This window comes from Podarcis filfolensis (genome assembly GCF_964270895.1).
Source record: "Podarcis filfolensis genome assembly, chromosome: 16".
Lineage (NCBI taxonomy): Eukaryota > Metazoa > Chordata > Lepidosauria > Squamata > Lacertidae > Podarcis > Podarcis filfolensis.
This window is the reverse complement of record NC_139620.1, coordinates 14,547,338-15,042,698: the sequence shown is the minus strand read 5'-3', so window position 1 is coordinate 15,042,698 and position 495,361 is coordinate 14,547,338. Positions and strand designations below refer to the sequence as shown.

Sequence of the window (495,361 nt, the reverse complement as noted above, 5' to 3'; positions counted from 1 at the left end):
TTGTAAAAACTGCATGGAAATAATTAAATATGATTGCCAAGTACTTGCAGTTATGTTGTAGATTATAGATTATTTTTCATTTTTATTATTTAGCATTGACCAACATTGTCAGAAGTTAAAACTAAAATTATTTGGTTTTCCGAAAGCAGTTTTATGTGCTTATTCATCAAACGTAGACTTACCAAGCTAAACGTTGTTCAGTCACAAAAATAATGGCAGGTTTGAATTCCGCACATCCAAAAGCATATTTTTAAGACTCCTCACTGAAGAAATTTTCAAAAATTAAGTTTCACCCCCTAAACTGACATGCAAAGTGAGTGCTTGACCCCTCAGCCACCACAAACCTGTGTCCTCATTCCCACATTATTCCCAATTCTGGCAAATGCAGAAGACTCACCTCTTTATCCTGGGTGCTGACACCTGAGGTGTATATATTTTTTAGGACTCACCTTATTTTTGTAAGTTGCTTGAAACTGTTTTTTATATTGTGTTTTAATATTGATGTTGTGCTTTAACTATAAGGACCTTGGGCTGAAGGGTGGATAATAAATTGTAATCATCATCATCACCATCTTGGGAGGGACTTCTAAGCCAGCTCCCCACCCCCTAAGGCTCCCAGGCTTCCACATGAGGGGGGGGCGGTGGCAATTCTATGCTTTTACAAAGAAACAAGACCTGCCTGTGAAATATTATTTCATTTCCATTTTACCCAGCCCTTCATTTCAAGGTGGATCTAAAAGGCTTCAGGCAGTGGTGCGGTGAGGGAATCAAAGTTACAGAGTTGGAAGGGGTCCGAGGGTAATCTAGTCCAACCCCCTGAAGTTCTGGCTCTAGACTTGATGGTCTTACTCTCTGTGTGCAGGGTGGGTGGAGCTCTTTAGAGAGTGACCTGTGTATTGCTTCAGTGACCTTAAAATGTGGTGATCCCAGCGCTGTGCTGCCCTTGCTGCGTTTGAGGAGACCTCCTGCTCATTCTTCTGATCCCCAACCTTTGCCTGAAAGTCCTGCCTTGATGGTACCTCTAGCTTCAGAGGCTCCCCTCTTCAAAGTCCAGAATTTGCTGGTAAGAATTGGCAGGTAAGGCGATAATCTTAGACTTTTTGTCCACTTCAAGGCTTCTCCCCACAGCTGCTTTTGACATGCCCTCCAACATTTCTCTGATGAAAATAGGGACATCCTATTCAACAACAACAACAACAACAATTTTACTATTTATACCCCACCAATCTGAATGGGGTGCCCCAGCCACTCTGGGCAGCTTCCAACGTATATAAAAACATAATAAAACATATACAAGGCTGCCTTCAGATGGCTCAGTGGTCGGATAACTCCACACCCTCTAGCATTTGTCTGATAAAAATAGGGGCATCCTATTTTTCTGGGATCAAACGAGAAACCAGGACGGCTTCTGTAAATCCAGGACTGTCCGTGGAAAATAGGGGCGCTTGGAGGATCTGTTCTGAGAGGCTAAGCCTCTGCCTGACAGTCCTTCAACCCACAAGGCAAGATTATGCAGCTGGTTCAGAGTGCCCTTTATGGAGAGCCCAGGAAGTTCTTCTGAGCTGAAATCTCCCCTATTCAAGGAGAGAGGGGGGCTGGGGGGCTTTGCAAGATGAGGGCCGTCTTGGGAGACCAGGAGAGAAAGATGCAGTCAAAGCCTCAATGGCTCCAGGATCCAAGTCAGGGCCTCAACTACTTCCACTTCCGTTCTGACTGAAGGTAAAAATGCATCAAAGTCCCGTCAAGAGAGAAAGTGGGTCAAATGCTGGAGTGCTGCAGTGAGAGAGAAGCCGTTCAGTTCAGTTGAATTCCCCACAACTCTCTCTTGGCTGCGCAAGAAGGAAAACCCGAGAGGCAGCCCCCTCCCCTCACTAATACCCTTCCGATGGAACCATGGAATTGGGGAGTTGCAAGGGACCCCAATATGTGTTTTGACGCTGCTTTAATTCGATCGCTTTTCAACTATAACATTTTAATGTGTTTTTTAGCTGTTTTATCTTCTATTGTATTTTAATTTTTCTGAGCCACCTTGAGCCCCGGTTCTTCGGGTGGGAATAAACAAACAAACAATACATACAGTGGTGCCTCGCAAGACGAAGGCTGCGCGCCTTCTCCTCTGTTCCCGGACCTGTCCTGAAGGCTTGCGGTAGGAGGAGGGCTTTCCTCCCCACCACCAACATTCAGAATGCTGTTCTGAATGTTGGCGGTGGGGAGGAAAAACCCTCCTCCCACCGCAAGCCTCGGGAACAGAGGAGAAGCGCTGCGCGCCTTCTCCTCTGTTCCCGGACCTCCCACCGCAAGCCTTCAGGACAGGTCCGGGAACAGAGGAGAAGGCGCGCTGCGCTTCCCCGCTGTCCCCGGAGATTTCCCTGTGGGCTTTCGTCTTGCGAAGCAAGCCCATAGGGAAATTCGTCTTGCGAAGCCGCTAAAAAATCGGAAAACCCTTTCGTCTTGCGGGTTTTTCGTTTAGCGAGGCACTCGTCTTGCGGGGCACCACTGTAAATAAAAATGCCTCATCTGGCTGCAGTCGGGCTCTCCTGGTGGGCTTCTTGTCTAGTCCGGCCCAAGGCATTTTGCCGCCTGAGGTGGAACAGCAAATGCCCCCAGTCTAGAAGGTCCCAGCCTCAATCTCCAGCAGCATCTCCAGGCAGGCCTGGGAAAGGCCCGTGAGCCTGAAATCCCAGAGAGCTGCTGCCAGTCAGTGTAGACAATACTGAGCTAGGAGGAGCAATGGCTTGACTCGGTATAAGGCAGCCCCATGTGTCCTTAAGTGAGAGGATGGGTCCCTAGGCGGGTCCAGTTGTTTAGCACCTGCAGCAGAAAATCCCTCAGCTTGTCCTCACTAACAACCTGTTGTCCATTAAAGATGTGCAGAACCAGCTGCCTAAGGCGGTTTCCCCACTTGGTCCAATGGTAGGGCTGGCTCTGATCGATTGGCAGTGCCTCTGCAGTGGAGAGAAGGGTCATTTCCCGCCGCCTGCAACTATCCAACCTTTTAAAGTGGTGATGCCCTCTAGGATGGCGCTTGAGGCCTTCTGCACTCAAAGCAGGTGCCCTGCCTCAGAGCTGGTCCCCCTCCCTTTGAGACACAGGTCGTTTGGCAGTGAACCAACGCAGAGCTTTCACAAACTGTTGCCACACTGAAAAATCAGCCACTGCTGCAGCTGCTCGTCTGAATAGATCTTGAAGTAGTGAAGCAGGTGTATGCTTTTTGCCCAACTGCCACGACAGGCACAGGCTGGCAGCTCCAGAGAAAGGCCTTGGATGGGCATGGCTGTGGCATCTCCATTGCGGTGGATTACGAACAGCCCCTCTGCCATGCCTGCCTTCCTCCCCCAACCCCAACTTCATGACGGAGGCTGCCGAGTGCCTGTCAGCCATTTAATTATAAACCTCCCCTCGGATCTGTTGCATGAGGGTGTTGTTTAAACACTGTTGACAGCTTGGCAGATCTTTTACTTCTGAAGCTCAAGAGGGGGAAGGGAGGGAGTGGGGAAGCAGGCATCAAAGGGGAATTTCGAAAATGCCTTGAGACACATTATTGCTCCCCCAGCCAAGAGGATCCCTCTGCAATGGAAACAGAAGAAGATCAAATGATTCCCTTCCCTTCCTTCAGATTCAAGCCCCATTCCTGCTGAAGGGGAAACTGAGGCACAAGGAAGAAGATGGCGTTTGAGGTGGGGCGGGGGCCACATCCGACACAGCATGTCACCAGTTAATTTGCTACCAGGTCTGTGAACTCTCCTTTGCAAACAAGCCCCCCAACTCCCACAGATGCCTGTCCCCCCCCCTTGAAGAATCACATTCAATCACTACACGGCAAGAGAAGCAAACAGACATCGCTGCCTGGAGAATTGTTATTTGCAAAGGGGTGGGGTGGGGTGCACTCAAACGCTCTGACAGCTCACGAAAGCTGAGCCTCTAGAAGACGCGGCCTACTTGAAAAGCTTCCTGCTCAGTCCTGAGGTCTAGAAACTTACTTGGTTTGGTTCTCAGTGAAAGCTGAGGGCCTTTGGAGTCTGTAAAGGTAAAGGGACCCCTGACCATTAGATTCAGTCGTGGCCGACTCTGGGGTTGCGGCGCTCATCTCGCTTTATTGGCCGAGGGAGCCGGCGTACAGCTTCCGGGTCATGTGGCCAGCATGACTAAGCCGCTTCTGGCAAACCAGAGCAGCACACGGAAACACCGTTTACCTTCCCGCCGGAGTGGTACCTATTTATCTACTTGCACTTTGACATGCTTTCAAACTGCAAGGTTGGCAGCTGGGACCGAGCAATGGGAGCTCACCCCGTCGCGGGGATTTGAACCACCATAAAAAAAGCCGCCCTGGAGACAGCCTACTTCCTCAACCATCATTCAGCTGTTCTGGACCGCAGCTCCCAACGGCCCTGGCCAGCTGTAGTTCAAAACATCTGGAGAGCACTGGGTTGGGGGAAGAGTGGGGACCATGGGGTTGGACTAGATGATACTCAGGGTCCCTTCCAACTCTACAGTTCTATGATTCCAGACCCTCCAAGTGTCCCTATTTTCCAGGGACGTCCCTGATTTAGAGAAGCTGTCCCGATTTCTGATTTGATCCCGAAATGTTCCACTTTTCCTTAGGTATCGAGTTATCTGGCCCTCAAGCTGTCTGAAGGCAGTTCATAGGGAAGTTTAAACAAAAAAGTTTAATGTTTTATTATGTTTTTTATATATGTTGGAAGCTGCCTAGAGTGAATGGGGCAACCCAGTAAGATGTGTGGTGTATAAATAAATAAAATAATCATTATAGAACGGGATGTCCCTATTTTCATCAGAGAAATGTTGGAGGGTATGTGATTCTATGATTCTGTCCTGGGACAGATGGGCTTTTGGTCTGACTCATCCAGGGGCTCCCCTCTGTAGCACAAAAATGTCATTTCCCTCAGTCCAGAATTATTCCTCCTCTTCCTCAACAGGCCACTTTCCATCTGGTTTGATTACAGAACCTGCCACCCACAAGGGTGATCTCGTGTGATTTCATGCCAAGATCTTGCCCTGAAAAATCTGCTTCTCCCCTTGAAAAAAGAGCTTTTTCAGGGACACCATCTTGCCTGGTGCCCCAAAACACACATCTTCGGGTGCTGTGTGAACACAGCCCTGAAAAAGTGCATTTTTGGGGCCCCATGATCTTGTGCAGGTTATGTGACTTGCATAGGAGCACAGTGGGAAGTTGCTTATCCCAGTTTGGCGACACAAGATGTTGGAGGGCATGAGATGGGCCACTGGCTTGTTCTTAGTTCAATCCAGCTCTCCAACCATGATGCCACGTTGGCACTCTGCTGGGCACCGAGTCTTTCTGTGGGCACCCATTCTTGTGAGCTGCGTGCTAACCGGTCCTACCTTCCTTTGTCTCTCGCCACCACGCCTCAGACCCCGCTCAGCATTGATCCTCAGCCAGATGCCTCACGAGTGCTGGCGCATGGCCTTGGCCCCTGCTGCTCAATCACAGAATGGCACCTCCTCGCGCTCCAAGCGCCTTCATCCCAGAGCCGTCCCCTCTGCCAAGGAGCAGCCGCCAAGACCAGGGAGCTGCATTTCACACTCTTTATTAGGCCAAGTGCTCGTTCAGCCGCATCATTCCACAGGCCTGGCGCAGACGAAGGCATGGACGCCATTTGCCACTCATCCCAGTGCACCAGGGGCCTTGCGGAGCCTTGGCCGTGGGGCTGAGCACCGTCCTTTGCCAAGCTCAGGGTCATGTCAGCCGGTGGGAGAGTAAGCGGGCGTCTTGGGGCTCAAGCCCAAGGGTGAGTGCGTTGGACTATGACCTGGGAGAGCAGGGTTTGAATCGCCACTCAGCCATGAGGCTGGGCCAGTCACTGCCTCTCAGCCTAGCCTACCTTGCAGGGTTCTTGCTGTGGCAATTAAATGAGCAGGGGGAGAACCATGTATGCTACCTGGAGGGTCCTTGGAGAAAGGTGGGCTTTAAATGTAATTATGATTTGGCTGAAGGCTGAGGGGTGAGTGGGTGACAGATGGCTATGTCCCAGCCCTGCCCTCTCAGGTAGAGACAGTGGCAGCTCTAACTCTAGCCTCTTCCTCCAGGGCTAAGGCTGGCACCTAACCTTCGTGGGCCACTGCCAGGGCCCCACTGCCCCAGCAGGCCGCCTCGGGGCCCTCCTGTGAAGGGATGTGTTTTTTCTGGCCCATGGCGCTTGGCCACTGCTTTCATTTCCCACAATGCCTCAGGGTGACGCTGCATCATGAAGTTTTAAATGTTGAGGAAACCTGACTGCTCAGGTCACAAAATTATCCCTGCAGTGAATGAGGGAAACCACAAAGCGGCACTTTGCCCTGGCAACCCTTCCCGCCCCAGGGAAAAAAAATCATTTCATTTAATAAAATTTATATACCACTTGATTGTAGACCTCAAAGAGGTTTGCAAAAAGAAAATGAAATTGGCAGCTCCTTCACTTGCCCCCCACACCGCGTAGAACCCTGCGCCTTCTCAGTGTTTTAATCTTCACAACAACCCTGTGAGGCAGGTCACCATGAGCTTCATGCCCTAGTGGGGATTAGAACTCAGGTCTTCCCTAGGCCAGCACAGACTCCTATCCCAGTGTGGTGTAGCGGTTAAGAGCGGTGGACTCGTAATTTGGGGAACCGGGTTCACTTCCCTGCTCCTCCACATGCAGCTGCTGGGTGACCTTGGGTCAGTCACACTTCTCTGAAGTCTCTCAGCCTCACTCACCTCACAGAGTGTTTGTTGTGGGGGAGGAAGGGAAAGGAGAATGTTAGCTGCTTTGAGACTCCTTAGGGTAGTGATAAAGCGGGATATCAAATCGAAATTCTTCTTCCCCACAGAAGTGTGCCTGGCACCTTCACTATACAGAAAATGCTGAAGCTGTCCTTTACCCCGGCCTTTGACCCCTGAGACATATGTTTTCAGGACCCACTTCATTCCTGGGGCTGCAGTTGGTTTAAACTGTGTTTAATTCGGAATTTCATATAGTTGTAAGCTGACTTGGGACCTCCTGGTGAAGGGCAGGCAATAAATTTAACAATAATAAATAATGCTCTAGCCACTTCACCGTACTGCCTCACATTGGTTGGTGGTGCCACAGTCTAGCATCCATTCAGCTTCATGCTGGAGACAGATCTGAACACCCCCTCACTATGAGTTGATTTGCATGCTAATGGATTCCTGGTTGTCTGCTTTTAATTCTCCCCTCACCTCAGAGTATTTTTGGGTGGGCTGATGACTGCATTTTCAAGGACCAACCCCCCCACCAGCCAGTCCGATAGATTTCTCTAAATGCTGCTGTTTGGTCTCAGATTACCCTCCCCAGCGCTGCCCCCCCCCCCCGCTGCAGTTTTTCCCCGTCTCCATGAATACCTAATGCTGGTGGAATTCTATGCAAAGCACCAGAATAAATAGAAAATTAATTTACATAATAAATCCTGCTCCCTTTTTAATTTTATTTTATCCTCTTCTTTTGGCCTACTCCTGACTGAGAGCCCCCCCCCCCCCCGGAAGACGGATGCATGTTTATTTTGTTTGGGGAGGAGGCAAATGGGGATGCTTTTTATTTTTGTTTTGCTGAGACATGCAGAAGATCCCCCCACCCAAAAAAAATTGCACTGCAGAAAGGAAGCACACATACCATGGCAATGTGCAGAAAGGAAGCAGCCCAGACAACTGGGTTAAAATTGGCTTCCTGAGATCACAGCTGGGGCTGCACAGACATCTCTTACCTGAGGGCAGAAGGGAGGGGGCAGGAGGAGAGAGAGGGAAGAGGCCAAGCCTGGCTCTGAGGACTCCCCCTGCCCCCCCCCCCGACCCCAGAAGGATGCTCACCTGACCCTTTTAGGTCTCATGGGAGCCTGCCTTTTTTATCTGGATATTTTCCTCTGCGTGTCTGTAAAAGCAGCTCTCTGTGTGTGTGATTTTCAGCAGAAAAAATACTACAGAATCATAGAAGTGTAGCGTTGGAACGGACCCCCCAAGGGTCATCTAGCCCAACCCCCCTGCACTGCAAGAACCACAACTAAAGAATCCCTGACAGATGGCCGTCCAACCTCTGTTTAAGGAGAGTCCTCCACCTTCCCTAAGGGGAAGAATTAAAACGCCCATCTTTCTCTTCAAACTGCTGCCTTATGCCGAGTGAGACTTTTGGTCTCAGCATAAGGCAGTGAAGACAACTCAGTGTTGTCTACACTGACTGGCAGCAGCTCTCTGGGACGCTTCAAGTCAGGGTTTGGGGATTGAATCTGGGACTTTCTGGACACTGTAGCCCTCCTGTTAAAAACAAGAACGGTTCTCTCTGAAAAAGGATCCTGAAACACGTTAATCCTCACCCTGGCCTCAGAATTTGCATTTAGTGTGATTCTGAGTCGCAGGTGTGCTTTTGAGCATGTGAAGAGTGTTCCGCCTCCTACCTTTAAGTAATCTAATCTCCCCACTCAGAAAGCGAGGTTTCAATGCAGGCTTGAGTGGCCCTGCCATTTCCGCATAGAAGGCACCCAGGAGATTTGCCACCCCCCCCCAGTGCCAGTGGAGAGTGTGAGGAAGAAGGAACCCAGGAGTCCGGGCTCCCTCTCCTCCCCCTCCGAGGTCTCAGCCAAGCTGGAGGCAGAATCCCTGGAAATCAGGCAGGATTTACAACTGGCCCCATCAGATGTCAGGAAGATGATGGCATGTTGACAGCTTCCATCACCATCTTGCCTGATTGACAGCAGATGGCAGCTTCTCAGTCAGCTGTATTTACACATGGAGGTCGCTTTGTGCAACCCGAACATCTGGGCTCCCGACTGCCCCAGCCCTCACTGCTTTGCAGGTCATTAAGGCGCAGAGATGTTTTAGGCCTGTGTTTTCACAGGGCCCCCTCCCTGATGCAACGGGGGCAGCTGCCGGTCCCCAATGGCTGATCTGGGGGTCCTGAACAAACCACCACCTTGCGGGGTACGTGTGTCTGCCTTCCCTTCATTTGAGGTTTCCAAGGAAAGGCAGGATGTCTGCCACATGTCAGGGATGCTCTTAAACAGCAGCATGTCTATGTGGGGTAGATTTATTTTTATTATTATTATTAACCCCCCTTTTCCCTTCCACCTCTGAACTCCTATGTTTTTACTCCTGTGCAGCAGCTCTAAAGGGTCAGGGAGAAATGCAACCCCCCCTTAACAGCTACTTCCCAGCCCCCGCCAGACTGCTGGGTGCTTTGCCACCTTCCCTCATTCTGCGCACATCTAAATTAATTAAAGTTTGCAAATGAGCAGAGGCTGTTTTGTCTCTTTTCAAGGGGGGTGGGGGAAAGCACACCAAGGCCCTGTTAACCCAGCTGGGCAAATGGATTCCAGCTTTTAAGGAAAGAGTTGAGAGGCAGAAGGGAGGGCTGCTATCATACGGGGGGGGGCAACCCCTGTTTCTCCCCCATTTCAGAGGAGTGACATTTTATTAATGTGCCTTGCTGCAGATGGAAGTGCAGCATTTAGCACCCCCTGCTGGCGGTGCAAGGGAATAATAATAATAATAATAATAATAATAATAATAATAATATCACCACCACATTCATTGTATTTCTATCCCACCCTTTCCTCCAAGGAGCTCCAGGTGCATACATGGTTCTCTTTCTCCCCATTTAATCCCCACAACAACCCTGTGAGGTAGGACAGGCTCAAGGTCACCCAGCGAGTTTCATGGCCAAGTGAGGGATTTGAACCCTAGTCTCCCAGGTCCTAGGCTGGCACTCTAACCAAACTACACTACCACCGGCTTTCACAATGTGCCTTAAAACTTGAGCAGTCTTGCTCTTGGTGATGTGTAGTTGCCCCCCCCTCCCCCAGGCCAGGGGGATTGTTTTTTTGGCCTCATTAATTGCATGGAACCGACCATGAGGGTTGCTTGCAATGGAAATGGGTGGAGGTCAATCGCACCTTTCTGCCCCAATTTTAAAGGCCCCCTCATTGGCCTAGCAAAATCCGACCCCCTTATGGCCTCTTTGTAATAAAAAGGCTTTTGAGCCCAGCACAACCCTTCTCCTGTGACACAGAGACAGAGGGGCCTCAGACCACCAATTTGTCCAGCTCAGTTGTCACACTCTTAGGTTTCAGACAACATCTTCCTTAGAGATGCTGAAGCTGTGAATGCAAAGCAATTGCTCCACCTAGGAACTAGAGTCCCTTCTCTCATTCGCAAGAGGTGCTCTTTGCACATGGTCAGAGGCCCTCCATTGCCATGCCACTTCTATGGCTGAAAAAGGCGATGTGGGCGCTGGGGTTGGGTAACTGACTTTCCCCTGCACACTCCTTTCCTCTTCTGATATTTCTTCCCACCACCACCAACTTGCCCATCTCTCTCTCTAAGCACAAGCCGCCAGGCCCAGAAACCTCTCCTGGGGAAATTAGAATTCCAGGCTGCCGGAGCCCTTGTTAATTCTGGTGTCGCACTTGGATCCAGACAGCTGGTTCCAGGAGAGCTTATTCTTCAGCCGGGCCTGAATTGCCTGCGTGCCGTTATCTGAAGCGCCTTCTGGGGCTTCTGCACGCACCGGCGTCGTTGCTCTCTTCCCACGGGAGCCCCCAAGAGCTGCAGGAAAAAAACTTGGGGGAGAAACCTGGAGCGGAAGGAGCCCAATGCCCCACCCAAAAGAACTTGCCTGGGGTCGATTCCTCTGTTCTGGTGCAGCCAGGCAGGAGACATGCCCCACTGCTGTGGGTCAGCTCCATCTTAAATCTGCCCAGGTGAGAAGGAAGAGGTCATTTTGCATGGAAAGGCAGCAGCGCAGTGGCAGAGCACAGGATTTGCACTCAGAAGGCGTAAGGATCTGTCTCTGGTCCGGGAAAGATCCTACAACTGTTTTCTATTGAGAACTGTCAAGACTGGGATAACATTTAGGGGGAGGTCTCAGCTCAGCAGTAGAGTCCAGGCCAACAGTCCTGGGTTCAATCCCCAACAGCATCTCCACACAGGGCTGAAAGAGGCTCAGGCGCTGTTTCCAACTTTGTTGGCTCTCCCATACCCTCCAACAGTTCTCCAGTGAAAATAGGGATGGTCCACTCCTTAATGATAATTTTACTATTTAAACCCCACACATCTTACTGGGTTGCCCCAGCCACTCTGGGCAGCTCCCAACATATATGAAAACATAATAAAACATTTAAAAACCTTCCCTATAGTGGATTGCCTTCTGACGGCTTGGGGGTCGAATAACTCCATATCCTCCAACATTTCTCCAATGAAAATAGGGACATCCTAAGGAAAAGCGGGACATTCCAGGATCAAATCAGAAACCGGGACGGCTTCTCTAAATCAGGGATGTCCCTGGAAAATAGGGACACTTGGAGGGTCTGCTCTCACCATTACAGCACCCCCATTTAGGGCTAGGAAAGAGCCAATACTGATCCAGGTGGATTGACAGGTCTGATCTGATAGCCAATGCTGGATTGCCAAACAGGCAGAGTAGGCACCGTCCTATGGGCCCCATGCCTTTGAGGGACCCCGTGACCACGGATCAAAATAATATTGATTTGATCTTGAAAGAAAATTACATAAACATATTAGGAGATAATTTGAGAGGACCCCTTTCCAAGATTTTGACTGCCTAGGGGCCTCCACATAGCTTCCAGGACCCCACCTCATTCTGCACTTGAGAAGCCCCCTGCTAGAAGATCAGGTGCAGCAGCAGGAGTCCAGCTGCATCAGAGTTTCTGTCTCCTGCCCATACCAGCTGGATGGCCCAGGTGAGCAGTGGGGCCAGGAAGACACCCCCATCCCCGGCCTCCAGTGCAGTTCTGCCAGAGGCTGGCACCCAGGGGACACCAGCTTCTGGGCTCCTCTTGCTCTAGCGAGACCTCCACCTCCTGGCTGGGAAAGGGCCTCCAGAGATAGGAAGAAGAGGCCTTTGCGCTCCTTTGCTGGAGCTGACTTGGGGGTGTGTGGGGGGGATTGCAGAGGCCTGGGCGATAGAGGCACCACCACCAGGTGCATAATCACTTCATTACATTGTCAGATGTTTGCAGCTACTCACGTCTTTCTTCTTAGGGAAAAAATTAATGCATTTCAAAACAATCAAATTACTCCCATTAGGAAATTAAAAAGCGGGGAGTGGGGGAGAGGAAGGCAGGAGTGTTTTAAAGGTAAAGGAAGAGAACGTAATCAAACGAGGCTCAGCAAAGACGGAGCTTAGAGAAGTTTTCCCTCCACAAGCAAGCGGCTTCCAAGCTGCCTTTATCCTCTGTGCCTCTTTGATGTGGGAATTAATGACCATTGTTTCTATGGTGTGCGGATGTATGCTTGCTCTCTCTCTCTCTCTCTCTCTCTCTCTCTCTCTCTCTCTCTGTGTGTGTGTGTGTGCACACTGCTGCCTGAGCATTGCATCCTGTTAACTGGAAATGTTTTAACCCTTTCTGGTGGAAAAAAATATTCAGGGTGGGAGACCCAGTCTTTTTGGAGTGTTCCATCCTGCAAAGATGCCAAAACCAAGAAGCACTTCAGAGCTAAGCCCTGGGATTGTTTCCACCGTCAGATGTCGGCTCCGGGATTTATGGTGCAATTGCAGTACCTCTGAGCATCATCATCATGGCCAAGGCCACCCAGTGAGTCCCACAGCTGGGTGGGGAATTGAGCCATTTCAGCCTCACAACTCCTGGCACTTAGTCTGTTTCTATGACACTCCAAGAACCAAGGTTGAAGAGTGGCTCATAAACGTTTATTGAATAAATAAAACGAACCATTAAGTCGAATCCACCCTGAGGTTTGGGCCCCCCTCCCCATGGACCCATTTCTTAAGGCAACATATTTTTCCATTGGCAAGGTCTTTTCCTGGAGGGTCTCCTTGTGGCCTCGTTCCACTGGTGGGTCCTTTGTTGACACCTGAAACATAACTGTGGCGTAAGCTGCCTTGCTGGTGCCTCTTCTTCTTACCCATCCAGTAAGCATCGCTCCAGCAATGCAGCCTTGAGCCTTGCTTTTTTGCTTGCAGAAGAGTCCTGTGTTAGTCAAAAGCTTGCTTCCATCCTTTCAAGCCATCCTTTCAAGTGACCAGACGCCAAAGAAAAACAAGGCTGAATGCCAGCAAGTGCTGTTTCCCCCACCTCTGGCAGGACAAGTTGCGGCGCTTGTCAGTGTGGTGTAGTGGTTAAGAGCGGTAGTCTCGTAATCTGGGGAACCGGGTTCGCGTCTCCGCTCCTCCACATGCAGCTGCTGGGTGACCTTGGGCCAGTCACACTTCTTTGAAGTCTCTCAGCCCCACTCACCTCACAGAGTGTTTGTTGTGGGGAGGAAGGGAAAGGAGAATGTTAGCCGCTTTGAGACTCCTTAAAAAGGGAGTGAAAGGCGGGATATCAAATCCAAACTCTTCTTCTTCTTCTTCTTCTTCTTGCAGTTGTGCAACATCTGGGCAGATGGAGGCTGCTTGTGTCTTGTTCTGTGGGGTCAGCACAGCTCCTGCAAGGGCCTGGCAATCTTGGGCACAACCCGTTGCTGTTGTTTCCACACAGAAGCACAACCGCACCCGGTGATCCAGATGAGCTGCCCAGCCGTTGCTCTTTCAGGAGGAGCCATTAGCTCTCCGCAATGTTGGGAATATCGAGCGTCTCCTGCGTCTTCCTCCTGGCAGATGCTCTACACAACATCAGGTGTGTTGTAGCTGCTGGGGAGGGGAACCATTTGATGCTCAAGACAGCTGCACACAGCCCCCCTCGCTCTGGTGGTGTGTGGATCCAGAGGGGAACAACAGGAGCATTTTCTGTGAGGACGGGGCCAGAGGCAGAGAGCACTCCCGCATGCTCTCCTCTGGCATAATACTGGAGCTTCTTCCAGAGGGAGGCTCTGAGAACTAAGACATCCTGGTTCTCCCACTGGAAGCTCCAAGCAGAATTGTGGATGCCTTTTCCTGCATGTTCATCCTGCTCTCTTCCATCAACACCAGTGCAAGACGAAAGGAAGTGTTTTAACTAGTGGGAGAAATCACGTTGCTGAAATGGGGATGTTGGAAAGGCTTCCCCACCAATCGAAATTTTCAAAATGGCATTATAGCATTGTAGCACTGCACACTCTTTCGTTTAAGCAGCAGTATTTTTTTAAAAAAGCATAGCCGGAAAAGAGTTTTATCATTAATTAAAAGATTATTTTTAAAATAATAATAATAATAAAGGTGTCCAAAAAACGTTGCCCACTATAAAGTTAAAGTGATTCTGCACTGAAGCTGCGATAGGTTTAGTTGCTCGATAGTAGGGATGGGCGAGGAAGTCAATTCAGTTGAAGCTGAATTGATCAAATCTGCACTTTCCGAAACTATACAAGAACCAGAGTCAACCTTTGACATTCACACTTAACCAAATTCTGCGATGAAGTTTCTCCAAGTAATTGTTACAAAAATGCCTGTATCCGGTAAAAAGTGTGCATACAAATGAATTATTGGTGAAAATAACATACAAAAAACCATTGATGGACTCTCTTTCATTGGAGGTTTCTGAACAGAGGTTGGATGGCCACCTGTCAGGGATTCTGTAGCTGTGATTATTGCATTGCAGGGGGTTGGACTAGATGACCCTTGGGGGTCCCTTCCAACTCTTGTCTGATTCTATGATTATAGTAGGAGAAAGTGCTTGCAAACCTGTGTCTATTACTCACTGTATTAATTAGGATAAATTTGCTCTAAAACGCTAAAGAATTTAAAAAAGAAATTCCTCAAATGGCTACAGAAATGTGGAGAACTGAATTTAAGACTGGAAAACTGAAACTGAGGGAAGCAAAATTGCCAGGTCTTCCCACCCTGACTCGCTAGTTCACTGCTCATCTCAAAGGCTCCCCCGCTTTTGAAAGGACACAGAACAGTCATGCAAAGGCCTTCAGCCCCTGTGGAAAACTCTTATTTCTGAAAGAAAAAAGCAGACAGACTTTCTGCAGTAAGAATAAAAGATGTTCTAGACACCTTGGGGAAACAATGGAAGGTTACAGGTGGGTGACAAAGCTGCAAGGGCACCCTCCCCCTGGGGTAAAATAAGAGTGAATGAGGTCTGGTGGTTCCACCCTGAACGTCTTTTGTGAAGACAAGGCAGAGGAAACGAAGTTAAACATGGAGCAAAATGAAAGGAAATTAAGCACAGTGCCAAAGTGCAAGGCTGCTTGGGGGTGTGCTTTTAGGCTGGATCAGGCCCACCTCCTCCCTTACTGCGGTCCAATTGGCCTCAAGGCCAAAGTTTGGAATCAACTGTCTCCCATGACAATCAGCGGGCTCATTTGTCTGTCCCTTGTGCTGTGTATTTTAATGGGTGCAGGGGTCTTTGGGAGGCCCCCCTCCCCAGCTAGTGCAGCTCCCTCCTTGCCCATCACTCTCCTGCTTTGTCTTCAGCAATGGCTTATGCTCTGCCTCCACAGTTAGAGGCAGCAATGCTGGAAACCACAGGAGGGGAGAGGGCCGCTCATGTGCTCAAATCCCGCTATCCTGCTTGAATATTGCTTCAGCAGGGGCCATTGCCTTCATCCAGCAGGCTCTTCTGACCTTTGAATCACACCCCCCTCCCCGATTTCAGAAAGCGGCAGGGATTATGAGGTCTGCTGCCATCTAAAGATGGCCTTCAGCATCAGTGGCCACAGGTGGGCCTGAGAATGGCAGTCCAACCATTGACCCTTTCCTACATCCCCTTGCCTTGCTGAGGGAACCTTGCAGAAAAGTCCACGGAGGGGGGCAACCTGTAGGGTAAACCTAGATCAGGCATCCCCTACCTGCGGCCCTCCAGATGTTTTGGACTACAACTCCCATGATCCCTAGCTAACAGGACCAGTGGTCAGGGATGATGGGAATTGTAGTCCAAAACATCTGGAGGGCCGAAGGTTGGGGATGTCTGACCTAGATGTTCTGGCACGTGAGGATGGGGTGATTGGCAGCTGGAGGGAGGGCAAAGCATCTCTTTGACTCGCTCTTGTTCAACACAACAACCCCCAAACTGCCCCCCCTCTGTCTTCCTTTACAGATGCCCGTCCTATTTTAAGGCACCCTCTCTTTGAAGACGAAACGCAGGTAAGGCAGCACCTGACAGCCAGCTGACTGAGCAGATGCGCAGAGCCCACCTTAGAGTGAGATGTCTTGCATTGCTATTTATAGCCCCGCAGTTATTTATACATTTGCATCTATGCATATAAATGAGCAGATATACATTTTTCAATTGCAGCTCTGTGCTCCCTTTGTCCTCCTTTTTTTGGGGCAGGGGAGGGAGGAGGGAGCCTTCCTGAATAAGCCCCCTACCCCCCCCCAGCTCTGACACTAGAAGGGAGCTGGCTAGTGGGGAGGGTGGGGCAACAGAGGGGGAGCTTCCCTCCCATTCTCCATTTCCTGATAAAAAGGGGCCTTCCCACTGCTCGCCTTTCTAGCCTAACTCACAGGCCTGTGTGTAATGGGGACTGTGACATGGTGCTAGCTGAATAATACACTTCCATCAGCAAATCACAAAGCCCCTGGTTTGAATCTTGCCTCTACCATGAACTCACAAGATGGCCTTTAGGCAAGGCACTAGCCTCTCGGCCTCAGTCACCCCATCTGCAATTGGGGGATAATATTCCTGACCTTTAGTGATATATGGAAGTGAGAGCTGGACCATAAAGAAGGCTGATCGCCGAAGAATTGATGCTTTTGAATTATGGTGCTGGAGGAGACTCTTGAGAGTCCCATGGACTGCAAGAAGATCAAACGTATCCATTCTTACGGAAATCAGCCCTGAGTGCTCACTGGAAGGACAGATCCTGAAGCTGAGGCTCCAATACTTTGGCCACCTCATGAGAAGAGAAGACTCCCTGGAAAAGACCCTGATGTTGGGAAAGATGGAGGGCACAAGGAGAAGGGGACAACAGAGGACGGGATGGTTGGACAGTGTTCTCAAAGCTACCAGCATGAGTTTGACCAAACTGTGGGAGGCAGTGGAAAACAGGAGTGCCTGGCGTGCTCTGGTCCATGGGGTCACGAAGAGTCAGACACGACTCAACGACTAAACAACAATTCCTTGCTTTACCCTCAGAGCTGTTTATTATTACTATGTATTACATTTGTACTCCACCCTTCTTCCTCCAAAGAGCTCATGGCAGTAGTCATAGTTCTCCTCCTCTCCGTATTATGCTCACAACCCTGAGAGGTAGGTGAGGCTGAGAGAGTCAAGGTCACCCAGTGAGAGCTTCTCTGCCAACAGGGTCCTGATCCAAATTGCTACACTTTTCCTTTTTGTAAAAAAACAACCCAAAACCCACCCACAGTTGCTAATAGTTCATTTGATCTCCAGGCCACCTTTGGCCAGTAGGGACCCTGTCACTCAAACATCCCTCTCCCTCTTATTCTGCAGCTGCCCTTTAAAATGAAGGACCGGCCACCCATCAGTTGCCCTGCAGGGACTTCTCCTTGTGGATGCTGCACGTCTGAATGATGGCAAGCGGGCTGGGCTGGCGTCTGCTCTAGCTTCCAGCATCATCTGGGATCTCAACTTTGCCCAGGGAAGAAGAGGTTGGGGGGGGGCTCCTTGGATGCAGGAGGTGCTCATCTGGTCCCCGCCCCCAGTTGCCATCTGGATGGAAGCCGTTCTGATCAGAAACCTGGAAAGGACTGAGGCTGACATCAGATATTTGCGGTTCAAAATAATTCAGGCTGAAAGGCTCAGGAGGAGCTGCTCCAGTTTGATTTAATCAGAAGGACAGCAGGAAGGAGCACAGCCGCAGAGAGGCCTCTGGCTCCAAGCATCTCTCTCTTTCTCTCTTCTTCCATTTTGATCCCACCCTTCCTCTCGTAGAGATGCATGCAGGGTTCTCCCCATACCTATTTTATCCTCGCAATAACCCCGCAAAGACACCGGTGCCCTCTGTGTGTGTATGTGGCGAACAGGGCTAGAAAAATCCAAGGCACCTCTTTGTACAATTCAGGACCAATGCCAGATTTCAGGTGGTCAAGTGCCTTGGGGGCAGTGCCCTCTGGTGCCCCCTCCTCCCTCAGGGGGTTTCCTCCCTCCTCTGTCACAATTGAGGGCCTGGGGCATGTAGGCTAATTGCTGCCACCTGGGGCAACTGCCAGTTTTCCACATGGAAGTGCCATCCCCAAATGCAACCCCGTAGCCATTTACCAAAATGGCCAAAAATGAACGAATTCCTATGCCCCACAAAAACCCAGAGATGCATTTTAAATAAAAGCACACATTCTACTCATGTAAAAACACCAGGCAGGCCCCACAAATAACCCAGAGATGCATTTTAAATAAAAGGGCACATTCTACTCATGTAAAAATACGCTGATTCCCAAACTGTCCGCGGGCTGGATTTAGAAGGCGACTGGGCCATATCTGGCCCCTGGGCCTTACCGTAGTTTGCCTACCCATGCTATAGGGCTTCCTTCTAAAGATGGGCAGATCTGTCAGTCTTGGCCAATGTTAATCTATTATTTTTCTAATCTGAAATTCAGTTATCCACATTTCCACGTCAGTTTGCGATTAAAAAGAAGAAGTAATCGTGAACATTCACCAGAATTTTAGTGTGAATTTATCCCAATATACATTTTTTTGCCTGCAATTCTGCCAAATAATACACATTTTTATTATTATTTTGCAAAGCATATGTTCCCTAATATATTTTCCTTGATATAATGCATTTTTGTATGGGATTTTCACGAATATATGCATTTCTTTGCAGGCTTTACACACCCTTTTGCACAAGACTTGGCTGAAGAACTGCATGGCAATTCGGAGAAGAGCACATTTTGAGGGAGGGCTGCTGCGCTTCACTTTGCATATGGCTTCAGAAAGTGCAGATTGGGTAGATTCAACTTTCAGTGCCGACTGAATCAAATTCTTCCTCCTTCCTTACAAGTTACTTCTGAGTACACAACTGCATCAGGTTGCCATGTGAGGCAGTATTTTCCAGGAAGCCCTCCATGAAGGAGGGGTAGGAAGGCGGAGCCTGGCAGGGCATCAATGGGCACTGCCACCCAGTTGACCTCCTCTTTCCACCCACCATCCTCTCCCTGTCTTTTCCTGACAGGAAATAGATAATAGATAATGGCTAGAAGAGCACAATATCAACAGGTGCCAATAGCCTTCAGACTTCACTTCCATTTTCTTAAAGAGGCATAGTGATGACTGGTGGATTGAGCCTTAATACCAACACATCTCCTTCAGCAGATTCTCAGTGCCTTTTCACCAGCAAGATTATTTTTAAATATCAGTTCCATATTCTCATCAATGTTTTATGTCTTTTAACTTTTTTTAAACCAATGCTTTTAATAACCTCTTTGTGCAACAGAGCTAAAAAAGAAAAGGAAGTAATTAAGGACAAATGTAAACATTGAAAAAACAAACCCAACTGTGGTCTTTCCTGGTGGGTGCCATTTTAGCAACTGCCTTTGTTTCCCCTGATCTTTCATAAAAACACTTTTAATATCGCGGAGGTAATTGTGCAAGAGGGACGCGGGTGGTGCTGTGGTCTAAACCACTGAGCCTTGGGCTTGCTGATCAAAAGGTTAGCGGTTCGAATCCCCGCGACGGGGTGAGCACCCGTTGCTTGGTCCCAACTCCTGCCAACCTAGCAGTTCAAAAACATGCCCCCCAAAAGTGCAAGTAGATTAATAGTAGATTTACAGGAAGGTAAATGGCGTTTCTGTGCGCTGCTCTGGTGTCAGTGTCCCGTTGCGCCAGAAGTGGCTTAGTCATGCTGGCCACATGACCTGGAAAAACTGTCTGCAGAGCAGACAAACGCCGGCTCCCTCGGCCCGTAAAGCGAGATGAGCGCTGCAACCCCAGAGTCGTTCGTGACTGGACTTAACTGTCAGGGGTTCCTTTACCTTTTAATTGTGCAAGAGCGCTTAGATTGGATGTGCGCTTTAGTGCAAAGTTAAAAGTATTTAGGCTTCAGTCCTAAGGTGCGGGAGTTCCAAAGGCAGCTGAACTGCCTTATCCAAAGCCTTATTGGGCTCCATCTTTTTTTGACAGCGTCCATCATGGAGCATTGTGGGAGCCAAACAGACACACCAAGCGCCCCATTCCAAGTGTGGGAAGCCCATTGGAATTCTACACATGGCTTTCAACAGGAGAGCAATGACATCTGGATAATGCTATGCATTTAGAAAGACTCATTAGACCCCTAAATTTCGAGAGAGATGGGTGTGGTGTCCCAAAGATGCTCGTCCGGCTCTTCTGGAGTGAAGAGCTTGCGTGGAAACCCCCTGGCATTTATTCTGTCCCTTCAGTAGTCAAAAACAACCAAGTTCTGGAAAAGATGGGAACACTGCATGCAAACAACACCTTCAAAACAATGTTTTTCTCCAGTTAAATATTTACCATTGTATAGGGATAGTTACACAGCACGAACAGGAGTCTGTGTGACGTCTGTCTGGTGGTGGAACCATTTTGGAAAGTCAGTGCTTGACGCAGAGGTAGGAAATAGGCACACACCCAATTATTTTAATGGTTCGTCTCATGGGAAACTCTGATAAACTTCACTCTGAGGGGAAGTCCAGAGCCCTCTCATGCAACACTGTCCCCAGCCGTACAAAAGAAAGACTAGAACAAAGTATACGAAGTATAGAATCAACTGTATTCCCCTTTGTGCTAAATGTACATGGGTTGGACTTTTTCGTTTGTTTGTTCATAATCATCTTTTATCAGTAACACTTTACAATAACATTGAAGAATACAGGAATTTTACAGGGTAAATATGCAGAATCACAGTTTATCCCCCCCAACCCCACCCCAGAAAAACCAAACAAACAGGAAAGGTAATTTCCCCCCCTTTGTCGTTTAAAAAAAGTCATCAATTACAAAATAAATCAAGTCAAATTAAAACTGATTTCCGCCCCAAATGGAATGCCATTAAAAAAATGGGGAAAAAATGTCAGGAATTTCATTGTCAAAAGGAACTGATCTCCCCCACCCCACCCCAAATTCTTTTTATTATCACCATTATTAGTATTTTTTATTTATTTAAAAAAGAGGGTTTTGGATCTGAGGGTGTTTTTGCCTATGGAGTTTCTGACCTTCTGCATGTTCCCCTCCCCAGATAAAAATAAAATATTAATAATGTACAAATAAATTTACATTTGGTAATAATGCTCATTACACTCTCGTAGAAGTGGGCAGGTGGGCCCCGCCTGAGAAACAGCTGAGGATTGTGGGGAGGGAAAAAATTAAAAATAAAAGAAAAACAAATGGCTGATTCTCCCCCCCCCCCGACAAACAGAACACCCCTCCCCCGCCAATCCCCAGATGGGTTCAGTTGGCTTTAGATTGGGGGTGGGGTCCAGAGATGGCCACCTAGAATAACCACAAACGGAACACAACTCCCCTCCCAATCAGTCGGAAGCAATTCAAATGGACAAATGGAGGCCAGTGTCTCCCCAACAACCTGCAGGAGCCCAAAGGTATCTTAGGATCAAGGAGTGGCAAACACCGCTCAAGAACTGTGAGTGGGCACATGTCCGTGTGTGGCTGGGGAGCCCCCAGTTTCTGACTGAGCAGGCAAGCGCTGAACCAAGAGAGCAGCTGGGGAGGGGGCCGTTTTGCTTTGCTTTGCTGGCCCTACAGAGCAAATAGGTTGCCCTATTACCTGGACCCACTAAAAAGACCGGACGCAGGCTTTTTTTTTGCGTTACACAGAAATCTTCCTCAGATTCTGGACATACAGGTGGCAGCTTCACCGACTCCCTAACCCCTCAGTTAACAACATCGACTGATAACTTGGGGAGTCCCCTCAGCCTCGTGGAGCCCTAATTCTGCGCATACCTATAAATCTGCCACTGGTTATACATTTGTCATATTCAAGAGCAGACCCATTGAAATTAATGGACATGATTAACAGAGGTCCATGAATTTAAGCTGGTTGACTCTTGGACTTTAGTGGGATACAGCCCATAAAGAGGGGAGAACTCCAGGTTTTGTCCCAGGAAGCTGTGTTCCCCACCCTCTTCTCACACGAGGAAGAGTTCTGTATAGTTCAAAAATTTCCATCCTGGGTTATTTGACAAAATTAGAAGTTGCTTTGCATGTGGCACACTCTCTGTAGTCATGGAAACATCCAGCCAAGAAGCCCTGACCCACCCCTGGAAGCTTTGCAAAGTCCTCCATTTTTTTAAGGGAACCACCCAGTGCTACCGTCTCCCTCTCCAAGCCTCTCCCACCATTCTCTCTTCCTCACCCTCTCAGCTTCACTGCAGGAAAGGCGCCTCTAGAACCTGCATCTTTTAAGCTGGACACATGTATGGCGTTAGTGGTCCCTGGCCCAACAGTTGGGGGTTGTGACTCACCAGCTGAATGTTGGATGGCCATCTGTCAGGGACCCTTTAGCTGCAATTCCTGCATTGCAGGGGGGTTGGACTAGATGACCCTTGGGAACCCTTCCAACTCTACAATTCTACAGCCAATAGCCTCTCCCCAAATTATCCCTCACTTTCCTTAAACACTCTTCATACCGTCTGCAAAGGGGAGACCTCAGGGCTCTTGCCCTCACACACTTGCCGGCCTGAGGATGTCCCCTGCCACCCCACATTCAGAACCTGACCAGATCTGACTCCCAGTGTTGGCAATGGGGTCACACTCTCTTCCATGGCACTGGAGGGCATCAGGCTACCTTAGCGGGTGCAGGCCAGGCCTCATGGTTCACAGGCACCTCCACCCTCTGGCACAGAACAAGGTTTCTGCTGCCCCCTTGATATAGCCCAGCAGAAAACTCTGTATGGGGAAGTGGGAAAGGTCCGTCCACTGCAAGACTGGGTTCAATTTGGCTAATAAGCTACATTCAAGGACAGGATTACTGAACAATTTTTATAGCACCAAGAGACCGCCAGGCACTGGACACCCACTCTCTCACGAACACACACACACACACACACACACACACACACACACACACACACCCAAGGAGAGGATCTGCTACCTCAGGAAGTTGTCCCCCCCCCCCCAGCAAGGGCAGGAGCTGAGAGGTGAAGGGCTGTTGCTCAAGCCTGTGGAAGCTCACTAGCCCAGGGCCAGCCCAAGTTGCCCCCTCCCCACGTCACCTACAGAGGTCAACTGGACCGGCAGCTGAATTTTCCTTCAACACTGGCAATGGGGCAATGCCCTCTATGACACCAGAGTAGTTTTAGGGGTGCCAAACTAGTTGTGTGAGGCGCACAGAGTTCTGACCTCTGACGGGATGGGGTGTTGCCCCCTGCCAGCATCAGTTGCCTGAGGCAGTTGCTCCACTCCTGGTGTCCACAGCCCCAATGCCCTGACCTGGGTGGCGCCGGGTGCCTGGCATTGCTGATTGTCCCAAAGGGAAAGACCTTTGCTTGATGCCAGTTGCAAGAGGCTGAGGTATCCTTTCCTGCATTAACTAGCCCAGCCAACACTCATAAAGCAGCAGCTCTTGTGGTGCCTTTCCTTTGCAGGTTAAGGGGCCCGCATTTAATGATGCCTGTAAACTCACTGAAAGCAAGTTATGTCATAACTAGGCCTCAAATGAATGTGGAAGGGGTGGGGTGGGGCTGGGAAATCCCCAGAGTTGAATTTGCTTGCAACGCTTTTAATTAACAGCCTCTGCATTTATTTCCTCAGCTCCGACCACAGGTGACATGGCATTTAGGGTTTTTAAAGCATCACCGGGAAGAGCAAACTTTTTAACCCACTTGCATTAAAATCCATTGGCAAGATGGAAAAATTTGAAAAGCATCCTACTGAGCTGGACTTGGAGAAGTGAAATTTCAAAATATTTTAAAACGTTAAGATTAATCCGGATCTAAAATGCTGCCAAATTGTTTGAGATTAATGCAGGTTCTCCTTTCGAATCTCAGCATCTCTTTTTATACACACCAGAGGTTAAAGCACAACTATTCCCAGTTGCTTACAGTACAAGCCTGCGCATGCCTACTCAGAATTAAGTTCCATTGAGTTCAATGGACTTACTCCCAGTTAAGTGAGTATAGTATTTATTGCAGCTGTAACAAAGCCTCCTGGATACCATACAGGGCAGCTCTCCTTGCCCCTCAATGGGTCATGCAGCAGGGAGAGCTGCCTCCAAGCCCCCCCCCCCCTCCTGCTGTTTTGCAGTGGTGCAAAACTGCATTGCAAAATGGCAAAGATCTACATTGGTGGAAAATCCTCCCTTCCATCCATCCCAGGCCACAATTAAGTTCTGCAAAGTCATGCCTAACAGTTGTTTAAAGGCTGTTAAAGCCTCACCCCCAAATACTTTTCACTGAACTGGGCTGTTACCTAAGCCCGGATGGTGACAAAACAATTGTACGAAGGGAGGGGGCAAACCAAGCCATTTCAGTGCTTCTTGCTTCCTCATTTTTCCATTTGTGATTTCCCCCTAAGTCCTCACAAAAACCCACCATTTCAGTGTGGATTTTCCCTACCTTTTCATCTGCAATTTTTCCTAGTAAACATTTTGAGAAGCAATTCCCCCCTTATGTGTTTTTGTGTGCTATTTCCACCAATATATCCATTTTTTTCACACATCGCCTGGCTAGAGAACTCAATTGCAAAGTTCGGAGAAGTGAGAATTTCGAAGGAGGGCTGCCGTCCATTGGTTCAGATTGTTTCAGAAAAGTGCAAACTGAGGAAGGGCTCGCCTTTAAATGCAAACTCTGTAGAATTTCTCCCCTATCCCAAATTTCAGGGGGCCGGCTGTGGCAGCAGGAGTGGCAGGCCAGGAAGAGGGGTGAGGAGCAAGGTGATGGTTCTGCTCTGGTCAGGCTGCATTGGGGGCCCTGGGTCCAGTTCTGGGTCCGTTTTAAGGAGGGCACTGACCAACTGGAGGGTGGCCAGGACCACAAGTGGCCTGGAAACCTGAGCCCTGTGAGATAACAGGTGGACATAACTGATCCCTTCCACAGACCCTTCTCTGACTTGCATTTTCCGGATTCAATTTTGGGAGCAGTTTGAGCTTGGAGCTCCTTCATCAGGGACAAAGAGTCTCGGTTGCTATGTAAGGCAGCAGGGAGGCAAATGTCACAGTAAGTCCTGGCTCTTCCTGCAAAGGTAAATCAGTGAAGATTCATGCAAAACTTGTTAGAAACTTTTAATGTTTTGGGCTGGGGGAGGGACTGCCCTTTTTGGTGTTGAAAGAAAGGCTTGGGAGAAGAGGATGTATTTGAAAGAGGCAATGCTTCTGCAGCTGGGGCAGCAACAAGGCCACTTGTCTGTTTCCATGCCCTGGGCCGCAGCAGAGAGCCCAGTCTATGAGCTGAGCCACAGACAAGGAGGCGCAGAGTTGCCCTCCTCTCCCTCTTCCCTGCTAAGTCCCTGCAAGGGCAACACTGAGACTTAAGAGGAAGCAGCAGCCGACAGCCAGGACCACCCCACACAGACTGGTTGCTGTAATGAAGAAGGCATGTGGGGCGGCTGCCCCACTCACCCTAATGGACCTTGCCCTGGGCCATCCTCCTGGGAAAGCAGATGGGTGGTGAGGACACTGTTGAGGTGTCCCCTCCACTCCCCTGGAGCTGACCTGGCTTGCCTCTCTGCCCCTTAAACGCCCTCAATGGTCACCCCAAACTCTCCCTCTCAAAGGGCCACTCGGCACCCAACGCACCCAGAGGAAAGACCAAGGGGCTATTCTTGCCGTCTTGGAATAAGCCATCACACCTCATCTATACCCTCAAAACTCACCTGGGGAGGAAAGGTCCATCCCCACAACGCCCCTAGGATCTGAATGGTGGAGCTCCCCAACCCTGACCTTGGGCAAATGTAGGAACTGGCCATATGCTGCCATCACAGACCCTTCCATCTGACTCCTGGAGCCAAGAGCCTTTCCCTGACCCTTCCTTCAAACGGCCGCCTTTAAACTCTCCATATATTATGTATACTTTTTATATCTTATATATCTCTCTATATATATCTTTATATATATATCTTTGTGTATTTATAGATAGACAGATAGATCGAACTCTGCACAGAGTTATCTATGGCTTCCTCTTGACTTGTCTCCCTCCTTTTTTTTTTTTTTTGGAAGAACCGAGAAGGCAGCCGAAGGGCGGGGAGGGAAGAGACACTGGAGCCCCAGCTGCGCCCACACGCTCACCACTTGCACCACACACGGACACGTCCTCGCCCTCCTCCCACTGGCCATTGCGCCCTTTGGAGAAACTGCCAGGGTCTGCTTGCGGCTTTGATGCAAAGGGGCGTCCTTGCTTCTGTTGCTGCTGCATCTGGCTCCACACAAACTATTTTTCTCGACACCCGGCCCCGACAAACGACATAAAACTAAAAGTCAGCCCAAGTTTCACATGCTTGTAACACAGTTTAAAGAAAGACCACAATATAGTAGCACCTTGATCCAAGGGAGAGTGAAAAGGGGCGGGGAAGGGATGGAAGGTATTGAAGGTTGGTTCATTTGGACCCCTGCAAAACAAAACCCCCGGGAGATACTTGATCCACCCCCCCTCCACACGCAAACACACACACACAATGCAGCTGCACCCCAAAGCTGCGCTCCACTGCATTGATTTATGGGTGTCAAACACCACCTCAATTTTACTCCCTCTTTTTATTACAAGACAGGCTAGGTGTTGGCTGTTGGGGAAGGAGGGAGTCCTCAGCCCAACAGCGCAAGCAAAATCCACGTCACCTGCTTCTTTTATTATAATTAGTAGTTTTTCTTTTTAAAAATCTTTTTGTTTTATTCCACACATTTCCAAGACTCTGACACATTAACAAAGAGAGAGAGAGAGAAATGATAGAAAGGACAGACCCCTTTGCTTGAGATAATTCCAAGAGAGAGAGGAGGAGGTGGAGTAGGGGTTGTTTTTGGCCGCTGTGGGTCCTCTCTGCCCCCCAGTTCAGTTATAGGGTTCTGTAGAGTTGTGAGCTCCAGCTAGGCATCTCTGTTTCAGAGCGTGGTGCTGGGGTGGGGTGGGGTGAGGAAAGATGGGTGGACCCCAGTTTTTTGTTTTCCACACCAAAAGCCCCTCAACAAAGAGAGGGGCAAAGACTCTCTTGCAGACAGATCACAAAGCAGCATTCTGGCTCCAACCTCACCTGGGAAGCTTGAAATCCTCCCCCCCCCCTTTAATTCTCCTCCTTCCCAGCGTCCCTCTCTTCAGGCCAACGCTGCCTCCCTTCACCTCGGCCACTGTGGCTTCCCTTCCCCCTCCGTTTGCCTAAGGGGAAAAAACAGCAACCCTGCAGGGTTGGCCAGGGTGGAAAAGGAGGTGGGGAGGGAGGGAGACCCTGCAACCTTCTTGCTGTGGTTCCTTTGTGTGTTTTGTGTTTTCATTTTGTTTTTTTGCGAGGAGGGAAGGGCTTAAAGTAAACGAGGGATGAGCAAACCCAAGAGGAGCGGGTGGAGGTGGCCACTGGAGGGCGCCATCAGCTGGCCTCTCGGATGCGGAAGAAGGGGAAGGATGCGCTTGGGTGGTCTCCTCTCCAGAAAGTTTGGGTGCGTGTAGGTCTGGGTGGCTCCACTGCGTGCGCCGGCTGGGTGTCGGTCTCTCTGGCGCACGCAGTGGCTGGGGGGCTGGGAGGGGGGGCTCAGACATAATATTCCTTGTCTTTGTTCTTCTTGCTCTTGCTGGGCGTTTTGGCAGCAGCGGCTGGCTTCTCCTTGACCACCGTGCCGTTGCTCTGGGCCGAGTTACTGATGTAGTTCCGGCTTTGGTCCACCTGGTAGGAGCCTTCGTCCCGGTTGCGGTATTTGTACATGGCGTAGAGGAGGATGAGGATGCAGAGGGCCGCGGCCGCCACGATCCCGACCACCATGCCGGTGGTGCTGCTGGACTCCCGGATGACCTCCACGGCACCGGGGGGCCCCCTCTCCCCGGGGCCGGTGGGGTTAGCTGTGGGCAGATTGTGGAAATTGGGGGAAGAGGTTATACCTGGGTACTTAAGCCTGTTTAGCTTGTCGGGCTCAAAGGAGGTGGAGAGTGGGGGGTACTGTTTTGGCTGGGGGTTGAGGGGCTCCCGGTTGTTCATTTTGCCGGCGGGAATGTTACGGACCAGATTGGGAGAGGTTGTGGAGGTCAGGAGGTCGGGGACGGAGGGCGAAGCCGGCAGTCCTGTCCTAAGGTTGGGGCGGTATCCTTGGGCCTTTTTGGAAGCTCCTTCCGGCCGGCCTATTAGGGTCCTATCCGTGACCAGGGGGAAGGTGGTATAAAAATCTTCGTCGTCAGTAGGGGGCAGGCTGGAGTCGAAAACCTCGCCCGAGGCATAGCCGGAGGCCTCGATCCCTTCTTCGCAGTCGCTGTCGTCTTGGTCGGCCAGACAGGGGGGCCTTGGATGGGATGGCGGGGAAAGGGTGTCTTTGGTGGTCTCGACTACGGTTAGGAAGGGGCCAAAGGTGGGAGGCGGGGGGATGAATGGAGACCGGGTGGCAATTGGAGGGGTGTCTAGGGAGTCTTCTGTTATTATGGGCAATACTAATTCACCTCCTAGAACAGAGAGAAAAGGGGGAGAGACAGAAGAGGGGAGAGCGGGTTAGTGACCTCGCAGGTGCCCTGCCCCCTTGACACAAGACAACTCAAGCCACGAGAGTTATAGCTAGCCAAACCCCTCCGTCTCCATCCCTGGCCACTAAACTGTCCTCTTTCTTTCCTCCTCTCTCTCTCCTTTGCAACACATTAGTCTAGAGAAATCATAATCAAAGGAAGAAGGAAAAAAAAAGAATTAAAAAAGTCATTTAATGCGCAAAAAATTAAACAGATAAAACAGCAGAATTAAGAGCAATAAAACCCTCGGCTGTCTGGCTGGCTTCCCATCCTCTCCTGCTAAAACACTAATATTGCCTTTTCTTGCCTCTTCCTCTTTTCCCTTTCTGTTTGTTTTTAAAAATAAGAGAGCAAACCACGGAATTCAGTCAACTTACATCAACAAATAGGCCGTGTGATATTAGCATGAAGAAAAAAAATTACAAAAAAGAAAACTAGGTAAGAATGTTTTTTGGAGAAAAAACAACTTTTTTTCTTTTCTTTTCTTTAAACATCTTTCTCTGCATCTTGCTTTTTTTTTTTAAATGTCTCTTTCTCGCTAGATTCATTTCTGTTCTTTTCTTTCCATGACTGCATCATTTCAAATCTTCCCTTCCCCACCCACATCCCCATCCCAAAACAGTCACCCCTTTGCCCCTTTCTTGGGGTGTCCCAGTTGCCCCCCTCCCCACCAGCAGTACTCAGAACCAATGGTCCATTTTGAATTCACCAGGGAGCCTGAAACTCTAGCTCCTCGGCCCTTTCCAAATTGGGAGTGCAGAGAGGGTACCTATTTAGTCATAAATCAAAATGGCTTGTGGTATCAAGCAGAAGGGAGTTTTCTGCCACTGGGATTGGGTAAGAGGGGAGACAAATCTCTGAATAGGCGTCCTTCAAAGCCCCAGGGAAACAAGACCCAGGAATCCTGTCTGCCTGTCCCCTCCCAATCACTGTTCCCCTCTCAGAACTGATCCCCAACCCCCCTCTCCCAGCCCTGACTTGAATGAGGGCACCACCTGTCTGGAATGCTTGGAAGACAAAAGCACCTCTGATCATGTGCAAAATATGACAGCTGGGGAGGAGGGAGAAAGGGTGACAAAAAGAAGTCTCAAGTTCCACCCTATCTGAACACCCAGGACCCTGATGCATGGGGAGACGGTTTCTCAGGTGAGCTGGGGGAAAGAGAAGAGTCCAGGGTTGAGGAGCTTTGCCCCTGCACAACTACCAAGTGCCCTAGGCAGGGAAAGGTTGGCAGCATGGATGGAGGGTGTGCAGAAGGAGATTCTTCAAAGATGCAGGTAAAAAACACAAAAAACACCCCTGAATGGAATTGTGGGAGATACATGCAGTGTCAACTTTGTGTGTGTGTGTGTGTGTGTGTGTGTGTGTGTGTGAGAGAGAGAGAGAGAGAGAGAGAGAGAGAGAGAGAGAGAGAGAGGAGCAACTCAGGCAGACATGACCAAGTGTATAGCAGGTAGAGATTTGGTTCCCCCACCCCTTTCCATCTGCACACAGGAACACTGCCTTATACTGGCATTGGGGTGGTTATATGCAATTCTGCTTTCAATACTGCTCATGTCTGAGAAAGTTTTGGAGCAGGCTCACTGCTTCATTTCTAGGGCCCCTCCAGGATGGGCTGTGTTTGTGTGTGTGTTCTGCAACATCGACACAATAATAGTGCATTAGCAGTGGATTCATACAGGACCATCCACATATTGTTCTGCTTTATTAGTTGTTCTGTGATGTTTCCCCAGTGCTTTCACTTTATTGCTGTCTGGAGGAGGAACCCTGGTGCTAAAACTGAACAGCAGCAGCAAAACCCAGAGCATTTTGTGGTATGACTAGTTGCAGGATTTCAGCAGGACAGTTCAAGATGTGCATCCATTGCAAACAAAGCAGGATGACCCGAAATGTTTGCATTTTGGGTAGGTACAAAGTGCGGAAACGGTTGTGAGAATATGCTGTGAGACTGTTGTGAGAATATCTCAGCGGATTTTATGTGTTTTTGGGAGGAGGAGCTTGTGACTCTGAATCCCAGGTTTGGTCACATCTAACTTTTAATTCCTCATCTGCAAAATGGGTCTATTAAGGAGTTCCTTCACATGGTTGCTGGAAGAAGACCAAGGTATGGCAGGCCAGAGGTCGACATGAAAGCGTTGAATAGCATATTGGTTTCAGGAACCCCCTTTTTTTCGTGTGGGTGTGCTATCATGATTTTTCAATGCAATATTTTTCTCTCCACCCCTCCCAACCTCAAATTACTCATATGGAATTCCAATTACGCGGCCATCCTTTGCATACTTAGCTGAGATTGAGCCCCACCAAACTCAGTGGGGCTTACATGTGAGTAAATGTGCATGAGATTGCACTAACTTAAGGCAGCTTTTCAATACAAAAATGAAATACCCCGCCCTGCTTTGGTAAGGAGGGACCTGCTTGGGCTTGGAAGGGGAGAACAGGGAAACTGGCTCCCCTTGGAAGCTCTTTTGGCAAGCAAGTGAGCTATTAATTCTATCCTCTTCCTCCTCCTGGCCTATGGTGGTGCCCCCCTGCGCAGGAGAAATGGGAAACTGAGGAGGTGAGCTGGGGGTGCCAGGCAGGTGGGGGGCAGTGGCAATCTGTAGGAAGGGGAGGGTTGCCTAGGACCCCAGAGAGTGAGAGGGGGCAGAGGCTGAGTGAGGAAGAAAGGCAGGCTAAGCTGGGTGGCTGCGTTAATAGCTGCTGGCGATGGAGAAGCATGTTGGGAAGGGCAGGGATGTGCTCCTGGGAGATAAACCTGGCTATCTAAATGCTAATTCCACCAGGAGACAGCAGAGCTGCTCTGGCTGAGGATGGAGGGATGTTCCCAGCCTACCAAAAGGATGCTGTTGCACTACAGGCTGATCAGGCCAACATAGGCTGGGGAGAAAGAGAGAGAAAAAGGGGCTCCACGCAGTTCTCTGTGCTCACTCACTGGAGGTTTCTCCAGGCAGGAGGCACCCGAGACCCTAAAGGGCACCTGGTTCAAAGCATGGAGGGCTCATCCCATCGTGCCACCTATTGTAGGACCTATGCTGCCAATGTAGGCACCCCCACCTTTCTGCACCACTAACAATCCAGGCTGGCACAGGCCGCAGGTGAAGGGGAGCAGAACTGGAATGAGCAAATGAATGGCAGATATGCAAAATAAAGCCAAGGAAAATACACGGGAGCCCCACTGGGAGGGAGGGGCCAGATGAAAGGAATCTCTGGCCCCACAGCTCCTTCCCTTTGCCCTGCTCCAGTGTGAGCCAGAGGCACCTGAGCTGCTCCCTGTCAACAGTATAGCACAATTTCTTGGTGTGATTCTAGATGGAGATCAAATTATACAAGTGTAGAGTTGGAAGGGAGGACCCTGAGGATCATCTAGTCCAACCCCCTGCAATGCAGGAATACGCAGATACAGGGATCAAACCTGCAACCTTGGTGTTATCAGCAACACGCTCTACCAACTGAGCTATCCAAGCTGACAACAGAGAAAATGAAGGCCGATGGCTGGCTATGATGGTCCACAGAGGGGATCTTATGGAGGATCTGTTCTGGGTTGAGAGTGGTGAGGTGGACTGTGCCCAGTACGGCACATGGCTTCCTTGCTGATGCCACCCCTCTTACAGGACCTTCTGCCTGAGAAGGCTGGCCTGGGGCCAACACAGCTGTCTTTTCAGCCCTTTCAGAGGCCTTTTCAGTTGCTTCTTCTTTTAATAGCACTTCTAATCTTGAAATAAAATTGGTTTTATGCGCTTTTAATGTCTCATTATGAACTGTGCATTTTGTACCCAACTGGGGTAAGCTGTCCTGTAAAATCTTTTATTTGAAGGGTGGGCATAGACACTGTAGTGTAGCCTCGTCTCTGAGTAGGAGCGGTCCTGTTTAGTGTGCCTGCCTGCCCATTCCATTCCCTTCTCTTCTCCCCATTTTTAAATTTCCAACCAAGTGCCATAAATTCTGTGGCTACTAAGCAAGCTCAGTCCTTACTCAGTGGCTCATTGGGTTTTCCCCAGTTTTTATTTATTTTATTTGCACTTTGGCAAATCTCAGGCCTCCCCCGAGAATGCTGATACGCCCCTCTTTTTTCCGGGTGGCCCCAGCTTGGCTCCAATCCTATCGGCACTCCCCCACCTGAGTTTGTTACTGGAAGAAGGGATAAATATGCAGAGATGAAGGGATGCCAGGCTCTACATACACCTATTTCTGACCTCATGCCACCTTTTTCTGGTTACTGGCCTTCCAGAAGGCTAAAGAAACATCTCTAATTCCACCGACACAGAAGAAGAGTGTTAGGTACAAAGTAGACATTATGCTAATTGTGTGTCTACTATTAATGTGCACATTAAAAATAACAATTAAATAGCCACCATGGTGAAGGAGAATGGGAGGTGGTGGTCTAACCTGCCCTTTTAAAATAAGCCCACAAAAGTTACTAGCCTGCATTCCCCCTAGTAGGCCAGATTTCCATGCTGGCCACAGAGGAGAGAAAGCCCCATTACAGAAATAGAGATGACTAGATTATTCTATGCACTCGCCTGCGTGGAATTCCTAGTCACCTCTAGCAACCAAGTGAGTTGTTAATTACAGAACTGACCAACACTCCCAGAGCACAGGGAAAAGGGTTGAAGCCTTTCCACATGGGCATATGCTATGCGACAGCCGCAAAAGCCTCTTGCAGAGATGCCTCCTCCTTAGGCATAGTTGGGAGAGTCAAGCCATGCACTGTTGCTTTTTTGGGATGCTTGGATGGAAGGATGCCTGCAAGGGTGAGAGAAGAAGCTGTTTGACTTCATGCCCTGCTCTTGAGCTTCCAAAAATGGGCTGCTGCACAGATGAGCTCTTGCAAGCTTCCAGACCTCCATGGTTGGGCACAGAGACAAGATGGTTGGTTTCAAGAGGCCTTTATTCTAACCTAGAACATTTTGCAGGCTCTGTAGTGATTTTCTGGAAAGCTCAGCAGCCCAAGCTCAGGGAGAGGAGTACGGTAAATGGGCAATTTTCAACATGTAGCAATACAAAGGGGGAAAGGTGCTGTGGCACTCACAAAATGGGGGCTTCCCATTTTGTGAGGGGCTTTTGGTCTGATCCAGCTGCAGACAGAAGCTTCTGATCTTATCTAGTGGGCCACTGAGCTAAGCTCAGTCTTGCCCACCCTGACTGCCAGGACCTCACCAGGGCTTCAGACAGGACCCTTTCGCACCTGGTAGAAGCCAGGGATTGAACTTGGGGCTGTTTGCATTTAAAGCAGACACTCAGCCCCTAAGCTGTGATCATTCCACCCAAAACAAAGTAGAAATTCAGTCTGTGGTTTTGAATAAAGGGCTGATTCAAACAGGAGCCCTGAGGTGGTCAGAACTGATTGGGACAGGAAGGCGACCTTTGGGTTCCCTCTCAGCTCAGCATCCAACAGGTATGATTTTTTAAAGTGTTGGAGACACTGGGTGGCAGAGGCGGCAGCGCTAGTGGTGGCGTCCTGCTGATGGAGGTGCTCCTGATCCAGGGAGGCCCACCTGGCGCTGGTATCAATGTCCCTTTTGACCTTGCTGTTTCAAAATATATGCAGAAGACAGGAAGCTGCCTTTGATTACTTCCTCCCAGGAAGCAGTTCTCTAGGGCTTCAGGCAGGAGCCTGCACAAGTCCTACCTGAAGAAGCTGCCAGGACTGAAGCTGGGACCTTCTGCATGCCAAGCAGGGGCTCTTCCCCTGAGCTGTAGCCCTTCCCCAAGTCATCTCGTTTTATTGTGTTTTGAAATGTTACAAGCCATCCAAGGAGTTTTATGGAACAGGATACAGAGACAGAGCCTTGTTGGCTAAGGCACATAAAATTTGGAGCATTCTCTCAAGCGACTTCTGCCTGCTCCCATTGTGGTTTAGGTTTAGAAAGGCAGCAAGGACCTCGGCAAGTTTTTGTGGAGCCTTAAACCTTCATCTGTTTGTAGGTTTTTGTTGACTTTTAGATAGCCAAGTGGTTCTCTCTGATATTACTGATATCATTTGGCTGCAGTTGCTGCTGCTTATGAATAATATTTTATCTTGCTTGAAAGCTGCATTAGATATTTTAAAGAAAGATGGGGCATAAATCTCAATAAACCAACAAGCATTTACAGAGCAGCAGAGAGAATCCCTCTTCTTGCTACCAAATGATTAAAATGGGTCACCAGGGACAAAAGGACTCATGGGCCCAACTGCGCATCTCAGGAAGGCTTTGGAAGGCTTTTCTGCCCTGGCACTTGGAGCTCTGAGAGGGCTGCCTGCTTAGCATTAGAACAGAAGAAGAGCCCTGCAATAGCAGCATGATCAGGATCAGGCCAAAGGGGCCTGTCTAGTCCAGAATCCTGTTCTCACAATGGCCACCCAGTTGCTTGCAGGAAATCTGCAAGCAGGACCTGAGTGCAGCATGTGGTCCTGTCTCTGAGATGGCACCACCATAGGCAACTGTGGCAGTATTTGGACTTGGCCACCAAAAGTGGAAAAAAGCTGTGGGGTGGGTGGGTGTGTATTGGGGGGGGGGGGGTTGCTGGATTTCACACATAGAGTACTCAACTAGGTAGTCCCAAAGCAGTGGCCTTGTCACTTCAGAAGGCTGCAGGGCTTCACCCAGGCCCTGAGTGGCACTGGCACGAGGGGATGGCCTAGCTGGGAAGAAGAAATGTGCCTCTCTGTGGAAAAGTGGGACATGTGGAATAGCACCAGCCTCCCCAATCCCGCAGAAGAGAAGGAAGTGGGAGTGGTCTCTGTCCTCCCTTTCCCCTCCGTTCTACCACTGCAACCTCCTCCTTCATTAATTAAAACCCCCTCCAAATATGCTTTTTAATGAGTGGATTCTATCTTGCTTTGCTGGCTCCTTGGGTGGGACCCCCCCCCTCCCCAAGCCTTTAGAAACAGTTGGCACCCGCTCACAAAGGAGCCTGTCTCTGCTTTTGATCATCCAGAAGGGAGGGGAGGAGGCATCAGCAAGGCTCCCATCAAAGAGGAGCCGTTTTTGGGAGGTGGGGAGACAGGAGGCTGCAGCGGCTGCTCAGCAATTCCCCAGGGAGGGATGGGGGGGGGGGGAGAGGAGGCTGTGGGTGGGTGGGTGGAGGGGGGGGAGCAGCCTAAAAATGATTATGGTCCTTTGGCTCAGGGGAGAGGAAACTGCAACAGGATGGGTGCCTTCCTGTTGGCAGAAGCCATGCTTGTGCCAGAGATGGGTGGCCTGGCCCCTTCTGTGGCTCAGACATGCCTGGGAGTTCCACCGTTCCCCACCCACGCTACTCCTGTAAGCTGAGCAAAGGCACTCTGTATGTGTGCAGAGGCACTCTTGACTTCAACATGGCTTTTGGGGCTTAGAGGCTTGAGGTTAAGGGCCATGGCCTGGGTGACTCCCCAGAGGTGAGTGGAGGTCACCCTGCCCAGGTAAGGAGAGCAGGTGCGGGACAAGTGAGGCAACCTTTTTCACTTGAGTCTTTTTTCCTGACTGACTGATTAATTACCTACCCTTTAACCAGACAGCATTTCTTTGTGTCTTGCTAAAATCTCAATATACCTGCTAAGGGTGCTGAACAAAGTGTAAGATAATTTATAGTTCAGTAAAGGAAGGCGGCTGCCGCTGCTTGTTGCTCAAAACGAAAGCAAACCCGCCTTGAAAATGGTCTTCATATCTCATTGCAGTGATACATGAAATGGACAAAATGGCCTCAGGAAATTAAAACTGTCCAGGACTCCAATCTCATGTCTGCCTCCATGGGCCCAAATCTGTCCCTCCACCAGCCCCAGCTGACAAGATGGCTTAGAGGCTGTCATGTGCAGGATACTGGCATGAAGTTCACCACCCACAGATGGTCTGGGGGTGGACAGGCAGCCACCCCAGTAGATAAGCAAGCACCAGGGAGGCCATTCTGCACCCAGGAGTGCAAGCTCCTTGAGGGCTGCCCTTCATGGGGGCCTAAGCCCAGAGGGAGAACATGAAGGCAGGTGGGGGGGGGTCATGCGGATGCAGGGCTGGGCTGAACTGGGGCCTGCTGCTCTCCCAGGGCTACTTGGAGGGCCTGTAGGTCTGTGGAAGAGGTTCAACTTTGCAAGGGAAGGTCCCAGGCTCAATCTCTGACTTTTCCAGGCACTGCTGAAAAAGACTCTGGTTTCAGTGGTTTCACTGGTATCCCTAGGAAGTCTCTTTCCCAGGAGTCATAAAAACCTGAACCCTAACCATAACCCTGCCCTCTACAGGAGGCAGTGAGTGGCCTATGTCTTGCTAGTTTTTATGTTTCCCTAAACTGTGCAAATGTGACTTATCTGAGGAAGTTAATTTCTGGTATAGAGAGCTGAGCTGTTTGCCAAATGGACTGCTTCCAATGAAACTGTCAGTTTAGGAGGGGAGGGGGGGAAGGCCCTGCTAATCAATGGCCCCGCTGAGTTATTTTGAATTAAGCTTTTGCTGGTTAATCAACTGACTTTAAGATATGTGACCTAATTATAATGGGTGGTGAACTGATTCCTGGGTAGGCAGGAACATCTGTCCATTCATCTTCAGAAAATTTTGGGTCTGGTGTGTGTGGGGGAAACCACCCACAGAACTGGCAAGCTTAGGGGTGTGTTTTATTCTCAGAAGCATTCATGCCATATTCCTGTTGCTGAGGCTACTCTGAAGCCAACTGTCCTCTCCTCAAGGCTCCAGTGCCATCTTGGGTGGAGGAGTTCCCACTGGGAAGACGGGAGAGCCCTAGTGCCCAGCATCCCTTAAGCAAGGGCAGGCCTGTATTCTGCATCACGAGATGCCCTTGGAGCGAGTGACTCTGGCTACCTCCCTTTTGTGCTACAAAGCCTGTTCCCCAGGCTTCCCTTTTAGGTGGGCCAGTCTGTGCTGGGCACATCCTCTGTCTGGCACATCAATGGTCAGAAGCAGGGAGAAATCTGGACAAAACTGGCCGAGGCAAGCATGGCTAGATCAGCGCTGAGCTCAAGACTACCAGAGAACCAAAGGGAGCAGCCACGACAGAAGTAAAGCGATTAATTTTGAGTGGGTCTTTGGCTGTGGAAGGTTATCAAGTAGTCGCATATGGGAAGGGGCTACCTCCCATTGCATGTGACCCATGGGCTGCCCACATGAACTCTAGAGCTGGTGAGCAAGTTGGGTCAACAGGGGTGCTACACTGGGGCTAGGGGTAGCCAGATAAGGGGCCCACAAGTGGAGACAGGGTTGCCCTGTGGGTTAGACCCCAACAGCAAGTGTGGCAGGTGTTGCTTGCCGGTGCTCATGCTCATTTGAGCAACAGGCGCATGCCACCACTGGTGAAACAAGGCAGCAAAAAAGCTCTGAGTGACACAGGCAGCTGCCCCCCCCCCCCCGAGCCACTGTCTGTTCCTCAAAGCTAACCAGGACAGCGCTGGCTCTGGGATTTTTGTCTGTGTGTGTGTGTGTGTGTGTGTGTGTTTGGGGAAAGATACCACAATGCTGCTCTCCAGAGGAACCAGCCCTAAACAGAGCTTTTAAGATTGCAAAATGGGCCAGGGAAGGAACTGAGGGGTCAAGAAGACTTGGAACCCATAACCTCTGAAGTGAAGGCAGAGTTCAGTTCCTAGCAGGAGAGTTCAGGAGCAGAAAAATCTCAGCTTTCATTTTTAATTGTGGGGGAACGACATTGCAAGTGCCCAACCCTTATGTCTTCAGAGCTATTCTATAAATCAATGTGGCCAAATGCAGGAGGGAATCACAGCTTCAGTGCTCCCCCCTCCCAATTTTCCCCCCTCTTCCTGAAAGCCACAACAATTCCCTCCTCTCCTCTCCTTTCCTCTCTCTTTCGTCCTCCATCTAATCACCAGAATGCTTAAATTATTTGAAAACCTTGAAAGGGAGCTAAATTGATGAAATGGTGCAGAAGTCCCTTTTGTTCCTCACAGCCACAGAGCAGCTTGGCCATTTCAACATCCTCCGGTGATGAATTCTGCAGGTTGTCTGGGGAGGAAAATCTTTCTTTTGCTTGGGCCACTCCAGTGACCCTCTCAACAACAGGTCAAGGCTCTGTTGCTCAGTGGCATAAGGCAACTCCTTCTGCCCCAATTTAAATCAGCCCTATGTTCAGAACCGGAAATGAGGACTGGAAACTTGTTTTGGTTTTACAGGAAGGGCCAGAGTTCAGTGGGAGGGCAGCTGCTTGCCTAGCTCAATGTCTGGCATTTCCAGGTAGGGCAGAGAGAATTCCCTGTCTGAAACCCTGATGAGCCACTGCTGATCAGTGCAGGTGATACTAGCAAAATGGAACAGCGGTCTGACGCTGTATAAGGCAGCTTCTTATGCCCCTATTTAAAGGCTTCCAGGATCCACATCTGGGATTTCCAGGTACGGCTGAGAAAGAGCTGTATGAGGCCTTGGAAAGAGACTGTCAGCTGGCTTGGCAATGCTGACATGGATGGATTTCAGTGTCAGCCAGCCTCCTCCCAGCCTGAGGTCCTTCAGATGAGCATGTGGTCTTCAGCATACAAGGCATGCGGTTCTCCTTAATTGCTCAGGGCTGTTTCGACGGACTAATTCCAGGTTTGAATGCTTGGAAATAATCTCTCTCTCTCTCTCTGGTTTCATAAGCCTCTCTTGCAGGCAGGCATAGCCCAAAGTTCTCCAGGCAGGCTCAAGGAAAAAGGCCCTGCAGAGGCGGAGGCGGCTGAGCTGCTGCAGAGGCCGGCGTGCAGCAGCAGGGCTGAGCTGTGGATGTGATGCAGGCAGGCAGGCTGCAGGCAGAGGGGGCTCTCGCAACAGAGAGCGAGACAGACCAACGCACACACATTGCACACAGCCCAGATGAGCCCCTGGTGGGATGGGCAGGCAACGCTGTGCCCCAGAGGCGGGAGAGAGGGCTATTGATGGCTACTAGCCAGGATGGCTCTGCTCTGCTGCCAAAGTTGGAGGCAGCGATGCTTCTGAATACTAGTTGCTGGAAGCCACAGGAGAGAGGACTTTTGTGCTCAAGCCCTGCCTCTGATTTGCCCTGTGAGAACAGGATGCTGGACTAGAAGGGCAACTGGCTTGATCCAGCAGGCTCTTCTGATGTTCTTATGTTATATGAGAGATATTATCAGGGGTTTTGGCCTCTGTGCCCAGCCTCGATCACAGATCTGGGCTTCTTCACCTGCTGTGTCTCCACCCTCTCCTTTTTTTGGTGTTTGTGTGGAGTTTACAAAGGCAGCTTGGCAAGCAAATGAGAGGAAGCCCCACTGGGATGGCCACGGGACTCCCCTCTGCAGGAAGGCCAGCACCACCAGCTCCCTCCCTCCAGAGTCATTCCAAGAGAGGGAGAAATGGGCAGCAGGTCCTTTCCATCAGTTCAGCCAATAAATCACCAACTTCTGGGTCCTTGGATGCTGCCTCTTCCAGAACACTGTAAATAAGAACTAGTGCCTGAGTTTGCTTTCTCCTCTCCTGCTCCTCTTCCATCCCCATTCCTTTTCCTTTTGTGTGTGTCTTCTTAGTCTGAGGGCATGGACTGCCTTACAGTTGTGACTATCCTGGGAGCCTTTCCTTTTCTGGTTGAAGAGGACAGAAATGCTTCAAATAAACCAAAGAAAGCATCTCCTTGCCTTGTGGATGGCGTGAGGGGTGCCTCTGCAGGTGGCCTTTGGTAGGTCTCCCCACTTAAAGAAAGTTTACAGCTCATGATGGGTGTTTGGAAGGTCTGCTCCATTTGGGGTAGGAAGTGGGGTGGAAAACAATGCCTCCCTCCAATATATTCTGAGGGGATGGGATGCCTGGGATCCTTGCAAGCTGAGAGGCATCCTGGTAAGGTCAAGGAAGGGGAGGCAGATGCCTGCCAGGGCAGAATAATTGCCCCCTTGAGGGCAGCCCCTGTGGGTGAAATGAGAGTTGGCATGAATTGTGTCAATGCAATTGATATGCACCTTTAAAAAAAAAATGTAAATAACAGTTGCCAGCAAGGGGGGCAGTAAGAGACGGATGATAGTTTAACCCTTTGCTTCCTGCCATGGTCCTGACGGAAACTGACCCCCAGAAGCTTCTCTTTGCCTCTTCCATTGGGGTCACCAAACAGCACCTTCAGTGGTGTGGTTTTTGTCGGGACCATGGCTAGTTGCCCAATTAACACCACTTCTATAGTTTGGTCCTGCATAGTGTTGCAAGACGTTGGGATGTGTGTCAATTCTGATCAGGGATGCTTCTGTCGCTCTAGTTTCATTCAGTGGATAAGAGACATTCTTCACATGCTTAAAGGCAGTTTTCCATAATGCCAAGTTAGGAAGGTTCCATAGAAGAAATATAGTTGGAGCAACAATGCAATCTGTTGCACAGGATCAAGCCATTCTGGAACCTGGTGGCCCCCAGCTTCCATCCTCCTTGGCCAGGGTGATGCCAGCTGGGCTGATGGGAGTTGTAGTCCAAAAGGTCTAGAGGGCATCAGGCTGCAGAAGGCCAATCTACTCTAACTGGCAGACACTCTCTGGGGTTTCGGGGAGAGAATAACTTTTCCCACTGGTGCCAAGGATTGGAACTGTGAGAGGCAAAGCTCGTACTCCATTAGGCAAATCCATGGAGGAAGATGCTAGCCACAATGGCTATGCTCTGCCTCTATGGTTGGAGGCAGCAATGCTCCTGAATACAAGTTTAGAAGCCTCAGGAGGAGAGTGCACTCTTGTGCTTGAATCCTGCTTGTGGGTTTCCCACTGCAGCATCTGGTTGGCCACTGCAAGAACAGGATGCGGGACTAGATAGGCCATTGGTCTGATCCTGCAGGCTCTTCTTATGTTCTCCACCACTGAGCTCTCCTATTCCTCTGAAAAGCCAAGTGTGCTCCCAGCCCTCCTGCTTCTGTGCTAAGGGATGATTTAAACACAGATAAGCATCGGGAAGGGCCTTACACAGAAGCAAGCTCAGCATCACCAATGCTAACTGGCAGTGGCTCCCTGGTGTTCCAGAAGCCCAGACATGCCACTGGGGATCAAACTTGTGTCCTTCTGCATGCAGAGCAGGTCCTCTGCCCCAGGTGCGAGCCAGCAACAGGCACCAAGGGAGAGATATTCAGGCTTGAGATGCGTTGAAATGCTTCTAGATGTTTCTGTCTTGGCTGTTTAAAGAGGCAGATCCGGATAGCAGCCCCCCCCCCAACCTTTCAGCACTAAACTGGAAATATTGGAGACCAGAGCTGCAGAACTAAAAGAGGAGCTGAGTCGTGCGCACACGCTGCATTCATTTCTCTGGTCTGCACAAACTGGCTCTTTTGAGGCGCTTGGATCTGCAGGGGGTCCAGCACATTTGCTGTGTGGCTGGCACAGCCTGTGGAATGCAAGTCCGCACCGTGACGTGTCACCAGCAGCCACAGCTCTCAACCATGGTGGTACTGCAAGAAGTGGAGGTAAAGGGGCTGGTTTGGTGCTGACCTCCCTGCCTCTCTCTCCTACCAGTTTCTCCATGACATGCCAGCCATCGCCCACAAAATGTAGGCCTCAGCACAAAGCCCCTGCGCCTATCAGGCGACACACTCTCTTTCTCTCGCCTTGCCATCGCCACCTTCTTCCTCCCTTCCTGCCTTCTGCAAGCTGCCTCCTGTCTCATCCATGACAGGGCAGCCCCTGCTTAGCTGGTGGGAATGGCAGCTTCTGATTCGAGGCGTTTTTTCCTCCTCTCACTAATCCCAGAAGCCACCAAGTGCTAAGATCTGAGGAGATCACAGCCAGAGCTGATATTGCTGCAGGCACAAAACAGATAGCAAGGAGAGAAGCGGAAGGGAGGGAGGCTGTGTCAGGCGTCTTCTGAAGAAAAGGACCTTCTCAGCCGCTGTGATCTTTGGGGCATGGAGGTGCGAGGAAGAGCACTTTGGCCTCCTGAGGAGGGAAACTGGGCAGTGGAACCTGCCTTTGAAGTGAGCCAGGCCCAGCACTGTCTGAGGCACCCCCAGCCCACAAGTGCCTCCACTTCACAAAGCAAGCTGGAACAGGCCCAGTGGTGTGTGTGTGTGTGTGTGTGTGTGTGTGTGTGTGTGTGTCCCTGCCTGCGAGTAATTCCTTGGGGGACTGGCTCTTGGCTGTGTCTCCCACTGTTTGGGGAATGCCTGAAGGTGCTGGTCAGGAACCAGGAGGACGAGAAGGCTCATTTCCAAGCACAGAGCTGGGGGTGGGTATGCCCAACCCAGAGATTGAGAAGCACCTGGAAGAGATTGCCTCCAACCTCAGGTAGAACAGAAAGAGAGAGTGGAGGAGGAAGTGGGGTTTCATTCCAGGTTTCTCTGCTGATGCTGCTAGATGGGTGCACCCATTTCCCATTCTGCTCAGATTTGAGAGTAACCCCCCTCCCATATATAATGACTATAGAGTGAAAAGGCTCACGCTTTGTGTTGCTGATGGGACCAGATGGCAGAGCGGATCCCCTGGTGGAATGCCAAGAGCTTCTCCCTTGGAATCTGGGGAAAGTCCCCTGGCACAGGGGTGGGTGGGTCCAGGTGGGCCTGTCAGTTAGTAGGTCATCTCCCCATATTCCTATGTGGCGTGTCCTGCACTGCTCATTCCCCTTCCCTATAAACATCAGAAGCGCATTAAGAGCTGTTTGACAGTGGAACAGACTCCCGTGGAAGATGGCGGACTCTCCTGCACTGGAGGTTTTTAAGCAGAGGTTGGATGACCATCTGTCACAGATGCTTTAGTTGAGATTCCTGCATTGCAGGGGGTTGGATAAGATGACCATCAGGATCCCCTCTAGCTCTGCAGTTCTATGGTCCTAGGACTGCTGGATCCTTCCTCCTCCATGAAGACAAGGAGAAATTCAGTGACCAGGCATAGAGGATGCCTCGCCTTGCATGCCTTCCCTGCAAAGAACAGCCCTGCTGGATCAGGCCCAAGGGGGACAATAGTTTAGCATCCTGATCTCACAGTGGCCCACCAGATGCTCATTAGGGGAAGCCCACAAGCAGGACCTGAGCACAAACGCAACTTTCCTCTCCTGCAGTTTCCAGCAACTGGTATTCAGAGGCACTTAATGCTTCTGAGTGTGAAGGTAGAAGAGTCATCCTGGCCAGTAGCCCCTAAACCATCTGCAGCCTATAATAATATCAACAATAATTTTATTATTTATACCCTGCCCAACTGGCTGGGTTTTCCCAGCCACTCTGGGTGGCTATGGAGCCTCCCCCGACCTGTGGGTCAGTAATGCTTTACAGAAAAAGGGGTTATGTCCCTCCTAGTTGGTCTCATTGAACGGCTGTTCTCAGCCCTACCTAGAGATGCTGGGGATTTTGTTGGGGCCTTCTGCATGCCAAGCAGCTGCTCTGCCACTGAGTCATGGCTCCTCCCTGATTCACACCCATGGTATTGTAATATTTACCAGACGTGGGCTGTGTGAAGAAGGCAAACTGAAGACGCCCTGGGCTCATGGAGAAAGATGATCCCTTGGGGGGGGTGCACTTTCTCTTGTAAAGCCATGACCCCCATGGTTGGGCTTTCCACTATGCTGCCTTAGCTCCAGACTATCCTGCTCCCTCTCACCACCACCACTGCCTAATTCAAACCCAGACTTATTGTTTGGGAATGGGGAGAAGTTTGTCCTTTTGCCAGGAAAAAAACTAGTCTAGAAGTCTCACACCCTCTGCCTTGGACCTCTGGGCATCTGGCCTGCCTCTGCCCTGTTCCCAGGTGTCTGGAGCTCCTTCCCAATCTTATCCTCACTACAACCAAGGCAGGCCGGCTGAGAAAGGGTGACCAATCCAAGGCCACCCAGAGAGCTTCATAGCTGAGTGGGGATTTAAACTTGGGGCCCTCCCAGCCTAACCCTGGCAGGCTCATCTGCCTGGGTGCAGGTGTGGAAGATGTGTGGCAGGATGTTTGTGTTTCTGTGCTGGCCCTTGCAAGGCCAGGGGGCGGGGGGAGGTTGAGGCCCATGTCAGAACCACTTCACTTGAAGAGAGAGCGAGAGTCTGTCATGGGGAGAGGCCGGCATTTGTCCAGGGTGATCTGAGCTGACAGCTGGGGCCAGCAGGACCCTCAACGCTGAGGGAACAGGGAGCAAGATCAGCCCAAGTGAATCACAGATGTCCACCGAGATCAAGACAGCAGCTGAAGGACGTGGAGAGCAGAGGCCACAGCTACATCTTCAAGTCGCTAAGACTGGACAAGCATATTCAGAACTGCAACATGCCTTCCACACGGTGGTAGGAAGGTGGCTCTGGCAGCATCAAGGGTTGGATCTGAAAGGGGAGAGGATATCGCATGGGGGCTTGTCCCCTGATCTGCTGCCAGACTGCTAACGGCCACATCAGGGAAGGGCTGCAGTGCAGGTGGCTGCCAGGTTCAGCCTTGCTGGCATCTCCAAAAGGGGCTAGGAAAGTCTCTTGCTGGAGACTCAAGAGCCACAGAAAAAATGGCCCAGATTAACAGGTGGTGGGATTCAGAGGAAGTAAGCTTCCAGCAACATCTTTCTGCAGACCTTATTTTTTGGGGGAGTGGAGGGGTGGGGACATGCTGATCAAAGCTGTGGGTTCTCAGGCTGGTCAATGGGTCCACACCACAGCAGCCACCAGGTGGCTTTCTCTTCCCCTTCAGTTAACACCTGATCTTGTGAAGTCTCCCCATTGACCTTGACCTGCTTCTTCTCCTCTGCCACCAAGCATGTTCACTTCCCAAACCCCAAACTGGACCCCATCTGGGAGCAGCAGCTCTGAGAGGGGACCCTGAACTGAAGGGGCCTCTTTCCTCCCTCATTCTCTCTTCCTGCCTCCCCATTGTGGGCAGTGAGCTTGGGGCAATATCACACGAATAGGCAGCCCTTTTGTAACAAGCTCTAGGAGTCTGTTTTCTGGGGCATTGCAGAAAGATCGCTCAAACTTCAGAAGCTTTTAGGGTTTGCGTTTGATGTTGTTCTTATCACTGCTGAGGGTTGCTCTGTTCCTCCCATCCTACCCTGCAGGAGTGGGGAGATTATCTCTTTCCCTTTTACACTGAGAGGTGTGATTTAGCTGCAACCAGAAAAAATATGCAAACTTGGCTGACCTGCAGAACTCCCTGTTATTTTGCATATATGACTGGGGTTATATTTATGTATTTATTTATGTCACAAAATTTATATACCACTTGATGGTAAAAAATATCTCAAAGCAGTTTACAAAAAGTCTTCCTCCTTGGCATATTTTGTTCTGGTTTCTCAGTAGTCATGGGGAGCTGCATAAGACAGCCCCCTCTCACACACTTCCAGCCACAAGGCTAGGAACTTGCTTTGCAAAACAGCAGCTGACAGCAAAGATTCTCACAAAGCCAAGGAAGGCACCAAGAACCATCCTGCTTTGATTCACCAGAATTGTGACATACCCACGGCCCTGCTGCTCAGTTCCATCAAGCTCTACGACCAAGAAAACACCTCTCCCAATGGCTTGATGCTGTAGACAAAGCAGATGCCACAAGGGGAGCTTAAAGGTGCAGATACCCAGAAGCCCTAACCCCAGTGGGGGCATGCTGGAAGAAAGGCCCATTCAGCCACCCCCAACCTGGGGCCCTCCTGGCATTTTAGACTGCAGCTTTCCACCAGCCAACTCCAACCAACTCTGTAGGGCTTCGGGTGGTTGACGTTTTGATACAAAACTTCCAGAAGGCTCCAGGTTGTGGAAGGATGGGCCAGTTCAAATGGCATTAAGTTCTATGGCTGTTATATTGTTTTAACATTGTGATGTAAAACCACTTTGGGAGACTGCAAACCTGAAAGCAGTTTTGGAATGCTTACAACGAATACATATATACAAATATGTTCCTGGCCACATTTTTTGGGGGGTGCGGGTGGGGTGGTCTAAACAGGGCACATGCAAAGTGCTGGATATGCCTGTCACCTAACTGCTGCTCTGCCCTGCACCCCAATCACATCTGGCCATGGTTTGCAGCAGCAGCAGCGGCGGCTTCATTTGGATGGTATGTGTGTCAAGGATGGCTTTGTCTATCTGTCCACACATGGCGGCGGGGGGACGTGACACACAGGTGCAGTGATGTCATGTGCGTTTGTGGGGGGGGGGTCTGCTTCCGTTGTGGATTAGTCCAGACAAGGCAATGCATGGAAGCTTCCAAATGAGCACCAAGAACAATCTCTGACCCAAATCCAATGTGCAAAGTAAAGGTGCCTTACCCCAAACCCGCCCATCTGTCCATCTGGTTTGGCACAGTCTCCCACGCCATGAGCTCTCCAGGGCTTCAGGCAGGAATCTTTCCCCAGCCCTACCTGGGGATGCTGAAGACTCAACCTGGAAACCTTTGTTTGCAAAAGATGAGCTACAGACCCTGCTTCCTGTAGCAGGCAGGCCCTTTCCATGGTTAGCTTTTGGAAGTTTTGGCACAGCAGTCCAAAGGAGGCATGCCAGGGGACAAGCCCGATTGCCACTGGTGGGTGGGTGTAAAGCCCATATTTTTAGCACCTGGTCAGATCTTGGCGACCATGGCTGGGTTTTTACACTGCTCCTGAATGAATGTGTTGCAAGGGTAGAGTTCAGTGGTCCATTTTGAATCTTGCCTCTGATGTGAAACTATGTAGTAGCTGCTCCCTCTCTGCTCCCTCTCAACCCTGGTCTTTCCCCCCATAACAATATTATGCTTTCTTGTAAAGGTCATATATGTGAAGCTCCATTCCTTGGCCCTTCTGTCTGCAACCGGAGAATAAGACTGCCCTTTTTTCCAAGGAAGGTAAATACAAGGTGTGTAAGGTGCAGCCACCCTATGAGCAAACTCAGTTGGTGCTGAGTGCCAACAGGAAGGGGAGCTAAAGCAAAGCCACTGAGGAAGAACGAAGCAGGTACTGTTATGCCTTGGGGACTCTTGCCCCCCCCCCCCGCCACAGATTTGCACAAGAACAGAAGGTATTTTTTAAAAAAAATGTAGGGGGCAAATCCCCTCCTCCCAACAAGCTGAATGAGGACTGAGCACTCCTACTTTAATTGGCAGGTACTTGGGGGAGGGGCACCTCAAGTGCAAATTTCTCTCCCTGGGGAAAGTCTGTCAAGCACTCTCCATTTTTAGGTGGCAGTTGAAAAAGCCTTTTATGACTGATAGCTTCTTCTTTTCCTTATTTTGGGGAGTGTTTTTAAATGCTGTTGCGTATTCTCAGTGCTTTGCTTGACTTTTAATTTTGTATTCTGCCGTTTTTAAGCGGCTATGGAAAATCACCTTCGAAATCAGGGTATAAAGACACAAACACTGGTATTTTGAGGATGCCGAGTGCCTCGCTTGCGCAACGCCGTCGCGGAAGCACAGAAGCACCCAGCTCTGAGGAGGCTCCTGTGTGCAGAGCAGAGAATGGAGAAGGCAGCATGTGTGTGTGTGTGTGTGTGTGTGTGTGTGTGTGAGAGAGAGAGAGAGAGAGAGAGAGAGAGAGAGAGAGAGAGAAAGAAAGAGAAGAGATTGGATGATGTCTTGCTACTGTGTTGTGTTGGTTTCAGCAAGTCAGTTGCTCAAGGACCCCTGGATTGATCCCCCTGTCATGAGGGCACTACCTGTGCATGCTGCACGGAGGTGGGCCCGTGAATGAGAACCTGTGCGCTCCCCTCCCCCTCCTGGCTGTGGGTGTGCCCCGGGGCTGAGAGGATGGAAAAGGACCCACCAGTACTAGGCTCGCACTCCTCCAGGTCTTCGTCGTCGCTGGGGCACTCGGCCGAAGCCACCAAGAGGTCGTCTGTGTTCTGCAGAGAGAGGAAGACGAGAGGCGTAGGAAAGGTCAGCGGAGGAAAGGCCTTCCCGTGGCAGCCACTCCCAGTGGAACAACCCCCTTCCCCTCATTGCCACCTCTGGTTCCTGCTTCAGGAGTATCTGGGTAAACTTGCCAACTGCACCTGCTGCCATTCCTCTCATCCTTACATGTTTGGAAATGCCTCCATGTGGTTTTAAGGCAGGCCCCTAAACTTCAGGGACTGAGCTCCTGTTTTGCAGGCAGGTTTAAAACCGCAGCCTGTGAGTGCAAGATGAACTGACACAGTGGAAGGCAGCTTCTGTATGTGGTTTTCTGGGATGAGAGAAGGGGATGTTTGTGGGGTCCATGCCAGCCTGGAGTGGCAGAGGGTGTCTAACTGAAAATCCCAGCTGTGCCACTGGCTGCACTCACCCCAACTTCCCTACCTCCAAGGGCAATGTGGTGGGCCACACAGGAGAGCTCCTTTGAGGAAGGGGAGGACATAAATTTCAGAAGAGGAGGGGCCTCCTTGCTCTCCCCCCACCCTCCGCCATCAATATTCCGGAGCCAGCGCCACCATCCGTATCAACCTCCTTGTGTCAGAATTAGCATAACAAAGGCTTGGACAGGAACCTGGGGCACAGAATCAATCAGCAGGACCCTGTTCTTACAGGGGAATATAAATGAGGCGCTTTTGGAGACAAACGATGGCAGGAGAGACGCCCCTGCCTCTTCGCCTCCTTCTGCCGTAGCACCCGCCTGCTCTTGGGAGGCGCATCCTGCTCCTGCCTGGTGCCAAGAGACGTGGGAAAGCAGCAGAAATCTGTTCCCGCTTCTGCACTCCTTCACTGCCACGCGGGGTCTTGCCTTACAGGCAGCTGGAGGAGGGCTTGGTCTTGCAGGCGGCTTCCTTTGCTACAACCCCCCACCACAACTCGATTCTGCTGCATCCAGGTCAGTTGTGGCTCACCTCAGTTGTGGCTCACAACTCAGTTGTGGCTCACCTGAACCAAGCCCGTTCTCCACCCTGGATTACACAGAATAACAGGAATAAAGACGTGGCTATAAGCATGTGCAGAGTGCTTTCCTTTCACTACCGTGTCACCAACCCTCACAACCAGGGGATGCAGATGGTATCCAAGCAGCCCTGAGTACCTTGCCCTGGGCTTTTTTCAGAAGGTGAGTCTTGGAAGGGTATGCCAGAATCCCAGGGCTGTGGAGCCCAACTGTGGTCAGTGGGGGTGAAAAATGCACTCTGCACATGCTCCATTTTCCTAGGGAGAGCTCTTTTTTATCATTTCTCTTTTCAAAGTCCTTAGGATCTGGCGCTATCCTTGAGCTCCATGCTCAGGCTTCACCCCCCCCCAACTCCACATGAGGTGCCCATCTCCAAGCTGAATTCCTCGCTGCCTGAAACTGAGCATTCATTGGGGGTATGGGAGGCCAGGACTGCCCCCTTGGCATGCTACGTTCCCTCTCTTGTGAATGTGTCTGGAAATTGGTGCCTTAAAAAAAAAAAAAAAGAGGACAAATCCTTCTGTTGGGAACCCAGATTCTGTTCCCGGAATAAGTGAAATGCGGCAGGCCAGAAATGGATGGTTTCTCACGGGGGGATAAACCCCTTTATGAGGCAAACTTGTGATGAAGACGCTTACTGGAAGCCAGGCAGTTGCACAGCACAGGGAAAGGGGAGAGACAAATGACCAGGCCCATCAGGGTCCTTGGCCTGCTCCCTCCCTCCACCCACTCATCCGGCTGGCTGTTGTGCCAAGTGGCCAACGGGGATGACAGAGGGTGGCTGGAGTATCATGGAGGGCCCTTGGGAAGCGAAGAAGTGCTCTCACTGGAGAGGCCCTTGAGGTGGATGGCTAGGGGAGAGAGAGAGATAGAGAGAGCAGATCACCAGAGCATTTTGGGCTGCCCTGTTCTTCCCAGGAGATGCTCTGGAAGAAGAGCAGAGAGACCTGTAAGCAGCAGAGGAAGCTGGTTTTGGAGAACCAAGCCTTTTTTTTTTTGGGTGGGGGGATGGTAGACCTCTGGGGGGCCCCTCCCAGACAACACAGCCTCCTCATGCTACCCAGTCATTGCTATGAGTGGACCTTGTTTCTATGCTCTTAAGAGATAGTGTGCTTTTTCTGCTGACACCCTGCCATGTTCCATCTACTCAGGTGAGCGCAACATCGCTGCATCAGAGCAGAGGGGACGATTCGCCTGAACAGCCATTTGTAAACAATTTGAAATTGGTCCTTAAAAATAAAAAAATCAATTACGCTAAAGAGCTTATTTATTTAAGTGATTACTTTCAGGATTGTGATAGCACCTATTCATTTAAATTTTGCAGTGCAAATGTTTTAATTTAAAAAAATCCATCCGAAAAGTGTTTTAGTGCTCATCAAAAGCGGGATTAAAAATAAAACAAAATGATAAAATGCTGCTGACCAGGAAGGCAATAGTAAAGGTGTGCTGAGTGGAGGAAGGTTCAAAAGCAATGCTTTTTGGAAAAGGCAGAAAAGGAATGCAAAGGAGATCTAAATTTACAAAAATAGAAACCGTTCCTCCATTCCCCAACACCATTGCCAAAAAAGATCTGCCTTCTTTGTGGTCTGAAAAAAGATGGAAGGCGATGGAAAAAGATAGGAGGAGGATTCTGTGACGGGGTCATGTAGCCCCTCTGGGGTCCCTGAGACATTCTCCCCCTGGGAAAATGGAGGGTGATTTTCTGCCACATTTCTGAGGGATATAAATTTCTCCAAAATTTTCAGGAGGGGATTGCCACTCCCTGTCCTCTGGTACTGTGGCTGGCTAGTGGGAAGCTTTGGAAAGAGCCTCTTGAGGTTTCTTGCTGGCCATGCTCTGGGATGTCATTTGGGGACGTTGCTCTCAAGGCATTCTGGGAAGTGCGGCTGGCCGAAAACAAAGGAATGAGCCTTGTGCAGCTGTGAGTGGTACAGGACTCCCCCTTTTTAGTCTAATAACCAACCCCCACCTACAAAAGCACAGGCTACCTTATAAGGGTCAGCAAGGTGAGCTGCAAACCGATGAAAATACTGGGGGCGGGGGGAATTCCCTCCCCACGATCTTTCAAGAGAGCTTTATTTCATTCTCCACCCGCAACACCTGGTTGGAAAAGGAATTTTTGGCAGAGCTCTACTAAAAATTGTGGCAGCTCCACCTTGCATGCCTGTTGTGGAAGGACCCTGGAAATTCTGGGTTTGCTGCCCAACTCGGTCCCCACTAAGGAGGCCACGCTCATCTGTCTCCAAACATCCAAATGCCTTCTGCGTGCTTCTCCCATGGTGGTGTGTGTGTTTTCAGGATCAGGTAACATCCCCACCAACACCTATCCATTGATCTCCCCTCTGCCCCCCACCCACTGAGCTTCTGGAAACAGTAGGGGAAGAGGGTGATGGTGGCTCTGAGCTGAATTGTTCCTTGCAAGGACTGCGTTGGAGCAGAGGTGGGGATTCCAGATGAATTAACGCACAATTGCAAGGGGATGATTTCAGCACCAAAACTGCCCCCCTGCTGCTGCCCCCAGTGCAAATTCCTCTGTATCTTCACACCACCTGCCTCTTTCCTGTGTCCCCCCCACCCCACACTTTCAAGGCACGAGAAACCAGGCCAACCTAATTACTGCCACAGTTGCCATAGCAACCGGAAGACTTTGTCAGCGTTTTTTTTTTTTAAAAGGAACATCATCTGTGCCATCAGAGGCAGAAAGGCCCAAGCGCGGATGAGGGAGATAGGTGGAGGGGGGAGACATTCATGACGGCTCCTTTTTTGCATGTATTGCAAAGTGTGGTGGAAGGGGGGAGGAGTATTGATAACCAGCCCTTTCCCACAGCTCTGTGGCTCCCAAAATAAGACTGAGCCCAGGAAGAGGAGGAGGAGGAGGAGGAGGAGGAGGAGGAGAATGACCACCATCCTTGTTCACCCACCCCAGAATAAGTGGCCCTTATCAAAGGGGCACCCATGTGCCTTCCACACAGGTGGTCTTGGGTTCAATCACCAACTCCCTCAGGGAGCAAAAAGGTCCCTTTCTGAAACCCTCAGGCAATACTGATGCCCCAAATGGTCTGAGGCAGTTGGTGATGCTCTTCTTTAAAGCGGTGCTTTGCTCAACCAAGATTGGCATCACCAGCAGGACGGGGTGCTAAGTTCCATCTCTGGCATCTCCAGTCAGGAAAGGCCCCAGAGGCTCAAATTCCAGAAACCTGCTGCTGCACAGTGCAGACAGCACTGGGCTGGGTGGATCAACTCTCTGAATCAGAGGAAGAAGGTGGCTCCTGACACTCCTATCAAAGTCACCCTTTAATGGCAACCATGATGACTAAGAAAAGGGTTATAAAGCGGGGGTGGAGCCTGGGGTCAATCTCTGGGAACAACCCCTCTAGGAAGCCCCGGAGAGTTGCTGCCGGTCAGTGCAAACGATACAGAGCTAGATTGACCAAGAGATGGACTTGGCGAAAGGCAGCTTCCTGTGTTTGTAAGATGCTCCTGTGAGACTTCCAAACCAAAATGTGCTCTTTGAAAGTGGGCGCCACAAATCTCTACGTGTAGTTTATTATCACTTGGCAGCAGAGTAGGAAAGCTGTGGTTCCTGCATTGCAGGAGGGATTGGACATGACCCTTTGGGTCCTTTCCAACTCTACAATTTTATGATTCTATGAAAGATGGGATCCCAGGAGCCAAGCACATCTGTTCTTAGAGGAGGGAGAGTGCCAGCATCAGGGACAAAGGAAAGGCATGCGTTGGTCAGGGACTGAAGAGCTGGTCTTATGAGAGCACGGGACTGAAGCCGTGGGTAAGCTCCTCTCAGATTAGATAGGACTAAAAGCTGCCTACCTAGCAGGGACATTATGTGGACAAGCATGCTGCAAGTTTTAAAATGGCTTAATACAGTTGCTCCCTAACAGCAGCTGAGAAAACAGGTGCTATGGCTTTAAAGTTGCTTCCACCTACAAAGGCCTGAATGACCAAGGTCCAGAGTACCGTAACTTACGAAGTCCATCTCTGCATGAATCTGGCTGCCTTGCCCTAACGTTCTGCTTTGCTGATGGCAAGTGGAGATAAGGAGAGAAGGCAGACAACCAGAAGTAAAGGGATCAAGGCATGGAGGTGTGTGTAAAATTAGGAATAGGAGATACTTCAACACTGGCATGGAGGTCCTCTTCATTCCTGGACCAGCCTGCCTTGCTGAAGGGGAGGGCAAGTGTTTGAGTCTCACACAACTCTTCATCTGGAGATGCCAGACTCCTGATGAAGAAGCCTGTGTCAGACATGGTTGTCAATAACTGGAAACCAGCAATCTCCTTTATCCACCAGAGGTTTCTGGGTGATCCACTCCCCGCCTGCCCTTTGCATGTGTGTGGTTTTCTCGTTTGGGCTTTTTATTTCCAACCTTTTAAGGCGTTCTAATATTTTAATGTGATTTCATTACCTTTTATGATATTGCGTTTGTGGCCTGACTGCTAATGGCATTTTTATGTTGCTTTACGATGCTTTGCCCCAATCGGTGCAAGGTGTGTGTGAGGAGAGGGGGTGCTTACATCAATACACCTGGGGTCTGACCCCAAGCTAAGTCCAAAGAGCTGAGCCCTCCTTGCTCTTCCTCCTCTCCCCCCACCGCTGCCCATCAGGTCTCCTCTAGCAAGAAAAGCAAGGAGCTGAAGCAGGGGTGGAGGGAGTTCAGCACAATTCGGCAGGAACAGAAACAAGCCTCACTCAGGGGCTGACTTCAGGCTTTCCTGCCAAGCCAGCAGCATGTGTTAGGATACAGGATTTTGTTTTGTTAAATGCACCCAGGGTTTGGGCTTCGGCCCCAAACCCTCAGCCGGGTTCTGAGCATAGACACACAGAATTGCAGAATTGGAAGAGACCACATGGGTCATCTAGTCCAACCCCTGCAATGCAGGAATCTTATAGTGATGTGGGGCTCGAACCCACAACCCTGAGATGAAGAGTCTCATGCCAGTTGCAGGAAGTTTTGAGGGGAGCCTAAACAGAAGCAGATCTTCCAGCAGGAGAAGACAGACAAGGCAGGTTGAAGGGAAGGAAAGGGACATGATAGTTGTGATTCCTGCACTGCAGGGGGCTGGACTAGATGACCCTTGGAGTCCCTTCCAACTCTACAGTTCTATGATTCAATGACGTTGGGCCTTACCAGAGTCTTGCTCATTTCCAGGTGCAGCCTGGTGTGTGTGGGTGTGCATCCAACAGCTAGGCTATTAGTAAGTGGGGACTTGAGATGCAAAATATGGGATACGTAAGAGTGGCCTGATTATTTTTACAGGCATTTAAAAATAAATTGCTGCTTCTAAGACTGAGGTTTCCATAGGGGGAGAGGGACTTCTCAGCATAAAATTACTCCATCAAGCTCCTTTGATGATTGTGAGAGGCACAATTTTTAGCTGGAAAATGGCATTATGGGAAGGGGTTAAGAAATCTCCTTCCTCCTGCCCCCCCCCATTACTTTCTTCCTTCAAATTGGAGCCTCAGTGGCTGGATTTTGAAAAATCAAAATGTATCCCTAAAAGGAACTGCAGGACACCATGAACATGGTGTTCCACCTCGAGAACGGCAGGGCTGGAAGGAAGTACAGGCAACACCAAACAGACTAGGATGGGAAGTTTCCAGGCTTGCTTTCTTGAAAAGTAAAGGCAGCACAGGGAGAGAGAGGAAAGGAAGCGGGGCTTGTTCTGACTTGCTGACCCTTCCTCCCTTGTCCATCTGCTTCTGCAGACATGCAGAAATGGGTTTCGGTGCTGGAATGCTGGAGCCAGCCTCCTCGAGTGCTTGCTTCTAAGCTCTCAAATCAGCTGTCCAACATGCCTAGCTCTGATTTCTCAAAGACGGATGTGCTATAACCAGGGAAGCTCATTACACACCAATATAGACCATTTTTGAAGATGCTCTGATTTTTAAGAGCAGATAAGTCTAGTGCCAAAACCAACCCCTACTCCCCGCTTCTCCCATTTTGCTTCACCATTCAGAGATGGTGAAATGGGAGGCGGGAGGCTAACATTTTTTTGGGGGGGGGAATTCAAGGCTTGGCAAAACTTACTGCTGGTAACCAGAGCCCCTTGTAACAGCTGCCATTCAATATCTATCCCTCCCTGCCCCGCTTGAAGGCTCTGAGAATGATGATGTATTGTTGTTCTTGACGAGGGCTTCTGAAGAAAAGAATGATGGTGACAGTGGGGGCACCGCCCCTTTCAAGCCCTTGTCAAAAAGAAGCCGGGATCATCAGGCTCTATTGTTTTGGGGCGGGGGGTGGTGGTGGATGTTGACCACCAGCTGACAACCGATGAACTCAGGCAGTAGTGGATAATCTCAGGGGCTGCAAACGTCTCTCCTTGGTTAGGTGGTCCCATCCCCCAAGCAAAATGTGAGCTAAAACTTTTCGGGGGGGGGGGCCCTTTGGCTCAGCACCCTGAAGAGGACACACAGCCCCAACCACCCCTGAGGCCCATTCCCAGGTTGCCCTCCTGTAGCCGGGCTCCTCTGCCCATCGCCTCCGCCCAGTTAGACCCTCCTTGGCTAGACCTCTCCCTCCCTGCCCTCCCTGCCTCTGAGGCCCTCCTCCCTCCCACTGACCTGGGTGATGCTGTCCCGCATGGTGGGAGAGCGGCCACGCCGCGTTGTGGTGGTAGCCATGGTGGTGGTGGTTTCCATGATGGTGGTGGACATGTCTGCCAGCAAGGTGGTGGCTGTGGTCTCCGTGGTCATGACGGAGGGCACCTCGCCCACCAGCCGCAGGTTCCCCTCCACCTTCACATTGGGGTCGCTCTCGGCTGCCAAGGAGAGGACCTTGAGCCCGTTGTAGTACAGCCCCGAAATCTGGCCCTGGAAGGGGCGGCCTTGGTCCCGGCCTCCAATCTTGATGGCGGCCTGGCTGTTAAATATCGTCAGCTGGCGACCTGGCGGGGGAGAGGGAGGGGGCAGGGAGCCACGGGGGGAGGAGGGGGCAGGCGGAAAGAGAAGGTGGACAATATATGAACTGGGGGTTCGGCGGTTGGGTGGTGGGGCTCAGCAGCACACAGTACACAAGAGCTGTCAAACCAGGCTGGCTGGAACTTCAGGAAGGGCAGCCCAAGCACTTCTCCCTTCACCCTCTGAGGAGGCCTGTGTTTTCCTCTTCTGGTCTTTCAATGGTTCTCTGCACCACCTTGAGACCTTCTGCTCCCACCACCGACCCTGTGGAACAGATGCATCCCTCATCTGCTCATTTATCCATCTGCCTGTTCATCTATCCATCTATCTCTACCCACCCACCTTGCTCTTCCAAGCCTTCTTGAGTTTGATTAGTCTATACCCCTGGGAACCATCCATCTTCACCTCCTATGTTGGTGAGAGGGTGCCTTTGTGGCTTGTGCTGCCCTGCCTCCCTCCCTCCCTGCCCAAGACAGACACTTCTTGGTTGGGCAGGCGGGGGGTCAGGCAGGTGCAGGAGACCAAAGGCTGGAATTTGCCCACCCACTCACTGCCGCTGGGGCTCCCCTGACTGACCCACAAAGTCTGACTCAATCAAATGCAATCGAGCCACTCTACATTCCTCTCTAATCTATTTTCTTCGTCTTTATGGCAGTCGGATAGCAGAGTGTGTGGAATAAGAGACAGATAGGAGAGAGACCTTTCTTATCTCATCTGTCTTTCTTGACTCTTATTCCCTCTTTACGCATCTGCCTCTCCATCCATCCATCATGGAAACGGGTTCATTTTCTAGCTTCTTGCCCTGGCCATCCTTCAGCTCTGTGCTTTGTGTTGCCCCTCCCTGAACCTTCTGTGGGATGTACTCCGATCCCTCCCCTGCCCACCCCTCATAAGCTTTCCAACCAGCTCCCCTGCACCCAGGCTTGCACTTCAGGCCCCCTAAGCAGGACAAAGAGTGAGCGAGAACAGAGGGGGCCCAGTCAGCCGCTGGAACCCTGGTGGAGATTGGGGAAGTGAGGCTGACAAGCAGAAGGACAAGTGTGGGCACCTTGGCTTCACCCTCCCGCCTTACCCTTCCTGGATGGGGCGAGTCCTTCAACCTCCCTGGGCCTGGGTCATGGGAAACACCTATTCTATGCTCCAGTCCTTATGTGAGGGGTGGGCACGGCTGCCTCCTGTAAATCAGCCCACTGGCATCGCAAGCAGTCTTGCCCCAGCCCAACTCCCCTCAGGCCCCTGGGGGTCTTCTACTTGCTTTGGTGGAGCAGCCTTGTGAGAAGGCTCTATCCGCTTTAGAGGAAGTGGGCCCAGAGGGGAAGGACCCTTCAAGGCACCTAACAGATTGAGGTGGGGGGGGTAAGCGGAAAAATAGCCACTGACAGTCTTTTGGGGGAGAGTCTGTGATGGGTGGCATCAGTGTCGGGAACAGGGGAAGCAGGAAAAAATGCCCTCTGGAGCAATTTGCATGGGGGGGGGCACGGCACACATTGTCAAGTGGGGCAGGGTGTGCATGAATGGAAACTGAAGGTGGGGGCCAGCTTGACGGGGGTCAGAAGGTGAGTGAGATCCAGGCAGGGGATAGGGAAAGCTGTGGCAGAAGAGGGACCATGTTAGGTGGAATTGATGAAAGGGTCCCAATGGCTCTATGTGTGGGGGAAATACAAGGGAAAAATTGGTGCTTGTTCAGTTAAGCCAGCAGAATTGCAGAGTGAGCCATTTTGTGTAAGGGCCAAAATAGATGCATGTGTATACAGCACGATCACATTTTGTCTGTGTGTGTTGGTAGGGGAGGTGTTTTATGTTTTTTGGGATGGTGCATATATGGAAAAAAATGTGTGTACTCAAACTACCCCCTTGGAACTGCCCCCCATGTGAGCAATCTTACCTTCTGGAACTGGTACGCCAAGCGGGCACTCCAAGCAAGGTGGTGAACTTGAAAGCTCTTTCTGCACTAGGAAAACCAGGTGCAAAAAAGAGCTTTTAAGCTCTCCGCCTTGCGTGCAGTTAATTTGTGCAATTTCAACCAGACATCAACCGAGCAAGATGAGTTGATTGTGAGCAAGGATGTGATCCTGCTGTATAGGCATCTATTATGTAAATGAATAGCAGCCGTGTGGGGGTGAGTGGGGTTGGCCCTTCCCTTCCATTTCCCCCACTGAAAATGGCTCCCTTCAAAGCAGCAGGGGGTGGGAGTGGGGGGGGGACAGGGTGTCTAGGGGCTGATACAGAGGTTTCCACCCAGTCTGTGGCGTCAGTGGCATTCTGCTCCTGGGTACCAGTAATGGGGAGCTCTCAAACTAGTTCCCAGTTGGGCACTGGAGGAAAGAGGAGCCACCCAGCAAGGGTCTTCTCATGTATTGAGGACTCAACAGCAAGGTGGGCAGGACCTCAGGAATGTGGTTCATGGGTCTCAGGTGATGCCCTTGGCTTGCTTGGGTGGAGAGATCTGCGCTGATCTCCTTATGGCTGGAATATAGCCTAATGACTAAAGGTAGGTCACACCCACCCACTTTTTGCTTTTGGCAGCACCCACCACTGTCAGCCCAGCCCCCAAGGCTGCCCACAAAAGAAGGTCCCTTCCCTCTGCCCTAGGGAATCTCACTACTTTTCACTACTGCCCAGCTGAGATGGTGGTGGGTCTCTTCGGGCAAATCAGCTTTGGACATGTGGGAGGCCCCTTGACAAGAAAGAAGAGCATTTGAAGAGGGAAACACATGCACCTGAATGAGCTAGTGCAGAGGGACTTTGGAAAAGCAGCCTGCCAAGGGCTGAGAATACAGAGCAGCTCCCCCTCCCCGTGCCCACCCCCGCCACCCGCTCATTAGCTGATGCCCCTGCCAGCTGCAGAGCTTCAAACTCCAGCCTGGCTGGGAGAGTCCCTCCCCCCTCGCTCACTCTTCGTTCAAACGGTTTTTGTGGGGGGTTTTTTTGTGTGCAGGGGGGAAAAAAGATGGGGAAATGTTAAAGGGACCGTCTGTTGCAACCTAAAAAAGCATCTCCAGATGGAGCCGACTGAACTTTCCTAATCTGTTATGGAAAAAAATAATAATTATAAAAAAACCAAAAACCCCAAACAAAACCCTGACTTTAAAATAAACAGCTCTTGCTTTTTGTTCCCCCTGGAGAAGTTTGCAAGTGGATATTTTTAACCCTCTGAGTCCCGTTTTGCCCCCCTTCGTTTTAGAAACAAGATTATTGTCAGTATTATTGTTATTTTTAATGTTTGGTTTTTGTTCAGGGTTAGAATCAGGCTCAAAATAAATGGATTCCTGACAATGTTCTCCACCCTACGTGCCCCCACCCACCTGCTTATTGGTTTAGTGCCTTAATTAGTTTTGGTTTTCAGGAACCACTCCCCCCATTTAATGCTATTTCCTGTTTATTCCCCACCTGGCTTTTCTTTTTTCTTGTGTGAAAATGCGCCTGCACGTCTGCCCAGAGGCACCTGTGGGCCCTGGTGTGCCTCTTGCGCTGGGCCTGCCCAAACTCCCTGGCCCAGAGGCATTGATGCTATATGGACATAAATGCTTGTGAGCAAAAGCCAGGAGAGCATCAAGCCTGTTTTGCTGAAATCCTGCAGCTCAACAGCAAACAAAAGAGGTAGGCTGTGTGTGTGTGTGTGTGTGAGAGAGAGAGAGAGAGAGAGAGAGAGAGAGAGAGAGAGGGGGAGACAGAGACAGAGACGGTGGTGGGGAGGAAACAGGACTAGTGCCAAATGAAACATCTGTGGAAGCCAAGACGGCTTAGCAACCTCCAGAGAGGCATAATTCAGAAGTAAATCCGCCTGAGTAGCCGATATTCCCTGCGTGTACTTCTCTCCCTCCGCCATCATTGCTGAAGCCTGCTAGAGCAGGCAGAAACGCTCGTCTCCAGACCCAGGATTCTTCCTGCTCCACAGCCAGTCCTGCAAGGTTGGGCAGTGAGGAAGCAGAATCTGGAGGCAGTGGGGTGCAGGCAAGGTTTCCAGCCCTCCATAGTTCAAGGGGAGGTGCTGAGGGCTAGGGAGGAACTGCATGAGAAAGGAAGGAAGGAAAAGAAAGAGGTGGGGGGAGAGATGAGGGCTTAGAGTGTGTTTTCAAAGTCCAGGGTGCAGCCCCAAGTGTGTGCAATAGAGAGTGCCTCTGGTTACGTACAGAGTGCCCAGCTCTGGGTCCCTACTTCTGGCACCCGCACCAGGGAGAAAGGGTGCCTCCGCAGGCTCTGCCTTTTCCTTGACTCTGCTCTCATTTTCCAGAAGTGTAAAAGCTGCCAGGAAGCACTTTGAAGCAGAGGAGGCTGCCATGGCTCAGCTGCAGACCTTGCATTCCCTAGCCCTGAAAAGCAGAAGGGAGGGAGGAAGGAAGGGAGTGGGGGCTCACTTGAGCCTCTTGGCCCCTGCCCAGGACCGGCTTCTCTCAGCACCAGCAAGCTGGCTGGGCAGGTGCCAACAGGCCAGGCTTGCAATCTGGCTTGGGTGCCCATGAAAAACAGCCCCTGCCCATCAAGAGACACAGTGGGCTGTAAACGGAAATAATTAAGGGAGTAAATAATAACGCAAGTTCAAATGAGGCGCTGGGCTGTTATCTTAAGCCAAGCTGGGTGACAGGCTTTCCCATTTATTTATTTTGGAGAGGCAAATTTACAACCCAGTAGTTTTGTGTGTGTGTTTTTTTTTGGATGGGTGGAAATTGAAAACATTTTTTTCCTGGTGGATTTTGTTTGTTTGTCTAGTATCAAAAGTGAGCTTATATTTTATTTTATTTTAAGTAGAAATGTGTCAGGCACATCTCAGGATGCCCCCCCCTCCAGTCATTGCCAGGCTAAAGGGAGATTTGCAAGTCTAATGATGCCACTCCTGGAGGCATTCAGAGGCTGCCCCCCCCCCCCAATCTGGCCAAGAAGGAACTGCTGGAATCAAATTTTACGGCAACTAAAGAGCAGCCCCTTCCTCTGCCATTTCATGCTAAAAACCCGAGATGCCAACCAACCTTAGCAGACAATCCCCCTAATAGAGATTTTATTCTGAAATCAGGCAGTGCAGACGACTGTGTGTGTGTGTGTACCTGTCCAAATGTTCCCTTTCCTTGAGGGGTGCCAAGGAAAGAAATAAGCTCCCCCCCTCCCCGGGTCTATTCCACGTCCTGCTTTAAGAGCTGCTTCCCAAAATGAAGCAGGACTGACGCCAGGGGCTGGCCCTGTGGGGCTATTCAACAACTACTTTCCAAATTCTGAACCCCAACAAGACACTCAATGCCATCCTGAGCTCTCGCTCAAAATGGGAGGGTATGGCTTTGGGTTTTCGGGGTTCTCCAGTCATAGGAACCATACATATCAGCTCAAAGTAAAACAAACAAACAGCAGAACTCAACTTTTTGAATTATTTTTTATCCCTTCTGGTTAGAATGCCTTTAAGATTTGGGGGTGGGGAATAATCAACTAATGACAAATCAACTCATCAGGACTGAAACTGATTTTGGGGATTAGTGGGGCCTGTATCGCTCCTCAGTCCAGAGGGTGTGTGCATTGATGCCACAATGCAAAGGGGTGTGTGTGTGTGTGTTTCTGGAGATGGTCTACTGCAAATTCAGCTCAGCCAGACAGAATCCAGCCACTGCAGTTGCACAAAAGCAGCTTGGTACCTCACCCAATCTCTCCCTCCAAAGAAGAAAATGCTCCTTTCCCCACCCACTGGGGTTGGGAGGGGTGTCCAGAAAATGCCTTGGGAGTCCTTTTGATCCACCCCCCAACCCAATTCAAAAACGCCATCCCCAAAATTCTCTTGGAAGTGGTGTGTGAGAAGTGACACATAGCAGTTCAAGTGGCTGAAACGTGGAGGGCAACTGCACTCTGGATCTTGCTCGCGGCTGTGCCATCATAGATCTTCTGAACGGGGGTTGACAAGTAAGGTAAAGCCCAAATGGAGGGAAGGGAGGGGCTTTAGGGCTGGAAAGCAAAGCCTGTGAAGTCCCTTCTTGGGGCTGCAACGTGGACTCTCGTGCTCCCAACAGAAGAACTGTGTATATAGCATAAGAACTTGATACCCACAAAGGAGGGTCCAAAGCTCTGTACTTCACTCTAGTTCCTATAGCTAAAAGATGCAGGGCACACCTCAGCCTGGCTGGTGAGAGTATGTGTTCAGGTACGTGTGTGAAAGATGAAAGAGAAGAGGAGAAGGAAGAGAGAAATAGTGTGTGCATGAAAGTATTGTGGATTTAAAGACACTCCACTGTTACTCACATGGATTTATCCCAATGTCGCATTTCCAGTACTCTTCATAAAGCCAGTCCTTCAAACTCGCCCCGTACTCAAAGGCTTAAAGTGGGATGGTCCTTCGGCCAGGTTTACAGCTTCCCCCCTGCTAACCCTCTGAGTTTCTCCTGCTTTTTTCTTCTTTTAAAAAAACCTCATTAAACGTCCCTTTAACTTCCTTTGTTTGTTTGTTTTTGGTGATTTTGTGGCTGTTTGTTTAAACCATCATGTTATAGACATTAAAAGATACATTTAGATGCTTAATCCCCCTTTAGAAATGCAACGCCAGCGAAGACGGTTATTAAGACATTTGGAATTTATCGGTTAAAAAAACTGTTTAGCACTTGGTTTGAGTTAAAAGCATGTTAGTGTTATTAGCTGGTTAATAAATTAAGATTTAAAGCGACCTCGTCCTTTCCTTTCTTTCCTTTCTTTTTGGTCTTGTTGCTGCTACGCTTCTTCCTTCCCCACGGAGTTTAAAGTGTTAAAGGTGCAGCTCTCGGTTTGGCACAGAGCAGGGGTCACTCCTTGCCCAACACACTTCCCGGGACCTTCACAAGCAGAGGCCGTGGCAAAGCTGGTGAGAAGAAGCAGCCCTGAAACTGGCGTGTGTGTATGGGGGGGGGTCCTGATTCCAGCTGTGGAGCAGATCAAATGCACTGACCCCCAAAAGTGGGGATGGGTAGACAGATATGGCATCCACCAGGGGCTTTCAAGCAGGGCTGGCAACAGCTGTGCCAGGGCTAGCGAACAACATGTCAAGAGGCCTGAAGAGACAGCAGGTGCTGTGGCCCTCCAGATGCTGCCAGACCACAAATCCCACCACCCCTTTAGGGGAAGAGCCACAGTTCAGTGGCAGAACACCCACCCTGCATGCAGAAGGCACCAGGTTCAGTCCCCCGCTGGCAGCATCCCCAGGCAAGGATCCTGCAGCTGCCAGTCAGTGTAGGCAGTACTGAACTAGATGGACCAATGATCTGACTCAGTATAAGGCAGCTGCCTATGTACCTGGTCCCCATTAACCCTTCCCTGTAAGGCGTCTGCTCCTCCTCCTCTGCACATGCTTATTGACTTTGCACATTTTAAGGCCACAGGACTTCTCATGCTCCCTTTCAAGGCAGAAAAGGCAGCCCTAGAAACTGCTAGGCACTGGAGCGGCTGCTGCAGAGCATCTAAAAGGATCCTGGGAACCCTCTCCCAGTCCCTTACAAGCACAACCGTGTGAATATAGGGAAAGTTGGCAGGAAGCCCAGATGAGTTTTTGGTTTTAACTCAGGGAGAATGCTTTGTATCTCAAGCCCAGGAGAGGACTCTCCATTTCCTGTTCTCCCAAGTCAGATCCTTGGTCCATCAAGTGGTGCCCCCTGATGTTGGACTACAATTCCCATCAGCCCCTGCCATCATGGTCAATGATCAGGTATGATGGAGGTTAAGAGTGCATTGACACTGGTCACTGCTGCTATCCCTTTACACGACCTAGGTATTGAATCTGAGGCCTTCTGCAGGCATAGCAGGTGCTCTACCGCCGAGTTACGGTCCTGAAGATGGGGAGGGAGGAGACGTAGGGACACCAAAACCTTGGGGCTTAAAGGCAGAACGAGACATGACGAGAGGTAGGGCTGCTTGCTGTTGCCCCACCATTTCTCTCTCGCCCCACCCCATTCCCCTGGGACAACGCAGTGACAACATCCTGCTTTGCATCCTCCAGACTCCTCTGGCAGCAACCTCAGGTGAGGCAATGATGTCACAGCACAATGATGTCACAGATTGGACAGTCATACTCAACGGGGTTAGGAAGAGAGGGGCGCCAACGTTGACATCTCATGGAATGTCTCCAATTCATTCCCAAGCTAGGCTCAGACTGAGCCCCAACCCTTTGGCTGGGAGGGTTCAGCCCCTGAACATGCAATGGGAACGAAGACGGTGTCCCTGAGCACGTGCAGAGTGCCATCCAGAAGCACCACTCCTGGCACATTGGGGATTCAAGGGAAAGGGTCCCAAAGCAGGCTATACCTCCTCAGAGGCCTTCTAAGGACAGTTATGCCCCATCCCTCATCTTACTCCTTTCCAGCTTTAGAAGATCCATCCTCACCACTCATCACAGCTCTCTGACCTTGTCACATCAGAAGAGCATGGCTGTAACTGGGTCAGGCCAAAGGGGCCTGCTCCTTCTAGCACTCTGTTCTTCTCAGATGGCCCAAAGGGAAGTCTTTAAGCAAGCAGGGCACCAGCAACACTCCTCTGCCTGACTGGCACACAGACATGCCCGATCTCCAACAGGGGAGGTAGAACATCATCACATCATGCCCCCCCCCATCTTACTATCCTTCATGTCTTCATTTTGCACAGCTCCCTACCCTCCCTAGTGCTGGAGTATCACCAAGACGATGCATAAGAGCTGTGGCACTTCTCTTGGTGCGTAGCACCACCCAGAAATATATGCAAGAGCTACGTGCAGCTAGAGACAATCTATCTACTGCCCATGGAGTCTCTTTCCGGATGTGGCAATGCGCAGCAGGAAGCCTGTGCCTTGGAATAAGGTGTGTGTTTGGGGAGAGGGACGGAGGGGTCCCACCCTGTGCAGTGAGCCCCAATTCCTTCTGAGAAATGCTACCCCACCCCTATCTTCAGTCACCAGCCTTGAGCCATGGCCCTGCATGAAATATTCTGCTGGGGTGGGGGGCAGGAAGAGGAAGGGAGGAAGGAGAGTGAAGGACGGGTCAAGGGGCTGAAAGGGGAGAGGACTGCACCTTTAAACCTTTATTTTTTGTGTTTTGCTTGCTTGCTTGTTAATTAACCGGAATTAATTATTGTTAATTACCTTTGTCGAGTAGCCACTCATCTACTACTCGACCGAGCCGATACGGAATTCTCTGTCTAGCAATCGCCAGCCGCTCATTATCACTGTTCCCTTCAAAGAGTTTAGAGAGAGATTTGCAGATGGTTAAAAGAAAAAGAAGGAAGAAAAGAGTAGAGAGAGAGACATAACACGCCATCTGGAAGGTCAAAGGTCAGAGGTTAGCACGTTTAGAGAGGTCAGACTAAGCTCAGGCAAACAGCAGGTTAAGCGCTGGCTCGAAATTAGCTGTTAGTTTTCCATTAGTTAGTTTGCTTTTTTGTTTTTGTTTTGAGGGGAAGCGGGGGGTCAGTGGGGGTTTGGTTGGAGGTTTAGAGGTTTTAGCCAGCAACGGAGAAAGCTCTAGTTACACGGTTTAGTCAGGTTTAAGTGTTAGGATGAGTAGATGGAGGTTAGAAGGATTTATGCTGCACCAGGGAGGGAGAAAAGCCTCCCTGGGTGCATTATTTTTGTTTATTAAATTCACTTTATTAGCAGACTTTAATCCCTAGTCACAAAATGGGAAGGGAGGGGAGGAAAGCATCACACAGTCAAACTCTCTTTAAAAAGTCCCTTTCCCAAACTCTCAGCCATTGTTCCCCCACCCCCACCTTATTTCTTCAGCCGCCACCCCCCCACCCTGCCATTCCCTTCAAACCACTCCCACCTCCCCCCCCCGACCCCCCGACCCAACAGCCCACAAATCTGCCCTGCATTTGTATCTGGACAAAGGCAAAGAAGTTCAGCCATCTGCATCGCAGAAGAATTTGGGTCAGGACCAGCCCTCTTTTTTCCTTTTCTTTCGCAGGACACTGCTCAATGACTAATGAAGCCATATTGGATCCCATGATGTCACCTAGAAGGTGTGACACACCAGCGGGACTCTGCTGAGGAGGCACTTGGGCTTGGTCCTCAGAGCCTTCCCTCTGCTCCCGAACGCCCTTTGCTATATTTTTAGCAACACAAGGTTGGAATCACACACAATGAGCCATTGAAATGCAAGTGGGGAACCTCCCTCAGCCAGGCAATATGGACAACCCTTTTTCAAATGCCCGCTCCCCATTTGCTGTCTTCCCATCATGAAACGACACTGGTAAATCTTCCACTTCGGGCCAAAAGGTGCCTGGCAGGTTTAAGCCAATCAAAGATTTAGGGCTGGAGACAGGGATGTCCCTAATACCTGTTGGTGGGAATCGCAGGTGGGGAGAGCTCTGCTGCTCTGTCACTCAGGTCCTTTTGCTTAAAGGGGCTTCCCTTTAGGGTACCTGGTTGGCCATTCTGAGAACATGATTCTGAGCTAGATGGACCCCTTTGGCCTGATCCAGCAGGCTCTTCTGAAGTTCTTGTGCAACCTCCAGCCCCAGAGGCAGTCAAGCTTCCTAGCTACTTAGGGTTGTTTGGCCACTGTGAAAACAGAGTGATGGGCTAAATAGGCCCCCTTTGGTCCAGTCCAGCTGCAGGGCTCTTACATGTCACCATTGCTAAACCAAAGGGGATTTGGGAACTAGAGTGTCCAAGTTCTGTGAAAGAGAACATGAAGCCCCAGCCTGAATGGCAGAGGCAAGGCTCTTAGCCTGACCTACCTGCCGGGGTGGGAGCCTTTGCACTACTCTCAGTATGAGGAAAGGAATGCTAAAGGAGATGACAGCTTCTGGAAGAACTGGATGCTTGGCATGTGTTCTGGGGCCTGGCAACCGTCAAGTCTGCGGACCAGGGGCACCCCAAAAGCTGGAAGCAAACTGCGGCAATTGTGACGGGTGTCACCTGCAACATCATCCGCCAACAGGATTCCTTTCCCAAAGAAGAAAACTGGAGACGATATGGCTGAGAAAGTCCATGAAACAAGGGTGGATCCAGAGCCCGGTCCCCACTAAAGCCAGGGTGCAGGAAACTCTTCTCCAGCATCTGGAACCCTGGATACAGTCATAATGCAGGGAACGCCTGAGCATGCACAGAGCATCTTTCGCTCAGCAGCACTGTGATAAACACAGCTGGTCTCCAGATGTCAGGGGCCACAGATGCCCGGGGAGTGAGACTGGCTCCTCTCCTTAAACCAAGTGTCATCAACCCAGCCTTTTGTCACTGTGCACAGATGCAGAGGAAAGTGGCTGTTCCAAGGAGGCAGGTGGCATCTCTCAGCGCCAGGTGGGAAATTGATCAACCATCAACTAGCATGGCAAAGGTAGCGGGGTCAAGGCAGCCATGTGGAGGCAGGCAACGTTCAGTGAGAACGGGGAGCAGGGCGACTCTCGCAGAGGATCATCTGGTGGGTGCTGGCTCTGCAACTTCTCGGCCTTGGTAAAGGGGCCAGCAAGACTGGTTCTCCTCTGCCTCTCAGTTTTCCAGATGGCAGAAAGTGCTCCCCACTGAGGCTACAACAGACTGCGCCCTTTGGGTGGGCCCAGGAGGATGCCCAGAGGAAAGGACGAGATGTACAAGCTCCGGGATGGGGAGGAATCCTTTTGTTTCACTTCAGGGATGTTGAAGCGGAACAGTAGGAGAATGGAGGAACTGTTCAAGCAGGTAGCTTTAAGAAGTGTTGTTGTTTTTTAAATTTATTTTAAGGGAAACAGCGTTTTGAAAAGAAAAAGCGGAGGGGAAAAGATCCACCCCCCAAAACTGTGCCCTCCATTTGGGGAGCTTGACTCAAGCTCCCCCAAACAAAAACTGCCACGCTCAGTTCACCACCTGCAAACAGGGTGTCCCACCCTCAACTCCTTTAGGGGGATTCCCGCTGTCGTGAAATGTGGCAAGGTGAGAGCTCCCCCTCCACCATTCAGTACCAGTGGCTGAGAATTTGACCCTGTTCCTCATCTTCATTTTGTAATCCAAAGGGTATATGACCACCCTTTGCAGGGGGTTGGAGTAGATGACCCTTGGGGTCCCTTCCAACTCCACAATTCTATGATGTAAAACCACTGAAGAATCTAAATAACTGAAGGGTGTTAGTAAACAAACAAACAAAACTCCTTGGAACCATTTCAGAATGGGGGATTTTTAAGCCTCTGTAATTGCAAGTCTGGTTTTCCAAGGAGTGGGTGGATTTGCAATTGCCGGGTGTGTGTGTATGTGGGGGGGGGGTGCTGCTCCACTGGGGCAGCGGCCCCTCCCCATTTTTGCTCCTCATTCCATTCTGCAATTCAGCCCCTAATTAGAGGCGGTCAGGGACTTTTCATGCTCTCATTAGCTTCTGTATTAACGAGGCGATTAACATCTTTTAATTAAAAATACGCCATCCTCAGAAAGTGACCCGAGTCTCTAATCAGGATCCGGCTTGGGAGGGATTCCTGCTGCACAACCCTCGCTCCGTGAGCTGGACTGTGCGCTAAACACACGTCAAAGCCCCCTTGCCACCTCCCACTGTATACCCATGGGAAGAGCAGAAGGGGGGAAAGCAACAACAACAAAATCCGCACACACCAAGAGGCTCTGCTGTAAGGAAGGGTGGCGTTGGTGAAAACGAAGCTGCAGACCAGGCAACAAAGGCCCTTCAGTGCATTGTGGGTTATTTAAATGCTTGGCATGGCGTAATTCTGCACGTTTGCTAGATGGAAGGTAAATGACCAGGCGCCAGCTTGCAACGCAAGGGGCCAGAAGCTAGCCAGTCTTGTCCCCCCCACCCCACATCCGGTATCCCAGCAAAAGCTTTGAACAGGGGCAGATCGCTTCAGCAGCTGGATCTTAGGGTGTCAGGAGCAGGAGCTCCACCTCTGTCAAGGTGCTGGGTCTTGAGGAGGGGTCTGCAAAAATGGTGAGTTGCAGCACCGGGCATGAAGCAGGGGAGGGGAATAGAGGAACTGGACAATAATACACAGACACCCGGACACTTGGGTGTTTTAAGGAGAGAAGGCACATTGAGACTAAGCACTGCAGCTGGTTTGAAATGGATTCAATTGGCAGGGCCAGACCCTGTGTGTTGGCAGTGCTCTAACCTGGGGGCGGGGAGATCTATAAGCCAGTGGTGGTGCAGGGGATAGAGTGTCAGACAGCAGGGAGGCAGCAGGGTTCAAATCCCAACTTGGCCACAAAACTCAGTGGGTGACCTTGAGCTCACCACTCATTTTCAGCTTAACCTACTTCACAGGGTTGTTGTGGTGAATAAAGGAAGGGGAGAACCATGTGTGCCACACCTTGAGCTCCTTGGGAGAAAAAGGTGGGATAGAAATGAAATAAACAAATAAATCTCTGGCTGACGTGCAGCAGAGACACAAGGGCTCCTGACTGTTTTAACAGAAAAAGCTTCTGCTCTCCTACCACCCACCCCAATTACGCTGCTGAAATGAAAATTTGGAGTGAGGAATGACGGCATCCAGGAGATTTTTGTGAAAAGGGACTGTAAGCTCCGTTCTGATGCTGAAAATAAATTCTTAGGATGAAGACCTGCCCAGTTTCTGAATTTAAAGTAATTGGCTCTCCCTACCCTGGGTTACTACATTGCACCAGGCTCCTGCTGGTAGATCTTTTGGTTCTATTTAAAAAGCAAATCAGATCCCAGAAGACTGACGTCTGCTTTCCTCTGCTCTAACGCCAGATGTGTGAAGACTGGTTGTAGTTACTCAAAAGGTAAATGCACTCTGCAGGTACTCAGAGGCTGACATAAAAATCAGCATTCAGGATTGAGCCCCGTGGGTCACTCTTCTACAGCTGTCGAGTGGGGCTGAATTTCACAGAAACGTTAAAACCGCAGATCAGAAATTCAGATTTCCAACTAGCGTGCAGCACCCTCTGCATGAAAAAGGAGCTCAGAATCAACAGGAATATTTGGTGCCACCGCTTGATTTTGGAGCTCCTGAGTGCCACAGGATTTTCCTCCCAACGCTTTTAAGCGAATTGCCTCGGTGGTATTTTGTCAAGAGGGATTATTAGCTTCGTTTAAAAAGAGTCTCAAAATACCACCTGGATTTTGATAACAGTAATATTTATTTTAATTGGTTAATTAACCAATCAATCGTTTAAGGGCAAGGCAGTTAATCGACTGAGAGCCTTAAAAGCCATCCCCGGCCTTGGATGAGCTGTCTGTCATTAGGAGAGCGCAGGCGAAGTGGGTTTCTTTTATGTACAAGGAAGGAAGGAAAAAGCCAAACCGCTGAAGAGGAGGAAAACCCTGGTGGCAGAGGAGAGAGGCAGCCAGGAGGAACAGGCAAAGAAAAAGGAGATACTGCTGCCACCTCCAGCAAATTTGGGGCAATAAAATAAAGAAAGCAAATGGCACACATATGTGCCCTCGCCCTGGGGACTTCTGGAATGTGGCTAGCGGGTTCTGCCCTCCACTTAATCCTACCTCTGTTTGGTTATGAACTCATGGGCCTCAGTTTCTATCATCTGTAAAATGGGGACAATATTTGAGGACAACAGCTTTATATATATATTTATATGTATCTGAGTTCCTTTTGAGGGGAAAGCAGGAATGAATGTAGCTATCCCTTGCCCTCTCCACACTGTCTGGCGTGAGGGACCCTGGTCTCCTTTTGGAAGTTGCCCTGGAGTTTTCAAAGGTCCTGAAAAACCTGGGGAGCCTCTGTGAGTGGAGGAGGGCCCCTCATTGCAGACAGCTGCCCCTTAACTCATGGGCCCAAGCGTCCTTGCTCCCTTTTCCTGGATCAAGAAGCACCTGCAGAAGGCTAGGTTAGGTGTACTCTTCCTAATGAAGATGAGAAGGCCAACTCCCAGGTGGATGGGTGTCTTTTGTTTTTGGGAGAAACAGAAGGTTGAAATCTGATTCATGGAGAGTCCAAGGTACCCTGCTTAATCTTTTGAAATCAAGGTTAATTTAAATAATGGTTTCTATATTACATACACACACCTGGATCAAAACAGACAGAAAGAAAACCTGCAGCTTTTAAAAATGAATTTTCCCACCTGACCCTTTGCTTATTTTCCAAGAAAAGGAGCTATCAGAGACATGGAAATGCCCACTGAATATGTTGTTTACAGCAAATAGGGCCTCCATGCCAGATTTAGTACTTTTTTCTCCCTCAGAAGGCTGAACCTCATTCACTGGTTTGATTATTACTTGGTTTTTCACAAAACTGCAAAAGATTCCCCCAAGGAAACCTCAGAGATTGATCCTGATTGTGTCCCTGAGTGGGGATTCTGTAACTCAACTGCTGGTTATTAAAGCCTGGGCTTCCTTTTCCAGTTTCTGCATCCCAAGACATGGGCCCCAGATCCTCCCTCCTCCTATTGCACCCTACATGCAACCAGAAATTCAAACGTTTGGGAGCCTCTCTTTTTAGATAATCCAAAGGACCCCACAGCGAACACTCCGTAAGTAAAGGGCTATTAATTTTTAAAAACGGGTACATTATCTTCAGCTGAGGTTCTTTACTGTTTTAAAAACAGGTTGCCTTTTCAACACTCTTCATTCCGAAGCCATCAAGAAACTAGAATGGTAAAGCATTTGGGACATGGGAAAAAAGTGCCAAAAGGAGAGCTGGACTTCTATATTTAACTGGGGGAGGGAGAGTCATACAGCCCACCCACTCCAGAGCCCATGGATGCCTAGCAGCTGCCACTCCTGCTTTTCTTCCAGACAATGATGGCAAAAGAGACCTGTGCCCACTGCTTGGCACCCTCCAAGGTAACACAAGGTATGCCTGTGGAGAGCAAGTCCTGGGGAGAGAGAGCACAGGGCTTCTCCCCATTTGCAGCATCCCTTCCTGCCTCTGAAGGCAGGGGGGTGGGACCCTTCCTCCTCCATAAAGGGCTTCCAAGATGGGGTTTGGGTTGTCTCTCTGGCTGGGTCAGAGTGAGCGGCAGAGATTGCTGTCAGGCTCCTTGGCAGCCTTAAACTGTTGCGTTGGGTTTCTTAATGGCCTAGAGAGCTGGGTTGTCAGTCAGCGTGTCCACTGGCACAGGCAGATGAAGGTGTGCTTCTTGGGAGGACTGGCACCTCTCACTTGGGTCTCACAAGTCTGCAGACTAACCAAAGTGGCCCATGGAAGCTGCAATCCTCTGGCAGAACAAAGAATTCCATCAGGCTCAAAGTTCTGTAAGTTTCACCACCTCCCTTACTACTTCTGAGGGCTGACTTGCACGACGCCTTCTCATGCCCACAGGTTCGGATTCCTGAATGACGATATAAATGTTTTGCAAAGCAAGAGCCTCATGTGTCCTTTCCCCTTCAGAAAAAGCTGGTCTTCTGGGCTTGATTCAAAAACACAGGATGGCCAATTTGAAATGCAGCCTTGCAGAATCTACATGACAGTGCAAGAGGGCAGCTCCCAGGTTTTCACAGGGGAACAGCGAAGACAGTCCAGTGGCATTGCGCGGCCTCCAGGCTGAGTTAGCACCGGGCGAAAGGTGACCTCCATGCCGGAGAGGGTGGCCCTGAGCACCCAAGGGTGGAAAGCCAAAGGAGCTTAATAAGGGGTATTGCAGGAAGTGGCCCCAGATGGAAAGGAGGCCCCTAAAAAGCAGTGAGGGATGATGATCTGCCAAAAGCACAACTGCAGCTTGTCTCGGGGTGCCTGTGGAACCCAAGAAAGGCGTAGGTGCCAGCAACATCTGAGCTGCAGAGCTCTCTGCAATGGGTGCCAAAGCACAGGTGTGGGGGCAGTGCAAAGACCCACAAAGTGTGTGCCTTGCTGCTTTCTCAAGACCTGTAACAGCTTCATGGCTACTTGTGCAGTGGGCAGAGGATCCACAGCACAGCGGGGAGGAAGGGCCGGGGCTCAGTGGTCAAGGATCTGTTTTCCATGCAAAAGATCCTGGGTTCAGTCCCCAGCGACGTCTCCAGGTGTGGTTGGGAAAGCTTTCCCACCTGAAACCCCAGAGATTCTGCTGCCAGTCAGTGCTAGGTGGACCCTTGGCCTGACTCAGTAGAACATAGCTTCTACCTCTGTAAGGCTGGTGTGCGGCCCCTGGTGTGCAGTTTGGTGCATGGCTGAGCTGTGGCGGCAGCTCCTGGCTAGCAGAGGCTGCGCTCCACTCTCTGCAGCAGCGCTGGGCATCAAAGAGACTGCACAATCAGGCCAGCGGGACGACAGGCTGGGGAGAGGCACTTTGTCGAGGGGGGGGCAATGGAGGGGAGCTGGATCAAAGTGGCTGGCAAATCCCAGGCGGGCAGGAGCTCTCCCTGCCTTGCCTGCCTGCGGCACTAATGACCTTGATTAGGTTTCGCCCTCCCCTCACTCCCCCCGCCCCGCTGTTCTATGGTTCCTGCTGGCTCCTGGCGGGAAGGGAGAAGCCGCCGCGCTTGTGTGTGATTCAGCCACCAAACGATGGGAGGAAATGGATCCTGAACGAAGGCCCTTCCAGGCTGGTTGCACTGCCAGGCACAAATGCAGCCATGAAAACCCCAGCTCCCCCGGTCTCCCAGGCACCCCACCCCACACTTTGAGACACCCCCACCCTGGCTCAATGGAGGTCGGAACCCGCCTGCATCTCTGCTCATGCTCCAAGATCCAGTCTGCTCATGCTGCCCCTCCCAGCCTCGGAGGCAGAGCACTGGGCTGCCGTGGCTGTGACAAGCAAGAAGGGAGGTTTTCATCATGGGAAGGCGGGTGTCTGCTGGGGCTCCCCTCTCTGCCCCTCACGCTCTCCCCAGCTCTCCCCTCTAGTCTTCACCCTGTTGCTGCACCCCCCGTTATTGACTCCCCCCTCCCTGCTCCGGTGTCCTCTTTCATTTCCTGGCATCTACATTGTGTGCAAAGGACTCGGACCTTTTCTGCAATTGCCAACCTTTTCAAAGAATAAAGGAGATTAGAATGAGATACGCTCAAAGCACTTCTCTCTTGCTGAAAAGGGCTGTAAAAATTATTTGATAGCAGAAAAATGCCAGCGGCTAACAGAATGTCAAGGGCCCAGGGGGGCGGGTAGAAGGGTGGTTTTTTTGAAAAAATAAATAAGGGGGGGGAATTATAGACTTAGGATCCAGCTTCAAATCCTAGTCCAACTCCGAGACATCGCTCTCTCACCCAACCCCCCTGCCTCAGTTTTCCACCTGCAAAAATACGAGTGAGCGGCCCACCTCCCAGGCTTCAGAACAAAGGAGACAGCACAAATGAAAGAAAATGGCTGCTGTACTGACAGCCAGACAGGGCAGCTGGGCTGGGGCCCAGACTGCTACAAACAGTGAAAGAGAAGATGGAGGAAGAAGCGCAAGGGGACTTCCACCCTGGCTCTTGGCTGAAACCCCTTCTTGGTTTTCTCAAGCTCTCTCTCCACCCCTCTTCAGTTGTGGCCAGAGGAAGCTGGCTGGCCAGCTATGTGGCAGACTGGCAAGGACAGCTGGACCCTGGCAGAGAACTGGGCATCACCAGCCTTTTCTTCCACATGTGGAGAGGGGGCTCCAGAGCTCAACTGATGTTTATATTTTTCTGCTTGCCTTTTGAAAATAAGCAAACTTGCGACAAATTCCCCTATCTATCCCCTCCTGGCACACACTTCTTCATTCCTGCAGGGACCCACCCGTTTTCCTGGCTACTTTTTCTCACGACCCCCGTGAATGGCTACCCCCACTTGTCCCGAGAGGATCTAGGGCTCGCTGGTTCAGGGGAAAGAGTTTTACTTAAGGTGTGAGGGGCCCTGGGTTCAAATTCTGAACAAGTCCTGGGCAAAGGAAAGCCTGTACCTGAGAGACTTCCCTGTGGGGAGGGATCCCGGCTCAGTGGCAGGGAACCCCCTTTGAAGACAAAAGTCCCACCGCGGCAGCCTATCCAATTAAACAGAGCAAGCAACAAGTGATGGAAGGGAGAGTGCTCTGCTTCAGCTCCTGGGGAGACACTGCTGGGCCAGATGAACAGACAGCCTGACCTGGCAGTAGCTTCGTAAGAACCCCAGCCCTGACATTCTTTTCTTCTTGGTCTTCCTGGTCCCAGGTAAGTGCTAATGGAAACGGCCAAAGACTCTGCTGACCAGGAGCTGGCAAAAAGGATCCCGCCCATCCGCCCCAAATCCGCCCACCTCACTGCTTGGTGGAAATGCTCAGAGGGCCAGGGTGGTTCCGACCTCCATGGTGTGGGGGAGACAGGATGAGGGGCACGGCAGGCATTGCCTCCCAGTCCCTACCTGCGGGGTATCGCTCATTGATAGGCCAATTGTCCACCTGCAGCGTTGCGTTGCCACCGCTCCGGGTGAAGCGCACCACGTGGTACTTGCCGTCGTTCACCATGGCGTTGCTCTCCTCGATGGTGATGTCGTCCGTGCCCACGTTGAAAATGACCCCAACTGTTCCCTGGTCCTGTGAGGAGGCAACAGAGGGGAGAGAAGGACAACAGAGTCAGAGCAGGGGTTAGCTGGGAGGTCAGAGGGGCAAATTCCAGCAGAGGCTGGGGAGGCAGGAGCAGGGGTCAAGGGGACTTTGTTGCAGCCAGGCATCTATGGTGATGAGCACATCTCTGGCCCCCTGGCCCTGGCTCCCACCATTTTTAAAAAGGTAAGACTTCCGAGACACATGAAGCCTGCAAAGTAAGAACTGTGCCTATAGCAGCTGACAGCCATGTCTCCTGTGCCTTATCTCAGTTTTTCCCACAGTTAACAAGGCTGTGCCACTGACAGCAGCCAGACAAGCCCTGCTGAGAAAGAGAAACCCAACTCTTTTCACTCCTGTTGAGTTTGCAATGGACATGTTAATAATCAGTGTTACTAGGAAGGGGGAGCAGTGGCCTGTTCCCTGTGGCACAGGTCTTCCCATTTGGCCTGTTGGTGGTGGGAAATAGGAGGTCTGATCTGGTTTACCCAGTTGGAGTGTTTGAGGTTTGAAAAGGAACAAGTTAGGGCATTCTAAAATGCAATCTTGGGTGGGTGCTCTGCCAGCCCAGGAACCCAGTGGTGAACCACCTCTTGAGAGGAGCCTGCCTGCCACTTTAGTTATCTTTGGGGGGGGGCTCACCCCCACCCCCACAGTGAGGCAGGTGGTGTCTGGGAGAGAGACTTCTTGCAGAATGCTCTCCCCAGGGACATTTGCTGTCTCTTTTGCACAATGAAATACTGCTTTATTTCCAGAAGATTGAATCTATAATGGAAATTGTTCAAGTTCTGATGTTTTATAATATTTTTTCACTAGTCTTCCTTAAAATTGTTATTTATTTATTTTTGTATTTGTGCCAAATAAAGAATTTACAAAGACACACGCAACACAGGATGTATTTTTTAAAAATTAAGAAATAAATTGTCAACTTGTGTAACTTATAAACAATTTAAAAAACATGAAATGATCCATGAAAAATAATAAACATGAATGCTTTAGTGACCAAGCGGCCATCATTTGGCCCAAGGAAGGAGAATAGCAGCAGAAGCGAAGTCACTGCATCACCAATGGGAAAAGGCTTTTATTTGATATTGGAGGAGACGCTGGCTGCTACCTCAGTCAGTGGAAAGCCTGAGAGTGTGTTTTAGTTTATTAGCATGATATAAGTGGACTATAAGAGAATACTGTGTAGGAAAATATAGCATTCCCTGACCATTCTCTTCCTGTGGGATGCTTCTGCCTACCTGATCTCCCTTGCTTTTGTTTTGAAATTTATGCTGTAAGCCACCTTGGAAATATTTTTGCATGCTGAAGGGTAGGGTAGAACCCAATTAGAAACCAACCAACAAATCTTGACCTGGGTTTTTCCTAATCCTGCTTGGCAGCCGAGAGAGAGTAAGAGATCAGGCCTTAGGCCAAGCGGATGGAGTCCTGTCCTTGCGCTCCTGACTACTTCTTTTTAAAACCATAGAGCTGTTGTAGTGTGGGAGTGGGGAAAGCTGGGCCAGGGGGGTCATGGGGCTGGGAGGGTTTTTAAAAAGCATTTGCCCCCCCAACCTGCAATGGCCACAATTGGAGACACCCCTCCAACACCTTCACCCCTATTGACTGCTATTCACAAGGGGGGGGAAGCCTACTGGTGTCCCATTGTGACTAACTGGGGAGAGCAGAGTCCTGTTTGCACAGGAGGTGCCAGACGCTGAACGTGGAACCTTCCGGATATGCTCTCCCACAGAGCTGTGGCCTCTTCCCCAAGCAGAGAGGCGCCATCAGGAACCAAGAACACCCTTGGGCTGAGTGGCTTTTCTCCCGAGAGTCCTCCAGAGGGTGTTTCGCAGTGGCAGAAGCCTTTTCTGAGTCGCAGAGAGCCCCATCCGCTTCCTTCATGGGAAGTGGTCCAACTGGTAGGGCCAAAGCATCCCCTCACTCCCTCGGCACCCACTCCACTCATTTCCTCCCTCTTTATGGAGCTGGGGGGGCAGTGACTTCAACCTGGCTTTCTGCAGGGGTCGGCCAAGTTGTCCGTGGGTTACCGCAGAGACCAGCTTTGGCACGCTGGCTCCCAAACACCCAACAACCAGTTGGCTGTCAGGTGCTTAGGACTAAACAGGATGTGGCTGGCAAACAGGGCCACCTCTCCATGAGATGGTAGCAGCAGCGGAACGACCGTCTTTCCCACATGATCTTCCTGCTAGATTTCTGTTGTCCTGGCTTGGCCTGGAGGTCTGCTTCCGGGTTTGGTGCAAAACGGGCCAACTCTTGCAGGCGATTCTAGACCAGGGGAGGGGATGGAAGATGGATGTTGCCCCAGAGGGTCCCGAGAAGGCTCACTCCATTGCCTCCCCCCTCCTCTGTGATGCTTTCAGGTATCCCTGCTTCAGCTTGGGGCCCCCACCTCTCGCCCTCCTTGCACCGCTCTCACCAGCTCGCTTGCTGCAGCTCTGAGTAATCAGAGCTCCCTTAATCCAGTTCCTGGTGCAGCCCGGATTGACAGCGCGCTGCCTAATCTCGTTTGCCTCATCAATAAGCTAACGATCAGGGCTGCTTAATTTCATTTGCAGCAGAGCGGTAATTAATCCACTTCTGCAGCCGCCTCTCTGGAAAGGAGCAGAAGAGCTGCAGGGCGAGAAGCAACCTGTGTAGGAGTTGGGCTGTGGAGTAGAATTTTTTTTTGTGTGTGGGGTGGGGTGGGGTGGCAGAGGGCTGTGTGTGTGTGAGCTACACCTCTCCCTTTCCCACATTCACAGTTGCCAGACACAGCCTAACATGCCAGAGAGTCACAGGAATGCAGGAAGCTGCCTTGAGCCAGACATTTGATCCCTCTAGATCAGTACTGCCTGCCCTGGTGGACACTGGCTCTCCAGAGTTTCAGGCAGAGGACAATTACCAACCCTACCTGCAGATGCCAACACGGATCAAGCCTGGGACCTTCTTCATGCAAAACAGAAACTCTACCACCGCATTCTCCAGTTTCAGGTACCAAAGGTGCCGTCCTTTGCCTGGCTACAGAGAAGTACAGCCCCATTGACTTTGATGGGCTTTGCTTTGGATTGCAGCCCAAATCCCTTCCCTATTATCTCAATAGCACTTGTCCCCCACATGCCCCCGCCTCTCAGAGTCTAGTTTAATAACCTGGCAATGCGAGAGCCGAAGAAAGCACACACTTTGTATGCAAGACAAGCTCAGTGGCCTGTTCAGAGAAAAGCCATTCAGCGGAAACCTTGGAACTGGGGTCCACTTTGGTCCAGCTGTATGCATCCCTCCTGCCTATGCATAATATGCACGAGCTTCCTCTTTGGGAGCATTTTTTCATCAGTCCATAACTCATCGTGGGCTGTTCCTTCTGAGCAAGGGTGCTTATGTGGTTATAAAGAGCTCGAGATGAGTTATGGGCGCCCAGAGCACACACGGTCACAATTCAAGCTGGCTGTCACCCTAAGTAACAACCGGCTCCCAGTGGAGCAACTGAGTACTGGCAGAGGTTCTTTCCCTTGGCCAGGCAGGGGAATTCACACCACCCATTTCCCCATCCCTGTCCCCACCTTAACTTGCGGCTGTCTACACCAGAAATTCTTAGATGTTTCCAGTTTCCTGCCACAGAGCCCAGATGGTGCTTAATGTCCAATCATTTCTACACAAAACCTATTTCCCAAAGCCCAGCCTCATATTCAGAATACAAACATTACAGTGACACAGAGCATGTGCAGACTGCCTTTCTTGCATCACTTAGTGAATGTCAGCCAGCCTCCACACATGTGGCCTTGGGGAATCTGGATTCCCAGGAACAGCTTCCAAACAGACCCCAGCACCTCACTCTTTTAACTAAAAGAAATCTTAGCTGATTAATTCTTAGGAATGTTAATTAATGCCGCATTAATCAATTAAATAGGCACAAATCTCTATATGAATATTAATTCTGAAGATAAAGAGTGAATGCTTTGTTTCAAATTAAGTACACCCAACACGTCACATGGGTACATCATTCCAAATCTAAGGGAAATGTTATGGCTTTGTAAGAAGAGGCATCTTGGCTGTGGGAGACAACTGGGGGTGGGGGCAGGGGGGAAGCTCTCTTCTAAGGTGGCACAAACCACCTGAATACTGTGTAGGTGTACACAGAGCAGCTGTATTAAAAACAATGTAAAACATTTCAAACCTGTTGCCCAATGAATCAGGGAAACCTTTTAAAACAAATCAGTCTAACCAATTCATCACCTAAGTATGGCAGCCCTGTTTTTATAGAAATTAGCAAGAAATATCCCTGATAGAATCTGGACTTTTCACTCTACATTCTGACAACACACTCCTACCTTCCTCCAAAAGCCAGCTCCTTGCACCTTGCAACCTTGCACTGTGCCATGAATAGAGCCAGCCAAGCCATGAGGCAGGTGAGGCTGCTGCTTCAGGCGGCAGAAATGGCACACCGATGGATGCCTTGCTGTCTCTGCCATCAGCAGAAAAGTGTTGCTGCCATCTACATTGATTTTGAGCAGTGTTGCAGCAGTTTTGGGGATGAACTCATCCAAGATTGGCCCAATCTTACCCAAAATTGGCCCTGATGGCACTGCCGCTTCTCCGCTAGAGGCAGATGGGGCAAGGCTCAACAGCAGCAGTGGCAGGAGTCGCAGCAGCGGCAGGGCATTTGCTGCTCCTGGCCTTGGAGGGCCTCCCAAAAGGGATGTGCTCCTCCTTCCTGTCCCCCTTGCCTGCTCCTTTCCTCTCTTACTCACAACCCAGGATATCTTAGCAGAACATCTGAAAGGATATTTTTATGGGGCCAGTTTTGCCAGTGCAGGAGTGTGGCATGTTTTTTAGTATCACAGAACAGAGTCCCACAGCCAGCAGGATAAAAGATGCTCTTCTATTATGGGCATCCTAACCTTGTAGCATCAGCACAGCACCTACCATTTACTGAAAATCCCAGAAATACAGTGCATTTCTTTGCAGCTGGGAGGTGGGGAAAAGTGGAGGGGGGACACACACACACATTATTAAGGGCTTATTATGCTAAGCAGTGATTAATACCACGCGGTGGGAGCGGCTGGCTGGCTGGCTGGCTGTGTGTGCTCACGCTGCTTATTAGAGCCATGCATGTAATTATTGCATTAAGCCCAGATTATTAGAGCGCTGGGGCATGTGCGTTTTATTAATGCCCACCCTCAACCCCTGTAGTTCAAGGAGGGGAAGGCTGGTGAGCCCTACCTGGAGAGGTGAGCAATATGTAGCAGTCCTTGTCACAGAGAGAGCCATGTGCTGGCACTGCTGACTCATCGGGATGGGGGCTCGACAACTTCTAACACCACCTTGGCTGCAGGGCTCCTGGGTTCCGGAAAACCCACAGGCAGCAAATGGCGGCTCAGGTCGTTAAAAATGGCCTGTGAGCCACTGGCAAGACACCCACTTTCATTTCAGATCAAAGCAAAGCTCCTAATCTGCATTTCCTGGCGATGTCATGACACACAGGAGCATCCCACTGAACTGCAGAGGCTTCCCAATGCAAGCAGGAAATGTTGGGGTGGAAGGAGGAAATGAGACAGGATTGAGGCACTTCCAAGATGCTACACTGACTCCTTAGACAAGCCGTTGTCTGAAGGCTGAGCTGGCCTTAAAGGTGCCATATGCACACAACCCACACACTCCAGATGGTCACGTGTGTGTACTTTAGCCAAGTAAAAATGTGGTATATGCCAGCCCTGCTGTGTTGGAGAGCCTTCCTGCTCACTCTGATGAGTGGGGCACCTGGATGTCTGCCCCCAAATCTGAGCTGGTTCGCACAAGTGCAGAGCTCTATGATGATGAGACCAGACCAAGGTCTTGAAAGCTCCAAGTGCAGAATGCTTTCAGGAAAAAAAAATGAGTAAGGAGCCCTTGCCTTGGGGCAAGAGGAGGGGTGCCCAGGGATGGCAGCAACAGCAGCTAGCTTCAAGGGTGGCCTTGGGTCACCAGCCAGCACCTTCCGCTCTCTGATGGGCAACGATTCCAGAGCAATCCATCTCCGCCAGGTCACAGCTGCTGAAGGGGCCAGGCCACTTGAGGTGACAAGTTGCTGCAGCTCCTGGCACCTCCTAAAAAAAATAACCATCACCCAGCCCTCTGCCGACCCTTTGTTCAACCGACAGACCCTTGCTGCCTTCCAGGGACATGAATTCCAGCAGCCAATTCCACCTCTGTCAGAAAGAAAGAAATATCTTCTGAGGCTGGGTCCTCAGTGCCACCCTACCTCACCTGTTCCGCTTGCCACCAAGGCACTTTCCTGTGGCCACTGTCAGGGGTTGCAGAGGACCACTCCCCTGCAGACCCCCAGAGCCTCCTTGCTCTCCTCTTTTCAGTCTCGGCTTGCTTACTTGCCCCCCACTTTCAGACACACAAGCAGGGAAAGAGGAGGGGGAAGGGAAAGGAGCAGCAGCCCCCACGAGCCCCACACTCCCCCCTCTGGGCAACAGAGGTGGGGAGGTGGACATACGCAGAGGGGGGCATCCCTGGAGCAGATGCTGTGAGGGTGGCCCTTGCAGCTTTTTGCTCCTATATGGCTTTGTTTGGGGGGTGGGCTCACACACCCCACTGCAGATCAGGCAATGTTGGGGAGAGCGACAAAGAATCCAAGCAAGCATGGCAAGTGACAGGAAGCAGGGGAGCTAGGTGGAACAATTTAGGCGCGACTGACTTCTCCCAGTTTCACAGACACACATTATGGGAAGTGGAAAGAGGAGAGACAAAGCGATGGCAGAAAGCAGTGTCTTAAGATGGGTGGCACGGCACGACATGGAAGGCTGAGACCAGAGGGGGAGAAAGAGAGACTGCCTCCACCCCCTGCTTGACTTGATGCCTTTACTGGCATGAGGTGGCTGCTGCCTTGTAGCTCTCGCTAAGCCCTGTCGAGGCCTGCTGGCACGCCGGAGTTACTTAAGGGAGAGATTTATGTCACTCACAGAGGCTGGAAATTAAAAGAGAAGGGGGGGGGAGGGAGGAGGAGGAAGCGAAGGAGAAATGGATTTACGAGGCTAGAAGTAAGCCCAGACCCCAGGATACAGGGAGGCAGCGGTGGCAGCAGCCGCAGCAGCAGCACGCGGGCCTTGGCGGCTGGCTGGCACAATAACTCCTGTATGCGAGAGAGCGAGAGAGCAGCCACGGCTGGCTGGCCTGAGGGCCCCCACAGCCAAGCGCTTAATGGACCGTGCAAGGCCAGAGAGAGAGAGAGAGAGAGAGAAAGGCAGGCCTCTTGTCTGCTCCAAGATGGCTGCCAAGGCACCAAAATGGCTGCCGCCTCCAATGGCTTGCAAGTCCTGCCCTTTGCATCCCAGAACCCTGGAAAACGGTTTCAGACTGCCCAACTTCCAAACCAGGCCCTGCAGCTGATGCTCTGAACGGGGTTTTTGAGGTGCATTGATCATCAGGTTTAGCTTCACTTGCGGTATTTATCGAATCTCAAAAGCAGAGAAGCAGGTCTGCCTGCAGGTTTTTGTTTTTTTATCTACCAGGACTAGTCACTTGGGAACCCCAAACCCAACAGCAATAAGACTCTGAGCAATTAGCTTGTCTCAAGATGGCTGCCGTCTTCTGTGGGCAGCAGCAAGGCAACAAAATGGCCCCTCACTCGACAAGGTTTTCTTCCGCCCTCCTGTGTGACAATGAAAGGCCAGAGATGGTGAATGCTGTGACAGCCTTTCCTCAGCTAAGTGACTTGTGCCTGTACTGACACCCCAACAGTTGGAGCGCAAGGGTGGGGAGAATGGATGCTACCTCAGCACAGCGAGGGAACTTTATTTCCTGCCTGCCTTGCCTGTCCTGTGTCAGAAAACTTGTCAAGTCTAATGTCCTCACTTCCTAAGCAGAGAAATGGGAGTGACAACCAGCAGGCCTCAACCTGTGTTAAACAGCCCAACAACTAAATAGCTGCAGTTTTGTTGAAGGCCAATTCATGCAACTCCTGCTTTTCTGACTCAAGACTACAAGCAATGTGATATCATGATGCCTTCCAGGGATAAGGAGGATTTTCAGCTTGGGGCTAGATTTCTAGCTCCAAGGCAACTTTTGCATCCAGAAATCTCCTCAGCCACAGAAAGGCCTCTAGTAGGGTTGGCAGCAGTTTCTTTAGGGTCATTTATGAGGGGAGAGAGGCATCCCTTCAGGCTTCCCAAAAGCATCCCCTGCCAGCCATACCCACAACACTCACAACGTGTTATTTTCACTGTGGAAAGGTGGGATATAAATACTGTTTGCTAAAACAGATGTTACAAAACCATCCCCAGTTTACGTGTGGAAGAAGATAGACATCTTCCCTGCTTGTCAATGGCCAAGCTGGGCATCCAGTCGTGGATCTTCCAGATCTGTTTTTAAATTTTTACATACATTCTGTCATTTCCGAAGAAAGAGCAGTTAGCGTTTATGCCTACTTGAAAGCCACAAGCAGGAGAAATGGAACTCTGAACCTAGATTATCTGGGACACATTTTAGTTCCTACACAGTAAGGAAAATGCACTCGGCACATGGTCTGATTCCCCCTCCCTCAGATATAGCCTTCTAAGACTGAGCTTGGCAGACCACTGGCTACTCTCTGTCTCCAGAGTTAGATAACAGTCAGAATTAATGGTCATTAATTCTAATAATATGAACACACCAAGAATTCTCCCCTCCAACGAGAAAAGGCAGAACTTTTTAATGGCATTTCTTGGGTTTCCACCCTGTACAATCCTGTGAGGTGGGCTGCTATTACAGGGGCCAACCTAGACAAGATGTTAATTGTGTGAATGCAATTAGCATGCACTTTTTTCTATGTAGCACCATAGAGGGGTGGGGAGGGAGTTTAACTCTTTATCCCCCTGTCCCACAAAACCCCCTGGTCCACAGCTTTGATTTGCATTTCAAGGGAAAGCCTCATTTGTTCCAAACAGTGCCTTCCCTTGAAATGCAAATTGGCATTTCAGAGAGGGGATTTTCATCAGCCCATGGCAGGGAAGACAAGAGTTAAAAACCCCATGAGGCTGCTCAACCTTCCCCACCAGCTGATATTTACACAGGGGAAAAAAGTAGGTGTTAATTTTATTCACACAATTAATGTCATCACTTCCAAGCTGGCCCTGCAGCTGAGAGTGAGAACCCACAGGAAGAGAACCTGGCCCTCCCCACTCCCACCCAGTGGGAAGGGTGCAGGGGACGGCTTGAGGTGCTCAGGTGAAAAGCTCACATGCAGCTGCCAAACCTCTCCCCATGTGACTCTCTCTCATGCCCACTGCTTGGGGGTTCTCTGCTGAAGCCCCACCACCGCTCAGAGTGACCAGGGCAGCAAACAACCATGAAACCTCAGTCACCCAGTTGACATTTATTGGCTTTTCTGTTTCACTCACAGCAACCCAAATGAAGTGGGTGGTTATTTGTAGCTACCACAGGGATTGGGATGACACCTGCCCCACCCCAGTGATAATGTGCTTGCTTCCAGGGGGTGCTAGCCCAGCCGCCAATACCAGGAGCTCCCCACCGCCCACCCATATACACCAGGGACTTGAGAAGGGAAGATCTTGCAGGCTTTAGTGTGTTCCCCGCCCCCATAACCTCAAGATCTATCCACCAGAGCAAAAGACATCTAGTTAAAGAACAGAGAACCTGCCTTGCAAATTATAGGCTGTAGTTAATGACTGCAGGAGGCAAATGCCCTCTGCACATGCTTAGGCACAGCAGCTTCTCTTCTCCCACATTCCAGGCTTCCATCCTGGTGCTGAAAGTCAGCTCTGATGGGCAGGTGCCACAGGCTGCAGGGCACTGCAATGTGTCCTGCATAAATCCAAGCAGACTGGTGAAGCGTCAGGTGAAGCCCTAGGCTGGCAAAACAAAACACACACACTGCAGCCAGGTGACCTTAACAGGGAGAAAAGGCTGATTAAGCCCTTCTTCAAAAGGGAGATGCAACTGATTCCATGGGGTGGGACTCAGAACCTATTCATAACTGGACCAATGCAGTTGCATTGGAAGGATATGTTTGCTGAAAAACTCTCACACACACATGCCAGCGCGCGCGCGCACACGCACACACACACACACACACACTGTTGGGATGTGGATGGCCACAAGAGGGGAGGTCTGCCATCCCAGGGTCTCAGCCTCTGCCAGCCTCTGCAGTCCGCTCCATCTCTCCTGACAACTCTGCCTGCCGCTCTTGGTTACCTGGCAACGGGGCGGGATCAATCTCATGGCGGAGCCCTTCCATCCACCTGTCAGCCTGCATCAACACCTCATCACTCACCCCAGGGCTGCTGAGGATGCTCTGGTAATAGAGATATATGCAACGGGCCATGGCGCGTCATGGGGCAGACCTGCCAGGGGAGAGAATGCACCAGAAAAGCACTCTAGCCCCCCCACAAATCCAGAGCTTTGCAGAGCACCTACAAAAACCTCTCTGGTCTCCAGGGGTCCTGCAATGCTTTGAACCAGGAGGGATAAGACCCCTGCACAGTGCCAGTTCGGGAGTGGCAGTGCGTTGCTACAATCATGTATTCAAGAGATCAAAAGGAAGGGAGGCATTTGCAGAGGCCGATGCAGAATGTGCTCCTCAAATGGAAATAGGTCACCCACAGAGCTTTCTCCGAGCTAGCTGGCCTCAGACCTGCAACCCTGCCTGAATGCCAGGGGTAGTAGAGACAAGCCAAGGGTAAAACACAGGGACTAGCCCCAGGACTTATTTTTAAGCTGCTGCTGGATTTTGAATTGCGCAGTAAGAAACCAGAAAGCTGCAAAGCATGTTCAGAGTTCATGTTGCTAACCACATCTGTAGCTAGCAAATAGGGCTTACTTCTGAGTAGACACACATAAGACTGCACAGTGAAACAGCAACAGGCTTTCTATAGGTAGAAGGGCCTATGTCCAGTACAGTCCCTTGGCAGTCCTCAGTGACAGTCAGGATCACACGGTCAGTTGCAATCCTCAGGAGAGCCCTATGGCTGCAGCTGGATCAGCCCAGAGAAAGCCCCCGAGTCTAGCATTCAAATCTCACGGTGGCCAACCATTATAGGAAGCCCCCAAGCAGGAAAGGAGCCCCCTTTCCACACTCAATCCTGTTCCCCAGCTGCCATTAGACTCCAGAGACACCTCGCCAGTCCAGAGGCATCTCCACAAAGCACCGCTGACCACCTTTAACCTTCCCTTATCCTACCTGAGCACTTGCTAAGAAGACACACCTTGATGCTCCGAAAACTCATCCAATATGTGCACCAATTGGGTGTGTGCATGTCTGACAATGTAGGGTTGCCACCCTTTTATGAAGTCTCCAGGGGGTGGGTCAAGGATAAGTGCAACCCTCAACCAAAAATAATAAAAGGTTTGTGCCCCACCGCCAGTAGTTTTCTGATGCTACAAAGGAAGCTGAGATAAGTGTGTGGGGGAAGAAAAAGGCAAGGGAGGGACCTCTCTAAAGCACCATCTCCCCCCACCCCAAATCCTGTTCTATGCAAACATCTTTCCACCCTTCAAAAAAACACTCCTCTCCGGAAACAGAAAATGCTCTTCCAAGAGGCTGAAACTAGTGGTAGAGTCCTGTCTCTTGGCGCTAAGAGACAGATTACAATAAGGAGTTTGTGTGTGTGTGTGTGTGTGTGTGTGTGTGTGTGTGTAGGACCATTCCTTCCACCATCCCCACCCCCTGCCGCCGTCCCGCTCCATGTCTAAAAATATGAGCCCGTCGGCGTTGGCGAACAGGTCAGTGCCGGAGGAGAAACCAATTACGCGCCTTGCGCAGCCTTTATCTGCCTTTTGGGCGCCGGGGCCTCTCAAAGACGGGGAGAGCCGCAGGTTCGCTTTTAAAGTGGAACATAATTATGACAGTCAGTGTCATCTCCGTTGCTGCCTGTCCTGGGTAACAATTGAATTACATTTGCCACTTGACTAAGCAAGGCGGTTTGTCTTTTTCTGGCGCTAATTCCCTTATTGGGGGGTGGGGGAGAAGGAGAAAAACATTGCAGATGGATATGGAGATGTGCGGGGTAGGAGGAGGAGAAGGAAGGCAGCTTAGGGCATTCTCTCCCCCCCCCCCGCCACTCCCCCCTTGCCACTGTGTGTGTGTGTGCGCGCGCGCATACACACACAGGCAGGCAGATAGGAAAGGTAAAACAGAAGAGGGATAAATAGCGGGGAGAAGGGTGGATGGATGGATGAAGAGTGGACAGGAGGTGGATCTCAGATGGAAAGGATAAAAGATCGATGGAAAACAGATGGAGGCCAGATAAGCTCAACGAAGAACAGGCAGAGATTAGACAGATGAAGAACGATTAGAAAGTGATAGGAAAGCAGGGGCAGTAGGAGGAGGGCAGCAAAGATGGCTGGCAGGTGGGACAGTGGGGGGGTGGCACTAAAAGGGTGAATACAAAGTCCTGGCTCCCCTTTCCTAGAGACCCAACCCAGAGGGGAGCTTTTACCAGAGGCTGCAGGTTCCAAGGCTCTCCTGGGTAGAGGGGAATATTTGGGGGTGGTGGGGAGGAAAATAGGGATTGCGGAACCTGCAGTGAGTCCATGGGAGAGGCTGAGATCTCGACCCCCACTTGGCCATTTGCCCCAGAGTTTGGGCTGAATCACTCAGAGATGCTCCTGACTGCAGACACTCCTTGGCGCCCAGGAGCAAATCTGGACCAGGGAGGCCAAACTTGATGGGATGCTAAATGCATCTTTGCATTAAATGCACATCGTTTGTTTGTTTTTTTAAACTCCAAACGTCAGGCACTGCTGCTGCTGGTTACTCTCAGGATTGCAGGAGGGAGGGGGGGAGGGAAGTGTTTCACCCTTTTCTTCTCTGCATTGGTGTTGAATAAAATCCTTTAATGCTACTTTGCCTTGGGAGGAATCCCTCCACGGGGAGCCGCCCTCCATAGAAGGAGGCTCCCCCTCCTTACTGGCTGCAAGCTAAGCCTGCTATTTCCCTTTTAAAAACAGGTTCACATTCAAGGCAAAGGCCCATTCAACAGCCGCCCCCTAGTCTGGGTCTTGATTATTCCAGGGCATTCTGTCAAAAAAGAGGTTAAAATCCTATATGCCATCAGCTGCCTTCCCAGTCAAGAGCATTTCTCCTGGGTCTGGGTTAAATTTTCAGGTGTTAGTTCACATCCGGTCAGTCCACTTCTCATTTCAAGATTCTGGCTAAGGATGTTTACTGGCTTGAAGGTGAGAAGAGCAGGAAGAGCTGTGGGCCACTAACGTCCTGGATGCGCAACCCCTTCTGCATACAGAACACCCTCTGATTTGTTCTCTCTCTCTCTCTCTCTCTCTCTCTCTCTCTCTCTCTCACACACACACACACACACACACACACACTCTGCAGACCAAAGCAGCCACACACCCAAGAGCACTTCGGAAGGGGAGCTGTTGCCATGCTTGCTTCCTCCCTCCTCAGCACTGTCCTAACCTTCCAAGGCAGCCACCAGCTTCAAGCCGCCCCCCACTCACGGTTTGACCATGTATCCCCCTTCCCCTCCCCTCCCCCCTCTCCCTGCATCTGGAACAGGGGGACAGGTCGGCCAGTGGAAAAGAGGACCTTGGCTGGGGGAGGGAAGAAGTGGGGCTGGTGCACCTAGTCACGTGAGCTGCATCCTACTGAAATTCCACCTTCCACATAACTATTAAAGGCACTGGAGCCGCAGACAAAGTCATCTTCTTGTATCTGCTACCCTAGACAGAGATGCGGTAGCATCTGTGAGTGGGGGGCGGGGAGGAACCTGAGTGGGATCACTTTAGGCTAGGAGCACCAAATGTGCGGCAGCCGACTTGTGGCAGCAGCAGCTCCACAGTGAGGTCCCTCTGCACATGCTTCCAAAGCACTGCACATGTCTGAAGCACTAAAAACATTGGGGCTGGAGCACTAAAAACAACCTCCTAGAGGAGGGATGGGGCGCATATGTCCAGCCCACCAGGTGTTTCTGGGCTAATATTCCCATCATCAACCCTGACCACTGGAACTGCTGGCTGGTGCTGATAGAAGAGTTGGGAATCCAGCCACATCTGGAGGGCCCCGCAGACATGCCCCATCCATGGGAGTAGCCAGGATTTGGGGGGGGCAGGCCTTATGTTGGGGGGCAGAACCAACTTATCTGCAATACAGTTGGTCAGCTAGTTAAGTCTATTTATTTATTTACTTGATTGGGAGGGGACCCCCATGGTCCCATCCCTGATCTAGAGTTCAAGGCTACTGAAGGTAGCTCAAAACACCGATGCGTCTTCCCTGCCACATCTTTGGTTTTTATGCTCTGTTCTACTGATATTCCATTGTATTATATTGTGATATTACCCACCTGAAGCAAAAATTTGGCAGATACTGACCTATGCAAGTAGTGAGGGGCAAATGTTCTGTGCAAGGCAAATGTTCTGTGCATGCTCAGAGACACAGTGACAGCTCCTCCTCCTGGGATCTGGGGCTAGCATTGTGGCTCAATCAGAGACCCTGCTGGGGTGTGTGTGTTGTGCTCTCTGGCTGACATGTCCCCCGCCTCCACAGAGAGCGTCAGCATGCTGCTCACGGCTGCTGCTGCCGCCGCCTAACGTTGTCGAGATCCTCCTCTCCTGGCTGTCTTTGTTGGGGCGCCTGTGGCAGCGCGCCAAGGTGGGTGTTAGCTCTGCCAGCGAGTGACATCCAGCTGAGTTCTTGCCTTGATGCAACAGCCCTTTGCAAAGGGGGGGGGGGGCGAAGGAAGCCTGCAGTGCCAGCCCCACCCCACCCCAGACAGGCAAACAGCAGCTTTGTTTTGCTCCAAGGCTGGGAGGGAAAGGCAAGCCCTAGAACCTCCTTAGGAATGCCTTAGCATAGCCCCTGGGATATACAATGCAATGATAAAGAGGGCAGCAACTATTGAGCATGCACAAAATTCAGTTCCTTTGCCCCTCCTTAGCGTCCCAGCAGGCAGCAAAAAAGGAACTGCATGACAACACCCTACATTAGATATATGAAGATTACCCTTCCTCCAGCAGAGCCTGGGACAACCCCGTCATTGCAGATGACACCGAACTGGGAGGGGGAGCTCACACATCCGGCAGATATCTGACGTGTCAGCACTACATGCGGAACGAACCATGGGACTGTAGCTGATTGCAGGATAAGCATGAGTCAGCCATGTGATGCAGCTGCAAACAAGGCCAATGCAATTCTAAACTGAATTAATACACCCATGTTTCTAAGCTGTGAGAAGCAATAGTCATGCCCTCCTGGTGTTGCTCATGTGAGTGCTAGTTCAAAACGCCTGGAGGGCAGCAGGTTGGCAAAGGCCAAGTGATGCTTTATTCAGCTTCATCTGCCGCACTTTTAAGAAGGATGCAGACCAGCAGTTTGGCACCACCTGCCCTTGAGACTAATCAGTACCGCCAGGCCTTTCCTCTTGGCCTACAAGGCCACCTGGGCCGGGCACGTCTGTCAGATCTTGTCGACAAGCTGTGTCAAGTTTAAAGTGCTGTACATCAGGAGGAATACTGACAAATTAGAAGAGGTTCAGAGGAGGGCAAGGAAGATGAGCGGCAAAATGGAAAAGCCTGTCTGATGAGGACAGGCTGAAGGAGCTGTGCCCTGAGTAGAGGGGATTGCAGAGATGGGGTGGGGGGAGACCTAACAGCCTTTTTCAAACACCTGAGGGCCTGCCAAGTGGAAGGAGGAAAGGGAGGGCAGGAAGGCAGGAGAAAATTTAATAGGCTTGTTGCAGAAGGAGAGATTGCAACCCATTTCCTCTTTGTGCAAACAGCACCTTCCAAGAAGCAGCTTTCATCAGGACCACACCTTGGGGAGAAACGGGTAGCCCCCCTCCCTTCCCACCTGCTGTGATCCTGGTAATTCTCAGTCCTCCCTCCTTCCCTTGCACCTGAAGCTATTTGCATCTAAAAAAACACACCCCTGGGCACGGAATGCAAATGGCACATTGAATGCCTAGCACAGCCAATCTGGAAATCCTGCACAACAGGTATTTTGAACTACAAATCCCATCAGCTGTGCGGGCTGGTGGGAGATGAAGAGTCCAAAACAGACATGCTGAAAGGCACATTTCAATTTTCCTTCCTCTTTCCAGTTTATTCTAAAGAAGCAGAACTCCAGTATTAAGGAGGTGCATCCATCCCCAACTGACCTAGCAATTTGGGCAGAGTCCAAACTGAAGGCTGGACATCCCGCACACCCTCCTTTAGGATCTGGAGGAACGGGAGCTCAGGGTGGCTTTGCATGGAACCCCCACCCCCACCCTCCACTCATAGCCAGCAGGCTATAGAGGCCTGACCCCAGCATGAATCCTCTGGAAACTCCCGGCTTAGCTTCACAAGAAGAGCGCCTCTGAGTGCCTCCAGAGTGCCTTTCTCCACGAGATGGCGAAGAAGGGCTCCCTCAGAAGGACCCGCTTCCTGGGCAAGCTTCCAAGGCACCTGTTGGGTGGCTCTCTTTTCGGGGATTAAGCTCTGCCAAGCAGACACACTTTAGTCAGCTGCCCACCGCAGCGTGGCCAGGCAAACAGAGGTGTCGGTGGCACGGATGGATTAGCAGGTGAGAGACCGCCAGCCAGCCCTGCATGGCAGCCCACGCTCCCGCCACTGACAGCTGGGGGAGGAGCTCTGCAAGCACTGTTCTCTGCCACCGTCCTTCGCTCCAGGGGCCAAGTAAGGCAGGGAGAGGGGGCTAAGCCGCTTAGGCGCCACAGTGAGTGCACGGATTGGGCATGGATGGGCTACCCCTGCCACCTTCTGCAAGGCAGAGGAAGCTCTTCTGTGAGGGGGATGGGAGATCTGGGGATACCAGGGCAAATGCCATTTTAGCCCCCTTCCGCTGGAGCTCTGCTTGCAACCACCCTCCCTTCCAGCCCTCAATCTGGAACCACTGCTTCAGGGAGAGGAAGAAGAGCAAAATTCACAGAGGAAACTGAGGCACGGAGTATGAGGAGGGCTCCATTTTCAGACACACAGGAGCCTCTGAAACACCCACCAGCCCAGCATTCTGATATCACAGGGGCTGAACAGATGCCTTAAAAGGGAAGCTCACAAGCAGGGGACGACTTCCAAGGTCTCATCCTGGTCAGCCATTGTCAGTACAGACCCCATGAACATACAGTGGTACCTCTGGATGCAAACGGGATCTGTTCCGGAGCCATGTTCTCATCCTGAAGCGAACGCAACCCGTGTCCGTGCATCGCAATTCGCCGCGTCCGTGCATGCGCATGATGGCATTTTGAGCGTCTCTGCATGCGGCAAAACCCGTAAGTAACGCGCTCCGTTACTTCCGTGTCGCCGCAGAGTGCAACCCGAAAATATTCATCCCGAAGCTACTTCAACCCAAGATATGACTGCATATGTGAAATATTTTCCCCCCTGCCCCAACTTTACACTTGTCCACACTGAATTACTTTTGCCATTTTACCGCCCACTCGTTTGGTTTGGAGAGGTCCTTTCGGAGGTCTTCATAATCAATTTTTGTTGTGATGACCCAGAACATTTTTGTATCATCAGCAAGCTTGGCCATCTCACTGCTCACCCCTAACTCTAGATTGTTTATGAACAAGTTAAGGATCAAAGGCTGCCCCCCAAATCTGCCTCTGGAGCCAGTGATCTGTGACTCCTTGCAAGGCTGCGGTGGACACTGCAGTACAATTCTTTGGAACCTCCATAACTGTTGGAACCCCTGGAAGTTGCTCATGAGACGTCACAATCCAGAATCTCTCTAAATAAAACTAAAAACCCACATTTGCAGTTATGACTGATAGTGAGCTGGTAAGCACCACTAATTAATCAAAAGCTGCTCCCATTGTTTGTTGGACATAAGAAGGATCCCAAATGCAGGCCCTGAGCAAGACATGTTTTGCAGCAAAATAAAACCACCGTTTGCAAAAGCTGAGGGTTTTTTTGTAAAAAAAGGTACGAGTGAAGTGTTAAGCGCATTCATTCTTAGAACAAAGAGGGGAAAATATTCTAATAGAAATACATGCCCCCCCCTTAACCAACACTCCTCTTCCCGCAACAAAAGAGAGAATGTCACTCAGTTGCCAGTTATTAATTCCTAATGCCACAATTACTTCATTACGTGGCAGCTGCAGGAATGAATAGTTGGAGGTTTGCAAAGGCAAAGAATTATCTGAGTCAAAATTAATTTACTAAGTGGAGCAATTCCACCTCATCTTCCCCCCACCCGCCTCCTGTGGAAGTGTCAATTTGTTCTTTTATGAACTTTCAAGCCTTCTATGACCAAGTTTGTGGTGAGAATCGGGATTAGTGCGTGCCACCACACACACACACACACACACACGGAAAAAACAATGCTGAGGAAGACATGCAGGATTTGCCCAGAGCAGAGGACCCACAACCCCCCCTGCACTTTAGTCCTACAAGCAGGATTAAAAGGTTTTAATTTGCACCCAGGACAAATTCATACATGCTTACTTGCAAGGAAGTCCCACAGAGTTCTACAGGTTTTCTGCAAGGTAAGTCTGAACAGGCAGCTTCCTGGGCTAGCTGCTCAGATTAAAGTGCTTCTTGTAAGTAATATTTTAGAGGATACGATATGAAGTCCCTGGAGTCTTGCCTAACTTCTTAATCCACCATTTATTTTATATCAGGGCTCAGTTGACCTGGAACCAGTTTTCATTGTCAGGATGAGGGAGGTTGAGGAATTCTACCAAAAAGAGAAACAAGATGGAAATAGCAATGTTTGCTTAACCATCCCATGTGCAGAACGGAAATGGATCCTGCGAATATGATCATTGTTGCTTCAGTCCACAAATTATATGTAAATGATGATGACGACGATTAATTTACCCACCCTTCACCCTAAGGTGCTAAGGAGGGTTACGACATTAAAAAACAGTTTAAAACAATTTACAATCACAGAAATCAGGTATGTCCTAAAATACACACCTCGGGTGTTAAAGGCCAGTAGAGTAAAGAGAAGTGTCTTCAGCATCTGTAGAAAGCTGGGTAGTAAAAATGCAAGGCCCACCTCTGTGGGGAAGGAGTTCCGCAATGTAGCCCCACTCTGCAAATTTGCATGCTGTTTCATTTGCATTGCAATGAATGGGGTGGAATAACTTAATGACAATGTGAGCTACACAACTAGTTCTGTAAGTTACTTAATTTTCCCACAGCAGACGAGACAAATATTGTAGTTTTGGGTGGAAGGCAAACTGCAGCAGAATAGAAACAGCACTGCATGTGACAAGCACAGGGTGGAAAATGAGGCCTTCTTACCCACCTAGTCTGGACTAACAGCTCCAATATGAAGGTGAATTAAAGAAAGGGTGGAATCCTTGTCTTTTCCTTACCATGGATGCTACTCTAATTTTCTGTCCGTCCCCCCCAAAGACCCCGTTGATTTTGGCTATGGCAGCAAAAATATAAAAGTAAATCAAAGTATAAGCACATGGCATGGTTGCATTTTAACCTAGATGTTTTAAATATGTTTTTATTTTTCATGGTATTGTTTCATCACAAGTATGCTTGCTGCACTGGGCTCTTTGGGGAGGAAGAGGGGTTTGAAGATCTCCACCCATCTCAGTGGCCCTGATAGGGATGCAAACCACCCCTTTGCTGGTCTTCAGACTGATCATTAGAGGAGCAGGGGTGGGAAGGCACCCTTTCTCAGCTGACCTGCATGGATCAGATGGGTGCCCGTTTTGTGCCTGGCATAAGCACGTGAGTGTGAAGCCCGAGGTAGCTGGTATGTCACCCCAGAGGGTTGGCAGTGGCCAAAAACAGTTATGGCCACCCCTGCCCTAGGCAAACAGAACACCCAATTTCTCTCCTCTCCTTATATTACATATAGCTGGGAGGCTGAGGGGCAGTGGCTGCATTGGCCACTTCAGTTCTATGTGACAGAGATGTGGACCATATAGCTGGGCCAATCACATTCCCACAGCACAAAAAGAGGAGGCACTGTGCAGGGACTTGGCAGAGAGAGCTGCAGAACTGACCCCTGACCCCAATACTGGCACTGCTTCAATCCATCCCTGTGTCCAGGGCTGGCGGAGAGGAGGTGAGGGTTCTCGACAGGATTCCCTTCTTTGTGACCAAGAAGAGAAAGGAGTTGCCTTCGGGGTGAAGGTGTTGTGTTCCCACATTGCCTCGTCTTCAGCCCACAAACCCTTGTGGTGGTCGGGAGAGAGGCATTGCTAAACCTCACTTGGGGCAAGCTCTGCATTGCAATCTGATCCCAACTGCCTCGGGGGGGGGGGCAGGAGACACCATGATGAGCCCAGAAGCCCAACCACTGGCTGCCAATCAGCGGGCATGATAAACAGTCTGCCTTTGCGCATGACAAGGGTCTGTGGATGTTGTCGCTGCTGCGCTCGCGCGATGGACTGTTCTCCTTCCTCTTGGTGACCCCCATCCATCACCCTGGCGTGCAATGCTAGGCTTCACTGTCCTGGACACGGCTGGGCTCCCTCGCTAGGAATTGACGTAGAGGAAGGAGTGAAAGAAGGGTAGTTGGGAGGTGGGGGCAGCTCAAGAAAGCCAATGCAAGGGGTGGAGGCTTTAATGGACAGTTGCCAGGGGCAAGTTATAGAATTGGAAGGGGACCAAAGGGTCATTTAGTCCAACCTCCTGCAATGCAGGAATCATAGCTAACAGGAGCTCACAAAGGCTCCATCTGCAGCTGCTCTGATTAGTGAAAGGGTGCACACATCCCTCCTATCCAGGATCTCAGTTTACACCTGGCTTGATGGAGGCAGGGCACGTGTTTACTGTAATATGAGAAGCAACAAGAGAGAGAGGAGTACTCTGAGCATGTGCAGACTGCCAGAGGCAGGAAGGATCCATGCAATAGGACAAGGATGTCCAACCAGTAGATCACGATCTGCTGGTAGATCCCTAGCTGATCCTTGTAGATCGCGGGATCCTTATCATGTACAAAAAGTTGCGGGGGAGAAAGCTTTAAAACTGTGCAATCCTCCCTCAAAAAAGCTTAACAACTCTGGGCAATCCACACTCGCTCCTCCTCCCTCCAATGACAATGGGTAGATCACTGTCGGTTTTTTTAATACTGGGAGTTGATCACAGTCTCTTGGGAGTTGGACATGCCTGCAATAGGAGATCCAGAATATGTGTGTATGTGTGTGTGTGTGTGTGTGTGTGTGTGTGTGTGTGTGTGTGTTGCACTAAAACCTCTACAGTCGCTCCCTATTTTCTCCGTCTCTTCTGTCCCTAGATACCCTGACTCAGTCTGGATGGGGCACAGCTCATGAAGAGCTTTATGGGTTAAAAGGGCTCCTAGGAGAGCCTGGCAGCATCCATGCTTCCATGCACATGCTCAAGAGATGGCCTATGAACACAGCCTCTCTCCAAGTCCCCCCCCCTCCCCACTGCACTATAGACCAAGGCGCTTGACGCTCACTTAAGCTGTAATCATTGCCCAGAACTTTATGCTCTGCATGTGGTCAGAGGCTCTACTGTCACCGCTGAACTTTAGGATCCAAAACAGGTGCTGGGGCTAAGTGTGGGCGCAAATGACACCTTCCCCACCCACACTGCCAAAGGGCCTGCTGTGCTGTTGACTGTGCCCAGGGCAGGGTAGTGGCTCCAGTTAAGCCAGGAGTTCAGGAGCCTGTGGATGGGCTGATAAGCTGAAGCAATTTGCAGCAGAACCTCCCTTGGCGCTTCAGAGTAATGAGATGACAGATATAATCACAATGATCACAGGCACCAAAGGGCTGGTTCCTGACCCCCCGCCCAGCTGGGAACCTACCCCCTGCTGGGCTTCTTGCTGTGCAAGGGGGCGGGCAAGCGGGGTGGGGGCTGCCAATCGCTGCCAGGAGCAAATGAAGCTCTCCTCGCACCTGTCAGGCATGGCAAACTGGCAGGAGCTGTGCTTTTGGCTTTGATGGGTGGGTGGGGGTCAAAGAGGCTGGCAGTTAAAAAGAGAAGGGTCCCATCCACTGTCTGAGGGGCAGGGCAGGCAGCACAGAGGGCAGAAGGTGGGCCTCATAGGGGATGCTCAATGAAGCTCCTGACCCTCAGGGTCTGCAGTGCAGGAGTCCTAACATTTTCAACAGGACAATGTTCAGTTTCTGCACAGATGTACAAGTGTGTTCACACTCCCACAGCTGGAGGGAAGAGGCCGGCACACACACAGACACAGCAGCAGCATTAACGCACCACATCCCATTAACACATCACACCTCATGTCCTCCTTATTCGTTAAAATACAGGCAGGATTAGACCCTTCACCAGCAATGAAAAAGCGAGAAAAGCAGAGAAGTTGCAAAGGGGGGCAGATTAGGGGAGGGCCATTCAGCTCAGTGGAAAGAGTGCCTGTCTTGCATGAAGAAGGCCCCAGACCCAATCCCTCCAGGTAGGGTTGGGGAAAAGACTCCCTGCCCAAAACCCCAGAGAGCTGCTGCCAGCCAGAGTAGACAATACTAAGCTTGACGGTACAGTGGTCTGGCTCAGCAAAAGGCAGCTTCCTGTGTCCCCTGATGCTTGTAATTCCCTCTCCCCCTCCCAAACTGTGTTAAAATAATTAACTCTGTGCACCATATACAGATAGCGCCACAATGCTCTTCTCTTTGTGTGCAGAACAAAACAGGTGCATGCCAACTCCGGCACGCTGTACGCGTTACCATGCGCTGGAGAGGCAGAAATGCTGCTCTGGTGGCTGATGACACAGATGGACATTCACATGCAGACACACACACAAACACGCACACACCCATGGGCTCAGCGCCCCCTGCCAATCAGCCGCACTGGCTGTCTCCCCTCCAAAGCCGCAGAGGGGTGCCTTGGCAGCCGCCATTGTGCAAGTGTCACGGCTCAAGCGCATCGCCCAAGCTCTGAGGGCTCCTGCAGAGAGGGGCTTTGTCTGCTGTGGCAGCTGCAAGCAGCTCAGAGAGAGGAAGGGGGGAGGAAGAGAAGGAGGGACATCCTTGCCTCTCCCTGCCTCCCTGCGAGAATCCCAAATATGCAGGCGGTGACTTGGCACCCGGGCTGAAGTGGCACCTCTGTCTGAAAGTCCCCAACCTTCCCTCCAAGGACCCTAAGAAGTGGGGTTACTTAGCGGTGGGAAGGGAAGCCGAAGGGCGATGTCTGCAGCTCAATATTCTGCCCATCCCAGAGGCAGACCTGGCATGCAGGGACAGATTCCCACCTATAGGGTGCAATCCAGCCCTGCAAAGCCCCTGCCCAAGAACGCACTGAAATGAACTGGGGCTGTGTGAGAGCACAAGGGGTGGTTAGAAAAAGAGGGCCAGAGGAATTCAGGAAGAAGACTCCTCTCCAGCAGAGTAACCAAATGAAGCCCCCATAGAGGGAGAGAAGGTAGACCTTGGAACACCAGGCGCTGGAAACAGAACAAGGCTTGGTGGTCCCCGCAAAAGACCCCTCATAGGGAAGGCCGTGCAAGAGAAACGTGGCTGAAGATGCCCCCCCCCCCGCCCAAAGGCATCCCCTTGCTTGCATCTGCACCATTCCTCAGATGGACTGCTCCCTGCCTGGCAGAGATGTGTGTGTGTGTGTGTGTGTGTGTGTGTGTGTGTGTGTGTATGTAGCTGGGGGACAGGGGAGGAGCAGAGACTAATGCAATGTGAGTTGGGAGGAGGAGTGGGAGGGAAGCCCCAAGGAAGGAAGGGAGAGAGAGAGAGAGAGAGATAGAATGAAATCCTGGTCGCAGGGGGTATAACAGGCTATCCTAGGGTCATAGAATTGTAGAGATGGAAGGGACCCTGAGGGTCATTTAGCCCAACCCCCTGCAATGCAGTAATGTCAATGTGCGGTCCCACTCCTAATTTGAAACCATACCGGACCCTGCTTAGCTTTGTAAATGTGATGGCAGTTTTATGGCTACACCTGGGAGGATAGGCAGGCCTCTCTCTCTCTCTCTCTCTCTCTCTCTCTCTCTCTCTGTGTGTGTGTGTGTGTGTGAGAGAGAGAGAGAGAGAGAGAGAGGGAGTGCACGAAGGGGGGAGAGAACAGGAAAAGGAGAGGGAGAAGGAGAAGGAGAAGAGAGAAGACATGATCGTTCCAATCCAGGTCCATCTTAGAATACTCTTAGCTTGCTTCTCTTTGGACAGATAATACATGGACATCATCATCCCAAATACACACATCCAGACCTCCTTGTGGGGGAACAGCCACAGGGAATGACAACTGGGTAATTAACAGGGAACCCAGCTTCCCAGTGCCCCTGGGCTTTGGAACACTCTATAGATTCCAAATCATCTGATCAAGCCTGGGGTAAAACCCCAGGAGTCCTGGCTCCCTTCCTCTAGAACACCAGTAAGTGCCACTTCCCTCTGAGTCCTGCCTCAGAGTACCCACTTTCTCGCTCTAACCCATGGGGGATAAAGCTATCAATGGCTGCTATCCAAAGTGGCTGTGCTCTCCCGCCAGCATGAGAGGCGGTGAACCTCTGAAGACCAGTTGCTGCAGATTACAGGTGGGGAGAGCCTATAGGCATCTGGTTAGCTGACGAGACTCAATGGGCCAGACCCCTTTGGCCAGATCCAGCTGCAGGGCTCTTGCTGCCACCCCTTTCCCGGCTGCCTGGCTACCCACTGGGCACCCCCTGGGAGGACCTTGGACCCGAGGAGCCTGGCAGTGTGAGGAACAGACACCAGCATGTCTGCACCAGTAGGTTACGCTGTCAGCCCACGTTAGCCTGGCGAGGCCATGACGAAGATGAGGATGTGAGGCGAAGGCGCCGGAGTGTAGCGGAGGCCGCCCCAGGGGCCTGCTTGACACGTTGGGCACTCTCTGCGCCAGCCTGCCTGCTCTCCTGCCAGACAGGATTAGTGGCAGCACCCTCGCTCGGCACATGCCACAGGGCAGCTGGGAAGATGTGGGTGCCCTTGCGAGGGCACCAACCTGTAGGCCACCTTGATGCTACATGCCCTGCTTCTCTGAGTGGAAGGGGCCAAAACGCTTGTGCTGGCCACATCTTGGAGGACCCAGGAGTCCTAGTGCCTCTCTCCCTCTCCCTGCAGCTCTCAGTTCTTAGTGCTGCCCAGCAGAGAAAGGGTTGGATCCAAAGCTGGCCCCCAGGGAAGTCCCGCTTGACAGCTGCAGCTCAGCAGAGCAGAGGACTTAAGATGGGGGAGGCGCAGGTTCAAATCTCTACCCAGCCATGAAACTCACTTTCTGACTCTGTACCAGCCCCTCTCTCTGTATTTCTGCCTACCAAACTTGGGAGGACAAGGAGGGGATAACATCTTGGGAAAGAGGAATACAGTCATACCTCTTGTTACGTTCGGTTCAGGTTATGTTCTTTCAGGATAAATCCCGTGGCGACCCGGAAGTAATGGAACGGGTTACTTCTGGGCTTCACCGCTCTCGCATGCGCAGACGCTCAAAATGATGTCACGCAGAAGTGGTGAATTGCAACCCGTGTGCACGCAGACGCAGGTTGCGTTCTGTTCATGTTGCGAATGGGGCTCCGGAATGGATCCCGTTCACAACCAGAGGTACCACTGTACAATTCAAAAATCACCTGGACAACTTGGAAAGCTGGGGTGAAATTCATAGCATGAAATCCAGCTGGGCCAAATCTACATTCGTTCTACATTTAAGTAAAAACAACTACGAACAAACAAAATGCAAAGAGTCTTGTGGCATCTTGAGGACCAATCATTTTACTTAGGCAGAAGGTTTCATGAGTTCATAATGAATGTGTTGTGTCTTTAACGTGCCAAAAGACTTTTCGCTGCTTTTGCTGAAGGAGACTTAACATCTCCACACCTCCAGAGAAAGGCACAGGATGGCGGATCTCAGTGAAAAGAAGCTTGGGACTGTAACTGGTCTGAAGCTGAACACGAGTCAGCCGTGTGATGCAGCCACAAACAAGGCTAATGCAATCTTAGGCTGAGCTAACAGAGCTGTAACTTCTAGGTAAGTCATGAGAAGTAACAGGTACGGTTTATTCTGCACAGAGTGCTGGCCCTGCTTCTGGGTGTAGACTAATAATGGGGGATGCCAGGCCCAATTTGGCTTGATCCTGAAGTTGGCCCACAAGGAGTTGCAGACAGTGGGGTGGGGTGGCGCTGCTTACTGACCTGTGGCTGGCCACGTCTCTGCCGGTTACTAGAAGAGGGAGCAGGTGGCAAGACCTGCATGGTGCAAATGCACCAGCAGAGTCAACATGGAGTTCCTGGCCAATGAGCTTGCACTGCATTAACCAACCAACCAACCAACCAACCAAAGGAGCATCATCACCCCACCATGCTGCTGCCTGCAAGGCTGTCTGGCCAAGCCACACCCACCTATCTGTCACCTGACACTAAGCAAAGGGCAGATGTAGTCCTGGCTGCTGAGGCTTCAGAATGTGCTGAGCCTGATTGCTCTCCTGAAGCCATGGCTTCAATTTGGTGCTGCGGGAATACGGTGCCTGCTCCCGTGGAAAGCAGTGTGGCGGGAAAAGGTACCACATTCAAGCAGTGCCAACTTACAGCCGCAGCTGGAAAGGAACCATAATGAGCCCACTCTAAGCCTTGGCATCCATAGCTTCACTTGTTCCATGTCTGGTGTCAGGTGATTGACAGGTGGGAGGGGGCAAATACAGAAGGGATTCAGCCCAAGGGATTGCCTCTGGTCAAGAGAGGCATGCAAAAGAAATGCAATCAGGGCTTTTTTCAGCCAAACTCACCGGAATTCAGTTCCGGCACCTCTCAGGTGGGTGCCATTGCCATTCTAAGAGAACAAGGGAGGCGCCTGCCTCACGGCTCGCTTTAAATGTTCCAATAAGCCAGGGTTTCTGGCTTATCATGGTTTACACTGCTCGGTTGCTCCCATTTCTTTCTTTCTCTGATGCAGAGAAACAAGCTTGGAAGCTGCCATTCAGCTTGGTTTCCCACAACGCCCAAACTCTAGCCAGGCTTCAGCTAGGACAGATTTGTAACTTGTTGAGGTTGTCGCAAACAACGCCCTGGATTTGGATACCATGGCTAGCTAAGCTTCATGTTATGTTCTTCCTGGCTGAGCCAAGGGAGGGGTGAAGGAGAGCTGATGGGGCAGCCTCCACCCAAATGCTGCTTGTTCCCCCCCCAAAAAAACACACCAGCCCTGGCTCATGGTGACCTGCAGCCAAAGCCTTACATAAAAGGGAAGTGTGTGTTTGTGAGGAGGAGGCCGCCAATTGGCTGTGTCTCAGGCCATCGGCTTGAATTCTCCCAAATCCAGGATCTGTGCAGAATGCCTGTCCTGCTGAAACAAAATGCAGACTTCATCCAGTCTCCTCGAAGGGGGGAAAATGAACCCCCACTCCACAGGAGAAAAGAGAGGCTGCCACCATATACCTGAAGACATACCCAAACCTAATCAACAAAACGTCGATTTGCATCCATGGCAGCTCAGAGAAGGAGCAAGAGAGATGACTCTGCACTCCGCCATCCAGGGCGCCCGACCACAGCCATGCACACGAGGGAGAAATTAGCCTCCTGCATCCTGCTCCCCCCTCCGGGCAATGAGTATTTCATTAAGTAACGAGCTCTCTTCCTCCTCCTCTCCCAATATCATGCGCAGCCATTAATGCATAAATATTAATAGGAACGACACAGAGATGGACTGGGTGCCTGCGGCCTGTTTTGAGACGCTGCGTTCACACAGGGCAAGGAATTAATCAGTTTGCCCTGCTTGGAGAGATCGGGAGAGGCAGAAGGGAAAAGCGGAAGGGGTCCAGCCTCCATCACCCGGGAGCAGAAGAGGGAGGGAGGCAGGCCACCCCCGCTGCAACGTGCAGGCCCACTCAAATACACCCCATCAACGTCTCCCCATTATTATTTTTAAAGAATAATATATTTTAAACAACAGCAGCAACACATAACATGCGGGTGGGAATCCTGTCCTAACAGCCCCTATTTGTTTCTTGCCCGAAGTCAGGGACTTGAAAGGAATGCTCAGTGTCAAAAGCAAAGATGGTATCTGAGTGTATGCAGAGTGGTGGTGCAGGGCAGCTTCCTGAAGGGCCTATTTGTCCAGTGTGCAAATTGGGCCGGTCTTGTTTCGAGCTGAGCCGAGCCCAGGGCTGCAGAAGTGGCGGGAGAGGACGCTGTGTCTGAGCACATGCAGAGTTCCAGGCAGGACCACAGCAAGTGCCCACATCTCTGGGGCAGAAATGAAAAAGGGCAGGCTTTGACTCCAGGACATCTCTTTTTAAGAGCCAGGGGTCTGTTGTGCCCCACTCTGGTGATGAGGGAAAGGCACATCGATAGTCAGCACACAACCCGAGAACACAGGAAAAAACTGGGACTGAAGGGGTGAGCTCTAAGGGAGCTCATGCAAAGACTGGTTTGGATCTGGATCTGGTCTGGACAGAAACAATCAAGGGCTGAACCTGTGTGTGGGGGTATGTATGCACAAACACCAGCCATCGTCTGTTGATAGAGAACAACTTGGAAGGGCCCAAATGGTCTCTCCTTGAATTGTTCCATCCCACGGGTGTCCAATGTGCAAGGCAACACAGTTCAGCAACTGAAGTTCCAAGTCTGCCACTCGCTGCTGCCAAAGCGAAGGTGGCAAGAGCAACATGGTCCACACTTTCAGATAACATCTAGAACTGCCCATCAAGAAGGTGAAAGTTGAAGATGTATAATGGGGCAGCGGGGGTGGGGTGGGGTAATTTTCACAAACCCCTGAAGTGGCAACCCACCCTCAGGCCTCAGCCCCTGCCAAATCTCCCCATGAAATAGGCCCATCTGGGTGAGGAAAGGGGTGTATTTAAACAGCTAGTGACCTACAAATCAAACCTCTCAACTAGAAAAAGACCTGCTAAATAATCAAAAAATAATGTCTAAAATGCTATCAGAATGGCAAACAAAGGATGAATCATCAATGATTCTGGGCTATGGATATAGGACATAATATTGAAATGGCAGCATTGGAAAGATTGTGGAATGTGGATTTGAGATTTACAGTGTGCTATGCGATAAAAGAAAATCACATGGAAATGATGTGTAAGTGGTATCTGATTCCTAGTAAATTAGCAAAAATTTGTAAGTTAGAACCAGATATCTGTTGGAAATGTAAAGAGATGAAGGGTACATTTTTCCATATGTGATGGTCATGTAAGGTAGCAGAATCTTTCTGGGAAATGATTTATAATGAGTTGGGGGGGAAATGTTGTAGATAATTTTTGTAAAAAATCAGAAGCTTTTATTTTAGGTATAATTGGTGGAGAGGTACCCAAAGAACAGAAAAAATTATATATGTATGCTCCTGTGGCTGCCCAAATGATTTATGTCCAGAGATGGAAAGAAGAAATAGTTCCAACCAAGGAGGACTAGCAATTAAAATTGATGGAAAATGCAGAAATGGTGAAACTTACCGGAAGAATAAGAAACCAAGAAGAGAGACTTTTTAAAACAGAATGGGGAAAATTTATTGACTATTGGAAGATGTATTGTAAACAACTTAAAACATTAGCAGAATTGACACAAACACGTGCAGAAAGAAATAACAAAAAGGGGAAATTAGAAAATAGGCTTGAATTGGATATGCAGTAACAACAGACATAAAATAAGTAACCGCAGAAAAGAAGGGAGGAAAGTCGAGGGAAATGCAGATTGATTATGTAAAGATTATGGTTTTTTTTGTTAAAGTATTTGTAAAATGAGAAAATGATATATATATATTGCCAGCAGCCATTCAGGAGCTGGTGGGGTGGGCGTGGGGAGATGTGTTCTGTTTGGTCCCCTGTGAGTGTCTGGGAAAAGGTATGTCTGAAACTGGACAACCCCCCCCCTTACCTCACAACCCCAGGATTTGTTTCATTTGCACCAGTTTTGAACCCAGAGCTTATTTGAAAAATCAGGCCCCCCCCACCTGGATCCCCTCCCCATCAACCCCCTCCCTCCCACCCCCAGCCCAGCCCCTCTGCCATCCTTACTATGTGGAGTTGCAGGTAGTCCCCGAGGCCAGAGGCACTGTCCACCCGCACCAGGATGGCGTTCTTCTGGTGCGTGCTGAAACCCACGGCCAGGCGGTCGGCCCGTGTGCTGGGGCGGTCATTGGGAGGCCACGTGTAGGTGATCAGCGCCCCGCCCTTCCCAAAAATGTATGTTGTCCCAGCTGGAAAGAGGAAGAAAGAGAAAAGTCAGAGAGGAAGGTCCAGTGCAGCCTCTGGGATCCTCCACCTACTGGTGGAGGACGAAACTTCAGGGATGAAACTTTAGGTCTCTCGGATCGCTCACAAGCTGCTCTAGGCAGGGCTCAACTTGCCTTGCTTTCACCAGAGCACAGCTGCTTAACACACAGCACAAAAGGAATGGTGATGAGTGTGCTGGAACATGTGCAGAGTGCTTCTGCCATCATCCAGCTCTCTCACACCTGGGAGTGAAGGATCTTTATTGGCTTTTAACCCAGGGGGGCACCTTTGATGGCAGTCTGGAGGGACATAGACATCAATTTGGAATATAGGGAGCCATCCATGCTCAGGGACTCCATCTGTCATATTTTGGGTCTTATCTGCCCTCTCCGCTGAAGTTATCAATATCTGGGGAATGGAAATCTCAGGACCATATGGGGAGAAGCATAGCTCAGACCTTGTGCACATAACTGCTGGGTATAGACCTTGGAAGCCCCCATTCTGGCACCCTCCTGTAACCTCCACCTCAACCTGCAATGCCCAAGTGCCCTACCAGGATAGCCCCTTCATGTCCCCTGCCCGTCTCTGCCGCAAAAACAAGGTTGGGGGTGGGAGGGAGCGGGTTAGGGATGATGGACACAGAGGGATAAGGACTGAGACAGGCCCATTCGTTTCCTGGCCACCCAGCCCTCTCCTCAGCCCTCCTTGAGGCATGGGCTCCAGCAGGGCCATCCATCACCCCTCAAGCCTGGCTCCTCCTCATATACAAACGCTCAGGCTGCCTTTCTGGTTCTCCTGGCCAGGAACCCCCAATGCCTCTCCATCAAGCTGACACCTTTGTCTGTTCTGGAATAACAGCTGCCTTTACCAACATCCCTGAGTGTCTCATGGGGAGGAAGGAGTGAGCCCCCAAAGCAGGCCAGGGGAACCTGGGAAGCCCCCCAGATGCTGGTGGATGGACTCCCAACTCCGAGCAGCCAGTCTGGCCCATGTTCAAGGATGATGGTGGGAGCTGGAGGGCCTCAACAGGCTCCCCAGAGCTGCCTGAAGATGCACCAGGCACACGCCTCTGCCATTCCAAGAATTCTGCCAAGCTAACTAAGTGGCTGGCTTCCACTGGCCACCTCAGCACCTCACATCCTCTGGAACAAGAGGTGACAGAGGTGGGTTGTTTGACCAGGCAGGCAGAAGGACTGCAACAAGCGAGTTGGGTAGTGGGGTCTGAAGCTGAAAACCTAAACAGACGGTGGGACCCCACTTCAACTAGCCAGCCTCATTTGGTCCTCAGAGCAGCTCAGGACATGGTCTTGACAGGCATCATGTTGTAACCTCTAGCCTGGCAGACCAGTGTAGACTGGAAGCTTGCCCCACTGCCTCGGCTTCCAACAACCAGCTAGTCAGGCAACAGAAGCAGGATCTGTGTTTATGTGTGGAGTTGCTCCCTAAAGAAGGGGCTCAAGCCTATCATGCTCCCAGGATGTGGGGGGGGGGGGAGAATGGAGGCTACTTCTCAGGATGCCAAAGATAGGCCTGGGAGGGTGGGCCAAACTTTGGTACCCAGAGGTGTGGCAGATGAGGTGGCGGGTGGCAAATGTAAAACCCTTTTTACACCGCCCCCCACCCATCATCTGATCATTATCTTAGCATCATGGCTTAGATTTTTTGTAACCAATGTGCTTTAGGTTTTTGCTGGAAATACTGAAAACAAGAAATTAATTATGGTTATACAGCTCTCCCCCCTCCCACATGCAGCAGGGCTGCTTCCAGCCCCGTGATTATGCGCATATCAACTGTGCATTAATAATGGCTTCTGAAAAAGGTTTGTGATCAACAGCCACCTAAAGCAGCCTTCACCAACACGGTGCCCTCCTGATGTTTCAGACTACAGTGTCTATCAGTCCCGGCCAACCCGTGAGCTAAAGTCACATTCAAGCAATGCAAGTAGAGCAGCAGCAGCTAAAGCATGTGTAGGCAAACTAAGGCCCGGGGGCCAGATCCAGCCCAATCGCCTTCTAAATCCGGCCTGCGGACGGTCTGGGAATCAGTGTGTTTTTACATGAGTAGAATGTCCTTTTATTTAAAATGCATCTCTGGATTATTTGTGGGGCATAGAAATTCGTTCACCCCCCAAAAAAAATATAGTCCGGCCCCCCACAAGATCTGAGGGACAGTGGACCGGCCCCTGCTGAAAAGGTTTGCTGACCCCTGAGCTAAAGCAAACATGCGGACACCTCAGCTTAGAGAGCCAGGTCTTTGGAGGGGAGGGGCTTTCCAGAGGAGCACAGCCGATAGCACATGGGTGAGGTGTAGGGGAAATTCCTCAGGTGCCAGGTGTGTTTTGCTACTCGTGCATATCTAACTGTGTGGAGAGCTCTGGATGCCAGGTTGGCAACTGACCTGGTTGGCCCCTCCTGCTTTCTTAAGCAGGCAAGCAGAAGAGCTTATTTATTGCATTTATATCTCACTTTTTTTTCAAGGAATATACGGCTAACCTCCCCCCCCCTTTAACCCTCCTACAACAACCCTGTGAGGTAGGTTAAGAGGCTGTGACTAGTCACCCAGTGAGCTTTATGACTGGACAGGGCTTTTAACCCTGATCTCCCAGGTCCCAGACCGACACTCTAACCACTACACCACACTAGCTTCCTAGATTATGTCTGCTATGGGGCAGTTCTAGAAATTAAGTGGGTAAATAAATATGGGGAAAGCAAATGTCACTTAGAGAAGGATCTGAAATATTTCCTTTGAAGCCTGAATTTGTTTTATTCTGGATTGCTTTATTTGATTTTTTAATGTATTATAAATCACTTTGAGATTTTTTTCTTTAAAATATAAACCAGTATATAAATGAAATTAATAATAATAATAATATCGCACTGCAAAAAAAAGCACATAGACATTCCATTGTGGTGACCGTAACCCAAATTTAAGGTGTCATTTGGCAAGTAGCTTACAGTGGTACCTCTGGTTGCGAACAGGATCCGTTCTGGAGGCCCATTTGCAACATGAGCAGAACGCAACTCGCGTCTGCGTGGGTTGCGATTTGCCGCTTCTGCGCATGCATGTGACATCATTTTGTGTGTCTGCACATGTGGCGAAACCCGGAAATAACCCTTTCTGGTACTTCCGGGGGGCTGCAGGACGCAACCTGAAAATGCTCAACCTGAAGCAAACGTAACATGAGATATGACTGTATATATCTGAGTTTCTAACATTGGGCAACACTGTGAAGTCCTCACCCCATTGCCCTAGTCCAGCTGCCCTTGAAGAAAAGATTCCAGGGAGACCTTCCCCAGTTGGGCCCTGAATAACTTTCTCTTTTCCTGTAAGAGGACCTGGCAGATGCGTGCAATTTCTGGGGAAATTATGAAATTAGTCTTAAATTGCGCAGGGCAATCTGCACCAGAAAATTCCCTGGTGCCCTGGAGAGTGATCTAATCTTGCAAGTTTGTTTCACTTGTATTTAGTAAACAAAGCTAAAAAAAACCTTGAAAATGCCAAGATTTCCTAACATTGTATTTGCGGCTGGCATCCTATTGGAATGGGCTTACAGAGCTGGAAATCTTCCACAGGGAAAAAAAAAAGCACCAGAAGAGATCTGGACCCCCACTGCTGCACCTGGGATTGAGTCCAGCCTTGTACTTCCTACCTTGCACAAAAGCCACAGGTGACCAGGCCTTCCACTTTGCTTCCTGCTCTCCCTCCTCCTCCAGCCCATTCCAGTTGCAGAGCCAAGGAAGTCCCTCCCTCCATGACTAGCCTGGAAACCATGCAGGTCAGTGGAGGGGAGGCGAGTCACTCTGCCTGACCTCTGTCAGTCCATTGTGACCCTTGACCGTGGGGCCTTGGGAGTGGGAATCATCATCAGTAGCCAATTTGGGGGTCCTAGCTGCCAGGACACAGCCCTGCCACCATCAACGCTCCTGCATTGGCCTCCATATTTCCAGCCTCACTCCGTATTTCCAGCCTCACAGGCATCAAGGACCATAAAGTCTGGCAAGGCCCCATCCGCAGTCCATCCAGGTCCTCAGAGGAGAGGGCGCCAACCCCACCACAGGCCTGGCCAGTTGGCTCCTGCTGCCTGCAAGAGTGGAATCTTCTTCCTGCCAGCAGGGCTCACTAGGAGCTCTCCAAGGTCCTGATTTCCTCTGCCCTCTGCATAAGACAGCTTCTATGACCTCAATCGTGAGCTGACTTCCCCTGAAACAATGTGCTTCCTCCATTAGCCTCAAGTGCCCACAGAACAGGAAAGAGAGGGGAGCTTTCAGTTTATTGTTTAACATGCCTGTAAAGAGGCGAGTGGTTGTGGAGAAAGGGCTTCCATTCATCTGAGGCAAGCACAGAAGTAACTTGGCTGGGCTTATTTGCAAGGCTGATTGCCTCCCCTGCATCCTCTGGGCCAGTGGTTTCCAATTAGCTAAGTAATGCAGACCCCCTGTTTTTCAAAAGCCAAGCCATGGATCCCCTACTTTTGAAAATTCTGGTATATCTATGGGAGTGGTCCACAGACCACCAACTGGGAACCACTGCCCTAGACTAACTAGGAAGACTTTGGTCTCTCTTCTCAACTCCAGCAATGAGTAAAATGGAATAGGGGCTTTCCTCTCCCTCAGCTACAGAGGTGTTTAATTGTTGCAGGTTATATGAGATTGAACAGGGTGAACAGCCTGCGTAGGTCATACACCCACCCACCCAGCAGAAGAAAAGTCACCTCTTTGCCCCAGCCAATCTCTACCAGAAAAAGGGGAAAACCTTCTTTGCAGCTTCTCCTGTGGAAGTCAGAGGTTCCTGGAAGTTGTGGAGAAAACACTTGTGGGTGCAAGTTGAGGAGGAAACATTTCCTCCAAATGCTAATCTGTTTCATCAGAATTCAAGAACATTCAAAACAACTTCTTTTGTACTTAGGAAACCAAAGCAACCAAGCAAAGAAAACAGTAATAAAAGGAGGGATAAGAGCAGAGACACTTGGGTTAAAGGGAGGCAGAAGTGAGGCCCTTCCCCATCAAAAAACAACAACAAAAGACTAAAAAATTTCAAAAACCAAAGTCCTGACAGTTCACCCAATTCCCAACTGATGTGAAATTTCAGAGTCTGCTGCAAGGAGATGGAGGTGACAGAGAAATTTCACTGATGTGAAATTTCAGAGAAATTTCAGAGTCTGCTGCAAGGAGATGGAGGTGATGGAGGCAGGAAGAGGTGCAAGGCCTTCCCCTTTTCTGGACCTGCAGGAGGTTAGGAAGAGGCCTGGCAAGGTGGGGGCAACAGAGGGCTGCTTTTGAGCACCACTGAAGTCAACAACAGCTGCAAAACTCTCTCTGTGTATGCCTGAGGTTCATTAAGACTGTTAGGGAAAGGACCCTTCTTCAGAAACCTACTCCACACATACCAGTCACTGTGCCCTCCCATGAGCTGGCAGGAGAAGGGCATTGTGCAGGGGCGATGGCCTGCCAGCCTCTCCACTGAGCTGTTCCTCTGAGCAACAAAGGTGGCCTTCAAGGCCATCTGTCCCCCTCTGCTTCGCCACCCATCCATCTCTGTCAGCCTCCTTGATTGGCTCAGAAATTGTCAGCGACCAAACCTAGAGGCGAAGAAGGCGCACTGGGAGGGGCAAGCGAGATGCCAGCGGGCAGGGAAGGGTGGAGGTGGCGAGGGCTCATCTCCGCACTGCCCTCCCCAAACCAAACAGCACCCATCCCTTTCCATGCTGGGGGGCCTTGGCACCAGCCTCCCCTTTCTAAAGGGCTGGATGAGTTCCTGAGGTCTCAAGGGATGCCAGTCCTGGCACCTTCCCCATTCCTGAGAACCCAGGAACCTGTTAGTTCTCACCCCACCTCTGCCAGCTACCTCCTCTGCTGTTTCCTCTGCTAATGGGCTGACTCACGCAGCAGGTGAGATGGCAGCATGTGTGCACTGGCTATCTTACAGGGCCAAACACTGCTCCTGTGGCTGTTCACACAGCTGCTTTGGCCCTGCAAAGGCAAAGGCTGCTATATGAGCGACGGAACTCAGTGGGACTGGCCGAGCAGTAAACACATGCAGGAGGACACCATCAACTCATGCCATACAAGGAGAAGGCAGAAGTGGTAGTAGGTACCACTTCAGAGTTTAGATGAGGTATACCCATTTTGAAAGTACCCTTGTCGGGGGGCTTCTAGATAGGGGTGGCTCCTGGCAGCACAATCCAACTTTTGCTACAGGCCGTAAGTTGAGTTGCAGGAACACAACTGACAGCACTGCGCTCTCCCTGCCTGCACATCTTGCCATGTTTTATATGCACAAGTGAGCATTTCCTCTCAGCTAATCTTCTTTTTTTAAATCCATTGTTAAATTTGGTACGGTGCTTATTTGTGATTCCCTGATTGTGCTCATGCCTCTTTTATGTTAAAAGAATGGAGATTCGATTTCTGTATAAAAAGGCCAATTTGTTGTCTGCCCTCTCTTACTCTGACCACATTGGTGCAATAGACCACACAAGCTCAGTTCCATATCTTCACGTGCCATTTATCAATCTTGGGTGGGTTTTTAATCTTTCTCCACCTCCAACCAATCCGGCTGCTGTTAATAAATGCATGACCTGGAGTATTTAATTATTTATATTTAAAGCTATTTATATACCGCTTAATTACTATAGTTTTTAAGCAGTGCACATAAAAACTTAAAAGCATGCAATGGAGAAGATCAATTAGGATGAATAATAAAAACAGAAAGTGTCCTTAAAATGCCTGCTGAAATAGGAAAGGTCCTGTGGCCAAGGGCCTTCCAACCACAGCCTGTGGACTTGTCTCCTCTCAGCCAGGAGTTCCACAGAATCAGGCCTGCAACACTGAGCACCTGGGTCCTCCTGGGTGCGAGACATGCGTCTGAGCTGCAGGGGACCCCATGAACAAAGACTCCCCCTGAAGATCTCAGATATTTTGTCCATTACATATCCATTATATAGAAGGCTGACAAATAGATCTATGGGCAACTTGTCGCCACAGATTATTTTTTCTAATGTCACTTGTTGTAGAGATCCAATAAATTTGTGAGGTCTGGACAAGTCCAAAAGGCATAAAAAAATGCTAGGATGATGACCAGAGTTGCATCTCTAGTACTGGTATACCATTATATGATTATATCCGACTTGCTCTTCAGGAAGTAAAATACCACCCAAGTATTAGTTTATAATGCATCCCTTTAAAATTCAAACATACTGGAAATGAGGAACAGGTAGCCAGTGATGTAAGTTTGGAAATGAATTTCTGCCCTTTGCAAATGAGGATAATTTACACGTGGTAATTTTCATCAGAAAGTTTCTTAGCTTGCTTTGGAATACTTTCTGCTGCCATAACGGAACAATCTAAACATTTTTGTTTTACCTCTGTTTAGTAAACAAAGCTAATTTTTTTGAAATTGCCAAGCTTGTATTTGCAACAAACATCCATTCACAGTGCTGTTAATGAACTTTCGAAACGGAAGATTTTCTGTGGAAAAATGAAGCACTGGGAAATGTTCTATTTCGGAAGATTTTCTGTGGAGGTTTTTACACTCGACATCACTGCTGGCGCCCTCCAAACACTGTCAGACTCCTGGCAGCCAGCAGGCCCAACAACCGTGATGATGGTGATGCTGATGGGAGTCTAACAACATCACCGGTCCCCACAGGCTGGCTACCCCTGAGGGAAGCTGCTATTTCCAAGTCCAAATTTATTGTGGAATAGTCTTTCTTCAAAGTCATCAATCCATTTGATCTGAAAGAAATGTTTCCTGGCATCTCGATTGGCTTTTTAAAAAAATGCTAGCTGAAAATTTTATAGATTTGATACATAATTCATTTAGCTAACTTACATGACACCTCAAGTTCTGCAGCTGACTCTGTGAGGTGGACCTTCCTCCTTAGACCGTTTTATGTTTGACTTGCAGAGACTGGAAGCCTCCTTTTGAGCTTTTGATTAGCTCACATTTTACCTGCCTTTCCCCCCTCAGATCACTTTTGTCTTCTGGCTCTCTCTGATAGCAGACGGTCGCAAGAGGTGACTGCGCAGAACAGCTTGCTTTTAAAAATACTTTTTGCCATTTTGAGCAAATATGAAGAGTAACGTAACAGAGCTCTGGGTGAATTTTTTAAACAAGAAGTACTTCAATCGGGGGAGGAGGCAAGTTGCTAAAATGCTATGTGATCGAAAAAGGCAAGATTTTTTCTTTAAAAATTCGCCTTAGTACCATGCCACCCTTTCGTTTTAAGCGTTATTACGTGCATATTTTTTTAATATATAAATGGCTGTTTTAGAAAGCACTTTAGCACAAATTAAAAGATCAATAAAAATAAATGGGGCGATAAAACGCTGCCAACCAGTAAAGGTAACAGAGAAGGGGCTCCAAGGAATTAGCAGTTCCCCTTCCCAACATGGCCCTGAACACTTCTGGGAAAGGGGGGATAGGGAGGCACTTCAGAGCACCCACACCTGGAGAAGAGGGTACGACTGTCCCCTTCTTTGCAACAACAGCAACAATTATTTTATTTACAAAAATATTTATATACCACAATTCAGGAAAAATATCCGATTTGTTTACAACCAAATACAGTGGTACCTTGGGTTACAGACGCTTCAGGTTACAGACTCTGCTAACCCAGAAATAGTACCTCGGGTTAAGAACTTTGCTTCAGGATGAGAACAGAAATCGCGTGGCAGCGGCGTGGTGGCAGCGGGAGGCCGCATTAGCTAAAGTGGTGCTTCAGGTTAAGAACAGTTTCAGGTTAAGAACGGACTTCCGTAATGAATTAAGTTCTTAACCCAAGGTACCACTGTATATGATAAAAACATACAAAATAAAATTAAAATGTCAGGGTGTTCTTTTCCCTTCCAGGCAAACAAAAGGTGGAGGGAGCTTGGAAGAAACATGGGACATTGACATTCTATAGACGCTCCAAAGAAAGTGTGGCCATCCCAAAATGAACACCTACCATGGAAGTAGAAAGTGAGAGTATCAGGGAGAATTGCCCTGATCCGGCCCTCTCCATGCTGTGCTGAATTTCAAACTGTGGAACGTTTTTTTAAATAGGAAGGGGGACAACTCCTCAAATGACTGCCTCCCCCCACAGACCTGAAGAGAGGCATTTTGCAGCTTGGAAAATGGCACAGCCCCTTCCTTGCTGCCACCCCCCCAACCCAACAATTTTGCCGTACCATTCAGGCACGAATTCCTGCCTTCTCCACTCCAGCGGGTGCAGAATGCTGCAGCGAGGCTCCTCACAGGGTCTCTGCCATGGGAGCATATTCACCCAGTGCTTTTCCAGCTGCACTGGCTCCCGGTGGAGTACAGGGTCAGATTTAAGGTGCTGCTTTTTATCTTTAAAGCCCTTCACGGCCTAGGACCCTCGTACCTACGGGACCGCCTCTCCTGGTATGCCCCACGGAGAGCCTCAAGGTCCATAAAAAGCAACACCCTAGAGGTCCCGGGCCCTAAGGAACTTAGATTAGCCTCAACCAGAGCCAGGGCCTTCTCAACACTGGCTCCGGCCTGGTGGAACGTTCTGTCTCATGAGACCAGGGCCCTGCGGGATCTGATTTCTTTCCGCAGGGCCTGTAAGACAGAGTTGTTCCACCTGGCCTTTGGCTTAGAACCAGTTTGATTCCCTCCCCCTCTTTCTTTTTCCGTTCTCCTCCTGTGAAGCGGCTGCATCCTAATGTTTTAATGTTGTATTTTAATCTTGTTTTTAAATTGCATTTTAATCAACATGTTTTTATTATTGGTTGTTAGCCGCCCTGAGCCCGGTCTTGGCTGGGGAGGGCGGGGTATAAATAAAATTTATTATTATTATTATTATTATTATTATTATTAGGGCCACCTCCTGGGCCTGACCGTTTGCACCCTCAAGGAGTGCCCTCTGTTCCCCCACCCAATTCTGCTGCAGGCACAGAATAGGCCCTAGTTAGGAGAGAAGACAAAACGTGCCATGCACAGAGCAGGCCGCTCAGCTGGGGCGGGGGAGATTCATGCATATTTCATGCCTGTGCAGCTCTGCAGACGGCTCCTGGCAGCTGCCCGCCTAAGCCTGCTCAGCCAATCTCCCCCCCCCATCACAGCCCACTTGTTCCAAGTATTGATCAGTGGACAGAGCCCTGACCCCTTCCAGAGAAGCCTGGCATGGCTCAGGATTGGAGAGAGCCTCCTTGAAGACCCCTCGCCTCCTCCTACCATGCTGGGTTCCTCTGTTCTCATAGCTGGAGACAAAAACCCAGGAGTCCAGGCTCCCAGAGGCCCTTCCTTCGCTCTGGCTCAGCCACAACCTACTGGCTGAATCCTAAGCAAAGGTGCATGACATGCAGGCAGGCAGGCCTTAATGCGCTCTCCTTGCCTCCCTCAGTCAGCAGCCAACCCACAGACATGCTGGCTTCCTCCTTCAGCAAACTCTCACTAGCCCCCCCCCCTTATTGCACCTCGAAAGGTACCTGAACATCCCCCCAATCACCACTCTTCCTCCCCATCTCTCAGACAACCAGCTTCTCCAACTCAGCACGCTCCAAATGTTTTCGAATGCGGTCTCAGTTGGCATAGCTGGCCAATAGTCAGGGCTGGTGGATGGGGGTTGCAACCTGAAACACTAGACTGAGGATGGCTGAGATAGGCTGTAAGCCCTGTGGAGGCAGAGGCCAGAGCACCCACAGCAAAGCTAGCACACAAGAAGGGTGAATGGGCTGCCATAATGCCCACCCCCGGTCCATTTAAGGGGACAGGAAGAAACTGGGCTCCCTTTGTGTAACACCCCATCTGTCTTCTTTATCCCTGCATTTTGGTATGGCTGGAGTTGGTTCCTGCCTGGTTTCCAGTTCCTTCCTCCTTGGAAAGCCAGTGTGGTGGTGTGGATAGAGTAGTGCTTCCCGAGCTTGGGTGTCCAGCTGCTTTTGGACTACAATTCCCATCATCCCTTACCAGTAGTCTTGCTAGCTAGGGATGATGGGAGTTGTAGTCCAAAAGCAGCTGGCTTCACATCATGGAGGTCCTGCAAGGGAGGCTCTAACCATGTGCCGGGCCAAAATATATGTGCCACACAATGTGCTCTTAAGCTGTGGGGTATCGAACATCATCCGGTCTCTAGGCTAACTGGAGAAGATGCAGGGGTACCTTGAAGGTGGCAGCGGGGGGGGGGGGGAGAGGCCCCTAGTGGAAGGTATGAGCCACTGTTGCAGCACAGACATTTCAGGTCTTTGCTCAGGCTCCTTTTTCACTAGGAGCTCGGAAGCAAGGACCAGTGGCAGCCCTGCCCTTCTTTGGAGGCACAGCCATTCACCCCCGGGGCCTTCTTCCCCAGCACAATGCTGCACAGGGAGTGGCTGGGTGGGCCTGAAGTGAATTCCCCAATCTCTCTCCCCCCCCCCCCCCGCCTTCGTTGCTCACCCTCTGTAAAGGGAGAGTTGTAGAGAGATGCAGAAAGAAAATCAAAATGTAGGTCATCACTGAGATGCGAAGATCCTACCCCCCCCTTTCCCAGAGAGACTTTGCGGGAAAAGGGGCAGCAATGAATAATTCATCACCCATTAAGGCCTGGGAAAATGGGGGTGAATCTGGAAGCGGGAGGAAACCAGAGCATGGCAAGAACAAGAAGAGGGATTGGTCATCAAGGGACTTGTCGCTCCACCACGTGGGACAGGAAGCTGGATGGGGTCCAACTGCCAACAGCAAAATCTTGTCCTCCCAGGACTGCTCAGGGGCATCTGTAAAGTGATCGCCTGAGCATGTGCAGACTGCCAGCCACACCATACTCCTCTGGGATCAAGAGGGGAACTTGTAGGGTGGAAGGTGATTCCCCCCCCCCCAGACCCCTTTGCGGATAAGAAAAGTCCCTGGGCAACCCATGCAGCCCCACAACCCTGCAGCCACAAAGGGGAGAGGCTGGCATGCATCTTTGCTGGGGGTTCAAAGGGGAATTCTTAAACTGCCAGGGGAGGGAGGCAGCTCTCAAGGGCACTCAGCTATTAAGGGAGCTCTTAGCTGCAAAGAGGCACTTTGCTTCCTCCGCTGTTTGCAGAGGGGCCTGAAGACCTGCCAGCTGGACCGGAGGCGTCCTCTCCACACCCCTGCAGCATGAGAAACCACAATGAGCGTGTGGAGAGTACCTTTGCCTATCAAAGGGTGCAAACGGCAAATGACTAGAGAGGGAACGCAGCTGAGCAGAAGCCCCCCTGTTCAGCAGGCAAGGCCCCAGGATGACTTTGAATCGGGAGTAGAAACAGAGCAGGAGCCAGAGAGGTTGTCTCTGAACTGGCTGGTCCAGTCAGTCATATTTTGGGCCCACAGACATTTCCGAGCGGTCTTCAAAAGCAGTCCTGTGATATTGCAGGAGCAGGTTTCATGCACTAGGTGACCTCTGATTCTAACCTAGTCTGGAGGTTAACTGAGCTGTGAGAACCAATGCCAAGCGACCCCTGCCCAGGAGGAGGTCTCCAATGGCACAACAGCTGCCAAGTGGTGAACAGCATGGTCAATGCTATGGGTGCTCTTTGGCGCTCCAGTGCCAAAGCTGGATCTACAAACACACCCATGGGAAAGGCAAGCCTTTGGGGAGAGGGCAGACCTCTCACTTGGCACCATCTCTCTGAACAAACAATCCACAACCACCCAGAGTCAGTGTTGAGAAGTGGTAAAGAGTGTTGGGCTATGACTTGGAAGAGCAGGGTTCGAATCCCCACTTGACCACAAAGGTCGTTGGGCGATCTCGGGCCAGTCACTGCCTCCCAGCCCAACCCTACCTCCCAAGGTTGTTGTGGGGATTAAATGAGGAGGGAGAGGAGGATATAAATCAAATAAATAAATAAATAAATAAATAAATAGGTAGGTAAAGTTAAATAAAACCAGTTATTGGGCCCTCTGTCATCATGATGGCCTCTAGCCATCACCCGAGTGCTCCTCTGCCTCACCTGAATCTGAGGCAGAGACAGGAGTCCTAAGTGAAGTGACAGCATTTGGACCAGTTGGTTAAAGGGATTCAGGTCGGAGCTAAACAATATAAACTGAGAGCATTTGCAGATGACTTAGTACTTACATTACAAGAGCCAGAAGCTAGCACGAAAAGAGTTTTGGAAATAATTCAAGAGTTTGGTCAAATGGCAGGATTTAAATTGAATAAGTCTAAGACAAAGGTTTTGGAGAAAAATTTGACACAGATAGAAAAGGAAAGGTTCCAGAATGAGACAGGGTTAACTGTGGTTAAAAAAGTGAAATATTTGGGTATAAATATGACAGCTAAAAATGTGAATTTGTTTAAAGATAATTATGAAAAAACTTGGAGAGAAGTGAAAAAAGATTTGGAGATTTGGTCCAACTTAAAGCTTTCCTTGTTAGGCCGTATTGCAGCTATAAAGATGAATGTATTGCCAAGAATGTTGTTTTTGTTCCAAGCATTGCAAATAATTGATAAAATGGATTGTTTCAAGAGGTGGCAAAAAGACATATCTAAATTTGTCTGGCAGGGCAAAAAGCCCAGAATTAAATTTAAGATATTAACGGATTCGAAGGAAAGAGGGGGGTTTGCCCTGCCAGACTTTAAACTTTACTATGAAGCGGCAGCTTTCTGCTGGCTGAAAGAATGGCTACTTCTTGAAAACACAGACATTTTGGATTTGGAAGGTTTTAATAACATTTTTGGGTGGCATGCATATTTGTGGTATGACAAGGTTAAAGCACATAAAAGTTTCAAAAATCATATTGTCAGAAAAGCACTATTAAATGTCTGGGTCAGATATAAAGACTTGCTGGAAAATAAAACTCCAAGGTGGCTGTCACCAATGGAAGCTAAGGCAGTTAAAAAGTTAAATATGGAGTCCAAGTGGCCAAGATACTGGGAAATTTTGGAAAAGGAAGGGGACAAATTGAGATTGCAGAGTTTTGAGAAATTAAAAGGGAAGGTGAGAGACTGGTTCCACTACCATCAAATAAATGAAGCGTTTAAACTGGACAGTAAAATTGGCTTCCAGGTGGAAAAATCAAAATTGGAGATAGAACTGTTAGAACCCAGTACTAAGAATTTGTCCAAAATGTACAATTTGCTGCTGAAATGGAATACACAAGATGAAACGGTTAAATCAGTCATGATTAAATGGGCTCAGGACATTGGTCATAATATTTTGTTTGCTGATTGGGAAAAGTTGTGGACCACCGGGATAAAATTTACGGCATGTAATGCCTTAAGAGAAAACATTATGAAAATGATATATAGGTGGTACATAACCCCAGTCAAGCTTGCAAAGATTTACCATGTGCCTGACAACAAATGTTAGAAATGTAAAGAAACTGAAGGTACATTTTTTCATCTTTGGTGGACTTGCCCGAAGATTAAGGCATTCTGGGAAATGATCTATAATGAACTTAAAAAGGTATTTAAATATACTTTCCCCAAGAAACCAGAGGCCTTTCTCTTGGGTATTGTCGGCCAAGGGGTGTTAAAGACGGATATAACTTTCTTTATGTATGCTACAACAGCAGCTAGAATACTCATTGCGAAGTACTGGAAGACGCGAGAACTACCCACACTGGAAGAATGGCAGATGAAGGTGATAGACTATATGGGCCTGGCAGAAATGACGAGCAGAATCCGAAACCAGGGAAGAGAAGCAGCGCAAGAAGAATGGAAAAAATTCAAGGACTATTTAACGAAATATTACAAAGTTAATGAAAGTTAGAATGATGTTGGATTGGAAAGTAAATGGTTACTATTAGCAATGGTTATGACAAGGAGAATAAGGAAGAATAGTCTAAATTTAAATTAAAATAAGGGAAGATTTGCTGAACAATCGATAAGAATTTGGAATACAGAAAGGGGAGGCATGAGGAAGTCGGGGAAGATAGGATATGAAATTAGGATATGAAATGATACATGTTTTTTGTTTTGTTTTTGTTTTTGTATGTTTATGTTTGTTGTATTGTGTTTATATGGAAAAATAAAAATATTATAAAAAAAAAAAAATAAGTGAAGTGACAGCATTTGACTTCTAATCTTGATGTGGATATTTCACAAAGACCGGAGCTGGGGAAACTCTGACCTGCAGGGCAGGGGCAGTCCCCAGGGGCTTCCCCCTCTAGCCCACCAGGTTCTCTGCAGCTGTGTGTAAGAGAGAGATCACAAGGAAGGAAGGTTGAACCATTGCAGACATTGAACCTCCCAAGAGACAAGACTGACCCCAGAAGAGTTCCATAGGATCAGAGCCTCCAGGCCAGGCAAGAAATGAGTAGTGTGCAGTGTCCAGAGCGTCAGATGTGGGAAACCCGGGTCTAAATCGCCACTTAAATTAGGAAGCTGCACTCTCTTCGCCAAGACTACCTCATAGGGTTACTACAGAAAAAATTGAGGGTGAGGGAAAACCACGCAAATACCTTGAGCAGCGGGTAAAAAGGTAATAAATAAAAAACAATGATGCTGAAATGCAGCCCCGTCCCCTGCAGATGCCTTCGCTGCTGCTCAAAGCCCAGTGGAAAAGCTCAGGAAAAATCCCAAATGGCCGGTTACCCAGGCAACCAAGGTTGGTCGCTGGAAATTAGGGATACCACAAAAGCTGGAGTTTTCTGGATATTGGTGAGGGGTTTTCAAGTCCTGGGCATGCAGGCATTTTGGGGGGATTCCTGAGAGGAATTTTATTGGACTCCAGTGAACCTCCACCAAATATTTAGAAAGCCCCTCACCCAATAACACACTGGGCCTGGTTAAGCCTGGCCCCTAAGCACAAGCCCAGTGACCTACACTGCAGGCTCTGCAAGAAAGGTTCGGCTCAGAAACTATCGGAACTGAATAGGTCATGTCCAGCGACCTGGTGGACACCAGGCAAAACCACACAGGAGGCCCAGATCATTTCCAGGTCAGTAGTCTGCCCCTCCCTGACTTGCGCAAGGTGGGCTGCTGGACCGACGGCTCCTGCGGTCCACAAGTATGAAAAGGGTTTTGTGGCCTGCATGTAGTAAACAGGAAGCTTCCTTGTACTGACAAGTGAATCTGCCTAGCCCAGAACTGTCAGCACTGACTGGCAGTGGCTCTCTGGGGTTTCAGAAGGGAAACATTCCCAGCCTTCCCTGGAGAAGCTACCAGCAGGGAATGGACCTCGTGGGGCCTTCTGCATGCAATGCAAAGTTTCTAAACACTGGAGCTCCCCATGAAACAGCTGAGCCAAAACACAAAGACAAAGAATATGGCATAGTTTCAATTACTTTTTCTATACTCTTCAAACCAGAAGGAAGGAGAGATGGCTCTGATCCACCAGCTGACAGCTCCTGATAGTGACAGAAAGGGCTGTAGTTCAGTGCTAGAGTTTCTTCTTTGCAGGCACAAGTCCAAGGTTCAATCCCTGATCTCCAGGTAGGCTGGAGAGACCACGCCCCCTCCGCCGGAAATGCTGGAGAGGTTCTGCCAGTCAGTGTGGACAATACTGAACCAGGTGGAATGGAATAGGTCTGACTGGGGGAAAAGGAGCCTCCTGTGTTCCTAGAATAAGTGCAGATGAAGGTATCCAAAGGTGACCAAGGCTGCCCCCATCCTCACCCCAAAGCGTCAGGGTGTCACAGGGTGTTGCACAGGAAGCTCCAACAAACCTCTGCACAGAACTGGAAACTGATAGGTATTTTAAGAAGATTCAGGCTTTGAAAAGGCCACCAGCTAGCCGTGCAGTGCAATTCTTTGTGTACCTACTCAGAAATAAGCTCCATTGAGTTTGGTGCCGCTTACACCTAGGTCAATAAGTGCCTATAGGATCGTAGCCTAAACCTTACATCTTGCCGATACAGATAGGTAGCCGTGTTGGTCTGCCATAGTCAAAACAAAGAAAAAAAATTCCTTCCAGTAGCACCTTAAAGACCAACTAAGTTAGTTCTTGGTATGAGCTTTCGTGTGCATGCACACTTCTTCAGATACTATCTTGCCGATAGAAAAATTAAGTGAGGGTTATGATGACGTGCTAACATGTAAAATCCAGCATTTTACATGCTGCTTTTGCTCAGAAACTTCCAACCAACCTAAATCACGGTGATCATTGTTGAATCCTCATCACACGTTTTGAGTTCTTAGAATTGGAGGATGAGCTTGACATCCAGGCCTCCCCTCCTCCCCAGTGCATTTCAACAAGCCGCAAGAAAAGAGACGGGCCCAGGATCCTCAGAGCAACGAGTGTGCACCAAGCATGGTGCCACCTAGGCCCACTGCCTTCCACAAGTGCCCATCTCCATGGCAGAAGAGGGTAAGCTGACCTGGCAAGCTGGTAATGGGTGCTGCTTCCCCCAAAAGCTGCCACTTGGGTGGACTAACAGCCCTTAGTCAAGCAGTCAAGGTGTGAAGGCAGACAGGCGTGTTGCTAGGTAGTGGCAGATGGAGAGAGACTGAGCAGGGAGTTGGGCAAGGAACAAGGGGGCTGTGGTGAAAAGGCAGACAGCCTATAGCCTTCCATCTACAAGAACTGACCAAGAGGAGGAGGAGGAGGAGGACGAGAGTCTCCACTAAAGTCGCCATCACCATCAGAGGACAGGGGTCTGGCTAAATGAAGGGGAGGAATGCAGAAGGGCTGTCCTCCTGCCAGCTCATGCTGGTGTTCCACTGAGGCCAGTGTGGTTTTTTTTAGGATCCTTCCTATCCCCTAGAGATACTGCTAGGTACTTAACCTGAGACCTTCCGCATGCCAAGCACCTGCTCTCTCACATGCACCAGCCCCAAGGCAGCGAGAGGGGGAGGAAGTCCCAGACACCTCCTCAACTTGCAGTCCCAGGTACCTGGGATTCCCAAGGGCTGCTTTCAGCTCTAGGAGCTGCCCAGGTAAACGCTGGGATTTGACTCCGTGTCGAGGAACCTCCTCTCTGGCTGCCCCCGATGCAGAGGCAGGAAACTGGGCAACTTGTGCCAATTTCCCCAGCCAGCAAGGAGGTTCTGACACCTGACACAGGAGCTCTGTGGCTCCCTGGAGGGCTCTCCCCTTTCCACTGCGGCAGCCCAGAAAGCAGCAAGGCAACTGCCTCCAAGGTTGGATTTGCCGGAGAGAGTCGGGCTGTCTCTGTCACTTCTTCTTCTCCCCCTGTCCCCCCCCACCCACTTCGCACTCGCCCCCATCCAGGTGTACTAATAACGAATGCCACAACGCCATTCTCATCCCATTAATTCCCTGCTTTTATAAAATAAATATTGATACCGGCACTGGCGCACCATGAATGGCACTGTTATGGCATGAATAATGGGATCTAATGGGGGTTTATTTTTAAACCAAGGAAACTGACAAAGATCATTAGAAACTTAATAGAAATTTCATCATTAGCATAAGTATCCAAGATTAAAGGCAGAGATTTCTCTATTTCTCCTGCAAGCCTTTCCCCACTTCCTTCTGACAGCATCAACAGGGAAGAGGGAAGACAGCGCTGGGGGTGGCGGCTGCTCTGGCTCCCCCCTCCCGTTGCAGCACCTGAGGCACTTCCGCCTTCAAGGCAACAGGGGCTGAGTGTGGGGGCTTCAATCAGCCCCTGGCTTTCAGGGGGGTGAAGAGGGCTCCAAGAGGAAACCCCAGGCACTGAGCCCCCGCTCCAGCTGCCAGTCACGGGAGGCTGCTCTATTCAAGACTCCCTCCTTAATCTACAATTCTAAGGGGCGGGGAGTCTCTGCGGTGGCAGGCTGCCGTTCCCCTCATCGCTCCACCCACTGCCCTGCCCAAGCCACCAAGGAGAGGAAAAGCCAGAACCAGGTTTGCTTTGTGTGTGAAGCTACTCCTGAGTCTCAGCAAGAGCTGGAATCTTTGACGCTGGGCAGCTGTGAAGGGAGACCCCTTCCCTTCCAAGGCAACGCCAACAGCTTTCTCCAACCCGGTGCCCTGCCAGATGTTTTAACCAGGGCTGGAGAGCCCATCCTCACTCAGTAACATTGGTTAGAATGTGGTGCTGATAATTCCGAGGTTGCAGGTTTGATCCCCATAAGGGATGGCTTGCAGGGGGTTAGACTAGATGATTCTCAGGGCCTCATCCAACTCCACAATTCTATGACTACCAACTCCCATTATCACCAGGATCCTGACTACACTGGTAATCCAACATCATTTTTGGCAGCCCATTTGATGCTTTAAGCACCTGCCTCATCCTTAGGCAGTAGGGTCACAGAGTTATCAGGTCAGACAGAAGTGATGGCTACACAGATGACTGAGCCCCAGCACCTCTTTTTTTTAGAAAAGCAAATCTAGGTTTGGGTTTTTGGTTTTTAAATAGGCTTCTTTTACTATCGCACAGTGAACACTGTAGTAATATTTCATTGTATACAACTAACATAAACATAAGCGGCGTTAGACCAGCTGTTTTGACTTTCACTGAAAATCATTCCCAAAAAAGGCAAGATTTTGAAAGGCTTCCTCCCTTCCCGGAATCTGACAAGAAAAGTTGGATCCTGGACAAGGTATTCTGCAAATCGGTCCAGGGTCATTCTCTTGCTTTTCCATCTGTACCACAATTCAGTTTTTGGAAGTTCAACAAGAGGGCTATCCACCTACCTCAACACTTGCTACGGAAGTGATGGCTACGCAGATGACTGAGCCCCAGCACCTCTTTTTTAGAAAAGCAAATCTAGGTTTGACTAGCAGTGGTTCTCCAGAGTCTCAGAGCAGAGACACCCTAGTCCAGGGGTGAGCAACCTTTTTCAGCCATGGGCCGGTCCACCGTCCCTCAGACCATGTGGTGGGCTGGACTATATTTTGCGGGGGGGGGGGGAATGAACGAATTCTTATGCCCCACAAATAACCCAGAGATGCATTTTAAATAAAAGGACACATTTTAAATAAAAGGACACATTTTAAATAAAAGGACACATTACTCATGTAAAAACACGCTGATTCCCAGACCATCTGTGGGCTGGACTGAGGCGGCGATTGGACCGCATCCAGCCCACAGGCCTTAGGTTGCCTACCCCTGCCCTAGTCCTACCTGAAGACACCAGCAGGTATTGAACCTGGGACCTTTGGCATGCAAAGTGGGTGCTCTGTCACTGAGCGCATGGCACCTCAAAAACAACACACGCATTTCAGCAACAGAAAGAGAGAGATTCCAGCTAAACTCACACCTGGATTTGGCTGTGGACAATCTAGCCCTCCCAGAGAGCAGCTGTATTAAGAGCGCTAGAGCAAAGCTCTGTATCCAAAGGAGGGTCTCCTCCAGGAAGGCAGAGCCACGCTGCCCCCTCCTCAAACTGATGGATCTGGGCCTCTTTCCTCTTCCTCCTCCCCCTGCCACGGAGCAATCCAGCTCACTTCTCAGCCTGTCAGCTGCAATTATCTCTCCACATCATCGCGATGGATGATCTCACTCTGTGCCCCGCGGCGGAGGCAGCGGCGAGCTGCCCGTGGCAGGCCAGGCCAGCGTGCCTGCAAATTAGCGCCACGCGCACGAGGCCGCTATGGTTGCAGCCATCTGCTTGGCTGCTGCTCTTCACACGCAGGCGGCCCAGAGCTGCAGGCTGGCAAAGGCGGGAGCAGTCACTCTGAGAAGGCACCACGGCTGTGTCAGGTCAAGGGGGCGGGGGCTGAGTAATAGCGCCACCCCTGCTGGGCAGGAGAAGGGATGGGTGGTGTGTGCCTCAGCTGAGAAGAAGAGCTGGCCTGGGGTCAGAGCTCAGGGGGGAGCCCTCTACCGTTCACCCCACACAGTGGAGGCCTGGCTCTGACAGAGTGGGAGTGAGAAAGAGACAGGCAGAGACCTCTGCTCCTGCTGGTTGCTTGGCCTGTGCCAAAACTTTGCTCTGGCACTGAATGTGAGCTCTGGAATTAAGACAGGCTGGTACAGCGGACCGAGTGTCAGAGACAGACTGAAGAGACCTCCCTGCGCAGTCTGAGATTCAGAGTGCTTGGTCAGCCACTCCCTCTCAAACTAATCTACCTCGCAGGGTTCTTGGGGATAAAACACTCCACATGCCACCGGGAGCTCCTCGGGTAAAGGTGGGGTATATTTGCAGTAAATGTATTAAGTCATGGTGGGTTACCTTCCCTTGATCCTCCACTTTCAACCATTAGGACCCCTTCCACCTTTGTGGATCTTCGCATGCTGCCGTTGGGCACTAGGGCTGGGGTGGAGGTTGGGGGGACGACGGAAAAGCATCCCATTTGAATGCGCCAAGAATCATAACCTGCCACACCCGGGGGGGGGGGGGGAAACCTCTGACACATGGGCCAACCCAGAGGCCCACTTCCTCCAAACCACACCCACCTAACCCTAGCCCAGGCTTAATCCCTAATATCTACAGGTAGAGGTTGTGGAGATCCCTACCTGCAAAATCAGAGCACTACTGCCAGTTAACTTGGGCAACACTGATCCAGATGGACCGATGTCCTGAGGCGGTATTTAGCATGTTCCCAAGTGGTTTTTCAGAAGAGACAGCTTATCCCGTCAAGTTTTGTGGTGACCGGGTGTGTGGAAAACAACAGCCCTCTGAAAATCATCTCTTGTGCATAGAAAGCTGCCTTCCGGAGAGATCAGTACTGCTTACACTGACTGGCAGCCACTGCAGAGTTCTTCCCCAGACCTACCTGGAGATGCCAGAGGAGACTGAACCTGGGGCTTCTGGCATGCAAGGCAGGCTCTACTCTGCCAGTGAGCTACATGGCCTTTCCTCGGGGCCACCCAAATTCTGTGGCCCACCATCTGCATCAGGAAGGAATTGGCAGGGGCCTTTTCTCTTTACATGCCATCCCCTTCTGACTTAGGGAAGATGCAAAACCAAACAAAACGGCAAGTGTGGGAAGCCACCACCTGAACTCTTGACTCTAGTCAAGGCAGCAGTTGCTGTGCTACTCCAGGGAACATGATATAAAAAATAGCTGGGCCTCATTCTGCACAAGTGCGAGAGAGACAGGCACTTTGGGGTTGTGGGGTTTTATTTTTATTTTTTTAAAGAAAAATAGTGAAATCCCAGAGATTCACTTACAGGAGACTAGGGGGAAATAGTGACCTAGCAGGCAGTTAGATCCTAACATGTCAGCCTAAGAATTTATTTTCATTACTGAAACCAAGCTCACAGTCCATTTGCACACAAAAAGACCGCTGCTTGTCCCCTGTATTTTCTTCCATTTTAGCATAATGGGGGGAAGAGGAGAGGCCCTTTTGCTATTGCCAAGGTTAAACCAACTGGGAGTCAGGAGCTCTTGTGGATCTACTGCAAAACCACCCAGAGACCTATCTGTAAGAGCTGGAGGGAACTTCTGAGAACTCCTGCTATAGAGGGGTCTCAGAGGAGATTCCAGGTTGGCGCAGAGTTTACTTTTCATGTAATACAAAAATGTGTAGAACCCAAAAACAAACAGAAGCAGAAGGGTCACTAACAAATGCTGCCTCATCCCTATCCCCAGGTTCTGTTTCCTCTCCAGCCCTCTGCAGATGGACCCCAGCCAATGACAGCAACATAATGGCAAGCTAGGAAGGTTCCATTAAACAATTAGCAGGTAAAATAGCTACTGCCATGCCATCATTAATGAATGCTTTTGGGGGAAAGCTTCACGTCACCAAGGCTGGTACCGTGGCAAGGAGTCCACCCTGAATGCTTTAGCTGAACTCTGAGATGCATGAAGCCGTGATAAAAAAAGAGTGCCTGTGAGCATAACCCCTTCAGTCCCAAGAACAATGGGGCCACAGCTTCCAGATCAGAAGGTGAGCTTTAGCCCCAGCACCTGAAACCAAAAAGCATTGAGGGAATAAACGCCAGGCTGGAAGATCCATTTCTACTCCCAGACCCCCATCCCCAGCTGAAAAATGCATCCATAAAACCCAGCCACAGGGGCTCACACACCAAAGCAGCTGCCCAATCCTATCCCAGCTCCCCACACCCCTCACCGCCACAGACATGAAGGGAGTCTCTTGGAAGCCAGGCTCCTCTCATACGCCATAGATTTTGTTCCCTTTCTGCGCTGACAGAAAGAGCCCCTGTAAAGTCTAAAGCTGGCATCCTCCTACACCTACCAAATTTAACTCAAGAAGATTTTTTTTTCAAAAACAACCCTCATGCGCTTTCCCTGTCTATGCCAAGACATGTCTCTCAATGTGATGCACAGAATGCCAGTGGTGGGGGAAAGGGTTCTGGGAACCCGGCGGAAGCCACTGAAAACTCAGAGCACAAGACGCCTCCCTCCTGCCCGACAGCAGGCCCCCCCAGAAAGGGGGTGAAGGGAAGAGCCTGAAACAAACAGCCTGCCTTGGATCACGACCACCACCTCTTTTCTTGCCACCCCCCAAACTCTCCCTATTATTCATTTGTTTATCGCATTGTTACAATGTAGGGACTCAGTATGAACATCACAATGCAAAAACACAATAAATAATAAATAAATCCATTACAGCAATGTCAGCATTAAAAGTGCTCATTCGCATCAATCAATTAAGAAGGGAAAATCTCCTTCCCCACCCAACCACAAGATGAACAACATGTCATCATGGCCAGGACAACCAGATCACATCAAACTCCAAATGCCCGAGAGAAGAGGAATGCCTTTGCTTGGTGCTGAGCAAATGGCAAACGTGGTACCAGGCAAACCTCCCTGCAGAGGGCATTCCAGGGGGTGTGGGGGTGGCAGCACCAGGGAGAACAGGCCTTTTCAGTGGTACACCCCCTCCCCATTTGTGGAAAGCTCTCTTCGGGGAAGTTCTCCTGCCTCTAATATTCTCATCTTTTCAGCACCAGGCATTCTTGTTCTCCTGGACAGAGCTCCGGTCTACTCCCAGGTGTCAACGAGGAAGCCCTGATCCAGACAATCACGTGGCATAGGCACGGGAGGGGGTCTTTGGCTGATTGGCAGAGCATCTGCCTCATATGCAGCAGCAGAAAACAAAGGCATCTGTCCACACATCTGCTAACCTTGCTAAGGATTAACCCCCAACTTGCAGAGGCCAAATATCTTTGAAAAAAACAATGCAAGTAGCTCAAGTGAGTGAGCCACAATGATGCATGTAGTTCAAAAGGTCCCATCCTTTGGGAGATACACCAAAGGGTTGTATAGTTTGATCCCAAACTCACTAGTAAAATCCTCCCCCAAAGCCACAACACTCTGCTCTGCTTGGTTATAATTGACAGCTCTGGGTGTTCTACTCTGTTCTGTTGCCATTTTTAATCTCTTAGGCTGCAGACCATTAACACATTCCAGCGGCAGAGAGTCCCAAAGATGGGTTGAATGACTGGGGCATTACTTGTCACACATGTTGATGCGTCCGGTGCTCACATCCTAACATTCCACTGCAGAGAGGGGACAAATGTGTCATGGAGGCTGTAACCTTCCCTTCCAGTTCTTGTACCACACCTGCTCAGGGTGCTTTTGGTTGCTAGGGGGGGGCAAGGAGTCAGACTATGCAACCCTTTGGCGTTTCTACCAAAGGATGGGAGCTTTGCAGAAATGCAAGAATCATTGGTGGGCACTGAGACCCATCTGTTGGAATCAGGGCAAGGCCTGAAAATGGCCACAAATCCCACAACACAAGCAAGAGGGAGAGGGAGGAGACTTTGCCCTGAGAGTATGGAGGCACAGTCTGTTTCTCTCTCTCCCCCCCCCTTCAGTATGGCCACTCCCTCCTGTCTGGGCTTGGCTGAGCTCAGCACTTTCCAGAGAGCTGTCAGGGTGGGTGGGGGCAAATCATTACTGTCTGAGCAACGCTGCACCCAGCCAGAAGCAGCTGGCTTGGCCTGGAAGTGGGCGAGGGGGCGGAGAGTCCGTGTGACTTCCTGCATTAAAGACTTGGCTGGCCGAAGTGGTTGAGGGGAGAGCAGGAAGACAGGCCACCGTCCCCGCTCCAGAAAGGAAGTAGTTCCCCGAAGTGCTTTCTTCAAACCCATTTGTGGGACACGCCAACCCACAGAAAGAAGATTTGGTGCACAGCATAAGGCGGGGGGGCAGGGCTGTGGCCGGAAACACTCCCCCCACTGGACCAGCCTTGGAGCCTCTTCCTGTCACAGCTTCATTAACCATTCCGGAGCAGCCGCCTGTTTACGGGAAGGAGGCCCCGTGCAAAGAGAAAAGTTCTACACACTGGCCATGCTGCAAGATGTGGCCCAGAGCAGCTGCCCACCGCAAAATACGAACTGGGACAAGCAGGGGAACTTGATGCCAGTCTCTGGCAGGGACGGGGGCTCCTTTTCTAGATAAGCAGCCCAGCATCATCTAAGTGAGACAGGTCCTGACCCAAGGAAGCCACACCCAAGGTGGGAACATGGTGCCTCTGCTGGATCAGGCCACAAATAGCTGCCCCATGAACTACCTGGCACCACAGAGTCCCTTCGGAATATGGGGAGCTGCTTCCTACCAGGTGAGGCTACCTGCCCACCTACCTGCAATGCTGCCCACTCTGACTGGCAGAGGCTATGCAGGGGGCAGGTCTGCTCTTTGAGATCCTTTTCATTTGAAGCACCTCCAGGAGGGATTGAACCGGGGACCCTCTTGCATGCAAAGCAGGGGCTCTGCCAGACGCCAGATGAGCTATGGTCTCTCCTGAGGGGCATTTGCTTTCTTGCTTTGGTTCAGGAAGAGAAAATGGAAGCAGTCTGTTGCACTGTCAGGCTCAGCAGAGTGGGCTGGGCGGTGGCAGGGGGGCATTTAATGGTCATCAGTGTGCGTGCGTGTGTGTGCATGCGTGTGCCAGCAAGACACACACAGTAGCACATATAGATCCTGCCAGATATGACCCACAGCTGGAGTCCAGAAGGCAGGATCTGGTTGGACCAGGGACCCCTTTTCCCAAGCAAGATGAAAGTTGTGATGAACCAGAAGTAAGGTCAGCGCATGATGGATTTTCTGGGGGAGAAAGAAAAGGATGGCAGGACCCATATCATCCCCTCTCCAGGAATTTGAGAGCCACAGATACAGCCACCGCCTGGCATGTCTCTTTAAATCGAAACCAAAAGAAGGGATTAAGGAGGGGAGAATCCGCCAAGGCGGTCCTGCAGATCTCTTAATCTGCTGGATTCTGCTAAGGAGCTTAAATTCCCTTCAGTGTCTGACCCTGAATATCATCCATCTCAGGGGCTGGGCCAAAGGAGCTCCTCCTTGTAGCAGGAGGAAAGCCAAGAAGGGAAAACAAGCCGGAGAGGTTAACGTCCACACATAGAATGGCAGAAGATTCCACTCCAGTTATTATTCTCAAGTTTGTATTTATGCATATAAATTAGCGCATGCAAATCTGTGCCCTTTCTGTTGGTGATGGATGAGCAGCCACCCTAACAAACATACATCCCTCCACCTGTTAAGAGCTTCCTTCAGGCCAGCCGGCCCAGAGTTTCAAGGCAACATTACATGGGGAGGGACGGACTTTTGGCTTATGGGGCGGTGGTGGTGGGGGCCCTGCTTTTTGACAAAACTTTGGCCACAGGATGTTTCAGTCTCAGAACCCATTTTAGGACTATAGGAAGCTGTTTACAGAGTTGAGATCACTGGTCCATGCTGACCAGTGCCAGGATGACTGGCATAAACTCTCCAGGACTTCGGACAGGAGACATTTCAAGCCTGACCTAGAGACTGAATCTGGGACCTTCTGCATGCAACTCTGATACTTTTATCACAGCATACTTTGGGAAGGGCGGGGACGCGGAAGAGGTTGAGTGAAATGAGATGGGATGATGGGATGGGGAGCCAAAGACAGCTGGTGTAGAAAACACAGGGCGGGGACAACCTTCGTTGTACGCAGTTATGTGGAGCAACTCAAAAATACAAGTTAGCAAACTTTCAAGTCCTCCAGAGCTCTTCATCAGGAAGGATGTTGCACTGCTTTGATTAGAAATGCTGGATAACTCAAATGTTTGCCATGTTTTGCTGAATTTTGGGTTGGTCCTAATAAAGGCATTAATCAGCCACATATGGAAGGTTACGCTTGCAAAGTCATATCCACGAACATAAACCAAAAGGCCGATCTCCTCAGCATTGCTTATTCTCAATCCAAGCATGGATGACAGGTTTGTCCAATTCTCAGTGCAATTATCAGTTTCCCAGGGACATTTCCTTTTCAACATTGCTAACTTAACAATTTTCAACCTAGTTTACAATCTATATTTGAAGGGTTGGCTGATGTTGCTGCTGTCTCAGTTTGCTGCTTTAATTTGCTGCTTTATAGGGAATTAATTAATTATATTGATTTTGGTTTTGTTTCTTACTACTCTTTCTTTAAGAGGAACAGGAATGCATGCCAAAGTCGTGGAATGTCCATTTGCAAAGCTACCAACATCTACCTGGAGAGGTTTTTCCCAGGCCTATCTGGAGATTCCAGAGACTAAACCAACCAGGGACTGTCTTCTGCCTGCAAAGCAGAGGCATCCCCACTCAGTCAGGGCCCAATCAAGCTCAGACCATGTGCAGAGTTCCTCTTTGTTCTTGCTTCATTGTTACAGACCACCTTAGCGCATTGCTAGGTCAGTTCAGGTGCCACAGTTCTGCCCACCCCCTCAGAAATTACCTTCTGGCCCATGCCTGCTCCCGTTTCCATCATGATCTCCAATATTAGCTGAAACAGCTACAGAGACACCTATCACACCATGGGTCGGCAAACTAAGGTCTGCAGGCCGGATCAGGCCCAATTACCTTCTAAATCCGGCCCGTGGACAGTCTGGGAATCGCTGCATGGATCATCAGCGCATGGATCGTCAGCTCACATGTTCTTTCCCTCTCCCTCCCTCGACGGTGACTCCTCCCTCCCCCCCCCTGGCTTCTCCCCGCCCTGCCTAGAGGAGGAAGGGTGCTGGGCTATTTTGGTGCCAGCCCCTCTCTGGAGCCTTTTGTAAACCGCTCATCGTCCCTCTGCAGCCGCCAGCCCCTGCTGCTCTCAAGACACAGGAGCCGAGGTTGGCTGAGCGCCCTCTTGAGCAGCCACGATTTAAAGCAGCCCCTCTCCAGAGCCCTCATCATCCCTCGTTCACCCCCCCCCCCAAATAGTCCTACCCCCAACAAATTCTGAGGGACAGTGGACCACAGTTGAACCCTGCTGAAAAAGTTTGTGGACCCCTGCACTACAGACATGGAGGGCGGGGAGCAGGGGAGTGTCCTAAGAGCTGTGGAACACTGCAGGCTATGTGGGTGGGTGCTAAGCATTTTTTGGGGGAAACTGTAAAACGTTTTAATGCAGACACTAAATTTTACGGGAGTCCAGCGTTAGAAAATGAGAGAGAGAGAGAGAGAGAGAGAGAGAAGAGAGAGAAGACAGAAAGGGGGGGGGAATGATGGCTCTAGAATCTTATTTTTTAAACTATGGACTGACTGTGATTGATTACAAGGTAAACATCTGATAACTAATAGAATTCAAGATGTGAAAACAGTCCAGATCCATTGATCCCTAGGCATGCACCTCCAGATGGTGGAGATGTCAGGCGTCATCCTGGAGCATGCATCTTCACTTGGTCACAAGTGGCAGACAATCAGGTGGAAAATGCACCAGGCTAATTTCGAACACTGTTAAAGGGACAAGCAAATATTGGTTGGGAGATAATCTTAGAATGAGAAGACTGGTCTGTTTTCACTGGAATTGAGGTTTCACATATTACTACGTGTGCTGTGCTCTTTGCAGAATGAGGGTAAAGGGAAAGAATACTCACTGAGAATTCTCTATTTCCAAATGTGCAAAGAGGGTTGGTTGGGCCTGTTTGCTGATGAGAAGGATACAGGAGAGTTCCAGACTTAGGCTGGCACTGGACTGGGATGGGCGTGTGCTAAACTAGGAGAGCCCAAGTGCCAATAATCCTGTCATCTGTACTTTTCATTTGAGATGGGAGACCCCAGAAAAATACACACAAAGAGAAGAACCTTTTTTCAAATCTGCCCAGTAGGAAAAAATGGAAATTTTGGCAAACTTTGAAGACCTTGGGGTCAGAATGGACAGCTCAATGAGATCAACCCAGTATGCAGCAGCTGTGAAAAAGGCAAATTCCATGCTACAGATCATTAGGAAAGGAACTGAAAATAAAACTGCTGATATTATACTGTCATTATACAAATCTATGGTGTGACCACATTTAGAATACTGTGTACCCTTCTGGTCGCCTCACCTCAAAAAAAGGATATTCTAGAGCTGGAAAAGATTCAGAAAAGGGCAACGCATATGACCAAGAGGATGGAACGACTCTTCTATGAAGAAAGGTTTGGGACTTTTTAGTTTAGAGGAAAGGCAAATAAGAGGCGACATGATGGAAGTTTATAAAATGATGCATGGCGTGAGGAATGCAGGTAAGGAAAAGCTGTTCTCCCTCTTTGATAACACCAAAACTCATTGACATCTAACAAAGCTGATTGTTGGAAGATTCTGGACAGATAATAGGAAGTACTTCTTTATGCAGTGCATAGTTCAACTCTGGAACTCTTTCCCACAGGAAGCAGGGATGGTCAGCAACCTAGAGAGGATTAGACAAATTCATGGAGGAAAGGGCTATCAACAGTGGCTAAGCTCTGTCTCCATGGTCTTGTAGACAGGTCCTGCTTGTAAGCTTCCTTTCAGGCCTCTGGCTGGCCACTATGAGAACAGAATGCTGGATCAGGGTTCAAAATTCCCCAGGTACCGGGCCTGTTTTGCTCCTTGAGCAGGTCCAATTGTGACTACGTGGAGATTTCAGGGTGCAGGGTTGGCAACCACAGTTTTAAAAACCTCTACCTTAGTCCATTAGTTAATACCATTCCCATTTCCCCATGCGTTTCCCCTTCTTGCGTACTGGGACAAGTGAACTGTTGTAAGAGCAAACTACAGTCAAACAATGCACCTGAAATCACAGGATCATAGAACTGTAGCCTTGGAAGGGATCCCATGGATCATCCATTCCAACCCCCTGGGGAATAGACATTCCGTTGTGACGACTGCAACTTAGGTTTAAGGTGCCATTTGGTGCCTAGCTTATATACCTTAGCTTCTAATAGTGCTTATGGTGTTCTTTAAAAGAAAGAACAGCCTTCCTCTCTCACTTTTTGAATCAGTGAAATGCTTTTTAAGGCAGGGTTCTACACACTCAGAATGTGAGTTTAGGGAAGTTTTAAATGTCTGAGGCTGTATTGTTTTTGATATTTGGTTGGAAACTGCCCAGAGTGGCTGGGGAGACCCAGTCTGATGGGTGGGGTATAAATAATAAATTATTATTATTATACTATTATTATATTATGTGCAGAAGATTTTTACAATCTACAGCATTAAGAGAATTATAATTCCTGTCTCTACTGGATGAATTTCTGCACCAAGAGGGTGTTGCCACCTACAGGAGAGGAGCAGAGAGAAGTTTAGTGACTTGTGAATTGTTGCTTGTCTTCTCCCGAGGACCTATAGCCCAGCTGGAAGAGCCTAGAAGTCAGTATCCTGCACCACTCTCCTGCTGTCCTTCTAAACTGGCCCCCGTTTGCCTTGAAGTCAACCTTTTCCTCTCCCCACCAACAGAGAGTGACACAGACATCCTGCCTCAAAACAAACAGTGCAGCCCTATGAATGTCTGCTCAGATAGTCCTATCAGCTTCAATGACACACCCAGGTTAAGTGTGATGGGGCTGCACAACCCTCTGTGTGCTTACCTGGGAGTAAGGCTCCAATCACCAATGTATTTATTTCTGAGCAGATTTGCATTAAGATTGCCCTGTGAATTTTGTAAATATGCCAAACAGTTCAATTTGATATTCTAAACTAATCCAGAAATTATGCATTTTATGTCATTAATGCAGCAACAAAGGCTTAATACGAAATTAAATATTGCATACATATTTCTATTTCCCCTAAGATTTCTGGTTCCCCACCCCATGAAGCCCTTCCATGGCTTCAAAATCTCCAGAAAATTTAGATCTGATGCAGCTGCAGCAACAATCAGTAAAATGTCACCCAGTCAGTGCTGGTGAAGGAAGCAGCAGTAGCCACAACCTGAGCTGACGCATATGCCAGGCCCTCCAATCAGTTCTCTTGGTGAGCTTTGGAGGGTTTTTTTTGTTCTAGAGCAGCACTGGGGGGATGGCACAGGTAGGGGCCCTTCAGACATTGCTGGATGCCATCTCCCACCATCACCTTAGACCATTAGCCACGCTGGCTAGTTGCTGGAGTTGGGAGTCCAACGACTTTTGGAACACCCCAGATGTCCCCCATCCCCGAGATAAACAAAAACACCCAATCACCACCAAGTAACAAAGACTGAAATGCAGTCCTTAGAGAGGGGTGTGTGAAGCTTGGAGGAGACACATCTAGCTATCCCTGAGTTGTTCTTTCAGTTTAGCACCATTGTACAGTCTTGCTTGTACAGTGGTACCTCGGGTTAAAAACTTAATTTGTTCTGGAGGTCCGTTCTTAACCTGAAACTGTTCTTAACCTGAGGTACCACTTTAGCTAATGGAGCCTCCCGCTGCCGCCGCACCACTGGAGCACAATTTCTGTTCTCATCCTGAAGTAAAGGTCTTAACCCGAGGTACTATTTCTGGGTTAGCGGAGTCTGTAACCTGAAGCGCATGTAACCCGAGGTACCGCTGTATAGATTTAGGATGGGGTTGGGGCAGATAAGACAGTTACTTTCCCTCTTCTGGGCAAGGCTTTCGTCTGAACCACAGCTCAGGCCCAGAGTTTGCTTTCAGTACAAAGGGTCAACCACAGAATGTAATCCAGAAAGGCCCTCTCACACTGCCAAGTAGCCACCCTCAGCTATTGTGTATCACAGACTGGGCTGTGTTTGAAATCCCCAGGTACCAGGCACAGCTATCAGCGACTTGCAACCAAGTGAAGATGCCTGGGCACCAGGATGACGCCTGACATCTCCACCATCTGGAGGTGCATACCTGGGGATCCTTGGATCTTGACTGTTTTCGCACACCAATACCACATCTTGTAAAATTCTGTTATATTTTATCTTCACAATCAAGAGTGAATTTCAAGAACCAAAATGTTTTTTCTGTGCAGTTGGAGCAGGAGCAGTGAACTACCCTGCTCACAGTTGTGAAGAATATTATTACGTTATGAATGGTCTGTGTCACCATTAAAAAAAGAGGTAGGGATCGGCCAGCATATATGTGGACTGTCCCTGGATCAAGCGACTTTTCTTCTTTAAGTTCTCAAAGTTCTTAATCTAGCTCAAGGTTGTAATCTGAGCTGGAGTCAGATGTTTAACTGATAATCAATCACAGTCAGCCCATCATTTTAAAAATAAGATTCTAGAGCTGTCTTGCCCCCAAAAGGCAACTAGACATACAGTGGTACCTCGGGTTACATATGCTTCAGGTTACATACACTTCAGGTTACAGACTCCTCTAACCCAGAAATAGTGCTTCAGGTTAAGAACTTTGCTTCAGAATGAAAACAGAAATTGTGCTCCGGCGGTGCGGCGGCAGCAGGAGGCCCCATTAGCTAAAGTGGTGCTTCAGGTTAAGAACAGTTTCAGGTTAAGAACGGACCTCCGGAATGAATTAAGTACTTAACCTGAGGTAACACTGTATTCCGTTTTGGTTACTGCAACCTTGGTTTAAGGTGCCATTAAGCACTTAGCTTCTATATCTGAGTTTCTATCACTGAGACTAGGAAAAGGACTTCCAAGGTCCAATGCCTGGAGTCCCAGACCAGTGGTGGGGAACACCCAGAGTGCAGGCTAAATCTGCCCCCCGCAGCCCCTCAAACTACCCCCACTCTAACAATCTCTGCAGGCCACACCTCTTCTGCCTAGGCCACACCCCTTCTTTATACCAACTCTCTTCTCCCCCATAAGACTCAGATGTCTCTGCTGTGTGGGGCCTCTGGGAGATGAGGGAGGGTTCAAGCGAGTGTATTTAAACAAAGGTAAGACAATCCATAAAAAGGACCACTTCAGGCTGTGGCCCTGCCCACTTGGAATATGCCCCCCAACAGGCTTCTACATCCCTGTCCTATATTATTATTAATATTTATTATACTTTTAGAGTGCCCTTCAACCTAAATTCTCCAGGCAGCATACAGAGAATACCATAAAATGCATTCACACACATTAGAACCAGCAGTTTGCCCTGACAGCAGCCCAGTGGTCAGCACTGCCTGAACCTTAAGTTTCCAAAGGCCTGTCTGAACAGGAAAGTCTTAGCCTGTTGGGACCACTGCCTTTGCTAGAAAGCTGGCAGAATCTCTGCATGCTCAGAGGCACACTCCAACAGCCTGTTCTAGAGCAGAGCAATAGGACTGCCCTCGCTCTCAGATTCAGTGGCTCACCCACCATGCCCACCCAGCTGTCAGCCACCAGCAGAGGCAAATACTAAGATGGCTCCATGTGGCTCAGAAACATCCATTTGGGCAGGCAAAGGATCTCCAGGGTCTTTGGGAGAAGGACAACCAGTCCTGCTGCCTTTTGAGGAGAGATACTGATGATTCAAATTCTGCATGCAATCAATGGCCTTGCCTTCAATCCCTATGAAATTGGCTACAGTGGTACCTTGGGTTACAGACGCTTCAGGTTACAGACTCCTCTAACCCAGAAATAGTACCTCGGGTTAAGAACTTTGCTTCAGGATGAGAACAGAAATCATGTGGTGGCGGTGGCGCGACAGCAGCGGGAGGCCCCATTAACTAAAGTGGTACCTCAGATTAAGAACAGTTTCAGGTTAAGAACGGACCTCCAGAACCAATTAAGTTCTTAAGGTACCTGTATTCACCTTATAAATAGTTGCCCTCCCTCAACTTACGACAAACCGCTTCCTTGCCCCAGCTGGGCAGTTGAGGATAGTTCTAGGCTGAAAGTCTCCGGAGATGGGATTCCCAGGTGTGTAGGGGAGGAGATGATGCCGGCTGCCTCCACAGTTGCACCTGTGAAACTGTGAAGCCAAGCAAGTGCCCCAACTGTGCACAAGAGGTGGGGGCTGCACCGAACACAAAGCGAGAAGAAGGGGGAAGGAGAAGCCATGAGATGGGGAGGAGGGGGGATTCTGGTGCTGTGTGCTGCAATGTATAGAAATTGCTACTCAGAAACCACACCCTCTCATCTTTTTTTTCTTTTTTAAAATATCTGCTATCGCTAATGTTAGTGTTCCATGACATTAGCCTTTCATTAATTTATTACCTATATTGCTGTCTGCCACCCTGCAATCTGCTTTGATGAAGGGAGATACAGAAATGTTTTTATCGATCAACCTAGAATGGTTTCCACTCAGCGTCAGCGTCTGTGTACGTTGGGAGTGGGACAGAAAGGGAGGGTGATCGAAGGCCCCCCCCCCGCCCCGCATCACAAGTTCTGGGAAACAGCTCTGTCAAAGGAGAGAGTGCATATAAGTCTGTCAACACCAGCCCAATTTCTGGAGGTGTCCAAAAATGGGATCCAAAAAGTCTCCAAAGGTCACTGCAAAGCAACTGCTCAAACAGGGAGTCTCCTGGCAAAGCACAATTCCAAATTCCTGCAGAAAACTCACTCCTCCCTCCCCACAGGCCCCATGGCCAGCTGACCTACCACTTTCCATTTTGCTGGATGCCTCATTGAAGGAAAGAAGGCCCTAGGGTCACTTGGGGATAGATGGGGCAGGTAAAGAAGACTTCCAGCAAAAATGGCAGCAGCAGAGGAAGAACAGCTGGATGAAGATACCCCACCACCTTCCTCATTCAAGAGCCTCCCCCCACATTCCCCCCCTTTCTGCTCCCCACAATCCACAAGTCCCTCCCCACCCCCACCTGGGTACCTGTGGACAAGACCCTGATGACTGACACTTTCGGTATTTTTATTGCAGTTTCTGCTAAGGCATTTCCTGCAAAGGTATTTCCACGAATATTCCCTGCACGATGCTTTGGAAGAAGCAGAATCCTGCAAAAGGCAGGCTTTAACTAGCTGGAATAAATAAAGGTCTGGGACACATTGGTCCTTTTGTTGTGGTTTAATGCAAAACTGGAAACGAAATCTGTCACAGGTTGGATTCTGCGCTCAGGGTTCAGATGCTTCGGCAGGCAAATGTGCGCAGGCACACACACACACAAAACACCAACATCCACACCTGGGGAAGGAGCCTCCCCCCCCCCCCCCCGCTTCTGTGACCATCTCCTGCAGGGAGGCTGCCTCTCCCTGCCTTGGAAGCCGGGGTGATGGATAGAGGCAGAAGGGGGGGGGGCAGGCACGGTAGTTAATGAGCCCCTGAGCTCCCATCTCTGCAGCTCTCCTGAATCTCAGCTGTTTCCACGGCAACGCAGACCTGAAGCCCTCCCTCTTCTCCTTCCCCAGCCAAGCCACTCAGAGACCCAATGGGAGGGAAGGAGAGAAGGGAGGAGAAGAGGACTCTTAACTCCTCCAGCGCCATCCAGAGTTGGGTGGGGGGAAGAGAATTCTCTCCAGGGCACAAAAAGTCTTTCATTGACTGATCATGATGTAGGAGGAGAGCAGCCCCCCTGCCTCATTGCCCTCCCCCCACACCTCACCAAAACATTCAAACAAACAAAGAATTATGCAAATAGAGCTGCTTGTCCCTCCACCTGGCACCCCAGAGGTGAGGCAGAATCAGCACCTCCCCAGAGAAAGGCCTTCTCCAAAATGCCAGGGTTAGGCAAGAGGCCCCAACCTTCCTGTTCACCTGCCGCCCACACCAAACCTTCAAGAAAAGCAAGAGTACCTCTGGGCACATGCAAATGCATTTTCTATCCTGCGCACCTGGATTTAAGAAGTAGGGATTCTAGGGCACAAAGCATGGACCCTTGAATCCTAATTCCTGTCTTTTAAAAAGAAATTGGCTACACTTACACAAGGGAAGCTCAAATTCTGGCCCCTGATGCCAGAGCACCATCACCTCCAAAGTAAAGGAGGCCAGGGTGTCTAAACATAGCCAGCCCACCACATCCAGAGTTTCCAGGTGAGACAAACCGGCTGCCATAGAAGCTTCAATGCAGAGAAGCCTCTCTTTAAGAAAGCAAATTAACCACTGTTTATTTCCCCACAGAAATCCCCTCTGTGGGTGGATCCCAGCACAAACAGAAACACACACACACAAATTTCTACTCCTGCAGGAATTCCTTCACCAGAGAAAACATGGCTGTCTCCAGCAAGTAAGCTCTTTACAATGAACCATATTTCCTCCGCAGAAAGCCAGGAACCGCTCCTGAATAAAGGCGTATTATGCATATTCCAGCCAGGCTGGTCACTTCTCGCCCCCACAAAGAAAAAAGGATTGCAACACTCCCTCCTTTCCTCCATGAGGCCAGCCTTGAATTCAAAAGTGCCAGGCATAGGATATCCCTCCCCTGCACGGCACACAGCCCCCAACCCACTTTTCACTGTTTGGGGCTGCCCTCCCTCCCAAACTGAGTTGTGCACTTGGGGTTCCAAGTATGGGAGCAAAGTATTGGAGGCAGTGTTAGAAACTTAGATATATATAAGCTAGGCACCAAATGGCTCCTTAAACCAGGGTTGCAGTCGCTGAAACAGAATGCCTAGTTTCAATTTCGATGCCAGATGGCTTGAAAGTCATATTTTTCAACATGAGTTTTGCTCCTGAAATTCACTCTGATTGTGAAGATAAAATATAACAGAATTTTACCGGATGTGGTATTGGTGTGTGAAAACTGTCAAGATCCAAGGATCCCCAGGTATGCACCTCCAGATGGTGGAGATGTCTGGCGCCATCCTGGCGCCCAGGCATCTTCACTTGGTCACAAGTAGCCAATAGCTTAGCTGCAAAATGCACCTGGTGTAAACTACCGTGGGAGGTAATTTAGGGAGAGAGAAAGAGAAACTAGCTCAGCCTCACTGAGTGAGTGTCAAGGACTTCTTGAACCTGGCCTGACACCCCAATGATGACATCCTAGCACCGGCTCTCTCACCTGGCTAGAGGGAGGGAGGGGGCTATCCACCCCTTCAGCCTCCTCCTAAATCATGCCAACCAACTGAGGCTGCTGCAACTTCCCCACCTGCCAAACCCAGGAGGGAATCAAGCGCTCCTGTACCACTCGGCTCAAAGGCCAGTTGTGTTCTCTTAGCCTGACCTACTTGACAGGGTTTGTGTGACTTTATTTTTAAAGCGGGACAGGGCAGAGACCCACTTGAAGCTCCCTGGATAAAAGGCAGGATGCAATTGTCATAAGTTAATGGAACAATGATGACTCTATCCCTGCCCTCCTGCTTTCTCGTGTTTTTTTTGTTTGTTTCTTTTGGTGGGGATTTTTTTTTGGGGGGGGGCTCCAAGGGGACTCTCTGGTTCTTTGGCCACTGAGCATGCTCAGTCCTCATTCAGTTTTTTCCAGTTCTTCCCATCACCATGAAAACCACACAGGCCGCCCGAAATGTTTTTCAGCACACCAGCAAATCTTACCCCGCAACACACCAAATGATCTCTTCCCGTCTTGGCCATGGGGTGTGTGTGCTAATTTGACCCCGTAAGGATTGGTTGGATAGGAATAAGATAGGGAGAGTGAAATGGGTGGTCAGGGAGACACCCCCCATTCCACCCAAGGCACCAACAAAAGCCATCTAGGGCTCAGGCAGCATCTTCAGTTGCAGAAGCCACGTATCATGCCACCCTCACCCACTTGTATGCAAGACCCTATGTGACCCCAAAGGGCCACCACAGCCTGACACTTTTTGTAACACTTAGTGTCCATTGCTAGGCACTTCTTCTCCAGAAGTTCCCAAGGACGCTGGATGGGAACCATTCAGGAAGGCCTGAGCAGCTGGATTCTGGGAAAGAGGCGTAGCTCCGCAACAGCGTTCCTTCTCTGCATGCTAAACCCCCAGGTTCAGTCTCTGCTGGCAGCATCTCCAAGTGGTGCTAAGAGCATCCCCTGCCTGAGACCATGGAGAGCTGCTGCCAGTCGGTGTTGAACTGCAAGAGAGCTTCCAGTCTTCCCAGAGGGTAGGAATGAGGAGCTGGGCTGGAAGCTTTGTCCAGGCTGTGCGTCGCTCAGCGGTGACTTTTCTGGTGGTGGTGGCAGGCAAGGGGCAGCAGCTTTAGCCCCAGACATTAACCCCTCCCTGCTTGGAGAACGGCTGCTGTGGGGAGCAGTAATTAATTAACAAAGCCATCTGTGTGCGAGACTCATAATTCCCGGGCCTGCCGTAACCAGGAGCAGGACACCCCATAAATAGTGGCAGCGTAATAAACGTGGGGCCCAAACAGGGGTTGCCTCGATTACCATATTAAACTGCAGGCGGGAGTAATAATTAATGGCTGGGTAATGCCATAAATTGAAGGAGGGAGGAACTAATGGAGGGATGAGAGTGAGGAACTCGTCAAACCCAGAGATGCTGTTTTTGAAGAGCTGGATCTCCCAGGCAGGAGGCTCACCCCTAAACTACCCCTCTCCTGACAAGCTGGATGTCCGCCTGACTTCCCAGGTGGGTCAAGATCAGAACTCTGAAGTGCGCGCGCGCGCACACACACACACACACACACTTCAAGCCTGCCCTTGTTGTCCTAGCATCTGCAACACACACACACAGGCCTACAGATCCTGCCATTTCAGCACATACCTGCTCACTGCAGGGCGGACGGAGCTACAGGCAGCAAATGACAGATGGTTGGGCAGACCAGGGATGGGGGTGGGCCTTCCTCTGCAGGGGGGCTGGGAGGGGCAGAGATGAGTGCAACGGAATGGGTGGTGGGTGGTTAAGTTGGGGGGAAGGGAAGATGGGTGGGCAAAGGCGGTCAGGGAAGCAGAAGGTTGTTGTTAGAGTGGCCTAATTCCTTGTTCTCTCCCCCCCCCCCGTTTTTTGGGGCATTTGGTGCCTCATGAATAATCAACAGCTCAGGATGAATCATCAGCTCGCAGGGCCACACTTGTGAGCACAGCAAGAAGAACATCGACTCTCTCCTGCTTCCCCCTCTCTATCACACACAGACAGCCACTTCCCACCACAAAAGCTGGCAGGAACTGGAAGGTCTCGGCACAATCTGCCCACTCCCCAAGCACACGTTAAGCTGAGCAGCCAACTGGTATGAACCAGGAGCAGGGTGGAGCAGGAGAGGCCACCCCCAACCAAAAAAAGATAGCCCACCAACATCTCCTTCCCTGTCTCTCTCAAATACACACACACACACACACACACACACACACACACACCCTGAATACCTGCAAAGGCTGGAAGACCCAGCTGGAAGGCTCAACCACAGTGATTCACCCTCCCTATGCCTCAGTTTCTCCCCTTCCCAAAATGCAAGTGTGGACAGCCTGCTGGGTAGGGTTGCTGTGAGGGCGAAGCTTACAGCTCCAGCTCTGACATGGTACTAGAGAGGGGAACAGACAGCACCATGGACAGCACCTGTCTGCAGTGCTGAGAACAGCTCCTCCAGCCTGTTGGGCTGCCTTGCTCAGGTTTCCCTGACTTGTCAGGACCTCTACTTAGCTGGAGGGGCTTTCCTGGCTCAAGACAGAGCTGCAGGCAAGGCCTCTAGCAAGGAAATGAGTCAGGAGATGCTGTCCTCCCCTCTGTAGAAAACCTAGCAGGCACAAAGAGCAGGAAATGTGGGGCCTGGATGAAGAAGCCCCAGCTGGAAGAGGACCCCAAACCTACAGAGCAGCTGCCAACATGTGCCACCCTGCCAGCCCGTGTGTGTGTTTGTGGTTTTGCTTCCACATACTCTCCAAAGAACCCAAGAAAGAAAATACTTCCAGGAATTTTGCAGAATGTTTGGTGCATGTTATGATCTTTACCTTGCCCATCCCATAACACCCATTTTACAGATGGGGGAGCTGAGGTTATGAGGCTACACCCTGGCTGATTTCCATTCTGAGCCCACTCTGTTGTTCTGCACTGAGTGAGTTGGTGGAATCTCAAAGCAGCCCATTAAAGAAACACAGAAAAGATGAAGTTCAAAAAAGAAAAGAAAAAATGCAGCTACAATATGTAGTGAAACTTTAGGCTGGCAAAAACTTAAGAACAGAAGCTGCCAATCCATGAGTGTCTGTTTGCTCCTGTTTTGTAGATGCAGTTATCTGTACAGTGAATGCGCAGGTTGCGAACGTCTGTGCACGTGCGGGTTGCGATTCAGGGCTTCTGCACATGCGCAATTTTAGCGTTTCTGCCCATGCAAGATTGCCACAACCCGGAAATAACCTGTTCCAGTACTTCCAGGTTTCGGCAGTCCGTAACACAAAAAAATGCAACCTGAAGTGGCTGTAACCCGAGGTATGACTGTATTTGCTCCCTTTTCTTTGAAACAAATTTTATTTCTAAAGCTCTGTACTGCCCACTCTGTTTGGCAGCAGCAGCTCTCCAGGCTTTCGGACACACAGTAGGTTTTCCTATCATCAGCTATCCAATTCTTCTAACAGAAGTTGCTCATGGAGATTAAACCCAGGGCTATCTGTGTGCAAAACCATTTCCTACCACTGAGTTAGGGTCCCTCCCCAAAACCCAACTGAACAGGTGGCCAAGGGCCAAACTCAGACACTGATCTGTGCGTGCTTAACTCTCCCATTGAAAGGAAGCAGGCCCCAGGAAGGTTTGACTCTGACTAGATCAGAGATCTAGATCAACCCTCCCTTGAAGTCATTGTTAGAAACTTAGAAACTTAGGTATATAAGCTAAGTGCCAAATGGCACCCTAAACCTGGGTTATAGTATCCACCTCTACATAGCTCCATCTTTATTTCAGACATCATGATATATCAATATTTTGCAATGTTTAGCTGGTGATATACAGTGGTACCTCGGGTTAAGAACTTCATTCGTTCTGGAGATCAGTTCTTAACCTGAAACTCTTCTTAACCTGAAGCACCACTTTAGCTAATGGGGCCTCCTGCAGCTGCTGCTGTGCCGCCACTGCGCGATTTCTGTTCTCATCCTGAAGCAAAGTTCTTAACCCAAGGTACTATTCCTGGGTTAGTGGAGTCTGTAACCTGAAGCGTCTGTAACCTGAAGCATCTGCAACCCAAGGTACCACTGTATTGCAATATTGAAAACCAGTTATCGCCCAGTCCTAGTCGCCACAATGGAATGTCTATTCACTAGATGACCCTAGAGTTCCTTCTGTGATCTCAAGTACACTGCTTGACTGTAGCTTACTCTTACAACAATTCACTTTTTCCAGTATGCAAGGAGAAACACACACGGAGGGAAGGGAAATGGCTTTAACGAGAGACTAAGGCAGAAGCATTCAAACTGTGGTTGCCAACCTGGCACCCAGAAATCTCCACGTAGTCACAACTGGACCACGTAAAGTAAAACATGCCTGGCTAGTTTTGACCACTGCTTGAAGTCCCTACTTGGCAGCCAGGCAGAATAATCAATGCAGGGCCCAAAGGTGCTACTACTAGAAACCCTTGTGGGGAAGCAGGCTCTGCTCTCCAGAACACAAAGCTCCAGGCTGCTGGAGCCTTTGCAGCAACTCTAAAGGAGCACCTTGCCTCAAGCCCAGAAGGCAGGGAGCCTGTACAAGGGCTGTTGGTGGGAACCTGCTCCAAGGGCCTCAGCTCCATCAGGATAAGTGAACCTGCCAAGATTGGTAGCTGGGGTGAAACTGCCACAAGAACTCTCTCCATAAAAATGTTTTAAAATGGTTCTGTGGGATTGGAATAGAGGCTCATCCAGCCCAGAATCCTGCCTCTGACGGTGGTCAGCCTGATGCCTCTGGAAGCTGAGCTGACCGGCAGGGAAGAAAAACAAAGGCCTTCCTATGCCTGGCACCTGGGGTTCAGAGGGAGACTATGCCCAAACAGGGTGTCTCACCTCTGCCTAAGCAGTCTCAAACGGATCTGCTCCCCCAGAAACTCATGTAGCCCTTCTAAAAGCTGCACCGGCCATGACAGGTTTTCCATTGGAGACCACCCCTCAGTTACCTCCTAAACTTTCTCCTCCTGAAATCCACAAGCTAGACAGAAGTTCATGGGAACATCTTAGACATGGGGAGCAATATACAGCATTGGACATGGGAAGGTGGCCTAATACTAGCCTCCCACAACCCTTAACTCCCATCCACTCTAATCAGTGTGGCCATCTTTGCTGAGGCTGATAGCTGTAGGCCAAGCTGACCTGGAGGGAGCCATGTTGGAGAAGGCTGAGATCCAACTAATAAAAATCTCCACCCTTTCACAGAATTGAATGTAAGACCAAATAAAAGGGTCCCCAAGAGCCCCTCGCCCCTCACTCCATGCTGTCCTCAAGCCTGATTTCTAACACAGTAGGTTCAGATGTGCTGGGGCAATGAAGCCTCTTCCCATGAACTCATGTGTCCGGGCTCCTTGCTGCAGCCTACATGGGCCAGTGTTGTGCTTTGCACACTGACAAGAACACACCAGGGATTAATGCAAGACAAAGGTCAGAGGCAAAACTAATTTTTCTATGCCAGGGCTCAATCCTAGAAGGCGCAAAGAAAAATGAATTATTCACTTTTTTTTGCAACAGCAATTCAAAGCGACTTAGACTATTTTAAGGCAAAAAGCAGAGAACCCCCACTAAAGACCCGTCCTCGTGTTGCCACCCTCTGGACCTCCTGTGGAAGGGGCACAAGAATAAGGATCTCAGATGATGAGCACAGGTCGGTTCATATGGGGTGAGGTGGTCCTTGAGGTCTTTTGGTCCTGAGCTACATAAGGCTTTATAGATAAAGACCAGCACTTTGAATTGTGTATGGGAACTAAAACGTGCAAATTCTCCACTCAGTCATGAAGCTGACTTGGTGAACTTAGGCCAGTGATTCTCATAGGATTTGTTGTGAGGATAAAATGCCAAGGTATGGCAGGGCCACTGAAGGATGCCTTCAGTTTCTTGGAGACAGGAAATTGGCCGGATGCAGCAGGCTCCTCTGATGTACTTAAAGGGTAAAGCAATAATAATAATAAATTCACCAGCCATCTCTTACATATCCAAAATGAAAAGGCACAGAATGTATTTCCAGGAAAATTTGAGCCCTGACCATTCACTTTTCAGAAGTTAAAAAAACTGAAATGGCACTGATAAGCTGGTAGTCTGCAAGATCTTTTGATCTATCCCACTGCCACCCGCCCTTCCCCTTCATGTCAACTTGGAAGAGAAGTCAACAGTCCACACCAACAAGACCTGGCAACTCTTGATTATACCTTGACCTAACATGAAAGCCAATCCATAGCCCACCACCCGCCCGCCCAGTCACATCCTGCAACATCAGTGGCACAAAACGGCTCTCAAGCAATGCACAACACAAACACACAGCAATCTGCTTTCCTGCACACACCCAACAAAATACAACACATGGCACGCACATCATGACAACCTGATGTACCCCAAACTTCGTACATTCGTGTCTAGTTACAAACACAAATGTTGGTGCTCAACATCAACCACACACCATCACCCACAAAGCAAAATCCGGGGGGGGGGGGAAATTCACATTAATGAAACTGCAATTTTGACTGGGATATTCCTAAGCAAGAGGCCACGTCATGGCACAATTCCCAGTTATTGACAAGCAGGGCCACAAAATCTCAGCAGCCATGTGAGGTTTTTATTATTAAGTTCTGGCCTCCCCGCCCCCCCCCCCCCAAGAAAGCCATTCTTGGCAGGTTCTGCTATCAGTGACTCTAAAGCAGCAAATGTTCCCAGGAAGAGAACATCCCCATGTTTGGAACAGCTGCCTTTGACTTTTCTGTGCTTTTGGAGTTATTTGTAAAGGATTCCAAAATTCTGATGGGAGCCGAAATAATTTGGGAGGAGCGTGGGTGGCGGGGAGAATGCAGAGGTATAAAATCCATAGGGGTAGCGGTCTTAAATCTGCTGCACAAAGAGCAACAGGAAGTTTTATGGCTCAATAAGGCAGACTGTTGTTTTTGTCAAACTACCATCCAAGCATCATGAAATCAAGAGACAACCCCACTCCATCTCTTCAGCATGATAAATTCAGGGCAAACAGGTCTGCACCACATCCCCAGATTCCACCAGCACCAGGTCTAAAAGTTCAAGACTCGGGGCCAGTGGCTGGTGAGGAAGCCTCAAGAGTTGCAAATGTCGCTCGTGGCGCCACAAGGATCCTCAGTTTGGAAAGTTCACCCACATCACAGCCAGTCACTTCCTGCTGCCTGGAATTCCTTTGAAAGGCTGAGGGATGAGACATGGCTTACAGCATGTCAGAAAGTCTGGTCCCCGTTTCCCTGGACTCAGGACCACCTTTTACTATTTAGCCTTCTCACACTATTTTATGTGAACAGGAAGCCTCTTGTTCCCAGTGTTTGTGAACAATATGTGAATGCTTATAATACGTGAGTAAATAACCACACCAAGATGTTTCACATACCTGCACAACACAACCAGCAGCAGAAACGCACTACAGACATGCCCTGCTAAGAACACACACAAAGGCCAGCACCTGAATGAGGCACACAAGTGGCAGGCGACACGCTTAACCTTCTGCTGTGAGCAGGCATGCCAAGTTGGACATGCAACGCCATCCCCCCAGCTGGCACAGGGATCACAGGACGGGATGCTTTATGCCAATGTATGTGGACAACGTCCTCTTTGTAGACCCTCACATGCCATTAGCATGCCAGGCACAAAGAACCCATCATGGCAAGCCCTTCGGGTGTCCCACAATCTGCCCAAGGGGGCATCTGGGTGCCCCCACAGGTGACTGAACCTCTCCCCTCCCATGCATACAGAGAGCACTTAAGGCCAAATACCCACAGAGGACCAACATCCAGTTCACCTGCCACCCCATTTGCCTCCCCACAGAAATTCAGCCCCAGGCTTCCTTTGCCACCCTTTAAACACAGAATCCACCCCTGTCCCTACAAGGAGGCCCTTGATGTTCACACCAGAGCTGAGGAGGGATGGGTTATAAACTGGAACCAACCCACAAAAGAGATTAAGAGAAGCTGACCCAGGTGAGTCAACACTAAAGGGGGGGGCAACCTTCCCCCCCCAATCGTGTCTTTGTGTATTTGTTGTGAGGGGAGCAACTGAGCACCAATCAGGTTGCTGTGGCGGCCTGGCTATTACATAATGCCAGGGAGGGAGGGGAGAGTTACCTACTTCAGCCCAGGTAGGGAGAGAGAGGAAGCCAAGCACAGCTACATCCTCCCCTTCAACACACACATTTTAAAATAGATATATAAATATATATATACCGTGCATATATATAGAAAGAGGGAGAAGTGAGGGAGTTCAAGATTGCTTGGAAACCTTACTCCAGACCTCAGATGCAAAAAGGGGATGGGAAGAGTGCAAACTGGACAAACAGCTCAAGTCAAAGGGAAAAGCACTCAGCACATGCCTCTGAACTACCTCTTCCTGCCAGCTGGCATCTGCCTGGACCGTCATATTTCACCTGCACTATCTGGGGCTGAGCTTTGAAGGAAGGTTCTGGGTTGTACCTGGATACAGATCAAGTCCGGCCACCAGGTGAGCAGAGTTGTGCACCCCCGCCCTCCCCCAGCAAGGAGGCCAGAAGGAAGCAGGCGAAGAAACCAAAGCCTTAGCCCGAGCCCCGGGAGAGAGAAGGCTTCTGCTCCAATAATCCCCACGCCCTGTCCCAGCAGAAACGGGCCCCTTCGCTGCCTTTCAACCCACCCAGCCCACTTGGAGCTGGCTGCCAGATTGCTGGGGGCCGGAGGCCTCCTGGGTCCCAATCCTCGGGCTTGAATCGCTTTTCCCCGACGGAATGAGAAGCAGAGCCCGGGTGAGAGGGCGAGGCGCTTGGCCCACCATCGGGGCGAGGGAGAGATGGAACAAGCCTTTGGCCACTGATCGCCCGCCCCGTCTGGAAAGCAAACGGGCCCAGGATCGCGCACGCGGAAAGGGGCCCCGGGGGCGCCTCCCCGGGTGTCCACCGGCCGCCCCATTTTCCCTTGCCTCAACATGGCTGCACCTAGGCTGCGAGCGAACCTCCCCCCGCTTCCCCCGGGGACTTACCGTGCCCGCCGCGGGTGAGGAAGGGCGTGCGGTTGATGGCGATGGGCACGGTGCCGTGCTTGTTGTGGAAGTGGTGCACGTGGTGCGTGGTGCTCAGGCTGGAGGAGACGCGCGCCGCCCCCGCGGGCCCGGCCACGGCCGCCAGCACCAGCAGCAGCGCGGCGCCGGACGCCACCACGTCGGAGCCCCTCCGCGGCCCGGGGGGCGCCATCCGGCCCACCGCCGCCGCCGCCCCGACTAGGGCGCTCCGCTTAAATCCTCGGTGCGGCGGCGGCGGCAGCAGCGGGAGCGGCGTCCATGCCACCCCGCCGACGGTCCCCGCCCGCCCCGACGACAGAGCGGGAGGCAGGGAGGGGTCGGGATCCGGGCGGGGGGCAAACAGCACAAGGAAATTCCGCGGGGCGTGTGGCGGTGGGGGGGGATGAACCCCCCAAGTCGGCGAAGGGAAACTCCGCGCTCCCACAACGGGGGCGAGGGCGGCTCCAGGCAGCTCCGGCTGTCGGCGGCGGCGAGCAATTCCAGCGGGGAGACGAAGAAGGCCGGGCTGGGCTCCCTCGACGGGGCCGGACGCCCCCTCCTCCCCTGCTCACGGCCGCCCCCCCGGCCCGGCAGCCATCAGGAGGTGCAGCGGCGGCATCCCGGCGGGGGCAGCGAAGGGCCGGGGGCCCCCCCGGGAGGAAAAGGAGGCGGAGGAGGAGGCGCCGCTGGCGGGAAAAGAGGCACCATCCAGGGCGGGGGAGAGGGAGAGAGATTTACCGGGGCGGGAGGGAAAAGAAAGAGGGTGGGGGGGAACAGGCAGGAGGGAAAGCGGGGCTACGGATCGGGGGCGGGCATCGTGGCGCGGGGGGTGGAAAAGCGAGGAAAAATGAACCCGGGAAGGAGGGGGGGCGGCTAGGCAGGCGGCAGCGGCAAAACCCAGCAATCCGGGGCGGGAGGGCTGTAATCCTTGCGGGGGGGTCTCCGAGCGGCGCCTCAACCGAAGCGATGCGATCCGTCCCTTCCCTGGCTCCAAAAAACACCAAGCCCCCCAAGCCCCCGTTCCTCGGCTCCGCGGCGCGTCTCTGCTGCAGAGCGGAGGGAAGGCTGGGAGGGGGGGAGGGAGGGGGAAGGAGGGAGGGAGGGGCGGAGGAAGCGCCCAATCGCCGGCCAGGGAGCCCCCGCCCCGAAAGGGAAACAAATGCGCGCGCGCGCCCCCTCCCTCCTCTCGGCGTGCATATTTCGGCACCGGCGCCCCCCCCCAAAGATATAAAGGACGGGGGGGGAGAGAGAGAGAGAGAGAGAGAGAAAGGAAAAGATCGTCGGCTAGCTGCTCCCTCCCCCTGCAGGCAGGGGCGGCGCCCCCCCCCCGCCAAACCCGCACAAAAACAGCAACACGAGTTCTTCCCTTCACCGCTCCCCACCCTGTCGGCGGCCACCTTTGGAGGCGCCCGACCTCCTCGCCCCAGCGAGAAGCGCTCCAGCAAAGGATAGCGCGCAGGGCGCGCAGCGAGGATGGATCGGAAGGTTCGCACCGGGAAGCGGCGGCAGTAGCGCTGTTAACCTCTTCCCTGCCAGTGGTCGGAAGAAGCGACCCATCCGCGAATAATTTAGCCCAGATGGTCCTTTAAATGGTATAAGAGCGTGGAGGGGACCCCCGAGTGGGGAAAAGCTAAGCTGAACCACGCACGCGAGACCCCAGCCAATCCACCCCGCTTCTTTGCAGCCCAGAGCTGTCCCCACACACTCCGTGCGGGGGGGGGCTACCCTGCTAGAGCCCCCACGCCCCGCCAGGCCATCGCCGGCTTAGAAACTCGCGTGTCCGGGAATCGTCTCCGTTTCCAAGCCAGCCGGCGGGGAAGCTTGGGAGACCCGGAAGGGAGCGGGAGGCGGTATAATTGGCCCCAGGCGCAGAAGAATGAATGCCCCTCCTGACCAAAACCTGCGTGAAAGCTGGTGGCCTGGTGGAGAAGCCCCTGCCTCCTTGGTCTCAGGCGTGGGGAGGAAGAAGCCACTCTGCACATGCTCATGTAACTCTTGCGTTTGGGAAAGGGCACTCTGCCTATGATTCCAGCAGGGTTACACCCTAAAGAAAGGGCTGGGCAGGGGTGAGCGGACTCACAGTAATCCTTGCCAACCAGAGCAACTCTTGCATCCCTATGGGTGGCTTATTCCGTCTACACACTCCACACCTGGCTTTCACTACCTCTGACCTGTCAAGTGTGGTCACATAAGGTGGCCTAGCAGGGTTCTTATTAACCTGGTTTTTGTTCCTGCCCAGCACTCAGCGGGACAGGGACGCACAATAGTTGCCAAGACCCTGGCAAACTTCAGCATCTTGTTCTCACGGTAGTCGGACTCAGCCAAGTGCCCATTACTGGAAGCCAGCAAGCTGGATAGCTCAGTTGGCTAGAGCATGGTGCTGATAACGCCAAGGTTGCAGGTTTGATCCCTATAATGGACAGCTCCATATTCCTGCATTGCAGAGGGTTGGGCTGGATGATGCTCAGGGTCCCTTCCAACCCTTCTAAGTCAGCCTTCTAAGCAGGTCCTGAGCGCCCGAGCAGCACTGACTCTTCCTGGGATTCTGAGCAACATGCATTGAGAGCCCAGGCTCCTTCCTTACAGACCCTCTCAGGTGCAAGATTAGCAAAAGGGGGTTTCTTGAGAACTCCACCACCCTCTGAAGTTTGCCTGTGCAAGGACATTCTCTGGGCACCAGGTTGTGAAATTCCTTCATTGTGTAGTTTTTGTCGTGGACTGAAGATAAACCTCTTATCCCAGGCCCTTGAAATGGATATACCATACTTTTCCGTGTATAATAGTTTTTTTTTTACTTTAAACTAAGGTTAAAAATCTGGGGGCGTCTTATACACGGATAGTGCATATGCCAACTTTCTAAATTTGGGGTCCCCAAAAGTAGGGGGCATAAATGGGGGCATCTTATACATGGAAAAATACGGTATTTTGGTACTTACTCGACTTTACTGTTTTAAACTACTGTACACTGGTATGTGATCTGGTGGTAAAGGGTTGGTAAACAATAAATGACTAACAACAATTGTTGCCAGCAGAGCCCTTGTGCTATATAGGGTCGGAATACACATCTCGGATGAGGCCAGGGAAGAATCCCAGCTCCCACCCACCCAAACTGCTGTTCTTAACTTCAACCCTGCCTGCCTGGAAAATTGCCTCTCCCTGCTTCTGAACCTGTGGGGTCACTCTGTGATGAAGAAAAGACATTTTGCAAATGCCCAGAGGCATTTTTAAAGCACATTTCAGCCTTACACACAAATTGGGCTATGCCTTAGTTCATGTTCAGCCCTGCCCACATTAGGGAGAAGGTTCCAGCAACTCCTGGCATGCAGAGAATAGAAAGTCTACGGAGAGGAAAGGAAATCCAGGGCTGGGATGAAAAAGATGGAGCAGGGAAAGAGCAGGGTCAGGGAACAAGAAAAGGGAAGGAAGAAGTGTAATTTCTAGGACTGGGCCCCCTAGAACTTCTTCTAATTGCCTCAACTGTTTCTGGTCAATGAACTTTTGGGAACTGATAAGGGAGGATAAATATGGGGAAATAAATTTAAGAGGAGTAGGGACACAGGTGGCGCTGTGGGTTAAACCACAGAGCCTAGGACTTGCCAATCAGAAGGTCGGCAGTTCGAATCCCCGCGACGGGGTGAGCTCCCATTGCTCGGACCCTGCTCCTGCCAACCTAGCAGTTCAAAAGCACGTCAAAGTGCAAGTAGATAAATGGGTACCGCTCTGGCAGGAAGGTAAACGGCGTTTCCATGCGCTGCTCTGGTTCGCCAGAAGCGGCTTAGTCATGCTGGCCACATGACCTGGAAGCTGTACGCCGGCTCCCTCAGCCAATAAAGCGAGATGAGCGCCGCAACCCCAGAGTCAGTCATGACTGGACCTAATGGTCAGGGGTCCCTTTTACCACTATGGGAAGTAACAGAACCATTCTATTCTGCCTTGGGCAGACCATACCTGGAATACTGTGTCCAGTTCCGGGTAAAACCATTTAAGAAAGATATTGACAAGTTGGAATGTGTGCAGAGGAGGGCCAAGATGATCAAGGGTTTGGATAGCAAGCCTTATGAGGAACAGTTGAGGGAGCTCGGTATGTCTGGCCTGGGAAAAAAGGAGACTGAGAGGAGATATGCCAGTCATATCCTTTCTCCTGCTCTGGAGCGTGGGGCTTGATCCAATGGCTTCAAGTTACAAGAAAGGAGATTCTGACTAAACATCAGGATGAACTTTCTGACAGTAGGAGCTCTTCAACAGTAGAACAGACTCCCTCAGGAGGTGGTGGACTCTACTTCACTGGAAGTTTTTAAGAAGAGGTTGGATGCCCATCTGTCATGGATGCTTTAGTTAAGATTCCTGCATTGAAGGGGGTTGTACTAGATGGCCCTTGGGGTCCCTTCCAACTAATTCTATTACTTCCTTTAGAGAGGATTTGGGGTTGGGGTCATGACTGGGGTAATTGAAAGAGAGATGAATGGATCTGGAGCAGAATCTCTTTGGAAATTAACAGAAAAGGGGGAATAAACAAATAAAAGAGGAACTGATTTTGGAGTGATCCAGGGGTGGAGTGATCCGGGGGTGGGGGGGTGTGCACTGAAAAATTCATCTGTGGATATTTGGATGGGGAATGAGTTGGTGTGCCTACTGTGACATTTACATTCTACATTTGCATCTATACATATAAATTAGCATAAGCAAATTTTAGCCTATGAGCCCAATGCGTTGAATCTTTTGACTATCTAACAAGGCCTCTGTGGGGGGGGGTCTGTCATATGGCACCACCACCATTCTATTCTGGCACTGATTTGATTTTTGCACCAGAAATGATGTACCTGAAGCCACTTTGATCCACCACTAAACTGCAAAACCGTTGCACCTCTGAGCTCAGGAGGGGCAATGCTTGTTTTGCTGTGATGTCTCTCATGCACACCTGCCAGGCCTTTCATGAATACAGAGCATTCACCCCACAATCTGTGGCTGGCACAATTGGGTGTGGGGAGGCTAGAAGTTGCAACTGGCAGCCTGTATCTGCCGAGACAGCTTGGTGGATCTGCTCAGGTCCTGGGAGCGAAGCCATTGCTGTGACTGGCCATTGTACCAACCCAAACTGATCTGCACAAAAGAAGCTCTTTCACCTCCAGGTTTGCGTGCTTTCCTGCAAAGGACCTGAAGTTCAGATGAAGTGGGTCTTGGATTTCCCAGGGAGTGGCAGGTAGGTGCAGCCATTTCCCCTGCTCACAGCCACCTGTGGGGCCTTCCCAGGAGTAACCCTCATCTCTTTTCACAGCCTAGCCTTGGGATTTCTGCCCCCTTTGCATTCAGCAAAATCCAGAAGTGGAGTGGGGCTGGAGAAAGGGATGCCTGGCAGTTCTGGGATGGACATTCTCCCTAATGGATCTGCCTCTGAGCTCACTTTCCCTTGGGGCTGTAAATCTCCCTCCATGAGCTCATACAGTATGATGTCATTGGCACAAGTGTGCAGGGAAGGGAGCCAAAGGGAGAGAGGGTCTCTGTATGAGGGTCGTGGCCATAAAGCACCATTTCCCATCCTGCCCTACACGCTAGAATGCTGAGCAAGTCCTGTGTGTCTCTGAGTGCATGCAAAACCTCTCATCGCTGCTAGCCAGAGCTTGCTCTCCAGAACTTAGGGATCAGAGGTCAAGCTTTTCAGACCTGGCAGCAAAAGCCTTTCAGCTTAAGCACCTCCTTCATTTCTTCCTTCTGAGAACTAAGAGCCCAAGTCAGGATCCCTTGGTTCTTGGCAGTTTGGGGAATGAATCAGGATTTGGAAGGGGGAAGGCGGGGGCGGGGGCTCTTTCCTATCTCTCCCTGATGCCTTCCTCTCTCCCAAGCACACCCTCACCCTCCCAGTACCATGCAATGTTTGGAAGATGCAGCACCAAAGCCTGGGTTGCAACCTGTTTGTGAGCTATAAATACAAGCGGGTGGGAGACGGATGGAATGACAGACTGGGTGGGTGTCTGTGTGGGGGCGAGGAAGGAGCTAAAGTGGAAACCAGCTAAAAGGAGAAAACCACCTCCTAGCAGCAGCCAAAGCTCAGGCAGCAATGGCAAAGAGGACTAATTTTGGCACAGGCCTCTTTTCTGCCAAAGATCTCTGGGCAGGTGTGTGTGGCGGGGGGTCCTAACACATCACCTTTTGCAAGCCCTGGCCCATGAGTGGATCTCCTGGGGAGGGTGCGTGCGCCATAGTTCTGAGCATAGGTATTGCAGTCAGGTTTCAGGTTCAATCCCTGGTACCTCCACCAATATTTTTTTAAAACCCCCAAAACAGATGATAGAAAAGACCTTTCTCTGCCTGAGACCCTCCCCGGAGAGCAGATGTCAGCCAGAGCATGCAATGCTGGTCTAGACTGCGGCACAACACCATTTTTTTATTCCTGCCACATTTTGTTGGGGACCACAGGCCAGTGGTGGGCAGTTTGTCCCCTTTTCTTTCCCCACTCCCTCCTTTCCCTCCTAAGCACTCATACAAACTACCCCCCTGAGCCATTGGATGCCTCTCCTCCTGCACAGATGAACAAAGAGTTTGAGCTAGTTGGAGGCAGCTTCTTATATTCCAGATTGCTGATCAGTGTGGAAAGGTTGTGCTCCTGGGCACATGGAGGAGGACCCATATGAGCTGACCTCCAACCCCTTCATGCAAATCCCTGAGTGCTTCTTTGCCCATCTCTCCTTCATTTGAACAGTTTTGGTTGCTTTCCTCCTTTTTCCTCCTCGCTCCCCCAAATCTCTTTGTGTATGTGGGGGTGGATCTCTACTAGTTTAGGAGTATGTTACAACTGCCCTTGATGAGACTCAACTACCCTTCATGAACAAGTCACTCACTGTCTCCTGGCTTCAGTGCTACTGTCTGCAAAACGTGAGTAGGAACACCTTTTCTCTCTTGCTGTGGTGAAAGAGCCTGCAAAACCATCAAAGTACTCTGTACATTTGAAAGGTTAAGGCCCCTGTCCTCAAACTACACTTAAAAGGTAAAGGGACTCCTGACCATTAGGTCCAGTCGTGGACAACTCTGGGGTTGCAGCGCTCATCTCGCTTCCGGGTCATGTGGCCACCATGACTAAGCCGCTTCTGGCGAGCCACAGCAGCGCATGGAAACGCCGTTTACCTTCCTGCCGGAGCGGTACCTATTTATCTACTTGCACTTTGACGTGCTTTCGAACTGCTAGGTTGGCAGGAGCTGGGACGAACAACGGGAGCTCACCCCATCGCAGGGATTCAAACCGCCAACCTTCTGATCGGCAAGTCCTAGGCTCTGTGGTTTAACCCACAGCGCCACCCATGTCCCTCAAGCTACACTTAAAGAGGTATAATACCACTTTAAACAGTCATGGCTTCCCTAAAGGTTCCTAGGAAATGTAGATTGTTACAGGTGCTGAGAATTGCTAGGAGACCCCTGCTCCCCTTCCAGAGTGGTTTAACAATGCATTCCTCTTCTCAGGGAATTCTGTTAATTGTAGTCCTGTGAGGGGAATAGGGGTCTCCTAGCAATCTGTTCTGCCTCCATGGACCATGGAGGATATACTCTGCCCCTGTGGTCAGAGGCAGCAGTGCTTCTGCATGTCAGTTGCTGGAGGGGAGAATGTGCTTGTGCCTGGGTCCTGTTTGTAGGTTTCCCATAGTGGGCATCTGGTCGGCCACTGCAAGAACAGGATGATGGGCTAGATGGGCCCCTTTGGCCTGGACCAGCCTCCGGTCACTTCTTCTAATATTCTTCTATTCTAATAGCCCTGTGTGAATGCAGGAGCTGCTGTTTGTAGGAGCACAAAAACACAGGAGTGTGAGTTAAAAGGTAAAAGGTAAAGGGACCCCTGACCATTAGGTCCAGTCGTGGCCGACTCTGGGGCTGCAGCACTCATCTTGCTTTATTGGCCAAGGGAGCCGGCGTACAGCTTCTGGGTCATGTGGCCAGCATAACTAAGCTGCTTCTGGCGAACCAGAGCAGCACACGGAAACACCGTTTACCTTACTGCTGGAGCGGCACCTATTTATCTACTTGCACTTTGATGTGCTTTCGAAATGCTAGGTTGGCAGGAGCAGGGACCGAGCAACGGGAGCTCACCCCGTCGCAGGGATTCAAACCGCCGACCTTCTGATCGGCAAGTCCTAGGCTCTGTGGTTTAATCCACAGTGCCACCCGCGTCCCTATGAGGTGTGAGTTACTCCCTGACAAAGTAGCTCCTCCTCCCTACACTGCCTGCCTGTGACTGGGTTTGTTTTTACCCATCGCTGCTCAAAGAGCTCAGAGGCAGGTGACTTTCAGGCTTGGGCAGGGTGTCTTCTTTGCTTTTTAATAGAACCCCCAGATCCACCAAAAGTAGCCAGGTGTGAAATAATGTCTTGGGAATGGGAATACTTAAAATTCCACATGGTTGGGCTGGGCACAGCTCAACTAAGCATTTCTTCTCAGCACCACAACTGAGTTCACAATGCTTCAACACAAAAACCCAGTTTTGCTTCAGCAGCCTGATTTTTGTGGGGTGTTTTCGTTAAGCAATTAAGAGTCAGAAGCTGCCTCATGCAGAGTCTCAGAACGATGGTCCATCTAGCTCAATATTGACTACACTGACGGGCAGCAGCTCTGCAGGGTTTCAGATAGGGGGTATTTCCAGTCCTACCTGGAGATTCCAGTGCAGACTGAACCTAGGTGCTTCACCCATAAGCTATGGCTCTTCTACTCCACCCCCTCCATGCAAAAAAGAAAAAGAAAAGATAATCCAGACACCTGCCTTCTCTCATTGCTGATCTAGATCTCTCTGAAATGTGTTCAGCAGTATATGAGGACAAGGTGGAAGAAGTTGCAGCGGGCGTTGAAAAAGGTGATGGGAAGTGTTTGGGCAGAGTTCTTTGGGGGAAATGGCTGAGCAGGGAGAAGAGGCTACATCTCAAAACCTCTGCTGTGCTGTTGTGGAAGAGGATGAAGAAGGCAACTACAACAGAAGGGGGTGAAAGGGTTTTGGGTTTTTTAATGCTGAGCTGAAATTAGAAGAACAGAGTTGTCAACTAGCAGGGGGGCGGGGGGTGAAACTACCAAAACACTCAGCCTCTCCCATTCCTTGAAAAGTTGAACAGCAGAGATCAGCAAGCAAAGCTTCTCACCATATGGAGATCAGCAAGCGATTAGCCACTAACATCTGATGCGTGGCAAGGCTGTGGTGGCTTCTAACAGTTAACAACTCCGGCTGAGAACGCACCTGCCCTCAACCCCATCCAGCCTCTCCACAGACCCACTAACTGGGGCACTCAGGCCTCCTGCCCCCGCCCCACCAGCCTGGCCCACAGCTAGAGCCCTTCTGCAGAGATGGAGAAGGTTTAGATGCCAGGGGCTGCCCTTTGGATAAAACAAAGACGTCCAGCCCCTTATTGTGATTCAACACTCACCCCCTGCCTCCAGGCTCAGTTTGAACTACAAAAGGATTGTCCTGAATGCGAGGACTTGGCCCTGGATCAAGAATAAGTAATATAAGAGGCATTCTGAGCATGTGAAGTGTGCCTCTACACAGACAACCCTCCCCACAGCACTGAGGAAGGGGTGGAGGGCAGGCCATCCAAGCAGGTCTGAAACAACCTATGGCCCAGTGCAATTAACAAGGTGAGGGTGGGGAACCTCCAACTTGCACCCCAGCCTCATGTCTGGAAAGGGCAAAGCAGGCCCACAGCAGAATCCAAGGAGCCCTTTCAGAAGAGACTCTCTCTCACCATCTCACTTTTGCTGTGATCCTCTGAAGGAAGAACCGAAAGAAGAGAGAGGAAGGGAGAAGCAACAGACAAAAGCCTCGCAGGGAAGTTCAAGTGCTGAGGCAAGAGAGTCCCAGAAGGCAGTGGGCCCTGCCTGAGACAGCAGGGGGGAGCTCTGGAACAGGGGTGGTGGGAATGGAAAGGACAGGCGCCACCCTGGCAATGGAACCAGGGCCAGGAGGTGGGAGTCAGATGTCAGCCCCCCACCCACTCCCCACTGCACTCTTCTGCCACTAAGAGATGGAAGAGGAGCCTTGGCTAGCAGGCAGGGCATCTGGGCTGCCTCCCTATCAGTGCTGTGTTCAAGATATGAAGTACTGACAGTGCTCTGGAACATGTGCAGAGTTCTTTTCCCTCACCACTGAAATATAACTACAGGGGGAAGAGGGGGGTTACTTTGTTCATGTTTAGAACCTAAGTTTTTGGTTTTTTAGTGTCAAGACTTAACATCCAGCGCACGCAAATGATCGACAGATGCCAGAGTTTTCTTGAGCATATGCAGAGTGCCTTTCCTTTGCTGCCACTAAGGTGCGGAACTGTCTCTCATATCTGGGCTACCTTCTCTCCAGGTCATGGGGCATGACTTGTGCCCTAGAAACTTCATTCCATAGATTAAACCCCGCCCGCCCCCCAGCTTTGAGAGGGGAGTGGGGGCCAACATACCCAGGAGGGCAGGAGGTGGCGATGATGCCAGGAGTGCCCTTCTCTGGCTATGGCAAAGCTGCCTTCCTCTGACTCCTTTGCCACTCAAACAAATCTTTCCAGTTTATTAGGCTCGTGAAAGCTTTCTATGGACGTGGCTGCATCCGTTTATTGGGGGGGGGCGCAAAGAAGCAGCTACATGAAGTGACATTTCATTAGAATACAAACCAGGGTGAGGAGCCCTCAAGCCAGTGCCCCCCCTCTCCCAGACGCCCATATCAGCCAAGAAAACCCAGTGCTTAATGAAATTCTAATATCCCCTAATGGGTTCCTAATCTCCAACCCCAGTGCCCCCCCTTCCGTGTCCCATCCCTGCGCCTGACATTTCTCTGGCCTGGCGTGGGAAGATAATAGAGAGACGGAGCTGGCAGGCGGATGGCAGCGGTGATGGGGCGTGTGTGCGTTTGTGAGCATCCAAGTGTGGGCACCACGCTGCTCTTGCCCAGAGTCTGGGGCTGGCTGCGGGGCCCTGCCAAGACTGGGGTTGCCCAGCTGCCAGAATTCTGTCTCCAGGGAAACCTGCACGGAGGCTGGTTCTCGCCATGTCACTCCGCGCATGGGCAGGTGCTCTTTTTTTTCCTTCCCCGCCCCAACTGCATTGTGCAAATTGGCCATTGGCCCGTGTGCCACTTGGGCAGACAAGCATCATGGGTTGATCCCCAATGAGGACTTGTTAGTTAGTTTTGGGGACTTGCTCGCTCATGCAGGATTGAAAGCAGGGAGAAGGATACTGCTGCTGCCGCCGCCACTCTAGAGGGTTCTTTCCTACCATGTCTTTGGTCTTGGATGCACCAAGATTGCAAACCGTGTCCAGGTGCCATGTGTGCACCCTACTGCCACCGCCTCCAAAGGCAGCACCCGCAATTTTGTCAGTGGGGACCTGCAAAGCGGCTTTCACACCAGCACCTCCGCAGGGAGACTCACTCCACCAGCCGCACTCCTGTGCCACACAGAAGGAGGGTGAGAGCAACACCTCACCCACAGACCGTGCAGAGTGCCAGGCAGAGCTGAGAGCAGGCCGCTGTCGAGGGAGGAGGGACACCCGAAGGGTCCAGTGGAGATGGGGGGAGGGACACACAAGGGGATGCAGAAGGAGTCATAACTACTGGGATCTGTCATTGTCTGAAGGAGCTGGTAGGGGGTAAAGCTGCTCTCCCCCCTCCCCACGACAAAATCTGCAAACCCCCTCCCCTCTTCCTTTCTCCCTGCATGTGGCCAGCATATAAAGCGAGCAGCCAAAGCCATTCAGCGGGTACCAGCTGCTTCCTGCCAGATGTTATCACAGCCCCCTCCGGTGCCCATCTTGAGCCCTGCGTTCTGCTGGGGCAAGAGGAGGCAAGGGGCGGACACACACCCCTGCCATGTGGCTCCATGAATTGAGTACTGAGCTTGGATCTGGGCTTGCTGTGTTACCTTCAAACCTCAGTTCCCCACCTGTAAAACAGGAGCAGTGGCTGTGTCATCCAGAAGGTGAGCACAGTGAAAATGTAAAGAAGATGAGTCACGTTTTTTTATGCAAGTGTACATGGAAATTGCTATCTGTCCTAACTAACTGAGAACTAGAATCAAAGCTCTTTCACCCACAGAACTTGTTGCAGGAGGGAAAATGTAGGCCAGAGGCTTTGACATCCAGAGGGAACTCCTTCACACTTCCGTTTGCCCCACTGCTTTCCCCCAGAAAAACCAGCGGTTTAATGCTGAATCGTAACAAATGGCAATCGGGTTTTCTGCAGATTGCCATTTGTTCCAATTCAGTCCTAAAAAGTGGGTTTTGCTGGGGGAAAGCAGTGGGGTGAATGTAAGTGTGGACGAGCCCCTCCTTAGACTCTCCCGGATGTCAAGGCTTGTGGCCTACATTTCCCCTTTTGGAACCAGTTCTGCGGGTGAAAGAACATCAGGGCAAAGGAAAAACGGCTCAGACAATTGCCTAGAAAGTACAGGATAAGCAGCAAACATAAACACCAGGAAGATCCAACAGTGAGGAAATATTGGTTAAAACAGTGGCAATAAAACAGCTATAAACACTATCTTAGTGCAACAGTGTGCCTCAGACTAAAGCCTTCTGGGATTTTTGTTGTTTTGTTATCTTGCCTCAAAGAGGGCATCACAGAGCAGGAGAAGATCCAAAAACTAGGGCAACTCAGTGGGACCGTCACAGTAGGTGTTTGGGGCAGGAGGTGCCTAAGACTCCTTCAAGAGAACAAGCAGAAGGGGGCCCCAAAGGCAGCAAGGCTGGCTTGGCACGTTTTGAAATAAATGAATCAATAAAGTCATCATTGCCAAAAAAAAAAACCCCTTCCCACGTAAGATCACTAAGTCCAGAGTCCAAAATGACCTAAGAGCACCACCCCTAAGGTAACTGAGCACAATGGAATGGGAGAGGAATGACACAAGAGGTTTTCTGGAGTATGGACGGCATATTTCCCCCCCCCCCTCCAAACACTAGAACCTGGGGTTAATTGGCTAAGCAGGTTTGGTGGTCAGTTTAGGGGAGAAATAAAGAAGTATTCCATGTGGCATGTGACTTGACTTGGGGACTTGAAACGGGTTTGGACTACTAACTCAAAATGGTTTAAAAAAAGTCCACTGGGGAGGTTCCCAGAGAATGGCTCCCCAAGAAGGAAAAGGGTTGTCCCTTGCTGGCACAGCAGCTGCTTGGTTTGCAGAAGCCCTCATTCCACCCACAATCCCCAGCAGCATCTCCTAGAATTGCTGGAGAAGGTTTCCTATCTGAAACCCTGGAGAGCCAGGCCCAAGGATTGAGCTGGCTTGCTTGTAACGTAAACCACAAGCAAGATGGGTCCCACTTGACTACCGCCTGTCAATAAGAGAGTGCTGGGGTAGATGGATCTGTGGCTTGACCCAACACAGGGACTCTTATGCTCTGTTGAAATGTTTGCCCCGTGACCTCCGCAGACTCCCACCCACCACATGCCCCCAGCAGAAAGACTAGATGGCACCTGCAGTAGGCGTTGATCCATTTGGGCGGATGGGGTACTGTCCCACTAACCTCAGCCTGCCTGGTAGAGCATGAGACTCTTAATCTCAGGGTTGTGGGTTCGAGACCCACATTGGACAAAAAGATACCTGCATTGCAGGAGGTTGGACACGGTCTCTTCCAACTCTACAATTCTATGAGCCACTTCAGGGGGGTGGCACTGCCTTCCTCCGCCATGCTGCCTTTGTAGAGTTCAAAGTGGGGCAGCTAGAAGGAGTTGGTTCTGGCCCCACCACCTGTTTGGGCTCCCTGCCTTTTCCACATAAGCATCTGTCACCACTGGGTGCTGGGTTCCAGGAATGTCACCCTTCTTTTGCCATGGCACCCACACCCACAAGATCTTTGTGTTTCCACTCATGCGATCAAACTGGGGGCAGCGTCCTCATCCCGGCTGCCCAGCCTTCAAGACGACTTATTTTGAGAATGTGTCCTTGCAGACGACTGGGTGGTCCTTGTCTGGCTTGTGCAGTGAGGGTGAAGGGGAGGGCAGAGCTGGACTTCCCCTTGTACCCGCATCCTCGACGCAACACACACAGGAATGCAAGGAAGGTGAGCGTAATTAAGGGTGACACCTTTACTATTTCGCTTTGTTTTCCATCTCCCAGCTCCCGTACACAATTTCATTATGCCAACATGATTTTAATTTTATGTCAGATTTTAATATTGCCTGCAAAATGTTTTTCCCCTTACCCCCCCCCAATTCTCTCTGCTTCCTTGCTTGCTTTCAGACCCCACCCCCTGCCCGCTTTTCTGTTGGAATCTGCCAGGCCAGGCAAAGGCCTTAATAACAGCCTCAAGACACTTTAATTTGCAGCTTTTAAAAGCCATGTCATCTCTCCTTTAATTTTAGCACCAGGGGTTGCAAATCAACTACTCTGTCCTGCCTGATTCCCACCCACAGTCTCAGCCCCCTCCCCCCACCCACATAAGCAGAGGCGCACGCACACATACGCACACACTCCCCCAACCCCAGGCCCCTTTGCAGAACGAGCTCCATGTGCCCCAAATCTAGAGAACTTTCCATCTTGCAAGCCACACCTTTTTCAATCTGAGGGCCACATTCTCAAGGGCAACCTTCTGGGGGGTAAAGTGGAACCAGAGGCAAGAGCAAGAGACTCTTTGTTTTGTCCATTCCAGCCACGCAAAAATCAAGTTTCTTCACACACACACACTCTCTCTGTCCTTCCTCCACCCAGGGAAGCAAGCTGCATTATCACAGTTCAAGGACACCAGGCAGGCAGGCAAAAGCACTGGAGGATGGGGCAGAGCAGGGTGTCCGGCTTGGAGGAGTCCTGAGAGCCAGACTGAGAGGGCTTCAGCGCCTCAATGTAGTTGCTGGACATCAGCAGGTTCCCCACCCCTGAATTATATTCCCACCCCATAAAATTAAAACTCAGCCGTGCAATCTGGTAACACTGAGGCTCAACCCTGGAACCTGACAAAGGAGAGTTCCTCTGAGCATGTACCGAGTGCCTGCACGAGATAAAAGGGTTCATCTATGGTGCTTCCTCCCTTTAGAAACAAACCACAAACACATTGTTCGTGCAGGTTGCGTTGGCACCCACCACTCCCTGAATCAGAGAAAAGCCTGGTTCATTAAGTGGGCTGTGATTGCTATGCAGAGAGCCTTCCAACCTGCCTTGATTATTCAGGCTGAAGGGGTGTCAGAAGGTTTCCCCTGAAGTGAGTCACACCCAGCGCTGCACGGGGGCGGGGCAGGGAAGGTGAGCCTAGTGGGCTGAGAGGCACGTTCTGGAAGGGGGGGGGAGCACCCCAAAGAACCCTGAGGTTGCTTGCCTTTGATCCTGCCTTTGGCCCAGCCCTGCTAGGCTGACTGCTACACACACACACACACACACACACACACACACACACACACTTGTCATTCCTCCAGACTGACAAGGACACTGGAGGTCTCCAGTGCAATGTTTCTGTTCAAAAGGGAACGGGTTTCTGCAAAAGCCACCCTTTGCTTTTCACACAAGAGCACCATAGATTCATGAGAAAGGAGCCAGAGAAAAGAGCCCCATTTTCAAATGCCAAGGGCAGGCTGGAAAGGTTGATGGTAAACAAAGAGGAGGGGATGTGCAGTGCATGTTTAGGTAGAAAGGGTGGGGGGCTCAGTGTGTGTGTGTGTGTGTGTGTGTGTGTGTGTGTGTGCGCACACACACACACACACACACACACACACCAGGCCTCTTTGGAAAGGAGGGAGACCATCATGCACCCTAGAGATGGGAGCCGCCCCCACATGCTGCAGCCGCCCTGCTCACAGCAGTCTCTACCCACTCGGACGCCCTGCAGGGACCTGCTCCTGCTCCGGCCTCAGCTAATGGCTCTGAAGCACAAGGCAGGCGCATCACCGATGCTGAAGTTGTGCGCTTCGGGTGCCCCCTTTTACTGAGGGGCCAGAACCCTGCCTGGCCTCTCTAATCAGAAGACCATTAACAATCTGACTAATGGGAGGAAGAAGCCACCCCCCCATGTCCTAATTGGCCTGGACACACAACCTCACAAGACCAAACACGCACACACACGTTCTTCCACTTCCCATCAACCTTTTTAATCAGGGCTTTGGAGAACATATTCTCTCATGTGCCTCAGCCAAGTGTTGAATCCTCCTCCTCCAAATTGGATAGCTCAGTTGGTTAGAGCGTGGTGCTGATAATGCCAAGGTTGCAGGTTCGATCCCCACACGGGACTGCTGCATACTCCTGTGTTGCAGGGATTTGGGCTAGATGATCCTCAGGGTCCCTTCCAACTCTACAATTCTATCATTCTATGACTGGGAGTGGGAAAGGAAGTCACATTTGCACTAAGGTAGCCATTTGCACATCGTCCTCAAAGAAGGGATATGCATCAGCAGCAGAAATATTTAGCTTGCCCCACAGAGGTGCGGGAGGAGAGGCCTTGGTGCCCCGTCTGCTCAGTCTGCTGCTACCCTGGTGCTCACAGGCAATTTCAAGCCCCCCCTCCCCGCCTCCCATCTCAGGGTTGTCCTTCAACCAGACTTGGACTGGACAGTCCTTCAAACAGAGGGCTGCCCTCTGTAAAGCAGGGCGCTTGGCCACCCTGGCAAGTGGGGAAGCTCATCCAGAAATCACCAACCACAAAGGGTGCTGGGAGGTCTTGGGCCAGTCATTCTCACATACACTTTCTCTCTGCATCTTACCTACCTCACAGGGCCATGGAGAGGATGAAATGGCTCAAGTCCCCACTAAGCCACTCCTTGTCTTTCTGCCTACCCTACCTCACAGGGTCGTTGTGAATATGTAATAGGGAAAAAGAGAGCCCTGTATGCTGCCTTGAGCTCCTAGGAGGAAAAGTGGACTAGAGATGAAATACATGGCAATCGAACAAAACTAATACCATGCACTTTAATATTTACCACAAGGGTGACCAACTCCCAGCTTGTGGGGCTGATGGTCCGGTCCCCCAAGCCAATTTTTCTCCTCACCTGCGCCCTCCAAAACCAAAAACCTAGAGCAACACTGAGATCATAGGGGATTGATAGAGAGGTCGAAGCCACCTCCCCCAAACCCAGGGTCCTACGGGGTGGTGGTGGTGCAAATTGCGCTGCCTTCCCCCAAGGCCATCACGTCAATCATTTGATGATTAGGGTGGGCATGCCTGTGTGAGAGAGTGTAGGGAAACCACAGTCACTGCTGCCCCCTGAGGATTGGCCAAAGCTGGGTGCTGCGCTCAGGTCAAGTAACAAGAGCCACCCCCCAACTGACAGCCATGTTCCTATTTAGAACAAACTTGCCCAACTTTGCTCAGACAGAATCCAGCTTTTTAGCTGGGCTTTGACAGATGGCCAGGCACAAGGGGCTGGGGAAGCAGTGCAGGGACTGGAGGAGACGGGGATGTTCTTTGAAGCAAATGAGGCATCTAGACTGGGGGGGGGGGGCTCAGAGTGTCGTCCCCCCCCCAGACTCAGAGAGGCTGACCAGGGCCGGCTGCAGCCACTGGCATGTTTGGGGGGGAGGGGGAGAAAGCATTATGCACCTGGCCAGAGGCACACCCATGTCCTGTTCTAGGCCAGAAAACAGGTTGCAGACACTGGGCACCGCTGCCTCCAGTTAAATCCTCCTTTTCACATTCTGAAGCCTAGTGGGAGAAGCCCAGGTTGGAGACATGAGCCACCTCTGGGGTGCCGTTGGAGAAGGGAAGGAAGCTGGGACGATGATGACTGATTCACAGTCAGCCAAGAAAGGAGAAGGAGAGGCTTCTGCTGCAAGCAGGCGGTCTGCAAATAGTCTGCCTTAACTTGTGAACAGGGTTTCTTGCCGCGTTGGGCCGTATTTCTCAGCTCGCTGTGTAAATCTACCAGCCCTGGCTATTTATGGCCTCCCTTCTGATTTATAATAAGACTGGCCTTCATGTTGCGACAGCCAGGAGCTTAGCAAACGGAAGAGGGAAGCAGGAAGAGGGAAGAAGCGGGTGTGTGCTGCTGGACACCGATGCCAGGTTTGGAAATAAATGGCTCTTCTGATATCAGGGTGCCCAGGTGCCCTGCTTTAGGAAGGACAGTCCTCGCTCAGCCCAAGTCTGGTTTAAAGAGAAATAACCGTATGAAATTGGATTGGGGGGGGGGAGCTTGAATGCCTATCAATGGTGAGCACCACCTGTACAGTGGGCTGGGCAGGCACACAGCTCACCTGGCCGTTGTCTGCCCCATTGTGATGAGACGTATTCATCTTTCTGTTTCAAATACAGCAATCATTCCTGTATTTGCATCCTGGTTCAGTTCCGTGGGGCAGATGTGGCCCTCTGGGCCTCCCCCGCCCCAAACACTCCTCAAGTGCCTTTTTTGTGGATAGAATGATGTTCTGAAACTGGGACAAGGCCTTTGACCAGAGGGGTGTGTGTATGCCACAGATAGGCAGGGTCAGGGCAGCTTCCTGACTCTCTGGCTCATCAGTACAGCACTGTCACCCTGCACGTGCTCAGAGACACTTCAGATGACCCCCTGGTGTTGTAACCAGGAAAAAGTATTCTGGACACTCACTATCCAGCCACAGGGCCCTGAACCCATCACAGCAACTTCTTTAAATACAGGGCAACAGTGTTTGTGGTTGGGGGGGGGGGAGAGGAGAATGACCCTTGTCCCCTTCCTCTCTGGCACGCTTCAGGGGACTGGCTTAATAGAGCCTTGTTAGAGACTCCTTCGACCTCGTTAGCCAGCCCCTTGCCTCATTAAAATGGATTGGGCTGTCAGCCCCAATATGCAAGTGGTTTCATCAACTGCAGGGCGCAGAGGTGGTGGGGGGGGGAAGGAGGGATCAGCGGGGAGGGGGGAACAGAGACACGCACCCAAGGGACTCCTGAGATAGTAAGAAAAAGAACCCAACCTTGCTTCCTGGGATTTGGAGAGAGTGTCCTCCACACCCATTATCTCCCGATTTATCCCAGTCCATGTTTGCAATGAGACCCCTTCTGGGGCTCAGGCAGGGTCCCTAAAACTGAAATGAAGCCTCCTCTGGGGAGGTGCACATGGAGCAGAACACCCCCGGCCCCCCAGAGAGGAGCATGTAGCGCCTTTCTCTTGACAGGTGTGCTGTGCTTCAGCAGGAAGACATTCAAAAGATAAAGTGTTGGCTAGCATGGAGGGACATCGCAATTGGGGGAGGGGATGTGCCTGTTGAACGTCTGGTTGCCAAATTGGGTGTGAGAAATGCAGAGCCTCTGCCCGTGAGCAGTTACAGAGCAGAGCTCATCCCACCCCTTTCCTGCCTCTGACCATTTTGGAAAACTGAGCAGGCAGCTCAAGTAGGAGCTTCAGAGGTGGGGGAATGAACAGAGAAAGGCTGACCCCAAGATAAGAAGACTCAGTGGGTTGGGGGGCTCTGGACTCTGAGCAACATCAGCATCACCTGAATCCTTTCTCTGGCCTGCTCCTCCCTTCTGAAGTGCAGCAGAGAAGACAGAGCCTTTCCTGTGGTGCCTCCTTGCCTTTTGAAATGCCTTCCCCTTAGAAGGCCCGCCTGGAGCCCTCCTTACTTTAACATTTAGGCACCAGGCCTAGGCATTTCTACATTCCCAGTCTTTTTAAAGAACTGCTAATACAGTATGAGTTTGACTTTACCGCCTCTTTAAACTAGCCATTACATCTTTCAATTTGCTGCTTTGATTTGATGTACTGTATTAGTTTGTATGCTTTTAAAAGCACTATTATAATTTTATATTGTGCTTTTGCTTCTTACCATTGTGTTAGCCACCCTGGGAAAAAAACAACCTACACTGAAGGTGCAAGATGTAAATTTCAGATGTGGATAAGGTAAGATAGAAAACTATTCCAACCTCATATCCACGGAATCTAACCAAAAGCAACAAAAAATTCCTTCCATTTCCAATGTTCAGGCTGTCGCGCTGTTCCTTGTGTATGCACATGTGTGCGTTTGTGTATCACAAGTCTCAAGGGAACCCAAAACACTCCAGTGAGGACTGAGCATGTTCTCTGCCCACAGAATGCTAAGTAAATGTTGTGGTGTGTGTGTGCGGCTTTTGTGGGTAGAGAAGTTGAGGGCTCTGTCAAAAATGCCAAGGTGGGAAGACCTCCTACCTGGGGCCTGGGAGGGAAATGTGTGGCATGGTGCTTAGAGTGACTGGACTAAGACCGGGTAGATTCAACTCCCCACTCAGCCATGAAGCTCACTGGGTGACCTTTGGGCCTGTGACTGGCTCTCAGTTTCTAATGTATCACACCTTGAGCTCCTTGGACAGAAGATGCATATATTCTCCACCCTATTTTCTGGCAGAGAAAAATGCTGGAGGCAGTGGCTGGGGGATTTTGCAGCTTGTTCTCAGAGTTATTGTGGTGGTGAATTTCTCCTAATCATTTCTTGGGAGGGGCTGGCAATTAGCAGCGGCAACAGCACCACCTTTGTTTTGCGAATCCAGAAGCCACTTTGCATCCTCCATGATGCCCAGGACCAAGTGTCATTACAGGGAATCATGGGAGTTGCAAAATCCCAACCACCAGGTCTGCATGCACAAATAAGGTGGGAAATATCCTGGTGAATATTTGACTAAATGACCCTTTTCCTTCAGGCAGGGAGGAGAGGCAGAGGCTTGCCAAAGGAAATTCTCAGAGCATTTAACTAAAATGGGTCTTCTGACAAATTGCAGCCCAGCTCTAGCCTGGGAAGTTTCGTGGGTGGCCAAGGTGAGGTTGTTTGCTAGGTGGCTTGAATGCATTTAACAAGGACCACAGGATGCCCCCCACACCTACCAGCACATCCTCTCTGGCACCAGTAATAGTGTATGCTAGGCTGGGGGGTGGCGTGGGGAGCTGGGTGCCAGAGTCCAGGTGGGCAATGGTATGACCTTGGGGTGCTCAGCCTAGTCTTGGCAGGTGAGAAGAGGTTGGCTGCTGATTTTTTATGTTGTTTGCAATGCTACTCTTGTTAGTTCTAGACTTTCAAAATATCTCTGTGATTTGTGTGCGACTTTAGCAATGGGACTTAAGATGATGTTCTTGTTTTACTACAGTCTTCCTCAACCTGGTGCCTTCCGGATGTTTTGGATGACAACTCCCATCAGCCCCAGTCACTACAGAGAAATAGACCAATAGCAGCAGCGAAGGAAAGGCACTCTGCACATACAAGGCATTCTGTTTCCTGGAGAGATGCACCTAGCACAGAAAACAGGTTCCAGATGAAGCCTTGGCCTGATGTGCTCTGGCTCTGTTGAATTCACCAAGAGTTTTTGAGGCAGCAGCCCCTGGCCTCCCCCCGCCCCCCCCCCCCGGGAAGCTCTCAGAAGTGCCAGGAGAGGTTCCCCATCCCTCCTTCCCCATCTTTCACTTCCATGGCATGGCATGGAGGCAACTGTTTGTTAAAAACTGAGCAAGGGAACTGTCAAGATGAAAACTCTGCAGAAGAAATATGGTTCTCTCAGTGCTGGAGAGGGAGCTGTTCCCTTGCCCTTCCTTCCCAGCCACTCCTCAGAGAGTCTCCCTTAAGGCCTGCACTGCTGCAGAGATACCAGCCAAGTTAAGTACCTTCCGCTGCAAGCACCACCACAAGGAGGAAAAACCCCAGCGTAGAACTGGAATGGACCCCAGCTCATCCAGCCAACAGGGCAGTTACTCCCCAAGGCCTCCTTGCCAGGTGCCCACCAGAAAAGCCCCCCTCACCCCCCCAGGCAGAGAGACAAACCCCCTCCCACTGCTCAGCAGCTCTCTTGAGTACAGATACTCCCCTGCCCCAGATTGAAACCTCTAATTCTCCTGTCATCTCAGCCCTTTTGGCTGCTCTGTCTTCCACAGAACAGGGTGGGGGCGGCTGGGGTGGGGGGGTAGGATGATCTGCCCTAGACTACCAGCACCTTGTTTTTTTATAGCAAATTTTTCAAAGATGAAAATCTGCCGTGCATCACATACAGAGATAATGTAACAAAGTGAGATTAATTATAGTGCATGGTGACTGCTAAGTGGCAGCAGGGTTTGCAGAGGGGCTACTCTGAGAAGGGGGGAGGGGGAGAAGAGACGCCATGCTCCCACCCGGGGACCCATCCTCCCTCAACCTGGGAGGGCCCTTACTTTGCCCTGCCCACCCAGACCCCTTTTCTTCCCACCTTTGGATTCCAAGCTCAAACCTTAGTCCTCCATGAACTTTTGTGCCATATGTTCCTTGCTCCTGGCAGATATGATAACTTGGGACACCCACTCACCCTCCCGTTTCCCCTACTTATCCCACTCTGAGACACTGCCTTTCTGGAGCATCTGGTTGCAGACTCCACCCTCATAAGCCAAAGGCAAACCTGCGACAGGCAGCAGCAAAAGAGATCAATCTCACCTACAGATATTGGTGCAAATTCTCAGGCAGACGAGACATTCCACCCAACCCAATACAAGACCAGCCGCAATTGTTTGAGAAGCTCAGCAATGAAACGTGCCAGGGTGTGTGTATGTGGCTTGTGCAATTCAGTCGTAGTGGTGCAGAGTTCACCTTCTGGCTGCCATCTGTTCAGTGGGGCAGAGGGGGCTTCATCGAGTGGGGTGTAGGCATTGCCATCTTCACACAGTTCTCAATGCTGAATCCCCCTTTCCCTCATAGTCCCCTTTGCCGCTTGGAAGGTTCTTGCAGCAAGGAAGACCCTGGACCCCCCAATTCCCCCATTTGCCCTTCTGACAGCTCCCCTGCCCCACAGGTGCCCTGGTGCTGCCCTCTGCTGCGGCAAGAGGTACAGTCTCCCTCTGCTGTGGGGTTAGTGAAGGTTGTTCCAACTCCTTCCCACTTTTCTGAAGGGGTGTGTGTTTGTGTTTTCAGGGAGGGTTGTTCTCTACTGTGTACCATGAGACTTTCTCCTTCCTGCCCCGCCTTACAGATTATCTATAAAGTGTGAACTTTAACTCTGGAGACAAAGAGATGACTCGTTTTCCACTGATACGCATTTGTGGAACGCACAATGCAACAGCCTTTTAATAATAACCTGACGGTGTCGCTCCTAATAGTGAACCTCATGTGGTTTCGCCAACCGCATGCTTGCTTTTATTCCTTCGTTTTGTTCGGTCTCATCTAGCCATGGTTACCGTGGACCTTGAGAAGCTTCCTGGGTGCTCCCGGGTGACAAGACCGCCAATAGACACACAAACACACACCCCGTTGCTCCCCTGGGGACTTGACTGCCCTCTGTTCGCTATCCCACACAGCAAAAGGTCTTGAGGAAGCAGGCTGCCAGAGGGAGGGAAGGCGGGCAACACTGGGCCCACTCCCCAAAGGGAGGAGGAGGGCTCCAGTCTGCAAAACGCCAGCTCCAGTCCAAGCGGCGCTACTAGTTCATTGCCTTGCTCAGTGTCCAGGGTGTGTTCCCCCCTTGGGGCTGAGAAGCTCCACCTTTTGCCCCTCCCCTCCCTCCCTCCCTGCCACTCCCATCTCCCCCCTCCTACTCACGGTCATTGCACACGGGGCCACCATATGAGGTCATGGTGCAATCGCAGGTGTAGCCGTCCCATTGCTGAAGGCAGACGCCCTGGTTGGCGCAGGAGTCCTCCGTGCAGGTGGTGCTGGGACCTAGCGGGAGGGGCCAAAGAGAGAGAAAGCAAGAGGGGGAGACTTCAGGGCTTTCAGGGGTTCCCTAGTCCTCCCTTGTCTTGTCTGCCTCTGGCTACCACGTGGCAGGCCCTGGAAAGCATCATCGCTATCATCACAGCTTGTCTAATCAGCTGCACCTCTTCCTTGACTGGCTCACAGTTGTTACATGGGCTGCTGGCCTCCTCTCCGTGTGGGGCTGCCCTTGAAGATGGCTCAGGCAGCAGCTGAGGCACAATTCTGCAGCCCCATGGCTGACTGGGGGTTCCTTCAGACTGGGTGGGGTTTTTTTTGTGGGGTGGGGATATATTCTGCATCAGCAGTGGATTTATACTGGGCCTTCCACACACTTTTCCACTTTATTAGTTGTTCTGAACTGCTTGCCTATTCATTAACTTAGAGGCATTTATAAACAGCTTAGTATTTTTAAAAGATCTATATGGCAAACAATTTTATTTTGTTAAAACAAAAAGAAAACCAATACCATTAAAAACCAAGAAAAGCAGCAGAATAGAAACATGTGAGAGCTTACAAAAGGCAATAAAGCAGAACTCCATGGGGTTCAAACTAATGCAAGAGGGCTCCAGCCTTGTGGGTCAGGAAAAGCCAGGAGGCAAAGTTCTGTCTTTATAAGTCTCCCGAAGCCAGTGGAAGGGAGGCTGCTTCACGCAGGGCAGAGAGCATCATGGCATCATGCCAGGTGCGGGGGCAATGGCAGGAAAGGTCACTACCCTGTGATGTTCTCCATACTTCTCCAGACAATCTAAGTGATCTAACAGGTCTGTCCAGGGACAGGCAGCCTTTCGGGTAATCTAGTCTCTAGATGCTCAGGGCTCCAGCTGTTAACAACAAGGCCTTAAATGCTGGTCTGGTAGCTGATCGGCTCCGTCAGCACAGGTGTTAATAGGTGCACACCCAGGTGCTCCACTCAGCAGCCTGGCCACAGCAGCAGCCTGCACTAGCAAACAGGAGTCCACTGGTGCAGCTGCCAAGGCAGGGCTCTTGTCTACATTCCTTCCTCCGTGTTCTGCTGCTGCATGATTGCCGTATGGAAGGGCACCTTTTGCACTGCAGCGCAACGAAAGCAGGACCAAAAACAAACCAGAGCCTGGGTGGTGTAAGAAGTTACGGGATTTCAGCAGGACTTTCTGGGACATGCACTTGTCAGAAACAAAGCAGCCTCTCTGCCCCCCCCCCCAAATAATTGCAGGCAGGTATCACAATAAATTGCCCCAGGACCATCATGAGCACAAATCATCCTGAATGCACAAGGGGAAAGGACGTCTGGAGGGGCCTGAAGACAAATGAGGAAAGGTTACACTGTCTGGGGTATTTTAGTTTAGGAGAGAGGTGAATGAGGGGTTGTGAACATGGGAGGCAGTTTATTATTAAGTACAGCATGGGGAAAGTGGCTAGAGAAAAGTTTCTCTCCCTCTTGCCTAACACTAGAACAGGCAAACTCGGCCCTCCAGATGTTTTGGGACTACAACTCCCATCATCCCTAGCTAACAGGACCAGTGGTCAGGGATGATGGGAACTGTAGTCTCAAAACATCTGGAGGGCTGAGTTTGCCTATGCCTGCACCAGAACTTGTGGACGTGTAATGAAGCTGAATGTCGGAAGTGTCAGGACAGACAGAAGAAAGTCCTTCCTCAACGCAGCTCAGAGCTAAACTATGGAACTCCCTACTGCAAGACAGACACTAAAAGAGGATAAGACAATTTCATGGATGATGAGGCTCTCCGTGGCTACTAGCCATGATTGCTATGTTTTAGCTTCTAAGAACACAAGAGGAGTTCTGGTGGACCAGCTCTCTGCCCTAGAGTGCTAGATGGTATCCTGAGTGGGGAGAGCTCTGCTGCTGTCCTGCTTGTGGACTTCCCTCTGGCTTGCCACTGTGAGAAACGTAAAGTGGGATTGCATGGACTCCCTTTCATCTGATCCAGGAGGACTCTGGGGAATGTCAGCAGCCACCTCTCAGCTCTGGTGCACCAAAGGCCAGTTCAAGGTGAATGTGATTCTCTTCAAAGCTCTTAGCAACACAAGGATCTTCCAGCTAAACATATTTAGAAAGGAGGAAATACTGCATTTGTGCATTCTTGCTTTACTGCAAAAATGAAATGAGGGTGTTGTGTGTGTTTTTAATGCAAAACCTCAGGCTTGGGGGTGGGTGGGAGCGGAGGCAAGGGACCACAGAGCAAGGCCTCACAAGAGCAGCCCACTAGGAATGCAAATAAGGCTTTGCTGCCTCCCAGACGCTATCCCCTGCCTCCGTGGCCTTGTCGCCAGTCTGCACGGGGCTGGCCAGCGCTGCAATTACATCTAAAGTCAGAAAAATTGCTACTCAAGCCTTGAAAATTTGGGAGGACAAGAAGGGAGCGCCATTGCTTGACAGAGCCACTGTCTGGATGACCAAGTTAATGGAAGAATGCAAATTCCAGAGGAAACAGCCTTTTGACTTAAAGGAAATGAGCACGTTTTTTAAAGAAAGAAAAGCTGGGTCAGGTTTGAGGGGAAGGGATTTAGAAGAGAGAAGCAGCAGAGGAGGGGAGTGTGTGCTTAACCCGTTCCCTGCTCCAAATCAGACCCGGCCCACCCTGCACACACCCCCTTACCATCACAGCCCCTCTCAACGTGCCCGATCCGGTGCAGGGCGTCGGCGATGAGGTCCGGGAGTCGGCCATTGAGGTCCACGGAGGCCAGGCAGCCCTGGAAGCCGTCCCGCGAGGCCACTAGCTTGGGCAGGTTGTTGAACATGTTTTTGCTCAGGCCTCCAATGTACAGCTCCCCTGCAAGGTGGAACAAACACATGAGGGGCCCTGAGACCCCAGGCTGCACCTTCCGGTTCACCCCCCGCCCCACAGCAAATGCTCAAAGGCCTGTATGGCTGTGTGTGTTTTGGTGCTGGTGAGGTATGACCATGGTTGTGGTTGGAGAAAAGGGGAGCTGGCAAGATCCCGTCAACTTAAGAACTATCAAATCAACTCTTGAGCATAAAAAGATGTCACTGCCACAATGCAAAACAAGCCCACCAAGTCTAAAGAAAGATGAGAGGCAGCAGCAAATCTGTATAGGCCAAGGGAGGGGAAGGGTGTGCCTGCTGGACTGTCCTGGGGGGGCAGATGCTCTTGGCTTCGGGCATCACTGCTGCTGTTTTGTTTCATTCCTGAGCACCCACATAAAATCAGACCAACAAAACAAAAAAAGGCACCTGCCTAAAACAACAATAATGGGATGCTATAAATGTAGGCAGATTAAAACTGTCCCCCACCCAACTTGGCAGCACAGTGCCCCCTAGTGTCACATAGAGGAGCTGTGAAACGTGTGTCCATTTCGACAGGGCACAGGGGACTGGACCTCCACACCAAACGCACCAGCGCATTCCCATAAACTGCAAGGAGGCTGCCCTCTAGTGCCAAGCGAGGGTATTGCGAGCCAGGCCGGCCTGGTAAGCTCACCCTTGAGGTCCAGGTTGCGGGCACCGTTGGAGTGCTGTGTGACGGTGCGAGAGTCGATCTTGAGCGTGTGCACGTTGTTTGTGTCGCGGGACACGATGACGTTGTGCCACTGGTTGTCGTTCACCGGCTTGTCCGAGTTCCCCTTCATGAGCGAGGGCCCGTTGCCCAGGTCAAAGACGTAGTGGATGTACCTGCAGGAACAAGCGGGATGGGGGTGGGGAAGGCAGGGGATCAAAAGGGTTGTCCAGCCTGACCTCACCCCCCCCTGCAGGCAGGAGAGCCTTCCCAGCACCAGCCACACGTGACAAGACCAGAGTCAAGCCCAGTCCACCAAGCACATGGGGTCGTCCACCAGTGGGTCCTGCATTTCCTGAGTGCCTGGAATTGAATAAAGGAGCCTCTCCCCGGACACACAGCAAGGAGGGTGTTGGTTTTTCAAGATTTCCTGGGTGTGTGTTTGTGTGTGTGCATTAAGCTGTTCCCAGCTTAAGTGGCACAGCTCCCCCTTCACCCCCTGCTGCCCCCCTCTGGCAAATGAGCAGCAGACATGGTTGCAGGCAGACTGCAAAATAATGAAGAAGTGGCAGCCTCTTTCTCTATGCTGGCTGGGAGGGGCTCTCCAGAGCCTCACCTCCTACCTGGTCCTTCTAACTGCAGGCAGCAGGGACTGAATCCGGGACCTTATGTATACAAAGCATCTGTCCCTCCCCCCCAAATATTCAGAGTGGCTTGTAACTGGAACTTTGCCAGTCCCAGGAGACCCCAAATATGAGGGTCCAGTCAGGGCCTGGAGAAAATGAAAGCAACTAGCGTGCTGTGACGGTAGAGAGTGTCGGACCAGGTAAAGGTAAAGGGACCCCTGACCATTAGGTCCAGTTGTGACCGACTCTGGGGTTGCGGCGCTCATCTCGCTTTATTGGCCGAGGGAGCCGGCGTACAGCTTCTGGGTCATGTGGCCAGCATGACTAAGCTGCTTCTGGCAAACCAGAGCAGCGCACGGAAACGCCATTTACCTTCCCGCTGGAGCGGTACCTATTTATCTACTTGCACTTTGACGTGCTTTCGAACTGCTAGGTTGGCAGGAGCAGGAACAATGGGAGCTCACCCCATTGCGGGGATTCAAACCACCGACCTTCTGATCGGCAAGCCCTAGGCTCTGTGGTTTAACCCACAGCGCGACCCGTGTCTCTATCCGTGAGGGTAGAGAGTGTCGGACCAAGACTAGGGTTCAAATTCCCCGCTTGGTCAGTCACTGCCTCTTTCAGCCTAGCCACCTCACAGGTTGTTGTGGGGATAAAGTGGGAAGAGGGAGAACCCTGTACGCATCCTGGAGCTGCTCGGAGGAAAAGTGGGCTAGAAACGTACGTCATCCATCAGCAAAGTGGGTGAGGCGGGGAAGGAGATCCTGAGGCACTAGGCAGGGCCTTTATGCAGGCATCTTGGCTGTGCTGCCTGAGGCAGCAGGCGAGAGGGGGCAGCACTCTGGCTGACAGGTGGCATTTGTAGGGAAGGTGTACATAGATCTTGCTCATGTCACTGGGGTGTGGGTGGGGCTCCTGGGCCAGGAGGCAGGGCTTACAGGTGTGTGTACGGGAGGTCATTCTGGCTAGGTCTGGCAGGATGTGGACAGGGGCCCCCAGCGCCCCCTTGTGGACCCCTCACCCCTTGACAAGCTCCACCACGATGAAGTCGTTCCCATTGCCGCTGTTGAAGAGGATGAGCCCGTCGGTGGCCGTGGTCTTGAACTGGAAGAAGAGGTGCATCGAGGCGTAGGCCTGCAGCATGGCCAGCGCCAGGTAGCTGGCTTTGCTCTTGAACGTGACGGGGTCGGCGATGATGCTGCGCAGGCCAAAGCGGGCATTCAGCTCACAGTAGCTGATGTCCCCGTTCTTGCAGAGGTCCATGTAGGGCATCCCGTTGAAGACCAGGCTGCTGAGGTGGCCGATGAAGTTGGAGGGCACCACCGAGATGAAGCGCCGCTCGGTCATGATGCCCGTCTCAATGTTGTGGAACTCCAGGCGGGTGTGGGCGCCGGCCATTTGCCCTGCTTGGGCCAAGCACAGTAGGAATGGGAGCACACTGTTAAAATGGAGCCAGGAGGGGGTGCTGGGCAATAGGCGGGGGAAAAGGGCAAACGGTTGCCACAAGATCTCAGGCCATGGCCAAAACGGGACAGAACTCCCCTGATCAGGCTGGGCAAAGCTCCTTCCTGCTCACTGTCTCTCTTGAAGCAAGGAAGAGCCTTTCCTTTCCTATTGGCAAGTGGTGAGAACTGGACCAAGGAGAGAAGGGAAGCAAATGGACAGCATTTGCTCCCCACCGTACACTCAGTGGCTCTCTGCCCCCCCCCCAAGGAGATACTTAGCCTGGCCTGGAATCCTGCCCCTCTGCAGGGTGGCAAGGTTCCTGCTCCTTGTTATGGATTCCTCACAGCCCCTCCATACATTCCCAGTCCAGACCTGCCCACTCAGATACTGCTAGCAGTCCCTCTCTGTGTCAACATTGGCAGCCCCTAAACTGGTTCACTTGCCCAATGTGCCCCCTAGTGGTCAAACTCAGGCATGGTCCCTTCTAGCCAGCTGCTTCCAAAGTCACTCAGTGCCACCCGGTGGCGGAAATGGAGAACCGACAGCAGCAATTCTGGAAAAACTGCTTGGAGTGTGCAGGAGAACACACCCGCCTGCAATGATGCCAGGATGTTGGCTCTTTGCGGTCCCAAGGACTACCTTCTTTCTCCCCGAGTGCTGAAGCCCCTTAGGTGAGGCCGACGGCCTTCCTCGGCTTACCTTCCACAGTGACGTTGTCCACAGAGAGCTGCAGGTTCTTTCCGCGCCGGACCACGCGGACCGTGTGCCACTCATTGTCGTTGAGTTTGTGACCGGCAAAAAGGGTCTCGGGGCCTTTACCTGCAATGGGGCAGGCAGGGTGGCAGAGTCAGGGCAGGTCCGCTGTGTGAGTAACAGCCCCACCCCTGCAGAGGTGAACCCCTCAAAGCCTCGCACAGGGACCCAGCCCAAGAATTAAAGACACCCCCCCCCCAGTTCACCGTATCTTTTCACCCTTGCAGGCACATGCACACTCCCAGCACACAAGCTCAGCCATGTGTGTGGCTGCAACTTTCCTGTCTCACACACTCGGTCGCCACTCCTGAAACGTACATCCCACAGGGCCTCCATCCTATCCCAGAGGGAAGATGAGAGGGTCAGAAGGCAGCCGGACCCATAGAACAGGGCCCATCTTCACTGTCTTGGGTGCCCTTCTTGGAATCCATGGGCAGTATGTGAGCTCCAGGTGTGCAGAAGGGGAATAATCACACCCAGGTGTCTTTTGGCATGAGACCATGGCTCAATTCTAAAGTTCAACCCTGCTGGCATCACCAGGTAGAGCAGGGAAAGCGCCCCGAATGCGAAACTCTGGAGAGCCACTGCTGCCGTGAGTGCACACAATACTGAACAAGATGGACCGGCTCACTTTTAAGGCAGCTTCCTCCATCCCTTTATTCTGAATGGTGAGGACCAGAATCTTTATTTTAAGCAGAGGTGACACAGTAGAGCACCTGCTCTGCACACAAAGGATCTGGGGTTCAATAACTGGCATCTCTAGATGCAGCTAGGGAACACCACAGTCTGAAACCTGGACGGCTGCTGCCAGCTTGCAAAACAGGGAGATGTCAGGCTTGCTGGATCTACCTCGTTTTTCACTTGAACCCCAAGTCCTTCCAACCAGGCCAAGGCACACACAAGAAGCAGTCAGAAGCCAGGGGCTTCTCTGAGCCAAGAGATTCATTTTCCAAACCAGAACTGAATCGGTGGAGTGTGAGGTTTTTTTTTGTTGGTCCTGCTGTTGTAAAATATTTTGGAGTCAGAAGCCCTTGGTGACCTGTGGTAAATCATGCAGAAATCTGCCAGAAGATCCTGATCTACCTTCTGCCCATCCCAGCTGCGTTGGCATGTTGACCAACAGCAGAAGGCCACTTCCTGCCATGAGAAGGCCAAAGGACTGATTCTGGGACAAGGAGAGAGGGATGAATCCCAGGACCTCCTGGCTGCCAAGCTTAGGCTACAGGGACTCATTCAGAGGCACAACGTCCACCCTCTAAGACAAGCATGCCGCCCTGGCAAACAGCTGAAGTCTCGGTGGCTGTGCACCTTTCATGGTTGTCCCAGCCTGCATTGTTCCTCCTCAAACTGAGAAGGCTGCCCTTTACGATAACATTGATAAATGCTGCTCTGCAAGCCATTATTAATTGCAGAGAGGCAGAAGCAAACTCCCTCCACCCAGAAGCTTAAGAGCAAACACAAACAGTGGAGTCTTGCAAGGACTAAAAGAACCCCAGGGCTGCCTCTTTCCACTGCCTCTCTCTGTTTTACCTGGTCATGGACACCACTTGTTGGCCAAAGTGAGCACTGCTAGCGGATGCTGCCACCTGGTGGCTAATCCAGCTACAGCAGCAGCAGCAGCAGCAGCAGCAGCAGCAGCAGCTTCTAAAAGCTTGTACTGCCATCAAGTGGAAGAAGATGTGTACTGCAGCGACCAGGGAAGGCCTGTGAAGCTCTCAGGTACTGAAAGGAAACCAGAGACTTCTTGGGTGCTGCCACCTCTTGGAGGGATTCAGGAACAGCACCTCCCAGACCACTCTCCAACCCACCCCAACTGCTTCCCCTCCAGACTGTAGTTGACTCTGGTGTTTTTTCAACTGCATATGTTTATACATGTGGATACTTTTGCAGCTTGTATGTTAATACATGCAAATAACATTCCAGGCTCCGAACCTTTAAGGCACGGAGTAGTGGGCCAAGTGGACCCCCACCCAACCCCACCTGCTCCAAGACAATTCTATGCTGGCTATGAAGCGGGGGTCATCTTAGCTCTCCTGACCCCAAATATCCCAGTTCCTGGGAGCTCTCCTGCTAAGGAAATCCTCTCCCAACCCCCAGGATTGCAGTCTTTCCTGGGTGCAGTTAATTAACCCTTTCCTCCCCGCTGCACAGAGTGTACTCACATCTCTTCTTCTCCAAGCCATAAACCCCAAAGCAATACAAAATTGTCCCACCCCTCAGGCCACTAGACCAGCCCTTGTGAATGCTGCAGTCAGCCAGGATCCTCGACTTCTCTCCTCAGCTCTCAGAAGGAACCAGAACATTCTGGACCGAAGGGGTGTGTGTGGTTCTGTGGTGCTTGACTCCAGCGAGGAATCAAGGAGCTTAGGTCTGTGGTCTGTGAGCTTGAGGCTGTGTGAAGGAGCAATTAATGAGCCCCTATGGACATGAGCAGTGATTTTTACCCCCATCAGCCCCCTCCCCCAATTTTGACTAATCCATAGTTCCAGTGTGTTTGTTCCGGGCACAAAGATGAAATCCTCGTCTCCAAATGGAGAGGGCAGAGGCTGAGGTTCAGGATGCCTGGGTTCTCTCCCCAGCCTTTTTTTTTTTAAAAAAACACTTTTTAAAATACTTTTTTTTAAAAAAAGTATTTTGATTCTGCTTATGTAGACAACACAAATTTAGATACATTGCTGTTGGCACCCGAAGATGGAGCCATTTCAAAAAATAAACACGAGGATCATCTGCCCTCTTACTGAACCCTCCTCCCCACTTCCGTATGCCTCAGTTTCCTTTCCCTCTCTCATTTCCAGCCCTCCTTTGCTAACTGGAAGCCGGGGTTGATTTACGTGAGAATCTGCAGGCCCAGAAACTCGCCTGCCTCTGAGTCACGACCCTGGAAGTTGTCAGTGGAAGCAAGACAAGGAGCCAGTGTGGTATGAGAGCCAGTGTGCCAGAGTGGGTAGGGCGTTGGGCTTGGGCCTGGATGAACAGAGTTCAAATCCCCACTCAGTTATGAAACTCTTGACTATCAAAGTGCATTTAAATGTGTGTGCTTCGTGAAGATTATGATTAGACTGAACAAGCTGACAAGTGACACAGAGCAGATATGGAGGGGCTGATTTCCCCCCTTTCATCTGGATCCCCACTAGAGTCTCTTGCCCAGTTCCAGGGGGCTGCTGATTTGTGACACCCTTTTGCCCCAATGACCCATCTCCCCTCCCCCAATGCTGCACAAAATGTAGAATAGAGGGAGATTTCCAAGCTGTAAAATCATCGTTCTGCACCGCAAGCAGTTGAAGTGTTTGGAAACAGGAGTTGAACAAACAGCAGGCATCCATGCCTGTCTTTCCTCAGCTGCCGGTGTGGAGCGCTGGGGGTGCAAAGGGAATCCACCCCCCACTTGGCCTGATCCCTTCCCCAGACCTGATCACTGCTCAGATTGAGACACACCCCTTTAGCACCACAACATCGCTGTCATGAACCAGGCCAGAAAAAGCTGGGGGCTTCTTCCCATTACCTGAAGTGTGCAGGAGATATTACTCTGGGGGTCCCTGCATGCCTCCTTTTCCAGCAGCAACTTATTGACTCCGCTTTTGTTTCTGTAAATTTTCACTGCCCTGCAAAGTCCCCACCTCCCTCTCAGCCACGCTGAACTCTTTCCCCTCTCTTTTAAACCAGTCCTCAAATTACGGGAGAAAGAGGGGAGAATTAATGAAATCCACAAGTTCCCACCCTTTGATGATTGCCTTCAGTTTTAGGAAAATCACACCACCCTGTAGGTAGGCAGAGACATCCAAAAATGGAATGTCCCCTCCCCAATCCTCCATGTAATCTGAGCACTGCCCGAAATCCCAGGTACATTTCTTCCATAGGAAATTCTCTCAAAAGTTCCAGGAATGGCATTAGGGGAAAAACTCACCCTTCCACAAAAACTCAGTGCCACTCACCTCAAAAGGTGTGGTTAAGAGAACCCAGGCATCCTGGCTGTCAGCAGATCCTCTGATACTCATCAGAGGGGAGGAAGGGGCTATTGTTGCATGTTACAGAGGGGAGAAGGTATTCGGATAGGTGGGCTCATCTCTATGTAAAGCAACTGTGGAGGAAGGGGAACATTTGGCTTCTGCTACTGACCAGCTCCTACAGGCTTTAGCAGATGCTCATCCTGAGTGTCTACAAGAAGGAAGACGTTTCATGGGCTTGTTCTGTCCTGGGGACTGAGGAAAGAACCCTTTGGAGCATCCCTGTGTCCTGTTCGCACACACACGCGCGCGCACACACACACACACACAAAGCCTACCACCACGACCACCTTTTTCCTTTAGAAAAGCAAAATAAAACAGAAACTGCAGGATTAAAAAGAATGAGTCGAAGAAGAAAAAAAGGGAAAAAAGAAATATATATATATATATGGCAACTTACTGGGGTTACAGCCTATCCTGACACAGTCTGAGACGGGGGGCCGGGGTGGGGGTGGGGAGAGAGAAGAGAACGAGACAGTTTTATATCCTTCAAGGCAACGTCTGCAACCAAACACCCAAAAAAGAAAACCAATTCAGCCCACCATCTGGGGACAAACGCACGACAAGGAGGACACTTGCCTCTGCACTGGGGAGGGGTCTGGGTGGGTCTGCCTGTCCTCCTGATCCGGCCCAATGCTGCCTCCCTATTCCACACACCCCACCACAATCTCCTCCACCAGCACCAACAGGATGCAGTTGCAAATATACCTGGGTCTTTCTGTCTATGCACAAACCAGCCGCTGGTCGTTCTCCTGGGGGTGGGTTTTCTGAGTGGGAGGCCTGGGTTGGTGGCCCTGGCCCCCACTCCCTACAATGCCTTGATCCACAGGAGAGGAGGGGAACCTCAGAGCTGGTCCTCCAGGCCTTTCTCCTCAGCCCTCCGGGCTCCTCCAAGCCACTGCCTGCTTCAAACTGCTTTTGCGTGGCTGTGATCCTGCCTCCTGCTTGCAAGGATGGAGAAGCCTCCCCTGTTTGAACAGCTGAAATATAACCTATTCCACCAAGGTAAGAGGCACATCTGTGGCCCTGCCCACTTTTTTTGCCACTGGGATGCGGCCCCCGGGATGTCAAGCACAAGGGAATGTGGCCCTTGGGCTAGAAAAGTTCTCCACCTGTGATCTGGGAGGTCTCCCCCCCATTTTTCAGTTGACAGTTCTGTAGCCCAGGTGAGGGTGATCTACAAATCACCTGAGCCTCTTTTAAGTTTTTATTATCTGCAGTTCTCCTGCACCTGGCTGGTGTGCGCATGTAAATATGAGTCTGGCCCCTCTTTCATTCTGTGGTCTGCACCCCACCCCCAGGTCTGCTACTGAGTCACATTTGGGCTTCAAACCACGGAGCCTGCCTGCCGCTTGGTCTGATGGCCACCTAACCCGTCTTTGCAATATTTGCTTCATTTCTCAAGGCAGAAGATTGCCTTGTATTAGAACCACTTTAGGGTTTTTAAAAAATCTTGTTTAAAATCTTAGAACCAAACAATATGGGATCCAGGAGATCTGTGAACAATCCCTTTTATTTATCTATTTTCATTTATTTTTAAGATGCTGCTGTCTTCGGTCAGGGACCACTGCTAACTTCAATGTAGAAACAGGATCTAATGGGTGTTTGTTTGTTTGTTTTAAGTCGCCTGTATAATGAGATATAATTATTTTGGTTAAAAAATAAAACTTGAAACTGAACCCTAGAATTGTAGAGTTGGAAGGGACCTAAAAGGTCAACAAGTCCAATCCCTGCAGTGCAGGAAACGTGGTTTTTTTTCTACACTCAAGTGGTATATAAATTTTATGAACTAACTCAGGCTTCCTTAAACTCCACCCTCCAGATGTTCTGAGACTACAATTCCCATCATCCCTGACCACTGGTCCTGCTAGCTAAGGATCATGGGAGTTGTAGGCCAAAACATCTGGAGGGCCGAGGTTGAGGAAGCCTGAACTAACTAAATATAAAATTACGTATTTCACTTTTTTGGGTAAGCCACCCTGTGGTCTCTTGATGAGTGGTATATAAATTTGATCAATAATCAATCATCATCATAGCTAATGAACCACAGACTTCTCGGGTATATATTATATACATCTTAGTGGGGAGGATGGGGCAGTGGCACTAGCAGCCAGATTGCTGAAGGCCCCCCTCCATTTGTCCGACTGAAACCACATCAGCAACCTGAAGCTGCTATGAAAAGGAGGCCAGGATCCACATCGCAGGGTCGTTTGGCCCCCTGGGACTGTATTGTCTGTATCAGACAATTGTGAGCAAGAGGAGAGGGGAGTTATCTCTGAGTTTCTGCACACAAGGTGGTATTCAACTAAGTTTTACTCAGAGCAATGAACGTAACTAAGTTGAACAGAACTGAGCTGCATATCACCACCCACTATTTGTGGCCTGGGACTGATGACATTCACTGAATTGTGGACCTTTACCCATAGGCCTGCTCCTGGAGCTTCCCCACCAACAGACATTAACAAACAACCTCCCCAGCATGCAGCTGGTGTCCTGGCCCCCACCCACACTGCCCCCAGGCCTTTTGCTACACACAGCGCTCAGAAAGGGGAAAGGGCTGGTTTGTGCATAGACTTTTGTGCTTCCATTTTTTGCTTCTCAGTTGCCCGTCCTGCTCACCTGTGGCTCCTTCCCAGCCTCCCCTGCTTGCCCTTTGGGATTCCTCCTCAGTGCTGGCAAGTGGCTACCTTGTGAAGACCAGCTGTGCAGTAGGAAGTAGGGCAGCCCTTCCTTCCTCTCAAGCCTGAAGCTGTTGACTGAGATGGAGGGGAAGGGCTGACCCCACAGTGGCCCGCCTCCTCTCCCCTTTCCCCAAAGGTACTTCCCAGCACAACGACACCCAGACAGGTCTTGCCCCCGGCTCCATCGCCAGCTCCGAGTCAGAACCTCTCAGGACCTCCAGAAACAGGAAGAACAGCTCCCACAGTTGTTCTGACTGGGGGAAGGGTGTGCCTGGCAATTCCTGGACAGCAGGGTCATGGCGCAGGCGCTGCCCCGCTCTAAGTGCTGAGGGCGGGGCAAGCAGCACTGCCCTCCTCCCCAAGAATCACCGGAGCACCCTTCATGGACCAGTGCCTCAGGGAGAGGTAGGTGGGGGAGCCCTGTGAGGGGGAGTGTCCTTTTGGTGTGGGCAGAGGGTCACCCTTGTGCTCCCGAGTCCTCTGCAGACTCCAGGGCATGTCTGCCAGTGGGGGGAGAGGGGCTCTCCTCCTAGTGGGGGGGGGCATGTGGGGGGGGAGTCCCCATTCCCACAGGCTGCACAGCTGGGCTTGGCGTGCGTCGTCAACCGCAACAGAACAGTGGATGCAAACAGTCACAGGACCAAAAACCCCTCTCATGGGTGGTAGGTAAATTTCATGGAACAAAAGCAACCCCCCACACCCCAGGCAGGAGGAGGGATAAAGGGAAGGGAGGCCCAGGGAACAAAGAGAGGGGTGGGCACCAGGTAAGTGGATGGGGGCACGCATGGAAGGTGGGAAGGGGGTCATGTTGGAGGGGAAGGGGGGCATTTGTGGGGTCTTTGGTCGCCATGGCTGTTTGCTCTGGGCTGGCCATTTATGTCTCAATGAAGGGTTAAAAACCAAGGTGGGCAGGGAGGAGAAAATTACTGTGCTTGGGTCTTTAGAAAGATGAATGGGGCTTTCTTCAACCCATTTCTCGCCTGGACACCGAAGAGGACAAAGTGGGGCAGGCACGAGGGAGGGAGGAAAGCTCCTGCCCCTCTCAGTCTCCATGGCTGGCTAAGTCAGGCAGGGAAAGCAGGTCCTGGTTTTAACAAAGAGGACCAGCCTCACCACCATCTCTGGTCTTCCAAGGCTGCTCCAGGGGAAAGGAGGGGCCCATCTTCCTCTTCCCCCTAGGCTGGGAAGGGGCATCTTTCCAAAGACCCAGCAACAAAAGGGGAGAAACAGAGAAAAAGCCCCAGGCTTGGTTTCCATGTAGCGTCCCCACCTTCGCTCACCCTCTGTGGAGAAATAAGCTGCGGGTGAAAAAACCCCTGTGTTTTGGAAAGCAAAATCCACACAATTGTGTGTGATAAATCTGCACCCGTGAGGATGAGCTAATGTACAGTGATACCTTGGTTGCCCAATGGCTTGGCTCCCGAACACCGCAAACCCGGAAGTACCGTATTTTTCGCTCTATAAGATGCACCCAACCATAAGACGCGCCCAGTTTTAGAGGAGAACAAGAAAAAAATATTCTCTCCCTCTCTGCGCAGCGCCTTTCCAGCGAAGCGAAGTCAGAACAGCAAGAGGGATCGCTGCACAGCGAAAGCAGCGATCCCTCTTGCTGTTCTGGCTTCTGGGATAGCTGCACAGCCTGCATTCGCTCCATAAGACGCACACACATTTCCCCTTACTTTTTAGCAGGGAAAAAGTGCGTCTTATAGAGAGAAAAATACGGTAAGTGTTCCGGTTTGCTAACCATTTTTGGAAGCCGAACGTCCGACGCAGCTTCCTATTGACTGCAGGAAGCTCCTGCAGTCAATCGGAAACTGCACCTTGGTTTTTGTATGGTTCTGGGAGTCGAATGGACTCCCGGAATGGATTAAGTTCGACAACCAAGGTTCCACTGTATTTCATTTCTGGCTACCAATTCTACATTTAAAGCTGCAGTTGTATGCCTATGGAGACAGGCACTCAGGGAGTCCCAGTGAAGAAAGTAAAGCCCACCAGGGTTGGTATGGCTGCTCCTCAGTAAAGCTGCACAGTTTTATAGTCCATGAGGCCCATCAAACTCTGGACAGCCTCGAAACACACCCTTCCAAATAATCTTTGCTGTGCAGCCCAGACAAAATCCATGATGGGCAGCCTTGTTTTTGCAGGCATCACCCACGATATCATGGACATCCCCATCAAGTATAGCACAACCTCCCTCTGCCACGTTCATCCTCAGGAAGAGGTTGGGTGAATGGGCAAAGCCACTCTTTGGGACGGGTTCTGCTAGTATCTCCATGGGAACCCAGCCTTCCCCAACTTTCTGCCCTCCGATGTTTCAGACTATAACTCCCATGAGACCCAGCCAGCAGGACGGGGGTTGATGGAAGTCATAGAGCAGAACTTCTAGAGGACACCTGGTTGGTGAAGTCCAGGCTAGCCTGCCCAGCACAGATTGGTCAGAGGGAGGCTTTTGAGAAATGCCTGTTGCATTTGATGGATCTTTCACCACAGAGGGATAACTATACAAATCTACTCAGGTGTAGCTCAGCCGACTACCCCTGGCGTGCATCTGTCTGTGTGAAAGGCATATGAATGATGAGAAATTGGTAGCCAAATGAAACAGTTTCGCATTTTGCTCCAGCACGATGCAAGAGTTCCCAAAAGCCATGTGGGATTTTGCATTTCAATTGCACGCAGATTCCTCCCTGAGAAGGACCCCCTGCGGAAACACGTGTAATGGAGCCTGCCCACCCCCACCAGAGCGCCGTTGCTGCGTCTGACCACCCTCTAAGGCATTGCCTGCACCCCAGCACTGCCTCAGGGGGCTCTCTGGGCAGATGGAGAGGAACAGATCCTGCCGGGTTCTGACCAGCTGGTTACCTAGGTTGACTGTGAGCTTCATCTGGCCCCCATCGAGCTCCAGGCGGAGAGTGTCGGCTGACTCCTTGGAGGTGGTGGCCATCATGAAGCCATAGGCTCGCTGTGACATGAAGCGGAGGGAGACGTCTTCAGCCTCGGTGTGCATGACCGTCGGCAGCATGATCTTCATGTACATGCTCCCGTCATAGCTCAGCACTGTGGCCTCTGTTGGTGGGGAGGGGAGATGCAGAGAGAGAATGGAGGGGAGAGAGGAGCCAAGAAGGGAAGAGTGATTAGGAACAGGCCAGGCTACATGTCCACCTCACCCACTCCAGGGGAAGCTGACATGGGGTCCTCCAGAGACTCTCAGACTACAACTCCCAGCAGCCTCAGCAGCCAGCACGGCCAATGGCCAGAGATGATGGTAGCTGTAGCCCATAGAAGGTGCCACATGGGCTACCCCCTGGTCTGGAGGGGGCTCTGCTGAAGAGCCCGCCCACCCCCGTCACCTGATCACCCCAGATTCTTTCACAATGGGAGATTCAGCCAGAGATTGAACCAGGGGCTCTTTGCCTGCAAAACAAGGGCTGCACAAGGGGAAGCAGGCTTGGAAGAACCCCAACAAGAAGAAAATACAATCTTTGGGGAGGGAAGGAAATATTCAGAGCCCTCAAAATAGCCCAGTGAGGACAGTGAATGCTCTGTGTGCAGATAATGCTGAATTGCAATTCATGGGGCAGGAGCCTAGAAAACCAAAGGTGGCATGCGGGGCTGTTTGGAATACTCTGGAAGAGAGCATAGCTGGCTGGCTGGAAGCATGAAGAGGGGCACACACTCCTCTGCAATGCAACATTTTCTCACAGGTCCTCCTGCAGATTGGTCATTTTTCATGTGGGTGGTTCTTTTAAAAAGGCAGATGGCAAGAAGGAGCATCCCTTGAAAAGATGCACCACGATTTCTCCGGCACATATGGAGGAAAGTGCCCTTTTCACGTCATGCCAGAGCCAAGTGTGAAGCATCAAGAATGCTGCTTGTTTCAGAATGGCAGCATTAAATAATAATAATAACAACACAACCCATTGGTTAAGAATTCTTTATAAGCCCCCCAGCCACTCAGAGACCTTTCCAGTTTTGCAGTTTGATGAGTTGTTTGCACATGGACCAATTCAGGTTGCACCATGAAAGTGGAGGGGGCAGACCCTCGGGCAACAAAACCAAGAGCAATGTTGCAGTATGAAAAGTGGTGAGGAAATGACCTGGAAGTCAGGGGATGACTTCAGGCAAAATTATGTAACCTCTGTTCAAACAGGATGAATGCTCAACGAACGGGTTGTCTGAAAGAGGCTCCGGTTACTGCTTGGGCCAGGCTTTGCCCACCTGGTGCCCTCTGGGTGCTTTGGCCAACTCTGGGCAAGCATTGCCTTCCTTCACCCCTCTTGCACAGGGTCAAATATTTGGCTCGTGCTGAAGCTCAGCAAAAGGAAGCTCAGCTAGTTCTGGCACTCCTTTTGCCTCCTCTGGGCCCTGGGCCCCCTCACCTCTCTCGCACAGCCGGCCCAGGTAGCCGGTGCCCACGCAGTCGCAGATGAAGCGGTTCCAGCCCTCCCGGCAGAGGCCTCCGTTGCGGCACGGGGAGCTGCTGCACTGCTTGAGGGTCTCTCGGGAGCAGAAGCTGGAGACGCCAGCTACGCTCTGCACCTCGGCCAGGCGCCGCACATCACGGCTCTTCCCGTCAATGAAGAGGTCCCTCACACAGCCCACGTAGCCATAGTTCAAGAAGGCTGTCCACACCTCAGGGGGCAGGATGAGGTCCAGGCGGTTCTCAGGAAGCCCCCCAAGGTACATCTCGCTGTCCAGGTCCAGGATCTCACTCTCCCCGCTGGCCAGGAAGGGTGTGCTGCGGCTGTTCACAGAGATGGAGCCTGCAAGGAGGGAAAGCAGTAGAGGTCACCCCACAAAGTCTGGCTCACTGACCGCCCCCCCGCAACTGACACTTGCATCTCTCTTCCTCTGGGGCTGCATGGCCCAATAGTTTACCCCAGTCAGAAAAACTATGGGGACATCCCTCTCATTATGCTATGAAAAGCAGCAGGTTGGTGCCCCCCTACCAAGCCTGCCTGCTGCTCACCTACACCTCCCCACCACCCCAATGCATCAAGGAAAGGATAAGAAATCCAGCCTAAATAAGAGGGGCAAGCAGGAAGCAACCCACAGGGGGCTTTAGTGCCGCAAGACCCCTCTTCTTCCTTGAGAGGCGGCTTGGGGAGTCCCTTGCAAAAGGAAGGCTGGGGCTTAGTTCATCATTAGGCCCTCCTCTCTCGTTGAAGGGAGCACGCCCCACTTTCTCCCAGTGCCCCCTCCTCAGTTTTTCCTTCCTTGCTTCCCACTGGCTTCTCTCTTCCTTTTTGTCAAATGTTTATTAAATTTTTAAATCTCTACATATATATTTGATTCCAAATTTGTCATACATTTCTCTTTAAACTTTGACTTCCCATCTTTCCCTCCATGATGTTCTTCATCCCATGCCATTTACATACTGCATTCTAATAAACATTTCACCTAAGACACATTCTTCCGTTTCATATATTATCAGTTTTCCACCACTGCTCATATTTGGAATCCTGCTCACGATTTCATTTATTTTTTCCCCCCAGATATTCCAAAAGGGGCATCTCTCTTCCTACAAGATTCTCTTTCTTGTAGGTTCCCAGCAATAAGAAGGCACCACTGTGCTGCAGCAAAGGGAAGTGCTGCCCCCATCCCTCTGGGGACTGCCTATTTCTCTGACCCTGCGCATAACTCCCCTCCCACTTTATATGCCAATGAGGGAAGGGCGATTGTTGCTGGCAAGCTCCCACCGCTGTGTGACACCCCAGTGGCCAAGGAGTCACAGGCAGCCTATGGGGTCAGAGGCGGCAAGGTGCCTCGGAAGACCAGCCGCTGCTAGTAATGGGGTGCTGCGGTTTTCAGATCCTCCTTGGGGGCTTCCCAGAAGAAGCACCTGGGCAGCTGGTGTGAGAAGAGGGTGTTGGACCAGATGGGCCCCCTTTGCTCTCATCTGGCAGCCAAGCCCTTCCGATGCCCCCACCCGGCTCCAAACTGGACCAAGATCAGGCACAAGTGCGCCCCTGGCACCTGAGGTGGCAACAGAGCCCACTCACCCTTGCGCCCGTCGCGCTGGAAGTCCACATGGCACCACTCGCCGTCATTCACCTTCTTGCTGCTGGCCCGCATCTTGATGCCCCCAGAGCCCATGTCCAGCAGCAGGTAGAGGTAGCCGTCGAGGAGCTCCATGGCAAAGTAGTCAGCCTTGTGCAGGCGCTCGGAGCGGCCCTCCTTGGGCGGCTGCAGCCGGCCGTGGCTGAAAAGCAGCAGCCCGTTTGGCTCTGTGGTGCGGAAGTCAAAGGAGATGGAGCCCGTCTTCTTGGTGTTCCACTTGGGCAGTGAGATGTAGGCCTCGGGGGACTCAAAGGTGACCGGGTCGAGGGCCGCCACATTTTCACAGCGGAAGACCAGGTCCCCATTGATCTTCATCTTGGGGTCCCCTTCCTTGGCCAAGCGAGACAGTTCCAGCTTGAAGTCATTGTTCTTATAGACAACCTGCAAAGGGATCGGAGAAGCAGGCGGGGTCAACAGGACACGGTGAGCTTTGTCACACCTTGACGTGAGCCAGCTCTCCACCATCTTGGGGTTTGACAGAGAGAGAGAGGTGAGGAGGGAAGGAAGATGGGGAGCAACCAGAGGATGTCGCCTGTGGATTTGCTCGACATGACCTGTGGAGTCCTGTGGTTCCGCGATGCCAAAGGTTCTTTGTTTGCCTCTCAAATTTGACCATGAATATTTTTTTAACCCTAATTTTAAACAATGGGGAATTTAACAATGAATAATGGTCACACATACTTTAGAACAATGCAGAACAGCTGACGGCAAAGCCGTTGAGAGGCAATCTAGAGGGCTGTAGTTTGGCCACTTTGACGTGCTCCCCCAGCTCTCAGGAGGGTTGACTAGGGGATCACTTTGACCCTTGGTGCAGGGTCAGACTGGGGAAAACCCAGCAGGGCTCAGGTCCCCATGCAGAGACAAAGCACACTGGGTTTTACCTTGGGCCAGTGATTCTTCCTCTCAGCCTAAGCTACCTCACAGGGTTGGTGTGAACACAGAAGGGGAGAGAGAGGATTCTGTCTGCTACCATGAGCTTCTTGTGGAGTGAGTAAAGCCATAATGCAATCCCACAGTTTCTGAAGAGAAGACCCTCTCCACTGAGAATATGAGGGTTGGTCCACACTTACCTTTCCTCCGTGCTTTCCAGCCACAAGTCTGCGCTCCATGTTTGAGCGCTCTTTATTTAATTATTCCTCTGGAGCTTTCCCTGCACAAACCTACTCTTTACCACTGCATTAGAGCAAATGGCAATCCATGGAAAACCAAATGGCTGTTTATTGTGCTTCAGCTTTAAAGAGCAGGTTTTGTGGAGGAAGCTCTGAGGCTAAATAATGAGCACTTGGACACAGCGCTTCAAAGCATGGACCCGTGCCTGGAAAGCGCGGGGCAAAAGGTAAATGTGAATAAGCCCTGAGTACACACACTGAGGATGATTGAAATCACCCAAGTTAAATATGCGTAAGATGTGACTGCACAGTATTTCATTTGCAGCCCCAGGAGATGCTCTGTTCCCTAGGCCAGCAGTGGGAAACCTAAAGGGGTCGTCCTGGTGCTGTAGGATTCCAGTTCCCATCTGTCCTGACCATGTGGCCGATGGCCAGGGATGCTGCTGCCGCTGCTAGGAGCTGGAGTCCACCAATGTTTAAGGACCAAAGGCTCCCTTCGGTTCTACAGCATCAACTTTGCACCTGTGCAAGAGACCAAGGGACACACAGAACCCTTCAATCCTTTCCCCCTCTTCCCAAGGTCCCCACCACATCCTCTCTGAGGGTCCCCAAGATGGAAAGGCAGCTTGTGTCAGTTCCCAGCAAGGAGGCTCATAATCTACATACGCTCTATGGGGATTAACCCTCCAACCCTGAGCCACCCCAACCCACCAGTCCCAACCCCACCCCACGACTCACATCCTTCAGACATCCCATGAAATTGTTGCTGACGGGGGACCCGGGCAGGTCGGCCGTATTGGGGCTCCCCCCAATGTAGAAAAAGTCGTCCGAGCCCAGCATGGTGTAGTCTTCCTGGGTGTAGCCGGTGGTGGTGAGGATCCCATCCACAGAGATGGTCACCTGTCCGTCGTGAGCGCAGGGGTTGGGGGGAGGGGTCGGGGTTGGGGAGACAAGGAGACAACAGAGTGTTAACCAACGAGGGATCTGGTGGGGAGAAGAGGGGAGACTTGGCAGGGCAGGGGAGAGGAGGAGCTGCTGACTCATTTTTATGTCTGATTGTCTTTCTGGAGAAATACCGCACTTTCGTTCTGATGGAGGGTGGGAGGAGAGAGAGGGAGGAGGAGGAGGAGGAGGAGGAGTGAGGCAGGCAGAAGGGTGAAAGGGGAGAAGAATCTGCACAAGGTTTGATGGTCCAGTTGGGGACAGGGTAGGGGCAGTCTTGCAGCCACTGCTGCTTTGCCCCCTGTTGAGTCAATTGATGGCAGCTTCTGAGTCCGTGTTTTGGCTGCATAGTCCCTCCCCCTCTTGCCCCATCATCCTGACACCACCCAGCGCCATGGCGGTTCTGCCAACCAAGGAGCACCCGTTTCAGCTGGCTGTTCAGGAAAGGACTCCAGTTACCTGGGAGAAGAAAAGAATTACATGGGGCATTTTTTGTTTTTTTTGTTTTTTTTTAAGAAATATTTATTGAAGTTTTACAAAAACATAAATACAAGAACACATAATAAAAGAAAAAAGAAAAATAAAGATACAACGTACAAAAGCAAAGAAAAAATAAGAAAAATTAAAAACAATTCCATTTTTCATAACTTAAAACTCATTTGCTTGTTTCTTTGACCTCCTCACACCTCCCCTTCTTGTATTCCCATTTAAATAATCAAATCAGCAAATCCTTACCCTCTTTCATTTATCTTAACTCTATATCTTAACATTTTATAACTCTATATTTTCATCCATTATCAATTCATTTTTGCATATTCTTATTAACTTTGTTGCTAGTACCACTTATTTCCAATCCAACATCATTTTAACATTCATTAATTTTACAATGTTTCTGCAGATAATCTTTAAATTTCTTCCAATCTTCTTCCACCAACTCTTCTCCCAGGTCTCGGATTCTGCCAGTCATTTCCGCCAATTCCATAAAGTCCATCACTTTCATCTGCCACTCTTCCAGGGTGGGTAGATCTTGTGTCTTCCAATACTTTGCAATAAGTATTCTTGCTGCTGTTGTTGCATACATAAAGAACGTTCTATCCTTCTTTGGCACCAATTGGCCGACTATGCCCAGGAGAAAGGCCTCTGGCTTCTTCAGAAAGGTATATTTAAATACCTTTTTCATTTCATTATAGATCATCTCCCAGAAAGCCTTAATCTTTGGGCACGTCCACCAAAGGTGAAAGAATGCACCTTCATTCTCTTTACATTTCTAACATTTATTATCGGGCAGATGATATATTTTTGCAAGCTTGACTGGTGTCATGTACCACCTGTATATCATTTTCATAATATTCTCTCTCAAGGCATTACATGCCGTAAATTTCATACCGGTGGTCCACAACTGTTCCCAGTCAGCAAACATAATGTTATGACCAATGTCTTATGCCCATTTAATCATAGCAGATTTAACCGTTTCATCCTGCGTATTCCATTTTAACAGCAAGTTATACATTCTTGAAAGTATCTTAGTTTTGGGAATGGGGCATTTTTTGAAAGAAGAGAGTGTGAAGCAGGTTGCAATTTAAACTAGTTTTGAAGGTTGATTGAGCGGCTCTCCTGGAGGAACTGTTGCTTTGAATTCTGCCAAGAATGAGCTGCTACAGATTTCTGGGTCTTTCTTGGTTCCTCACAGCCTCTTGCTTGGAGAAGTGGCTCAAAAACTGATTTAGAAGTGCAGTGCGAACCCCGCTAAAGCCATTTGCAGTTGTTTAGGGCTGAGGTTTTCAACCTTTTTGAGTCCATGGCTCCCTTGACCAACTACACACTGCGGCACCCCTGTGGGGCTTAGAAGCCCAGTTATGTCACCCTTGCCTGCAGAGCTGGCAGCTTCTCACCCCTTTTTGAACACCCTCCCTTGAGGAGTGTTCCCTCAGCCTCATCTCCTCTCCCCTCTCCTTCGGAGTCCTCCAGGAAGCTGCTGTTGCCACCCTGGACCCCACAGGGGCCTGAGAAGCACCCCCTGCCAGCCCAAGAGGCACCATTTGCCTGGGGAGCTTGTAGCCAGGGCTGCTGCAACCAACAGCTGTGCAAGCCTTTGGGAGGCAGAGATGCTAGATGGCATCAGAGCGAGGGAGGAAAGGAAAGAAGGACAGAAGCCAGTTGCCCGAGGCACCCTTGACTATCAGTGGCATGGCACACTGGTTGAAAACCACTGGTTTAGGGGCTTCCTCGGTCACAGGCATGGCAACATCTGGCTACACCCTCCCATCGCACCCTGAACTGCTCCCAAGACTGTTGTGTTGTCCTGCTGACCTTCCTTTGGGGCGTCAGCCTGGCCATGAACAAGGAGCAAGGACCTTGGTCCCCAACAACAGCCACAGCACTATGCAGCTGCAGCTGCAGCTGATGTGGTGTCAGAGTTGCAGCTTCGGACTAGGACCTGCAAGGCCAGGGTGCAAATCCCTACTTGGTCATGAAGCTCACTGGGTCACCTTGGACCAGCCACCATCTCTCAGCCTAAGCTACCTCACAGGGTTGTTGTGAGGGTAAAACAGGGTGGGGGAGAATTATGTGACCACTTCCAGCTCCTTAAAGAAATGACAGAATACCTATATATAATAAAGAATACATTAAAAACACCCCAGTGGCTCATGGGAATCCCATCTGCTGTTGAACACACATTCAGGGCCAGTGGAAAAAGTCAAGGGTCTTCCTTATGCAGGATGCTACCGTATCCTCTGTCAGACCTGTGGTTCATCTAGCTCAGCATTGTCTACACACCACAATGGCAGCAATGATTTGCCAAGGTTGCAGGCAGGTAATCTTTCTTGCCAGCCTTACCTGCACCTGCTACCGGGACTTGAACCTGGGACCTTCTGCGGGCCAAGCAGATGCTCTGTGGGCCCCTCCAGAAGTCCTTTTTTGTGTGTGCATTCCTCATTTGTGTTTGTGATGGAATCGGGGTGATGATACGTGATCCTGCTTTCAATACCATTTGCGCCTGCAAAAGTTTTGGGGTGCCCACAATGCCTCATCTTCCCATCAAAACATATCCTGTAACTTCCTGCTAAAATCCTCCAACTTGTTATATCAAACGTATCCTGGGGTTTGTGGGTGTGTCCCATTATTGTGGCACTTGTAGTAAACTGCTTTGAGGTTTGTTTGTTTTTTACAATCAAGCTGGTTGTAAAATTTTTGTGCATAAATAAGTTGGAACAACAACCACCCTCAAAGCAGTTTATTGAATTGAGGAATTGAATGGAGTGCCCTGGAAGAAGGTCTTGGTGGGCTAGCTGGGACCCTCAACAGGAGCACTGTAATGTTTTGTTGCAGCCCCCTCCCTACTTGTTGCTGAACACCTGCCTTGAACAAAAGCTGACCTAAACAAAGGGCTGGAACTGCTCCAAACCCTGCCCTAACTCAGGTTTCAAAGAGGCATCTCCTCCAAATGTGTATTCACTTTGTTAGCTTCCTTTGGAGCACAGAACTGGCAGCTTCTTTGCATGGGGATAGAACATCCCTGGCAGCCACTGATATTTTTTTCCACTCTGGAAGAAGATTTCAGTTTAGCCATTTATTCCATTCCTTTTAAGAACTACAGATTTCGAAGCAGCTCCATTAAAGAAGTCTCTGCTGAAGACTTGCAGATCTGGGCAGCTGGAATTTGTAAACTGGGAATGAATGTTGCAGCAGCAGCAGCTCAGGCTGCTTTGGGTACCCTTTCTAACAGCTTCTAAAGGAGGCAAATATCTCCAAAATGACTCAGCTGCTTATCTTACAAGACTGGGTGTCAGGGTTCCCCTCAGAGGAGGAGCAAAGGGAACAGGACCTTACAGGCGAATTCCACACTGCCAAGGAACTTTTAAAAGCTTTTGGGTCTGGACATCCCAGACCCAAGACTGAAGGTGGTCTCACCAGTGACATAGGTTACTGGTCAGTTCGCAAGCCACTACCCTCATCTCCCCCAGGATCCCAGGAGCAGAGGAAATGGTGAACCAGGAAGGAGCTTCAGAGCAGCTGTCAAGTGCTCCATTAGCTTCCTGTGAGGAGACTTGGAAGGAGAAGCATGGAAGCACCTGTTCAGATCTAAGCCTGGCTCCTATGCAAGTCCCCCTTCTGGGCTACTTCATTGCTGAAGCTCCGGCCTTCCAGACTTGAGGAAATGGACACTAGGAAGGTGTAGGGATTGGGGTTTTCTGTAGGCACCATTAGCATCCTTGGCCATGGAGGACTTCCCGTGTTCGCTTGAACACATAAAGAACAATGACCCTAGGTGTCCTACCTTGCAATTGGCATTGATAAACATACTGCCTCCAACAGTGGAAGCAGAACAGGGTTAGTAGCCACCAATAGCCTCATTCTCCACGAATCAATCTGTCCAATCCCCTTTTAAAGCCAAGTTGGTGGCCATCACTGCCTCTTGCGAGAGCACATCCCATAGTTTAACTACATGCTACGTGAAGGACTTCCTTTTACCTGTCCGGAATCTTCCAACATTCAGCTTCATTGAGTCCATGAATTCTAGTGCTACGTGAGAAAGGAAGAAAAAACTTTTCTCTGTCCCTTTCTCCACACCATGCAGAATTTCGTACACTTCTATCATGTCTCCTCTCACTTGCTGTACCCGTAAACTAAAAAGCTCCAAATACTACAGTCTTTCCTCATCAGCTCCCTTCATAATTTTAGTTGCCCTTTTCTGAACATTTTTTTCCACAACTCAACAATATCCTTTCTGAGGAGCGGTGACCAGAATTGTCACAGTACTCCAGATGTGGCTGCACCATAATTTGTGTAACAGCATGATGACATCGGCAGTTTTATTTTCAGTTCCATCCCTAATGATCCCTAGCATGGAATTTGCCTTTTTCACAGCTGCCTCATACTGGGTTGACGTCTCCATTGAACTATCCACTACAACCTCAACAGTCTTGTTCCCGGACAGTCACAGCCAATTCAGACCCCATGAGTGTGCATGTGAAATTAAGATTTTTTGCCCTGACATGCATCACTTTACACTGCATTTGGAGTTATTCACAATCTTTTTTTGTTTCAATGACCCTGAACAATTTACTATAATCAACAAGCTTGTCCACCTTACAGCTCACCCTTAACTCCTGATTTATGAATAAAAGCATATGTACTCCCTATATCTCTCTCCATTTGGAGAATTGTCCATATATTCCAGTAACAATTTCCTGTTACTTAACCAGTTCTTGATCCACAAGAGGCTCTCTCTTCTTGCTCCATGACTGCTAACCTTTCTCAGAAATCTTTGGTAAGCTACTTTGTTGAAAGCCTTTTGAAAGTCCAGGTACACTATGTCAACTGCATAGCCTCTATCTGTATGGTAGTTGACACTCTCAAATAACTCCGATAGGTTAGTGAGACAGGGCTTGTCCTTGCATATGCCATGCTGGTTTTGCTTCAGCAAGGCTTGTTCTTCTACCAGTATTACCAGACCAGATGTCAAGTTAAGCGGCTTGTAATTTCCCATGGACTGAAGAGGGCTGCAGTCTGGTGCTCAGCTAAGGCCTCTCCCTACCCTAAGCTTCTTGCAGGAGGGTCTTAAAGGGACAGTCCTCCAGCCTGGAGCCTAGGGTTCCATTGCCGTTCCACTGACTCCTGCCTTGTACATTGCCTGGGAGTAGCACACAGGCAATGGGAAGAATGATCCCCTGGTATAAAGGAGGCTGATAACTCAGGGCAATGTGTGTCATCCTTGCGCAGGGGCCATGCTAATCTTCTCTGTATCGTTCCAATTTTAGTATATGTGCTGCCGAAGCGAGCACGAACACACAGGATGAAACGGTTAAATCTGCAATGATTAAATGGGCACAAGATATTGGTCATAACATTATGTTTGCTGACTGGGAACAGTTGTGGACCACCGGTATGAAATTTACGGCATGTAATGCCTTAAGAGAGAATATTATGAAAATGATATATAGGTGGTACATGACACCAGTCAAGCTTGCAAAAATATATCATTTGCCTGATAATAAGTGTTGGAAATGTAAAGAGAATGAAGGTACATTCTTTCACCTTTGGTGGACGTGCCCAAGGATTAAGGCTTTCTGGGAGATGATCTATAATGAAATGAAAAAGGTATTTAAATATACCTTCCTGAAGAAACCAGAGGCCTTTCTCCTGGGCATGGTCGGCCAATTGGTGCCAAAGAAGGATAGAACTTTCTTTATGTATGCAACAACAGCAGCAAGAATTCTCATCGCAAAGTATTGAAAGACACAAGATCTACCCACCTTGGAAGAATGGCAGATGAAAGTGATAGACTATATGGAATTGGCGGAAATGACTGGCAGAATCCGAGACCAGGGAGAAGAGTTGGTGGAAGAAGATTGGAAGAAGTTTAAAGACTATTTGCAGAAACATTGTAAAATTAATGAATGCTAAAATGATGTTGGATTGAAATGAAGTGGCTTTAGCAATAAGGTTAAAAAGAATATGCAAAAATGGACCGATAATTAGATAAAAATATAAAGTTATAATATGTTAAGATATAGAATTAAGATAAATACAAAGAGGGAAAGGATTTGCTGAATTAACTATGTGAATTGGAATACAAAAAAGGGAGGTGTGAGGAGGTCAGGAAACAAGTAATTGAAATATAAGATACGAAAAGATTGATTTGTTTTTTAATTGTTTTTTATTTTTTCATGTATTTTGTATTTTTCTTTGCATTTTTGTATCTTTTTTCTTTTTATTTGTATTTTTCTTTTCTTATTCTGTAATTCTCTTTTGTCTGTAAAATTTCAATAAATATTGTTAAAAAAAAAGAAAGATAACTCAGGGCAATGTGACTCAGGGGCTGCTGCTTCCGAGGGTCCCAGTTGGGAGGTCTCTTGCTCAAGGAGTTCCTGGGTTAAAGGTGCCGAGGCTCAATATCTGTGCTGGGCCCAGGCTCAGCACCTCCACGGAACGTATCCCTGAGTCCTACTCATTACTCAGAGAACAGGCCCAAAGGCAAATCAATGCCACAAGCCTGTTATTTATTTACTCACTGCTAAAGCTAAGCAGGTTTAGTTGCAACAAAGCGCCTGGGAATCAGAAGCAGCTTTTGAGTCCTTCCCAGGAAGAGCAACTTATAAATGCAACAAATAAAAGCAGCCACTCTTAGGAGCCTAAATCCCAGTTAGACTCATTTGCAAGCCCCTTTTGTTCTGGGGAAATTTTCAGACAAGAGGCCCTCTGAAAACAGCTGAGAGATAACTTGCCTCTTGTTTGTTATGTGGCAATTGTTGCCTTTTTATTTATAGTAACGAGATTGGCTTTATTCCTTTGGCTGCAGACCACAAACCATTTAGGAGCTTTGCTGAAATTCCACGGAAATACACAGCAATGTTAATGGATTGTGGGTTGCAGCCTCCTCCTCCTCCTCCTCAGGGAGCTCAGCTGCAGGTAGCTTCCTCTCCTGTGTTTCATTATTGTTTGCTTGGTTTTGAAGAAACTGAGAACATTACTGGGTGGGTTCCCAAGTGATTTCCCCCCACTAATGCATTTGCCCTACGGACCCTCTAAGCCTTAATGAACCCCCAAAGAAACTTCGAAAGCATCGGCCAATTTCATTCCGCTGGGGAGGGCAAGTGGGCAGGCTGGTTATTACAAGAAGTAAGCCTTGCCTCTCCATTCTGGATCTAGCCCAAGGTCCATCTCACTCAGAGTGTATCTGATAAAGCAGCCTTCGCCAGATGTTGTTGGACTACAGCTCCCATCACTTCCAGTCAGTTGGTGAAGGCTGTGACAAAGCCTGAAAGACTGCTGGATTCGGCTAGTGAAGAGTTGATACTGTGGCTGGGGTGAGGGGGATATAGGACTATGGATGCTATAAGGGTCTAAACACTGCCTGCCTGCCTGCTTGCTATTCCACCTCCGTAATACCTGCTCCACCCACATACTTGTAAATCAATAGATTATTGGCATCTCCAGCGCTTTCTTCTGCAAAGCAAAGGTTGCCTTCAACCTTCCACAACTTGTGGAAGCTGTAAGCAAGAAGCATCTAAACCTTCTGTCTGAGTACATCTGATGAGAATAAACAGAAGTTCTGCTCATTTGGTTCTTCGGTGATGAGGGACTTGGAAAGATAGGGGCCACATTCACATGTCACAAAATGCCAAAATGGCTTATCATGGGTTGTTGCGGATGCTGCCTGGTGACTCTGACCCCAGAAACAGACTGATTAACCTTGGTTTCTCATGATGCCCAAACCTGGAGTCACCATGGCTTGTTGCTCCCTAAGAAGCCGAACTGCAAGCCATCCTTAAACCATGGCTGGTTGCTGGCCTGCAAGTTCTGGTTTGTAAGGGAGAAGCCAGCATCTCCAGAATTCAGATACCACGGGCAGCCAGGATGAACTACAATGTCCTGCCTTGTTTCTCTGGTTGGGACCAGTGAAGAGTTGGAGTGTGGGCAACCAGGCAAAATACACCAGCACCATTATTGTGAAGTGTGAACCCAGCCGCTGCCTCTTGATTCTTTCTTACAGAAAGCACTGGTTTGCAACATGGATTAATCCATAATGATGCTCTGCTATTGATTAGGTAAAGATAAAGGGACCCCTGACCGTTAGGTCCAGTCGTGACCGACTCTGGGGTTGCAGCGCTCATCTCGCTTTATTGGCTGAGGGAGCTGGCGTACAGCTTCCGGGTCATGTGGCCAGCATGACTAAGCTGCTTCTGGCGAACCAGAGCAGTGCACGGAAACGCCATTTACCTTCCCGCTGGAGCAGTACCTATTTATCTACTTGTACTCTGATGTGCTTTCGAACTGCTAGGTTGGCAGGAGCAGGGACCGAGCAACAGGAGCTCACCCCGTGGTGGGGATTCAAGCCGCCACCCTTCTGATCGGCAAGTCCTAGGCTCTGTGGTTTAACCCACAGCGCCACCCACGTCCCTGCTATTGATTACCTGGGCCAAATTACCAAGAAGGCTATTGCTAATATCCAACAGGGCTGAGTGTCACAAGTAAGAGCACTTGCAGAAATGGTTAGCACATGAATGGACCATTTGGTTCTTGTGTCTCTGCACAAAGCAAAGAGCACATGGGCTGGTGGTAGCATTCCTAGGCCAGGAAAGGCAATGGCCCATGGTGCAGGTTTCAGCAGGTGCAAATGTATTGGCTGAGTGGTCCATGATGTATGGAGCAGGGCAGAAGGGGCTGGACAAACTGTAAGCCACACTGAAGGTTATTAAGACAGTGCAGAATAAAGACCTGCAGGCTGTCTCTCACCCACAGGGCAGTGGGAGAGTGCCTGCTCTGTATGGAGAAGGTCCCAGGTCCAAGCAGGATCAAGCAGGAAAAGCCCTTCTCTGCCTGAGATTCTGGAGAGCAGAGAGATAATACTGGGCCAGATAAACCTGGCAGGAGAGCAGCTTTCTATATTCCGCCTGAACTGGTGCGATATGAACTTGCTTAGATTTCCAGACTCGCCATCTCTCAGGTAACAGCAGCTTAGATAAATAAAAATGTGGAACCTGATGAAGTGAAAGAGAGAACAAACGGCTCACCCTAACAGCTGCAGTCTTAATGTCCCTCCACAATACCCTGGTCTGCTAGGAATGCTTCTGGAGCTACATAACTTGATTAGGAGGTAGTCTTTGGGTTTAGAAGGATTACAACCACATCAGAAAAGCTGTTCAGCAGCTGGATCAGGCCACCTAGCCCTGCACTCTCACCACACAGGGACCAACCAGATGCCCATTATGCGAAGCCACACATGAGCAGGACACAAGAGCAACAGCACCATGCTCTGTCCAATGGCACAGCTTCCCTGGGGCTGAATGACATCAGTGGCTGGACGTTCTGACTTGTAGAAGCTCCGCTTCAGCCAGCCCAAAAAAGCCTCATGTCCCAAGTGAACTCCTCTCAGGCTTTAACCAGCCGAGGAAAAATGTCACACTGCTCTCCCAAAACCCAGATCCCTTGAGGGTCTGTGAGAAGGAACAGCAGAGGGGCACCAATTTCCGTTACGAAAATCTGACTAGCGCTCAGGTCAACTCTTCAACCCTTAAACTCTCCCAAACTTCAGGCCAATTATGATGAATCCGAATAGCATTTAGCTAGAAGAACTGACAGCTGCAGAGAAGGAAGAGCCAGGCAGCAAGGCTAAACAGGGAAAGAAAAGCCAAGGTGTTGCTGTTCCTGACACTCCCTGGCTGGACATATGGACCAATGGTACCATCCAGCCCATTAGTAATGGTGTGAATTATGGAGCTAAGTGGGGGTCCTCATCTGTACCAGGATCCTGATGGGGACTTTGCCCATTTGCCCTCTGCTGTGGTCGCAACCAAGATCAGGCCCTGCACCCAAATGCCTATTTGCCCTGGTGCGAAAGGGATCTTCCTTTCCAACACACACCATAGGCACAGAGCTCCACAATTTAGGCTCCAGGCACAAAGATGTTGAAATGTTTTAATCTTTTGCTGTTAACTGTAATAGTTTTTATAAACTGTTTTTTAAACTGATTTTATTTTATTTTTTAAAATGCTTAGAGGTTTCACTACTATCTAAGTAGCTTATACATTTTGTTAATCAAATAAAATAAACTGTGACCTTAGTGGGGGGCTTAGGGTCTCCCTATGCCTGCTATTTTCTTCTTTAAAAAACCCCCCACAATTCTCCCAGCTAATGGCGAAAATGGTGTGCTCTGTGCTGACTGGGGGGTGATGGGAACTTGCATTCCAAAACATCTGAAGGGGCACCAGGTGTCTGTGCTGCTTTAAGGTGCCACAGTTCTTTTCTGCTTTTGATGGACTGACTCCCTTTCTAGTAGAGTCAGACATCTGGTGAGGTGGATTTGACTGAAAAGAGCTTGTCCTGAAATGCTGGAAAAGAGCAGGAAACTGAAAGCTCAGGCAGTGAGGAGGCGAGCAAAGAGTTTAATTGAGGGGGACGAGGTCAGTGCTTAACCACTTAAAACAATAACTCCTCCTGCTGCTGACACTTAAAACAACCAGGCAAGAAGCATTTACAGGCAGTTCCAGGAGCACTAAGGCCCTCTAAATGGAGGCAGGGAGACTGCCTGGGGCTGAGCTAATGAGGTGTTAATGACTCCAGAGGAGGTCTAAATGGATGCCAAAGGGGGCACTTGAAAAGGCAAAGGAGAGGGGCATAGGCAGATCCCTCTTTCAATCAGGACAAGGCAGCTGCTGCAGCCTTTCCTCCAGTCTTCTAAGACTGACCTGCATCATGGATGTCATGCACACTCTCACACAGAATGCTGTGTTATGTGGGAGGCAAAAGGTGGCCCAGATGAAAGTGGCTGCAGAAGTTTCTGCCATAATAAATTTGTCAGACTTTTAGGTGCAACAGGACTCATTATTTTGCAGGAAGTTGGATAGTATATTAATGATATAATAACACCTCATAATGCACCTCCAACATCCTTCTCACTAGTGACCATCTCCAGTTGCCAGTTGCCAAGGGCTACCAACAGGGAATAGTTCTCCACTTTGCATTCTGCTTGGGGGCTTCCCAGATGTATATCTGGATTTCCCATTGCTAGAGACAGGATACTGGAGTAGAACTTTGTGGTCTGATCCATCAAGGCACGCCCTTGAACATTTAGGTCTGTAAGAAAGCTTTCCACTTAAACAGTTCCACAGCCTTAATGCCACAGAGCATTAAGCACTATCTACAATCTGCAGAATGTTTTTAAAATTTCAGCACTGGATGGGTTGGTGGGGGCTTTTGTTTGGAGACGACTCTTCTCTTCATCTCCATAGAAACTGACTATGCTTGTTGCTGTTTAAAGGGAAAGTGTCTTGTTCAAGTGCCATTTCTACAAGGGTTCAAACAGGGCAAAAGTCAAAGTGGAGCAGGCAAAAAAGCTGTGGGCCACCCTTGTGACAGAGGCTCATGTGGAACTCTTGACTGATCAATGTGGACTAGTGTGAAATGTAGATGTTTCTTCTGTCTGGAGCACTGAGGTGATCTCAGGGCTAAATTGCACTTGACCCTGAGTGTGTCTTTGCATCTCAAGTGCATGTACTTAAAATGCAAAGGGTTATCTGCAGGGTGGGGAGCTGTAAACCCCAGAATATGTGCAGAGGAAGGCAACCAAAATGATGAAGGGTCTGGAAACCAAGGATTATGAAGAACAGCTGAAGGAGTTGGGGGTGTTTAGCCTGGAGAAGAGAAGACTGACAAGGTGATAGGATAGCCATATTCAGATATCTGAAGGGCTGCCACATAGAAGATGGAGCAAGCTTTTTTTCTGCTACTCCAGAGGGAAAGACCTGAGCCAATGGAACCAAATGACACAAAAGCCTATTCTGACTAAACATTACTCGGCTATGAGTGATCGCCAAAGAAGAAAGAACACTAGGTAAGAGCTAGAGGTAAGTAGAATGGACTCCCTCAGAAGGTGGTAGACTCTCCTTCATTGGAGATTTTTGAACAGAGGTTCGATGGTAATCGGTCAGGGATTTTGTAGCTATGATTCTTGCACTGCAGGAGGTTGCTCTAGATGTCCCTTTGGGTCCCTTTCAACTCCACAATTCTATGTTTCGGATAATCCAGAATACTATTGCCAAGGGCAAAGCACAGGATTATATAGAACAGCCTAGCCACGCCCACTGAGGCTGAGGGGAATGGTAGTCCAAAACATCTGGAGAGCACAAAGCTGGGGGAAGCCAGAGCCTGGAAGTGGGTTCAAGCTGCATCTTATATCCACTTTCTTGCAAAATTTGCAAGTTCCATAGTGCTCCGCAATTTTTTAATTGGGTGCTTTGGTAATTGTTTTAAACTTGCCACTGCCCTTTAGTTTTTCATGTATTTTGTTTTATATTTGTTGTAAACCATCTACAAGTCTCTATAAGGATTGATAGCTTAATATTCAAATCAACTCACCTCCAGAGTTCAAGTCAATTCATCTCTGTGGTCTTTAAGTAATTTAATTGACCAATTTGTTGATTAAATTAAAATAAATCTACATATTGCAAAACATAAAGTTTCAAGGAAAAGAACAGTTCTTCTTGAGAAATCACACAAAAAGTTTCTATCATATGTGGTGATTTAGTCATTTACAAATAAGCAAATTATATAAAAGAAAGCTGGAAAAAGAAAGAATTTATTTTGAGATGTTGTATTTGTTGATCTATATGTTGGTGCTTCTTGCTTGTTTGTTTCAAGTATAATTGTGCTAAATGCAATTTTATTTCTCAGAAATGAAGGAAGAGGATTGCAGTCTTTAAAATAAGTATGCTGGGATGTAGGCAGGAGGACTGCAGCATTAAGCCATCCTGGCTATGAAGTCTGAGTTCCATACAACAGAAAAAGCGGGATGCTGAGAGGCAGTTCTCCATCGTGTCTGCCTTTATGGAGCGCACGTTTTCCAAAACACCAAACCTCACAGTATTGGCAGCACACAGAATACAGGCGTACCAAAAGAACGTAATGTGTGAACGGTCCTCAGTCACCAGCCATCCTCAGTCACCAGCTGTTAAAGGATTGCACATGCCACTTGCCTGCAGTGACAACCTGACCCTGCAGAGGGCAGTGCCGAGCAACAAATACCTCCCCTAAACTGTAATCCAGGAGGAGTGACAGACCTACAGGCAAAAACAGCAAACTGCTTCTGATGAAAAACCAAATACCTGGATGTAGTACAGCTGGGAGGGACATCTGACTGGTCCTTCGGCTCCAGATTGGCACCAGAATTGCACCGCCAACTAGACTGGGCAGGGGGAACCCCAGCAGAGAAGGCGGCTTCCTGGGGTCCAGTGCTGGTGGAACCTCAGAGCCCAGTCCAGCCCCTGTTGCAATACGCCCAACTGAACTGGACTGAGGCTGAGTGGGTGCATGCAGCTGGTGGAGGAGGCAATGGGCTCCCCCTTCATCCTTTTATGATTCCACTTGAACCATCAAGCCTTGTGTAGTAGAAAGGGCAAGAGTGAAAGGAAGCTGAGCTGGAGAGGCCGCAGAGATGTCTCTTGGCAAGCTCAGGAGCATGTGTGTGCATGTGGTAGAGGGTTGCATTTGGGGAGGAGTGGGTGAGCGTGAGCATCAAGGGCGGCCAGTCTGGAGACCCCCTTCCTGCATAGGACATTTCTCCTTCCCAGTGAAACAAGTGAGGAAGAGAGAGGGGAGAGGGTGGAGCAGGGAGGGGAGAGGGGAGGAGGAGCTCATTAGTAATTAGTCAGTACAACAACATGCAAACGAGGTTAGAATGTGGACGGGGTGGGGGTGGGGGAGAAGGGAGCGACTGGGTGGCGGCTGGATCAGATGCAAACTCCCCCCTTTTTTGAAACAGGCAACGCCCATAGCCCTGTCAAACTCCCACAAACTCTGTAAGTAAGACCTCCACCCAGCGCTGGCCTCCCCTCAAAACAAGCCCAAGATGCCAGTGCTGTAGCTCCTCCAAGCTCTCTACCTTCCTTCACTGCACACTAAAAATACAGGAAGGCTAAAGAATTGGGGCCTGACGGGCGCCTGTGCACAATTACGAGAGAGGCAGGCATGAGAGCTGGAGGCCTCCTTTGTGCATGACACGTTCTCTACACAGATGCAGGACTGAGGATCGCCACCCCACCATCATGTGTGAAAGACCACACACATACATGTTGGTTTTGCCATGTGTTATGTGCATCAGGAAGCAGGCTCCCCCTGTGTGGACACTGCAACCCATCTTGGGACACAGGCGGCAGGCACTGGACAAGAAGGGCCAATCAGTTCCGGCCTTTCCAAGGGTCCCCAAGGTCAGCCTCACTAAGCAGGATCTTCCTAGGCAAGTCAAGGGTCAGGCACAGGGCCCAGCAGCACTCTTGAGGCCCTGGAGGGATAGGATCTGCCCCAGCGAACAGCCTCTGGGTTGACTGGGCCTAGGATAAGTACCAGAAGGAAGGTTGGGCTCTGGAGGAGCTGAGCTTTGGAGCGTGCCTCCTTCTGGGAAGCAGGCAATGTTTCTGTCTGAGCAGGATCATGTCTTGAGGGAGCCGAGTGTCCAAGTGGGAGGATTTTGGGTTGTGCAGAGTGCTCCTGTACACCCCAGAGACAAACTACAACCCTACCCCAGGGTCTTTGGCTGTCTATGATGCCTCGAACCTTTTCTGTTTCCAGAAAAGTAAACCTGGTCACTGCAATCTGTGCCCTCTTCTGCCTTCCTTGCCCACAAATGCCTACAAAGCTGGGCATAGAGGACCCATGAGCCCTGGTTCCCGCACATGGGGCCTAACCCACTCTCATCTGAAGCAAATACATTTCACACTCCTTCGCCTTCCTGAGCAAGTGCCACCCCCAGAAAGAGAGATGATTTGATGCAAAGTTCTCGCTTGCCTGTTTTGTGAGCCCTAGTTAAGAGCCTGTTACCTGCACCTCACCCACCCCTTTTAGCAGAGCAACCCTGGAGAGAACGAGGGAAGCCAAACCAGGGTGGGATGGGGTGGGGGTGGGAGGCAGCAAAGGTGGGGGGGGAAGAGGGGAGGATGTTCGAGTAAAAAAATTTGGGGCAGTCTCCTCGGACAAACTTAAAAGTTCAGACACAAAAATGGCAGTTAGTAGGAACAATCAACACAGTCTTTAATTAGTACACTATTAGTACAACAGGAGTTAATTATCAGCTAGCATTAATCATGACTCTCAATTAATTAATTAATTAATCATCAGAAAGAGAGAGAAAGAGAAGAGAAGAGAGAGATTGGCTGAGAAGAGACTCAGATGGAGACAGAAGCCGTGCAAAGCAGGGATCAGGCCCCAAAGCGGCCTCCATGCGTGTTAGATGGGGTGGGTGGGCAGGTGGGAGAGCGGCGGCGGATGATGGAGACAGAGAGAGGAGAAGCAGGCAAAAGCCGGCAAGCAAAAGAGAGAGAAGAGAAAGAATGGAGAAGGCCAGGTAGAGGAATCAGAGCGACAGAGAGAGCAGGATGAGGCCTGCTTGGCCATTTCTAACAAGAGCACCTGGCACGGCCCCCAGCACACACTGAAAGCACACTTAAGGAGAGTCAGGCATGGGCGCCCACCCTGAATGGATGCCAGGCCCAGCAATTAGGGGAGGTTTTCCGGGGAGAAGGGCTTCGCCATTTCATACCCAGGTGCAAGCACCCCGAAAAGAGGGCCTTCCACCCATCTGTCCTCCACACTATTATAGGCCCACATGCACAAAGCTCTCCCAAGGCCCTGCCCTGTGTGGCTTCCCAAGGCAGGGAGGCTTCAGAAAGGCAACAGGCTGACACCAGGAATGGATGATCCAGCCACACAGAGAAAAAAGTGGCATGATGCTTACCCCCCACCCCCCTCACAGGACCAGTCTCTGTCCCAGATGACTCACATGTTCCAGATAACTGAATCTTCCACATACAAACACACTCACTCACTCCTGCCATACTCACAACTGTGCCCAGGGTAGGTTCTAAATGGAAGAGAATTCTCAATGGGCAGTGTGTGACTTCCTGCCTTCTTCACAGAGAAGATTTTTGATTTGATTGGTTTGCCTCTTTGTTAACTGTACCATTTCTATGCCACCTTCCTGCCAAGGCAGTTCACAATTTAAAATAGTAGAATAAACAAACAATACAAAAATATTCACAGGAGCTTCCTGGCCTCCTAAGATTCTTCTTGTTGGCTCCCACCTTCCCTCAGGACACAAAAGGCCACTTTAAAGTAGTCCCAGGAAATGGGGGGGCTGCCCCCCAGGCTCTCTCTTTGATTACTGCTGCCCATAAGGGCAAGAGACTTTTTTCGTATGCATTCCTACTCTCACAGGGTGCATCAATGGATTGCATTCAAAATGGGACTTTACACACACAGGCCTTTGTCTCTTTATCACTCAGACCCTCCTGCAGCCCCACACTGGCCTTTGCTGAAACAAGGGGTGGGGGGCTAGTACAATGAAAGAGCACCTGCCTTGCATGCGGAAGTTGCCAGGTCCAATCCCAACTAGCTTCTCCAGTTTAAAAAGAGCCAGGGCAGACCTACTGCTGCTTGAGAGCCACTGAAGCTGCCAGGCAAAAATTAGAATCGTGTTCAGAGCTGAAGGCAGGCAACTCCTCTGCATCAGCCTTGGGGCAGGGTCCTGGGAATGTCAGTGGGGAGCTTCTCACCAGCAGAGTCCTTGGAAAGAGAGTGACGGTGAGGGGAAATTATAGGGGTCTCTAAGCAGAAACTGGCCAGGGGATGCTCCAGCTCTGGGCTCCCCACATCAAGCAGGGAGTGCTGGACTTGATGGCTTCCAATTCTATGATATGTTAGCAATGTTTGGAACTGGGAGTTGAGAACATGAGACCATAGGAAGGATCCTGAAGCAGCAGGATCAGGCCAAAGGGAGTTTCTCTAGTCCACCATCCTTTTTCCCACAGCGCCCAAGCAGATGCCCTCATGGGGAGGCGCCCACAGTGACAACATGAGCACCGCAGGCTTCTCATGCTCTTCCTTCCCCAGCAAAAGGAAGTTAGGGAGGTGCTACCTCTCCTACTGGAGGTGATATACAGCCATCATGACTACTAGGCAACGTTCTTAGATGGCGACCCTAGAGGAGGCTAGTGATGGGGACGGTTGGGACTAGTGTGTAAAAAATCTTGTGCAAGGTGAATCAGCTGAAACTGGGAATGTGCAAAGCAAGGGATTGCTGAAAGAATGCACATAGTCACCCACATAGAGAAAATACATCTCTGCGCAGAGACAACTCCTCCAGTTTCTCATGCCCACCTGGTCTGACTCCACAAGCTCGCTTCTGGAAGAAATCCATGCAGATTTATAAAGCCAGAGGCAACCTTTCTTTCCACCAAAGTCCCAGGGACAGAAAGAGGACAGACGAGGGATTCTCCCAGACTCTGAGGCAACCATGTTCTATTTCCCACGGGGCAACTGTGCCTGCCTCATGTGAGGCAGGATGGGAGAACTGTGTTTGTGTGTGTGTTCCCAGCGCCAGCTTTGGCGGCACAGATCAGTCATGGGAAGGGCACGTCAGAGAAACAGCAGGCAGAGCAACCACCTCTTGGGCTTCAGGCACCACTTCTCATTTTTTCAGTTTGGCACCAAAGAACCAAACCAGCAGATTAGGGAAAACCTCTTGTCTTGCCACTCATCTAATTTGTGCCTCCCAGCAAACCAAGATGTTCACTGCAGGAAGGTAAGGGATGTTGTCAGCCAGGAGGGGTTCCAGAGCTCCATCGTGGCAGCCTCAGGATTTAGGTCCCAGATGTAGCCCTGAGCATGCAATGGCACCTAAAGTAGTTCCCACGCTTCCCAGTGTCTCTAGATGCACCAGGATGACAGGAACCATGGGAGCTACATTTCTCATATGCCCCAAATTCTCTCTAACCCAGAGCTAGGCTAGCTGATTAGGGCCTGATTAGCACTTGAACTAATACATGACCCAGATTGTTGTGCCAAGTGCCTAGCGGGCATTTTGGCATAATCTCCCCCTCTCCTAAAGCTGAAATTTGTACTGCGATGAAAGCCTCCATAGGCACCAGTCAACATGTTCCTCCTGACACAAACAGCAACTTCATGGTACTGATGGTGGCAGTGTTGATTTTTCACCGGTCCAAAGCAGGAGGGCAACTCCCCCCACCCCAACACTACCACCAGCCAGCTGCTATTTGCATTTTTAAAACATGCATGTTAATTGCATTGAGGCCTTCACACCCTGCAGGAGTATGCAACTTCCAAGTATTGCTGGATTCCAATTCCCATCAGCCTCGGACAGCATGGCCTGGGATGATGGGAGTTGTAGTCCAGGAACATGTGGAGGGCCACAAGATCCATCCACGCCTGCACTAAGGCTTATTCCCCTGCTTATTCCCCTCAGCCCTACTGAGCCTCCCTGAACAAAATATTCAACCTACACACTATCCTTCTCTCCCATCAGCAGGACCCAAAGAAGAGCCTGCAATTCTCACATATGACACACACATGTCCTTACTACAAACACAGACAATTTTCAAATGGCTTTAACCAGCTTCGCTTCAAGCATCCTTAGACGCTGCATTTCTGTAGAAGTGCTTGGACAGATGGACTAAGGGATCAAAGATCCCTTCACAGACCCACAACTTCTTTTAGTCATCAATGAGCTGGACTACTCCAAAAAAATGTGACACTGGTATACAATTTGTAGGGCTTGGGTACACGCACACAAAAACACAGAGAGAAACATCCTCAGGGCCACGTTCACAGGAGTTGCACTCCTAAGACCTTCTGATGTGTGAAATACCAAATGCACATGAGAGCACAATAACAAGTGCCTGGCTGGTCCAGCATTTGGTGTGTGCATCTTCCCTGCTGAACAGGCCTGAAGTTATATCCAACTGTAAATTATACAGAGATCAGATTCACTGGAATTAATGGATCTCAGTTAGTCACTGGCCAATGTTTTCAATGGGTCTACTCTGGGTAGAACGATCACTGGATACAACCCTTCTTCAGAAGTACCTTTTACACACTGGAAGACACAGGCACAGCTCTGCAGAGTGGGATATTGGTGGACTACAATTCCCATCAGCCCCTGCAGCCAGCAAGGCCAATGCTCAGAAATGATAGGAAATGTAGTCTAGCAACATCTGGAGGGGCCTTGTGTTCATAGGATTCCGCACAGGATAAACTGTGCGGCCTTTTCTCCATCTCCAACTTCAAAATGCTTTTGTGCCAGGAAAAATATTTTTCAACGGGGGGGGGGGGGCAGGAATGTGTGAGGTGAGAGAACCTCCACATTTAAAGACAGTCTACACCTCAGTGCCAGTAGCTGGGAAGCAACAGCAGGAGCGGGTTATGAACTTCAAGCCCTGCTTGTGGACACCCCCAGAGGCACCTGGCTGCCACTGAAGCAGGATGCTGGACTAGTAAGGCCTTTGGTCTGATCCAGCAGCATAATAAGTTGCTCTGATGTTCTTAAGCCTGCATCCAGGATTCAAGATAAACTGGGTGGGGCAGGGGGACAGTTAATGCCTAAACTGTGGGGCTGATGCACACAAGACTCACACACCCTAAACACTAAGCAGGAAGAGACTGTCTCAGATGCCTGCCTGCTCATAGTCCCTCTCACCATGCACATACATGTCCACACCTATGCCCCTGCATTCAGCACAGCTTCTCCCCCAGCAACCCCATTGTAACCTTACAGTGCTCCTGTTTGAAATGGCCAAGTTGTGAAGTTGGCACGCCATGCAGGGCAGAAAGCGGGGTGGGACTGGTAGAGTGTGGGAGAAGGGCAGGAGGAGGTGGAGGAGGAGGAGGAGGAGGAAGGGTAAAGGAAAGGGGTGGGTGGACAGTGTGCGACACAGAGTGTTAGTTTCAGCCCCAGAGAAATGCTCTGAAAATAAAAACTGGACACAGAAGCTACATGCCCAAAGCAATCCTAGCATGCCATGCAGTATGGAGGGCCGGCAGCAGGACCCCAGGGGAGGGGAACAAGATCCAGGGCAGCCAGTGTGGTCAAGCACTACCTTGACAGGCCCAAGCCCATCACAGGGCAGACCCTTTCAAGCCACCCAAAGGGAGGGTACTCAAAGGGGGAAGCAATTGTAGTCCAATTACCCACGGGCAGGGTTCTCCTAACTCAGGAGGGGAACTTCAGCCCTCCAACCTCTGCCCCCTGCCCCCGTGCCACGCCACAGCACAAGGGAAACTCCTTTTGTATTTCCCTATAAGCTCACCTTCCTGTTCCTCCACCCCATATCAAAGTGTCCCTCCCCTCCAATACTCCCACCTCCACCCTGCTGGCTGCCCGTTGCTGTCCTTCCCTGGGGGGCAGCTGGGGTCACAGCGCAGGTGTAACAGCGCACAGAAGTTGCTTCATGGGATGGTGTTTTCCATGGATTTTTTTTTGGGGGGGTGGGGATAGGGAGGGGAAGGGTAAAAAGTAAAGTCATAAAATAAAATGTTTTTAAAGTGCTCACATTTTTTTTTTTGTTCATTTGTTTTGAGTTGGTCATGGTGGAGAGAGGGGTGTTAAGAGAGCAAGTTTCCTGTACATCTGCAAATTTGAGGAGTGGGAGGAATGCTCAAAGTACTTACAGAGGAGGAAGGCTGGAGAGAGACATCTAGCCCTCCATGAAGACGCCAATCTGGGGGGTGGACCTGGTGGCCTCCACTTGCTGTTTTGTTGGGCTGCAACTCACAGCAGCCCCGGGAGCTGGCATGGAAGTTGGAGCCTAGTAACATCTGGATCCCACCCAGGTTGGGGAAGAGCGCTGCTTGAGGCCTGTACTTATACCCCAGATGGCGCTGCTCAAGGCCTGTACTTATACTCCCGACATCATTGACACTGACTGGGGGCGTTTTCCCTGCCTTCTCGGAGGCTCTGAGGTTTTTTTCCCAGTGGGGAAGTGGAACTTTCCTTCTCTTGCCAGCCAGTGGCTTTGTACACCCACCACCCCACTCTAGACATCTTCTTTTATGCCTATCTTGCACTACCCTGTCTGGCAGTGGTGGCGACAGGCAAGCAGGAACTGTTTGTAAATCAGTGAGTGGCAAAGGGCTCTCTGGCTGGCAGAGCAGGTGGAGGGGAGGAGCAGAGGAGCATCTTCTTATCCCGCTCCTTTGTGCCCAGAACAGAGAGCAAGCAGGCTGGGAAATGCCTGACACCTTCCCCTGCCAGTCCCCGGCCGGCTAGTTAACAGAAAGCGAGGCTAGTAACTTTTACAGGCATATTTGCAAGGCAGGGGATTGCACTCTGAGACAGGGCAGGGCTTCTCTCAAACAAGGCTTTCTGACAATTCAGTTTGGATATGTTAAGAGTGTTGAACAAGAACCAATGAAAGCCAAGTTCAAATCCCTTAAAAAATAAAAATCTTGCCATGAAGCAAGATTATCTATCAGCCTAACCTACTTCACAGGCATCTTGTGAGGATAAAATGTGGGTTGGAGGGCCATGTACAGTGCCTTAACCTGCATGGAGGAAAGGCAGCATGTATTAGAAAACGGGATAAATAAATAATTTTGATTGCAGGCAATTTGAAGCTTCTTTTGGCCACCTAGCATTATGTGCCAACTTTTGGGCCTGAAGCGACTTCCAGACTCCAAGTCAGCCAGTGGCTCTTTGACTGCTTGTTAAATTCATACCAATGCAAGTCACCTTCTTTGGGGGAAATAATTTCTATAATTAAAGTCTCTCTGTGTGTGCATGTTCTAGTGTGTTTTAATTTTTTTTCCAAAATAACAATAATTTTCAAAACCCAATTAATGAATTAAAAAAATAAGGAAGGGAGGGAGAGAGGTAAAACCCACGGCAAACCAAATGATTAGACAATTAGACTGATATCTACCAGGTAATGCAGTTTGTTTACCATAGCGTGTCCAATTCCTGCGTGCTGTATGCATTAAAAAAAACAACAACGAAAAAACGAAAAACCAAAACAACGAGAGGGGGAGGGGGATAAACAGGAAAAAAAATGACCAACCATGAAACTTCAAGGGAGATTTTTTTTAATAAAAAAAGAGAAATAAATCCCCCCCAGTTCCTGTGACCAACAAAATAAAAGACACTAAGCCACACAACCCTTCCCCGCCGCTTGAGAGCACCAGCCTCACCACCCCACACTCACCCCCAAACCCCCAGAACATCCTAGGCCTTGGTTAGTAAGGAAAGAACAGAACAAAATGAAAGACTGGAAAAGGAAAAGAAACAACCGACATTCCGTGGATGGCACAAAGGTTAGTTCTGGTTTCTCCGGCTGAGAAGTCGAATCTCCCCCCACCCCGCTCTGTCCCGCCACCCGAGAAGCGTGTTAGTAACACAACAACAACGAAAGTTGCCAAGGCAATCTCTAACAAGGTGGTTTGGGGGGTGGGAGGGTGAGGGTGAGGGGGAGTGGAAGGATGGAGGAACACAGCACGGCCCATGTTAGCAGTATTAGTAGTTCCTAGGCGGCCAGTTTGGAGAGGGGAGAAGGGGCAGGAGGGGAAGAAGAGGGCGGTGGGCCCAGCTGGGCGTGACCCACTCATGATGGCCTGTGTGTCTGTGGTGTGGTGGTGATGGGGGCGTCTGGGGGGCCTAAGGGTCCAAGTGCTTCTTAGGAAAGAGAGCAGCCAGAGATGCCATGGGGGAGACAGAATGCCCTTCCCCAGGCATAAACCAAGGCTGAGTCGATGCTTTCTTTGCAAAAAAAAGGAGACAAGAAATCCATCAAGAGGATTAGCAGACAGATAGAGAGAAAGACAGAGAGAGCAGGAGCTGTCAAAGAATGAGGGAGGAGTCCCTGTTCTGTGAATCCAAAGACAGCAAAGGGGGCAGATTCAAAGCCCTCCCGTAGCCCCTGTGCACTGGCTTATTGCTCCAAAGCCAGGAACCCCATGGACAACCTTTGTCAGTTCTCTCCCGACCAGCTGGGAAGCAGGCATGCCCTCGCAGGCAGCCTACAGAGCAGTGGAAAGGCCCCTACTCCTATTCAGAAGCACTCTTCTTCTCCCCCCTGCTCAGACAGGACACCCCGGCTTTCAAGTTGCTTTAGCAGCTCCACCAAAAAAAGCCCCCTCCCCTCCCACCCCATTAGGTCTCCACTGCCACCACCATCCAGTCTCTCCCACATCTTGCTTTTCACAGCCTGGCCTGAGCTCCTGGAGTTCACTCTGTTTTCCACCACTCTGGAACATGTGAAATGATTGAGAGTGTTTCTGAGCCCACTACAGGGTGTCCTTCACTCACCACTGAGTGGCCATAATACATGTTGAAATGAGGTGGGTGTTTTTGTGTGTGTTTGCGACTTGGACATTTGCATGAGTATTGCATTCACTGCCCCCCCAGTTTCAGAAATCAAGAAGTCCGCTTGTACTCACATCCAGACACACCGTGTCCCCTTCACCGTTTCTCCACATTCATCCAAATCCCAACATTTCTTTTTAGCTGCTAGCATGTCCCCGCCTCTTCCCACACTTCTCCAGACTAAAGGGTGGAGAACAAGAGGTGGGGACAGGACCCCTTATAACTTGTTGCCCCTTAGGATTCACAGAACAAGACTCCGCTTTCTCCTTCCCGCACCAGTCTTCCAGCCCAAAGAGAACCCTCCATATTCAACATACTGTCCAGTCATGGGAAACCAAAAATCCAGCCAGCAAAGCAACACCCTGTAAATAGAACAATGCCAAGATGGGGAATGGGAACACCATCCTGTGGTCCAGACACCAAGCAGAGGAGGGGGCGGGGGGGGGGAAGCAGATTCATTTTTGCCCTTTCATAAATCAGCTCTGCAGCGCAACCAAAGATGGCTCAACTACACTGACTTGCTCTCCCCTTAAGGTACTGCACAGCCACCAACTTGTTCCAACAGGGCTGGGGATCTTCAGGCCCAAGGGTCAAATGTGGACCTCAAGATTCTCTCCAGGCCACACCCCTCATTGCCCTAATTCACCTTCTCTGAGTGCTTTTGCCTGTTGAAATATTTCCTTTGATACTGCCTCTTGCTTGACTGGGTGGAAGAAAGGAGGGAATAAAGGGGGGCTCTGACTTTTTCATGGTTGGAACATGGCCTAATGTACAAAGGTAAAGGTCACCATCTGTTGCTCTACCCTTTTTTGCTTCTGGGGGCCACATGCCAGTGGTGGGCATGGTGCAGTCCTTGGCCTGAAACTGGTTCCCCCTCCATGCATTAGAGTGTTTTAAATCAAGAACATGTTGTCACATACCAGGCTATGGCTCCATGCAAAGGAACCCATTGCTGGCAGCAGAGAGCTGAATGGGAGGTGTGGTTTGGATCCACTCAAGACAGCTCATAACAGAGGCACAGGGCAAGGGGGCAAGGCTTTCCTCATATCCCTTTGGGGTCAACTATGCCACAGCAGCAGGCACCACACTGCTCCAGAGGTGAAAAAGGTAGTGAGTTGGGAGTTGCCAGACTGAGTGAAGGTCGTAGCCATAGCAATGGAGGGAAGTCACCAAATTTTCCCCTTCACCCACCAGAAGTTCCTTGCTGCAAAGGAAGGTGGCCAGAAGGGGGAACAGCTGTGCAGAGAGGGGCAAGATAGAAGAAGAGGAGTGGTTTTGGGAAGGACAACCTCCTAAAAATGAGAGGTGTCCCTGGTACTGGGCAGCCAAGGGAAGCACAGAGGGTGGAAGAGCAGGTTGGGTGCCACTGGCTTGGCCTGGAAAAGGAGGTGAGGGGGGAGGGCTCTGTTGGGCTGCAGAAGAAGAATGGCATACCCTTAGCTGAGCAAAGCCCACACACCCTGCTTTTGGCACCAGACTCCAGCTCTGGCATAAGAGGAACAGGAATGGCTTTTGAACCAAAACAGTGTGCTCAGACTCATACAGAACTGGGTGAGGGGGCTATCTGGTCCATTTGGTCCTTTAGGAAGGGAGAAGCAGTTCTGGGCCCAGCTCAGCCCAGCCCTCCTGGCTCCAAGATACTCACTCAGCTTATCCTAAGCCTTGACCCTGCAGAGCTGAAGGACACTACCCTCTGCCATCAGCCAAGGGGCTGCTCTCCCCACCTCCCAGGAAGACCATCATGGCAAGGAGGAGGCCAAGCTGGCCCCAGAGAGCAGCCAGAGAAGCTCTGTAAACTAAGAAACAGTGCCTGAATTTGCTCCCCACCCTTCCAGACCCCTTTCCTTCCATGTCTTATCTTTTAAATTGTAAGCCTGATGGGAGTTGTCTTTATTATTATTAATCTGTGAACCACCCTTGTGAGCCCCTCCTCTGCATGATTCCCACTCCCTCCCCAAAAGAAGGGATAACTCAATCTCTTGTGGAAAGGAGGGATTAGACTCCAGACCCGTCCTCTTGCTGGTGTCTGGCTTATGGTGTCTTGGCTAGAACAACCCAAAGTGCTGTTCTCACCCCAGAGAGTGTGCTGCATCTTAGAGCCCAGGGCATCTATCCCACGCACACACCTGCCCACCTCCCTCAGCATGAAGCCATGCAGGTAGCAGCAGCTCACCTGGCGCAGGTTCCTGGTTACGCGGATGTCGTGCCAATTGTTGTCGTTGAACTTGCCATTGACGGGCTCCACCAGTGCCTCAAACGCCCCCGAGCCCAGGTTGATGACCAGCCAGACAGCGCCGCTCTTGAGCGACAGGTTGACGTAGTCCGCCGACTTGCCAGTGTGGAGCATCAGGCCGTTGCGCTGCAGGGTGCGGAAGGAGAGGGTGATCTCGTCGGTGCTGCTCTGGATGGGGTTGTGGGACAGGTCGTAGCAGAAGAACTCGTTCCCCTTGAACGTCGCCACAAACTCTTCTTTCCCTGCAGGGGAGGAGGAGGAGAGACCGAGAGAGAGGGTGCCAGGGGCAGAGAGTGAGTGGCACTGTGCACACGATGGATGTGAGAACAGCCTCCCGCAGCTCACCCTCAGGGCTTCCTGCTATAGCAACAGCTCCTCTCCTTGCACATGCAGCCCTTTCAGTGCACTGCACAGAATGCAACAGTGAAACCGCTGGGCCACTGGCATTAGGAGACTGATGGACAGCGGGAGGCCTGTGCAGACGATGCTTGCAGATTAAAAAACCCGGCAGATGCTGTGGCTTTTCCTGCATACTTCAAGCCTGAGCGTGATTTATTCTTAAAATTCAGTTGGAAAAGCTGATGGTTAGCAGCAAACCCAAACGCTTTTAGGATCATGCAAGTTACTCCTGGTGCATTTACATCCCATCTTTCCTCCAATGAGCTGAAAGTGGCATATACATGGTTCTTTCCTTGCCTCCATTTTATTCGCAGAACAACCCTGAGAGGTAGGCTGGGCTGAGGGAATGAGTGACTGGCCCAAGGTCACCCAATGAGCTTCATGGATGAGTGAGGACTTAAGCTCTGGTCCTACTCCTATTTGCCATTACTGTACACCATTACATCGTGTGTGTGTGTGTGTGTGTGTGTTTTAAATAAAATAACAGTCGTAGGAGAGCCCCACCACCACCTTTTGTACTGAGACCACAGCAAGGGCATTGGAATAACTTCCCTCTTCCCCCTGCAGCACCCACAACTTCAAAAACAAAAACAACACAACAATTTTCTTCTTGGTATGTTCGTCTGGATTTTTACCAAGGGCTCTCTCCCTGCTCCCGACCAAATATTTTGATTTAGGGTAGCTACTTACATACCCACCACCATAAAGGATGACACATATTTGGATATGCTAATCTATAGGCATAGATGCAAATGTAGAAATAATTGTGGTAAATTTAAACAGAAATGCAATCTGTGTCATTGTAGTGGGGAACAAGATTTAGTGAGGGGGCCTTTCTAGCCTTCCCTCACTCTAAGGGCTCGTTATCTTTAATCTGGGTGGAGATAGTCCTTCAAAAAGGGGGTGCCTTCAAGTGTTCCCACTTTAGCCACAGGGCATCCAACAGCAACCATAATAAAATTCGGATGAGGATGACAGTAGCAGGTATAACTGAGTTACCAGAGTTTTACAGAGCTCCCCGCTCCCATGCTCAAAATAAACCCTTCTTTGCATCTTTGGAGAGTCAAGCAGACCCTGCCCCACCCTTCCTGAAGCCAGCTGTGCCCACAGCTAAGGCTTGCGCTCCGGATGCCTCTTCTCTCCCCCCCCCCCGAAAAAAAACACTTACTCAGTTCTGACTGGGGTGTGCGCATGAGAAAGCTGCGATTTCACTGCCTTCCAACTGAAATTAGTAACACCCCCCACTTCATGCTTTCTCACCCCCACCCCATATGCACAGAGTAAATGTCCCTCTTCTCCCCATGACACCTGCCAATTAACTTGCCATCCTTTGGCGCCTGGGAAACAATTTCTGCTGTCTTTCCCGCTCCCTTCAGCCCCACAATCATTGTGTCACTGAAAGTCATTTGCTCCTGAAGCCCAGGCGGGTTTATTTAAGAAGGAAGAAGGGAAAGAGAAAATGGAGGGGGGGTGGAGACAGAGACAGGAGATGGGTGTGTGTCAAGGTTTCTCTTTTTTTATCTTATCCCTCAAATTGTTACTGCATTAAAAATGGCCCAAGCTGCGAGCCTGCAGCACTTGAGGGCTGTGGCTGAAACAAGGAAGGACAGCTGAGCCCTTGGTGGGTTGGACATGAAGAGAAAGAAAGAAAAAAAGAGAATGAGAGAGAGAACGGGTACATATATGAGTGTACAAACACCAATGTGGGGTCCAAGGCACTGCTTTGCCACCTTTACCGAGTACATGGATCTCAGTAGCAATATTTCGAAGCGGGGGATTAATACTCCAAATAAGGAAATACATCCATGTAACTAGTATCTACCATTTTGTGTTACTCTAAGAGAAGCCAGATAGCTCAGTCGGTAGAGGATGAGACTCTTAATCTCAGGATCGAGGGTTCGAGCCCCAGGTGGGGCAAAGAAGTCCTGCATTGCAGGGGGTTGGACTAGATAACCCTCAGGACCCCTTCCAACTCTACAATTCTATGATTCTATGGTGACTGAGGAGTCACAAAGCCTGGGTTGACATGCACTTTGGGGGCACATTCATATCCCCCTCCCCCACAGCGAAGTTTCAAGCCAGTGTGGTTCACATCAGCGAGGGGGCAGGGATGTCTCCACCCAACATGCATGACCTTTTTAGTTGCCCTGCTAGTGCAAACACACACAAACACCAAACTCCTATTCATGAAGCTATTATCTGCACATGCACGCTCTTCTGCGCATGTGTGACAGCTGGCTCGAATGCTCACACCATACTTGAGTATGAAATGAATGCGGCTTGATTTATCTAGTCAGATGGAAGCTGGTTTGAGAAAAATGGATCAATATGTAGTATTTGTCAAGAAATGACAGGATCAAAATGGATTGTGGCTCAGATGTTGTGAATGTAGGTTCAAAAACTAGCAGTGGGAGGGCACAGGTGGTGATGTGAATGGATCCTGGGAAACCTGCCTTCCAGGCTTGCTTCCAGTGTTGCGATTTTGCATGAGGGATTCAATTGCTTGCCAGCAAATTTCGGTATGTGTGGTTACAGCACATCAAAAGTGCTCTGGAACAACAAATCCACTTTTTAAAAAAGGAAATAGTGCCTTTTTACAGTAAGGGAAGTGACAGGAAAATGCTCTAGAAGCACAGGGTAACGATTGATGTTGACACTGAGTTGCATAACCTCCACACAAACAAATCAGGACATGTGCTCGATAAGCAGGTCTCCTAGAAGCACCCCAGGTCTTCGGTTCCTCTTTTGTCTGTATGCCAGATCTAACCTGCAAAGGGACAATGTCTTCCCACTCATTGCTGAAACTCTCCTGGGTGCCTTTCACTCTCTTGAGCCCTTAAGTAATTGTATTTCCTTTACATTCAACTTCACAGCTCCTCATTTCATCCCCCTCCCTAAAACAAAAACAAAAAAAACCCTTCAACATGTCAAAATAACAGGAGCCTTCTGTGTCAACTTTTAAATACCTGCTGAGAACTTTTCTGTTCTGCCAGGCCTATTGCGGGCAATTAAGAGTACATCCCCCACAATGGTCTACTGACGTTAGTTTTTAATTCTTTTGCTTTATACTTGTCTTCAATTTGTTACGATTTTACTGTGTGGTATTATGCTTTTCTATTGTTGTAAATATATTTCTATGATACTGCAGTAGACAAATACATACATACATACATACATACATACATACATACATACGTTGTACTACACTTCAAGGTTGTCATACACTACTCTCCTTCCCTGTAGCAAAATGTGTATAACAACCCTGCAGGCTGGTGTAACCCATTCTCTCTAAGCCACGGTCTTCCCCCAGAAGTATAATAGTGATTGGCTTTATCTGTATTATTGGCATTAGCAAAGTAATTTTTAGAACGCTTACAAAAGATCCAAGTTAGGAAGGTCATGAGCTCCTGCTTTTGCTTTTCAACTGACACATGACTCTGCAATCACAGCTACACAGAAATTGTGGACACCTGCATTTTTCCTTCTGTGGGGCAACAGCAATTAGCCATCACTTTTCCACCAGGAAAGAGCAGTAGAAAATGGCTTCTAAAGAAACCAACACTACCCAAGAGATCTCTAGATAATGGGTATTCACTCTAGCCTTCTCATTCTCCCACTGTAGCCTTCCTCCAGCAGCCTGCTCACTCACCTGGAGGAATTCCTGCTCAGCCAGCGAGTGCTTAAATACAAAGCTGGGATGCACAGTGCCAAAATTCTGTGGGAGGCCCTACTTGTCAAGAGGAGAGAGAGAGGGAGAGAGAGAGAGGGGGAGAGAGAGAGAGAGAGAGAGATGGCCTCACAGTCAAAACGCCATCTTTTCCTTGAGTTCTGCCTTCTGGACTCAGATGGAATCTCTGCTCCATCCATTTGCACTAGCAGAGTTTGAAGAGGTGCTGGTATGGCAGAAATCTGCCAGCTGGCATTGCACCCAGGTAGGACCAATGTGCTGTAATGGCCACATTGGCATGACATCAAAGGCCAAATAGGGCAGAGCTGGGGTGTGCCAGGGGAGGAACAGGATCTTTATTGACACTCTACGCAACCTCGGGTTGGTCCTGCCCCCAGATGGTGGCACAATATTAGGTCTGCAATAATAATAATAATAATAATAATGATGATGATGATGATGCAATAAGAGCAGTGTTGGGTTAAAGACTCTAGCTGAAATCAGCAAAGATTCCCAAATGACAAGCCTCTTCACCCTCTCTGCCTCCACAGTCATCCTGGGGAGGAGAATTCTGTCAAAAGCCCTGTGCGCACAAACACCCTCACCTAAAGTTGCCACACGTTGGGAATTTCCCAGGGAAATCAGCAAAATGTCCGGGGAAACCCAGGGAGCCTGCACTGAATTTTACTCCTGTCTGAGTGAGGTGCACAAATTCCAGGTGGCCAGGTATAAATATAATATTAATAATAATATTAATAATAATAATGTGGAGATGCAAAAAACCAGAGCAAGTTGCTTTGGGGGATTTGAGGCTGGGGCAAGCCAGTGGTCTTATTTTTGCTAATAAGAGTGAGCAGGGATGCCAGACAAAAACCAGGGGCTGGGAGGGCAGGCAGCTGAGCTTAGCTTCATGCTTTTGCTATTCAGTCCCTCACAGTGCAGCCAAGCAGTCTGCAAGGTTGGAATTAGCAAGTGTTTGCTTAGCCTGACCTCTGACTAGGAAGACTTGCAGATCAGAATAAAAGAAAGAAGCTAGGAATCTCTGGACGGGGCTCCTAGCTCAGGCTAGCAGCTCAACACTTCAAAGGAACAGAGCAAGCATTCTGAAAGGGTAATTTGCTCTTTGTAAGATCATTGAGCAGCAGCTTGTCATTAAGCTGCATTACAGCTGGTGGAAAAACTTTTCATAAGCAAATGTTCAATGAGTTTTACAACCTGATGATCTTATGCACACTTATTCAGAAGTCAGTCCCATCGAATTGAGCAAGGTTTACTCCCATGTAAATGCATACACAGGACTGCAATATTAGAAGAGGTGATGAAGAATCAATATTCAAGTTTGTAAAATAGATGGAAGTCAGAAACCATTTTAATTAGATCACAGATTCCCACCCCATTTCACATCTTAATAGAGACTATTACTCATTCCAAAAAATGTAAATGAAGGATCTTATACACCAAAAATCTAGTTTCTCATCATGCATCCAAAATATTAATTAAAAAAACCCATAATATAGCTTTACCAAAATTTATGGACAGAGAGGTTCAATAGAAAACACTGAGAAGTAGGCTGTAGCTTATGAAATCTATGCCACAAAAGCACTGCCTTGGGAAGTTGACACAGGAATTCTCAGGTGTGTGGGGGGACTCTGTAATATCTTCTTCAATTTTGTAAGAAACATTTTTGGACAAGGAGGTAAAATAGAGGACAGGTTAGCCCCTGCCCCCCATCAGCTTTCCCCACATTTTGAATACTGAACTAGAATAACAGAATCATAGAATCATAGAATTTAAAGGGATTCCAAGGGTCATCTAGCCCAATCCCCTGCAATGCAGGAAAATGTAAGAAAACTAGAAAATTGTTTAAGAGATCAGCCTTAAAAATGTTAAGGGAGGAAATGGACAACAGCCATGAGATGAATCACCAATTAAAACTTAAAAAAAACAACAACCAATGTGTTCTTTTAACTAGATAAAACCTGATTTATTGATACACAAACTTCATCTGCATCATTACTGCTGTTTTTCAGTCTGGTGAAACAGAAATCCGTTTTTAAAATTCAAATAATACTCTTGCAGCAGAATCATGGTGGTGTTGGATTTCACAGATTAGTTTCCAAATCGAATCAAGTTTATAATGCTTAGCCAAAGGGCTTGGACAGGCATTCAGCAGCACCATAAAAATCAAGTGGAACGTATTCCCTGGAATTCTTAAAACATCACCTATAGCTGACTAATAGAAAAGAAAAGTTGGCTACCAAGGTCTGCCACAGTTTGTGGGCTTCTGCACATCCACAGACCAAAGCACACGAACAAAAAGCAGCCTTGAACTTCCTGAGTTAGCACGTTCTTTTCTTTTAAATGTCTTTCTTTTCTTAATACCTTTAACACGGCAACATTTATCTGTTACTACCCATAATCATGCTTCTACATTAGTGTTATTGCAGCAACAGTAAAATACAACAAAGTTTTGCAGATTGTTAACTGCTACCTGTAAAATTCTGCAGGGACTCGGGAAAACGCAGAGAAGTGGTCGCTGCAGAGGATGGTTTTATCACAACAACTTTAGTATGAAAGAAGTACTCAAGCGGAGGGCTGCCAGACCCTTTCAAGGCTGCCAGAGCACGTCCGGCTTGTGCGGAGCTTTGAGAGAGGGAGAGGGAGGTATCGCTTGAGCTGCAAATAAAACCTGGGTCAGAACTGCTGCAGATTCTAGCACAGCCTTCACCAACCTGATGCTCTCCATATGTTTTGCACTACAATTCCCATCAGTGCTGGCTGGAGTTGTAGCCTAAGACATCTTGAGGGCAACAGGTTGATGAATGAAGGCTGTTCTACTAAGTATGCTAAATACATACTCAGAAAATGAGTGCTGTTCTCAGTATTGCATGACAAACTGCAGAACAGCAAAATTTAGCAATGAACTCCGTATCACATAATTTGCCCCTACTTGACCCGTTTAATCCCTGTAAGAAAGTCAAAATGAATTTAGCTTTATGTATGATGCATAAAATAGAAATACAGTGGTACCTCTAGTTGCGGACATGATCTGTTCCGGGGTGCCGTTCGCATCCTGAAAAGTCCGCAACTAGAGAGGCGCTTCTGCGCATGTGTGGAGCGCGCAGAATGCTTCTGTGCATGCACGAAGTGTGCAGAACGCTTCTGCGCGTGCATGCATGGCAAAACCCGTAAATATACACTTCCGGGTTTGCCGCATTCACAAGCCGAAAAGACGCAACATGAACCTAACGCAACACGAGGTACGACTGTATAGGAAGCGATCTTATACTGAGTTGGATCATTGGTCCATCTAGCTCAGCACTGTCTACACTGACTGGCAGCAACTCTCCAGGGTTTCAAGTAGGGAACAACTCCCAGTCCTACCTGGAGATGCCAGCAGGGATTGAACCTGGGACCTTCAGCATGCAAAGCAAATGCTCTACCTGCTGAGCTACAGCCCTTCTCCTTAACCTTTGTAGAGTCTATGCATAGGGGGAGGAAGTTTTGAACTGGGCTGCACATATAACTTGGGAAACAGAAAAAAATATGCAGGGACTTAGCATTATATCTGTAAGATCTACTATGTGGCCTGTGTTGAAGAAGCAGGGGTGGTCAAGAGAAGTTGTTGTGCTTACATGGGCTAAATAGCTACTCTGCCTTTGATCCTACAGACCAGCATGCTCCTCATTCCCAGGTGCAATATCTTTGGTCATGGCTCTTTTGTGGAGAGAGGGAGGATCTTGGTATATTCCCAGAGGCACTCTCCTCTTTAAAGTAGGGCTCCGACACCCTGTTAAATGCCCCTTTGTCTCTATCCCACAACTGCCTTGAGTTCTTTGTGGTGGGGTGGCCTTTCAGAAGCCCCTTCCAATAAAAAAGGCCCCTGAACAAAGGGGTCCTGCCAGTCCCTTTGGTGTATCAGAAGAGGAAACAGCTCCCTGCCCTTCCCTTCCCTTCCCTTCTCTCCTGCCCAATAGAGGAGCTTCAAAACTGCTGGGTCAGGGGGGCTGTCCTGGCGTGAGATAAACTGTCCCCAGGTCCGTTCCAGCCCGGCTGGAGTTGGGGATGCTATTAATTTGCTGCTAACCCGAGGCGGCAGCCCTTACTCCGGCTGGCTCCCAACTCGCTACCGTAAGCACTTTTCTCTTCCCCAGCTCTGTGACCTTGGGTTGCCGCCATTCCTCTAAATCCCATCCGCGCCCCAAATGCTGACCTTCCTGGCTCAATTCAAAAGACACAGACACACAAACCCCAGGACGGGCTGCAGGAGGAGGAGGAGAAGGAGGGAAGCAACAGACAGGAGGAAAAAAACAAGATGGGCTGGGGAGGAAGACAGCAGAGGCAGCGGAGCTGGGTGTGTAAAAATGAATGGCCTGATGACTGGTTTAAGAGGAACAACCTGAGATCTCCACAATGAGGGGCTGGAGGCATGCATGTTTGTTTGTTTGCTTGTTTGTTTGTTTGTTTACCTACTTTACTTACTTATGAAGATTGAAGTTTTTGTGTGACACAAACAAGCAAGGAAAGGTACATATAGTGTCTCCTCTTTCAATTCATAGAGTCTTTTTCACAGTTCGTGTACATTTGGTATGAGACACTATTGGGGGATTGCACCTCCCACACAAGCTCCGCTCCATTGCAAAGCACCTGGATTTGTGAGGCTAACCTCTCTGATCCTATACTATGCAGGATTTGTGCCCTTTGAAAGTATTTGCTATGGGTGTTGTTTGTACAGGTAAGTTGGACATTAAGGAAAGAGAAGATTGCAGAAGAAATCTGGAAGGCACGGAGAAGGCCAAGGTGAGGTCTACTTTGAAGTAAACACCATAGAGAAAGACAATGCCTCTGAACATATGCAGAATACAATCTGTCTCCACAGTTCCACAATGAGGGTGATGCATGCAGGCTTTAGCCCTGGGGTCTCTTGCTACGAAATGAAACTTTGCCAAGATCTTAATTTTAGCTCAGAACCTGATGTGGCATTATTTGTATTGACTTGGGGGTCATCCCACTTGTGCCATGCCTAGAAAGCATAGGTCAGAGCAGATTTCCCCTTGCCCTGCTCCTTTCCAAGGGAAACCTGCTCTTCAGCAAAACAAAATGGTAATCTGGGGAAAACCTGACTTGTCCGATTACGTGCCAAAGAATGGTTTGTTTTTTTAAGGAGGGAAGCAGAATTAGTGGGACAAGATGAAGTGAGGATAAGTCCTTATTGAGTAGCCTGGTTTGTAGCCTCTTACATCCCAATAATTCAGATTGCTGTGTGGGAAGTGGGTGTGTCACACCAGTGTGAAAGAGATCCTTCCATCTACCAAGCAGGAAAGGAGCAAGGAAGGCAGATCCTGGGCCTGTAAGTAAATTAATATTCATAGATTCCAAGATGGGTTTATTGGGGGAAGTCTGAGCAGCCTTGGAGCTATGGGGGGCGATTTTAACTTTTTCTCTTCCTGTCATCATTGCTCGGACAAAAGAATTCCTCTCTGAGGTTGCTACTTGCTTTTCAAGACAAGCGTCTGCAGGTGACAGAGGGAGCTTCTTTTGAAACGCAAGTAGCAGCTTCAGAGAGGATTTGGGAGGGGCAAGGATGTTCTCCCCAGGGAGCTCCACCTGCTGCCAACATTAACATCATTTCTGCAACATACGAAGATGTACTTCTTCTCTTAGGCATTAAAGGGAATATGACAATCAAATATTTTACTTCTGTTTTTGTGTTCTATTTATTGGGGTAGGGGAGCGGTATTTGTTGCTGTTTATGTGTTCTACCTACCTGCCTGGGACATCCCTTTCAATGCCCCACAAGAAAGGGGAAGAGGACAAATGGTTAGGGAGGAGGAGCAGGTGTCAACTTTCTGAGAGAACATAAATGGTCCATTGCCCTTTGACATATACAGTAGTAATTAATTCTCAAGTCATTTGTTTGGAATAAGGGTAGCATTCAGGACTTACTCTGAGCCAAGGTTCATGAACTATGTGACATAATGATCACGAAGGTGCCTCTGAGCATCCTCTCCCTCACTGAATAACTACAGTTCATCCATCCACATACATTTGGGGAATTTCCACAGGTAAGATCTTAAGGGGTTGGGGGTGTTTATAAAAGGCAGCCCTGCTGTGAAAAGGGGAAAGAAAGGATCCATAGGTGCTCCCTGCCTCAAACCCTGGAGAGCCACTGCCAGCCAGTGAGGGCAATACTGGGCTGAATGGACCAGTGGCCTGGCTCTTGGTATACAGGACAGCTTCCTATGATCCAAGCACAGGCCAAATGTCCCCTCTCTCTCTTTCTCTCTTCCTGTCACGGATGCCTGGCAGCTCCAAACACGTTTCCTGCTCTGAGCTTCATGCTTTTACCGTAAGAATATGTTTTTGTCTCTGCAGAGCAATGCAAACCGTCTCTGGCCCAGGCACGAGTCTTGTACCTCAAGGCGGACGTGTGGAGCAGAACATTTTAAATGGAACAAATTTGCTGTTTCTCTCTCCCTCTCCTCAGTGCCTGCAGCAGTGAATGAGCAAAATATTCAGCCCAGCCATCAATTCCGCCCTCTTCTTCCCTGCTTTCCTCCAACCAGCCCTGCGAGCAAGAAAGCCGCTCCACCAGAGCAAGAAGCACTGTCTTCAAGTTGGCTGGGGAGTTCACAAGACGGTCTCCCCACACCTACTGGCAGGTCTGTGCAGCAGAGCCCTGTCCAATACAGGCTCTCTGGGGCCTGAACTGACCTCCTGCAACTCCCGGCAGCCCCACCACCCACCCAGTGCACAGGCAAGCCCAGCTAGGGTGGTGGGCACTCAGGCTCTGCTGGCAGCCCCAGGCAAAGGGCTGCCTGCCTCCAGGTTCCCCCTTTGCCTCTGGGCATCGCTTCGGAGGAAAAGGCCTTCCCTTAATTATTCATTGCAACATTATGAGATCATCCTTATTCAACTATTCCAGTGCAATTTACAAAATAACAACAACAATAATGCAATATTATTAAGCAAGAAACACACTTAAACAAGACTACAGTACCAGTAAGAACAGCAATAGGAAAAATCACAAGGGCTTTTCAAAACCACCATTTAAAAATGCTGAGAGATATTCAAAAGGCCTGGGGGAAAGCTTGATTTCTAAAGGGATAGCAGAGCAGGCATGGGGTGAGCTTTGCTTGGCGCCAAGGAAAGCATAGATAGAGAACCGCTAATCAAGTCAAGAAACTCCAAGAGGAAAAGGAGATGCAGGGAACTTCTGCCCTCCAGGTACAACCAAGTCAAGTGGATCTTGAAACCAGACCACCTAATGATGCTAGTAGCCACACACACACCACCATTAAGTTAAAACAAAAAACACACACCCTGCAATTAAAGAAATCCATACGGTTGACATGACCCCAGAGCCTAGCAGTGACCAGGCAAGAGTCCAGAAAGCTACATGTCTGCCATTGAAGGAGCCAGACTGAGCTCCTGACTCTGAGCCAGATGCAGTTTGTTGGGCAGGTGCCCACCAAGCCCTGAGGCTAGTAGGTAAGCAGGAAGGATGCCAGAGTGGTAGGGTTTGGAGAACCAGAGCCGGGACCACCGTCATGGGTGCCTCCTTCCTCTGAGACTCAGAAGGGAAGCCTGCCAAACTACATAGGATGGAGCTGTCATTTTCACTGAACTCAATAGAACCTACTTTTGGATAAAGCATGCACAACTGAAGTCAGATAGGTTGGCTTGTGCCCACACGACTGACCCCCTAACGTCAAGCAGGATGATTTAGGGTGTCATGAAAGGGCAGCAAATTGCTAATTTAATGTATATTTATTGCTGGAGGGGAAGATTGTGGGATTTTCTGCCTCAGGTACCAAAATGTCCTTGCCTGATGGTGGGGGGAAGAGACCATTTATTGTTCTTACTTCAGGCAACAAACTATCTTGGGATGGCCCTGATTACCCGTTGGATTGTTTGACCTTAAAACAATGCCCACAGAAGACACCCCCTGGTGTGAAATGTCCCCACAATATTTCTTCCGTGTTTCTCTCACCATTTTCAATAACCCCATCAGGCCATCTGCTCCACAACTGAGATTAGCCAGAGAGCTTGATGGTATGACAAAACATCCATGAAAGTGTTGGGTGCTCACACCCCACCTTTGGGTGCATATAGCAGTTTCTGCCTTATGCAGACCATGGGGTAGAAGTGTGTGGAATCCTCTGCGGATCCCCTCCAAAACAACTGTGACAGCCGCTCCTGAATCCATTTTGAAATTGACAGTTGCCTCACATATAGCTGCTCTCTGGGGAAGGTCAGAGTCTTTTACAAAACATGAAGTCTAAGGAAAAAAACTGGCTGAATTGGCTATCTAATGCTGTGGTCACTTTTTGCACCTTCAGGGCACGACATGCAACAGCAAAATGCCCTGGGTTTGTTTTTTCTTCTTCTTTTAAATAGCCCTTGCATTGGGTCCCCCCAGGTGATCAAATTCTTCAGATGCCATAAATGTTCCCAGGTCTTCTGCAGGCAGTCTGACAGAGTAGGCCTTTTTAGCTGCTTCAGAAATAGCTGCCCTGACCTCTCCTTCCATGCTGCTCTTGCAGAGACAGGAGGACTGAACTTCCCCTTTCCAAAATGGCTGCTGCAACAGCTTCTGGATTTTTGCGCAGTAGAGGTTGCATCTTCTAAGTCCAAAGTTGTCCCTGTTCTGGGTTTTGATCAGTTCAGGTGGCTTTGTATCATCTCTGTAGCACTGCAGTTAAAGTCACTTGTTAGCGTCATTCCCCCCAAAAGCCCCTGGTCGAGAATTACAAGCACCCATCTACTCCCAAAGTAATTCTCCCGGTTTTTATCAGCAGCCTCAAAGTATACAGCCTGTTCACTCAAGGCGCTAGCAGATGACTGAACAATTTCTCCAGGCTTCTGAGTACTTTGACAGAAGCAGCCCCGCTCACAAGAAACCACGTTCCTCTTGGGGATGAAACAGGCATCATCCTTCGCAAGGAGAGTTTCATACTTGCCCTTCTGGTCCTCTTCAGCAAAGGCCAGGCTGGATTTACCTGCTGGGTTGTTTTCCTTCTTCCTTGTGCTGCATTTTTTGTTGTTGTTGTTGTTTTGTGGCCTGGTGAAAGCAAGCAAACTTTTCTTTTCTCTGGTGAAGCTGCAAGGCCCTGAACATGCTTAGACTACTTAAACTGCTTGGCAGCCTAGGAATTTACCTCCACAAGGTCTATCTGGGGATCTCTCACCCAATTCCACAGCTGTGCAGGAATTCAAAGAATGAAGAACAAGTGGCACTCCTGGCAAGTGAGCTGAGAATGGGCATTTAGTGGCCACACTATGGGAAGCAGACCACACACAGCCTCATAACTGCTATATCAACTGCTATATCAACTGCACTGGCTCCCGGTGGAGTACAGGATCAGGTTTAAGGTGCTGGTTTTAACCTTTAAAGCCCTATACGGCCTTGGACCCTCGTACCTACGGGACCGCCTCTCCTGGTATGCCCCACAGAGAAACTTACGGTCTTCAAATAAAAATATCTTGAAGGTCCCAGGCCACAGAGAAGTTAGGCTGGCCTCAACTAGAGCCAGGGCTTTTTCGGCTGTGGCTCCGACCTGGTGGAACACTCTGTCACAAGAGACTAGGGCCCTGCAGGACTTGACATCTTTCCGCAGGGCCTGCAAGACAGAGCTGTTCCGCCAGGCCTTTGGCCAGGGCACAGCCTGACTCCCTCCCTCGGCAATCTTCGCGGAGCTCTGGCCCAATAGTGGCCAGTGGCTTGAATTTAATTAATTTTATAATGAATGATTTTAGAGTGTTGTTTGTGTTGTATTTTTGTATTGTTTTATTGTTGTTAGCCGCCCTGAGCCCAGCTTCGGCTGGGGAGGGCGGGATATAAATAAAATTTATTATTATTATTATTATTATAACGGCCTCTGCTGAGGGGTTAGGAACATGAGAAAGTCCAAGTGGTGAAAAAAGGCAGATCTGCTATGAGGAGAGAAAGGGAGCAACCAAACTGCAAGCAGACTGACAAGGGGGAACGTATGGTCGCCAAATTCTTAAAAAGCAGCTGTTTTCCTGCAAGGTCAACAAGCACAGGAGAGGAAATGGTGTCCTCGCCAAAGGCCCACCAGGCATGCTCTTCCCCTCACTCGCACCACAGCACTGCCAACAAAATGGGGAGAGAAGCAGGCCATCTTGACTAGCAGCCCATTTAACTAGGCCAGCAGAAAGACAAGCAACCAAACCACTTGAGGAAGGATTAACTGGTTTACGGAGATGGACCCGGGGCAACAAAGAGGGCCGAACCATTAGGCCTAAGGTCCAAGATGTGTGCAGAGTGGGAGGGCAGGACTGCTACAAAATGGCGCTCCTGACCAGCTCTGTTGGCAGGACGTGCCAACGCTGTCTCACTCCCACTGAGGAAAAGAAGAGGGGGAAATAACGCTGGCCAAAGAACCATAGGGGGGGGGCGTTAATTTTCCCCTCCAGTGCCCAATACATACATACACACGGAGGAAAGAGAGAAGGCACTGAGGAGGAAAAACTGAAGGAGAAACCACAAAGAAGAAAGAGCGGGAAAGCACAGAAGACACTTGAAAACTTCCCAGTGCTTGGGAAGAAACGAATTAACCAGGAAGGAGAAGGAAGAAAACACCCCAAAGGCCACACCCTCAAGCCTGAGGCAAAATATGGAAACAAAAAGCCACCAGGAAGAGAAGACTCAGAGGAATGTCTTCAGGACTGATCCAGCAAACAGTGCAGAGTTGATATTTCCCTACCAGACTTCCTCACCCGCTTTCTTGAAGGGTGTGGACACTTCTAGCAGCTTCCCCTCAGGTGCATTAAGGAGGCAGCTGTTAATTTTTGGCATTCCACCCCCCCCCCCCCCGCAAAAGCTTGATGCCAGGTAATCTTAAGGGCCACTGGGCAAAGGTGTCCAAGCCTCTTCCCAAGGGAAGTCTGCCAAGCTCCCTCTCTTCCCGCTTCCTCCTTCAGGCATTTTCTGATAGTGTTTTGTTTTTGTTTTTTTAACTGTCTTTTATGGTCGCCTCCTTTGGTTTCCAACAACCCGCTGTGTTTTGGTCTTTGATTTGATTTATTTTTAATCTGCATTGTATCATTGTGATACTGGCGATTCCTCCCCCCCCCCCCCTTTGTAAGCTGCTTCAGGGAGTAATTATTCTTAAAAGCGGGTCATAAAGAATGAAAGCTAAAATAAACACACAGAGGCAACATCCCATTCATAATTCTCCACATGCACTTTGAGTGGGTCTAGGTTTGGGGGATGACACATCCACAGTCTTCCAGAGAGAAGCCATGAGTCTCAAAGTCGGGGCTGACTCATCCAGTGCTAGTGTGTGTGTGTGTGTGTGTGTGTGTGTGTGTGTGTGTGTGTGTGTTTCTTGGGAGTGAGAGCTAAGAGGGTCACCTGGACTTGAACTGCTAAAGGGCCCTTATTTAAGGAAAGAAATATACTTTTTCCCCCTATCTGTAACAGAGGGGAGGGAGGAAATGGTATGGGAGGATGCCATACATAGCTAATCTTGAAATATCAAAACAACGAAGGGCTTTCACTTTGGCCCATTGTCGGGCCCTCCCTTCGGCAGTCCAGGAAGGCCGTTATAGGAAGATACCATATGACGAGAGGAAATGTCCATGTGGCTCTGGGCAGCAGGAAACAACGGAGCATGCCCTTCTTCATTGCCAGTATTACACAGACATTCGAGCCAGGTTTTTCCAGCCTATCCTATAGAAGTTCCCTGGGCATTCAGAACAACACTACATCTCCCTATTACTACAGGACGAAAACCCAGAAGTCACATATTTAGTCGCCAGATTTTGCGCTGCCATGATATTCGTCGAACGATGATCTATGCTACAAATCAGTCCTAAATTGAAGGCCCATACTGTTAGATCCGCACTTCTGAAGCCCCACCCCATATAGCTGTTTTTAACTGATCTCTTTTAATTTCTCTTATCAGTTTTTACTCATCCATTACCTATGCTTAATCAAGTGTTCTGTGTATATGTTTTAATCTATGTTTGGTTCTTGCCCCCATGTATTTTAATAACCATCCGCTTGGAGATACTGTTATGTTATTTATTTAGATGTTTTGCTTATGCTGGTCTGTGACCGTAATAAAGTAAATTCAATTCGGTATGGGAGGGGGGAACATAGAGCCAGAGACCTCCAGACGTAACTGCTTATTTACAATTATCAAAATTCTGTTTTTGACAGGAATTCCCCTAGGCAGGAAAGCAGGAGGTCCCTTTCACATCCTGTCACTTGAACCGCTTGTTCCAGGTCTGCAAGGTGTAATCGAAGGTGATGTTTGCGAGCGAAAAGTTCTCGTGCATGTACTAGACAGATCTTGTTTCCATTATCACCTGCCTCAGGTTCAACCACGGAGCCTCCTTTCCGTGCCACAACTTTGCAAAACATTTGAGTACTTCTGAACATGAGCAGAGTGCCGCTCGCTCTCATGTGGGATGGGGGAGCAGGGCTTCTATCATGTCCACATAGCTCAGTAGCCAAGCACTTGCCTTGCAGGCAGAGAAGGTCCTGGGTTCAAATGCTGGCATCTTCAAAAAGTCAGGGAGCAGGTGGCAGGGAAGACCCTTCTTTCTAACTGAAACCCTGTTAGGACAGGCATTACTGAGCTCAGATGGACAAACAGTCTGAGTAAGCCTGAGGAAGGGACCGTAGCTCAGCGGGTAGAGCACCTGCTTTGCATACATTACTTATCTTAATAATTTATATACTACTTAGTACCACAGTTTCTAAGCAGTGTACAAGAGGATTGCAGTATATATCACAAAACTCATTAAAATGAACTGTAAAATCAGAAGAGCTCGCTTAAAATGCCTGTTGAAATAAAAAAAAATCTGGAGATTCAGAGGGTGGGGGGGGACTGTCTTATCTCAGCTGGGAGGGAGTTTCACAGAATTGGCCCACGATACTGGTGGATAGGACCCACCTGCCTGAGTCATGGGGAACCACTAATATAGAGAGTACTCAAAGATGTCAGTGAGTCAGCAGGGATTGTATAAAAGTATCAGGTATGCCTTAAACATGGGTCAGCAAACTAAAGCCCTGGGGCTGAATCTGGCCCAATTGCCTTCTGGATCCGGCCCACAGACAGTCCGGGAATTGCCACGTGGATCTGATTCTGATCATTCGGGCTGCGCCATTCCCCCCCCCCCAACCCGGTGGCGCCTCCTCCCTCCCTCCTCCTGGCTTCTCCCCGCCCTACCTAGAGGAGGAAGGGGGCTGGGCTTTGCTGGTGCCAGCCCCTTTCCAGAGCTCTTTTGCATGCCGCTCATTGTCCCGCCACCCCCACCACCACCAGCCCCTCCCACTCGCAAGACACAGGAGATTTGCTGACCCCTGTCTTAAAGTATCAGGATGCAGAGAGGCTTGTAATTTAACTCAGTCCAGGTAATGGTTCCTCTCCAGTCCTGGTGGTGAGTGAGGCAAACGTCTACCTTGAAATGATGTGAAATAACCTGGATTGGATCTGAGTGTCGTACTCAGGACTGGAGGGGTTTCAGTGGTGAGAGAGAGGGAAAGGAGTAAGGTAAGACCCTCATAAACCTCTGAGGGTATTTACAGCGGCTGGCCTGCAGTATTAGGTTGCTATTGTGATATAAGTTTATTTTGTACTGAATTATATTTTAAATGCTTGTATCTTGTATTGTGTGTGTGTGTGTGTGTGTGTGTGTGTGTGTGTTTTACTTATTTATTAAACGTGCATCCCATACCTCCCCCAAAGGAGCCCAGGGCAGCCAACAGGTGATAAAACGATGAAAAAACATCTTCAAAACAATTCCCACACAGATGCAGATTGGGAAAGATCTCCAGTTAAAAGGCTTGTTGAAAGAGGAAAGTCTTCAGTAGGTGCCAGAAAGCCAACAGAGATGGCACCTGTCTAATGTTCAAACAATATTCAATTTGTCACAAGGCTCTCTCTGTATTTCTGTTCTGGCTGCTTTCCAGAACAGACAACTGCCCCCTTAAATTCCCCACCACAAAATTTCTTGCAATGAGCTCAAAGCCGTGCCTGGCCCCCCACCCTCCAAGCTTCCTTAACCCTCTGAAGGCACTAAAAGCTGTCAGGCTAGAGGCAGCTTCTAGGAGCTTATAAGGAAAGGATTTCTTCACAGAATCCCCCTGGACTCTGTTCCTTACCACCACAAGCTGCAGCCCACCCAGATTGCAGGCACACTATTCTCTTCCCCATTTCCCAGTCACTACTGGGTTATTTTGCAAAAATGACCTATTTAACACATATTTACGTGTTTATATGGCAATGTTTCAAATACTATACCTTAAACCCTCTGTTTTGTTAATCACAGCTACGTGTCCTGTATTATTTTAGTGATTAACCAAATCCTAAAAGGGGCTCCAGAGGAAGCTTGCAGAAAAGCAGAAGGGTGATAATTTGCCTCCCTGCTCCCTTGAAGAGGGAATGGGGGCATCCTTGCATATTTTTAGTCCAGAGAGTTGGCAATGTCAGGTCAACTTCCCCTTGAAAATGCAAGCCAAGTGAAGGCTCTGTTTGAGAGAGAATGTCTATGTTTCTTGTGGGGCAGGGGGGCAATCTTGATCACAATCCTCACAAATGCTATCTTTTTTTTCCTATTCTGCTCAAAGTGGCAAACACACACACACAAATGCACACTCCCATCTGGGTCTGCCAGAGACAATGTGCCAGGCCTTGGGGGCACCCTCTGCCTTCTGTCCCCCCATCACCCCTGAGGCCATCGCAAGCTGACACAGCCACCTCCATGATCAACATTGCCTAGCCTCTGGCATTCTGCCTCCCCACCCCATTACACTGTCCTTCAGTCTTCGGTTCCGGGGGGGGGGGGACAGGACATGTTGCTAGCTGGAGGGGGCGGGGGGCTGATGAAATTGAGAGAAGTGCAGAGAAATACCATACTGGCTGTGGCACAATCAGGGCCAGGGGACAGGCACAGAACACAAACGGCAGGGAGGGGGCCCTTTAGAGAAAAGGCAAGCAAGAGAGAACATGATAGAGGTTAATAAAATTATGCACGGCATTTAGAAAGCAGAGAGAGAGGTTTTCCTCTCTTGTAACACTAGAACACATGGACACCCCATGAAGCTGAATGCGTCAAGGCAGATTAAAGAAAGTACTTCTTTAGGCAGCACATAGTTCAACTATGGAACTCACTCCCACAGGAAGCAGCAATGGCCACCAACGCAGATGACTTTTAAAGAGGATTGGACCAATTCATAGATGAAAGGGTTATCAGTGGCTACCAGCCATGATGGCTTATGCTCTGCCTCCATTACTGGAGGCAGCAATGCTTCTGAATCCCAGTTTCTGGAAACCACAGGAGGGGAGAGGGCTCTTGTGTTTGGGTGCTGCTTGTAGGCTTCCTATTGGGACATCTGGCCAGCGACTGAGAGAACAAGATGCTAGACTAGATCCGTAGGACTGATCCAGCAGCAGCAGGCATGCTCTCAGGAAGAGGACTATACTCTGCATATGCTTGGCAGTTCTTCTAATGGCTTGCATGTTGTAGAGCTGAGAGCCCCCCTCAGAGTCCTTTTTGGCTCAAGCTGACGGAGTTGTTCTAGCCCCCAAACTCCCTACATTAGCAGAATTCGGCAGAGTCAAGATGGGAGCTGTAGTCCAAAACATCAGGCAGGCACCAGTTTGGGAAAGGCTGATCTACATTTGCTTTTTAGTTTTATTTATTTTAAAAGAAAAGAACTCAGATATGAAATTGCACTAGTAGTTCATGCTTTTCCGTAAACAAGAATTCATATTCTTCATCCCACCATATTCCAGCGGGTATATAAGACTTATTTATCCATCTTCCCTGTCCAACATGTAAATATTCCTTGTGAAAGGGGCCCAAGAGACTCTATCCAGCAGCTCTTGAATTTCACAGTACACACCACTTGAAGCCTTAGGTGGAATAAAGATGCATCCTATGATGCCTGGAAGCTTGCCACTTCAATCATAAGTGCTAGCGAGTTTTGCTTTGCTTTTTTTTCTTTAAGTGACTACTGTATTCAGAACCATTTTGGATTTGCAGAAAGACTGGCTCACATGCAGGCAGGGCTCTTTGCATCAAACAAGTGCAACGCTCTCTCCTCCTCCCTCTGGTCGCCCACAATTAAGTTGTTTGGGTTATGGGATGGGGTGTAGCAAACATGGGTGCTCGTCAGGCAAGTGAAGGGAGGCCCCCTGCTCCTCTGCCACCCCCGGCACTTCGCCCACTGTTGCTCAGGCTTCCTTGCCAACCCTATCATTCCCACACACCCCCATGTCAATCACAGCTTGTCAGGTTCCATGAAGCCACCCACTTCTGTCATTGTGTCCCATTGCGGCTGCTGAGTGGGAACTCGAGGTGGGGGTGTTGCAGCACAACTCCCTGCTGGATCCTAACAAGGGAGGGGGGCTGGTGGTTGACTTGCCTGCTCTGGATGGGGTTGCATCTCCCCCAGGAATCAAGTCTCTGCAGTTTGAGAATGTTCGGGGGGGGGGCGCCAAGCAGCTTCCTGCAGCTTCAGGCTGGTATAGTAATGCCAGCCACTCCTGACCACAGTGATCCTTGCTTTGGGAACCTCTAGATTAGACTACTGTGATGTGCTGTAAGTGGTGCTTCCCTTGAAGACTGTCTGCAAATTTCCTGCAATTCAGAGCAAATGGGACCAGCAAGAAAACACTGCCGTGTGGGTAGCTTCCTGTTCAAGACTTCAGTCACTCCATCCCTCTTCCTCAACAGTCAGTCTGCACTGCCACCCTGGATGCTTGGCAGTGGTGAGGGTGGAGCAGAGAGGAAGAGATGGGGGGAAGGTTGCCAAAGCCAGGAAGGGCAGCCCTGGGGGAAAGGGGCAAAGGCTATTCATGCCCTGGCCTGCCTCCCTGCACTTTCTGGAGCAGCCTCCTTTACTCCTGCTCACAGTCTCACTCCCCATTCCGCCCCCACTTGGGATCCCAGGCCCGACTCAGCTCGGGGGTAGCCCAGGGGCTGCTTTCCTCCTGAGCTGGTTCCCTTCCCTTGAAAGGCTCCCAGCCAGCCTCATCCATTTTCGAAAAGCCGGCTTTCCTCTTAAAAGCTGCCTTTCAAAAATAGCCCTTTGAAAACATCCCAGCTACCCCGCCCCCCAAATCTCTGTCAACCAACAGGAGCCGGTTTTTTCCAAGTCGGGGAACAGAACAGAGCCACATCTCTCTCTGAAGAAAAGGCTTCTCCCCTCCTGGGCTGCAAGAGGGTCTCCAGGCATAGAAATCACAGAATTGTAGGGTTGGAAGGAACCCCAAGGAACACCTAGTCCAACCCCTTTGCAATGCAGGAATCCTGCCCACAGCCGTCGCTGGGTCTACCAGAGGGTCTGAGCTGAGCTAAGCGGGGAGGAAGGCAGTTTGCTTGAGGGCCCCCCGGAGAGCCAGCTGCTTTTTAAAAAGACTCAGAAAGGTGTAGGGAGGAGGTGGTTAAGGACCAAGGGGAGCTGGAGAGCAGAGCAGAGCAGAGCAGCTGCTTGGCTTGCAAAAGGCCCCAGGTTCAATCCCTGGCAGCATCTCCAGGTAGGGCCGGCTATCGGGGATGGTGTAGCACTCAAGAATAATGGACCTGGGCCCCATCTGCACTCAGCATTTGTAGCAGTATCATCCCACTTTGAGCTTCCCCAAAAGAAGGCTGGGAAGTATAGTTGGTTCAGGGTGCTGAGAGCTGTTAAGAGACCCCCTATTCCCCTCCTATACCTACAATTCCAAGAGTTCCCTGGGAACAGAGATTCACCATTAACTACTCGGAGCATTGCAGCTCTGGGAGGGGAATAGGGAGCCTCAGAACTAACAGCTCTCAGCAACCTCACAAACTACACTTCCCAAGATCCTCTGAGGGAAGGCATGTCTGCTTATGAAGTGCTATGATACGGCTGCAAATGCAGAGTGCAGATGAGGCCAGGGAGACCTCAGTTAGCACCGCTGTGCAGCCATGAAGCTTACGAGGTATGCCGTGCAGGGTTGTTTTTTGAAAACAAGAATCTTTATTCCAAGCGTCCTTAAGCAGCTCAGAGTGACATCACCTGTAGTTCCCATTATGATGGGGAAGGGGGAGAAAAAGCAAATATGGATTTATTTATTTAAAGGTGTAATGAATACAGAACGCGAACCCATCCCTTGCACCAGCTCTCGCACCGACAAGCCTCCTTGCACATCCATGGCCCCCCTTCAGAGCTCCAGAGCCCACCCAAGCAGTGAGCAGGCCTCATACAGGCAGTTGGATCAGCTCAACATCTGCACCCATCGCTCGCTTGCAGGAACGCCCCCCCCTCCTCTGTGCCATGAGCGTTCACAACTGCCAGCATGGGAGGGACCCGTCCTTCGCCCCCGCAGAACGAGGCCGTGACTGAGCCAAAAGCGTCCTGTGTTGGCGGCGGCAGGCCACAGCGCCGACTCTGAAGCCGCCCCTCCAGCGCACAGCCAGATTCAGTCATTAGCTCATCAACTCAAGACTTCGGGACAATTAATCCTATTCCCCTTCCCTTGGGACGCAGCACGCCAACATCCCAGTGCACGGTCGGCATAGCAACCAAGCCAGCAGCCTGATCCAGGGATGTTTATGTCCTCTTGCTGCAATGGAGGAGGGGGATGGATGGGGAGGGGCTGCTGCTGCTGCAAGGGATGAAAGGCAAACAGGTAGATGCTGAATAAGAGGCTCAGCCGGGCTCTTTATAGTCTGCTTGCTCTCCTCAGAAGGGCTGCTCACCAAGGCACTGCAGAGGATTCGGGCCCTGCCAGCAAACTGGGAATCCCCAACACACCTGCTGTCCTCCTCCCCCCCCCACCCTTCCAGGCAAATAAGCATCACAAATGGCACCTTGAGTTTACATCACAGACATTGCCCAAACTCTTCCTTGGATACCAAGGAAGAGAACGTAGGACTATCATACAGCTCTGAGGTCCTCTCCCACCTCAGTCCACAGGCCAGGCATCCACAGCCACAAGCAGCCCAGAGCACATTCTGGAAAAGGATTTGGCAGCCTGAGAATGACAGTGCCCATTAAAAGAAAATAAAGATGCTAGTCCTCAGGGCTGCTAAGGCAACTGTTCCAACAAAAGCACAGTTATGCACAGTGCCTGGCAATTTCAGAGTGGGCCTGAGTGCTGCGGTCAAAGAAGGGCTTCAGACCCCCCCACATGTCCTCCACAGCAAAGCACACAAATGCATGCTGGGATAGCTCAGTTGGCAGAGCATGAGGTTCTTAATCTCATGGCTGTGGGTTCGAACCCCACATTGGGCAAGTTTCTTGGATTGCAGAGGGTTGGGCTACATGACCCTCGTGGTCCCTTCCAATTCTACGATACTACGATTCCTGTGATTCTATGCAAATGTGCCCAATCACACAGCAGGGCTCGTCTTGCCAGGTATCCTCTTTAGCACAGCTGATCCCTGCTGTGCTGGAGTACAGAACACTTTGGCCTGCAGTCTCCTGCATTCTTAACTGGACCACCTGCCAGCTGAAAGGGCACATGCCCCCTCCTGGCTCAGAGAAGGGCCATAGCTAAGTGGTGGAGCACCCCCTCTGCATGCAGAAGGCCCCAGGTTCAAGCCCCAGGATCTCCTGCCAAATTCCCGGGATTTAAAAGTGGGCCGACTCCATGGAATCAAGGAAAAAAGGCCTGCGTCTTCTAAAACAAAACTAGGGAGAGGCTACTTCTCAGTGGTGGGATACGATACGATAATCTTTATTGTCATTGTCCCAAACAGAACAACGAAATTGAAAAATATACATAAGACATTCAAAAACCAACAAGCCTGCTATCCCAGCTATCCCAGCCTGGTTAACCCCCTAAAAACTCTGATACCCCACAATTAAATACAATATACTCCCACAGAGTCTACCTCACACTGCGTTTAAAACCAAAATCGCATTTGGATAGAAACTGTTTCTCATGCGGCTAGTCCTAGTCTTTATAACCCTGCGTTGCATGCAAAAGGTCCCGGGTTCAAGACACAGTATAATGCATGGCTGTTTGTGATAGCCATCCTGTCCCCAAGTTGATTTTTAAGGAGGCTACTGGGAGGTCATGACTGGGCTGAACTCGAGGTAGGTGGGTTAAGTGTGATGCTTAGTAAGTCCCCGCCTCAGAAGATTTAGGGCAGATAAAAGGAAGCATTTCTTCATGCAGCACATGGTTAAACTGTGGAACTCACTCCTGCAGGAGTTAGTGATGGCTTTAAAAGAGGACTGGACCAATTCCTGGAGAAGGACAAGTTTATTAATGGCTAACAGCCACCATGGCTGTGCTCTGCTCCTACATAGCTGGAGGCAGTGATGCTTCTGAATGCTGGAGACTGCAGAAATGTCAGACGCCTCATCTAGCCCCCGCCCCCCATCTACTACTCTGATGGGCAGAAACTCTGCAGGGTAACCAAGAAAGGTCTTCCCTGCCATCTGCTACCTGGGTCTCTAAAAGAAAACCCCAAAGGAAGCTAAGGGGTGAACTTGGGACCCTCTGCATGCAAAGCAGATGCTCTGCCCCTGATATATGGGCCTTGCCTAAGAAGTGAACTCCTCCAGGTATGAAGGTGGTTCATGCAGATTCTGGAGAGACAGCAAATGCGAAACACTGTGCTGAAGGAGTGGCCTACTTAGGGCTGCACTGAATTCCTCCCAAGGACTTTAAAAACACAGAGGGGAAAGTGACCAACAGAGATCGATTGGCCTCATCCAAACTAAAACCCCAGAAAGAAACTGATCTGTGATGTGCACCAGCTGACACCAACCCACCTATCCCCTGATAAGAATCAGGCTCAGTGGACAGGCAACACCAGTCACCCCAGGGTTGGCTGGATGATGCCCCCAGGCAGCTCTTTGGCCTTTCCCAGAAAGTGTGCCGGGGTCTTCTGCCCTTGCCCAACAGTTCCCCGCTCTCCCATAAAAGCTGCCCTTTCCTTGGTCTCCTCTCCAGAACACCCTGATTAAAATCAATCACAGCCTTTTCTATATTAATGGCATCTTATTTGTATTGAATGCATCATTAATGTTAACGATCCCTGGGAGTCTTCCCCCACCCTCCCTGGACGAAGTGTATTAATTGCTCACTTTGTAATTAAATATTAAGGCTGGGAGTTTTCACGCTTCACACAGCTGGCATGTTTTTTGGGGGGGCGTGTGCCTGAGTGAGAGACGGGGCTGGCGGGCGTCAGCCTCTCCAAAGATGCGGGGAGAGGCAAGGTGGTTCAGCACGGATGCAAACGCCCCCACGCAATATCGGACACCGCTTCTGCAAGATGCACACACATGCTCAAAATATCTCGGCCAAAGAGGCGGGCCACGGGGTAGGCCTGTGCCATAAAGAGAGAGGACAGCCCTCTCTTTGAAGGGCAATCACATGGATGTCCTTTGGCGCTGGACTCTTATTGGAAATGGGGGTGCAATACAAAGGAAGAGGAGTGGGGCCCCCCTCAAGAGTTAGCAGTGCATGGACAGCAGCCACACACAGGTCACCTTCTGGCACTTCCAGACAGGGGCTGAATATTTCAAATGGGTTGCTGAAAATGGGCTGTCAGCAGCTGTGTCCGCACATGGCGTGTGTGTGGTTTTAAAAAAAACACACACTGGAATTTTTCAAAAGGGCACACCTGGATTAAATGGGGGGAAGCCAATGACGTCATCATGTGGACACTATGAAAGGCTTAGCATGATCAGCACCCCACAATCACAGTCCTCCTACTAGGGTGAGATGCACTGGATTTCCATTTAAATCACAACAATTTTTCCTAAATTTGCAACTATGCACATGAATGAGCATGCCCTGTTTTTCTTGCAACGTACAAGCGGCAACCTGAGTGTGCAAACACATAACAGAGAGGTGGACACTGAGCCCAAGACTTGCGCCACCACCCCCAGTTCTGAAGGAGAGGCAAAGGGGATGGACACCCGCAAAGTGCCAGGCTCAGAGCCCCAAGACACCTACATGGACAAACCTGACGACCGGAGACAATTATAGGGCAGGAGCCTACCTTTGCCTGGTTACATATATATAAGGACATCTAACAGACCACTGTATTTTAATATTTTGTTGGAAGCCTCCCAGAGTGGCTGGGGAAACCCAGCCAGATGGGTGGGGTATAAATAATAAATTATTATTATTATAAGGACAGAGCCACACACCATCTCAGCAAAGGCATCTATCTTGCCAAGCCCCCGTTAAAAAAAAGGCAAAATAGATGCAGGGAGCTTGGGTGGGGGTCAGACTTTCAGGAGAAAAGAAGGGCTTAACCCCACCCTCCTCCCAGCTCTTCCTTGCAAATGCCCTTTGCCAGCCCTGTAGTTAAAGAGGGACCGGCAGAGGACTGGAAAGATTTGTGGACATCGGTGGAACTTAATTCTGTCTAAGACATGAAGGGGGAAGGTGTGAAGCTGCAAACTCTCTTTCTTTGACTTCATACAATTTCAGTGCCACCAGCTAACTCCAGCTATAAGGGATCACACCTGCCAACACACACACACACACACACACACACACACACACACACACACACCAAATGTCACACTTCCAAACAGGGCTGGGAATATGGCCATCTGAAATGCTGGAGAGCAGGTAAAACTGAGCCAGAAGGACCAATGGTCTGACTCTGTATAAGGCCCTTCATTTAGAACAATGAGGGCTGGAACCTTATTTCTAGGGGAAGGGCTATTGTTCAATCACAGATAAGGTGTTTTGCATGCACCTGGGCACAATCCTGACATCTCCAGTTAGGGCTGGGCAAGACTTCTGGGCTGAAACTATGGAGAGTTGGACTAATGGTGCTGTCTCTTGTGCCCCTACCTCCTTCTTTGTGATTCTGCGCACTGCCACATAAATTAATCTGGAATAACTGGTCCACCCTCCCCTTGCCTTGCAAAACATTAAGGTGGGTGCTCTCAACCCAGGTAACCTTTTTCCAGGACCACCAAATATCCAGGTTAAGAAGCACACCAGAGGCACCTAGAGGTCACAGGCAAGCATGCTCTCAAGGAAGCTGAGTTGCAACACTTCCTGGAAAAGCCATGGTCTGCTGTCTCTGCCCAAACTCCCTTCAAATTTGCATTTCTAAAGTAAGCAAGTAAGGCACCAGACTCCTTCTGGAAGGGTTCAGCAAAGATATGATCGCTGAAAATGTCAGTCCTTCCTCTGCATTCGCCCCAGGCCAGATCAGGTGTCTTTTTCTTGGAAAGACCTCCAGCCCACCCTCTAGTCTTCCAATTGCATTTCTCAGAGATGGGATCCTCCCTCTTCTTGACCAGTCATGAGAGCAGATGTGCCCTGTGCTTGCTAAACTGGAGGCATTTTACCTGCACAGTTTTTACTGCTGCTGAAGCTGGAAACCAATGCAAGACTACTGAGTAGCTTAAATCATATTTCCAGTCTGTTGTCCGATTTCTTCGTTAAGCGGGATAAGAATGGGGGAAGCCAGTTTAATTCGTAGCTGGACTTAATTAAAAGAAGGCTTCATGGCCTATTCCTACATGCTTCAATTTTGCTGCTAAGGGACTTTTAAAACTCTGTACAGCTCACACACATTGGGGCCTGGAGGGATAAAATGCAATTAATATATACTCCCCTACCTATTAAAACCCATCCCACACTCCGTGCTCCCCTTCTTTGTCTGACACATGTGACCCTCGTTGGTATCCAGTTTCCCTCTGACACCCCCTTTGTCTCTTCAGCCAAACCAATACCAACCCCTCTTCCTCTTCTTCCCTTGAACCAGGCTCACTGCATATGCTGGTTTTCCTCTGTGTTCCCAGATAGACTTTTGAGAGTATATTTAGCTCAAAAACCCAATACAGCTCTTTCAAACAGCCTATCGTTAGCACGCTGGTTATTGATTTCGTTTAACGCCTTTGGTAAATATGCTGATTCCCTTTTTTTTTTGCTACAACAAAATTGATTCTGGGTCTATCTCCGAGGGCCTTGTTAACCCTTTGGGTGCCAAACGATAGAGTGCATCCAGGTCTCAACATCAAAAGATCCTCCCCAAAAGGGGTGCCAGGACTGCATGTTAACACCCACCACAAGCCCTCCACTCCTCTCCCCTGGCACACTCAGCTGTCTACAGTTCCACTAGAGGCATGTAGCCATCTGCACCCAGAGGAGGCCCCAGCAAAAAGATGCACCATACACAAACAGAGACTGTCCCTTGTCTGCAGGGTTGTGGTTGCACTGTTCTGCTGCGAGGGGGAGGGAGAAAGTTGTCCACGGTGTTTGGTGTGCACATCACACAAAAATGGGAAACGCTATTCTGGGCCACAGAGGGGAAACACATGAGCCAAAGTTTCATGCTCCTGCGAATGTTCGAAATCAAGCAACCCAACAGCGAAAAGACAAAATGTTCACCACTCCAGTGAACTGCTCCCTCTTCCTGGACACCCCATGACACACACACACACACACACACAGAGAGACACAGATTAAGGCTTCTGAAGCACACAAGGGTCCTTTCCTCGCAGGGCACTTTTGCAGATAGCAGTTTGCAATTGTACACACCTTCACCCAATAACATCACCTAAAGCAGCAGCTATATCAAGTGGCCCATACACATAGGTGGGCATTATTCAAATTAGTGTGTAACAGTGCTCTCCCCCCCCTTGCTTAGTGGTTCCACAGACCATATTTATACACACACACACACACACACACACACACACTATCTAATGTATCTGTCTTTCTATCTATCGATATATCTAGTTTTTCAGAAGAGAGGGGCTAGAAATTGGTGTGTCAACACACCGATAAACAAGGGCATACAGAGTTACTGCTTCTACCTTTAGCCTGTCTAGAAACATGGCAAGGGGGAGTGGCACAGCCATGCAAGGCCAGTAGGACTGCCCCAATCTCGGAGGTGACCTGTGGAAGCACTCTTTCTCTCTCTCTCTCTCTCTCTCTCTCTCTCTGCATACACATGTAGGCAGCAAGCTTTTAGGAAGGGCATACGTGGCACAAAGCGGATTATAACCACTCTTGCAGAATGTGCCTTAAAGTCACAAACAGCATGGGGCGGGGAAGTCATGGGGATGGCATTGCATGTACAGCACCTGCCTCCAGCACTGAATGCACATTATCACTCAGCACGTACGGACCCTAAGTTAGCATGCCACGACCACTGAACATGCTCAGTTGTCATTGGGCTTTTTTATTTTATTTTAAGTTATAATGCACACTAAGTATATTTTTGTAAAACTTCTGCAAACCCCAAGAGTTCCCTCAAGCAGTGGGCCCTTCTCCAGCCACATTAGCAGTGGCAAATTTTAAAGAATTGCATCCATCTACATAATATTTAATAATAATAATATTAATAATAGGTACCTATAGCAAATTATTCAGTGCTTGAAATTCTCTCCTCCCAGACTTTTGTAGGAAAGAGTACCGAAGCTTAAGGCTGCAGCCCTGGGTGCAATTTCCTTGGAATAGGCTCCAATGCACACAGTGGGATTTACTTTCATTCTGATTGCCACCCACCATTTCACAGTTCCAGCTAAAGGGGATCAGCACCACAATGTCATTTTATGGGCGACTTGGGCTGTGGGACTTGGGTGGCGTCAAACAAGCAATGTGGAAACCAAAAGTCCCGATCATCATGAAGCACATACAATGGCTCCAGCACTGCAGCTTTCTCCCACCTGGTGCCCCTCCAGATGTTATGGGTCGCTGATGGGTAGTCCAAAACATCTGGAGGGGCAGCACATTGGCAAAGGCTTTAGCAGACAGTGGTGGATGCCTAGGTGCCAAAGGGCAGGCAGCAACAGAGCTGCTGAATGTGGGACAACTTAAGTGGCTGTGGGCAAAAGCAAGCTTCTGGGTTTCACCAAACTCTTCCATCATGTTAAGTAAAGGGACCTCTGACCATTAGGTCCCGTTGTGACCAACTCTGGGGTTGCGGCGCTCATCTCACTTTATTGGCCGAGGGAGCCGGCGTACAGCTTCCAGGTCATGTGGCCAGCATGACTAAGCCACTTCTGGCGAACCAGAGCAGTGCATGGAAACGCCGTTTACCTTCCCACCGGAGTGGTACCTATTTATCTATTTGCACTTTGACGTGCTTTTGAGCTGCTAGGTTGGCAGGAGCAGGGACCGAGCAACGGGAGCTCACCCCGTCACGGGGATTTGAACCGCCAACCTGCTGATCAGCAAGCCCACGTTACTAGGAAGCAAAGCCACAATTAGCAATATTGGCCTTAAGGGAACAAGAATTGCCACTGTTTCCCAGTCACTTCCACTTATGCTAATGCCAAAAGCCTGCATACTCTATGGCAACGTAAATAAGGTAAGCCAAGCAAAGAGGACCCATTTAACCTAATTTGCACTCCTAATTCAGCTGCAGGCACACAGAGGCTTTGAGGTTGGGGAAAGGAGGAAAGGGAGGGTTTACACTGACCTTTTGATGTCTGGTGCACCTCACTGGCTCCTCTCCCAGCCCCCCCTTCCGAGTACAGTAGGGACCCTACTGGAGAAGCAGAACCACAGCATTAGGGAAGATAGGCCAGAAGCCCCCCGACCCACCCTAGGCACAGCGCATCAGCCCCACACGTGCCTGGACACCAATGACCGGCTGAACCTCCCAGAGTGCAACAGAAGAATGATCCGTTCCAAAATTAGACTTCTGGGATAAGATGGTTGCAGGTAAACACACACACTCCTCCCCCCCTTTCCAAATGTTTCAAATGGCTTAGTAGTAGGAGCAGGAACAGCATTTAAGAAGAGGCAGCCACCTGTCAGGGATGCTGTCCTGACATCCTGCACAGCAGACTCTACATTGACCAAGCAGCTGAACCATATGACCTCCAAGGTCACACCCAACTCTTTATTCTATTATTTTGGCAGCAGTTAAGAACTTCCTAGTGGTAAGAGCCGCTCAGTGGTGGAATGGGCTACCTTAGGAGGTAGTGGAGGCTTTTCAACGGAGGTTGTCTGGGCTAGATGATCCTTGAGGGTCCCTTCCAACTCTACAGTTCTATGATTCTGTGACTTCTCCCCACCACCACCACCACCACCACCACTCACACACACACTTTGTATTTTGAGAATATGAATGCTTGCCACAAGTCGCTTTGGGCACAGCACACGCACCCTGGAAAGGGGCCATACAAATAAACACAATCAATATGTTTATATGAGCCCAGAGGTCAAACTGCTCTACTGGGGGAGCCACCTAAGACCTTGCTTCCCCGCCCTGCCCTCCATTTCAGAGCTAATTCTGGTTATTGTTAAGTAGTGCTGACTACAGTTTGCCCAACTCACCCTTTGCAAACCCGTTTAGGACCAGGGTTGCAAACCAGTTAGTGCTAACTGTAGCTATAGAAAATGCTGGCTCAATGCTGGCCAGCTATAAATAGTGATATGAGCTGGGATGCGTGCAGGCATCCCTCAAAGTACTGGGTACCAGGTTCCTTCCCCCCCCCCCGCCCAATAATTTCTACAGTTAGTGAATGTAGGCAATTACTAAATGCCTGAAAGTCTTCACCTGGGTGTGAGACAGCTCAGCAGTGTAAAAATGCAGGCTGAATCAGTTTCCTGGGCAGGAATCGCCTGGGAAGAACCATTCAAAGGAAGGGAATGGTCGACCGACACGGGCAGTTACCCTGTGCCAGGCAACAGAGGAGTGTGAGCCCTTCCTCCCATGAGGGGATGGTGAACAGAGACAAAGACCAGGTATAGGATTTCAGTATAAGCTGGGTGGGGGGAGTTCCAAGTGGACAGTGGGTGGTGATGTAAACCGAAGGAAAGCTGTGGTGTTTTTAAAGAGAGGTTTGAAAATGGGGGCAGGGAGAGGCTGGGCTGGCTGGGAGAGGCTGCACACAGAGACCAGGGAGCATGGCTGGCTTCTGCTCTGGACCCAAGTTTGCTGAAGCTATCAGGAGAGCAACAAGAGATGCTCCTGGGGTGTAATATTCTGCAATCCCTCCACCAAAACTCAGGTGTAAATATGTGCAAATAAACCACAGACTCCACTATGCCTAGGGTTGCCACCTTGGCACTGGCAAAATACAGGATGGGGCTGGGCGGTTGGTGGACAATTTCACACACACACATACACACACATACACACAATCCGGTACTGAAGTGACTTCAAAGCAATCCATTACAATCTACTGCAGCCTGACAGGATGGCCCCTCTGGAATTTGTCACACATGCATGTGCATGCAGACATACACAAGAGTTTGCAAATCTGTCTGTGCTTGGCTACCCAGAGCTTAAATACATGCCCTTTCACACACATGCATTTGGAGAGGATCCCTAACTTGGCAGAGACAGAGAAAGAGAAAAAGATCTGAAATAAGAGGACAAAACTGTTATCAATATAGGACATAGCGTTTTATATTGAAATACGGGGCAATCTTGTATTATACAGGGCAGCTGGTAACCCTAAAGGAACACAAACCCCTGGAATCTTGGCACACTGCTCGGCAGAGATTGCGGTGGCCGATGACAATCTCAGAGCGGCCTGTGTAGTGGAGCCACAGAGCCACCCTCTCAACACTGGCACTACCGGCTTACCTGGGTGAAGCTGAGGCAGCGAGGCAGGGGCACCAGACTGGCTCTGCCAGGCCCCCAACACCACCCCAAATGTGCCACTGCCCTGCCCCACTCAGGTAAGCTGTAGTGGCATCTGGTGCTGCAAGTTGGCTTCGCCCTCCCCCCTTCTACAAACAACAAGCTACAATAGTTATTATAATTATTTATAAAATATGTAACCAAAGGGATAGAGATTTAAAATCTCCCAAATGTTTGAAGCCATGGGGAGAGGGGAAGGACTGTTGTTTCCCCACCCGGCGTTTCCAGGGGGGTACGACTGGGATTTGGGGAATTAAAAAATAATACATAATAATATTCAGTACCATTTTCTAGCATTCTCTAAATATCAACAGTCACTTCGTTCACATAAACCATATTGTGCATAATTTGGTTTACCAAATAAGTATCGTGTCTGGTTTATCAAAAGTACTATACAGTTTCTACAGACAATAATTACAAACTGAATTTGTAAGTTTTTGTTGTAAATGGAGCAACAAGCTGCTGTACCATAAAGGAACTTCTTTGGCATCTCTTTGGTTTTGCCAGTTTATGAGGAGTCAGCAAAAAACAGTAAAAGCAGAATCTGTCCACATTCTCACATTCTAGTAAAAACAAACTATTGAATAATCTGAGAATTATTGTTTCCTTCAAGTCCTCCACAGTGTCAAGTAGACATAAAGCACTCTCGTTTTCCCACAATTTATGGTGTTTTAAACTGGGGGCTATTGTTTTGTTTGGTACTATGATATGTATTTTTGTGTTATTATATTGTAAACCACCCTGTGATTCTCGGATGAAGGGCAGTATGGAAAGTTAACAAATAAGTAAATAAATAAATAGAGCTGGAAAAAAGAGAGGAGAGGGAACAAAATTCTGTGAACTCTACAGGAAATTTATTCAGTCTCTTTCTCTTAGCTATCACTCACTCTCTGTTTCAGTTACTTCATATTTGTCACCATCACATTCTCCATGGGCTTCTCAAAACTGAAGGTTTGCCCAGACTGAAACAAGCTTCTATCCTTTCGCATGCCAGCTTATTTATTCCTGCGATTGTACGTTTGTTTTCAACTTTTTCATCGCTGTGTTTTAATAGTTGTAACCAGCTCTGGAACATTAGGGTGAAGGGCGAGTAAATTATAATTTACTTGATTTGTTGTATTTCCAAACTTGGACCAGTTTCTTTCAACATGATGCAGAAGATGGAGGAATCTGAAGTAGGTAAGAAGCAAAAGGAGACAGAGGCTGTGTTGTTGTGGAAAGGCTTTGCCCTCATGTTGCAAGAGGGATATGTTTGGCAGAATCCCAGACTGCCTTCCTCAGCCTGAAGATATTCTGCTCTCTGCAACACTGGAATGTATCTGTCCAACATCAAGCCCAAAGTGTGCTGCTTGTTTTGTTATTGGGTCAGTGCTATCATCACGGACAATCCTTGCCTTTGAATCTTGGGCCCAACAGAATCTGCAACAGCGTGAATTGGATGGCAACACAATTGTGTTGCTCTGTGCCTTTCTGCCACCCTCAGACATTTGAGGCCTAGTCAAGAGGGCAGAAAGAGATCCACCAACCATGTTTACAAGAGGAAGGCCAGAACCAGAGAAGGCACTGGGTCCTTCTTCCTCCCCTTGCGACAATGGTCAAGAGGCAGAAATACATCTTGCATTTGGGAGCTGAATGCTCAGCTACAAGCTTGCATGACCTCAATGCACATGAATTGTAATGAGCTGATACTGTACACAGTCTTACGTGAAAGTATTTCCGTTAAAACAATTTTAGAAATCATTTTGGGGGAACTAAATATATGAACATCTCATCTTAAAGGTTTTGTTCATCATTCTAAAAGAAAATATTTCACCATCCATCCCCCCCCCCCAGTTTTTCAGGAAAAAGCAAACAAAATGCTTTTTGGTGGGGAGGATGGAGAAAAACACCCCCCCCCAAAAAAAAAATTCAGGGCCTTCACATCTCTAGAAAGGGATGGAGAATGCAAGTATTTCTTTATTTATTATTTAATCACCTGCCACACATTCTCAAAGCAATGTACAAAATAGGTTAAAAACACAGAAAATAACAGCAGGTAAACACTGCAAAGTAGAAACCCGTGGCAGAGACCCTCCCCAACCAGCTGTGAAAGCTTGTTGGAACAAGAACATTTTCAATTGTTTCTGGAAAGTGCAGGTCGTGGGCGCCTGTCATATCTCAGCAGGGATGCTCTTACCCAGAACAGGGGCAGCCACACTAAAAGCCCTGCTCCAAGTCACTGGCTTCTGATATTCTGGGGATTTGAAGGAGAAGCTCTCCAGCATAAGGCAATGACTCACTGCGTGTATAAGGGAAAAGGTGGAACTTCCAGTAACCTGGTCCTAAGCTGTATTGAACCTTATATGTTACTACCAACCCCTTGAACTTGGCCCTGCAGAAGATTGGCAGCCAGTGCAAATCTCACAAGCAGGGTGTTGTATGCAAGTGACAATTTGCCCCCTAAATCAACCTAGCTGTTGTGTTCCACACCAGCTGCACCCTCCAGACCAACCTCAACCGTAGCCCCAAACAGAGCAAACTGCAGCAATCCAACCTGCATAGGTCAAGATATTTTCCAGACCGTGAGACTGATGAAAGTTTCTCCAAGAAGAAGCACTTTGCTGGGGCCACAGGGAAGAAGAGTTTGAAGAAGAAGAGTTTGGATTTGATATCCCGCTTTATCACTATCCTAAGGAGTCTCAAAGCGGCTAACAATCTCCTTTCCCTTCCTCCCCCACAACAAACACTCTGTGAGGTGAGTGAGGCTGAGAGACTTCAGAGAAGTGTGACTAGCCCAAGGTCACCCAGCAGCTGCATGTGGAGGAGCGGAGACGTGAACCCGGTTCACCAGATTACGAGTCTACTGCTCTTAACCACTACACCACACTGGCTCTTTATTTGACAGGGAGTGGAAGTTAATGTCCTCCTGGAGACCATAATGCCATGGGATGTCAGTGGTTCCTCATAGGACCCCACTCATCAACCCCTGGCGATGCTGCACCTTTATCAGACAGAGGCCGCCTCTCCCTACCTGGGAGGAGGAACTAAGCATTATGACGTTCTCTGGATCCAGACCTGCTGGGCTCCAGCAAAAAGCAGGGTTGGCAGGGACTGCCATAGAAACTCTCAGCCTGTGCATCTTAATTGTTGGTGTCAGAGCTCAGGGCGGGAGGCAGGTGCCTCACCAAGCCTTACAAAGGAACATACAAAGCCGCCTTATGCTGAGTCAGACCATGAGGTCCCTCTAGCTCAATACTGCAATACTGTCTCTACACTGGCTGGCAGCAGCTCTCCAGCGTTTCAAGCAGGGTTGGGTCATGGGTTTGACCCCCATGTTGGGCAAACAATGCCTGCATTGCAGGCGGTTAGACTAGATGACCCTTGTGGTACCTTACAATTCTGTGATTCTAGAGTGACCTTGGATAGCTGAAACATGGCTTCAAATGCAGGCATAGATAGGCAAACTTGGCCCTCCAGATGTTTTGGGACTACAATTCCCATCATCCCTGACCACTGGTCCTGTTAAGCTAGGGATCATGGGAGTTGTAGTCCCAAAACATCTGGAGGGCCAAGTTTGCCTATGCCTGCCCAAGTGGATAGCGCAGTTGGTTAGAGTGTAGTGCTGATAATGCCAAGGTTGTAGGTTCAATCCCTGTATGGGATAGCTGCATATTCCTGCATTGCAGAGGATTGGACTAGATGATCCTCAGGGTACCTTCCAACTCTATGATTCTCTGCCAGTCCTACTTGAGAGATGCCAGCAGGGATTCAACATGGGACCTTCCACATGCAAAGCAGATGCTCTACCACTAAGCTACGGCCCTTCCCCCAGCCAGGCCTCAGGGTAGCTGAGCTATTCCCTTGCTGGAGTAGTAGGAGGGTCACTGGCCCAGTCCCTGCTCTGGGCTGGCAGGAACAGACAGCAAGGGAAGAAGGAGCATGTGATTCCTGCACTGCAGGGGGTTGGACTCAATGGCCCTTTGGTCCCCCTTCCAATTCTACAATTCTATGATCAGTGGGTTTTCTTGCTAAAGCACTGATATGCTGCCTTTGGGTTTCCCCAAAGGCGAAAGGTGGCTCTCCGGCTATTGCTGGACCACAAGTCCCAGCATCCCTGACCATTGGCCATGATGACCGCCTTTGAGAATGTGGTAGCCCACCTACATCCTGATGATATAAGCAACAACACCAATCAGAACGAAACACAAACAATGGCAGAAATGCAACCAATCATTCTGAAAGGCAGATTAGCCAAAAACACCCAACATTAGACCACGACATCAATATATCTGGGTTCTCCTGTCTGAGGCAAATCCTTAACAAAATGCCTGAAAGAGGTGTTTAAAAGATCAGTAGCACAGCTCTGTAATGAGAGGATAGGAACCATGTTGGTGAATTTTATGTTTCACTCCATGGAGTTTTGACAGCTGGGATAGATCAGTTGGTAGAGCACGAGTCTCTTAATGTCAGGGTTGTGGGTTCAAGCCCCACATTGGGCAAAGGAGTCCTACATTGCAGGGGTTGGACTAGATGACCCTTGTGCCCCCTTCTAACTCTATGATTCTATAAGTGTGCCCTTCTGCATACCAGACAGGTGACCTGCCATGGAGCTCCATCCCTCACCTGCTGGGTCCAGCACTGGGGCTAGAATACAGTGGTACCTCGGGTTAAGTACTTACTTCATTCCGGAGGTCCGTACTTAACCTGAAACTGTTCTTAACCTGAAGCACCACTTTAGCTAATGAGGCCTCTTGCTGCTGCCGTGCTGCAGGAGCCCGATTTCTGTTCTCATCCTGAAGCAAAGTTCTTAACCTGAAGCACTATTTCTGGGTTAGCGGAGTCTTTAACCTGAAGCGTATGTAACCTGAAGCGTATGTAACCTGAGGTACCACTGTACTGAAATGTTTTTTAACAGATCCTGACACCTGTCTATCATTGTGGAGAATGGGCTGGGCTTGGGAGACCTGGATTCAAAATCTCACTTGGCCACAAAGGTCACATTGAGCTCTGGGGCAGTGGGGGGAGTGGGGCACAAATGCATTCAAATAAATTTGGAGGCGGGTGGCTGCTACTGTTTCTTTGTGAAACCAGCAACCATCATTCCTTCCTTCACAACCTTCAGGTTAGACTGCTGCAAAACAAGCATTCACGGGGCTGCCCTTGATGACAGCCTGAGCTATCCAGATGGTAAAGAGGAGGGATGGACAATGTTTTTTCTCTTGAGAGCCACATCCCCTCCAAAACAGTCTGTTGAGGGCCTCTTGGCAGCAGTGGGCAGGGCTGAAGCCCCCTTTTTCTGCCATCCCTCTCCCAGTTCAGCAAACTGCAGGAAGAGGAACAGATCGATCTCACCAGATGTCTGAACTCATGGCTTACAGGGGATTTTTTGAATTGGGCCCAAGGGCTGCTGCGTCATATGGCCCATCCCTGGAGTGGAAGAACATAGTGACACATGCGCCCTCAGCAATCCAGGAACAGCTCGCAAATTCCCTGCCCCAGGAAATTCATTTGTCTTCCATTCTGGCGATGTTTCAAAACCAGCAAAAATAAATACATAGTTCTGAAGGTCTGGCTAACTACCTGATCTGGTGTTTCGCTTTTTTATTATTATTTTTGGCCCTGCTCTTCTTCTTTGGGAACTTTTCATCGGCTGTGTTGTTGTTTGCGTTTTTAAATACATTGTCTGTTTCTAATTATTACTATTATCATTATTAATACCTAATTAAACCCTAAACACCAATCATTAGTATCGATTGTGAAGAGCATCCCCGACAAAATCAGGACCTGCTCCCGTCGGACTGTCCCTCCTTCTCCATTTTAAATGTTATTTATCATTTGCTGTGGTACTTTAAAATTGTAAACCATATTGGGTGGCTTTGAAGGCAGTATATAAATGCAATGGGGGGGGGAATGAATAATATCTTCCTGCAAAGAATCCTGGGAGTTGTTGTTTCCCAGAGTTCCCTGTGAAGAGGGATTGACTGTTAAACCACTCTGGGAATTGGAGCTCTGTGAGGGAAATGAAGGGGGACTCCTAACAATTCTCAGCGCTCATAACAAACTACAGTTCCCATGATTCTTTGGGGGAAGAAGCCATTACTATTTAAAGTGGTATGATAGTGTTTTAAACACCTGGTGGCGGATGTGACCCTGACACCCTGTACATGGAAGTGGCTCTTTTCCCCTCTATAATCACTTCATGCCAATCCTACAGCTCTGAACCTGGTTTACTGTCGTTTGCAAGGTCAAAGAGGGAACAAGTACCCCTAGCAAAAGAATATCCAACTCCAGGGACCTAGAATTTTGAGGTTCCTTGTGGGGTGGGGTAGGGACCTGCTGGAGCCCCAGCCCGCTAGCAGGGCTCCCACAGGACAGCCTCTTGCCCTGGGCCTCCCCTGCAATGCTGGTTGGACAAGTTTGGGCAGCTGCCATTTTAAATTTCCCACAATGCCCTTGAGCGACACTGGGGCATGGAGCAAAACTTAAAATGGTGGCTCCTTGGCCGCTTGATGCTGCTGCCCGGAGAAGGCCCACCAGCAGAGGAAGCCCCAAGCCCTCCTGCAGCTGCTGCCCCTGGAAAGCCAGAACAGTTAGAGGGGAGCCTCTGGCTTTGTTACACGACAAAAGAGGACCCCATTTATGTGATTTCCGTCATGAGACGGAATAGGGGCCACTGACGTATTTGGAAAACAAACGGGGAAACATTCAAACATAAAACTAAAGTTAATCCATCTAAAACAATTGCAACCATCTGCTAAGTCACATGTGCCAGGGTGGCAGCTCACTGCTGAGGCCCCCATCCTTCAGGATCCCACAGATATCCTTCATTTATAGCTCCCTGGCTATGCAGGCTGGGGTTGAGAGTAGCTGGAGCCAGAACAACACCTGACCAAGGGGATTCTCCTCCCCTGTCCTAGACAGTCACCCAAAGCCACACCTGGTTATTATCCAGAGAAATATACGTTTCCTCCAGTAGGGCTGACTTCCGGCATCAAGGGTGCTATCCATAACTCAATGTGGATGGTGAGCCCCTTGTGCCTCTTTTAATTCCCCCATGTCTGTGTGGGGTTCCCCTCCAACTGCTGCTGTCCCACGCTTTCTCTCCCCTAATTCTGAAGAGTCCCTGTGCCATTGTTTCCCAAACTTACAATAATCACGTACCCCTTTAGTCTTACCAACATCCCCCTTCTCGGTAAAAGATAATTTGGGGGTAGTTTTAATAATACTGTTTTATCTTTGAATTGTTTTCTGTAGGTAAATATAAGTATGATGAAGTAAAATATATATTTTTTAAATGCCGTGTAGCCTTTGAAACCTACACTTTGGAAAACAGTGCCCTATGCAATTGATGTAGCTCTCCAATTTGGATTTTCAGAGCAAAGACAACCTCCAGCTTTAGGGAGGAAAATATGTGGGGCGGCAGTAGCCGGAGCAGAACACCACATGGATGAGGAGGAATTAAAAGGGGGGCACCACCCACATTAAGCCAAGATATGGATGGGCATGGCACCTGGTGGTATCCTACTTGTGGCAGAGGCCTTTGACCTTGCACCTTTGACCTGGTAGCACCAAGATGACCAGTGAGGCCGTACACACCATCCCATCTTCAGACTTAGGATTCTGCACCAAGTCTCAGTGGTATGTTTTCTGGCAGCCTCAGTGCAGCCGTGTGTGTGTGTGTGTGTGTGTGTGTGTGTGTGTGTGTATATGTATGTGTATCTATCTATCTATAGTAGTAGTAGTAATAATAATAATAATAATAATAATAATAATAATAATAATAATAATTTATTATTTTTACCCTGCCCATCTGGCTGGATTTCCCCAGCCACTCTCGGCAGCTTCCAACAAAACATTAAAATACAATAGTCCATCAAACATTAAAAGCTTCCCTAAACAGGGCTGCCTTCAGATGTCTTCTAAAAAATCTGGTAGTTGTTTTTCTCTTTGACATCTGGTGGGAGGGCATTCCACAGGGCAGGTGCCACCACCGAGAAGGCCCTCTGCCTGGTTCCCTGTAACTTGGCTTCTCGCAGCGAGGGAACCGCCAGAAGGTCCTCGGTGCTGGACCTCAGTGTCCGGGCAGAACGATGTGGGTGGAGATGCTCCTTCAGGTATACTGGACTGAGGCCGTTTAGGGCTTTAAAGGTCAGCAGCAACACTTTGAATTGTGCTCGGAAACGTACTGGGAGCTAATGTAGGTCTTTCAAGACCGGTGTTATGTGGTCCCGGCGGCCGCTCCCAGTCACCAGTCTAGCTGCTGCATTCTGGATTAGTTGTGGTTTCTGGTAGCCCCACACAGAGCGCATTGCAGTAGTCCAAGCGAGAGATAACTAGAGCATGCACCACTCTGGCGAGACTTTCCGCAGGCAGATAGGGTCTCAGCCTGCGTACCAGATGGAGATGGTAAACAGCTGTCCTGGACAGAGAATTGACCTGCGCCTCCCTGGACAACTGCGAGTCCAAAATGACTCCTAGGCTGCGCACCTGGTCCTTCAGGGGCACAGTTACCCCATTCAGGACCAGAGAGTCCTCCACACTTGCCTGCCTCCTGTCCCCAAAAACAGTACTTCTGTCTTGTCTGTCTGTCTGTCTGTCTGTCTGTCTGTCTGTCTGTCTGTCTATCTATCTATCTATCTATCTATCTATCTATCTATCTATGGGCACTTAGCCTGAACTAGAAACTGGGAATCAATTACTAGCTGAAGTGAGGCAAGCACACAGCATGATGAAGTTTAGGCATCTACTGAAGATATTTTTGTTCAGGAAGGCTTTCCCTGTGGTATGACCTGATCATTTATGGAAGATCAATTTTATATTTGATTAAATGCTTTTGTTGTTTTAAGAGCTTGTTGAATTGATTCTACTGCTTTCAGAGCTTGTGTTTCAGTGTTTTATTCTGTTTTTACCCTGTACACCACTGTGATGGCTTTATGATTTGAAGCTGTCTATAAATTTAATAAAAAAACCAAACAAACAACAACAAAAAACTTGATACCTCCCCGCAAAATGGGTCATATCAAAGTCAAAAAATACAATAAATCAGGATTGATGGTTTATCATGGATTATGGGGCATCTGAAGCATCATTTGGTGCAGGCGCCCCAACCCCTCATTTGCTGGTGTAAGCACAAGAGCAAATTCAGGGACCCATTGTAAAATTTGGCTTGAGACAGCATCCACACCTGGGATCCTGGTCTGTTTCTCTCCCAAGAAACCAGAATCTCTTGCCAGCCTGAAACATGGTTTGCTGCTGGCTGCTGGATCCTGGCTCACTGGGAAGAAACAAGCCCTGATCCTGAATTGGGGCACCACAGGAAACCATGCTTAACTGACCCTCCCTAGCTTGTTCCTCCCGTTCAAACCCTGGGAGGGGAGGAACAGGAGAGATCCAGCCATGTGCACAGCTCATTCCCAAGCCACCATGATAAGCCAGCAACTCTGGTTTATCACTATGCCAAGGAGATGGGCATTGTGGTTCAACAGGACAGCCCAAGGGCAGTTAAAGGGTACTAAAAAGGAAACTATTTTTGGCAAGACTTTTCTGGCCCCTAAATCCTGTTACATTAGGGGTGTCCAGTTGACCCCTGCATCATCCAGATCCCCAAAGTGGACCGGGACATCACACCTCTCAGTCGAGCGTGGTTCAAAAGAGGGCATATGTGTGATGGGATATGGTGGCAGCTTCCAGGGTCAGCTCCTGGTCTGAAGGTGGCCTTGGCCAAAGAAACCTCTAGTGGACCCCATTCTTCATCAGTACACCCTGCCAAGAACAGCAGTTGCACACTGGGCGCAGCCACCACCCAAATTCTCCGCAATGCCCAAGAACAATGACAGTCACCATGGAATTTGTGACAAATTAAAATGGTGTCCAGGCTGAGGTGCTTAGTACTGCTTGGAGCCTCAAGCCAGGGCAAGCCACGTCAGTCGTGGGCTTTGTCTAAGGATGCCAGTGTCTGGGTGGCCCTGAGGTTGTTGAATCACCTTCTTTAGGGACCTGGCCCAAGCCATGGTGCTTTTTTCAGACTTCACTCCTGGGGCTTGGTTGCTATTTATTTTAAACATTTACCAAAAGGAAAGGCGGTATGGGCTATCCCTTGTTCCTGGCACACCTGCATTATGGTTTATTGATATGACAGTTAATGTTTCGGAATGTGAAGCCCGCCCCTGAAGCTTAACAACATGGCTGGCTTTGATTCGGAGGCTCCCTGACTCCAAACCACACTGGGTCAACGTAAGAAGCAGAGCAAGAGATCAAGGGTAAAACTGGCATTGTGCCAGATTGGGAAAGAACAGAGTCTGAGAACTGGGAGGTAATCTCACAAAAATGTGGCACCTCCTGGATGGACTGCAACTTGTCTCCTCATCGGTGCTACCCTCATGTCTCTTTACGAAGTTTAACCTCCTTGGACCGACAGTATTTCCACAGCCAGCAAAGAGTGCTTTAATGCCTTGAGTCCCTAGATAGTCCAAACTACATTTCCCATTGGGCTAAGCTGGCTGTGCATGATGGGAATTGTAGTCCAACACCATCTAGAGTAGTCCAACACTGTTTTAGGGAGATAAATGTGGCTCTCCAGACGTTGCTGGACTCCAACTCCCATCAACCCCATGAACCAGCATAGTGTCCAAGGTCAGGGGTGATGATGGGAGTTGGGCTCCAGCCACATCTGGAGGGCAGCTGTGGGTTTCTCACTTTCCATCCCTTTAGAGCAGTGGTTCTCAACCTGTGGGTCCCCAGATGTTGTTGGACTACAACTCCCATCATCCCTGAGCTCTGGCCTTGCTAGCCAGGGGTGATGGGAGTTGTACTTCAACACCATCTGGGGACCCACAGGTTGAGAAAGGCTGCTTTAGAGCATGCTGGTCACACAACAGCCTTGAGCTACTATTGACCACCACTGATAAAAAACATGGGCGTAAGGATGACAACTTCTGGGCAGAGAGCTACCTCTCCTCTAGAGCAGAGGAGGAGTTGGCCTTTTTGAAACCAGCCTCCTCCATGCACCCCTTGTGCATGGGGATATGAGCGTGGCCCATTTTTTTCTCATCAGAGAGGGGCACACAAAGAGAGAAGCCTCCTGGTCCCCCCAAAAGCAGCAAATGACAAGCAAAGCACTGCCCTGCTGGACTCCACCAGGCAGCCAACAAAGTTTAGGAGGTGCCAAGCCCGATTGGCACCTTTCAGCTGAGCAGAAGGAAGCCTCGTCTCTTTCAAACCAGGGTGACCCAACAAGGGGCTCCTCTCAGGCTCCCCCCCCCAAAATGCTTGAGGGGTGGCAGAGGAAGCCTCTCTGGCACCCAAGGTAGGGCGAACTGCCTGACTGCGCATGCGCGGCGCTCACACAGATGCCTCTCACGCGGCAGCCCATACCCTCAGCTGCTCTACAGCTGGGGGGGAGGCAGCGGGCCATCTTGTCACCTCCCCCCCCCGGGCAGCACCCGGGGTGGAACACCCCCCACCCCAACCTTCGTACGTCCCTGGCCCACCCCCCTCACCGGGTGGTTTCCAATGCACTTGTTCAGATAGCAGGGTGGAAGGGGTGGGGAGGGCTGGGTAAGGGCTGCAGCAAATTCCTGCCACACTTTAGCTGGCATATCCCAGACCCACTGCACCTTGGGTGAGGGATGCCAGTTTGTGCCCCCCAGTAGATGAATCCCCAAAAAGGCATCAGAAGCAATCAGTGAAGCAAGCCCCACATGGGGCTTGTATTAATCAGATCACCAGATAAGTCACACAGTTCATCAAAGCTCTGTAGCAGCGACGCAAGATTAAAGGCAGTTTCTTTGGCTTCCTCTCCGAAACATGGTTTTTTTCTTTTCTAATAAACATTCATGTATAAAACACAACCAAAACATTTTCTTTTCTTTTCCCAGCTGCATAAGCAAGAAATCGAGGCAATGTCAGAAACCAACACGGGATGATGAGATGGTTCAAGCAGATGATCGGAGGAGAAAAACCAGAAAGAGAGCGAGAGAAAGAGAGAGAAAGAGAGCAAAGGAGGGAGATGGAGAAAGAGATGGCAAAGGAGAGAGAGAGATGGAGAGAGGAAGAGGAGGAGGAAATCAAAAACTCATTTGTGGAAAGAAACTTAAGACCATACCTTGGCTGTTTAGCGTCAGGTGAGCTGGACCTTGAAGGGGAAGGAAAGAAAAAAAGAAAGAAAGAAAAAGACGAGTCATATAAACGCACGGAAAAAAGGAGGGTTTTCCCCTCTTTGCCACAATTTAAAAGCATTTTTTAACTTGTGACAGACATCCAGGCCCCCGGGAGATAGAGAAGGGGGAAGGTTTGAGGGTCGGATGCCGAAACAAACAGAAAGGAGAGAGGAGAAGAAACTCAAAATCCCGGACAGAGCCAGACAAAACCAAAGCAATAATAATAATCATAACAAGAGGGGAACAGGGGAAGAAAATAAAAGAAGTTTGGTTTCTTTGAGGATTAAAAAAAAAAGCATTTCGGGCAAACAGTCACATCGCCCAATGAGAGAAAATGCTTTTTTTTCCTGGTTAAAAACAAGAAAAATGTGGGGGTGGGAGAGGGAGGGGGGGAGAACCACGCAAACCAAGGCAGCCTTGAGGGGGGCGTGTGGCGTTTGCGGCCGGCAAGAATCAGGCGTGAGCGAAAACTGCTCCAGGAAGGAAAAGGGTTAGTGAAGCAAAACCAAGAGTCAACGGCTGGCCTCTCCTCCAACTGACCAGATTCCCAAAGCTGGTCAGTGGGTATGAGTGGGTACCTGGGGGCCCAACAGGAATACCCCCCTCCTTTCCCGTTGTCCCAGGTGTCAATGAGATTGGGAGGAATTTCCCTCCAATAAAAAGCTTGCCCCACCATCTTGAAATTGCAACACATTTGATTGAGAGGAACTCTGCATGGAAACCACCAAGACCAGCACCCAGCCCAGAGGATGACAGAAGACAAGCCCAGGATATTTGGGTGGAAATCTGTCGAGGAAGAACCACCAAAGCATGGGAAGCTCCTCCGAAGGGAGCCAGGTCACTCGTCCATGTACCTCAATATTATCTACTTTGACTGGCAGCATCGGCCCTCTAGGTCTTCAAGCTTGGGACATTCCCAGCCCTACCTGGAGATGCTTCCGCTGTGGACTGAAGACTTGAGACCTTCCGCATTGCAAAGCACACGCTCTGCCACAGAGCTACGATGCTCCTCCCCAATCAGAGCAGAGCAGAATCCATACTTTACTGCCCTGGGAACACTCCCAGTGGTCAAAGGTGTGGGATGCACGTTTGTTCAATAAATAAGTAAGGCGTGCACTGAGAAGCTGAGAATGTTTCCCCGACTGTAAGTTAGACGGAAAGGCTAAGGCAGGCCTGTCAACAGCCACTCATCTGGTTGCTTGTGGTGATTAAGCAATTGCCTCCAGGCGATCAGGCAGGGAAGTTTGTAGCAGCTTAGCACTGGTCTGTGTGCACAGGCAGGTTGCGCAGAATGACTGAAGTCCAGTAGCTGCTGAAGACTCCTTTGTAAGGCTGGGCTAAAGGAGGCTCTTAGGGGGCAAATTCGTTGGCTGTGAGCAATTGTGAAAAGGCCCCTTTCTGCCCACAGGCACGCATCCAGTGCAGATCAGAGTGCTGAACCCAGTGTGCATTGACTTTGCCTGCAAGCAACCACCGCTGTCACCCTTGTGTGACAGATCACACACACACACACACACACACACACACACACACACACGGCTGAGCGACCCAGAACTAACAATGAAGAAAGCAGAGTGGCGGGATCCAGCCCTGGGGCTTTCTCTTGCAATGACCCTTGCAATGAACTTCCTGGTCCCTAGGACTGGCCCCTCATGGCCCCTGGGTCAAAGGACACAGCCCCACCTCTCTCCCTGGCCCAAGGCTGCAAACAGAGCTCCCTTGATGTCAGAGTGCCCTTGTTCCACAGGGCATGGGCAAGGACACAGACATACACACCAGCACCTATTCAGCAAGGCAAAGCAAGTATCCCCCCCCCAAATGGCGTGAGCATCAAGGCCCCAACATGCAGAGTGACAAGGAGAAGGCAGGGCGGTTGCATGCCTTTCCCTGCATGGCCGAAGGCTGCAGGTGGCATCAGAGTGAGGCAGCATTCCTATTCCTCCCATGCCACCCCTCTGCCGCCATTCATCACCACGTCAGCTCCAGACCCTGCGCTGGCAGCTGCTTCCGGAAAAAGCTCCCAATTTCATGCAAATGAGGAGTTCTCACTCCCACCTCCAATGCAGACACACATCTGAGTCCTAATCAATCTGTCAAGCAGCTACAGGCCTAAAGTGGCTGGCACATTTGCCCCTTCCAGAATCTCAAAGGCAAGGATACAGGCAGTTGCAAAAACGTAGGTCCATCTAACTCAGTACCACCTGCACTGACAAGCAGGGTCTCTCCAGGGTTTCAGACAGCACCAGAATCACAGAGGTAGAAGGAATCCCAAAAGTCATCTAGTCCAACCCCGCTGCAATGCCAGAATCACAGCTCATCTGATCACTGTTTAAAACCCTCCCATGAGTCGGCCACCTTCCAAGGGAGTCCATTCCACTGCTGAACAGCTCTTACTGTCAGAAAGCTCAGTCGGAATCTCCTTTCTTGACCAATGGTTCGAGTCCTACCGTCTGAAGCAGCAGAAAGCACAGGCTGGAGGTTTCACCAGCTATGGCTGGTATGCCAACTATGACCGTTCCTCACCATGGTGGTTCAAGCCCTGGTAACCTCAGTTATTTCAATGTGCTCCATGTGGAGCTGCCCATGCCCCAAACTCCAGTTGGGGCAAGCTGCTGCAGCCAGACTGCCAATGGGGACAGACCTCTCACCACAACATGTGTCCGAGGCTGCTTAAAAGCTTGCCCTGCCTGCGCAGATGCAACCAGGACACGTTTAAGGGTCCAGTATTCATTGAGAAGGCCTTTGTGAACTTGGTTCCGCTGGATCCCTTTATGCCGTAGCCCAATCATTGCGGTCTTGTGGGGAGTCCGTGTTTATAAAAAAAAACCACCAAATCGGTTTACAAGAAGAGTACACAAAGCCACATGATAAATGCCACATACAAAGTTTTAAAAAATACATCCATTAACCACTGTGGAAATAAGTATTCTTCTTTGCACGCATAGGAATGGAAAAGCTTTCAGCAGGTGTTCAAAGTTTGGCACCCAAGGGTCCTGTTGAGGCTATCTCTCTTTGGGTGTTGCCACGGTTCAGACACACAGCTCACATCTGCCAGGAGCTGTGCCTTCAGTACTGTCAACTTAATTCTGTGGAACTCCCTCCCACTTCTAATAAGACTCCCCTGTTGGACTTCAGGCTCTTGGTGAAGTCTGAATAAAAAATAATCCATAAGCGCTTTAAGTAAGTTCCCCCCAGATTTTATTGTTAGTTTCAACTGTATACATGCTGGACCCCTCTTGGCCACCACTTAGAAAGTATCACTATTCAGCAAATAATCAAACTACAAAAATTAGAATTCAAAGCAGCCCCTCCGCCTGCTCTCTCGGGAGTCAGGCATGCTGGCTCAAAAGCTCCTCTGCCCTCCTGCAGAGTTGGGGAACTGGTGTCTATCCAGATCTTATGGGACTCCAACTACCATCAGCCACAGCCAGCATGACCAATGGTCAGTGCCTGTGGAAGTTGTGGTTCGACAATATCTGAAGGACCCCACAGGTTCTTCCATGCCCCAGCCCACTCCTTGGACTAGAAGTGTCTGGGCCTGAAACCAGATGTGCAGAGGGTGGCAGTGGTTGTGGGGGGGGCACTCTGTTCAGAAGCAGTGTTTTGCACTTTCTGACATTAAAAGTGCTATGCGGGTTAAAAGATAAGCTCTGCTGGATGAAGATGGTGTGAACTGTAGTCTAATAGTATCTGGAGGACCACAGCTCACTCCCCTCATGGGCTTCCAAATTTATTTACTGTATTCCTTATTTAAGTTATACTTCCTCCCAAAAGAGCCCAGAGTGGGAAACAACAAGCAATAAAACAGCAAAATCATAAAAAAAAACCCAATACCAACACAGACTGGGACCAAAATTACCAGCTAATGGTTAAGGATGTTGGGAGATGCAGCCCAGAGACACCTGGGAGACCCTCCCAGATCCCTCACCTCTGATCCAAACTATTCGACCACATCTCCAAAGGGTATACAAAGGACCCAGGCTTCCTGGGATTTCCCTGACCATCTCTACCCATCCATAGCAAGATATCTGTTTCCTCCCAAAAATTTGAGACTGGACTCAGGAGTCTTGAATCCTGCTCTCAGATCCCTGAGACCCTTCAAAAGCTGGGGCTCAAGCACCAAGTCTGAAGGCCTCTGAGCAGAGAACTCTCACAAGAACATAAGCATATAAGACGAGCCCGCTATATCCAGCCAATGGCCCATCCAGTCCAGCCTCCTGTTCTCCCAGGGACCAGCCAGATGCCTCGGTGGGAAACCCTCAAGGAGGATTCAAGCACCGTGACAATACAGTGGGAAGAGCCACCCACAGAGGAAAAGCCTTCTGATTTGATGTTATGGTTTCATATTATTATTATTATTATTATTATTATTATTATTATTATTATTAATTGAATTTATATACCGCCCTATACCGTCTCAGAGCAGTTCACAGAATAAAATCAACATATAAAACCACAAAATACCTAATAAAAATAAAAACAGCAACCCAATACCCCACCCCCCAAAAACCACATTTTAAAAGGGCATAGGATGTAAACTGGACCAAACAAATGCCTGGTTAAAGAGGAACATTTTTGCCTGGCGCCTAAAGGTGTATAATGAAGGTGCCAGGCGAACTTCCCTGGGGAGAGCATTCAACAGATGAGGAGCTAATGTAGAGAAGGCCCTTTCTCGTGTTGCCACCCTCCTGACTTCTCGAGGAGGATGCACATGAAGGAGGGCCTCAGAAGATGAACTCGGGTAGGTTCATATGGAAAGAGGCGGTCCGTGAGGTATTGGGCCCAGAAACTAATTGGTAGCCAGTGCAATCATACCAGGATCAGTGTAATATGCTCAAACTTTCTTACTCCGGTGAGCAACCTGGCCGCTGAATTCTGCACCAGCTGAAGTTTCTGAACCGTCTTCAGAGGCAGCCCTACGTATAACGCATTGCCTGGCCGGCCGGCCTGCCTACATATAATGCATCTAATCTTAAGGTTACCAGAGCATAGACAACAGTAGTTAGGCTATCCCTGTCCAGATAGGGGCGTAGCTGTGTTGGAAGCTGCCCAGACAGAGTGGCTGGAGCAACCCAGCCAGACGGGCAGGGTATAAATAATAAAATTATTATGAATTTGTCTGATCCTTGTTTATAGTCATCCAAGTTGGTGGCCATCACTGCGAGAGAGAGTTCCACTGTTTAACTCTCTGGTGGGCTTGGGGAGGGGGTGTTTCATGCAAGTCCAGAAAACCCACTTAGGCCATCTTTTAAGAGCTTAGCCGCCAAGATCTCTTAGTCGTCATTTGCAGCCTAAATGAGGAGAGGCAAATTTTGTGTGCCATTCCCTGGCAGTGGGTAGATGCTTCTCCAGTCACAAGCAACTAGTCCTGGGTTTGGGGGAAAGAGAAAGGATTTGGATCGTTCTCTCCCTCCCCACTTTCATGTGCACAAGGAAGGAAAGGGTGCAAATGCAATATCCAGGCTAGTGATTCAGGCTACATCATTCCCACATCCTTCTTTCCACATCCAAAGGTGGAAGATGTCATATTCCAGACAAGATAGGAGGAGAGCTTCCTTCCTGCTTCCTCCCACCCACCATTGGCAGCTGGCGCCACCTCCACACCATGACCTGAGAGCACGGGCATCCAGAATGGTGCTGGCCCAGCAGGGGACCTGGCGCAGGTGGTCCCACAGGGTGAGGTGGGGGGCAAGGAGAAGGCAGGAACTGGTGCTTGGAAGGTGCAGCAAAGGTTATAAACTGTGGGCACTAGCCGGGCAGAGGGAGTGTTGTGCCATGTGGATGGACTCCACTTCAGGCAGCCAAGCACAGATTAACTCCAGAATAATCTGGAGGGCACAAGGGCAAGTAAAGATGTATATAAGCAGAAACATGACTGCAGAAGGCATCACTTGCTGGGACTCCCTGCCTCTCCTGCCTCCCCAAAGCAGAGGGTGTCTACATGAACTTGTGAGCATGTTGATGGGTGGGTGGCTAGTTTAGGGAGGGGGCAGTATTCCCAGCTCTTGCTAGAGGAGGTTTGGAAGGCAGGTTTGCCTTATCTGGAGTTGGGGGGGGGCACTGGGTGAGGCCCTGGCCTTTTCCCTTCTTCTGCTTCTTCTTCTCCTCCTCCCAAGCCCTGTCAAGCGCCTGAGAGCTGCAAAGAGAAGGGGAGAAGGAGGCTAGGCACATTAGGATGCTGCTCTCTCCTCCCGTTGCCATGGAGACCACTCCAATGATCCCTCAGGCATGACGGAGGCAGCCATATTGTTCTGACTGCTGCAGCCCGCCCCCCACTTCTTTCCTGGATCCCATTAACAAACTAGAATAGTCTCTGGGCAGTTTGTCGGAAGGAGGTGGGGTCCTTGTAGCTGGATAAAAATGGAAGAGAGGTGTTCTCTGATTCAGCTTGCAGTAAAGGATACATGAATGCACGCACCTGTTCTCTCACCTTTCTCTCCCCATCCTCTCTTTCTCCCTTCCTTCCTTCCTCCCTCCCTCCCTCCCTCCCTCCCACACACACTGCTAGTGTTGCACTACCTGCCCCACAGGCCCTACACAATCTTCCCTTCTTTCCCCACACACATATCTTTGAGCAATGCACAATCACACGTGCATACCCACCTACATGTGGGTGGGAAGACTAAATCCCAGAGGGAAAGCTGCGAAGTCTGGCAGGCATACCTCATCCTATTCCTCCAAGCCGGGGAAAGAGAGGAGACAACCCAGGAAGACGAACAGTCTAGTTCAGGGGTAGGCAACCTAAGGCCCGTGGGCCGGATCCGGCCCAATTGCCTTCTCAATAAGGCCCATGGACGGTCCGGGAATCAGTGTGTTTTTACATGAGTAGAATGTGTCCTTTTATTTAAAATGCATCTCTGGGTTATTTGTGGGGCATAGGAATTTGTTCATCCCCCCCCTTCAAAATATAGTCCACATGGTCTGAGGGACAGTGGACCAGCCCACGGCTGAAAAAGGTTGCTGACCCCTGGTCTAGCTCCCTTGAGCAGAGACACCCCTGAACACACAAGGCACCTTTTGGGTGCTCACGGTCCATCCTTCGCAAGGCCCTTCAGCACACACAAGGATGCAAAGCAGGAGAAGGCGCACAGCACACAGCACAAACCTTTCCCTTGCACACCTGCCGAGCAGTATTTCAGGACAGAAACCCATCGCACGCATGCACATGCGTATCTTTCCTAACCGCAAACCCAGCCCATGTACCAGCTTTGATACAGCCCTGCTTGCACAGAGTGCTTCACTCTAGTCCGATGAGGAAGGTGTACACCCACACCCCACGTGAAATACCTTCCTCAAGGTGTGACATTTCACACAGGTGTACATAATAATTGACACATCATAAGCACGGGGAACCTTGTGGGCAGGTGCCGGGTCACACCCAACACAGAGGGGATTTGGATTCGCAGGGTGGGGGCTCCCTCCTCCTCTTCCTAAAATGTAGTAAACCAGCTCTGCTGCATGGGGGGCGGGGGCGGGATTCGGCTGTGTAGTATCCCGGATGCCTTAAATGCACCCCCCCCCATCCTGCACTGCAAACCATCTCTACCACTGCCTTCTCCAGACACCACCAGGGTACTCAAAAACTCTGCCGCAGTTCCAACAACACAGATTCACCCATACATGCTTCTCTGGCCCTTCCTTAGTTCCAAAGTCACTGTTGCTCAAGCTATGGCATAGACCTCTACAGAGCACACAATTCCAGGGTGAGGCAGGATCCTGAAGCAGGTTCAGCCTTCCCCTTCAGTCACTACAAACTGAATACCTCCACTCTGGCATAGGAGCTCACAAAAGAGGTTTTATGGAGGGGGCATGGGTGTAGCAAGGGGGCAGACAGCTGCCCTCCCCATCAAGTAAATAAATAAAAATACTTATCTAATTGCAGATAGCTTGGTTCTGCCCCGCAACATAAACCCTCCCCCCAACATAAACACCCATGTGGGGGTAACTATATTCCTGCCACCTCATTCTTGCAAACTTTCCTAAACAAGCCCTGCACACCGATTATGGTTTTTTTAAAAAAACCGCCGTGGCAAAAAAACCACTACCAGCCACCCCAAATCACAAGAGTAATGAATATGCTGATCAGCTGGCCCAAGATGCCCCGCCCAATACTCCTTGCTGAGCTGCCTTATCTGGGGGTGTTGTCATAAGGACAGGGTGTGAAACAGGAGGCAGCCCCTGCCCAGGTGACACTGGACACATGTAAATCACATCCCAGAAAACTCTTGCCATTGGCTGCTGTCTGCCTCTATCTGCTTATCACTGATCCATTGGCTACGATGCACAGAAGAGTGCCCTTTATTTGCATACTAATGTTTCCTTGGACTGGAGGCAACACTGGGGTTGTGGGTGGGGGAGAAAGCAGAAGGACGTGTGGATGTGGACTTATGCCCCCCACTCAGCATCAAACCCATCTAACCAGTTCCTTAACCACAAACCCATTAACCTGGCTTAGCATTCCAAATACATGGAAAAGGAGAGAGCGGAAACACCACAAAGGCCAGCTGCCCAGGACAAAGTCACACCCATCTGATGCATAGTTTTCTGCAATAACAGCCTCCTAACTGCACAATCCTCACCGTTGCTGTCTGGACTCCATCCCTTCATATGCACCCAGAAACATGCACTGAAGCAGGGACATGGGGGCCCAGGAATAATCAATTTGTGCTCCTCATCAGGGCTGCTCTGAATTAAAGCAGATTTTCCAATGACACCAATTCCCCATCAGACACCATCAGACACCCTACGCTGAAAAATAAGGCAGAAGAACACAAAGGGTGCTTTGCTCCTTGCTTACAACCCCGTATCTGTGGCAGTTTCTCCACAGAAAACCTTGTCTACTATACAGGGCCTGGCAGGACAATCCAGGGGCCCATGCAAATCCAACTCAGTGACTCTTACACCAGCGCCACCAGGATTATCCTGGAAGCTCCCTTTCTATTCCAGCTGCCTTATTAAGACTTGCGCTCTCAGAATTGGGACCTCTCGAACCCAGCCCTGCAGGGCAGACTTTCAGGATTGACAGCTGTTAACTCCTAGTGGAAACAGGACAACTGCATGGGATTATTGCTTGGGTGCTTCTGGGTTTAGGGGGGCGGGGCCTACACTCTCCACACCCCAATTCTTCACTAAATATTAGGAAGAACTTTTTGATGGTAGGAGCTGTCAGGCTGTGAAATGGACATTCTCAGGAGGTGACAGGCTCTCCTTCATTGGAGGTTTCTAAGCAGAGATAGTATGGCCATCTGCCAGAGATACTTTAGTTGAGATTCCTGCATTGCAGGGTCAGGCTAGATGACTCTTGGGGATCCCTTCCAACTCTACAATTCTAGGATTGTACAGTGTGTTGGGCACAGGCCATGGGTCATGCTTGTCCTTACCAGCGACAGACTCCAAAAACTGTCTCTGGAGGCTGCAGCCCTCCTCTGCCCCAAGCGTTGTCTTCTTGCTCAGCCCTTCAGTTCTGCTCAGTCCCTGCAGGGACGGTGATTCACTGCTCGTTCTCTCTCGGTTTACAAAAACATCAGCACACAGGCCCCAACTCCCTTCTTCAGGGCCTGCAGCTTCCTCTTCACCCTTCCGTCTCCAAATAGTCTTCCTTCAGTCTGTAGCAGCTGCAGCACAAGTTCGGAGAGACCCCCGAAACCGACAGCTGCAAGGTCCAACAGACTGAACTACCGTATTTTTCGCTCCATAAGACGCACCAGACCACAAGACGCACCTAGTTTTTGGAGGAGGAAAACAAGAAAAAAAATATTCTGAATCTCAGAAGCCAGAACAGCAAGAGTGATCGCTGTGCAGTGAAAGCAGCAATCCCTCTTGCTGTTCTGGCTTCTGGGATAGCTGCGCAGCCTGCCTTTGCTCCATAAGACGCACACACATTTCCCCTTACTTTTTAGGAGGGGAAAAATTAAGTCTAATAGAGCAAAAAATACGGTAGTTAGGCTAAAGGGGCACCCGAGACACCCAAACAAACCAGAGGGCAGCGAGATATAAGATCGCGCCCTGAACCTATTCAGATATTGCTAGGCCTACTGAAATCTCAATATTATTGTTTATCTATTGAACAGATTTATAGGCTGTTTCATTGGCGTAGCCACTGAAGCAGTGTAGAGGGTAAAAACAGAACAAAATGCAGAAGTGCTGAGGACAACAAAATTGATTTAACCATCTCTAAAGCAAGAAAATCATCCACACAAACTCTAAAAAAATGGGAAAAAATGAAAACATATAATCAGATAAAAAAAGTTTCTACATTGCAGGGGGTTGGACTAGATGACCCTTGTGGTCCCTCCCAACTCTACAATTCTATGATTCTATGAAAAGTGATATTCTGCAAATGACTGGGTTACATCACAGGGAAAGCCTTCCTAAACCAAAGTGTCTTCTGTAGATGCCCAAACATCATTGCACCTGGCACCTATCTGACTTTGGCTGGCAGACGGAACACTAAAAGCCCCGTTTCCAGTACAGGTTAAGCATACCTCTGGGGCATATGCTACTCTCAGCCATGCCCCTTCTGAGGAGTGCATTTGCCAGGAAGGGATATACAGTGGGCAAGGCACTGCCTTAGATAACCTGGTCGCAATTTGCCTGGAACTTTAAATGCTAAAAGTAGCACCTTGAACTGCTCTTGCAGCAGATGTGTTATATGGAGTTGATGGGGTACAGTCAACCTAGCTGCTGCATTCAGCACCAACTGCAGCTTCTGGGCGAAGCCCTACATAGAGCACACTGCAGTAATCCAGACATGAGGTTAGCAATGACCAAGATCACTGTGGCCAAGCTATCTCAGCCTATGTATGGCTGTAGCTGTCTCACCAACGGAAGCTGGGGAAAGGCACTGCTAGCCCCCCCAGGACACCTGTGCCTCAAGTGACAAAGGTGGATTGAGAGCATCCCCCTGGCTATGTACCAGTTCCTTCGGAGGGAGCGCAGCCCCATTCGGAACAGGTAACTGACCTATCTCTGGGACACAAGAACTACTCACCTGCAGGGCCTCCGTCTTGCCAGGGTTTACCACCTCAGAAGTTATGGAGAAACAGAGGTATCTGTCACCAGCATACTGATGACACGTTGCTCCACATCGCCTGATGACCACTCTCAATGGCTTGATATAGATGCTAAATAGATCTTCATAAACCCCGCTGTGAGGTTTGTTTTACAATCAAGCTGTGTATACATTTTATGAGGACTAGGAAGATTTGCTGAAAAGTATGTTGATCACTTCCCTGCCTGGAAAATAGTGTAGAATGAGACAAACCTACTGGCCTTCGGCCTTATGTGGTTAATAAATGAATAAATAAATCCACAGCAAAGCAGCAATAAACTCTGCACAAGCTGCTCCTTCAGCTGGGCAACTCAGTGGAGTCAAAGCAGAGCCAGGCTCAGACTGGAAGTTGTGTTCATTGCTATAGTGTCAAACTGGAGACGTGTACTTGAAAGCAAGTGTGTGTCTGCTGGAATCAGCAGGATGGCCTGCTCCGTTCCCTCTGCCACAGGACTCTGTAGTGTCTGCAGAATCAAGCTGCCAACCCTTTTTGAAGAGAGAGTTTCTCAGTGGTCTCTCTCGGACTTAGGGTTTGTCCATGCTTCTGCTTGTCCTGTACCCAGAAAGCATCAGTCAGAGTGGCTTTGCCTTTGCCCCGTTGCTTTCCCCAGGAAAACCTGCGGTATAGCGTTAAATCAGAACAAACAGTAATCTGCAGAAAACCCAAATGCCACTTGTTCAGTGATAAACCACAGGTTTCTGGGAAGCAGGGAAATGGTGGGGCAAGTGGAAGTGAGGCTGAGCCTTCAGTCCAGGCGTAAGGATTCGACTGGTCAATCGGAAAGGCCTGACTAGGAGAGATGGAGGAGTTTAGTGAGCAAAGCCAAAAGGAATCAATAAATTAGTTGCAGTTCTCTGGACCGGGCTCACTAACTGGATCCTCTCATAACCGGCTGAAGATCTCTCTCTGCAGCTCACGGGTAGGCAAGGGGGCAGAGGGGGCTGGGGGAGAAGAAAATGGCGAGTGTAGCACTCTTCCAAGAAAGCAAAAAATTAAAACAGACCTGTTTTCATTGGTGAAAGATTGGACCCTGAGTGCCTTGAGAGTGTGTGCACCACAGCATCAAGGAACAAGGTCAAATTGTTCGCAGAGGCGCCAAATTAAAAGAACACTCCTACCACCCTCGCTTCTAAGCCCTAAAATGCCAGTGTCGAGAGGCTCATGAGTGCAATTGTAGCGCTCAGAAGTAAAAGCAGAACCAGACTGTCTGTGGAGACAGAGAACTGCAACGTTTGCATCCATTGTCATGTGCCACCACTGCCTGGGTGGCACTCCGGCGGCTGGAGAAGGAGGAATCGGGGAGGGGGCAGAGATAGAATCATAGAATGGTAGGGCTGGAAAGGACCCCGAGGGTCATCTAGTCCCGACCCCCTGCAATGCAGAAATCTCAAGTAAAGCATCCAGATAGGCCTGAGGCCCCAAAACAGAAGCACTTTAAAGGTTATTTGCCCAGATGCGAAACAGCATTACCTGTACAAAGATGACCGTGGAAGAAACTGAGGCCTTCTGCCCTTCATTAAGCATTTAAGTGCTTAATGAATATACACACCTTAATGCCACTCATTCCCCCGTCCCATTTTTGCAACTGCACAACTTCCCCCACTAAAACACACACGCACACCGCCCCCCTGCTCTTCAACCAATTTGTCTGTGGGTATCAAATGGTCAGAACAGTTAAGGAAATCGTTAATCTGCTGCACTGGATGCTCTTGAGGATATAATCCAATTGTAAGCATAACCAGATGGCCCAGACATATTGCTGGGGCTCCCAAATTGGCTATTATTATTATTATTTTATGAATTGTCTTTTACATACAGCTCAAGTGCATAATTTTGAAAACACCTAAAAATAGTTTTTAAAACAATGAGAGATAGGTGTAACCATCTGCATATCCAAGTAAGCCTTGGGGGGGGGGGGGAATGCTACCTGAAGCCCCAGAGGACAAATGACTTCTGCCAGTCCATGCTGTGTCAGATGATGGATTGGTGGCCAGGCTGGGGCTAAGGCAGCTTCCTGCGTTTCCTAACATGGAATCACCACGAATGACCACCCCAGACCTTGGAGAGACCTTTCTGGAGGGAGAACCCTACTGAAGACCCAGAGGCAGCCTGGAAAAGAGCCTACACCTTGGGTAGCCAGTCATGGGCACCCTGCCAGGAGCTGCAAGAGGTCCAGTAGGCACTTTCTTCCTGGCCGGCTTGGAAGAAGCTTTGCTGGGGGGGGGGGTAAGTGCAAATACCCGGTCCCCTTCCACAGTGGATTACCAGCTACTCACTTCTGTGATGGTGGTGGAGGGGAGATGTCATAATTTTTGCGCAGGCGGGGTTCGCTCAGGACAGTGCTTCTCATACTTTATAAGCGTGGGTCTTTCCCAAATCTATTTGTGGCATTGTGGCAGCAGGAATACAGTTATCCCAAAAAACAGGGGAGGGGGATAATTAGAAGGGACCCCAGGGATCATCTAATCCAGTGTTTCCAAACTTGGGTCTCCAGCTGTTGCTGGACTACAACTCCCATCATACCTATCAGTGTTCAGGGATGATGGGAATTGTAGTTCAAAAACAGCTGGAGACCCAAGTTTGGGAAACACTGATTCTAGTCCAATCCCCAATTCCTTATTTGATTTTAAATTGTACTCTTTATTTCTTTGCTGCTTGCCACCCTGAACTCTCTGGAAGGAAAGGTGGGATTCACACTTTATTCTGACAACTTTTTGCCCGTTTTCCTGGTCCTGAGCTCTTCCTTGATCCCTAGCTCTCCCTCATTGTACTTGGGGCTTCAGGAGCAAGGGTGGCAGAAAGTGAGATGCAAAGCCCAGAGCAGGACCCACTGGGTTTCCCAGGCAGTTCTTTCTCCAAGGTCTACTCAGGAGAAAGGGAATCAGGTAGAGGAGGAGCTGGCAGTGACTATATAAGAACTCTCAAGTCTCCTCTGTAGAGTCAAACATCAGCGATGGACAATAATAACAACTGGGTCCCAGTGATAGTCCACGTGTGGGTATGGCTATGGGGTGGGCCCCCTATGCAGATCCAGCACTGGATCTGGCTCAGGCTGACAATGGGAGCTCCATTTCTGCTTCCATCTTCCACGGGGCAGCAGCTCCTGGGCCTGGACATTTGATATACCACCCAACAGCCTGGGTGGAGATGATTTATACCAATCCTAGTAAGCCTGAGACTCAGAACATTTTTATTTGAGAAGAGGCACTAGACAAGGTTCTCCTTTATCACCCCCATCATTTGCCTTCTCCACAGAGCCCTGGCTGAGGCCATTAGATCTTGGGAAGCACGAGAAATGGTTAAGACAGAGAGAGGAGGATGTAAAATTTACTTGACAATACGCTGACAATGTAGCCATCCTTTTACAAGACCCAATGAAGTCTGATGGGCAGCTTTTAAATCTGATATATGAATGCAACTGCATCTCAGCATACAGATTACATAGGATTGAGACACGTTTAATGGCCTATAATCACAACAAAGGCCAAAGTGAGAGAAGATCTAACTTGATGTACAAGTTTAAAAATGCCATGGATGCCCTACAATTGACAATTCTCCCTAAAATTTTATTTCTGTTTCTGAATGTACCACTGAGAGTGCTACCAAATATATCTGAAGAGTGGCAAATATGTTTCTAAATTTTGCATGGAATGGAAATAAAAGTTTTTAGCTGTATTATTAGGATATTAACTTTCAACACATGGCAGGGAGGGGGAGCTATTGTAGTCTGCCTTGGACACCCTGTTATGTGGGGAAAGGTGAGATATAAAACCCACAAATAATTTTAATAGTGTTTTAAAATTTTGTATTTTAATAATAGTTGCCTACCTTTTCATAGAGTGCTGTGCTTGCAGAGCTTGATTCGCTGGAGAACTGCATCGGGGTGAGCAGCAATTTTAACATTCTAATGTTGGGGGCAACTTCCTGATCTGTGAATGTTTTGGGGAAAACTTGGGGAGTTCCCACCCTGAGAGTTCACTGGTCAATGCAGGTGCAAACTGTTATGAAGCATAATATTGCCCCCTTGAATGACACCCTCTGGTTCCCACCCACTGCCTCAGGCTCCCACTGGCTCCCCCTTGCAGCAAAGTCAAAGCCCAGAGGAAGAAGAGGACGGCGGGGGCGGGCCTCCAAACCTCCACCAGGCTGAACTACTCCAGCTGGCTTAGTCTGCCCAAACTCTGCCTGTCCATCTAGGGGTGGAAGCTGAAGGACACAAGTGGCAGATCAGAAATATGGCAGAGGCCTTGCACTCAGCATTCGTCTCTCAAGAGATTCTCAGTGCACATTCACACGTGGAACCCCCCCCCCAGAGGAGCCCACCCACCCCCAATTCCAGCCCCTATTCCTTGCACACAATACACCAGAGGGCAGAAGTCAGAATCAGTACCCAGGCATGGACTACTCCATCCATCCACCCATGCGCACACATGCATCCACACAAATGCGCATCCACATTGCTTATTGCAAGCAAATAGGCAGACTGCATTTCCTCTAAGGGGGGGGCGCACCCTCTTTCCATCTCAGGGGACAGGAAAGCTGAGCAGCTGGTCAAACTCCTCCTGGCTCTCTCCTTCTCCCCCCCGCCCCACAGGCCCACCTTATACCCCTTTTCCTTTTTCCTCTACTTTTGTTCCAGGAAGTCACGACGTCAAGAGCAAGTCAAAGTCACCGCAGTGCCAGGCACCAAATCTTATCTTCCTGGTGCAGACGCTGCCTCTTGTCGCACGCAGAAGTGCTGGAAGGCACAGGGACAGCCAGCCAAGCACACATACACATACACACACACACACACACACACACACACACACACACACACTTGCACTTCAGCTGGCAACACACACCACAAGGACGACTCAGTGGCAAAAGCACACCCACCCACCCACCCACCCTAAAAAACAACAACACCCCAGCCTGCCTCATTGGTGCACGGATTAAATCGGTCAGCAGCATGATCCCAAGGGAATGGAGTGATCAGAACTGTCACCTGGAAGAAGTTTGGGGTACAGTGCTTAATTTCTACTGCCAAGAGGTAGCATGCCCACCCCGACTGCAAAAGCCCTTTCAAGCAAGAGTGGGGTCTAAGTGCCATCAGAGACAATGGCAAGTAGGATGTGGGGGGTGGAATAATCCAGCTCAAGTTGAATGATTCATTTTGGCATGTAAAACATAACAAATCATGGACATTTAGTAAGCCAGAAAACAACAGGCAGGAATAACAAGAGTGCCTCTAAGCATGTACAGAGTGCGGTTCCCTCTGCACTCTGCACTGCAATTATGGTCTTCAGGCAGAGAGAAGCGACCCCTAGGAGTTGGCCCACTGGAGGTATGGCAGGTGAATAAACAGGGTGGGGGACCGTGTACAGAGGAGGCCGGGAAATTAAGCCTTATGGAGCCTTATGGAGAACATCAAGGGAGTTGGAGATATTTAGCTTGCAGAAGAAGAATAGAATGGAGTCGTAGAATTGTAGAGTTGGAAGACGGCCAGGGGCTTATCTAGTCCAGTGTTTCCCATGCTGGGGCCATATGGATCCCTGGGGGAACCCAGGCTATTCCAAGGGGATCACAGGTGAAAATCACCTAAATGCTAAATGGGGGGGGGGGCAGCACGAGGCCAGGGGAAGTGAGAAGTGAAAGAAAAACAAGTATTTTAAAAATTCTGATCGGCTGGCTATCTGCTTGACCAATCACAAGCGGGTAAGGGAGCAGCCTAGCGCTCCTTGTTGCCAAACGACTTTTCTTGGAGCAGTTGTGGTTTATTTCCAGCAAGAGGGCGATTGCTGAGGCTCCCGTTTTGACCAGTAGTGCTGGGCCTGGTGGCAGCCTGGGCCTGACTCTGCAATGGACGGGGTGAAATCTACCCCAGCACCTAGCCAAGCGGGGTCATCTGGTGCTACTGACTCTTATCTAGTAAACAACTAAGAGTCTACTCAGAAGCAAGCCACACTAAGTTCAGTGGGCTTTATTCCCAGGTGGGTGGGTCTATAGTGTGGGTCTATAGTGTGGGTCTAGTATTGTTGTTAGCCGCTCTGAGCCCGGCTTTGGCTGGGGAGGATGGGATATAAATAAAATGTTGTTGATGATGATGTTGTTGTTATCTAGGCAGCCAGGGCTCCTCCAGATGACAAGATCTTTTTGCACCAGGTCAGTGAGGACCACTTGCTTTTTAAAATTCTTCCATCTATACAGATGCCATATATATATATATATAAAGGCGCTCCCTGTGCACCTTTTCAATTGTATCAGTAGGTTTCCCTCTCTGTGTCAAATAACTGGGGTCAAATAAGTGTTTACTTTTTATAATAGATGGAAAATGGATCTCCCTTGGGCCGTTCTGGACTCTCCTTCCTTGGAGATTTCTACAGAGACTGGATGGCCATCTGTCATGGATGCTTTAGCGGAGTTTCCTATGTTGCAAGGGGTTGCACTAGAAAGATGGCCCTTAGGGTCCTTTCCAGTTCTGTGATTCTATGTTTTTCTGCTTCCACAACATTTCAATATGTTCCTATCATTTTATGTAATTGTATTTTGTGTGATGTATAAAAATTATAAATAAAGCATGCTCTGTTTACAAACAAAACATTTAAATAGCTACCTTTCTACTGGTAGGACAGGGAGGGGGGCATGGGCATAGCCAGGATTTTTGTTGGGGGGCAGGCTTTTGTTAAGGGGAGCAGATTTGTAATTTTTTTGGTTGTTTTTTACTTATTGGGGGGCAGCTTCCCCCCCTTGGCTACACCCATGGGGGGCCACAGGAAGGAAAGAAGGTCAGAAGGGGGCCACAGTCAGAAAAAGGTTGGGAAGCACTGATCTAATCCAACCCCCTTCAAAGCAGGAATTTCAACACTGGTCCACCATCCTGTATGAAACCATCCAGGACCCTGCTTAGCTTTGCAAACATGCCAGCAGTTTTATTGCTGCACCACTAGGAGTGGTCAGACTCTACCTGGAGTCCTGTGTCCAGTTCTGGTCACCACAGCTAAAGAAGGATATTGACTAGCCGGAAGGTGTGCAGAGAAGGCCAACCAAGATGATCAAGGACTCCGAAACCAGGCCTTATGAAGAATGGTTGAGGGAGCTAGGGATGTTTGGCCTGGAGAAGAGGAGACTGAGAGGAGACATGAGAGCCATCTTCAAATATCTGAAGGGCTGTTGCATGGCCTCGGCCTAGTATACCTGAAGGAGCGTCTCCACCCCCATCGTTCTGCCCAGACGCTGCGATCCAGTGCCGAGGGCCTTCTGGTGGTTCCCTCACTACTAGAAGCAAAGCTACAGGAGAACCAGGCAGAGGGCCTTCTCGGTAGTGGCACCCTCCCTGTGGAACGCCCTTCCATCAGATGTCAAAGAGAAAAACAACTACCTGACATTTAGAAAACATCTGTTTTTCCCTGTTCAGGGAAGTTTTTAATGTGTGACATTTTGATGTATTTTTAATCAAAAAGCCGCCCAGAGTGACTGGGGAAACCCAGCCAGATGGGCTGGGTACAAATAAATTATTATTATTATTATTATTATTATTATTATTATTATTATTATTATTAATAAAGACGGAGCAAGTCTGCTTACTGCTGCTCCGGAGGGGAGGAACCGAACCAATGGATTCAAAAGACAAGGAAGGATATTCCAGCTAGCCATTACAAAGAGCCTTCTGACCGTAAGAGCCATTTGACAGTGAAGCGGACTCCCTCGGAAGGGGGTAGACTCTCCTTCACTGGAGGCCTTCAAACAGACGTTGGATGGCCATTTGTCAGGGATTCACAGCTAGATTCCTGCATTGGAGAGGGTTGGACTAGATGACCATGGGGGATCCCTTCCAATTCTACGATTCTATGACCCATTGTGCCCACCGCTGCCATGGCTGGGCCCAGCTCCTGATTAAAAATTGCTCTGTCTGGGTGAACAAGGGAGCCGGCAGGTTCCTTGGCGAGAGGAGTCAAGATGCCACCCCCAAGACAAGGGAGGAAGGCGCAGTCTAGGAGATAAGCGGCGGGTGATGGAGTGCCAGACGCCGCCGTCGGCGGGTTTAATCTCAGGTCCCCTGCTCCAGGCAGCACGGAGGGTCATTTTTCTTGGAGATGGATGCTGGGCGCTGGCAGCAGCAATCTCCGCTCGGAGAAGCAAACAGGAGGCCTTTGCTGGAAGCCATGTGAAACCAGCAGCCTCTGGCCTCTCCAGAAAGGCTCCCACTAGCCACGAGGCCCCATTGCCCTTCCAGAGCTGTGGAGAGAACACAGGACTGCTGGTCCGCAAAGCTGAAACCAGGTTATGGGGTATCCTTCCAAAAGCTGCAGAGGCAGGGCAGCCCAGCAAAGAGGCCAAGTGAAGCAGTTGCCTCAGGGCGGGAGACTCAAGACAGATGAGGGGGCAGTAGATCTGACCCCTGAGGAACATGCCACTTGCTGCCTCCTGGCCTTCCTCCACTGCCTGCCTGCTCCCCTCCAGCCTCCTTTTACACACACCCGGGCGGGAACATGGCAGAGGGTGTGCACACAGCACAGGTGGAGGCAGAGGAGAGGAGGAAGCAGCATTTTCTGCCGTGCCTCTGGCGTCAAAACATCTGGCATCCCCACCTTGTGCCAAACTCCTGAGAAACACCCACCTCTTCCACTCTTACCTGCCAGGCTGCAAATGGCAAGTTTCTCCCCAGCCCAACTGTTTGGGAGCAGGGGCAGAAACCAAGTCTGTGGTTGTGAGGCACATGAGGACAGGTGGATGGGAGAACGGGGGACCTTTTATTTTATTTGGAGAAGAATCTGATGTGCTCTGCACGCAGAAAGCCCCTGGATCAGTCCTCAGTAGCATCTCCAGGTGGAGCTAAGAAAGAGCACAGAGTGTGGCTGCCCGTGGACCACTTGTTCTCAAGCAGACTTCTGTGGTCATTCTGAGAGCCCAGCCCAGAAGGGGAGGATGCAACACAAAGGACCCTTCTGGAAGTGGCTGCTTTCCTGGAGGGCAGAGGGCTCCCCTCCAGAAATGGGGAGCAGGGGTCATCCCAAAGACTGCCTCTAAATCACCCCATCCCTGTGAGCCGATGAAGAGGAGTGGGGAGTGTCCTATAGTGAGCTGAAACCAGCTGTCAGTGCTAGAGTCAGACGCAGGTCAGCAACTCAGGGAGCAGGTAACTGTTGTCAATGAAGTTAACTCTCTTTATTCAAGGCAACAAACACACAACTCGGCCCCATGTGTCTACTCAATTTATCCAACAATCAATTTATCCCACAGACATGCCCTACCAATCAAGTCCAAAGCACCCTTCGGATCAAGAAATGCACGATTTCGTACTCTTAATACCCTTATGAAACAACTGAGAAATTGCAAAACATTTATCAACTGTAGGATCTCTTTCCTGAAATCCTGTTTGCTCCTGGGATGGTATATTTGTCTCCTCATCCCAATCCCCCAAATCTCTGCAGCAGATGTTCCACATACAACTTGCTTACAATTTCTTCTTCATTCCACCCCTCGGACAATTATCTCTTCAGACCACCATCTCAGAAGCTTCAGAAACTCTGGAGGGATTCCCTGTGCCAGGGGTGGGTTGTCCTATTTCACCACCTGAGGTGAAATGGGAAGGTACTTGCCTTGCGTGCTGTATGCCACCTGCCGCCCCCCCACAGCCCCCCCCCTGAAGCTTCACCTATTGGGATTGTGCAGCTACGGCTTCTTGGCTCCAGTGAGATCTTGTGAGAGCCCCGCAATTAGCCAAACGTTTTGGAAACTCTCTACCTCCGTTGCTGCATGCGTCAGATCTGCCCTATACTGTGCATCAGACAGCTTTACATTTCCCTGCTGCAATTCTTTATATTTATTTATGTAGCAAAGTTTAGATACCGTTTACCAGAACAAAAGACCTCTAAACCTTTTAACAAGAGTTTATATCCTGTCCTTATTTCTGGGAAGTTTTCCCACATCTTGAGAGAAAATAACCCCTTGCTTTCTTCCTCAAAACCCTCCCAACCTTCTCGATTAAACCACGGCTTATTCCATTTTCTCCTTCCTGGAAACCCTGACTTACTCACCTGCCTTGATCTTAATAATTCAGTAATTTTTTTGTTCAAAGCAGAATCTTTCCAGGATCCGTGCATGTCACAACTGTGGGTACTTACAGCCAACAATTACTTCCGGGTTAAAGAAAATCCCCAAATCTAATTCAACTGCAGGCAACCGCCGAACCCTCCTCTGTGACACCGCTCCTATGTTTCTCCCAAGATGGATACCTGGGCATCGGCCGGGTCCCTATATCCGCTGCACACACACACTCCACAATTTTAAAGAGAAAGGTTGATGGTCAATTTCTGGTACCGGGAGGACTTGAAGTGGCCACACGATCCAGCATACCTGCTTCTTCTCTGGTAAAAATAAATTAAAAAAGCAAAATCTCCCCTCCCCATCCCCCTCATACAACAAGTTAATATAAAGCAAGGGTCAGCAAACTAAGGCCCGGGGGCTGAATGCGGCCCCCCAGCCTCGTAAATCCAGCCCACGCTGAGAAGCCAGAACCCACAACGAAGCCAAGACTCCTGGCGATGGGAGGAAGAGGCCAAGGGGCGGCAGCTCTGCCAATCAAGCACCGTGCCTGGTTTACCTCAGCGCGGCGTGGGGACATCTCTGCCAATCAAACACCGTGCCTGGTTTGATTGGCAGAGCTGTTGCCGCTCAGCCTCTTCCTCCCGCTGCCACCACCACCATCCTGGTGCTCCTGTGGGCCAGAGAGAGGAGTGGACGAGCTTGCTCTGCTACCCGCTTCACAAGAAGCTGCAGCAGCGGTGGTGGTGGCAGCAGCCCCTGGGGAGGCAAGTGCAGCACCTTCTTTCTCTGGACAGGGAGAAAGCCCGTTTCGCGCCACTGCCGCCAGCCCTTTGGCGAATGAGGCAGGCGGCAAACCGAGAAGGCGGCTGGGGCTGGGGTGTATGTGCTGATATAAAGACATCAGAAGAGCTTGCTGGATCAGCCTGAAGGGGACCATGCAGTCCAGCATCTTGTTCTCACAATGGCCAATCAGATGCCTGTGCAAAACCGGCCAACAGGACCCAAGCACAAGAGCCCTCTCCCCGCTGTGGTTTGCAGGCATTTAGAAGCGTTGCTGCCTCTGGCTGTGGAGGCAGAGCATAGCCTTCCTGGCTAGTAGCCATTGACAACCCTCTCCTCCATGAATTTGTCCAATCCTCTTTGACAGCTATTTAAGTTGGGTGGCCATCACTGCCTCCTGCAAGAGCAAGCTCCACGGTTAACTATACCTGAAGGAGCGTCTCCACCCCCATCGTTCTACCCGGACGCTGAGGTCCAGTGCCAAGGGCCTTCTGGCGGTTCCCTCACTGTGAGAAGCCAAGTTACAGGGAACCAGGCAGAGGGCCTTCTCTGTTGTGGCACCCGCCCTGTGGAATGCCCTCCCACCAGATGTCAAAGAGAAAAAACAACTACCAGACTTTTAGAAGACATCTGAAGGCAGCCCTGTTTAGGGAAGCTTTTAATGTTCAATAGACTATTGTATTTTAATATTCTGTTGGAAGCCACCCAGCGTGGCTGGGGAAACCCAGCCAGATGGGCGGGGTATAAATAATAAATTATTACTGTATTATTATTAGTATTAAGTTACAATATGTAAAAATTTGCTTTACTTAATAAACCCATCAGAGCTTCACCAGCATCTCAAGTTCCTGCAAATATTCTGCCCCTCACTGAGAGGGTCCCTCCCTCTCTTTCTCTCCCAATTCTTGCATGGGAATCTCCTGCAGCTAACACTGGACCCAACTGGTCCAAAAAATAAATAAATCTCAACTTTGGGCCTTGTGGTCAACGGAGAGTGATGAAGTCGGATGTACAATAAAACTGTAATTTCATAGAATCATAGAGTTGGAAGGGACCCTGAGGATCAGCTAATCCAACCCTCTGCAATGCAGGAATATGCAGCTGTCCCATATGGGGATCAAACCGGCAACCTTGACATTATCACCACCATACTCTAAACAAATGCGGCCTTAACTGTCCAAGGGACATATTGCTATCCACTTTCCAAACCTGCAATATTTTTGCCCTTATTGATGTTGAAACTTAGTAAGTCTAATCCACCACTGGGGTCTCTTGTTTTTCCTTGATGCTGCTGGCACAAAAAAAAGTAATATATCCAGGAAAATCAATATTATCTAGAGCCCAAGTTTCTTGCAATAGGATCAGTTCAAACTCCCTTAGGAACTTCCCCTATCACTTCATCCACCCAGCTCTGCTCCATGACGCAGGCTCTTAATCTTATCCTCACTTAACCTCCCCTGTGATAAGGAAAACTCATTCACCCCCAAAGGCATCCGCTCCAACCCATCCATGCTATGAGCAATGGCCCCACTCGACTCCTCACAATTCTTCAGTTCTGTTCTTTAGCTTATTTCTGCTTACACCTGCTCAGCATCAGTCATTATAAAAGGGGACTCTACACACCTGATCCAGAATGGGCATTTCTACTTTAACTCTATTCATCATTTCTGTTCTTGACAAGGAAGTGATCCAAGAGAGCCTAGTTCATTAGGAGCTTAGCTATCTGAAGATCTGCCATTCCTCAGGGCTTGGCTGTTTTCGTATTAACAAAGCAGGTGGAAGTTCCCTGGATACAGAATCATTGGGCATCCCCCGAGACTATTACTACCCTAACAGAGATTGACCTACCTCTTGATATTGAACACTGGATGATTGACTTGATGGATACCTTTGCGAGGGCAGCTACCAAAACTAGGAGTTTATTCTCTAGTGTTGATAATCTAAACAAGAGTGTTTTTAGTTCAAAAATGTGGAAGAAGTAGGCATAATACATCAATAGCTTCTCCTCCAAGGCTCCATGGCACACTATCTGAGGTAGTGTGGTGTAGTGGTTAAGAGTTTTTCACTAGGACTTGGGAGATGGGTTCAAATCCCCACTCGGCCATGAAGCTCACTGGGTGACCCTGCCTTTGCAGCCTAACCTACCACCCAGGGTTGTTGTGGGATTAAATTAGGAGGGAGAGAACCATGGCCACCACCTTGAGCTCCTTGGAGAAAAGAGATGGGATATAAATGCAATTAATAATAATATACGTGTTTGTGTGCTTTGGACCTACCCTTTTCTCTTGACTGTAGTTTGTTTTAACTGATTTTAATAACATATTTTCAAATCAATGTAACCTGCCCTGTTGCCACCTCATGGGGGTGGTCAAGTAAGAAATCCAGTAAGTATAGCAACCAGAAGCATCTGAACCTTAGCCTAACCTGAAACGGAACCTACGATAGACTTTGGAGAGCCCAGAGAACAGCTGGAATATCCCAGCAGATTTAATCCTCTGGGAACTCACTCTCTGTGTGGATAACTCTGGCTTTTCTCAAAGTTGGTCCCCAAAGAGAAGAATCCCTTCACATTTCAAAAAGGGCTCTTTATAGAATCATCCAATACTCAAGACGGAATAGGCCCTTATTTATATAATGTGTGTCTTCCCTCTAAAAAACAGAACTTTGATGTTTGAAAGGATAAATAACATCTCTTTGAACGAGCTCTGCCTTGCAAACTCTTTATTTCGATAAGATTTATTTTACTTTTGAGTATACCAAGAAGGTCACTTAGATGCTAAGCAGCCAACCACCTTGAGCCCCAATGGGGAATTCCCTTAAAAGCAATGGGGCTGCTAGGCCAATGAGTGGTCACGGACCAGGGGGCAGCTAAGTTGTTCTTGTTTTCTCCCCATCTCCCTCCTTGCAAAGCTTCTGTGGACACTTAAGCACTGCAATTTTATGAAGAGCATGCAACTACTGTACACTGAGAAGAGTCTGACTTTTTCTTTGTATAAACAGCATACTTTATCTTATAACCCCCAGAGTGGGGCCTGCTGGATCAGGCTGAAGCCCCGTCTAAGCCAGCATCCTGTTCTCCCCAACCAACCAAAGACGCCTACAGTATTTTTAAACCTAAACAAAAAAACAGGAAGGCAAAACCTCCCTCCTGCTCTCAAACATAGACACACATATCCTACAGTTCCAATAATACACAAGTGTTGAAGCTTGAAATGAATACAGAAGCCACCCGCTGTTTATTCTCCCAATCCCCCCCCCTCTGTTCACAAAAATAACTGCAAATGATCAAGTTAAAAATAGATACTGTAGAAATATACTCACACACTCTGTCCACCATTGCTCTCTATGAATGAATGAATGAATGAATAAATAAATAACACCAGCGGCTCAAACCAGCAACCACGCCCACCCGGGGCCAGCGAGAAAGAATGCGCATGGAGGAGTGGGCATGGCTTTCAAGGAAGCAAGCTCTGAGCATGCCTAGAGTACATTTCAAGGCAGCCTCTTTGCCTTGGATTAAGAGAGGCTGAGAGGGGCAGAGACCTGATTGGCCCGAAAACAGGAAAGGGACAGAAAGCTTTTACCAGCTTCTCTGTGTTCAAACAGAAGTATAAGATGTCATAAGATAGGAAAGTGTGTGTGGCTTTGAGATTTTTGTTTTGTTTTGGCCGGAGCCCACTTAGAAGGCAGTAACCCTAAACCCCTCTGGGAGTTAACTTGCCCCCACCTGCTAAGGCTTCTCAAACTTGTGCAACTCCTTAAGGTCATCTATTACAATTTTAATTTCTTTTCTTTGGCTGGTTTCAGTGTCTTGTGTTGATGCATTTAGGATTGTGGCCAACTCTATCTACTACTCACAGAAGACCCATTGACGCTGATGGACATGATGAACTTTGGTTCATTAATTTCAATGGCCCAACTCTTGAGTAAAACCAGTGCTTTTTTTTCTTTAAAAAACTGTTTAGGGTAAGGTTACCAGATATTTTTCAATGAATCCTGGGACACTTTTCAACTTCAATGGATTTTGTATGGGGACTGATTTGTAAATCCAGGGACTGTCCCCGGGAAATGGGGACGTCTGGTAGCCTTAGTTTGGGGGTGCTCTCATTTTCCTACTCATATTGAAATACTGCCCCCAATGAGGCTAAGCTTAGATTCACAAAATGTTTAGGGGTATGCATGACCCTGCGTCCCCCCAGAAAAACGCCCTGAGTAGAACTGAATTGGTTACAGCCTCTAGTTTGTATTATTTTATTCAGATAGTTTCAACAAGGCAACCAAGTTATTAAGCTTATCCTCTCTCCGAGTTAATTTGCAGTGAATCTACTGGGCAGTTCTAGCAGTTAATAAAGTTCTGAAAAGAGGGAACCCGCTGACCGTGCCGTCTCAAGTGAAGAATTTGAGGTCAATATATGACACAGAGAGGGAGGAAACATCAGCAGAACACAGAAAGTCAACACTGATTACTTGTGGAAATATGACATGAGTCTACCTGTGGTCTAACAGTGAAAAAAGCAACTATCATTTTCAACTATAATGAAGATGGCAGTCTTCTGGACTGTGGACAGGTTTAGATTAAGAGCATGAGAAGCACCTGCCACACGGTTAGTTAGAATGAAATTGCATAAAATGAACTGAAAATATCAACTGGTAAAACACATTAGAATACAGTTGGGGAGAGGAAAACCTATTAAAACAGAATTATTACATTTTTCTGATAACCTATGGGACCCCAACCCCTCATAAACACTTTGACCATTGGGATTATGGAACACCAGTCACTAGCTGGGACCCACCCGGAGTGAACACATGGTTTCAACTCACAGAGCAGCTGGATACTCCAGCAGGTAGAGGTGACTTGCCCAGTCCCCCAGACACATTCCAAGCCCACTGAGCATGATCTGTTCTGTTTGTGCTATTTCTGCAGAGTCCTCCCCCACCTCTGCCAGCTTAGGTTTTTGTTGTATTTTCTTGTTCATACTTTTGCAGACCATTGGCTTCCTCCAGCACTTGTGTCCCTCACTGGTACCATTCTGGGTACCTGGACTTTGGAAATAGAGGGAATTGTCAGAGGCAAATTTAGGAGAGTGCAACTGGTTTCCCCGCACTGGGCACAGAGCCGAGAGACCGCCACAGGGGGCACCACAACAGTGATGTAGAATGCAAGGCGAGAGGGCTGGGAGGGGTACCAAAATTTGGCACTGCACAGGGCGCCGCTGAAATTTGAAAGCCCAAGGTCCGTCACTGGTATTGTTCCATGACAGGCTTTGGATATGCCTATGTTACAGATTTGCAACCACTCTGAAATGGGTTGACATTTGCAGCGCAACAGGGTTAGACAGACCATTTATCTGCCTGGGGATGGCTGTCCTGACACCTTTGTGCCTCTGCTCGTCTAGTGTGTCTTATGTCCCGCCCCCCGCCCCCGCCTGCCCCAAAACATACCACTTCTACATCAAATGTGCCATTGCTTCTGCAAAAGAGGCTCTTGATCTGTCTCATAGTGAGCATAAAGGCTACCAACTTGCACATTAGAAAAGGGCTGCATTCAAATGAGCAGACCCATTTTCTGCCTCCAAGGAAAAACAAGCCTCAGCCCTGCAGGGCTTAGGTTAAGATCTCAGCTTCACAAAAGGGACGACACAGTCCCAGCTTCTTCATCATCATCATTATCTTCTTGGTCTTCATCATCTTCTTTTGGAGTTGGCAGGTGGTGGGCTCTGTGGCAGTTATGTTGCTTTAGCACTGCTGCCCACATGTGATGCAGCCAGATAAAAAGAATCTGGACTGAAGGAAAGTGTAATTGCCCTCCAGCATGCTTCAAGGATAAAATTATGTGGCAGAACAGAATAAAGGAACCAGAGCAAAGAAAACCCAATTGAGAACTTTCCTTTTGAACAATCTTCGCACAACCAAGACATGGTGGGAAGCAGACAGACAAGCACTTTGACCAGCGAGAGCCTGCCCGAGTTTGGGCATTGCACTACCAAGCGAGCACTGTGTGCTTCTGCAGGATTTCTGGGCACTGCTCTACAAAGGGGGCACCGTGTGCTGTGGCAGATTTTTTAGCAATGCGCCTGACTTGCTGGTTCTCACTTCTTCCCATGATCACCGAACCTTCCAGCTATCCATGTGGCAAATGCCAGATCTGATGACCAGCTTCACTCCTCAGAGAGTCATTTAGCCAGAGCGGTGAGCCTCTTTATGGTATGGGATTGCATTGTATCGGTTTCTGATTGTCTAGCCGCTCTCGGCCAGGGGAGAGGAGGTGGTGGTGGTGATGCTAATAATGGCGGACTGAGATACGGAGGAGATTTGTCTGTTTTGGTACAGGGGGCTTCAGAAGTGGGAAGTGCCATTTCTCAGAACAGAAGGCAGCCCTGTGAGCAGCGCCCGGATCAACCAGCCTGGGTGCTATTTTTGGAATTCCTGCCCCGAGGCTCATGTGAACGTCTTCCTGCACATCGGTGCCACTGGAGGGTTCCCTCTGGATGCAAATAGCAGCTTTGAAGGGAGAGAAGGAGGGGGGCAATTTTCTTTGGGACCTTGACAGGGTGGAAAGGATTCATATCCCCCCCCCCCGACTTGCTCCCCTGTGTTCCTGACACATTTAGTTTGGCCCACAGTGAGTGAATTTAATTTACTGGCAGCCAAGCACAAACTCTCTTTTGCGGGAACGTATCAAATCTCCCAAACTCTTGGGGTGAGACTTTCCACACATCTCCTTCCCTAAGAATCACCCCAAAAGCATTTGCACCACACATGGAGTCTCCCACACACAGGGGGTTACAAAAGAGGCAGCTTTGGAGGTCAAGAGCAGCACTTCTAAATGGCTCTGGAAAGAAATTAGCCCATGCCTTCTTGTCCTTGTTAACAATCTAGCCACCACATTCTGTCGAAGTTTCCAAGCCACCTTCAAGGGCAGTCCCAGAAACAACGCCTTGCCATAATCTAACCTGAATGCTACCAGAGTGCAGACAACCAAAGCAAGGTTATCATCCAGCTAGGGTTGCAAATGAGCTACCAGCTGAAGCTGCCAGAAGGCCCTCCATGCCACAGAAACCACTTGCGCCTTCAGTGAAAGTGCTGGATCCGAGAGTGCCGCACACCTGCTCCATCAAGGGGAGTCCAGAGCAGGATGCATCACACTCATCCGTACGGAGGGGCCACCCACTAAGAGTGTCTCCATCTTATCTGGACTGAGCTTCAGTTTGTTGGCTCACATCCAGTCCATTACCAGGCACTGATCGAGCACATTCAGCACCACACCTGCTTGAGCTGCAAAAGAGAAGCAGAGCTGCATGTCAACAGCATATTGATGACAGCACACTCCAGAGCTCCTTTCTCCGTGGGTTTATGTAAATGTCAGGCAGCATGGGGAACCCTACTCTGAGACCCCACGGGGCCAAATCATGTCTCCCAAGCACCCACTTCTGGAGACAACCGTGCAAATACAATTGGAACCAAAAGGTGAATGCCACATCTAAGATTAACCACACATGCTGTGCAAGTCTATGCAAGTCTACTCTGAATCAAGCCACAGCGAAACTTTTTTTGGGGGGCAGAACTCCGTGTCCCCTGTTGCCCAACACGACAACTTCGTGGGAAGGCAAACGCTACACATGAACATGCATCAGAACAGCCTGACTTCCGGATCCAGCCAAAGGAGGCCCATCTCGTCAAATCTCCTGTTCTCACTGTGACCAACTGGATGCCCCAATGGAAAGCCCAGCACAGCACGACAGCAACACTCTTGCCACTTGTGATTCCCAACAACTGCTATTTAGAGTATGCTGAGTACTGACTCCACATGGAATTCTCCTTTTTCACACACTGGGTCAGCATCTTTGTCAAATCATCCACTGTGACCTCACTGTCTCATTCCTGGTTAGTCACTGCTAGTGCAGATCCCATGAGCATCTTGTTGGTGGCAAGGGAAAAAACAGGCATAAAAAGAAGAATTCCCTGGATGCCAAGATCCAGGTTTGGGGCAAGTACTCTTTGGTGAGAGAACACCAGCAGAGATTTAAAATCACAAAATATGCAGCAAAGGAAAGCGTGGAAATATATGGTGTTAGATCTTTAAAATATGCCCTTCATCAAACAGTAGAAGAAGAAGAAGAGTTTGGATTTGATATCCCGCTTTATCACTACCCTAAGGAGTCTCAAAGCGGCTAACAATCTCCTTTCCCTTCCTCCCCCACAACAAACACTCTGTAAGGTGAGTGAGGCTGAGAGACTTCAGAGAAGTGTGACTAGTCCAACGTCACCCAGCAGCTGCATGTGGAGGAGCGGGGATGCGAACCCAGTTCACCAGATTATGAGTCCACCGCTCTTAACCACTACACCACGCTGGCTCTAGAGTTGGAAGGGACCTCAGGCTCATCTAGTCCAACCCCTGCAATGCAGGATTCTCAACTAAATCATCCATGACAGATGGCCATCCAGTCTCTGCTTAAAAACCTCCAAGGAAGAAGAGTCTACAATTTCTTGTGGGTGTCTGCTCCACTGTCAAACAGCTCTTACTGTCAAAAAGTTCTTCCTGGTGTTTAGCTGGAATCTCCTTTCTTGCAACTTAAAGTTGTTCATTCAAGTTCTACCCTCCAGAGCAGGAGAAAACAAGCTTGCTCCATCTTTCATGTGACAGCCCTTTAGATATTTGAAGATGACTAGCATATCTCCTCTCAGTCACCTCTTTTCCAAGCTAAACATACCCAGCTCCCTCAACCATTCCTAATAAGGCTTGGTTTCCAGACATTTGATCATCTTGGTCACCCTTGTGAGTTCCAAAACTTCCCTCTTCCCTTAGAATAGAAAGAGACCACACATTTGGTAAATTAAAAATGGTTCACTAACAAACTCTCCAAATGTCAGATTCATATGTTTTCCCAGGCAGCATTCAGAAAAAAGGTGCACAGGCAGTAAAACGTGGCTAAGTTACAGTGGTGAAAGTTCCTAAATTATTGGTATAGGAAAGAGAGCCAGTCACTTTCTTGATTGTCAGGGATTATGGGGGCGATGTGATATAGTCACTGGCTCACATGAATGTGCATGAAAGAGTTACCTGTGTCCTGAGCTCAAGTTACCATGGATGGGATTTAGCAGGCTTATAGCAGCATTTGCTTCCTCCCTCTTTCTCTGCTTCCTACAAGAAACTGCAGCCAAGCATGGCTCCCAAGTGCAAGAGAAACCACATGAATAGAAAATCTTTCTAAAATGAGATTTTTACAAAGACTGTGTGATTCTTTTATAAGGAAACCAAGTTCTTTCTTTTAAAGTCATTTAAGAACTTTTTTATTCTTTATTTCACTGCCAACAGCAGAGACTTATCTGCTGTAATTTCTGAAACTCTGTGAGTAAAATCTTCATTTATTTGCAAAGCTGAGTTTCTGTGATTTATTCCTGCCGAAGTATTTTTGCAGGGAACATTTGTATAAAGGCGGATGAGGGCAGATGTAAATCAAACAAGTTTTAATGGGCTTGGAGCAATCATCATTGTGCTAAACCTACTATGGGAAAGTAAGAATTTCTCTTCCAAACCTCTGTCTCCAACAGGGGAAAAACAGCAGGTCTCCTGATACCTTTGGACTAACCTATCCCATCATCAATGGCCATCAGCTAGGTTGACTGGGGATTGTGGGAGCTGGAATTCAACAACGCCTCGAGGGCCCCACAGATGTTCCCCTGTCCCTGCTCTATGGAGTTGGAAATTAAATATGAACATCACAAGGAGGGTTTGCCCCAGCTGGAGTAGAGGGCATATTTCTGCACTTGTCAGCCCAGCCCACGACCTCTGGTTGCGAATGTTGTATGGAACATCATAAGTGTGCATGGTGTTTTCAGAGAGTACCAATCTCTGTCCCACAAGGAACTTGCAAATTTGACAAAAAGGAGACAAGAGGGGAGAGGAGGCAGGTGGGGGAGAGAAACAATGGATCCAGGTGCTTCAGTTGCATGAGCTTAAGCCAACCTCCCCCCCACCCAACCTGCTGCCATTCCAGCTGCTTTGGACTGCAACTCCCATCAAGCCTTGCAGACAGCACAGCAGTGCTCCCAGCATCATACAGCTAGCTGTGCTGCTTGGTGCTGATGGGAGTTGCGGTCCAAAACAGCCAGCTTTAACTAAGTTACAGGCTGAGTTGCAGCTGGGCATGGGAATCATTCTTTTAGCACAATGCAATGCAACACACCCCGATTTTGGCACATCTAATTCAGATCAGAGGTGGGGGGGGTTGGAGACTGACATTCCCAGAGCTCCCACTTTAGTTTCTTAGCACACAACAGAAAGGGCTGGAAATGTTATCAAAGGGTAGAGGAGTACCATGTTTCTGGAAGCTGAATGCACACACCCAACAAGGAGGAGAACAGCTGGGATGCGCACAGTTGCCGTTTGAAATTCAAGGATAGAAATCGCCTAAGTGGAACTTCCATATCAAGAGAAAATGAGACCATGTAGACTCACGGTGTCCCAAAGAAAAGCACCTCTCCTACCCCAGCTCTGCCAAATGCCTTCACACAGATGCCTCCCCCAACCTACGAAAAAGCCTCTGCTGCCTCAGAGCAGGTCTCCCCTCCCAAATACTAGGAACAAAAGGAAAATGGTCTGTGTAACTCTTCCCCTACACCCCCAGCCAGCAATCCCATACAAGGAGAGCCCTGCCCTTTGCACTTTATGGAGCACAGATCAGATCCTAACAGGATTGCCAAACAGTACCCACCCCAACGCCACAAAACAAACACTTGTTTGGATCTCACAGCAACCATCTGATCAACACACAGCAATCCCCCTTCTCACCCCACCCCAAAATCCCTTTCCAAGCAGAGCATTAGGTATCAGAATGGCAAGGAAAGGCACCTCTACTCACCTTCCAACGTTAGCTCTTCTGTGGGGATCCAGCAAGGCAGGCAGAGAGTTGGGGAAGGAAAAAGGAGAAAGAAGAGAGTCAGGAGCAAGCAAGGAAAAGACCCAGCAACAGAACGACAGGCCAGCATCTGACATAGACCTAGACTCAGGCTGGAATCCTGGAGAGCCACTCCTGCCGCTCAGCGAAGGCAATACTGAGCTATATACTGTTTGTCAATGTTTATGAATGCTCATTTACTGCTATTTGTTCACTTCTTGTGAGATAAAGAGATCCTGCTGCATTCCTTCGCTCCAGAGGAATCGCCAGCCTCAGCCTCATCAAAGAATCACAAAGCATCCCACCCAGCCAAGTCATATTCTAAAGCGTTGTTGTGCTTTTATTTTTGTTTGCATTTTCTGAATTTTAGGGGTTTTTACTACAATGCTGTATTATTGGCATGTTTTGCTTCTGTTGTTAGCATTTGTTGCCTTGAGAAGAGTTTGTCAAGAAAGGCAGCCTATAATTAGTAGAAAGAAAGAAAGAAAGAGGATGAGGTTTTGAATTCCCTGCTTGGAATTCTGCAAAAGGAGTCGTGTTTAGGTGAGAGGAGGGAAGCTTCACCCCCAATGCACTGGTAAGAGACACCAGGTCCAAAAAGCATACCCAGAAGGCTGTTGCGAGAAGGAGATGAAACAGTTCTCTTATGAAGAAGCCAACCAACAAATTCACAGAGGACAACAGCTAGCAATGGCTGACTAGTCATGGCGGCCACTTTCAGGATAAGAGGCAGTCTTATCCTGAGAGGAACCAGTCTTCAAGTGAGTCAGGCTATTGGTCATCAAGCTCAGTACTGTCTACACAGATGGACAATGGTTCTCTGAAGGGTCTTGGGCAAGAGATATTCCTCATTCTCCCAGCGGATGCCATCAGGGATTGAACCTAAGACTTTCAGCATACAGAGGTTGGGCTCCACTACTGAGCTCTGCCCCACCCCCTGCCCCAACTCCCAGCTGGAGGTCTCTTGTGCTCATGGCCGCCTTGTGGGCTTCCTGGAGGCATCTGGCTGGATCCTAAAAGGGGTGGGAATCCTGGAACAGAGGCCCCCTTTGCCTGGCAAGACCCTCCAGCCAACTGCCCTACCAGTCCGGGTCTCTTTTTTCCCTCCCCTGCAAGCCGCTGTGCCCCCTCCGCTCTGCTGCTCCTATTCTGCATACAAAGCCTGAGCTCCACCACTCAGCTACAGCACACAGCCCCGCAATGGATTTTAATTATTTATTATGGGGGTTGATATCCCACCCATCAAATAGATTTCCCCACGGCAGTTTGCAATAAATCAAAGTCCAATTGCTAAAAGCATTTAAAAGCATACAAAAAAAACAACAACCCAACTACAGAGGAAAAACAGCAGCCATTGTAAGTGTTTTTTCATATATATATATATATATATATATATATATATATATATATATATATATACACCTTACAGTGATAAAACAGTGTAGATTATAAAGTCTGGCCAGATAACAAAAGTCTTTGCCTGGCATTGCCACCATGAGAGCGTCAAGGGGAGAGCATTGCTCAAGCAGGAGCCACAGTGAAGAAGGCCCTTTTTCCAGGTTAACCAGGGGAGAGAAGAAGGCCTCTGATGAAGACCTGAACAGCAGGGATGGGGAAGCTCTGGCCCTCCAGATATTGCTGGACTAGGTCTCCCAGCATGCCTGGACACTGGCTATGCTGGCTGAGGCTGACGTAAGAATATAAGAAGAGCCCTGTTGCTGGATCAGGCCAGTGGCCCGTCTAGTCCAGCATCCTGTTGTCCTCACAGTGGCAAACCAGATGCTTCATTGGAAAACCAGCAAGCAAGCTTTGAGCACAACAGCCTTCTCCCCTCCTTTGTTTTTCCAACTACTGACATTCAGAGAAGAATAGCCATCCTGACTAATATCCACCAATAGCCCTCTACTCCATGAATCATAAGAAGCTAAGAAGAGCTGGCTGGATGAGGCCAATGACGCACCTAGTCCAGCATCAGCATCCAGAATCTTAGGTACATAGCAAAGAGGACAGGCTTAAGAACATAAGGGAAAGAGTACAGCTTGCTAGATCAGGCCAAAGGGGGCCCATGCAGTCCAGCATCCTGTTCTCTTTGTGGCCACCCAGATGCCAGTGGAAAACTGGCAAGCAGGATCCAAGCACCAGAGCTCCTCCTGCGGTTTGCAACAACAGGCATCAGTAACATTTCTGCCTCTGACCAGTGGCAAAGCATAGTCATCATGGCTAGTAGCCATCAATGGTCCTCTCCTCCATAACAATATTTGAGTCCAACAATGTACAGAGGGTCCCATCCCTGTCACAAAGGGTTAGGGTAACAAGGATGACCATTGGACAGCATTTTGACCAAGGCTCCGAGGGTCAGTGAACAGGATGGATCTATTTGCCAAGACCAAGATGCATCTGGAGGGCCACAGGTTCCCCATCATTGTCTTAAGAGCATGGACACACACCTGCGGAGACAGGTGATCACAGAATCATGGAATTTCAGGCATGGGTGCGACCCCAGGGTCAACTAGTCCAACCCCCCCATCAAATTATCAAACCATGAAGGGCCCTAAATGACCAAGCTAGTGTTTTGAACTGGTCCCAGGAACAGAAGAGAAGGCGACGCAGGTGGCAAAGCACCAGCGTGATATGATCCTGACACAGAGTCCTAGTTAGCAATTGCAGCTGCCAAACCATCTTCAAAGGCAGCCCTGTCTACAATGAATGGCAGTAGTCTAATCTGGTGATTACCAAAACATAGATAACTGCGACTAGGCTAAACCACTCCTGTGCCAGAGCTTAAAACCTTGGAAACTGCTTTATGATGTGGAAAGAGACTCAAGCTTCCCCCTAACAGCTGTTGGTTCTGTCTCTGCGCATATGCAGAGCACTAGGACAGCTGCTGGATGGGGCACTTTGAGAGATAGGCAAGAAGTTTCACTCCATCCAGGCGGCACTTGCATGGAAAAGGGGCCATACCCTGCCACCAGCTTTGGGGAAGCAGCAGATTGCACCAGAATGGCAATACTGGCATTTCCATCGGGGGTGGGGGGTGGAATTCCAAAATCAGCAAAAGGAAACTCAAAGAGGTGGCAAGGAAACTCCACCCCTCCCCAACCCCTATGCTACACTGGTGACAAAATAAACCCCTAAAATAATGAATGTAAATAATGAATGCAAGACAACAAACAATGTGGCAGTAATTAGCACAGATCTGGGTGAAAACTCTGAGCTCTTGCCATCTGCAGAGAAATATACCCACCCACCCAACAACAGGCTCATGCGTCAGGCCCAGGCAGAGACTCAGCAAGGGGCAGGCAGGGGCAGGGAACCAGAGAAAGGGCCTGCCTCCCTGCCCAGCTGGGACATCAAGAGCAGCCACAGTTAGAGGCAGGATGCTCGGAGGCCTGGATCCAAGCCTGGGTTAAGCTTCCCTTTCTTTCTAGATGTGGTGGGTTCTGCTTACCCTGTTTGGAGGAGAGGGACACTACTCAGTGGTTGGGTTTTTGTTATAATCAAGTGATTCATAAAAACATAAGAAGGGTCTGCTGGATCAGGCCAATGGCCCAACTAGTCCAGCATCCTGTTCTCCCAGTGGCCAACCAGATGCCTGCAGGAAACCCACTAGCAGGACCAAAGTGCAAGAGGCCCCTCCCCCACTGCCGTTTCCAGAAACTGGTATTCGGAAGCATAGCTGCCTCCAACTGTGGTCAAGCATAGCCATCAGAGTTAGTAGCCATCAGTAGCCCTCCACTCCCTCTGCAAGAATTTGCCTCATCCTCTTTTATAGCCATCCAAGTTGGTGCCTCTTGTGGAAGGGAGTTCCACAGTTTATCCATACACTGTGTGAAGAAGGATGTTCTTTTGCCCCCTCTCCTGAATCTTCCAACATTCAGCTTTGTTGAAAGTCCACAAGTTCCAGTGTTGTGAGAGAGGGAGGAAAACTTTTCTCCACCCCCTTTCTCCATGCACGGTTCAACTAGGTTCTGCTCAAAGTAGGCCCACTGAAATCAATGGACCTGTCTTAGTCATGTTAATTCGTTTCAATGGGTCTACTCTGAGTAGGAGTAACACTAGATACAACCGCCAGTCTGCTTTTAAATTCACCGAAAAACAAACGGAACAGATTTCTAAGGCAACATCGTTTTGGTTTTTCAAATAGCCTTTCTTTAATTAGCGCTGTCACACGCTTTCATTTAAACACCATTGCGCGGAGATATAAAATATAGCCTAGAAAGCGTTCAGCGCTAATTAAAAGATTGACTAAAAGAAGGAAACAGAAAATGATGCCCAGAGGAGAAGACGCAGCAAAGGCGTCCTGAAGAACAACAACAGGTCCACCTGCCCCAGACGTCACAGGACAAGTCTGAACCTCTTTGGAAAGAGGAGCAAATTGCCCAGAGAGTCATTCTGACTTGCAGGCTCACGGGGGGGGGGGGGGAAACGACCCGATTTTCTGCAGGTTGGAATGGTGGAAGAGCCATAGGGAAATGTCAGTCATCTGGATGAGCCACAACAATGAAGCAAAAGAACATCAGAAGAGCCTTGCTGGATCAAGCCAATGACCCCATCTAGTCCAGCATCCTGTTCTCACAGTGGCCAACCAGATGCCCCAATGGGAAGCCAGTAAGAGCACAAGAGCCCTTTTGCCTCCTGTGGTTTCCACAAATGGCATTAGAAGCATGGCTGCCTCGAGCTGTGGAGGCACAGTATAGCCATCATGGCTAGTAGCCATCGATAGCCCACTCCTCCATGAACCATGGCATTTCCCCCAACTTAAATGCCTGGTGTGGAAGAGCCCAAAGTCTCGGTGGGAATGCACAACTGCCTTTATTTTGCACAATTTTCTCCTGGTGCAGAATTAGACCTTTACTGCGTGGCAGACTTTGGGCTTTCCCTCCTCAGTTCCACCACAGAGTCCCATCCCCCCCCAAGCACAGACAATGACACAGTCACACCTCGGGGGCAATCAGAGAAGACAAAGAGATGCAATGTGGCCCCTTTGAGAGGGCAGCTTCCAAAGGCCGCCCTGGTTCATGGGCAGATACACACACACACACACACACACACACACACACACACGGAAGATCCTCCCAGGTTCTATCCTCGCATGGGGAAGGGCACCTGTTTCACATGCAGAAACTTCCAGTTCCAGTTCTAAGAGCGTCTCCAGGTAGAACTGGGAGATAGCTTTGTCTGAAATCCTGGACAGCCCCTGCCAATCAGTCTAGACCAGCCTTTCTCAACCTGTGGGTCCCCAGATGTTGTTGAACTACAACTCCCATTACCCCTAGCTAGCAAGGCCAGAGCTCAGGGATGATGGGAGTTGTAGTCCAACAACATCTGGGGACCCACAGACTGAGAAACGCTGGTCTAGACACTAGTGAGCTGGATGGACCCAATGGCCAGACTCACTATAAGGCAGCATCCTATGATCCTATCTCCAGGTGGTGCTGAGAAAGACCCGTCTGAACCTGAGAAACGGCTGCCAGTCCACGTATGGAGACAATACAGAGTGAGATGGTCTGACTCTGGATAAGGGACCCTCCTATGTGCCGGTGTGCAAGGCCTGGACTGAATGAGTGTGTGTTTGTGTGTGTAACCACCACCACCACCCCAAGCACAGAGGCTGTGTGCTCTGCCCTCACCCCCTCTCCCTTTCAGAAACAGTTCTGAACTGGCTCTGAACACGGCCGAACTCTCCAGCACATGCCAGGGGAGTCCTCCTGATGCCAACTGGCGGTGCCCAACGGGCACAGTAGCAGCAAGGAAGAGTCTGAAGCCGTGCCCAAGGAGATGATCCACAGAGAAGGGAAGGGGAACAGAAGCAGGAGGAAGAAGATGAAGAAGAGGAATGAGGAGGAAGGCTTGTCTCTCCACCCCATGCACATTCCCTCTCCTGGCAGCCTACTTGGCAGGCGACCTTGGGCTGACCTTGCAGGGAACAGCCAGGCTGCCTGGCCCCAGAGCGCCCTCTGCAATGATGGAAACAGCTCAGCCCCAAAGCAGCACCCATCACAGAGGGTGCAGCTAATGGGAGGGGGCAGGCGGGTGGGCACTGCTCAGGCCTTGCCCGTGAACAGGGAGAGGGAGGGAGAGAGAGACTGGTGCAAAAACACAAAGAGTGAGAAAGAGAAACAGAGGGAGGGAGGGACACACAAGCAGGTGCTGAAGCTGAGTTGGTCTGAACTGATGGAGCCCAGGTCAGGGAATACCTGACCCAGTTCTCAAGATGCTTGAAAAAAGGGGCAAAAGGCTCAGGTTTATTTGTTTGATTCCTATCCTGTCTTTCCTCTCAGGAGTTCAAAGCAGCAAACATTGTGTTGTTTCCCACACCCTGCCCAGCGCGCGCGCACACACACACACACGTTATCTCACAACAACCCTTTCAAGTAGGTAAAGCTGAGCCAGTGGCCAACCCAAGGTCACCCTGGGACTCTCACGTGTTTTTAAACAATGCAGTTTCCCCCCATTCTTAGAAAGTGGCTTGGAGAGGCCCATAGACAGGTTGGGTTGCTGCAGCATCTACCCCTTCTTTCCATATGCCGAATTCTTGTATTACATGGGGAGGGATTCGGATAGGCAGACAACCCAGCAGAATTTCTGGCTTGTTCATCCTTTACGGGAACCCCGTTCACACCTCAGTATGTCACAAGATGTTGGGATGAAGCAATGGGGCCCCCAATTAGCAAGAGAGGAGCCCCCCTGACACCCTCCTAGCTATCTTACTAGAGCATGACGCCTACACACCCGTCCTTGACGAAGGCTTCTTCGTGGGCAAGGATGCAAATGACCTGACCCAAGGCTGTTGGTTTAAATATAGGCAGTGCCAGGGGAGCATCCGGCTGCCACTTGGAAAAACAGGAGAGAGACAGGGCAAAGGAGCCCTCAGGGGCAGGCCCAGTAGCTTCTGAAACATCCTGCCCTATTTGCCACATGGCATGGGATGGGGGGCATGAGGAGGAGATAGCGGGAGGGTGGGGGGAGTCACAAAAGACCTACTTGGCAAGTTGCTCATATGGACTGGAGACACATGTGGCATAGTGGGTGAGGTGTCAGACTAAGAGCAGAGAAATCAGGGCTCAAATCCCGCCTTGACCACTAAATTCACCTTGAGCCAGTCACACACCTTCAGCTTGACCTACCTCACAAGGTTGTTGTGAGGATAATATGGAGAGGGAGAACAAACCACACTATATGTTCCCTATTGTCATAGAATCAGCATTGCAGAATTAGAAGGGACCCAAAGAATCATCCAGTCCTATTCCCTGCAATGCTAAAGAATCCCTGGCAGATGGCTGCCGAACCTCTGTTTAAAAACCTCCAACTTACGGAGTCCACCAGCACCTTAGTTAACATCAGCCAGACACCAAAAGCAGATCAAAGCACATGTCAGCATTCCACATGTCTAGGTAGTCTTGTCTAAGCAAAAATGCAGAGAGAAGGGTTCAGGCAATGAGTCCCAAAGAGGCTCAAGAAATTTCCTGCTCATGAAGCCTACCTGGGAACAGCAAAAAATGTTGTTCTACTTTTATTAAAATATTCATACTCTTCCCTAGTGGGACCTTAAAGGTGGCAAAAGGCCATAATTTAAAACATGGCAAATAAAACTGCATTTTAAAAGCACCAAGGAAACACTAAAACGAAGATAAGAAAACAGCAGCAATATAATATCAGCAAATGAGAAAAGGGCGGGGGAGGGACAGAAGGAATAACGGAGCCAGAACCAACTTCAAGCAGCACTGATCATAGAATTGGAAGGTAACCCTAAGGGTCATCCAAACCAACCCCTGCAATGCAAGAGTCACAGTTAAAGAATCCCTGAGAGATGGCCATCTAACTTCTGTTTAAAAACCTCCAATGGAGGAGAGTCCAACACCTTCCAGGGGAGTCTGTTCCACTGTCAAAGAGCTCTTACCATCGGAAAGGTCTTCCAAATGTTTATTCCGGATCTCCTTTCTTGCCATTTGAGTCCATTGGTGTGGGTCCTACCCTCTGGAGCAGGAGAAAAGCTTGCTCCATCTTTCATGGAATAGTCCTTCACATATTTGAAGATGTGATTCTATCACCTCTCAGTCTTCTCCTAGCTAAACATGCTCCTATAACCGTTCTTCATCCGGCTTGGTTTCCAGACCTTTTATCATCTTGGTCGCCCTCCTCTGCACACCTTCCAGCTTGTCAATAAATTGTGATCATATGGCTTTCAAAAGAGAAACCATTTTTAACTGGGCAAAGCAGACGGTAGAGGAAGCCAGGGGAGTCTCCATGGACCTCATCTAGGCTGGCCCTCCAGCTGCTTTGGATTACAGCTCCCATCGGACCCAGGACATACAGCTGCACTGACTGGAGCCAATGGTGAAGGGAGGCTAGCCAATGCGCTATCACAAAGAAGCCCCAAACTGGAGCCCCCACCTGCTGTGTGCCAGGCCTGCAATCAGGAACTTCTCACTGGGTAGACTTAGAATGTATGAAAAGCCCTGCAGAAGGGGCCTTGTCTAGGCCAGCATCCTGTTTTCACAGTAGCTAGATGCCGCTAAGAACCTAGGAACCCAGGCAGACTGCCTTTGGACCGGAAGGTTCCATAAGAACCTAAGACAAGCCCTCCAGCTGGATAAGGCCCATAGGGGGCCCCATCTATTCCAGCATCCTGTTCCCACATGCCCATTGGGGGAAGCTTGCAAGCAGGACCACTCTGCCCACTTGCAATTCCCAGAGACAGGTACTCAGAAGGCAGAACACGGACAACGCTGTGGCTGGCAGCCCTTGTCAGCCCCAACCTCTTCCATCAATTAGTCTAGTCCTCTTTTTGAGCCATCCAAGTTGGTGGTGTTCCCATGCCTGAGGATTCCTGCCTGAGAAAGCCTGGGAGGGACTGCAAAATGCTCACAGATAGTTTGTGTCTCTCCACAGTTGGAGGCAGGATCCGCCCCACAGTAGAAGCCCTTCTGAACATGTGCAGAGTGCCTTTCCCCTACAAGAGAAAAACAATAACCAACTCCTTGCATGATCTGGAATTAGGGAAACAATTGCCCTGGCTCATAAAACAGACTCGCAGGTGGGCTTGCAGGAGGGCCCAAGGTGCCCTCCATTCCAGTGATTAACCTTTGACCTTCAAAACTACCTTTCCTCCCCTCATGCAAAGGCCTCTCTGCCTGCTGCCCCCCAGCAACACACACCCTTCCTGCTCGCACACTTTGAGAGGCTTCAAATCCATCTCCTTCCAAATCCATCAGCCAGCCTGGGCCAGCGTTTCCACGGCAACCGGCCTAGGCAACAGCCGCCCGGCCTGCCCGTCACGACAGCCTCCTTTGCGAGGGCCGACAACAGCCGTGGCGGCGGCGGCAGGAGTCAGGCGGCCCTGGTGTCTCCTCCGGCTGCACGAGAGGCTCCCCTGCCAAGCCCATCTCCACGGCAACCGGCCAAGTCGGTTGCCGCCACCGCCATCTGCTAGCCAGCCTCCCTCTCCAGACAACAGGCTTCCGGAGAGCAGGCGAGTGGGCGGGTGGGCTGAGCCCAAGTGCCGGCGGCATGTGGGTGTTGTGTTGTGTGTCTGCATGTAGAAGAGAAGCGGGAGAGTATTCTTGACGTAAGCGAGCACTATTTGGTGCCTTGTGCGAGACGAGGGGTTATGTAAACTCCCGTCGTCTGGTTGCGATGCAAGAGTCTGAAATTGTTGTCCTTGGCCCTGAGCTGGGAAGGGAAAAAAGGGGGATGGGAAACTTAGGATGGCGCCTGGGCAGGCGGGCATGTTCAAGGCTCTGAATCGGCAAGTTATCAGGAACCCAAATGCCCATGAAGACTCAGAGCAGGAACTCAAATTTCTTCCAGCTCGTGGGACCTCATAGTACCACTTGGTCAGACCCCACCTGGAGTCCTGTGTCCAGTTCTGGGTGCCACAGTTTAAGAAGGATATTTTGCAAGGTAGAAGGTGCAAGAGGAAGGTGGTCGAGATGATGAAAGGCCTGGAAACCCAGCCTTATGAGGAACGGTTGAGGCACTGGCAACGTTTAGTATGGAGAAGAGGGGATGGAGAGGAGAGTCATATGTGAAGGGCTGCCCCATGGAAGATGGCGCAAGCTTGTTTTGTGCTGCTCCAGAGGGCAGGACCCAAACCAACAGATTCAAATGACAAGAAAGGTGATCCCAAATAAACATTCAGAAGAAGAGGGTAAGAGCTGTTTTGACAGTGGAACAGACTCCCTCAGAAGACGGCAAACTCTCATTCATTGGAGGTTTTTAAATAGAGGTTGGATGGCCATCTGTCAGGGATCATTTAGCTGTGATTCCCGCATTGCAGGGGGTTGGACTAGTTGGCCCTTAGAGGTCCCTTCCAACTCTATACTTCTGTGATTCTATGACTTCAGTTGCAGAGGGATGAAGGTAAAGCTAGCCTCCAGCTCCTATCAAGCCCAGCCAGCATGGCTAGTGGTTAGGGCTGCCGAAAATAGGAGCTGGACAACACCTGGAGGATGTTTCAGGTGTAGCAGCATCACCTGCTGCTCCCTGACGGTTTCGCCTGGAGGTGCCAATGGGATTGTACCCAGGGCCTTCTGCATGCAAAGCAGCTGTCCTATGGTCCTTCCCCTCTACACAGCTCTGGGCAACTCACACTAATGAAACATACCACAAGGGTGCTGGGGGAGGGCCAGAGAAAAGACCCAGGATGATGTGACCTTGGAGTTACTGGCAGGGGGTAGGCACCTGTGTGAAACAGCATCCCTCTCCAGATATGATAGGCGCCCGCTATCTGCACTTCCCGGAAACAACGGAATGCATTTTTGTTCCAACAAGCTTCCCCTGCTGGATGGTTGGATCTTGGCCAGGAATGTATATTTGGTATCACATTATGTTTGTTTTGGGTTTTTTTAAAGCATTTGTGCTTTTTAACTGTGTCTTGCAGTTTTTATTGCGCATCGCCTTGAGAAGATTGTGCAGAATGTGATTAATAAATTAATAATAGCAATAATAATTAGCTGTGATCACTTGGGCCTTAAGCAGGAAGACAGTCCAGCCCACCCCCAACCCAAACCTGCCCTCTGAATGGAATCCCCCCCCCCAGGAAGTTCACCTCTGAGCCTCCTCCCACCAGTGTCCCATTTAAGTTCCTTCAGGGTGCCCCAAAGGGAACGAAGGGGAAACTGAGTCCCGAACCCTCCCTGACCCTGCCCAGTGGGCCTTGCTTACAAGATGGGCTGAACATACCACATGCACCACTCTTCCCACAGCCTGCCACAGGGTAAGAGGCCATGTTCGCAGGGCGAAGGTGCAAAAGGGTTTCCCGCTTTTTTATTCAATTATGAGACGGATTTCTCTCAGGGTGTCCTATTACTCATTGCCAGAAACTTAAACAAAAAACAAGGGCACAGATTTGCAAAAAAAAAGTAGTACATATGCTAATTTACAAGTAATTTACATGCACATTTAGAAATAATTACTATAATTTAAATTGAAGGACAATACATATCCTCATAGTGGGGAACAAGACTATAACCAGGTGACTTGGGATCTTTCCTGCTCACTCTGCTGTCTTGATGCTGCTGAGTGTAGAATGGGCAGCTTCAAGTCCCGTCCCTCCAACCTACGCTCTCCCCTTTCCTGGGTTTTTTTAATCTCTAAACTAGGTTTGGACTGGGTAGCCCTTCAAACAGAGGACTGCCTTCTTTAAAGTGGGACAGTGGCCTCCCTAACTTCACTAAACCGTATCCAGCACCATCTGCTCTTAACTGTCAGTGGAGGGCTCTCACATTCCACCCCAGACCTCACCTGGGATTGATCCAGGTGCCTTCTGCATGCCAAGCAAGTGTTCTGCCATCACTGAGATAGGGAGGTGCCTCTCAGCTCTGGGGGAGGACAAAGGCCCCAAATCACTGAGTCGGGGAGGAAGAAAGGAAGGGAGCCCACTTGCCTTCCTTGCCTACCTGCGCGGGAGGGGAAATGACCTCAGCACCCAGCAATAATACAGAAAAGGATTGCTTCTGGGCATGCACAGAATGCAGCACGGAATAGCCACAGAATTAGGGATCAGGGCCTCTCACCCACAAGGGGAACAGCTCCCAGATGCAGGACCTCTCTCCCCCCACTTTTTTGTAAGGGGCTCCAGAACCGGAGTCTGCCCAGTGAGGGTAGGGCCCCCCTGGACTTTCTTTCCTTCCAGATCAGCTGCCCCAGAATTTGCTCCCTCGGCAGCCCATCCTGGCTGCTCGCCAGAGCAGCAGGCAGGGCCATAAACAGATAAGTAATAGCTGGATAAATTGCAATAGCTGGGGACCAGGCTTCCTCTGACGCACAAGCAGGGCTGGCCCAAGACATGTTGGCACCTGGAGCAAATGGCAAAATGGCTCCCCGCCCCCTGGCTAGGGAAGAAGGGGTGAGTGAATATCTATATCAGGAACAAGGGAGAGGGGAATCAAATCAACCTCACCCGATGGTTGAAGTGGGGCTCAAAGGCCATTGCTGGATGTTTGGGGACTGAGAATCATGCCAGGCAGGCGCAGAGCCCAGGAGACCCCAGAGAGCTATTTTGTCGCTGAAGAAGGGCAGGTAGGGTTGCCAGGTCAGTTGCACCCCAGACCCAAGACCATGGGACAGCCCCTGGTGATGCCCTAGAGGGCAAGACCCCAGTGCTGTCAGAAACCACAGACTCTGACAGCAGGTCATTCACATAAAAACACAAAGTCTAGCAAATGGTTGGAAACAGAGACAGAAACCTTAGCTCAAGGGGGTATTTCCAAATCATTCTTTCTCACCTGCTCAGGGCACCCTGAGCCAACCTGGAGATTCAAGTCGTCCCCATGCGACAAAGGGGGGTGGAGCTCAGGTGAACCTGAAGACTTCAGGTCAGCCCTGGAGGCCTGGCAACCCCCAGCGCAGGGAAGGCTGAGGCCTATGGGGTGTGGGAAGCCTCAATTCAGGAGGGAAGGAGTCCAAGGAAGGTCTGGTCCCAGGCAAACGGGGGGCCCTGGTGGCTGCAGGGAGCAGCGTGCTGAGATTTAATTTCCCACAAGGCAGGATGCTCTGCCAGGAGTTTCATGGGAAATCAAGATGGCCGCTGGACCCAGCCAGCCAGTGCTGCTTAAGAATGCTTGGACCCAGGGCCTGTGTCAGCAGCAGGCTGTCCTGAGGTCCCAGCAGCTGCCTGAGGTTGATACCTGAGCATGTTCTCCTGCACCCCTGCAAACAACAGCCAAACATTCCCATCAGTGAAAGGGTGTGGAGCCCCAAACCAAACAAGGGCCAAGTTACGGACTGAGGTCCCACAGCTCTCTTATTTTCCTGCAAAAGGAAAGTGGCCAATTAAAAGCGGGCTTTTCAAAAAGTAGCATGGCTATCCTAAGCGGAAAGTGTGAAAGGGACAGAGGGGGAAATACAGCGTGACCCACAAACAAGACCTGCAGGATATTGCACAGACCCACAAGGTAATGGTGGGTGAGGGGCAAACGGCCATGACTCTGTTCTCTAATTCTAAGCTGCTCTTCGCACCCCATAGCAGCCATTTTGTGACTGGTGCACTTGGCAGCAGTCTGAATTTTTAATTCTTTGAAGCTCAAATAAACATTATCTATAAAACAGTATGCATTTTGATTTTTATTATGTGTTTTTTATATTTTATTAGCTTTTTTAAAAGTTCGTGTATTCAGTAGAGAAGGGGGGGAGCACAGGAAGAGGAGAGGGGTTAGGAGAGGTGTTTTACAATTTATCAAGATAAAGAGTCCTGACACCTCAGTTTTTACCGAAAAAAGGCTCAGCAAGGGAAGAAGGTGGATCGTGGAGATATCTGATCCGGCCATGGTGATACATGCCTTAGTTACATCCCGTTCAGATTACTGTAATGCTCTCTACATGGGACTGCCTTTGGAAAGTGTTTGGAAATTTCAGGGGGTCCAAAGTGCTGCAGCCAGATTGCTAACCAGAGCCAGCTACAGGGAGAACAGAAACGCCTTTTTACAGCAGCTCCATTGGTCCATTTCCAGGCACAACGCAAAGTGCTGGTTATGACCTACAAAGCCCTATACAGGTTGGGGGTTCAGACTATCTGAAGGATAGTTATATCCCTATATATGAGCCTGGCTGGGCTCTGAGATTTTCTGGGGAGGCCTTTCTCTCAGCCAGCCACCCTCACAGGCACATTTGGGGAGGACACACAAGAGGGCCTTCTCAGGGGCTGCTCCTAGACTGGAACTCCCTCCCATGGGAGGCTAGCCTAGCCCCTGCTCTGCTTTCCTTTCTCATGCCAACATAGACTTTCTCTGGTTCTGATAGGCCTATGACCACTAACTGGCTGTTGTGACAAGGTATTCTGAGGTGGGAACAGATTTTATTGTACTGTGTGTGTGTGTGTGTCTGTGTGTGTACGCATTTAAATTATTTTGAGTGTTTTCAGTGCTGTTTTAATGGAGTTGCTTGTTTTTCATATTTACATTTATTGTGTGTTTCTCGTATGTGTTTTAATTTATGCTGTCAGCTGCCTGGGGTCCTGCACTGGGAGAAAGGAAGAACATGAACAGAACGGAATAAAATACAGAAAGAAGTGGAGGCAAAACTTAAGGATACTAGAAGGGACCCCCACCCTCGCCCTTCACAGAGACCACCAGCAGACCTCAACATATCTGAGAGTTAACAAATCACCACCATCTTTCATTTATTTACTATTCTCATCATCACAAAGGGGCTCAACAAAATGATGATCTACTAATAAGATACAGAGATTTTCTTAAATCCTCAAGCTGTTCACATACTTTACTTTTAGCCATCATTACAACAGCCCTGCAGGATGGCCCTGTATCCCTTCCTCCTTATTACGGAAAAGATAGAGGAGGATCCTAGAACTATAGAACTGGAAGGGACTCAAAGGGTCATCAATTTTCTGTAATGCAGAGAGAGGACCAGATTGCATTTGGCTCACAAGACTACTGTTTCCTTTGCCTGAATCGACTATTAGGACCCCTTCCACCATGCGACACTCTCCCTGATGTGCCAGGTGCTGTACAGGCCACGGAAGCATTCACACTCCCCACTCGCAAGCCCCATGCAGTGTTAGAAACTCAGATATATAAGTTGGTGCCAAATGGCTCCTTAAACCAGGGTTACAGTCGCCAAAATGGAATGCCTAGTTGCCATTTTGGGGCCAGAAGGCTTGAAAGTCATATTTTTCAATGCAGTCGTACCTCGGAAGTTGAATGGAATCCGTTCTGGAAGTTCATTCAACTTCCAAAACGTTCAGAAACCAAGGCACAGCTTCTGATTGGCTGCAGGAAGCTCCTGCAGCCAATCTGAAGCCATGGAACCCATGTCGGATGTTCGGGTTCCAAAGAACGTTTGCAAACCGGAACACTCCTAGGTTTGCAGCGTTCGGGAGCCAAAACGTTCAACTCACAATGTGTTCGACTTCCGAGGTACGACTGTACAACTATTTGATTCCTGAAATTGGTTCTGATGATGCAGATGAACTATAACGGATAGAATTCTACAGGGTATGTGAAAACAGTCAAGATCCAAGGATCCCCAGGCATGCACCGCAAGATGGTGGAGACTTCAAGTATCCTGGTGCTCAGCCATCACCACTTGGTTGCAAGTGGTCAACAGCCAGGTGCAAAATGCGCCTGGCAAATTTAAAACGCTGGCCTGGTCCCACAGGAACCCGCAGCTCCAAGCTCCCCGTCAGCCTCTTACCTTCACTGCAGAATTTGCCCTGGAATCCAGTCAGGCTGCAGTCGCACTGGACCTCGCTGTTGACAACGGTGCAGATCCCTCCGTTGACGCAGGGGTTCTGCTTGGTGCACAGGTATTCCGTGTCACTGCGGATGCCCTGGCTGCCCAGGAGGGCGGGGGGCGTGTCGCCCACTTTGAGATTGGCCACCATGCCGCGGAAGGGCATCTCGTACTTGACGGTGCTGAGGGTGAGGGCCGAGAGCCGGACGTCCGGCGGGATGCCCCCCACGAAGAGGTCGCTCTCCACCGTCATGTCACGCCGCTTGGACTTGACCTCGGCCACGCGGGCCTCTCCGTCGACCACGAGCATGGTCTCGCGGTAGTTGCGCGTCAGCAGCAGCATGTGCCAGCGGTCGTCGTTGACGGGCGTCTCCAGGTGCAGGCTGGCCGGCTCAGCGCAGGAGATCGTGAAGCGCAGGCGGAAACGCCCCTCCAGGATCAGCAGCTCCAGGAAGTCACAGTTCCCGCCGTCGTCCAGGTACAGCACCAGGGCCCGCGAGACATTGGTCTTGAGGCTGAAGCTCAGCTCCCCCGAGGAGCTGGCATCCCACCGGGCGTAGCGAGCCCACTGGCCTGTTGCGCCCCCAAACTCCAAGGCCGCGCCGCCCGCCCCGGGGCCCAGCGCCGAGGCCACCAGCAACGCCAAGGGCAGCAGGCGCAACGCTTTCGCCATGGCCACCCCGCTCTGCACACCTCGAGGCGAGTGGCGCCCCCCTCCTGCTGCACACCTTCAGATCCACATGAGACTGACCGGCGCCTCCTGCAGGCAGAACAGGCCACAACCTGGCCGGGCAGAGAGAACCTCCTCTTGCTCCTCCTCAAAGAGCCGCAGGGGCTCTTGCGCAGGAAGGGGCCACGATGCACGTCTTCCGTGAAGGTCCTTGGGGCTCCCCTGTCCCCCCCTCCCCAAGAGCCAAGGCGACTCGGAAGCAGCCCTGCCTACAGCATATTCATCCTCTCATGGACAGGGGCAGCAGAATCGCCCTCAGAACGAGGGTGGGGTGGGGGGCGGGGCACGTGCAGGATGCTCCCGGGGGCCAACAACCCGTCCGTATCTGCCGCAGTCGGAAGCTTGGTCCTTCCTTCCCTCGATGGGCTCCCTCCGAATCCGTTCTGCGTTCAGTCTGGAGTGTGCATTGTAGAAAGCTCAGCCTGGAGTGGAGCAGGAAGGGGGGTGGGGGAGAGGAAGAGAAGAGAAAAGGTAAAGTAATCAGCCACTGTGCTGGTTTTCCTTTTTTTAAATCCTATTGCTGACCCTGTAAACAGACCCTTCCCCACATTTGGGGTCCCAATTTCCAACCCACCTGCATCACAATCCCTAGCTGGGTTCACAGCGACTGCAAGTCACACTTCGCACACAACCCAAACCGATACGGATACATAGATATATACAGTGCTGTTTTACTATAAAAAGAAGTGCCGGAACTCACCATGAACACCTCCCTTGTTTTCTTATTATGGCAATGGTGCTCACTTGAGAGGTGCCAGAACTGAGTTTCATTGAGTTCTGGCAGGGGGCGGGGAAGCCTTAGATATATAAATATATATGTAGGGATGTGTGGGTGGGTGTGCGCACGCATATCTATATGGAACTCCCGTCATAACACTTCTTCTGCCATGTCCCAAGCAAAGCTCAGACATATCCAATGAACAGTACCACCTACCCAGAAAAAAAAAAAATCTGAATCCCCTCGTGTTTTATTTTTGTCTTTGCATGCACTCTGGAGTCCAGAACTATTTTTTCTCTCCCAGCCCACCTGCACCACACAGACAGGATCCTCATGTGGTCTCTTTTCCTGAGGTCTCCAATGTGGCGGTCATGTAGACATCGTGACACCTTGAGGTGTTCCTGTTGGCACCTGCCAAGAGCCCCCGTCCTCCCTCGTCTTTTAAAATTCAGGGCTTTAAAAAAAAAAATATCCCCACCTTGAGGTGGGGCTGGACTGGCTGGTAGATGAAGGACAGGCATCATCCAGACCCCTCATCCACCCTCTTCCCATGCTTCCCCAGACTCTCTCTGGGCCCCATATGTGGGGGGGGGGTAGTAGCATACTATTTTGTGTGATAGATGTATCACCTGGGGTTTTTTTGGTTTTGTTTTGAATGCTTTGGCTATTTGTTTGGTTGCGGCACAGGCTTGTCTGCTTTTATGTTTGGCTGTTAGGAGGTCTCCTGCTTACTTTTTCAAAATATTTCATTAGAAAGTGCTGGTGCTTTTTGTCTGTGTTTTATGTATCAGGGGTGGGGGTTGTGAATGTGTTTTGCCTACTATTTGGGGGGGGGGGATTCTAAACATTGCCAGTTCTGCAGCTGTCCACAACACTTCATTAGATTTTCAAATGTGCCTCCCGAGCCCCAAAATGTTCCCCCTCCTACCCATTTTCTGTATGCAGAGCTCCACATGCCTTTAAAAACAGAGGGAGGGGGAATGAGAAGAGCAGCAAAATTCAAGAATGTTGGGCTTTGTTACTGGCATATATTAATACACAAGCTATCTATATATATCATAGGTGTCCATATTGCATGTGGGTCCTGTAGGCGAGTCATGCCTGTGGATGTGGAGGCACTGAAGACCTGTCCCCCACAAGGAATCTTAATTGACTGTCCTTCTGGTTTAGGAGATGTTAACAGGCACTGCTCATGCAGTTTCAAGCTGACCTGTTGAGCTATGTAAGCTAGAAATTTGGGTATTTTAAAAAGAAAGGCTACAAAGAAGAGAAGGTGGCCTTTCAGGAATCTGGATTCCAAGCTTCATGTCCCATCCTGGGCTCTTTGTTGGAACAAGATAACGGGATTCTACCCTTCTTGACTCAGAGCAGAAAGCATACCTTCCGAGGTTTGAAAATAGGGACATCCTATTCCATTATTATTATAACTGTATTATTATTAATAACCCAACCATCTGACTGGGTTGCCCCAGCCGCTTTAGGTGGCTTCCAACATACATAAAAACATAATAAAACATTAAACATTAATAAACTTTCCTATACAGGGCTGCCTTCAGATGGCTATGGGTCAGATAACTCCATACCCTCCAACATTTCGGGACGTCCTAAAGAAAAGCGGGACATTCCGGGATCAAATCAGAAACCAGGACGGCTTCTGTAAATCTGGGACTATTCTTGAAAAATAGAGACACTTGGAAGGTCTGAGAAAGTCTCGGTTGTACACCACATGGAGAGAGGGGCCATATGTGCAGGAGCATCTCTGTGTGTCCCCCAGGTGGCAGCACTCAAAGAAGTGCCCCTCTTTCTTCTCCTAACTTCATCCAAGCTCAACAAAACCAATTTATGGCCCCAATTTATGGGACCAGATGCAAAAGTAGAGATGGGTTCTCAACCCAGAGACAGCAGAGTACACATCCAGCTGCGCCCCACAAGCCAGTTGCCTGCCCCCCTCCCCCGCTGCCATTTTTGTGCTCTTTCCCCTAGGCAGGAAGAATCACATCTCCTCCCCACTCCATGCAGGATCAGGGCCCTGTGTCACTCAGCCAGCTAATGCAATGCAAATTTCATTCCCATCAAATTGCCTTTTTGGAATGATTACCCTTGTAACTGACTGTCAGAGAAGCAATTTATCCCCCCCCCCCCCCCCGCCTGCCGCTGCCGCTCAGGGTGGAGGGTGTATTTGCATCTTGTTACTGCATAAGAGCATGATTATTTATAGCGGGGGGGGGGTGTAGGAGAGGAAATGGGAATAGGATGAGGGGGAGCATAGATGGAAAGAAAGTGGAGGGGAAGAGGGACTGGAGGGGGCGGCGCTGGTGGGCTGGCAGTCCAGGAGGCCAGGATTTCCAGCCAATTCTCCGCCACCCAGGGGGAAACATTCTTCCTCCTTCTCCAGGCTCCTTGTGGGCACAGACTCGAACTCAGAGTCCCCCATTTTTCCAACAGGGTTTTTCCTCCCTTAAAATTCCTGTCTCATCTTTTAAGTGAAAAGGACCCTCAAAGCAACTTAGAAATGATCATTAAACAAAACACAATAAATCCGAAACAAACCCACTTAAAAAAAAGAAAAATGAATGCATTTCTGCCTAACCACTCTTCGCAACTGGCATCTGATGGGGGACCAGATGCAAAAGTAGAGATGGGTTCTCAACTCAGAGACAGCAGAGTACTCATTAAAACACACGCGCACCCCCCATTCTAGCACCTCTTGCACACCACGGAGCACAACTTAAATAAGCTGGGAGGGGGCACCACCGCCACCAACGCGCTCTGGATGTTGGGGAGGGGGCTGGTCTCCATGGCAATGGGAGGGATACGCCATCATGCAAATGAGCCGCGCGGCGGGGTTATTTATAAATTCTCCCTCGTCTGCAGCACCTCATTGGGTAATGGGCATAATTAACATTCGGCTTCTAATTAGCCAATCAAATTAAATTCCGCACCTGCAATGGGTGCTTGATTGAAGCTTCAGCGCGCTGCAGCCTCCCGTCTTCCCCCTCCTCCCACCCCGCCCCCCAGCTCTGAAGGGCTGCAGAGGAGCCCGAGCTGAAGACAAGCCCCCACCATTTAAAAGAGATAGAGATTTCCCACCCTCCTATCTGCCTCACACAAGTGTTGCTCAGCTTAAATGTTTAATGCACCCCCAAAATGTGAATTGTGGGCCCGCAGGACTGCAAATGCAGCGGGGAGCAGTTTCTGGGGTCCACACCTATTTCTACGGATGCTATTCCTACTACTACATCCAAAGGTTTTCAGTTCCCAGCCTAGCAATGGAGCCAAGGGTGCAGCAGGTGACCAGACTCACCCAGCAAAATAAAAATAAAAATGTGGGGGCACCAAAGGGGCAAAGCATATTTGTAGCTGGGCAAGAAAGAAAAAAGAACAGCATGTGTTAATGACAGGCGTTCAGAAGTGAGGAGTGAGCTTCTTGTTTGGGGGGGGCGCTGCTTGCCCCCTTTTCCTCCTTTGTCCCCACCTTAGGTCTCACCATCTGCAAAAGAGGCAGGATTTTACCTTTTCTTGACTGAGGCAAATGACAAGACGGCCCTCCCCCAGTGGCGTAGCGTGGGTTGTCAGCACCCGGGGCAAGGCAAGTAATTTGCACCCCCTAACCCGTGGATTTGCGCCCCCTAACCCGTGGATTTGCCCTAACCCCAGATGTTGCGCCCGGTGCGGCCCGCCCCCCCTGCACCCCCCACGCTACGCCACTGCCCTCCCCACCCCAGTTCCGGCCCTTAAATCTGACTTCAGCACTGGGCAGCAGGAGGAAACAGAAGAGCCCCCTCCATGCATTACCCAAGAAAGGCTACAGCAGCAGCAGCTTCGCTTGGGGGTGGGGGGTCATGTGGCACTAAGCTGCAAAGGAAGCCCCCTCAGCTCACTACCTCTCTGGAGGAGGCAGACTTCCATCCTTACCAAGAGCTTCCTTGATTGGTTGAGTGCATTTATATTGCATTTTCTTCTCCAAGGAGCTCCAGGTGGGGTATGTGGCGTGCCTCTCCCTCCTTTATCCGCCCCCCAAACAACAACAACCCTGTGAGGAAGGTCAGGCTGAGACAGAGAGTGACTGGCCCAAGGTCACCCCCCAGTGAGCTTCATGGCCAAGTGGGGACACTAACCATTACACCACCCCTCTGGCTAATGCCGGTTGGCTTTTACTTGAGTAAAGGGTGAAGGCTGGCTTGCAGGAGGTGGGTGGGTGGGTGTTTGCGCGCAGTGCAGGATTGGCTGTGGGCTCTCCCTGCTTCTCAGAATCTGAGTGAAGGTCACATGCTGGGATGGGACCAGGACAGAAACGTGGAGCCGTAAGGGAAGGCTGTGAAGTGCGTGCCACTCTGTTGACACATGTGTCCTCTTCATACTTGATACGATACAATACGATAATCTTTATTGTCATTGTCCCATACAGAACAACGAAATTGAAAAGATCTGCATCAGACATTCAAAACCAACAAGCCTGCTATCCCAGCTATCCCAGCCTGGTTAACCCCCTAAAAACTCTGATACCCCATAATTAAATACAATATACTCCCATAGAAACTACCTTAAAAGTAAAGGGACCCCTGACCATTAGGTCCAGTCGTGGCCGACTCTGGGGTTGCGGCACTCATCTCGCTTTATTGGCCAAGGGAGCCGGCGTACAGCTTCCGGGTCATGTGGCCAGCATGACTAAGCTGCTTCTAGCGAACCAGAGCAGCACACGGAAACGCCGTTTACCTTCCCGCATGAGCGGTACCTATTTATCTACTTGCACTTTGACTTGCTTTCGAATTGCTAGGTTGGCAGGAGCAGGGTCCGAGCAATGGGAGCTCACCCCGTCGCGGAGATTCAAACCACCAACCTTCTGATCGGCAAGTCCTAGGTTCTGTGGTTTAACCCACAGCGCTACACACTGTGTTTAAAACCAAAATCACATTTGGATAGAAACTGTTTCTCAGGCGGCTAGTCCTAGTCTTTATAACCCTGTACCTTCTTCCAGAAGGCAGAAGCTGAAATAGATCATTTCCGGGGTGCGCACTATCCTGTACTATCTCTGCAGCTTTCTTATGACACCTGGATACTTGATACTTGAGAAGCTCCTGGGAGAAAAGACCCTGAGGAGGAGGTCTGATTGGGATGACAGCAAGGCAGAGCCCCTTAGTAAAGAGTAGCCTCCCTCAAATGATCAGTTGCTGGAAAAACCATGGGAGGGGAGAGGGCCCTTGCACAAATCCCGCTTGCTGGTTTCCCAGAAGATCATCTGGTTGGCCACTTGGGGACTAGGATGCTGGGCCAGAAGAGCTCTTTTGGGCCTGATCCTTCAGGGCTCTTCTTAGGTTCTTGTGAGCAGCTTGACCCAACCCTTTTGCCTTTCTAGGGGACCTATGTCCCCTAGGTTGTCCTATGTGTGAGAAACCACAAAAGCAGCCTGCTGTGTGACCTGTCCTTCCAAGCATGCCCCTTGTCTGTCCTGCTGCAGAGAGTTGCACAGGTGAGCAGCGTAAGGTTCCTGGCACTAACAGCACAGCAGGCTGCCTCTGGGAGCTGTGTGGTGGCAGCGCTGGCTGCCTTTTTGCCAACTGCCATCGCACCCTCTGCAGTAGCAGCGCGGTTTGCCTCCTGCTCCTGTGGCTGCAGCCCACCATGTCGGCCCCGGGGTGTCGCATCACATTAAGAGTGTCTGCAAGCATGTGAAGACAAGTGTGAACAGCTAGCCTCCCCCCCCCCCGCCCTTGCACTGCTCTGCTCCTCTCTCCCACTCCCTGCATCCTGCATGCCAGAGAGCGAGTGGTGGAAGTTCAGGTATATATACTTCCTTCCTTGGGGAAAGTGGGAAGGGGTCCCGGCTGCAATCCTCTCCACTTCACTCCACAAGGGCTCCCATGGCCACAGGGAAGAATAAGCAATGAAGCGCATGGGCAGCAGGAGAGCTGCGAGAGCGCCTACGGCCCTGGAGCAACGAGCCAACGCAACTGTGCAAGGGCCCCCCAGACTCACTGCACCGGAAGATGAGTGCAGCTTCTGCCTCTCTGCTTGCCACGGGCAATCAGGAATCCCATGCAGGCGAGGGAACGGTTAGGGTTGCCATGCGGCCAGAATTTCCCAGGCATAGCCAGCAATCGGCCGTCGGAAACTGTCCGGGCGGGAATCGCCTAAACGTCCAGGGAAATCTGGACTACCCATGGCAACCCGTGTCGGCAGTGTCATGATTTCCTTTAAAAATAGCTCAGTTTTTAAAAGAGGATGAGACAAATTCATGGAGGAGAGGGCTACAATCTCCCTCCCTGGCAAGAGGCAGAAATGCTTCTGAATACCAGTTGCTCAAAACCCCAGGAGGGAAGAGTTGCTCTTGTGCTCAGGTCCTGCTTGCAGATGTCCTATAATGGGCATCTGGTCAGGCACTGCAAGAAAAGGATGCTGGACTAGATGGGCCATTGGCGTGACTCTCCATCCTCCTCGGCCAGAATGCCTGGTTTCTTTGCCAGCTTTGGGGTGGGGGGTGAGGTAATCTCTTCCTCCTCCACCAGCACAAACTCACAGCAGGCTGGCAAATGGGCAGGCAGTGCAGGGTGGCAGATCACGCAGCTTGGTAGGAGACAAGTCTCTTTACCAGCCTGCTAAGAGTCACGCTAAGGTCATGGAGCAGAGTGGAGCCCTCTCCTTCCTCCAGGCCACTTGCATCTGTGACCCTATCTACAACACACCATCCTCACCACCACCACCACAACAGCAGTAGTAATAATAGTAATGATTTTCAAAGAACACTTGGAACACTGCTTGGAATGTAATTATGCCATTTCGAGTCACCAGCTGTTTTCCCTTTTCTTTTCTCAGCTGTCGAAGAAGTGTCTGCACCTCTTCCCAAAGGGTGTCCCTGCTTACCGGTTCCCAAACTGGGTTTTTGCCTTAGCACCTCGTTGGGAGAGAACAAACTTCCCTGCACTAAGCAAAGGTTTCCATTTATTTGCTGAGCCTTCCTTTTCACCCCATGGGCTCCCTCCTGAGCACACATTTCGTATTTTAAACCCCCCCCCCCCCAGATTGATTTCAAAACGACTAATCTCATTATTTTATATATTGACTTCCCACCCCCACTCCCTAGTGTTCTTGTGCAAACCCTTTTCTACTGCATTATATATCAGACTCTTACCTGTTACAAAAACCCCTCTGATACAATTACTTTATCATTTTTCTCCCGCTGCTCCTATCTTGAATCCTGCCCATGATTTCATCTGACTATGAGACTTTTTCAAATAGTCCAAAAAAAGGCCTCCATTCTCCTATAAACATTCTTAATGTCGTTGTCAGCTTCTGAGCACACAATTCAGAGGCGTCAGGCCAACCCAGCCCAAGGCCTGGAGGGACATAAGAACCCACTAGGAGCTTGCTGGATCAGGCCCACCTAATCCAGCACCCTGTTCTCACAGTGACCAGCAAGATGCTTCAGTGGGAAACCTGCAAGGACTCAGACACAAAAGCTCTTTCCTCTCCTGCTGTTTCCAGCAACTAGCATTCAGAAGCACTGCTGCCTTCAACAGTGGAGGAAGAGTGTAAGCCAGGGGTCAGCAAACTTTTTCAGCAGGGGGCCGGTCCACTGTCCCTCAGACCTTGGTGGGGGGGCCAGACTATAATTTTTTTGGGGGGGGAATGAACAAATTCCTATGCCCCACAAATAACCCAGAGATGCATTTTCAACAAAAGGACACATCCTACTCATGTAAAAACATGCTGATTCCCGGACCGTCTGTGGGCCAGATTTAGAAGGCGATTGGGCCGGATCCGGCCCCCGGGCCTTAGTTTGCCTACCCATGGCATTAGCCATTGTAGCTTTCAATAGCCCTCTCCTCCATGAGACAGGAGACAGTCAATTAAATATCCCCAAGTAAATGATTAGGATAGCAATTCCAAATATGCAAACGTGCAATGCTTCTTTGCTACACCTTGAGCAGGTCCCCAGGCTCCCATTTTACAGCTGTGGAACCAAGGCTGAAAGAAACTATCAATTTCATGCACGTGTAAGGGGCAAGCTACAGACATACATATGATCAGACTCTTTTCTCCTGCTGAGGAATAAATGTGGACATTGGAAGAGGCTAGATGCAGCTGGGTCAGGCCAAAGGGAAGCCATCTAGCTCTGCCGCCTCTTCTCACAGTGAATCATAGCACTGTGGAGTTGCAAGGGGCCACCAGCGTCATCTATTTCAACCCCCTGCCAAGCAGAAATCTCAGCTAAAGCATCCCTGACAGGTGGCCATCCAGCCCCTGCTTAAAAAGGTCCAAAGATGGAGAATCCAGCACCTTCCAAAAGAAAGAAAACCTCAGAAAGTTCTTCCAAAGGTTTAGTCAGAATCTCCTCTCTCGTTGCTTGAATCCATCTCTTCGGGTCTTATATTATTAATACAGTATTATCATTAATTAAATGTACACCCCACCATTCATCAAGAGACCACAGGGCAGGCTTCCCCTCTGGAGCATCAGAAAGCAAATTCTGGCCACCCTTCAGATACTTGAAGACGGCTATCTGTCCTTCGCTGATTTCCCCCGCTGCCTGTCTCCACAAGGCGATGCCCTTTCAAACCAATTACTGCAGCGCCCAGCATCCATCCCTGCCCTCCCCTCGGTGACCCCGTAGCACACTGATCTTGACCTGCTGTGTGTTTTCCAGCCGGCAGACCTGGGCACCGAGCGAGAGTCTCGCAGGAAGGAGGAGGGCAGGACCCTGGCCGCCGGCGCCTCGTGCCACCCTGTGCCCTGCGCAGGAAGCTCCCTCCCTGCACCGAAACACACAGCCCGGGGCCGGAGGAGGGCTGCGATAGCAACTCAGAGCGTTCCTGCAACCTGAGCAGCAGGAGCAGAGAGCGCCAGCAAAGCTCTCTCCACCCACAGCGCGCCGGCAGCTGGCCTGCAGCAGCCGCTGCTATTAATAAAGGCTTCCGTCATGCCCGGGCAGTGCTGGGACTGCCAGTGGCATCAGTGGAGCAAACAAGCTCACAGCAGCCTGGCAGAGGGAGGGAGAGGGAGAGAGGGAGGGATGTGTTGGGCAGTGCCCCACAGCCTCGGCCCTGCCCCACTGCCCAAACCCGACAGGACGCCGCCGGTGGCCACTTGGGCACCTTTGAGCAGAAGGTGTTTGCATATGCACAGGCACAGAGGCAAATGAGAAATAATTGTTGTCGTTTGGACAGGAATCCAAGGCACCTCGCGGTAGCAAGGAAGGCGACCAGGTGGTCTGCGTGCCCCTGCCTGGTTTCCAAGGGCATCTTTGAGTCCTGCTGCTCCCCTGTCTGAGATATTATCTCCAAAATAGTCTTGGTCCATAGAGGACTTTGCCCTGCACTGTGAAGGAGGCATGGCCATCCGGGAACCAGAATGAGTCTTAATTGCGATCATGTCTGTTCTGTGTAATTCCCCAGTCCTAAACCACTAGGCACTACTTCCCCTCCCAGTGCTTTGGGGGGGGGGGAGGAATCCAGGATCCCAGATCCTTGGCTACAATATCTGGGAGTCATCCCCTGCCCCCTCTCTTTTATATGCCTCTTCTATGGCCTGAGCTTTGACCACATCAAGTCCTGCATTGCAAGGGTTGGACCCTTGTGATCCCTTCCAGCTCTACAGTTCTGTGATTCAAAGTCATCTAATCCCCTGAGAAAGATCCAGGAGTCCTGCCTCCAAGGACCTCCTCCCTCTCTGCAGGGGGGCAAAAACTCTGCTGAAGGATATGGTGGGATTTGAACTCAGCACTTCCAAAGCAGCCGTAGTGGGTAGGCCAAAGGACCACAAGCAACCCCCCTACCGTCCTGCTCTCTTATTTCTTTCAGCCTGTCTGCTGCACAGCCTCGCATTTAAGGAGTGAGGAAACTCAAGCTCTTCCTGAGTCGAGCAGAGCATGACAGGTGGTCCAGGTAGGGAGCAAGGGGAGGGGGCTTAGCAAATCTTAAGTGCTTTAAAAATAATAAACCAAAATAAATGTGTGGGGTGTTTTTTGTCTCTCTTTTATCTTAGGGCTGTGCACACGCATGCACAAACACACACACACACACACACACACAGAGAGAGAGAGAGAGAGAGAGAGAGAGAGAGAGAGAGAGAGAGAGAGAGAGAGAGAGAGATTTTGGCCCAAGACCATCCTGGCAAAATCTGCCCTCTGTCTCCCTGCCCCAGTCAACATATTAGATGGTCCTACAGGACAGGGGCCTGTCTCTTAGTTTATGGTGCTCTATAAAGCCCTAGGCCGCCTCTGGCAAGTCACAACGCATAAATAAGCAACACAAACAGCAGTTCTGTGTTATTATTTATTTACTGCATTTATTTCCATCCATTCCTCCAAAAAGCTTGAGGCAACATACATTATTCTCTACTCTCTCTCTCTCTCTCTCTCTCTCTCTCTCTCTCTCTCTCTCTCTCACCCACACACACATTTTATTCTCACAACTAGCCTGCGAGGCAGGCCAAGCGGAGATTGTAACTGAACCAAGTGAGCTTTCTGGTTGCATGGGGATTTGAGCCATTTTCCCCACAACAACTCTGTGTAGCAGGTTATGCTGATTGGCTCAAAGGTCACCCAGGGCACTTCATGGCCTGGTGGGAATTGGTAGCCATTTTATCCTCAGAACAACCCTATGAGGTAGGCCAGGTTAAGAGAGAAAGAGAACAACGGGAGAAATGTCACCCAGTGAATTTCATGCCTGAACGGGGATTTGAATCTGAGACACACCATCGAGGTCCGACACATGAGCCATGGCAGCCCCCACCCCGGCCCTCCTAGAGATAAGGCGATGTATTTAGCACTGGAACCAAAGAAAACTAAGCAGCACAGATGCGCGCGTGCACATACACACACACTTCATTTTTGACCTTGTAAATCTATTATCATCATGGCACCAGCTCTCCTCCTTGAATTGGAAACATTTAAAAAGGAAACAAAACAGCATTGTGCCCATTTTCCATTCTGGGTACCAGTTCCTGAGGAATAAGGTATTAATTCTGCCTAATTCCCACTGCAATCTTGTGCACACTTGCCTAGGAGGGAACCTCGCTGAGATCAGCAGGACTTACTTCTGAGTAGACAACACAGAATCAACTCTACAGGTTGGAAGGGACCCAGCCCCCTGCCATGCACTCTGTACAGAAGTGTGTGTGGCTATTGGGAGCAGAACCAGAGCTTGATTTTGGACATCCGGAGTGCTGGAATCAAATCTCGCTGGGCATTGGGCTCCCTGACTGGCAGACTTTGTCCTCCAATCGTGGGCATGAGCAGGACAGGAGGGGGGGTTATGCAACAGTCGGGCAAGAGAGATGATGCACCCCCAGCACACCCAGCCTGCTCTGTCTGGGGCTGATGGGAAGTGTGGCCCCAAACATCCGGAGGGCCCCAGCCTGGGGAGAACTGGTGGCCCATGATCTGTAGGCAGGAGAAGTGCAAGGTCATGGATAAAAGCCAGAGAGCCGGTCCTGATATTGGCATGGGGGGTGGGGAGAAAAGAGAGCTCATTGCAACCTTTCTAGTACCTCTTCCTGTGGTTGGGATTAGAAGAAGTCTGCCAAGCTTTGCGCCAGGGTGCCTGGGTTCCTCCCAGGAGGCATTGTGAACAAGTTGGAGGCTTCAGGCTTTTTAAAAATAATCAAATAATCTGATATTTCCCAGAAATTTAAAACATTTTTTTATGTTCTCTCTCTCTCTCTCTCTCTCTCTCTCTCTCTCTCTCTCTCTCTCTCTCTGTGTGTGTGTGTGTGTGTGTGTGTCTGGTTCCCCCGCCCAACTTCAAAAAGCTGCAATCCAAGGCCGGGTGCAGAAACGGAGGAGGCCGACCCAGCAGCCACGAAGGGGACGTGACCACGATGGAAAGTGCAGAGACAGGAGCAAAAAATAACTCATTAATACAATAAACAAAGTGATTAGGCAGCCGCACAATCGATCGACGTGCTCATTACCGCCACCCTGACAGCTCCTTAAGGGCAGAGCTGAAGGTTAAGCAAAAAGAGGGGGGCGGCAACAGGACTCTGGAGACGGCCAAGGCGGGGGGCAGAGAAGAAGAGAAGAACAGAATCCTAGAATTGCAGAGCTGGACCAGGAGCAGGGGGTCCTGAAGGACATCTAGTCCAACCCCAGGGAATCCAGGGCCAGAGTGTGTCCAGCGGGTGGCAGCACCACCCCTGCTTCTTGACACCCAGCCAGGAGGAGAGTGTGACCCACCTCTCATGGTTTCCGTTGTCCTCCTGTGTCTCTTAAACCCATGAGATCTAGTCCTGCCTTCCTGGGCGGCAGCAGCAGAATTCAAGCCATGGTTCTCTTCTGCATGAGGAGGAGGAAGAGGAAGGGGAAGGGGAAGGGGAAGGGGAAGGGGAAGGGGAAGGGGAAGGGGAAGGGGAAGGGGAAGTGAGCCCCCTGGGATTTGTTTATTTCTTTGTTTAATTGCATTTATATCCCACTGTTTCTCCTCCAAGGAGCTCAAGGTGGTGTACATGTTGCTACCCCCCTCCTCGTTTAAGCACCACCACAACAACCCTGCGAGGCGGGTTAGCCTGACAGGCAGTGACTGGCCCAAGGTCACCCCAGGAAACCTCTAGGCCAAGTGGGAATTTGAACCCTCGCCCGCTGCATCCCACAACCTACAGCACCCCCCTCTTTTACATCCAGGGGGTATGGCAGGGTAAGGGCTTGCCATTATTTTGGGGCCCATGGGCACGTTTGCAAATCAGGGGGACTATTGCGGGCACTACTTGTGGGCCACAACTTCCCCCTTCCCAGCTATAACCCCCTTGTTTTCTGCTGTTCCAGAGGGTTGGACCCGAACCAATTACTTTAAAGATGAGATTTGGACAAAACCTTAGGGAGAACTTCCTGACAGTAAGAGCCATTTGACAGTGGTACAAAGTCCCTCGGAAGGTGGTGGACTTTGTAAAAAGCTGTTAGATGGCCATCTGTCAGGGATTCTTTAGCAGTGACTCCTGCATTGCAGGGGGTTGGACTAGATGACCCTTGGGGTCCCTTCGAACTTTACAGTTCCATGATTCTATGACCTCTGCGCTTACAAAAAACATTTGCTGCTATTAGCATAGAGTTCTGGAGCTAAATGTTTGAGGAAAGAGGAAGGGGAGCAGGATGGAGGAGCGAAGACCTGCCCTTCTTAAATACAGTTGTGGTTACGCTGTCCATCTACGTGGTACATTTCAAAGAATGAGACAACAGGTCTCTGCCCCGATAGGCCTACAGTCTAGAAATCAACCCAAGGAAGGGGCAGCAGTGCCAGTGGGGACTGAACCTGGGACATTCTGCGTGCAAAGCAGGGCTAGAGCCCCCACCCTGTCACCCCCCCCAGCCCTTGGCTTTGCATCCCCACAAAATGTTCGTTATAGCCAGCGTTGCAGCTAAGCCTTCCAACGATGCTCTGAAGAGCCTTTCTCCACGGAGGCTACAGGCGCTCCCACCCCCTTACCCCTTCCTGATCTCCCACTCTTGAGCAAGAAGGTCTGGAGGGAGATTCTGAGCAGTTTGCTGTGTGACCCCAAACCCAAGGGCAGGCAGGAAGGGGAGCAGGTCTAAGCTGGGTACGTTTGCAAAGCCCTTCCACAGATTGAGGACAAGAACCCTTGAAGGGGACTCAGCTCTCATTGTCGTCTATAATGCAGCTTGATTACCATTTATAATACTCGGTTGCATTTTGATTTCTATCGGTATTTGATTGAAGAGATTGGTCTAAAAATGTTAAGGGGTATAGAAATCATCTCAACAAATAAGCACCCGGCTTCCATTCCTGCTGTTCGGCTGAGGCTCCCCTGGAGAGGAAGACAAGAGGAAAAGCCCAATGGGACGACGTCACCCCTGAGATCCCCCCGGAGCCTCCTTCGCCAAATCTGGGGCCCTCCAGGTGTTCTGGACTAGGCTGGCGATGGGAGTTGTAGACTAATCCAACACATCTGGAGAGGCACAAGGCTGGCAGAGCCTGCCACTTAGGGCACCTCTGTACAGTAAACCAGGAGAACATCACCTGCACAGATGGGAGACCCAGGTTTCAAATGTTGCCTTGAGCAGTCACTCTGTGCCTTTCCTGCAACTGCCTTCACCCTTCGTGCAAAGCTCAGGCAGATACATGCCTACTTGGAAGTCAGCCTCACTGAGCTCAGTGGATCTGGGGGCTGCAGCCTCCATTTTCAATTTTCTTCTTTTCCTTTTTCTTCCTCTTCCTCCTCTTCTATGCACCAGAACCAATGCCTCGGTTGAGCCAAGGCTCGTGCACAGAGCTTGTTTTCCAGTACCGGAGGTGTGTGAAATTACTATGACGATCCAGAGAGTTCATCAAGGGTTCATTCCTCACTCATCTTCCCGGGTGAGATATAAACGCCACCACCTGCTCCGAGCCGGGCCTGACTTCCACTTTCCACGCAGGACAAACAGGCCTGAAGAATGAAGTGGACACCTTTCTGCCACCCAAGACAGTTGAAAAACCAGTGCTGGCGGGGGTGGGGGGCAGATTTCACCCTCCCAAGACTCTCTGCAACTGACCTTAAGGTACCTACACTCAGGGGCAGGGGGAGAGAAAATCGAAAGGGAGATTGCAGTGTGATATGACTGAACTACAATTTGTCAAGAGTTTCAATTCTATGTTGGGAAGAGGGGTTAATAAGCTGACCCAAGCCAGGATGTTTGTGCTGTCACCAGCATTGTTTGGGTCACTGTTAATAACAAAGTTGTCAACATCCGCAGACAGTGCCTTCCTCTCCCATTTCCTTTTGCCTCCCTGTTTACACCCCCCCCAACACTATATTCCACCGACTCAGCTATTCAGCGGCAAACATAACATTTTAAGTGTGCTTTAAGTGCATTTTACAAATGTAACACTAGGTGGCGCTGCTGAGCTAATGGGAAATTCCATATATATTTTACGTTGGGTTTTTTAAAAGCATTTTCGCAGCGTATTTTAATATCTGTGTAGATTCAGCCCATGTTTGCATGTATGTGTGAACTCTTTGGTGCAGAAGCCTGTTAGCTTACTGTAACACCATCAACCTCTGTGGTGCTTTACATAACTAGAAAACTTTTCATTTTTATGATTCTGATATATGTATTTTATTAGTATTTTATACCTTGCCCTTTGGGAGCCCTTTGGGGTAATGGGGAGCTTAGAAATGCAATAGATATCTAAATACATAAAATTATGCATGGCATGGTGAAAGTGAGCAGGTGACATGCCTCTCTCTGTGTGTGTCGTAACACTGCAACTTGGGGACATCCAATGAAACTGAATATCGGAAGATTCAGAAAGACAGATAAAAGAAAATACTTATTCATGCTGTGCATGGCTAAACTACAGAACTCATTCCCACACGAGGCAGTGATGTCCTTTATTATTTATACCCCACCCATCTGACTGGGTTGCCACAGCCACTCCGGGCAGCTTCCAACATATATAAAAACATAATAAAACATGAAACATTTTTTAAAAAGCTTCTCTATACAGGACTGCCTTCAGATGTCTTCTAATGGTTGTAACAGTGGTACCTCGGGTTAAGTACTTAATTCGTTCCAGAGGTTCATTCTTAACTGTTCTTAACCTGAAGCACCACTTTAGCTAATGGGGCCTTCCTCTGCCGCCACACCACCGGAGCATGATTTCTGTTCTCATCCTGAAGCAAAGTTCTTAATATTTCTGGGTGAGCGGAGTCTGTAACCTGAAGCGTCTGTAACCCGAGGTACCACTGTAGAGTTACTTATCTCTTTGGCTTGGGGCTGGGGGTTTCACAGAACTCCATACCCTCCAACGTTTCTCTGATGAAAATAGGGAGGTCCAAAGGAAAAGCTGGACATTCCGGGATCAAATCAGAAACTGGAACAGCTTCTGTAAATCTAGGACTGTCCCTAGAAAACAGGGGCACAGGAGGGGATTTGTGCTCAAATCTTGCATGCCGATTTCTCATTGGAGCATCTGTTTGTCCACTGTGAGAACAGGATGCTGGACTTAGTTGGGCCATTGGCCTGATCCAGCAGGCTTTTCTTAGGTTCTTACATCTCAGCAGCTCAGAGGACCAGCGTGGCATAGTGGTTCAGAGTGTCGGACTTGGGCCTGGGAGACCAGGGTTCAAGTCCTCACTCAGCAATGAAGCCCTCTTGACTCTTAGCCTGGCCTATCTCCCCAAGGTTGTTTTGAAGATAAAATGGGCCCGGGGAAGACCTGTGTGTAGATCACCGTGTGCTCCTCACAGGAAAGGTGGGATATAAATTTAAGAATGATTGCATAACTAAAGCACTTCCTGGCTCTGGGGGAATGGTCTGTGGTCTGCGGAAGCTTCCGCCCTCCTCCATTTGCTCATCTTCAAGACAGCACAAGGCTCTTTGCCGGCTTTCGCTGCAAGAGACAAAGCTGGCTGATGCTGCTCCCCACCCTGGAAGCCGTCCAAATAGTGTGGAGATGTAGGCACGCACACACCGAGAGAGACACCCTCTCTCTCAGCACACACACATTTCCCCACTCCCCACGCATTGAGTTAGTTTGGGGATGCTCCAGCCCCTCCCTCTGTCATTAATCATCATTTCCCACTCTATGTCAGGCACTGCAGTGCAAAGGAGCTGAGCAGCGGGCAGCAGAGGAGAGAGGGAGGGAGGGAGGGAAAGAAAGCAAGGAGGAGAGGAGGAAATCTGGAAGAGGGGAAGAGAGACACAGACCCCCAGGTTGCATCACTGATGGAGCAAAGGCCCTGTAGCAGAAAAGCTTCCCGTTTTTGTTTTGTTTTGGGTCTCCTGATACGCAGCAGCAGATTCCCGCTAGGAAAATTGCTCCAGATTCCTAGGTGTGAAGCGTTGAGACAAAAAAGCCATGCTGTTTGGAAGAAAAGGTTTGATTTGAGCCCGGGGTGTTGCCACCCAAAGGGGGACTTCAGGGCAAGCATCCAGGCATCCATTCTCTTGGGAGAATGTGGAGGAGGCTCCCAACACAGCAGGGTGGCTGGCTGTTTTTGAAGGCCGACACAGGCACTGCCTGCCAAGGCCTCCCTGCCCCCTCACTCACCCACTGCAAGAAGGTCTGCACCAGGGGTCAGCAACATTTTTCAGCCGTGGGCCGGTCCACCGTCCCTCAGACCATGTGCAGGGCCAGACTATATTTTGGGGGTGGGGTGGAAATGCACGAATTCTTATGCCCCACAAATTACTCAGAGATGCATTTTAAATAAAAGGACACATTCTACTCATGTAAAAACACGCTGATTCCCGGACCGTCCACAGGCCGGATTGAGAAGGCAATTGGGCCGCATCTGGCCCACGGGCCTTAGGTTGCCTACCCCTGGTCTGGACCAAATGAAGCAGAATTGGGAGGAGAGAATGAGCTAGTGGAGGGGCAGAGACAGAGTGAAAGGGAAGCAGCAGTGGGGGTCAGCTGAAGAAGAGGAGGATGAAGGCCATCAGACTCTTCTCCCCCTCTATTGGGATGTCATGGGAACCTTATTTATTTACTGCATCTTTATCCCACCTTTCCTCCAAAGAGCTCAAGGTGGGATATACCTAGTTCTCCCCCTCCCCATTTTATCCTCACAACAGGATAAGCAGCTGGGATAGCTTGGCTGGTAGAGCACGAGACTCTTAATCTCAGGGGTTCGAACCCCACGTTGGGAAAAATGATTCCTGCATTGCAAGGGGTTGGACTAGATGACCGTCGGGGTCCCTTCAAACTCTGCAGTTCTGTGATTCTATGATTCCAACAGCCCTGTGAGGTAGATGAGGCTGGGAGGCAGTGGCTGGCCCAAGGTCACCCAATGAGCTTCATGGCCAAGTAGAAGGGATTTGAACCCAGGTCTCCCAGGTCCTAGTCGGACACTCTAACCATTACACCACCACTGGCTCTCCAAACCTTATCTGGGATGCCCCTCCCAACAGGCCCCCATGGGAGAGGGTGGAGTGGCTGGGGAGCAGCTCTGCAGATCTCCTTCTCGCCACTCGTGTGGCTGAAGCACATCCCTCCTCACAGGGAGGCATGTTCAACTGATGATCACATTCTCAGCTGCCTCCATACCCTACCCATTTTAATTTGATAGTAGTGGTAGGGGTGGACGAGTGCCTTGTAAAAGCCCTGAAGCTCCATGCCTTGGCTCTATGTTTTTGTTCCATGGGGTGAGACCAGGCAAGTGCTGAATTTTTATAGCGTAATCCATGAATCCAAGGCACGAGTCTTCATGGGTTTCACAAGGCTTTCCTCACGGCCTACCAAGGCATTCTCCATCAGATTAAAGCTGACATGGTTTGTGCTGTAAGAATGATCACCTGCCCAGCATTTACCAGTGCCCCCACCCAACCATGGCACAAAAACACGGGTCCTCGTGATTTCTGCAAGGCACAGCCTCCAAACCACTGTCAAATTAGAACTAACATCCGTGTCCAAGGATTACACTGCAAAAGCCACCTCAACAGCACTTAACTTGGACAGACCAACCACAAACATTAAGGAACAGAAGATAAGCATCAACAAAAACACCCGTAAGAAGAGAAAGAAGACTGGATAAGAGAGGGAGAAGGGCACCAGGCAGGGGAGCTCAACTCTTATTATATGTAGGATGCCTTCTGACCCAACTGGCATGAGTGGCAGGGTTGCAGAGGCAGTGGTGCTCAGTCCTGCTCTGCTGCCGCCTGCCTGGCCAGGGTTAGGATTGCATCTGCCTGAGGGAGAGTGGATGGGCCACATCCTGCCCTTACTGCAAATGCATGCCATAGAGGAATGGGAGGTGACCAATGGGAGCCCTCCCTCGAAAACCACTTTGGGTTCCATGATTGGAGAAAAGTGGGATATAACATCAGAAGCATAAAATAAGACCAACAGCACAAGCAGAAGCATCAGTGTATTTTGAACTGTGGCAACGTATATTCAGGCAATCGTGATTTTCTAACAAATCTCCTATTGAAAGAACAAACACTGCCTTGGGTTGGAGAGATGGTGGAAGACAGATGATGGCAGAGGACACGGATGCCACACTCAGCGGGCAAAAGTGGTGCTCTCAGCAATGCCCAAAGAACCCTCTTCTCCACTGGGAGCCTGCCTGTGTGTGGAGATGCAACAATGCAGAATTCTGGAGCCCTTGGGACCAAGACCAAACCCCTGCCATGCACCCCTGAGAAGATGGGCACCCCTCTGCTGCTTCAATGCCTCCAGGGAGGAATGTGCCCTCTCTCCCAAGGGATTCTGTTCTGCAACTCTCAACCCTTAGAGCCTCTCCTCGTGTTCAGCTGATATCTGCTTCCCTGCAGCTCCCACCCACTGGAGCAACAGAGACTGAGTCTGCTCTGTCTACTGTATGACGGACAGTCCTTCAGATATTTGAAGAACACAGCTGTGAACCGGATATCATAAGGAGAGGCTGCTGGATCAGGCCAACCAGATACCCCCATGGAAAACTTGCAAGCAGGACCTGAGCAGAAGAGCCCCAATAGTGTTCATCAGAGCCATGGAGGATGCAGGTGGAAGATGTTCAGCTAGAAGTTCAGCAGAAGAGTCTGCCATTCCTGGACTGATACATTTATAAACATTTTAAATTTATGCATAGGAGCCGGTACAGGAATGTGTATGGATACTATGCAGAGATATATTTATTCGATATTATCCTTCCTTCCTCATGTTTTTGAATTCATCAGAGTGCATCCCTTTGCAGTTTAAAAGCGAAGCTTAGATAGGCAGCTTAGCTGGTCTGCTTCCATGTCCAAAGACAAGAGCTTTGCAGATCCCTCTGCCCATGGAAGCAACCACACAGCCTCCTCCTGGAATATTCTACAGTTCATATGTGCCTTTGCCCAAGTGTTGCCTGTTCTCACGAACACAAACTCCCCTTCCGTGGCACTGAGCTACAACTACTTTATGCCCGACTCTTAAGATTGTCATCATAAATTGACGCTCCAACAGAAAGTGATGTCCAGCTTTTTGCAGTGGGCATCCCAGCTGGCGAGGGCACCCCAGTCCCATTGGGCACTGGTATTGACTGGCCCCCTGGAATAGACTGGCTAGATTTGACCTCCAAGGGAGAAGGAGAGAAAGGGGCCAAAGCTCGGTGGTGCAGCATCCACTCTGCATGCAGAAGGTCTCAGGTTCAGCTCCTGTCAACATCTCTGGGTAGGGCTAGGAAGGACCCCATCTGAGACCCCAGAGAGCTGCTGCCACTGCGTTGCTGGTTCCGCTGTCAAATCGTTCTTACCCGCAAGAGTTTTCTTCTGCTGTTCAGCTGAAATCTTCCCTCCTGTAGCTCAAGCCCGCGAGGCCTCATCCTGCCTTCTGAAGCAGCCTTGGCCCTTTTCTGAGTGACAGCCCTCCATTGATCTGAAGAGGGCTATCGTGTCCTTCCTCAGACTTCTCCAGTTCTTTTGACCTCTCCTTGGATGACTTCTTTTCCAGCCCTCTGAGTACCATATTTGTGGTGCTCCTCTGAACCCCTTTCCAACCTGGCCTCCCTCGTAGGGAGATAGGATTGGGGAGAGGCTGTTGGGACCCAGGGGACACCAGTCAGCAAGGCAGCAGGACTGCAGACATCTCCCTACTGAACTGGATAGAGGCAGGTTCAGTTCAAGGCACCCAGGAGCAAGGAACATGCTTTAGCAATCTCCTGGAGTTTCCAGCTCTGGCCCTGCAGAGAAACGCTTTGGGGGCTCAAAAGAGGAATATCTCCACCCACCCACCCCCACACGCTTGGAGGTGGTGTTGTCACAGGGAGCTATTCTTGTCAGGACGTTCTTCCACTCCGGGTTGGACATTCTCTCTGATAATTTGGTAGAAATGCTTAGGAAAGAGAAACGCGGTGCCCATTTCTTTCCCATGGTGCACTGCTTCCCTTGTTCCTAAGAGTTTTAGATATTTCTGCTGCTGCCTGATTAAACTGAAGAGCTTCGCTAAGTGTCAAGGGGGGTGGAGAGATCCAATTTAAACAGACATCTTTAGTTAGACTCAGCTGCAACACTCACCTTTTCCTCTGCTAATAGTTTTCTCTTCCGTCTCTCTCTCTCTCTCTCTCTCTCGCCTAAGTTTTTATATTTTAGGCAAACCACTTAGAGGTTTTGATGAGTCAGTGGTGTACAAATTCTGCTAAATAAATGTATTAATTAAATGAGCTGCAGCAGGTGGGGAGTTCTGCAGCGGGCAGGGCTGCTGCCTCCCTGTCTGGCTTTGGGGCTTACTGGGGGCTGACTTGGGGGTGGCTGACTGGGGGGAAAGGTAGTGGGCTTGGTGGGCCTTTGGTCTGGTCCAGCAGAGCTTTGCTGTGTTCTTTAAAGGGCTACATCCACCCCACAGTAGCCTCTGGCGACTGAGTGGGGACCAGAAGAGGGTGTGGGATTGGGACCGGGCGGGAGGGCTCTTGGTCTGAGGTGTGGGGTTCTGCCAGCCAGCTGCCAGGTCTGTCCACCATCTTCATCTAAGTCAGTGGTTCCCAAACATTTGGGGGCTACCGCCCCCTTGGTTCCACCAACTCATCCCCAGTGCTCTCTACCCTATAGCAAACATTCTTCATAACAGCAGTTTGCACAACCCACTAAGGAAGATAATAGCACAATAAAATTCAAAACAGTAACAATTAATGGCACATTTACTCAAAATCCAATTAAAACCCTGTAGTTTAATAAATTAAATGAAACTGACGCAAAATTGATGTCAGTTTTTCCAAGTCGGATAGTCATTCCCACCTCCAGCACCACCCCTCGCCACCCACTTGCCTCTTTGTGCTCTTCTAGGTAATTCCACTGACCCCCCCCCCGGGGGGGTTTGTACCACCCACTTTGGGAACCACTGCTCTAAGCCATTGTGGACTTTTATATTTTATGTTTTGCTGCTCCTGCTTTCACAGCTGTAGAGCAAAAAGAGAAGCTGCACCAGGCTTGCTTCTCACTCCCACCCAGCTATTAAAGAGAAAAGGCACTCTGTGCACGCGCAAGGGAATTCTTCTCCTATATTGCTACTTCGGCTCTTGCTGGCAGTGTTCAAAATTAGCCAGGCGCATTTTCCACCTGGCTATTAGCCACTTGCAACCAAGTGAAGATGCCCGGGTGCCAGGATGGTGCCTGACGTCTCCACCTTCTGGAGGTGCACGCCTGGGGATCATTGGATCTGGACTGTTTTCACACACTAATACCACATCCTGTAGAATTCTATCAATTATACTTTATCTGCACAATCAGAATAAATTCCAGGAACCAAAATGCCTTTTCTGTGCAGCCTGAGCAGGAAGTAGTAGTAGTAGTAGTAGTAGTAGTAGTAGTAGTAGTAATTATTTTATTAATTTTACTCCGGCCATCTGGCTGGGTTCCCCCCCACCACTCTGAGCGGTTTACAGCATACAGTGGTGCCTCAGGTTACATTCGCTTCAGGTTACATACGCTTCAGGTTACAGACTCCACTAACCCTGAAATAGTGCTTCAGGTTAAGAACTTTGCTTCAGGATGAGAACAGAAATTGTGCTCTGGCGGTGCAGCAGTAGCAGGAGGCCCCATTAGCTAAAGTGGTACCTCAGGTTAAGAACAGTTTCAGGTTAAGTACCTCCGGAACGAATTAAGTACTTAACCTGAGGTACCACTGTATATAAAACATAGCAAAACATCAAACATTTAAAACTTCCAATAATAATAATTGTGAAGAATATTTTAACACTATGAACGGTCCGTGTCACCATTACAAAAAAGAGGTCAGAATAGGCCAATACGTATGTGAACTGTCCCTAGATCAAGTGACTTTTTTTCTTTAAGTTCTCAAAGCTCTTGACCTGTCATCTGAACTAGCCAGGTGTTTAGCTGATAACCAATCACAGCCCATCAATCCCTTGAAAAAATAAGACTTTGGAGCCATCTTGCCCCAAAATGGCAGCTAGACGTTCTGTTTTGGTGACTCTAACCTTGGTTTGGGGAGCTGTTTGGCACCTGGCTGATATATCTGAGTTTCTAACACTGATTCCAGGGCTGAGATCCCTTTGCAGGGCCTCCCCACAGCCTTTTGGCTCCCTCTTCCAAAATGTGTCGGCCACACAGGCGGGTGCTGGCCCATCTCCCTCCCTCCCTCCTTCCTACGCGAACACCCACCTCTCTTTCCCTTTGCTTTGCTGTGGTCTGTTCTCAATAATTCAAGCAGAAGTCTGTTCCGATTAGATCTGAGCTTGTCCTGACGGGATCGGGGATAAATAAAATATCGCCTGTTATTACCCGCCAACAGAAGCACAAGGGGGGGGGGGGTTGGAGAGATAATAATAAGGAAAGGGAAGCAGTTTTAATAAAATGCTCCCGAGCTACGTGGGCAGCGGAAGTTGCTCCACACCCAAACAAGATTGCTGCGCTCCAAGGGACTGTCGCCTGCCAGCCTTGGACAGGAACTCTCCTGGGCTCTCCTTTGTTGAATCTGGCAGGGCGATAAGGAAAGCAAGGTGCAGAACTCACAGCTTTGTCGTTGCACCCCTAATGCTGCCCCCGTCACAGCCAGAGAGAGTGGGGCTGGGGGGCGGGAATGGCCAGCAGGCTTGGGGGGTTCTTGGGGGCTGCTCCAGAAGGAGGTTACTCCTTTACCCCAGAGAGAAATGAAGGAGTCTAACACGGACAGCCACTGGCCCAAGAGAAATATGCCAGGGCTCTGCATGTAACTGTTAGGTGAGCCATCTGCACTCCATCTTATTAATTAAATTCATATCACACCCCTCCTCCGAAAGGAGTCCAGGCCAGCAAACAACAAGTGCTAAAGCAATAAATAGCTTGGGCAGAAAAGCATGAGACTCTTTACCTCAGGGTTGTGGGTTCGAGTCCCACGTTAGGCTAAAAGATTCCTGCATTGCAGGTGGTTGGACCAAGTGACGACTCTTGGTCCCTTTCAACTCTAGGATTCTAGTTTATGCAAGAAACAAATCCCAGTACAGTGGTAGGTACCCCTGCTCATCAGGGCCAGTCGTGTCCGACTCTAGGGTTGCGCGCTCATCTCACTCAAGAGGCTGGGAGCCCGCGCTGTCCGAAGACACTTCCGGGTCACGTCGCCAGTGTGACTAAGCTGCATCTGGCGAGCCAGCACCAGCGCCGCACACGGAAACGCCGTTTACCTTCCCGCTAGAAAGCGGTCCCTATTTATCTACTTGCACTTTGACGTGCTTTCGAACTGCTAGGTTGGCAGGAGCAGGGACTGAGCAACGGGAGCTCACCCCGTCACGGGGATTCGAACCGGCGACCTTTTGATCGGCAGGTCCTAGGCTCTGTGGTTTAACCCACAGCGCCACCCGCGTCCCTTACATAGGATTCTAATCTATGCAAGAAACAAATCCCAGTACAGTGGTACCTTGGTTCTAGAGCGGCTTAGTTGTCAAATAGATTGGCTCCCGAATGCCGCAAACCCAGAAGTAAGTGTTCCAGTTGGCAAAAGTTTTTCGGAAGCCAAACTTCCAACGCAGCTTCCACTTGAGTGCAGGAAGCTCCAGCAGCCAATCGGAAGCCGTGCCTTGGTTTTTGAACAGTTTCAGAAGTCAAACGGACTCCCGGAACTGATTGTTCAAGAACCAAGGTGCCATTGTACTGCTGTAGACTGGGACAAAGTTCTCCACTGAAAAGGCTCACTGGAAGAGGAAGGTCTCCAGGAGGTGCCAAAAAGACAACAGAGACAGTGCTTGTTTAATATTCTAGGGGAGGGCACTCCAGAGGGCAGAGGGGCTACCGCACTAAAGGCCCAATTCCTACATCATATGGAAAGGACGTCCTGATAAGTTAGTATCTGCAAGAGGGCCTCAGCCGCAGAGCATATAAGGGGTGGGATGATCTTTCAGATCTCCTGGTCCCAAGCTGGGTAGGGCTTCATATACCAGAACCAGAACCTTGACCTGAGCCTGGGTGCTCAATAGCGTCCACCTTTCTGCTTATTTTGATTCCTTTATTTAATTGTTTATTTAGTTGTTAAATTCATTGTTCACACAATGCCAGAGTGAGGAACAACTTCAGACTACAAGCCATGTCCTAAGGACCGCGTCAGCCAAGGAAGAAACGCCACTTTCGCCAAATGCTTCAGGGTGAAGATTCATGCTGGGAGCTGGAATTCTGCCCCCCCTGCTGTGGGTGCTGCTTTCTGCTGCCCCTGCGAGGTGGGAAGGGTTGAACCCAGCTACGTTGTTCTCAGAGTAGTCTCACTGACATCAGGGGAGCTATGTTAGCTATGCCTACTAACTGCAACGGGTCTACACTCGAGTAGAATTAATGTTGACCAAACCCCCCAGTTTGGTGGACGAGTCAGTACTGAAATCAGCTAACATCCAAGTCAGCATAAAATATCAAATAAAGGTTTAGGGGTACTCTCATTTTGACTCAATAAAATCACCATTTTATAGCTCCAATCGGGAAAAATAAAAACAGTAAATACAACAAAACTGACCAATCACCATGCTAGATTCCAACTCCTACTTCACACATTAAATGCTCGCTTCTGTCTGAGACTCAAGAAGCACCGTGACACGAAACGAGGCTGCCATTGAGGGTAACAACGGAAATGACGATTCACCGTGCTAGAGAAAAAACTTTAAAAAAATTAAAAATTTAGTTTCTTCTCCCATTAGATTCACAAAATGTTTAGGAGTATGCGTACCCCTGCATCCCCCCAGAAAAAAAGGACTGATCAAAACTATCCTCACCTAGCAGAGTGGAAGGGTGTGTGGAAATGGACCTCCCACTGGAATGAGCCACGTAAGTGAGGCACAGGTTCTCATATGCCTGAATTTGTTCGTGCAACATCCTAGAGGTTTCCTACAAGGACTCTGAAGGTCACAAGGTTACTCAACTGCTCCCAGGAAGTCCAGACTTCCCTTCATGCTCCCCGCAAAAAAAACCCTGCTTCTGCCGCCAACAGAGTTCTAGAGATTGGGGGGGGGGTCTCTCCTTTAATTGACGCGGCTGCCTTTTTATCTGCGCAGGCTCAACAGGAGGGAGACACTCCTCACCTCTCTCCCTCTTACTGCTGCTGCTGCCTCTGGCTGCAGAAGTGCAGGAAGACTCTCTGTGCCACAGACTGGCCACTTCCTAAGGCAGGGATCAGCAACCTGCCATGGGCCGGAAGTGGCCCGCAGAGGTCATTTGACCAGCCCTTGAGCCGCCCCCAAACCAAGCCACCCACTCACACGCTGTGCTAAAGCGGCGCAGCGTGGCATGGGGACTTGCTTCTGCGGCACCGAAAATCACGTCTGCGCAGACACCGAAAATTGCGCACGCACCCGCAATCTGGCCCACAGAAGTATCTCCACGGGACCGATCCAGCCCAGGTAAGATAAACCTTGCTGACCCCTGTCCTAGGGCATACGTTAGCATTTGGTCAGAGGCCATCTGTGGGACACACCCACTGGCAAATACCAGAAGCTCCCAAATCCTGCTTATCAACATTGGGACGCTCATTTTTTGGGGTCCTGAGCTCTCGCAAGAGCAAGTTGACTTCCACCAAAGTGCCAGACCAAAAAAACAGGACATTCTGGGATCCAATCAGAAGCCCAAATGGCTTCTGTAATTCTGGGATGTCCTGCTCAAATCAGGGGTGTGAAATCCGGCAGAGCAATCTTTCCCCCCTGCCGCCACCGCCACCCCACTTGGCAGGGTACTATGGGTGGCAAAAGGCAGGAGAGCTGGGAAGCGAGTGCCTTCTCCCAGGCACCCTCCAATTGTCCAGGAAAAGCCAGGCCTGTCTACTCTGTCTGGCAGTTGCTCTCCTTCACCCGACAGAGAAGGCTCTTCCCCATCATCTGATCTGTAGACACCAGGGATTGAAGCCAATATTGTCTGCACGCGAAGCAGGCCCTCTGCTAACTAAGCCAGCTGTGGGGAGCCTTTGGCCTTCTGGATGTGGCTGAACTACAACTCCTGCCATGAGCCCTGACCATTGGCCACGTTGCCAGGGGTGCTGGGAGTTGTAGTTCCTCACGTCTGGAACTTCCTCCCTCCGTGCTCTTTCAGTGCTTGCATTTAGGAAGGCATTTTAAACTTTGCTCTTTCTCTTTAGGATCATAGACTTGGAAGGGGCCTTCTTTAGCCAGTCCTTTGAACATTAATGGCATTCACTCTCTACACCACCTTAGGAGCAGAGGCTCCACAGCACCATCCCTTGAGGGAAAGGGGAGCTGCACCCAGAAGGAATCAGGTGACCCAGGGAACCAATAAGGGCACTCCTGGCCTTATACAGTGGTACCTCAGGTTAAGTACTTAATTCGTTCCGGAGGTCTGTACTTAACCTGAAACTGTTCTTAACCTGAAGCACCACTTTAGCTAATGGGGCCTCCCGCTGCTGCCGCACCGTCGGAGCACGATTTCTGTTCTCATCCTGAAGCAAAGTTCTTAACCCAAGGTACTATTTCTGGGTTAGCGGAATCTGTAACCTGAAGTGTATGTAACCCGAGGTACCACTGTATAAGATACACACACTCTCTCTCTCAGGGCTCAGTTCCCTAGCCTGAGATGCTCTTCTATGAGCAAATATCCTGTCTCGACCAGCTCCTTTTGGCCTTTGGCTTGCTCCATGGACGTCTCCAGACCCATGGCTTCCCCACAACTTTCTACCCTTGCCTCCTCTCTCGTAAGGAGAAGCAGCTCATTGAGAATCCAGGCACTGCGACTGCCCTGCACGGCTGCAATTGTGCCTCACTTGGCACTTTTGTCAGCCTCAAATTTATCTGCCATGTTACTGCTCAGCCGTTTCATTTGCTTGCTGAACCCCCCCTTTTTTTGGGAGGGTAGGGGCTGGCTCTTTGGCAGATTTTGCTACCTTGGATGGCTTTGCATCCTCGGCACATTTTGTACCCTCAGGCTGCATTCGTTCGGAGCATTCTTATTTTTTTTTAAGCAAGGAAATGTGGCATTTTTTTGCCATTAACTGTTTTGATTCCATCATCTCTGCATTTATGTGTGTGTGTCTGAGTGTGTGTGTGGTTAATATAACAAGCTTGGCCAACCTGGTGTCCTCTACATGCTGTGGACCGCAGTTCACATCTGCCCTTGCAGGCAGCACGTCCGTACAATACTGGGTCTGGTGGTGAGAGCACAGCCATGTTGGCTGCAAGGGCTGATGGGAGTTGCATCCCATAACATCTGGAGGGCACCAGGTGGAGGGAAGGAAGGGGGTGTGGCTGCCCGTGCGTGCGTTGGGGGCACGCACACAGTTCAGTACTGAATCTCACCTGCAGGTGTTTGCACCTGTTGTTGCAAGCAGCAAAAGTGTTTGGCTCGCATTGGGAAAGGGTTCTCGTTTTCTTTCTCAAGGATCCCCTGCCTCTCCCATTTTGCACACTGCTGCTTCCTGGGTTCCTCTTTGCTTTGCCTCCGGGCCTTCCCAGAAGCCTTTGCAACAGAGGAGGACAAAGGACACGGCTTTCTAAAAGGGTATTTTCTGGGCAACTCTCTGCCTCGGAAGACAGAAGGAGGCGCATCTCGAACTCAGAACCACCCTCACTGTCCCAGGGGAGGGAGAGGCTGTGCAAAGCTCCCAGCACTAGTTCAGCACCCAGGCAAATCTAGCCTCAGTTCTAGCAGTCAACCAGTGGCACCTTGGCCTGAGACCAGGGTAGTTTTGTGCTGGCCCCCAAATCTCCTGCCAGATCTTGTGGCCTTGAAACTCCCCTCCCCATTGCAGGCCTGTTTCAAGTGCAGAAGCTGCAGCAGAGGCCGGTCCATTTGGACTGAAGACTCCGTCTGACCTCAGCCTACCCTAGCCTGCCTGGCTCTGCCTGGCCTTGGCGCTGGCTCCATGGGCTGTTTGGGTTTCCTGCCTTCTGCCCTAGCAGTCCCAATGGGCCCCAGCCACCCCGGAGGGGCTGGTCTGGGCAGGATTGCCAAGCATGTAAAATCCCCAGTGCTTTCCCCTGGCAGGATGCTAGGCAATTCTAGGCTGCATCAACAAAAGTCTAGTGTCTAGATGAAAGGAAGTCATAGCAACACACTATTCTGCCTCGGTGAGACCCCACCTGGAGTCCTGTGCCCAGTTCCGGACACCACAGTTTAAGAAGGATATTGGCAAGCTGGGAGGTGTGCAGAGGAGGGAGACCAAGATGATAAAAGGTCTAGAAACCAAGCCTTACCAAGAACAGTTAAGGGAGTTGGGTATGTTTAACCTAGAGAAGACTGAGAGGTGACACAAAAGCCGTCTTAAAATACGTGAAGGGCTGTCACATGAAAGATGGAGCTTGTTTTGTGCTGCCCCAGAGGGGAGGACCCAAACCAATGGATTCAAATTTCAAGAAAGGAGATTCTGAGTAAACATAAGGAAGAACTTCCTGGTAGTAAGAGCTGCTCAGCCGTGAAAAAGACTCTCTCCTTTGTTGCGGGTTATCGTTGAGATTCCTGCACTGCAAGGGTTGGACTAGATTGCCCCTGGAGGTCCCTGTCCAACTCTACAGTTCTATGATTCTAGGACTGTGAGGTGTGATTCAAGCACAGGGCCTGTGTGCCACTCACTGCCTTCAGTTGGTCAGAGGCTGCATATATGTGCATTGACACATGCCTGTTTTATTTACCTTTGTCCCATAGGCACCTCCACCCCCCACGGTCTTCTGAGTGCCTAGCAATGCAATAGAAGGGAACATGCAAGGTGTAGGGGAGGATGAAGTCCTCATTTCCCCAGTGGCTTAATGCCAATGTGCCCTCCTCTGATGAGGCAGGAAGGCTGCAACCCTTCAGTCCTGCCTGTAGGGGCATGGGGTGGGATAGTGCTTTTCTGTCAAGTGGCCCACATGTCAGGCCCAAAGCAGGGGGCCATAGAGCCCCCCTGCCATGTGGTGAACAGACCGATTCGAATAACCCACTGAAGCATTAATGAATATTTAAGGGAAGTGCTTCTGAATTGCCTTCGCAAGGGGCCACAAGGCAATCGAAAGGCATCACAAACAGCCAATTTAGAAAACACCAAGGAAAACAGAAGAAAACCAGAGAGGAGGATTTTAAAAACTGTCAAAAGCCAAATTGTCATTGTGAGGGCAGTTCCCTGCTCACTTGTGCAGCTTCTTCAAATAAAACATTTGAGATACACACACACACACACACACACACACAGAGAGAGAGAGAGAGAGAGAGAGAGAGAGAGAGAGTGCTTTTTTCTATAAAAAATGTTTAGGGGTACTCTCTTTTTCCTACTCATATTGCAATACTGCCCCTCAATGAGGCCAAACTTAGATTCACAAAATGTTTAGGGGTATGCATACCCCTGCGTCCCCCCCAGAAAAAAGCACTGCACATTATACTGTTATGCCACTTCAAAGAGCTTGGGGCTCACCCCCTTTTGTCTTCACAACGCCCCTGTCAGGTAAGCTAGAAGGAGAGGTAGCTCAGGCTCATGTCACCCGGGCTCTCCAGCCCTAGTCTGACACCCTCATCTTGATGCCTGGGGCACCTTTGTCCAGGGATGACAGGCATCTTGGGCCAGGAGCATCTGTGGAGCACGCACGCACACACACACACACACACACACACCCCGCCCCGCCACAATCAGTTCTCCAGGCCTGCCCTAGCCTGCTGCCTGCCCTGTCACACAAGCTCTGTGTTTTATCCGTTCACTTCCTATCATCATAAATGGGGCAGAGGAGAATCCATGCCGGCTGGCTGGCCAGGGAGGTGGGGTTGCGGGGCGGCAGCGGCGGCGGGAGGGGGCAAAGATTCTGCTGGGTTTCTCTGCAATTTGCGTACGGATCCCGTCCAACCTCGGTGACCAAACTGCTGTTTCATTTTATCAATTTGCTCCCGACGCTGCTCCTCCTGACATTATTTGAGACAGCTCTGCAGATTTATCAGCTGAAATTAATGGCTCGGGGGTGCGGGAGGGGGGCGAGGATGTGCGTGGTTGAAACTTCTCCTGCATGCTGTGCCCTTGAAGAAGCCATTGGACTTTTTTGCAGGTCAACGCACCCCCAAGGTTGTTAAAAGAAGAAGAAGACGTCCCCAAGGGCAGAATCCACCACCCCCCGCCTAAAAAAAACCAACCCCCACAGACACCCTCTGGGATCAAAACCCCGTAGGAATCAAATTTTCTGCTCACAGATTCAAATTCATGCCGATCTCTGCTGTCGAAATGGACATTTAGGCTGCAGTCAATGGCATGTCTCCCTGAAAGCAAGCCTCATTAAAGGCAGTGGGACTTACTCGTGAGTAAACATGTACAGGATCCTTGCAGGGATGGCTTCTGTAAATCCGGGACAGTCCCTGGAAAATAGGGACCACTTGGAGGGTGTCTTGGGGGTGGGGTATATTTTTGCACCTTGCTAGGACCCCCAGATGTTCCTTGCCTGAATCCCAGATGATGTTCCACGGAAGGAGGAAGAGGAAGATCAAAACGAAGTGGATTGGTTCGGATTCAACAGCCTTCCAGGCCAAAGGAAAGAGGAGGCTGGCCCTTCCTCCTCCATCGGGATGAAGCGATGTCCTTTGCCCTGGCTCTGGTGTGGGCCATTAAGGAGCCATCAAAAGCCAGTGTGAAAAAGGGAGTTTAGAAATATCTCACCACCACCACCAAAAAAAAGGAAGGGGTGGTGGTGGAGGTCATTCAAGCGCCTAATGGCCCAGCAATCTGGAGACCCCCTGGGTGGAGAAGCACAAAGCAGAAAGCTTTGCTATAATCTTTCCCTGAGCAAGTAAGTGCCTGAGGAAGCCTTTGAGTGCCTGAAAAGGCAGGGAGAGATTTGTGAAAGCTCTAAAGTTTGGAAGCTGCCGCCGCCGCCGCCTTCACAAGCCAGAGAGGCTCCGCTTTTGTTGCTGTGCTGGAGACACGACTGTCGTGATAACAAGGAGGAGAGCAAGGAAGAGAAGCAGCAGCAGCAGCCGCCCACATCTCTCTGCCGTCTCTCTGCCTCTGCAATATATATTCTTGCTCCCTGTGCCCACCACTCCTGGATTTCCAAAGCTTTGTTTACTCCAGTGCGCGTTTGGAGTTGGCTTGAAAGGCTGGGGCTCTCCCTAAGGAACAGGAAATCAGAAGCCTTGCAGCTCCTTTCGAAACCAGGTGTTGTTTCTGGGGTTCAGGCCTGACTGCAAAACACCCTCCTCTGGGACCCGGAAGCTGCTAGAAACCCTGGTCCGGCTTCAGTCTGATACCCAGTGTTACGGAAATTACGGGGGGGGGCACATCTTTAAAGTTGTTAAATGTTACAAATATTATGCCTGAACGTATCCTTTCAGCTTGACAGCTCAGGGAAGTTACCTAGCTTTAAAAATAATATAAAGTCAACTCCTTTGCCAGTTTCCTCCATTCCAAAGCTATTTTTCCCTTGAGAAAAGGACTCCAGGAAGTGCCCAGAGGTGACAATTGCTGAGCTGATTGTTGGCAAAGGAAAGCCTAATTCCATCACCAGACTTGCCAAGGGGCCAGACATGCAAAGGAAGTTCTATTGTACTTTGGGTGGTGGGACTTCAGAGGTGTCTGCCTATGCTAATCTTATACCTGGGTCTTGAGCCCTGACATGTCTGCTTATGCTAATCTTGAACCAAGGACTTGTCTGGACATGTTAGTCAAGGTTGAACTAGTGTAACCCCTGTCTACCCCTCCCCTTTTGTGACATGTCAGTGATGTAAAGATGATGTATCAATGATGCTGTGCGAACTGTATCATGGGATGTGGTGAGAAGTTTTAAAAGTTCTTGTCACTCTATTCTCAGGGTTCAAACTTTCTTCTTTGAACCTGTTGCACAATAAACTTTGGTCTACAGCTATTTGCTCCGGTTGGTGGCTGGACTCCTTCCTTTATTCTGCAGGGACCCACGGGCTCTGCCCAACGAGCTGGGTGACTGAGCAGCCTTGCACCTAGATTTTTCCAGACAGGGGGAGTGCTGGGTGTAGATGGCAAGGGGAAAACACTCAGTACTTTCTCAGGGACACTGTTATTTGCCTGCATAGCCCAGGACCATTTTTACATACTGTGGCACTAACAAAAATGGCACATTTTTCTTGTAAACCACTTTGCAGGTTGGTTTGTTTCTTGTTTTACAATCAAGCAGGCAACGGCATGCACGAGCCTGCAGGTGCCCGAGCCATTGCATCACTCCCAGGAGAGATGCGTGGCTCCCGTGCACTGCTGGCCCTGCAGGAAGTGCTGCCCCCAACAGTGTGGCACCTACTGTGTCCCCGCCCCCCTTAGCTACGCCTCTGCAAGCAGGATATAAATTATATGAAATGAATACGAAATAAATAAATACAGCATGCATACCCTCCAACATTTCTCTGATGAAAATAGGGATGTCCTATTCCACAACAACAATTAAAAAAAATTATTACTTATACCCAACCCATCCAGCTGGGTTGTCCCAGCCACTCTGGGTAGCTTCCAACATATATAAATATATAAGAAAATTATACAGGGCTGCCTTTAGACATCTTCCAAAGGTTGTAAGGTTACTTATATCCTTGGCTCAGGAGGTCGCATAATTCCATACCCTCCAATATTTCGCTGATGAAAACAGGAACGTCCTAAGGAGAAGCAAGACATTCCAGCATCAAATCAGAAATTGGGACAGCTGTAAATCCAGGACTATCCCTGGAAAATAGGGACACTTGGGAGGGTCTGCAGTGGCTGCAATCAAGACAAAATGAGCACCATGGAGTTCAGTCCATGCTTTCTTCTCCTGCCAAGATCACATTCGATGTCCCTGTGTATAGCTTTGGATCAACTGCACCCCTTCTTATTAAAAACAAAAAAGGCAGAAAAGTTACTAGTCCACATGACAGCAAACAAGGACTTAAAAAAAGATGAAGGCTAGTGCCCACTTCTGCAAATTATCCTGTCCTGAAAAGACCCCTCTGCAGAAAATGGGGAGGCTTGCCTAATGATAATTGGATTGATCAAAGCACCATGGAGTTTTACTCAAGATAGCCAAAGTTGTTTAATAAAGGGGGAGGGGAGTCATTACTAAATGTCATTATAAAACAAGCAGCACCCAGTATGAACAACAGTAATAAAACATAAAGCAGACACAAACTTTCAGGCACTCCAGGAATTTAGATATGCAGAGCTCAGGTGAAATTCGAAGAACATCACATAAATTCCACTCAAGGCACTTTTCAAAGGTGGGGGTGGCAGCTTTGGAGCAATATTTGAGGAAGATAATCCTATCAGGACCAGGAGACTCTCCTCCAAGACAATCCTGCTGTGCCCATTCCCCTCACATCCCTCTCTCTCCTGCTGCTCTTAAACAGCTGGGTTGAGGGTGCTGATGCCTGAAACATGCCCTTAGAGGGACAACCAAAGCAAAGATGCATCACACAACCAAAGAGGCACCCTCAGGATCTTTTGCAATTGGGACGGCAGCCCAGACATATTTTAAATAGAGTAAATAAATCAATCAGTCTATGACAAGCTTGGGAGTCTTCGGTGAGGTATTGATCAAAAGCTTTTTGAAAGTCTGAGTACACAATGTCAAGCAGATCCCCTCTTTCTATAGGCTTGTGGACACTCTCAAAAAACTCTACTTGCTCTTGCAGAAGCCATGCTGGTTCTGCTTCAGCAAGGCTTGTTCTTCTACATGCTTGGTTATCTTAGCTATAAGAACCCTTCCTGTCAATTTCTCATCAAGCTAATCTCCCCTGGATCCCTTTTTAAAAATTAGTGCTACACTGACTACTTTCCAGTCCTCAAGCACAGACCTTAGGGACATTTTTGTTAGAAGATCAGCACAGAGATCTGTCCTCCAAAGGTCCAACCACCTCGCTAGCCAGTCTCCTGCTGCTACTACTAACATATTTAAATAAAAAAGGTAAAGGACCCCTGACTGTTAGGTCCAGTTGTGGATGACTCTGGGGTTGTGGCGTTCATCTCGCTTTATTGGCCGAGGGAGCCGGCGCACAGCTTCCGGGTCATGTGGCCAGCATGACTAAGCCGCTTCTGGCAAACCAGAGCAGCGCACGGAAACGCCGTTTACCTTCCCGCCGGAGCAGTACCTATTTATCTACTTGCACTTTGACGTGCTTTCAAACTGCTAGGTTGGCAGGAGCTGGGACCCAGCAACGGGAACTCGCGGGGATTTGAACCGCCAACCTTCTGATCGGCAAGCCCTAGGATCTGTGGTTTAACCCTCAGCGCCACCCACACATTTAAATAGTTCTCCTCAAATTCTTTTTTAAAGTATCCATTATTGCCTGCTTGCATTTTGTGTTGTCAGAGTTTGCGATCTTTTTCGTACCCGTCATTTGGACAAGATGTCTATTTTTGAAAGGAAATTCTTGGTGTGGAGGGACGTGGGAAGTGGAATCCGCAAATGAACAGTGCTTTTTAACTTGATCAGAGTTAGGGGGTGTGCAGTGAGGACATTTCAGGCAGGGTTCTTCCCTTGAGATGCCACAGGGGATCGACCCTGGAACCTCAGCATGCCAGGCTCTGCCAAGGAACTACGGCCATTAGTTGAGGCACCCCCACATGAGCCACCCCACCCCACCTCATTGCCCCCAAGCAAGCTTGGCCCACACAGGGACCTGGCCAGAAACGAGAGCGCCCATGCAATCAGCCAAGCCAAATACTTCAGAGGAAATCAAAGCCAAAGATTGGAAGGTGGCTGGGGCAACCCAGTCAGATAAGCAGGGTACAAATAAGAGAACTGTTGTTGTTGTAATTCCACAAGAACAACAGCCAGAAGGTCCACACCATACATTTAAAGTGACTCCCACCCAAGTATCCTGTTGTTTTCCCATCTGATTCCCAGCACCTTTCACAAACTACAATTCCCAGAATTCTTTGGAGGGTGTCAGGTGCTTTGAATGTATGTTAGGTGTTGGTGTGGATGTGGATGCGCAACTTCTGCTCACTTCACACCTGTTCTCCACCAGCCTCCACTGCTCATTCGCTACATTGCTCTGCATTCCAAGCAAACTCAGCCACGCTTCCAACCAGCTGATTGTCCCAGCCAGGCGCTGCTTGGCAGCAATTGGAGGGGTCTCTGTGGGTGTCCGGGACGCGGGTGGCGCTGTGGGTTAAACCACAGAGCCTAGGACTTGCCAATCAGAAGGTTGGCGGTTTGAATCCCAGCAACGGGGTGAGCTCCCGTTGCTCGGTCCCTGCTCCTGCCAACCTAGCAGTTCGAAAGCACGTCAAGTGAAAGTAGATAAATAGGTACCACTCCGGCGGGAAGGTAGGTAAACGCCATTTCCGTGCGCTGCTCTTGTTCGCCAGAAGCAGCTTAGTCGTGCTGGCCACATGACCAGGAAGCTGCATGCCGGCTCCCTCGGCCAGTAAAGCGAGATGAGCGCCGCAACCCCAGAGTCGGTCACGACTGGACCTAATGGTCAGGGGTCCTGTGGGTGTCCAGCTTTGCTCTCAAGCTCTTTGGAAGAGAAGTCCCACTTGCAGGCAAAGGCATCTCACCATCTTTGAATGCAAAGCTCCAGAGCTCTTTCATTGTGGAAGTCCTTTCAGAACACTTGGGGTTTTTACAAGGCTATTTGGACATCCAGCACAGTGGCTTTCAAAACTCCCCTGCCCCTGCCCAACGTCCACTGTGGGAGCCTCAGTGGACCACTTGATAAACTTTAAAATGTGCTGCCCACCCACCCACCTCCATAGCACTATATGGATTATTGGTTTGGGGGTTGTGAGTGGGTTTTGTCTTTTCCCACTGCTTGAATTATGCTTTTTTATCTGCAGTCACCTGCTCTGGGACCTTCTGTTGAAAAGAAAGCCAGGAAGACAATAAATCACAATGGCGATAAGTGTACTGTCAAATGAGCATAATATTATTTCCATACTGCATTAAATGAGAAGAAAAATAAAACAGCCTGCTCATCAAAGCCAGCACCGCATTGAGAAAATCACTTTCTTTAGTCCAGAGAAAAGGCCTTTTAGTGGGTAAGTTTTCAGAGGAGGAATTGTAGACTGTACCAAGGCTGTGTGATACAAAAGCCACTGGCTGAGGACAGAACCTTCCCAACCTGTTTGATAATCCAACCCTGATGAAAACAGTCTCAGTTTCCATTGTTAGGAAAATAGATCAAACAAACACGAGGCCAAGCACGGATATTATCTAGTCTTCCACAGCCTTCCACCAGACCACATGAATGGAACTCGGGGGCCACCAGCGGTCCATCATGCTTGGTGTTATAAGAATTTTAAGGGTATATATATTTATATATATATATATATATATATATATATATATATATATATATATATAAATGTTCATGACTGCATATATAAACCACATATCTGAAACCCCACAGAAAAAGTCCTGAAACCATTTTGTCCCTTCCAAATTGACCTCAAATATTTCTCTGCAAGGTCGAAGAAAAATGGAAAAGCCTCCCCATTGTCTTTTTGTTCACAAATCCTGTCTTAAGGGTATGTCTGTGTATGAATAGGGTGAGCCTGTGACCTGGCTCAGGAACTAAGTATTTATCATTACAAAAGACTGGCAATCCAATCAAGTGACCATTAACAGGTGACCTGCCAGACAGGAGATAAACAACGCACTCAGATTTCTGTAGTAGACCACCTTTTCTGTGATATAGGTATGATATATCTGGGGGGTGGTCTTGGGCTACACTCCTTCTGTGATGTATGTATGATGTTTCTGGGGGTGGTCTTGGACTCCAGGGCGGGCTTTATACGGGCTCTTGGATACCCCATAAGGGAAGGGAAGATTTTGTTTACAACATTGGACATAAGAGCAGAAAGAGCCTTCTGGATCAGGCCAAAGGGGACCCATCGAGGCCAGCATCCGATTCTCACAGTAGCCAACTGGATGCTCCAATGGGAAACTCACATGCAGGATCCAAGCACAAGAGCATTCTTCCCTCCTGTGGCCTCCAGCAACTGGAATTCAGAAGCTTTGCTGCCTCCAACTGTTTGAAAAATGTCTCTAGTCCACTCTGACTGAGAGCAGCTAGCCAGTGTCCTTCCTAATGGAAGGTGACAGGGATCTTCTGCATGCACCCCATGCGCAAGAATAGCATAGCTGCACTAGCTCTGTACTTGGGAGGCAGACCATAGCTCAGTGATAGAGCACCATACTCTCCAACATTTCTCTGATGAATATAAAGTTAACGATAAAGGGATCCCTGACCATTAGGTCCAGTTGTGACCGACTCTGGGGTTGCGGTGCTCATCTCGCTTTATCGGCCGAGGGAGCCGGCGTACAGCTTCCGGGTCATGTGGCCAGCATGACTAAGCCGCTTCTGGTGAACCAGAGCAGTGCATGGAAACACCATTTACCTTCCCGCCGGAGCGGTACCTATTTATCTACTTGCACTTTGACATGCTTTTGAACTGATAGGTTGGCAGGAGCAGGGACTGAGCAATGGGAGCTCACCCCGTTGCGGGGATTCGAACCACCAACCTTCTGATCGGCAAGTCCTAGGCTCTGTGGTTTAACCCACAGCACCACCCGTGTCCCCTGATGAGCATAGGGACATCCAAAATTATTATTATTATTATTATTATTATTATTATTATTATTATTATTATACCCCACCCATCTGTCTGGGTTTTCCCAGCCACTCTGGGTGGCTTCCAACATATATAAAAACATAATAAAACAGTAAACATTTAAAAACTTCCCTATAAAGGGCTACCTTCAGGTGTCTTCTAAAGGTTGTATACTTATCTCCTTGGCTCAGGGGTTGCAAAACTCTACACCCTCCAATATTTATCCAATGAAAATTCTAAGGAAAAGCAGGACATTCCGGGATCAAATCAGAAACCAGGATGGCTTCTGTAAATCTGGGACTGTCCCTGGAAAATGGGGGCACTTGGAGAGCCTGGAGCACCCACTCTGCATGCAGAAGGATCAGTTCTTGGCACCTTCTCCAGGTAGTGCTGGGAGAGACCTCCCCACCTGAGACCCCCAGTCAGTGCAGACAATACTGAGGTCGATGGACCAAGGATTTGACAGCTTCCTATGCACTGAGATCTGCCTCACTCTGCTGCCCTGAAATGACATTCAAAATCTGCCCCTGAGGCTGCCACTCGACTTAATCAGGCAGCTGGCGGGTTGGGGAGTTGTCTCAATCGAGAGCCTCTTCTTTTACAGTAAGAACTGGCCCCCACCAGTCTGTGCACATAGCAGCCAGAGCCGACAAAGCCCAGATCCCTGTCTGTTCCCACACCCCACACACTGCAGAGAAGGACAGCAGAGCCTCTGCTCCTGGCAGGACTACAAGGTGGGTCAAAATTCAACAGGTATGGCCTTTTCAAGTAGGAAAACTCCATGGGGGTGGGAAGAAACGCCTCTTTGAATTTCTGCCTGTTAACATATATCATCTTAGAATCATAGAATTGTAGTGTTGGATGAGGCCACAAGTGTCATCTAGTCCAACCCCCTGCAATGCAGGGATCTTTTGCCCAACATGAGACTCAAACCCACAATCCTGAGATTTAAGAGTCTCGTGTTCTACCGACTGATGATTTATTTCTCCAATTTGTAGACCACCCTTCACCCTATCAGTGTGATCCCAAGATATTATTGTTTCCAACAATAAGCACATATACAAAATTAATACATCAAATATAACAGATATTAATAACAGCCCAATTAATAAAAAGCAATAGAATAACAGCATGAAATCAATAAAGCTGAAGTGGTTGCACATTTCCCCTTTTCAAACGCCTACTCGTTTGAAATTTGAGTGAGCCACAGAGTTTGAGCCCCACCGGCTCCTGTTTTTCCAAAAAGGCAGCCCTGATTTTGTTGGGTACATTGGCATCAGAGGAAAGTGAGCCAGGGATATGTACTTGGAACAACCTAGCAAGGGAGCCCCGCACCCAACCTTGACCTTGCTCCATGTGCCAGAGGGGAGCCCCAGCTGAGGCAGCATCTCAGCCCCACTGATGGACACAGCAAGTGAGTTCAGCAGCCGAGTGAGTTCAACAGCAGGGCCAGGAAGCCAGGACAGACTGCTCTTCCCTTCCCCTCTTTGTTCTAACATGTAGGTAAACTAATCTGATGAATTACAGATAATAGATATGCAGGTAGATCGCCAGCAGAGGTGGGTTTCCAGTGTATTGCACAGAACACGTACAGCTATCTGCCTGCTGGACAGGATTTATGGCTGGCTGGGTGTGCCCCAAGTTGCAATGAGCTATTGGCCCTTGGGGGATGTGCGTGTTTCTTTGGGGCCAAGGTGGCTGACCTGCAGCAGGTGGGAGACAAGAGGTTGATGATGGGGACATGATCTCTGTTTTTTGCTCCCCAGCCGAGAGAGTGTGCTTGGAGAAGGAGGGTCTCAGGGGAAAAGAGGGGTTCAGGCTGCGGAAGAGGGAACTGCTCCCTTAGAAGAAATACATTCCTTGGGGAATGAGCAGTTATCCTCCAGGTCACAGGGAAAATCTGATGGTGGGTGATTCAATCATAGAGAGATAGATAAGATGGGTGTGTTATGGCCACAAGGTGCCTTGCTTGCTTGGTGCAAAAGTTACAGGTGTTGCCTGTCACCTAAGTAGCCTGGAAGTTAGTTCTGGGGAGGAGTCAGTGGTTGTGGTGCATGTTGACATCAATGACAGGGGGAAATGTAGTCGCAAGGTTCTGGAAGCCAAAGTTAGGTAGGATGCTGAAAGCCAGGACCTCCTAGATGGGTTTCTCTGAAATGCTGCCAGTTCCACATGCATGTCCAGGCAGGTAGATGCAGCTCTGTGGTCTCAATGCATGCATGAGGCCATGGTGTCAGGCAGAGGAGTTTGGATTTGTGAGGCACTAGGGAACATTCTGGGGCAAACTGGTCCTGTACAAAAGGGATGGGCTCCACTTGAACTGGGATGGAACTAGACTGTTGGAGCTTAATATGCAAAGGTGGCAGAGAAGCTTTCAAAACACGGGTAGGCAAACTAAGGCCCAGGGGCTGGATCTGGCCCAATCGCCTTCTCAATCCAGCCCGTGGGTGGTCCGGGAATCAGTGTGTTTTTACATGAGTAGAATGTGTGCTTTTATTTAAAATGCATCTCAGAGTTATTTGTGGGGCATAGGAGTTGTTCATTATTATTTTTTCAAAATATAGTCCGCCATCTCCCCACAAGGTCTGAGGGACAGTGGACCCTTGTTTTAAAATGATTGACAGGGGGAAGCCAACAGGAGATGAGGATGGTCCAGTTGGGAACAAATCTCCCCCTGGTCCCTGCCTGGCTGGGAAAAAATGATGAAAATTTAAGCGGTGAAATTTAAGCCTAGCGTTGTGAGTGCAGGGGCTCAAAGTGGCAGTTTAGAGAAGCCAAAACATTGCAGGCCAAAGCACAAGTGCCACTTGAAGAGAGAGATGGTAGCCAAGTGTTTATATGCTAAGGCTAGAGGCCACCAGACCAAGATGGTCGGAGTGCTTGAGGACAGCATCATTGCAGTGGGCATGGTGGAAACCTGGTGGAATGGAGAGAACCAGTGGATCACAGCTATCTCTAGATATAAACTCTATATGAAGGACAGGGAGGACATGCCAGAGGTGGAGTCACCCTGTACGAGAAAGCACTAAGTCCAGCAAACTAGAAGTCCCGAAAGGGGTGAAGAATTACCGATGAAAGAGGAATGGCAGATGAAATTAATGGACTATGCAGAATTAGACAAGATGAGAGGAAGGATTCGAAACCTGCGGGATCAGAGATTCTCAGAGGACTGGATATGTGAATACGTATACGTGAACTATCTGAAAAGCAATTGTAATCAACAGATTATGCTAGTAGGATTGCAAGAAGTTTTGTAAGGAGGACTACGTGAAATATTGCAGAGAAAAGTATGAAGAGAACTATTAGTGAAGGACTATTAAAAGTAATAGTGAAATTAATGAAATGGAGATTAAGTGATAAAGATTGAAAAATCTTCAGATGTGGTTGATGGAAGTTCAAAACACTGAATAAGATGAGAAAATATATTGTATGTTTTTTTAAAAATTTCATATATATATATATATATATATATATATATATATATATATATATATATATGAAAGAAGTCCCGAAAGGGGCAGACTTCTCCACAGAATCGTTGTGGGGAGCAATACTGGGCCCCAAGAGTAATTTGGTACTGGGGTTGTTCTATTGTTCTCTGACCACAATGCCCAGTGTGATCTTGAGATGAAGAATGAAGGAAGCATCCAAGAGAGATGTTGTAGTAGAGGGTGAATTCAATCACCCTCACATCAACTGGCTATATAAGTGTTACAATCATGACAAAGAGGTGAAATTTCATGATACCCCAAATGACTGTGCCCTAGAACAGTTAGTCATAGGGCAGAGGGGTTGCTGGGGGGTATGGCCCTGGAATTAAATTTAAGTGGCACCCAGAATCTGGCGTGAGATGCAAGTGATTGGGAACAGTGGCCACGGTGCCAAGAAAATGCAAAACATTCACATTTGACTTCAAAAGAGGAAGCTTCTCAAAAATGAAAGGATTGGTTAAAACAATGTTGAAGGGCAAAGTCTGGAGGATCAAATATTTCCAGAACGCTTTGGGGGTTGTTCAAAACCACAATAACAGAAGCTCAGCTAGAATGTATAATGCATATCAAGGAAGGCACTGCCAAGGCCAAGAGGGTGTCAGAGGAGCAGAGTCAAAGAAGCTATTAGAGGCAAGAAGGCTCCTTCAGAAAATGGAAGTCTTGTTCAAATGAGGCCAACGAAAAGGAACATAAACTTTGGCAAAGAAATGCAAGCAGACAATAAGGGTTGCTTACATCATGAATTTGATGAAAATATTGCTCAAAGCATAAAGACAAGCAACGGCAAAAGATTAGTAGCAAAAGACTAGTTAGAGAGGCATTTGGACCTTTGGATGACAAGAGAGAACATGGTGTGCTAAAGGAAGACAAGGAGATTACACCTAGAAGCTGAATGAATGCTTTGCATCTGTCTTCCCTGTGGAAGATATAGGGCAGATTTCTGTGCCAGAACTAACTTCCTAGGGAAGGAAGTTTGAGGGACTGGGGCAAATAATGGTGACGAGAGATGAAACTCTAGGCCTCATTGTCAAATTAAAAACTGACAGATTAATCAAGTCTGGATGGCATCAACCTGAGAGTTCTTAACAAACTCAAATGTGACACTGTTGATTTTTTCAGAAACATATGTAAGTTCTCCCTAGGAACAGCCTCTGTATCTGGGGACTGGAAAGTAGCCGATATATAATAACATTAAAAAAAAAAAAAGCCCCAGGAAGGATCCTGGAAATTACAGACTGGTAAGCTTAATGTCTGTTTTTGGGAAATTGGTGCAAAGTACTGTTAAAGCTAGAATTACCTAGGTATAAAGAACAAGTTTGGTGCAGCATGGCTTCTGCAAGTCTCCCTAACCTATTAAGAGTTCTTTGAGAGTATATAGAGATGATCCAGTTGACACTGTGTACTCAGAGACTTCCCAAATACTTTTCACAAAGTACCCCATGAAAGACTCTTGAATAAGAGGTGATGTTGTCTTTATGGAGCAGGAACTGGAAAAGTAACAGGAAGCAGAGAGTAGGAAAAATGGACAGTTCTCCCAAGGGAGGGCTGTAAAAAGTGGAGTCCCCCAAATATCAGTATTTGGACCCGTGCTTTTTCACTTGTTCATGAACAACCTAGAGTTGGTGGGGAGTAGTGAGGGAACCAAATCCACTTATGATACCAGGATGGTTGAAACAAAACAAAACAAAAAGAGGTTCTGAGGAGCTCCAAAATTCTGCTCATTCTCTTCAGACTGCGTGGATGGGTAGTGAAATGGCAAATGCAATTCAATGCAAGCAATTGTAAAGTGATGCACAGTGGAGCAAAAACATTCCTAGCTTCCTCTATGCGCTCATGGGGTCTGAGCTGGCAGTGACTGACCAGGAACAAGACCTTGGGGTCATAGTGGATAGCTGGATGGAGCTGTCAACCCAGTGTGCAGCAGCTGTGAAAAATGTGAATATCATCATGCTAGGGTTTAGGAAAAGGGATTGAAAATAAAGCTGCCAAGATCATGAGGTCATTATGCAGATCTATATGGTGCAACCACATTTGGAATAAAGCATTCAGTTCTGGTTGCCTCACCTCAAAAAGGATATTGCAGAGCTGGGTATAGTTTAGCGAAAAGGTGACTAAGAGAGGACATGGTAAGAGGTGCATAAAATTATTGATGGTGTGAAGAAAGTGGATGGAGAAACCTTCTCTCTCTCTCTCTCATAATACTAGAATTTGGGGACATCTGATGAAATGGAACGTTGGACGATTCAGGACAGACAAAGTACATTCTTCACACAGTGCATAGTTAAACTATGGAACTCCCTCCCACAAGAGGTAGTGAGGGCCACAAATTTAGATGGCTTTAAAAGAGGATTGGACAAATGTATGGAGGAAAAGGCTATTGGTGGTGACTTGCCATGACTATGTTCTGCCTCCATTGGTGGAAGCAGTAGGCTCTTGTTATATGAATTCTAAGCTGTCATAAACAAAATGCACATGTGTAAGTGTGCAAGGTAAACAGACATATATATGTGTGTATAAACCACATGTCTGAAATAGTAGAGAGCAATACAGCATCCATGTTTCGCCCCTAGTCAAGCTCAGAGTCCCCCTAAAGTCACTAGCAGCAAATTCCTGATAGGTCGCCCCTCTGCAAACCATTTGAGACGTGTATGTGTTGAATGGCCTAGCTGACCTGTCAAAAGAGCAGATATCTATGCAGGAATGAAAAAGGCCCTTGACAATGAATTCTGGAATCTAGGTATTCACCATTTCAAAAGGATCCTTCAGACAGGCCAGGAGCAGCCATAATCAGGTGTTGTCAGGCATACAGATTGGCAGGCTTGTAAATAAATATGTTGGAGTAGCATGAAATCTGAGCATGATCTGATTCACACATGCAACCCATTTTGTTTGGGGGGGTGTCTTTCCATTACAGAGGTGGTCACTATCTGAGGGTTTAAAAATTGTAACATGCTTTTGTTCTCTGCTCCTCACCTCCTTGCAAGGGAAAGAAGGAGACTGTTGCAACAGAGGAATAAAGATCAAAAGCATCAGCTTGCCTTGCTTCCTTGGAAATCTCTGTTTGCATCTCTGACTGATAGAGGACCTGAGAGACACAACATCTCTCAATGGGGAGTTGGGCTGTAAAAGCCAACCCCAATTTTCTTACACGCTCTGAATACCAGTTGCTGGGAAATGCACGAGGGGAGGGTGTAGCTGCTGTGCTGGTCCTGCTTCCAGGATTCCCACTGTGGCATCTGGTTGGCCACTGTGAGAACAGGATGGGTCTCCTTCATCCTGATTCAGCAGGGCTCTTCTAGTGTCTTTGCTCCAAATGCCTGGGAGAACAGAATAGCTTTTACTTGCCAGTGGAAAACCCATCAGGGTCTCTGCCATCTAAGCCTCTGGAGGAAGGGCATTCCAGAGTTGGTGGGGCCACCACAGAGAAGGCCCGCTCACACTTCACCTCACAGCAGGCTAAGTCCACCCAGGGGATGGTGGGAAGGTCACAGGAGACCCAGAGAAAGAAAGAAAGAAATGATGGTGACCCAAGGTCCAATTGGTAGGTCAGCGGACATAGGGTTGCACCAGGAATTATGGGGTGCATTGTGTGCCTTCAGGCAAGTAATTCTCTGCCAGCCTCAGTCCTTCTGTATGTGAGATGGGAATAGCTCTAAATGCTAGCAAGAAGATTCCTCAGAGGGATGTTCTGTGAATAGGCAAAGTAAAAGATATCAAGCTTCTCTCACATTAAAAATGCTATATACAAGGAATAAAGAGGATTGCTCTCTTAATAGATTTACAAGGCCCTTTCGCCTGGTGGACACAGAAATATAAATTTAATCTTTGAGGCTGCAGAAAGACCCTCAGCTCTGCTCTTGGCACAGCCCAGAAGGCCTCTCTCTCTCTCTCTCTCTCTCTCTCTCTCTCTCTCTCTCTCTCATGACAAGATCAGCTTTTAAAGCCAGTTTGCAAGATTAGGTTCAAATCCACACCAGCAAAACACACACCCCAACCCTCCTCCAGCACAAATCACATTTCAGGTACCCAGGAAAAAAAATTCAATTATAGCCAGCCGAAGGGCTTGTTTTGTGTATTTTCTTGCTGCAGGGAGAGAAATTATTCATGTAAAATTTATCTGGGCCAACACTTTAAACCATTCGGTAAGAGGACAAAGCAGCCTGAGCCCACAGAATGACATGCCTTGGAGGGGGGGTAGGCAGTGGCTGCCCCATCCTTAGGTATCCATTTGTCACAGTGGAGGTTTTGTTTTATCATTGGGTGGGTGGGTAGGGAGAGAAGGGGCAAGGCAGGCTGCGAAGGAGGAAAAAGCAACATAGGGTGGGGAGTCCTTTTTTTATATAGGAAAAACCAGCATCTGCACACACACACACACACACACACACACACACACACACACATATCTGGAATGAATTAAAGGAAGTTGAACTCTAATGTGAACATTGCAAGTGGATGATAAGGAACTCCAGCAGAAAGAGGAATTCTCAAGAGCTTTGTGCTGCCGTTTCTTTTTTTAAAAAAAAACCTGAAGTGATAACGCCTTCCTCCAGCGAAATATTCCAAAGGGAAGCTCTGTAAACTATACAGCAGAAAAGTGTGTGTGCATATATATGTGTGTGTGTGTTTGGAGAGAGAGTAAGAGCACACAAGAAAGAACCTTTTCAGAGAGATAGCTCCTCTGCCTGAACCCAAATTTTGCAAGTGGAATTGGCACACATTCTCAGGCTAGCTTGGGACATCCTGGTGTTCTGTGCAGGGACTCAACCACCCATTCATTAACACGGGGCCTGATCCGTCACAAACGTCTTCTGCATGTGCCTAAGTGAAGCCAAGCGTGAACTTGTGGGGCTTCCATTTATTGCTAAGGGGGCTTTGCAAGAGAACTCCTCATGCTTGGTGCCTGTTTGACCACTCTTAAGAGAGCCCAGAATGTGCTGCCTGGCCTTGCCCACACCCCAATAATCATTTCAGTCCATTTCCTTCATTGGTGGGGAGATGAAGGGGCCTGCCTTGTAATTCTATGCAGTCACCACAAACAGGTGCTAACGCCATTTCTTTAGCAGCTATTTAATGCCCACCATCTGTAATTGGAATAACAGGCAGAGTCCAGCCAGGGCTTTGGGGCAGAGGATCAGGGCTCCACTCAGCAGAAGGAGAATGACACTTCCACTCCATACAGCAGGCATGGCTGACCACATTTTGGAAAACCAACCTGCACATTGCTATCTAAAGTGGAGGGATGTCAGAGCATTAAGTCCTGATTCAAAAATTACTTTGCTCGACCATTGCAATGGACTAGATGGGCCATTGGCCTGATCCAGTAGGCTCTTCTTATGTTCGATTCCTGCATTGCAGGGGGAGTGGGTTGGACTAGAGACCCTTGGCGCCTCTTCCAACTCTGCAATTCTATCTCTTTGGAGACAGGCCACTGACACTCCCTTTTTCCCATGGAAGAAACAAAGCAAACATGCCTAGGAGTTATATGAAAGTTCTTCTGATGGTCCAGGCTTGGGTAGAATAATCCCCTGGTCCAATTTCAGGTTGTCAAGAGCAAGCCCTGAGCAATGACTCCACATCCCTGGCCAAATTAATGTTGAATTGACTTAGTGCAAGAAGGCCCAATCCTGGCATAAGACATGGGAAGATGCCTTTGGCCAAGTCAGACCAGTGGGTCATCAAGCTCATGAGGAGGCAAGTTTGTTGGACATCAACTCCCATCAGCTCCTGCAGCCAGCATAGCCAAGGGCAAGGGCTGATGGGAACTGTAGTCCAGTGACATCCAGAGGCCCAAGCCTCTGGATCAAGTTTAATACTCTCTACAGTCAGTGGCTGGCATTGACTCTTACGCAGGGGTATTTCCCAGCCCTGCCTGGAGATGCCAAGGACTGAGGCTGGTCCCTTCTGCTTGCAGGACATGCGCCCCATCACAGGTCTCCTCACCCCCAGGCAGCTGAGGATACCTTTTCAGTGCACTCCTTGAGAGCAGGTACTGGGCCTGTGAATAACACATAAAGTGGACTGATCTGAGGCATTTGTGTCCTGCTGCCTCTCCAGGTGGAGCTGCAGAGAGAAACATGGCGGGCACCAAACTCCCTTTGGAAGGCAGGCAGGCAGGCAGGCAGGCAGGCACCATCCCATAGCAGGCTGACATTCAGAAATAGCTCTCCTCTTCCTAGTGCATGACAAATTCCAAGTGGCCCTTGAAGAACGTTGTTGGATGAGCCTTCTGGCCACATGCAGAAGATCCCACCAAGCTTAACACCTACCTGATAGCAACTAACAGCATCAGCTTGGCTACCTTCTCTCACTCCATAATGCCTGCTGTGTGTCTTTGTGTGCTGCCCACACAAAAGCAGGTGGTATGCAGAGGGATAACTGTGCAGACCTCCAACAGGTTGCCGCCTCTCAGTTCCTCTGTTCCACAAAGTGGGGATAATAATCACTTCCTTCAAAGCCCAGCAAATTCTAAATAATAGACCAGGAGCCAGTGGCTTGCATGCTTTCTGTAGGGTGGGAATGGGGTATATCAGAGACCTGAGCAGCCTTAAGCAAGTCCTTCTGTCTGTCACTGAATAGTAGTGTGAGAAGGGAACCGAAGGCCATCTAGTCCAACCCGCTCTCTCAGCCACCCTCATAAAGATTCAAGACTATGATACAAGAATCGGAGAGCACCCTGTTATGCCGAAAACATTATTTGGGATGTTAAAGGATATTATTGACTGATCTGACCACTACAATGCTTGGCCGGCAGAGGGTCCCTTAGGCATGGTTGGTCCTAACAGGGTGCCCCAATTTCTCACAGCAACAGGAGATCCCCCTAAGCCAGGAGCAGTCCCCTCCCAGTGTGAACAAAGCGAGCCTATCACACGGGAGGGAGGGAGCCCATCCTCTCTCTTCTTCAAGCCCAGTGGCATTGCACCCAGCAATGCATCCAAGGCTGTTCTCTCCCCTCCAGAAAGACTCCTGTCCTGGAGTCCCCCCTCCCTGCTGCCCAGGCACCACCTCCCCTCCCCGGTGCTTGAGCCTGGCCACCATCCCTGGGGCCAAAGCGCTGAGGCTGCAGCATCAGGTGTGCTCGAAGGAGAGCCCCACACCTGAGCCACTGTAAGTACCTGCCCTCCGCCCTCCTCCTCCTCCTGGTTGTGTCATTTTTCTTCCTGGTGCTCCTCTGGAAAACATATTTGTCATGCTTCTCTCCTCTCCTCTCTGACTGGAAGCTGGTGCAGCTCAAAGATTTTTCTTGGGCTAACAAATATCCCTTTGGTTTCTTAATAAAAATTAATTAGCACCATTGAATATGATGGCTTTCCCCTTTGGAGGGAGCTGATTTTCCCAGAGAGAGAATCATGTGGCGGTTTTATTTATTTGCAAGGAGGGAGGTGGGGATTTCTGAGCTTCTCCTTCTTCTTTTAATCCTAAAGAAAAGACCCTTGTGAATAAAAGCAAATCGCCAGCAGATTTTATAAAAAAATTGTGTGTATATGTGTGTGTGTTTATTCAAGGCAACTGTGACACTCTTTGCCAATCTCTCTCTCCTGAAATGTCCTCCCCCTTAAATTCGGACATGATATTGCCATTGATGTTGTGGTAGGATCTGATTGGGGGGCAGCAGCACACAAGAGAGAGGTAATCCACAATACCAAATTAATAATATAAATGTCTGCAACACGCCAAGGGAGAAGGACCAGCCAGACAATCCTCCTTTGGCGGGGGCTAAGGCAGGACCTGTTCTCAAAGCCCCCGCTTCTCTCCCAACCCCAGCCCTTCCCAAAGGAGCCAATGACCCCCCTTCTTTGCAAGCAGCCCCCTTTCCCTCAAAACCCCCCTCGCCATAAGAGAGGGAGGGAGCTTCACGCCGCATGACAAAGGCTTGTGCAGGGGCTGTTTTGCAGGGATCCATTTCTGTGTGTGTTGGGGAAAGGATGGTTTCTGCACACAACGCCTCCTTTTAGCTTCCCACCCCACCGCCACGCAAGCCCCCCACCAACATTGCCTCGCACACCCCCCGATAGAAGACCACTCCTGCAAAGCACAGATAGAGAGGGTGCCAGACATACGTGGAGCTGGGAATGGGGGTGAAAAGAGGGTTGTAAGCAGAGCAATCTGAGGGTGTTGAGATCCTTCCACACACAACACAACCCAGCGCCTTGAAGCCGGGGGATACTTCGGCAAGCACCACGAGAAGACCATTTTTCATTGATCCTCGGAGCCTTCCCTACCCCCCTCACCCGCTAGACAGCACATTACACTCGTTTAGCAAGGCTCCTCTGCACACACACAACACGGTGGTGTCAGAAAGGGAGCCTTGTCGCCCTGCAGGGGAAAAGCGCCCACAAAATGCCTCTCGGCATCCTTTCCAAGGCAAAAGAAACGTCAAGATGCCAGCTCCCTCTGCCCTGGGGCGGGGGGCAAAGCTGATTTTCAACACCAAATATTAATACTTGCTAACAAAGGCTCTCCAGGCTGAGGCAGGCTCAGCTCACTGGCGGCGAGTAAATAATGAAGCAGAGCTAAACGGGGATTGCAGATTTGCTGCTGCCATCGAATAATACCGCCGCCGCCGCCGCTGCCCAGATCTCAGAATTCGGAGTTTCGGTGGGAGGAGGAGGAAGAGGAGGAGGAGGCAGGCTGACAGTGCCCAAACCAACCTCCAGGCATCCGAGATCTGAGAATATTTTATTTGCACCAACAGGATACAGCCCCAGACTTTGGAAGTGGAAAACCCGAATATCTGGGTGGAATTGGAGGGTGGGGAGAGGAGCGGCTTGCAGAGGAAGGACCGTCCAAAGGGCATCATCACCATACAACAACAACAACAACAACAACAAAAACCCCACCGGGGCATCTCAGATGTCAAGCCCCGCAAACTGGCGGCAGCCGACAGATAACCTCAACCTTGGGAGATAAGGAGGCGGCGTGATGGACAACAAGCACTCTCCCTCCCCACCTCCCAGCCCGCCGCCCTCCCCGGGGTTATCTATGGCGAGAGACAGGCGTCGAGGCGAGGTTTGGGGAAAGGGCGACACTCCGCGACCAGCGCCCCCTCCCCGCGGCCGCCCCAATGTCCCCGGCTCGCCTCCTCTGCCCCTCCAACCCTCGTCTTAGCAAGATCATCCCCCCCCCGCACATACACGCAGCCCCACACCTCCAGTCCAAAGAGAAAGCTGGGCGAGGACCCCCCCCATTGAGCTGGTACCGCAGCCCCACTCCCTTCCCCCAGACTTGGCACCAACGAGGTGTGTGTGTTTGTGGGGGGGGGGGTATCCTGGACGCCGCCTTGGCCCCAGCCCACACCCTGTCCAAAGAGGGGGGGCCCTCTCCCTCCCCTCCCCACAGCGCCATAGGCTGCGAGGGAACCCCACCCCGCTTCTCCCTCCCTCCTCCCCCCACCGCAAGGGCGCAGCCTCGGGGTACCTGCTGGCGGGAGGGAGGGCGGGAGGCGATGCGGCGGCGGCGGCCAAAGACAATGGCCGGGGCTGGTCCTGCCTTCGCCCGCCTCCTCCTGGGGCCGAGGGATGCTCAGGAGGAGATGCCCGAGGAGGATGGAGAAGATGCAGGAGAAGATGCGCGAGGCGGGGATGCAGGAGGTTCCGGGAGCGGCGGCGGCAGCGGCAGCGGCAGCAGCAGCGGAGGCTCCGCCACCTCCTCCCGCCTCCGCCTCCGCCTCCTCCAAGCGCCGCCCCGGCTCGGCCCCTCCCTCGCGCCCTCCCTCTCTGCCAACCAAGCGGGGGACCAGGCCGGGGCCCCGGGTCTCCTGCACCCCACCCGGGAGGGACACCCGCGCAATTCAGCCTCCTCCTCTTCCTCCCCCGCCCACAGGGCTCCGCCTTTCAGATGGGGGGGGGCGGGAGGCGAAGGTGAACAATGAATGCAGCAGCTACCGAGGCTGCTGCTCCTTGGAAGCGGGGGGGGGGGGACGCTGGGTGGCTGGCTGAGAGCGAGACTGTTTTGGCTTCCCTGCCCAAGCTCTAGGGGTTCTCAAGTCCTGGCTGGGGGTCACGACCTTTCCCCCCCTAGAAGCCCCAGTGCGGGCGGGGGGACTCGACAGAAATAGGTCCATTTGTTTACTGAGTAGACTTTCGGACCCCTCCCTTTTCATCAGCCACAAAGCAGGTTCCAACATACCAATGCCATTATCGTCTGAAATTTAAAAGCATAAAACACAACATCTGCTCAGAGGCATCCTTTGTTCGTTGTCAAAAACTCTTATTATTTATTTTTCCAATTTATCATACTGGTCACCTTGTTCCAAGGAGCAGCTTGGGCAGCACACATGGCTTCTCCCCTCTCCCTGCCACCACCTACACACACACACACACACACACACACACACACACACACACACACATCAATTTCATCTTCCCAAGAAGCCTGCAAGGTAGGCCAGAGAGACAGAGAAGGGAGCAGGAAGCTGCATTTTTTACTTCACAACGTTAGTCGCACAGCTCAGTAATGCCCCCACCAAGAGGCTGAGGTTCAGGGTGAGCGCTGGATTTGAGGAGTCCCTAGCTAGGCAGCGTGTCCTCTGGTGGGGTCCCCTCCTCCCCCGGCTTGCTGGTTCTGCTCCAAGTGATGTCACCCAGCTGAGTCTCTCCTGATTGCCTAGAAGACACTGTAACTCGCCTCGGGTGACTAGGCCAAGCATAGGAACTTGCTATCTTTAGAGTCAAGGCATTGTTCTGCCTAGCTCAGTAGGGTGATGAGCAGGGGGCATTTTCTGTCCCTCCTGGAAATGCCAGCAGGGATGGTACCTGGGGCAAGTGCTCCTCCACTGAGCAAGGGCTCTTCCTTTTTAAAGAGGGACTGGCCCAAGGTCACCCACGGCCACATGAACCTGGATCTCGCTGGTCCCAGCCCAACATGCTGACGAACACACTGCACTGACTTTCTTCCTGCCGTTTCCTTTTGGAACCGATCCCTTGGCACAGATTAAACATTGGCTTCTCCATTTCCAGCCTGACAAGCTCTCTTGCAGTGGGATTTCCACAGAACAGGAGATCTTCACAGGCGCAGCTCATAAATGTTTATTTGGCAGGACCAACCTCGGCCTGCCCTTAGCCATCCCCCACCTGCCTGCCTTCTTTCATACAACCAGCTCAAGGGGTGGGAAACCCAGCTAGCTGCTGCTGCTTCCTCCTCCTCCTCCTCTTCATGGAATCATAGAGTTGGAAGAGACTCCAAGGATCATCTAGTCCAGCCCCTTGCAATGCAGGAAAATCAATGAAACCATACATGACAAATGCTCATCCAACCTCTGCACAGTCTTAGTATTGTCCTTGCAGAACTCAGCAAGGGGGGAGGAGGAGGACAAAACTATAATGAGCTGGATCTGTCTGTCATTGCCTCTGGCTCCTCCCACAGGAAGGAGCAAAGCATCCTTGGCTAATCCACACGAGTCAAAGCTGCAATGATAAAGCTGCTGAGCACCCCAAAAGGGACAGGAGGACACCTCAATCAGGAATGGAGGAAGCTGCCTTAGACAGAATCATGGAGGACTCCCAGCTATGATGGTTGTGCTCTGCCTGCATGGTTGGAGTCAGCAATGCTTCTGAAGACCACTTGCTGGAAGCCACAGGAGGGGAGAGGGCTCTTGTGCTCGGGGCCTGCCTGGGGGCTTCCTATTGAGACAACTGGCTGGCCACTGGAGAACAAGATGATGGGCCATTGATGGGTTCCATCAGGGTTCTCCTTGTGTCCACATTCTGGTCCCTATAGTTCATTGCATTGCCTACAATGACTGTCTTTTTTTCCCCAGGCAGGGGACGTTCTCAGCCATTCTTGGAGATTCCAGGGATTGAACCTGGGACCTTCTGCATGTGAAGCAGGTGCTCTGCCTCTGAGCAGCAGCCCCCTTCCCCAAGAAACAGTGCAGAATGTTGAGCTCTAGCTAGCCCCTTCACCAATACACAAGGTGGCCTTTGTCTCTTCTCTGATGGAAACTCAAGGGTGGCAGGGGCGGCGGCAGGGGGGGGGGTTCTTTTCCATTTACACCACCTCTCTTCCTCCTCCTTCCTCCAAGGGCAGACATCTCATACCCCCTTTTACTAGCTTCTGCCCCCTCCATTTCCTTACTTATCAGTTTCCTGGTGCACCGCATAAATAAAGGGTGATTTTGAGCAAGCTTTGGCCTGGGGAAACTTTGCATGGTCCCTTCCAGAACAGAACCCTGGTACCTGGGAGGATGAAGGAAATTTCGCTCTTATGTAAGTTCCTGCAACTGATTTCAAGTTCTATTTCAAGTGTGAGGATTAGTTAGACAATACCACTTTATCTTTCATTTCAAAGCAAACTCATATTTATCTCCTTCATTTTACTCTTGAGTTATTGAATAAATACCTCAAATTAGAAAGCTGGATTTGAGCACCAAAGCTTTAGCTGCCTGGTGGATTTCACCCATGCCAGCTGTTTAACAAAACTTAGTTGCTGGAAGGAGCCTTGGCTTAGGTCTGTCTCTTTTCCTTTTAAAATGTCCTAAGTCTGAATGCCCATCATTGAATCATAGAGTTGGAAGGAACCCCAAAGGTCCTCTAGCCCAACCCCCAGCAACGCAGGAATCTCAGCTAAAGCATCCCTGACAGATGGCCATCCAGCCTCTCCTTAAAAACCTCCAAGGAAGGAGAATTCACTATCTTTCAAGGTCGTCTATTGCAGTAAGGTATAAAAATGCGGGCTGGGGTGTGCTACGGGGTAGGGGTGCATAAATAACGGACATGTTTAAAAACACATTTAAAAAATACCTCCAGGAGGCAAAAGACAGAGTTTATTAATTCATTATGAGCCAGCATGGTGTACTGGTTGGAGCATGGGTAGGCAAACTAAGACCCGGGGGCCAGATCCTGCCCAATCACCTTCTCAATCCGGCCCACACACGGTCCGGGAATCAGCGTGTTTTTACATGAGTAGAATGTGTCCTTTAATTTAAAATGCATCTCTCGGTTATTTGTGGGGTCTGCCTGGTGTTTTCACATGAGTAGAATGTGTGCTTTTATTTAAAATGCATCTCTGGATTATTTGTGGGGCATAGAAATTCGTTCATATATTTTAGCCTGGCCCCCCACAAGGTCTGAGGGACAGTGGACCGGCCCCCTGCTGAAAAAGTTTGCTGACCCAGGGGTCAGCAAACTAAACGAGGGGCAGCTTTTCATCTCCTCCAGTCTTGAGTTCATACCATAAGAAGCACTGTTCCCCAAGGCAAGTTCCTTCTGCCTCTGGCCCAGCCCATGACTGGCATATAACACATGACCCAGAACCTCAGAACCTAAGAAGTGCCCAGATGAATCAGGCCACAGGAGGCCCCGTCTAGTCCAGCATCCTAGATGCATGCTCAACCCGAGCACGAAAGCAACTCTCCCATCTTGTAGCTTCCAACAACTGAGACTCAGAAGTATTGCTGCCTCTGACGATGGAGGATGAACCTCAGGAGAGCCTTAAAGCTGGATCAGGCCAGTGGCTCATCTAGTCCAGCACCCTGTTCTCACAGGGCCAATCAGATGCCCCAGGGGGAAGCATACACACAAGCAGGTGGTTTCCAGCAAGTGGCATTCAGAAGCATTGGAAGCACAGCATGGCCATCATGGCTACTAACCATCGATAGCCCTCTTCTCCACATTGCTCTTGCCTTGCTGCCGGGGTGCCCCCTCCCCGAAATCTCACCACAATCTGCCGCCTGCCTGGACAGGCTGACCAGCTCAGTTGTCATTTGCATGAATGCAGCATGGAGGGCTAATGCAATATTGATCCCTGGGAGCCCAGCCAACAGCTGACAGTGGCAGGAGATGATTGGAAAGGGGGGAGGGGGGAGCTGGTAGAGGAATGAAAGGGAAAGGACAATGGGAGCTGGAAGAAATTGCTTGTGTGTGTGTGTGCGCGTGTGTGTATAGAAGCTTGCTCTGTGCCAGGCTGATATAGCTGCATCTTTGAAGCAAGAAGCTGCCCCAGACCCGTTCAGTTCTCCCATCCTGCCACGGCCAAATCAAGGTTTGAGTAGCTTCCCCAGGTGGCATATCTTAAAGACTCGCTGAGCCCCTTTTCCAAATGGCAGGGCTGGCCACCTGTCCATCAGCTGCTCATCACACATCCTCAGCAAACAGGTGTGCCTTAGAATGGGGCCAGCAATATTGCAGGTGGCTCAAGGAAGTGAGCCAAGCCACTTGTTGCCAATGATGGTGTGGTGGGGTTATTGGGGGTGGCTTTTGAGCTTTGAGTGTTGCGAGCCTGATGACCAGCCAAACATCCCCACCCAAAAGGAAGCTCTACTGGGTGTCAGTCCACACCAGCAAATTTCCTGTCTCGAGCTGCAAGAACGTCCCATGACAATCCTCCAAATTGGTGGGAAGAAGATATGTGGATGTCTTCTGGATGTTTTGGACTACAATTCCCATCAGCCCCAGCCAGCACTTCCAGAACCTTAGAATAGAATAGAATAGAATAGAATAGAATAGAATAGAGTTGGAAGGGACCCTGAAGTCCAACCCTTTGCAATGCAGAAATATGCAGCTGTCCCTTATGGGAATTGAACCTGCAACCTTGGCATTCCCAGCACCATGCTCTAACCAACTGAGCTATCCAGCAAAGACTCTGTTGAGACCCTCAGCCACAGGATATCCTGCACCTTCATAGATGTATCCCCAATTCTGCCTTGAAATTGGGGTGAGGGGTCTTTGCTCTGGGCAATGTTTCTCAGAGTACAGCCTCTGGTCCTATATCAAATGCTAGAATGGAGTTTTATTTCTTCCTAAGCCTGAACAGGATAGAGAGTGATATATGTTTATTAAAATGAGACTGGCAAAAGCCCAGTTGCTCAGTCATCCCAAGACTAAGAATACTCCCACATTATCCCAAGAGTTCCTTGCACACCTCTCTGAGGCTGCTCCAATAAAACATGCTTCAAAATTGGGAATCTTAAATATTTAAGCACTTCCTGGATTTGTATGATGGTGAGGGTGATGTCACAGTGAACCAACTACATGTCCAAAGCTTTCAGGACTTTCCTGCCAGAAAAATCCACCACTTTCTACTCCCTTGTCCCTGCAGGACTAGAAAGATCTCACCTAGAAGGTGGCATTTCACACCCAGACCAGGGACGAGGCCACATGCACAATTAGCAATTGCACAGATGGTGCTAGTTTTAAAAGTAAATGGCAGATTCAGAGCCCTCAATTTGGATCAAGTCCCTGACATGGGGTGAGTGGGGGCTTTAATCTTTGGCTTCTGCTGTGGATTCCTCAGTGTCTGTCATTTGCTTTGAGAGGAGAATTCCTGTTGAGGGCAAAGGAAGATTTCCTTCTAATGCAAGTGAGAAGCATGAGGGGAATTCAGATTGGAGCCATAGCAGTAGCCATCTCTGCCACCCTAGCTATGGTCCTGATCCCCTTGCTCCACCTATTTACTTTTTAGAAATCCATTTTCGCTCAATGGCTAATTGTTTAAGCTACCCCCTGAACTGCACACACCTCAACAGACCATGCAAGCAAACCATCCATTCTCCCCAAGGCAATCTTTATCTAATTAAAATCTTTTATTTTGTTTATTTCCATTTTTTTATCATCTGGTTTTCAGGAGCAGAAAAACAGTTCTCAGAGCAGAAAACAATAAAATGATGATAAAAAACAAACCATCCTGAACACAATAAACAGGAAGGACACACAATTTATCCTGTAATCCAATCTGGACAGGAGCAGAAATGAGATATGTAATCCAGAGACTCTTCAAATGATTAAAGATCAAAGGATCGACTAACCCAAAGGTTTGCCCTCCCCCACATCATTGAATCATAGAACTGAAGAGTTGGAAGGGACCACAAGGGTCATTCAATTCAACCCCCTGCAGTGCAGGAATCACAGTTCGAGAATTGCTGACAGATCGCCATCTAACCTCTGCTTTACAACTTTCAATGGAGGAGAGTTCACCACCTTCCGATGGAGTCTGTTCCAGCGTTGAACAACTCTTACCACCAGATGTTTAGTTACAATCCCCTTGCTTGATATTTGAATCTATTGGTTCGAGTCCTACCCTCTGGAGCAGAAAAAAACAAGCTTGCTCCATCTTCCATGTGTCAGCCCTTTAGATACTAGAAGATGGCTATCATATCTCCTCTCAGTCTCCTTACCAGGCTGAACATCCCCAACGCCTCAACAATTCCTCATAAGGCTTGGTTTCCAGACCCTTGATCATCTTGGTCACCCCCTTCTGCACACCTCCCAGCTTGTCATTATCCTCCTTAAACTGCTGCACCCAGATCTGGACACAGGACTCCAGGTGGGGTCTGAGCAAGGCAGAATAGAGCAGCGCTATGACTTCCCTTGATCTGAACAGCAGACGTCTCTTGATGCAGTCCAGAATTGCATGAGCTTTTCTTGGACCAAGCTTCCATCCTCTTCCGTTCTCTTTGCCTCCTTCAGGCCCCTTTGGGTGGTTTTCCTGGAGGGGTCGAGCTGGCCAGTTCTGAAAACGGGTGACTGTGCCACTAGGAGGGCACCGCTGGGTCCAGCTCCAGCAAGGCTCTGGTACTCATAGGACAGCTCCGTGGAGAGCAGAGGGGAGATCCTACTCTGCATGCCCCAGGCAAGGAGTTATCAGGAAAGGCAAGATATAAATATATGTACAACCATAAAGTGGGCTGTTGATATTCAAAACCATGCTGGTGGGGGACAGAATAGATCCTGCAGGGCTCAGCTCCGCAGCAGCACCACCGCCAGAGAGGAGCAGCAGGGATCCAGCGGCACCGTCCGTAGCTGTCCAGGGTCCTGACCTGACCGCAAGCCAAGGCACAATGGTGGGTGTCTGAGAGCGGCTGAATCAGTCCGTTGGCAGAAAGACCGCTCAGGCTGGAGTTACAGGACCCTGGAGAGCGCCAGAGGCGACTCGCTCCCAGCAAGGTCTGCCGTCTCTCTCTGGACAGGATTCCACTGGCCGGGGTCCGGGTTCTTACGAAGGAGGAGCCTGAAATAAATGAGGATGACTTTCCGCTCTTGTATTTCAGTTGCTGGTTCTAAATGTAACCTGCATTTTAATTATTGTTTTTAACAAGCTCGTTTTTACCTCCTTCGTATTTTATAATGTTGTTTTTAAATGCGGCAAGACGTTTTCAATCCCAAAGGTGGTATATACATCATCATCACCATTATTCTGTGCGGCAATTTGTGCCCAGCAAAAAAACGTGAATAGAAGTTTTTTGTTTTTATCCTGTCTGTTCCCCAAACGGGGAATCAAGGCGGCACACAGAAATGGAAAGAAACATGAATAAAACCCAGAAAGCTAAAAAAAAGAACATAAAAGACAATAGTTAAAAAGTAAACTATAATGGAAGTAAAACAATATTAAAAACAAATCTATTAAAACGAAGGTAGTAAAAACATTGCAGCAATATTAAGCGCCAGATGGGCCTGGGAGGGCGGCATTCAGGGAGTGAAATTCTAAGAATGTTTGGGAAGGCAAACGAGATCTTCCCCACCCCAAAAAATTCACTTCAAGCAGCTGCTTGACCACTTCTGTTCTGTGGGCACCAATTCCCAATGAAGAAATGGGAGCACATTCCTAATTTTGCCTTTCCAGATTCTGCTTTTTTGAATTTGGCACCTTTCCCTGCCACTCAGCAAAGCAGGCAAAAAAGGGGGGGTGCCAAGTTTGACAAGGGTGCCTAATCCAAACTGGCAAGGAAGCACCAGGAGCCCCCTCAGAGTGCTCTGCTGTAGAGTCAAAACACCTGGTGCCAGATGGTGTCAGATGGCTGGCAGGTGGGTGGTCCTACAAACTTGCCAAAGTGGACCTTGGAGGGCAGGTCAGTTCTGGACCCAAGCCTGGTCCAGCTGCAAGGCTCTGCCATGAAACGATTGTCTTTTTCTGAAGACAGGGAGGGATAGGCACAGTTTTCCATTGCAAGGGCCACATTCCCTCATCATGCACAATCCTAGGGGCCACAGGTGTGGCAAAAATATGTGTGATCAGACAGACACACACCCCTTCTACATCCTCCATCCACCACCAAAGTTCAAGGACATATCCTGGGCAGGTAAAAAAGCACAGCAGGAGGAGGAGGAGGAAGAAGAAGAAGAAGAACAGGGCCAAGGAGTGACCTAGCCCTTGCCAGATTCTGCCAGGGTCCAGGAAAAGAGACCTGGAGGGCCACCTGAGGTTCTTCTAAGACCAGCTGCCTTGGGGTGTGCAAAAGTGGCTTTGCTGCTTTTAGCACTGCACCCTAATATGAGGAGCGATTCCTGGGGGGGGGGGTGTTGAGGCTTTCCCCAACCTTCCTATAGGGTGCCCTTTCTTGGCTCAGAGGTGGCGTCTCTTTCTGTTGTGAGTGCGTGCCCTGAAGGTTCTCAGGCTTTTCTTTTGGGGTCCCAATGAGTGCTGTGTGCGTCCCACCTAGACGAAAGTGGGGCTTTTACTTAGACATTTTAGCTGTGTTCATATAGAGTGGCTTGTGTGGAGTTTGGCTGGAGAGTGCAGCCAGGAGGAGCTCAGTTTGGGCTGTGAGATTGATGTGGGCAAAAGCTGTGTTGTGGCGGGGTCCCTTAACTTGGGCTGCCAAATAGATGGCTCCATGTGGGTGTAATGTGGGCGTGATGGGCACTGGATATTGTTGGCTGACCTCTTGGCATGTTTCATGCTCACTGAAGCTTCTGATGCGCTTTCAATGAATTGAGATGGTTGAAATGTCAATAGCAGATTATTGCAGTTCATTATACTTATCCATAATGGCTGCTCTGCTTCAGCTGTCTGTCCTGTGAACCGCTTTGAGCACAATATTAAAAACAATGTAAAACAATTTACAGTCGTAAAAAACAAGGTGAGTCCTAAAAAGACACACCTCGTGTCAAAAGCTCAGGTAAAGAGGTATGGCTTCAGAATTCTCTGGATGTTGTATAATGAAGGTGCCAGATGCACTATATATATATATATATATATATATATATATATATATATATATATATATGGTTATAGTTATAGTTATAGTTATATAGTTATATATAGTCATACTGTATATATATATTACACATACATACAACAAACAATTCAAAATCCAAATACTGAGATTACTCTGAATCTCCTGACTTCCCCCATCCCTTCCATGGGTCCTAATGAAAATAATTACAACCGCATATCAATATTTATCCAAATATTTATCCTTCTGAATTGTCCATAGTTTCCGTTACATTACAAGTGTGGTTAAAATCCTGCTTGCAGTGGTCCTGTATATAAATTATAAATTTTCCCATTGCTTTTTAAAGTTCTTGTCTTCTTGGTTTCTGAACTTCCCAGTTAATTTTGCCATTTCAGCATAATCCATCATCTTGATTTGCCATTCTTCTCTGGTCGGGGTTGACTCTTCCTTCCATCTCTGGGCCATTAGAATCCATGTGGCTGTTGTCGCATACATAAACAATCATTTCTGATGCTTTGGAATCTCAGTATCTGTAATTCCAGATGCACCTTTTGTGAGGAGGGAGCTCCACACCTTAGGGGCCATCACAGAGAAGGCCCTCTCCCAGACCATCACCATTGTGAACTTTTGAGGGTGGAGAAACTACCAAGAGGTCCTCTGCTGCCAATCGCAGCACCCAGACCTGTTGGTTCCATCAGGCCCTCTCAGGAGATTGTGATGCCACAGGTCCTCTTATCTTCTTGGGACAGCTGAAGGGGTTGGGAGAAGGTGTGCACCCTTTGGCAGGGATCCCACTGGATGTCTTGACCCTGATCCTGAATGGCCAGGATGTCAGCTTCTGACATGGAAGGTAGAGGAACTGGCGGGATCTGGAGGGTCAACAGTGCAAACCAGGGAGGTGCTGGACTCAGCAACTGAGCTGGACCCAAATCCATTGAGTTATGTCTCCTTTGTGTTAATTCAGAGGCCGCCAAACTAGAGGACCCCAGAGGCAGCATCCCTTGAGCCAGATTTCCCAAGGAACCAACCTGCCATATCCTGGGAGGCTCACACACTCCACACAAAAGCTGCATGCAGACACAGTCTCAGGGAGAAACCCTGGAGAGGAGGAGACATAGGCAGCTGTGGGGAGGCAGGGACCTTCAATCTCAGCTTCATAGGGGCAAGACCTACCAGAAATGAGTTGCTGTGCTCACTAGGCCTGCCGAGTCTGTGCAGATTGTGTGTTTGCTAATAAAGGGTTAACGCCAACTTGCACGGTGTGATTTACTGCTGGCTTACTCCTGACATGGTAACACAGAGGTGGGCTTTTTCACTGGTGGGGCCAGTGCTGTGGAATGCTCTCCCTGCTGAAATACCAGAGGCCCCATCAGAGGCATTCTGACACCAGTTCCTGAAGAAACGCTCCTTTAGACAAGCATTCCTCTGAACTGGTGGTCTTATTGCTTCAGCTGCTTTTGAACTGTTTTAATTGCTGTGCTTTGTAACTGTTTGCTTTCTTGTATATTTTCATTAAGGATGTTTTAACGTTATTGTGTATTTTAATTATGGATTGATGTTATCGTTTTAAACCACTTAGCAGCTGTTTTGGCACATAAGCAGTATATAAGTTAAAATAGTAATAATAACACAGCGTTGTGGTCCAAGTTAGGACGCTGGCTAGAGATTCCCCACCACTAATATCGGCAGTCAGATGCACTGCTAGGCATCGTAGCCTCTGCATTCTGCACTCGCTGCAGCTTCCAAACAAACCTTAAGAGCACATTGCAGTAATCCAGTAAGGAGATATTTTTTCCCTTAAAAGCACTTTTAAAAATGTTTATTAAAATGCATTTAGGGATTGCCTTTCTGCCCACAGAAAGAATTAAGAACAAATTGTTAATTATAGAAAACACCAATTAATAACAGACTAGAGCCATTAATAACAGAATAAAACCAGGACAGCAGGCAGGGGAAACAGAGAGGCTTTCACTGCCCATCTAAAGCTTGGCAGAAGTGGGGCAAGCTTAACTGCCCCTAGGAAGAGTTTGCTCTTGCAGGGAGGCGAGGCTGGAGGGCAACCAGGGGAGATTTCCTGCCAACGCACCCTGGTCATTCTTAGACAGAAAACCAGGGCCAACCAAGGAGACATGCCATAGAAGACACAGTAAGTCTGTGGTAGAGATGCCTCTTTGAACCAGGTCACCTTTCCATTCACATCATAGATCCAATTTCCCCCATTCAGGATAGAGAGCGCCCCCTGGTGAGCTGTGGGGTGGATGTTGTGTATTTACTTTGAGCAAACTGCCCTGGCAGCTACCTTGATAAAGGGTGGCATATAGCGATATGGCAAATAAACGAAATAAACATATAGCTTTCTCCTGCCGCCCAAACACAATTATCTCTTCTTTTTCTGCTGATGCCCCAAGTCAGACATATTCCTTCGTATACCCTCACTTTGTAATATTTCCACACCAACAAGCAGCCTTAAAAACCTGAGCTTCAGTTTCAAGAGCAGCCGAGGGCTTTTGAGCTGGCGAGTTCATAAATAAAAAGGCACAGGTAATGCATTACCCAGCTGCAGCCCAGAGGGACAGAACAGGGTCCTGAGTCTGAAATCTGAGCAGTAACCCTGCTCTCCAAGTCTGGGAAAGAAGCAAGAGGCAAACATCTCTCTCTGGCTGCTCTCGCTCAGGCCTGGGGGTGGTCACCTTTCTCTAGTCTTCAATTCTTCACATTTCTGCATCTGCATTTTTATTTTAAGCTCTTGTGAATTTATTTATTTTTAAAAAATAATCATGAAAAATTATCTGCATTTTGTGTGCATTTTCTTTAAGATACACACATTTGCGTGCAATTCCCTCTCAGTTCAAATGCATTTGCAAATATTTCCACCATTCTGTACATTTTCGTAGATATTGGTTGGTAAACTGCACTCCAACATTTGGAGAAGTGCAGATTTCAAAAGGATAGCTATTTCAATCCTTGGGGAAGTTAAGATGCAAACCAAACAAAGCCCCTTTGAGTGGACCCTCCTGTAGCCATGAGGTGCCAGCCCTGACTGTATAGGGCTGTATAGCGGAACAGGGTGTGTGTGTGTGTGTGTGTGTGTGTGTGTGTGTGTGTGTTTTATTAAAGATTTTCTTGTTTTACAGAAGTATGTGTAATGTCTCTCATATTTTTTCCATGTAACATTTTTACAAATCAGTTTCATTTGTTGAGACATTAGGGGGGAAAGGGGGGGGAAGATGGGTGGAGGTGGGGTGGGGTGGGGTGGCGATGTTTCTATTTTGCTTAATGTATGTAGGGTTTGGTGTCAGCGTTGCTCGTGCAGGTTCTCTGCTGTTCATTTGTGTTCCTTTGGTGGTGAGAGAGGTTGGAGTTGGCCTAGGGTGTGGTTGTTTGTTTGTGATTGGCTATGGCGATCTTTGTTTTTGTGTGTGAGTGGGGTGGGTGGGTGTTTTGGATCAGGTTAGCCACACTGATTTGTATGCTGTTGGTGGATTATTGTCATTGTCCTGTTGGGCTGTGTATGTGATAAAGGGGAGCCATACCGGGGTAAAAGCGTCTTCTTCTGTTTGTCCCCGTGTCAGTTTCAGTTTATTGGTTAATTTTTCTAGTAGGGCTGTTTCCCATACTATTTTGTTCCATTGGTCCATGCTTACTCCTGACAGGTCTCTCCAGTGTCTGGTTATGGTGTTTCTGGCTGCTGAAAGTAGCTGTGTGTGTGTGCGTTGATGCTTAAAACTGAACCCCTTAACAGAGAAGGTCAAGGCTCCCCATTTCAGTCTCTGGTGGGGTTGCCAATCAAGACAGGTCTACTCTGGCACAACAAGAAGAAAAAGTATTTTTACACATGAACTGAAGATCACTTTGATTTAGGAGTTGGAGCCTCATCACCCCTCCCCCCATGCTTTTATTGCACCAGCAGAAGTTCCCTCACCACACTTTAAGGCTGATGCACAACCCATGGCTCAGATACCATAGCTCAGGTGGTAGAGCATGAGGTTCTTAATCTCGGGGTTGTGGGTTCAAGCCGCACATTGGGCAAAAGAGTCCTGCATTGCAGGAGGTCAGACCAGATGACCCTCGTGGTCCCTTTCCAACTCTACATTTCTGTGAGTCTGTGATTCTATGAACCCTTTTGTTTCTGCCTCCCCTCCTCCCTGTGCAACTCGGCTCTGCCGGTTTCTAAACCGGCATGAGCAAACATCTCTTTGCCTGCCCTACCTTGCAGGATAATAATCAATAATAATTCATCCTACAGTGTCTGCAACTGAGCACTGGACTAATAAAGAAGAAGAAGAAGGAGAAGCCCCCAAGTTTACAAATCCAGATCCGGCCTGCAGGCCAATAATTTGGAAGGAGCAAAACAGGCTTTTTCTGTCTAAGCCCATTGGTCACTTTTGCATCCCCCAGAAATCCATTTGAGAGCATAAGAAGAGTCTCATACCTGGATCAGGTCAATGCCCATTTAGTCCAACATCCTGTTCTAACAGTGGTCAACCAAATGCCTCAAAGAGAAACCCGCAAACAGGATTCAAGCACCAGAGCCTTCTCCTGTCTGGTGGCTTCCAGCAACTGCTGTCCAGCATTTGTCCAATTTCATCATTACTAAATGACTGTTAAAAGAATCAGTTGACACAAAAATTCACCTCTAAGCATGTGTGTTTGTGAGGAGGTCCCAGGGGAGTCAGTGTAGACCAGTTATCCTCCTGAGTCGTCCAGACCAGCCCCAAAGGGAGACTCAGCCCCCTTGTTGGACAGCTCCCCGGCTCACCACCATCTCCTGAACTCTGACTCACTGGACAGCTCCTGGAGAAGCCAAAATGAAGCAAGAGAATCCCATTGGGTTTTGCAGGGGTCAGCAAACTTTTTCAGCAAGGGGCTGGTCCACTGTCCCTCAGACCTTGTGGGGGGCCGGACTAGATATTGGGGAAAAAATATGAACAAATTCCTATGCCCCACAAATAACCCAGAGATGCATTTTAAATAAAAGGACACATTCTACTCATGTAAAAACACGCTGATTCCTGAACCGTCCACAGGCCGGATTTAGAAGGCGATTGGGCCAGATCTGGCCCCCGGGCCTTAGTTTGCTTACCCATAGTTTTGAACCTCTGCTATTTATTGCTTGTGGCTTATTTTTATCCTTCTTGGAGCTGGAGGTTTTTTTAAATAAAAGTAAATCGTGAAGGGCGTGTCCTCCTCTGAGCCACTGCCCCTCATTTAGTCCAGAAAAAGTGCAGTTCCATGGTAACCAAGGGCTCCTGAGACTCATTGGTCCCTCAGGTGACTCTGAACAGGTGTGAGAACCAGTCTCGGTGTCCTGGTGAGAGAGTGTCAGACTAAAGATGGAGGGGCCTTGGTCCTCTTCAGCTATGAAGATCACTTTGTGTCAGTCACTCCCTCTCAGTCTAACCTACTCCACAGATTAGGACAAAATGGATACAGGCTGACCCAAAGGGAAACCGGCCAACAGGATTTGAGTGCAAGAGCCCTCTCCCCTCCTGCGGTTTCCATCAACTGGTATCTGGAAGCATTTCTGCCTCCATCTGTGGTGTCAGAGCATAAACTTCATGGCTAGCAGCCATCAATAGCTTTTCCTCCATGAATTTGCCTAACCCTCTTTTCCAGCCATCTAGATTGGTGGCCATTACTGCCTCCTGTGGCAGGCAGTTCCATAGTTTAACTACGTGCTGCATGAATAAGTCCTTTCTTTTATCTTCCAGCCAGGGACGTCCTATCCATAGAGGCTAGCGGCGCAGGGCACCAGGGAAGAGGCGGAGGATGGACGTGGCACCTCCTGGCATCAGCTCGCCCCCCTCGCCCGCCTCTGCCATGCCGTGCTGAAGCAGCGCTGTGCCTGGAGCCTCCACTGGCCATGGCCACCACGGCACAAAGCGGCCAGCTGAGCCAGGAGCTGCCGCCTCCAGCCTTCGCCTCTTCCCCGCCGGAGGAGCTGCCCTCCAGCCGCTGCCCGCCTCCTCCAGCCCCACAAAGCCCATCACCAGCAGCGCCGTCCTCCCTAAAAAAGGTTGGCAACTCTGGGAAACCGGGGGAGGGGCGCTGGAGGGATCCTTGCACCATGGCGCCAGATCTGCTTAAGACGGCCCTTCTTCCAGCTTTCAGCTTCATAGGATGTCCAAGTGTTCTAGTGCTATGAGAGAGGGGGAAAAACATTTCTCTCCGCAGGCCATGAATAATTTTATAAAATTCTAGCATGTCACTTTTTACTCGCCTCAGGGAGGAAACAGGAGGGGGGAGGAACCAGGCAAGGGCATCAATCAGCTTGGAGAAATGAGCATCGATGGGGTCCTGCTCTTAAGACCCTCTGCATATGCCCAGAGGGGCTCTTCTTTATTACTTGCTTCCTTCCCGTGTTCTCAGCCTGAACGCTCTCGCATCCTGGCAGAGGCGCCGGCATAGTCGTGAGGTGGGTCGTTGCCAACTGCAGGCCTCTGAAGGGAAATCCATAACATGATCTATAAAGGTCAGGCTGACCGTGGGGCCAGGATGCTTCTCGCTCCTCCCAGAGGCTGCCACTGCTGCAAAGGACTTCCGGCCACAGCAAAACCCTCCGTGGGGCTCTTTGGCAGGCAAACCACAAAGTCTGCAACACGCACTTGTGGGGGCAGGTGTGATGGGGAGGGAAAGGCAAAGATACCCACCTTCAGGCAATCCTCTGGAGCTCAGCCACTTCTCAACTTGGAGAGATCGCCCTGACCCAGATGAGATGTGCAAATTGGACCACTTTGGGCTGCAGGCCTTGCCCTTTTACAAGGTCCATATCATTTGCAGGGAGTCATCGAGAAACATTGAAAGAGCTCAGCCACAGCTGGATCAAGCCCCAGGAGCCCATCTGGTCACCAGATTATTCATTATTGCTTATGGCCTTGGTCCACTATACCTGAAGGAGCGTCTCCACCCCCATTGTTCTACCTGGACACTGAGATCCAGCAATGAGGGCCTTCTGGCGATGCCCTCACTGCGAGAAGCCAAGTTACAGGGAACCAGGCAGAGGGCCTTCTTGGTAGTGGCGCCCGCCCTGTGGAACGCCCTCCCACCAGATGTCAAAGAGAACAGCAACTACCAGACTTTTAGAAGACATCTGAAGGCAGCCCTGTTTAGGGAAGCTTTTAATGTTTGATGTATTACAGTATTTTAATATTTTTTTTGGAAGCCCAGCCAGATGGGTGGGGTATAAATAAATTATTATTGCTACTACTACTACTACTACTACTACTACTACTACTACTGCATTCATAGCCCACCTTCTTCCTCCAAGGAGCTCAAGGGGGCATACATGGGTCTCCAGCCTCCTCATTTAATGCCCACAGCAACCCTGCAAGGTAGCTTAGACTGAGAGGTAGTGACTGGCCCAAAGTCACCCATCAAGGTTCATAGCAGTGAGTGTGGGAATGTTCAGGGAGGTAGGAGAGGATATATTGTTTAATAATATCCTTCCTAACTTCCCCTTTTAAACGCACAGCGGGTAGCTGGTTGCAACCTTGTTTAAGCTTCTCAATATAGATTCCTGGTAAGATCCCTTTCCCCCCTCTTAAAAGAATAAACATGTCACAATCTTGTGTAAGGTATATAAAAGTTCACAGTTGTTCACAGTTGGATCCCAGAAGGTAGACTTAGTTACAAAGATAGTCACTGCAGTTCACACAACGAAAGGAAGATGGAGAAGAGAAGAAAGAGGGAGATGGCTGCATGCCTTGTCCTTTTGTTACCTCGACAGGTAAGGTCACACCCACCTCTAGTCACATGCAAAAGGAAGGATGCTCCAGCCCAGGAGGAAACAGGAAGTTTACGACTGGCTGGAACAAACATCCCCTTTGCCTGTCCACTCTAGGCAAACTAGGAATATTTTACTTGACTGCTACATGTGTATCACATTCCACAGTGAGGGGGTGGGGATTGAACCCTGGTCTCTCCCGGTTCTAGTCCAACACTCTAACCACCACACCACACTGAGTGCAGCAGCAGCAGCAGCAAGAGCAGCAGAGCTCTCTCTGCTTGAGATTCCCAACAACTGGAAATCTTTTATGGCTGCAACAATATGCTTCAGGCCTAGGGGGTCAATACTGGGGGGGGCATTTGCTTTGCATGCAGAAGATCCCCCCACCCCAGGGCTCCATCCCTGGGATCTTCAACTAAGAGGATCCAGTGGGGCAGGTGGTGATGATGGGAGCCTCTTTCTGATGGAGATCACAGAAAACCATGGCCGGTCCAAATAAATAATAGTGAGATGTGGACAAACCTACCAAACATTTGTGTGTATTTAAGTCCATAAGTGTGTGATTTCACTATAAGCATTTGTAGGTGAAAAAAAAAAGCCCTCTTGATTTCATCTATATTATGATAATTTTTATTATGTCTACTGTAAAGGTCTGGCTTTATTTCTATTCTTAATTAATATTTTATGCTATTTTATGTAAACCACTTAAGAGTATTTTATTATTACTATTAAGCCATATAAAATTTTTGCTCAGGAAATTCAGAAAATAGACAGATAGTCTTCCTCCCTTTCTCTCTCTCATTCATATATATATATATATATATATATATATATATATATATATATATATGAAGAAACACATGCAATATAGATAAAATTAAAAAATGTAGAGTGCACAAAATACATGTCACAGCTGGGCTGTTTTTGTCTGCTGGGAGAAGTTCCAAACAGTCTCTCCACAATGCATTCTCCAGGGCCAGGCAAAATGGACGCTTTTAGCAACATAAAGGATAAAGGAACATTGCCTGACCTGGTCCAAGGCCACTTCCTAATAGCTCAGTGGGGGGAGAGACCGTTTGCCTGCAGAAGATCTTGTGGCGCTCAGTTCCAAGCAACCTCCAACGTCCCTCTGGAAAACAACCTAGAAAAAGGAAAAGCTCTCAACCTTATTTGCTCAGAAAAATGCCTCGAAACCAATAGTTATGGACCCCAAATTGCCTTACTCTCAGTCTTTGCAGAAGAAGCACCAGGAACTTTAAAGATAAAGACCCAATAATTCATCTGTTAACTGCAGCATGCCTGATGCTGGAGATCTTTGGATGTAAATCTACTTGGAACCTAATTTTGATGGGGAAATGGACTCACAAAAAGTGCAAAGGATGAAAACTAAAAAAACTCCAACAGCTTTAACAGCACCTGGTTTGCCTTTATCCTCATGCCTTACAGAAAAAGAACATGTATACAGACCACCTAAGACGTGTGGGAATCTACAGAACAATGTCTCTATGGGATTTGGAAGTGACCATTGCTTTTTACATGTTCATAACCTTGGACGTTGTTCGGGGGATGGGGAGGGAGAGTGCCAAAATGTTAATGTTTGTTTGATATATATAAAAGCAACAAACACATTTTTTAAAAAAAGAAAAAGAAAAATGTCTCCTGAAAAAGTTCTGGTCAGAACTAGCACTGATCTGGACTCACTATAATTCAGGCAGAAATCACTGTGGCCACATCTGCTTTGTCCAAGAGTGGGTGAAGCTACCTCACCACCTAAGAGGGGCAGAAGTTCTCTGGGCCTTGGCTGCAGAACTGGACCCAGGAGGAGCACCCCTACCAGACTGCAGACTTGAGGCTGCAATGGAGGTGTAATCCTACCAGGCTGTGGGAAGCCATTCGGAGCGATATGCAGCTTGCTGGGAACTGGGAGCGAGGAACAACGAGCAACCTAGAACAGAGCATGAGACTGGAGAACAAGCCGCAAAAAGCAATCTCCGGTAGACTGTGCTGCTCAAGGGAGGTTCTACTGAGACAGAAGGCCCTCTGGTAACCCTTGCTGCCCAGGATCAGCCAGTCTGGGTGGAGTCAGTCCAGGAGGTTCTGCCCTGAAAATGTACAGACATTGCTCGCTGCATTGGGCAGTGGTCATAGCCCCAGACCAGTTGGCTTCTTTTCTCTCCAGTGATATGGATACCTGTCACCTGTGAAACTGTTGGGGAAATATTAGGGTACAATACCCAATACCCTGTGGGTTCAACGTGGATGGCCAATAAAATCCAGTCTTCAATTGCAAGGCCAGTGGGGCACAACCTCAACCAGCAAATAGCTGAGAGGAAAACAGCACAAGCAATTAATATGGGCCTAGGATATGGTTAAGGGACGTGGGTGGCGCTGTGGGTTAAACCATAGAGCCTAGGACATGCCGATCAGAAGGTCGGCGGTTTGAATCCCCGCGACAGGGTGAGCTCCCGTTGCTTGGTCCCTGCTCCTGCCAACCTAGCAGTTCGAAAGCACATCAAGTGCAAGTAGATAAGTAGGTACCGCTCCAGCGGGAAGGTAAACGGCGTTTCCATGCACTGCTCTGGTTCGCCAGAAGCGGCTTAGTCATGCTGGTCACACGCTGGCCGCTGTATGCCGGCTCCCTCGGCCAATAAAGCGAGATGAGTGCCACAACCCCAGAGTCGGCCACGACTGGACCTAATGGTCAGGGGTCCCTTTACCGTTACCTTAGGATATGGTTATATTTAGTAGTGTTAGACTTTCAGCCTACATATCAGGAAATGGAGAGATCAAGAACAAGCCAAGGGGCAGTTATGTCCCTATATAGCAGTACTTCCTTCTACAGGTTTCCACTGGTTTAATCAAGAGGCACCGCAACTTTCTTATCTTTTTCTCCTTAGCAGTTGTAACAACAGTTTCTGGCCTTCTCCCGTGGTTCTCTTGCAAGCGCAATTCATCCTTCATGCGCTCAGTCCTTCTCATACCCATTTCAACTTTTAATTTTTTTATGACCATAATCGCTGTAACAAAACTGCCAGTTCTCAATTGTTAATTGAGCAGTGCGGAAGTCCATTGAATGCTGTTGTGCAGCTGGTTCCCTGGGCTGACAGCAGGTGGCGATGGTGCTTTACTTGACTCTGGAGGGCTGGAGGCTGAGGCCTGAGGAATCCAGGACTGGTATTTATTATATCCAGTACCCAGGAGGGAGCTAACAGCGCCTTCTTCCAGGAACAAGAGATCTGTTAATTGGCAGTGACTTTTACCAGGCAAGCTACAAAAATCCCTCCCAAGCCAATAGGCTCACAGGCAGACTCAGGAGTGGCCATCCCCGCCCTGCCGTTGAGGTCACAGTTTCTATTAGCAGATTTTCCGCTCCTTTACCTTTATTGATAAGCTCTCCCATAATACTCTCAATATCCAATTAGAGAGAGTTCGCCTGAGGGTGGGGCTAGTGTCAAAAGTTGGGGAACAGCAGCCTAGGGGCAAATGGCTCCACAAAAAATACCCCTCCCCAAATACCTGCCCTACAAGTGAATATTTCCCTCTGTTTTTGACATCCAGGGTGGGCATACTGCTCTACACTTCTGGGCCCAAGAGGGAAGAACAACCAGGCTCAGAGAAACCTTGTCTTGCAGAAGTTTGTTGTTGTTGTTGTGGCTGCTGCTGCTGTTTTAAAGCAGGGTGGGAGAGAACTTAAGCCAGCCTCTGCCAACCTGGTGCCCTCCAGTTTAAGAAGGATATTGGCAAGCTGTGTGCAAAGGAGGGCAACTAAGATGATCAAGGGTCTGGAAACCAAGAAGAAGAGTTTGGATTTGATATCCTGCCTTTCACTCCCTTTAAGGAGTCTCAAAGTGGCTCACATTCTCCTTTCCCTTCCTCCACCACAACAAACACTCTGTGCGGTGAGTGGGGCTGAGAGACTTCAGAGAAGTGTGACTGGCCCAAGGTCACCCAGCAGCTGCATGTGGAGGAGTGGAGACGCGAACCCGGTTCCCCAGATTACGAGACTACCGCTCTTAACCACTACACCACACTGGCTCACTGCCTTATGAGGAACGGTTGAAGGAACTGGGTATAGACAGCCTGGAGAAGAGGAGACTGAGAGATGATACAATAGCCATCTTTGAATATCTGGAGGGTCGTCACATACATGGAAGATGGAGCAAGTTTGTTTTGTTCTGCTGCAGAGGGGAGGACCCAAACCAATGTATTCAAATAACGAGAAAGGAGATTCTGACTAAGCATGAGGAAGAACTTTCTGAGTCTAGGAGAGGCTCCCATGGGAGGTGGTGGATTCTCCTTCATTGGAGGCTTTTAAACAGGGGCTGGATGGCCACCTGTCACGGATTCTGTGGCTGGGATTTCTGCAGTGCCACGGGTTAGACTCGATGACCCCTGGGGGTCCCTCCCAGCTCTAAAATGCTATGATTCTATGATCCTCCAGATGTTTTGGACTACAAGTCCCATCAGCCCCCGGCAACACAGCAAAATCGAAAACACCTGGAAGGCACCACATTGGCAGAGGCCGTTCAAAATTTATTTATCAATTTATTTATCAAAAATTATTTATCAAAACAGACCACTTTTTATTTTAAACCACCAGGTTGCTTACAGCATAAAATCAACACAAAATACAACAACCCGCAAATGCTCCAGCTATTCAAAATTTCTAATAGAATCAATATTTTTTAAAAACCAGCTCTCACAATCCATCCTTGGCAAATAGCCATTGCTTTAACCAGCTGGCAGGAAACCATTAACAGCAGGTGTCCACTGGATCTCTAAGGAAAGATTTGACATGGGGAGGGGGTCACTGAGGAGAAGCCCCCACCCAAATTGCCGCTGGACTGGAAGGGCCAGTGAGACCAGCTTTCTGGCTTGGGGGCTCCAGACTCATTGGGGTCAATCCTTCTGAGCAGTGGGGCAGTGAAGATGGATGTGAGAGTGAGTGGGGCCAGCTCGGAGGGCACCACCAATCTTCTCTCCCTCTCATTCCAAGCCTAGCCTACCTCGCAGGGTCGTTCCCAGACCACCCCTGTACCTTTAACCTCTATGCTGACCTCCCTGTGCTTTGAAGTTTAGACTGACAGGTTGCATCCTGTTTGCAGCTCCCTTCTCCTCACGCTTTCCCCTCTCCAACCTCAAGATGAGAGGTCATATTTAACTACTCAAGGAGCCAACAGGGCTGCCTTGGCCTTCTCTAGGCTAGTTAGGAGAGAGCTAGAAAATTTTCTATTCAAGTAATGTATTTCCTGCAACAAACAACTTTTATTATTTGCTTACTTACAAGTATCTCTCTGCAAGTATGACTGCAAACAGGAAAAGTCTTCTCTCTAACCAAGTTGCTCTAGCTCAGTGGTTCTCAACCTGTGGGTCCCCAGATGTTATTGGACTACAACTCCCATCATCCCTGACCACTGGTCATGCTGGCTAGGAATGATGGGAGTTGTAGTCTGGGGACTACATCTGGGGACCCACAGGTTCAGAAACACTGCTCTAGTTAAATCTTGCTCACTCTGCATACCAAAAAGAGGAAACTGAGCCTTGCTGGATCAAGCCCATGGCCCATCTAGCCCAGCATCCTGTTGCCACAGTGACTGACCAGGTGCCCCAGGGGGAAGCCCAAAAGCAGGATCCGAGCATGTTCCTACCTCCATCCGTCAAAACATTGCAGGGGGGGTTGGACTAGATGACCCATGGTGTCCCTTCCAACTCTACAATTCTATAAGCAGAACATAGCCATTGTGGCTGGTAGCCATCAATAGCCCTCTCCTCCATTAACTTATCCAATCCTCCTGAAGCCAACTAGCTGGGTGGCCATCACTGCAGGAGGGAGTTCCATAGTTTAACTTATGAGATGATGCCCTGTCAGGTCTGGAGGTTGGCAGCAGCCTCTGAGGTGCCTCTCCCCATCCCCCCAGTTCCAGGGGTGAAAGGTGAATGGGTCCTCTCGTGTCTCCCACATGACCCAAATCTGGGGGGCAGGAGGAGGGTACTGATAACCCTTAGGGTGTCTTGCCCTCCTCAGGAAAGCTTGCTCATGCCAGGTCCGGGATCCCAGAGCCCCCAACTCTGGGCCGGCAGCGCAAGGTCAGTTTGGGACCCTCTTTTGGACTCTGCCATAGAGGGCGAGGAGCCGGGGCTGCCGGCCTGGGATGGCCTGCCCCGAGCTACGTTCCAACTTCTCCGGAAGCAGCCAAACGAGGGCTAGATGGAGGCAATCCAGAGGAAGGTGGCAGCTGGCCCGCTGCACTGCCCAGAGGGGCACACGAAGGGGGGCATCCCTGGCAGGAGCGGAGGAGAAGGGGCACCACTCTTGTGTGAGCTCCGAGAGAGCAGGGGAAGAGAGGGGCTATTGCCTGGCCTTCGAGGGCGTCCGTGCTCCCCCCACCCTGCTCTTTCACACACGCCATGCAGTGGTGGTAGACGGGGCACAGCCGTGCCAGCCTCGCCCGCCTACCCCCCCCCCCGCGTTGCCTAGCAGCCTGGAAGCTGCCAGGGGAGCCCCCGCGGAGCAGGCAACGACCTTTCCTGCCCTTGACTGGCAGAAGCAATTAAAGTCAAGCACGGAGGGGAGGGGGGGTGCAAGCAGCGCTGCAAGGAGGCCAGCAGTGGGCAATGGGGGGAGGTTTAGCAGGGAGAGGGGAAGCAGGACTCGAGGGGGGAGAGACTGGCGGAGGCCAGCAGAGACCCCGCCCAACCTCGTGCCAAGTCCTGAGGAGGGAGGGAGGCAGGAGATGGACTAGCTGTAGCCCTCCCTCCCGGGCAGAGGGGGGTGGGGTCGGGATCTGCCGGAGCCCCCAAGGCTCCCCGTTGCTTCGACGCATGGAATTAGGCTACAAGGTGCCAGCCCTGCATTGAGAGAGGGTCTTCCTCGTTCGAGCGGGCTTCTACAGGGCCTGAGGGTGGCTGCCGTCGAAGGGCATGCCCAGAGCCCCCGCCCTCTCTATCCCTAACCCCCCGTCCGGCCTCGAGGGCCGTCCCCCGGGGCTGGCTTGACCGCAGTCTGGACGAGCAGAGAGTCGTGCCTTTGACAAAGGTGCGTCTCCGAGCATGTGCAGAAGATTTTCTCCTTCAGAACTGGGATGGTGTCGCAACCTCTCCTGTGGGAGAGGGGAACAGGGGGTTCCTTGGCCCTCAACATCCCCCACCCCCGGGGGGCAAGCAAGACCCCCACCCCTACGTCGCACCTGCAGTTCCCCTCATTCTATGGGAGGGAGTCTCTCGCAAGTCATGCCAGTGGAACAGCGCCCCCCGTGGGCTAAAGGGGCGGACAGGCCCTCCCTCCCGCGGAACAGGGTGGGGGAACATCTCTCCTCCCGATGACGGATGGCCTGCCCTGGCTGGCCGCCTCCTTCACCGGCCCGAGGCTGAGCCCAGCAGGGCGACTGGCTGGCCCTGGCAGGGCCATTTATCACTAGAAAGGTTGCGTCGTGCTGCTTGATCATAGAATGGTAGAGTTGGAAGGGACTTCCAAGGGTCATCTAGTCCAGCCCCCCCCTCGCAATGAAGGAATCACTGCTAAAGCTCCCAGAGGGACGAGACCCTCTCGTGGTGTGCTTTTGCCAACCTAGTGCCCTTCAGAGGCCTCCTCTGTCCCAGCCAGCTGCACCAGCTGTTTTGGAGGAATATGCTACTGGGGACTGAGCTTGGAAGGACCACCTGGGGGGCGTGCCTCGGACCTGGGGGGCGTGTCTGGCGGCCCCCTCCCAAGAGCAGGGCAGACTCTTCATCCAGCTAGGCAGGCCGGGCTCTTATCCTTTGCCTAGGAAGTTCTGCAGGGGCTCCCCACTGAAATGGATGGACAGGACTCACTGGGGTCCCTGAATTTTCATGGGTCTACCCTGAGTAGAATTTGGCTGGCAGTGTGGTGCAGTAGTTAGAACATTGGACCTGGGAGACCAGGGTTCAGTTCTCCATTCAGCCATGAAGCTGACTGGGTGACCTTGGCCCAGGCACAGTCTCTCGGCCTCACCTGTTGTGAGAATGAAAGGGTGAGAGCTACGTACAGCACCTTGAGAGAGAAAAGGGTGGGATATAAAGGCAACAAACAAACAAACAAACAAACAACCTTCCCTACTATGAGCTATAGTATATTTCTGCTTAAATCATAGCAATGACTTGAGCATCTCTACATGTGCAAATCTGCCTCCTCCTTGGACCTCTCTTATGGCAGGGAGTCCATGTCCCTGCCTTGCCTTGAGCATCAGGACCTTTTGCAGAGAAGAAGCTCCATACACCATTTCCTTTGCCCCACGAAAGAACCCAGATCAATTTGTTCTCCTCCGGCATACAATCCATGCAGCCCAAATGGCAAGCAGGAGGAGGCAGGCTGGGCTGTTGTTTGCTTGTGTGCAGAGACCCCTCACGCTACCTGCCAGCGAGGTCAGGGAGGTCACTGAGAAGACCTCGTTAGGAATCCAAACCCAGGCACTGCGGGGAGAGACCCTGGCCTGACCTTGCCCACTGCCTCCCCAGACATGGGAAGGAGAGAGAGAGAAGGAAAGAACTGGAATGGGGACGACACCCCACAACACACACCAAGGCCAGAGGGAGCCCCTGCACAAGACAGTCTGTGTGTGTGCGCGCGCATGCACGCGCACACACACACGCGCATTTCAGGGCACCTCGGTGGGAGACAGACCACTCCAACTCATAGCCAGGGTCCAATCCAGCAGCAAATTATCCCCTGCAAAAGCTCCCTTCATTTCAACAAGGTTTGTGCAAGGTTTTTGTGCAACAAAATCCCTGCTGGACTCAGGCACTGGTTTTGGGTGGGGGGTGGGGATGGAGAAGCATCCTTTGGGTTTTCTGCCACTGGCTGCCTACACACAATGCAATGAAAGCACATGACTCTCCCCCCCCCCCACAGAGAATCCTGGGAATGGCCGTTTCCCCATCACAGCACTACAATTCCCAGCACCCTTAGCAAACTTCAGTTCCCAGGTTTCTTTGAGGGAGGGCATGTGCTTTCCATCGTGCGCATGCAGCCCAAGAAGCATGTTATATATATATATTATAATAACCTCATTTTTATATTGCTCTTCATAACAATGTCCCAGGACGGTTCACAAAATGAAATTTGAAATATCGCAGAACTAGACACAACATACCCAAATCATTAAAACTGACAGTGCCACGGAAATAGCTCTGATAGACAAGAGTTCATTCCCTCAGCGTCTTTACATCCTCCCAAGGTCCCATAATGCCCAAGCGGACCCCTCCAGGGCTTCGGAATGCAAATCTAAGAAAATGAACTAAGCACAAATATGAGGTATAAGAACATATAAGAAGAGCCTGCTGGATCTGGCCAATGGGGGACCATCTATCCCATCATCCTGTTCTCCCAGTGGCCATCCAGTTGCCTCAATGGGAAACTCACAAGTAAGACCCGAGCACAAGAGTCCTCTCTCTTCCTGCAGTTCCCGGCAAGTGAGATTCAGAAGCCTTGCTGCCTCTGACTATGGAGACAGAACATAAGCCATCCAGGCTAGTAGCCATCAATAGCTTTCTCCTCCATGAATTTGTATGAATTTTTGCCTTGAATGTTTTCCTGCTTGACATTTTTTTTGGGGGGGGGAGGGGAAAGGAACTGAAAAATCTTATGCCTCGAGAACATTCATACATGATATTATCTCTACTGTCACACGGCATATGCAGAAGCCATTAGATCTCCTCGCTCTTGTTGCGAGGAAACAAGATCATAACAGCAAGATTAGGTGGGTGGGGAGGTGAATTCAAATTCAGACGGGAGTCCAAGCAGGTGAGAAGCCTTTCCTCCTGACTCAGAGGAGGCAGAGATCCCATGGCCTATACACCATTCTAGACATATCTACTCAGAAGCAACCCTCTGTCCTTTCAGTGGGGCTTAGCCCCAGGTAAGTGCTGGCAGGACAACATTATGAGAACTTGGTCTGCCCAATAATTTGCTCCCCTTTTGCTCCTCTTCTTCTCCTGCTGGCCTAACCCTGTCGCAGCATCAGGTCAGGAGGACTAAAGGAAAGGCAGCCCCAAGACAGCTGTGCCATCAACATCGGGCCCTGCCAGCTTCCCAAGGATGCCAGCTGCTGCTCTGACGGGGACTGATTAGTTGGTCTCTCAGGAGGGGAGAAAAAACGAGTTTTTAATGAGGAATTAAAAGCTGTGCTGGTGAGCAGCAGGCCAGGCCTGGGGTGTGGGCAGGCCACAACAGAGCCGTGGGCAAGGGGTGGGCAAGGGCTCAGGGTCTTTTCCAGCTACAGGGGCGCAGATCTCCCTCTTTCCACTTTTTTTCCAAATGCATAAAGAAAACCTCCACTTAGTGGCTGGGTGCCTTGCAAAGTGGTGAGACCCCAGCTAACAACAGAGCCTAAGAAGAGCCTGCTGGATCAGGCCAATGGTCCATCTAGTCCAGTATACTGTTCTCACAGCCCAAGAAGATGCCCCAAAGGGAAACCCACAAGCAGGATCTGAGCGTAAGAGCCCTCTTCCATCCTGCGGTTTCCAGCAACTGGAGTTCAGAAGCATTGTTAGGCAGAACAGAGCCATCTTGGCCAACAGCCATCAATAGCCCTTTCCTCCATGCCCCCTGCCTTCATTTCTCAGAGGCTTCCGCACACAAAAAGTATCCCGTGCCATGGGGTGTTCTCTTTTTCCTCGGCTGCTCCTGTTCAGTCTGGGGACAAGGGCCTGGGCTTGGCCCCCTGAATGGCACCCTCAATGCTGCCCCCTCTGCCTGCCTGCTTGCATACCCTCCAACATTCACCCCCCCAATGGAAATAGGGACGTTCTAAGGAAAAGTGGGACATCCTGGGATCAGAAGAGAAAGCGGGATGGCTTCTGTAAATCTGGGACTTCCCTGGACAATTGGGACACTTGGAGGGTCTATGCCTGGCAACCACAACCCACTCCCTCTCCTGCTTCTAGACCTTTTGCATGGGGCCAGAATAAAGGAGGAGAAAGGAGGGCCTGTAAGGTCGCCATACGTCCGGGGTTTCCCCGACATATCCTCTTTTCAATGGCCAATATCTCCGTCTGGGTGGATTTTTACAGTTTACAAGAATTGTCCAGGGTTTTTTGGGGGGGGCATGCATGCACTTGGGAGGCTCCCAAACCTCAGCTGAGCCAGCCATGTGTGTGTATCCTCTTTTTTGCTCTTCCAAATATGGCAGCCCTAAGGGCCTTCATTTCACAGGGATCAGTGGACTTGGTTGGGCTCTTTGCCCACCTAGCTGGGTACCTGCCCTGGTTGGCAGCAGCAGCAGGGGTTGCAGGCAAATGTCAGAAGGAGCTCTTCCTCCCATGCCAACTTGCTTTCATGTGAGGACCTTCAGGTGAGGACCTTCTCCAAGGACTGTCCGTTTGTGCCTCATGTATGCATAAGGAAAGGGTCTTTCCTTTGGTGCCTACCCCCTTCCCTTGACTTTGGAATACCCTAAGAAAGTTTGATGGGCGCCAGCATTCCACCATTTCTATCAGCACCAGGTCAAAATGTTTTTATCTGCTTATCATCATCTTAAACACATCTGATGGCCTGTCTCCATCCCTCTCTCTCTCTCTGCTTTTCAGTATTATAAATCGTCCCCTCTCGGTCTTGCTTGAAGAATGTTGTTGTTGCCTTATTGCAGACTGACCTGGAATCCGTCAAGAGGAATATATATTGTATTTAGAGCACGCTGTAATATAAATAATTGCAGGGTTCTTGGCGTACAACAACACTGAAATAACAGCAAACCACAAAAACAATAAATTAATGCAACACTGGAAACTCCAACAGCAGAGAGTAAGATCGACAGGGCCAAGCCTTTCAAACAGCACAGAAGAAATACATCTGACTGGGATCTCATTCAGAAGACTAGGAGCTTAAATGTTTGAGCAGTTTTAAGTGGTTTTAAAAGGCCCAGGGGAAATATAAATGTCTTCATCAAACACCGGAAAGGTGGCAACAGGTGAGCCTCTCTGGGGAGAGCAGTTCATAAATCTGGGGCACCACCACCAAGCATGCCCTCTCCCCAGTAGCCACCCATCACCCCACCCTCAGCAGGGGGCCCTCTTGAGTTGGGTCTCCCATGATGATTTTCCAAGCCGTGAAAGATCAAAAGCAGCCTTTTGAATCGGGTTCAGAAGCCGACTGGAAGCCCATGCAGACAGCAAAGCAATGGAGGAACAGGATCAAAATGATTCAGTCCTGATTAATAATAATAATCCAGCTGCATTTTGGACTAACGGAAGTTTCTGCTGGAAGTACTGAGATGCAGCTCAGCTTGTACAGTACTGAAGATTTGAGGGGGAACCTCCACGCTCCCTAGACTGTCTTTGACCTAACCTGGGCTGACCTTCCCTCACTTGCTAGACTGATATGCTTTGCGTTGACCTCATTTCCTACTCCCTTCTCCATCCTTACCTTGGGAGAGGAGACATCCTTGTGTGTGTGTGTGTGTGTGTGTGTGTGTGTGTGTCTCCTGTGTGGGAATGTTGAGGGTGGCAGGAGAGGATCTATTGTTTATTAATATCCTTCCTAACTTGCGCTAGCAAGTTTGTTCACTTAGCAGAGTGCATTCCCCTTTACACAGCAGAAAACTAGTTGCAAACTTGTGTGAGTTTCTTAAGACAATAAGCAATTCAATCTGGCTTGTCCAGATTGAAATGTGTTTTAATATTTTCCTGATAAGACCCCTTGAATCCCTCCTAAAAAAATTAAGACATCACAGTCTTATTCATAAGCAATAAATGTAAAGTTTACTCATGATCAGGCAGAGCACAGTGTAATCCCTGAAGGCAGGCTTTAGGCTTAAAGTTACAAACATATACAAACAGGTTTACCCCATAAGGGAGGTGACCTGGCAGCCAGCAGTTCAGCCCAGGAAGTTTGCAGGACGAAAGGAAGATGGAAAAGGGAGAGAGTGGCAGCAAGCCTTGTCCTTTTACCAGGTCTGGAAATGTCACACCCAGCCACTAATCACATGCAAGGAAGGATGCTCCAGGCCAAGAGGAACAGGAAGTTCAACTGGCTGGACCAACATCCCCTTGCATGTTCACTCTAGGAAAACAAGGAATGTTGTCTTTGACTGCTCCCAGTGGATTACATCCCACATCCTGCAGAGATGAAAGGGGCCTCTCCAGCTTAGTTAGACAGAGCCAGTATCTTTCCTCTCAAGCATAGTTAAACTATGAAGCTCACTTCCAAAGAGGCAGTGATGGCCGCCAACTTGGATGGCTTTAAAAGAGGGTTGAACAAACTCATGTTCTGATATTCTTCGTCAACATATAGCTTTCTTCCTTTCCTAACTCAGAGTCACGGTTGTGGTGACATCCATGTGCTCTTCCAACGGCGATTCAGTGCTCAGCTCAGCTTCCAAGCTGTTGTGCCACCTCCTAGCATCCAGCAGCTTCTAGACCATTTTCAGATGCTGCCCTCCTCAGCATCCTTCTAGCTCAGCTTTCACCAATCTGGTGCCCCCCAGATGTTTTGAACTTTGATGGGAGTCCAAAACAGTTGTGGGAGTTGGAGTTTCGAGTATCAGGAGGCTGCTGGGATGGCAAAAGCCTGGGTCCTGAGCCTGGGACCTTTCACAGGCACAGTAGGCCATTCTCCTGAGTGTTGAAGCCAGTGTGGTGTAGTGGTTAAGAGCGGTGGACTCGTAATCTGGTGAACCGGGTTCACTTCCCTGCACCTCCACATGCAGCTGCTGGGTGACCTTGGGCCAGTCACGCTTCTCTGAAGTCTCTCAGCCTCACTCACCTCACAGAGTGTTTGTTGTGGGGGAGGAAGGGAAAGGAGAATGTTAGCCACTTTGAGACTCCTTAGGGCAATGATAAAGTGGAATATCAAATCCAAACTCTTCTTCTTCTTCTCCCCTGAACCCCCAGAAGCTGCCTTTGACCAGGTCATCCCATTTCTCCAGCCAGCTTGGCATCATCCCCCCCGACTGGCAAGAGTTCCCCTAGTGGGGGTGGGGATTGAACCTGGGTCCCTTCTGCTTGCAAAGCTTGAGCTATCTCTGCCCAGCCCCACATACCCTCCTCCTCCTGCCCCCACTTTCATTCCCTGTGGCCCTCTAGAGAAAGAGATTGCTGCTGTCCTTTGCAAACTATTCCTGGTCAGACCCTGCTGGACTCCTCCATCGTGCCCCAGACCAAGATGCAACGGGCACAGGTCGGGGGTCTGCATTTCTGACAGTGGCATAGCGTGGGTTGTCAGCACCCGGGGCAAGGCAAGTAATTTGCGCCCCCTAACCCAGTAGGGGCAGAGAGCTGCGAGTGCGAGCGGGGCCCCCCCCAGATGTTGCACCCAGTGCGGCCGGCCCCCCCTGCACCCCCACGCTACGCCACTGATTTCTGAAGTGGTCCTGCTCAGGTGGAAACTAAGGGGCAGCAGCAAGCCCAGTCCCAAGAGCCAGCCACGCCACTGCGGCTGGAGACAGATTCTCAAACGGAAAACCCAAGACACTGTAAAAACAGCATGCCACCCCTCACCCCTGGCTGCCGCCAAAGTATCAGGAGAGGCACCAACCAATTCCCCATTAGCCACCCCAAGACCTCCGTTTTAATGGGCCAGAGAGCCTCCGAGAGGCCGTCAAATCACTCCAGGAAAGAAGCCGCAGAGCACTCTCAGGCAGCCGCAGAAAAACCACTAATTAGACGCAGCCTCTGATGGCATCAGGAGGACTGAGCCGAGCTCTCTTTTCAGGGGCATTGGGGCGGGGAGGGGGCTCAGGCTTGGCCGTCTGCTGCTTACACCCTTGCCAACAGGGCAGGACTTAGGGACACAAGTCCAGCCCACCTGCCCTTAGTGGGGTTGGCTGGCCACATTTCCAAGGAATCCTCCGCAAGCTGACTTGGGAATAGGCTTCGTTTGGTTTTGTGGAAATTACATCTGACGATGCTCCTCGGATGATTGCGCTCTAGGTGAACTGAGGGCCAATATGGCATGTCATTGATGCACCTGTGCCTTTAATAGGTGGGGAGTGACATAAATTGCCCAGGATAGGGAGCCTGATCCAGGCCAGGACACTAATGCATGGCGGGGAGGGGGCTTTAACCTTTTGCCTCTCACTACACTTCTCATCCGGACCACCACAGATTTGTGGTGGGTCTACACCAGCCTCACTTGTTTCACCGTTATATAAGAGTATAAAACCGGGCCGGAATGGAGGAGAAGGAGGGGTCTGTCTAGGCAGGCAAAGCAGACTTTCTATACCAGAGCAGACCAACTCCTTGCATTTGATTTCAATTCCTCTCTCCTTGACAAAGATGCAGCTTCATTAAGCCCGATTAGCAGCACAACATGGTGTCAGAAGTGCTGAACGAAGGAGGAAGGCTTTCAGCAGAAGATGTGCACCCACCTCCGAGAGACGGGGCTTGCCATGGAGCCAGCCAGTGTGTGCAGTCAAAGGTGGAGGAGAGCTCCCAAGGATCACTGGCTTGGGGGAGAGCAGGGGTAGACCACAGACCCCACCTAGCCTGAAGGTTGCTGCAAAAATAAATAAATAAATCTGGCACGTTTAGGCAAAGTTTTGCCTCCTATTGATGGCTTCTTCAATCTATACACCTGATTGTGCTATGCAGGAGAAGGAGGGAAAGTGGCAGAATTAGAATTGTTATTTTGCTCCTTGTGGGTGTTTATTACATTTTACGCCACCTTTTCTTCCAAGGGTCTCAAAGCGGCATACATTGTTCTCTCCCCCCAACCCCATTTCATCCTCACAACAGCCCTGTGAGGTAGGTTAGGCTGAGAGGCGGTGGTGCCTCTGGCCCAAGGTCACCCAGTGAGCTTCATGGCTGAGCAGGGATTCAAAGCCTGGTCTCCCAGTTCATAGCCAAATACTCAAACCACTACACTATACTGCCAACTAAGTTCCGCTCAAGAGTAGACCCATGGAAGTTGAGGGGCCCAGGGGCATCTGGTTGGCCACTGTGACGACAAGAGGCTGGGCTTGATCCAGCATGCTCTTCTCATGTTCCTATATAACGGTTTCTGCAGTTTAAAAACGTGCCCCAATGATTGAGCCCTGTGTTCCTCGATCAGCCCAGGGTGGGGAGGAGGACAAGGTGCCAAATTACAAAACATAATCCCCGGTTCTGCTGACACGTAGATTGTGCAGATTTAAGGAAGTGCCTGGTTTCTGTTCCACTTCCAGTAACTTCATATTTTCTCCAGGTTAACAGGAAACCTTGCTATAGATACCAGGCATGGCGCCAGCACAGCAGGCATCCGTAAGCAGCTGCCTGGGTGCCAACAGGGCTCCCTGCCGCTGCCTTGCCCTGAGCCACCCCAGTAATTGGCATAATGGTTAGAAGTAGTACTGGTTGTGGTATTTATTAAATTTGTTCGTTGTTTTGTCTTGTCCAGGACAATCCAAAGCAGCTTGCATCCAATCTGTCCAGGGCATTGTCTTGTGTGAGGAGCCCCTTGGCTCTATTACAGTGGTACCTCGGGTTACATACGCTTCAGGTTACATACGCTTCAGGTTACAGACTCCGCTAACCCAGAAATAGTACCTCGGGTTAAGAACTTTGCTTCAGGATGAGAACAGAAATCATGCTCCAGTGGTGTGGCAGCAGCAGGAGGCCCCATTAGCTAAAGTGGTGCTTCATGTTAAGAACAGTTTCAGGTTAAGTACAGACCTCAAGAACGAATTAAGTACTTAACCCGAGGTACCACTGTACTTTAATTGGTTGCAGAACCTGGTCAAATAAATGAACCCAACAGGTGCAGCTGCAAACATATACATGTGGAGAGACCTGCTGAATCTTTGCTTGCTGCTAAATCGGAGCCGTAAGAACAGCAGCGTTTGCTGGAAAGGGTCATGATCCGGTCACCCTGTGGCCAGGCCTCGTTAATGCCACCTTTCGGCGAGGCTTAATTGCCAATCAAAGGCTCTTTGCCATGCCTCGAGGCCACGTGCAACAAGGTGGACTAGGAAGCCTATAAATAAGTAACTATGATCTGTATGTGATTTGATATTTTATTTATTTCGGTAGTTGAGGAAGGAAAAACAGTAATTCTGGATTGAGGTAGTTCCTGCATGATCGTTTGTAATTAGGAGGGAGGAAGCCGACAGGAACTCAAGAAGAATGTGAAATGAGATGGATTTTATTGTCTTGCGTTGGGTATTTTTTTTTATCTCCTGCTTGTTTTACGGGTAGGCTCTAATTATTTTAATTTGGTTACTGTCGACGTTTACGCCGTGTTATGCTTGTTTTTGGAAACTTGTGTTTAAAATGTTAGAGAATGCTTTGCAAACAAACAGTTTACAAGTCCTGTAACTAGATCAGGGGCCTGTCAAATCCAACATCCTGTTCTCAGAGTAAGCAAATGCCCCTGGGGATCTAGAAATCCAGATAGAGTGCCTCTGGACCTGGAGGATCTACAAGAACCTATTAGCTTTCACCTTCCGTATGAATTTGTCCAATCCTCTTTTAAAGCCATCCAAGTGGCAGGGAGTTCCGTACTTAACTAGCTTCGCTGGGGAAAAGGTTTTAAGAAACAGAAGACTGCTAAGCTGGAAAGTAAGATGCAAACATTATTCCTCCTTCTCCTCCTCTCTCATACGTTCCCAGACTCACTCATTTCCTTATATTATTCTAGCATTTGTTCAGTTTTTGACACCAATTGAAAATGTATCTTTTCCGCCCGGCTTTTTAGTATAAGTGATGCTTGGACTATAAGAAATTTGATATACTAGTATGATGTCTGGATTGTGTTTTTTTTATTTTAGATTGGTTTTAATATTTTATTGTTGGCTTTTTTGGTACACTTTATTGCTGTAACCTGCCCTGAGAGGGGATAGAAGTTTTAAAAATAAACCGTTAAGTGAACAACAAGCTTGCACATGAGAAATTGGGGGGGGGGAGGAGGTTATACATACATAACCCTCTTTAAAGAGAAGTCATCCACCTCCCTTCTCTTTCTTTTGTCACTACAGTGAGAACATTGAAGTGCCTTCCGGTTAAAAGACAAATTTTGCAAGAAACCTTAGTTTTCCCCATCTGTGAAAAAGGCAAAGCCATCAGCCACACTAGCCCATTTACGATGCTATAACTGCGTTATAAACACGTAACACCAGGTGGTGCTATAGAACATAAAACTTTGTCTATGTGATTTTACATATAGCTTTTTTTCTTTTGTTATAACGATTTAATTTTTGACTTATTTATAGCGTCCCGTCCCCATCCCCTGTGTGTAGATCTAGCCAAAGCTCACCGAGTGGCCTTGGGCCAATCCCTGCGTCTCAGCTTAACCTACCTCTCCGGGTTGTTGTGGGGATTAAATGAGGAGGCCAGAACCATGTGTGCCACACTTTGAGCTCCTTGGAGAAAAAGTTAGGAGATGGATGCAATCAAGAAATAACTCATGGGAGTTTTTCAGCCACATACCTGTAGAGAGTGCAGAGTAGAGGGGACTCCACCATCATTTGCAATACAGTGCTTAATTCGTTCTGGAGGTCCGTTCTTAACCTGAAACTGTTCTTAACCTGAAGCACCACTTTAGCTAATAGGGCCTCCTGCTGCTGCGCCGCCGCTGCACAATTTCTGTTCTCATCCTGAAGCAAAGTTCTTAACCTGAGGTACTATTTCTGGGTTAGCGGAGTCTGTAACCTGAAGCGTATGCAACCTGAAGCGTATGTAACCTGAGGTACCACTGTATAACAAAGTGTGTTGGGGGTCACAGGAGACACAACCCACAAAGGTTGCACAGCTGCCAAATGCCTCAGACTGGAACAGCCTGATGGACTCTGTTGAGAGTGCCACAAACCCAGACTGCAGTGCAATGCAGGTTCTTACACTGGAGTAAACCTCCCTGGGAGGAGAGGCTTAAGATGCCTACCAAATTGGTGGCTTATTGAACAAGGAGTAGTAAAAGCCACTTAAGGTTGCATTTAAATGATTAGCAGGAACTGTGGCAGTGACTTTTCTCTGGATTCCTTACTGAGGGTGGAGGGTAAGAGGGGGCCAGGAATTGCCCCCCCCCCCGAACCTTCCCTCCTATGCCCCTCTGTTCAAAGTGCCACAGCACCTCAAATGCCACCCATGGCCTGCAACCATGCAACCCGTCACCTAATGCACATGTTGTAGCCGATGGTTAAACCCTTATTTATTAATGCATAATTAATTTGCCACAAATGAATTATTCAGCGTAACCCTTCGTCCTTTTTCTTTTCATTTCCACCCATCTCGTGGCATTTTGTGGGAGTGAAAATGCCAGTGATGCCAGGCCAGATGGGGGCAAACCTCCCATCTGCTCAGAAAGGTACAAAGTCAGAGTCAGTCTCTCTCTCTCTCTCTCTCTCTCTCTCTCTCTCACACACACACACACACACACACACACACACCATGCCAATACAGTGGTACCTCGGGTTACATACGCTTCAGGTTACAGACTCCGCTAACCCAGAAATAGTACCTCGGGTTAAGAACTTTGCTTCAGGATGAGAACAGAAATCGTGCTCCGGCGGCACAGCGGCAGCAGGAGGCCCCATTAGCTAAAGTGGTGCTTCAGGTTAAGAACAGTTTCAGGTTAAGAACGGACCTCTGGAACGAATTAAGTTCTTAACCCGAGGTACCACTGTAGTAGCCTCGAAGAAGAGTCTCCTACGAATGCACCCTTTAGATTGATTCCAGGGCTCAGGTCATTGGGGAGGGGGGAAGGCAACCCCTTAATTCAACTGGCATGACTGCAGGTGCCAAATCATACCTGTTCCGCGTCATTTAGTGTGGCAGCACCTGCACTTTGGAACTCCCTGCTTATTGATGTCAAGAAGGTGCTTTCACTGTATCCATTTCCTTGCCTGCTAAAAGCATTCTCACTTAGACAAGCCTACCAAGTCAACGTGACTTTCAATCTGTTTTAGATTTTCATTGCTGTATTATTTTCCCCCTTGATTTTCTTGTCTGGCCTTTTTGTAAACCGCTTTGGGCTTTTCATTTAGAACCAAGCAGTGTCTAGAATTTATTCAATAAACAAATACATAAATTCACAACTGCTACAGGAGGAAGTCTGCTGGAACCATCAAGGGGGCACCAAATTTCCCACGTCCTTTACCCCCCACCCCACCCCGCCTGTGAGGGAGGGCAGCGTATTGATTTTGCTGCTATTTGGATGTCTCATATCACTAGGCATTGTTTCTGACTTTATTAACCTGAGATGTTTATTTGTCCTGTCAATATTAGGGTGACTTTTAGTTTAAACTGTGTTGTTTCTGATCTTGAAATGTTGTTCTGTTTTATTCTGCACGTTGCTGTGAGTCGCTTTGAGCATGGTTCCGAGGAAAAATAAAAATAAAAAATCACGAGGAGGAAGAGGAGAAACTTCCACACCCTGAACCCACCCCACTCCTCTCCAAATCTTGTCTCTACCTGTTGCCTTCTAGAAACAGAGGCTGAGGGAGCCATCTCAAAAGAGACCATGCTGAATCCCAACCCCAAACCATAGCTGTCAACTTACAGATTTGAAAATAAGGCACCAGCAGCCTCAAAAATAAGGGATCAGCAGCCAAAATAAGGAATTTTCCGGGCACAGGTATGTTCAACTTCTGAGCCCCTCTGAGCCAAAGGCAGAAAGCCCAGCCAGCAGCCAAACGAAGCCTCATCAATAAGGGACAGCAGCAGGACATGGCGCTGGGATAAGGGACTGTCCCGCCAAATAAGGGACACTTGACAGCTATGCCCCAAACGGTATAGCTGCAGCTGATGCTGTTGATCCTGTAATGCTTCTGAATACCAGGTGCTGGAAACCGGGTGGTGGGTGGCAGAGGGCTCTTGCGCTCAGGTGCTGCTTGTGGGCCCCCCTTTGGGGGACCTGGCTGGCCACTGTGAAGTAAGTCATGATGCTGGACTAGATTGTGTTAGTTTCTGTTTGCCACAGAGCAGTGCTTTGGAGTCACAAGACTCTGTTTACATTCCAGAGACAGTCCAGGCTGTTGGAAGTCTCACGGGAGAGGAGACGGATGTGACGTTACTGGTTTCCTGTTCCTTTGTTTCAGTTGCTCTCTGCTTTCATAGAGAGAGGATGTCTTTTTCTTTGCCATCTGCGTAGAAGATACTAAAACTCTTTAGCCATGTAGCTCATACTGTCTCATCCTTCCGCTTGCTGCTGGAAACTCTGCTTAATGGAAATGTGCCTGAGGCCTCATCAAAGGCTCAGGTCGTTAATTATTTGTCGGGAGGGCGATTCCAGAGGAAGATGAGCTTTATCAGCTTGGCCGAGCAGAGATCCCGACATTTTTTACCATTGGCCTCATCCAGCAGGGTTCTCCATATGGACGTCTACTGTGATAGCCAAGCCTCCATGGCCAGGGGCAGTCTAGCTGTGCATTCCAGATGTTGAGGAACACAGCTCTCATGTCCTAGGCCTGCCATCTGGCTGGCCCCTGTGAGAGACTTAAGTGGGCTAGCAAATCTCTCCACGTGGATGTCTATTGTGATAGCAGAGCCTCCTCTGGGCCCGCCCTCAAATGTCCTGCAATGTCCCAGGGCATTGTGGGGAATGGCAGCTCATTGCCAGCTGCCCAGCACAAAGGCCCAAAGTGACCAAGACAAGACGAGGGCATTTGGGGGGCACGGCTAGGACACGGCATCTCCCCAAGTTTGCCCAGTTGCCATACCAAAGTCTATGATGCCTGCATTGCAGGGGGTGAGAATAATGCCCTTTGGCGTCCCTCTTAAGTTTGACAATTCTATGCCTACCAGCACAATCCTGACCCCTCACTAGTCTGAGGTGGCCACAGAAGCAAAGGGGAGGGGTCCAAGCGCTAACAGGGGACCCCCCCCAAACAACACACAAAATTGTCTCCAAGTCCCTCCCTGCCCCCTTTGCTTGGGAAACAGTGATTTGCCTTGGGCTTGGGGGGGGGCAAATCTTAAGGCACTCCAGCTGTTTTGGTTCAGAGCCGAGGTGCTGGGGGGGGGCGCAAAGTTGCTGTCAGCAGAGGAGGTTCTTTCCTGAAAAGGTCACGTCTCCCCCTCCCCTTTAATCCGCTTAGCCAGAGGGGAGCCGAGAGCCAGGCCATGTTTACCGGCCTGCTTAAGGCTGCCTGGAGCTTATCGCTCCTGCCATCCATGCGCCAATCAATACTTTTCATAATTCATTTCCCACCCCCCACCCCCACCCCGCTCTCCTGCTTAACTCTGAAAGGGGAGCAGAGCTCCTTCCCCTCCCCAAAGAGTCTGTCTCTCTTCCACACAATCAGAAGCCTTGGAGGGATGCTGCCAGCCAGTGTGGGCAAAGCTGAATGGACTCATGGTCGGACTTAGTTTAAGGCAGGAGCCTCTGTTCCTAAGAGTGTTCCCTGCCGGACAAGAACAGAGGAGATCTGTGCTGCTCCACCTGCTTCCCCACACTGGGCAGCCACAAGCCACAAAATCATAGACTTGTGCAGGTAGAAGGGACACAAATCCAGGAATCACTGACAAAAGGGAGCCCCCTCCACTCCTGCTGTTTCCCCCAGCAACTGGTGTTCAGAGGTAGAGTGCCTCTGCAGGGGGAAGTTCCACCTCCTCTATCCCGGCTCCTCGTGGCTCTTAATAGACTTTCTCCTCTTGTAATTTGCCTTTGGGAAAGAAGAGCCCAGTTTCCCCCCCAAAAGCAAGCTTGACCATTGGAACACGTCAAGTGATGACAGTGCCCTTAAGCATGGGCAGAGTGCCTTTTGCTTGCCACGGAAAGGAAATGCAACCTGCCTCCCCCACTTGGTATTTATACAGCGGTATAGAATATTTATTTTCAGCAGCCCCAAAGCAGTGAAAAGGGGGGCCCTTGAGAAAGGCGGCTGTGTGTGTGTGTGTGTGTGTGTCTGTGTGTGAGGGGCCCCTTAACCCTGCGTGTGAGCTTGTGGGGCAGAGGGAAATGTTGCTATATGGGGCAAGAGGCAGATTTGTGCAGCGTGTTAACACCTTGCCAGAAATTCCAGGCCCCTGCGAAGGCAGTGTTGACATGAGCCATATGGAATGATAAACAGAAGCTGTCACCCCAGAGGAGACGCACGAGGGAGGGGGGCGGATAGGAATCAATACTGGGTTTTTTATTTTATTTTTTCTCTCTTTTCTTCCCCTGTCTGATTTGACAAGAAATGAAGGGGGAGATCATATTGATATTCATCCAATCAACTGTGCCCCCCTCCCTCCCCTCCCCAGGACTGTTCTACATAGAAGATGCCAGGCCCCCCCCCCCACCCTACCTCCGCCACCACCCGCCTCTCCAAAAGGCAGCTGCATGGCAATTCCTGCCCAGCATTGCTGTGGATTGGATTTCGGAGAATTTGCATCCACTCTGCGCATGCAAAGGCGGCAGTTTGCAACTGATTCTAAATAGGTTAGGTGACATGGAGGTACAGAGGTGGTAGGGCAGCTTCACCTGTTGGATATCCACCTGCTGCTGAAGCACTGGGAGGCGGCCTGGTCAAAGGAAAGAAGAAGGAAGTGGAGCTTAGTGGGACCTGGAGGGGAAATGAGCCAAGCACACAGAAGAGAGAGTGGGGAGTCTCAAAGAAAGAGAAAAAGGGAGGAGGAAAGAGAGAGACCTTCCTCAGGTCAACCTCGCAGGAGTAGGGCTGGGTGATATATCGATATATCATCCAAAACCAGTTTGAAATCTATATCATGATAACAGTTTCATACTTTTTGACCTCGCAATACATTGTGAATCATACACCATGTGTGTGTTGTGCAAAAATCACAATGTGGGAAAAACCGTGAAGCCAGCCAATACATAGCTCCATCCTTATTTCAGACTTTGTGATATGTTGGTATATCACAATGTGTAACTGGTGATATATCACGGTGTTGGAAACCAGGTATTGCCCAGCCCTACCCATGGGGCATTTTGAGAACGGAAGAGATGGACAGGCAGGAAGTGTCAAATTTATTATAATAATTATTACATCTTTGAGTCCAGTTCTTGATACAAATATACACACGTTTTGGGAAGGCCTGCGATCGGAGGAAGAGGCCCCAGCACCCCCCAGAAGGCGTGTCCAAGGAGAAGGAGGGGCTCCGGACGAAACCTCAGTGGACCGCCTCTCTTCATATCTCAAGCCCACCCCATGAAAACACACAGAATCCCACATGAGCTGGGGGGAGGTCACTGGAAGGCCACGGCTGAGGGCTTGGGGGGTGTCCACGGAGGAGATGGTTCTGCAAAGACAAAGACATGGGTTGGAGGCAAATTGGCAGACCAATCCGTCTATCCATTTCACCCGTGTTCGTTCATGAGATGGTGCCAACCACTTTCAGCTTTCATTTGTGCACAAATTTGCATTTCGTCTTGGCACAGGCACTTCGAAAGATATTGCTTTTTGGTGCATTTTGTTTTACAGTGGTACCTTGGTTCTCAAACACATTGGTACTCAAACAACTTGGAACCCAAATACTGCAAACCCAGAAGTAAGTGCTCCAGTTTGCGAACTTTTTATGGAAGCTGAATAATGCTCCGTTTTGAGTGCCACACTTCTGTTTTGAGTGTTACACTGAGGTCTGTCTGTTTTTGCTATTTATTTTGTGCTTCTGTTTTTGCAGGGTTTTGTTCCTTTTTTTGTTTTTGTGACTGTGTGGAACCCAGTTCAGCTACTGACTGATTGATTGTGTGGCTGCAGTACATTGTTTATTTTATGGATCAATGGTCTCGTTAGATAGTAAAATTCATGTTAAATTGCTGATTTAGGGGTTGTTTTTAAAAGTCTGGAACGGATTAATCCATTTTGCATTACTTTCTATGGGAAAGCGTGCCTTGGTTTTGGAAAGCTTTGGTTTTGGAACAGACTTCTGGAATGGATTAAGTTCGAGAACCAAGGTACCACTGTACTTATTTAAAGAGTTTTGTGTGTGTGTGTTTTTGCAAACATCAAGCATGCCATTGCCCCTGCCTCGCTTCTACGTTGCCCCACTCCCAGGAAGGGAGAGACTGCCTTTGCTATTGGAGCAATGCCCAACTCCTTCCAGGACCTTTTGGCCCCCGGTTCTCATCAGCCCCAACTAGGATGGCCGATGCTGAAGGATCGTGCAAGGCGTATTGTCCAGAAATAGCTGGAAAGGGGGGTGCACGGTCCATATTCCTGGGCTCCACTTCCAAAGGTGGGCCATGCAGAGGATGCTCTCCATGCAATAGCCACAGCTCAGAGCAAGGAAGAGCCAGGACAAAGCACTGCGGGGCCCTTTTCCTCCTTAGCAGCCCCTCCCCTGCCCCTTTCACCCCCAGGACCAGAATGGGAAGCCAGGAACCCTCAGCCATCCTCACCTGACACACCAGCCCCACAGGCTGCCCCCTCTGGCATCGGCCTCATAGGTGGACGTCAAAGACCCCGTCCTCCACCGCTTGCGTGTCCTCTTCCTGGATTTCTGAAAGGAGACCCGAAGGAGGATGGGGGTTGAATTGAAAGGCACTTTCTCTGGGTTCCTTGAATTACACCCCCCAGCAATGAATGAAATTCATTATTTCGGTCACAGACCAGTTCCAGCCCACATACAATATCAAGGAAGTCATAAAACACGATAGGGATACATTTGAATTTGCCTTCGAATTAATATCACAAGATAGGCTTTGGGGAAAACTAAGCGCCTCAAACATAGACAGACGTCTACTGTGTCTCATCCATGGTTTATACGAAAACACTCGGGTCCGGGTTAGGTGTGACCGACAGGGCCATTTATCCAAGGAAATCTAAACCTATCATTAAACAATTGTTAAACAAGGCTGCGTCCTTGTGCCTACTTTATTCAACTTCTATATTAACTCCTTAGTAGAAACACGGAGAAAGAAAATGCCCAATCCCCTAAATTGGCTGGTATACCCCTCCCAGTGTAGGCCTAGGAAAACTTCTAAGATCTCTCACTGTTTACAGTCATACCTCGGGTTGAAGTAGCTTTGGGATGAATATTTTCGGGTTGCGTTCTGTGGCGACCCGGAAGTAATGGAGCGCGTTACTTCCGGGTTTCACCGCTCGCGCACGTGCAGATGCTCAAAATGACGTCACGCACATGCGCGGAAGTGGCAAAACACGACCCGCACATGCGCAGACGCCAGTCGCGTGTTACGTTCGCTTCAGGATGCGAATGGGGCTCCGGTACAGATCCCATTTGCATCCAGAGCTACTACTGTATTGTCATGCCAGACAATTAAAAATTAACTATAGCAAATCCAAAGTTATGGTGTTCTCTAAAAAAAGAATGAGACACAAATGGAGAATTGACAATCGAATACCTATTGAACAGGTATCATCTTTTAAATACCTGATTATAACCTTCCAGTAAAAGGGCTCGTGGCATTATCAGGTTAAAAATACTATTGGAAATGCCCAAAGATCTACCAAAGCTATTATAAGGTTTTTCTATGGAAAAGGGGGCCAATATATTCCGGCAGCCTCCCAGGTCTTTGCTGCAAAAATATTAACTGCCCAGCAATGTATACCCCAGATACAGACCCACTTGACCGCTTTAGTTTTCAGAACTGGCTCTATGACAGGTGCCACGTAATACGCATTCCGCAGTTGCAAGGCTTTTAATGTGGCAGCAGCACCCACACACTGGAACTCCCTGCTGTCGTGGTTTGGCTGGATGCCGAGGAGCGCTGGGAGGTTGCAGCTGGGGAACCACTAGGGGAAGAAGGCTCAGAGCCCGGGGAGTGGTGGTGGGACCATGATGAGTGGTCAGAGGGGGAAGGCTGGGGGGTGGAGGGGTCAGAAGCTGAAGAAGCAACAGGGTTTGGTGAGCAGGAAGAGAAGACTAGAAGCAGACGTAGGAGAGGATGGCCGGGAGACGAGGCCGGCTGCTGAAGAATCTAGGGAGTCTCCCCCTCCTGCTGTGACCAGCTCCCCTCCCCACAGAACCTGCAGAGGTATGAAGAGGGCAGAGCAATGAGAGACAAGACAAAGGAGTCTGAGGCTGCTGGGGGAGGAGATGGGGGAGGAGACTTAGAGAAGCGGCAGGAAGGCAGGGACCTTCATTCCTCACAACGGCCTCATTGGGGCAAGAGTTACTGGGAAGTGTCGCTGTGATCACTAGGCCTGCACCGCTTTGGTTTCTTTGACTAAAGAGTTAACTTCACTGGCATCTTGTGAGCTATTGCTGACTTTCTCCCGTCTCCAGCCTTGACACCTGCCTATTGATATCCCCATACTCTTTTGGGCGCCAGCTAGAAACACTTTTCTTTAGACAAGCCCATCCAGATATTTAGAAAAAGGATGCAAGTTTTAATCTGTTTTTAGTCTACTGTTGCTTTAACTTTCCAAAAGTCTCAAATTTTTATTTTTTTCCTTTAGATAACTTAAGCAATTTTATTTTATGTAAACTGATTCAATGACTTAAAAAAATATATATCAAGGGATATATATTCATCGGCCATGAATTCAGCACCTGCAGGAAGGGAAAGCCACCTTCCTCTTTCCCTTCTCCCCCTGGATCAACGCAGAGCAGCCACTGCCAAACTAATCTCAAACTCCTGGGTTGCAAAGCAGGCAGAGGACGCCAGGGGGAGATGCTCCTCCACAATCCAGCCACTGCAAGGTGCTACAGGGAGAAGCAGCTGATGTTTTGCAGGGTGGAAGGCGGTGATGGCGAGAGGAACAATGACATGCGGAGAGGGGATTCACACTCAGATATTGCAAAGGGGCTTTTCAACCCAACTCATGAGGTTGACATATTTCCTTTATTTTATTTCTCTCAATTCACATGCTGCTCGATGGTAGTGAAACCCCGGAAGTGGTTTACAAAAATGTTTGCACTGTGGTTCCTCCCTGCCACTGTCACTCCACCCGAAAAGTGCTGCATTTTGCCACATCACACTGCTTCTATTTTCTACAGAAGTAGAAAATAGCAGCCCAGAGAAATGAAATCTCTCCCGCACTGCACCCCAACCCACAGGAACGTAGGAAGCAGCTGTCTTGTACTGTAGTCAGGTCCACGTATCTCAGTACTGTCTACACTGACTGGCAGCTCCAGGGTCTCAGGTGAGAGCCTTTTCCCAGCCCTGACTGGAGATGCTGCCACTGGGATCTTCTGTGCACAAAGTGAGTGCTTTGCTACTGAGCCACAAAGTCCCCCGAAGCCAGCCCTGACCTACAAAAGAAAGTCTTCCTTCATTCAGCTTGTAGCTAAACTATGGAACTCATTGCCACAGGAGGCAGTGATTACCACCAACATAAGACACCTTTAAAAGAGGATTAGGCAAACTGATGGGAGGATAAGGCTCTCAGTGACTACCGGCCATGGTGGCTATGCTCTGTCTCCATGGTCGGAGGAAGCCATGCTTCTGAATACCAGTTGGAATAACAGAATCATAGAGCTGGAAGGGATCCCAAGGGTCATCCAGTCCAACCTTCTGCAACAGAGGTGTGATGGCCTGGGACTCGGAACCAGAGGAGACTCAGTCTGCACCAGATCTTTTGCCTCAGGCATCATCTGAACCAAGTCTGGGGCCTGATCCTGAAGAGGCCCAGTCTGCACAGGTTCCCCTGCAACAAACACCAGCTGGGCTGAGTCAGGGGCCTGAGTCTGCCCTGGCTCCAGATGCGGGGATTACCTCACTGCCTTCAGCTGGGCCATCACTTACAGCTGCTCCATTACCGGTTGGGTCAGGGGAGATTGAGGTGGCCTCTGGGTCTAGTAACCCACCGACGTCTCCCGAGCTGCAGAGACTAAGGTCTGAGAGAAGGAGAGACCTGAGTACTCGCAGGAGGAATGCGTACCTTTGGGCGGAACAGAGAGGTGAGTCGCCGGGGGATCAGGACCGGCCGCTACCCCAACAAAGATAAAAGGCTGTCGGACCCCGTCCCAGGTTGTGGGAGCAACATTGCTGTATGCTAGATCCTGCCTGAGATCCTGCACCTGTCCTTGCCTGGTTTCCTGCCTCGGCCCTGTCGGACTGACTCCCAGCGGAACCTGCGGATTCTGGACCAGACCCGGAACGCATTTCACAGGTTACCCCTGGGCCCAGCGCAAGAGGAATAAGTTGCTGGAAACCACAGGAGGGAGTAGGCCTCTTGTGCTGGAGTCCTGCTTATTGGTTTCCCGTTGGGGCACCTGGTTAGCATTTCTTGATAACAGGGTGCTGGACTCAGTGGGCCATTCGCTTGGTCCAGAAGGCTGCCCTTACGGTCTCATGATGATGGCCTCTTCCCAAAGTGAAAACACACAGAGTGAGCGAGGGGTGGATGTGACCCAGGCAGGAAGCCCGTCTGAGAGTTATTGTCAGCCAGAAGTGAACATGGCAGGAAGCCAGGCTGGGCTGAACCGTTATCGGAGAGGGAAGTGGGTTTCCGGTCCAGGGCGAGGCTCAGCGGGTGGGGAAGGAAGGAGGGGCAAGTAGGCTTGCGAGAAAAAGAACGAGGGATGCAAAGATAAAGAGAAAAATAAGAGGAGCTGGGGACAACAACAGATGCATGTTTCTGGGAGAGGAAGGAGGAAGGGCAAGCGGGTCCATCTAACGTGCTGACAATTGGAAACAAGCAGATTCAAGCTACAAACCCCTAAAAATTATTATTATTATTATTATTATTATTATTATTATTATTATTATTAATGCCCATTTGGCTGGGTTTCCCCAGCCACTCTGGGCAGCTCCCAGCAGAATATTAAGAACACGATAAAACATCAAACATTAAAAACTTCCCTAAACTTTCAAGTGTCTTCTAAAAGTCAGACAGTTGTTTATTTCCTTGTCATCAGATAGGAGGGCGTTCCACAGGGCGGGTGCCACTACCAAGAAGGCCCTCTGCCTGGTTCCCTGTAACCTCACTTCTCACAGTGAGGGAACCACCAGAAGGCCCTCGGAGGTGGACTTCAGTGTCCAGGCTGAACAATGGGGGTGGAGACGCTCCTTCAGGTATACTGTCTAGCGAATGACTGATCTGCATCTTAAGCTGCTGCCAGGCAGTGTGGAAACTAAACTGAGCTACGTGGACCAGGTGTCTGACTTGGTCTTCTGCAATATCCCAAGCCCTTCTAGCTCAAAACAGTTGGCAGCCCACACTGGCCGGCAGCATCTCTCCTCCTCCATCTCAGACAAGCGTCTTTCCCAGCCTGGCTTGGAGGTGACAGAGACTGAACCTGGCTTGGACCTTCTGAAAGCAAAGCAGTCCCTCTGCTGTCGAGCTAGAGCCTCTCTCTGTCTCTCCCCTGCGTCAGCCATGGCAGCCAAAGGAGCCTCCATGCTTCAAGAGAGTCTACCCCTGTGTGCTGGATGTTGGAGACAGGCCTCAGTTTTCTAAATGTATGAGCTTTCTCTGGACAAGACAGATCCTGCCCGATGCAATTTGCACCATGGCACAGCAAGAGGGTCTCCAAAAAGGAGGGTGGAAGGGTAATGTTCATTCATAGCCGCCGCCACCCCAACTGTGGAGGGGGGAGAGAGAGAAAGACTGTGCATAGGGGGCTCTCCCCTTAGGGACGCGGGTGGCGCTGTGGGTTAAACCACAGAGCTTAGGACTTGCCGATCGGAAGGTCGGCGGTTCGAATCCCCACGACGGGGTGAGCTCCCGTTGCTCGGTCCCTGCTCCTGCCAACCTAGCAGTTCGAAAGCACGTCAAAGTGCAAGTAGATAAATAGGCACTGCTCCGGTGGGAAGGTAAACGGCGTTTCCGTGCGCTGCTCTGGTTCACCAGAAGCGGCTTAGTCATGCTGGCCACATGACCCAGAAGCTGTATGCCGGCTACCTTGGCCAATAAAGCGAGATGAGCACTGCAACCCCAGAGTCGGTCACGACTGGACCTAATGGTCAGGGGTCCCTTTACCTTTACCTAGGGGGCTCTCCATACCTGTATGCCGCAGAGATGCTGCCCGCCCGGGCCGGGGCAAGGAGAAGCTGAAGGAGCGGGCAGGTAGAGAGGCAGGGCCGTCCAGGCTGACGCTTTTGGTGCGTTTGCGGCACTCGACGGAGAGAAGGTCCCGGCACTGCTTGTGGCAGCTCACCCCGCAGGCTGGAGGGCACACAAGGGAAGCCAGAGTGAGGGCACAGACCCCTCTTGCCGGGCAAGGATGGCAGCTGCCTCTGCTCCACAGACATCAATGGTCAGTGCTTGCAGCCCTGTCCAGATTACGGACATGCAAGGACTGGATTTCTGCAAAACAAGCTCTCCAGGTGGAGGCGAAGGGGAGTCGCCCATTCCCTTGGAGAAGGGGGCAGGGCCAAGGCAAAAAAGTGGGTGGGGCACCCCTTCCTCCATCCAGCAACACACACCTCTGGTTCTTCCGCTCATGCAAGCGCTACTTAACCTTCATTCATTCCTCTCTCCCTTTCACTCATTCATGCCCCATCCATCCAATTTCTCTGTCCCGCCTGGGGATGGTGACACACCTGGGGAGGCGAAGGGCTGCTTGTGCCCCCCCCAAAAGGCCACTGGTTGCTAGCCTGTCCTGCAAAAGTTCAGGTGACTAGAAAATATATTCTCAGGCAGGGAAGCTCTGGCTCCGATCCAGTGGAGAGCACTCTGTACATGCTCATTTTTTCCTACCTGCCATCGAAAACAAGCTCTGGTGCTAAGCCTTGACTGAAATTTGGCCCTGCTTCACAAAGGTCTAGGGAAACTCCCCGCCCCCCCAAGGATAGCCATGAATGTTAGCCGCCCCCCCCCAACACTTTTCACCCATCTCTGAATCTCTCCTGCTGCAACTTACCCCGACATTTTAGTCCTTGCTTGTAGAGTCCAAGGATCTGGAGAGGGAGGAGGGAGAAAAAAAATTCCTGTTCAGGTCACTTAAGGTTCAGGTGGCCCAAAAGAAACCACACACAGCCCTCCAATTCATTCCTCCTCTCGCCTTTCAATTCCTTAGAAGATAGATTAATCTGAGTGGCTGGCCCTAAAGAAAGGAAATTAGACCCAAAGTGGTTCCCAGGGACTTTGCTTATGGTGCAAATGGTATTGGTAAAGGAATGCCGCAAGTTTCGGACTACACTGGTCACTTGGGCAGCAGTACAAGAAGTCTGTGCAATTCAAAAGCTTGCTAACACGCACGCCTGGGGGGAAAGAGAGAGATGAAACCCCTGAAAGGTAGATGAAGGGCAGCAGAGCCTTTTGAACCCCAAGACGCTTCTTCTTCAGCCCTCAAACTAAAATATGCAGCCCGTATTACAAATCTGCATCAAGATGATGATAAAATCCTATCTCAGAACCTCAGATGCCTCAGAACAAGGCAATCACAGTAATAAAATGGCCGCAACCTTTACAACGGGGAAGACTTAAAAACTGCCATGGCATGATAAGCGAATCCTGTTTCGCTTTGAGAGAGCCAGTGGTGTAGTGGTTAAAGTGTCTGCCAAAGACCTGAGAGAGACAAGGGTTCAAATCCCCACCTGGCCATGAGGTTCACTGGGTGATTTTGAGCTTGGTCCATTCCTCTCAGCCTAACCTCCCTTGCAGGGGGTTGTTGCTTGGGAGTGGGGGGTTAAATGAGGAAGGGGAGAAGCACAGGCACCACCTTGAGCTCTGTGGAGAATTCTTTAGCTGCGATTCCTGCATTCCAGGGGGCTGGACTAGACAACCTTTGGGGGTCCCTTTCTCCTGCAGAATCCTATGATTAGCTCACCAGGCCTTTGCAGTGGCGGCATGCCACGGGGCGCAGGAACGTGGTCTCGTGGAAGCTGTGGATGAAACCCATCTTGCCGTTGAGATCTGTGCTGGACTTCATGAAGTAGGAGATCATCTCTTCCCGACTGATGCAGCCGTCCCTGTGGGAAGAGAAGAAAGTGCATTTGATTGGGGCCAAGGCTCATCTGCAGGACCCAAGCCCTACACCAAGAGGCGTCTCTGTGCTGGGGCGGGCGTGATGTTGCAGGAATCTATGTATAGGTTGGGGGGGGTTTCCCCTCCAGCAGATATGCACATGCAGCCCACTACCAAAATCAGCACAATCACTTTTGTGATTTGTCCCCATAAAACACTTCATCACAGTTTCTTCCTATCTGTTCAAAGGGCCCTTGCTGCAATATACCAAATGTAACAATTCACTGATAAATGTACTGGCTCACTGGGAAAACTTCAGAAATTCATATAGACATGTGAGCTCAGCTACTCAGCAGCTCCTCTGCCTGAGTGATAATTCCTGGCCTCCTGATACCTGATGAAGACAAAAGGGTGTGATTAACTTGGCTGGGAAACAGGGAAATGTAAATATCTCTTTTGTTACACTTGATGGGTGTTTGGTGGAGGGCAAGGAGGGCTGGAGGAGACTCTTGAGAGTCCCATGGACTGCAAGAAGATCAAACGTATCCATTTTGAAGGAAATCAGCCCTGAGTGCTCACTGGAAGGACAGATCGTGAAGCTGAGGCTCCAATACTTTGGCCACCTCATGAGAAGAGAAGACTCCCTGGAAAAGACCCTGAAGTTGGGAAAGATGGAGGGCACAAGGAGAAGGGGACGACAGAGGATGAGATGGTTGGATGGTGTTCTTGAAGCTACCAGCATGAGTTTGATCAAACTGCAGGAGGCAGTGGAGGACAGAAGTGCCTGGCGTGCTCTGGTCCATGGGGTCACGAAGAGTCGGACACGACTAAACAACAACAACAAGGAGAACCATGGGGCCAGGGGCCAGGATGCTCAGATTACTGTCACCAGACCTCCCCTTTCATGATGTAACCTCGATGTATTAGTGATGTAGATTGGGGGTGGAGGTGTAACTTGGGGATTAGCAGCTAATAAAAGTTTGGGGGCTTTTTTGTTCGGGGCTTGCATCTTGTTCCACCTTGTGGCAGGTGGGAATCCTGTTGCGACAGTCTTCAATAAAGACCAAGCCTACTGGCTGCTGTTTTGCTCTGGTATTCCTGGCTGGTGTCCTTGTTTTTTGTCCAAGGGAGCCCTCAGATTTCTCCGTTAACAGTGAGATGCTACAAGCCGGCCAGCTGGCCCACTTCCAACACACCTGATCCAGCAGACTCTTCTTACACAATTTATTTTATTTCATAAAACCTATAAACGCCTCGATTGGTTTTAAACACCTCAAAATCAAGGGGTGCTCCTGGATTCCAAATTATTCACAAGAATCTCAAATGACTCCTGTAGCCAAGATTGCCGAGTCTGGTTCACTAGCGATGGCTATTCCAGGACGGGGACATCCTGGCTTCACTTGCCAGAGAGAGAGAAGGTGTAGGGCAGAACAAAAGGTGGGAGGGCCCTAGGCACTTTGTAGTCTAGACCCCCACCCTCCCCCACATACAAATTAATGTTGAGGGGATGCAGCCTTCAACAGAATAGAGGAGATCTCCACACCCTTAGATTAGGGCTCATCAACATTTCTGTTTGACCCATCATTCCCCACCCCACCCCCGGGAAAACCTGTGCTTTAGTGCTAAATTGGAACAAAGGAGTTTTTCACAGATTGCTGTTTGTTCCGATTTAGCACTAAAGAGCATGTTTTTCATGGGGAAAAGTGGGCCAAAGGCAAAAATGCTTGGACCGTTGCTTGGAAAGCACCTTAGAAAGCAGGGTTAGAACTAGGAGGGAGGACCAGAGTTCAATTCCCCATTCCAGCCAGTGATTCACCGAGTGGCCCATAGAAGCCAGTCACATTCTTTCAGCCTCGCCTACCTCGTAGGGTTGTTGTGAGGACAAAAGGGAAGGGTGGGAGAGACCCACACACTTTGTTTCGAAAGGGAGGCCACTAAGGCAGCAAGCAGACAAATAAATGACCAAAGCGTTGCTCCGATTTAGCTCAGCTCTGCCACCGCCAGACCACCCTTAAACTACAGTGGTACCTCAGGTTAAGAACTTAATTCGTTCTGGAGGTCCGTTCTTAACCTGAAACTGTTCTTAACCTGAGGTACCACTTTAGCTAATGGGGCCTCTCGCTGCCGCCGCGTGATTTCTGTTCTCATCCTGAAGCAAAGTTCTTAACCTGAGGTACTATTTCTGGGTTAGCGGAGTCTGTAACCTGAAGCATCTGTAACCTGAAGCGTCTGTAACCCAAGGTACCACTGTATTGCTTGTCTTAGCACAGGGAGTGGGGGGCGGAGTTATTTTCCCTCCCCAACCCTGAGAGCAGCCACAGATCAGACCCACACCCCAGAAAGGGGGTGCCCCTCTCTGTTTGGAAAATAAGCCCCAGCTGCACAAGGGGGTGGGGTGGGTTCTCAGGTGGGGAGGTAGGGGAGGGCCATGTCTTTAGGTGTCCCTGAGGGCAAATATAGGGCAGCCTTTGAACACAATGTTTTGTGAAGAGGCAGCCACTATCCCTGCCACGCCTTGCCCCTCCCAGTTCCCACACACTGAGAGGCAGGGTGGAGGCAGCCCCGGAAACCACAGAGATTCAGAGAGTGAGTGAGGAAAGGTCCCCCACGTCACCCGCTCCTCTGCACACACACACAGAGAGAGAGAGTTTTGGGGTGGAGGTGGCTGTAGTGAAGCAGAGCAGGCAAGAGAGGCAGGTCACCAAATAAGGAGCGATGTTGGTGTTTGGGGCCTGTAAGGAGGACTCTGGGGCTGTCGTAGTTTTGAGTCGCTCAGTCCCAGAGGAAGCTCGCAGGGTGGGCTGAGAGCCAGGGTGCCCTGGTCCTCTCCCAAGGAAGGGAAGCAAACTCCAACTCTGCCAGAAGGAACATGCAATTCACCCCCCCATGTCTCTCTACACTCCCTGCCCCACAACACACACACACACACACACAAAAATTCAAGTGGTATCAAGATTCGTTTTGCAAAGTTGACTCTGATCACAAAGCAGAAAAGTGTGTGTGTGTGTGTGTGTGTGTGTGTGTGTGTGTGTGTGTGTGGAGAGAGAGAGAAAGAGAGAGAGGTGTAAGAACACACTTCAGGAAAAAACAGCTCAAGCTTTCAAACAGCCCTCCTGCTTCTTCAAAACAATTTTGCAAGGATGAACTTCTGTGTTCATCCACGGCAGCAAAAACAAGAAAGAGGTTTGTGCAAAAGGCAAACAGGTTTATTTTGACAACCAGAGCTGAAGCGGGTTCCCAGTTCCTTATTTGCACAAAAGTTCAAGGCGCAACTTGGGTCAGAAAACTTTTTTTTTTAAAAAAGAGAGAGCTAAAAGTTTATCTGCCCCTGAAACCTCAAAACCGGCTTCCTTCTATCCCTCTCTCTCTCTCCGTGACCGGGGGGTGGGGTGGGACAATCTCCTGCAAGATCTACAGTCATTTTCTCCAATCAAAACTGTCACGTTTGCACAACTTGGAGAAAGGCGTGACCCAAACGGCAAAACCAAACCAGGAGTTTGAGATGTGCGCACCATAAGCAGCTTGGAGCCACCCCAACGATACACTGCATGGGGTTGGACTAAATGACCCTTAGTGTCCCTTCCAGCTGTACGATTCTACGATACACCCACGCTCAAAAGCAGGTCTGGGTCAGGTGCCTTTTTACATAGGACACAAACCACAATAATTACGGCTACAAGCATATCTGATGGAGCAGACTGTGGTCCAACCGTCTGCCGCAGGCAACCTGTTAATCTTTAAAGGTGACACACAAGCCTCTTAACTTGGCTGCGTTCATCTCTCACTCTCCTCAAGACTTCAGAGTGGCTCCTTCTCAAACTCCACAGGCAGGAAAGTGGCAGGACAAGGAAATAAAACCACGACTTGAAATCACGGGAGAAACGGAAATGTGGGTGGACCATTGGAGGCCGGCATCCATTTTTGAAAACTATTGTTTCTCAAACTGAACTCAGGAACTCAAATGCCCAAGTTCTGAGTTTCAATGGTAATGCCATGGTTAAGCTTTTGTATTTTTGATGCAAGCCACTTTGGGTGCTTCTAAACGGAAACAAAAAGATGGGGTGAATAATAATTAGGACTAACGTGATTTATTAATTAGGAATGCAGGTGGCACTGTGGGTTAAACCACAGAGCCTAGGACTTGAGGATCAGAAGGTCACGGCTCGAATCCCCGCGACGGGGTGAGCTCCCGTTGCTCGGTCCCTGCTCCTGCCAACCTAGCAGTTCGAAAGCACGTCAAAGTGCAAATAGATAAATAGGTACCGCTCCAGCGGGAAGGTAAACGGTGTTTCCATGCTCTGCTCTGGTTCACCAGAAGCGGCTTAGTCATGCTGGCCACATGACCCAGAAGCTGTACGCCGGCTCCCTCGGCCAAGAAAGCGAGATGAGCGCCGCAACCCCAGTCGGCCATGACTGGACCTAATGGTCAGGGGTCCCTTTACCTTTACCTAACCTAGTAATTAATATATAAGAAACAAACAAACAGGGCAGGTAAGGATGACATTTGGGGCGGGATGGAAGTTGTTCGAGACTCAGGCTGGTTTGAACCTGCCTGAGGGGCAACTCACTGATTTTCATCCAGGTCTCCAAATTTGCACAGGTACGGGAAGTTATTCCGGATGATCTTGAACTCTTCCTGGGAAATGTGCCCGTCTCCATCCACATCAAAGTTCCTGAAGACGGACTGAAAGGGAGATGGGGGTAAGTTGGAAGCAAGACATCACTGAAGTGTACCCAATATAATCACCCACACTGCCCCCTGAAAATCCCTGGCTATGTTTCTGCCCCTCACCTTTGGATGACAAGGGAGTCTAAGGAGTGCTAAAGGAGGAGAAGGAGTTTGCAGAGAAGCCACATGTATTATTTGCGTCTGTCTTCACAATGGAAGATAAGAGGGCAAATCCCTGTGCCCAAACTTGAATTGAATTTTATTATTTCGGTCACAGACCAGTTCTAGCCCACATACAATAGCATGGAAGTCATTCCTATGTATCATAGGGATACATTTGAATTTGCAATTAGGTATAAACAGGGACAATACAGATACAGCAACAGTTAAAAAATATATAAATTAAAACTTAGTCACTAACATATAACCTAAAATTATCATTTAAAACCTTATGATAGCACAACTTGTTCCCTAAGTTTTATGTCCAAAATGATTTTCACAGGAAGGGAATGTGAAGAACCGAGGCAAATAACAATGGCATGAGACAAAGTCCAAGGCCTTGGGGACAAGATAAATAAAAATCACTGGTTCTGGGTAGCATCCCCACATGAGTCCTCAAAGAACTCAAATGTGAAATTGCTCAACTTTTAACAAAAAAAGTCACTTGTCCCTACGATGAGCCTCCAGACCTGAGGAGCCTCTAATGTATTATCTGGGACTCAGCAAACAAAACGTTTTAAGTATGCTATAAAGTGCATTATACAAATGTGACACTAGATGGCGATGGTGAGCTATGGCAAATTCAATATCTTTTTTTCAAACTGTTTTTTTAAAAAAGCATTTTCACAATGCTTTTTTTATATGTGTCTAGATTCCTCCTGGATTTAACCATCACCAGGATCTTCCTCTGCACACCCTTCCCTCCCTCTGCTACTCCCCACCCACCCCAAGTCCTACCTCAACCATCTTCTCAATGTGCTTCCGCACAATCGCCTGGTCCGGTTTGGGTTTGGGCACTGATGCCCACTCCTCAATGACCACGGGCTGGGGTGGGGGGGTGGAGGACGTGGGGCTGGAAGGCTGCGGGAGAAGGAGAAAGTGAAACTATTCATTCATTCAAAATATGTCTCTGCTGCCTTTTATTCCCCCAAAATAGCTTACATACTTAAAAAACAAAACAAAAAAACAACCACCCTACAATATCCCATTCTCCAGAAATTTAGCCGTTTTAAAAATAGCAGGTTCACAATCCAGAAACACACTTGTACAGAAGGAGTTTAGAAACAGGAGAGAAATGCCATTTGGAAAAAACAGCAGCAAGGAGATAAACCACGAAAACTCAGGAATGCAGCTCAGCACAAAAAGCAGAACAAAATAAAAAGAGCCCCATGGCTGGATCAGGTCGGTGCCCGTCTAAGCCCAACATCCTGTTCTCATAGTGGCCAACCAGATGACTCTTCTGGGAAACCCACAAGCAGGATCTGAGCACAAGGTCCCTCTGCCCTACTGGGGTTCAGAAGCACTGCTGCCTCCCAATGTGGCAGCAAAAGAATAGCCATCAAGGCTAGTAGCTGCAGATAGCCTCCTCGTCATCCACAAATCTGCCCAATCCTCCTTTAAAGCCATCCAAGTCGGTGGTCATCACTGCTTCCTGTGGCAGTGAGTTCCGCAGTTTAACTGTGTGCTCTGTGAAGAAGTCCTTTCTTTTCTCTCTCTCCCAAACCTTCTAATATTCAGCTTCATTGGAAGCCCACGAGTTCTAGTATTACGCGACGTGGAGAAGTAACTTCTCTCTATCCACTTTCTCCCTGCCGTGCATGATTTTATAAACTTCTATCGTGCCCACCTCTTACCTGCCTTTTCACTAAACTAAAATCTGCAGGGGCCACATGTGCTGCATTAAGAGGCGGCTGGCGCTGGGGTGGAGTGCAGAAGGGACGCAACTCCCCCCATGTTTGCCTTCATTATATTTCGTCCAAGGAGTTCAGAGAGAGAGACCTGTTTTTATCCTCATTACACACCTGGAAGAAGGTGAGATGGAGACATGGAGGATGCTCATCCAACCACCCTCAGCCCACTTCAAGGAGCAGCCCTTGAACCCGGGTTCCCCACACCCTTCAGCAACCGCGCCACCCAACTCCTTGGGTCCTAGCGCTCTGGCCAAGCGACACCCCCCTTTGGGCAGCCCCCTGACCACCCCTTCTAGGCAGCACCCCTAGGGCTGCCCCACCACCAAGAGGGCAGTTAGGGGGAGGGAGGGACAGAGCAATCTGTTTCTGGCCTGTGACAATTTCTCACATGCTCCCCTTGTTTTCCGTTTCTGCAGCATTCCATGGTTTTTAGGGCACAAACTTTTGTACTAACGTCATTTTTTCACAAAATACACAAATTTTCTTTGCATTTCTCCCCCGAAATATTAACTGCCTCCTGAAAGACCATAATTTGGATGAACTATAATATGCAGTTGATTAAGATATTTAAAGGATCAACGGAGAGGAGGAGGGAAATCCTAAGATTTGGAAAAATCTTGTTTCATTTCAAAATTTAACTGTGTTAATTGTGTGATTTATTTTGTAAAACAATAAAAATTATTTCCAAAAAAAGAAAAGAAAAACCTTTCTCCTGCATTTTATCCTAAAATGCAGCACTTTGCGTCTTCTGAGCAAGAGCTATATTGCTCAATTTGGAGAAGTGCGGAAAAGCAAAGGGATAAACGGGTTCAGATCTGCATGTCAATCCACAGGAAGTGCAAAGCCAGGTTTGGTTTGCTTAAAAGTGCAGATGGGACAATTTTTTTCAAGAGCTGTCGGTGGGAGTGGGGGGAGGTGGGGTCAGAAGGAGAAGCAGCAGCAGAGCTCGATCGCAAACATACAGTTGTATCCGGTGGCTTCTGTTCCCTGACCACAGGAAGCGGATCCCCAAGGGAGGAAGCCTGGGATAGGCTGGGAAGGATGGTTAAATTCAGGCCCCAACACCATCCCGGCATTAATGCACACAGATATACACGTACACAAACACACACACACAATATACCCCAGGAGGCAGTGGTGGCCACCATAGAACTGCAGAGTTGGAAGGGACCACAAGAACCCATCTAGTCCAACCCCCTGCAATGCAGGAATATTTTACCCAACGTGGGGCTCGAACTCACAGCCCTGAGCTTAAGAGTCTCGTGCTCTACCAACTGAGCTATCCCAGTTGCACTTGGGTGGCTTTAAAAACAGGATTAGATAAATTCATGGAAAGAGTTATTGATAGCTGCTAGCCATGACGGCTCTGCTTTGCCTCCATAGTTGGAGGCAGTGATGCCAATTGCTGGAAAGGGCAGGAGGGGAGAGGGCTCTTGTGCCCAAGTCCTGCTATGCCAGTTTCCCATTAGGGCATCTGGCTGGCTGCTGGGAGAACAGGCTGCTGGGCTACATGGGCCACTGGCCTCATCCAGCAGGACTCTTCTGATGTCCTGATGTTCTTACACTGCTCAGAACTGATCCTTATGGCCACTGGGTGGCCGGGTGTGTGTGTGGCATAAAGGTAAAGGGACCCCTGACCATTAGGTCCAGTTGTGGCCGACTCTGGGGTTGCAGTGCTCATCTCGCTTTACTGGCCAAGGGAGCTGGTGTACAGCTTCCGGGTCATGTGGCCAGCATGACTAAGCCATTTACCTTCCCGCTGGAGCGGTACCTATTTATCTACTTGCACTTTGATGTGCTTTCGAACTGCTAGGTTGGCAGGAGCTGGGACTGAGCAACGGGAGCTCACCCTGTCGTGGGGATTCGAACCGCCGACCTTCTGATTGGCAAGTCCTAGGCTCTGTGGTTTAACCCACAGCGCCACGCGCGTCCCTGCGTGTGTGTGGCACATCTGTGGCTAAAAAGCTGCCCAGGATGAGCGCCAACAATCTGAACACTATATAGAGGGTAGAGGAATTCCTTCTGGGTTGCTGTTGAGAAAGTGATGGATGGTTGATGAAGGGCCCTGTGCGAGAGGCAGGGAAGGGAACATCTTCTAGAGTGGAAGGCTGGGAGAAGAAAGGGAAGCTGCCAGTTGAGAGCTGGGAGAGTCCACCCCTTTCTGCAAGAGACAAGAGTTAAGATCAACCTGAAAACACCAAGGTTAGATGATCCTCAAGGCTCCTTCCATCTCTACAATTCTATGGTTCTATAACTTTGCATTTTCTTTTCTCTTTTTTTCTCATTTAGATCAGTTTGGTTTTTTTATCGTACTGTATTATGACAAAGCTTCAGTTTAAAAAAAAATGGAAAAAAGAGAGGGTAGAAGAATTCCTTTTGGGGTGGGCGGGGGGACAGAAGGACAAAGTGGAAGCCCAGGTTTTGAACCAGGGCTCAGTGACCCCAAACTTGCTTTCCAAGTCAGGCTGACACCTCTGAGCATGTGCAGAGTCTGGCAACAGCCCTTGAGCCCCCAACCCCTCCCCACCCCAGAAGCAATCCTTTGCAAGACATTACCCGCCAGAGAAAGGAGGGCACAGATAGGATAGGGCAGTCGCAAAAGCTTTACCTGAATGTAACAGTGGCTGGTCAGAGTTGGGCTTTGGGGAGAAATAATTCTAACAAGGCTGGAATGTTCAGCTGAGGTCTCTTAAGGGAAATTAAAGAGCAGGAATCTTGTGCAAAGTTAATTGTCTGGATGTGCTTAACATGCACAGGGTTTTGTTTTTTTAGGAGGCTGGATATGCAAATAGCCTTGGGATCGAGGAGTTTAACTCTCTGAAGGTGCTAGTTGCATCTCAAGGGAAAATACCCTGGGAGCTGCTGCAGCCTCCTTGGAAATGCAAAGGCAAGCTTTGGAGAGGCAGCTCTTGGCAGGGAGAGAACATGGTACCCACCCACCCCCTCAGCAAGGCTGCTGAGGTTTTCTTTTGCTTTTACACAGTAAAAAAAAAAGAAGAAAAGCAAAAAAGCAGGCACCTGAATTTTAATTAACACCACCCTAGTTGGGCCCTCCTAGAGTTTGGAAGGTGACTCCCTCCGCCCCCCCCCCGACCTTAACAGGTAAAGAAGGTTGGGAGGAATTAAAGGTGGCCTTTTCTGCAGAGGGCAAGCAGAAAGACAGAAGTAGACCACCTAGCTCAGGCCTCCTCAACCTGGGGTTTTCCAGATGTTATGGACTACAACTTCCATCAACCCCCCAGACAGTGTGTTGTTGGGGGGGCTGGTGGGACTTATAGTCCAAAACGTCTGGAAAGCCGCAGGTTGGGGAAGACTGGAAGTTTGATTGACAGCTGCCCATCAGAGAACCCTAATTTCTTGGGCTGCCTATCAGATGCCAATAATAAACAAGTGCCTTGTTGAATGCAAGAGAGCTGATGTGGGCAGGGGGGTGGATCAGTTACCTCCTAGAAGAGCTTAGTAATAATAATAATAATTCATTATTTATACCCTGCCCATCAGATGTCTTCTAAAAGTAAGATAGTTGTTTATTTCCTTGCCATCTGATGGGAGGGCGTTCCACAGGGTGGGCACCACTACCAAGAGGGCCCTCTGCCTGGTTAGGCCGTTTGTCTCCACTTGCATCTTTGTACGTAAAGTATTGCAAAAGTGCCCTGACTCTCCAGGTAAAAGGTAAAAGTAAAGGTACCCCTGACCATTAGGTCCAGTCACGGAAGACTCTGGGGTTGTGCGTTCATCTCGCTCTATAGGCTGAGGGCGCCGGCGTTTGTCCGCAGACAGCTTCCGGGTCATGTGGCCGCCATGACTAAGCTGCTTCTGGCAAAACCAGAGCAGCGCATGGAAACGCCGTTTACCTTCCCGCCAGAGCAGTACCTATTTATCTACTTGCACTCTGACGTGCTTTCAAACTGCTAGGTTGGCAACCGAACAACAGGAGCTCATCCCGTTGCGGGGATTCGAACCGCCGACCTTCTGATCGGCAAGCCCAAGGCTCAGGTGTTTAGACCACAGCACCACCCACTTCCCTTGACTCTCCAGGTGCCCCTCCTCAAAAAGAAAGCAGAACCCAACAAGCAGAACTGACCCTGGACCTTCTTGCCATACAGCAGGGGTGTTGTTAGAGATTGGACCTGGACTTCTTGCAGCGAGCCCCAGATCTCCTCACCCACCCACCCTTTTCAGAACTTCAAAAACTATTATTTGCTTATAGGAGACTGCAAAGCACAGTGTGGATGTGATGCTGCCCACTTCAGGGCCTCCACCCTGTTCATTTCTCAGTGGGTAGAGCATGTTAATCTCAGGGTCGTAGGTTCAAGCCCCAAGTGGAGCAAAAGATCCCTGCATTGCAGGGGGTTGGACTAGATGACCCTCTTGGCCCCTTCCAACTCTACAATTCTATGATTCTATATAAATTAAACATAGGCACTCTTCATGCAAGTGTGTGCCTGAGAGGGGATGCGATAGCAGGCTTGAAATATCTGAAGAGCTGTCGCTGGGAAGAGAGAGCAAGCTTGTTTTCTGCTGCTCCAGAGGGAAAGACCCCAACCAAATAACAAGAAAAGAAATTCTAAGTAAATATCAGGAATAGTTTTCGGAGGGCAAAAGCTGTTTGACAGTGGAATGGACAACCTGGGAAGGGGGTGGACTCTCCTTCACTGGTGGTTTTTAAGCAGCAGTCAGATGGGCATCTGTTAAGAACACCTTAGCTGTGATTCCTGCATTGCAAGGGGTTGGACTAGTCAGGGGTCAGCAAACTTTTTCAGCAGGGGGCCAGTCCACTGTCCCTCAGACCTTGTGGGGGGCCGGACTATTTTTTTGGGGGGGGGGAGAATGAATTCCTATGCCCCACAAATAACCCAGAGATGCATTTTAAGTAGGACACATTCTACTCATGTAAAAACACGCTGATTCCCGGACCGTCCGCGGGCCAGACTGAGATGGCAATTGGGCTGGATTCGGCCCCCGGGCCTTAGTTTGCCTACCCATGGACTAAATGACTCTCGTGGTCCCGTCCAACTCTGCGATTCTATGATCCTGTCCCTTTAAGTGTTTTTTAACTCTCTTGCTGCCCCTGTTGCAGCAGTTTCTGCTCTTCCCCCTTCCTCTCTCCAGATGTCAAATCCATTTGCAATGCTCATATCATGCTCGGCTCCCAAGGAGGCCAGAGGGGGTCACTCAGGGTCACGCCAGGGATAGAAGGCGCTGCCTTGTCCTGAGCCATCGACCAATGACCTGCCCAGCCCAGCAATGACTCCCCTGCTCTTCCTCTTTTTCCGAACAGTCTTTATTTATGCATTCTCAGTAGTAAATACAGACTGATGGTCTAATTCAAAACAGCTCCCTCTTCCCCTCTGCCTCCTCCCCCATTCATTCCATATATACAGTGCTTTTTTCCGGGGAAATGCAGGGGTATGCATACCCCTAACCATTTTGTGAATCTAAGTTTGAGCTCATTGAAGGGCAGTATTTCAATATGAGTAGGAAAATGAGAGTACCCCTAAAAAATTTTTAAGAAAAAAAGCACTGCATGTGTGTGTGTGTGTGTGTGTGTTTATGTATATATATTCCAAAATATATCCTGATCCTGAAACTGAGATCCTGGAGATTGAACCTGTGGCTGCCTGAATGCAATGGCAGGAGCTCCGCCATGGAGATATGAGGCCAAGGCCTCAAGTGGCAGGTCGAGGACTCAGACCCAAAGAAGGAAAGATTGTGGGGTTTCACAGGTTCTCACCTGGGCACGATCCACCTCTCTCTCCCTCTCTCTCTCTCTCTCTCTCTCTCTCTCTCTCTCTCTCACACACACACACACACACACTCACACCCATCCCTGATTGATTGATTGATTGATTGATTGCAGTTATATACCACACCCTTTTCTCCAGACAGCTGAAGGTAGCAGCATACATGGTTCTCCCCCTCTCCTCATTTAATCCCCCAAACAACAACCCTGTGAGGTGGGGTTAGGCCAAGATGCAGGGACTGCCCCCCCAGGTCACCCAGTGAGCCTCATCGCCAAGTGGGGGATTTGAACCCTGGTCTCCCAGGTCCTGGTCTGACACTCTAACCACTGCACTGCATTGTCTCTCAGCTGGCAGTTACAAGGTGGCAAGGGGATGAGGAAAAAACACACACTCCTCTTCCGCTGCCATTTCCCACACACACTAGGGCTGCTTTGATTCGGGCCCCGTCTCGATCCTGCCAGTATCATTAGGGGCTTACCGTGGATTTGTTCCGGGGCTCCCGCTGCAGAGAGAGCTGGTAGATCTCCTCTTCTGTCTGGTACTGATCCAGGGAGACCTGAGACACACACAAAGCAAAGTCAGAGCTTGAGACTTGCTGTTTCCAATATTAGAGTTGTCCCCGTTTTGTATAGAAAATGTTCTGTTTGCCGGCTGACCTCAGTCCAGTCCACAGCTAGCCTTGAAAGTGCCACAAGACTCTCTCTTCTCCCTTTCCTGCTAGATCTGTTGCAATCTTTCTCCAAAAACGTCTAACTGCAAGGATGGGATCCCCACTGCTCAATGCAGGGCCCCACCTCACTAAATGGGTATTTAAGTCCAGGGTGCTTCAGGAGCCGCCTGAGTCCTTATATCCCAGCTCAGTCACTAAGATCATCTGCAGGAGTGTAATTGATCGTTTCCTGAGTTGGTGAGGCTGATCAGACAACAACGAGAAAAAGAGCCTTTTGTACCACCAGCCCAGACCAGTGGAACTCTCTGTCACTGGAGATTCAGCAGGTTCCTTCTGTTTCAACCTTTTAAATGCCAGCAGAAAACTTTTCTGGGCTTTTCTGGCCAGGTCCATGGAGGTAATAACTGTAAGAACATATTCTCCCACAATGGCTAACTGAAGTCTCTCTTTAAATTTCCTATGGTTGTATTGTATGGTCATCTAGCCCAACCCACTGCAATGCAGGAATCTTTCACTCAACATGGGACTCGAACCCGTGACTCTAAGAGTCTCATGCTCTACCAACTGAGCTAAAATAAATAAACAAACTTTGTCGAGGAAGTTTTGTAGGCCCCCATCCTGTTGCCTCAAATGCAACTGGGCTGCGTTGCAAAGGGAGACCCAGAGGCCACCGCAAGCAATCTGCACCCCCCCCCCAAAAAAAATTGTGGGATGTAACATCACAAAAGCAGTCAAATACAACATTTCCTGTTTGCCCAGAGTGGACACACAGGGGAATGTTGCTCCAGCCAGGTGGACTTCCTGTCACACCTGGTCTGGAGCATCCTCCCCCTGTGTGACCAGCTAGATATCTGGGCATGACCATGGCCTGGGAGACCCCATAAAAGGGCTGGTCACGCAGCCATCTTCCCTTCTCTCCTGATGCTCTCACTTTCTTGACTATCTTCCTTGATGCTTTTGCTGTGTGCTTGTTTCTCAGCCAGCAGCACATGGGCTCATTCCTCACAAAAGGATGAATCCACACCTTTCTCTGTAACTGTAACTAAAAGCTAAAGCCTGGCTTCAGGATCATTCTGTGAACTGAATGTAAGTCAGGCTTCCTCAACCTCAGCCCTCCAGATGTTTTGAGACTACAATTCCCATCATCCCTGACCACCGGCCCTGCTAGCTAGGGATCATGGGAGTTGTAGGCCAAAAACATCTGGAGGGCGGAGGTTGAGGAAGCCTGATGTAAGTAAACCTTATTATTACTTTTCAAGAAGACTGTTGTGTCATTATTGTTTTTAAGAACTAAAGGGGATGCGGGTGGCGCTGTGGGTTAAACCACAGAGCCTAGGGCTTGCTGATCAGAAGGTCGGTGGTTCGAATCCCCGTGACAGGGTGAGCTCCCGTTGCTCGGTCCCTGCTCCTGCCAACCTAGCAGTTTGAAAGCACGTCAAAGTGCAAGTAGATAAATAGATACTGCTCCGGCGGGAAGGTAAACGGCATTTCCGTGCGCTGCTCTGGTTCGCCAGAAGCGGCTTAGTCATGCTGGCCACATGACCTGGAAGTTGTACACCGGCTCTCTTGGCCAATAAAGTGAGATAAGCGCCGCAACCCCAGAGTCGGCCACGACTGGACCTAATGGTCAGGGGTCCCTTTACCTTTACCTTAAAATGGATTTACCAGGAACAATCCAATCTGGACAAGCCAGACTGGACTGCTTAACTCAAGAGATTCAAACGAATCTACCAACTAGCTTCCTGCTATGTAAAAGAGAATGTGCCCTGCTACTAGCTCACTAGCATGAGTGAGGAAGGATAATATTTAATCAATATATCCTCTCCTACGATCCTCAACATTCCCACAAAAATGACCAAGTGTCTTGAAATCTGAAGTGGGGCAGGGAAGAGATTGATGGGAAGGAGCAACCTCTAAGCACTGGCATTCCAGGACCCTCCTAGGACTGGAAACTGGTGGGGACACCCAAGGGCAGGGAGGCAGAAGCAGAGCTTACCATGAGGAGGTTAAGGAGGTCGGGGTTGGCCTCAAAGGGCGGACGGATGCTCTGGACCATGGCCAGCTCACTGAGGATGCTGAACAGCTGCTGCATCTTGTTCCCGTTGAGGCACTTGTGCGCCCGGTCCAGCCAGTCGGGGAGGGCCACGTGGACGGCCACCAGGTCCTTGAGGTGGACTCCCAGGATGGGGAACTTAAAGCCCACGCACTCGGCAAAGCGCCGCCGGTAGCGGCTGTAGTTCCCCACAGACGTCAGCAGTTCCGTCAGTGACTCCCAGACCTGAGCAGGACAGGGGAAAGCAAAGAGTCAACAACAACAGCCCCTTGAAGGCAGGCGTGAAGGATGAGGAGGGGGCAGCCCTGCCTCCAGAGAGCCCAGCTCTTCCCATGAGCGCTAGCCACTTGCTTCTTCCAAATGGTTGCTATTCAACCAACATACGGGCAAATGTAGATAAGGCAAGTCAGAGGAAATGCCAGAGGTGTGGAGCTCTGAGTTTGTACTAGGGGAGGATCAGGTCCAACTTTTCCTACCAAGCAGACTGCAAGAGTACTTCAACATGGAACCCACACACTGTGGGGGTGGAGTGAGGCCAAAATTTGATTCTCCACCCCCCAGGGCTTGTGTTGCCTTCCCAAAGCCAGCCAAGTGATGCTGTGGGCTTTGGGAAGGAGGCACAGGCTCTGGCAGGGTCCTAGAGCCTTCCCACCTCCTCCTGAAAGCTGGGAAAGCACTAACTAGGCTTTGGGAAAGAGAGGGGGGACTCTAGGACCCTGCCAGAGCCCTCACACCTCCTTCCCAAAGGCCAGCAGCTGGCTGACCCAGCCCCACAAATGAAAGATAAGGGTGTCTTTGCACCAGAGGGATGGGAGGCAAAGTAGCAGGTCTTTAGGCAGCCCCACCCACAGAGCATCTAAAACCCGAAACATCAATCTGTTCCACACACCCTCTCATCTCCCTTTAAGGATGGGGGGTGCAGACCCAGCCCAAGGAGGGGGGCGGGCAAGAGAATAAGCAGCAGCAAGAGAGGCAAGTGTGGAGCCTGCTGAGAGCCTCTGGCCAACAGATTCTGCAACCCCTGTGAGCTCCTTACACAGCCTGCCTCTCCCCTCAATGCAAAAAAGACCCACCACCACTACCACCTACCTTGGTGGTCTCCTGGCTCACGAAACTGTGGGTCTCCTTGAGGCGGGAGATGGAGCTGTGGCTGAGCCCCCCCACCACGGCCATCAGGGTGTTGAAATTCTGCAGCTGGAGGAGCCTCTGAGAGCAGAAGGTGAGAAGTTGGGGGGGGGTTGAAGGACAAGGCAGGAGAGGAAGAAATACAGTGGTACCTCAGGCTACAGGCGCTTCAGGTTACAGACTCCACTAACCCAGAAACAGTACCTCAGGTTAAGAACTTTGCTTCAGGATGAGAACAGAAATCGTGCTCCAGCGGTGCGGCAGCAGCAGGAGGCCCCGTTAGCTAAAGGAGTTACGTACTGAAGTTCTCACCCTGGGCCAGCAGGGGGATACTGTAGATACTTATGCAAATGCAGGATCGAAAAGTGACGTTCAGTGATTGGATAGTTTTAGAAAATGGCAACTGTTGCCATTTTCTAAAACTATCCAATCACTGAACGCCACTTTCCGATCCTGCATTTGCATACAAAACTATCCAATCACTGAACGTCACTTTTCGATCCTGCATTTGCATAACTATCTACAGTATCCCCCTGCTGGCCCAGGGTGAGAACTTCAGTACGTAACACCTTTAGCTAAGGGGGCCTCCTGCTGCTGCCGCACCGCTGGAGCACGATTTCTGGTTTACACAGTGCTTCTCCTCCTCCTCCCTCCTCATTTAACCCCCCACAACAACCCTGCGAGTGGGTTGGGCTGAGAGGCGGAGACTGGCCCAAGTGGGGAATGTGAACCCTGGTCTCCCAGGTCCCAGCCTAACACTAACCACTATACCCCGCTGCCTCTGTTCTGGAGTGGGGAATCCCTGCTTCACCCCTACCTGAGGAACCTGATTTCCCAGCATCCTAAGACATGCAGGAAGTCTCCCCCTCCCTGCCATCCCTAATCTTCTTGGGCCCAGACCCCCCAAATCGGGAGGTCCAGGTGCAAAGTGCAGTAGCCCAAAGGCCGCTTGAGGGGAGCCCCAGGTCCCCCAGCTGCTCTCTGATGCCAGCTATAATCTGGAGCAGGCGGTTTTGTGCTGCTCCTGGATCACCTCCCGCCCCCTTCTCAATCTCTGAATGTATAAATAGATATTTAGAGAGTCTCCCGTGTGTGCGCTTTCTCTCTCTCTCTCTCCTCTTCAAAGAAAAACGACCTAGAAAAAAGGTTGCTCTGAACTTCACACTGTCCAGCAGGGAGAGGCAAAGGGCCAGCAGGTTTGATTAATTTAGCTGCCATCCCCACTAATTGAGGCTCCGGGCTGCAGGCGCTCACGCTTAGAAACCTTTGGGGAGGTTGCCGGGAGGCAAGCAGGCTGACAGGGCACTGCAGGAAAAACAGGGCAAGACCTGAATCACAGAACTGTAGAGTCCAGTCCAACCCCTCGCAATGGAGGAATCACAGCTGGGCTGGTGTTTGTTTGTCTGTTTACGGGGGAGCTCGGATTTGGAATTGGAAGAAACCTGGGTGGTAAATGCATCAGCTCGCGTTTGGTGTATAAAAATCAAGACGTCTGTCCTAATCTGGACTTGTTTACAAATTCACAGTTTGGGTCCCTGCTGGGTTATAGGGCTTTAGGAATCAGGGTTATAAAATACAGGATCCGGGCTCTAGAACCTCTTACATAGGATGCTCAGTGATAGCGCAACACCTCAAGAAAAGAAGAGTTTGGCTTTGATATCCCGCTTTATCACTACCCTAAGGAGTCTCAAAGCGGCTAACATTCTCCTTTCCCTTCCTCCCCCACAACAAACACTCTGTGAGGTGAGTGAGGCTGAGAGACTTCAGAGAAGTGTGACTGGCCCAAGGTCACCCAGCAGCTGCATGTGGAAGAGCGGGGAAGCGAACCCGGTTCCCCAGATTACGAGTCCACCGCTCTTAACCACAACACCAAGGACTGCCTCTCACCAAATAAAACATCCTGGACCCTGAGATCATCCTCTGAAGCCCTTCCTTGTGTGCTTCCTCCATGTGAGATCCAGAGGGTGGCAACATGAGAATGGCAGTCGGCTACGTTCAGGGGTTGGTTGGTTGGTTTGATTGATTGATTGATTGATTGATTGATTGATTTGAGAGGCTCAAAATCCAAAGCAGGTGACAATCTCAAGAGGGTTGCAGAAGGCAAGGACGTTCCGGGCGCCGCCCTTTCTCACCTGGGCCACCATGACGAAGCGAGTGATGACCTGGGCTCGCTGCTGGGCGGTGGGCTTGCTGAGCACCATGAGCTGCACCCACTGGGAGACGCTGTTGAAGAGGGTGATGAAGCGCTCCAGGATGGGGTTGTCCACCGTGCAGCCATGCATGACGAAACTGTGGTAGTCTTGGAACTGGCGGGGGGGTGAGAGGGGAAAGCAGATCAGCTGAGGCCGAGGGAGGCCAGTTGTTTGAATGGTGCCCCGATAGGGCCCAGAAAACAGCACATCTGTTTTAAAAACACCAACACGAACCCAGTGAGGCAACTAAGATTTTGTACCTGAGCCTGCATATTTCCTCCTCCCTCCCCAATCCATTTTCCTTTCATGTCGTGTCTTTTCCTTTCATGTCGTGCCTCCACTCCTGGAGGCAGGAAGCTTCTGCGGAGAGTTGCTGCTGTTGACTCTCAGGTCCTTCTCTACGGCATTTGGTTGGCCGTTCTGAAAAAAAGGGGCTGGTCCTGCTCCCAAGATCCGATGGGTGGGGGGGTAAGGACACTCCTGGCTTTGTGGAAAAGCCAAGCCTGGTCTCAGAGACCTGGATGGTCGTTCCAGGGAAAGGGAGGTGGGTTGAGAAGCAGAACACAGCCAGGCCGTGGTGGTCACCAGTCTCAATGGCAATAAAACATGAGACAGATTCATGGAGGAGAGGGCTATTGAAGGTTACTTGCCAGAGAACCTATGCTTTGCCTCCGCGGTCAGAGGCAGCAATGCTTACGATTGCCAGTTGCCAGAAACCACACAAGGAGAAAGGGCCATTGCCATTCTAAGAGGTGTTTGTGGTGAGTTCTGTCACCTCTTTTTCTAGAAAAACAGCACCGGGTTTGGGTTGTTTTAAGAGTGCTCATATTGTGTTTGGTGATGTTTGTGTGCCGCTTTCTCTCCTAAAAAGTAGGGCATACATCAGTTAAATACAGTGGTACCTCTGGTTGCAAATGGGATCCGTTCCGGAGGCCCATTCGCAACATGAGCAGAACGCAACCCGCGTCTGCGTGTTTGCAGGTCGCGATTCGCCGCTTCTGCACATGCACGTGACATCATTTTGCACGTCTGCGCATGCGCGAGCGGCGAAACCCGGAAGTAACCCTTTCCGGTCTGCGGAACGCAACCTGAAAACGTGCAACCTGAAGCAAACATAACATGAGGTATGACTGTACCCGTGGCCCCACCCAGCAACACCCACACGCGGGATGGAGAGGAGGGACTCAGCCACCACCACCTTCATGGATCTTACCAGGATCTTGCTGAAGGAGTGGTACTCCAGGTGGGTGAGGTGTTCAGCCAGCTCCCCCGACTCCAAGTGGTCGAAGAGAAGGGACGTCTTGCGCTTCTTCTGGGCCACCGGCTGGCGCTGTGTGACTTGCCTCTTCCACTTGTAGGTGGGGCTGGAAGGGGGACGCAAGAGTTCAGCCTCTACCTGGGATGTGCAAAAGCAGAGGTGGGGACCAGCTGGCTCCTAAAGGGTACTAAGGGCCCGCCTGCCAGCCTGGCTTCGAATCCCTGGCACTTGGCAGAGCTGCATGCCATTGCCAAGTTTTTCAGATCTCAGCCTTAAAGTCCCACCATGAGGCCAGTCCTGCAGCTTGCAGAAAGTTGGCGCACAACAGAGCTAAATGCAAGGCGAGGTTTTCCTTGGCTTCCATGAATTGCATTCCAAGCCCCACAGAGGGAGCCACCACCAAGGAGGCCCTGCACTTACTCCCAACTTGCTGAGCTCAGGGCTCTGGGGTAGAACTCGGTGGATGCTGCACACCAGGAATGCAAGGCTCACAGCCTGAGGTTCGCACACCGGAATCAGATGCAACCTGCCAGAACTTAACCCAGGAAGGACAGGGGGCAGGGACTGTTGTGGGGGGCCCCACGCTGTTTACCTACACGCTCTCTATGTCAATGAGGCTGCTGTGACGTTGGTTCCCTTCCCGGCCCAGAAGCTCCTTCAGTTCCTTGATCTGCTCGGCCAGCTCTGGGTTTAGGTCAAATTCCGCTGGGAACGCCGAGATCCAGTATCTGCCGGAACCAGGAGTGACATGGTCAGTGGCAAAGTCAGAAGGGGGCAGCAGATTGTCTCCAAGCAAGGAGGGCAGAAGATTTGCAGCCACCTCTCCACCACCCTGCCCCATACCCAGGCAGCCCCCAAAGTCCAGAAGTGCCGCAGCGTCACATGATTTTCACTGTGAACACCTTGCTTTGGGATGGGCCCAGAGTGGCTAGGGAAACCCAGCCAGATGGGCAGGGTATAAATATATTATTATTATTATTATTATTATTATTATTATTATTATTATTACTATTATTCCCACAGAACATCCATCCCGTGGGAACCACACCAGTATTGATAGGTTTTATTCATAAGGGAATAGAAAAGAAGAAGTAAATTTCAAAGTAAGTTTGTTGGCGAGTGCACTGTTTGGGTGCAATGTCATTTGCAGTGTGAATGGTTATTTTCTCAGTTACGCTTCAACTGTGAGGAACTTTCAAAACAGGAAGTCTCCGGCCTGACGTCTAAACTAAGAATCCCACCTGCCCTTCCTGCGGGGTCCCAGGTTCACCAACGGCTTCCTGAAAAACCCCAAATGTTACTTCCCCAACCTCCCACTCCCCAAACTGTCCAGACCATCCCCTCATTTTCTCTCCATAGCAGCCTTCCCACAAACCACTCCACCCTCCCTGCTCCAGCACCTACCGGACCAAGTGGCAAGTCTTGACTTGCAGGGAGCTGTTTTCTGACCCGCGAGACTCCTGATAAGTTCAGGGCAGAGTTAAGGAGCAAAAGGGAAAGAGGGAGGAACTGTGTGTGTGTTGTGGGGTATTTGGGGCAATGGGGGTGTTTTAAACTGCAAACTATCCAATAGGTAGAGCAAAGGTTTTGTGCTGCAGCTGCATCCAAGCTATTAAAATTATGATCACAAAAAAAAATAAATTCACTTCCTGCATGAAACTTGTACTTCATGTGAGGTTTCAGCCTTCATGCATGGAACTCTGTTTTGTCAGCAACCAGGCCCCAGGCTCTAATAAAAAGAGGTCTCCCATTCTGCCACTGTTGTGGTTTATAAGTGTGAAGAAGAAAGCACAAAAAATAATACGATGAAAAGGATCCAGGGCACAGAGAGAACAACTATGCACAAACGGAAGAAAAGCTGGTGCAACAAGGGCCTGGCAATGGGTAACTCTGGAGAGATTCAGGTAAGGCTGTTAAGGGTGCTGGGAATTGTAGTTCTGTGAGAGGAAAACTACAACTCCCAGAATTCTTCACTGGGAATCCAAAGGCGCTTTAGACGTATGGTATGTACACAGTCCCAGCTCCATGCGGAGAGCGCAACTAACTACTTTTTTCATCCTTGGGAGGGTAGGGGCCAAAAGGCAGATGCCCACTCATCCCACATTCCCCTTGTCCCCTTCACCACCCAGTTTGAAGACATGGGAAATAACAGCCTGGCTGTTATTTTCCAAGGAGCAGATATTGGCAGCTTCCAGAGAGGAGGCGCCAAACGCTCATAAATCATTCCTCTTCCACTGTGAGCTGCAAATGGAAGTGACTCTCCAAGCTTCAGGGGGCCGGTCACTTTTTCTGGATGGTCATCATCCCACAATGTTGCAGCCACAACAGGGCAGTGGGAAGAGAGGGAGGAAAGGTCCAGTATCCTCAAGCTGCCTGGGGTTTTTTTGGCAGTGGAGATTCTGAGTGATCCATATATCTTAAGTCCTTTGCTACCCCTGCACTAAGTGTCTTCTGGACATTATGGAACTGCAGCACCCATCACCCCCCAGGAAGCAGGACTATGCTTCCTGGAGCAGACAGGAGATGCAGTTCAAAGCACCTGGCGAGCACCAGGACGGGGAAACCTAGTGCAAGACATTTGCGGAATGAAACGATGCTGGTGGCTGGGTGTGGAGATTCTGCCCGGCTGCTAAGGAAGGATATATCTGAAGCAACTTGGCAGCCAGCTCTGAGGAAGGGATGTACCAGGGGTGCATCATGAGGAACATGCGGACCAGCTGGGGGTCTCGAACTTTGCCCTCATCGTCTGCAAAAAGAAAAAGAAATGCAAGTCAGAGCAAGTCCCTCCTGGGAATTTAACAACAAGAACAACATCCTTGTTTGGAGGTTTTTAAGCATTAGTCGGATGGGGATTCTTTAGCTGTGACTGCTGCCTTGCGGGGGGTTCGACTGGATGACCTTGGGGGGTCCCTTCCAACTCTACAATTCTACGATTCTGTGATTTCCCACTCTGCCTCTTGCTCCACAGGGCCCACAGCCACAAAGTCCGCCCACCCCCCCTCTCCCCCCCCTCCATCACACCCTGCACACTGTAAGGATGGCCAACATGGTGACCTCCAAATCTTTCGGACTTCAACTCCCAGCAGCCCCAAACAGTATGGCTGATGGTCAGCGTTGATGGGAGTTGTAGTCCAAAGTGTAAGAACTTAGGAGGAGGCTGCTGGAGCTGGGCATTGGCTCATCTAGTCTAGTTTCCTCATCTCAGAGTGGCCAACCAGGTCCCCATCCCACCCCCATGGGAGACCCACAAGCAGGAACTGAGCATAACAGCCACTGGCAAAGGCAATGCCTTTTGGGTACTTTGTGGGATGTTCCTCTGTCAAATGAGGTTTGCCGCACTGCCGCCACCCCACCCCACCCCCCGCACTGCTGCTTTAAGGTTTCAGGAGACAAGTGAAAAGGCCTTTGCCTAAATATATATTCCCCTGCTCAATTTGAAAGCTTTTGAAAGCTTTTACTGCTGTCTCCCCCACCCCAAAGTAATTTTGTTAATGTGATGGCCTTTTTAGGAGTGTTTTTATCTTTTGTTGGTGATGCCTGCTGCCTTGGGTCCCTTTTGGAACAAAGGCAGCTTCTAGTAATGTTTACAGTCCTAGATAAACACACACCCTTCAGTTCAGACCACTCAGGAGCTCAGAAGTGGGATCAAAGACCATCCAAAGAGCCCTGGAGCAGGAGCAGCAGCAGCAGCTGCATCAGGTCAAAGGAGGTCGTCTGGTCCAGCATCCTCTTTCCCAGGAAGAGGGGAGGACATGATGAGCACAGCTGCCCTTTCCTGCTCATCCTCTTCTGAGGCTCTGGTGCTGGAGGGCTTGTGCAGCACAATCACATCTTACGCGCATATAACTTGAGCGATTTCAACTGCAAGCAGTTGAAGGCTGGCTGGTTGAAACTACACAAATTAAATGCATGTACAGCAGAGAGCTTCAAAGCTCTTTTTTGTGCCAGGTTTTCCCAGCGTGGAAAGTACTTTTCATTTTCTGATACAATTTTTACCGAATTTCCAAATTTTTACAAATTCAAATCCAATAGTTGCATCGTTTCATGCATTGACTTCCCACCCCCACCCTCCACAGTGTTTTTACTCCTTTATACTGCATTCTCAAATTCTCTTCTATTACCAAAACCCCTGTAATATTTTATCTTTTTTCTTCTGCCGCTCCTATCTTGTACCCTGCCCGCGATTTCATTTGTTTGCAGTGCTTGTCCAAATAGGCCAAAAAAGGGCCTCCACTCTTCTATAAAAAGCTTGTCATTTTGATCTCTTAATATTGCTGCCAGCTTTGCCATTTACGCATAGTCCGTAACTTTTAAAAGCCATTCCTCTTTTTTCAACTCTGCCCTGCTTACCTGGCAAGGCCCACTCAGCACAGGGGCTCTGGGATACCCTCACGAGATCTCACGGGGCCGTCCGAGTTCCCGCGAGATCTCACGGGGCCATCCCCATACTTCCAGAGTCAGTACACCAATGCAATGCTTTAGAGCATCGCCAGGCCAAGAAAACCACTGCCCCACCTCCTGAGACCTCAGTCATTTGTCCCTTCCCTGCCTCTCCTGCTCCTCCTTTACCAAAGGCCTCGATGCAGCCCTGCAGAAGCTCATCCACTGTGCAGCCCTTTTCCAGGTCCAGAGTCTCAGACATTGTGGCTCCCGGATCCCCTTCGCTCGCGAAAGACGCCACACGGCCACCAGCAGGTCGCTATCCCCAGGGAGCAGGGCAAAAACCTGAAAAGAGAGAAGGAAAGAGGCTTCAGACATCTCTGAGGTTACAAAGGAGCGTGTGCTCTCCATCCCTCAGGGCTCAGCCAGGGGGAAGTGGGTGCAGGAGCCCAGAGGGGGGTTTTCCCCAGATTAATAGCATGCCAGGGACGTGGGTGGCACTGTGGGTTAAACCACAGAGCCTAGGACTTGCCGATCAGAAGGTCGGCGGTTCAAATCCCCGCGACGGGGTGAGCTCCCGTTGCTCGGTCCCTGCTCCTGCCAACCTAGCAGTTTGAAAGTATAGTGCAAGTAGATAAATAGGTACCGCTCCGGCCGGAAGGTAAACAGCGTTTCCGTGCGCTGCTCTGGTTCACCAGAAGCGGCTTAGTCATGCTGGACACATGACCCGGAAGCTGTACGCCGGCTCCCTCGGCCAAGAAAGCGAGATGAGCGCCGCAACCCCAGAGTCGGTCACGACTGGACCTAATGGTCAGGGGTCCCTTTACCTTTACCTAATAGCATGCTGGGTTACTGGGTCACTATTAGCACATCAGCCAAGTGGCTTGAAATCAGCTTGCCTGATGGCCAGTCTGCCCAAGGCTTACAACTGGCCGCAAGGAAGAGGAGGAGGCCCTGCTCCCAGATCTGACATAAAGACCCAGCAGACTGGCAGACATGATAGGCAGGGACTTTCTAGTTCTGGCCCCTGTACATAGAACCCTCTCCCCCAAGAAGTGCTAGGTTAGGTTTTGAACAAACCCTTAAAATGTTACTTTCTTCCAACTGCATTCTATTAAAAGGTGGCATTTTAAACTGCCTTCATCTCCAGCTCTTTCGGGGTCTCTTTGTTCGTTTTTGTAACCAAATTGCTTTATTTGTATTTTAATTTTAATTTTATGGTTTCCGTTCTCCTTTGCCACCTGCTTTGAGTACACTTTGCCGTGCAAGGTGGGATCTCCATACTTTCAGATAGACCAATGAATCAATAAAATGGCAGGCCAGCCGGTGTGATAAGAAGCTGGAGGGTGCAAAAGAGGCAGTGGTCACCATCGTGGTTTGGTTGTGGGAATGTCAGCCAGCTGGGAATGGCACTTTCTGCCTTTGCTCTGGGATGCCAACATTTCCTTAGCTCCCAACCTACCTTGTGTCTCCTAGTCATGGCATCTCTCTCTCTTTTCCCCCACCACCCAAATGCCGTGAGGACAGTCTTACTGGATCAAACCATGCACACCTACCCCAGCATACTGCCTCCAACAGTGGAAAGCCTATTGCTCCAGAAAGCTCTGCAAGTCGGGCCCTGAAGGCAACACGGACCCCCCTGAAGCATTCAAAACAGCCTCTTGAGGACTAGCTGCTTTGGGGGGACACCCCCCCCCCGGAAGTGCTCAGCGTCATCTCAGAACAGCAACGGGGGAGAGGAAACAGCGTTTGAGGGCAGGCGAGAGGATGAAGAAAGCCACTGGGTTGAGCCTCTTCCACCCACAGAAGATGTCAGAATCGTACTCCACGACTTTTAAGTGGGGGCTGCTCTTGCTGGGGCAGATTATATAATAATTGTTTCTTTGAAGAAGGGAACTGGGTGACTTGTCATTTGCTTCATCCTCATCCTTAACGATACACTGAACTCAAATGCTATCTCCGGCACGTTGCAGTGGCTCGCTGCTGAACTTCCCCAGGCTCAGGGTTCATATTTGGTTCTGCAACAGGGGTGGGGGCTGGGCTCCAGCTTTTGTGGTACTAGAACTCCTGTCGCCCTATGCTGGCTTCCGGGCAAGGCTGGATTAACGATTAAGCAAAATAAGCATGTGCTTAAGGTGGGCACGACAGAGAGTTTCCATTGCCAGACTTGCTACAGACCTTATGGTGGAGCTGAACAAAAATAAACATTATTTCTACAAATATAGAAAAATAAACATTATTTTCCGTCTTACGGTAGGTTTCATTTCATTTTGAAAAATGAAATTTCATTTGATGGTTTATTCTTGTTTAAAATTTGAATCAGATATATATGGGGGCACCAAAATCTTTCAGGGGCTTCCGACAGTGTTTCCCAAACTTGGCTCTCCAGTCGTTTTGGGACTACAATTCCCATCATCCCTGACCACTGGTTCTGCTAGCTAGGGATGATGGGAGTTGTAGTCCAGAAACAGCTGGAGACCCAAGTTTGGGAAACGCTGACTTAGGGCCTCTAAAGGTCTTAAAATCTGACCCTGCCGATGGGAGTTGGAGCCTGGAAGCATCCGGAAGACAACAGGTTTCCAATCCTTGTTCTAGGGAGACCACAAGCAATAAATTTGGGATTTAAACATTCCCCCTCTGATGCCCTTCTTATTGCACATTCATTTGTGCTCGCAATGCTATCACGGCAGTCACATACCATCCCACTTTTGACACTTTGGGACGCGGGTGGCACTGTGGTCTAAACCACTGAGCCTCTTGGGCTTGCTGATCAGAAGGTCGGCGGTTCAAATCCCCATGACGGGGGAGCTCCCATTGCTCTGCCCCAGCTCCTGCCAACCTAGCAGTCTGAAAGCACACCAGCGCAAGTAGATAAATAGGTACCGCTGTGGCGGGAAGATAAACGGTGTTTCTGTGCACTCTGGTTTCCGTCACGGTGTCCCATTGCATCAGAAGCGGTTTAATCATGCTGGTCACGTGACCCAGAAAGCACCGCAATCCCAAAGTCACCTTTGACTGAACTTAACTGTCCAGGGGTCCCTTAGCCTTTTTTTTTTTAGCTTTTACTTATTGCACCTGCAAAGGTTTTGGGGTGGTCACACTGCCTCACTTCCAGGTGGTGCACACCCCAAACCTTCCTGCTGAAAGACCGTAACTTTTTACAACACAAATTGTTCTGCTTTATTTTTGTCCTACTTGTGTTGTGCTACACACACGCATCTCCAACTCCAAGAGCAGGAAAAAAAGATCCAGTACTCCTGGCTCTGAGCAGGGCCTCTCTGCCTCCTTTTGGACATCTGAACCCAAGCCAAGCAATCTTCAGTCCCCTGGAGAAATGTTGGACCACAATCCCCTCTTGCTGCTGCCTCTCTATTCAGGAGGAAACAGGGCGACGCACAGCTGGGGTGGGGAATTCATTTCTTCAGCCCTCCTCTTCCTCCTGCTGCTGCAAATGGGCAGGAGCAGAAAAGGACGGGGTCTCCTTGGGGGACGATGGCACTAAGTCACTACTGCCCCCCTCCCCAAGCAGATTCTCTCGCCTGTCCATCCTGCCACCCTCCTCCTCCTCCTCGTCCCAAGCAAGGGAAAGAAGCAAGGAATGTTGGAAAGGCACACTGGGCTCCAGAGCTTCTGCCAAGGGATGACTCAGGGCTGGCAGCTGATTTTAGACAGGCCCCTCCGCTGCCTGGGAATTCCAACTAGCCTCTCTCAGCGGCTCTTGTCCCTGGAAACGCCAGGCCTAAACAGAGAGACTGCAGCTCATGGCCGCCCAGAGAAAAGAGCTCATTTGTAGGCTGCGAAACTTAAGAACCTAAAAAGAGCCTGACGGATCGGGCCAGCGGCCTATCTAACCCAGCCTCCTGTTTTCACAGTGGACCACCAGATGCCTGTAGGGAGCCCACAAGCACCAGACCATTCTCCCGCCCTGTGTTTTGCAGCAACTGGCAAACAGAAGCATCGCTGCCTCCAACTGCAAAGGGAGTGCATAGCCACTGACAGCCTGTCCCTCCATGAACTTGCCCAGTCCTCTTTTAAAGCCAAGTTGGTGCCCATCACTGCCTCTGGTGGCAGGGAGTTCCACTGTCTAAGAAGCTTCACCTGCCGCAGGCAACAGTCCGTCACACCAACACATCCAAACACAATGCACTCATCCCTCTCAATGTGGTGTGATGGTCAGAATGTCCGGCTAAGGGCCCGGGAGACCAGGGTTCAAAGCCACATTCGGCTATGAAATTCAAGGGGTGACCTTGGGCCAGTCGCTGTCTCCTACCCTAACCTACCTCACAGGGCTGATTATAGAGGATAAAATGGAGAGAGGGAGAACCATGCCTTGAGTTCCTTAAAGGAAAATAAGGAGAGGTGGAAATGTAATGAATAGATAAACATGGTTAATACAAGAAAAAAAGAGACTTTTAAGTGTTTAAAACAGAGCCTGGATAGCTCAGCTGGTTAGAGTGTGGTGCTGATAATTAATGCCAAGGTTGAGGGGAGCTGACACAGCTGCACACACACACCCCAAGACAAGAACTAGGAAACTTCCCTCGCCGTCTTAGCTCAGTTCTGTATCTATACAGACTGGCAGCAGCTTAGACAAGGAGTCTCTCCCAGCCCTGCCTGAAGATGGCAGGACTTGAACCTGGGACCTTCTGCATGCAGAACAGGTGCTCAGCCACCAAGCTACAGCCTGACTTTGGCTGCATTCTGAAAGCACACGCTGCTCCCTTTCTCTTGCTAATCTATTGAGCTGTATCACTAAGGCCTTAGGAGCTCAGAAAGTTGCCCTATACTGAATCAGGACCCCCCCCCCCCGCTATCCGTCTAGCTCAGTATGGTCCACACTGGCTGGCAGGAGCTCTCCAAGGTTTCAGGCAGACGCCTGCAGATGCCAGCAGAGACTGAACTCTAGCCACAGGGATTTGTTGTTTTGAGTACCAGAACTGAAGTGTGCTCACACAAAATGTGCTCTCATTTCCACAAGTGATCTTCATTTCGGCAGGATAATTGAGGGCGGCATCGTTTTACTGTTGCTTTGTTTAAACCACCGGGAGTCAGAAATACTTGCAAATCACAGAGAGCAGGCAATAGATCCAATAGATCTTTCTCCTTCTGACAACCCCTGGTGTAGTGTTTGGAAAGGGTGGAAGCCTGTTTAATCTGGGTAAAGGAAGTCTTTGGGCGAAGGGATGCACAGAAGCCCCCTACAAATCCCAGAAGGGCTTTCCTCATCATCACCATGCAGAAGAGGGGGCTCCCAACAAAATATTTTTTTAAAAAACAGTAAAACATCACCCATTAAAAACTTCCCTTAAGAGGGCTGCCTTCTAAAAGTCAAATAGTTGTTTATCTGTTCGACATCTGATGGGAGGGTGTTCCACAGGGTGGGTGCCACTGCCAAGAGGGCCCTCTAGATTTCTGTTGAATGTTAGGGGACACTTCTCAGTGGAAAAAAGCAGTTCGGCAGTGGAACTAACAACCTTGGTGCAGAGAAACCAGAGGCCTTTCTCTTGGGTATTGTCAGCCAAGGGGTGTTAAAGACGGATATAACTTTCTTTATGTATGCTACAACAGCAGCTAGAATACTCATTGCGAAGTACTGGAAGACGCAAGAGCTACCCACACTGGAAGAATGGCAGATGAAGGTGATAGACTACATGGGCTTGGCAGAAATGACGAGCAGAATCCGAAACCAGGGAAGAGAGGCAGCGCAAGAAGAATGGAAAAAATTCAAGGACTATTTAAAGAAATATTACAAAGTTAATGAAAGTTAGAATGATGTTGGACTGGAAAGTAAATGGTTACTATTAGCAATGGTTAAGACAAGGAGAATAAGGAAGAATAGTCTAAATTTAAATTAAAATAAGGGAAGATTTGCTGAACAATCGATAAGAATTTGGAATACAGAAAGGGGAGGCATGAGGAAGTCGGGGAAGAAAGGTATATGAAATTAGGATATGAAATGATACATGTTTTTTGTTCTGTTTTTGTCTTTGTATGTTTATGTTTGTTGTGTTGTGTTTATATGGAAAAAATAAAAATATTATAAAAAAAAAAACAACCTTGGTGCAGAGAGAGGGATGGAAGGCCAGCTCTCCCTCCCTGAGGATTTCAAGCTGTCTCTGCACAACCACCTGTCAGAGATGCTCAAACTCTGGATTACCTCCATGGACCAGCCAGAGGGCTGGCCTGGATGGCCTTGAAGACCCCCATCTCCAAACTCTCTGCTTGCACGATGCTGTGAGACCCAGGTTCAAATCCCCACTCAGCCATGTCCCTCTCTGGGATAGTCATTGTCTTTCGGCCCAGCCTACCGCGCAGGGTTGTTGTGCGTGGGGAAGAGGCCCCCAGGCTTGTGAGCTGGAAGGTGTTCAAGCAGAGAGGCGGGCAAGCATCTGCTTCTCCTTCCCCCAGCAGGGAGTTCTCCAGCGCAGCGCCCAGAATCCCGGCGTGGAGTAAGGAATGTCTTTATGTCGTAGAAGGAGATTATTATTAATCTTTTGAGACAGGCCTTTGTGCTCGGAAATGGTGGGTTGGCGTTTTTTGCTGGCGGAGTTATTTTTAGGCAAGTTTTGCTCAAAAGCCAGGCAGGAGCGCCAGGAGCTGAGAGATGGCAGGCCAGGTCGGTTGGCTACAGGAGAGGCGCCGCTTCGAGAGAGGCACAGCCCTTCAGACCCCACATCTCAGGGTCTCCCGTCCCCTCCTGATTCCTGCAAACTGATTTCATTTTCTCTTCCCATCCCGCACCCCCCCCCATCCATTCACCGCACCTCCAACGCAATGCATACCCAAAGGCCTCCTTGCAAAATTGCATGTTGCAAAATGCCATTTCCCAACAGCCGCCCTCGAGAGCAGGGTAAATATATTGACAGCAGATTGTCTGAGTGGCACAAACATTTATCAACACGCGCAGCTGCTGCTGTTGCTGATTTTGCACACACACAAAGGGCGAATGGGGAGAGATAGACAGCGCAAGCCCCGGTGCTGCAGAGGGGGCGCGCACAATGGCAAACCCTCCGCGCGCTCTACAATCCAAAGCCTCCGCGCAGGGCGGGGGTGAAATGCAAGTTTGCCCTCTGCACACAACCTGCGCATCACCTCCCACAGGGCTCCTGCCACCGCAAACCCGCACACACAAAGACACACATACACACACACGCTGCCGAGACGCACAGGCGAGGCGCCACCGTTTCGCTGCTGCTTTGCATGCACGGCGGGCGCCCACGGCAGGTGCAGCCCCGCTGCCACGCAAGGGCCACACACCAGGCGGCACCCCCCCCCCAAATCGTGATGCACCGAGGGGCCACGGCGCCCTTCCCCAAGCACCACTGAGCCCAAAGCACTGGTGGATCCACATGTCCGGTCTTCTGCCCTCCCCATGGAAGGCTGAAGCGGGCTGCGACAGCTGCCCTGCAAGAGCAGGGGAAATGCTGCGCGGTATAGGGGGGGGCGTGCGGGGAGCGCAAAGCTGCACTTTGCATGGCCCTCAAATCGAGCAAAGGCACCCAGGCGGCGGAATGGGCGCTGCAAGGCAGGTGATCTCCCTCTTTCATTTGGGCAACGGGGTGGGGGGAGGTGACCCCAAACCTCTTCCCTCCCACCCCCCCACTTCCATGCGGCAAGGGGGTCAGAGAGGCTTAACTTATTTCTAAAACCTGCCTACCTGGACACCGCCCCTTCTGGGAAGCGCAGGTGCTGCGGATGGGCTGCCAAGGGAAAGGCACTCTGCACGCAGCCAGAGGCACTCTTTCCGCCTGGGCAGGTGCCTCCTCGGGGCTCTCGCGTCCCACCCTTCCCAAGAACAGCGCTGGGGCAAAAGCAATGCCTTCCCCCGCCACCTTCCCAGGAGGCGCGCACTCGGTACATGCCCAGAGGTGCTCTCGCCGCGGGGCTGTAACGAAGGGTGCGCGCTGACATCTAGCAGAATGGCCCGGGGAACGACTCCCTCGGCGGGAGCGGCTCTCGCGCTCTCCCGGCCGGGCTGGCGGCGGCGGCACTCACCGTGGCTTCGGGGCGGCTCCAGCCCGCTGGCGCTGCGCTCCGACGGCCGCTCGGTCCGGCTGCGGCGGCGCTGCCTTTGCCTTTGCCTCGGCGTACGCAAAACGCAGCCGCGTCTCGCCACCGGAGGGAGGGCGGGGACGGAAGGAGGGAGGGAGGGGAGAGCGAGGCAGCGGGGAGAGGACCAGCCCAGCGCCCTCCCGCCTCGGACGCCCCCTCGCCCCGCTTGCCTCTCCGACCGAGAGCGCACGGAGGAAGGGGTCAGGGCTGCTCCGACAGAGACGGAGGAAAGGGGGGGCGAGGAAGAGGACCCCCCGCAAGCTCCGCGCGCGCCCCCGCCCGGTGGTCGTCGTGGCTTCTTGGACCCCCAATCTGCTTCTCACCTGCCCGGCCTTCGTCCCAGGGTGCCTCTGAGAACGAGCAGAGTCTCTTCCCTCTTCGGGATGGCTTGCCTGAGAGAAGGTGAGGGGGCCGCCCTCTTTCAGCGCCTGAACTCGCCCCCAGCCCTCAATCCAACAACGCACCGAGAGCAATCGGAAAGAACAGGGTGTCCCGGAGCACGTGCAGAGTGTGTTTCCCGAAACACACAGAGGCAAAGTAAGTAAAAGTGCCCCAGTGTTTCCGATCAGTGAAAGGAAAAATGACAGAAGCATGTGTAGAGAACAGCTCTCAGAACATCGGAGAGCAAATAAGAGGAAGCCGCAGAGCATGTGCAGAGTGCGTGCCCCCCGAATAACAGAGGGCATGAGCAGAGTCTTCTTTATAGGAGAGTGTATGTGAGAGAGGGGGAGGGAGGGGCGCCGTCAGAGCTGATCCCGACTGATGGGTTAACTCCTGTAGTTCTGCAAAGAAGCGAGATTTGCTCAAAGCTTCGTTTTTTTTAAAAAAAATAAATTATTCTGCTTCTGCTGCAGAGCAGCATATAAAAGTAGCACACTGAAAACGCAAAACAATGTCATTAACAAAGCAATTACTAATTGGGGAAGGGGTAGCTTTTCCCCTCCCAACAGACACCAAGTCGTGCCCCCGCCCAACCTTCCCAAGAATTTACACAGGATAACTCTCCCCTCCTCCCCGGATTCTGCTCTATTTCAATATGTGGGGAATAAATTAAGAACCTTCCCACTGGGGGTGGGGTGGGGGGATAGACTGTATTGAGGAGGGGATTGTGTCATGAATGAAGTGTGTGCTTGTGTGTGTGTAGGCACTCCCCAGAAAGTGCTGCCACTACTGGGGTGCCTTTTGGGGTGTCGCGGAGGCAGGGGGTGCAAAGAGGAGGCCTGAAGCGCCACTGCAGCCCTCCAGGGGTCCAGAGATTGCCTGCATTTTGGCAGCGCAGCATCCCCCAGTTGCCATAGCAACTGGCTCTGCAGGGCTCTGATTGAAGAGGGCTGGAGGGCCTGGCACTACTCGACTCCCCCTCCCCAGTCCACCTCCCCCCCCCCCACCAGGTTGAGTGCACATGAGAAGCTGACTCAAGGAGGCATTGGCCTTTGTTTCCGCCTTGCCATATCCTGATGAGCAGTCAGCCCTCTGCACATGCCAGGAGGCACCCTTTCATTTCTTACAATAGACAGGGGTGGATTTTCTCAGAGGCATGCACTCTTCTCCCTGCACAAAGCTTGGCCCCTGACCATGAGCAACTGGTGCTCCCTCCGAGATGAAGAAGCAACAGAACGCCTCTGAGCACATGCAGAGTTCCTTCCCCACACATCTGCAAAAAAGGGGCTTTTGAGAAAGAGGTTGTGGCTTTGAACAGGTTCAGATCCGAGAGCCTTTCCTCTTGAGATATTAAGCACCGCTGCTGACCAGACCTGGTTTTAGCTTTATCTGTGCACAGCCCGCCCCCCTACCCCCACCCAAAACATGAGCTGATGCTGGCCCTGGAAGCGTTTAAAGAGTTGTAGCAACTTTAATTTGTTTCAGTCTGTTTTATTGCGGTTTTAATCTTCTGCATGTTTAAATCACGGCTGTAAAAATTTTAGCAATAATTTTATTGTTTTATCATTTTTATAAAACTGCTTTGCATTTTTTCCTACAATCAAGCAGTATATAAGTTTTATGAAATAAATAAAAGAAATAACAGAGGGCTGGTGTTTCACCCCTCGGCTGTAAACCATTCCATGTTCTTGCTTGAGAGGCTTTGGGAAGTGGGGGGGGGCCGCAAGAGGCATGGCTTTTGGACTATCCTGAGAGGAGGTCCTCCTCTCCCACCTCCTGCTCAGCCAGGCTGAATACAACCCACAGAATCAGGTCTGTAGAATTGAAAGGGACCCCCAGTGTCATCTAGTCCAACCGCCTGTGGGGCAAGAATGACAGCTTAAGCATCCCTGACAGATGGCTGCCCAACCCGTGCTGCTGGAAGTGGTCCCTGCAGCTGAGCCTTTATGCCAGGAGCTTTCCCAGGTGGGAATTTCCCATTGCAGCTGCCCTCCGCACATGGCTTAGGATGCCACATGGAGCACAGCAGAACTGGCTTCCAAATTCCAAGTAAGCCCGGTCAGAATCACGACTGTAAAACTCACGAGAACCTGAGAACATGAGTAGGCAAACTAAGGCCCGGGGGCCAGATCCAGCCCAATCGCCTTCTATTTTTTTTTTATTAGAAATTTTATTTACAACATAACATAAATCCCACCCACCCCAAATACAGAAATCCACCCTCATTAAACGTGAACATAACATACAATAAGCATAACATACAACAATACAAACAACCAAATAAAAGACTTCCTTTATCCTGTATCTGGCCTCCTTATTTACTTCTTATAAGCTGTTTCCTTTATGAATGATTATTAAGATTTTTCTAATTATAACTTAAATATCCACAAAGTCTCCTGCAGACATTAATCAAAACAAGTCCAGGTATGTATTTTAGGGCACTGTTTTGTAAAGTATTATCTGCATTTCCCCCATGCTTTTTGAAACTCTTGTCTAGTGTGATCTCTAATTGCCTCTGTTAATCTAGCCAGTTCAATATACTCCAACAGTGCCACAGGAGCGGCAAGGATCCTAATTGCTAAAAACTGGAAAAAAGAAATTGTGCCAACAAAAAAGGAATAGCCCAATCGCCTTCTAAATCCGGCCCACAGACGGTCCAGGAATCAGCGTGTTTTTACATGAGTAGAATGTGTCCTTTTATTTAAAATGCATCTCTGGGTTACTTGTGGGGCATAGGAATTCATTCTCCCCCCCCCAATATATATATATAGTCCTGCCCCCCACAAGGTCTGAGGGACAGTGGACCGGCCCCCTGCTGAAAAAGTTTGCTGACCCCTGGCCTAAGAAACACCTGCAGGGTCAGGTCAACCTGTTCTCACAGTGGCCAGCCTAAGGGAAACCCACAAGCAGGATTCAAGCCCAAGAGCCCTTTCCCCTCCTGTGATTTCCAGTAACTGATATTTCCTGCCTCCAACTATGGAGATAGAACAGAGCCAACATGGCCAGGAGGCACTGATAGTCTTCTCTTCCAGGGGTTTGTCCCACCCTCTTTTAAAGCTGTGCAGATTGGTAGCGACCCCTGCCTCCTGTGGCAGTGAGTTCCATAGTTTAACTGTGTGCTGCGACAATAAGGAACTTCCTTTTATGTGTCCCGTATCTCCCAAATCTTGCAAGGGAAACCTTCAGGGGGTCCGAGGTCAGGCCCACCCAGCCCACCCACCCAGGTCTTGGCAATACAGGCCAAGGCAGCTGCTTCATCACCGTTCAGTTCCACCACCTACAGCACCCTCTTTTCAGGATCAGGCAGTCTAAGGTCCCCCCACCCCACCCCACCTACTGGACAGCAGAGTGAGGATGCAGTGGAAAAACAACAGCCAGGTGCTTCTCTTTCAATCACTGTTTTTCCAACCTGAGCTTTTGGGGAAGCCCAGAGTGGGAAGAACTGAGAGTTCTGGGCCAATTCATAGAGGGCCTAAGCTCCAGAACTCAGCACCGAGGCTAAAACCTGGAATACGCCTAGGACAGTACGAAAGAAAACACCTTTGAGCATGTACAGACTGCTCCTTTCCTCGCCCTCTGGACACGTATCTTGAGTCCCACCCAACTGAGATTCAGCAGGCAGACCTAAAGAGCCAAGTGGTTTCCTTTGGGTCTGATGGTGACTTTTAGCTGCGTTTTCATACTCAGCCATGATGCTCTCACCTTGGGTGCCACCCAGATTTGTAGGCACAGATCATCCTCTAGAATAAAATAGCTTACTAGGGAAATGCTGAAGTCGCCTTTTGGGGTGCCTCAGGGTCAATTTTTTATGGTAGCCCAAATCTCAGTTGTTTGGGTGTATGTATATATCTCAATTTTAACTCATGAGCTATTGCTGCAATCTGCTTCTATTGTATATTTTATCTTTATGAACGCTGTTTTTATTGTGTTATGTGAGCTGGTCTTTGACCGTAATAAATTATCCATCTATCTACCTTGGGTGCCATACGCCGCCTCTCGACCTAACCTACCTCACAGGGTTGCTGTGGGGATTAAACGAGGAGTGGGGGGGAAACTATGTGAGTCACCTTGAGCTCCTTGGAGGCAACAATGCGATGTAAATGCAAAACAATGAATGCATTTTTTAAAAAAAAAAAACAAGGCTGATGTTTTGCTTCATTATGATTGCTGGCTCTAATTGTTTAATGAATTGCGACGGTAGTTTGACGGACCTTACCTGATTCCTATTGCTGTCTTGAGAGGATTTCACCCTTGAAGGTGGCTTTAAAATGTTTTTAATAACACAGAGCAGGAGGTACAGGTTGTAGATCGGAGCACTCAGATTGGCCAGGAATAGGAGAGCTAATACATGAGGTTGCAGACCCTCCAAGTGTCCCTATTTCCCAGGGATGGTGCCAGATTTACAGAAGCCATCCCAGTTTCTGATTTGATCCTGGAATGTCCTACTTTTCCTTAGGACGTTCCTTTTTTTTTTTGCCATTTCTATCACAGGCAATTTTATTTATTTATTAACATTCTTATGTTACATTGGTAAATATTGTCATATTACATTACAGAGCTTATTATAATATATTTTCAACATGTATACCAAGATTATATATCAACTTTATATACCTTAAGAGAAAGAAAAGAAAAAAGAAAAGCAAAGAGAAAAAACAAATATAATTCCCCCCCCCAAATCATATACGTACCAACACATTGGACTTCCTATCTATCCCGTTGTATATTCCTTTTTTAAAATATGAATGTACTCATATTATTGTATGTACGTTCCTATTTTCATTGGAGAAATGTTGGAGGGTATGGAGTTATGCGACCCCCGAGCCGAAAAGATAAGTAACTATCTATACAACCTTTAGAATACACCTGAAGGCTGGGAAGGAGTTTTTTTTTTGTTTAATGTTTTATTATGTTTTTAATCTATGTTGGAAGCCGCCCAGACTGGCTGAGGCAACCCAGTTTGATGGGTGGGGTATAAATAAAATTTATTATTATTATTATTATTATTATTATTATTATTATTATTATGGAATAGGATGTCCCTGTTTTCATAGGAGAAAAGTTGGAGGGTATGAGGTCGTGACCATGGGGCAGACCTCACCTCCCGGCTGCCTCCCCACCCACAGAAAAATGACTTGAATAGGCACTCTCCTTTTCTGATGGGTTCAGTTCAAATATCCTTTCCCATCACTTTCCCTGGGAAGGATATGGAAGAACAGCATCATGCCATCCCTGTTGCCTCGTCTGTCACAGCTCTAAGGCTGCCAGGTGCCAACTTTGCTCTGGGAGTTACACCTGGGTCCCCCTGAAGCAAGGAGACACAGGTGCACCGGGCTGCAGATTTGCCCACACTCTGTCCTCAGAGAGGGTGCTATTTTAAAGCAGCGTCCGGGAATAAAGAGGGAGTTTCAGGCTGGCGGTACTGGCAAAGCCCAGCGCATGATGCATTTCTTTATTTAAAGCGATTTTCTCCTGATCGTCAGCTCCGGAGGCTCAGCTTACACGCAATCAAGTAAAAACAAAAAAACAAAAACAAGGCAGTCCATCCCATCAGCCTTAAAAACTCAAGACACAAAAGGAAAAAGGCATGGGGAGGGCAGAGGAAAAACAAGCTCCAATTGCTGAATGTGGCAACGGAGGAAGAGGATGCGGTGTCCTCTAGAAGTTTTTGACTACAGCTCCCATTATCCATGACTATGGCCACACTGGCTATGGCTGATGGGAGTTGGAGTCTTGACTAGGCCTGCTCCCCGTTGGCTGGAGGTCACGTCAGGGCAAGTTGCCGTTTCTGAAAGCAGCCGGAGGTGGTGATGGGAAAGACTCTCCCTGCTGGATATTCTGAAGAGCTGCTGCCAGCCTGTGTTGACCAGCTGTAGCTCAGTAGCAGAGCATCTACTTTGCAGGCAGAAACGCCTCGGTTCAGCTCAAAGGCTGGCTCCAGCGTCAGTCCTGAAACTTGCCTGTTGTGTCTCCCAAGAGCTCCAGTGAGTTTTCCCTTAGGAGTCAGCTGCTTCTGTTGGTGCAGGAAGAGCAAAGGTGGAAACAAGCAAGCACACAACCAAAAACCCCACAGCCATTCCTGCTTTCTACAGACAATGCCATTATTGGTACTATTTTTATGCCCTTGAGATTTTAGGGTGAAAAGCAGTTTACAAATTTAATACATAAAATAATAATAATTTCCCACTGGCCTCTCCAGGAAGGGCCGAGACCCCGGAGAGCCACTGCCAGTCAGTGTAGACAGTCCTGATTTGGTAGAATAAGGCAGCTTCCTAGAATAATGGAATTGTAGAATTGGAAGGGAACCCAGGGGTCATCTAGTCCAACCCGCTGCTGTGCAGGGATCCTAGCTAAAGCATCCTTGACAAATGGACGTCCAACCTCTGCTTAAAAACCTGCGGTGCCCTGCAGATGCTGGACTACAACTCCCATCAGCCACAGCACCCTGTGGCCCTGCTGGTTGGGGCTGCTGGGACTTGTAGTTCAAAATGCCTGGAGAGAAAGCTGGAAGAGGTTTCCTCCAGCCAGAGGTAGCAGGAGGATACATGATTTAAGGGAGGACATGTGCATGGTGGACGGTGTGCAGGTATGTGCCCAGCTCCTGGCCCTGTGATGGCACAGCTCAGTGTGTGGCACAGCAGCCGCCCGACCGCGCAGCCAATTATGTCCTGCGGCTCCCCTGCCAGCTGCGGATCCAATTATGGGCCTTGCAGTGCCAGCCTGACCCAGAGGATGAGCCCTGGAGGGGGCCCCAGCCCACTGCTCTCCTGCAGGAGGAGGCGGGGGAGCTGGGATCAGAGGAAATCGCCTCCAGGCAGGGCTTCAAAGCTCAGAAGAGCCGCCCCCCATCCTCCCACTTGCCAGCCCACGCCTGCTCAAACCCCTGCTTAGGAATATACAGTATGCCAAATCAGGCCAGTGGTCCATCTAGTTCAGTATTGCCTGCACTGGCCGGCAGCAGCTCTCTATGGTTTCGTCCCGGTCCTAACTGGAGATGCTGGGGATTGAACCGGGGACGACCTGCTTGCAAGGCAGGTGCTCTGCCACTGAGCTACATCCCTCCCTCCCAGGCTTCACTGATGCCAGCACTTAACATCCCTGGATTTGTGTTGTTGTTTTTCGGAATGAAACTGGGACTCAGGCTCTGGGACACTAGAAGGAATAATAAGCAGAGAGAGCCTTGGGAGCAGCTGAAGAATGCTTTCCCTTCAACACAGAACACAAACCCGTTTTGAACATCGGTCCTGCAAGGAGTAATGTGCACTCTGATCATGCACAGAGTGCCTCTCTCTCCCCACCGGGCAACCACCTCCCATGCCCACATCCTAGGGTGAAGCTCACCCTGTTTTAGAAATGTCACCGTTTTCCTGCCCTCCATCCCATATTTGTGCTGTGCTTCTCCAGCAGAGAGGACACACACACACACACAATTTTGCTCAGCCAAGAGGGCAGTCCACAGAGGACCCATGGGGAACGAGGAATGCCTGTTCTCGGCAATGCTCAAGATCAGTTCTTCGCGACCCCCGTGTACTCAAGGGTTCGCAATACAGTACTAGCACTGTTTTTACCTAGGAAAGCCCTGCTCAAGATTAAGTTGCAAACACGAAACTCCGAACCTCAAATATTCTAAGATGATCTAGTGTAATTACTTTTCTTACTAGTAATAGTTTTTGAGATCAAGATTTAATATATATTTTTAACTGAATTGTCTCTGTTATACCCAATTGCAATTCAGTGTATTCCTGCTGTGTTTTATGATTTCCCTGATATTGTAAGTGAGCTGGAACTGGTCTGTGACCGTAATAATAAAATTCATTCATTCATAGTTTTTGGAATTGTTTCTGGAAAACAAGTTGAAATTTGGAGAAAATGGCTGTGTGAAAATAGCACCCCAGACTCCACATTCTTTTTTCTCTGCTGATCTGCATTTATTTGAAGCATTTTAACATTGCTGTTCAGAAGAAAAAAATGCTTGAGTGCCGAGTGCCTCTCAGACATCTATAGGAAGACAGTCCCTGCCTTCACACAACACACAAAAGGAAAAAAAGATCAGGAGGGAGAAGGAATTGAGCAAACTCACTTGCTTATTTCATTGTTCTGTTGTGTTTTTGTATATTCTGTTGGAAGCAGCCCAGAGTGGCCGGGGCAACCCAGCCAGATAGGCAAGGTACAATAAACAAAAAACAAATAATTATTATTATATTATATTGAACAGGCAACAGTTCAGTAAGAGAAGTTGCTCAAAAGTCTCTCAGCAGAGCCAATGGCGAAACTTTAGGGTGAAAGGCAGTCTACAAATTTAATACATAAAATAATAATAATTTTCCACTGGCCTCTCCAGGAAGGGCTGAGACCCCGGAGAGCCACTGCCAGTCAGTGTAGACAGTCCTGATTTGGTAGAATAAGGCAGCTTCCTAGAATCATGGAATTGTAGAATTGGAAGGGAACCCAGGGGTCATCTAGTCCAACCCCCTGCTGTGCAGGAATCTCAGCTAAAGCATCTCAGAGTGGCTGGGGAAACCCAGCCAGATGGGCGGGGTACAAATAATAAATTATTATTACTACTACTACTACTACTACTACTACTACTACTACTACTTGTACAGTTCTGCAGACAGAGTACCTCGTTTGTTTTCCTGGCTCTCCCAGCAACCCCACAAGGTAAAACTCTGCAACTCTTAAGGAAAGTGAGAAGAAAGTTGTGGCAAAGGTGGCTTTTAAGTCATCCCTCCCGGGTTCCCTTCTCTTGACCAAATGAGGAGCTCCTCCTTGGACCCCAAACATTATGAGGGCACACCAGGACTGATTCAAAGCTCATCACCCTCTTGCAAGAAAACATACAGAGAAACACCCCAGGTCTGCTAAAGAACACAAGCAGGTGTGGCTGTGGGGCAGGGACTATTTTTAGGGATGACTCTCTGGGTGTGAAGGAGCAGCTGTTGAGGCTGACTGAAAGGGCTGGCGGGGAGGAGAATGGCACATTCTCAATTCCCTGCCTGACGCCTTAGGGACCATCACTGACCCCTGGGGACCAAGGAAGGGATTTGCTCAAGGTCATGGGGGAAATGGGATCTTTAGCAAAGAACGGATCTAGTATTTAGGATGGAGGCTCAGACTGGCTCTCACCTGCCCCTGCTTTTTGCCATTAAGATTTTTATTGAAGTTTTTTCATGATACAATAGGATGCAGAAAATTAATGTAAACAAAAACAGCTACAAAAAAGAAAAATAAATTGAGCATGGAGTCCTATCTTAAATGTAGTTCTGAACCCTTACCACCCCCACAAATGGTAGTAGCCCCTTCCAGCTGTCACCTGGGATCTTCCCCCAGCCTCTCACTCTGGGAGACCAACCCCACGGAGGGACCCTCCATCAAGCATCTACCTCCCCCATGCATGTGCAATCTCTGGACCCTAAGAGAGCCCCCAGCAGAGGACACCAAAGAAGAAAGAAAAGGAAAAGAAGAAGAGATAAAAAGAAATGAAATGAAAAAGGGATGCAAGGGAAGGGGAGGCGGGGAGAAGGAAGCAAGACCACCTGCTCCCCCATTATATATATATATATGAATATGAGAAATGTTTAAGAGGAGGAGAGCCTGAATGGCAAAGATCTAGTATTCACAATCTATTATAAAAGGGGGAAAAGGAAAAGGACATCAAGGGGTGGAACGGGAAGGATAAAATTAAACATTGTACTGACTCAAAGCTGCTGTAAGGTTTGACTGCAACATCTTACTGGGTTAGCACCTGCCACTTTTTATCACTTGTTGATTCCAGCACGTGCAGAAATATGCGTCATGGATTGCGCAGCAAAAAGTGTTCTGACTGTCCAATGTCACCTCAACAGAGAATGCTGCTATGCTCTCGCACACACCCTGGACTGAACAGTGAGAAGGTCCAGGGGTAGTTTCCTTTGGTTTTGTAATATTTGCATTTATTTATATATGTGTAGGCTGAACACTCCAACAGGCACCTGAAGGTCCAGTGTTCCCACATCCAGTTTCTGGAGAATATCTTCCCACCAGCCAGCACCCTAAGGTGCTCACAGATCACCCACTCTGGATGTGTGTGTGTGTGTGCGTCTTTCTCAAACTGCAGCTTGTCATTTGTTTCCTTCACACATAGCAGCTTCCCCAGTTTGACCTGTGTGTGTGTGTGTGACACCTTTTGACCTTGCTCAAGCTCCCAGGCTGGACCAGGAGAAATACAGCCCTAGTGGCTTCTCTTCATTTCCTTTCCAGAGAGAGCCAGGGCACCCCCTTCTCGCTAACATCTGCACATGACATCTACAAACTGGACAGCTTGGAGCCAAAGAAGATGTCCTCATGTGACTCTGGCCCAGAGAGTCTGGAGCAGCAGCCACAACGGAGACTCTTCTGGCGCTGGAACAACTTTGGAGATAGATGGATGCAGAAACTTTTGCGGATTAGAGTCCAACCAAGTGTTCATCTCAGTTGGGCAGGTGCATATGGGGTTTTGTAAACTGTGGGACCAAAGAGCAGATCTGCTCTGTGATCTTTCTATCAAAGCTCAGGTGTCTACAAGGTCAGCGCAACCATTCACCGCTGTCGTCGCTGTTGATGTCACAAAACTTCCTCCTTTTGCCCATTTTATGTCTCCCCGGTTTTGATCCAAGATCAAAATGAATTGGATCAAATTTGCTGATCCGTTCCAACTCCCCAGTTCCCCACAGAAACTTCCCTGTCAAAGGCTTTTTCTTGACAACCGGGGAGTGGCTGAGGGAGCAACCAGGGAGTTATGCTGCCATTTTTATTTTATTATTTTATTCAGGTCTCATGTAGACAGCGGAAGGGGCACCGTGGGCAAGCAATGGCCCTGGATCATGTGGGAGGATGAACGGGTGAACATGAACCCCTGGTCAGTTGGTTAGAGTGCAGTGCTGATAATACTAAGGTTGCAAGTTCGATCTGCATATGGAACAGCTGCATATTCCTGCATTGTGGGGCATTGAACTAGGTATCCTCAGGGTCACTTCCAACTCTACAATTCTATAATTTTCATAGTGGCCAACCAGTTGCCCCAATGCGCACAACACAGCACTCTCCCCTCCTGCTGTTTCCAGGAACTAAGAAGCATTTACTGCCTCCAACTGTGGATTCTGAGCGCAGTCATTAAAGGTAGTAGCCGCAAAAATACTGCTTTGAGTAAGAGGGAGGGCTGTTGGGTTGTCAGGTGTGAGAGTGGAAGAACGCTGTAGATATGGGGGAGGCAGGACACAAAACGCAGCCCCCACCCCCAATGGACGGAAACATATATCCTCTCCCAGCTGCAGGACAGATTTGTCTGATTCTCTGAGGATAGGCAAACCCTCAGGGCTTCCTTTAATAATTGCCCTCTCCCCACCCCCATCCCACCCCACCCTGCTCATTTTCAGATCAACCCTGAATCTTCAGAGTCTAATCCGTGGGTAGGCAAACTAAGCTGGATCCGGCCCAATCGCCTTCTAAATTTGGCCCATGGACGGTCTGGGAATCAGTGTGTTTTTACACGAGTAGAATGTGCCCTTTTATTTAAAATGCATCTCTGGGTTATTTGTGGGGCATAGAAATTTGTTCGTGTGTTGTTGTTTTTCAAAACATAGTCTGGCCCCCCACAAGGTCTGAGGGACTGTGGACTGGCCCCCTGCTGAAAAAGTTTGCTGACCCCTGGTCTAATTCCACCTTGCTCGGAGTGACCCTGGTGGTTCTGCATCTTAAAATAATAAAAGATTTAACAGTGGGGATCCGTCCCACTCCACATTACACCCTGCTCAGAGGAAGACGCTCCAGGAATGCACAAGTATCCGCCCCCGCCCCCCGTAAAAATACATTCCTGCGGCTGGCAGTAGTTTTTAAAACCTTTATTATTATTTTCATCCGGTATGGCGCCCTCTCCCCTCCAGGAGCCATGTTGCCCCATTTTGACGAAACAGGCCAAGTGCTGCTTTAAAAGTGAGGAGATAAAATCCCCCCTCCCTACCCAGCAATACATCTCTTGAGGATAAAAATGGGACAGGGAAGCCCCCTTAAAAAGCAGGGGAGCCATAGACACCCCTCACCCTTTAAAAAAAGGAGGGCTTCAGGAGCAGAGATGGGTTGTAAAATCAAGGTGTGGACCACCCTTAAAATAAATAGCAGAGCATGGCAGGAAGGGGGGGGGGGAGAAGGGGGACTGGGCCGAATTGCCTGCCCACAGCTCCTATGGGGCAGATTCTAAAATGGGGAGAGGGGGAACCTAGACAGAAAAACAATCTCCTCCGTTGACCTCCTTCCCCCTACAAGAAAAAGTGATTGTACATTTGGAGCCAGATGAAAAAGGGGGGTGGGGGACCCATTGATTTTGAGCTGCCCCGTTGAAGTTGCTGATGGCACATGAGGGGGGGGTCCTTCACTCCCGAGGCTCGTCAGGGGCGGGGATCTTTTGGCGGCTGGGCTCAACACCCCAGATTTCACGGGCGTACTGGGCGATGGTGCGGTCGCTGGAGAACTTTCCGGAACAAGCAATGTTCCTGATCACCTTCTTGGTCCACTCCTTGGTGTTCTGTGGATGGAGATCAAAGCAGCGAATCATGAGAGGGAAGAAGGGAGCCTCCCCCCCCCCACATTTCAGTGTGTGGGCACCTGGACACCCCTGCCAACGTGTTCCCAAACCATTGGAGAGGACCAGCTCTAGGGGCCTCCTGCGGCCAAAGGTTCAGTTACGAGGATTTCCTTTTAAAGTTGGGATTCGTATTGCTATGAGTTTGTGGGTACGAGACACCCTAAAGCCCTGGGTGTAATAGGTGTTAGAATTTAATCATCTCCGCCGCTTGGCCTCCCTCCTCCCACTCATCTGCTTCAGCTTCTGCCTCTGATTCTGGACTTCTCTCTGACACCGACTCTCCCGGCTCACTAAGCCCTGTTGCCTCTTTGCAGTTTTTTCCTCTGACCTCTCCTTGCCGCAACTCCCCGGGCTCTGAGCCTTCTTCCCTTGGGGGTTCCCTCCACCATTCCTCTTGTGTCCAACCAGTGCATGACACTCCCTTCCTCCACCAAGAGTCAGTTTGAAAGACAACGCCAGTGTTTTAGGTTAGGGTTTTAGGACTGGAGTTAAGAGTTATGCAAGGGAGATGCCAAGCAGCAGGCGGGGTGACAGTCAGAGAGCAACGGTTGAGGTCTGCTGGAGACTGCTTGGCTTCCCTGTCATTCAGCACATCTGGCATTGACACCTGATCTATGAAACATACATGCACACAGCAACGGTCCTTTTTCACCAACGCCGTCCCCATCCCACCGCCATTGGGCATGTGGGGGGCACTGCCTCACCTTATAAAGAGCATTGACCTTTTCTTGACATTTGATGTAGGACTCGTAATCGGCAAAGACTTTGAACCTACAGGGAGGGGAGAGAAGCATAACAACGCAATTCAAAGCGGTGGCGATGGGTTGCGCATTTATTCAAAATCCAGATAAAACTCTTTCATTTAATTAATCTGACATAATTGATGGACTTGATCCAGTGGTACCAGCTTTTCAAAGTCCGATAGTCATTTAATACCTCCAGTGCTATCCCTGCTGCCCTCTTGCCTCTAAGCGCAAGCGTACACACACACACACACAGTCACTGCCCCCCCAGCCACTAGGGTAACAGGAGCAGCCACAAAACAACTCCTCTGCACGCACGCACAGAGAGAGAAGTATCCAAAGTACAACCTGCAAGCTGACAAATCACACCCAGCAAATCCCAGCAAAGCCTGTGGAATCATAGAATTGTAGAATTGCAAGGGCTCACAAGGGTTGCCTATCTGTGATGCAACGCAGGACTCTTTTGCCCAAGGTGGGGCTCAAACCCACAACCCCGAGATTAACAGTCTAAGGCTCTACCAACTGAGCTGTCCCAGGAGTTACAACTATAGGCTATCATGACATTTGGGAAAGTGTAAGCCATGAACAGTTTCCACACCCACGGAGGGCCAGTGCTGGGAAAGATGAAACATCAGCTCAGGAACGGGATTTGGAGGGGATTGCTCTTTCCCACCTCCCTCGGCCAGCCAGTGCCACTTTAGGCTGCCACCTGCTGGGCAAATAGCGGCCCTAACAGAAGACCATGGGGAGATGGGAGTTTTTCCACTTTTCTTTAATTAACTATAGGTGCATTGGGGGGGGGGCACTGTTATTCAGACCAGAAAATAGAGGGAGAGGAAGCTTCTCTCTTCCCAGCCATGCCAGGGAGAAAACTCCACCCCTACCCAACATGAGCTTAGAAAAAATGGTTTCATAGCCACTTTTTTGGGCGGGGGGAGGATTATCTTCGTCCCAATAAGGATCCCCCTCCCCATCCCATGTGCCACAACCCATGCGCCACAACCCATGCCTGCAATTAAAACAAAAGGTGAAAGGTTTTCCCCAAAAGGCACAGTGGAGTTGAACAAAAAGAGGATTAAACAAATTCACTGGCCTCTGGGTGCCAGCTGGGCATCACAAGTGAGGAGAGGGGGCTGTGGCACTCGGGTTCTGATGGGGGGCATCTGCTGGGTTACTGGGCAAAACAGGATGCTGGACTAGATGGGCAAAAAACAACCCAACACAGACTTTGGTTCTAAGCATTAAGCCCAGGAGTGAGGAGCCTCGGGCTATTCCACACACACCCCTGCCCCCCAAAAAGTTACAGGTAATGGCAGGTGTGGGGCAGGCAGAGACACAGCCCACAACTCTTAGCCCACAGCCAGTCCCTGCAGGAAGCCAGCTGGCTGGCCAGACTTCAAAGGAGCACCCAGGACTCCTGGCAACCCCTCCCACACCGCCACTGCTTTGAAGTCTGACCTCATTGCTACATCAGGTGATTGGCAGGTGGGTGGTCCTCCCAGGATAGCTCAGTTGGTTGAGCACGAGGCTCTTAATCTCAGGGTGATGGGTTCGAGTCCCAGGTTGGGCAAAAATATTCCTGTACTGCAGCGGGTTGGACTCGATGACCCTGGTGGTCCCTTCCAACTTTACAAGTCCACACCTGTTGAATCTGGCCCATGAAGGGACAGGGGAGATTGAGATCTTGCCCACCACTGAGTGTTTGGTCCTGAAGCTTCCCTCTCTCAAAAGGTGGGAAAGGATGCCTTGTGATCAGCGCACAGGCCAGGTTCGTTTCATTTGTTTGCGGGGCGGACAGGGCGAGACGCACCTTGAGCAGCAGAGGCACCGCAAAAAGAGATGGAAAGGAAGAATTTGGCAGCGCCGAGGCCTCCAGAGGGTTCTGGCAAGCAAGGCAGCAGCACTCCCCCACCCCAATGCCCAGCCGTCTCACCTGTCGTGATACATGAGCATGTTGACAATGTCCTTAAAGAGGTCTGGCTGCTTGGGAGAAAAGAAGCCGCTGCTCAGCTGGTCAATAACTTGCTTCAGCTCAGGGATGTGGTCATAGTAGTCCTTGGCACAGTAGCTGCAGGGCAGGGGGTGAGGAGAAAGGGTAGAATTTAAAGTGGAGCATGTGTAAGTATCCACATCCTCCCAGGCCTTCCATATGTTCTGAGGTCAGGATAATGATTTCAGTGATGCTGTGGCACCTCTAGCACCAGTGGCAGTCTAGCCCTGAAGAGTGCTCACTCATGAACAACATCGGGAGAGGCCTACTGTGCTCATCTCCCACATCACCTTCCCAGGAACAACAACAACAACAACAACAATTTATTTATTTATATATACCCCGCCCATCTGGCTGAGTTTCCCCAGCCACTCTGGGCGGCTCCCAATCGAGTGTTAAAAACAATACAGCATTAAATATTAAAAACTTCCCTAAACAGGGCTGCCTTCAGATGTCTTCTAAAAGTCAGATAGTTGTTTATTGCCTTGACATCTGCTGGGAGGGCGTTCCACAGGGCGGGCGCCACTACCGAGAAGGACCTCTGCCTGGTTCCCTGTAACCTCACTTCTCGTAATGAGGGAACCACCAGAAGGCCCTCGGCGCTGGATCTCAGTGTCCAGGCTGAACGATGGGGGTGGAGACTATCCTTCAGGTATACAGGACCAAGGCTGCTTAGGGCTTTAAAGGTCAGCACCAACACTTTGAATTGTGCTCGGAAACTAGTGAGTTGCTGTGAGAAAGAGGGGAGCTGGACTAAGATGGGTCTGAAACTATATAGGCATTTAAATCTCCAACAACAGGGCTGGCCTTTGCCTCCTTGCCTTCATGGTACGCCCCTTTGAGCACTTTGAAATCGCAGCAAAGGCCAGAAGGGCGGGCAGAAGAAGCCCAGGAGCCAAGGAAGGTCAATGGGGCCCAGAATGAGCAACCCCAACTGGCACACTCACCCCTTCCTGTCCAGCTCGTCCACGTCTTCCACCCGCATGCCGAAAATGAAGAAGTTCTCCTCGCCAGCCTCCTCGGCCATCTCCACGTTAGCACCATCCATGGTGCCAATCGTCAGTGCCCCGTTCAGCATGAACTTCATGTTCCCGGTGCCAGAGGCCTCTGTGCCAGCTGTGGAGATCTGTTCCGAGAGGTCGGAGGCAGGGACCACTGCAGGGAAAGCAGGAGGGGGGGTTCAGTGGGGAGGCCTGGGGTTGTCACACAAAGGGGCAGGAGAAGCCCACCCAAGAGATAGGGAGATCTTCCTCCTTTCCAGCCTATGTCAATCACAGACAGGCTCATTTATAAGAACTCCATCCCGTCGCGTTTGCATATCCATCTGCAAATTTCGTTTGTGTGTGTGGTGGTTGTTTTCAATCCCCATGATTTTTTAGAAAGTCAATGCAGATTTTAATCTGTTTCATTACTTTAACTTTCTGAAAGCTTTTAAGACTTGTTTTTAATTTTTCTTATTGACAATTTCAATCTTTTTCACCTGAAACCACTTTGAGGTTTCTTTGTTTTAAAAAAAGCCATCAAGCAGCGTACAAATTTTACGAAATAAAAAATTTGTGCTAAAATATATTATCACAAAATATACTGAATTTTTTTTTTATGTTGATGAATGCATTTCTAAACACATTCTAAAATATGCATTGCGATGCGTCTTGGTGCGCATTTCAGGCAGAAGCCTTCATCTCAAATTTCGAAGGATAATGACATCCCAACCTCCAGGTGAGCCCAGGTGGGGTGAAGCTGGTCAGCTGACAGAATCCCACAAGCCCACCCTGGCCCCTGAGTTACCTTTTTCAGCCAGCGAGACACGGTAGTTCTCTAAGAAGATGACCTTGAGCCGATCTCCGATGACAGGGTCGTGATTGACAATGTCCCCAATGGACGTGATGAGTTTGATGATCATCTTGGCCATGTGGTAGCCAGGGGCAGCCTATGGAGAAGAGGAGATTTAAGATGGCCCTAACAGGTGGGAGAAATGGGCCAAAACTTCTTGTTGCCATCCATCTGTCTCAAGGGACAATGGAGTGCGCCTCCGGGGGTGAAGTCAAACCGCTGCCTTATCTATGCCAAAGTGACCTCCCTGGGGCGCAAGCCTGGGCAGGGTGTATGGAGGTCCTGGGATGCCCAGACGACAAGGCCCCCCTCTTGGTTTCGCTGATGTGGTCCAAAGGAAGGCAGAGCAAGGCATTTGGCACCAGCTTGGCTGCAGGAATTGCAGGAAGGGGGCATATAAGGCGCCAACCAACCCTTTCCTTCCTATCTGCCCCACCCCTCTCCAGACTTGCCACCCTCACCCATACAACAGCCCCCCCACCCTGCACCGCTCATGGCTCTCACTTTGCCTCCAATCATGATCGTCCGTGGCACAAATTGCTTGTTTGGCTCCCTCTTGATCCCTGCAGGGAGGAGAAAAAGGTGAAACAAACAGCGACACTCTGGGACCTCCTGCCCCAGATTCAGGGAGTTGCAATGCCCCCACCCCTGCAATGTCCCCACACCAGATTTCACCAGGTTGCCCAAACTCTCCCTCTAATGCTTGGCAGCAGAAAGGAGGTAAAGGAGGTTCTTTCTGGCGCTGCCCCATCCCAGCTTTGGGGTAGGAGAGGCCTAGGGCCACAGAAGGGGGAGAGGGGAAACCAGCCTTCCCACAACCCCCATTAATTAACATGACAGCATTAATTAACTTCACAGGCACCAAAGCACTGGTGGAAGTCTTCCTAGCCAGTTCGCCTGAACCCACTGGCTGTAGCCAGTGTTGGAGGACAGTATCAGTGTGTATGTGTCCATGTGTGCTTCCCAGACAATGCAGAGCCAACTTCTGCACATGAAATTGTGCAGGCATCAAAATGCCTTGGGCAAGCCCTCATCAGCCCCCGCTCCCGCTGATTCTTTCCGCATTTTTAAAAACAATAAAACACTGCACATTATTTTAAAAAGGTAAAGGACTCCTGGATGGTTAAGTCCAGTCAAAGGTGACTATGGGCTTGCGGCGCTCATCTCGCTTTTCAGGCCGAGGGAGCCAGCGTCTGTCCACAGTCAGCCATTGCCATTACAGTCGTACCTTGGTTCTCAAACGCCTTGGTACTCAGACGTTTTGGCTCCCAAATGGAAGTGAGTCAGTTTGCGAACATTTTTGGGAAGCCGAATGTCTGATGCAACTTAGACAGCTTCCAATTGAGTGCAGGAAGCTCCTACAGCCAATTGGAAGTCGCACCTTCATTTTCAAACAGTTCCAGGAGTCGAACGGACTCCCGGAATGGATTAACTTCAACAACCAAGGTACAACTGTATAAGAGAACAAGGGAGGTGTTCATAGTGAATTCTGGCACCTCTTTTTCTAGAAAAGTAGCACTGCTCCTGCCTCTCCTTCTCTCTACAGCACCGCCCCCCTTCTCAGCCCTTCCAGGAGAGGAGGGGGCTGGTGACCACTCAACTCAGCCCCCTCCCTGGTGGCTGGAATCAACGTGGAGCCGCCAGTTCCCAACCCTAATCCAACCAGTCCCAAAATGCGGAAATTAGGAGTTTGCGGGTGGGCGTCCCCACTTCCCCCAGGGGAAGGGGACATCAAGGGGGTCAGAATAGGCCGAGCCCCCTACTCACGGTTGTAGAGTGTGATGATGTGGAGGCAGTTGAGCAGCTGCCTCTTGTACTCATGAATCCTCTTCACCTGGATATCGAAGAGCGAGTTGGGGTTGATCTTCACTTTGTACTCCTTCTCCAGGTAGGCAGAAAACTTCAGCTTGTTCTCCTGATGTCGGAGAGAAGCCAGAGGGGTGTGAGTTTTCCCAGAGCACACCCCCCAAAACACAACTGTGGACGCAAGAGAAACACCACAGGGCCCAACCCGTTTTACCCTGTTGTAAAATCAGTTGATTTAACAAAAGGGATATTGCTGCTTACTAGAGCAAGACTTTTGATTCCAGATTCTCAAACTGCATTACATCCCCCCCAACCCCTATCCAGTGACTCTCTTCTGCCAAAGAGGGGGGCACATTATTGGGGGGCACCAAATACAGAACAGGACAGGGTGAGGGACTGCATAGCCCGCAAGTGACCTGGACCGGGACATCCCAATTTTTTTATGAAAAGAGCACAGAGGCCCCCCAAAAAATCGCTTTTTTCCAGGCCCGCGATTCTGTGCACTGCCTCCAAATGCGCATTTGCGGGCAGTGTGTGTGAAAAAAGTACTTTTGGGGGGCTGGGGGAGTGCAGTGCAAAATCACACAACCAGAAAAGAAAAAACCATGCAATAGAAAAATGAGAGAGAAAGAATATGAATCAGCAAAACGTAAATATGTGATGAACTATGTCCTGTATTGACTCAATACAGGACGCAGCATTTTACATTGAAATACAGGACAATCCTATATTATACAGGATGGGTGGCAACCCTACCCTCACCTCTGAGTGTCAGAATGATTCCCACTGAATTCCAGTGAAGGACCACGAACCCAACCTCTCCCTTGGGAAAGGAGGCAGTCCGCCAAACAGGCAGGAGTGGGATCTTCTGGGCACCAGCATAGCACGAGAGGCTTGTTACAGTTTACACACATGCGCTCACAGAGTGTCAGGGTGCTGCTGACCACAGCCCCTTATGGTGGATTGCATGACTGCAGCTTCTTCCCGGGGAAGGAATCTCCAGAGCGGCTCCACCCACCCCAGCCGCCCATTGGTTCATCCTGGGCAGGAAGGAGGATAAAAGGACTTCCTTCCTTGGCAGTTGAACCTCCCTTGGGCAACACAGTCTACCAGAGCTCTTGTGTGTGCCTTGAATGTTTGGCCTTTCAGCTCCCAGGTCCCGGCTGTTTTTCAAACTCCTGCCACCAGCCCAGCCCTAGTCCATGGACCCCTTATTCCTCACCTGTTTGACTTTTGCCACGTCCCGGATGAAACCTTCATCTTCCACAAAGTTCAGGAGTTTCTTCAGCTGATCCAAGTCGGAGATGTAGTCTTCCCCAATGCGCTGGAGGAGGAAATGGGAAGAAAAACACTCACCACAAGCCCCCCAGGAAGTGGGGAGTGTGGGGCACGCACCCTCTGCAACAGCAACCAGGAGAGGCACCCCCTCCTCTCCCCTCTGTGCTGGCTGCTTTCCCTCACCCTTCCTGTCCTAACAGTAAGATTTACAAGGCTTCACACAAGGCCAAACCTATCCCTGGTTTTCAACGCTCTGATCAGGGAAGGTGTGAAATAATAATTGAAAGCACCACCAAGCCACATGCAGAGGGTCTTTCTGATGTGCCATGTAAGAGCCACAGCCAGCTCATCTCAGGACCAAATGGGATGTGACAGTTAGTTGCAGGAGTGCCACTGATGGGCACGTGTTTTGTTATGGAAACCTGCAAACTGAGAGGAATCTTCCCTTAAAATGCAAATAGCAGTCTTTGGGGAGGCAGAGAGAGAAAGGGTTAAATTCCACACACACATATACTTCGAACGCAGCAATTAATGGCAGGCCCAGTTTGGCCATCTGATCTGCCATTTGGAGGAGGGGTCCCTTAAACCAGAAGAAAACTAGCATACAAACTCAAAGGTATGGATGCAAAAATTAATTTGATTCTATAATGCCAAGTGGAGGGGTAGTTAAGAAGAAATACAATGGCATTTTAGATCCAACAGATTTCAAAAAATCAATACTTCCACCTTTACACACACACACACACACACACACACACACACACACACACACAGCCTTAATCCAACTGTAATTGAGAATGTTGCATTAAAATGCCTTTGAAGAGACTAAACGTCCATATTTTGTGAATCAAATGTGGGAGCCGACCGGCCCAAAATTCTTTGTTTGTTTTTCAAGTGAAACCTCCAAGACTTTGCATTTGGCCAAATGGGGAAAATAGCAAAGCCAGCAGGGATGGCCTCATCCTGCTCATCTTCACCTCAGCAATGATTTCAGCCAGCCCTGGGTTGCACAAGACCAGCCAGCGACGGGGGGTGATGCCGTTGGTTTTGTTCTGGAATTTGTGTGGCTCAAACTCATAGAAGTCTTTAAACCTGGAAGAGGAGTAAGAGGAGAATTGCAGTTAGAGGCACTTGTGGAATTTGATGGACCAACACTCTGGCAGTTTCATATGTTCATACCAGCCACCCAACAATGTGTCATGGGACCAGAAGAGGGCAGGAAAGGGAAGGGGGGTGAAGCCTGCCTGTCGTGGGGCAGAGTACCTACACGGTGGCCTTCAGGATCTCGGAGTGGATGCGAGCCACGCCATTGACAGCATGGGAGCCCACGATGCAGAGGTGGGCCATGTTGATGCGCTTGACGCTGCCTTCCTCCACCATAGACATGCGGCGCATGCGGTCGAGGTCCCCGGGGAACTTGGCATAGACTTTCTGCAGGGACAGAAGGGCGCCCCAAAGAAGACATTAACACCCATTCCCATTTATAGGGCCCACCCCCTCCCTGCCATCTCTGCTCCAAGCCCAAAATTTCAAGCACAGATCCAGGGTTTGAATTAGAGCAGGGTTTCCCAAACTTGGGTCTCCAGCTGTTGTTGGACTACAACTCCAATCATCCCTAGCTAGCAGGACCAGTGGTCAGGGATGATGGGAATTGTAGTCAGCTGGAGACCCAAGTTTGGGAAACACTGAATTTGAGGAAGTGGAACCAAACCCCCCCAACCATTTTGCTTTTAAAATGCCACCGGAGAGAGAGATGATTTAGCAAAAAGAGTGGGGATAGTTTTCTGTTGCCCAACAATTCAGGCACTGACTGGAAGTGTCCTGAGGGATGCCTTCCTTACTCAGCCCTTGAGCTCCTTCCCCAGAGGTAAATGAAGGGCCAGGGCCAGATTAAGACCTTTAGAGGCCCTACGCACCTGAAAGATTTTGGTGCCCCCATATATACCTATTTCAAAATATGAACAATAACAACACGCAAAATATAATTTTTATTTTTCAAAATGAAATGGAACCCACAGTAAGATGGAAAATAATGTTTGTGTACCTGCACTTTTATATATTTGAAAATAATTATTTTTTCCATTTGCAAAACCTTTGATCAAATCTTCAAAAACAAATCTTACGTCACATATCTGCTTCTATACATAGTGGAGATAAGGCACCATCCAACCTGTTTTGTTGCAATAGTTGTTCTGTTGGGATTTTTTACTATACTTCAGCGGAGAAAGTGAATGCTCAGATGAGCAAATTTGTGGCCATTCATGTTAAAAATCCGTCAACGAGGAATTTCTGCGGTGCCCTCCTTCCTCGATGCCCTAAGCACATTCTTATTTTGCTTAATAGTTCATCCAGTCCTGGGGAGGGTGCTGGGAAGGCTCCTCCCAACTCCTCACCCCCCTCCACCCGCCCTCAGTGGCCTCCCTTCTCTCCCACCCGGGGCTATTGAACTCACATCGAGGAAGCGCTGGTTGATCTCATAAATGATCTCCAGGTGGCGGGGCAGAAGGGCCTCAAAGAGGTGGACAGGCCAACGCTCCAGAGCCTCTGGCAGCACGGTGTGGTTGGTATAGGCACAAGTTCGCACTGTGACATCCCAGGCCTAGAAGGGACACAGAGAGAGACTGAGAGAGAGAAGCAGCAGCAGCCCTTGAGCCAAGCTGGACCAGCTCAGGAGGATCCTGCTGCCTGATCGATTGATGATGGCTCTGCAGGGTCTTCAAAAGGGACTGGAAAACAGTGATGGAGAAAGCAGATAAGAGAACCCCACCCCACAATGCAACCCCTGGGGTATCCCTGGTGAGGAGGAGCACAACCGTGAAAGGGAGACCCGGTTAAAAGCTTGTTTCTAACAGGACTGCCTCCTGTTTCCTTGACATGCCCCTGGAACAGGAGGACATGGGCACAGGCCAATATACCCTTTCAATACCGCTACTACCAACAATGTTTTTTAGAAAGGCTGTTGGGAAAGGAGCCCAAAGTAAAGCCACCCTCCCACCACACCCCTTTCTGCCCTGCTGGTCCAGGCCTGACCAGGCTTTTGATTTCGTGGTTTCTCTGCCCACCTGGTAGGATTGCAGGACCTGAGACTTTCCCAGGGTTTCATTTCAGCCAAAGCTACCAAGGGGAAGGGTCTGTGTTGGATCCTAGGGTTCGTTTTTGGAAGGGGTAAGCAGAGGCACTCTTTGAGCACCCCCAAAGAGCCTGTCCCTCACATCGGAGCAGCTGCAATGAGCCCCCAGGAGCTGTCCTGGGATTATGTGGAAAGAGCCAATTCTCCGGGCATCCCTCCTATGGGAAACCTGCCTGGATCCCTCTCTCTGCCTGCCTGCCAGCGAGCCTCACTTGCCGAGCGCAGGGGTCCTTTAGAGAATGGGTGCTGGAGCAAGAGAGTGCTCAAGCCACCAGCTTTCCCCTGCCTTGCCTGACCCCTGCCTGGGACCCTCACAAGATGAAGATGCTTCTTAAATATTCTTGCATTCTCTGAATGTTTATTTTTGTAGGGAATGTTCTTTGGCTTTTTAGCAGGAACACTGATGTGTTGGGTTTTTATACTGCTGAAAGGTTTTGAATTTGCATCGTTTGTAGCATTTGCATTTGCATGATTGTATTTTTGTGTGTATCTGTATTTGTGTGTATCCGGGAGGGTTTTGGCCTGACAGGCAGCATATAAATAAACAAGAACATTAACATAACATTCCTCTTCCTGCTGTCAGAGTTTCCTTTGGCTGTTGGGTCTCATTTCATTTAGCGCTCGGGTCATATAAATGCATTTTATGATTGTGACTTCATTGTCGTTTTAAATAGTCATAAGCTGCCTCCTCATGAAAAGGCGGGCTAGACATTATTTACATAAATAAGCTCCGTGGGGAAGGATTTCTGCATCCGTCCACCCTGCTCTGGCACCGTCCATTGCTTAGAGTCCAGCAGCTCCTCACCTTGTCCCAGTCCAGCTTCTCAATGTCCACTAAAACCCTCATGAGTTCTGGGATGGCCAGAGAGGGGTGGGTGTCGTTGAGCTGAATAGCAACCTGGAGGAGGCAAGGAAAGAGAATCAGGTAGAGAGGTCAGACTGGAGAAATCAAGGCCGCCCTGTGGCTCCCTTCCCTTGGTGCCCTAAGCACATGATTATGTTGCCTTAACGGTTAATCCAAGGGACGCGCGTGGCGCTGTGGGTTAAACCACAGAGCCTCGGACTTGCCGATCAGAAGGTCGGTGGTTCGAATCCCCATGACAGGGTGAGCTCCCGTTGCTCGGTCCCTGCTCCTGCCAACCTAGCAGTTCGAAAGCACATCAGAGTGCAAGTAGATAAATAGGTACCGCTCCGGCGGGAAGGTAAACGGCGTTTCCATCCGCTGCTCTGGTTCGCCAGAAGTGGCTTAGTCATGCTGGCCATATGACCCGGAAGCTGTACGCCGGCTCCCTCAGCCAATAAAGCGAGTTGAGCGCCGCAACCCCAGAGTCAGCCACGACCGGACCTAATGGTCAGGGGTCCCTTTACCTTTTAATGGTTAATCCAGCCCTGCTCCCACCCCATTGCAGAGTCCCCACAGGAGGGAGGAAGTGTAACTGCCAGGAGCCCCCCATTTCCAGATGAACCTGGCTCTCCCTCTGGCCTCTGCACACTCCTGAATGAAAACAGGCAGGCGAGGGAGCAAGGGAGGCCAGCTGCCGATCCTTGTCACCGGCTGCCACTTCTGCTGAGCCCAAGGGACAGAGAGAAGCAGCAACAGGCACGGAGGAGACATTGGCAGGCGACTGACAACAACGCTGGCCCCAAACACCAAGCCAGCTTGCACTCCAAGCCCCCGTCAGAGAAACCAGCCCTGCTACCTTGTCTGGGAAGGCGTCGAAAGAGGTGCGCACGGGATCGCGGCTGCCAAACTTGGAGGACTTGAAGCGGCGGATGATGTCTTGCAGCGTGGCAGCCACAACAAAGTACTCCTGCTTCAGGCGCAGCTCCTTGCCCTCAAAGAACTGCAGAGGATGGAGGCAAGGGGAACCCAAAGGTCAGCACAAGGAAGGCAGGGGAGGAAGGAAGCGAAACTGCTGGGAGCCCCCCTCCCCCCCATTCCCATAAGCAAAAAGATGAGCATTGTGGCAACTTAAGAGCAAAAGCCACATTTGTTTTTAAGACACCACAAGATGACTGCCCAGCCCCGCAACCTACTCAGTTGCCATATTTTGAAGAGCAAAAAAGAGGCCACATTTGCCGACTTCTGCTTTTAACTACAGAATGCTATGATGACTCTCATTTAAATACCCCTACTGGATGTAGGCTATAGACATTTTGCCAAATTTTAAAAATCCGCCCGGACAGATTTTACTCCTGAAAAAGAGGACATGTTCAGGAAAAAGGGGACATATGGCAACCAGACCTGGAAAAGAGATGTATCCTAGAAAAGGAGGACGTATGGCAACCCTAATCTGAAGTTTGTCCACGTCTCTCAAGAAATTGACAGGTGCTGCCCAGGATCCCATTGGGAGCCAGGAGTCCTGGGTTCTAATCACTCCCACTCTACCAAGAGGCAAAACAGCAGCAACAGAGGTGGAAAAGAGAAAGACCTTTGGAAGTAAGGCTCCCAGTCTGTACCATTTCACAATGCATTTGTTCCGTCTTTCAGCAATGTGATTTCTCACTATAAAGTTTACAACGTGTTATCCTGAAACATTTTTTTGCTGTGTCTAGATCCAGCCTCAGAGGCAGGACAGAAAGCTGGAGGAGGGGCAAGAGGCAGGCTGCTAAAGATTCCAGGGAGTCTCCCCCCTTCTTCTGCAACCAGCTCCCCTCCCAGAGAAACGAAGAGGGCGGAGCGAAGAGAGACAAGGTGAATAAGTCTCAGATTGCTGGGAGTGGTGGGAAGGCAGGGTCCTTCAGTCGTTGCAACTGCCTCATTGGGACAAGACCTACCGGGAAGGGTTGCTGTGATCACGACGCCTGCGCTGTTTTGGTTTCTTTGAATAAAGAGGTAACTTCACTGACACCAAGTGTTTTTTAATGTTCACCTGCTCCTGACTCCAGCTCCTGACACCAGGTGGCACGAGAGAAGACTGGCTGGGGGCTCAAGAACAAGAGCGGGGAGCTCTGCTGCCCTGCCTGCTGCCTGGGGAGGTTGCCCCATGCTGTCCAATGGTGGGGCTGGTCCCTGTCTCCTTCTCCCCCTCCTCTCACTCACACTGCTGCTCTGGAAAGTAACGCCTGGGGAGAGGCACACCACTTTTATGCTGGGCCGTCCCAGAGAATACTGGAGACCACAAACTGGGAGCACCTGGGCTTGGTCCTTCAGCCAGCACAGGTAGGAGAAGAGGGCTCAGAAACCGCCTCAGACTTTTATTTTCTTCTGCTCGCTCTCATCATGTGTGGTATCAGATGCAAGTCTAGCCTCTACATTAGTCTCCCCCCCAACTCCCTGAATTTCTGGAACATTCTCTCACACATCAGGAAACTGAAATTCCAGAACTTACGTTGTCGTTGGGATACAGGACCCGGGAAATGTTCTCAGCCAGGTTTCTGTCCAGCACTGCCTGGATGTAGCCACCGACATTAACTGGGAGAGAAAGGGAGAGATGCAATCTATTCAAATGGGGCAAAAGTTATACAGAAGCTGCCTTGGAGGGGGCTGGACTAGATGACCACCTGTGTCCCTACCAACTCTATAGTTCTATGGTTATAAGTCAGCCTGTTTCTCTAGCCAGCTCAGTGCTGCCTGCGCTAACCAGCAGGGGCTTTCCCAGCCTGACCTGGGGGTGGGAACTGAACCTGGGACCTTCTGCATGCCAAGCAGGTAAGCTCACAAAGAGATGGGAAGCCACCTTAGAGCAGGTCACCCAGCCCAGAGCATGGTGCCTGGGTTCTCCAGGGTGGTCTCGGGCAGGAAGAAGGGGGGCCTTTCCCATTACCTGCTGGCACCTGGCTCTTTTCTTAAGCGGAGAGATGCCAGCAGAGGTTCTGCATGCCAAGCAGGTGCTCTGCCAAAGAGCTATGATGGTCCCTCCCCTATGTGAGGTGCAAGGAAACCTCTAAGGATGTCCTGCACCCACAAACACTGCAGAGTTCTTGTCAGTAGCCAAACACACACTGAGAGACAGACATATGGAGTGAGCGAAGAAGGAGCTTCCTGTCTAGCAGGCATCGATAGGCTTCTCCTCCATTAATTTGTCCAGTCCGCTTTTAAAGCCACCCAAGTTGGTGGCCATCGCTGCTTCCTGTGGCAGGGAGTTCCACAGTTTAGCTATGCACTGCATGGAGAAGGACTTTCTTTTATCTGTCCTGAATCCAACATTCAGCTTCTTCGGATGTCCAAAGTGTTAGGAAGAGGAAAAACTTTTCTCTATTGACTTTCTCCAGATCTGAAAGGCAGGAAGCTGCCCCACACTGAGTCCACTGTCTACACTTACAGGCCCCGGCTCTCTAGGGTTTCAGGCAGGGGGTGTTCCCCGTCCCATGTGGAGACGCCAGTGGGGCTTGAACCCAGGGGACCTTCCGCATGCCAAGCAAACGCTCTGCCTGCTGAGCCACACAAGGCCTTCTCGGTAGTGGCGCCCACCCTGTGAAACACCCTCCCTTCAGATGTAAAGGAAATAAGCAGCTATCCTTTCTTTAAAAGACATCTGAAAGCAGCCCTGTTCAGGGAAGTTTTTAATATTTAACGCTGTACTGCTTTTAACACTTGATTGGGAGCCGCCCAGAGTGGCTGGGGAAACTCAGCCAGATGGGCGGGGTATAAATAATAAATTATTATTATTATTATTATTATTATTATTATTATTATTATTAATCCACTTACAGTCCTTCAGGTTGAACTCGTTGGGCGCCCGAGCAGACCACAGCCGCATGGTGTTGACGACGTTGTTGCGATAGCCGGGGACAGGGGTGTCGTAGGGGAGGGCAAGGACCACCTGCAAGGCAAGGGAGAGGGTTCTGAACTGGCCTTGGGGCTGCCTGCTGAGCACCCACCATCCCAGGGGCTGCCTGGGATGAAGAGGGGCACAGCAGCAAGACCCCCACTCCTGCAAGAGACTAGGAGGGCCTAGGAGCAGGGAGGGCGGACCTCAAGGTTGCCTTGGTTGGCCACTGCCAAGGGCACAGGCCCAAGGGGTGCGTACAAAAATTGCACCTCTCCACTCTGGCTCGAAGTGACTAGGAGCTCACCCACTCGGCTGCACACTGCCCAGGCTGCTCTGGGCACAGGAATCTGGCCGCTGGTGTGGGCCGTCAGAGCAGCCCTGGAGAGCCCCCTCCCCAGTTGGCTGGTGGTGCTATTTAAAGTGTGGGCAGAGCACCAGCAGAGCTTGGAGGGAAGAAAGAGCAGGAGGCAAGAGTTGCAGGAAGGGGGGGGACGCAAGGAAGGAGGCAGAAGGGAAAGGAAGGAGGGAGGCAAGAAGGCAGGCAGACCGATGGAGGAGGAAGTGGAGGAAGAGAGCAGAGCAAACCCAACCTTGATGGGCGTGGAGGAAGTCACTGGCAGAACGCGAAATGCAACAAAAAGCAAACCTATTGAGTTTTAGGTCCATGGTCTCTCCAGGCTTCAGAGGCACAAAATTCAGCTCCTTGCCAAGGGCCCAAATGAGCCTTGGCCCCCCTAGCTATGAGCTCAGCACCATTTCTGGCCCCTGCAAGCCACACCAGGGTGCATCTGTGCACATCTGAGCATCCCCCCCCCATATTTGGACCGGGGAGGCAGAATTCTTATTGTTTATTAAATTTCTATGCCACCCTTCATCCGAAGGTCACAGGACGGTTAAGCCATATAAGAACACAAGAATACAAAGCAAATCTACCCCCACCTTCTGGTACCCTCCTCTCATTCCTACTGACCTGGGTGTCTACCCATTTCACGCCATCGTGGTCATGCTGGACGCGGCCGTAGAAGTGCACGGGGATCATGTACTCTGGGCGGGCCTTCTCCCAGGGGTTCCCATAGCGCAGCCAGTCGTCAGCCTCCTCCACCTGCCAGCCCCCACAGATCTTCTGGTTGAAGATCCCGAACTCGTAGCGGATGCCATAGCCATAGGCTGCCAGGCCTAGGGTGGCCATGGAGTCCAGGAAGCAGGCTAGTTGGAGAAGGAAAGGAAAGGGTTAGCGGAGCCAAAGGGGGTTTGGGCTGCATTCCTCTAGGGCTTCCACAAGAATGGATGGATTGGTTGAATTCAAATATATGCCACTTCCCGACAACGGGCTGCTGGGCCTATAGCAGCTTACACCAAACATTAAAAGTGTCCAAATACAGAGCATTGGAAATACCATCATAGGATATGTCAGTATAGGACTAATTTAGCCAGCTAGCCCTGGTGATCATCTAATGTTTATTGGATGGATTTCCCCCCTAAATTGATTTTTGAATTCTGAATTTATTGTTATTCACATTTTATACTGTTTTTTTGTTGCATTAATTAAGTGCTTTAAATTTGTCGTTAGCCGCCCTGAGCCCAGTTTTCTGAACCGGGAAGGGCGGGGTATAAATAATAAAATATTATTATTATAATTAAATTTTAAAATGCGAAAAAACATCAATTTGGCAAACACAAGGGAAAAGGAGCAAACTTATTTTCTGCTGCTCTGGAGGAGAGGACCTGAATCAGTGGACTCTTGTGACAAGGAAGGAGATCCCGACTAAACATTAGGAAGAACCTTCTGGCAGTAAGAGCTGTTTGACAGTGGAACAGACTCCATCAGGAGCTGGCGGACTCCCCTTCACTGCCAGGGGTTCTTTAACTCTGATTCCTGCCCTGCAGGGGTTGGAATAGATGCCTCTAGGGGTCCCTTCCCATTCTATGATTCCATGAGACAGCTGTGTTGGGAGGAGGAGGAGGAAGACTCTCAACACAGGAGTGCACTCCCCCGATGCTCGGCAGCAACAGGAAGGCCACGGTCATCCTAGGTCATCCTAGCCCCACCGGGAGATGCTGCCAGGGAGAGAGAGGTGCTTGCAAAGCAGGGACTCAGCCACCGAGTGGCAGCCCCTCCTCTGATGGCTCACCTGCCAGGCGCCCGAGCCCTCCGTTACCCAGGCCAGCATCTTCCTCGATCTCCTGCAGCTCTTCCATGTCCAGGCCGAGCTGTTGGACAAAAGGAGGGTGCAGAGGGGAGAGGGGGTTGAATTAGCTCAGGTGGGGGTGGGGGGAAGCCCCCAGCCCCAAGAATCTCCCAAGCCTCCTTGGCCCATCACCACCAACCACCTTATCCACACACACACCCCAGGCCCCTTGACAGGCCCCAAACCTGGTAGGTGGCTTCATCGCAGGCATTCTGCAAGGCCAGGTTGACCATGGTGTTCTGCAAAGTGCGCCCCATGTAGAACTCCAGAGACAGGTAATAGATGCGCTGCAGGAGGAAGAAGATTGAGGAGGAGTTTGGGAGGAGCAAAGGTGGACCTGTGAGCTTGTGTTGTGTTTACGGGAAGAAACTGTGCGTTGCCGTCTCCCACGGAGAGGATTAGATTTGGATTGTTGTTCTTATCACCATTGCGTTGCTTTTGTTGAACAAGATGTTGCGCCTTGGTCACCTTTGACTGTTGTTGTTTCGAAACACAATAGATTTTCTTTAGTTCCGCAGATATAAATATGGCACTGAGAACAATACTTTTAACTCTTTTTGAAATAAGTATTATAGTAAACTAGAGCTTAGTACCAGAAAAAGGTGGCTGGCAGATTTAAGAACTTAATTCGTTCTGGAGGTCCTTTCTTAACCTGAAACTGTTCTTAACCTGAGGTTCTGTTCTCATCCTGAAGCAAAGTTCCTAACCCGAGGTACTATTTCTGGGTTAGCAGAATCTGTAACCTGAAGCGTCTGTAACCTGAAGCATCTGTAACCTGAGGTACCACTGTATATAACTGGACATATATAATAATTCCATAATAGTTTACATCATCCCCAGTAACGTATCCGGGTGACCATTTTCTTGTATCTTATTTCACCAAGGCATAACAAACATGCCCCACTTTTCCAGAGGGGCTGTTGCGAACTAAAGCCTAAACCACCATTGCTCAATTTACTGTGCCTCATTCGTGGCAGTGAGACTTTGCCATGCAGGAGGGAAGAAGCAAATTCCTTGAGGGTCTGAGTGGTCAAGACTGGAGGCAGGATCCCGCTCCCTACTGGCTGAGGGGCTCTGGGGAGCAGCAGAAGAGCCCCACTGCTTTGGGGGCACTCAAGACATGCCCCTGGCATGAACTAAACACTGGTAGAACTCCCTGATGCACCAGCAGAATGCTACACGGGTGCAGCTGGTCCACCTGCCAGTGGAGAAAGCAAGTCATGGATGGGGTGCAGGGGGCAAGCAAGGGCACAATCACTTATCTTTAAAACGCTTTGTTCATTATTGGCATAATGACGAGCCCTCTTCTTCAGCGGATATGGCCCATTTGTTTTATAGCTCATCAATACCAGATTGACTGTATCATTCCACACGTCGGCTCCGAAATAAAGACTCAGTGTGATCAACACAGCTAATCCCAGGTAAGCACGTCTAGAACTGCAGCCTTATTTCACAATTTGCATTTCTGTTTCATGATTTGGAATTTGTAATATATAAAGCCTGCCTGAGCCACTGGCTGAAAGCAGCAGCTGTGAGCCACACAGCCCCTATTAAACTGCCTTATACCAAATCAGGCTATTGGCTGATCTAGCTAAAAAAAAAAAAGGGGGAGGCTCCAGTCCTCGCAGTTTTGGATAAAAGGCTGATTTACATAGGGACACAGTGAGTCATGCTATTGACCCATATAACCTCCACGTGTTATTGGACTACAGCCCCCATCAGAGGCGGACTTAGGGCAGTGTGACCAGTACTTTCGCACTGGACACTGAGCCTAGGGGGCGCCGCAGCTACAACATAGTGAATTGAGCAGAACGGAAGGCGAGAGGTTGGAGGGACCAAATTTTGGCCTTGCACAGGGTGCTGCGGGAATTTGAAAGACCCAAGTCTGCCGCTGCTTCCATCACCCTGGCCATTGGCTGTGCTGCCTGCAGGGGCTGATGAGAGGTACCACATTGCTTACCTCTGGTCTACACAAACTTGCAGCAGCTCTCCAGCCTTACAAAAAGAAGTCTTTTCCAGCCCTACCCAGGGACTGAGCCCAGCCTCTGCTGTGTGCCAGTGGTCCCTCCTGGGAGCACAGGAAGCTGCCTTGTATCAGAACAGGCAGCTTGTCCACCTCGGCCTCCAGGGGTGACACACAGACCTTTTATCTACTCACCCCTGGAGATGCCAGGGATCAAGCGTGGCCCTTTCTGCCCGCCTGCCAAGCAGGGGCTACAGGTCCCTCTCCTGACAGTTCCCCTCTATTCTACCAGGAACTTAGGCGGTAGCTGTGTGGCCACCTCTGCATTGCAAAAAGGGAGATAAAGGCAACATCTCTTTTTGGATGTTATAGGTGCAAATTTAGAAATATTATAAGTTACATAGAAAAGTAATGCATCACACCAACGACAGACCAGCCAGCCTATGTGCCTGCTCGGCTGCTCTTTATATTGCATTCAGTGCTATTTTAATAATAAGGAGGAGGAGGTGGGGTGCTGGAACTCACTATGAACACCCCACTTATAATGGCAATGGCACCCACCTGAGAGGTGCCAGAACTGAGTTCTGGCTGGGGGGGGGGGAGCCCTGATTGCATTTCTATCCCACTATTTTTCAGGAAGAGCTCAAGGTGACATACATGGTTCTTCGTCTCCTCATTTAACTCCCACAACAACAACCCTATAAGGTAGGTTAGACTGAGAAGCAGTGACTGAGCTCAAGGTCACTCCCCACAGAGCTTCAGGCAGAGGGCCTTCTCGGTAGTGGCGCCCGCCCTGTGGAACTCCCTCCCACTAGATGTCAAAGAAATAAACAACTACAGTACCAGACTTTTAGAAGACATCTGAAGGCAGCCCTGTTTAGGGAAGCTTTAAATATTTGATGGATTACTGTATTTTAATATTTTGTTGGAAGCCGCCCAGAGTGGCTGGGAAAAGCCAGCCAGATGGGCGGGGAATAAATATATTATTATTATTATTATTATTATTATTATTATTATTATTATTATTACTTCATGGCTGAGTGGGGATTTGAGCCTTGGTCTTCCAGGTCCCAATCAGACATTCTAACCACTAGGCCACACTGGGTTCAAGGCTTCCACCCACTTTCTGCCCAGCTGCTCGCCTTTCTTGCAGTTCTTTTAGATTTAAACAGAACTTGGAAGAGGACTGTCCTCTGTGAGGTAGAACACTCGGCCACATGGTACTTGGGGGGCCAACCAGCCATGGCTGGGTTCAGCCCACATGCAGGGGAACAACAGGGGTGGACTGGGAAAGGGTGTTATAAGGATGGAGATAATGTAAGCAAAGCTCTCTGAAGTTTTAGAAAACAACACATCAATGTATTATCTCTACCGTATTTTTCGCTCCATAAGACGCACTTTTTCCCTCCTAAAAAGTAAGGGGAAATGTGTGTGCGTCTTATGGAGCGAATGCAGGGGGGGCAGGCAGGAAAAGCCCCCAAGAGCCGCACACAAGCTCCGTGCAGCTCTTGCGGGCTTTTCCCCAGGAGCGAGAAGGGACTGACGCGGCCAGTCAGTCCCTTCTCCCTCCTCGTAGAAAAGCCCGCAGGAGCCGCGCACTCCTTAAAGTTGCGCAGCTCCTGTGGGCTTTTGCGGGAGGTGGGGGAATTGCCATAGTCGTGCGCAGCCTCTCCCAGCCGGAGAGGCTGCGCATGGCTAAAGAAGCCAAGACAGCAAGCAGGATCCATCCCGCTCGCTGTCTTGGCTTCCTCTTTAGCCCCGCGTAACCTCTCCGGTCGGGAGAGGCTGCACGCAGCTATGGCACAAGCCAAGACAGCCAGCGGGATGGATCCCGCTCGCTGTCTTGGCTTCTTTGCTCCTTGGGGCTGGGGAGAGGGGGAATAATATATTTTTTTCTTGATTTCCCCCTCTAAAAACTAGGTGCGCCTTATGGTTCAGTGTGCCTTATGGAGCAAAAAATACGGTATGTAGTATTGTGTCAGCATTGTTAGAGGGGCTTCAATCTGGCAAGCAGATCCCACCTCCTGATAAGCCCAGCCTCTCCTCATCTGGATCAGCCTGTGTCCAGTAAGGAATGCCTCTGAGATATTCAAAAAGCAATGTGAGATAGATAGATAGAGATGATAGAGATAGAGATAGAGATGGAGAGAGAGAGAGAGAGAGAGAGAGAGAGAGAGAGAACAGGCAGCAAAACTTTAGAAAAGTTTGCCCTGTTTTAGGGCACATTTTCTTTGGGGGCAAAAATAGTTTTAGTTTTAGTTTGTTTCTCAATAGCTGGCTGACACAGGTCAGCAACAGAGAAGCAGGCAATACTAGTAAATGTGAGTTTATTTGCAATGCTATCCTAATCTCGATTCCTGGATATTTTGGGAACTGGGTAGAGTTACTGAGGCTGCAGCCCTAGGCACATGCGCTTAGCACGTAAGCCCGGGTTGAGGAATGAACGCAGAAGGACTTTGCTTCTGAGTGAAGATGCACTAGATGGTGCTGTTAGGGGGGAGACAGGCACTCTGTACATGCTCAGAGGCACCCTGCTTTCCTACTCCTACATATATTCTGTCGCTCCACTTAAAGTGCTCATTGCAGATCAGTTCCCCGCACTAAATGTGCAACCAGAAACATTTCTGAACAGCAGGATTCCCAGTGTAGTCAATGCCTGGGATAGGACATCCTGCACCAGCCGAACTCTTGGCATTCTCCAGCTGAGTGCTTGCAAAATACTCATCCCCTCAAGAAGAAGCTCCATCTAAGGAACCTTTGTTGGTGCCCAGGTTTACTACCACGACTTACTAACCATTAGCAGAACTAATTTATTTATGTATACATGTGGTCTACAGCGTACCATTCCTCCAGTGAGTTCAGCCCTCCTTGAATGCATACGCGTACTGCAGATACTATTAGCTAGCTTGATTTCTCTGAGTATGGACCCTTACATAATCAAAAGGGCACCAACCATCCAAACTAAGGAAGTATCTGCAGGGTTGGGGAAATGCAGAGTTTGCAGAAGTATAGAAAACATTTATTAGAGACCCCACTCTGCAAAAACAAAGAAACAAACATAACCACAGCCAAATAAGAACTGTGCACGATATAATCAGAATGCTATTGGAGGGGGGGACCCAAAGGAAGGAAAGAGAATGTGCTGGAAGATGGCAGAGCTGATCGGCTGGAACCCTGAAGTGCAGCACATGCCACACTGCAATATTTTGTTGCAGGCTCCCTACTACTACTACTACTACTACTAATACTACTACTACTACTACTAATACTACTACTAATAATAATAATAATTTATATTCTGCCTTTTCTCCATTGAGCTTAAAGCAGTTTGCAGGGTTCTCCCTCAATTTATCTTCACAACAACCCTATGAGGGAGATTAGGCTAAAAGAGAGACTAAGGTTGCCCAGTGGGCAGAGTGACTGAGTAGAGCATGGGTAGGCAACCTAAGGCCCAGGGGCCAGATCTGGCCCAATCGCCTTCTAAATCCGGCCCACAGACGGTCCAGGAATCAGCATGTTTTTACATGAGTAGAATGTGTCCTTTTATTTAAAATGCATCTCTGGGTAATTTGTGGGGCCTGCCTGGTGCTTTTACAGGAGTAGAATACGTGCTTTCATTTAAAATGCATCTCTGGGTTATTTGTGGGGCATAGCAATTCATTCATTTCCGCCCCCCAAAAAAAATATAGTCTGGCCCCCCCACAATGTCTGAGGGACAGTGGACCGGTCCCCTGCTGAAAAAGTTTGCTCACTCCTGGAGTAGAGGTTTGGAGCAAAATCTCTCCTGTCCTCTGACCACTCTGGTCCTCAACTTAAAATAAGAATCAGTGTAAATTTACTGCAGCAGCAGCAGCATCGTGGCTGCGTGAGAGTGACTTCCCAGCAGTGACAGATGAGACCCAGCCTCCTCCACACAGCTGGAATGAGCAGAGCCGGAGTCCAAGGCAGGTCACCTGGTGAGCTCTGGGTGGGATCGAGCCCCCTTGACATTTCTCACTCCATGAATCCATGTCCTCAGGAATGACTGTGGCACTCTGAGCATTCTCAGAGGCACGCCTATTATTTGTTGTTTCATACGTCTCTAATTCTTAAACCCCTCTCTGTAAATGGGGGGGGGGAGCGCACAATCTGGGTTTCTTTGGAGAGCTAGCAGACGTGAACCAAAGAGTGGAGATTGCAGGGAAAGAGCAGATTTTGGCTAAACATCAAGGGAATTTTCCTAATAGGAAGAGCCCTCCGCCAGTGGGGCAGCCTTGTCTCAGGGGGGTCGTGTGTGCTCCCTCTCCCTTCCTCTCCTTTGCTAGAGCTACTTAAGCAGAAACTGGGCAACCAGCCACCAGGGATGCCAAAGTCCAGCTGGCACCCTGCACTGAGGTAGGGGTTGAGCTGGATGACCTCCCAGACCCCCCTTCAGACTCTCACATTATTTGATTCTACGTCCTGGGACTCAGCCACAGCACTGGTGTGGTTGCCAGCACAAACTAAGCCCCTTTTTGAGATACTGGGAATGAGCAGCAGGCAAGGAGGCATCACAAAAGACAGGTGTTTCCTCTGGCAGAAGGAACCTGTGGCCAGGTACCCCTCCAGAACCAGAACGCAAGGCCCACCACCGCTGCTGCTGTTCCTCCACCGGCCGGCTGACCTTTCCAAGCTCGCAAGCCGAGACCGGCCCATCTTGGGTTTGCTTCTGCCAGCTGTATCTGGTGTCCTTCCCCCGGAGCCCTGGTGCTGCTGACACAGGCCTATCCCGAAATTAAATGGCAAAAGTTCACAGCAAATGTCAGGCTGGGCTAAATTTAAAGACGACGGGAAGGAGCTGCCTCCCCTGGCCAGGCCCATCCCTTTGTGATGCAGAGAGAGGGAGGCAGATACCTGGAGACCCCACCCCCACCCCCACTCCAGCCTCTGGAAGGCTGAAATTGGGGTGGGTGGGGCAGATCTCCTGGATGTTCAAATGCACCTGGGTGTGCGGAATGAAAGTTAGTGGGGGGGCTGCTTTGCCTGGTCTTTGAACCTGAAACCAAGTCAGCTTAGTGACCCACACAGAATATAAACTATGGAACTCCCTGCTGCAGAAGGCCACCCACATGGATGACTTTAACAGAGGAGTAGACATATAAATTGAGTGGGGGGCTGTTGATGGCTGCTAGCCATGATGGCGGAAGGCAGCAATGCTTCTGAATACCACTGGATGGAAACTGGGGGTGGGGGTTGTATTCCTTTCCCTCACCTGCCACCTGAGGACTTTCTGCCTGCAAAGCTCAAACGAAGGGCTGGAGCCTTTGGGTGAAACACCTGCTTGGCATGCAGAAGTTATCCCCTAACAGACCCCCAAACAGAAGGGGTTTTGCCCTCCAAGCTTCAGGTGGGCGTCTTAGGGCTTTTGGGCCCTTCATCCCGACCCGCGGATGGGAGCAGGTGGCCGGCCTCTCTCTCTCCCGCAGGCGGCGGGGAAGCGTCTTAAGCAGCTATTAATACCCCCGACCCAAGACTGGCTTGGATACCCCGCCTCCCCTGTCGCCCCGCCCTCCGGAGGGGCAGCTTCGACACCTGGAGCCACGGGGAGCGAGAGGCCGGAGCTTGCTGGAACCCAGACATGCAAAGGGCACGGGGGGAGGGGGGGTCCGGAATAAGACACCGGGAGGAGCGTGGGGGGGGGGGAGAGAGGCTGACACCAGTTTGAAGAAGGCACGGAGTGCGAAAGGTCAGGCAGATGGCAGACGCTCCACAGACAGTACTTGAAAGAGCACCCCCCCAAAAAAGCATTCCCCCTCCCCAATTCTTCCTCCCAGGTCACCGTCTAGTCTCACTGAAGGAACGGAGTAAACTCCTTGCTCCCTCCCCCAGCCGACTTTGGAGGGGGGGGCAACCCTGAGCGGACACCCACACCCCTCCACCGGCCCAGGTAGGGGCGCCAACTTAAATAAAATATGGGGGGCAAGTAAGCACCGTCCCGTATATTGATCACATGACGGAGCTCACCCATACTATTTGAATGTCAATACCCATCAACTTGTGGGGGGACTCAAATATTTGGGGGGGCGCCTATGGGCCCAGGGTCCTCCCTCGGCTGGGGGCCACCAGCCCCTCCCCCCTCCGGACCTCTCCCCCCTCCCGCGCTCCTTTGATCTTCTCCTCCTCCTCCTCCTCCTCCTTCCCACCTTGGGGTCCTTCTCGTAGTAGTACTGCTGGGTGCGGATCCATCGCCCGACGAGGTGGTCGCGGACGGTGTGGGCGAGGGCGAAGTAGTAGTCGCGCGGGGTGGCGACGTTGCGGTCCTTGACGAGGGTGAAGTGCAGGTGCCGGTTGAAGTTCTTCTTCAGGTCCGTCACGTTCTCCACGCCCGCCAAGCCCCGCACGCTGATCTGCTTGCGCTTCTCGTGGTCGGACAGTGGCCGAGACATCCTGGCGGCACGGAGAGTGGCGCGGAGCGGGCGGCTAGGTAGACGGCAGGAGGAGGACTCGACGGGGCGGGCTCCGGGGGCGCTGCGCTCTCCGCTTCGGCACCAGCAAATGCGCCCCAAGCCCCTCCCCTGGGGCGCTATTAAACCCCCGGCCCCTGCTGCATTATTCAGGAGGAGGGGGGAAGGACCGCCCCCTCGCGCATTCGACCCCGCCCACGCGCCCAGGGAATCCCTTGCGCCTCCTACGCCTCCTGGGGAGAGAGAGCCCAGAGGCTGCAGCTCTGAATCGGGAACCACAGTCGTACCTTGGTTCTCAAACTTAATCCGTACCAAAACCAAAGCTTTCCAAAACCAAGGCACGCTTTCCCATAGAAAGTAATGCAAAATGGATTAATCCGTTCCAGACTTTTAAAAACAACCCCTAAATCAGCAATTTAACATGAATTTTACTAACGAGACCATTGTTCCATCAAATGAAAGCAATAAACAATGTACTGCAGCCGCACAATCAATCAATCAGTAGCTGAACTGGGTTCCACACAGTCACAAAAACAAAACAAAAAGAACCGCAAAAACAAAAACGCAAAATAAATAGCAAAAACAGACAGACCTCAGCATAACACTCAACACAGAAGTGTGGCACTCAAAACGGAGCATGTTCAGCTTCCGGAAAAAGTTTGCAAACTGGAGCACTTACTTCTGGGTTTGCAGTGTTGGGTTCCAAGTTGTTTGAGTACCAAGGCATTTGAGAACCAAGGTACCACTGTATTGCAGTCACAGAAGAGTTGGAAGGGTCTCTGGGAGCTAGGATCTCTTTGACACACACACACCCCAATAAAATATTTGAGGGGACCAGGTCATGGGCGTAGCCAGGATTTATTTTAGAGGGGGCAGGCTTCATGTTGGGGGGGGGGCAGAACCGAGTTATCTGCGACGCAACTGGTCAGTCAAGTATTTTTATTTTATTTTTTTACTTGCTGGGAGGCAGCTGACCCCTGCAACCCCTGGCTGTGCCCATGGGCCAGCCTCACCCTACCCCAAGTTGATGGACATTGTCATTCAAATAGTGTGCCTGTGCTGTGTAAAGTGATTGATTATGCAGGGAGGGACTTACCTGCACTCCCCCCCCCCAATATTTTATTCAAGTTGGAAAACCTGGAAGAGTCCCAAAGGGTCATTTAGTACTTGAGTTTCAAATAACCTCCCTTGCTAGATATCGATAAATAGGGATGGGATCAATAGCTAAATATATAAAGGTTTTTTATCCCACACTGCTTGCTCGTTCAGAGTCTGCTATATTAAGGGTTAAACTTAATAATTTCCCCCAAATGCCTCCAAATAGCAGATAGAAATTTATTTTCCCTTGCACTTTCTGATGTGGGTAGAATACAACCAAGTTCCATTTTTTTTCAATCAAGATGCCTTCCATTCTCCTGCCTTCTCTAACTCTCATCACCAACCTTGTGAGTTTAGGCGCCTCCCAGAGCCAATTATTTCCCTGTGGAGGACGAGGAATTTCCCCCATTTTTGCGGATTACCATTTTGCTGCTGCCTGTACATCAGCTGTCATTTCCTGGTTGGAAGGTACTCAAATATTAATATTCCAAATGGAGCTCTGGAGAGATCCTGGCCAAGATTTGTTTTACAGTGGTACCTTGGGTTACAGACACTTCAGGTTACAGACTCCGCTAACCCAGATATATTACCTCGGGTTAAGAACTTTGCTTCAGGATGAGAACAGAAATCGCGTGGCAGCGGCGCAGCGGCAGCGGGAGGCCCCATTAGTTAAAGTGGTACCTCAGGTTAAGAACAGTTTCAGGTTAAGAACAGACCTCCAGAACGAATTAAGTTCTTAACCCAAGGTACCTCTGTACTTTGCTTCTGTTAATATAAGCACCCAAAACATTTCCATTAGTGGGCATTCCCAAATGATGTGGAGGATGTTTGCCTTTGCAGGGTTTTGCATCTACGGTGTGGGCTGTTTATTATTGCACATATCATGTTCACTCCAGTTGGGGGGTGGGTTAAAATACCAGTAGGCCATGATTTTATATATGAAAAAATATTTAAGCATCACACAAATTTGTAAGTGTTTTTCCAAGCCCAAATATCCACTTTTATCAAGATATATTGCTGTGCATATCCACATTCCACTTTAATTGGAATTTGTGCTGAGATGTTTCCAATTATGTGATTATATTATATTATACATTTGTCCCTGAGGTTCCTTTCAGCTTATTGTTTCTAAAAGCCAGTGATTCAAAATTAGTACTATCCATCAGTGCCCCATTCTCAATAAATTGCTTACTATATGCCGTACCTGAAGTTACTGAATGAAATGCAGTTTTATATTTTGTAATGTTTTGCAAGTGACAGCCAAACCACTCTGACTTATAGCGTGAGATTTGTCCGAATTTGTCTAGTGTCTTTAAAAGAGGTTCAAATTATTCTTCTCATCTTTTGAGATTAGTGTTTGATCATCTGCATACAGCTTTCTTTTTAGATTCCCTTTTTCATCCCTGAAAATATTTGTTCTGGTCTATTAGCTTTGGCCAAAGATCCTATTATTGAGGTAATGTGAAGGTTTCTGGATTTGCTTCACTTATGCATATTGAGGCAGTAGGATTCGAATAAATCAACTTAATCCAGGAAGCAAAAGTAGAACCCACTCCCATTTTATACACTGCTTGAAATAAATGTCTCCACATCACTCTGTCAAAAGCTTTTTCTGCATTTATAAACTACAGTCCATGCAGGTTATCTATCTATCTATCTATCTATCTATCTATCTATCTATCTATATCTATCACATTGATATCCCGTCTTTCCTCCAAGAAGACCATTTGAGACATTTTAATAAAATTCAGCAGTAGAGGTTTCAGGGCCTGTGGCTTATTCATTGCTGTCATTTTGCCTGTCCATTGACTGCTTTTGCACTTATTGTGCATTTTCGGGTTGGACTACATGATCCTCAGGGTTCCTTCCAATTCTATTATTCTATGACTATGTATTTGGGTTCCTGAGACTTTTCTGTATCCTAATGAGTGGGGGGCGGAGCTTTGAGCAGAGGCACATGGAGAGCAACCAAATGCTGAATGAGATGAACCCCACTTTGATCAAGGCAATCCCTACAGTCCCTGCCCAGCTCCTACCTTTTGGGCAAGCAAAGCCTCAAAAGCCTCCCTCCCCAGCCTGAGTTATGACAAGCAGGTGCCACTCAGCCACCCTGCCGACCCCCGAAGAGATCAGTGGAGGAAAACTGCCCAGCAACATTCTTTTCTATTTTGGGCCTCCTCTGGCATGGATGGTGTTGAGTGGGTGTCTTGACAACAACATGACCAGCAAGTGGGTGGTGGGGGAGGTTACACTCTGCTTGGTTTTCAGGAGGGTGTGCAATAGGGCTTGGGTCTCCCCTGAACCAATGCATCCCCCCCCAATCCACAGACCTAAGCCCCAATTCCAGATGCTGACAAATGTTTGGAGGTATGGTAAGCAGGTAATCTGTATTGCCACAATAGTCATTGCAAATGCAGAATTTGTTTAGGCAGTGACTTGCAAGCTTGTCTTCACTGCATGCTGGGAAAGTTTATAGTAAAGTAAACGTATGAACAAGGCAAACCAACTAGACCCAAATCCAAGCCCCCTTATAGCGTGGAAAGAATCTTAAAGCTTTCCCTTTCACGATACCCAGGAGCTGAACAGGGAAGCTGTAGAGGAGCTACAGCCAACGTTCAGACTGCGAAAGACAAGACTCAGCAACAGCATAGGAGCAGGTGAGGAGCAGGGCATAGGGTGCTTCAGGAAGGTGACCCTGCATGCACAGCTTAAAAGAAGACCTGGTTTTGATACATTTGCAAGTCTCCTCCTTGTATGTGAAAATTGGTATACCACTGTGGCCAAGAGGCTGGGCTACGAATCAGCAAGTTCCCAGTTTGTATCTTGCCTCTGCCCTGGACTTGCTATTCACACACTGCCTGTGTTTCCTGTCTCCTGTTCCCTAACCTGCAGAGCTCCACACCACCTTTATGCCAGCAGCACCAAGCCCCTCCTGTCCCTAGGCCCTGTTTTTCTCCCATTTAATTTCCTTTTAATTTCCCTAACAGAGACTACACTGATTATCAATAATCTATTGCCGACAACCAGCCCCAAGCAGTTAAGATTATTCAATAAATAGCTGGGGAGTTGCTGTCAACAGTCCAGAGGTGGGGGGGGGCTTGATTCATACACACACACACTACTGTGAAAACCCCTGTAACACCCGGTAAATCTCCTGCCCGCCTAGAACTGATTCCCACCTCTTTCCTTCTCCCCGCTTTCCCTGTAATCCTCTTTTATCTGAGCTTCTAATGCTCTTCCTCCTAATTCTCTTTCCCCTGATCCTTATCATCAGTCTACCTAATTTCACTCAATTTCTCTCTCTAATCTTGTTACCAGTCTAATCTCTCCAGTCAATGTTCTCAATCCCTCACGCTGCTACAAACAAACCATCCGGGGACTGAATCCTGGCTTTGCTCTTTGCAGCTGCAGCAAAGGAGTGGCTCCAGGAATGGGCAGAAATTTTCCCCGTCCCAAAATGCAAACTACGACTTGTCCCTCAGCACTCTTTTTTTTTTTAATAAATAATTTTTATTATTTTCCAATACAAATATACAGTTCTGTCAAATTTTCACAAATTTTCACAAATTTGATTTTTTTTAGACTTCCTTCGACTTCTCTGACAATCATCCATAATTACTTCTCAGTTAACGCATTCCTCTGTTTATATTGCCATTAAACTTCCCTCCCACTCCTATTTGTTTTTAACAATATATCTCTGCTTTCACAGTGCTTCTTGAAATCCCACCAGTGTTGTTTGCACATCACATGTTTTTTTCAGATATTCAACAAATTTCCCCCAGTCCTCGATGAACTTTTGGTCTTGAAAATACCTAATTTTCCCTGTTAATCTGTCCCTCAGCACTCTTCATCCCACTCCCAGGGTCAGTGATGACACACCAGATTCCCCGTTAGCTTTGTGCTGAAGGATAGCCGGAGGGTGACAGCCCAGTCTTACCGGGGTCGCCATTCACTGGGATCACAATGCCTTAAACTGGATTGGTCTATCCAGCTCAGTATTGCCTACACAGACTGGCAGCTGCTGTCCAGAGTCTCAGGAAGAGAGGAATCTTTCCCAGCCCCACCAGGAGATGCCGGTTGGGGTTCAACTTGGGAACTATGGCTGGCAAACACTGTGCTTGACTACAACTGGGCTATGGCCCTCTCCCAAAACATTTTCTTCCAGTGGATCCTTCCAGGGATTCTGCAGAAGTTGGTTGAACTTTTGTCTAGACCTGGAGCAGTTCACTTGCTAGACACCTCTGGTGTTCCTGGCCTCCAAGTTACGTTTTGATGATCACTTCCTTCCTTGTTGCTGCTGTTTGTGATGCAGATGGCCTGGATTGTGTGGGTCAATTGGCAGGATAGCACTCTGGTGAACCCCACATCCCCCCAAACTGAGGGCAGCAGCAGTCCTCTGCCAGGAGCTGCCATTTAAATTTCCCATCATGTTAGGAAGAGCAGTAGCTCGATGGCAGAAAATTTGCTTCACTTGCAAAAGGTTCCAGGTTAAATCCTTGGCATTATCTCCCGGTAGGGATGGGACTTGTCCCGGCTGAAGCCCTGGAAAGATGCTGCCAGCCAGTGTAGAAAATCCTGAGCTAGATGAACCAATGCTGTGACTCACTGTAAGGGTCCTGTCCTGTCAGCAGTGCATGTGCCCATTTGACAGGTGCTGAAGGGAAGTCGAGAGCAGCAAGCCTGAGGCTGCCCTAAGGTAGAGGCCCTGGGTTCTGTCTCTCTCCTGCAAGGTTTGGGCAATTGCTCCGGCTCCAAGCTATTGCCAAGCTGAGAGAAGCCTGCGCCTGCCACTCAAGGCCATCCACATCCCTATAAATATAGCAGCTTTCAGGGGAAGGTTGTGTTACTTGGCCAGCGGGCAGCAACCGCTGCACCAGATTTAGCACAGCTTCAGGCCAGTCACTCGGTTCTGCCCTGTTGCCCCCACGGCATCCTGGGAGATGTAGTCTTGCCAGCTTTTGCCACCAAATATTAGAGTGTTCTCACCTGTTTCAGCCACTTCACTTCCCCTTCTGGCTCTCCACTGCAGCACTGCTGGTTTCCAAACCTAGCAGCTGTATCCCATGCTAGCCCTACTCAGAGTAGACCCATCAAAATCAATGGGTGTGAGCTACTTGCAGCCCCTTGATTCTGCCTTTTGTGCTTTCATCCCTTTCTCTATTCAGCCCTCCAGCTCAGCTCCCTCCCACAATAAAGAAAATCTCCCTCAAAGATGGGATCTTAATCCTGGATCTGCCTGGTTTGGGGCCATGGGGACAAGTCACCACTGAGCAGGAGTCACTAGAAGGCTGCTGCTTCTTGATCTGAAGGGAACCTGCAAAAGCAGACAAAACATCCAACAGGGAAGCAGAAGAAGCTGAAATCACGACAAGGGAGCATCCCAAAATGTAGCAAAAGAGAGAAACTGTGGAGAGAGATGTACATTTTTTCACACATGGTGGTCCTGTAAAGAAACGTTCACCTTCTGGTTCATTTTCAACAAAATACAGTCGTACCTTGAAAGTCAAATGGAATCTGTTCCGGAAATCTGTTCAACTTCCAAAACATTCAAAAACCAAAGCATGGTTTCTGATTGGCTGCAGGAAGTTCCTGCAGCCAATCGGAAGCCCCGTCAAATGTTCAACTTCCAAAAATTGTTCAAAAACCAGAACACTCACTTCCAGTTTTCAATCGTCCAGGAGCCGATTTGTTCAGGAGCCAAGGCATTTGAGATCCAAGGTACGACTGTAGCTCAAATAACTATTTTTTAAAAAATACAGACGAACCCTCAATTAGCTCTACTATCAATATTTGATGATTCTTATCAAACTATCCTCTTTAAAGATTTAATAGTTTTTTGCATAGTGGCAGCTAGGTTGGTAACTGGAAGGCATTGGAAGCAACCCCATTCAAACCTACTGTTTGGTACAAGGAATGTTGGCAAATTGCTTGAAAGGAATATTTAACCTTTAAGGTGAAAGCACAAAGAAAGGGGCCAGAAGCAGGGAAGTTTTACATATGCATGCTACATATTATTGAGTATGTAGTTGCATCCAATGGCATTCTTCATCCTCCTGCTACCCATGGAACTTTATGAACAACAAACTTTGGTTATTTAGACAACACAGAACAGCTTGAACGTTGATCATTAACAACTGTGAAGACAGTTTACTTCTTTACAATAACTTCTTATCTCCTGAGTTATGATGTTCAGTCTTTC

The 495,361-nt window shown here is 49.8% G+C and overlaps 3 protein-coding genes and 2 long non-coding RNA genes across 34 annotated transcripts; 2 read left to right on the top strand and 3 right to left on the bottom strand.

The window, feature by feature from the left end:
* Positions 1 to 26,555: 26,555 nt before the first annotated feature.
* On the bottom strand, positions 26,556 to 367,524 carry NRXN2 (neurexin 2). Of its 30 annotated transcripts, none has more exons than XM_083591980.1 (23): positions 367,142 to 367,524; positions 314,447 to 315,637; positions 298,760 to 298,777; positions 265,980 to 266,009; positions 251,720 to 251,788; positions 221,230 to 221,531; positions 217,621 to 217,665; positions 195,209 to 195,370; positions 193,304 to 193,742; positions 191,681 to 192,064; positions 190,164 to 190,367; positions 185,024 to 185,050; positions 180,566 to 180,685; positions 179,442 to 179,823; positions 177,780 to 177,970; positions 176,937 to 177,110; positions 174,184 to 174,303; positions 104,948 to 105,129; positions 74,979 to 75,150; positions 64,953 to 65,042; positions 55,568 to 55,890; positions 47,906 to 47,984; positions 26,556 to 27,737 (listed from the first exon to the last, which is right to left on the bottom strand). In XM_083591980.1, the coding sequence occupies exons 2-23, from the start codon at positions 315,156 to 315,158 to the stop codon at positions 27,433 to 27,435; spliced, it is 4,530 nt and encodes a 1,509-aa protein (XP_083448106.1). In that variant the 5' UTR covers positions 315,159 to 315,637; positions 367,142 to 367,524; the 3' UTR covers positions 26,556 to 27,432. The 30 variants fall into 30 exon arrangements, with proteins under 30 accessions (XP_083448106.1, XP_083448104.1, XP_083448107.1 ...); XM_083591978.1 differs by having other exon boundaries at positions 179,442 to 179,826; positions 367,142 to 367,523; XM_083591981.1 differs by having other exon boundaries at positions 217,642 to 217,665; positions 367,142 to 367,522.
* Positions 62,430 to 66,072, top strand: LOC310752203. Its single transcript, XR_014542867.1, has 3 exons — positions 62,430 to 62,711; positions 64,481 to 64,671; positions 65,776 to 66,072. It is a non-coding gene; the product is annotated as an uncharacterized lncRNA (long non-coding RNA).
* On the top strand, positions 170,510 to 172,603 carry LOC310751532. The gene is made up of 3 exons (XR_014542594.1): positions 170,510 to 170,564; positions 171,338 to 171,452; positions 171,779 to 172,603. It is a non-coding gene; the product is annotated as an uncharacterized lncRNA (long non-coding RNA).
* Positions 367,525 to 408,158: 40,634 nt separating the features above from the next.
* Positions 408,159 to 449,244, bottom strand: RASGRP2 (RAS guanyl releasing protein 2). Its single transcript, XM_083592016.1, has 17 exons — positions 448,960 to 449,244; positions 441,154 to 441,309; positions 439,228 to 439,330; positions 437,989 to 438,051; positions 437,181 to 437,312; positions 436,540 to 436,690; positions 435,267 to 435,440; positions 433,099 to 433,215; positions 431,953 to 432,234; positions 429,765 to 429,842; positions 422,590 to 422,712; positions 421,532 to 421,647; positions 416,827 to 416,968; positions 415,918 to 415,954; positions 415,059 to 415,220; positions 409,547 to 409,647; positions 408,159 to 408,447 (listed from the first exon to the last, which is right to left on the bottom strand). Exons 2-16 carry the CDS (start codon positions 441,224 to 441,226, stop codon positions 409,589 to 409,591), a joined length of 1,812 nt encoding a protein of 603 aa, XP_083448142.1. The 5' UTR covers positions 441,227 to 441,309; positions 448,960 to 449,244; the 3' UTR covers positions 408,159 to 408,447; positions 409,547 to 409,588.
* An 11,996-nt stretch (positions 449,245 to 461,240) lies between these two features.
* PYGM (glycogen phosphorylase, muscle associated) lies at positions 461,241 to 488,234 on the bottom strand. Its single transcript, XM_083592013.1, has 19 exons — positions 487,804 to 488,234; positions 479,865 to 479,966; positions 479,623 to 479,701; positions 478,461 to 478,696; positions 477,430 to 477,541; positions 476,108 to 476,190; positions 474,476 to 474,619; positions 473,581 to 473,673; positions 472,098 to 472,244; positions 470,913 to 471,076; positions 470,623 to 470,737; positions 469,590 to 469,691; positions 468,329 to 468,476; positions 467,066 to 467,124; positions 466,517 to 466,658; positions 465,676 to 465,883; positions 464,672 to 464,806; positions 462,700 to 462,766; positions 461,241 to 461,935 (listed from the first exon to the last, which is right to left on the bottom strand). Exons 1-19 carry the CDS (start codon positions 488,044 to 488,046, stop codon positions 461,783 to 461,785), a joined length of 2,532 nt encoding a protein of 843 aa, XP_083448139.1. The 5' UTR covers positions 488,047 to 488,234; the 3' UTR covers positions 461,241 to 461,782.
* Positions 488,235 to 495,361: the final 7,127 nt, after the last annotated feature.

What these genes read in the sequence shown, in the direction of transcription:
- PYGM (XM_083592013.1), bottom strand. Translation starts at nt 488,046, where the DNA reads ATGTCTCGGCCACTGTCCGACCACGAGAAGCGCAAGCAGATCAGCGTG. An exon ending in TGAAATGGGTAGACACCCAG is followed by an intron (nt 477,542 to 478,460) that starts GTCAGTAGGAAT and finishes CTTGCCTTGCAG; the next exon opens with GTGGTCCTTGCCCTCCCCTA. An exon ending in CGAGTTCAACCTGAAGGACT is followed by an intron (nt 476,191 to 477,429) that starts GTAAGTGGATTA and finishes TTTCTCTCCCAG; the next exon opens with TTAATGTCGGTGGCTACATC.
- RASGRP2 (XM_083592016.1), bottom strand. Translation starts at nt 441,226, where the DNA reads ATGTCTGAGACTCTGGACCTGGAAAAGGGCTGCACAGTGGATGAGCTT. An exon ending in GCTGCCAAGTTGCTTCAGAT is followed by an intron (nt 438,052 to 439,227) that starts ATATCCTTCCTT and finishes TCTGCCCTGAAC; the next exon opens with TTATCAGGAGTCTCGCGGGT. An exon ending in ACTCCTTCAGCAAGATCCTG is followed by an intron (nt 435,441 to 436,539) that starts GTAAGATCCATG and finishes CCCCCCCGCCAG; the next exon opens with TTCCAAGACTACCACAGTTT.
- NRXN2 (XM_083591968.1), bottom strand. Translation starts at nt 315,158, where the DNA reads ATGGCGAAAGCGTTGCGCCTGCTGCCCTTGGCGTTGCTGGTGGCCTCG. An exon ending in GGACAACGTCACTGTGGAAG is followed by an intron (nt 179,827 to 180,565) that starts GTAAGCCGAGGA and finishes GCTTGGCCCAAG; the next exon opens with CAGGGCAAATGGCCGGCGCC. An exon ending in CCGCAACCTGGACCTCAAGG is followed by an intron (nt 177,111 to 177,779) that starts GTGAGCTTACCA and finishes TCCACCTTGCAG; the next exon opens with GGGAGCTGTACATTGGAGGC.